This window comes from Dendrobates tinctorius, unplaced genomic scaffold, assembly GCF_039654945.1.
Source record: "Dendrobates tinctorius isolate UK_male_01 unplaced genomic scaffold, ASM3965494v1 ptg000020l, whole genome shotgun sequence".
Classification (NCBI taxonomy): Eukaryota; Metazoa; Chordata; class Amphibia; order Anura; family Dendrobatidae; genus Dendrobates; species Dendrobates tinctorius.
Window position 1 is genome coordinate 54,169,546 of NW_027361688.1, and position 477,768 is coordinate 54,647,313.

General features: G+C 44.5%; 3 protein-coding genes across 6 annotated transcripts in view; all 3 read left to right on the forward strand.

The window, feature by feature from the left end:
* HDAC3 (histone deacetylase 3) overlaps positions 1-12,160 on the forward strand; it is a 91,918-nt gene extending 79,758 nt beyond the window's left edge. For both annotated transcript variants that reach the window (XM_073568051.1, XM_073568052.1), the window contains 6 exons: positions 1,280-1,344; positions 2,422-2,511; positions 8,702-8,760; positions 9,127-9,206; positions 9,793-9,950; positions 11,768-12,160. In XM_073568051.1, the coding sequence (XP_073424152.1) occupies positions 1,280-1,344; positions 2,422-2,511; positions 8,702-8,760; positions 9,127-9,206; positions 9,793-9,950; positions 11,768-11,837 (522 nt within the window). In that variant the 3' untranslated portion in view covers positions 11,838-12,160. The remainder of the gene's footprint in view (positions 1-1,279; positions 1,345-2,421; positions 2,512-8,701; positions 8,761-9,126; positions 9,207-9,792; positions 9,951-11,767) is intronic.
* Positions 12,161-67,493: 55,333 nt separating this feature from the next.
* Positions 67,494-332,165, forward strand: DIAPH1 (diaphanous related formin 1). Of its 3 annotated transcripts, XR_012230786.1 has the most exons (28): positions 67,494-67,888; positions 130,738-130,764; positions 132,487-132,636; positions 135,071-135,172; positions 142,424-142,554; positions 143,533-143,610; positions 146,016-146,079; positions 148,083-148,222; positions 148,480-148,585; positions 151,456-151,566; positions 153,412-153,530; positions 168,774-168,890; positions 172,085-172,200; positions 175,059-175,123; positions 181,780-181,959; positions 185,567-186,127; positions 187,959-188,073; positions 286,648-286,743; positions 296,454-296,548; positions 296,823-296,924; positions 298,379-298,618; positions 300,489-300,618; positions 304,002-304,126; positions 304,616-304,780; positions 306,060-306,195; positions 319,550-319,636; positions 327,338-329,719; positions 330,093-332,165. XR_012230786.1 is itself a non-coding variant. In XM_073568053.1 (27 exons), the coding sequence occupies exons 1-27, from the start codon at positions 67,760-67,762 to the stop codon at positions 327,493-327,495; spliced, it is 3,645 nt and encodes a 1,214-aa protein (XP_073424154.1). In that variant the 5' UTR covers positions 67,494-67,759; the 3' UTR covers positions 327,496-332,165. The 3 variants fall into 3 exon arrangements, 2 of the variants coding, with proteins under 2 accessions (XP_073424154.1, XP_073424155.1); XM_073568053.1 differs by having other exon boundaries at positions 327,338-332,165; XM_073568054.1 differs by lacking the exon at positions 130,738-130,764 and having other exon boundaries at positions 327,338-332,165.
* Positions 332,166-333,866: 1,701 nt separating this feature from the next.
* On the forward strand, positions 333,867-335,477 carry LOC141083190 (uncharacterized). The gene is made up of 2 exons (XM_073567355.1): positions 333,867-334,576; positions 334,666-335,477. Exons 1-2 carry the CDS (start codon positions 333,874-333,876, stop codon positions 335,475-335,477), a joined length of 1,515 nt encoding a protein of 504 aa, XP_073423456.1. The 5' UTR covers positions 333,867-333,873.
* The last annotated feature ends 142,291 nt before the right edge of the window (positions 335,478-477,768 follow it).

The following is a 477,768-nucleotide window of genomic DNA, read 5'->3' on the forward strand; positions in this document are numbered from 1 at the left end:
GAATTATAGTGAATTCACGTTGAGTTTCCCATTAGATGCAGGATGTACCAGTCACAGCAATGAGACTGCAGTATGCTGCACCTATAGATACCTATGTCACATATATTGTAGGAAATGGAGCCAGTGATCATATGAGCACAAGTTCTCCTGGGGACTAAAAAATAGTGTAAGTAGAAAATGTATATAGAAATACACGAAAAGAATATACAAATTTGATTGTCATCCCTTTCCCCCATTAAAAATAAATTGAAAATATATATGTATTTGTTATTACTGTATCCATAAAAGTCCGATCTGTCGCAATATAAGATTAATTTATATCAAAATGCCTTATGCACTCCATATGCTTTCTATAAAAAAGACACCTAGCCACACAGAAAACAAAGTAAATCGCCCAGCTACAGTGATCTGAAAATGTTACTGGTATCTTATTTTTTACAATGTTTTTTAAAAAAGTTTTAACCACCAAAATAAAAAGAATAAAATACTTTACATGTTTGATGTCACTGCAATCACCCCAGACTGTAGAGTCATATTGTCAGGCAATTTTACTGCACAATGAACGCAAAACAAAAACCACTGACACTTGGAATATTTAACCCATTTTCTTGTATATATAATGTCAAAATGAATTGCTTTCAAAAGTGCAACTCGTCCTTCAAAAAACAAGCACTCGTACACCTTTGTCGGCTGAAACATATAAAAGTTATGGCTTCTTGGAATAAGGGGAGGGAAAAATGAAAATCACCCTGTCATGGAGGGAATAAAGATGTTATGCGTCCCCTGTAGTTGTGGCTGCTTATTGACCCCTCGCAGCATGTTCTCTAGAGCAATAGCCTTTTATTTATTTTTTTAAGCGGCTTTCAGGTTGATCTCAAGCTATGGTGACTTTATGGATGAATAATCTGTAGGAAGATCACCGTTCTGCGCCGCCGTTATTTTGATAGTATTAAGTCATTAGTTTGCTGGTCTTCCTCTTCGCCTTTTTCTTTCCATTTATCGACCATGGTGTCCTTCTCGAGTGATTGTTCTATTCGCATCCACCTCTAAATTAATTTTCCTCAAGGTGTTTTGCTTTTTGTATTACTATTTCTCTATAAAAGGTAATAATTCTTATGCCGCACATTTATACATTCTTGCACTTGGTCACAATCCAAGCTGTATTTTTTGGTCTTGTATAATGAGCATCATAGCTAGCAATAGTATAGCCATCAGCTAGCTACGTGTTCCTCTAAAAATGATTTTCTTACAATCTGAGTACTTCTTGCTCACTTTTCAGTGTGGTGCTGACTCCCTGGGATGTGACAGACTTGGATGTTTTAACCTGAGTATAAGAGGACATGGGTAAGCTGCACAAATAACTTGTTTCTGTTCGGTATGAATACAGAAACGTGCTCACACCAGGTTGTATGTGAATATGGAACTTTTTTGTGGAATGTACAGTAATGACGATATGAACAATTTTTGGTATATACATTGATTTTATCTGCTCACTTGTGAGTTAGCATAGTAGGGGATCCAGCAAACGTGAGTAGATAAAATCAATGTATCAAAATTGTTAAAAAATATCTTTATTAACAAATAATTCATGAAAAGATTAGGCAAAGGGTCTGCAAGGCTGTGGAGTCGGTAATCCAAACCTTGTTTCTTCTGGGGTCTGACATGGATATTCCTTAGATCACATGTTATAAAAGGTCTCCTAAAACCCCTCACTCCTTTCTCTGCTGCAGTAAGAGGAGGATGGCTGATTAGGTTCTGTTCCAATCCAGTTCTAGCCCTCCTTTCTGCTGTGATATCTAGAGAAACAATATGGCCGTAATTTGAACATCCTTCAGCAATTCTATACATGCCACACATGAATATAATCCTAATTAAGGGAGGTATTGGCTCCTGTGGGTTGTAAACTACAAAACCTTGCAAATTTTACCCACAGATGCGATTATGCTCCCTGATTATGGATATATCTATGAATTCTGTACAATTATTAAAAAAAAAACATAAAATATTCTTTTACCTTGTGCTGTCTATGGAGTACAGACAGAGCGGCTGCACAAGTTGAAAGTATTTATGCTCCTACATGCCAGTGGAGGCATTCAAGACACATCTCCTGTCCCAAACGGTTAGTCAACATTGACAGCTACCTGATGATTACTTTGTATACACGCTCCATGTCTGCTGTTCATCAGATAACCTGCTTCCACTACCTGTTCGCAGTGGGGTGCAGGTAGTGATCCAGTGCCCCCTGCTTTTCATCTGTATAACTCTTAATCCCACATATGACAGTCTGAAACTTCAGGCGCCTAATTTGAACACCGTCCAAAAGACACATGCAGCAATGTTGTTCTCCAGTTAATGATCTGACCTGTCTTACAAATAAAAAATGGATTCTTGTTATGTTGTGCTTCTGTGTTTTATCCATAGTGACTGTGTCCAGTATGTAAAGAGCTTTAATATTCCTCTGCTTGTACTAGGAGGAGGAGGTTACACTGTCCGTAATGTAGCACGATGCTGGTAAGTATCTGTAGGATTTAAAAAGAATCTATATTTCTCTAATCATTAAGCTAGTTAATTATCATTATATCTATTAGCTATAGCTTTATATACAGTTGTGCCCAAAAGTTCACATACCCCAGCATAATTTTTGCTTTCTTGGCCTTTTTTCAGAGAATAAAAATGATAACACAAAAACTTTTTCTCCACTCATTTTTAGTGATTGGGTGAATCCATTTATTGTCAAACTACTGTGTTTTCTCTTTTTAAATCCTAATGAAAACCAAAACATCCAAATGACCCTGATCAAAAGTTCACATACCCCATTTCTTAATACCGTGCAGTCTTTTGTGGTAGTTGTGGATGAGGTTCTTTATTTTCTCAGATGGTAAAGCTGCCCACTCTTCTTGGCAAAAAGCCTCCAGTTCCTGTAAATTCCTGGGCTGTCTTGCTTGAACTGCGCGCTTGAGATCACCCCAGAGTGGCTCGATGATATTGAGGTCAGGAGATTAAGATGGCCACACCAGAACCTTCACTTTGTTCTGCTGTAGGCAATGACAGGTCGACTTGGCCTGGTGTTTTGGATCGTTGTCATGTTGGAACGTCCAAGTACATCCCATGAGCAGCTTCTGGGCTGATGATTGCAAATTTGCCTCCAGTATTTGCTGATAACGTGCTGCATTCATCTTTCCTTCAACTTTGACCAAGTTTCCTGTGCTTTTGTAGCTCACACATCCCCATAACATCAGTGTTCCACCTCACTGCTTTATAGTAGGAATGTTGTTCCTTTCATCATAGGCCTTGTTGACCTCTCTCCAAGTGTAACGTTTATGGTTGTGGCCAAAAAGTTCAATTTTGGTCTCATCTCTCCAAATTACCTTGTTTCAGAAGTTTTGAGGCTTGTCTCTCTGCTGTTTTGCATTTTGTGGCATTTGCACATTAATGGCTTTCTTCAGGCGACTTGACCATGCAGCCCATTTTCCTTCAAGTGTCTCCTGTTTTCAGAGAGTCCTGTATTTCAGCTGATGTTATTTTGGGGGTTTTCTTTGCATCCCAAACAATTTTCCTGGCAGTTGTGGACAACATTTTTGTTGGTCTACCTGACCATAGTTTTTTTTTTACAGCACCTGATTTTCCATTTGTTAATCACAGTTTGAACGCTGCAGACTGGCATTATCAATTCCTTGGATATCTTTTTGTATCCGTTTCCTGTTTTATACAGTTCAACTACCATTTCCTGTAGATCCGATGACAATTCTTTTGTTTTCCCCATGACTCTCAATACAGAAACGTCAGTGGCTGGATGAAAGATGCAAGATCCCAGAAATTCACTCAGCTTTTATGCACACCCACTGATTACAAGCAAACAGGTCACTGGTGAGGATGTTACCTTTAGTAGCCATTCAAACCCATTTGTGTCAACTTCTGAGCATGTTATCAGGCCAAAATCACCAGAGTATGTGAACTTTTGATCAGGGGCATTTGGATGATTTGGGTTGTCATTATGATGTAAAAAGAGAAAACGGAGTAGTTTGACAATAAATGGCTTCACCCAACCACTAATCATGAATGGAGAAAAAGTTTTGGTGTTATCATTCATAGTCTCTGGAAAAAGGCCAGGAAAGCAAATATTCTGCCAGAGTATGTAAACTTTTGAGCACAACTGTAGATGTATGTATTAAATAGCTTTATATATGGATGAATTCTTGATCAGAAGCTGTCTGGAGTAAGATGTACAAATCTATTAAAGGAATTATCCAGTGAAAACAAGTAATCACCTATCCAGAGTGGGGATCCTACTTCTGGGTCCTACACACATTGACAGAACTGGCCACTTTTAGTCCCTTTGGAATGTCGCTCCATTTGCTGAGCTTTTTCAGGCTGCCCCAAAGATAAAGATGTAAAACCATTAAATATACTCCCCACAGTGACATCATCTAATAATTATATACACGTGTGGTTGATCAGCAGGTTGAAATATCAAGATATAAAATATTACATAAATTGGTTCGTATTTCACATGGTAAACTGTTTCAGTAATTGTACATAAGTTAATTATGAAGATTTAGTCCACAGAGTGACATGGTATTTAATGTCATTATCCGTGATGCCTCATCTTTTAATCAAATTTTTCTCCAGTCACCTCCTTGTTTGGGTTTGTTAATGCTAGCGAATCCGAAAAAGGTAAATGTTTCCAAACTCCCTTCATGTAACTCATAAAAAATGTTTTGCAGCACCTGAGGTATTGACATTTTTTTTTTAACTTTTTGATGTTAGCTATATGTTCTGCAATTAGTTGTACTTCTGATGTACATTGAATAGCACCGTGTGCATACTGTCGCATACACAACATTTGTGGTGTCACTGTTAATAAATGACTTGATTTTCAATAGTCCTGAATTTTTATTGATAAAAGATTTAGTTTTGGTATTATATTGACAAACTTTACATTTATTTCCTCTGCATTTAAAAAGAATTACAAAAAAAAAAACTGTCTGAGACAGCCATGTATTAGCCAAACTGGGTTTACTTTCATAGAGACTGGGAGAAAGAGAATCTCCCAATCTTCTGCCCCTTTTAGCAATGAAAGCCTTGTCTGAGGATTTGGGCTAAAATTTCGTCTTGATTAAGTGCAGGTAAATCATTTTTAATAATTTGTTTGATGGAATTAGATTGGTTGCTATTTGAAGTAACAAAATTCACTGTCATATTTGTATTTTTGCTTTTGTTAATATTTTGAGATTTATCCATATGTATAAATATTTTTTATTACCCTATACTTTTTTTTTTTTTTTTTTTAGCATTTTTTGTTTTTGTTTTTTTTATGTCCTCTTTGTTTCAACCTGTTTCTGGTGATATGTTCGAAAGTGAATGCAGAGTAGTTTTTCTGTAGATGATATGAACTTTGTGTTGTAAAGTATCTGCCATTAACAAGAAGTCCAAAAAGGAAATAGTATTTGATGCCAAAGAATTAGTCAATTTCAAATGAATATGGTTATCATTTATGTATTGTATGAATTTAGCCATGGTCGCTTCATCACCAGACCACACCACCAGGATGTCGTCTATGATACAACCCCGTACCAGAGCAGGCAATCCTCAGATGATGGGTTATTGTGAGAAAAAAAGATGGTGAAAGTTTAAATCCCATGGGGGCTCCCTGAATCTGCAAAAAAAAAAAAAAAATTTGATATTGAACAGAAAATAGTGTTCTAATAGATATCGGATTGACATTAATAGAAATTGTGTAATTGCTGAAGGTCTTTAGATGATAAGTAATGCTGGAATAGAAAGTTACCACATAACCTGTAAAAAAAAGACATTTTCACACCATCCAAAGTCCTCAAAACTTCCCAACTGTCCCGCAAGAATCCAGGAATAATGCTAACAAGTGGTTGGAAAACGGATTCCACCCAGAAATTGAATCTCTCATTGAGAGACCCAATGCCTGAGCTAATATGTTTCAGTGGAGGTGGAAAAATGTCCTTATGGATCTTGGGCAACCTGTAAAAAATAGCCATCACAAGATTTTCAACATTATAAATATTTCAGTTTTTTTTAGTAAGTGCACCATGTTCAAAACCATATTGAAGTAACTTACAGTATATCATAAAAGTGAGCACACCCTTCTCATTTTTGTAAATATTTTCATGGAACATTGTTATTCAAGCTGACACTGCACTGTACACTGACTACACTGTATCAAAGTGTCATGTCTTCATTGTTGTCCCATGAAGATATAATAAAATATTTACAAAATGTGAGGGGTGTACTCACTTTTGTGATATACTTTATGTAATGTCTCTTTAAATGATTTAGTAGGATCTTGGAGTAATTTACCATATGTAATTGTGTCCTCTAAAATAGTAATTACTGTTTTTCTGTAAAATTCTGTATCTACAACCACTACAGACTCCCCCTTGTCCGACGAGTGAATAATATTTGTATTATTTGGTAATTTTTTAATAGCCTGTATTTCCCTCCTGTCAAGGTTTTCTGTAGTGTGTTCTACGGCAGTGTGATTATGTAGTTCCTTTAGGTCTTTTTCAGTTGACGTCTGAAATTGGTCGCATGCAGGTGTTCCACAGGATAGGTGGTGGCTTGTTTCCATGGGACAGCCCCTTTGAGTTATCCAGTGCCAACCAAAGCTAGTGTAAGTGAGAAGTGCTAATTTTGACTCTCAAACATACCGAGATGTGTGCACTATAGATCAATATTAGAACAGAATAGCACACAGAAGCTGAATGAGTCGTAATGTCATCAAACCAGTCTCTTTCGATGTGGAAGTGATCAGCTTTGGACTTCACAGGAAAGTGTATCAGTTGCACAAATTAGAAAAAATTTGGGTAAAATTGTAGCAACTGCTGATGATTTGTTGTGACTTATCCCTGTAGGTGAGTACTATAGATCTGGAAACAAGAATAGAGAAGAATTGTGCTCCGACTCGTTTTAGGTCACAGGTTATTTCTTTGCCTGATATACAGTAGGTACGAAAGTATTCAGACCCCTTTAAATTTTTCACTCTGTTTCTTTGCAGCCATTTGGTAAATTCAAAATATTTTTTTCCTCATTAATGTACACTCTGCACCCCATCTTGACTGAAAAAAAAAACAAATTAGAAATTTTTGCAAATTTACTAAAAAAGAAAAACTGAAATATCACTTAGTCATAAGTATTCAAACCCTTTGCTCAGACACTCATATTTAAGTCACATGCTGTCCATTTCCTTGTGATCGTCCTTGAGATGGTTCTACTCCTTCATTTGAGTCCAGCTGTGTTTAATTAAACTGATAGGACTTGATTTGTAAAGGTACACACCTGTCTATATAAGACCTCACAGTGCATGTCAGACCAAATGAGAATCATGAGGTCAACGGAACTGGCCCAGGAGCTCAGAGACAGAATTGTGGCAAGGCACAGATCTGGCCAAGGTTACAAAAGAATTTCTGCAGTAGTCAAGGTTTCTAAGAGCACAGTGGCCTCCATAATCCTTAAATGGAAGAAGTTTGTGACGACCAGAAGTCTTCCCAGACCTGGCCGTCCAGCAAACTGAGCAATCGTGGGAGAAGAGCCTTGGTGAGAGAGGTAAAGAAGAACCCCAAGATCACTGTGGCTGAGCTCCACAGATGCAGTAGGGAGATGGAAGAAAGTTCCACAAACTCAACTATCACTGCAACCATCTTCCAATCAGGCCTTTATGGCAAAGTGGCCCGACGGAAGCCTCTCCTCAGTGCCCGACATATGAAAGCCCACATAGTTTGCTAAAAAAAAACACATGAAGGACTCCCAGACTTTGAGAAATAAGATTCTCTGGTCTGATGAGACGAAGATAGAACTTTTTGATGATAATTCTAAACGGTATGTGTAGAGAAAACCAGGCACTGCTCATCGCCTGCCCAATACAATCCCAACATTGAAACATGGTGGTGGCAGCATCATGCTATGGGAGTGTTTTTGAGCTGCAGGGATGGTATGACTAGTTGCAATTGAAAGAAACGTGAATGCTGCCAAGTGCAGAGGTATCCTGGATGAAAACCTCTTCCAGAGTGCTCTGGACCTCAGACTTGGCCGAAGGTTCACCTTCCAACATGACCATGACACTAAGCACACAGCTAAAATAACAAAGGAGTGGTTTCAGAACAACTCTGTGACCATTCTTGACTAGCCCAACCAGAGCCCTGACCTAAACCCAATTGAGCATCTCTGAAGAGACCTCAAAATGGCTGTCCACCAGCGTTCACCATCCAACCTGACGGAACTGGAGAGGATCTGCGAGGAAGAATGGCAGAGGATCCCCAAATCCAGGTGTGAAAAACTTGTTGCATCATTCCCAAGAAGACTCATGGCTGTACTAACTCAAAAGGGTGCTTCTACTCAATACTGAGCAAAGGGTCTGAATACTTATGACCATGTGATATTTCAGTTTTTGTTTAATTTGCAAAAATTTCTACATTTGTTTTTTTTTTCAGTCAAGATGAAGTGCAGAGTGTACATTCATGAGAAAAAAATGAACTTTTTTGATTTTACCGAATGGCTGCAATGAAACGGTGAAAAATTTAAAGCGGTCTGAATACTTTTCGTACCCATTGTATTGTATGTGTACTGAATGATGGGGACTGTATAATGCAAGAACAGTAATCCCACCCCTTGTGCAGCTCCTCTGAATGTATGATAATTCTTCAGCCACTGGATTAGTTCTTATGTATTACAGGACTTATGAAACCTCTTTGCTGGTAGATGAAACAATTAGTGAAGAGTTGCCTTATAGTGGTAAGTGCTGATCAGTTGTCATTTTGTCTCCTCTTTCTTCTCTTTGATATTTATGGCAAATACACAGAATATGACATGGCTGATAAATGACTGAGCCAAATCTAGGACCCGCACCCTTCTCCATCAAAAGCTCCTTCATGTTGGGCTGTATTAAGAACTATAGAAATCAATGGAAAGAGCAGTTAATGTATGGCCACTTCACTGTTTCTAGAAAGGTACCGATAGGATGATCTCATGTTATTGATGAGCATTTTTATGAAAATGTATATGACCATGCATTTATTAGAAGAAGGAATCCATAACTTATTTCAATGTTTTATTGTATAGAGCCTAGGTAGAAATGTTTTTTGTTTTTTTTCTCTTTAGAATACTTTGAATATTTTGCACCAGATTTCACTCTCCACCCTGATGTCAGCACTAGGATTGAAAATCAAAACACAAGACAGGTAATATGAGCCTTTCCCTCCCTAGAGGAATATGCATAGATCCTCATGGGTGTATCCCCGGCCAGCAGCAGAGGCTGTTGATCTGCAGGATGGTGCATCACTGCCTAGCATTTGTCTTTTATAATGCATTTAGTGTTGGCTTGGAGAATGTGGGTGTCTGTCTTTGTGGGGTGTGCTTATTTATTGTTGGGCAGCCCTCCTGATCTAATAGTATGGCCGTCATTAATAGGCTATAAGCCTGACACTGTGCCCTACACTCATCTGTGTGACTGACGCCTTATACATCCTCCTTTGTGTGCATGGCATAAAATGGGCCACCACCCCCTCCTTGAACGGCAGGTGTGTAAATTGTTGTTTCACCAGCATTTTTGCACCTGTGCTGTCCCCACCTTTATCATGGGCTCTGCTGCATCTTGCATTGCATTGATGTGCCCTGGTGTTGGTAAATATGGCTGCTTTTTTTCTGTGTTTTTATCATATTTTTTTTTTTTTTTTTTTTTTTTTTTTATAAAGCATAATTGTATTTTATGTATCATTTAGCATATCTGGCAATATTTGAAAAAGCGAACATTTTCTCTTACTACAGTACTTAGATCAAATTCGACAGACAATTTTTGAAAACTTGAAGATGTTGAACCATGCTCCCAGCGTCCAGATCCATGACGTCCCATCTGATCTTCTGAGTTATGACCGCACAGATGAGCCAGATCCTGAGGAGAGAGGTTCAGAGGACAATTACACGAGGTATTTTTCAGTATTTTACGGTTGGGTTGTTTGAATGTAACTAAATTGCATATAATTACAGTTGAGCAAAAAGGATTCTTAGGACCCTGGTCTAATAGCCGCCAGACTGGAGCCCTGCGTACCACCATTTATGTGGCGGCATCCTTGGTGCCTTTCCTGATTAGTAGTCCTGGCACAATATCATCATTACAGCGTAATGTTGCACCAGAAACTTGTGGCAGGTAGAAGATTAGTAGGAGTCTTATACTGTGGCCACGGACTACTGACAAGGCCACGGGACCAGGGTCCTAAAAATCTTTTTTCTCAACTCTATAAATAATTTCTTTGGATAATCTAAAACGGCATTACCTACATTGGTAAGCGACCATATATGTCCCATTTCAGATGCACACTGAAATACCAAATGGTATGTGCTCATAGGCTGCCATTGTTGTCAGCGGCCCTTTGTCCTGTGCAATATACTGCCGAAAACTATGATCTTTTAACAAAGCCAAAAGATAATTTAATCTGACGAACAAGCATGTTGCTATTGTTATCATCAACAGTCTGTTTAACTTGGCTCTGTCAATCTCATTTATAAATATCTTAATCTACAGTCCTAGTTCCAAAAGATTGGGATGCTGTATAAAATGTAACTAAACCGAGAAAACAGTGATTTGGAAATCTGTTACAATCAGGGCTGTGGAGCTGATAAGCCAAACTACCTACTTCTCATTTTCCCTGACTTCCAACTACAACTCCACAGCACTGCCTCACTACTGAGCATGTACATAAAGTACAGCACAGATTCAACTCATCTGCGACTCCACAGCCCGGCCTCTCTACTGAGCATGTACATAAAGTGCAGCACAGATTCATCTCCACTACGACTCCACAGCCCAGCCTCACTACTGAGCATGTACATAATGTGCAGCACAGATTCATCTCCACTACGACTCCACAGCCCTGCCTCACTACTGAGCATGTACATAAAGTACAGCACAGATTCATCTCCACTACGACTCCACAGCCCGGCCTCACTACTGAGCATGTACATAAAGTGCAGCACAGATTCATCTCCACTATGACTCCACAGCCCTGCCTCACTACTGAGCATGTACATAAAGTGCAGCACAGATTCATCTCCACTACGACTCCACAGCCCGGCCTCACTACTGAGCATGTACATAATGTGCAGCACAGATTCATCTCAACTAAAAGGAAAGCTGAGATCCTTATCAGGAACAGAACAGACATTTATAGGACATTTCATAACTTTCCCAAATTCTTATGAAAAAATTTACAGCACATCCTGCACTGGACTGCTGAATCCAATTTATTACATATTTTACAAGTCGGTCCATTTTATACCAACCGACTCCACCAAAATGTCACCAACTCAGTCTCCAAAGCCCTGGTTACAGTCATGTTTTATTTACAACAGAATACATACCAGATGTTGAAAGTTAGAAATTTGTTCATTTCATTTGGAAAAATTAACTCATTTAGAAATTGATGTTGGCAACACATCTCAGAGAGTTTGCGACAGGGTTAACAAAAGGGTTGAAAAATAAGTGGTACTAATAATAATTTGAAAAAAAAAATATCTGGAGGGTAAATTTTCATCTAAGTCATATGATTGTTTATAAAAAGAGCATGTTAGACAGGCAGGTTCTCTCAGAACCAAAAATGGTCAGAGGATCTCGAATCTGTAAACGATTCCATCTGAAAATTGTGAAACAATTTCATCAAAATGTTCCTCCCTCTAAATAACTGCTATAGAACTTTTGAAGTAAAGGAAAATGACTGCATTAATGCTTTTATTTCATTACTTCTAGGCCTGAAGCCTCAAATGAATTCTATGATGGAGATCATGACAATGACAAGGAGAGTGATGTTGAGATTTAAGCCAGACTATATGTTGCTGTACATATATCAGACTTTTGAGCCCTTGCGTCGTTAGTTTTTTATTTAGAAAAAAAGAAAGATTTTTGGACCAGATTAATTTTTGCTATCCAGCAAAGATGCACATTATTTTTAGTTTTTTTAATGGGATTTTAAAATGACTTCTCTTGACTTAGTCAAGGTTGGTTTTGGATGTTCAGTTGAAGTCATGGAAGAAAACAAACGTGAAAACTTACTCAACTTTTTATTGAAGCAACGGATTGTTATTTTTATTTTCTTCCAAAACAAGTTGTATTGTTTTGATAAAACCTACTATCATTGGTTCAGTTGTTGTTGTTAAATGAATGGGACATTTATTGTGGAGCACCTGGTTTTTTCAGTAATTGGCAGTTTCAATGGATACTTTTAATGTCAGGGCTCGAACCTGGGAATTCCTGTGCACCAGTTGGCAGCTCTTCCCTTTTGAGCTAGTTAGCATTCTGAACAGCTCCTCACTATTTCACCTATCAGTATCTGTTGTTTTTGATGGACTCCATCCTGTGATTTCTTCATTGGACATCCTATTTAAGCCTGGCCTTGCACTTCCTTCCTTGCGAGATTTCTGAGCTCCCAGGCTTTAGTCTAGCTCTCACCTGCTACTGCTCCTCTATATTAGACTGCTGTTTCCTGTGTACCGACCTCTGCCTTCCCACTGACTTTGCTAACTACTGATCCTCTACAATGTACTGCTGTTTCCCATATCCACTTTTGGCTTCCCACTGACAGTGCTACCTGCTACTCCATATTGTACTGCTGTTTCCTTTCTGCTAATCTCTGGCTTCCCACTGACTCTGATAACTGCTGCTTTTCTATATTGTACTGCTGTTTCCCATGTTTCCTCCTCTGGCTTCCACTGGCTGTGCTACCTGCTGCTCCTCTATATTAGACTGGAAACAGCAGTACATCAACTTATGGCTTCCCACTGGCTGTGCTACCTGCTGCTCCACCACATTGTACTGCTGTTTCCCTTCTACCGACCTCTGGCTTCCCATGGACTGTGCTACCTGCTGCTCCTTATTGTCTTGCTGGTTCCAGTGTATCAACCTCTGGCTTCCTAGTAACTGTGGTACCTGCTGCTCCTCTATATTGTACGGCTGTTTCCCATGTATCGACCTCTGACTTCTCACTGGCTGTGCTACTCCTAGGCATAACGCTGCCTGCAAAGTTCAATTGGAATAGTCACCATTACCAAGGATTTCTTAACCAGTGCTGTATTTACTTCCAAATGCAACCTGCTTCTTTTACCAGTGACAGGATAAAGATACTCTTTATCATTAATCTTCTGACAGATGAGGGCTCTGCCTTAAGCGAAAAGGAACAGTGACCTCATCAAAAACAAATACTTTCATCACGCTTGTGGATCAAGTTTTCGATGATCCAAATCGCTTTGCCACTACTGAAACCAAATTTACGTCAAGGACGTAGTTTTATACAAAGCAGAATTCCGTTGCTGGTGACCGATACCTCATGGAAATTACTTGTCCAGTGGAGTCAACTTCAACATGGATTTTCAGAGCTAGTGAAGGATGAGCTTGCCAGGGTTCGAGACCCCTGAAAATTTGGAGGACTTTGATCAATTCAGATGCACAATTGAATAGAGTCTTACTTAACGAAGGAAAGACTGCAAGTTTTTGGCAGCAACCCTGCCTACTCCTTTTATTTGACGAGCATTGAACATCCAAAAAAAAAAAACAAAACGGAAATTTTGCCTGAACCTATGCAAATTGATGTAATCCGAGAACTTTTCTCTATCGTAGAGGAGCGGTGATGTATAGTAAATCTACGCCTCTATTGTGGGGGCTCTGGACATTTTGCTAATTAACTGTCCAAATAAAACAACTATAGCCTTCACAAATGCCAAGACTGCAAGCAATCTAGAACTTTCTAAACAGCCAGTTTTTGCTATGCAGACCATCTCATGTGTAATGCAGGATAAAGATGAACTACATTAATCATCTCGTTTTGTCATTCCCATGCAGGTCATAATTGGGAGCTAGAACATACAGTGCATTGCCATTTTAGATTCTGGAGCAGGAGGGAATTTCATGGACTTGCAATGTGTGAATTAAGAGTAGGACTAAACTGGTAGTTTTCAGCATATTTCTTCTCCAAAGTTTCCAGTTTGACTGGTTTTATACTCGCCGTGTTTTTGCGGGCCGTTTTTGCGGCCCCAATAGATTTCTATGGGGCCGAAAAATCGGCCCACAAAAATTAGTAGGAGGGCCGTGCTCCGTATGGCCGTGAGGGCCGTATTTGCGGCTGTGAAAAAATATCGAGCTTGCTTGATATTTTTCACGGTTTACGGACACGGCCGCTATGCATTTCAGTGGTACCGCAACAACGTTTGCTTGTTTTTGCGGTACACCGTATTTGCTGATTGCCGTTTTTTCCCTGCTATTTGTGATAACAGGGATAAACGGCGATCCGAGAAGGCTTTTTTGCAGTCCATTTTTGTGGGAGATTGCAAAATTTGCGGCAATACGACCCGCAATAAACCCGGCAAGTGTAAAACCAGCCTTATTCTGTGAATTCACTGGTTTTCAGTTCATAACCCTTCTAAACAGTTCCTCAAGGACCGTTGCCTTTCCTTTTGAGTAATGTAAGAACAATTGTCATACAGATCCATCTGTCCTCAAACAAATCCAGGTTTCTGAGGTTTTTCATCAGTTATGTTAAATTACGACCTCAGTACCAGCAGAAAAGTGATTTCTGCAGTAAGAAAAAATAAATAAACTTACCTCCTCATCTCCCTTATCATTGTCCTATTGAATTGCCTCCTGGAGCAAACAGAATTGAAAGTACTTCGGGAATACTTGAATGAGAGTTTAGAGAGAGGCTTTATTCTGTCTTCTTCATCCCCAGCTGGGGCGCCCATGTACTTTGTAAAAAAAAAAAAAAAAAAAAAAGACTCAGCCATGCATTCTTTATGGAGAAATAAATTGCGTTTAAAATTCGCAACCCATTTCGCTTATTTCCTGAGTTGTTGGTTGTTGGAGCGATTCCTTTCTGCCAAGACTTTTACCACGCCTGATCTAAGAAGGGGCTACAGTTTGCACAGGGAATGAGTGGAGATACCACTATTAGAACATTTTGAATACCTGAGTGTGTCTTTTGCTTTTTTAATGCCCCTGCCACTCTTCAGCATTTCATTAATGCATAATACCTTTTGAGATTACTGAGATCAATTTGTTGCTTATGTTGATGACATTCTTATGTTTTCTGACACCATCGCAGGAATGTCCCAGTTATGTTTGGAATATCTACAGGAAAATCATCTCTATACCAAACTTAAAAAATTGAATTTTAACAAACCAGGATTCAGTTTGTTGGATATATCATCTCCCCAGAAGGTCTCAGTATGGATCATAACAAAATCAGAGCTGTGGGTGACTGGCCTGCTCCAAGAAATGTCAAAGATGTTCAGTGCTTTATAGGGTTTGCAAATTTCTACTCAAGATTCATAAAAATGTTTTCCAAGATCTTACCAATCACTTCACTCACAAAGGAAACCAATGCATTTTTCTGGTCTTCAGGGGCACTGGTAGCTTTTAATAAACTAAAGACTTCTTTTCACTGTTGCACCATTATTTGTCCATCCAAATCCTGAACTACCGTATGTTATTAACCCCTTCACCCCCAAGGGTGGTTTGCACGTTCATGACCGGGCCAATTTTTACAATTCTGACCAATGTACCTTTATGAGGTCATAACTCTGGAACGCTTCCATGGATCCTGGTGATTCTGACATTGTTTTCTCGTGACATATTGTACTTCGTGTTAGTGGTAAAATTTCATTCAAATAACTTGCGTTTATTTGTGAGAAAAACGGAAATTTGGCGAAAATTTTGAAAATTTTGCAATTTTCCAACTTTGAATTTTTTTGCCCTTAAATCACAGAGATACGGCACACAAAAAACTTGATAACTAACATTTCCCACATGTTTACTTTACATCAGCACAATTTTGGAACCAAAATTTTTTTTTTTGTTAGGAAGTTATAAGGGTTAAAAGTTGACCAGCGATTTCTCATTTTTACAACACCATTTTATTTTTAGGACCACATCACATTTGAAGCCACTTTGAGGGGTCTATATGATAGAAAATACCCAAAAGTGACACCATTCTAAAAACTGCACCCCTTAAGGTGCTCAAAACCACATTCAAGAAGTTTATTAACCCTTTAGGTGCGTCACAGGAATTTTTTTGAATATTTAAAAAAAATGAACATCTAACTTTTTTTCATAAAAAAAATACTTCAGGTTCAATTTTTTTTATTTTACCAAGGGTAACAGGAGAAATTGAACTGCAAAAGTTATTGTGCAATTTGTCCTGAGTACGCAGATACCTGATATGTGGGGGGGAACGACTGTTTCGGCGCATGGCAGAGCTCAGAATGGAAGGAGCGCCGTTTGACTTTTTCAATGCAAAATTGGCTGGAATTCAGATTGGACGCCATGTCACGTTTGGAGAGTCCCTGATGTACCTAAACAGTGGAAACCCCCTACAAGTGACCCCATTTTGGAAACTAGACCCCCCAAGGAACTTATCTAGATATGTGGTGAGAACTTTGAACCCACAAGGGTTTTACAGAAGTTTATAACGTACAGCGGTACAATTAAAAAATCATATTTCTTTATCGCCTTATTGGGGGACACAGAATACCATGGGTGTATGCTGCTGCTGCTAGGAGGCTGACACTATGCAAAAACAAGAAAATTAGCTCCTCCCCGGCAGTATACACCCACCGACAGGCACCAAGCACCTCAGTTTGTGCTTAGTGTCTGTAGGAGGCGGACCGGGATCTCCCCAGATCCGCAGTTTTAATCCAATTTTCCTTTCAGGTTTAGTTTGAACTTTTTAATTTTTCCCTCTTTTCTTTCTTAGGTTCTTTTCCATCGGGAAACAGGGTATATTTATCACTCTGATTTCCCATATCATGCGGCTGAGCGAGCAGTGTGGTGTCACCCACATCGCAACTCTCAGTACCGCAGGCAGGACTTTTCCCTATCACCTTCTGGTGACAAGGGTTACGGACAGGTGACTGGTCCTTGCCGATTCCCCCTCCTCACCCCTTTCTCGGGACAGGGCTGAGAGGAAGACGGCGATCGCAGGTGTTTCAAGCCGTCTTCTGCAGGATGCGGGTACAGAGGACTCCTTCCCCTCCCAGCGGCCTGCCGTTTCCCCGTGGGCCCCTGTGGTCATCCTCTTCTGGGACGTCAGGTAAGTGCCTGTACGTTCCCTCCAGCCCCGCATAAGCTCCAGTGACATGGGAGAAGAAGGGACCTGGTTTTGCAGTTCCACAAGTTTAAATCTCCCGCCCTTTTCTGCCTGTCGCGCGCTCAGCGCTTGCCTTCCTTCACTTTCCCTGCTCTAGCCAGGGAGTCTACGGGGATCCCCTCACTCACCGCAGCGTCAGGACCCTGTCAGATCATCCTTAGCGCGGTATGTCGGGCATGGGGCTGCGGCGCCGTCACTGTGGGAGGCACTTTCACTTTCACTTTCCCCTCAGCGCGGGGAATTCCTCTGCTCTCCCTCCTCCCTTCCTGAGCGCGCTCTTTTCAGCGCGCCCTTTCTAGCCCATCACAGGGCTTCTTTCTCTCTTGGATGCCAGCCCCCTCTTCTAACATGCCCTCCCCAGGCGCTATTAACCAATCACGGCGCGGCCGCTAAGCTCCGCCCCCATCTCCCAGCACAGCGTTTCCTGATGCCTGAACCACTCTTTCCTGCGCTGCTTGGGGGACACTTCGGCGTTTTTCTTCTGCTACTCACAGAATCTCGGTAGGCTCGGCTCTGGGACAGGGATTAGCTCCCCTCGGCAGTTATTCCCTAATATCTGCAGCCAATCAGTGCAGTTCACTTATGCCCAACCCTTCAGGGGATCTCTGCTTCAGGCCCACCGCTACCTATTACGCCTGTGCGCGCTGTAAAAAGAAGTGGGCATCGGGTCAGTCGTCCCCATTCTGCCCCCCCTGCAGTCCTTCAAATATGTCAGCATCTCAGGAACGCACAGAGTCCCGGGCGGAGGGCGCTCTTCCCTCCCCTCTCCCCCCGGAGTGGGCCGTTACAATGTCACAGTCTGTTTCTGACTTGACAAAAGTATCACAGTCGCTGGTCCAGGTCTTAGAACGATTACCTCAGCTATCCTCAGCCACCTCTGCTCCGACCACCTCTCGGGGTGAGTCGTCCGCACCTGACCGCGACCTTCAGAGAGACAGACAGGGAAGGACTTCTAGGAAGCGGGCTCTGTCCACTTCGTCTTCGGGCTCGCAGGGCCCTTCTGCACCCAGGCCTCCTTCTCCTTCCTCGGATGACAATCTTCAATCAGGCGAGGATTCTCATTCGGAAGCTAGCTCAGAGGGGAACAGCGTTTATAAAACGCGGGACATGGTCGATAGTCTTATTGCAGCTATCTTCCAAACACTAAAACTTAAACAGGATGAGGCTCCAACTCAGGAAAGCTCTGTTCTCCTTAGACGAGCCAGACCTCCGTCTCGAACCTTTCCCAATCACGACGATTTCGACACTACCTTATCCAAACACTGGGAGCGCCCTGAGCAACGTTTCTCAGGACGCAAGTACTTGGACGTTCTGTACCCCTTTGACGCAGAACTGCTCTCAAAGTGGTCCAAGGCTCCCGAGGTAGATCCTCCAGTTTCCCGGATAGCCTCAAAAACGGTGCTCTCTCTGCCAGACGGGGCATCGCTCAAAGATCCTACTGACAGGCAGATTGAATCTCTGGCTAAGTCTATCTTTGAGGCTTCTGGCGCCTCTCTCTGCCCTATTTTCGCATCCGCCTGGGTGGCGAAGGTCATTTCCGCTTGGGCAAAAATTCTTCGCAGAGGCATCTTAGCGTCAGCTCCTCAAGACGAGTTGGCAGATCTTGCAGATCAGATTAACCAGGCGGGAAAATACCTTTTGGCCGCCTCCTTGGACGCGGCCGGCTGCGTAGCAAGGGCTAACAGCAACATAGTAGCTGTACGCCGAGTCCTTTGGCTAAAGTCATGGAATGCGGACACTACTTCGAAAAAGTCGCTTACCAATCTGCCATTCCATGGCTCTAGGCTCTTTGGAGCAAAGCTGGATCAGATAATTGCCGATGCCACTGGAGGTAAAAGTACTTCGCTTCCCCAGTCTCTACCAAAACGTCCTTTCAACAGAAGGGGGTTTCGACCGTTCAGGCCCTTTCGTCCCTTCTCTGCCACGGAGAGAGCCACTCAACAGGATCGGCCGCCTGCCACCAGGGAGCGGGATCAGAGGAAACCTTCCTACAAACCCGCTCCTCGCTGGAGATCTAGAGGTCAATATTCCAGATCTGCAGGAGCCAATTCCGGCAGATTTTCGTCTAAGTGACGGGTCACCCCCACCTGGAATTTCTTCCAGGGTGGGAGGCAGACTTTCCTTTTTCGCGGATGCTTGGCTGTCCGTTGTCGACGACGCTTGGGTCAGAGAACTCGTCGCGTCCGGTTACAAAATCGAATTTGCTTCACTCCCGAACAGACGGTTTTTCCGGTCTCGGCCTCCGCGACAGCGGACCCAGATTCCGGGTTTTCTGCAGGCCATTTCCTCCCTTCTTTCCACCGGAGTCATTGTTCCCGTTCCCTCAGACGAACGGTTTTCCGGGTTCTACTCCAATCTCTTTGTGGTCCTGAAGAAAGACGGCTCTCTTCGTCCTATTCTGGACCTCAAATTGCTCAATCGCCACGTGAAGATTCTTCATTTCAAAATGGAGTCTCTTCGGTCGGTGATTGCTTCCATGGAGCCCGGGGAATTTCTCTGCTCGGTGGACATTCGGGATGCCTATCTGCTCATTCCAATTTGTGTGCAACACCAGAAGTATCTTCGATTTGCGTTTCAGGGACGCCACTTTCAGTTAACAGCTCTTCCTTTCGGCCTGGCTTCAGCGCCCCGGGTTTTCACGAAGGTGATGGCGACCGTCATGACCATCCTTCGCTCCAGAGGGATCCTCATCATCCCTTATCTGGACGATCTTTTGATCAAGGGTTCGTCTCGCCAGGACTGTCTCCGGAGCCTTCAGATAACCCTGGACACTCTCAGCCGCCTAGGTTGGCTGGTCAACAAGGAGAAGTCCATTCTGATCCCCACCCAGCGTCTGACCTTTCTGGGTATGGAATTCGACACGGAGCTAGCCCGTGTTTTTCTTCCAAAGGAAAAATTTACATCTCTGTCCAAGGGCATCAGAACTCTCAAGAGGCCTGCTCCCATTCCCATTCGGTTCTGCATGAAGGTCCTAGGGAAGATGGTGGCCTCCATGGAAGCAGTGCCCTTTGCAAAGTTTCATCTTCGCCCCCTCCAGCTGTCTCTGCTTTCAGCCTGGGACAAGACCACGATGTCCTTGGACCGTCCTATTCGGCTTCCTCTCAGAGTGAGGCAGTCTCTCACTTGGTGGCTACGGCCAGCGTCAGTTCTCCAAGGGAGGTCATTCCTTCCGCCTCAGTGGCAAATCATCACCACAGATGCGAGCCTTCTAGGATGGGGAGCCGTGTTCCATCAGAAAGCGGCCCAAGGCCGCTGGAAGCCACAGGAATCTCTCCTCCCAATCAATCTTTTGGAGATCAGGGCTATTTTCCTGGCCCTTCTTCATTGGCAACCCCTCCTCTCCGGCAAGCCGGTCCGGATTCAGTCGGACAACGCCACTGCCGTGGCGTACATCAACCATCAGGGGGGCACGCGCAGTAAACAAGTAATGTCAGAAGTGGCCAAGATAATACGCTGGGCAGAACGTTACGTTCCGACAATCTCCGCCGTCCATATTCCAGGGGTGGAAAATTGGGCAGCCGACTTTGAGTCGCCAGGGCCTAGCGTCCGGCGAATGGTCCCTGCACCCCGCGGTTTTCTCTCAGATATGCGACCGTTGGGGCACCCCGGATGTCGATCTCATGGAATCTCGGATGAACCACAAGGTGCCGCAGTTCGTAGCCAGGTCCAGGGACCCTCTAGCCGTCGCATGCGACGCACTGGTGACTCCGTGGTCCCAGTTTCAACTTCCGTATCTGTTTCCGCCTCTGGCATTGATCCCTCGGGTGGTCAAAAAGATAAAATCGGAAGGCGTACCAGTGATTCTAGTCGCTCCAGATTGGCCAAGACGGCCTTGGTACGCGGAACTGGTCAACATGCTCGCGGACGTTCCCTGGAGGCTTCCGGACCGTCCAGATCTTCTCTCGCAAAGCCCCCTTTACCACGAGAATTCTCAGTCTCTGAGTTTGACGGCATGGCCGTTGAGACCGCAATACTGAAGGAATCAGGTCTGTCCAGTCAGGTTATTCAAACTATGATCAGAGCCAGGAAACCAGCCTCTTCCTGCATTTACTATAGGTACTGGAAGGCTTTTTTCCGTTGGTGTGATAAGAGTCTTCCCAATGTCCTTTTCTATTCCGTCTATCCTGGGGTTTCTTCAGGCTGGGTTAGACGCGGGTCTGTCCCTCAGTACACTCAAGGGCCAGGTTTCCGCTCTCTATCCTCTTCCAAAGAGAGCTAGCTTCTCTACCACAGGTCAAGACCTTTCTACAAGGGGTTTCCTCATCATTCGCCAATAGACCCGTGGGATCTCAACCTCGTCCTTAGCGCGCTCCAGAAGGCGCTGTTCGAGCCTCTCCAGGACATTCCTTTGTCCCTTCTCTCTGGGAAGGTCACCTTTTTGATCGCCATTTCATCCATCAGAAGAGTTTCTGAATTGGCGGCCTTGTCATGTCGTTCCCCTTACCTCATTCTCCATCAGGACAAAGCCGTTCTCAGGCCCGTACCTTCCTTTCTTCCGAAGGTGGTTTCCGCTTTCCATATCAATGAGGATATCGTCCTTCCTTCCTTTTGTCCGGCTCCATCTCATCCTCTTGAGAAGTCTCTCCACAAACTGGACGTAGTTAGAGCCCTGCGTGTCCTATCTTGCCAGGACCTCTTCCTTTCGTCTGTCCGATTCCTTGCTGGTCATCTCTGAAGGTCGCCAGAAGGGCCTTCCGGCTTCCAAATCCACGATCGCTCGCTGGATTCGTTCTACCATTCTAGAAGCGTATCGTCTTCAGGAAAAGCGGCCCCCTCCGGGAGTAAGACCTCATTCCACCCGGGCTGTGGCGGCTTCGTGGGCTGCTCGTCACCAGGCCTCGGCCATGCAAATTTGCAAAGCTGCAACCTGGTCATCTTTGCACACCTTCACGAGGTTCTACAGGGTTCATACCCAGGCCTCGTCTGATGCTGTGGTTGGTAGGAAGGTTCTGCAGGCGGCGGTGGCTCACCGGCCGACCTAAGCCTTTCAGTTACTTTCGTTCCTTATTGCTGTTCCCACCCTTGGGACTGCTTTGGGACGTCCCATGGTATTCTGTGTCCCCCAATAAGGCGATAAAGAAAGATGGATTTTTGGTTCTTACCGTAAAATCTCTTTCTTGGAGCCTTCATTGGGGGACACAGCAGCCTCCCTGTTTCAGTTGTACCGTGTTGGGTCTTAAAGTCCCTTGTTGGGTTGGTACATATGGTTCGAGTTTTTTCTCGTTGCTTCTCCTACTGCTTTTTCACCAACTGAGGTGCTTGGTGCCTGTCGGTGTGTGTATACTGCCGGGGAGGAGCTAAATTTCTTGTTTTTGCATAGTGTCAGCCTCCTAGCAGCAGCAGCATACACCCATGGTATTCTGTGTCCCCCAATGCAGGCTCCAAGAAAGAGATTTTACGGTAAGAACCAAAAATCCATCTTTTTTCCACAAAAATGATCTTTTCACCCCAATTTTTATTTTCCCAAGGGTAACAGGACCCTAAAAGTTATTGTGCAATTTGTCCTGAGTACGCTGATACCCCACATGTGGGGGTAAACCACTACTTGGGCGCATGGCAGAGCTCGGAAGGGAAGCAGCGCCATTTGACGTTTTTGGCTGGAATTGAGATCGGACACCATGTCACGTTTGGAAAACCCCTGATGTACCAAAACAGTGGAAACCCCCCACAAATGACAACATTTTGGAAACTAGACCCCCTAAGGAACTTATCTAGATGTGTGGTGAGAACTTTGAACCCCCATGGGCTTCACAGAAGTTTATAACATAAAGCCATACAATTAAAAAATCATATTTTTTCCACAAAAATGATCTTTTCACCCTCAATTCTTATTTTTCCAAGGGTAACAGGACCCTAAAAGTTATTGTGCAATTTGTCCTGAGTACGCTGATACCCCACATGTGGGGGTAAACCACTATTTGGGCGCATGGCAGAGCTCGGAAGGGAAGCAGCGCCATTTGACGTTTTTGGCTGGAATTGAGATCGGACACCATGTCGCGATTGGAAAACCCCTGATGTACCAAAACAGTGGAACCCCCCCACAAATGACACCATTTTGGAAACTAGACCCCCCAAGGAACTTATCTAGATGTGTGGTGAGCGCTTTGAACCCCCAAGGGCTTCACAGAAGTTTATAATGCCAGGGCATGAAAATAAAAAAATCGTATTTTTTCCACAAACATGATCAATTAGTCCCCAATTTTTTTATTTTCCCAAGGGTAACAGGAGAAATTGAACCCCAAAAGTTGTTGTCCAATTTGTCCTGAGTACGCTGACACCCCATATGTGGGATAAAACTACTGTATGGACACACGTCAGGGCTCGGAAGGGAAGTAGTGACGTTTTGGAATGCAGACTTTGATGGAATGGTCTGCGGGTGTCATGTTGCCTTTGGAGAGCCCCTAATGTACCTAAACTATTGAAACTCCCCACAAGTGACCCCATTTTGGACACTAGACCCCCCACGGAACTTATCTAGATGTGTGGTGAGCACTTTGAACCCCCAAGTGCTTCACAGAAGTTTATAACACTCGGACGTGAAAATAAAAAAATCATTTTTTTCCACAAAAATGATATTTTTGCCCCCAATTTTTTATTTTCCTAAGGGTAACAGGAGAAATTGGACCCCAAAAATTGTTTTGCAATTTGTCCTGAGTAGGCTGATACCCTACATGTGGGGGTAAAACACTGTTTGGGCGCATAGCAGAGCTTGGAAGGGAAGGAGCACCATTTGACTTTTTCAACTCAGAATTGGCTGGAATTGAGATCAGACGCCATGTTGCATTTGGAGAGCCCCTGATGTGCCCAAACAGTGGAAACCCCCAATTCTAACTCCAACCCGAACCCCAACACGCCCCTAACCCTACCCCAACACACCCCTAGCCCTAACCCTAATGGAAAAATGGAAATAAATACATTTTTTTTATTTTATTATTTTTCCCTAACTAAGGGGGTGATAACGGGGGGTTTGATTTACTATTTATGGCGGTTTTTATATTTGGCGGCTGTCGCACGCTAAAAGACGCTTTTTATTGTAAAAATAGTTTTTGCATCACCACATATTGAGAGCTATAATTTTTCCGTATTTTGACCCACCGAGTCATGTGAGGTCTTTATTTTTTCGGGACGAGTTGACGTTTTTATTGGTACCATTTTCGGGCACGTGGAATTTTTTGATCGCTTTTTATTCCGATTTTTGGGACGCAGAATGAACAAAAACCAGCGTTTCATGAATTTCTTTTGGGGGGGGGTGCGTTTACACCGTTCCGCGTGCGGTAAAATTGATAAAGAGGTTTTATTCTTCACGTCAGTACGGTTACAGCGATACCTCATTTAGGTCTTTTTTTATGTTTTTGTCGGTTTTATGCAATGAAAACTATTTTATATAAAAAATATTTTTGCATCGCTTTATTCAGCGAGCTATAACTTTTTTATTTTTTCGCTGATGATGCTGTGTGGCGGCTCGTTTTTTGCGGGACAAGATGACGTTTTCAGCGGTACCATGGATATTTATATGCGTCTTTTTGATCGCGCGTTATTACACGTTTTGTTTGGCGGTATGATAATAAATCATTATTTTTTGCTTCGTTTTTTATTTTTATTTTTTAAGGGGTTCGCTAAAGGGGTTAACTAATGGGACAGTTTTATAGGGCGGGTCGTTACGGACGCGGCGATACCTAATATGTGTACTTTTATTTGTTTTGTTTTTTTATTATTTCCAAAAAATGGATTTATTGGGGGAATATTTTTTTTTTTCTAATATATTTGGCGATTTTTTTTTTTAATTTTTATACTTTTTTTTTATTTTTTTTTTTATTACTTTATTAAATAGTCCCAGGTGGGACATCACTGTCCTGTGACAGATCGCTGATCTGTCACATCACAGATCCCTGTGACAGATCAGCGATCTGACACAGGCACTGCAGAAGGCTTCCTCATGCCTGCGCTTTGCAGGCACTGAGGAAGCCAGCTTCCTCAGGCCCCCGTCGCCATCTTGGATTCGGGGGCCTGGAGGAAAGGAGCCCCCCGCAGCAGCGCTGCACGTTGCGCTGCCGTGGGGGGCTCAGGGAAGCACGGAGGGAGCCCCCTCCCTGCCGATGCTTCCCTTTAACCCCCGGTACACCGCGATCGTGTTTGATCGCGGTGTGCAAGGGGTTAACGTGTCGGGGGCGGTCCGTGACCGCCCCTGACACATTGTGCCGGGTGTCAGCTGTGATAATCAGCTGACACCCGGCCGCGATCAGCGGCGCTCACCACGTGGGCGCCGCTGATCGCGGTAGACGTACTATCCCGTCCACGGTCATACGGGCCCGGGTACCGTGGACGGGATAGTACGTCGGATGTCAGGAAGGGGTTAAAGTAAACGACTTGGACTCTGTAGTGCGAGCTGTTTACGAGTTAGAGACCAGATCCAGGTTCATCTGTGTACATTTCTTTCTCATACCAGGTCATCTGCAGAAAAGAACTATGACATTGGAAATTAATAAAAATGAGTCCTGCTCACCGTTGTAGACATTGTTGCGTGTTCGGAGCACAGGAAATGCTGTGTGAAGGCGTCGAGCAATCGCAAAACGGGAGAAATCCATCTCAATGAACTTTTGAACAAACTTCTTCCTTTATTCACAGAAAGTGCTCAGTAGAGAATAAAACAGCACCAGCGATGTAAGTTTCATGATATGCGACTTCAACGCGTTTCAGGTGACTGCGCACCCTTAATCATGTTGCGATCACATCTAAATATCTAAACCTCTTTTTAATAAGAGGAGAACCACAGATTATATATCCCCAAATCTGCATGACTTGAAGCCCTCAAACTTGCAGGAGATCTTGCAGTTAGGAGAACATAAACTATTGCTTCCTTGATTTTGGATGCTTAATTGTAGGAGTGATGTGAAAAATTGTTAGTACCTGTATAATATATGGGCACGAAACAACACACCACAATTTTTCTTTTTAGGACTCCTTCATCCTCTTCCATTTCCATCTAGGTCTCAATGGATAAAATAACTGCTCTCCTTGTTGTGGTGGACCGACTCACAAAAATGTCCCACTTCATTCAAGCTAAAGGGATTTTAATCCCAGAATAAGCCGCAGAATTAATGATCAAAGTGATATTTAGACTGGACGGAATTCCTGGCAATGTAGTGTCTGATAGGTGTTCAGTTTAGTTATGTGTAAAATAATAGCTATGTGATTAAAACAACTGGGGGAAAAGCTTAGTCCTCATAATAACATTTATTTCCATATATATGCAAAGGCACTGGGAACTGCACATTCAATTCCAAATGAAAACATGAACAAAATATCAGTTTTTAAACTGAGACTGAAAAAGGAATAATAGTAATAAGTGTCTTCATTTTAATTTACAAACTCAAATATTTACATAGTAAGCTGAAATTAGTTCAGACTTAGCTTTTCTGTTAAACACTGAGCAAATATTTAATTGTATAACCTTTATTTCTGATAATGCTATGCCACACAGATGTAAAGCAGTTAACTAACATCTGCAAACAGATATTCCATCGCAGGCAGACTGAATTACATTCCACAGTTCTTTTGCATTCTCAGGTTTTGTATTAAAAACAGCATTTTTGTCTTCACTCCACAAATTCTAAGGGTACCGTCACACTTGGCGACTCATCAGCGATCCCGACAACGATGTGACCTAGTAGGGGTCGCTGGTGTGTCGCTACGTGGTCGCTGGTGAGATGTCAAACAGTCAGATTTCACCAGCGGCGCAGCAACGATACGGAACGATTTGACGGTCGTTGGGACCCGGTCTCTCAGACCTGTAGTACTGTGGACGTTGTCACTGTCAAACACAGCGATGCATGCAGGCCAGTGTGACTCCAGCGATCAAAAAATGGCCCAGGACATTCGAGCACGATCAGCGACATCACAGCAGGGGCCCGATTGCCGCTATCTGTCACACATAGCGAGATCGCTGTTGCGTCACAAAATCGCTGACGCAACAGCGATCTCGCTGTGTGAGACGGGGGCTTTAATCGGAGTGAAGTCTGGAGATTGGACTGACCACTTCATAACCTCAATCTTGTTGATCTTGAACCAAGATGCTGTCCGCTTGTTGGTGTATTGGGGTTGTTGTCCTGCTTAAATATCCATTTCAAAGGCATTTCTTCTTCAGCATAAGGCAACATGACCTCTTCTAATATTTTGATATATTCAAACTAGTCCATGGTGCCTGGTATGTGATAAATGGACCCAACTCCATAGTATGAGAAACATCCCCAACCCATTATGCTTTCACCTCCATTTGTTACAGTCTTCACAGTGTACTATGGGTTGAATTCATTGTTTATGGGTCGTCTCACAAACTGTATGCGGCCTTTAAGGTACTGTCACACTTAGCGATGTACCAGCGATCCCGACCAGCGATATGACGCGGTCAGGATCGCTGGTACATCGCTAAGTGGTCGCTAGTGAGCTGCCACACAGGCAGATCTCACTAGCGACATCGCTGGGGACGGGGATCGCTACTTACCTGTCACACCAGGCGATCCTGCGTCCTCCCGCCCGGCTCCACGCGTCGCTCGTCCTCACAGCAGGAAGCGCCACAGGAAGCTGACGACGAGAAACAGTCCTGAACGTTCTCGCGCGATCAGCGATAAGCAGCGGGGGAGCCGGTCGCTGGTAAGTATCAGACACAGAGATATCGCTAGCAATATCGCTATAACGTCACTAGTTATAGCGATATTGCTAGCGATATCTCTTAGTGTGACATGCCCTTTAGACCAAATAAAACAATCTTGCTCTCATCTGTCCATAGAATGTTGCATCACTTCTCTTTAGGCCAGTCAATGTGTTCTTTGCCAAGCTGTAACCTTTCCAGCAATAGTACTTTAGGATGGTTTCTTGTAAATCATTTGGCTTCACATACGTGTCTCCTGATGGTTGCAGGACTTACAGGTAGCTGAAAAGCTTTTGTGAGCTCCTTGGAGTTAATTATTGGATGCTTTCTTAGCTATTTTTGTGATTATTTGACCTATGCAGATGGTAGTATTTCTTTTCCTACCATGTGTTTCTGGTTTTGTTTGCCATTTTAAAGCACTGTAAATCTTTTTAGCTGAGCAGCCAATTATTTTCTGCACTTTTTATGTTTTCCCCTCTCCAATCAAATTCTTGATCAAAGTTCTTTCTCCTTCGGAACCATGTCTTTAATGACCCATTTAACTCACCGAGCAAGAACTAAAATCAACATTGGCAGCCCTCTGTCTTTAAATAATGGCTGTAATTGACACCTTTTTTCACAGAATGTATGACTCGCTTATTGAACTCCGCACTGCTATTAAGCAGAACACCCCACTTTAATTAAATGAGTCAATTACACCTAATTAGCAGCGTACATATAACAGTTAATTCTGTTTTTTGCCCATTTCTCGCCTACATCTAGTCATGAATTTTTTTCCCATGTTGTATGATCTTTAATGCCAAAAACAGTAATTAAACGCATTATTAGGCCAGGGTCACACTTGCGAGTGTGATGCCAGAAACTCGCGCATCAATACCGGGCACTGCCGCCGTCACTCGGGACCAGAGTGTGCGGCTGCATGTATTTCTATGCAACTGAACACTCCGGTTCCGAGTGTCGGCTGCAGTGTCGGGTATTGATGCGAGAGACTAGTGCAAGTTTCTCGCATCACACTCGCAAGTGTGACCCCCCCCGGCCTTAGACTGCTATTCTGCACATAACTGTACATCAAGATATCAGAAAAGTCTATCTCCCTCACCTGCTGCTGCTCTTCCATATTATACTACTGTTTCCCTTGTACAGACCTCTGATTTCTTGCTGTTTACAATACCTGCTTCTCCACCATATTGTTCCTCCCACTGTCTACACTACCTGCTGCTCCTCAATGTTGTACTGCTACTTCCCGTGTGTTGACCTCTGTCTTCCAACTGACTATGCCACCTGCCTGTGCTACTCTTATGGGTTGCAATGATAGGAATCCAATTCAGGCCTGGATCATTACAGTTCACTTTGCTTAACTGAATTAATCTTGTTGGAAGAATGCTTCTAGAAATTTACAAATGCATATATGTAGGGAACAACATACAAATTTTTATGTCCATCTTTGTTCTTTTATGAAAAAAACTAAGTGTTTATGCATTTGTGAAGGTTAGTTTTTAAAGTGTACCTGTTCCTTGTTACAAAACTCATTAAAAAAACACATGGTGTTGCAGCCCTCATCTTTCAGAAGTCAAAATTGCTTCTGTTGCGCATGTTTCTCCAGTATGTCCAGGAATGATCTCTATTTTCTTGCTCTATGACTTTTTTTTTTTTTTTAGTAAGTGATTCTTCTTTACTAGCATTCTGCCCTGATACAGCAGCCATGGTAGTAGTAGGTTGTAGTAACCATACCATAGTCCTGCAAACCTCTTCCTACCAGCATCACTTGTAGTAGGCATGTTGTGAAGTCATCGTTGCGGTGTGGCACATGCTTGATGTCGTGTCGGGCTTGCTAATCAGAAGAGGTGTCGGGAATGCTGGCAGGTAGGAGGTCTGCATGGCTCTTGTCCAACTGTTATGTAGCTGTAGCTTCTATACAAGGGTCGAAGTTCTAGTGCTGACTTCTTTTTTCTGATTCCCAACTTGTTTGGCTCCTGTCATTTTTTCTATTAAACTAAAAGCTTGCCAATCTGTCATGCTTGTAAGTATTTGAATGGGCAGGAGAGAAAAATGAAAGACAGGTCCTCCCATACTTCCTGTTCTCTCTCGCAACTGGTTAACCCCTTAGTGACAGCTAATTTTGACCGTAAAGGGATTGTCCACTACTTGGCCAACCCCTTCTTAATCTAAAGGTTTGCCACCAATAAAATAAAAAAGCTTATACTCTTGTCCGGTGCCAGCGCCGATCCACCTATGTCTGTACTCAATCTCGGGGCTTTTGTCCGGTTGACACATGGTACCCAACTTCCATTCAGTTCGGGCGTCACTGTCCGTGCCTTCTCTTGAAGGCACTTGCTCTCCCTGGAGCTCCCGTGTGGTTGTGACACACGATCCCGGTGTCCAATCTGAAGTGCTGTCGCTGTCTCCTTCATACGAGCTGAACACGAAGAGGAATTCTTTGCTACAGCTGATCACTGACTTCCATTTCATGGTAAATTTGACAGAAGGCTTATACAGTGACACCATCGCTGATTGGGTGCCGGGTACGCATTTGACAACAACCATACGGGAGCCCCGGGGAGAGCGAGTGCCGACACCGTGGGAACGACACGGAAGAGGAGTATAAGCTTTTTTATTTTATCGGGGACCAAGCGTGAGTATTTACAAACAGCTTTAAAGGATAAGGACATGTGTCCACGTATGCAGAAAATTTCTGCTTCAAAACCGGACACCTTCCCAGAAAACACGCTTTTTATTTCCGCACGTCTTTGCGCGTTTTCCGTGCGTCTTTGCTTAAAAACCGTGCGTTTGTGATGCGATTTTTTTTCTGCACGTTTTCTGATTCATAGAAAATAGCAAGAACGCTGACTTTTCCGCAAAATTAATGAGCATGCTGCGTTTTTGGCCGCTAAGCGGTTTTTGAGCGGGAAAAAAAACATCAATGTGCACAAAAAGGGTGGAATTCATTTAAAATGGGATGCTTTTTTTATGCGTTTTTGAAGCGTTTTGACCGGGACAAACGCTTAAACGCTTACGTGGGCACACAGCCTAAGGCCCAACGGATTGTCATCTTTTCCACAGATACCGGATACAACTTTATCCAAACAGATGTGGATGCAACTTTAGCCCTGATTCTCGGGATAGGTGGCATAACCCCCTTTCTGGCTTTCCTAGCCCTTGGGGATCTTCCTCAATTCTAGCAGCATTTCTGGATTGCAATACCTTCTTCACCATGTAGTCTGAGTCCATCCTTTCATCTAGCTTCGCAAGCTGTGTGTGCATCCCTGGCCCACGATGTCCATCTTGAGGTTGCCCTTGGTCATTAGATGGAATCACACGAAAGGTATTTGGCAATCTGCTGTCCCAAATATTGAGCTCATGTCATCCCTAGCAGCCCACTATTCCTGCTGCATATGCATTCCTGCCCTCGCATTAAGGCTAAGTGCACACGTACCGGAACTCTCGCGGAAATTACCGCGAGAATTCCGGAATTCCATTCCGCGGGAAAATCACATTTTAAATTCCCGCGATTTTCCCGTGGAAAAACTAGCGTTTTGCAAGCGTAATTAGCTTGCAAAATGCTAGCGTTTTCCAAGCGATCTGTAGCATCGCTTGGAGAACTGATTGACAGGTTGGTCACACTCGTCAAACATAGTGTTTGACAAGTGTGACCAACTTTTTACTACTGAGGCCGCCTATGCAGCAACAGTAGTAAAAGATAAAATGTATAAAAAATGTTATTCTTACCTTCCGACGTCCCGCGCAGCCATTCCCAGTAATCCTTTGCGAAAATGCCCGCGATGACGTCCGTTCTCGCGGGATCGCGGTAATTCGCGATGACGTCATGAGAATGACCGCGAGACTTGGAGATCCCGCGAGAACGGACGTCATCGCGGGCATTTTCGCAAAGGCTTACTGGGAACGGGAGCGTGGAGAGAGGCGGGAATGCTGCGCGGGACGCCGGTAGGTAAGAATAACAATATTGTTTATTTTAAATTCTATTTTTTACAGGGATATGGTACCCAAAGCCCGGAGGAAAATCTCCTGTCCTCCGGACCATGGGTACCATCCGTAAATGTTCTGCTTACTTTCCGCATGGTGTGCACAGCCACATGCGGGAAGTAAGCGGAACAATGCATTCCTATGGGTGCGGGATTGCCGCGATTCCGCAAATTAATGAGCATGCTGCGTTTTTTACCGCGAAGCGATTCCGCCGCGGTAAAAACCACAGCATTAGCACAGCATTGCGGAATCCCATAGGAATGCATGGGATGCTTATTTTTCGCGGCAAAATCGCACGGTTAAAACCGCCGCGGAAACGCGAAAAAAACGCCACGTGTGAACTCAGCCTAACTGACTTGTCACTTCCTGCTTTTATTTCTAACACTCCATTCCCCCTCCCATCTGTTCTGACAACTTCAGGTGACCCTATCCCAGCGAACTGCAGCCCTAGAGGGCATTCTACCTGTACCACATACAAGTACATAAAACACATTTAACCCTTTGGGGATCTGGGAGCAATCAATGAGCTCCCACCACTGTTACAAAGGCACCAATAGGAAAATCCCTGCTGTTGCCGGGTGCCAGCCAGCAGATTCAGTCTCACGGCACCATTGACACAGCCAGTTGTTCACCTGTAGAATCCTGTTCAATCTCCTTGGTCCATGTCCAACCACTGGGAGGATGGATGAGGCCTACGTCTTCAAAGTGTTTGCCTATAGTTTCCAGGTCTTTTCTTGCTGTGTAATTTGTTCCTACGTGACGTGCATTAACAGACCTGTGTAGTCATCTTTAGCACTGAAGAGTCTTGATACCCTATCAGATAATAATCTTTATTTTTATATAGTGCTAGCATATTCCGCAGCGCTTTACAGCAGGGCTGTGGAGTCGGTAAGCCAAGCCTGCGACTCCGACTCCTCAATTTCCCTTACACTGACTCCCACATATATTGCTTATATTTAAGTGAAAAATGTATTGTACAATGTGAATATCAGACATTTAGTCATTTTTATGATACAATAATCAAGATATTTAGATAGAACATAATATATATTTATTGGAATACAACTTTAGAACACAAACTGTAATAAAATGTAAATATGTAATACACTATGTAATGTCGATTACATATATACAGTACAGACCAAAAGTTTGGACACACCTTCTTATTCAAAGAGTTTTCTTTATTTTCATGACTATGAAAATTGTAGATTCACTCTGAAGGCATCAAAACTATGAATTAACACATGTGGAATTATATAATCAACAAAAAAGTGTGAAACAACTGAAAATATGTCTTATATTCTAGGTTCTTCAAAGTAGCCACCTTTTGCTTTGATTACTGCTTTGCACATTCTTGGCATTCTCTTGATGAGCTTCAAGAGGTAGTCACCGGAAATGGTTTTCCAACAGTCTTGAAGGAGTTCCCAGAGATGCTTAGCACTTGTTGGCCCTTTTGTCTTCACTCTGCGGTCCAGCTCACCCCAATCCATCTCGATTGGGTTCAGGTCTGGTGACTGTGGAGGCCAGGTCATCTGGCGTAGCACCCCATCACTCTCCTTCTTGATCAAATAGCCCTTACACAGCCTGGAGGTGTGTTTGGGGTCATTGTCCTGTTGATATATAAATGATGGTCCAACTAAACGCAAACCGGATGGAATAGCATGCCGCTGCAAGATGGTGTGGTAGCCATGCTGGTTCAGTATGCTTTCAATTTTGAATAAATCCCCAACAGTGTCACACCTCCTCCTCCATGCTTCACGGTGGGAACCAGGCATATAGAGTCCATCCGCTCATCTTTTCTGCGTCGCACAAAGACACGGTGGTTGGAACCAAAGATCTCAAATTTGGACTCATCAGACCAAAGCACAGATTTCCACTGGTCCAATGTCCATTCCTTGTGTTCTTTAGCCCAAACAAGTCTCTTCTGCTTGTTGCCTGTCCTTAGCAGTGGTTTCCTAGCAGCTATTTTACCATGAAGGCCTGCTGCACAAAGTCTCTTAACAGTTGCTGTAGAGATGTGTCTGCTGCTAGAACTCTGTGTGGCATTGACCTGGTCTCTAATCTGAGCTGCTGTTAACCTGCGATTTCTGATGCTGGTGACTCGGATGAACTTATCCTCCGCAGCAGAGGTCTTCCTTTCCTGGGGCAGTCCTCATGTGAGCCAGTTTCTTTGTAGCGCTTGATGGTTTTTACCACTGTACTTGGGGACACTTTCAAAGCTTTCCCAAATTTTCAGACTGACTGACCTTCATTTCTTAAAGTAATGATGGCCACTCGTTTCTCTTTACTTAGCTGCTTTTTTCTTGCCATAATACAAAATCTAACAGTCTATTCAGTAGGACTATCAGCTGTGTAGCCACCAGACTTCTGCACAAGACAACTGATGGTCCCAACCCCATTTATAAGGCAAGAAATCCCACTTATTAAACCTGACCGGGCACACCTGTGAAGTGAAAACCATTTCCGGTGACTACCTCTTGAAGCTCATTAAGAGAATGCCAAGAGTGTGCAAAGCAGTAATCAAAGCAAAAGGTGGCTACTTTGAAGAACCTAGAATATAAGACATTTTTTCAGTTTCACACTTTTTTGCTAATTATATAATTCCACATGTATTAATTCATAGTTTTGATGCCTCCAGAGTGAATCTACAATTTTCATAGTCATGAAAATAAAGAAAACTCTTTGAATTGGAAGGTGGGTCCAAACTTTTGGTCTGTACTGTGTGTGTATGTGTGTACATATATACACACACACTATTATATATATGTATATATCAATTGATGTTGATGTGTTACTGAAGATGAGCAATGTCTGTCCTGGGCGTCCTTTTGGGCAGCTATGAGGTGTACCTGACTGCTGCTAAAAAAAAAAAAAAAAAAAAGGAGTGTTAGTCTGTGTGCTACCCGGCTTTCATTCTTTTTGTTACAGATAGGATATGGATAGACAGATATGGATGGATAGAGCAGATTTCTAATCTGCTTTTGCTATTGAAAACATTATCTATGAGCTCAAAAACCTTTCAGGTGATGCAGTTTTTTAAAAAGCTGATCTGCTTTTGCGGCTGAAAAACGTATCCTCAAAAAACGCAGGAAAAACGCTGTGTGTGAATGTAGCCTTAGATCAGGAATAGAACAGTCATTTATAGGACATTTCATAACTTTCCCAAATTCCTATGAAAAAATATTCAGCACATTCTGCATTGAACTACTGTACCCAGTTTACTATATATTTTCGGAGTCGGTCCATTTTATACCGACTCCACCAAAATGAGCACGACTCTGACTCCACAGCCCTGTTTTACAGTTTGCACACATTATCATCACTGTCCCCGATGGGGCTTACAATCTAAATTCCCTATCAGTATGTCTTTGGAATGTGGGAGGAAACCAGAGAATCCGGAGATACATCTCTGATTTGGGTACCTGGAAGACAGCACACTTCTCATGAGGTAATGTCCAGTCGGTAGATAGCGGCTTTTGTTTGTTTCAGTAGGGAATCTCCCATGACCACCACTCTCCTTTTATTCACCACAGCGCAATATGAGGTGTCTAAATAAGTGCTTCCAGGTTTCCTACATTTCACGAATTGCAGTCATGGAAAACATGGTTGCTTTCGCAAGGCGTTTTATAATATTTACTGTTTTGTGGTCCTTACTAGAAATGCATGTAAGGACTGACCATGAGGGTCCTGACCTTAATTTGTTAACCCCATATATCCCTTTAAAGATGCCATATTCGATTCAGTAGACCGGTGACCAGTCTGCATATTTGGGCTGCTAAATGGTAAGTGGTTGAGATTCACCCCTGTGTTTAGATCGTCAAACCAACTCTCTTCTGAATGGTGGATAAACATAGTGCAAACTCAGCTAAACGCTTGGTAATAAGAGATTTTATTACAAAATATTCTAAAAATGCGTTTACAGATCTGTTTCAGACCAGACATCTTATAGATTATATTTGTTGAGCATTTTTTAGAATCTACTTTTGAGTGGTTACATTAACCCTGCAGTGACATATGATGTACTCCCTGACTTTGATGCAGGGTTGCACACTGAGCGCACATCTTTACCCACACGTGACGGCTGATTTAATCAGCCATCATGTGCCTCTAACAGCCACGGGTGAAGCAGTGCTCCACCCATGAGTTTACTTGTTAAATCCTGCTACCAATCTGTTGACGACAGGCACGCATCATTTTTGCTATGTGTAGCTGAAGCACTGCTATGTGAAGAACAAGCGATCAGACAATCACAATTTCAAGTCCCCAAAGGGACTATTAAATCCTGTAAAATGTGGGGGGGGGAAATTCTGGAAAAAAGTTCTAATCACCCCCTTTTTGCCTTTTAAACATAAAACAAAAAATACACGTTTGGCATTGATGCATTGAGAAATGTCCTATATATCAAAATATGAAAAATTAATCTGATTGGTAAACTGCGTAACAAACAAATTGCAATGAGAAGTAATCAAAACATCGTATCTTCCCTCAAATGCTATCAGTAAAAATATCTTGAATCAGAGAGTTATTACACAAAATGGTTAATAAATAACATTTACCACTTGTATACTTTACATCAACATAGTTTTTGAAACATAGACTTTTAACCCTTCTGATAATTTTTTTTTATCAGCATTTTTTCATTTTCCAACAAAATTTTACAAAACCGTTTTTTAGGGTTCGCATCACGTTTGAAGTGAGTTTCAGGGGGCCTATATGTCCAATACCCAAAAGTGAAACCATTTTCAAAACTGCACACCACAAATTGCTCAAAATCACATTCAAGAAGTTTATTAATTCTTTAGGTCAGGTGGGGAACCTCAGGCCCCAGGGCCATCTACGGCCCTCGATTACCTTTTATCAGGCTCCCGAGCAGATTCTCAGGGACCACATTCTTGGGAAGGGAGCTGTATTTTGATTACCACAATCTCATTAATTCTTGCTCTTTGAGCACACACACACAGTGTTCACTACTAAACATTGGAGGGCATGCAGTGAAAAATTAAGTCATGAAACCAGTGCCAGAGTCAGGATGTACTTTGTGGGCGGAGTTCGTATGGCCCCCGAAGGATGGTATAAATATCCAAATGGCCCTTGGCAGAAAAAAGATTCCACACCCCTGCTTAAGGTGCTTCACAGGAATTAATGCAATGTGTAACAAAAAACTGAACATTTACATTTTTAGCACAAAAATGTTAACTTTAGCCCCAAATTTTGCATTTTTACAAGGGTAACAGGAGAAAACGAACCCAACAATTTGTGTCATTCCTCCTTAGTACGTCGATACCCCATATGTGGAGGAAAACTACTGTTTGGTTGCATAGAAGAGAAGGAACACCATTTGACTTTTGGACCGTAAAATTGGCTGGAATAGATGGCGGACACCATGTTGCATTTGCAGAGCCCATAATGTGCCTAAACATTGGAAACTCCACTCAAGTGAAACCATTTTGGAAACTAGACCCCCCCAAGGAACTGATGTAGAGATAAAAGGAGCTTTTTGAACCCACAGGTGCTTCACAGAATTTTATAACGAGCTATGAATATGAAAAAATACGTTTTGCCCCAAAATTTTTCATTTTCACAAGGGTAACCGGAGAAAGTGTTATACCAATACCCCATATGGAATGCCAATTGAATTCTGGAGCATAATTTTGACTGAAATTGGTTGCGGACGCCACGTCATATTTGACGAGCTCCTGACATGCCAAAACAGCGGAAACCCTCACAAGTGACCCCGTTTTAAAATCTACACCTCTTGAGGAGTTCATCTAGCGGTGTAGTGACCATTTTTAACAAGCCTCAATTGGTCACTATTCAAAAAGGATGAAGGGAAAAAATGGACCACAAAATGAAGGCAATTTCTCCTGAGTTCACCATTACCCCATATTTGGTCAAAAACTAGTTTTGAGGCACAGTGCAAAGCTCAGAAGGGAAGAAGCACCATACTGGAGTGCATATTTCGCTATAATGGTTTGAGGGTGCCATGTCACATTGGCAAAGCACCTGAGGTGCCAGAACAGGTGCCTCATAAGTTACCTCATTTCACAAACTACACCTTTCAATCAATTCATCTAGGTATGCAGTGATCATATTGACACCTAATGTGTGTCACAGAATTTTATATAATTGGGCAGTGAAGAAAAATAATTACATTTTTACCACAAAAATGTTTTTAGCCACAGATTTTACATTGTTACATGGGAAAATAGGTAAAAATGGCACCAAAATTTATCACAACTTCTCCTGAACGTGACAATATGTGGCTGTATTGTACTGCTTAGCCACACGGTGAGACTCAGGAGGGATGGAACGCTATTTGATTCTTGAAGAGTTGTAGAATAGTTTGCGGACTCCATATACAGAGTCCCTAATTGCCTGAAGAGCAGAATCACCTCTTCAGTGACCGAATTTTGGAAATTGCACCTCTCTGGAAATTTATCTACAGGTGCAGTTACGACTCCATTGCTGTTTCCCAGAAACAAGCAGCTGTGTATTTTGCTGGGTGAAAATTGAACAGTTGCCCTTATCTCACTCGTACATTGTAATGCCCAACTCGTACTTCTGGACACATGGACCACGAAAATTAAGCAGCCTCACATTGCTACAGAAATGGCAAAAGTGAATTCTAACTGCAGTTTAGGAACACTATGGAGCTCAGAAGATGGGGGGCAATTTGGATGTGGGAGTGCAGAATTTGCTGCATTTTGTTTGGGGGGGAGCCATAGCACTCTTCAACAGCCTTTGTGCTACCAGTAACGTGGAAACACCCTATATTTCCGTTAAGATATGTCGGACCTTAGCGGGGACTTGCTTTTTTGTAGCTTGAGTTGTAGCGTTTATTGGAAACATTTTGCATACTATTAAGCTGTTTTTTTTTTTGTTTTTGTTTGTTTTTTGCAATTTTGAATTTCTTAAAGAATAAAAAAATCTTCACCCTCCAGAAATGTAAACTTATCTGTCAACATGCACACTTTGTGGTGAGGGTAATGAAAAAGTAAATGATCAAAAATCCAAACAAATCAAATAATGGCTCTTAAAATAATATATCTACACCTATTCCTGTTAAAAGTACTTAACCAGAATAATGAAGAGATCCATTTGGAAATTAGAAACAGATTTTTAGGGGCATTAGGTGTGTACTGTTAATAAAAAATGAAAACCGTCTAGTGACTCCCCAATTGGTAGGTCAATATAAATTGCATGAATTGGAATTACACTGAGGGCATATTTATAAATACATAGTAATCAAAGAATAAACCTTGTTCTACAAAAGTTAGGGAAAGAAATATCCAAATAGCAATTAATACTAACATCAGTTAAAGTGCAATGAAAGGTGAGCTAAAGAGCTGTGTGCGTCTATAATCCATTACTGGTAACCATCGAGAAGACTGAATCTTTTCAACAGTTTACAATCACACTCATTGTACAGTATAAATAGATGTAAGGTAAAGAGATTCACAAGGTTAATAGTCAAAGTTAAATAGCAATAAAATGTAATACCACTTTGGAATACAAATGCATATGGCATTCTGATGGTGACATTTCCCATATGAAAGCAGAAGTGACTTCATAAAGCTGAGGTAGTGCTTATAGTGTTTATACAATTATAGGTATTTATTTACTGGTTATTGACACAGGGTACCCAAACAAAACCCGATTAGTGTCTCCTCGCCTCTATTTGTGTTTCGCCACTAGCTTCTTCCGGGGTATGTCAAGGTGAGAGGCAGTAGCCATTCTATACTATCGCTCCACTAATAAGCGCTAACTGCTTGGAAAGACCTGGTGCCGCAAATAACATGGCAGTGCATGACGTGTCTGCTATGTCTCACGTGGTAAAGGAGCTTCCTGAGAAGTGCAAGGTGACGAATGGAACACATGCGGTCAGCTGTTCAGCATTATCAGAAGCACCTGGGGCTGGGAAAGAAATGCATGTGCAATGTCAAGAGAAAAGGAATACTGGTGATGCTACCAATCAGATTTAGGCTATGTGCACATGTTGCGGAACTCCAGTGGAAGTTACCACGATAATTCCGGAATTCCATTCCGTGGGAAAATCTCATTTTAAATTCCCGTGATTTTCCCACGGAAAAACTAGCGATTTGCAAGCGTAATTAGCTTGCAGAATGCTAGCGTTTTCCAAGCAATCTGTAGCATTGTTTGGAGAACTGATTGACAGGTTGGTCACACTCATCAAACATAGTGTTTGACGAGTGTGACCAACTTTTTACTATTGAGGCTGCCTATGCAGCATCAGTAGTAAAAAGGTCTAATGTAAAAAATCGGGTTATATTCACCTTCCGACGTCCCGTGCAGCATCTCCAGGCCTCCGCGATGCTCCGACAGGTCCAATTCCCAGTAATGCATTGCGGCAATGACCTTTGATGTCGCGGTCTTGCGAGATCATTACATGATCGTGAGACGCGATGTCAGCAAAGGTCGTCGCAATGCATCACTGGGAGCAGGAGCTGCCGTGTGTATCGCTGAAGCCTGGGGACGCTGCGCAGGACGTCGGAAGGTGAATATAACCCAATTTTTTTATTTTAATTCTATTTTTTACAGGGATATGGTGCCCAGAGGACAGTCTCCTCTCGTCCGGACCGTGGTTACCATCCGCAAATGTTCTGCTTACTTTTCGCATGGTGGGCACAGCCACATGCAGAAAGTAAGCAGAACAATGCATTCCTATGTGGGCGGAATCGCCGCGATTCCGCAAATTAATGAGCATGCTGTAGATTTTTCCGCGATGTGATTCCGCCGTGGGAAAATCCGCAGCATTGCGGAATCCCATAGGATTGCATGGGGTGCTGTTTTTTTGCGTTTTCGCGGCAAAAACCGTGACATGTGAACGCAGCCTTGAAGTGCCGTAAAGCTGTTACTGTGGTAGGTATCAAGTGTGAACTAAAATAATATAGTAAATCACTCAAAAAATAAAGGTTATAACACGGAGGACCGTGAAACCAAACATCAAAAAACAAAAAGAAAGGTCCTCCAATCAAGGTAAAAATTGTATTTTATTAAGACATATAATATAAAACAGATGGCAAACCATACTAAAAATGAAATAGCAAAAAACACATCCACTGGGTGAACGATAGAGGTACACATACATATATTTGATAAAAGATAAATGTAATATATGTCAAAAAAGATACAGCTGGTAAGAAATCACTGCATATACTATATAAAAAAAGCACACAGAAGCAGTGGTTACATAATAAGACATATAAAGCGCAAATGCAAAAAATATTTCTATGTATTAAAGATATTTAAATTGATATTGCTGGCTTCCTATATCTGATCTCTCTCCATAGGGGAACAAAACCCACATAAAGTGCAACATGCTGTAAATTTATAAGGGGAGAGCCAAACATAAGAAATGCACCACATAGCTCAAATAGAATTGCATCTGTATGAAGTGTATTTACCAGAAAAAAATCACCCATGGTCCCCCTGACGCGCGTTTCGATGTGGATATCTTCCTCAGAAGGGGTGCTGAACCTCCCATTTCAAAAGGTCACCTTTATATAGCCATATGTAAAGTAATCCCCATTCCCAATGAAATTCACCTGTGAGATGACTGGCTCCTGTAATCAGTGCGTCATCATGAGTCCACGTGTTGGAAGTGTGCCTCCACAAAAGACCGCCATACTATAGAGGTTCCAAGAGCGCTATCATGTTTGCGCAGTTTCCGGGGGTGCAACTTCATAATAATCCCGGCAGCATCTCTCCCTTGTTACATTTGAGACTGGAAATGCGCGTGCTATCTTGGTCCTTAGTAGCAGGAAGTATACTCAGTTACCATAGAGAACCAGCGTCATCGTTCACATTGGTATCACCGCCCTAACAGGAAGTGTACAACGTTGTCATAGAAACAACACGCCATACATTACATCAGAGTCCTGTTTAATAGAGCCAGTCCCCTGCAACACAAGTGCCGAAGACAGGTATGGATAGAGGCACATATCACAACACTGCCACATTCCATGCAACCAGACTATTACACCGATGGTATAGATAGGATGGATACAGATCAGGGCACAATCTGAACAAATGGTTTCGCTCCACTAACATAGACGCACATAATGTAGACACAACCGACCTCAGTATATTTTGCAAGGAACACCCAATTCATCAGTCATTCATCCACTAATGAACATACACATCAATCTTAGTAAAAATGAATTAATTTATATAGAATTTTATGACCAAACGGGTGATGCATGCGGGCCCTCATGCATCCCCCTAGTCATTTCTAAAGCGCATCTTACAACAATGCATATATATATCTATCAAAAAATAGATATTTTTTGAAAAAATAAATATATTAAATAAAAAATTGAAAATAAAAATGTTTGAAAAAATAAATATATAATAAAATAAAAAATTAAAAATACAAAATAAATGCTAAAAAATAAAAATAAAAAATTAAATAAAAAATAAAAAAAAATATAATGCAAAAAATGAAAATAAAATAAAAATAAATATAAAAAACAAAGTGATAAATGCACTGCACCCAAGGTGAAAAGTGCAAAATTATAGAACCATAACCAAAGGTGAATTATTAATATAAATTCAATCAATATAAAAATACACATCCAAAGGTGAATAATTACAGTGAATTATTTATTAAAGTGCAAATGTGTATAAGTAAATGTGACTGAAGACACCACCATGTGAATTGTGGCAAATATACATAGTGATGAAGAATATGCGAAAACGCATACTATGAAGTTGATTATCCTAAAAATGTGAAAAGTATACATAATAGTGAAGAATATAAGAAAACGCATACTATAAGGTTGAATACAACCTATGTGTAAAGTGACAAATTTTTTCTCATATATACTTACCAAAAAAATAATCAAAAATGGAAAAACATTATTTTTTATATATGCAAATATGAAAGTGCACTCCAGCAATACCAAGAAAATATAAACAATAAATACATTAGTATAATATTGCTTAAAAAATATAGTTATAAAACAGATATTTCCGACTGGAATATACAGTCCCAAGACGGCTGAAAAAGATATATCCATCCTGTGGTATTCTTTTTAGTGCATTCTTCAGTTGGCAATTATTCAAAGAAGACCAGACATCCAAAAGTAGAGCCAAAACCAATAGGACTGAAGGAGATATATCCATCTTAGGGTGTTCCTTTCAAAAATAGATCCAAGACCGATAAGGCTGAAGGAAATATATCTATCCCAGGGTATTCTTTTCAAATTAACTTCTTGAGGTATCCAAGTAGTAATTGTGCAAAAAAACATATCTAGGATGAAAATCCAGATAGATGGCCTTCCAATAAAGGAACTCGGGTAGACTCCATCCAAAACTACACAACGGAAAACCGGACATCCATAGATAGTTTAAAAAAATTTTCTCCTGCAACACGTATAGGTGACCAAGGAAAAAAAATGTGACACTAAAAAATAAAAAACAATTACACACAAAAAATGAATAAAAACAAGTGAATAATAAAATGTATTCACAGAAAGGGAGCATAGCTCAGGACTTCATTTAAACCTTTAGGGCATACTGTCTGCAGTTTCCAAATCCATCTTGATTCCATCTGTGAGAATATCTTTCCAACATTTCCCCCACGGTGATCCATTGAGACACAATCAATGCCAATGACTTTTAGAAGCTTCGAGTCACAATTATGTGCAATTTTAAAGTGTTTTGGGATTGGCTTCAACGATTTCCAATCTGTGATTTTCTCAGCATTAATAATATCTAACACATACGGATTCTGACGCGTAATTATCGTTCACCCAGTGGATGTGTTTTTTGCGATTTCATTTTCAGTATGGCTTGCCATCTGTTTTATATGTTTTATATTATATGTCTTAATAAAATACAATTTTTACCTTGATTGGAGGACCTTTCTTTTTGTTTTTAAAAATAATATAGTGCGAGAATAAATTAAACCCAGATTTTATTTATTTGCCAATGTTATACAGACATACATATACAGACGTATATTCTCTAACTGGGTCGCTGTGACCAGTGGGGTACCGCGCAGGGGTCAGTGTTGGGACCTATTCTCTTCAACATATTTATTAATGATCTGGTAGAAGGTTTACACAGTAAAATATTGATATTTGCCAAGGCAAACAAGATCATGGGGTGCATTAAAAGAGGTCTGGATACACAGGATGAGAGCATTATACTGCCTCTGTACAAATCCCAGGATAGACCCCGCATGGAGTACAGTTTTGGGCACCGGTGCGCAGGAAAGATATAATGGAACTAGAGCGAGTACAAAGGAGGGCAACAAAATTAATAAAGAGGATGGGGGAACTACAATACCCAGAGAGATTAGCAAAATTAGGATTATTTAGTCTAGAAAAAAGAACGACTGAGGGGCGATCTATTAACTATGTATAAGTATATAAGGGGACAATACAAATATCTCTCCGAGTATCTGTTTATACCAAGGAATGTGACTGTCACAAGGGGGCATTCTCTGCGCCTGGAGGAGAGAAGGTTTTTCCACCAACATAGAAGAGGATTCTTTACTGTTAGGGCAGTGAGAATCTGGAATTCCTTGCCTGAGGAGGTGGGGATGGCGAACTCAGTCGAGGTGTTCAAGAGAGACCTGGTTGTCTTCCTGGAGCGTAACAATATTGTATCTTACAGTGATTAGGTTCTTTAGAAGGACGTAGGTCTGGGGATTTATTCTGAAGGAATATAGACTGAACTGGATGGACAAATGTCTTTTTTGGCCTTGCTAACTATGTTACATACACTGCTCAAAAAATAAAGTGAACACTTAAATTGTTTTAACACCAAGTCATTCACACTTCTGTGAAATCAGCCTGTCCAGTTATGAAGCAACACTGATTGTGAATCAGTTTTTCCTGCTGTTGTGCAAATGGAACAGACAACATGTAGAAATTATAGGCAATTAGCAAGAGAACCCCTATAAAGGCATGGTTCTGCAGGGGGTGACCACAGACCATTTCTCTCTTCTCATCCCTTTTCGCTGTTGTTTTGGTCACTTTTGCATTTTGTCATTGCTCTCACCTCTAGAGGGGTACAGTAGCATGAGGCGGTAGCGGTATCTACTGTACAACTGACAGAAGTTGCTAAGGTAGTGCAGCTCATCCAAGATGGCACATCAATGCAAGCTGTGGCAAGAAGGGTAGCTGTGTCTGTCAGCACAGTGTCCAGAGCATGTAGAAGATATCAGGAGATGTGGAGGGGATCATAGGAGGTCAACAACCCTGCAACAGGACCGCTACCTCCTTTATACAAGGGGGAGCAGTGCCATAGCCCTGCAAAATGGTCTCCAGCAGGCCACTAACATCCATGCGTCTGCTCAGAAACAGAATCCATGAGGGCCTGATGTCCACAAGTGGGTGTTGTGCTTACTGCCCAACACTGTGCTGGGCGATTGGCATTTGTCAGAGAACAAGATTGGCAGATTTGAGATTGGTACCCTGTGCTCTTCACGGATCAGAGCAGGTTCAAACTGAGCACTTGTGACAGTCTGTAGACGCTCTGAAGAACATTATGCTGCCTACAAAATCCTTTAGCATGACCGGTTTGGCAGTGGGTCTGTAATGGTGTGGGAAAGCATTTCTTTGGAGGGCCACACAACCCCCCATGTGCTAGCCAGAGGTATCTTGACTCCCATTAGGTACCGGGATGAGATCCTCAGACTCATTGTGAGACCATATACAGGTGCACTGGACCTTAGGTTCCTTCTGGTACATGACAATGCTAATCCTCATGTGGCTGAAGTGTGTCAGCAGTTCCTGGCTGATGAAGGTATTGATACAACCGCTGGCAAAAATTATGGAATCACCGGCCTTGGATGATGTTCATTCAGTTGTTTAATTTTGTAGAAAAAAAAAGCAGATAACAGACATGGCACAAAACTAAATTCAATTCAAATGGCAACTTTCTGGCTTTAAGAAACACTAAAAGAAATTATGAACAAAATATGTGGTAGTCAGTAATGGTTACTTTTTGAAACCAAGCAAAAATTATGGAATCATCCAAGGCCGGTGATTCCATAATTTTTTACATGGGTTGTACTATGGACTGGCCTGCTTGTTCCCCAGACCTGAATCCAAATGATGCACATCTGGGACATCATGTCTTGTTCCATCCACCAATGCCACGTTGCACCACAGACTGTCCAGGAGTTGACTGATGCTTTAACTCAGGTCTGGGAGGAGATCCCTCAGGAGAACATCCGCTGCCTCATCAGCATCATGCTCGGGCGCTGTAGGGAGGTCATGCCGGCGTGTGGGGGCCACACACACTACTGAGCATCATTTCTTTGTCTCGAGGCATTTCCACTGAAGTTGGATCAGCCTGTAATTTGATATTTCACTTTATCTCTACCCATTCCACTATTTAATGAATAAAGATTCACAACTGGAATATTTCATTCAGTGATATCTAGGTTGTGGTATTTGTAGTGTTCCCTTTCTTTTTGGGGGCAGTCTACATAATAAATGTGATGCATTTAAAATGCAATGACAGAGTACACAGTGCTCAATAAGTACCTGCATGAAATTCAGAAAGCATGCAAAGTGAATGTGTGGATTGACTTGCATGTCATCCTTAAAGTGCTGGTGCTGTGTAGTAAGGAAAATAGTGTTAAGATACAATGCTCCAGCATGGTATAAAATACTCTAATAAAATAATGACAATACTAAAAGCTGCAATTCTTGTTGCACTGAGCCCCACTTGGAAATATACTGTACAATATATAGATGGGACAATAATAATTCTAAATAAACCCCCCAATGGAACTTCCCAAAAGTTATATAAAATCCAACAATGATAGATAATAACCAGAGCATATTACACAATAAGGCCACGTTCACTCGTTCAGTATTGGGTTAGTATTTTACATCAGTATTTTTAAGCCAAAATCAGGAGAGAAACAATCAGATGAAAAGTATAATAAATGCAGAAGTGGTGACATGTTTCTATCACCCACTCCTGGTTTTGGTTTACAAATACTGATGTAAAATACTGACCAAATACTGAATATGTGAACATGGCCTAATAGTTGAAATTGGTACAGTGTTATTCGGATCCAGCTGTATAACACTGTAAAAAAAAATGAGATCAAGAACACGGATAACCGGGCTTAAAAAATTATATGCAGGATAAGTGCAATAATTCACAGACGTGAGACTCATTCAACCTGCTCTCGTGAAGTAGTGAGTCGCTAAGAGATGGCGGGGGGGGGGGGAAATAATCTGATGTCTTCTAAGGCTATGTGCACACGCTGCGGTTTTTGCTGCGGTTCCGCTGCGGTTTTGGCCCTGCGGAACCGCAGCAGTTCCGCAGACATGGTACAGTACCATGTAACCCTATGGGTTTTGAAAACCGCAGTGCTCACGCAGCAGTTTTTTCAGCGCGGTTTTTTTTCCGCAGCATGTCAATTGTTTCTGCGGATTCTGCTGCGGTTTCACACCTTTAACATAGTAGAGGTGTGAAACCGCAGGGCAAAACCGCAGGCCAAACCGCAGCAAAACCGCAGGTCATTTTACCTGCGGTTTTACCTGCGGTTCCGTGGGAAAAAACCCACAGGTGAATCTGCAGTGTGTGCACATAGCCTAACAGTATAGAGTTAAGGCCCCGTAACACATAACGATGTCCCAGCGATCCCACCAACGATCCGACATGGATGGGATCGCTGGGACATCGTTAGACAGCCCCTCCAGCGATCAGGACAAGCGAGCAAGCTGGTTTCCAATGTAAACATCGGGATTCTAAGAGCTGTCGCTGATCGCTGGTCTCTCGCTGCCACACGCAGCAATGAGGAGGATCCTCGATTTATCATTGAACCCTCTAAGATAGTTACGGTCGCCCCTGTGTCCTCTGTCGCAAATTCTGCCAGGAAAGACTCTTGTGGGTGAATCTGAGAAGAAGCGGGTTCTGTCTTGGGGTCACTCGTCCAAGGTGGCTGGTCACGCGGGACAAAGGAAGAGATTACAATTGATCTCTTGTCACTACTGGTGGCCATCCATGAGGAAGGAGATCTATGATTATGTGGCTTACTGACGTTCCTAGACGACTTCCCACTGGCTCTCTTCTGCCATTACCGGTACCATCTATTCCTTGGCAGCACATAGCAATGGATTTTATTACGGATTTGCCAGTTTCTTATGGGTTGCACCGTCATCTGGGTAGTCATGGATCGCTTCTCAAAAATGGTGCATTTTACCCCATTGTCTGCTCTTCCGTCTGCTCCTGAATTGGCTGACAGCTTTATTAAGCATATTTTCCGTCAGCATGGATTTCCTCACCACATCATATTCGATAGAGGTTCGCAGTTTACTTCCAGATTCTGGCAAGCACTCTGTAAACATCTGGATATCGTCTTGGATTTCTCCTCGGCTTATCACCCTCAGTCAAATGGACAAGTGGAGCTGGTCAACTAGGTCCTGGGCAACTACCTGCAACACTTCGTCAATGCTCACCATAATTATTGGGTGAAATGGCTTCCCTGGGTTGAGTTCTCGTACAACAATTATGTTGGTGAAGCCTCTGGAGAGTCACCATGCTACATCATGGTTGGTCGGCAACCCAAGGTTCCTCTTCTAGTGACGATTCCTTCTGATGTTCCTGCAGCAGATGCCCTTTCCAAGGATTTTGTGAAGTTGTGGAAGGACACCCGAGTCACGATAGAAGCATCCTCGCTTCGTATGAAGAGGCATGCAGACGAGAGATGCCTGGATCCTCCTTGCTTCTGTGTCCAGGTATGACCGGCTGAAGATCCCTTCTTACAAGTTGGGTCCTCGTTTTATCAGGCCTTTCAAGGTGTTGAAGCGGATCAAGGAGGTCTCCTATAAATTGAAGCTGCCTCCTTCTATTCGGATTCCTAATTCCTTTCATGTATCTCTACTGAAGCCAGTCATCCTGAGTCCCTTCTTTAAAGATTCCAGTACCATGCCCATGCCGACAGCCTCGGATGATGTTTTTGAAGTGGAGAACATCTTGGCCATGAAGACGGTGAGAGGCAAGACCTTCATCCTCGTTGACTGGAAGGGATTTTTGCCTGAGGGGAGGTCCTGGGAGCCCAAGGAAAATATCCACGCTCCATTTGTTCTCCGGAAATTCCTCGATGGCTTGAAGAGGAGGGGGCGTAAAGGGGGGTACTGTTAGCACCATGCCGGTTTCCCGGCATGTCAGTTCACTCACCTGTGCTGCAAGCGGTCCCTCTCCCCCTCATGCTCCGCATGCTTCCAGCAGCACTTCCAGCCGGGCCTCTGGCCATGTTCTAAGGACACGCGCGCGTTCTCCCGCTCTCTTAAAGGGCCAGCGCATGCACTTGTTATTTCCTCCCCAGCCAATGGTTTCGAAGCCGTATTTATATATTGCTTCCTCTCCACTGGGAGGTGCTTGAGCAATCTTCCTGTTTCAGTCTAGGTTGTGTAAGGTCGCATACAAGTGCAAATCCTGCCTTCGGTACTCTAAGAGCAGATTCCACCTGCTGCACTCTGAAGCAGATCCTGCTTGCTGCACTCTGAAGCAGATCCTGCTTGCTGAACTCTTAAGCAAATCCTGCTTGCTGCACTCTGATGCAAGCTCTGTCAACTGCTTCATCCAGCCTATTCTTGGATCTGTTTCAAATGGAAGGTAATGGATGGCTAATTAATGCATCTTTTGTCCATAGATTTCAATGTATCCACCTGAAATTAGTTTTTTAAAAACGGACAAAAATATTGTGTGTGCACAACTTTTTTGCCAATGGATTTCTGCTGGATTCATTCTAATGGAAGATTACTGGACATGTGAACATAGTCTTACCAAACTCCAGGTTGTCCTTTACTAAGGCCTCTTTAATTTTTTAAGTATTTGTATCCTCAAAAAATTCATCCAGACATGTCAAATGATAAAAGTCTATGGGTCTGTAAAAATCAGAGATACCGACGCAAGACTAAGGGGACAAAGTCAGAAAGGTGCCCAACTTCCTGGAACTGCGAGGCAGATGTGGCTGGCAGAAAATCCCTTCACAATGGGGCCAATTTAAGTTTCCGTTTTTTTCTTCCCTGAGCCATAACTCTTATTTTTCTGTCCACTTACACATATGAGGACTCGTTATTTTTGCTGGACGAGTTGTGCTTTTGAATGACACCATTCATTTTACCACATACAAGTTTTTCCTCATTTTCCAGTAAACTAAGTGTGGTGAAATTGTGAAAAAAACGCAACTCTGACATTGTTTTTTGGGAATAGTTTTTTACGGTGTACATTTTGATGACCATGCAATATGATTTTCCTAAACAATATGATTACGGCGATACCCACCATGTCCGGCTTTTTATTATTAAAGTGGTAAAAAAAAAAAAAAAGATTAGAAGTTTGGAACAAAAATCGTTTTGGGTTGTGTCTCCATTTTCCGAGACTCATAGCATTTTTACTTTTCGGCCTATGGAGCTGAATCATGACTTGTTTTTTTATGGGGTAAGACGACGTTTTTATTACCATTTTGGGATAGATGTGACTTTTTGATCACTGGTTACAGTTTTTTTTTGTGCAATTGTAGCTATCAAAAACACGTAATTTCGTCGCTCTTGAATTTTTTTTCGTTTACGGTGTTTACTGATCTTGTCGTTTGTTTTTATATTTTTACAGATTGGACTTTTCTGAATGCGGCAATAACGTGCATATTTTTAAAAATGTAATATCTTTATTTTCAACAGGGGAAAAGGAGAGTGATTTTAACTTTTTATTTTAAAACTTTTTTTTTGTACTTTTCACTGTTACTGTTAGCCCCCTTAGGGGTCTCGAAGATGCCATTGTCCGATCGCTTGTGCTATAGACAGCGATGCATCTTGATTGCTGTATATAGCAAAAATCACGGTCTCCTTCGAAGCTCGGCCACAGGCAGGGATCAACTGACCCCTGGCTGTCATGACAACCCATCGGTGATGCACGATTATGTCACGGGCGCACCAATGGTCGGAGAGAATGAAGTGCACGCATGCTAGTGCATGTTAAATTCTGCTGTCAGAGATTGACAGCAGCATTTAACAGGTTAACCATTGTGGACGGAGCACCCACCCCACGCCGGGTATGAGGGTACCCGGAGGGGTGATACGTGGCGGAGGCAAACCTCTAGGAGGGGCAAAAGCTTGTCTGGAGGGATGAGTTTCAATAGATTGCAGCGAGGGGAGGTGCTCTGAAACATACAAAACCCTGAGACAGAAGCAGGTTATGCACGAATAAGAAACTTGCAGTGTGCTCCAGGAGAGAGGATTTTGACACAGTCTTAACAGCTTCCGCCATCATCTTCACAAGGGCTTTGGTTTTGCCCTTGAGTTGATATGCTTATGTCGGACCAAAGCACGTTCATCTCTGGGAACAGAACCCGTCTCCTTCCTGAGAGGTATGATGGCTGGACATTCCCATCTTGCTTGTACTTGTGTATAAGGCTAAGTTCACACAATACGGAACTCACGCGGAAGTTACCGCGAGAATTCCGGAATTCCATTCTGCGGGAAAATCGCATTTTAAATTCCTGTGATTTTCCTGTGGAAAAACTAGCATTTTGCAAGCGTAATTAACTTGCAGAATGCTAGCGTTTTCCAAGCGATCTGTAGCATCGCTTGGAGAACTGATTGACAGTTTGGTCACACTCGTCAAACATAGTGTTTGACGAGTGTGACCAACTTTACTATTGAGGCTGCCTATGCGGCATCAATAGCAAAAGATCTAATGTTAAAAATAATTTTAAAAAATAAATCGGGTTATATTCACCTTCCGACGTCCCGCGCAGCGTCCCCCAGGCCTCCGCGATGCTCCGACAGGTCCCGCTCCCAGTGATGCATTGCGGCAATGACCTTTGATGATGTTGCGGTCTCGCGGGACCACTACAGCATCGTGAGACGCGACGTCGGCAAAGGTCATCGCAGTGCATTACTGTAACGGGAGCTGCCGTGTGTATCGCTGAGGCCTGGTGACGCTGCGCGGGACATCGGAAGGTGAATATAACCCGATTTTTTTTTTTAATTTTAATTCTATTTTTTACAGGGATATGGTACCCAGAGACCGGAGGACAGTCTCCTCTCCTCCGGACCGTGGGTACCATCTGCAAATGTTCGGCTTACTTTTCACATGGTGTGCACAGCCACATGCGGAAAGTAAGCAGAACAATGCATTCCTATGTGGGCGGAATCGCCGCGATTCCGCAAATTAATGAGCATGCTGCTGATTTTTTTGCGATGTGATTCCGCCACGGGAAAATCTGCAGCATTAGCACAGCATTGCGGAATCCCATAGGATTGCATGGGATGCTGTTTTTTTGCGTTTTCACAGCAAAATCGCGCGGTAAAAACCGCCGCAAAAAGACCTGAACGTGTGAACGCAGCCTAATTGTTTGTGTAGATGAACGAGGCACCTTCAGGTATCTTGAAATTGTACCCAAAGAAGATCCAGCCTTGTGCAAGCCCACAATTTCCTTCCTGATATCTTGGCTGATTCTGAGAATATTTTTTAATGACATATTGTACTTCATGATAGTGGTAACATTTCTTCTATATGACTTGCGTTTATTTATGAAAAAAAGGAAATTTGGCAAAAATTTTGAATATTTTGCAATTTTCAAACTTTTAATTTTTGTGCCCTTAAATCTGAGAGTCGTGTCAAACAAAACAAATAATAAATAACATTTCCCACATGTCAAATTTACATGAACACAATTTTGGAAACAATTTTTTTTTGTTAAGACGTTATAAGGGTTAAAAGTTGACCAGCAATTACTCATTTTTCCAACAAAATTAAGTAAACCATTTTTTTAGGGACCACCTCACATTTGAAATAACTTTGAGGGGTCAATATAACAGAAAATACCCAAAAGTGACACGATTCTAAAACTGTACCCCTCAAGAACATTCAAAAAGTTTATTAAGGCTACTTTCACATTAGCGTTTTTTAGCGCTGCGCTTCGTGCGCAATAGTTTTTTAGGCGCATGCTTTTTAACCAGTTTCTAGCCATGTTAACTGTTAAAACGCATGCGTTTAACTTCTAACGCATGCATGTAAACGGCTGGTTTTAACGTGTATATATTTATATACACACAGTACAGACCAAAAGTTTGGACACACCTCATTCAAAGAGTTTTCTTTATTTTCATGACTATGAAAATTGTAGATTCACTCTGAAGGCATCAAAACTATGAATTAACACATGTGGAATTATATAATTAACAAAAAAAAGTTTGAAACAACTGAAAATACTGTATGTCTTATATTCTAGGTTCTTCAAAGTAGCCATCTTTTGCTTTGATTACTGCTTTGCACACTCTTGGCATTCTGTTGATGAGCTTCAAGAGGTAGTCACTGGAAATGGTCTCCTAACAGTCTTGAAGGAGTTCCCAGAGATGCTTAGCACTTGTTGGCCCATTTGCCTTCACTCTGCGGTCCAGCTCACCCCAATGCATCTCGATTGGGTTCAGGTCTGGTGACGGTGGAGGCCAGGTCATCTGACGTAGCACCCCATCACTCTCCTTCTTGGTCAAATAGCCCTTACACAGCCTGGAGGTGTGTTTGGGGTCATTGTCCTGTTGAAAAATAAATGATGGTCCAACTAAACGCAAACCGGATGGAATAGCATGCCGCTGCAAGATGCTGTGGTAGCCATGCTGGTTCAGTATGCGTTCAATTTTGAATAAATCCCCAACAGTGTCACCAGCAAAGCACCCCCACACCATCACACCTCCTCCTCCATGCTTCACGGTGGGAACCAGGCATGTAGAGTCCATCCGTTCACCTTTTCTGCGTCGCACAAAGACACGGTGGTTGGAACCAAAGATCTCAAATTTGGACTCATCAGACCAAAGCACAGATTTCCACTGGTCTAATGTCCAGTACTTGTGTTCTTTAGCCCAAACAAGTCTCTTCTGCTTGTTGCCTGTCCTTAGCAGTGGTTTCCTAGCAGCTATTTTACTATGAAGGCCTGCTGCACAAAGTCTCCTCTTAACAGTTGTTGTAGAAATGTGTCTGCTGCTAGAACTCTGTGTGGCATTGACCTGGTCTCTGATCTGAGCTGCTGTTAACCTGCGATTTCTGAGGCTGGTGACTTGGATGAACTTATCCTCCGCAGCAGAGGTGACTCTTGGTCTTCCTTTCCTGGGGCGGACCTTATGTGAGCCAGTTTCTTTGTAGTGCTTGATGGTTTTTGCCACTGCACTTGGGGACACTTTCAAAGTTTTCCCAATTTTTCGGACTGACTGACCTTCATTTCTTAAAGTAATGATGGCCACTTGTTTTTCTTTACTTAGAATTTGTATTATGGGAAGAAAAACAGCTAACAGTCTATTCAGTAGGACTATCAGCTGTGTATCCACCAGACTTCTGCACAACACAACTGATGGTCCCAACCCCATTTATAAGGCAAGAAATCCCACTTATTAAACCAGACAGGGCACACCTGTGACATGAAAAACATTTCCGGTGACTACCTCTTGAAGCTCATCAAGAGAATGTCAAGAGTGGGCAAAGCAGTATTCAAAGCAAAAGGTGGCTACTTTGAAAAACCTAGAATATAAGACATATTTTCAGTTGTTTCACACTTTTTTGTTAATTATATAATTCCACATGTGTTAATTCATAGTTTTGATGCCTTCAGAGTGAAGTCATGAAAATAAAGAAAACTCTTTGAATGAGGTGTGTCCAAACTTTTGGTCTGTACTGTGTATGTGTGTGTGTATGTATGTATATATATATATATATATATATACACACATATATATATATATATATATATATATATATATATATATATATATACAGTATATATATATATATATATATATATATATATATATATATATATATATATATATATATGGGCCCAGCCACATTTGTTGCATATGGGCTATTATGGGCCCAGTCACATTTCTTGCATAGGGGCCCCAAACTGTCAGTATCCACCCCTGGGAGTAGGATACAACTGGTTGTGGGGGGTTGCAGAAGCTCTGGTGGTAGTGAGGTGTCAGACGGTTATTGAAGGCTGGATGAGTTTTTAGCTTCTGTTTGTAAATGTTGGAGACCATCAGATGTGTTGAGGCACGAAATTCTAGAGGATAGGGGATGCCTCTGAAAAGTCTTGGAGGCGATTGGGTGAGGAATGTACGAGAACAGAGGAGAGAAGGAGATCTTGTGAGGATGTGAGATTACATGTGGGGAGGTATCGGGGGATTAGTTTGGAGATTATGAAGGGACAAATTATGGATGGCTTTGTAAATCATTTGTGGTGTAGTTACCACTATGTCAGCTAGGGGGCGCTGTGTGGGTGTCCCAGGACGGGTGTACAGGCACATTCAGTGTGGTAACAGGAGCAGGGTCCTAAATGACCATTATGGGTCTCAAGGTGGGTGGCCTTGGGATGCAGGCTCCAGGGTGTATTGATCAGCAGAGGTACTGCTGATCTTTCTGTTACACTGTGTCAGGGAAGCCTGTGTGTGTCTATACAACCTTTAGTGATGTCATAGCCATGTGATCACCTGTGGGTGTGGTTACAGGGCTATGTAATTGAGGTGTTTGGCACATGTGAGAGAGTGTGAGAGTGAGTCTGTCTGAGTGTGGACAGACTTCCATGTGTCCAGGTGGGACACTACAGAGAGTGTATATGGGGAGGACTACAGCTCCCAGCATGTGCTGAGACTCTCAGTCCGAGTCTGAAGCCACGGACATTTCTGTTCCTTTGCCTGAAGTGAAGGTTACATTTCAGTGTTATGCTGTCTATGGTTTATGGAGTAATAAACCTGGTGAAATTTTAAAGGAACGTGCCTCATGTTTGTCTCCCGCTGCACCTAAGCGAGTCGAATCCCTACAATTGGTGACAGACTGCGGGCAGCGATTCCCAGAAGCACGTGTGGCAGCGCTGGCGATTCTGAGCCAGGAGAGCAGACGGTCTGACAACTGTGAGTAATACTGACCGAGGTCAGAGAAAGTGACTGTATTAATATTTGTGGGATACCTCTGAGGAGAAGAGGCGTCCAGGAACCTGTGTGGCCGACACAGGTAACAGACAGGAGTCTGTGTTGCACTGACCAGGGTCAGTGAGAGACTGTGTTCCTGGAGGGGTCAGTGAGCAAGGTCCTGGAGGGTCAGTGTTGGGAGGTTCTGGGAGAGGAATCGGATCCCTGGAACACGTGCTATGACCTTGGACCTGGTGAGGCGTGTGTTGGGCAGTCTCAGGCGGAGACGGATGTCCTGAAGAGCACCCGCTGAGCCCCTGGACCTGGTGAGGCTGGTGTGTTGGGAGACCCTGGGAGGAGGGTCGGCTCCCTGAATAGCACCCGGTGTGCCCTGTGTGTTGGACGGTCTCAGGTGGTGACGGTACGTCCTGAGTGGCACACGAACAGGACATGTGAGAGACTGTGCATGTGTTTTTTTTTTTTTTTTTTTCTTTTCCTCTGCAAAACCTGACGGTGCTTGCTGTGGCTCAGTGGGGTCACGAAGGTCTTGCAGCACAGGGACCTGGTGTTTTCTTTAAGGGATCTGCCCTGGGAGCATTGGTAGCAGACGCTGTCTGTCTACACCATCCTGCTGCAGCTTTATTGCATGTGACTAAGCGGATACAGTAGTTGTGGCTTTACACAACTATTAAGGGTGAGTACCCTGTATTATTGCTGCATAACCCATTATACCTGAACTGGTAAGGCCCTATGGGCGCACTTTTGTGGCTTTTTTATCTTTGAGGGTGACAAGCGGCTTCCAGTAACCCGGCGGGGTTACGAAGGTGACAAGCGGCTTCCGGTGGATCCACGAAGATGGCGCAGCAGGAGCTGCAGTGACACCAGCCGCTGTGTATGTGTGTGAACAGCAGCCGGAGGTGCCGGTGATCAGTGACAGCAGGAGCTGTGGTGGTGCCAGCACAGACTTGTGTGGTATCGTTAAAAGACAAACTGTACTGTGTGAACTGTGGCCTAAGAGGTTCTGCAGGACGGACAAGGGGAAATCCCAAATTGGGGCGGTGACCCAAATTGGGGCGGTGACCCAAATTGGGGCGGTGACCCAAAAAGGGGTGGTGACCCAAAAGGGGGCGGTGACCCAAATTGGAGTGGTAACCCAAAAAGGGGTGGAGTCCCAAAAGGGGGCGGTGACCCAAATTGGAGTGGTAACCCAAAAAGGGTGGAGTCCCAAAAGGGGGCGGTGACCAAAATTGGGGTGGCAACCCAAAGCGGGGTGGTGGTCCAGAAAGGGGCCAAGTGTGAAGAAGTGACAGCACTGGGTGTCTCAGTAGGTATGTCTGGAGTACCGCAGTGTATGTGCAGGTCTTTTTCAGAATGTGGAATATCCTTTCCGGGGAGTAATGATGGGCCACAGATGTGTACAGTGATGCTGCACCGGGAAGGAGCCTTTGGTCGGCTGGAATCAGAGAGTCAGGTGACTCTGACAGGAACTCCTCTCGTTTTCTCTCTGACCGAGAAAAACATCAGGGTTCGCTGTAAACACGGGGTCACGGTGAACTACGCAGTAGACAGAGTAGTGTTTGAGGGGACCAAAGGTGGTGAGTGCCAAGGTAGAGGGATACCACGGGACTTAGTCTATGCCTGGGAGAGGGGCCGGGACTTTCTTTTGTTTGATGACATTTGGTCGGATGATGGAGATGCTTCGACTGTGGGGCCAGCGGACACAGACAGTGACGGCTCCTGACATGGACAGGTCAGAGGTAGAACTGACCAGAGGAAGAAGTACATCTGCCCAACTGACGGACCTGACGTCTCGTGATAAGACAGATGGTGGGCTGGGGGATGAGACGACTGGACTAGACACATTGGTGCTGGACGGTAACTGGAGGGTTCACTCGACTGGGGTGACTGACCCAGTGGTACCTTTTAACGATATAATTAAAGAGGTAGTGGTGCGACACGTGATGGACAAAAGAGAACAAGATCGTGAGATACAGCTGATAATGGAGACTGTAACAGAACATGTCGAACGGGAAAGAGTCCTAAGGCAAGCAGCTGAGCACAGAGTGGATGAGCTGGAGAAGGAAGTCTCTGAGCTCAGAGGTCACCTGTCCGCTTGTAAAACCATGAACAAGACCCTGTTGGAAGATATGGAGGTGCTCAGAGAGGCCCAAGAGAAGCATCAACAGGAGATTCTCAGGAGAGAGGATGAGCGTCGCTACCTGGCAGAGGAGCGAGATAAAGTTCTGCAAGAACTCAGTGGAGTAGTAAAAGGTCTTCTGCAGGAGAAGTGGATGGGCGAAGACGTACAGCGGCCGTGCCCGACTGATAGCAAGGCAGAACTGCCAAAGCCCATCTTGGAAAAGGGTCCTGAAGACTGTAAATCTCAGGAAGATGGTGAGCCAAGAGCTGCACAAGACAGTCACCCGGTCTTGGCAGATACCTTGAGGGAAGTGTCCGTGGGGAACCCAGAGCCATCTGTCCAGGATGAGAGCAAGTCCATGACCTTCAAGTGTGTGATGGAGGTACCCGAAGACGTGCGAGAAGCGTGTGCCAGCGAAGGTGTGCATGAGACCTTTAAAAAGGCAGTAAAGGCCTATAGTGTGAGCTGGGCACCAGAAACAGACCAGTTGGTGATACTGGCAGAAACGGAAGACACAGAGAGAAGGGTGGCTGTCCTGAAGGAGATGCACCTACAATGTCTCCGCACGAAACAGATGCTCGTGAAGCGTAATTGGAAAGCCGCTCGACGTCTGGAGCTTGCAAGGGAAGCACAAAGTCGGCTGGGCTTTGTGGAAGACATAATTCCGGTGCCCAGAAATCTGGTGGGGAAAGTCGTTGGCAGACTTGGAAAGGTGATGCAGGAGATGGTGAATCGATCCTGTGTGAAGAGAGTGAGGATCCCACCTGCTGGTGAAATCCAAGTCGTTATTGAAGATGACATGGTTCCTGTCATTGTGGTTGGTTCGGTGGAAAGCATTGAGACGCTTCGCATGCTCCTGGAATATCGGGTAGCGTACCTGAAGGAGATTGAGCAGCTAAGACAGGATCGACTGCAGATGAATGAGCAGATAGAGAACGTCAGGTGGCGTCCCCCTCCAACCCAAGGTGTAAGGACCCGAAGGGATCCTCCAAGGAATGAAAGGACAGGTAGTCGAAGGCAAGAACGTCGAGAGTCCGCAAGTGGCCGTTCTAATCTTAGTAACATAGGCACGAGACTCGGTGGTGGACATAGCGACAGAGGGTCAGACTCAGACCAGCCAGTTGGCCCAGCTGGATGTGGGACTCATGACCGTGCGAACTGGGAGAGCCAGCCAGTGAGAGAAAGGTCGCGTGATGAAGCACACTGCAGACAGGTGGAGACTAAAGAGTGTCTGGTCACACTGACGGACGTTTATGGGAAGGCCAAAGCCCAAGGCCGAGATACTGACCGCTGGGGGCAGGGGAGGCCTAACGTAAATATGCAGTATGACTACCGAAACAGATGGAGATGGTCCTCCCGACTGGTAGGGCAAGGTGACATGAGTGCCAGGTCTCAAGATCCCTGGGTAATGTCATGTGTTCAACCCCACAAGTTTGAACAGAGGGGGGAGGTATGTGGTGTAGTTACCACTATGTCAGCTAGGGGGCGCTGTGTGGGTGTCCCAGGACGGGTGTACAGGCACATTCAGTGTGGTAACAGGAGCAGGGTCCTAAATGACCATTATGGGTCTCAAGGTGGGTGGCCTTGGGATGCAGGCTCCAGGGTGTATTGATCAGCAGAGGTACTGCTGATCTTTCTGTTACACTGGGTCAGGGAAGCCTGTGTGTGTCTATACAACCTTTAGTGATGTCATAGCCATGTGATCACCTGTGGGTGTGGTTACAGGGCTATGTAATTGAGGTGTTTGGCACATGTGAGAGAGTGTGAGAGTGAGTCTGTCTGAGTGTGGACAGACTTCCATGTGTCCAGGTGGGACACTACAGAGAGTGTATATGGGGAGGACTACAGCTCCCAGCATGTGCTGAGACTCTCAGTCCGAGTCTGAAGCCACGACATTTCTGTTCCTTTGCCTGAAGTGAAGGTTACATTTCAGTGTTATGCTGTCTATGGTTTATGGAGTAATAAACCTGGTGAAATTTTAAAGGAACGTGCCTCATGTTTGTCTCCCGCTGCACCTAAGCGAGTCGAATCCCTACACATTGAAGACAAATGATTTTTCCAGCACTGGAGAATTTTCCATAAAAAACATTATCTTTATTCAAAAAAATCTTCATGGTTAAAACACAATACATGAAGGGGAAGCCCTCAACGCCTGAAACGTTTCTGGCCTGTCTAACTCTAAGGCCTTACAGGAAGGACCGCTTCAGGTCTGAAACGCGTCAGGCGTTGGGAGCTTCCCCTTTGTCTTCAAGCTTTTTCATATATGGTAGTCAGCCACTGAATTCCAGGCACGGACGGTCTCCAAGCATAGTCTGGTGAGCAATCATCCTTTCCCCCTGCTTTCCTATTTTTGATTTGCAAATCATTGCTAGTAGTTTAAACTGGATTCCCTGGGAGGTTGGAAGCAAATGAAGGGATTTGTAGAGGGGAGAGGTTGATTAATTGGGCAGCAGAGTTAAGGATGGACTAGAGAGATGCAAGAGTGTTACCTGGGAGGTCACAGAAGAAGATATTGCAGTAGTTGAGGTGGGAGATTAGAACATGTACTAACATTTTAGTAGGTTCATGGATGAGAAAAGGAGGAATTCTGGAAATATTTTTGAGTTGGAGGTGACAGGAGGTGGTAAAAGCTTGGATGTGTGGTTTGAAGGACAAAACAGAGTCCAGGATTACTGGGATGCATCAGACTTCTGGTACAGCGGAACGTGTGATGTCATTTGTTGTAATAAACCGGGAAAGGAAGTAGAGTGGAAAGGAAAATATGATGCGTTCGGTTTTGTCCACATTGAGCTATAGAAAGCGTGATGAGAAGGAGGGTTTGACTGATAGACACTCTGGGATTCTGTCAGAGAGGTGGCATCTGGGCCTTAGAGGTAAATCTATGGGTCATCAGGGTATAGATGATACTGGAAGCCATGGGACTTTCTAAGGCCTCTTTCACACATCAGGTTTTCGCCGTCAGGCGCGATCCGGCGCTTTTGACAGAAACCGGATCCGGCGAAATGCAATGCCGGATCCGGTTTCCCCCCAATTGACTTGCATTTGCGCCGGATCGCGCCGGATGGCCATGCGTTTCATCCGGTTTTCGCCGGATCCGGCAATGTGTCGCGATCCGGCGTCTGGAAAAAACGGCTACTGTAACGGATCCGGCGCGTCCGGCTTTTTCACACAATGAAAGCCTATGAGCGCCGCAATGCGCCGGATCCGGTTTTTTGGTCTGAGCATGCTCAGTAGCTCTGACCACAGGAGATATATAAAAGCAAGACAATGGGACCCTCAGCCACACCCAACATGCCACCCAAGCCAAGAACCAGGAGCAGGAGAAGGCAGCAGACATTTGCAGCAGCAGCACCATCAGCACCACCACAAATGGAGCAGCAAATGGAACATGCTGAGGAGGGGAGTCCAGCAGCAGATGAGAGACGGTAATTATCAAATCCCCCATTCCTCCAAACTAGGGCCATGGAATATCAAGATATTCATTGGCCCTTTGTTTCTCTTTATTCAACAGCCGCCAAAGAGATGCAGCAGCAGCAGCAGCAGCAGCAGAAATGGCATCACTGGCAGCGGCAACAGCAGCAGCAGCAATACCCACAGCCATGGAGTCTGGCCATCAACAGGACAGCACATCTTCTTCTGGGAGCCCTCCCTCGCATCGTCAGCGTTTGACGGTAAGTTTTTATTTCCAAAATCCATCATCTCTGTAATATATGTCTATTCATTGCCTTGTATTTCAAAACCGGAATCACAAGATGAAGAGGAGCTCCCAGAAGAAGAAGGAAGGGGTGGACAGACACCTGGAGTGGGCTCACAATTGGTAAGTTTTTTGCATCAAACGCAGAAACACAACATCACACTACACACAACACATAGAAAACAACGTTCTGCAGACCACACACAGCAAACAAATGCCTACATCCAAAGACATAACATTTTTTGTTTTTTTCTCTAGTCTTCCCAATCTGGTGCTCGGCCAAGAGGTCCTCGCAGTGCCTCCCAGGGTCGTCGGCGACAGCAACGCGGCGGTCACCAGCGTGTAAGTATAAATATTTTTGCTTTGTTTTTTTTGCACTTTTTATTTCATTTCTTTTGTGGAGGCTAATTATGTTATTTTTGTCTTTTTCTTTAACAGCCTTCACAGCGTGCTACCGACTCTGACGGTGAGGATGGAGGGATTGATGTGGACCGCCTCATCGATCTCGTCAGAGAAAGGGAGCCGCTCTGGAATATGGCTGACCGCCGCCACGCTGACCTGATCGTTACCCGACGACTCTGGGAGGAAATCTGTTCGCTCCTTGTGGGCCGCTGGGAGGACCTCGATGTTCGGGCCCAGATTAAAGAGCGTAAGTATATACAGTACCGGTTGCTTGATGTAAACCAGTGTTTCCCGAACTCCAGTCCTCGTGGTCCCCACGGATCATGTGTTCAGGATTTCTATTTACTATGGAAATCCTGAAAACATGACCCCTGGGGACCATGAGGACTGGAGTTTGTGAAACACTGATGTTGTATACTAACCACTCCTTTCTCGTTTCAGGGAACAGAATTGTGAATCGGTGGTGGTCTGTGAGGGATCGTTTCAAGAAGGAGTTCAATAAAGAGATGCGGGCCCCGAGTGGATCTGGAGGACGCAGGAGCAAGTACAAGTACGCACAAGCCCTGTCGTTCCTCCGGGAAACAATGCTCACCAGAAGGTAAATATTACACACCACATGTGAAAAAAAATGTTAGATGTAACTTTTTTTTTTTCAGCCAGGGCCATACCATGTCAGTATTTTAATTGTTTTTTTTTCTCTTTATTCCACAGCACGGTGAGCAGCACTCGGGAGCCTGCACGATTGGACCCTTCTGAGGCGATCCCTGAGGAGACCGGCACCGAGGGACACTTCGACCGCCCCGGTACATCTGCACCTTCCCAGCCTTCCCACACATTCGACCCATCTGTCCCATCCACCAGCACAGGAGCATCGTGGCCGCCTACATTACATGAAGCTGCTGGTGAGGAGATCGCTTTCCCTTTACCCCACCCTTCTGCCCCTGCCACCTCTAGTACACCTGCGGGTACTGGGCGGCAGCGGCAGAGGGGTCAGGAAAAGAGTTATGCGCCAGAGTTCTTGCATCTGAATGCATCTTTCCAGAACTGTCTAAAAGTCTTGTCAGAGCAAATCTCCGCAGGCTTTCAGCAGATCAACTCCAGCATTCTGGAGGTGAAGACACTTCTGCAAACCATGCATTCAGAAGCAAGATCTTCGCCAAACCACACCTTTTTCAGGTCTGTTGTGGAGCGCATGGCAACACTATCTCCTACCCAGCAGATGCATGTAATGCATTCGTGCCACGGTGCTCTACAGCAGGTTACCTCCCAACCTCCACCTCCCACCACTGTAGTTCCTCCACCTGCACCCCCTCCAGCCACTTTCCATCCTCCCCCTCCTATTACATCTGCACCCCTTCCAGCCACTTTCCATCCTCCCCCCTCCTATTACATCTGCACCCCTTCCAGCCACTTTCCATCCTCCCCCTCCTATTACATCTGCACCCCCTCCAGCCACTTTCCATCCTCCCCCTCCTATTACATACCAGCAACCTCACCAGTACCAGCAACCTCCCCAGTACCAGACATCTCCCCACTTCCAGCAACCTGCCCCGTACCAAACTCCTTCCCCGTACCAAACTCCTTCCCCATACAACTTTCCATCAACATCATCTGCTCCTACAGTCCCTGCCCAACCCTCCACTCCACCGCCCACCACCTCTTCTGCCTCCAACATGTCCACCCATTCTGTAGCTTTTTCCACACCTTCACCTCTAACTGTTCCTTCCCCACCACGATCCCAGTCCTCTCTCCACACACCCAGTGTCGAAGTGTCCCGCAGCCCCTCCAGCAGTATTTCCACCCCACACTACACAGATTTATGATGTGTTTTGTAATAAAAATGCCCATTGGGTTTAAAAACTTTAATAAAAAAAGTTTTTTGCACTTTAAAAACATTTTTCCAAAAAAAAAAAATTTTAAATAAAAGTTAAATTATCGTTTCACAATGGTTGTCTGTCTTTTCTTTCTGCGGCGAACTATGTTTAAAAAAAAAGGTTAAATACAGGGTATTTCAAAGGTAAAAAGGTATTCAAAACCAGGTATATAACTGTGGGTAAATTTTAGCTTTTTGCCACAGTTGTGTTCCTGGTTGTGTTTGAAGCAAAGTATTTCACCTAAAAAGTTGTGTTTATTGTTGGTGATTTCCTAACAATGTACACAACTTTTGTTAAAAGGTGAAATACTTTGCATAAAACACAACCAGGTACACACCTGTGGCCTAAAGCTAAAAATAGAGACCATGACAAGTTAGCCAACTTTGGTTGGCAAAGGTATATACTGTTGGTACAGAAGGTACACAAGTTTGGTTAGGGCACAAATCTTTCACACTCTGTCATCCTGCCAGTGTACTCTGCCTTGAGGGTCAATTTTAAAAACCGGATCCGGCGTAATCCGTCGAAAAACGGATAGAAAAACGGATGAACCGGATGAGACGGATCCGGTTTTGTCTGTCAAGAACAAGACGGATCCGGCAGAAAACCGGATCCGGCACATCAGGTTTTACAAAACATTTGCCGGATCCGGCATTCCGGCACGACGCCGGATCGCGCCTGACGCCGAAAACCTGATGTGTGAAAGTAGCCTAAGTTATCCCAGGCCAAAGGTGTAGATGGAGAAGAGTAGGGGTCCCAGGACAGAGCCTTGAGGGACACCGACAGAGATAAGGAAGGATGAGGAGGTAGTATGGGAATGGGAGATGATAAATGTAAGGATAGTGAAGTATAAAGAGTTTCAGAAGACGGCAAAGTCTTTGATGCCAACTAAAGGGAGGATCTGCTGTAGAAGGGAGTGGCTGACTGTTTTGAAAGCAGAGGACAGGTCTCAAAGGAGTAGTATAGAGAATTGTCTAGTAGCGTCGGCGATAGGTCGTTTTATGATTTCAGTGGTGATGTGACACGCCGCGGGGTACTCGAAGCCGGGCCCGTCGACTTCAATGGAGGACGGTGTCACGGCGGCTGGGACCCGGTCCATGGCCCCAGGCGGTCAATGGCTATAGTTTGTGGTGGGGGTATTTAAGGAGATGAGAATAAAGTTTATAGTTGAATACGTAATGCCACATGTGGCAATCTGGTCAGAGGTGACCAGCGCTGCAGTTTTGCTTCTCTGGGATGGATGTTGGGCGCAGCTGTGATGTTGTAGCCCTCCACTGGTAGGGCTGTAGTCCCAGGGCAGAATAGATGTAGTTGTTGGAGTGGAGTGAAGGAGTGGCGCAGGAATAAAATGGAGGACACAGTCACATGTAGTTCAATGGGCTTTACTCACTGTCCGGTGCACCAGACGCCCGCTTCGATGCTGAGCCCTCCAGGTCAGGGGTCCAGTAAACTCCCAGGTAGATGAGCTTACCCCTCCAACACTCTCTTTCAATATGTTCCTTCCTAGGCCATCTCACTTGTGCTGATTTCCACTCTGTTACATCGCTCCGCCATACTCACCCGGCCTCCGCCTCTCTTCACCCGAAGGCCGCGGCGGTCATCTGAGACGGGCTCACAACCGATGCCTTCCCTGCATGCTATGCGCCATAGGCCGCGCCTCCCTCCTGCTTCTTATGCTCCGGCTGTGCCCTGACCCGGAAGCACCTTTGGACCAATGGCTGACCAGACGGGGGCCATATCAGGCCGCTTCCCCCTAAGGGAGGCGCCTGATCGTTGTGTTTCCTAGTACTCTGGCCTCGCTCCATCGTGTGCACTCTGCTCCTGCAGTTTCGTTCTCGGCTGCTCCCCGCAGCGGCTTCTCAGTCCTGCTACCCGTGTTCCTTGTTCTCTTCTGCAGTCCTGCCTCCAGTACTCCTGCTGTACTGCTCCAGTGTTCCTGCCGTCCTACTCCAGTCCTGTCTCCAGTGTTCCTGCCGTCCTACTCCAGTCCTGCCTCCAGTGCTCCTGCCGTCCTGCTCCAGTGTCCCTGCCGTCCTACTCCAGTCCTCCTGTTCCAGTCCAGCCTCCAGTGTTCCTGGCGTCCTACTCCAGTCCTGCTTTCAGTGTTCCTGCCGTCCTACTCCACTCCTGTCTCCAGTGTTCCTACTCCTGTCACTCTTTACTCCAGTCTCAGTCCGGTCCATCCTGAGCCACCCCTCTCGGTACCGGCTACCGTGGTACTCGAACCCCTGGGCCTGCTCCTAACGGTTCCTGTATAGGGGTCGGCTCCACCTGGCAGCTCGCCCGGGGTCCCTCGGTGCCATGGTCCAGAGGGTCCACTCCCGGAGTCTCCTGCTCCAGACCACCCACGCTAACACACTCTCCTTCCTTCCTAGCACCTTCACAGTCAGTGTCCCAGGCCAGCTGCCATGGATCCTGTCAGAATTCGTCACTCAGGCGGTTCCTTGATCCTATCTGGCTGCCTTTCTAGGAAGATAACTGTGGGATTCGCTGTGGCTCATACAGCAACCACAGCTGTCAGCTTGCTAGTTAAGTTCGCTGTTTACATAGCTAGGCTAGGGGCTGAGACCCTTCTGCGACCTAATTTCTTCTCCCACCTGATAGCAATCAGTGTGGGACTCTAGAAAATCCTTTCTTTCCTCCCGGGAGCTTCTCCTCCCAGCAAATCTATCCAGCAGCTCTTCCTGGCAGGAGCTGCTCCAAGCGCATCCTTCTCTCTCTCTTCCCCTGAGGGGACTCCCTCAACTCTCTTCAAATCTCCCACTCTTTCTCTAAGCTCCGCCCACTCGCTGTTCCCATTGGCTGCTCTACATCACTCCACTTTCTAAGCTCCTCCCCATTACCTATCTTCCCCACTAGCTCCCAACACCCTTTCCTAGCCAGTCTGGGATGAGGCCCTCCTCCCGTAGGGTACGCCCAGGTGCCCTGACTAGCTAGTGTGTGTGTTGAATGCAGTGTTAAGAGTGTGGTGAGGTGCCCCCATCTTACCTGGTCGTGAGATACCCCACCTCTGGATGAGATGCAGTACCTCTGTGGCGACTGGACCCGCAGGGGCGCCACAGATGGAAGCCGGACTGTAGGTTGTGGAAGAGTGAGCTGGATGAGGTGGGAGGAAAGTACAATGTGGTCATGCTGTTCAAGCATTTTCTGATCAATTTTTAGGCATTTTTTTTTTCATAGTAACCTACTCAAAGCCGCCTGAAAAGGAAAATGTAATGTGAACATATTCCTATCATTTCAGCCAAAGCAGAAAAAAAATCCTGAAAGAGAAAAGAAGCAAGTGAAAGAAAATAATGTTTGGAATATAAATATGGAGAGCAGGAACATTGATGAAAATAAAGAATAAAGGAAAGCAGCAGAGTGAGCCCTCAGGCCAGCAGGAGCTTTCCTCACAGCAGCTCCTGCTATTGCTCCCTGCACCAGCAGATGGCGATGTCGGTGCAGCTATGGAGTACAAACACACCCACTTGGTGACGGACACAAGATGGTACAGTCCAACCTGCCCCTTAACAAAGATAAACACTTTCTTCCAAACACTTCACTATTTAAATGCAATTTCAAAAAAAAAAAAGTTCACATTTATTGATCAAAACACTATGAATGAGAAGAATGTTAACTTCAGCCCCCTCCCCCCCGTCTGATACGAGTTGGTCCGTCCTGAACCCGGAAGTGCTGAGGAAGAAGTTATTTGAAAGTGGAGTTTTGCCCTCTCTTCCGCCCTCGCGTGTGACTGGTCGCCTGTTGCGCGCCTGCTCATGAATATGCAGCGTTTATGCTAATGAGGCCCGGCCAGCGTGCGCTGCAGGGGGAGTGAGCGCTCAGTGGGCAGCGCCGGGCGCAGGACGTGCGCGGGGCCCGGAGTCACCGCGGGGAAGCCGGCTACCACTCGGCGGAAACACGCGGGATTATTACCGCCGGAGCGGAGGAGAGCGAATACTCACCGCACAGGCCTCCGGGACAGGCAGCCGGCGGCATGGACCCTCCGGTCGGGGGAGGCGGCGGCTACGGAGGTGGTCCTCCTGCGCCCACCAAGAGCACCAAGGAAAAGAAGAAGGTGAAGAACCCGGAGGAGGGAGGAGGAGGCGAAAAGTCCAAGAAATTTGTAAGTTTGGCTGCGACTTCCAGGAGCGCAGTGCTGATGTGGGGGCGCTCTGCCCTTATGGGTGGGGGTCCTCCAGGCTGTGGAGGCAGGGTGGTCCCACAGCTGTCCGCTACTTGTCCTGTGCCACCTAAAGTGCCCAAAACTTCTCTCCCCCCATAGATGTCACTGGTGTCAGGTCCTACACAAGGGTACTGGGGTCACCGGTGGCTGCAGGGGGGATCGGGCTCCACAGGAGCCATTGGTAAGCGGTTGTGGCTTCTGTGAATGAGGGCCAGGTTTTCGTAAGTCTTAACCCATTGAGAGCAGCCGTGTTACACGGGGGCGTCCTGCGTACACAGGACAGCTGTGATCTCATAAGACAGCACTGCTGGGGAGACAGAGGTCAGTAGAAGGCGTCTTGTCAAGAAGTCCCATCATGTGATGTGGCAGCAGTGGGGCTGATCTGTCGCGATCCTGCCTGGCTGCTCGGCATGTATTGCCTATTGTTGGGGGCCTCGGCTGGCAGGACACCTTGCCCTGGGCCATAGAGCGTCCCTGTAGGTGCTCCTCACTCGTTGTCGCTCTCCTCACCTGTCTGGCTTCTCAGGATAGACGCTGTATACTGTATATAACCAGTAGGTAACCTCTGCTTGTGTCATCATGGCCGCAGGGGGCATCCACCCTGCCGCTTCTCTCCGAGAAGGAGGAAGAGGCCCCATAATGATTGTATACGTTTCCTGTCATACCGGCGTTGTGTAATTGTGACTTCCATAACCTGTGCCCCCACGTTACATCGAAGGCACCTCATACAGCCAAACCCCCCCTCCCAGACAGTTGGCTGCCAGGACCCTCTGCTTTTGGAGGAGTCTGGTTCAGTACAGGTGCAGACGACCGTAGGGCCTCTCATCTGAGAGAATTGGTCTAATTATACTAATCGCACTCTGATCTACGTGTGAGCGTCGTGCCATCAGTGAAAAATCTCCCATCATCTCCATTCTGTCATTCCATGGATATCGGGATTCACTCAAATGTCATCTGAGTGTGGTCTGATGGTTTCCAAAGACTCATTGGCTTGTACTGTGGAGTCTGTAAGCTAAACCTCCAACTCTTCAATTTCCTTGACTCCACAGCCCGGCCTCACTACTGAGCATGTACATAAAGTGCAGCACAGATTCATCTCCACTACGACTACACAGCCCGGCCTCACTACTGAGCATGTACATAAAGTGCAGCACAGATTCATCTCCACTATGACTCCACAGCCCGGCCTCACTACTGAGCATGTACATAAAGTGCAGCACAGATTCATCTCCACTATGACTCCACAGCCCGGCCTCACTACTGAGCATGTACATAAAGTGCAGCACAGATTCATCTCCACTACGACTCCACAGCCCGGCCTCACTACTGAGCATGTACATAAAGTGCAGCACAGATTCATCTCCACTATGACTCCACAGCCCAGCCTCACTACTGAGCATGTACATAAAGTGCAGCACAGATTCATCTCCTCTATGACTCCACAGCACTGGTCACTACTGAGCATGTACATAAAGTGCAGCACAGATTCATCTCTACTACGACTCCACAGCCCGGTCTCACTACTGAGCATGTACATAAAGTGCAGCACAGATTCATCTCCACTACGACCACACAGCCCGGCCTCACTACTGAGCATGTACATAAAGTGCAGCACAGATTCATCTCCACTACGACTCCACGGCCAGGCCTCACTGCTGAGCATGTACATAAAGGGCAGCACAGATTCATCTCCACTATGACTCCACAGCCCGGCCTCACTACTGAGCATGTACATAAAGGGCAGCACAGATTCATCTCCACTACGACTCCACGGCCAGGCCTCACTACTGAGCATGTACATAAAGTGCAGCACAGATTCATCTCCACTACGACTCCACAGCCCGGCCTCACTACTGAGCATGTACATAAAGTGCAGCACAGATTCATCTCCACTATGACTCCACAGCCCGGCCTCACTACTGAGCATGTACATAAAGTGCAGCACAGATTCATCTCCTCTATGACTCCACAGCCCTGCCTCACTACTGAGCATGTACATAAAGTGCAGCACAGATTCATCTCCTCTATGACTCCACAGCACTGGTCACTACTGAGCATGTACATAAAGTGCAGCACAGATTCATCTCTACTACGACTCCACAGCCCGGCCTCACTACTGAGCATGTACATAAAGTGCAGCACAGCGCAGCCTCCTTGTACTACTGAACCCAATTTATTAAATATTTTAGGAGTCGATTCTCCAACTTCACATCCCTGCTTGCATGGCCAAGTCTGATCGAACTCGGGCATGCTGCAATATTTTTTCATGCAGGCCGACTCTGTCTAAAGAATAGAAAAACAGACCTGCACGGCTCCATAGCATAACATTGGTCCTGGTGCGATCCCAGGGTTTTGTCTGATCTCATTTCAGACCGAAAATATGGTTATGTGTGATATTTCTTTCTTCCGGATGAGAGCTTATTTGCACACTTTTTCCCATGTACAGAAGTTTCATTACAGCATTTTTTTTTTTTTTTGAGAATTCAGTAACCACCCAAAGTTTGTCTATTTTTCCATTTCCTTATGGTGACTCCCATGGACACTGCCCTCTGAATTTGGCCCTCTGTGGTGATGGACAGCTCCCAAGACAGCGCTGGTTCAGGGAAAGAAGTCTGGCGCCTGCACTCACTCTGTGTCAAGATTTCTTCGACTGGAGTGTGTGCGCTCTCGTCTCTGCTGCGCCGTACACTGCACATTACTACCTGGTTGGCTTAAAGGGAATCTGTCACCCCATTTTTGCTCTAAGCTGCGGCCACCGCCATCAGGGGCTTATCTACAGCATTCTGTAACGCTGTAGATAAGCCCCCGATGTAACCTGAAAGATAAGAAGAACAAGTTAGATTATACTCACCCCGGGGTCCGGTCTGATGGGTGTCGCGGTCCGGTCCGGTCCGGCACATCCCATCTTCTAGCGATGCTGTCCTCTTACTTCTACTGCGGCTCTTGCTCAGGCACACTGCTCTGCCCTGTTGAGGACAGAGTAAAGTACTGCAGTGTGCGCAGGCGCCGGGAAAGGTCAGAGAGGTCCGGCGCCTGCAGAAGTAAGACGGATGATGTCATCGCTATAAGATGGGAGGCGCCAGACCGTGACACCCACCGCACCTGACCCCGACCCCCGGTGAGTAATATAACTTGTTGTTCTTATCTTTCAGGTTACATCAAGGGCTTATCTACAGCATTATAGAATGCTGTAGATAAGCCCCGGATGGCGTAGGCCACAGCTCATAGAGCTAAAATGGGGTGACAGATTCCCTTTAAGGGAATATGTTTTTTGTTACATTGGATTAAATTGGGTATGTGCTCAGATACAGTTGTGTTTTGGGGTGACAGACTCCTTTTAAGGCCGGAATCACACATGCGATAAACATGAAGTTCCATGAGTATTGCTGACCAGCTGAGGTGTATGGGTGTCATCCAGCTCTTACGTGACAGGTGACCTTGGGGGGGGTGGGGGGTGAAGGATCGGGCAGTTGGATTATCAATGCTCGAGTGTTCTTACACATGAACGCTCTCGGCGTAGCTGAACGTGTGTGTACGGGCGAGTCTGCAGAGAAAGCTGTTTGCAGAGCAAACGTTCTCTCTGCCGGTGGTTATCTTGTGTACATGATTGTACTAAGTTTAGAAACAATTTTTTACCCTATACATAGGGTTGAGCATAACTCCCCGACCACGGGGACCCCCACTGATAACACAAACCAGGTTGATCCACTGTACCTTTGCTCCAAGCATTCTTAATGGGAGTGCCAAAACCAGGTGAAGGCTGCGTTTGTCTTGATCCTCCGCTCCCGTTAAGAATGAATGGAGCAGAGATGCAAATGACGGATTCTATTCACACAGGGCTTAGACTGGTTTCACACTTGCGGTTTTTTTTTCTATACTTTACGTGGGTGCGCATACACATGCATTTGTACGCGTTTGTATGCGCATGCGTTTTTTTGTAGTGTGCGCTCAGGCGCACAAAATGCATCCTGTTGCATTTTTTGTGCGTCCGACTTGCCCCCAAAAAACTCATGCGCACGCATTCCTTTTTTCTTTCACCCAAACACCCATTATAGTCTATGGGTGCGCATATGATGCTTTTCTGCAAATAATAAAATTATTCATATATAGCTTTGTGATTTAGCTCTTTTTTGCGTGGTGATCCCACACACATGCATAGTCTTCTTTTAATGTTACGCGCGCATGCGCAAAAAAAGCATGCTTTTTAAAAAAAAAAAAACGCACCCAAACCCGCAAAAAACGCATGATGCATTTTTTATGTGCGTTTGCACTGCGTGTGGTGCGCAGTGCAAAAAAAACGCAAGTGTGAAAGTAGCCTTAGCCCTGGTTCTCTAGATCTGGGGAGGTCCCAGTGGTTGGACCCCAGCAATAAGGAATATCCGTAAGATAGAGAATAACTTCCAAACTAGTCCCTTTATCACTTCTTGGATGATGTGATTTGCAATTAGAGCACCTCCTCTTGGCTGCTTTTGAATGATCAGGATCCGATGTGGGTTTTGGGGGCACTAACAATCCACATCCAATTCTTGTAAAATGCTGTTGATTTTTGTCATTACTGTGAAAAAAAGATCTTTTCGCTTGTTAATCCTTCTGAAATAAACCCCGTGTGAATGAAGCGGTGCTACGTGATTGCCCAGATGTCTACTCGTGGTATCGAACTGATGGCGAGAAGCGCTGTTGTCGTCCAAGGATTGGATGGAGCTGCAGGTCAAGTGCTTGTCTGCTGCTCCATCCAAAGTCCCCTGTTCTGGTAATCGAGGGTCTCGGCAGTCCAGTCACCACCATTATAATGGTTATTACTACTGATGAGCGAGTATACTCGTTGATCGGGTGTCCTCCGAGTATTTTGGCTTGCTCGGAGACTTTTTCATCGCCTCATCTGCATGATTTGTGACTGCTAGACAGCTTGAATACATGTGTGGAATGTCTGTCTGTTAGGGAATTCCCACATGTATTCAGGCTGTCTACAAGTCGCAAATCATGCAGATAAGACAAGGAATACTAAATCTCCCAGCACGCCAAAATACTCGGAGGACATCCGAGCAACGAGTATACTTGCTCATCACTAGTTATTACACATCCTGAGTACTCCCATTAAAGAAGCAATAAGTAGAATACATATACTGCATTGCGCTTAGTGCGGTGCCTGAGGGGGTGATGCATAACACAGCCATTCATATCCCCCCAAAGAGATAATCCCTGTTGTGCACTGCCCCCCAGAGCTTCCAGAAGGCATTACACAATTGGCTTTACTTCCCAGTGAGTGCCATTACGTTGCAGGAGATATGAATGTGCCCGCACTTTTATTACAGAGGTGACGTCCAGAAGGGAACGGAGGGGAAAAATGGTTTGGGATAAATACCAGATGTCACATTCCAAAAATAGAGCAAGCGATGGCAGCAAGAGATGCCCAGTAATGAGTGGTTAGTGCTCGGGGAACCGGTTCTTCTAGTTTCCCACACTTGATATATTTAAAGACAGGCTTGTAGTTAATGGGCATTGCTGGCTACGCGGTCTTAGGGCTGCAGTATTACTATGTTCTCAGTAAGGGCCATGTTGTATTCCTTCTTGCAGCACCAAGAAGGAAAAGTCATGGGATTATAGAAATCACAGAATGATAGAGTGTGAGCACCACACGCCGAATTCCCTGCACTAACATGTCTTGGCTGCTATCAAGTTATTTTCTGGGAATGGTTTGCCACAATGAAAGCAATTGGGCAACAAATCTTCAAGATCCACTACTGGCAGCTTCCTTTTCAATTGCTGTCCAATGATGTGCACGATGGGAGGTAAGTCCTGAGCCCCTGCATGCCATTTTGGCATGTTTGGTCCATACGGTTGCTCACACATGCTTGAGCAATACACGGCCTGACGTTATATTGAAAAGTGAGTTTCTGGGGCATTTTTGAGAAATGGCTGTACCACTGGCGGCACAGCCAATCATCGTAATGCTGAACTATTAGTGGCTACCTGTAATAAAGACTAGAGACGTCCAGCTACTGTACATTATACACCCTCACACCATAATCCCGGACCGTTGTGATGTTCCCCTTTGAAGGTTTCTGCTCGGAGTAGCACACGTGGGCTCTAGATGGAGGCTGGTAAGCTGCTTTTGGCTTGGATGCAATGATAGCCCGAGATTATTCTAGAGATCACATGGGCAATAAAATGAAGAGGTGTTCACATGGGAATGTCCCTCTGGTGATACTCCTGGGAATATGAAGTGGGTGGCATAATGTATGGTATCCAGACCTCACTGGTCTTCTTTCCAGGAACACTTAATAGTTCTCTGTTACATTAATTTGATCGTGGAGCCAGTAGTATGACCGGGTCTCCGAAGTGGTCCATGAGCCCATTTCAACGATCCAACTCCAAGACTCATCTTTCGGATGCTGCTGTGAGCAGCCTGCGTGGCCTGAATGTTCTTTTTTTTCTCCCATCATTTGCAGATCAGTAACAGGTCTATCCACCCTGTGATTCCCGTAATGCCACCACTTTTCGTTCTTGGTGTTACTCCTCAAAAATGAAATTGTAATATAGCAAGAGGTGTGGACCTGTTTATTTCTTTCCCCTTGGCTTCTTCATTGTTAATGACTAAATGAATATTGAATGCACAAAAACAGCAACTCCAGTTCATAAGTGTCCCACAGAGGGACCTCCTATCTATCACTCGCCTATGGCATAGTGTGTATGTACCCCAGATCTGTATGATAGGGGTGCCCACATAGGCATATATGAGGGTGGCAGTTCAGGTTTGGGGACTCGTGACAAGTCTGGGCATTGTGGATTGTATATGGACTGTGAAACCCGGACACGTGGGTTCAGCCAGATTTTTAGAGTTGGAATACGTTGTTTGTATTTTATATGGGCTTCTGAATTAAACTGGTGATGTCCAGTGACGGAAAACTCCTCTGTAGGAGGTGTCTACTACTCGGACAACCTGTTCTCAATTGGTAAAGTTCCCTGTGTAAAACACCAGTCGTGGGGCCGACATGGGCCTAGCAGTTTCAGCGCCACGTGAGCCCTGCAGCCATTCAGTAGCTGCTTCCCTCTCTCTTCCTTAGGATTGATATTCGGAAGAAGTCGGTGAGACGCTGCAGCTTTCTCTTCTTCTGGGAGTCCATTTAATCCAATGGAAGTGAAAGTGAAGAGGCAGCTGACTGGCTGCGCAGCTCACGTGGCATAACATCATCAGGTGAGACCCGGGAAGTCTGGCGCTGACCTTGCTGGAGTTGTGCCAGACTATTGATGCGTGGCCGTTCATTGGCTCATCGATATTCCAACAGGACGGACTTAGCTCGGCTGATGAGTGGCTACTGATTGGCTGCAGCTGGCATGGGACACAACAATGTCACGTCACTTTCCGGGAACAGCAGCACTGATATTGCTGGAATGGCGCTGCTTTGGGAGCAGAGTATCCACACATTTCTTCTGTCTTCAGGTCTACACAAATTATCACCTATTACATCAGTGTGGGTCTGATGGTTGAGAGCTCCGTCAAACGCTACATGTTGTGGAGGAGAGGAATGGCGCACGTGTCACATTTGCCCGGGTTGCTCCGGTTTAACGGCTATCCGTAATCCATTGGATGAGTGATAAGTTACGCAGACTGGAATGCCCAGGTTTTTTGAGATTGGCTTAGACAAGAAAACAATTCTGGTGAATTGCTTGACCAAATGATTGAAAAAGATCTTTAGTTCATCTATTCAAAATGCATTTTTTAATTTTTTCGAAGTAGTGACATAGTCTTGGGCCCCGATCCTCACGCTAGTTTTGGTGAGGGGGTGTGCTGGAGGCACGTGCCTGTTAATGAATCAAGAGTGTGTGATCAGTGGCGTGTGCCTCTGTGCTCCTCACCCCTAATCCTACTCCAGCCAGGGACTGCAGTAAGGTTTCTGGGGTAAGGAACGCCGCACGTCATGCATTAGACGAGATGTGGCGTTTCGCCCACCCCCTACTGCACCCCCTCAGCTCTGCTAAGATGGCGAGATAACTACAAAAGTCGTAACCTCTTCATACAAATCCGCATAGTGCAAAATTGTTTCCATTTTTCAGAGCCATTTATGCCAGTGTTCTGATGTAGTCATTTTGATCGGGGCCTTGGTCCTTGTCTTAAAGGAAATCTTAATAAAACGAACCCTTGTAGGCTGTGGGCCCATGATGATGATTTGGTGAGTTTTTGACCCTGCATACACTAACCTACGGAGCGTGATTCAAATCAGCATGTCAAGTTCTCTTCCAGGTTGGCTTTTATGTGCAGATTTTCCCCTTACATTTGCAATAAATGTGGAAAATCCGCAGGTAAAAAATGCACCAGTTTTTAGTTCTATTCTGTGCTGGAAATGTTAAAAAAAAAAAAAAAAAAAAACACACTCCTGTAATCCGCACATGACTGTATCAATGAGTTTTGTCAAAGCCAAATACTAGGAGGTATTAAAAATAAAGTAGCTTAATTTCAGCCATGATATAACAAGGAGAGACAAAAAAAAACTCTTAGATAAAAACACATGCCAAAAAATGCACTCAAAACCGTAGTGAAAAAAACGCTAGTAATCTAATTTGCTTAATAAAATCTGCAACATGAAAAGCTCAACCTTTCCTTAAACTGTGCATGTGAGCATGCAGGTCTTTGAAAAGTAAATACAGTGACACCTTTTAGAGCTTCTATTTGCTGCTGCATTTCCGAGCATATAGCATTTTCATTCCTATGCAAATGAGGCGTTAAGTGCTCAGGTTGTGACGAAGCACTGAAAAAGGAATCAGTCATGTAAATAAAACGTTATTAACCTGCAAATATGGAGTTAATCTGTAAAAAGTGAGCTGCGGCTGTAGCCATGCCCCAGCGCTGACTGACACTTTACTCAGCACTAGTGCACATTAGAGCCGGCTGTCAGTCAGTGCCAGGGGTGCGGTTACAGCGCCACTCAGTAGTTGCACTGAGCTATGACTGAAAGCCGGAGGCTTCTGGGAGTAATAGTTACTTTCCCCTTGGTGGCTGAGCTGTCAGTGTGGCGGCTGCACAGCTTCAGAACGCTATTAAACTGCACATTAACCACATATCTGTGGGTTATTGCCCTTTTTTCACATGACTGGTTCCATTTAAGGAACCACTGCCTCTTTTGGTTGATTTATAGCCCACTGTCTGATTTCCTGGCCTGATAAAGAAGCTGGTGCTGGGCAGGGAAACACTCTGGTGGCATAGACTCCTTAAGTGCTCAGTCACGCCCAGAGCACTGAATACCACATTTGTATATGAAGTGAAACACTTATTATTCAAGATTGCAGCAACAGATAAAAGAAAATAAGGTGTCGATGGATTTACACCTTGTACTCCTGCATGCCAATTTGTGTGATTTGGGGGGAGTTGATCTTATGGACACATTCCCTTTAAAGCGTAACTCCAGCTAAACTCATGGATTCATTCATCCCACAAGTTCCTGCATGTAGTACAGCTCTTCAAGTATGGTGTTGTGACTGTGTTGGGAGTCTGAGCGCTGTGCCACCATGATGGAAGAATGCTCGTTATCTGAGCTTGACACTCGGCCAAAAAGGCAATTTGACCTATTTTGTGATTTGCCGGCCAGAATGGTCTCTGCCTGCCGGTCAGCGTTGGGGAATTAGGATTCTCTCATGTGTGTAGGGTTATTGTTTGAGCTCCGCTGATATTGGGGAATTATTAGCTATAGCTCCACATAGCAGGGGTCTGTGGACCTGCTGAGCCTAATGGGTGAGGAGGGGGCTTCTGTACTCTGGAAGTGATAAGGACCTGCTGTGAAATCGTCATGAAAATGTCTATTTTTGGCATTAGCACAGTAAGGATCTGTTCACACCTTCCTTTGTTTGAGGTGGAAACTTGAACATGGTTTTCAGGAGAAATTCACTTTTAGAACTCCATGCATATTTTATTGCTTTTGTTTTTTTTTTTTTTTTTTTTAAATCCTTTTTTCCATTGTTTCATTGTTCGCTTTCAGAAGGAATTTTCATGAAAAGTGGCATGCCATAATTTTTCTGCTGCGCAAATTTTGGGAAAAAAAAAACTTGCTATGTAAACGGGAGTCTGTCTTCATAGTCTAATCAATGGGAAGTTTGGAGCAGAACATACTAAAAAATCAACATAAATTACTCTATGAATGTCCCCTGTAACTATAAAAACCCCATTTGTAGTGGTAACGCTGACTAGAGTTGAGCGAAACGGGTCGGTCAAATTCAAAAGTCGCCGACTTTCGCCAAAGTCGGGTTTCGCCGATCGAAACCCGACCATAGCGTGAGGCCGGCCATGCAGTCGGCAAAACGAGCGGCAAAGTCGGGTTTTCCAGAATACTTGCATGTGACTTTTTTCAGCCACTGAGCAAGGACGTACACTGTGGGCAATGAGATGACATGTGCAGCGTCCGGGGAGAGAGAGATTTCCGCACTTTAAAGAAATAAGCGGTCCGGTGTGTTTCCTGTCCTCCACTCCCTGCCGTCTTTTCTCCCCATTGACTTGCATTGGGTTTCGTGTTTCACGACCTTTCCCTATAGTCGGCCGATTTCGTTCGACTCGACTTTTGAGAAAGTCGGGTTTCATGAAACCCGACTCGACCCTAAAAAAGGCAAAGTCGCTCATCTGTAGTGCTGACCCCTCCCTAGGTCTGGGTAATGCTGTCAGTCTGCTACTCAGTTTTTACAGTGGAAATCAATGGGCCACGTATAGTGCGGCATGAGAGATTTCCACAACTGAAGGAAAATGTGTTGTTTTTTTTTTTTTTTTTTTTTTGTAGCTAAATACATTGGTGCACTTTTTTTTTTCTTGTCCTGAAAGTTTGCTACTTTTAATATCAGAGTATGTAAATAGCGGAGAGATAGCAGAGCGCTGTACTCGGCTTTCTCTGTCAGTCCCATAGACAATGAATGGAGCAAAAGCAGAGCATATATTCAAGAATCGGATAGCAGAGCCCATTTCTCAAACTCACTGGGGGGTACCGGCATTGGGGTTCCCAGCCATCAGTAAGTTGTGCGCATACTATTTTATAAGTTACTATTTAACTGATGTTTTCGTAGAATGTTAGAGTGGGAGGGGCTCTCCAGGCTCAATGCCGGATGTCTGTCCAGCTCTGTTTGAAGACTTCCATTGCAGGAGAACTCGCCAACTTTCGTGGCAGCCTGTTCCACTCATTTTCTGTATTGATCCTTTCGCCTGTGATAAATTGTGGCCACTGGCAATGACCTCCTCCTTCTCCAGGTGAATTTCTTCTAGAATAGCTATTCATATCTGTGTGGTGTCCTATAATACGTATATACATCTCCATTTTCTGTGTAAGCTTCACCCAAATATATCTGGTGATGGGTGAATAGTCTCCATGGTAACAGGTCCTCGCACACCAGTGATGCATAACACGTCCTTATTCATCCCGGAGTCTAGTCTTGATTCATAAAGAATAACGCTGTGTGTTATTTATACCAGTGATGACTCAGGATAAGTGCCGCCATCCTCCTGTGCTGGATACTTCACAATGGCAAGTTACCAGCCATCAGCTGCTGTCACCTGGCACAGCTTGGGTTAAGGATATGCTTGCGTGAGCTTAAAAGGATCTGGTCACCGGCTTTTTGCCACCTAAGCTGAGAGGCAGTATAATGTAGAGACAGAGACCCTGATTTCCGCAATGGCACTTACTGGGCTGTTTCCGGAGTTTTGATGATCTGCTCAAAATAGTAATTTTATCACTAGAGCATTAATAAGCCTGCTGTTATGTAGTCTTCCATATTTATGAGCTCTGTATAATCCTGCCCTTACCATTGATTGGTAGCTTTCTGCCTATGCACAGTGTACATAGAAATCTGCCAATCATTGGTGAGGGTGGGGTTATATAGAGCTCAACTTTCAGAAAACTTGTAGATCTGCAGCAGATAACATACTTCACTGGAATCAGGGTCTCTGTCCCTACATCAAGACGGGGTACCAAAAATCTGGTGACGCGTTCCCCTTAAAGGAAGTAGATAATGACAACCTACTTTTAAATCAGAATTTGTTACATGTATGAGTTAAACATGTTTGATAGTTTTTTTTTTTCTATATATATATATATATATATATATATATATATACTATATATATATATATATATATACTGTATATGTATGATCTGTGCACAGGTGGACACAGGCAGAAGAGGGCCCCTGTGCAAGATCATTATATGGGCCCTTTGTAGTCCAATAAGTCATCATAATGCACATTGGCATACTTCATGGTCTTTACAGAAGACTTTTCAGCATTCTCAATCATCAGATGCAGGACTGTAATAACAGATGACATTTGTTCACAGTTTGTAACACAGGATCCACCAATCACAAATGTCCTTTCACAATGACCTTTGCACACGCTCATTAGAAGCTTCAATGCAAAAGATCAGATCTGAGTCAGTTTAATGCTGCTAATGTACATGTGGATTTGGACAGAGCTGCAAGTGTGAATCTACTCACTCGCACTCTCCGTCCCATTAACAGAACCTTTATTTAAACCCCTTTTTAAAAGCTGCAATGCTGCAGGATGAGTATAGGTGATGGGCATTTCACACTGAACAAATACCCATGTCTTTTAACAGTGGCTTCAATAAAGATTTTTTTTGTTGTTGAATGGTGACTGCCACTTTTCTGCAATATGTGGACTATTTAAACCTCAATATTTTAAAGTCGAGCACCACCAGATCCAGAGGGGAGAGTCCTTGAACTCACGGTTCCTTAACATTTTGACTGCCATCCTAAAAACTTTTTTTTTTATATTATATGGTATTGGATCTAGAATAGCCCTAGAGGCTAGATTTGTGTTTTTAATATATTTTTGCTTAATCATTTTGTACAGAGAAAAAGGAGATTTTATATTTCTCATATTATATGAGAAATAAGAGAGATATATATATATATATATATATATATATATATATATATATATATATATATATATTTTTTTTTTTTTTTTACCTAAAAACCTGATTTACCTACCCACTGTTTTCTGTTGCCAATAACATTTGCAGTAAAATTGCACCATTACCGCCTAACATCAGTGTTTCCCAATAGGATGACTGTGCATTGATAATCTGGAGAATTCTGCCATGGACTTGGTTCTCTTTCATCCCAAATCGCTCTATATCCCAGAGTGAAACGTCAAAGGTGCACTTAGTCTCCGTGTCACACAGTGCGTGCGTACACTGGGTGCCTTGCCAGCTTCCAGCTACAGGGTGCCGCGGCTGTGTGATGCCACCACACCTATCTGCCCACTTCTTTCTTACTCATTGTTAATTCTGCTCAGATGTATCCTCCCGCGTGGATCCAGGTAGTTTCTCTTGCCATCAGTATCCGAGTGCTCCCGAGCCTTTAGTATAGCGGCACCTCCCAGGTAATGACGCCCTTGCCGTGACTGTTCGCCAGCTGCGAGGGCCTCTTTGCGCTCGACTTCTCCCGCCCGCTAAGGGTTAACCCGCCATTAATTGTATGGTTTCCCCTGATGCCGAATGCCAAACTATTATCACAATTAATAGATGTAAACGCTTGTTTCACTTGGAGCAGAACCACAAATTAAATGAAACAAAAGGCATTTACGTGTTTGTTTGTATTACGGTAAGTGCCTGCTAAATTATTTACAGGCGATGCGCTCCGAGGAGCCAATAAACTACAAAGGAGCGTTGCCTGCCCCATGTCATTTCACACAATGTTTATTTTCATCGCCTAACAAACTAGCCAAGTCCTTTTTGCTGGCGATGTCCCTCGTCAACCTTCGTATACTGCGGTTATACACGTGTTCCGTAATACTTCATATGTTTTTTTCACTTTTATAATGTTTTAGCCGTCCAGTAAAAAAAAACACTCCTTACCAGCTCCCCTAAAAAAGCAAACCAAGATTTTTATCAACTAATCTGAGCAACATAATGTAGAGACGGAGACCCTGCAATGTGTCACTGGGCTGCTTGCTGTAGTTTTAATAAAATCAGTTTTATCAGCAGGAGATTATCACGAGCGGATTAGTAAAACCTGCTGCCAGGTAGTCCTCCATATTTCTAAACTCTGAATAACTCCATCCCACCACGGATTGTCAACTATCTGCCTATGCACAGTGTGCACAAAGCTACCAATCGGTGGTGTGGGCGGGGTTATACAGAGCTCAGCATTCCGAGAGCTGCTAGATCTGCAGCAGAAAAAAACACTGATTTGGACAAAATCACAGCAAGCAGCCCTGTAAGTGACACATCGCTCTGACTCTACATTATGCTGATCTCCGATTAGGAGGCAGAAAACTGGTGACAGATTCCGTTTATTCCTGCTCCCTCACCTTGATTGATGTGGATGATGTTCCCTACGTTTTCTTACGCCACCTTGTGGTCAAAATGGCTAGCGACGTCTACTACATCATAGAGACTATGGGCCCAATTACATCATTTGTTGTTGTCTTATGGTACTCATTGACTTTTTTGGGGCCAAATTCTTCAAAACTGCGCACGTGGTTCACTAACTTTGCGCAAAATCAAAAAATGCTTAAAAAGTTGCAATTGACGAATCGACCGAGAACATATGAAAACCACAAACCCAGCCACAGTAACTACCATAAAAAAATGGGATTTACAAATGAAAAACACACAAAAGGCACAAACTCTAATGAACAGTCAGCTGCCAGAGGGAGAAAGAGACAATACAATGATCAACTGCACCAAAGGGGGCACAGTATCCTGACTAGCAATGACTGTTATGTTATCAGTCCAATACCAACTGGGCTCCATAGATCCCATTATCAAACCGGACCGATGGAAGACTAGTGGTAATGTGGCCAGATCTACGGTATGTTTGTGCTTAATCATTTTTGTGGCAACTCCGTGAATTGAAACTGTCATACTTCACTTCCATGAACCAGTATCTCAGTAAACCTATAAGCAGATAGTTATGTAGGAGGAGTACGTTGAACGTATATTGGGGCAATAATGTGCTGCTGCCTGTGCTGGAGTCGTGATGTCATTGCTGCAGCTGGTCAGTAGACCAGGGCAGCAGCAGAGAGGCGGCTCTGGAGCGTTTTTGCTTTCATTCTGTTCCCGTTCAGGTGACATTATGGCAGGAGTGGCTTGGAATGTCCTGTCTATTAGGGCCCTGACATGTTTTTTTTTTTTTTTTTTTTTTTTTTTTTTTTTTTTTATATCCTAAGACTGGAATGCCTTTTCTAGGTGCTAAAGGTCACAGTATAGGGACTCTGACTGCTGTGTTTATCTGAGATTGGAATTCTGTAAGCCATGAATCATGTGTAAGTTATCTCCAGAGCTTGTAGCAGTGATGTGAGGGGCAGATGTCCATCTCAGAGTGATGTATGTACAGAACATGTCCAGGTTGCCTGTAGTGTTTTTGCAGACGTGACTCTAAATTTTGGTTTTCAGTTTGCAGCGTCAGTGTTTAGATCTTTTGACTCTGATGTTTGTATGGCTAGTGAAGTACAATTATTTCAGAAGTTTTTAATGTTTTGACAAATCCAATTTATGCAAAGATGCACTATTTCCAGTGTTGTCCCTCAAGAACTCTTCAGTTCACCCTGGTAGCCGGTTAGCCGCTTCCGGGCCAAATCCTGACTCGTGACGCCCCATTCTGGCCTGATCAGAGCTTGGAGTTTGTCATAGCTTCTGTGGTGGTGTTGTGTTTTTTTTTTTTTTTTTTTGTTTTTTTTGTTGTCCACTCACCTCTTGAGGATTGACCACAGGTTCTCAATGGGATTCCGATCTGGGAAGTTTCCTGGACATGGACCCAACATTTCACGGTTTTGTTCACTGAGCAACTTGGTTATCACTTTTGCCTTGTGACATGTTTCTTCATCATGCTGGAAAAAGCATTTTTCATCACCCCGTAACTCCTGGGTTGTTGGAAGAAGTTGTTCTGGGAAGATCCTTAGATACCATTCTTTAGTCATGGCAGTGAAAGAAAACCCCACGCATGTATGATCTCAGATTGCTTTACTGTTGGTATGACATTGGATTCATGGCAACATTCACCTTTTCTTTTCCAGACATACATTCAGATGTCTCAAACAGTCTGAAGGAGGCTTCAACAAAGAAAATCACTTTACCCCTGTTCTCTGTTCTCAGTCCATGTACTTTCTGCAGAATGTCAGTCTGTACTTGATTTTTCTTGTTTGATGCCATTTGGAACTGCAGGCCGGCCTCCAAAGTGTGTGCAGATGCACTGACGCCTGCCTGCTGCCAGACCAGAGCAAGCTCTGCACTGGTGATAAAGAGAACCTGACAGCTGCTACATACAGCATGTATCAGACAGTGGCTGAATGTTTTTAATCATGTATATTGTCTCTGAAATGTTCTGGAGACCTGCCTGTCCGACTAGTCTCCCATGTAGATATGGTCCCTAGCCGGCTCCAAAAACATGATTGTGTTTCAGAGCCAAACATACCTGGCTTAAATCATACAGCTAATGTCTGATATACTCTCATGTATCACTTGGCAGGTTTCCTTTGCTGTAGCTGTAGAAAAAGGTGGTATGGAGCCCCCTTCTGCAGCCGCCACATTGGCCAAGCAAGCAGTTCAAATCAATACTCATTAGACATTAGCGGCCTTTCTTGGGAAATGCCAGCAATGTATATGATTAGACTACCCCTTAGACCAGAGTCTTATTTGTACCCTAAAACTTCTCTTTGCACCTTGATCAATCTTTCGGATATTATTTGTACTAAAGACTCTTCCACAGAAAATCACCGGTTATTCCCAAAGAGTCTTCCTCTTGAAACGCTCGTCAGGGTCTCCTGCCTGAAAAAAGATGGTGGCATCCAGAAACCCTTATCGTCCATTCTCTTAACGCTTGCATTCGGCTCCTCCCTTGATGGTAGCGAATATTTCTTTGATGGCATATATGGATTTCCAGGGTTTCGTCAGGTCCAGCCATGTGTGGATAATGAGGCGTGAAGGCCCTGATCCTGCCGTTCTCACATTGTGGTCTCCTAAGCTGGAGCACAATGGCTGATGAAGACGCTTTTGCTGAATGTTGCTTTTCTTTTACTGTGGATCTGGTGATGGGACGACGTCTGTCTTGTCTACACAACTTTGTTATTACAGAGCTCCAAATGCTTGCTGTCGCCTTCATGTCTGCAAATTGCTTGTCCAGCCCGCTGCATGCTATCTGATATATTGGGGTCTGTGCCATGTATCCATTATTGTGCTGTATTCAGCTGATAACTTAATCGGGGCGATGATGCTAATGACACTGCGATCATACTGTCAGTGTGATCGGATTCTCTCACTGCGAGAATTGCAGCATAGGTATGGAGAAAATGGAGAAATTAATTTCTCCATCTTCTCCATGAAGTCCGTGTGAGTGGCAGATAACACGTATGACATTTGAGTGCACTCCGATGTGTCACACGCCCCATAGACTTGTATGGCTGTGTGATCCGAATATCGGAGCCATTCGCATTATGCTGCGGTTTTCTCTTACCTAATCAACATGAGAAAATAATCCTAGATCTACACTGCCCCATAGTGTAACAGTGGGCCGAGTGCTGTTTGATAAACCGTTGGATAGCACTCCGCCGTGTGATACGCCAGTGTGAAGGAAGCCTTAGGCCATGTGCACACGTTGCGGATTGTGCTGCTGATTTTTCCGCGCGGTTTTGGAAAAATCTGCAGGTCAAAAGACCAGCGTTTTACCTGCGGATTAGCCTGCGGGTTGAAACCTGAACAATGGAGTAGGTGTAAAACCGCTGCGGATTCCACATAAAGAATTGACATGCTGCGGATTTAAAACCGCAGCAAATCTGCACGGAAAAATCCGCAGCATGTGCCCAGCTTTTTTCATTTTCCATTGACTATGGTGGTACTGTACAACGCAGCAGAAACTGCTGCGGATCCGCAGGGCCAAAAACTCTGCGGATCCGCAGCAGAAACCGCAACGTGTGCACATTGCTTTAGGATCATAAGGGGATTATGGTTACCGCTATTCTTTGTGCTCCATATGTGTTAATGGCTTAGTCCCAATTTGAAAATGTTGGTAAACTGTTAGACTATGCCATCAGTCTGACCTCTGCAACCCCAAGGGTCTTTAAAGGGAACCTAGCATCAGAAAATGACCTATTGGTTTTTGGTGAAATATTATTTTTTGCATTTTTTTTCAACAAATCTCACAATCTGTTTTGCAAATGAAGAAAGGAAATCTTGCAGTTTTCACGCTGAATTTCCTGTTTCATTAGCCTCAATGATCAGATTCCAACCCTGTCTTATGTTTTGGAGCATCTAATGAGCGTGTGCTCAAAGGTCCTTATGGATGGAGGAGGCAAAGGGAGCGGCGTGATTGGTGGATTCTGTGTTTTCAGCTGTATATGGAGCTCTTATCCATCCAACATTGTAAACCTACCCCTGGTAAGGAAACTGCTGTAAAGTGTTCCTAAAATCACGGGAAGTATGGGTCCAAAAAAATCCCTAGTGATCTACTGCTAATCGGCATAGTTTTCAAATGGTTAATGTCCGCATGTTTTCTGCCACTAGGCTCCAGTTTTACTTGAAAAAAATGTGTTTGTTTGCAAAACTGTTGTTTTAGCCAGCAGTCACATGTGCCCGCACCTTTACTGTCACCATAATACAAAGATATCTATGTATCTATTTAAATTTCACAGTCAATTCGATAATATGAAGATGTAGGTCAGCATAGTGGCTACTGGCTAGTGCTGCTCCCCGGAATTGGGGGGCCAATGGATGGTTTTACCTTTTTACAGTTATGCTTTCTGGAATACTGCTGATCCGCTGTAATTTACAGTGGACCCTGGCAGCAATAATACCCGCCGCACTACCGCAGGGAAAATATATGGTGCCTATCGTTGGTGTGATCGCCAGAGGAGGAAGGGCTCATATAAGCTGATCTCCAGTCCCACTCGGTATGGTTACACCACTGTATAAAGTCACAAGCTTGTAGTTGCCTTCCATATGTACAGGACTCCCCAGCTGTTACATAGGTTCTCACCGTCTTCCTTTCTATACCATGCACCCGCATTGTGTCAGTGGAATGCGTTTTTATAAAATAGACGTGTTTCAACATATCCTGTAAAGCTAAAGCAGATTGTGCACATCCCTGACGAGAGTGTTTTTCTGTGGATGTATAGTGAAATCCTACCATGTCCAGATAATATGAAAAACCAGCCTATTTTCCACAACAAACTGGTTCGTTGAGTGATGTGAGTTAGTCCCGAGCGCTAGCCAGTTTATCTTCGCTTGTGGGCATGATGATGATGATCTTTATATAGCGCCAACATGTTCTGCAGCGCTTTACAGTTTCAAAGTTATAAGTTACAATTTTAGCTATACAATAATTAAAGCAATATTAGACAACCCTCCTCGTGAGAGCTTACAATCTACAGGATATTACCAAAGATGTGTGATGGGCGAATCCTTCGATGTTCGACCGAATATCTAAAGACAAGGTTCGGTTCCAGTACCCAAACCTCATTCAGATGAATGGGTGGGCCTGAACATTCGCTCTTTACCACGCTGTCATCATGTGACAGTTCAGCAAACATAGTCTCTTATCGGCGGTAAGATCATTACTTTCGATCAGAGCGCTGCGGTTTCTTGTGACAATTGATGGCTGATGAGAGTACTACTCTCCTCAGCGTACGCCTGCTGTTGCTGGTAACAGCAAGAGCAGGCGCCACTGAAGAGAGTATTTATCAGCCGTTACCTGTGCGCTCTAAATAAAGTAAAAAAAAAAAGTAGGGTTTTTGCTATTTTTGATAACTTGCCCATGCAAAGTTGACAGCTGCGGGCTGCAACCCTCAGCTGTCAGCTTTATCATGGCTGGTTATCAATAATAGAGATGTCCCATGCTGTTTTCTTAAAATTATTTAAATAAAGAATTAAAATAAACAGCATGGGGGTCCCCCCTTTTTTGACAACCAGCCAAGCTAAAAGCAGACAGCTGGGGGCTGTTATTCTCAGTCTGGTAAGGTGCCAAGGATATTACCCTGCTGAGGGGCAAGTAGGGTAATATTTGTGGGGTTCATGACTGCTGTTTTATGGCCACTGACATCAAATTCAGAGGTTGGTAATGGAGAGGTGACTGTCTAGAAGGCACCCCCATTATTAACCCCATAGTAAGATTGTAAAAAAAAAGAAGCACTGCCAGAATAAAATGCTTTAATTGAAATAATGACGGACTCCTTTATTTGACATAAAAAAAATAAGAGCACAGTTATACTATTAATCCACTGATGCCCATGTCCCCTGTAAAAGAAAAAAAAAAAACAATATCCCTCACCTGTCTGATGTGAAGATAATCCATATTTGTCCCATGTAGAGCCGGATTATTTGGATAGTGGTTACATCAGTGATGTGACCGTGATCCACGCCTCACTGAGACAGGAGTGTAATTGTGGTCCTGCAGTGTGTAGGGATGCCGTGAGAAAGGTCACTGGAGTTCATAGCTGATGAACCCCGGTGATCTCACTTACGGCACCACTGCTGTCTGAGAACTTTCTCTCTATTGTACAGCGAGCGATTCCCATAAGTGAGGTTTGCCTATCTCTAGCAAAGATTACTGGTCATAGTGGAGGGGGGCAAAACTTAAGATCCTGGAGCTTATGGGACTACCTTGGTTCCCATTCTCTGGAGTGTGAAATGAGCAGGGAGCTCAGTTTCTAAATAAGGCCACGTTCAGTCTCAGAAATGGATCATCTGCCGTATACGGTCAATCTAAAATACCCCGTTAAATTTTCACGCATCCTTAGAAAGTGGTAGGAATGTAGCCCTCTGACCAAAAAAGTTAGTGCACCCTGCCCTAGTGTTAATTGCCATTGATAAGGCTTTGACCTTAGTACCAAGTTTTAGTACTGCTATGATCACTGTGTATTAGTAACGCACAATGGTATTTGCAGGTGACAATTTGTAATAACGAAGGCCTGACTCTCGAGAGACGCTAATGCTCCATTGTTGGGACTTGCGTTCTCAGAGGAACGTTTACTTCATGGGGATGTCTGAAGCAGATCTTCTGTAGATAGTGTCCTGTAGTAGGACTTTCCTCTGCACCCCCGGGTAGGATGCACCTAAATAGCTCAGGTCGTATTACTGGTTTGTCCTGCTCTTTCGTGAGTGGAGAACTTCAATTTAACTTAAGAGGGCCATCTCATATTTAGCCCAAAATACAGCAGTGATAAAAATCGATCACAAACACTGCCCCAACTACAGCCATGACACTGGGTTATGTGACATTCGCGCTAAACTTCCACATTGGTACATTTGTGCTATTTCTGGAAAAATCCTGGGAAGAATTCAAAGTTCGTCAGTGTTTTCTTCCTCCGAGTAATTTTATGGCATTGTAAACTGTTGGAAAATGTTACTCAGGATGGAAATGTGTCATTCTTCTAAGGAGTGGTCTGGAGAGCATTGAACTTGTACAAACCGCAGTTGAGTATTTTAGGGGCGTTCAGACTATTACTTTTAGGGTCATCTCCTAGTCTGACCAGTATCACACTAAAGCAGAGTCCTCGAAAATCTGCTGATTAACAAAATTGGGAAAAATTTCATAAAGTAGTTTCTTTAATTAATCGGTAGTCTGAATTTAGCCATGGTGTTCATTACATGAGGCATCGGCTGCAGTAACGTCTGCACAGCAGAAAAGTGCACCAATTAAGCTGTTTAATAACCCTCCTCTCTTATTCCTGATTTTCTAACATTTTTTTTACCCAGTACTTTTTTTTTATCAAAAAAGTTAATGACATTATTATATATTGCTAGATGGTGGCCCGATTCTAGCGCATCGGGTATTCTAGAATATGTATGTAGTTTATTTATGAAGATTTAATAATAATGCAATAATGCACCCCCCCCAATCCTGATATGCATGATCCCCTCACCCCCCTTTCCTGATATGCATGGTCCCCTCACCCCCCCCAATCCTGATATGCATGGTCCCCTCACCCACCTATCCTGGTATGCATGGTCCCCTCACCCCCTTATCCTGGTATGCATAGTCCCCCCTCACCCCCCCTCTTTCCTGGTATGCATGGTCCCCTCACCCCCCAATCCTGGTATGCATGGTCCCCTCACCCCCCAATCCTGGTATGCATGGTCCCCTCACCCCCTTATCCTGGTATGCATAGTCCCCCCTCACCCCCCCTCTTTCCTGGTATGCATGGTCCCCCTCACCCCCCCCCCCCCCCTTTGCTGGTATGTCTGGTCACCCTCACCCCCCTTTGCTGCTATGTATGGTCACCATCACCCCTAGGAAACTGCACAAATACAAAAAAAAAAAATTCTACTCACCCATCTTTCCTGTGGTCCAGCGCTGTCCCATTCTGCCGGAGGCTGGGGGAGCCAGGAGGTGTGTGTCACTGGCGCCGTCCGGTGCCATTTTCCTGAAGACACACTGCAAATGTGTCTTCAGGAAAATGGTGCCGGATAGCGCTATGCGCATGCGCGATTCTCACGCGCACTCCTGCCCCGGCATCTTCCGGTCCCAATAAGGCTTAGTGTGAAAGATCGAAGATGACGTCACTCTCGCGAGAGCGCGACATCATCAGCGGTCTTCGGCGCAAAGCATTACTGGGACCATGGTGCCGGGCGCGTAGTTAGAGAAGGGAGGTCCGGGGGCCGTTGGAAGGTGAGTATCTCACTATTTTTTATTTTAATTCTATTTTTTACAGATTAATGGTACCCAGGGTCCGGAGGAGTCTCCTCCGGACCCTGGCTACCATCCGCACATTAGGCTGCGACCAATCAGCGACGCGGGAGGCTGGACTGCGCCTGTCGCTGATTGGTCGCGGACATATGTCCGCGACCAATTAGCGAGGCTGGATTTCCGTGACAGACACAGACAGACAGAATTAGACAATTATATAATAGATTAGGCAACCCAAATCATTATACTAAATAAAGTTGTCTTCCGAACAAGAAAAGTCCAGAGCCGTTATTGTCAGATGACTCTTAGAACGTTCAGATTGTCACTTGTGGATTTTCTTGAGGTGAAATCCTGGAGGCGACGTCTTCCTTCTTTCTGTCACTGCAAATTATTGTAATCAAGCAGCTGCTTGGTTTTGATTAAGTAATATTCTCTCCCACTGTATGATTAGTCTTGTTTTCTTCCAGTCATATAGAACCTGTTATTTTTAAGAAAATTATATTGGGTTAAATTTCCAAAGGTCTGGTCTTAAACATATATTTACTATTTAGTCACAGTTTGGGGCTCTTATAATATGTGATCAGTATTGTCTCCTGTTTGGGTCTTATGCTGACTTCAGATCTTTGCATTCTAGTGAAATCCATTTTATAGGCTTCAGGCGTATGGACCCCTTTACACAGGAACTTCTTATTTGAAAAGTCATTACCGAGGAGCCGGCGGCCTCCTTTGCCTCGGCTGGGGGAGCAGGCGGCCTCCTTTACCTCGGCTGGGGAGTAAATGTTCGTGAAAGCATCATTTACCTTGGATGTTAGCTGATTTTGTTGATAAAACTATAGTGTCTTTTATTGACCTTATTCATATACACTGTCCAATTATTGGTATAATACATCAGAAAGGAGAAAACATAACAGTAATTGGGCTTTAAAAATGGCCAGAAATGTAAAGCTTCTCGATGACAACTGTTGTCTGCAGTAATGACTGTTTACACACACAGATTGTCTGCTTGAAATGAGTGCCCACAGTTATAGTAAGTCCACCGGCAGTGATCAGGTCTGTGCTGCTGTTATTGGGTTGTTGGCCATTTATCTCCTTAGTGTGCTATTTTCAGCTGCACATCCATGTGATGGGGATGATTGTGCCCTATGAAAGATGTGATCAGCTGACTAAAGTGTTTGCTTATCTGTTGACTGATTGCTGGGCATGTGTACACAGGCCAGCGATCGGGAAAGAGCTTTCATATGTCGAACATCTGCCCATAGGAAAGGGTCTTGGGTCATCAGTTATGACTGATGGAAATTTGTGCCGCCAGAACAGTTTTTGCTTGTTAGAGGTGAAAGATCAAAATAGTGATGAGCGAACTTGCTTGGTAAGGTGTTTTCTGAGCATGCTCATATGGTCACCAAGAGTATTCGACCACACCGAAGACAATGTTCAAGTCCCCGCGGCTGCATGTCTCCCTGCTGTTCGAAAGCTGCAACAAATGCATGGGAATCCCTGCATATTTTTGCAGCTGTCTAACAGCAAATGTAACATGGCATATTGTGGTTGATAAGACTAATGGATGGTGTCTATGGTTTGTAGTAGACTGTTGGGAAACCTATTTCTGTGTGTCTGACCAAGCCCCGTCCCTGTGAATGAGAAAAACAAGAAAACTGACACAAGCATGAAGGGGTAGTCCGAGTAGTAGACCACCCCTCTATCCCTCTGTGTTTGTACTGTTACACACTTAACATTATGGCTGGTCCATACAATCAGGGCAACTGTTACCACCCACCTTTCGTGTCTCCCTCTTTCCTCATAGACTGTAAGCTTGTGAGCAGGGCCCTCATTCCTCTTGGTATTTGTTATAATCTATGTGATTATTGTTATGCTGTAATGTCTATTGTCTGTACAAGTCCCCTCTGAAATGTAAAGTGCTGCGGAATATGTCAGCGCTATAGAAATAAAATTTATTATTATTGTGACTGGTCTTTGACAGATAAACCAGCCTATTTTGCTGATATGATGCGATCTTCGTGCTACTTTAGTTCTCCAAAATGCTGTTAAGCAAATCTGAGTTTTGGCGACTGGGGCGTCTCCTGGCGTCATTGGACGTCCCTTAGTGCGCGGTCGGCCGTGTGTCGGTGGCCCATATTGGTCGGTTCTGGCTGCCAGCGTTTGTTCCGTGCTTTGTAAGCATGCCGCGGGCTATAAGTAATGAGTGCCAGCGTAATTCCGGTCTGTGTTTTACTGACACGTGGGAAGTGCAGATATGATATCGGGAGGGCCGAGCTGCTAGTTGGCCTAACAGTTATCTCATTTTGTGGTGTTTTCGCCTTCTTAATACTTCTTATGTTTTGCTGTCTACCTTTTAGTGATGTAGACGCCTCTGAGAGGTGCATTCAGCTTTCGAGTGCCCTACGTCTGACTCATTGAGCCGCTCTGCCCTGCACAAGTAAAAGTTCAGGGTTTGTTACTTCACATCTAAAAGTAGTCACTGTTCTTGGCATGACGAGCAGTTAATTCCCGAGATGAGTAGACGTGGAGCCTGGCATGTAGCATGGTAATGTTGTCATACAGAAGTGCGGGCCATGACCTGGGTGTCCAAACTAAGGCCGAAATCATGACAAATGGCAGAACCGTAGCGTGCCGTCCGGAAGATGTGACGCACGGTTTTGCCCTCGTTGAGCGCCAAATGCTTGATACGGTGAGAACAACTAGAGCAAATTGCCCAACCTATATAGTAGTGCCAGCCTCATGGCATACTCCGAACAGCGCCAGTCGTGATCAGTGTGAGCCCACTTGTCTCCGCTCATGTCATTCTTGTAAATCCTTCCATATTTTCTGAGGTCTGTATTGTGACATTCCAGCATTAATACGCCTGTATACAATCCCAGGCAAAAATGATGGAATCACCAGCCTTGGAGGATGTTCATTCAGTTGTTTAATTTTGTAGAAATAAAGCAGATCACAGACATGGCACAAAACTAAAGTCAATTCAAATGGCAACTGTCTGGCTTTAAAAAACACTAAAAGAAATCAAGAACAAAAAATGTGGTCGTCAGTAATGGTTCCTTTTTGTTTTTTTTGTTTTTTTTTTACCAAGCATAGGGGAAAAATTATGGAGTCACTCAATTCTGAGGAAAACAATTATGGAATCGCCCTGTAAATTTCAATTCCCAAAACTAACACCTGCATCAAATTAGATCTGCTATTCCTACTTACTATTAGTACATGGTATTAGCACATGGAAAGTAGTAGCAATTGACTGAGACACGGAATTGTATTAAAATAATTTGAGCATGTCATTATGAAGGAAGGGGGAGGAGGTGAGCTGTAACCTCTAATATGAATGATGGATCCTGTGTTTTCTAGAGTATAGAAGTTACTTGTCATTGTGATTGACTGACTGTGATGATAATAAGACTGCTGAATAGTCATCAGTACAGTAGTGTGAAGTTGCTATTAGACCAAGTGGCCTTTGTGATTATTGAAAGATTTGTGATTATCTTTTTGACACAATGTTTGTGTAATTTTTTTTTCCTTTCTTTATCACTACCTTTCTATAGATGCACTTAGCTTGCAGTACCAGTCCAGTTTGGGCACACCTGTTCACGCAGTGGTTTTCCTTGTCCATATTGAAATGTGCACATTGTAGATTGAGGTGGAAAGTTGTAAAACTAGTAAGGGACACGTATGAAACAAACCAGAATGTGTGTTAAAGCTTAGTTTCCTCAAAAGTAGACCTCTCTTACTCTGACAGCTCTACACCCTTTTTGAATTCTCTCTTGCAGATTCGAACAGTAATCACCTGGAATGGCTTCCAATAGTCTTGAAGGCGCTCGCAGAGGTGCTGTTTGTTTTGCCCTCTCTGCTGTCCAATTCATCCCAATCCATCTCACTTAGGTTGATGCCTGGTGTTTGTGGAGAACATACCATCTGACGCGGTACCCATCCCTCCGTCTTGGTCATATTACTTAGGATGGAGGTGTTTTAAATCCTTGTCCTGTTGCAGCGCAAATGAAGATCACAGTAAGCACCAACCAGATCGGATGGCATGATGGTGCAGAATGCTCTGGTAGGAACACTGTGTTAGCGTCCTTGAATTTGGAATAAATCCTCAATCTACCAGAGAAGCTTCTCAGCACCATCACACCTCACGCTCCATGCTTCACGGTGGGCACCACACACAGAAGCCATCAGCTCCTCTTTTCTGTGTTCTACAATTGTGGCGGTTGCTACAAAAAATCTAAAATTCTTAGTTACTGGAGCACTGTGCAGATTTCCACTTTATCTAATGTCCAGTCATTGTGTTGCATGGTCCAAACACGTCTTGTTTGTGGTTCTCAGTCGTGTTGTCTTTGCAGCAATTTGACCATAAAGGCCTGATTCTCGAAGTCTCCTCTGGACATTTGATGTCAAGATGTCTGTTACTTGTTGTGCGTACGTAATTTGCGAGTGGTGTTATGAGATGCTAGAATGGTTTCTGAGGCTGGTAACTCTGATGTTATCCTCTGCTGCAGAAGTAATTCTTGTCCTATCTTGAGGGACCATTTCATCATGGCGATTTGGTGGTTTTCATGACTGCACTTGTAATTTTCAATGTTGTAACCATTTTCCAGATTGACCTTTTGTCTTCTAGTAATGATGGATTGTTGTTTCTCTTAGTTGAGTTGTACTTGCCATGTTCTGGCTTAGAACAGTTGTGGAGTACGATACTGCTCAGCAATGTATTGAAGTGTACACCAATACTACCTCTACAAAATATTCCTGATGGTGGCTAACACTTTCTGAACTCTTGGCATGGCATACTCGATCAATGGAATCCATTCCAGGTGATCTCCTGATGAAGCTACTCTAGAGAATGCCAATGGGTGTATAGTTGAATAAAAGGGGGCTACTTTGAGGAATCTAAGGTTTAGCACAAATTCTTGTTTCTTTCACTTGCCCTATACATGTCCCTTTTTGATTTTTCTGCCTTTACTCTGAATCTACAATATGCACATTCCAATAGGAACAATGAGAACCATTGCATGTACAGATGTGTCCAAACTTTTGACTCTTATTATGCATCAACCTGACTTTAAAGATTTATAATCTTCCAATGAAACATTGCCATTACTAGAAGAGCAACAGCAGGTAAATGTGTGGATGCAAATCCATCATTCGTGATCTAGAGCCTCGGTTCATACAAGACCGCACAAAGTCACGACTGTGGTTTCTTATTGGCTGCTGATGGTCGGGTGAAGAAATTACAGATTTTGACTTTCATTTTGGGAAAGGTGCAAACTTTGTTTCACAGATTTCGATGTAAAATAACCATAGGAAGAAAAGTAAAGGAAATGCTTCCAATGAGTGTAACGTACTGTGGGCGTCTAAGACTGACAAAGGCTAAACGGAGCACGGTTTGTGGTCTTGTCCACACGTTGTGCTGGTCTCTGGTCTATAATTGTGGTTTGTCTAAGGACCAAAGTGATTGTGCATAACTCTTCATGTTCCAGCGGATCTCTTGTAGCCGGTGAGTTCTGGCTGTACTTGCTCCATAAAGCTTTCATGCTGTAAGATCTATGGCCAGGTATTGTTTCTACCAAGTGAGATGGATTAATATAAATGGACCCAGGGGCGTACATAGAAATCATGGGGCCCCATAGCGAAAGTCTTGTTAAACAAACCCCCCCCCCCAAAAAAAAAAACAAAAAAAAACATCGCCACACAGCCTCAGCTCCTCACGCTTCACCTCTAACAGCCGGTGGCCGCCCTCACATGTGCAACTATTTCCGGCTGGGCCCAGCATACACTGCTCTCTGACTGGAAAGCTACATCAGCCAGGAGGCGTGGTGTACTTATGCAAATCCACCCAGAGAGTTCAACCGATAGCAGTGCAGGACTAGAAAGGAAGAGTTAGGAGGAGCCCGGTACAGAGTGACGGCGACGTGCACATTTAAAGGCGCACAGCCCAGGGGTGGAGACTGACACCTTGGGTCCCTGTGCAAGAAGTCTGGGCCCCCTCCTTTTATGGCGACAAAGCTACGTGTATGTGTATATGTGTGTGTGTGTGTGTGTGTGTGTGTATATATATGTATATATATATATATATATATAATTTTTTTTTTTTTTTGAATAGTCTGTAATGTATATTGCTGTCCCTTATACAGTGCCCTTTCTTCCTATGTACAGCACCGTCCCTTATTGGATTATATAGAGTTCTGTTTTTATTACATACCGTCTTCTCTTGTTAGATATATGCAAAGATAGCTGATGGAACATGGGAGAGCTTCTTTTCTAATGGAGGAGAGATGATGAACTAGTAGTCTGGTCAACCGGCTCCTCCATCAGCAATCATTTGATATCTAACGAGAGCGGACTATGTAATGAGAGGGCACTGTGAATAACAAAAACAACAAGAATGCACTGTGTAAGAGACAGCACTGTACATAACAGCAGATGAAACTATATAATAAGGGACGACACCATATATACAGTGGGGCAAAAAAGTATTTAGTCAGTCAGCAATAGTGCAAGTTCCACCACTTAAAAAGATGAGAGGCATCTGTAATTTACATCATAGGTAGACCTCAACTATGGGAGACAAACTGAGAAAAGAAAATCCAGAAAATCACATTGTCTGTTTTTTTTTTCATTTTATTTGCATATTATGGTGGAAAATAAGTATTTGGTCAGAAACAAAATTTCATCTCAATACTTTGTGATATATCCTTTGTTGGCAATGACAGAGGTCAAACGTTTTCTGTAAGTCTTCACAAGGTTGCCACACACTGTTGTTGGTATGTTGGCCCATTCCTCCATGCAGATCTCCTCTAGAGCAGTGATGTTTTTGGCTTTTCGCTTGGCAACACGGACTTTCAACTCCCTCCAAAGGTTTTCTATAGGGTTGAGATCTGGAGACTGGCTAGGCCACTCCAGGACCTTGAAATGCTTCTTACGAAGCCACTCCTTCGTTGCCCTGGCGGTGTGCTTTGGATCATTGTCATGTTGAAAGACCCAGCCACGTTTCATCTTCAATGCCCTTGCTGATGGAAGGAGGTTTGCACTCAAAATCTCACGATACATGGCCCCATTCATTCTTTCATGTACCCGGATCAGTCGTCCTGGCCCCTTTGCAGAGAAACAGCCCCAAAGCATGATGCTTCCACCACCATGCTTTACAGTAGGTATGGTGTTTGATGGATGCAACTCAGTATTCTTTTTCCTCCAAACACGACAAGTTGTGTTTCTACCAAACAGTTCCAGTTTGGTTTCATCAGACCATAGGACATTCTCCCAAAACTCCTCTGGATCATCCAAATGCTCTCTAGCAAACTTCAGACGGGCCCGGACATGTACAGGCTTAAGCAGTGGGACACGTCTGGCACTGCAGGATCGTAGTGTGTTACTTATGGTAGGCCTTGTTACATTGGTCCCAGCTCTCTGCAGTTCATTCACTAGGTCCCCCCGCGTGGTTCTGGGATTTTTGCTCACCGTTCTTGTGATCATTCTGACCCCACGGGGTGGGATTTTGCGTGGCGCACCAGATCGAGGTAGATTATCATTGGTCTTGTATGTCTTCCATTTTCTAATTATTGCTCCCACAGTTGATTTCTTCACTCCAAGCTGGTTGGCTATTGCAGATTCAGTCTTCCCAGCCTGGTGCAGGGCTACAATTTTGTTTCTGGTGTCCTTTGACAGCTCTTTGGTCTTCACCATAGTGGAGTTTGGAGTCAGACTGTTTGAGGGTGTGCACAGGTGTCTTTTTATACTGATAACAAGTTTAAACAGGTGCCATTACTACAGGTAATGAGTGGAGGAAAGAGGAGACTCTTAAAGAAGAAGTTACAGGTCTGTGAGAGCCAGAAATCTTGATTGATTGTTTCTGACCAAATACTTATTTTCCACCATAATATGCAAATAAAATGAAAAAAAAACAGACAATGTGATTTTCTGGATTTTTGTTTCTCAGTTTGTCTCCCATAGTTGAGGTCTACCTATGATGTAAATTACAGATGCCTCTCATCTTTTTAAGTGGTGGAACTTGCACTATTGCTGACTGACTAAATACTTTTTTGCCCCACTGTAACTAGAGGATGGTATGTAATAAGGGACAGTGATAAAATAGAAATTGATAAAATAGAAAACTATGTAACTAAGGATGGTGTTATACATAAGTGAGTACACTATATACTAAGGGACTGTGCTATACGTAAGTGAGTTCACTATATACTAAGACTGTGTTAAACCTAATAAGCGATAATTTCTTCCTCCACCTCCCCCTGTTCCTAAATCCACTAGAAATCCCCCGTTCTCCCTTCCCAATGCCCCACATTGTGCTCCTCACCCCACATCCCATTATTGCCCTCTCCCCCACCCCCATCATTGCCCATTCCACCACCTCCATCATTGCTTTCTCCCCCACCCCATCATTGCCTTTTCCACCACCCCCATAATTGCTTCCTTCCCGACCACCCCCATAATTGCTTCCTTCCCGACCACCCCCATAATTGCTTCCTTCCCGACCACCCCCATAATTGCTTCCTTCCCCACCACCCCCATCATTGTCCTTTCTACTGCCACCATCCTTGCCCATTCCACCACTTCCATCATTTCCTCCTCCCCCACCACCCCATCATTGCCCTTTCCACCACCTCCATTTCCTCCTCCCCCACCCCCCTTTATTGCTCTTTCCACCACCCCATCATTGCTTCCTGCCCCACCACCCCCATCATTGCCCTGTCCCGTCACCTCCACCATTGCCTGCACACACACACACACACCACCATTCACCTCTCTGCACGTTGGCCCGCAGCACTGCGCACACATTCCACCACCACCACTCATCTCTACGCATGCACATACGTTACCACACACCAGACAGCACCTCTCCCGCAGCCACAACATCACCGTCACCGGCAGCTTCCTCTCACTGGCACAGCGGCTGCGGCACTGAATGATGAGGTCATCCAGCCGCGCCAGCTGCTGTGCGAGATAGGAAACAGGACGGATTGCTGTTGCTCCGCTGCCATTTTCTCTTGTAGGAAGCGGAGCTGCAGGGATCTCTCCCTGCCCACGCTGCACATGAGGGCAATCTGGCCAGGGGCCCTCCAGAGACAGATAAGGAGGCCAGATTGCTCGCATTAGATTGCTCTCATTATTAGCCGCCCTGCAGGGTCCCCCCCCCCCGGAGCCTCTGGGCCCCAGTGCAGCCGGTGCGGTCCGTCTCTGTGGTCCCCCTCACCCTTCCGGGCCCCATGGCAGTCGCGTGGCCTGCTGCCATTGGTGGTACGCCATTGCGTTGACCTGATTCTTTTAAGCAAGCACTACTCCAGTGTTGTGTGTGTGTGTGTTGTTTTTTTTTTTGTTTTTTTTTTTTCTCCTTAATTGCAGCTCTTTAGTGGTGCTTTCACACTGCGTTGCCACTCTTCATTGGTCCTATCGGGGAGTTATGTCCGACCATCCCGCAAAACAGGGTTCGTGTGTATGTGCAGACAGGGCATAGACTATAATGATCCCGACAGAGCGAACGTGCACTCAGATGTAGTAGACTTTACGATGAGGACAATGTGCACGTGTCTTCTCATTGCAGTGTGTTGGAAGCTTAGATAAGTGTCTTTGAAGCACTGTCTGATGTAGATTCTGGGGGAGTGGGTATGTGCACACTGTCTTTTAAACTCAGGCAAACTCACTCAGTTTTTCAAGCAGAAAATGCCTCTGAATTTTTGTTTTAAAGACTTGGAATGGCTCTTTTTTGGTCCACTGCTGGCGTCACGGGGTCATCCATTGTTTTTGCAACATAATTATTTTTTTTTTTTTAAATGTTTTCTAATATATATATTTTTTTTTTTTTTTTTTACTGCATTGAACCATAAAGAAATGGCTACTATTTGCTTTAAAAAAAAAAAAAAAAAAAATGGCAAAATGGTACAAAAGACATCCAGGCATGTTTTTAACTTCCCTATTGGCTTGTATTCTAAAGTACAGAACATCTTTTAGTCGGAAAGTGACAGAAAAAGACGGGGGTCACTTCTTTTAACCACTTGGCTTTTTTAGAAATGTGAAATGGCTCAAAGACCTGTGCACATACCTTTACACTCCTGCCGCGCGGTATACTCCTTGCCGTACAGTAATCGGCACCAAGAGGTCAGGGGAACATGTCTGGGAGATCTTCAGCACCTGCTGAACCAGTCCACTGACTTTGATATGGTGACCTCTCCAACTCCTGCCATGGAGTTGTTGCACTAATGGCCCTGGAGCCGGTGGACAGGCACGGAGCGGATGGCATGTAGTGCACTCAACCCCCCGGATAGATAGAATATTACAAGCTGTTGTCAATCTTCTTGGTGATGACTCCTAAATTACGAGCAGTCATTTCTGATCTATAGAAAACGTTTCTAGAGGAGAGTGCTGATGGCTGTCCTTAGATGTCTTCCTAGCCTCACAGTGGTTTCAGAATACAGATTTCATCTACCATTTCAATGCACATTGAAAAGAATGGGCAAACTGCCTTGTGTATCTGCTTCTATTTAAGGAGACAGACCTTTGCATTATGAACACTAATTTTACTGACCACAAGTATTAGCTTCTTGTGTCAGAAACTGAAGTCGAGAGGTGTGACAGCAAAGTCTATGACTTGCATCTGATCGGGGTTGTTTTCAGTATATGTGCACAATCCTATAAAATTAAGGGATCATATAAACATGTATGATGGGGGTTGTTTCTGCAGTATATGTGCAGAATCCTATATGATCAGAGGATCATATAAACATGTATGATGGGGGTTGCTTCTGCAGTGTATGTGCATATAAATCTGAATCCCCTTTTTTTAAGTAGGATAGTCACCGAAAAATCTGCAACTTTCACTGCTGCACGTGAGTAAACCATATTGAATGCACATGGCTCCGTAGAAGAAGGCTGTTTCATGGCCATAGTCTAATCTTCGGATTTGTCTAACGTCATTTGATCGGTAAATGCCACATCATTGTTTGGATGTAGGTATGACTTTAGTGAAATGATGTGGAAAGTGGGCTGCATCTACAGGGAACCTCTCCCCTCCAGAAATGCTATTTTCCTGCAGACACCGCAGTAATCTGCAGGTACAAGGCATATACACCATACCTGGCAGGCTTACTGGGTGCGCGGCTGCAGGTAGAAAATAAGGAGAGATTTCTCCCTGCAGCTTTTCTCATGTCAGCAGCCTGCACTGCCCCAATGACTATCAGGCATTGCTCACTATATATATATATATATATATATATATATATATATATATATATATATATATATATATATATATATATGGAGAGCCTTTTTCTCACTCCCAGTAGGGTGAGTGGCGGCAGCCTGCTCTGACGATCAATGTGCTGAGGAGTGCTGGATAGATGTTATAGTGGCTTCTCCTGATGCTGTCACTTTAGTCTGTTCATCTGTGGGTAGACGTCCATCTATATGAATCGAAAGGGGTTGTTCTCTTTCAAAGATTGCCCCAAAGGCTCTGGTACCCAAAAAGAAAAAACACAAGCTCTTGCCCTCCCCGTGGTCCAGTTTCACTGCTGTTCCCACCTTTAGTGACTCCACTTGGACAGCACTGCAGCCAAACACTGAGCTCAGTAGCTTGTGCCGTTTATATCTGCAGGGTTTCTGAGCCCGGTGGTTGGCTGCTGTATTGTCGATGTGATGATATTGCTCTGCATCTGATCTAGAAAGGAATGTGTAGTGACTAGAGGCAGCGTTGAACCCCTGAAGGGCGAGTAGGGCTTCTGTGTATGTTTCTTTTTTTCGTCTCTGAGCCCTTGGAGAAATAGGGTCCCGTTTCACTTAGCGACGCACCAGCGATCGCGACAACGATACGACCTGGTTAGGATCGCTGGTGCGTCGCTAAATGGTCGCTAGTAAGCTGCCAAACAGGCAGATCTTTTCAGCGACGCAGCAACGATCCCGCGATCCCTGTAATGACCTCGGCGGTCGTTGGGACCTTGTCACACAGCAGCTTTTCAGACGACTCCCGCCTGCGTCCCTGAGTTCTGCGTCGCCAACGAGCTCGCTTGTCGGCGTCAAACAAAGTGATGCGCGCTGGGCAGCTTGACACCGACGACGAAAAATGGCCCAGGACATTCCAGCACGATCAGCAATATCCAGCGGGGGGGGCGGTCGCCGCTATGTCACATGTAGCGAGATCGCTGGCGAGGTCGCTGTTGCGTCACAAAATCGGTGACGCTTCAGCAATCTCGCTATGTGAGAAAGGGGCTTTAATCTTTGAAAAGGAAAAACCCTTTTAAAGGTACCCAGTAGACATTAGCTGTGCTTTTGCCCAACCTGACACTGTTGATGGTATGGGCCAACGATTTCTTTCTATCTTGACTTTCACATCACTGATGTAAAATATTGGTAGAAAGGTAAAATTGTGAAATCTGCTGACAATCTGATGTGTCTGTGGTGGTTACACATGAGTGAGGCGAAGTTTACACGTCTTTGATATACGCTCCAAGCTTGGATTGTAATACCTGACCCAATCGGCAGGTCTCCTGACCTCCTATGACTAGTTTGTAGGCCATTTGTTCAGCTTCTGTGTCCGGCTGGTTGGATAGCTGTGTGTTTACACTCTAAAGCCATGTTCAGAGAAAAATTAGAATAGACACTCATCATCACTTCTGTATTTCTCACCCATTCCTGGTTTTCGCTTACAAATACTTAGGTAAAAAAAAAACCTTCCATCTTTGTGATCCTTATTTTCCCCAACATCATCAATCAGTTAGAAGGTCCCCATAAATATTAGCTGGTCATGCCAAAATTGGCAGGTTTAGAGAACTTTGAGCCAATGTGTATGGCAGCCTTGAGTTGTCTCTATACTATTCTCATGAAGCTGGATCGTGCTCTCGTTTTCTGAGTATTGTTGCTTTTGAAGGGAATCTGTCACCCCTTTTTTCGAACATGAGCTGCCAGCACCAACATCAGGGGCTTATCTACAGCATTCTGTAATGCTGTAGATAAGCCCCCGATGTAACCTGAAAGATAACAAAAAAGAGATTATACTCACCGGGTGGGGGGCGGTCCGGTTCGATGGGTGTCGTGGTCCGGTCCGACGCCTCCCTTCTAACGGTGACGTCCTCTTCTTTCCTTCCTGTCGTGGCTCCCGCGCAGATGCACTGCTCTGCCCTGTTGAGGGCAGAGCAGAATACTGCAGTGTGCAGGCGCCCGGACGTCTCCTGGCGCCTGCGCACTGCAGGACTCTGCTCTGCCCTCAACAGGGCAGAGCAGTGCTCATGCGCAGGAGCCACAACAAGAAGGAAAGAAGAGGACGGCATCGTATGAAGATGGGAGGCGCCGGACCGTGACACCCATCTGACCGGACCAGCTTCCCCCCCCCCCCCGGTGAGCTTAATCTAACTCTTCTTTTTTTTTTCTTTCAGGTTACATCAGGGGCTTATCTACAGCATCACAGAATGCTGTAGATAAGCCCCTGATGTTGGTGCTGGCAGCTCATGTTCGAAAAAAGGGGTGACAGATTCCCTTTTAAGTATCCAACCTTCCGTATTTTGTACCACGTGGTGGGCTAGCTGTGATGAAACAAATTGTGTTGTTTCCACAATGGCAGTCCTGTGTAAATGGTCTTCCCTGCAGCTAGGTCTCAAAGGGAACCTGTCATGAGGATTTAGTATCTCAAAATAACGAAATGTATGTACAGGTAATTTTATACTGATTTAATACCTTGATGGTAGAAATTGCTTTTATTGTTTCTTAGAAATCCAACATTTACATCATGTTCAAATAAGCTGCAAGTGCTTTGCAGTTGGACATTGCACTTGCAGCTCGCAATGATGGCGCATGTGTATTATCTTGGTCAAAGGAGGCAGGTCACTGAAACCAAGAGTCACCTGTCAGACAGAGGAGGCGGGCATGGAATAGGGATGGAGGGCAGGAGAGCTGCAAGTGCAATGTCCAACCCTGAAGCACTTGCAGCTCATTTACACATGATTTCAGTGCTGGATTTCTACAGTCAAGCTGTGAATTTAATCAGCATGAATGCACCTGTACATGCGACTTATTAGTTTGAAGTATAAAATCCTCCTGACCGGTTCCCTTTAATACAGTAAGAAATATCTAGATGCCGGATGTGTGTCAGCGCCGGTGTCTGTATGAGCTCAGATGAGGCTACGGCCTGTTAACCACAACCGATCCCTTTTAGAAAAGCTTCTGCAATAGTTTCCTGTGCTCTGAGGAAATGCTGAGAAGGGTGTGCCAGGAAGATAAGGCCGGCTCATCATGGACTGCGGCTGCCCCTATGTGTAGTTATGGATACCAATAAACAGCATTCCTGGTCCCATGTATCACACGGTACATTGTCGTGGTGAGTCACAGCACACGCCGTCTGTATAGACTGCAGACCATTGACTGACGCCTACTCATTGTACATAAACAAACCAGCTAGCTGTAGACTTCTGCCGACTGGCCATGTCCTGCCCAGTAGACTCTTCATGTTAAGTTTACATTTATTCCACCTTTCTGGTTTAGTTTTGTAAAGGACAGGTTCACATTTGTATTGATGGCTCTGTAAGAACATTAGACTGTCAAATCTGCCTGTTTTAATAAAATAGACAGCGTGACGGGAACCTAATAAAGGCTGTTTGCACACGTTGCGTTTCTGCTGTGCGGATTTGTTAACACAACCTGATGACAAGTGTCTCACACACGGTCAGTGTTTTTTTTTTCTACTTGCAGATTTGGTGCAGAAAATCTACATCATTTCAATTCTCTGTGCGTTTTTCCCCTGTATTTTTCACCATTGACTTCACACAAATCATTTAAAAATTCCAGGCAGAGAAACCAAAAACGTTTGTTTTTGCAGGTGCAGAGAAACGATGCAGAGACTTCACTCAATGTGTGCACCTAAAATGTATTTTCTAAATCTTGAACCATAACCAGTTTTGTAATTTCCTTTATTACTCAATACTAGACTCCTTTTCCCTATCCTTCTAATACCTAAATGCGTCTTTTTTTTACTGTGCGTCCTGTGCCATTTAGTTGGAGAGGAGTCTCAAATGTGATGTCCAGTGTCCATTGCCCCTCCTGGAACAGGACATCACCAGGGGGGCAGCGCTGCAGCTACTCTCTAGTTTCTTGCATCGCCGACATCCGAAGAGGTCCAGGATCCTGGGAGGTGGGTGCTGTAGGCGATGTGAGTGCAGCACCGACACCCTGCTTCTGTGAATGAAGAAATCATTTGGGGTCAGAGATGAAAATAGTGACGCCAGAGCTGCCCCACAGTTTATCGCACAGCCCTCAAATGAATGGTCATCGGGGTTAGGCTGATGTCACTCGCTGCTTTTACCAGTGTACCCTGCTGACGGATAATCTGAGTGCAGTCCTAGAAGCTGTGGAATGACGTTGGTGTCACTCGCTGATTCTAGGGTTCGTAGTCCGGAGACCTCCATTCATGTTGGATGGTCGACTGGACCTGATGAAATGAATAGGTTCAGCCGTCTTTAATATATATTGGGGTCTTTTGATATAGACAAGGTACAAGGACAGCACTTTATCATATCAAAGCCTAAAGGTGGCCAGTAATCTTGGGTATCTGTTGACCAAAAGCGGTCTACTAAATTCCTCCACATAAGAGGTCTGTGCTAAGCGTGCATGTGTTCTGTGCGGAGAGCAGGAAAAATGATGACCTGTTACAATTGAGTTCCAACTTACCTGATCCTTATCTCCCCAGTCGTAATTTGTTGAGTAAAGTCAGTGCACCCCCCCATACATATTAATTTGGCGATGGGTTCTTAAACCCCTTCTTGACTTGTCTTTCTGGTAATTTGTGCTGTTCCCAGCAATTGAACCCTAAAGTATTGCCTAGATCTGGAATAGAATTGATAGGTAATTATTGCTTATGAATGAATTGCTACTCTAAAGGGTTTATTCAGAGCTTTTTTTTCTTTTTTTAATTCATATACCTACTTGGCCGGTTGGTCTCAGGCCGCTCCTGCCGGCGTTTCAGAGGATTCTGCAGATGTCTCACCAGCAGAGCAACTGCTCGTCTTCCAATCTGCTCTGTTGCTGGGATGAGACTGCCGACATGCTGATTGATGGCCTGGTCCCCGCTGCCTAAATCCAGGGAGCTGGTTGTCATCCAGCATGGCACTAGCATCCTTTGAAAGAGCGGCCCAGACTTTGTACACATTGTCATTCCCATAAGGACACATCGAGGTCACGGTAACCTGTGAAAGTACGGTGACCAAATGCCACTACAGCCAGAAAGATGTCACACTACTTTTTTCTTCTCTTACATCCTGATGGGAGCTGGGACCTGTTATCAGACAATTGGTGCATGCTTGCGAAACTTCAACTTCTTAATAATGGATGATTCCTACGAGTTACTTAATCCTCCATAATTACAGGCCACCCACCTGTCACCTGCCGGGTATTACAGGAATGGAGCAGGTGTGGGGGCATTAGTGCCCGGGAACGACTCTCCTCCCCGCTGTCATCAGATCTCATCCACTTTAATTTTAATGGTGAGGACAAAAAAATCGAAGGATGCAAGCCATTTTCACACTGCTACATCACATTTATTACCTGGAAACTTGGGTTTACTACTGAACTTGGCTCAAAATACACTTCAATGGAAGGTGAAGTTGGCAAGGGCGAGAGTTTTCACGTTGCTTCAGTGATCTAGCTGCTGAACGTTGCACACATGCGTGTATCGGGGTCTGGAATCTCGCTGCAGTGTTGGATGCAGGCTTTGGAGCCAAAGTTAGACGTAGATCTAAACAAATGTCTAATAGACCAAGTCCCCTCCATATTGTAAATGCTATGGGGTTTTTTTCTGCAGTATTGTTTCTTTTGGTGTGCAGAAAAATCTTTGCGTTTATCAGCGCAAGCAAAGTGGATGTGACTTGGTGAAAACACATGCCCTCTTGTGTTTTACAGACTTTATTGTGCTCTGCCTTTGTTATGGTTTTTCATCTTGTCTTCTATGTGGAGCCTGGTATGTGCACACGGTGCGGATTCTCCTGTGGAATTTTCCGAGCAGATTTTGCTAAATCCGCAGGTAAAATGACCTGCATTTTACCTGCGGATTTAGTGCAGATTTCCTGCAGATTATCTGCAGTTTTTGTGCGTATTTCCCCTGCAGTTTTACACCTGTGGATTTCTATAATGGAGCAGGTGTAAAACTGCTGCAGAACTGCACAAAAGAAGTGACATGCTGCAGTTTTAAATCTGCAGCAAATCTGTGCTGAAAAATCCACAGCATGTGCACAGCGTTTTGTTTTTACATAGCCTTAAATGGTACTGTACATCACTTGCAGTTCTGCTGCAGAGCCGCAGGGCCAAATCTGCTCCAGAACTGCAGCAGAATCCGCACCGTGTGCACATACCCTGAAAAAGCAAATGTTAAAAAAAATAGCATTTTTACTCTAAGAAAACAAAAAACAAAGCTACATCTAATAAACTCAAAAAATCATCAAAAATGCAATATTTGGAGCTGGTTGCTCTTTTTGGATTTTGGTGTTGATGCCTTAGACCAGGGTTCCCCAAATCCAGTCCTCAAGGCCCACCAACAGGTCATGTTTTCAGGATTTCCTTTGTATTGCACAGGTGAAGCAATTATCACCTGAGCAATACTAAGGAAATCCTGAAAACATGATCTGTTGGTGGGCCTTGAGGACTGGAGTTGGGGAACCCTGCCCTAGACGAGTCCTGGCTCAGATCATCTATTCACACGCCTTAGGGTATGGTTGATAGCCAACATAACGGCCATGTATATTGTATGCAGGTTGTCGGTCACACCCAGGAGGTGTGATTACATGATCTGAGCCGGGACTAGCCCAGGGGAAGAGATTCGGGCTTGTCCTGCCTTAGTAGCATAGGCAACACTGAAGAATAAAAGTTGTCTTTTTTTTTTTTTAAATTAAGGTTTAAAAGACAAAAAAAAAAGTAAGCAAAGAAAATGCCTTGTTAGAATAAAAGTATCTGTATCCATACTCCTCTAATGCAGTTAGGATGAGTTAATGACCTGGCAAATCATTTTTGCTATACTTTGTATAAGACTGTTGTACTGTTTGCCTTCTCCAACCTCTATATTGCTGAGCGCACAATGAGTGGGGGTCCTCTGAACGCTCTTTCCCGATAAGGCTACTTTCACATTAACGTCGTGTGACGTACGTTGCAATGCGTCGTTTTGGAGTAAAAACGCATCCTGCAAAGTTGCCTGCAGGATGCGTTTTTTCTCCATAGACTTGCATTAGCGACGCATTGTGACGTATGGCCACACGTCGCATCCGTCTTGTGACGGATGCGTCGTGTTTTGGCGACCGCGACACAAAAAAAGTTACATGTAACTTTTTTGGTGTGTCGTGTCAGCCATTTTCGACAGCGCATGCGCGGCTGAAACTCCGCCCCCTCCCTCCCAGACATTACAATGGGGCAGCGGATGCGTTGAAAAACTACATCCTTCGCCTCCGTTGTGCACATCTTTCACAACGTGCGTCGGTACGTCGGCCTGACGCATAGTGACGGACCCGTGCCGACGCTAGTGTGAAAGTAGCCTAATGGGGAAATTGTGATCATTCTGTGAGCTCTCATTGTTTACACATGACGTATTATGCTTCCGAGAACAGTTTTTTTTTTTTTTTTGTTTTTTTTTTTTAAGGGAACTTCTAAGATTTCAAAGCCAAAACTATATATGCAGGTAACAATAACTCTTTCAAAAGGCAAGTCCAGCAATACTTTTACATGGCCAGTCTGTTCCTCTGTTAATGAAATATCAGCCTTTGCTTGGCCGAATGCGCGCTCCTGGGTATGGAGTAGTCGGCCCAACGCGCGCTCCTGGGTATGGAGTAGTCGGCCCAACGCGCGCTCCTGGGTATGGAGTAGTCGGCCCAACGCGCGCTCCTGGGTGGGTGTGGAGTAGTCGGCCCAACGCGCGCTCCTGGGTGGTGGGTGTGGAGTAGTCGGCCCAACGCGCGCTCCTGGGTGGTGGGTGTGGAGTAGTCGGCCCAACGCGCGCTCCTGGGTGGTGGGTGTGGAGTAGTCGGCCCAACGCGCGCTCCTGGGTGGTGGGTGTGGAGTAGTCGGCCCAACGCGCGCTCCTGGGTGGTGGGTGTGGAGTAGTCTGCCCAACGCGCGCTCCTGGGTGGTGGGTGTGGAGTAGTCGGCCCAACGCGCGCTCCTGGGTGGTGGGTGTGGAGTAGTCGGCCCAACGCGCGCTCCTGGGTGGTGGGTGTGGAGTAGTCGGCCCAACGCGCGCTCCTGGGTGGTGGGTGTGGAGTAGTCGGCCCAACGTGCGCTCCTGGGTGGGTGTGGAGCAGTCGGCCCAACGCGCGCTCCTGGGTGGTGGGTGTGGAGTAGTCTGCCCAACGCGCGCTCCTGGGTGGTGGGTGTGGAGTAGTCTGCCCAACGCGCGCTCCTGGGTGGTGGGTGTGGAGTAGTCTGCCCAACGCGCGCTCCTGGGTGGTGGGTGTGGAGCATTCGGCCCAACGCGCGCTCCTGGGTGGTGGGTGTGGAGCATTCGGCCCAACGCGCGCTCCTGGGTGGTGGGTGTGGAGCATTCGGCCCAACGCGCGCTCCTGGGTGGTGGGTGTGGAGCATTCGGCCCAACCGCGCGCTCCTGGGTGGGGGTTGTGGAACAGTCGGCCCAACCGCGCGCTCCTGGGTGGGGGTTGTGGAACAGTCGGCCCAACCGCGCGCTCCTGGGTGGGGGTTGTGGAACAGTCGGCCCAACCGCGCGCTCCTGGGTGGGGGTTGTGGAACAGTCGGCCCAACCGCGCGCTCCTGGGTGGGGGTTGTGGAACAGTCGGCTGAACGATTGGCAGTATTGTGCGTCAGACAGCCTTCTAATGCGTATGGCCAGCTTTACTGTCGTGTGGTCCTCAATCTGCTGAGAATAGGCTCAGAAGAACAAGGATAAGTGTTAAAAACTGTCCTCCGAGAACAAATTAATTGATAGATTCTGTTAATTATGCAGCAGTATGCAGTGTAATGGGCTGTAAGAGGCAGAAAGTGAATTTTTTTTTAAATAAGCTTCTTGCCCAGTGTCTTCAGATACATCATAATGTTTATTATTTTGTGTAAAAGGTTATAATCATGACTCCAGTGACCAAGTTTTTTGTCTGTGCTTTGAGGGGGGAAAAAAGATCACCCTAATATCCTGCTGCTATTTCCCTGCCAGCCCTGTGGAGGTTGGCACCCTAGACCTGCGCAGTGGCGCCTCCACTCATCAGCGGCTATCCTTCCCTCTCCCTAAATGACCCTGTTGTAAAGATATAGGGTGCAGAGGGATCAATGGTAAGGTACCATGTGTTTTATAATCAGGTCAGCATAGTACCCTGCTTCTGATATATCATATGGTACGTGTACTATATCAGAAGGGGGAGCCCATATGACCAAATGACAAAAGTAGTTCAGTCAATAATGTGGTTATACTGGGAGATATATAAGGTACAGGCAGATCTCAATAGTCAGTATTGCACATAATCCCAGGTAGGACGCATGGGGTATTGAGATCCTTAAATTAAAAAGTGGGTGCCTTCATACTCGCACCCAAAAAGCCTTTGTGCTCATTGGTAGTCAGATTGCGTTTTCCTGTTGCACATATCCCCAGATTTCAAGCAAATATAACTTAAGGATTTAATACTCCCCTACTACTGTCACTTTATTATATACCTAGTAAGCCCAGTATGTATATTCTCAGCGCGTTTCCCTGTCATGGTGGATGTCGACTTCCTGACTCGCGCAGATGGGCACCATTCCCGCATTTTCTCTGACCTTTCTAAGATAAGTCCTAGTCTCTTTATATGGACCTTAGCCAGTTCTCCTGATGAACTGAATGACGGGGAAACGCGTAGAGAATATGCATACTGGGCTTACTATGTATGTGGTATAAATGACAGTAATAAGGGAGTATAAATCCTTTAAGTTAGATTTGCTTGAAATCTGGGGATATCTGCAATAGCAAAATGCAATCTGACTACATAATAATAATAATAATAATAATAATAATAATAATATTATTGTGCGCCATTAATTCCATGGTGCTGTACATGAGAAGGGGGGGTTGCATACAAAGTTATAGATATTATAGATACCAACGTGCACAAAAGCTTTTTGGGTGTGAGTATGAAGGCACCACTTTTTGATTTAGGCTCTCGATACCTCATCTGTCTTACCTGGGATTATGTGCAATACTGAATATTGATATCCACCTGTACATTATAATCTTTTTCTGTGGTATACTGAACTAATATATCAATTCATGGGGGAGATTGTTTCTATAGATATTTGACACTATATATCTCCCAGTATAACCGCACTTGTGACTGAACTACTTTTCTGTCTTTCGGCCATATGGGCTCCCCCTTCTGATATAGTACACGTACCATATATCAGAAGCAGGGTACTATGCTGACCTGATTATACACACATGGTACCTTACCATTGATCCCTCTGCACCCTATATCTTTACAACAGGGTCATTTAGGGAGAGGGAAGGATAGCCGCTGATGAGTGGAGGCGCCACTGCGCAGGTCTATGGTGCCAACCTCCGCAGGGCTGGCAGGGAAATAGCAGCAGGATATTAGGGTGATTATCTTCTTTTCTGAAAGCACAGACAAAAAGTTGGTTGCTGGAGTCATATTTATAACTTTTTATATATACACAAAGTAATTTTTTTAGCAGTAATAATAAAGGTTATGTTTTATGATTTATCGGAAAAAATGGGCATTTTATTCGGTGATTCGCTAGTAATTTTTTGGTACGTTCCTATCTAATATATGGTGATTTAATGAAACTTAATTGCAAGATTTTTAGCCAAAAGTACATAAAATTTAGTCAAAAGAAAGACCATAAGGCCACAAAAAAGACCCATTTTACACATTCAGGATTTGGTGAGTATTTTACTTTATTTGTAAGCCAAAATCAGGAGTGAAGCAGGAAAAGTTATCGCAGAAACATGTCACCACTTCTGGATTTTTCACCGACTCCTGGTTTTGGCTTCCAAATACCGAGGCAAAATACTGAACGTCTGAACATGGTCTAAGAAGATCTTACAAAACATGAAATCTGGCTTCTAGTTCTAAGAGCCAAGTAGCCAATAACTGTTTTTTGTCTATTGACTCTTCCTTACCCCATTCATTCTACATCTCTACAATTTCTTCAGACTCTGTAAGCTTCAAAGAGATATTAGGAAAAAAAACAATCACGTCATTGCACTGCTTGTACCCACTATGTATAAGAAGGAAGGGACTGCGTGTACCCACTATGTATAAGAAGGAAGGGACTGCGTGTACCCACTATGTATAAGAAGGAAGGCACTGCGTGTACCCACTATGTACAAGGAAGGGACTGCGTGTACCCACTATGTACAGTATAAGAAGGAAGGGACTGCGTGGACCCACTATGTATAAGAAGGAAGGGACTGCGTGTACCCACTATGTATAAGAAGGAAGGGACTGCGTGTACCCACTATGTATAAGAAGGAAGGGACTGCGTGTACCCACTATGTACAAGGAAGGGACTGTGTGTACCCACTATGTACAGTATAAGAAGGAAGGGACTGCGTGGACCCACTATGTATAAGAAGGAAGGGACTGCGTGGACCCACTATGTATAAGAAGGAAGGGACTGCGTGGATCCACTATGTATAAGAAGGAAGGGACTGCGTGTACCCACTATGTATAAGAAGGAAGGGACTGCGTGTACCCACTATGTATAAGAAGGAAGGGACTGCGTGTACCCACTGTGTATAAGAAGGAAGGGACTGCGTGTACCCACTATGTATAAGAAGGAAGGGACTGCGTGTACCCACTATGTATAAGAAGGAAGGGACTGCGTGGACCCACTATGTATAAGAAGGAAGGGACTGCGTGGACCCACTATGTATAAGAAGGAAGGGACTGCGTGGACCCACTATGTATAAGAAGGAAGGGACTGCGTGGACCCACTATGTATAAGAAGGAAGGGACTGCGTGTACCCACTATGTATAAGAAGGAAGTGACTGCGTGGACCCACTGTGTATAAGAAGGAAGGGACTGCGTGGACCCACTGTGTATAAGAAGGAAGGGACTGCGTGGACCCACTGTGTATAAGAAGGAAGGGACTGCGTGGACCCACTGTGTATAAGAAGGAAGGGACTGCGTGGACCCACTGTGTATAAGAAGGAAGGGACTGCGTGTACTCACTGTGTATAAGAAGGAAGGGACTGCGTGTACCCACTGTGTATAAGAAGGAAGGGACTGCGTGTACCCACTGTGTATAAGAAGGAAGGGACTGCGTGTACCCACTGTGTATAAGAAGGAAGGGACTGCGTGTACCCACTGTGTATAAGAAGGAAGGGACTGCGTGTACCCACTGTGTATAAGAAGGAAGGGACTGCGTGTACCCACTGTGTATAAGAAGGAAGGGACTGCGTGTACCCACTGTGTATAAGAAGGAAGGGACTGCGTGTACCCACTGTGTATAAGAAGGAAGGGACTGCGTGTACCCACTGTGTATAAGAAGGAAGGGACTGCGTGTACCCACTGTGTATAAGAAGGAAGGGACTGCGTGTACCCACTGTGTATAAGAAGGAAGGGACTGCGTGTACCCACTGTGTATAAGAAGGAAGGGACTGCGTGTACCCACTGTGTATAAGAAGGAAGGGACTGCGTGTACCCACTGTGTATAAGAAGGAAGGGACTGCGTGTACCCACTGTGTATAAGAAGGAAGGGACTGCGTGTACCCACTGTGTATAAGAAGGAAGGGACTGCGTGTACCCACTGTGTATAAGAAGGAAGGGACTGCGTGTACCCACTGTGTATAAGAAGGAAGGGACTGCGTGTACCCACTGTGTATAAGAAGGAAGGGACTGCGTGTACCCACTGTGTATAAGAAGGAAGGGACTGCGTGTACCCACTGTGTATAAGAAGGAAGGGACTGCGTGTACCCACTGTGCATAAGAAGGAAGGGACTGCGTGTACCCACTGTGCATAAGAAGGAAGGGACTGCGTGTACCCACTGTGTATAAGTCTGATGCGGTGCGGTCCGATGGGTGTCACAAGTCCAGGTCCGGCGCCTCCCATCTTCTTGCGATGCTGTCCTCCTGCTTGCATTGTTGCTCCATGCCATTGTGTTTCTGCGCAGGTGTACTTCTCGGTCCTGTTGAGGGCAGCGCCAAGTACTGCAGTGCATAGGCGCAGGGAAAGGTCCGAGAGGCCCAGCGCCTGCGCACAGCAGTACTTTGCTCTGCCCTCAACAGGACCGAGAAATACACCTGTGCAGAAGTGAGATGCCAGAGAGTGATTGAGCAAGCAGGAGGGCGGCATCACAAGAAGGTGGGAGGACCCGGACCTGCGACACCCATCGGTCTGGACCGCCCCCCGGGTGAGTATAACAAAACTTATTTTTCTTCTCTTTCAGGTCGGACCGGGGGCTTATCTACAGCATTATAGAATGCTGTAGATAAGCCCTGAAAGACAGTGGCTGCATCTTTAGGGTATGTTCCCACGTAGTTTTTAGTCTCTGCGGATTTTGTAGAGAAAACCGCAGGAAATCCGCAGGACAAAGTGCTGCGGTTTTTCTGCGGATTATCTGCGTTTTTTCTGCGGTTTTGCCGCGCGGAAAAAAACGCAGCATGTGCACAGCTTTTTTTTATTTCCATAGGAAATAAAGGTACTGTACAACGCAGCAAAATCTGCTGCGTTTCTGCAGAGCCAAAAACGCTGCGGAAACGCAGCAGAATCCGCAACGTGTGCACATACCCTAAAGCGACCAAAACAGCTGACAGGTTCCATTGCAAAGAATAGGAAAAACTTTGTAATTTATCCATCCATGATAAAGCACCGATGACACACTGATGGTAAAAATGGGCACGAATCATACACTGATGACACCGGTACCGTTTTTTCATGTACGTGTGAAAGCACGGATGTGTGAATGAGGCCTAAAATGAGAACAGTGTCCTGCATTGTTCCGTACATGCCTGGCATGCAGCTGTCATATTGTTGGTGCCTAGGACAGTGTGACACCAGGAATGATCTGCTCACATTCCTCCTAGGAGTCCGTACCTTGGGACTGGTTGGGTTGTGCACGGCACGTACATTCCTGAGGATGGCGGCTACTCCTCCCGGCTCTGCTGATACGATATGTGCAGGGAACTAATACAATTCCCAGAGAAACCCCCACTCACCGCACTCGCTGGCCTTCTCTTCTAAGTTCTGCCCCTTCCAACATCTTGGATAATTGACCCAATTAGTCAGGCATAAAATGTAATTAGTATACAGAGAATACATTGTTTTTGCTCCTTTTTTTTTTTCAGGCTGCCTGCTTACACGTAGTGGTATCTCATCCATCTTCAGGTCTGGCCTAAAAATGTCATTTTTACTCTTAATCAGATTTCACAGTTTTAATTAATTTGTTTTTATTTATTTTATGCTATGTTAATTTCCAAAGCGCTCTACAGACATGATCACTGTCCCCATTGGTGCTCACAATCGTAACTCCCTATTATCTGTATGTCTTTGGAGGAAACCCATGCAAACATGGAGAGCACGTACTTGGTGGCTCCGTGGCAGATGTTGTCCTGGCAGGCTTTGATCCCAGACACCAGTGCTGCAAACAAACGAAGCTAGCGGCGGAGCCACCATGCTGCCTCCACTGACTGAGACCAAAAGGTCACTCCTTTGGCCTTTGTAGGGTGGGCCATTGGGCTACATTCAGTGTACATTGGCCGATCGGCAAACATTTGATATCCTGCTTATACAGGCCAACCTCACTGTCTGTGCTCTAAAAGAAGAAGAAAAAAAAAAAAATCTTCGTACCTGAAATCGAGTGGTTTGCTCATTTGACAGGAGATCAGCAGAATGTACTGGCTGATCAGCAACCGGCTAGTTTCCTGACAACTGTCAGTGAACATCCGCACCTTACAACGTAGGGGGGTCGCAGTCCAAAAAATAGTTCTAAAAATTTTTACAGTAGAATGAAACGAGCTGAGGAAATTATGTAATTTTTGGGAGAAGTTCAAAATGTAGATTATTAGATTATATATATATATATATATATATATATATATATATATATATATATATATATATTTTTTTTTTTACGCCTCCTCATTTTGGGTTTAGGAGTCCAGTTAGCGGTACTGCTCACTGACTGACAGTATCGCTGGATAAACTCTAGTAGAGGGAATAAGACCGCCCACTGGACTCCTAAGACTAGAACGAGCAGGAATTAAAGCAAATGTGACAAGTTATACGGCATATTTTTCCAAAAACCTGTACATCAATCTGCTCTATAACATGATGGCACGGTGTGTGATGTGACGGACTCCCAGTTAATGATGTCCAGTACATGTCTGGTTAGGCAAAAACCTAAGGTCACCGTTATCTGGACAAGAGTCGTTCCTCCAGACTCTTCTATAGATATGTACGCTTGGTTCAGCCAATTTCGGGCAGAAAGGAGTGAGCTGCTGCCATGCCCTGCTAGCTGTAGCTTATGTCCTATGAGAACATAAGGAGCGGACATGTTGAAGTCGAGACACCCCAAAAACTCTAGGTGGTCAGTGGGTTCGGCTGACCTTCATCTGATGTGAGCAGCCACCTTTAGGTTTAATCCCAGTGTGTGGCTTTTTCTCCATTAGTTTTGTAGTATTCTATTAGTGGTAATTGGGTAAGTCCATCCATTTTACAGTACGAGCCTTACAGAACCTTTTGCTATCGTCTATATAAAATCATACATTTTGCTTCTACTCCAGTTACTGATTACCTGACCACCATCTTCTTGTGTATTCTCACGGTTTATCGTAATATAGAAAAAGAACCTCGTGAACAGCCTGCATTATATCCAGATTCCCGGTAACGAGTCGTGGAGGAGGTGCCATTCCTCCGAAGATTCACGCTGGCCAATCCCCTTTCTCGCTTATTTCCCAAAACCCAAGCTGCCTTTTATGTACCAACGCAGGTGACTTCTGTTGCGTGGCTAGTGAAGCGAGGTGACCTCAGCCTTGTCTGTACAGGGGCCTGATGTTTTCCGCGTTTGTCCTGAGGAACCTCAAACAACTGGGAGGGGCTGGCCAGTGTGATTCTGCAGAGAAGCGGCACTTGCTCCATGAACCTTCTCAGGTGATCTGAATCTAGCTGGTTCTTTTTATATTGCACTTGTTTTCATTGAACAGACCCTTATTATGGCTTAACCAAAAGGTAGGTGCTAACTTGCTTTGTGGGGGGGGGGGGAGACCAACCACCTGACACCTGTGTTCTGGTTCATTTAGGCTATGTGCACACGCTGCGGATCCGCAGCAGAACTGCAGGTGATGTACAGTACCATTCTAGCCTATGGAAAATTGAATCCGCTGTGCAGATGGTGCGGATTTTTCCGCGCGGTTTTGCCTGTGGTTTCAAATCCGCAGAAAGAATTGACATGTCACTTTTCTGCGGATTCCGCTGCGGTTTGCCATCTCCTCCATTGTGGAGGTGATAAGCCGCAGGGCAAAACCGCAGCCTAATCTGCAGGTAAACCGCAGGTCTTTTGACCTGCGGATTGTGCAAAATCCACGCGGAACAATCCGCAGCCCAATCTGCAGCGTGTGCACACAGCCTTAGTCTCTGGGGCTGATGGAAAAGCAGCCACATGGGGTATGAATGGGCCGTAGGTCGCACATGTCTCCTGCCACTGCATCCCATTATAAAACATTGGTGCTATCTGGTAAAACATCAGATGGCTCCCGACCGTGTTTTACGCTCAACTGTGTGTGAGCCTATGGTCCAATTGATGCAAGCCCCAGGGGTCCAATACCCACCAATCAACAATTTAATTTCCTCCTGTAATTAAACATAAGTGCATGTCAATTGTAAGTGCTTTACTGCAGATGGGCACATGGTTACATGTGCTCGGTCACAGGAGCCGCGCACACCAGGAGCCGGCTATCGTATACAACTGACCGCCTGCTGGACATGGCTTCGATCCTCGCATTTTAACACTTTAGACGCTGCTGTCACTATACAGCGATCGCCGGGTTACTGTGGGTGCCTGTTCTTTTCCTCAGCCAATCAGATTCTGCTGGGGGCGGTGCCTTACATATTACCGGTCAGTAAAGCACGGACCCCTTATCAATGCAATCTCAGGTTCAAGTCCCCTTATGGGACTAGTAAGTATTGTGAAAAGAAAAAAGTGTTTTTCAAGTGTTAAAAAGACAAAAATATAAACCATTTTTTTTAATATTAAAACTGATTTTATTTATTAAAAACTCAGCGCCACAATTGGTACTTTTTTTTAATCTTGGCTCAAGGAGAGAAAAAAGTGATCAAAAAATCATATGTATTCCAGATTGGTACCAATCAAAACTATAGGTCATTATGCCAAAAAGCCCATATCTCATACAGGTATGTGAATAGAAAACTGAAAGTTTGCGAAAAAAAAACTATCTTCATCAATTGGGTATTTTCATGATTGTCACTCATGACTTTTATATCACAGAAGGAACTAGCACAAAGTTGTGGCTGCTGTAGCGTGACAATAGAAAAGTGAAGAAAAAAAAAGTTTGCCATGAAGTCTGAAACTGGCTGCGGCACGGAGAGGTCAGTCGCCCAGAATATAGCGGTGCGGCATTATCGACCCATTAGTGCATTTATTAACTGAGCGTAGGTAGCTTGATTAGCGGTCCAGTGCCTGCAGGCTGACTGCGCGCTCCTCATTTACTTTCTTTTTATTTTTTCGTCTGTATTCCCGGTACCACAAATATCCAGGAGTTGTATCTAGAAGTGCAACTAGGACCTTCAGTGAAACTGGGGTCTCCAGATGAGTGCTGTGAATGAGACCTCTGACATTCGATGACATGGGAGGTATTGTATGCGATCTGTACATGCGTTGCCGGCAGACACGTGTATTGGGGCGCACGGGCGCTTGTATTGGAGGAGAACACACTTGGCTTTGTTCCTCAGGACACTGCCGTCTTGTGTGTTGGCTGGTCGCCTTGTCTCAGAGATGCTAATAAGTAGATGAGCCGGACATCGATCTTCTGTTTTCTCCTAAGTGGGACAAGGTTTTTATCAGCTGACTCGTCTGTTGCTTGGTGGAAGTAGCCGCTTGTGAAAGCCACATTGTTCTCAGCTGGGTGGTTGGCCAGGAATGCTGAGTAAGAGCCCGACCGCCTGGAAACGTCCCGCTGAGCCGCCGCCACTCACGTCCGTATAGTCACTGCTGGGGTGTGGAGCGCTGCTTCTAGGCCTGGTGCAAGTTTTCATATTTTGTGCGTTTGACTCAAAGGCTATTCCTGCACTTGTTCTCTCGGCCCATCCACTAGTATTGAGGTGCAATATCGATTTCTTCTGGATTAATAGCCCTGATATAATGCAAAAATAAGATTAGTGAACTAGTAGGTAGACACAAAAACCGTCTGCAAGCTACTGAATCCCTTCCTGTGATGCCACAATGCCCGGTGCTCTACCTGCCCGTCCTCACGGTGATATTCGGAGAAACAATGTGTACCTCTCCAGCCTTGTACACACCTACATGGCCTGCCAAAAACCATAGCACCACTTTATAGCAAGCTCTCCACCCTGTGAATCAGTCCAACCATTGTTTGCTTGTGAGGAGGGTGGAGGCCAGAGCGTTTACTGGTTGTGTAATCCGCAGATCGGAGCACACGCCACATTATATGTGTATTACAGACTGACTGCTATGTAAACCTTCAGGAGACTGAAATTAGAGCGAGACTTGTTCTCCTCATGTATATATTTAGGTCTGGCGGACAGATGGAAGCGTAGTATGACGCGTTAACGCCGTGGCTCCATACACCGCGTAGTGGCCGATCCCATGTACTGCAACTGCTCCTCTGTAAGCTGATAAAAGGAGTGTGTCAGCACAGAACGACTGTTCAAACCAAGCACCGGCGCTCGGTGCACCATGGTGTCGCCAAACATTTCAGTGCACCGTCCCACCTACTTCTCACTCTGCCGCTATAAAGTCAGAGCTGTCAATCAAAGAAAAAGGGGTGAAACAAAGTAGGTGGGCAGGTGCGCTGGTCGTGGATTGAACGGTAAGTGTGTGCGGACCACCTATACATTGGCAGACATGCGGTTATAACTGGGGACATCAGTGGCTGGGCACGGAGTAACTTTTGGCCTTTACAGCCTTGCCCTTATTTCTGTACGTACTGGTGGGCTTGCACTGAGCAAGCGGTCACCTTTACTGGCCGCCGGTCCGCAGTATGTTTGCAGATGGTGCTCGTTATTAGCCTCTCCCATGATAGATCTGTGATCGCACAGAGGGTTCTTGTTCTCGGCAGCACGTGCTGTCTACACAAGACGGTGTGTTGCTGAGGACAGTTGTGTTTTTTTTCCAGCCTAAATATCTGCACAAATCCACCCCAGCCCTAATTGACCTGTGCGCTCTGACCGGCCCTCACCACGGGGATTAAAGATCCCTATGGCTTCTTCAGAGACACTTGGCTTTTGATTAAAGGGATTTTCGGGAAGCTGTCACTTGCGGTTTCCGGGTCTTGGTGATCACACGTTTTATCAGTATTTGCGCTTCCTCTCTTTATATCCTTTTCCTTGTGTTACATTGAATAGAGTGTCAAAATTTCCTGCAGCGCCACCACAGGAGAAATTAAGAATTGCACAGCTAGCATTGTATGCAGGGTCACATTACCTGGTCACAAGTTTAGAAGTTTATGCTTCTCCAAGTTACATGGTGAGAAAATTAAAGGTAGTTTTCAGCTTTGGCCAATCCCTACTTTTTAAAGGCCCAATAACCATTAAAGAGCTTTGGCGCCATTAGTCGGCCATCTTAAATCTATAGGGCCTCTCACCCGTCACCTGACAGCTTGTCTGGGTATATAAGGAACGAATGGTTGACCTGATTGGGGCGAGGACATGCTTAGTGCCTGATGGTTCTGCTAGCAGGACGGTCATCTGCTAGCGAAGCCCTAACAGTAAGTTCCCTGCAGCGCCTCCCACAGGAGAAAATAAGCATTACAGAGCTCCTGCTGGCTGGGCTTTGGTAACTTGACGCGGACGTGGGGCCCCAAGTGTCGATGCAGGTGAGGGCCCCACTTTCCTTTGTGTATAGCATTGCCCATGGATGGCCATAAATATCTGGAATAGCCCTTTACTCCCCTGTAAGGGTTTTCCAGTTCAGTTTCGGGAGGCCGGATTCCCCTATGATGCTTTTTGTTTCCATTTATGTGACGTGTGGAGTCTTAGTTTTTATTTCCCTTCTCGCAGAAAAGCACAACACCAGCTAAGCGGATATGGAGAATGAAGGGAATAAACCAGCGCTTGTCCCTTTAATGGAGGCCGTAATTCCCAGCAGTCAGACCCGTGTTCTCTCATGTGTACGGACTTAAATAGCTGACCCAGCGACCCCGCTTACCGGGCAGCAGAGCGCGGCTGGTTATCCGTCTCCCCCTTCTCATCCAGTACTATTCGTACTGCATACACGGCGTCATGGACGGGCGTGCGTCACCCCATTTATGTGTGGATATTCCCATGCAGGCTGCAGTAATTGATGGGGGACGTTTTCTGCCTCCGTCTCCTGTAAGAAGTGGAGGTGTCGCGCCCATGGAAGGGCTCGTCTCATCTCACTAAATGGGTGGCCAGAAACTTCACAATGTACCACTTAAGAACTGAGGGGCTTTTTGACTCCCTAGTTTGCTGCTTGTTGCCTCGGTTACCGGCCACCTCTGCCATCTCTTCAGAGATGGGGGTTCTCCTAGGCAATAGGTGCACACTTGGCTCTTTGCGGCAGAGCTTGTAGGCGCCCCACTAAGGCTCTGTTCACACGTTGCGTTTTTGTTGCGTGCGTTATGCTAATTTTCAATAGTGTTTTACAGTTCCAGCAAACGCAGTCACATTTCACAAATTCAGTTATTTTTTTTTTTTCCCTGATTGAAAGAAGTGACGCTGCGGTTTTCAAAATCAATGTTTTTTCAGCCATAGAAGCCAGTGAGGAAGTGCAAAAATACGGCATCAGGTTTTTCTACGTTTTTGGTGCAAAAACCTTAATGATGTTTCATCAAGATATTTTGGGGGATGCTAAACTTTATCAGCATGCACAAGAGACAACAAAAACAGCAAAACCAGGTTTTACCTGCAGCCAAAACGCAATGTGTGAACATAGCCTAAAGGCCTGTATCCCGGGACGCTGCAGTCTGAGTCGTGCTCCTCCATGCTGACGAGGCAGAGCTGCCAAGGCAGCGGGAGGTGCGGGAAAGGCATCGCTTGGTTCAGCACTCGCGTTCTGTACATGTGATTGTCTGCAGCAGTGACGGGAATAAAGGACCGGACAGTATTGATTAGAACGACCAGCACTGGAGTTTTGTATTAAAAAAAAAAAAAAATAGCAATTCTATTATATGGTGGATTTAAAAAAAAAAAAAAAAAAAAAAAAAAAATGAATACTTCGGGAAGCAGCCAGGAATAAAACGAGGGCAAACATGCTCGCTTTTAACCTTGTGAAAGGACCCCTTGATGGACGTGCTCCTCTGCGCTCATTATGTGCCGCATACAACTGATGATCCTAGGTGCACAAAGTATTCAAATCTGCAATGTATCCTGCAGCTATACCCGGGTTGTGATCCCTCATTCTCGCCACGGGCCATGATGCTAGTCTCCTTCCTATTAGTATGTTTTTGGCTACGTATTCGTTTTCTTCCCCACTCCAGAGTACAAACCTTGTAGCAAGTGATATCCAAACAGGATTGTGTGTTATGTGCTGTTGTAGCCTGACTTCTCGGGGTGTCACACTGATGGTATGTGTGTGGCCTGCAGTACTCTGTGGGAGCAGTGCACCCTCTTGTGGATGAATTTGTGCACTACCTCTGGAGGAAAAATATTCAGAATTGAGAGTCCTCAGTGGTTGATACCTTTTAATGGCTAACTGAAAAGATGGTAACACATTGCAAGCTTTCGAGACTACTCAGGTCTCTTCATCAGGCTATGAAAAATGAGGATGAATGAACTCATGGAGATCAACATCCGACACTGCGGAGACACCATCACATGTTTCTCAACGCAGTGATTCTAGAGCAATGCTCCCATCCCTAATGGGAAATATGCAAAAACATGCAAAACACAAGCCGCGGAGACACCATCACATGTTTCTCAATGCAAGCAATGACGAGCCAGGTCTTTCCCCGGGAAGGAACAACCACGGGAAGGGCAGTCTCCAATGAAGGAAACCACCTATGCCAAAACATGGTATCCATCCACAGACAGCTGTTTCGGGGTATTGCCCCTCATCAGTGTGGAGTAGGAAACTGGCCAGTAGGAGCAATGCCTAGTAAAAGACTGTGAAAAATGAGGATGAATGACCTCATGGAGATCAACATCCGACACTGCGGAGACACCATCACGTTTCTCAACGAAGTGATTCTAGAGCAATGCTTGCGTTGAGAAACATGTGATGGTGTCTCCGCGGTTTGTGTTTTGCATCTTCTTCTGGCTAGACTAATACAAAATCTGAAGAGTCACATATTTATGCACAATACAACACAGAAAAAATGCAATGGATAAGACAAGTGACGTGAAGCAGAATTATCAATATGGGAGAGGAAGAAACACAAATATTGGACCAGTACATAGATAAGGAGGCCGGATGTTTTATAGTCCTCTGATTGGGGTCTCCTAATGTGTTGTGATGCCCCCACCAGGTCTTGAAAGCAAATTCCTTAATTGATGTAAAAAGACATAAATCCATGCGACACATTCATTCCAGCATTGAGAGTGTCAAAGGTCGTCTTAAATTTATACTCCCAAACACGTCTCTCTCTGAGATGTGAAGTTACCTTTCAATACCAGTAATTTCATATCCATGTTGCTCCTACCTCTGGAGGATGTCATAACACAGATTGTCTTATTGGTTTCATATTGCAAAGGAGATGATTGATGCATTGAAGTGAAGCTTAATAGACTCAACTGTCAAGTTTTTATTTTTTTTCCAAAGTACTTCAGAAAATTATTAGTTAAAACAAATCCTTTAGTCACTAATTATTCATTGCTAATCTGCTCCAAGAGACAATGGAGTAGCAGGTTGCTGTAGATGATGGCTCCATCTTCTGATTGCTTTTTTATATTTGTTAGGTCATTAGTGCTTTTTAACGTTTAAAATAATAAAGCACAAAGGTATGTGGTGGCATCTGTGCTTAAACGTAACTTGTCTATTCTCCTGACATGTCTGCATTAGTACATGGTGGATTCCTCTTCAGATATCCGTTATGGCATCTTTTCTTGGTACTGCATATATATATGTAAGTCTGGCCACCCCTGGTCAAAATGACTGTCGTTGAAATCCGTGATCAGCCTCCAGTGGTTTCTTTTCACACACACAAAAAGTAAAAAAAAAATTTGATTGAGACTAGATTAGGGACAGTAAAAATATACTGTAGTAATCGGCGTCTACTACAGTGTTTTTTTTTTGTTTTTTTTTACTGTATTGAGTCAGAGTTAGTGTCCGATACTAAAGAGGAAAATACATAAAAATTTTAGATTAGTTGATAGGACTAGATTAGGGACAAAGATATACTGTAATTGGCATCTATTACAGTATTTTTTTTTTCTTTTAGTGTCAGCACGGAAAAGTCATATGTGCATGCGTCATACAAGCAGTCGAGCACTGATCAGCAGCACATCACAGATCAACCTCCGGTTGTTGTGTTTTTTTTTTTTCTTATTTTTTTTTTTGTGTGAAAAAAAGAATACAAATATAAATTAGGTTAGTTGATAGGACTAGATTAGGGACAATAAAAATGTACCATAGTAATCGTGTAGTATATTTGCTCCCCCATCCCAACCCTCTCAGAGTACAAGCCACAGATTCCTGATTTTGTGGCGAAATGAGGAATCCAATTTGCCACCACCGGCCTCACAGAAATAGATATGAGTATTTGTAAACCTCATGAAGGCAGAGATAAATTTGGACGCCCTCAAATTTATACGTTCTCAGTGAACCCCTGTAGACACAGAAGAAATTACACCGTTTTGGTGGTTGGTCCTTCATATGGAGTTGGTGAAAAAGCCAGAAGTTTGCCAACATTGGGGTGTTGATATTTTATACAACGCTCCCGTGTTCCGCATGGTTATGATCCGCCGTCTGCAAGTTTTTGCATTACAATGACGATGCACGGTGTCCTCTCAGAGCTGACCCCAACTTTGACCGTGTTTTCAAGGTTCGGCCGGTCATTGACCACTTGAGCAACAAGTTTACTGAGGTGAATGTTCCCCAAAGGGACATCTACATTTCAAGAGGCTCAAATTCCTACCATAAGTACAAAATTAAACTCTACAAGCTGTGTAAGAGTACCTCAAGGTGCACCACAGGTTTACAGTTTATGATGGGAAGAACACCTGGAATCAACCCCCTGAATGCCCTCCTGTCCTGGGAGCGAGTGGGAAAATTGTGTGCGATTTGGTGCACCCATTGCGGGATTGAGGTTGTCACCTCTACGTAGATACGTGCTTGGTGAACGTGCTCAGATAAGGAGTATATACGGTGTGCTCGAATACTATGTTCGGAGTCGCCGTGGCTGCAGGTCTCTCAGCTGTTAGACAGCCGTAACATATGCAGATATTGCCTGTTTGTTAGACAATCCCTGCATTTGTTGCGGCTGTGAACAGCGCGAGACGTGCAGCTGCGGCGACTTGAATATAGTATTCGAGCACGCCAAATATACTGTTAGCACCCGAGCGTTCTCAGATGACGCCTTTTCCAAACTTGTGGAACTGAAGGTGCTTGTGTCCTACTACCAGGCCAATATTTCACCAGTGAGGTCCCTCAAACCTCAAAGAAAGGGAGGTCGCAAAAATGGTGTCCAGTGGTTACAGAAGGGGGATGCACAAGAACACCATTTGGCAACGCAACACCTGCCCCTACAAACCTAAAAGAGTGCTTCAGACTGTGCCATACACCCATGGACTACTAAATTCATTTATGACTTGCACAGCTCTCGTATGCCGACCTGATGCCCTCTGCACTACTCACATGCCACTACATTATACAATTCACATACCAGGAAAACATTAGATCGGTTCAATGTAAGGTCCCTTGGGGGTTTCTACTGCTTAGGCACATCAGGCGCTCTCCAAACCCAACATGGTGTCCAAAGATGAATCCATCAAACTCAGCATTTCAAAGCGTCACTACTTCCCTTGTGAACCCCCAAACAGTATTTAACTCAATATATGGGGCTTTGTCGTACTCAGGAGAAATTGCACAACAGATTTTGGGGTCCATTTCCTCCTGTTACCCGTGTGAAAATGAAATAAATTGGAATAAGGTGTATATATTTCTGTTAATTTTCATGACTCTTTGAATCACCTGAGGGTTGAAGGTGCTCACCACATAGCTAGATAATTTATTTTGGGGGGGGGGGGGGGTCTAGTTTCCAAAATGCAGTCACTTATGGGGTATTTCCACTGTTAAAGCACATCAGGGGCTCTCCAAACGTGACATGGCGTTCGCTCTAGTTTGTAGCCAAATTTGCATTCAAAAAGTCAAACTGTGCGTCCCTTCCAAGCCCTCCCGTGCACCCAAACAGTACTTTTCCCCCACATAAGGGATATCTGTGTGCTAAGGAGGAACTGCAGAACAATTTTGGGGTCCATTTTCTCCTGTTACCCTTGTGAAAATAAAAACAAAATTGGGTCTCAAGTAAAATGTTAGTGAAAAAAAGTTAATCCTTCTATATTGCTTCAGTTCCTGAAGGGTTAATAAACTTCTTGAATGTGGTTTTGAGCACCTTGAGGGGTGCAGTTTTTGGAATGGTGTCACTCTTGGGTATTTTCTGCCATAGAAAAGTGACTTCAAATGTGAGGTTGTCCCTAAAAAAAAAAAAAAAAAAAAAAAAAAGTTTTGTAAATTTTGTTGGAAAAATGAGAAATCTATCGTCTTATTGCTTAAAAAAAATTGCGCTGGTGTAAAGTAGACATGTGGGAAATGTTATTTATTGGCTAGTTTGTGTGACGCCACTCTCTGATTTAAAGGCAGTTAAAAATGAAAGAATTTAAAAATTCTTTCCAAGTTTTTTGCCAAATTTCCAAATTTTTTTTTTTTTTTGTCACAAACACAAGTCATATCGAAGAAATTTTACTGCTATCATGACGTCCAAAATGGCACTAAAACCACTCTCAATCCTTGGAGTCTGTTGTGCTCCAGAGTGATCTAATGAAGTGACACTGGTCAGAATTGTAATATTTGGTCTGGTCTGGTCATGAAGGTGAAAACCGGTGTGAAGGATGAGAGCGAAGAGAGGACGTGGAATCCCTCCGTTGCCACCCCGCCTGACCAGCGAGATCATGTGGTGTGGTCTCCCCACTTGCACCAGCGTGACGTTCCGCACCCCTTGGGGACACGTAAGGTCAGCTTGGTGCAATTTTACACACACACGCTCAACCCTAAGAAGAAAAGAAGAGCAAATCCGACCATAAAGTCCCACTACATGAAATAGTGGAAAACATGTTTTTATTTAAATCGGGTGATTATAAGATAACAGAACGATGTCTAAAGAGATTTAAAAACAAGGGGCGTACACCCAGACAAGTATACAGTCATGGCCAAAAGTATTGACACCCCTGCAATTCTGTCAGATAATATTCAGTTTCTTCCTGAAAATGATTGCAAACACAAATTCTTTGGTATTATTATCTTCATTTAATTTGTCTTAAATGAAAACACGCAAAAGAGAATGAAGCAAAAAGCAAAACATTGATAATTTCACACAAAACTCCAAAAATGGGCCGGACAAAAGTATTGGCATCCTCAGCCTAATACTTGGTTGCACAACCTTTAGCCAAAATAACTGCGACCAACCGCTTCCGGTAACCATCAATGAGTTTCTTACAATGCTCTGCTGGAATTTTAGACCATTCTTCTTTGGCAAACTACTCCAGGTCCCTGATATTTGAAGGGTGCCTTCTCCAAACTGCCATTTTTAGATCTCTCCACAGGTGTTCTATGGGATTCAGGTCTGGACTCATTGCTGGCCACCTTAGAAGTCTCCAGTGCTTTCTCTCAAACCATTTTCTAGTGCTTTTTGAAGTGTGTTTTGGGTTATTGTCCTGCTGGAAGACCCATGACCTCTGAGGTAGACCCAGCTTTCTCACACTGGGCCCTAAATTATGCTGCAAAATTTGTTGGTAGTCTTCTGACTTCATAATGCCATGCACACGGTCAAGCAGTCCAGTGCCAGAGGCAGCAAAGCAACCCCAAAACATCAGGGAACCTCCGCCATGTTTGACTGTAGGGACCATGTACTTTTCTTTGAATGCCTCTTTTTTCTCCTGTAAACTCTATGTTGATGCTTTTGCCCTAAAAGCTCTACTTTTGTCTCATCTGACCAAAGAACATTCTTCCAAAATGTTTTAGGCTTTTTCAGGTAAGTTTTGGCAAACTCCAGCCTGGCTTTTTTATGTCTCGGGGTAAGAAGTGGAGTCTTCCTGGGTCTCCTACCATACAGTCCCTTTTCATTCAGATGCCGACGGATAGTACGGGTTGACACCGTTGTACCCTCGGACTGCAGGGCAGCTTGAACTTGTTTGGATGTTAGTGGAGGTTCTTTATCCAACATCCGCACAATCTTGCGTTGAAATCTCTTGTCAATTTTTCTTTTCCGGCCACATCTAGGGAGGTTAGCCGCAGTGCCATGGGCTTTAAACTTCTTGATGACACTGCGCACGGTAGACACAGGAACATTCAGGTCTTTGGAGATGGACTTGCAGCCTTGAGATTGCTCATGCTTCCTCACAATTTGGTTTCTCAAGTCCTCAGACAGTTCTTTGGTCTTCTTTCTTTTCTCCATGCTCAATGTGGTACACACAAGGACACAGGACGGAGGTTGAGTCAACTTTAATCCATGTCAACTGGCTGCAAGTGTGATTTAGTTATTGCCAACACCTGTTAGGTGCCACAGGTAAGTTACAGGTGCTGTTAATTACACAAATTAGAGAAGCATCACATGATTTTTCGAACAGTGCCAATACTTTTGTCCACCCTCTTTGTTATGTTTGGTGTGGAATTATATCCAATTTGGCTTTAGGACAATTCTTTTTGTGTTTTTTCATTTAAGACAAATTAAATGAAGATAATAATAACAAAGAATTTGTGTTTGCAATCATTTTCAGGAAGAAACTGAGTATTATCTGACAGAATTGCAGGGGTGTCAAAACTTTTGGCCATGACTGTAAATCCGTATCCAGAGGAAGGAAGTTATGTAACAATTTAGTGCAAGACCGGTAGTATATGATCCATACAAATTGACACCGTAAAAATAGCGTCCATATTTACCCATAAATCATCTCAAATATTTATAAAAGCAATGACTGTGGCTAGATTGGTAAGTAGATAAAGTGCCGGTGCAATGGGAATTCTATTGTAGTGTATGGTAGCTATCAGATACTGTTGCCCGGTCAGTCGGGCTTATCGTTAATGCCAATATAGGAAAATGGTTGTAAAGAATCCTGCATCCTGTGGCGTTTAGGTACTGTGTGTGTCAATGGTTAACACTTATGGTTTGCGCCATCACAGGAGCTAAAGTGCTTAGAGCAATGATGTATAAACTTACAATGTCAGACTTCCTCTTCCGAGTGGCGTCCTCCCCGACTTGCGTTTCCGCGTACCACCTTCGTCTGGTTTCTGCTGGCTGTTCTGTGTATCTCCATGTCCCCGGGTGCTAGAATGGGGTTGAGACCCAGCCTGGCACCAGCCACCCCCCACACTCACAAGCTAGCTGCACACTGAAGTGAGTTTTATAATCCTATGCCACATAGGATACAATTGATTGGCATGAAACGATGTCACCAATATTCTTCACAACAAGCTTGGGGGGGTAAAGTATTGATGGGGTCCTCAGGTGCCAGAACCTGTAGGTCATGGCATGGTGGCACATGGCTTACTTTGTGGGATGGGAAAGCTTCTTTACCAGCTTAGCGCTGTCTGTATAATGATCCTAGTTCTCCACTATGGGAACCCAGCAACAATTTATGTGACCTGAGGAGAAAACCTCCTATAACTCAGGTTCAGTACAAGTAAAGATTTAACATTTCTTAACATGTTCTGCAGATCTTTTTTTTTGTCTTTGATGTTAGTAAACTTTATTACTCCATAGAAACTTTGTCCATTATCCTTTGTTAAATGTTGGTGATTTGTCCATAATGTTCTGGTGAAATCTATGGGTTGTTTCTTCTGTCCGACTGATTGTCTTTTGTCTCCTGTTTTTTTTTCCCCCTATCCACTCCCATAAATCACTTACAGACCTTTAAGCGTCTCATGGTAGATGAGGTAAGTGCTTGACGTGCCCCTGACATGCCCGCCGCTGCTTATCTTGTGCCATACCATTCCGAGCAATGACTGAAATGTATCTTCACCTTTCCCACCAGACCTATAAACTCTGCACTAACCATGTATGTACCGGATAATTAATGGTCCGAGCCATAGTTGCCTGGTCGGCTGCACTGATTCTTTGCATGATTGGCCCTATTGACTATATATCTGATTTCCAAAGATACATTGCAGCCATGTCTGTGTGGTTCTCCCATGTCTAACCAGAGTATGGTACTACGCTTGTGTGCAAACATAATAACCAAACACGTAAAGGCATGCATTTTATATTTCCCCATGTATGGCGAGGCTAGGGGGCTGACTAGTTATTTGAGGGTTTGACGGAATAAGAATACCGTGCTAAGGACTGCCCCCTCCAAGGGGCGGAGCGCTGTAGCGGTGGGATCACATGGGGTCTGTGATGTCACAACACAGATCAGTCTCCTCAGACTGAAGAAACTTGGAGAACTTCTGGCCCTCATAGAAGGACTTGAGAATATATATTACAAAGTTGATTATTTTTTTTCCTAGCAATTTATAAATCTTTCTCATCCCCCTAGAAAAAAACCCCTGTAAACCACCCTATAGTCTTGTAGACCCTTTTAGAGGCGTCGTCTCAGGATGAATCTTCAGGGGCGCATTGCTCCTGGCTTTCTGCTGTGCGCTCCTGATGATTGACAGTTCAGGTCAGACGCACGGTTCCACCACTGATCCGAACCGAGGGCGCTCTTTCAGGCTTGGGGGGCTGGAGCCATCTGGCCAGCTTCCGTGTCGAGCAAAGAGCCTGCTCAAGTGACTGGCCAGGCTGGGCCTGTAGGTGGCCGCTAACCTTGGAAAATGAGCAATGAACTGGTGAGAACGGACGATTTTTAAGATGTGCTATATTGAAAAGTTGATTATTTTTACTGGCACTTTACCCATGTACTTGAGACACCCCCTTTAGCGATCTAGCTTATTACATTGATCAATTGTTTTGGTTTTTTTTTTTCCCCCTTTTTCGTAGTAGTTTAGTATTTTTCGGGTCAGATTGATCCATTTTATCCCCTTCCCATGCCACTAACATGAACTTATTTGCTTCTGGTTGTTTGCGCTTGTTACTGTACACCTAAAACTGCTTGAGTTACTTCAGCCGACCCTGTACTAATTAATTTACCTTTCTGTGTGTGAGTTTTAGTATAAGTATAAGATGATCTGCATGAAATTATGCCAAGCCGCCGCTAAAATGTGCATGAGGGGGGATTGAGAATAATCAAGGATTTTTGTGCTCACGCTTTTTTTTGCTTTTTTTTTTTTTTTAAAAGTGAAGCGCAGGACTAGCATTATTGGCCTAGCTCATCTATAAAAGAGTGGCAGAGTTTTTCCCTTTGTCCCGTGTAATCAGGTGTGCTGTGACTGTAGACAGGCCTCAAGTTGCCAATCGTATACATAATATAATTGCCCACCTTTAAATAAAATCCTCTTTTTTTTAATTGAAAAGTCTGGAGGCGTCACACCCAGTCCGGTCACACCACCTGGCAGAAGGTGAATCTGGCTGATTTCCATCTTGCCTGCGTTCTGTCGTCACATTTGGACAATGACTGTACGTCCTGTTGATGGGACCATGTACCCCCGTCTTTCCGCATTTACTGTATCTGTGCCATGAGCCGAGCAGCCTTCTAATATGGATCCATTTCTGTCACCCAGCTGGAAAGGTTCACCAGTATGAGGATAAAAAAGGAGAAGGAGAAGCCGTATATGGCCCACAGGAACTCTGCCAACTACACGGACAATCCCCTACAGACCCTGCAGGAGCTCAGCGACGAGACCGTGCTGGAGCTGTTCGAGCAGATGCTGGTAAGTTACATGGCCATTGAGGAGGGGGCTAGAAGAATGTCTCAAGCCTACGGGAACACTGAAAAATGGAAAAAGTTTGTATTGTTTGATGTTGGGCTATTGATTGCTATAACTACTGAGTGACAGCTGCAGTCTGCAGGATTGATTGCAATTCAGTGTATAGTGGTGGCTAAGGGGAATCTGTGATGGGCCTTGATTCCAGCGATGTGTCACTTACTGGGTTGCTTGTTGTAGTTTTGATAAGATCACAGCTTTACCAGCAGGAGATTCTCACAAGAGCACAGGAAAGCCTGCTTCCATGTAGTCGTCCATATTTGAGCTCTATTACCTCTTCCACATCACTGATTGGCAGCTTTCTGCCTATGCACAATGTACACAGAAAGCTGCCGATCAGTGCTGTGGGCGGGTTTATGCAGGGCTCGGCATTCAGAGACCTGCAAGAGATTTTGTCAAAGCTTCAGCAAGCCGCCTGGTAAGTGATATAGCTGGAATCAGTCTCTGCCCCTACATCATGCTGTTGTAGCAAAATCTTGGTGACAGATTCATTTTATGAAACAAGTCAAATGTGGGAGAGGACTCCTGTCCCTGGGAGAGGAATCTGCTGGACGGTGCCCTCTGGCTTCCCACTACTGACTTTTTTTTGATTGACCAGTCTTTCTCTATAGGCAGGTAGGTATAACATATTGGTCAAGTAGAGCTGGGCTAAGGTAAGTTGGGCTAACAGGCGCCTGTCCCCCTGCCTGCTTCATGTCCCCTATTTCTTCTCTGAAATGTTAATTTGAGTAAGACTAGATTGACGGGAATAATTTGCGTTCTGTCTATGGCCCGCAATGCCCAGGCTGACCGCGGGGTTCCCTGACCCATGTCTATAAGGCTGTACATTTGCCAGATAGGCGGTCAGCCTGGGCATTGCAGTCCATATACAGACCATGAAATACACCCATCTGAACCAGCATAGAACGTCGCGTTCTGTAATGAGGGAGCCTGCCCGGTTTCATGGCGGTTTCAGTTCAGCAGACATGCTCCCTGTTAAAGGCTTAGTACCAAGTATAAGGCTGTCCGGTCCTTGGGTAGAGGATAACTTCCTGACTGCTGTGAGTTTGTCTGCTGGATCCCCACCGAGTACCAGGACGGGACTTGCCTGGGCCACAGCTGGATGGAGCGGAGGTTGATCACGTGCACCCCGGCTTCGTTCATCCTCTGAGAGTACCCAAGATAAGAAGTACAGCGCTTGGCTATCAGTGGGGGTCTGAGCCGTCAGAAAGTTATCCGCTATTTCACAAACTTTTTAAAATTTGCCTTCAATTTTAAGAACTACTTTTCTCTGAAGGCAAAACAGGACAATTTATCAGTTGGAATCACTAAAAAATCCCTTGTCCTGAATGTTTAGATTTCTCATTTACACACTTATGGCGCCCCCTGCTGGTATTTTGACATTCTCCAGACATTGGTCTAAAAAGCCAAGAGCTGGTAGAAGGAATCCCTACCCTGGCTGAGGACTGTGGCTGAATTATTGCTCTCTGGGTACATCACGTGGCTGTTTTATCAGAAAATTAAATTACACAGGGGACACATGAGTCTGTAACATCTACACCTACACATAAGAACATATTGGAATAATGATCACAATTGAAAATTTGTATTTTTCTGGGATCTAACAAACAATTGTAGTATTGATTCATGGGACTAGCCCTTCAATAGACAGTGAACATGCATGATAACAGCGTAATCCAAGGACTACTGCTACCTAAGGGTAGATGTCTTTTCCCCAAGTAGGCTAAGGGTTGTGATTATGGAAGTAACATAAGCTATCCAACAAGAAAAAGGTGACTGGTGGCTGAGGACGGCAATCTGTACCCATTTACAGAAAGAGGAGCCGCTCTGGAAAACTTTTTATTTTTGCACAGCACCAGTGTATTACTCGAGCTATGTGCAGAGGGTCACGGCTTGCGCAGAGTTTACCAATCTCCATTCAGATCTCAAAGGCACAGGATAGTGTCTATAGCCACTGAGCGACCCTAATACACCAGCAGTCTTCACACTGAGCAGACAATGAGGGTAGTTACCGTACTTGCACATTTAAGGCTCTGTTCACATCACATTGGGCCTTCTGTTCTTTACTCCTGGAAAGCTCCCCACCTAGATAGCTACTTAGGGCTCTAGTCGCGTGTGTATATATGCCTGGTATGTCTCTAGTCAATACTCCTACGTGTTACCCTTTTAACCTTCAGCCATATGTAGCATCATAGTCTTGATCATATGAGGGAAGCTTGGCAAGGTAACATTCAGTAGCCTGGCCATACTTGACTTCTGGCTTGTACATTTGCCAGCAGAGCTGATAATTCAGGATGATTCCCTCCGCCCGGCTTTGTGGGCCACTGAGTCGTTGCCTACTGTGGACACTAATGCTCCTCTCCAAACTTTTTCTTTCCAGAATGACATGAACCTCAATGAAGAAAAACAGCAGCCTCTACGGGAGAAAGACATCATGATAAAGCGTGAGATGGTCTCTCAGTATCTGCACACGTCAAAAGCCGTGAGTGTCATTGTGGCTTATTTTTTTATCTATTTCTGCCTCCTTACCTTGGCTAAACATTGCAGGCTTGGATATGTATGTACGTACAGTGCAACAAGTGATACTGAAAAGCAGGCCTAAGTAAAATGGATTAAATATACAGGTGTCAGCCAGTAATGTACAAGCGGACATACTCTGCTGCTCTCTGAGCATGCTAAGGTATACGAATGTTTTGTGTGCATTCCTGCCATATGGTCTGTGTACAAATGTATACTACATACACTTGAGCATCTTGGCAGACATTTTGGTCAATTTATGTGAGCCGCTTATCTAGAGATATGGGAACTCTTTATGGCATGGGCCCAAATACATCAAGGCTTTCACGACTGAATTCTGACTTAACCCCTTCCTGACATCCGACGTACTATCCCGTCCACGGTACCCGGGCCCGTATGACCGTGGACGGGATAGTACGTCTACCGCGATCAGCGGCGCCCACGTGGTGAGCGCCGCTGATCACGGCCGGGTGTCAGCTGATTATCACAGCTGACACCCGGCACAATGTGTCAGGGGCGGTCACGGACCGCCCCCGACACGTTAACCCCTTGCACACCGCGATCAAACACGGGGTTAAAGGGAAGCATCGGCAGGGAGGGGGCTCCCTCCGTGCTTCCCTGAGCCCCCCACGGCAGCGCAATGTGCAGCGCTGCTGCGGGGGGCTCCTTTCCTCCAGGCCCCCGAATCCAAGATGGCGACGGGGGCCTTTGGGGGCCTGAGGAAGCTGGCTTCCTCAGTGCCTGCAAAGCGCAGGCATGAGGAAGTCGTCTTCAATGCCTGTGACAGATTGCTGATCTGTCACAGTGATGTGACAGATCAGCGATCTGTCACAGGACAGTGATGTCCCACCTGGGACTATTTAATAAGGTAAAAAAAAAAATAAAAAAAAAGTGTAAAAATAATTTAAAAAAAAATCGCCAAATATATTAGAAAAAAAAAAAAATATTCCCCCAATAAATCCATTTCTTGGAATCCATTTTTTGGAAATAAAAAAAAACAAAAAAAAAAAACAATAAAAGTACACATATTAGGTATCGCCGCGTCCGTAACGACCCGCCCTATAAAACTGTCCCATTAGTTAACCCCTTTAGCGAACCCCTTAAAAAATAAAAATAAAAAACGAAGCAAAAAATAATGATTTATTATCATACCGCCAAACAAAAAGTGTAATAACGCGCGATCAAAAAGACGCATATAAATATCCATGGTACCGCTGAAAACGTCATTTTGTCCCGCAAAAAACGAGCAGCCACACAGCATCATCAGCGAAAAAATAAAGTTATAGCTCGCTGAATAAAGCGATGCAAAAATAATTATTTTTTATATAAAATAGTTTTCATTGCATAAAACCGACAAAAACATAAAAAAACGACCTAAATGAGGTATCGCTGTAACCGTACTGACCCGAAGAATAAAACCTCTTTATCAATTTTACCGCACGGTGTAAACGCACCCCCCCCCCCAAAAGAAATTCATGAAACGCTGGTTTTTGTTCATTCTGCGTCCCAAAAATCGGAATAAAAAGCGATCAAAAAATTCCACGTGCCCGAAAATGGTACCAATAAAAACGTCAACTCGTCCCGCAAAAAATAAGACCTCACATGACTCGGTGGGTCAAAATACGGAAAAATTATAGCTCTCAATATGTGGTGATGCAAAAACTATTTTTACAATAAAAAGCGTCTTTTAGCGTGCGACAGCCGCCAAATATAAAAACCGCCATAAATAGTAAATCAAACCCCCCGTTATCACCCCCTTAGTTAGGGAAAAATAATAAAATAAAAAAAAATGTATTTATTTCCATTTTTCCATTAGGGTTAGGGCTAGGGGTGTGTTGGGCTAGGGTTAGGGCTAGGGTTAGGGCTAGGGTTAGGGCTAGGGGCATGTTGGGGTTCGGGTTAGAGTTAGAATTGGGGGTTTCCACTGTTTGGGCACATCAGGGGCTCTCCAAATGCAACATGGCGTCTGATCTCAATTCCAGCCAATTCTGAGTTGAAAAAGTCAAATTCTGCTCCTTCCCTTCCAAGCTCTGCCATGCGCCCAAACAGTGTTTTACCCCCACATGTAGGGTATCAGCCTACTCAGGACAAATTGCAAAACAATTTTTGGGGTCCAATTTCTCCTGTTACCCTTAGGAAAATAAAAAATTGGGGGCAAAAATATCATTTTTGTGGAAAAAAATGATTTTTTTATTTTCACGTCCGAGTGTTATAAACTTCTGTGAAGCACTTGGGGGTTCAAAGTGCTCACCACACATCTAGATAAGTTCCGTGGGGGGTCTAGTGTCCAAAATGGGGTCACTTGTGGTGAGTTTCAATAGTTTAGGTACATCAGGGGCATTCCAAACGCACATGACATCCGCAGACCTTTCCATCAAAGTCTGCATTCCAAAACGTCACTACTTCCCTTCCGAGCCCTGACGTGTGTCCATACAGTAGTTTTATCCCACATATGGGGTGTCAGCGTACTCAGGACAAATTGGACAACAACTTTTGGGGTTCAATTTCTCCTGGTACCCTTGGGAAAATAAAAAAATTGGGGACTAATTGATCATGTTTGTGGAAAAAATACGATTTTTTTATTTTCATGCCCTGGCATTATAAACTTCTGTGAAGCCCTTGGGGGTTCAAAGTGCTCACCACACATCTAGATAAGTTCCTTGGGGGTCTAGTTTACAAAATGGTGTCATTTGTGGGGGGTTTCCACTGTTTAGGTACATTAGGGGCTCTCCAAAGGCAACATGACACCCGCAGACCATTCCATCAAAGTCTGCATTCCAAAACGTCACTACTTCCCTTCCGAGCCCCGACGTGTGCCCATACATTAGTTTTCTCCCACGTATGGGGTATCGGCATACTCAGGACAAATTGGACAACAACTTTTGGGGTCCAATTTCTCCTGGTACCCTTGGGAAAATAAAAAAATGGTGACTAAAAGATTATGTTTGTGGAAAAAATACGAATTTTTTATTTTCACGCCCGGGCGTTGTAAACTTCTGTGAAGCACTGGGGGGGTCAAAGTGCTCACCACACATCTAGATAAGTTCCTTAGGGGGTCTAGTTTCCAAAATGGTGTCATTTGTGGGGGGTTTCCACTGTTTTGGTACATCAGGGGTTTTCCAAACGCGACATGGTGTCCGATCTCAATTCCAGCCAAAAACGTCAAATGGCGCTGCTTCCCTTCCGAGCTCTGCCATGCACCCAAATAGTGGTTTACCCCCACATGTGGGGTATCAGCGTACTCAGGACAAATTGCACAATAACTTTTAGGGTCCTGTTACCCTTGGGAAAATAAAAATTGGGGTGAAAAGATCATTTTTGTGGAAAAAATATGATTTTTTAATTGTACCGCTGTACGTTATAAACTTCTGTAAAGCCCTTGTGGGTTCAAAGTTCTCACCACATATCTAGATAAGTTCCTTGGGGGGTCTAGTTTCCAAAATGGGGTCACTTGTAGGGGGTTTCCACTGTTTAGGTACATCAGGGACTCTCCAAACGTGACATGGCGTCCAATCTGAATTCCAGCCAATTTTGCATTGAAAAAGTCAAACGGCGCTCCTTCCATTCTGAGCTCTGCCATGCGCCGAAACAGTCGTTCCCCCCCCACATATCAGGTATCTGCGTACTCAGGACAAATTGCACAATAACTTTTGCAGTTCAATTTCTCCTGTTACCCTTGGTAAAATAAAAAAAATTGAACCTGAAGTATTTTTTTTATGAAAAAAAGTTAGATGTTCATTTTTTTTTTTTTAAATATTCAAAAAAATTCCTGTGACGCACCTAAAGGGTTAATAAACTTCTTGAATGTGGTTTTGAGCACCTTAAGGGGTGCAGTTTTTAGAATGGTGTCACTTTTGGGTATTTTCTATCATATAGACCCCTCAAAGTGGCTTCAAATGTGATGTGGTCCTAAAAATAAAATGGTGTTGTAAAAATGAGAAATCGCTGGTCAACTTTTAACCCTTATAACTTCCTAACAAAAAAAAAATTTGGTTCCAAAATTGTGCTGATGTAAAGTAAACATGTGGGAAATGTTAGTTATCAAGTTTTTTGTGTGCTGTATCTCTGTCATTTAAGGGCATAAAAATTCAAAGTTGGAAAATTGTGAAATTTTCAAAATTTTCGCCAAATTTCCGTTTTTCTCACAAATAAACGCAAGTTATTTGATTGAAATTTTACCACTAACACGAAGTACAATATGTCACGAGAAAACAATGTCAGAATCACCGGGATCCATGGAAGCGTTCCAGAGTTATGACCTCATAAAGGTACAGTGGTCAGAATTGTAAAAATTGGCCCGGTCATGAACGTGCAAACCACCCTTGGGGGTGAAGGGGTTAAAAGCTTTGAAAAGTTGCAAAATTTAGCTGCAACTTGGACTTGCTCCAAGATATAGCGGCTTTTGGCGTTCTCACGCAAGTTTCTTTCCGCCGTTATAAAATGAGCAAAACTGGGGCTGCACAGACATGGTGACCACTGCTCGTCAGATTCAGGACAAGTGGTGGGGTTTGGTATGCTACAAATCTTATTCCTGCAGGGGTTGGAGTAGGATTTGGAGCAAGGCGCGCACAGAAGTGTAGGCCGCTCCACTGACGCTCCTGAATCATGAAAAATGATGGACTCTTGTATTAAAATCGTCTGACTCCAGCACACACCACCTCATCAAGACCAGTGGGGACTTGATGAATCGGGCCCTGTGTCTTTTTCAGGCCTGAAAAAAGTGTCAAAAGAATGTATGTGTGCGTTGCAATGTAAAAATGACGTACCGTGCAGATGGTTGAGACTTTGTGATCTTCTGTAACCGCTTCCGTAGCCGCTCATGTCATCCTTCCAGCGGTTTCGTTTGGAAGCCGCTCACTTTTATTGCATACAGTTGATTTAAAAAAAAAAAAGCTGGTGGCGCAATAGATGTCACAGTTGATAATAAAAAAGCGAACAGTGAGCTTTTCCTGAACCGTCATTCGCAGAAATAACTCAGCGGGTATGTTAGTGTCTTAAAGACTCCATATGCCTTTCACACCCTTAGGCTATGTTCACACATTGTGTTTTTGTTGTCTTTTGCGCATGTTAACGCCTAGTGCCCCCCTCAAAAAAAAAAACAAAAAACAAAACATGGTTTAACTTCCTTAGGTTTTTGCACCAAAAACGCAGCAAAAACTGATACCTGCATTTTGCACTTACCCATGGATGAAAAAAATGCTCCAAATACGCAGAAAAAAAGATGGCGTGACATGCCGCAATTTTCTTAATCAGTCAGGAAAATAAAACCAGTGTTTACGCCAGGGCTGTGGAGTCGGAGCTCATTTTGGTGGAGTTGGAGTCGGTATAAAATGGACCGACTCCGACTCCTAAAATATATAATAAATTGGGTACAGTAATTCAATGCAGGATGTGCTGAATATTTTTTCATAGGAGTTTGGGAAAGTTATGAAATGTCCTATAAATGGCTGTTATATTCCTGATCTAAGGCTACATTCACACACAGCGTTTTCCCTGTGTTTTTTTGAGGATACGTTTTTCAGCTGCAAAAGCTGATCATCTTTTTAAAAAACTGCATCACCTGAAAGGTTTTTGAGCTCATAGATAGTTTTCAATAGCAAAAGCAGATTAGAAATCTGCTCTATATATCCATTTATCCACATCTGTCTATCTATATCCTATCTGTACCAAAAAGAATGAAAACCGGGTAGTACACCAATATATATTCTGTTATATCTAAATATCTTGATTATTGGATCATAAAAATGATTAAATGTCTGAGGTTCACATTGTACTACGATACATTTTTCACTTAAATATAAGCAATATGAGTTGGAGTCGGTGTAAGGGAAATTGAGGAGTCGGAGTCGTGGAGTCGGTGTAAGGGAAATTGAGGAGTCGGAGTCGCAGGTTTGGCTTACCGACTCCACAGCCCTGGTTTGCGCATGCGTTTTATGAAGTCTCAGACTTTGTTGGTACTGTAAAACACATCTGAAAATTTGCATAAAAAAGCAGCAAGAAATGCTGCAAACACACATGTGACCATAGTGTAGGTTTTCATCTAAGGCTATCATACTTGCTGCTCCTTGCTCTAAGGCTACAAAATGAAGCAGCAGCCATCTGCGTTTGTAGATTTATTTCGTTGTGCCCAGGATGTGCTTTGCAGTTTTGCTTTTTGCAGTGTACATATGATGGAGGTAAGTGCCTGCCTCCATATTGTCTGCGCAGTCCTCTCATCTGTCTATGGTGTGAACGGATGCGCTGGGGGAATGTAGGGCCTTAGGATTTCAAAAGGTGTGTTTTTTTTTTTTTTTATTTATTTATTTATTAATACCAACACGTTTTATGCACTGAATCGATGCCTCTCTCAAGGAATAAAAACCAAGTGAGCAGTCACTAGGTTTTTATACTTGACGAAAGACGCTAGTCTGGCACAGAAACTTGTTGGTATTAATAAAAGCAGTTCTGGAATCCCAAGGGTCTACATTCCCCCGGCGCAGCCCGCCTAAATGTGCCAGGTTCTATTTTTGCCATCATACCTCTGAAAGAATCTTTTCCTCCAGCCATGGGGCAGCAGCGGTGCCTCTCCATGCCTCTATAGGTGTTGTGCCTGCACACCTCACCTATTAGGTGCCTTCTACCATTGATTATACCCATCCCTTACCAGGTGGTATTGCCCTTATTTTGTGTGAGCTTCTGTCCCTCTCCCGTACTTCTTAAGCCGCCTCTTAATAAGAGTGAGATCATACCAGCCCTTTTACACCGTGTGCTTTGGCCCTATAGGCTTACCACTATCAGCATAGCATCCATTCTGAAGATCTGGCTTTTTTTTTGCAAATGGGCTCACAGAATTTGATCAAAGTGTGTGATAAACTCTGATTTATAGATCTAGTCTCTCTAGCAGTAATGCCATGACCATGTACACCTCATCCCATGATCGGGCCAGTAACAGGTCATTTATTTACATACTTGTTTTGTAATCCAATGTTGCTGTCCAAAAATAGAAACTACTTACTAATCATGGAAAGTGGGATCCAAATGTCTTCATACCTGAAAAATGAGGTCATACTGATGCAAGGATAAATTACTTTCCCAATTGCTAGCAGAAGCAGAGAGGTAAAGGTAACGATCAGCGCCGGATAGGAACAAATAACGCATGTAGTACTGCAATCTGTCCATAAAGCCTTACAGGCATGTTCGGTCTGTTCACTTTATTATGTGTTTGCTTTGATTGCAGGGGATGAACAAAAAGGAGAGTGCAAGGTCTGCACAGATGTATATCCAGGATCTAAAGTCCGGTTTATGGGACTCCAGTCTCCTGAGCTGTTTAGAGTCCCTGAGAGTCTCGCTTAATAACAACCCAGTCAGGTAAGTAAGGGGGGACCAGTACAAAGAAACCAGACACTTCGTCTGCGTTCCCACAAAATGGATTCCAATACTTTTTTATATTTTTAAACTCAAGCTAGGAGGCCACACACTTAAAGGGGTTGTCCACTACAAGGACAGCTCCTTGTCAAACGTTCAGCCTCGATAGGACAGTAAAGCCTATACTCTCCTCCCGTGCGGACTCCTTTCCAGCAGTGTCAGCACTTGTGGTCCCGGGGCTGTTATTCAGTGGAATGACACGTAACGTGATTCCTGGCTCCCAGTCAGCCCTGCCGTCACTGTCTCTGACCTCGGACAAACTGAATTTGAAGCGGAAGCCGGGAATCGGCTGCAGCTCGGACTGCCCCTCAATGTTCAGTTTGTGCAAAGATGGAGACAATGACACCAGCGCTGATTGGACGCCTGGATCACGTGTCACAGCAACCACCACACTGGAGCCCCGGGGAGAGCGAGTGCTGAAACGGGGCTGGCACAGGAGGGGAGTATAGGCTTTATAGTTTTTATCAGTGCCAAACATTTTGTTTGACTGGGTTGACCTAGTATTGGACAACCTTTTGAAATCAAAGACCTATCTTATCACCCCTACCGATCAGCCGTTATCAGACCCCACGGTGGAGCACAGTTAGCATACACTGTAGTGGCCATTGTCTGCTACTGCGGCTCCACATCTATTGAACAGAATAGAAGCCACACTGCGGTATTCATGAACAGTCACTGCACAGTTTGCGGAGCTTCGCTGTTCCAGCTTTTTATGGAGCGATGCAGGAAAACAAGCTCATTGGTGGGGTGTTTGATGTCAGACCTTCACCCATCTGATATTGATGGCCTATCTGCGAAATATCAGAGTCCTGGAAAAGGAATCATAAGGCTTACAGTTTCAATGTCCCCTTCCCACTTCTTTAGCGATGACATGCTTTTGATATCCTAAGAGCTCTATAATGAGTGATTTTTCTTTTTTAGCTGGGTGCAAAATTTTGGTGCCGAAGGTCTTGCCTGTCTCCTTGATATTCTACGACGACTTCAAGATGAGCCGACATTGTAAGTACGGTGTGACACACGCAGTCGTTCTTCCTTAGGAAGGGTACATACAGATTGGTCCAGAAATATTTGGACAGTGTCCGATTCTCCGTTATTGAAGCTCGGCATGCCACTAGGGTTCTCTTTTTTTTTTTTTCGTTTTTTTTTTTTTTTTTTTTTAATGGAACAACTGAGATGCAGTTGAAGTGTAGACCTTCAGGTTTCATCCCTCCACCCTGAAGCCTGGTTTCACCTCCTGACCAGGCCAAATTTTACAATTCCGACCAGCGTCATTTTATGTGGTATTAACTCTGAAACACGTAACGGATCCCACTTATTCCAAGACTGTTTATTTGTGACATGTTGTACTTTGTGTTAGTGATAATTTTCAGTCTATATGATTTGTGTTTATGAAAACATCAAATCTTGAACAATTTTTTTTTTAATTTTGCCATTGTCAATCTTTGAATCTTTATGCCCTTAAACCAGATAGTTAGATTGCACAAAATAGATAATAAATAACATTTCCCACATGTCTAATTTACATCAAAATCATTTATGAAAATTTTTTTTTTGTTAGGAAGTTGAAGAGTTAAGTTAATCATCAATTTTTTTTTTCAACCAAATTAGCAAAAACACAATGTTTAGAGACCACATATTTGCAGTGACTGAGAGGCCTGTGTTACAGTAAATACCCCAAAGTGACAACATTTTAAAAACTGCATCCCTTAAAGTGCTCAAAACCACATTCAATAAGTTTATTAAACCCTTAGGAGCTTAGCTGGAATTAAAGCAGTGTGGAAGGAAAAATGAAAATGAATTTTTCCCCAAAATGTTGCTTTATAACCAAATATTTAATTTTCACAAGGGTAACTTCAGAAAATGGACCCTTTATATTTATTTAATTTCTCCTGAGTACGCAGATACCCCATATGTGGGGGAAAATTACTGTTTAGGCGTATGGCAGAGCTTGAAGGGAAGGAGCGACATTTGACTTTTGGAGCACAAAAATTGTCTGGAATAGTTGGTGGACGCCATGTCGTGTTTCCAGAGCCCCTGAGGTGCCTTAACAGGGGAAAGCCCCCATAGGTTACCCCATTTTGCAAACTAAACCTCTGTAGGAATTCAACTTGAGGTGTAGTGAATTGTATAACATTGGGCTGAGTAAACGGAAAATTAGCATTTTTTATTCCACTTAAATATTGTTTTGGCTTCAGGAGAAAATGAACGGTACGATTTGTTACTCAATTTCTCCTGAGTGCGCCGATCCCTGATATGTTGCCGAAAACTACTTTTGAGGCACAGTGCAAAGCTCAGAAGGGAAGAAACGCCATATTGGAGGTCAGATTTTGCTGGAATGGCTTGAACCTGCCATGTCACATTGACAGAGCCCCCGAGGTGCAGGAACAGCAGAACCTTCCCTTCCACCCACAGCCTATAAGCAACCCCATTTTACAATCTACACTTCGCAATTCATCGTGGGGTGCGGTGATCACGTCGACATGACTGAAGTAGCACAGAATTTTACACCATTGAGTAGTGAGGAAAAAAATTTCATTTTTACCATGAAAATTGTGTTAGCCCCAGACTTTACATTTTCACCATTGGAAGTGGGTATAAATGGCACCAGAATTTGTCCCACAATTTCTGCTGAACGTGGCAATACCCCATATGTGGCTGTGCAGTACAGGGACGGAGCGCTATTTGACTCTTGCAGAACAAGTTATGATAGGATAGTTTGCAGACTAATTATGCAAACTAGGGGGCAGGTCAGTGAGGGATCATATCACCACATGCAGACCCCCCCCACAGGCCGCCCCGGGGCACGAGCATATCATTAACTCAAAACTGAAAATAAAGTTTACACAACAACCTTAAGACTGATTTCATCAACCAAGGCATCATTTTAATCAGTATAACGGCGCAGACCTGACACTGTGTGTAGGTTACTGTGCACAATCCTGCTGACAGGTTCCATTTAAAAACTGGTGCAAAGCATAGAGAGTAGGATGCAATTTCTTAAGCCATTAAAAAGAGCAAGAAATGACGCCAGGAAAGTGGAGAAATGGCCGTGATGACTTAGGGATTTAGTGTCTGCCCCATAGTATAGCGCGTTAGGACCTACATGTGCCGCCACTTGTCCTCCTGCATGCTTGGCTGCCTTCCACTTGATGCGATGTTGAGCGTGAGGCAGGGTATACTGCCTTTGAAACATTTGCAAGAGTATCTTGGTCCTAGGGATGTTATCATACCCCCAGCTCAATCAGACCCTCCATAATTGACATTTCCCGGTCTTGTATAGCTGGTCGCTGATCATATAGTATGGTAAGTGATTGTCCAGCCGCCGGTTTGTGCAGTCTACATGTTTTCGTGGAAGGCATTACTTATAAAAATGTTATTTTTTGTTTTTTCTTCCTTGGTTTTAGCCCTCGTGATTCCAAGAGTGAACATGAAATCATCAGATGTTTGAAAGCCTTCATGAACAACAATGTAAGTGCCTATAGGGCAAAATTATCCTTACCGTCTTGATGGATCATCTGGGGTCAGACTGAGTCCAATGGATCGGAATGGAGAGGAGACAATATTTCATGTGCCTTTCATGTCTACAGTGAAGCCACTTCTATAACTCCTTAGCAGTGGTTCCCAAACTCCAGTCCTCACGGACCCCAACAGGTCATGTTTTCAGGATTTCCATAGTGTTAAACATGTGAGAGATTTCCTGATGTCTTGATGATACTTCCATCACCTGTGAAATATTAAGGAAATCCTGAAAACATGAACTGTTGGGGTCCGCGAGGACTGGAGTTTGGGAACCACTGCCTTAGAGCATTATGATGTCCCATGTGGAGCCGATGGATTGCCATTGTCGCTGTTTTTCTGGACCTACTTCGAATCCAGGCTGGTGACCATTGCAGTATATACAGTACCAGTCAAAAGTTGCGACACACCGGTTTATGCAATGGTTTCCGTTTTTTTATTGGTATGTGCACGATGTATATTCTGACTGAAAGCGGCAAAACAAAGAAGGACAAATATTGAAACTCGAAGTAAAGAAACACGTGTGAAACAGACCGGAAGATGTGTTAAACCTTAGATTCCTTACAGTACCCCGCCTTTTACCCTTGACAGCTTTACACCCTTGGAATTTTCTTAAGGAGCTTCATCAGGTAGATCCTGGAATGGCTTCCTACAGTCTTCAGGAAGATCCTAGAACTACTGAGCATTTATTTGCTGTTTCGCCTTCGCTATTCGGTCTAGCTCATATCGAACAGTCTTGGTTGGGTTGAGGTCGGGTGATTGTGAGGTCCCTGTCACCTGACACAGCCTCCATCCCTCCTGGATCTTAGTCATGGGTGCTGCTAGTTTATCATAGTGGTTGATAGTTTTCATGACTGCACCTAAGGATACCTTCAAGGTTCTAGTAATTATACAAAGAGTGATCTTTAGCGTAGTGATTAACGTCGTTTCTCTTTACTTAGTTGAGCGGTTCTTGGATCAGTTGTGGGATAGGGTCGGTCTCAGAATTTTATGAAGCTGTGTTCATTACTGGTTTACTTCCTCTCTCAATCTACAATGTGCACGTTGCAATAGAAAGAAGGAAAACCATTGCATGCACAGGTGTCTCCACTGTAATACGAGAAATAAAAAAAAAAATGCCAATTCAAGTGCTCTATATAGACTAAAAAAAAAAGGAAAATTAATGCAACAATTTTTAAAAAATATATACCGTATATTAATGTATCACCCCTGTTTTTCCCCTCTACGTAATTGGTTTCTCAGTCTGTAAGAGTGCTTAGTTTAAGACAAAAAGTGGCAAACTATGCATGGAAATAAAAAATTGTTAGAATTGACACTTTACTACCTGAAAAAATGCAATACAAAACTATTTAAATGATTTATGTACTCCAGATTGTATCACTAGAAGCAGACCATTACTCACAAAAGTTCATATTTTTTTAGCCACTAGAGTAATAAATGAAGTGTACAGGTTTGGTGTCGCCGTAATTGTACTGACCTGAAGAAACAAGTTGTCACATCCAATTTTTTTTTCTTTAAATAAACCTTTTATACCATTGTTGTTCGCTTTTTTGTTTTTTTTCTTCCTCTTTTTCGGTGCATTATTTGTTAAATTTTAATGATTTCATTCAAAACTACAACTTGTTCTGCAAGTAAAATGGTTCGCTAAAAAATTTGTCTGCAAATGGAGGGCCACAGGAGTGCTGAAAATGATGTACCACATGAGCGTTCATTGCGATGTCTGAAGGTCCCCATTACGGCGTACCTTTTTATGATCAGTGTTAAGATCTAGAAGCAATGGTTGGACCAGAGGCCATTTGGGTCGCCATTGCATATGGACGTTGTGGTGGAGGTAGTTGACAAATACTTTTTACAAAGTTTTGTCTCTGTCCTAATTGTTTGACCCTCCTTCCTTTATTCCTCGTTTGTGTTATTTGCACAGATCATTGCACTTTCTCTTTTATCTCCATATCCAGTTTGGTATAAAGACCATGTTGGACGCAGAGGATGGAATTTTACTATTGGCTAAAGCCGTGGATCCCAACGTTCCTGCCATGATGATCGATGCATTGAAGTTGCTCTCTGCGCTGTGCATTCTACCACAGCCCGAGGACATGTAAGATCATTTACTACGGATTGATTTTTTATTTGTTTCTTCTGCCGCCTGCTATAGATATGTTATTCTCCTTCTGTAGTGAATCATGACCAGCTGGGCTTTTCAGTGAAGCAACAATGTGATATTTCAGGGGCTATCCCACTCTCCTGACTGTCAGTAATGTGTGACATAAGGTTGGCTTAACCTTATGCGTATGTGTTTGGTGCCAGCGTTGTTCCATACTGCCGCACATGTAATATCTCTGTATCCTTGTGCAGGCATGAACGTGTCCTCGGGGCTCTCACTGACCGAGCAGAAATTTATGAAGTGGAAAGATTCAAACCCCTTCTGGATGGGTTGAAAAATGGGACTGTTGCCCTAAAGGTACAATTTTAAGTTAAACTAGTTGTCGAGAACTACGATATTGATGACTTATCTGTATGTAGAATGGGTCATCAATATCTATTTGGTGGGGGTCCACGCTCGGAAGGTGTCGTACACGCGTCCTAGTCTGTCCTATGTCAAATTGGGACGTGTGCAAAATAACTCCTAAATGTCGGACTGTTGCTATTTAGGATGGAATGGAAAAGAGGTGCTGCACAATACCTAGTGTAACAGCTTTACAGGTTAACAGAATTGACGCATTTTGGAGTTGCACAATTTTTTATTTTTTTTTTGGTTATGGCATTTTCACGCTACTATAAATCTACGTTGTCGATTTGGGCTGAGCCTGGGGATGAGCTGCGGTGAGGCCGGGGCATGGCCTGGAAGCATATCTGGAGTGGCGCACCCCAAGTCCATTAGACGCTGTCTCTTAATGAATTTTGCACCAGTCGTGATGACTCCGACCCATCGTTTTAGCCCAGAGTAACCAGTCATAAATTTGATAAAAACGTTTAACAATTTTTAATCTCAAAGGGTGGATTAGTCTTACCTGGAGCCACTCGCTTCCACACGTGGACGTGAGCGAAACTGGTGATGCCGCATTTGCACATATCTGCACGACATCTCCCACCAAAGAGACTAGCACTGGCCAACCCCCCTTTTTAATTTTTTTTATTTTTTTAACTCAAATAGATTTTTAAGAAGAACATCACAGTATTCATACAACAGTGGTACAAGCATTTTTGATTTTCCCATAAACCACCCCCCCTCAACAATTCAAACTCACCCCACCCCCAGCACTTCCCCCTTTAGACAGCTCATATTATCCCTTTAACACCACCTGTACACGTACATAGAATTCCATTATACAACATCATCTGTTATAGCAGTGTAGACAAAACAACTCGCATATCCCCGAGGCCGTTCATTCACCTATCCACTCATCCCAATTCCATCCAAGGCGTCCACAGTTTGTCATACATCACCAGTTTTCCCCTTTTCTTGTAGACCTCCTTCTCCAGCTTAAGGACATGCTTCACATAGGCAAGGTATTCTCCACTTGAAGGTAGATCCTGCTTTATCCAATTTCTCGCTATTACCTTTCGAGCCATATATAGTAATCTAGCAATTGACACCTTCAGATTGTTTTCGACTTTTATCTCCTTCACATATCCCAGCAAGCAAACCACTGGCTCTCTTGGGACCACACACCTTTAAGCCACTTCCACACGACTCAGGATCACTAACCAAAAAGCAGCCAATCTTGGACCCGTCCTCAGCATATGAAATAATCCAGCATTTTCGTTCTTACACCGAGGACACTCAGAGTTAGACCGTAATCCAGCCCTATACATAACTTCCAGAGACCTATATACTATATGTAAAATATAAAGCTGAAAGAGTCTATACGGCTCACTCAGTGACAGTTTTGGTATCCACTCCAGAATCGACTCCCACGTTTCATCGTCCTAGTGACCCAGCTCTCTTTCCCACTTAGCCCTTGCATTGATTGGATATCCAAGTAAATGAGTATGTATTAGGTCTCTATTTATAGAGGAGATGATCCCCCTTGTAGTCCCCACACACACACACTACAGCACTAGGTCGCCCTGAATTTTAAGGCAAGTTTTTGAGCACTGTACGCATGCCTCATCTGAGTATATTGATATTCCCCGAAGGCCTTAAGACCATATTCTGACTGCAGCCTGGAAAAAGACTTCAACTCCCGCTGCCCTAATATCTGAAAGACATACCGTATCCCCCTGGCCAGCCATTCCGACAAACATCCCAACGTCATAAACTCCGGAAGTTTGTTATGCCATAACGGAGAAAACCTAGTTAGACAGGTGACCCCCCCCCGAATAGGTTTGATCCTCTCCCATATTTTATGTATCAGAAATAGTGTTGGGTAGATTTTCCCAAGTGCCCCAGGGACCCATCCTCCAAGCACTGAACCGCCAGTCTTCTCTTCGTCAGCCCCTCTATCAAATGCTGTACCACGCTGGAGGTCTTCTCATTCGCCCAACCCCTGAGATGCTGGCACTGTGCCGCAATAAATATGTTTCAGGGTTAGGCAAAGCCAATCCGCCCTCTTCCTTAGGCCGCTGAAGCGTCTCCAACCTAATACGGGGATGCTGCTTCACACACACATCAACACACCAAACACTCTACATTTCACCACCTTATATTGTCCATCCACATGCTCCTCCACTTCCTCATAACGTGCCCCCGCAGAGATCCGTACTGACACTCCCCTCGAATACGTAGAAAAGGTAGAATGATATGCTTTTTGTATCCAGTTCCTACGTAAAATGTCAACCTTCTCACGCACCAAGTGTGTCTCAAGCAGGCATATCATTGAGGCCCTCTGATCTCGAGCGTACTGTAAAACCGCCGCTCGTCTGGTCCTATCGGATAGGCCTCTTACCGGCCAACCCCTTCATAAAACCCAATCTCAGAATTAAGATTTCAAATTCACCTGCACGGGGGACGCAATTGCAGACTGGAGGTGACAGTGACTGTGTCTGGGGTTTATAAACACTCTGCTTTCTTGCTGTGTAGTAAGTTACAGCATGTAGTACAGGTCCAGGAAAAAAAAAAACAAGACCAGTTGTCCACTCACTGCTGTACCAAGCGGCTGCCACGTGTCTGCACTGGGTTTGCATATATATCCTTAGTGCAATGAGAAAAGGGTTAAACAGGACGACCCATTCCTGGCCAAACAGTGGCCTCACAAACCTAGTCAGTGCTTGGGTGAATGAGCAAGTACCGGGACAGAGTCCAGGTCAGGGCCTGACCTCACACCATCTCCAGAATATGTGCTATTCATACACCGCATAGACTCCCTGAGAATTATGTTACTCTCGTAGGTGAGCTGTATGCTCCTCATCAATGCCATGATCATCCAAGGAGAAGAGCTGGATTTCCGAGTCCACATACGCAGTGAATTGATGCGTTCTGGACTGAGTCAGTTGCTGAAGGTAAGAGATCTTCTTTTTTTACATTATTTAGGTTTTAATTCGAGCAGCAATTTCCAAGACACAGAATAATTTTGGAAGACTTTTCGTTCTTTTTTTTTTTTTTTTATGTTTCCATATCCATGACTCAGTCTTTGACTTATTCTTTCAAGGAGGACATTCACCGGTATAGACTCACATTGCCTAAAAAATTCTTACAACAGTAAAACACCAATAAGTAATACTCACCATTCTGTGTCCATTAAATAATCAATATTTCTGCATTGATGCCAATTTATTTTCTTAACCTAAACCACATTTCGGAGGGTTTCAGCTTTCAAAAGAATAATTTATACAACCAATGGATGAATTTAGCGTCAGGTTATAAGCTTTTATGTACATAACATGGATAAGCGACATAACTTCAGTCAGGGAGTGTATGTATAGGTGTCCTTTGTGACGTCCCTTGTAGATATTTTCTTCATAGTGAATATAACCTGCTTTATCCCTCGAACTGTAAAGTGCAGGAGCGTTCTCTTCCATTTACCGTATATACTCGAATATAAGCCGAGATTTTCAGCCCTTTTTTGGGGCTGAAAGTCCCCCTCTCTGCTTATATTCGAGTCATATACACCAGGGGGTCGGCGGGTTGGTGACAGGTCATACTTACCCATCCTGGCACGGTCTCTGCAGCCCCCAGCTTCTCCGCGATCTCCCTTCCTTCCTTCAGTGGTCGCATGGTACCGCTCATTAAAACTCATGAATATGCGCATATTCATGAATTTAATGAGCGGTACCACGTGACCGCTGAAGGCAGGAAGGGAGATCACGGAGAAGCTGGGGGCTGCAGAGACCGTGCCAGGTCGGGTAAGTATAGCGATACTCACCTGTCCCCGGTCCATCGGTGCTTGCTGCTGTCTGGCACGTCATCTGTCAGTGACGTTCAGACAGCAGAGGGCACGGTGACGTGTTAGTGCGCGCCGTGCCCCCTGCAGTCTGAAAGTCACTGACAGATGACGTGCCAGACAGCAGCAAGCAGCGATGGACCGGGGGACAGGTGAATATCTCCTGTGCCAGCAGTGACACTGGCACCCGACACCCAGCGACGGAGAGGTGAGTATGTCATTTTTTTATTTTTAAATGCAGCAGCGGCTGCACGTGGGGACATAATCTATGGAGCATCTTATGGGGGCATAATCTATGGAGCATCTTATGGGGGTAGCATATAGGGGAAAAATCTATGGAGCATCTTATGGGTGCAGCATATGGGGGCATAATCTATTGAGCTTCTTATGGGGGCAGCATATAGGGGCATAATCTGTGGAGCATCTTATAGGGGCAGCATATGGGGGCATAATCTATGGAGCTGGGGGCATAATCTATGGATCATCTTATGGGGGCAGCATATGGGGGCCTATTCTATGGAACATTTTACGGGGCAGCATATGCGACAATCTATGGAACATCTTATGGGGCAGCATATGGAGGCCTATTCTATGGAACATTTTATGGGGCAGCATATGTGGCATAATCTATGGAACATCTTATGGGGCCATAACCTTTATGGAGCAGCATATGGGGTGTATTTTGTATGGAGCATCTTATGGGGCCCATCATGAACTGTATGGAGCATTATGTGGGGCTCTTGATTCAATATGGATATTCAAAAACATTTAACCTACTGATGTCTCAATTAATTTTACTTTTATTGGTAACTATTTTTATTTTTTAAATTTACCAGTAGCTGCTGCATTTTCCACCGTAGGCTTATACTAGAGTCAATAAGTTTTCCCAGTTTTTTTGTGGCAAAATTAGGGGGGTCGGCTTATACTAGAGTATATACAGTACTAATGAAGTATTATGTGCTAGGAGCTGCAAGCGATGGAGAACGATGAGCTGAAGGTGCAGGTCACCGTGTTTCTAGAGCACAGTGAATACGACGCTGATGACTTACGTGGGCGGCTTGAAGACATTCGAGTCGAGATGGAATATCCTTTTCCTAAAGTCTGGTGTGGGCGCAGGGAATCAGAAGTACGGCCGCAGGGGTCGCCATAATAGAACTACTGTAGTAACGCAACATGATTTACCTTACAGTCTAATAGGACAGGGTGTGAGATTCTTTTTCTGTTCCTGTCACTAAAAATATTCCTAGGCTAATTGCAGGCTGCCCTGCACCACATGCAGCTGACAGCAATGTAGAGGACTTTTCTGTTTTGTTTTTACCACTTCCACATTTGCTGATTGTGTTGGGATCTGTCCCTGTTTGTGCTGCTGATGTATTCCCACTGGATGTTCCTTTCCTGCAGTTTTCTAGCTTTGCCACTGGGTGGCAGTATAACCCTATGGTTTTTACCTAGCCCTACGGTTGCTCTGCAGCAACAATTCCACCAAACACCTCACAAAGAACCCAGCACCTTCTTCCGGGCTGTGTAGTCTGGTTATCAAAGAAAACCTTAACTTTGCTATAGATAAGAGTGTAAACTTCCCAATCATATCAGTAGATTCACAGAAAGATTGAATGTTTTAATAAAAGCCATTTCTAATTGAAAATGCAGTGATCTGGTGATATGATAATAAATAATAATAATCTTTATTTATATAGCGCCAACACATTCCGCAGCGCTTTACAGTTGATATGAAGCCAGGTTAGACATTTTGGGACTCTGGTAGCATTATTCTGCAGTGTCTGTGAATGTGGTATTTTTTGTGCATTTCACATTTCTGAAAAATGAGTGTAAGATAATGCACAGGCTGTTTTGGTTCCGCGCTAAAAAGCTTTAGATTGACAATGTAAAAGGTGAGCGGGCTCGCTGTGTGCCCGGCTGATCTGCCGCAGATTGGTGCTATATAAGGTGAGCGGGGCTCGCTGTATGTCCGGCTGATTTGCCGCAGATTGGTGATATATAAGGTGAGCGGGCTCGCTGTGTGTCCGGCTGATCTGCCGCAGATTGGTGATATATAAGGTGAGCGGGGCTCGCTGTGTGTCCGGCTGATCTGCCGCAGATTGGCGATATATAAGGTGAGCGGGCTCGCTGTGTGTCCGGCTGATCTGCCGCAGATTGGCGATATATAAGGTGAGCGGACTCGCTGTGTGCCCGGCTGATCTGCTGCACATTGGTGATATATAAGGTGAGCGGGCTCGCTGTGTGTCCGGCTGATCTGCTGCACATTGGTGATATATAAGGTGAGCGGGCTCGCTGTGTGTCCAGCTGATCTGCTGCAGATTGGTGATATATAAGGTGAGCGGGGTTCGCTGTGTGTCCGGCTGATCTGCCGCAGATTGGTGCTATATAAGGTGAGCGGGGCTCGCTGTGTGTCCGGCTGATCTGCCGCAGATTGGCGATATATAAGGTGAGCGGGCTCGCTGTGTGTCCGGCTGATCTGCCGCAGATTGGCGATATATAAGGTGAGCGGACTCGCTGTGTGCCCGGCTGATCTGCTGCACATTGGTGATATATAAGGTGAGCGGGCTCGCTGTGTGTCCGGCTGATCTGCTGCACATTGGTGATATATAAGGTGAGCGGGCTCGCTGTGTGTCCAGCTGATCTGCTGCAGATTGGTGATATATAAGGTGAGCGGGCTCGCTGTGTGTCCGGCTGATCTGCCACAGATTGGTGATATATAAGGTGAGCGGGCTCGCTGTGTGCCTGACTGATCTGCTGCAGATTGGTGATATATAAGGTGAGCAGGCTCGCTGTGTGTCCGGCTGATCTGCTGCACATTGGTGATATATAAGGTGAGCGGGCTCGCTGTGTGTCCGGCTGATCTGCCACAGATTGGCGATATATAAGGTGAGCGGGCTCGCTGTGTGCCTGACTGATCTGCTGCAGATTAGTGATATATAAGGTGAGCGGGCGCGCTGTGTGCCCAGCTGATCTGCCGCAGATTGGCGATATATAAGGTGAGCGGGGCTCGCTGTGTGTCCGGCTGATCTGCTGCACATTGGTGATATATAAGGTGAGCGGGCTCGCTGTGTGTCCGGCTGATCTGCCACAGATTGGCGATATATAAGGTGAGCGGGGCTCGCTGTGTGTCCGGCTGATCTGCTGCACATTGGTGATATATAAGGTGAGCGGGCTCGCTGTGTGTCCGGCTGATCTGCCACAGATTGGCGATATATAAGGTGAGCGGGCTCGCTGTGTGCCTGACTGATCTGCTGCAGATTGGTGATATATAAGGTGAGTGGGGCTCGCTGTGTGTCCGGCTGATCTGCCACAGATTGGTGATATATAAGGTGAGCGGGCGCGCTGTGTGCCCAGCTGATCTGCCGCAGATTGGTGATATATAAGGTGAGCGGGCTCGCTGTGTGTCCGGCTGATCTGCCACAGATTGGTGATATATAAGGTGAGCGGGCTCGCTGTGTGCCTGACTGATCTGCTGCAGATTGGTGATATATAAGGTGAGCGGGGCTCGCTGTGTGTCCGGCTGATTTGCCGCAGATTGGTGATATATAAGGTGAGCTGGCGCGCTGTGTGCCCGGCTGATCTGCCGCAGATTGGTGATATATAAGGTGAGCGGGCTCGCTGTGTACCCGGTTGATCTGCCGCAGATTGGCGATATATGATTGGCGATATATAAGATGAGTAGGCTCGCTGTGTGTCCGACTGATCTGCCGTAGATTGGCGATATGTAAGGTGAATGGGCTCGCTGTGTGTCCAGCTGATCTGCCGCAGATTGGCGATATATGATTGGCGATATATAAGGTGAGTGGGTTCGCTGTGTGTCCAGCTGATCTGCCGCAGATTGGCGATACATGATTGGCGATATATAAGGTGAGTGGGCTCGCTGTGTGTCCGGCTGATCTGCCGTAGATTGGCGATATGATTGGCGATATATAAGGTGAGCGGGGCTCGCTGTGTGTCCGGCTGATCTGCCGCAGATTGGCGATATATGAGGTGAGCGGGACTCGCTGTGTGCCCGGCTGATCTGCCGCAGATTGGTGATATATGAGGTGAGCGGAGCTCGCTGTATGTCCGGCTGATCTGCCACAGATTGGTGATATATAAGGTGAGCGGGGCTCGCTGTGTGCCCGGCTGATCTGCCGCAGATTGGCGATATATAAGGTGAGTGGGCTCGCTGTGTCTCCGGCTGATCTGCCGTATATTGGCGATATATAAGGTGAGCGGGGCTCGCTGTGTGTCCAGCTGATCTGCTGCAGATTGGTGATATATAAGATGAGCGGGCTCGCTGTGTGTCCGGCTGATCTGCTGCAGATTGATGATATATAAGGTGAGCGGGCTCGCTGTGTGTCCGGCTGATCTGCCGCAGATTGGTGCTATATAAGGTGAGCGGGGCTCGCTGTGTGTCCGGCTGATTTGCCGCAGATTGGTGATATATAAGGTGAGCGGGCTCGCTGTGTGCCCGGCTGATCTGCCGCAGATTGTTGCTATATAAGGTGAGCTGGGCTCGCTGTGTGCCCGGCTGATCTGCCGCAGATTGTTGCTATATAAGGTGAGCTGGGCTCGCTGTGTGTCCGGCTGATCTGCTGCACATTGGTGATATATAAGGTGAGCGGGCTCGCTGTGTGTCCGGCTGATCTGCCGCAGATTGATGATAGGTGAGTGGGCTTGCTGTGTGCCCGGCTGATCTGCCGCAGATTGGTGATATATAAGGTGAGCGGGCTTGCTGTGTGCCCGGCTGATCTGCCGCAGATTGGCGATATATAAGGTGAGTGGGCTCGCTGTGTGTCCGGCTGATCTGCCGTAGATTGGCGATATGCTTGGCGATATATAAGGTGAGCGGGGCTCGTTGTGTGTCCAGCTGATCTGCTGCAGATTGGTGATATATAAGATGAGCGGGCTCGCTGTGTGTCCGGCTGATCTGCTGCAGATTGATGATTTATAAGGTGAGCGGGCTCGCTGTGTGCCCGGCTGATCTGCCGCAGATTGGTGCTATATAAGGTGAGCGGGGCTCGCTGTGTGTCCGGCTGATCTGCCGCAGATTGGCGATATATAAGGTGAGCGGGGCTCGCTGTGTGTCCGGCTGATCTGCCGCAGATTGGTGCTAAATAAGGTTAGCGGGGCTCGCTGTTGGCGATATATAAGGTGAGCTGGGCTCGCTGTGTGTCCGGCTGATCTGCCACAGATTGGTGATATATAAGGTGAGCGGGCTCGCTGTGTCCCCGGCTGATCTGCCGCAGATTGGTGATATATAAGGTGAGCGGGCTCGCTGTGTGCCCGGCTGATCTGCCGCAGATTGGTGATATATAAGGTGAGCGGGGCTTGCTGTGTGCTTGACTGATCTGCTGCAGATTGGCGATATATAAGGTGAGTGGGCTCGGCGTGTGTTCGGCTGCTCTGCCGCAGATTGGCGATATATGATTGGCGATATATAAGGTGAGTGGGCTCGCTGTGTGTCCAGCTGATCTGCCGCAGATTGGCGATATATAAGGTGAGTGGGCTCGCTGTGTGTCCAGCTGATCTGCCGCAGATTGGTGATATATAAGGTGAGCGGGCTCGCTGTGTGTCCAGCTGATCTGCTGCAGATTGGTGATATATAAGATGAGCGGGCTCGCTGTGTGTCCGGCTGATCTGCTGCAGATTGATGATATATAAGGTGAGCGGGCTCGCTGTGTGCCCGGCTGATCTGCCGCAGATTGGTGCTATATAAGGTGAGCGGGGCTCGCTGTGTGTCCGTCTGATCTGCCACAGATTGGCGATATATAAGGTGAGCTGGGCTCGCTGTGTGTCCGGCTGATCTGCTGCACATTGGTGATATATAAGGTGAGCGGGCTCGCTGTGTGTCCGGCTGATCTGCCGCAGATTGGTGATATATAAGGTGAGCGGGGCTCGCTGTGTGTCTGGCTGATCTACCGCAGATTGGTGATATATAAGGTGAGCGGGCTCGCTGTGTGTCTGGCTGATCTGCTGCAGATTGGTGATAGGTGAGCGGGCTCGCTGTGTGCCCGGCTGATCTGCCGCAGATTGGTGATATATAAGGTGAGCGGGCTCGCTGTGTGTCCGGCTGATCTGCTGCAGATTGGTGATATATAAGGTGAGCGGGCTTGCTGTGTGCCCGGCTGATCTGCCACAGATTGGCGATATATAAGGTGAGTGGGCTCGCTGTGTGTCCGGCTGATCTGCTGCACATTGGTGATATGTAAGGTGAGCGGGCTCGCTGTGTGTCCGGCTGATCTGCCACAGATTGGCGATATATAAGGTAAGCGGGGCTCGCTGTGTGTCCGGCTGATGTGCTGCACATTGGTGATATATAAGGTGAGCGGGCTAGCTGTGTGCCCGGCTGATCTGCCACAGATTGGTGATATATAAGGTGAGCGGGCTCGCTGTGTGCCTGACTGATCTGCTGCAGATTGGTGATATATAAGGAGAGCGGGCTCGCTGTGTGTCCGGCTGATCTGCTGCACATTGGTGATATATAAGGTGAGCGGGCTCGCTGTGTGTCCGGCTGATCTGCTGCACATTGGTGATATATAAGGTGAGCGGGCTCGCTGTGTGTCCGGCTGATCTGCCACAGATTGGCGATATATAAGGTGAGCGGGCTCGCTGTGTGCCTGACTGATCTGCTGCAGATTGATGATATACAAGGTGAGCGGGCTCGCTGTGTCCGGCTGATCTGCTGCACATTGGTGATATATAAGGTGAGCGGGCTCGCTGTGTGTCCGGCTGATCTGCCACAGATTGGCGATATTTAAGGTGAGCGGGGCTCGCTGTGTGTCCGGGTGATCTGCTGCACATTGGTGATATATAAGGTGAGCGGGCTCGCTGTGTGTCCGGCTGATCTGCCACAGATTGGCGATATATAAGGTGAGCGGGGCTCGCTGTGTGTCCGGCTGATCTGCCGCAGATTAGTGATATATAAGGTGAGCGGGCTCTCTGTGTGTCCGGCTGATCTGCCACAGATTGGCGATATATAAGGTGAGCGGGGCTCGCTGTGTGTCCGGCTGATGTGCTGCACATTGGTGATATATAAGGTGAGCGGGCTCGCTGTGTGTCCGGCTGATCTGCCACAGATTGGCGATATATAAGGTGAGCGGGCTCGCTGTGTGCCTGACTGATCTGCTGCAGATTGGTGATATATAAGGTGAGTGGGGCTCGCTGTGTGTCCGGCTGATCTGCCACAGATTGGTGATATATAAGGTGAGCGGGCGCGCTGTGTGCCCTGCTGATCTGCCGCAGATTGGTGATATATAAGGTGAGCGGGGCTCGCTGTGTGTCCGGCTGATCTACCACAGATTGGTGATATATAAGGTGAGCGGGCTCGCTGTGTGTCCGGCTGATCTGCCACAGATTGGTGATATATAAGGTGAGCGGGCTCGCTGTGTGCCTGACTGATCTGCTGCAGATTGGTGATATATAAGGTGAGCGGGGCTCGCTGTGTGTCCGGCTGATTTGCCGCAGATTGGTGATATATAAGGTGAGCTGGCGCGCTGTGTGCCCGGCTGATCTGCCGCAGATTGGTGATATATAAGGTGAGTGGGCTCGCTGTGTGCCCGGCTGATCTGCCGCAGATTGGTGATATATAAGGTGAGCGGGCTCGCTGTGTGTTCGGCTGATCTGCCGCAGATTGGCGATATATGATTGGCGATAAATAAGATGAGTAGGCTCGCTGTGTGTCCGACTGATCTGCCGTAGATTGGCGATATGTAAGGTGAATGGGCTCGCTGTGTGTCCAGCTGATCTGCCGCAGATTGGCGTTATATGATTGGCGATATATAAGGTGAGTGGGTTCGCTGTGTGTCCAGCTGATCTGCCGCAGATTGGCGATACATGATTGGCGATATATAAGGTGAGTGGGCTCGCTGTGTGTCCAGCTGATCTGCCGTAGATTGGCGATATGATTGGCGATATATAAGGTGAGCGGGGCTCACTTTGTGTCCGGCTGATCTGCTGCAGATTGGCGATATAGAAGGTGAGCGGGCTCGCTGTGTGTCCGGCTGATATGCCGCAGATTGGTGATATATAAGGTGAGCGGGGCTCGCTGTGTGTCCGGCTGATCTGCCACAGATTGGCGATATATAAGGTGAGCGGGGCTCGCTGTGTGTCCGGCTGATCTGCCGCAGATTAGTGATATATAAGGTGAGCGGGCTCGCTGTGTGTCCGGCTGATCTGCTGCACATTGGTGATATATAAGGTGAGCGGGCTCGCTGTGTGTCCGGCTGATCTGCCACAGATTGGCGATATATAAGGTGAGCGGGGCTCGCTGTGTGTCCGGCTGATGTGCTGCACATTGGTGATATATAAGGTGAGCGGGCTCGCTGTGTGTCTGGCTGATCTGCCACAGATTGGTGATATATAAGTTGAGCGGGCTCCCTGTGTGCCTGACTGATCTGCTGCAGATTGGCGATATATAAGGTGAGCGGGGCTCGCTGTGTGTCCGGCTGATGTGCTGCACATTGGTGATATATAAGGTGAGCGGGAGCGCTGTGTGCCCAGCTGATCTGCCGCAGATTGGTGATATATAAGGTGAGCGGGGCTCGCTGTGTGTCCGGCTGATCTACCACAGATTGGTGATATATAAGGTAAGCGGGCTCGCTGTGTGTCCGGCTGATCTGCCACAGATTGGTGATATATAAGGTGAGCGGGCTCGCTGTGTGCCTGACTGATCTGCTGCAGATTGGTGATATATAAGGTGAGCGGGGCTCGCTGTGTGTCCGGCTGATTTGCCGCAGATTGGTGATATATAAGGTGATCTGGCGCGCTGTGTGTCCGGCTGATCTGCCGCAGATTGGTGATATATAAGGTGAGCGGGCTCGCTGTGTGCCCGGCTGATCTGCCGCAGATTGGTGATATATAAGGTGAGCGGGCTCGCTGTGTGCCCGGCTGATCTGCCGCAGATTGGTGATATATAAGGTGAGCGGGGCTCGCTGTGTGCTTGACTGATCTGCTGCAGATTGGCGATATATAAGGTGAGTGGGCTCGGCGTGTGTCCGGCTGATCTGCCTCAGATTGGCGATATATAAGGTGAGCGGGCTCGCTGTGTGTTCGGCTGATCTGCAGCAGATTAGCTATATGATTGGCGATATATAAGGTGAGTGGGCTCGCTGTGTGTCCGGCTGATCTGCCGTAGATTGGCGATATGTAAGGTGATTGGGCTCGCTGTGTGTCCAGCTGATCTGCCGCAGATTGGCGATATATGATTGGCGATATATAAGGTGAGTGGGTTCGCTGTGTGTCCAGCTGATCTGCCGCAGATTGGCGATACATGATTGGCGATATATAAGGTGAGTGGGCTCGCTGTGTGTCCGGCTGATCTGCCGTAGATTGGCGATATGATTGGCGATAGATAAGGTGAGCGGGGCTCACTGTGTGTCCGGCTGATCTGCCGCAGATTGGCGATATATAAGGTGAGCGGGCTCGCTGTGTGTCCGGCTGATATGCCGCAGATTGGTGATATATAAGGTGAGCGGGCTCGCTGTGTGTCCGGCTGATCTGCCGCAGATTGGCGATATATAAGGTGAGCGGGCTCGCTGTGTGTCCGGCTGATCTGCCGCAGATTGGCGATATATGAGGTGAGCGGGACTCGCTGTGTGCCCGGCTGATCTGCCGCAGATTGGTGATATATGAGGTGAGCGGAGCTCGCTGTATGTCCGGCTGATCTGCCACAGATTGGTGATATATAAGGTGAGCGGGGCTCGCTGTGTGCCCGGTTGATCTGCCGCAGATTGGCGATATATAAGGTGAGTGGGCTCGCTGTGTGTCCGGCTGATCTGCCGCAGATTGGCGATATATAAGGTGAGCGGGGCTCGCTGTGTGTCCAGCTGTTCTGCTGCAGATTGGTGATATATAAGATGAGCGGGCTCGCTGTGTGTCCGGCTGATCTGCTGCAGATTGATGATATATAAGGTGAGCGGGCTCGCTGTGTGTCCGGCTGATCTGCCGCAGATTGGTGCTATATAAGGTGAGCGGGGCTCGCTGTGTGTCCGGCTGATTTGCCGCAGATTGGTGATATATAAGGTGAGCGGGCTCGCTGTGTGCCCGGCTGATCTGCCGCAGATTGGTGCTATATAAGGTGAGCGGGGCTCGCTGTGTGTCCGGCTGATCTGCCGCAGATTGTTGCTATATAAGGTGAGCGGGGCTCGCTGTGTGTCCGGCTGATCTGCCACAGATTGGCGATATATAAGGTGAGCTGGGCTCGCTGTGTGTCCGGCTGATCTGCTGCACATTCGTGATATATAAGGTGAGCGGGCTCGCTGTGTGTCCGGCTGATCTGCCGCAGATTGGTGATATATAAGGTGAGCGGGGCTCGCTGTGTGTCCGGCTGATCTACCGCAGATTGGTGATATATAAGGTGAGTGGGCGCGCACTGTGTGTCCGGCTGATCTGCCGCAGATTGGTGATATGTAAGGTGAGCGGGGCTCACTGTGTGTCCGGCTGATCTGCCGCAGATTGGCGATATATAAGGTGAGCGGGCTCGCTGTGTGTCCGGCTTATCTGCCGCAGATTGGCGATATATAAGGTGAGCGGGCTCGCTGTGTGTCCGGCTGATCTGCCGCAGATTGGCGATATATAAGGTGAGCGGGCTCGCTGTGTGTCCGGCTGATCTGCCGCAGATTGGCGATATATAAGGTGAGCGGGACTCGCTGTGTGCCCGGCTGATCTGCCGCAGATTGGTGATATATAAGGTGAGCGGGGCTCTCTGTATGTCCGGTTGATCTGCCACAGATTGGTGATATATAAGGTGAGCGGGGCTTACTGTGTGCCCGGCTGATCTGCCGCAGATTGGTGATATATAAGGTGAGCGGGACTTGCTGTGTGGCCGGCTGATCTGCCGCAGATTGGCGATATATAAGGTGAGCGGGCTCGCTGTGTGTCCGGCTGATCTGCCGCAGATTGGTGATATATAAGGTGAGTGGGCGCGCACTGTGTGTCTGGCTGATCTGCCGCAGATTGGTGATATGTAGGGTGAGCGGGGCTCACTGTGTGTCCGGCTGATCTGCCGCAGATTGGCGATATATAAGGTGAGCGGGCTCGCTGTGTGTCCGGCTGATCTGCCGCAGATTGGCGATATATAAGGTGAGCGGGCTCGCTGTGTGTCCGGCTGATCTGCCGCAGATTGGCGATATATAAGGTGAGCGGGCTCGCTGTGTGTCCGGCTGATCTGCCGCAGATTGGTGATATATAAGGTGAGCGGGCTCGCTGTGTGTCTGGCTGATCTGCCACAGATTGGTGATATATAAGGTGAGCGGGCTCGCTGTGTGCCTGACTGATCTGCTGCAGATTGGTGATATATAAGGTGAGCGGGCTCGCTGTGTGTCCGGCTGATCTGCTGCACATTGGTGATATATAAGGTGAGCGGGCTCGCTGTGTGTCCGGCTGATCTGCCGCAGATTAGTGATATATAAGGTGAGCGGGCTTGCTGTGTGCCCTGCTGATCTGCCGCAGATTGGCGATATATAAGGTGAGTGGGGCTCGCTGTGTGTCCGGCTGATCTGCCACAGATTGGTGATATATAAGGTGAGCGGGCGCGCTGTGTGCCCAGCTGATCTGCCGCAGATTGGTGATATATAAGGTGAGCGGGGCTTGCTGTGTGCTTGACTGATCTGCTGCAGATTGGCGATATATAAAGTGAGTGGGCTCGGCGTGTGTCCGGCTGATCTGCCTCAGATTGGCAATTTATAAGTTGAGCGGGCTCGCTGTGTGTTCGGCTGATCTGCCGCAGATTGGCGATATGATTGGCGATATATAAGGTGAGTAGGCTCGCTGTGTCCGGCTGATCTGCCGTAGATTGGCGATATATAAGGTGAATGGGCTCGCTGTGTGTCCAGCTGATCTGCCGCAGCTTGGCGATATATGATTGGCGATATATAAATTGAGTGGGCTCGCTGTGTGTCCAGCTGATCTGCCGCAGATTGGCGATATATGATTGGCGATATATAAGGTGAGTGGGCTCGCTGTGTGTCCGGCTGATCTGCCGTAGTTTGGCGATATGATTGGCGATATATAAGGTGAATGGGCTCGCTGTGTGTCCAGCTGATCTGCCGCAGCTTGGCGATATATGATTGGCGATATATAAATTGAGTGGGCTCGCTGTGTGTCCAGCTGATCTGCCGCAGATTGGCGATATATGATTGGCGATATATAAGGTGAGTGGGCTCGCTGTGTGTCCGGCTGATCTGCCGTAGTTTGGCGATATGATTGGCGATATATAAATTGAGTGGGCTCGCTGTGTGTCCAGCTGATCTGCTGCAGATTGGTGATATTTAAGGTGAGCGGGCTCGCTGTGTGTCCGGCTGATCTGCCGCAGATTGGTGATATATAAGGTGAGTGGGCTCGCTGTGTGTCCGGCTGATCTGCCGCAGATTGGTCATATATAAGGTGAGTGGGCTCGCTGTGTGTCCGGCTGATCTGCCGCAGATTGGTGATATATAATGTGAGTGGGCGCGCACTGTGTGTCCGGCTGATCTGCCGCAGATTGGTGATATGTAAGGTGAGCGGGGCTCACTGTGTGTCCGGCTGATCTCCGCAGATTGGCGATATATGATTGGCGATATATAAGATGAGTAGGCTCGCTATGTGTCCGGCTGATCTGCCGTAGATTGGCGATATGTAAGGTGAATGGGCTCGCTGTGTGTCCAGCTGATCTGCCGCAGATTGTCGATATATGATTGGCGATATATAAGGTGAGCGGGGCTCACTGTGTGTCCGGCTGATCTGCCGCAGATTGGCGATATATAAGGTGAGCGGGCTCTCTGTGTGTCCGGCTGATCTGCCGCAGATTGGCGATATATAAGGTGAGCGGGCTCGCTGTGTGTCCGGCTGATCTGCCGCAGATTGGCGATATATGAGGTGAGCGGGACTCGCTGTGTTCCCGGCTGATCTGCCGCAGATTGGTGATATATAAGGTGAGCGGAGCTCGCTGTATATCCGGCTGATCTGCCGCAGATTGGTGATATATAAGGTGAGCGGGGCTCGCTGTGTGCCCGGCTGATCTGCCGCAGATTGGTAATATATAAGGTGAGCGGGATTCGCTGTGTGGTCGGCTGATCTGCCGCAGATTGGCGATATATAAGGTGAGCGGGCTCGCTGTGTGTCCGGCTGATCTGCCGCAGATTAGTGATATATAAGGTGAGCGGGCTCACTGTGTGCCCGGCTGATCTGCCGCAGATTGGTGATATATAAGGTGAGTGGGCTCGCTGTGTGTCCCGCTGATCTTCCGTAGATTGGCGATATGATTGGCGATATATAAGGTGAGCGGGGCTCGCTGTGTGTCTGGCTGATCTTCTGCAGATTGATGATATATAAGGTGAGCGGGCTCGCTGTGTGTCAGGCTGATCTGCCGCAGATTGGTGCTATATAAGGTGAGCGGGGCTCGCTGTGTGTCTGGCTGATTTGCCGCAGATTGGTGATATATAAGGTGAGCGGGCTGGCTGTGTGCCCGGCTGATCTGCCGCAGATTGGTGCTATATAAGGTGAGCGGGGCTCGCTGTGTGTCCGGCTGATCTGCTGCAGATTGGTGCTATATAAGGTGAGCGGGGCTCGCTGTGTGTCCGGCTGATCTGCCACAGATTGGTGATATATAAGGTGAGCGGGGCTTGCTGTGTGCTTGACTGATCTGCTGCAGATTGGCGATATATAAGGTGAGTGGGCTCGGCGTGTGTCCGGCTGATCTACCTCAGATTGGCGATATGTAAGGTGAGCGGGGCTCGCTGTGTGTCCGTCTGATCTGCTGCAGATTGGCGATATATAAGGTGAGCGGGGCTCGCTGTGTGTCCGGCTGATCTGCCGCAGATTGGTGCTATATAAGGTGAGCTGGGCTCGCTGTGTGTCCGGCTGATCTGCCACAGATTGGCGATATATAAGGTGAGCTGGGCTCGCTGTGTGTCCGGCTGATCTGCTGCACATTGGTGATATATAAGGTGAGCGGGCTCGCTGTGTGCCCGGCTGATCTGCCGCAGATTGGTGATATATAAGGTGAGCGGGGCTTGCTGTGTGCTTGACTGATCTGCTGCAGATTGGCGATATATAAGGTGAGTGGGCTCGGCGTGTGTCTGGCTGATCTGCCTCAGATTGGCGATATATAAGGTGAGTGGGCTCACTGTATGTCCGGCTGATCTGCCGTAGATTGGCGATATGATTGGTGATATATAAGGTGAGTGGGCTCGCTGTGTGTCCAGCTGATCTGCTGCAGATTGGTGATATTTAAGGTGAGCGGGCTCGCTGTGTGTCCGGCTGATCTGCCGCAGATTGGTGATATGTAAGGTGAGCGGGGCTCACTGTGTGTCCGGCTGATCTGCCGCAGATTGGCGATATATAAGGTGAGCGGGCTCGCTGTGTGTCCGGCTGATCTGCCGCAGATTGGCGATATATAAGGTGAGCGGGCTCGCTGTGTGTCCGGCTGATCTGCCGCAGATTGGCGATATATAAGGTGAGCGGGCTCGCTGTGTGTCCGGCTGATCTGCCGCAGATTGGCGATATATAAGGCGAGCGGGACTTGCTGTGTGCCCGGCTGATCTGCCGCAGATTGGTGATATATAAGGTGAGCGGGGCTCGCTGTATGTCCGGCTGATCTGCCACAGATTGGTGATGTTTAAGGTGAGCGGGCTCGCTGTGTGTCCGGCTGATCTGCTGCAGATTGGTGATATATAAGGTGAGTGGGCTCGCTGTGTGTCCGGCTGATCTGCCGCAGATTGGTGATATATAAGGTGAGTGGGCTCGCTGTGTGTCCGGCTGATCTGCCGCAGATTGGCGATATATAAGGTGAGTGGGCTCGCTGTGTGTCCAGCTGATCTGCTGCAGATTGGTGATATTTAAGGTGAGTGGGCTCGCTGTGTGTCCGGCTGATCTGCCGCAGATTGGTGATATATAAGGTGAGTGGGCTCGCTGTGTGTCCGGCTGATCTGCCGCAGATTGGTGATATATAAGGTGAGTGGGCGCGCACTGTGTGTCCGGCTGTTCTGCCGCAGATTGGTGAAATGTAAGGTGAGCGGGGCTCACTGTGTGTCCGGCTGATCTGCCGCAGATTGGCGATATATAAGGTGAGCGGGCTCGCTGTGTGTCTGGCTGATCTGCCGCAGATTGGCGATATATAAGGTGAGCGGGCTCGCTGTGTGTCCGGCTGATCTGCCGCAGATTGGCGATATATAAGGTGAGCGGGGCTCGCTTTGTGTCCGGCTGATCTGCCGCAGATTGGCGATATATAAGGTGAGCGGGCTCGCTGTGTGTCCGGCTGATCTGCCGCAGATTGGTGCTATATAAGGTGAGTGGGCTCGCTGTGTGTCCGGCTGATCTGCCGCAGATTGGTGATATATAAGGTGAGTGAGCTCGCTGTGTGTCCGGCTGATCTGCCGTAGATTGGCGATATTATTGGCGATATATAAGGTGAGCGGGGATCGCTGTGTGTCCGGCTGATCTGCTGCAGATTGATGATATATAAGGTGAGCGGGCTCGCTGTGTGTCCGGCTGATCTACCGCAGATTGGTGATATATAAGGTGAGCGGGCTCACTGTGTGTCTGGCTGATCTGCCGCAGATTGGTGATATATAAGGTGAGCGGGCTCACTGTGTGTCCGGCTGATCTGCTGCAGTTTGGTGATATATAAGGTGAGCGGGACTCGCTGTTGTGCACTAGTTAATCTGTCGCCAGGTTTTTCCTCCTAATCTGAGAGCAGCATAGTGTAGAGACAGACCCTGATTCCAGTGATGTGTCACATACTAGGCTGCTTGTTGCATTCAAAAAGAAATATCACGGTTTTATCAGATTATCATCACTAAAGGACTAGTAACCTGCTGCCAGGTAGTCCAACCCCGCCCCCAAAACCCATTGGCAGCTTTCTGTCTATGCACAGTGCACATAGAAAGCTGCCAATCAGTGGTGTGGGCGGGGTTATACAGAGCTCAGCAGTCAGATCTGGTAGATCTGCAGCAGAGAGAAGTATGATTTCATTAAAGCTGCAGCAAACGGCTCATCACTGGGATTACAAATAGAATTCACTCGCCCACATGCACCATTATATGCACTGATGTCGCCCATATCTACATTGAAGAGGGGGGTCTATACTAAGTGTTATATACCATTTTTTCTCCACTGCAGAGATAGAGGGGAAAGGAAGAATCAATAAAATTGCTTAAGTAATAACTTCGTGAATTAAAATATTCCGTGACTTTCCTTTTCATGCCCCTGGCCGAGCTCCTGGAGTGAATGGTGCTCCTCGGCCTTAGGTCGGTTTTCACCATGACTGAAGCGTGTGGTACCTGCATCCCTGCTTCTAGTGATGGATAACTCGAGGGCTCTGGATTCTTTTCTATAATCCGCTTTCCTTGACTCTGTTCTTACTGATGTCCAAGAAGTCTTCCAGGTTCTGCAGAACACCGTGAAAGATTCCTCAGCGGAGCAGCTATTCCTCTCCATCATGCAGCATCTCCTGCTCATCCGCAGCGACTATGATGCCAGGTAGGAGCCCTCACAAGTCAAACATTTACAAAGTTATTTTCAAGTTCATTAGTTAAATGCTCTCCGTAGGATAGGGGGATAAAGTGCTGATCCCTGAGAGTCCGACTGGGGACAGCGCCATCCTGAATGGTCCTCTTTAGAAGGGAAGTGAGTGGGTATATGTCCCCGCTGCCAATGGTCCAGGATGGAGTAGGAGACCGCAATACTGATCCTTGATCAGTGTGGTTTGTCTTGATGTATTCTTACTTCGAAACGAGGTGACAAATAAAAACCACATTTAAACTGATCTGGTGTCTTACTCCTTCCTGGACCATTGGCAGCGGGGATAATATGAACTCACTTCCAGTCTACCAAGTGTCCCCATATTGTGGATCTGCAGCATCCAACTTTGTAAGCTGACATAGGGGTTGTGACTCTCTGAACCCCAAAGGCGAGCCCAATTCTCTTTTTACCTTCCCTTTATACTCAGGTAAGACCTTGTTGTGCTTCTTGTCTCTAGTTTTTATCTGGAGAGATGGGCGCTGCTATCGCCTTCCCAAACAAAAGTGTGGCTGCAGCCTTTGTGTTCCCTGCAAGGACCGGTTACCCCCTCCGACGCCCAAGAAATAAAAATCCCACACTTTTACAACTGATCACTGTAGGAGGACACTTTGGCCACGATTCATCAAAGCTGACATCTTGTACTCTAGCCTTAAGTGTGGCTGTAAATGATCTTGGTGCAAATTTTAGCTGCTGTGCGCCTCTACTCGAAATGTCTACCAGTCGGCTCAGGTATTGTAAATTTTTTGGGCGTGCTCACCCTTCACCTGATCTTTGCACATATTCGCTAAACCTGGCTGAGACTGGCAGGAAACAGAACTTTTGGGACAATTCAAGCAGTTTATAAAAAAGGACAAAAAACCTGCCTGATGAATCTTCTTTAAGTGATCAGATTATTGTCTAGGAACCCTTTTAACCAGTTGGGATTTCTGAAGTGATCAAGGGCTGAGGGTCTAGCAGGCTCACTGCGGGCTGAGGCTGGTCTGTCCCCATCGGGCTTCCTGCAGTGGACGGGTCGGGTCATTAGAGCCCTAAATCACTGGTGGCGGCAGTTGAGTGACACCACTGTGTTCTCTATAGGATTCTAGAAGATGGATTGTTTATGGAGGACACAGAAGGGCCTGAAGGCTCACAAACACTGACGACGACTTGATTTCTTGGGGATCATTTAGATAAATGTATTAAAATGCCGAATTGGCAGCGCACAGACCGATCCAGCCAAGGTGCTGTTCACATGACCGTTTTTACACGCACTCCTGTTCCGTGTGTTGAACAAACGGCAGCCTGTACTACTCCGATCTGTATTACAGATCAGTCTCTCCCTTCATGTGTCAGTGGGTGCATAAAAAATGGATTGCACACGGGTCACCATCCGCACGGCATGGGTTTTCACGGATACAAGTAGAAAGATGGGAACTTGACCTTTTATTTATTAAGTTGTTTAATAAAGATAAAGATGCCAATGTGAAATTCCACCATGTACCATTGCATCAGCTGCTAGTGCCTTTTATAAATGGTTAATAGTTAAAGATTTTGTAGATTTTTAAAAATGCATTTCTCAGTGCTGCCAGCAGATGGCGGTGTTACTCTTTGTATTATATTTTCCCTGAAATTTCTTTGCTGCCAGCAGAAGGCGGTGTTACGCTGTTTTCCCTGACTTTTCTATGTGCAGCCAGCAGATGGCAGTGTGACTCCCTGTAATTATTTCTCCCCTTTCCTTTTCTCTTTCCTCTGTTATTACCGGCTTCCTGAGCGTGGATAGTCAGACTAGCATGGCAGCCAAAGCCCCATTACTTTTGCGGTAATATGTTAGGCAGCTCAGGATTATTGAACGGCTAATGGTCCAGTGTTAATTGTATTAATCTTATTAGCTCATCCGCCGAGCCGTCACATAAGAGGTCATGGATGCAGATCCATTATTTTCAGCGCTTGTTTGTCCTCCTCCTCTCTGCCATCCTTGCAGATTATCCCTGTAGCTGTGGCGGCTGCAGTAGAGGAGCGCCGCGGTATAATGACACTCGTGGCGTCACCTTGTGCTGCTATCGCTCCGTACCTGGCCCCCGGCGGAGCTGATCTGTGTAGATAAAGCCGTGCCGTGACTGGACACGCGGCATTAATGCTCCTCCACCATTCATCCTGTCAGTGGCTCAGATAAAATGTTCTAAGTGCAGAGCTTCATTTTTCAGAATATAAAAGCATTCCCTTTTCACTGGAATGGATGGGAAAAAAAAGTACAAAAACTGTTTTGCTGGTTGTTTGTAATTATCCTTCTTTAAAAAATTAAACGGACGGTCTTTCTGTTCCGCAGCGATAACGTTTCAGTCCTGCTGATTGATGAAAGTATATCCCCTCTTTAAAGGGGTATTTCCATCTCCAATAATAATATTGGCAAATTCCTCTAATTTACAATGTTGTATAGTTCTACTGATTAGCTGTGTTGCTTACCCCAAGTGCAGGGCCTTGCAGTAGCTTAGGTCACAAAGTTAGTGGTCGTAACCATGGATGCTAATCTACAGCAATGCTCTGCATGGTGTAAGTGACATAGCTAATCAGAAGAACTATTCTACATTTCTAATTAAAGGAATTTGTTCTTATTACACTTACTACGTATTGGGATAGGATCTTGGACATGGGAATACGCCTTTAAGCTTAAGGTGCCTTATCCAGTGTTTTTATAATGAGGTTTTCTAAACTTGTCATCTTTTTAGTGTAATTTAGCCTTGTGCACATATCCAAAAGGCTTTTTTTTTTTTTTTTTAAAAGCCATATGCATCCAAATTAGTGTGTTTATGTCCTCATACATAACGCAGTATGTCGGTGACAGTGTACAAGCGCCATATTAAAGGGTTGTTAAAACTGACTTTATCTAGCAAATATTCTCTGAAACCAGGCGATCTCCACTGCTCAGACCTTCCACGAGACACACCTTCAATGGGATGCGGTCAGCGAACCTTCTGGAGAAGCCTTGTGCCATGCTGAGATGCCTCGGGTCACAGCTTTCAAAGCCTCTCACTGCCGTCTGATTCCTTCTCTGCTGCACACGCTTCATCTGCGTAGAAGTGACATTGCTCCGGTGACGGCAGAGGCTCGCACGTCTCTGTGCACTGGGAAAGGCGCTGATCTGCAACATTATTTTATTTTCTCCCTCTTTTCAGACCACAGTACTACAAGCTGATCGATGAGGTGGTGTCTCAGATAATCCTACGCAAAAATGGAGCCGACCCCGACTTCAAGTGCAAACGCTTAGACATTGACATCGAAGGCCATATAGGTGTGTGTGCATGTATACGTGTACTGATGAGCTGTACTATGCAGGCGCATGTCAGCGCAATAGCAGGAGACGCCTTCATGGTTACTATAGAAAAGTGTTATGCCATGGCAAAAAGCCAGATGACTTAGAAAGCACAATAATCCCACCACAATGGAGAGTAGGTCATCAGATCGGGGGGGGGATTGCGACACCAAGCCCCCCACTGATTCGCTGGTAACATCTGGCAGCAGTATCCCTGGCAGCAGTATCCGTGGTGGAGTACTGTTCAGTGGCCGCAGCAAGGTTCTGCAGATACTCCCATTCATTTGAAAAGGTGATGGATATGCAGTACCTGGCAACCGCCACTATACAGTTGATGGCGTTGTGATACTCCGTGACTGATAACATCTGGCTGGCACAGAGAACAGTTGATCGGTCGGGGTCCTGGGTGTCCTATCCCACACTGATCTGATATTGCTGACCTAAGGATAAGCCGTCAGTATAACAGTAGTGGACACCCCCTTTAATGTTCATGAGAAATAACAGTGCCCGGAATATCTCAGCAAAAAGATATCAAACAGAAAGTTTATAGTGTTTTTGCTGCTTATTAAAGGGGACCCTTCCCTTCTCCTGACATGGCCATGTTAGTAAGTCACTGGGGGCCTCTGTGCTCATTTGTTTTATTGTCCCTTTCTTAATTCCCCTGGGAAAACTATAAATAAAGTGACAATAAGGGGGTACAATTTCACTTTTGAAAAAGGGGTGTGTCCCTCATAGTCTGACACTCAGCACTGATTGGACAGTGTCAGTGTGCATGGACACGCCCCCAGCTGGTAACACCCAGTTGTCTATTTATATTTATACATTTGTAGTATTTACTATGAAGGAACCGTAAAGCACAGGGGTACCGTAAAGCACCTCTATATACAATCTGTCCCCAGATTAATAGTCATGGCCGAAAGTGTTGGCTCCCTTAAAATTGTTGAAGAAAACGAAACATTTCTTCCAGAAAATTATTGCAATTGCACGTTTTGTTATACACATGTTTATTACCTTTGTGTGTATTGAAACACCACACAAAAAAAATGAAAAAAACAGAAAAAAAGGCAAACTGGACATAATTTCATGCACAACCCCCAAAAATTGTCTGGACAAAATTTTTGGCCCCCTCAACTTAAAATTTGGTTGCACACTCCTTTGGATGAATAACTGTAATCATTCGCTTCCTATAACAATCAAGAAGCTTCTTGCACCTCCCAACTGGAATTTTGGACCACTCTTCCTGTGCAAACTGCTCCAGGTCTCTCATATTTTAAGGCGCCTTCGCCCAGCAGCAATTTGAAAATCTCTGCACAGGTGTTCAATGGGATTTCAAAGCAGAATTATTGCTGTCCCTTCAGAACTGTCCAGCGCTTTGTTTCCATCCATTTGTCGGTGCATCTTGAAGTATGTTTGGGGTCATTGTCCCCCTGGAAGACCCATGATCTAGGACGCAAACCCAGCTTACTGACACTGGACACTACATTGCGACCCTAACTCTTTTGGTAATATTCAGATTTCATGGTGCCTTGTGCTAGGGCTCAAGTTTCCTGACTTCCGACTCCACAGCACTGCCTCACTACTGAGCATGTACACAAATAGCAGCACAAATTCATCTGGACTAAAAGCCTAGATCCTGAGATAAGGAATTGGACAGACATTTATAGGACATTTCACAAAAAATTTACAGCACATCCTGCACTGTTCTCCTGTACCCAATATATTATTTTAGGAGTTGTTCCTTTTTATACCGTCTCCAACTTCACCAAAATGGACATGGACTCCATGGCCCCCCCTTGTACACAGTCTAGGCACCCAGTAGCAGAGGCAGTGAAATTACCCTAAAGCATCTACAAACCCTCCACCATATTTGACTGTAGGTATTGTGTTCTTTTCTTTGTAGGCCTCATTCAGTTTTCCGTAAACAGTAGAATGATGTGCTTTACCAAAAAGCTATATCTTGGTCTGATCTGTCCACAAGATGCTTTCCTAAAAGGATTTTGGCAAACTGCAGTCTAGATTTTTTTATGTCTGTCAGCATTGGGATCCTCCTTCCTGTGTCTCCTGCCGTTTCATTCAAATGTCGACAGTTCGCGCTGACACTGATGCACCCTGAGCCTGCAGTACAGCTTAAATTTCTTTGGAACTTGATTGAGGCTGTTTATCCACCATCCAAACTATCCTGTGTTTCAACCTTTCATCAATTTTTATGGCCATCAACGTCCTGGGAGATTATCTACAGTGCCATGAGTTGTAGACATCCTGATTATGTTGTGCGCTGTGGACAATGGAACATCAAGATCTCTGGAGATGGACTTGTAACCTTGAGCTTTTGGATATTGATAAACAATTTTGGTTTTCAAGTCCTCATACAGTTCTCTTCTCTTTCTGTTCTCCATGTTTAGTGTGGCGCACACAGACACACAATGTAAAGATTGAGTCAACCTATCCCGTTTTTATCTGGTTTCAAGTGTAATTTTCCTATTGCCCACACCTGTTACTTGCCACAGGAGAGTTTGAATGAGCATCACATGCTTGAAGCAAAGCGGTTTACCCACAATTTTGCAAAGGTGCCAACAATTGTATTCAGACCATTTTGGGGGTTTTGTGTGAAATAAAGTCCAATTTGCCTGCCTTTATCATTTTTGGTTTTTTTTTTTTTTTTTTTGTGGGGTTTCAATTACGCACAAAGGAAATAAACATGTGTATAACAAAACGGCTGTAATTGGAATAATAATCTGGGAAAAATAGTGCCAACACTTTTGGCCATGACTGCTGGAAGGTTCATGTATAAAGTTTGTGTATCCTGGAGAGTAAATATCATATTTTCTATTTTTCAGATCATTATATTGATAAGGAAAAAGTGGAAACAAGCGAGGCCAAGGCTCGGGATTTGGTGAAAAAGGTAATTTAAAGCATAAAATAGTCACTCCTATTCTAAACATGTATGACCTTATCAGAAGTTTGTGGCATATCCTATGTCCCACTGTTTGGGGGTTAATCCAGCAGTAAAAGTGAAATTCTCAGCTCTGACGAGAAGATAAGGGACCAAATGGATCAAATCGGGATACTTCAAATAATTCTTCTCCAATCTATATATATAAAACTCAAAATCTGTAGTAGCCCGCTCTATACAAATCCACAGTTATCGCCCGATTTGGGTGAAATTTACCCCCCCCCCCTCTCCACCCACAGGAGCAGAATACTGCGCATGATACATCTCGCTAGCATCCCCCCGTCATAAGATTGGGGCCCCCGAAGTTAGACCCTATACATATAATGGAGAAATGTGAAGGGGAAACAGTTGTGACTGATAGCAACGGATTATAGCGACTGCGCCAAAGAGTCGCTGCTAAAGAGGCCGCACCACCACACACAACACAAACATTTCACAAACACCATACAAACATCACACAGACAGCACACATACACCAACCCACAAGTACAACACCACACAAACACCAGACCACTCTATACACACACAACACAAACACCACCCCACAAATACCACAACACCACCCCATGAATACCACATGCACACCACACACACATGCATGCAAACACACTCAGATGGATGCACCCTACGCACTCGGATGAACATTACTGAGCAGCAATATTGGTCAGGCATAAAATGCCTCATAGTAAGATTGTCATTATTGCTTACTATACAGGGAGCTTTCATCACTGAAGCTGCTGAGGTAAAGTGAAAGCTGAGCTCTGGTTGCTATGAGCAACTAGACAAGTCTGCCTGTGAGATGGTTTTCATTACTGAGATGTGAGCTCCTTCAGGTCATAGTACTACTGTGTGAGGGCTGCTCTGTATTTACTATTCATCCTATTACATCTCATCAGTGTCAGGTGAATACTAAAGGGTCATAATACTAAGGACTGTTTTTTTAAAATGTCGCCAAATGCGACCATCTACAGGGCAAGTTCATCCAAAAGTTAAGAAAGCAAAATTGTGTCAAAGAGCGGAGACAAGTGAACAGCGTGACTCGCGGCTCGACAAATTTAGTAAAATGCCAAAATAATAAAAATTTAAAGTGGGGGAAAAAACATTTCCTGTAGCGCTCTGAAAATGTGACCCTGAAAATTTTACTTTAGCTACCATTAAAAACAATTTAACAACATATTTCCGCGAGCGAAGCCGCGGGTATTCTACTAATACAATATAAAGATCTATGTACATTGCCCCATGCTTCAAGTGTAGGGGTCTTTTTCCACAAAACCTGTAGGGAAGCATGATCTTATCATATCCCCACACCCTAACCATCTCCACTCTCCATGTACGGTGCAGGGCTGGAGTCAGTGTATGAAGTGGGCTCCAAGCTGAGCACCCCAAGATGGTCTCTGACAGCTGTGATTAGAGCTCGGGTCGCACCTCTGAGCCCCTATCTTTGTCGGGCAGCTAAGGCACAGGGTCCAAGGGGCATGCATTTCCTTGTGCATCCCCCCTCCCTTCCCAAGACCATGGCTCCACAATGTGGCGTTCACCCCAAGATGTTTTCAATGAAAGTATCAGATTGCCACACATAAGAAAAACAAGCGATCGCACAGCTCAATATATTTATTTATTTTTTTTAAGGCTAAAGGCCCTTTTACATTTAGCGATGCACCAGCGATCCGACCAGCGATATGACCCGGTCAGGATCGCTGGTGCATCGCTAAATGATCGCTAGTGAGCTTCCACACAGGCAGATCTCACAGCGATGCAGCAGCGACGCAGCGCACAATACTTACCTTTCACACACAGCGATCCTGACGTCCTCCCGCCCGCGTCCAGCGTCACTCGTGGTCACAGCAGGAAGCGGACGACGAGAAATGGAGCCGGACATTCTCGCGCGATCAGCGATGGACAGCGGGGGAGCCGGTCGGAGGTATCACACATAGCGATATCGCTATAACGTCACAAAATCGGTGACGTTATAGCGATATTGCTAGCGATATCGCTATGTGTAAAACCCCCTTAAGTTCACACTGGGCGTTTTTGCTGCTTTTTTTTATGCAAATTTTCATCTGCGTTTTACAGTACCAGCAAAGCCTATTTAATGTGCACAGTTTTTTTTTTTTTTGTCAGTATTTTGTGCTTTGCATGGTTTTTTGGACATGGAGCATGTCACCTCTTTCAGCTTTTTTTTTTTTTATAGTTTTTTTCACCCATAAACTTGAATGGGGGGTAAAAAAAATTGCACCAAAAAACGTAGGTATCAGGTTTTGCTGCATTGTTTGTGCCAAAACCTGATTCTATGGAATAGGACTTTATTTTCCAACACTACACTTTCTCAGCATGCACAAAAGACAAATCTAGCACGCCAAAAACGCCGCAAGAAAAAACAAGGAAAATCTGCTTTTTTTCTGCAGCTTCTTTCCTGCCATGAGATCATGTTTTGGTGCAGAAAAAAAACACCTAGTGTGCACCTACCCTAAGGGTGTGTGCACACGCTGCCAATCTCGCTGCGGATCTGCATCGTTTCTGGCCCTGCGGGTCCGCAGCAGAATCTGCTGCGTTGTACAGTACCATTTTATTCTATGTAAAATGGAAACCGCAGTGCGGATGGTGCGGAACTTTCCGCGCGGTTTTGCGACATGTCACTTCTTTTCTGCAGATTCTGCTGCGGTTTACCATCTCCTCCATTGTAGAGATGATAAACCGCAGGCTAATCCGCAGGTAAACCGCAGGTCTTTTGACCTGAAACTTACCTGTGGATTTTACTATATCCGTGGGGAGAAATCCACAGCACCTAAAAACTATGTGTGCACATACCCTTATATATATTCATGCTGTCCTGATTCCTGGGCTCTGTAAGCTGACTTTTTTATTTTTTTTATTTATTTATTTTTTTTGAGTAGTTTGTCTTATTTGGCATTCTGCCAGCACTATAGGTGTTGGAACTTGATTCCCTCACTTCCAAGCATGCACGAAGTTTGCCATTGCCCAGTGGCTTGCCTGCCTGTGATACCAGTATACAGTTTGATAGACAGCTCCACTTCATCGGCGCTGAGTGAACATGCCGTGAGAACTCCCGATACTTGTAAAATTTGAGTGCAGCCTCGCATTGCTCCACAATTTTGTGACCTTTCAAAGCTATTTAATCCAATATTCTAATAATCACGATTTTGGAGCCACTTATTTTCAGAAGTAAGGCAGCAGCACTTTGAATTTTTCGATTTGCAGGTTGCATTTTTTCCATCACATGATCAATATTCCTGACAGTACAGAGCCCATTGTAGTGATGGTATAAATAACTAGCTCCCTCTACTGGCGATGGTGATTAGTGCTTTAGAACGGGACATAACTAGAAGCCTTTATAGGATATTTTCGCACCATCACCTTTTTATTTCCCGTAAATATTTAATTTACAGTATTTTTCTTAAGGAGCACTTTTCTATATGTCTTTAGTCCTCGGCACTTGGCAAGGATCACAAGCGCCGGTGTTTATTAGTCTGCGGCTCAGCATTTTTGACCCTTATCAGCGGAGCGGAGCCCACATGTTTACTTTTTCAATTTAAAAAAATAATTTAGCTGTCAGCGTGAGAAGAGATAGTGCTGTGGCCGAGCGAGCTGTCGGGTGGCCTCACCCTGGAAATTTCATTCCCAAGCACGATGGGGCTGATAGAGTGACCTCCAGGCCCCAGGCTGATAGGGGATAATTGAAGTTGTGACTGGGATGTAATTAGGGGCCAGCTGTATGTCAGAAAACCTCTCCGCAGCGGCTCCTACCCAGACTCTCGCTGGACAGATGATTCCTTTGTGTGCGAGCAGCTTGGTGAAGCGGGCGCTCTGCAGCGGTACCGTGACTCCAGTCTGCGGGCGCAGCGTGCCGGACCTCATTTGTCTGCCTCCTGAATGTTCTCATCTGATAATACAGAGGCTCCAGCTATCATTTATATCGACACAGCTTCATAAATTGCCCATAGAATTAGACTGTCAGCAGATCCTATCAGAAATATGGCAGCAAGGCAGGCCCCTGCCATCTGATGAGCAGCGTTGTTTCATCTCCCCAATTACCTAATATGCACACTCAGCCATGTCATGCATTTTTAGTCATTTCTTATGTTTTATTTTTTTTTCTGTTTACACATACTGGACTTAAAGGGAATCTCTCAACAGGTTTTTGCCACCGGAGAGCAGCATGATGTAGAGACAGAGACCCTGATTCCAGCAATGTGTCACTTACCAGGCTGCATGCTCTAGTTTTGATAAAGCACTAATTTTATTAGGAGATTATCACTAGAGGACTAGAAAACATGATGCCATATTCATGAGCTTTGTGTAACCCCGCCCCCACCACTGGCGGATTTCTGCCTATGCACAGTATACACAAAGCATTCAGTTGTGTGGTTGTTATACACAGCTCAGCATTGAGAGAACTGGTAGATCTGCAGCGGACTTCTATTTTTTTTTTTTTTTCTTTATCAAAACTACAGCAAGCAGCCCAGTAAGTGACACACTGCTGGAATCAGGGTCTCTGCACCTAGATCATGCAGCTTTCAGATTTCATCGAAAAAAACCTGGTGACTAGTGATGAGCGAGCATGCTTGGATAGGGTGTTATCTGAGCATGCTCGTGTCCTAAATTAGTGTTTCGGCGTGCTCAAAAAATATGCTCAAGTTGCCACTGCATGTCTCACGGCTGTTTGATAGGCACAACACATGCAGGGATTCCCTATTTGTTAGTCAATCCCTGCATATGTTTATGGCTGTTGAACATCCGCGAGACATGCAGCTGCGGGGACTCAAGCATTTATTTATTTTTTTAAGTACCGTATTTTTCGCTTTATAAGACGCACCTGATTATGAGACGCACCCCCAAATTTGGTGAAGAAAAAGAGAAATTTTTTTTTTTTTGTTAAATGGAGGTGTCTTATAATGCCAGTGTCCATCTTTCAAATCATATACCGTATATGTCCCTCATCCTGGTATCTATATAACCCCCATCCTGACACATTGCCCCCTTGTGCTGGCACATAGCCCCCCGCCCATCCCATCCTGGAGTGCAGGCTCATGTAATATGCACCGCACCCCTGTCTACAAACTCGGCGCTGCTTCAGCACCGAGGTGATGGATAGCGGGTGCAGTGAATACTACATGAGCCTAATGAGCGGGAGCACGTGACCACCCGCTGTCTCTGCAGCCCGCAGCCAGCCCACTGACACCATGCCAGAGCCGCCCCCACTCTATAGCACAGCAGCACACAGATTTGGATTGTAAGACACACCCCCCACTTTCCACCCAAATTTGGGGGAACAAAAGTGCGTCTTATAATCCGAAAAATACGGTATGTTGAAAATACTTGATTTAGGACACCAGCATGCTCAGATAACACCTTATCCGAGCATGCTCGCTCATCACTACTACTGACAGATTACCTTTAAACTTTCTTCTTGAGGAGTGCAGGCAGGAAGTGGTGGTGCCAAGGGGGCTCTGATATCGGACGTTAATAAAGGGTGGTACATACTGGCCAAAGTTACCCCTTTTTAAAGAGACTTTTGGTGAAAGGTGTTGCTTAAGGCTGTGTGCCCACAATGCGATTTTTAAGCGTTTTTGCCACGATTTTCGGCGCGAAAACGTTTAAAAATCGTGTACAGAACGCCCCCCATGCATTCCTATGGCATTTCGCACATGCTGTGCTAATGCTGCGCTTTTTTTCCCGCGGCGGAATCGCATCGCGGAAAAAATCGCAGCATGCTCATTCTTTTGTGCGGAATCGCAAAGAATTGCCGCGATTCCGCACCCATAGGAATGCATGAGAATCGCTGACTTCCCGCATGTGGCTATGCCCACCATGTGGGAAGTGAAGCGTCTCATGTGCGGTTGGTACCCACGGTGTGGAGGAGAGGAGACTGTCCTCCAGGCCCTGGGTACCATACCCCTTTAAAAAAAAAAAAAAAGAATGAAAAAATAAAAAATCGGGGTATATTTACCTTCCGCCGTCCCGCGCTGCATTCCCGGCCTCAGCGTTCCCAGTAATGCCTTGCGGCACGGTCCAGTGATGACGTAGTCTCGCGTGACTTGAGCGGTCTCGCGAGATCGCTATAGCAACGCGAGACTACGTCATCACAGGTCTCGCAAGGCATTACTGGGAACGCTGTGGCCCGGGAATGCAGCGCGGGACGTCGGAAGGTAAATATACCCCGATTTTTTTTTTTTTTTATTGTTTTTTAGCATTTTTAACATTCTATCTTTTACTATTGATGCTGCATAGGCAGCCTCAATAGTAAAAACCTGGTCACACTTGTCAAACACTATGTTTGACGAGTGTGACCAACCTGTCAATCACTTTCCAAGCGATGCTTCAAATCGCTTGGAAAGTGCTTGAATATCGCACGCGAAAATCGCGATCATAATCGCGGTAAAATCGTGCAGAAAAAAAACGCGCGATTTCTGGGAAGGAGTCCGGTTTTTGGTGTGCGTTTTAACACGCACCGTGGACACATAGCCTTAATATCGAACGAGTGTTGTCAGTTTTTTAAATTTTTCTTGAATAGATCTTGTGAAAAGATGACATTGTTTTAGGCTTGGAGGTCACCTTGTCATGTTTGTGCTTGAACCCTTCAACAGCTGGATACAGAAATCACTTCAAGACATGAGCTCCAGGTGGAAATGAAAGCCAAAGAGAGCGACTTTGAGCAGAAAATATCTGATCTTCAAGGAGAGAAGCAAACGCTGGATTCTGAGAAGCAGCAGGTTGTCACCGAGAAACAGAAACTTGAAACGGAAGTCTCTCACCTTTCTGAATCTGTAAGTCATTTACTGTAAAGGTTCACCCCAGTGGAAGGTCTCCTAAATGGCCGCTATTCTAGATATTGCTAGGGTCTGTCATCCTAAATATAGTGGTTGCCAATGGTTTTACTCTATCCCAGGAGTGACGCTCGTTGGCAGCCACTTCCATCTTCCTTCACTACACTGGTGCATGGCTGTCTGCAGTCCCCTTGCCATCAAGCAGCCTACAGTCATGTCATGTTGGGAGACAGACCTTTATATCCCTATGGAGGCCAGGAGAGCAACTTTTTAATGCAGATCGCAGTAGCAATGTCCTTCATCCAGTTTTTGGTTTGACTTTTTCAGCTTCTGCAATCCTAGTGTTACAGTGGCTGCCTCTGCTGGGTAGGTGACCAGTCGCTGAAGGAGGGATTATCTATACCCCCCTAGGGTGTATGGAGCATCTGTATACATATCCTATGGTACAAACACCCAGTGCTTGTGTCTGGAAGGATGAAAGCCAAGATCAGTTGTGGTGTACAATGGGCTACATGTCAAAATGGTCGTGTGACCTGAAGATTGCAGTGAGACCTCGAGTCATGTTGGTAGGGTCATGATGTCCCTTGCAACCATTACAAACAGTTCAACACTTTTAGCGCATAGATCACAGGTTCCACTTGATTTTAATGCAAGTCAAAGGCAACTTGTGATTGGCATAGGACCTGTCTGCAATATGGCTGTGTTTATTATTATTGCCGATTCCGATCTATAGTTGATAGCAAGTTGCATGACTTATTTTCTAACTTATTGTTGTTGGACCAGTGTCCCAGGCTTGCTGTCAGTTGGGGAGAGTTTTGTGTGGTATTTATGTCCCTATTGAGACGCTGTGTCTGTAGAAATGGCTAAGTATTGCACCAAAAGCGGCCTTTATCCTTTGTTCCCAAATTGTATTCACATTGCTTTGTTTTGTAGGGAGGAGTATGACAAAGCTGAAAAGTACGTACAGTGATGGTCTCCTTTCCACTGACTGAGTTTTCCTTCTCTGCCTCAGGCCCAGTTCTGTCGCTCTGCCGTTTCCCTGGTCTTTGATTGGTTGCAGCAGGGACATCAGCTTTTAGCAGTCACTGAGCGCAGTGGTTTATGCTGTCCGCAACAGCTAAGCTCAATGATTGGCTGCAGCTGTGATATCAAGTCAACAAGACTGCAGCTAATCACCTGATCAGCAGCAGAGAGATGGCCCTGGACCCAGGGATGGTGAGGAAATCTATCTCCTATTTTATGTATTGCTGATCCTATGAAGTCCACATAGTTTAACCTCTCAACGACCGCAAATAACAGTGGTCGTTAAGGGGCCTTTTCCTCAGCACCACCCCCATGCCCGCAATCTTAATTGTGGGGGTGATCATTGCCATTGTATACCCTGATGTTGATTGATCACCCCAGGTTACAGTGGTCTGTGAGATCCAGCTATAAGTAGCAAAAAAAAAAACACAAAATGCCCAAACAAGTCACGAAAAGAAAACCTTTTGCTACTAAAAACGCAGTGATGAAACAAAGATGAACCAAAAAAAAAGTACACATAATTGGTATCGCCGTGTCTGGAATTACCTGATCTGGAAGATTATTTATGCCACACGGTCCATGGCCCCTTACCAGTCTGAGAATACTAACTTCCAGCTGTTTGCTTAGCTGGTTGTCAAAAATGGAGGGGATCCCATGCTGTTTTTTTTTGTTTTGTTTTTTTAAATTATTTAAAGAATTAAAAAAAAAAAAAAATACTGTGAGGACCCCTTTCTTCTTGACAACCAGCCATGAGAAAGCTGACAGCTTAGGATTGCAGCCCGCAGCTGTCAGTTTTGCCTGCGCTGGCTATCAAAAATACAAGACTCCAACTCATTTATTTTATTTATCGCTCAGTTGCCGGATGATAAATACTCCCATCAGCAGTGCCTGCTCTCTTTTATCAGTGACAGCAGGCGTAGGCTGATTAGTAGTACTCTCTCATCAGCTGCCGACACCTGTGACCGATGGTAACTTTTTTACCGCAGGTCACAGCTGCTGGCTCACACTGTCATCTGCAGTTCTCTGACCGGCAGTAATGATCTTGCCGCCGGTGTTTCTTACACTGTCACACAGAGGACAGCGTGGGAAACAGCTGCTGTTCAGGGTGTCGAATCCGAACAATAACACAGATTTTCTGGAGAAGTCAGTGTTTGAGGTCCATGCACGAACACTAGGTGGTCAGTACGAACTTCGAACTTAACTGCTCAGGTTAGCCCATCTCTACAGCTAATGTGAACACAGGAGGATACAGCATATAAAGGTTAAAAGAGGACATTTTTATTAGAAAAATATAATAAAAATCACAACTGACATGAAAGTATGTAAAATAGCCAGCCTGAAGCATATGATCAAACCCACCACATCCAGAGACGTGAGTTGTACTAGAGCATCACACCACCAGCCCATAAATCTAGATATACTGTAAATCAGACCTAGTGGGCATAAATGCAGGGTTGGAGGGGCCCTTACCATGGTTGTTGAAAGCTCAGGCTGGCCAGAAATGCAGATGGCAGGGGACACGTTTTCACGTCAGTTGTGATTTTTATATTTGTCTAATAAAACTGTACTATCTTATCCTTTTATATTCCGCATCCTCCTTTGTTTGTGTTTAGTTTGGAGCTGGTTCTCTGTTCTAAGAGTTGTTGCACCTACTGTGTTTTTGCATCTAGCATGCAACTGGGTTTTTTTGTCTCTCTATCAAAAGTGGCAAGTAGTAAGGGATGAGAAAGAGACCATCTTCAATGTCAGGTCACTTCTGGGATTCGGTAGTCCTGCAGTTTATTAGGGTGAGATATACAGGGTCTGAATAGCGACACAAGAGAAACGACTTTCTGACCGGCAGTGTACACGAAATTTAATGTTATCTTTTTCCTGTTGGTCCCAAAAACTTAGTTCTTAAAAGTTAAGTTTTATGCATCAGCAGTGTGAGTCTGTGATCAGAAATATTAGAGAGAATTCCCATCCACGGGGTGCGTTTGTTTGCACAAAGTCCTTTTAGTATAATGTACCTTCCACGTGTTGGGTGCAGATATGGGCTGTGATCTCAAGTCCCACCGGCAGATTGAGGCTTAACAAAAGCGCATACATTTACAGAGTTGCACATTGTCAAGTGTTTCGGATTTTGCCTCTTTATCCTTAAAGCTTTTATTACTCTTTGTTCTGTCAGCGACTAAGAAAAAGAAATGCGAAAATGGAAATCTGACAAAGCTTTCACCTCGGTCTGCTACTTAAGCCATAAAATGAATAATACAGTAGTTAGAAAAGAAATATAATTACTCAAAAAAATCATGATTTCAGTCTAAGACATTGAGTACTTTCTAAGGCACAAGTCTTTGCAAAATGTTATTTTTACACCTGCAAGGAACGAGATATTCACCGCCATGTTGGCTTTATCGCGGTGGGAGTAGTAATAATCATTTAGGTTGGCAAGAAAAAGTAAAACTTTTGGTGGACTTTGTTTCATGATGAAAAAAGTTTCTTAAATGAAAGTGAGAAAAAAAACCCAACAAAGGGAAGGATTTCCTTCAGTCCACATTCATCGGTTACTGGCGGACTATACTGATTTATAATTATTCTTTTTCAGGTTACTAAGCTGACAAAAGAGCTTGAAGATGCAAAAAAAGAAATGGCCACCATGTCAGTCTCTACCGTTGTCTTACCAGTTCCTCCTTCAGGAACAGGCCCGCCGCCGCCTCCTCCTCCACCACCACCACCACCTCCTCTAGCAGGAGGATTTGGAGGTCCCCCACCACCACCACCTCTGCCTCCTTCCATCGGAGGACCTGCTCCTCCTCCACCTCCTCCCCTATTTGGTTTAGGTGGTCCTCCACCTCCACCACCCCTCCCAGGGACTTTTGGTGGCCCGCCTCCTCCTCCACCATTTCCAGGTGCTCCTGGTGTTCCTCCACCACCACCTTTTCCGGGAGCTCCACCACCACCCCCTCTTCCTGGTGGGATGCCGCCACCCCCACCTTTCCCAGGTGGTCCTGGAATTCCACCTCCACCACCAGCTTTTGGCGGTCCACCACCTCCACCTGGATTTGGAGGCTGGGGTGCACCTGCCCCACCAGCTCTACCGTTTGGATTAGAACCAAAGAAAGATTACCAACCTGGTGTTCAATTGAAACGGCCAAACTGGTCGAAGGTAAGTCTACCAATTTATTATTTTTTTTTTTTTTTTCTTTTAGAAAAATCAGATATTTGCATAATAAGAAAAAATGCAGGATAATGTTAAATCCTTATATATTAAATACATTTATTAATGGTCTATTAGTTGGAGCACTTAAAAGGATGGTCTGACATTTAAATGAATTTTCATCATAGATGCTTATCTATTTAATGCCATAATCTGTTTACTGATATACTTTAGCTAAAAATTCCCTGATTACACTATTTTTTTCTTTTCTTTGCAACTTCCTTTTTGATGACTTTTCGTTTGAGTATCCCAGTCCATGCTGCCTATGCAGGCAGCCTCTGACCCCTCACTGAAACAAAGCGTCATCGGTGACCTTTGGTTCAAGGGCTGTGCTTCTCCTTGCTCTGTTGATGTGCACAATGGCAGTGTGCTCTCCCATTGGCTCAGATCCGTAGTGACGATCCGGCAACAGAGCGCACTTTGATTTTCAAAGTGTTATTAAAAAGTTGTAAAAAAAAAATAAAGTTCCACATTCCTGAGTGCAACATGTTTCACACCCTTGAGCGTAGCTCGCCATCATGCTGTCCCTGACCCTTCCCCAAACAAAACACGACATATACTGTCCCCCACCCCTCCTTTCCCGAGAATTCAGCTTCCACGTTCCTCCAGAGTGGCAGATTGCGCCACATATTCCCCACCCGATTGGAACATGCCACATGCGGTTTGCCCCTTCCCAAAGTGGAACGTGTCATGTGCTGTTTTTCCCCAAGCAGAATGTGCCAAATAAGTACCGCTACATCCCCCTCGAGCAGAGCTTGCACAAATGCGGTTACCTCTCCCCTCCCGAGCGAAACGCCCACATGCGTTTCCCCACAACCTTTCAAGCATTAAGTGCCATTTTCTCTCCTCCGCTCTTCCCAAAATGTATGCTGCTGCCTACTGTTCCCCCTATTCTTCCAGTGTACATAGTGGCAGTATACCAGCTGGCCTTGGCAGATATTGGATAGCATAGAGAGTCTGTATTTCCAATATCCCGGTGTACCGGCTGCGGCGCTCCACCAGCCTCTGTGCCTGACGACACACGGCGGTCTATGTGGGGCACCACTCTTTCCTTTCTAGTCTGGTTCTGAAGCTGTGCGACGCTTCACATCAGAGACGCTCTCTTCTCGCCTTCTTTCACCCTGCCTGAAGTTCGCCATCAATGGACTCCCTTTCTCTCTAGTATAATTTTAGTTAATTTCATTTTTTCTATTTATTTCATGTTTTGTGCCCTCCGCCTTACAGGAAGCACTCTGATGGCAGTGCCATGGTAACGCACAATTTAATAATCACATTTCATTTAAAATATGCAAGCAGTAGATAATTACCTCGCTATAAAAAAGGACTGGTTTCTTTTGTCATTTTCAATTGCTCTTCTTTTCTTGTTGTTTTTTTTTTTTTTTTTTTTTTTTTTATATGATCTTTTTGGGGATACAGATAATTAATGTGCGTTTCTAAGGGATCGTTATCCCCCAGGAAACCATCTGTAGCTCAATGTGGGGATGGTTTTACAGACACAAGAAAGCAGAGTGGTATCTGCTTGTAGGTTATGTTCACCGTTCATATCTTGCACCTTGCAGGTTATCTAAGCCTCACAAAGCTGCGGCTCCTCAGACCTGCCATCCACGCGCTGCCCACACCCGCAAATCCGTCACAGGCTCCCTGTGCTTTCATCCATAGAGTTCTTCTCCACCAGTCATTCGCATGACAAACTTTTGAAGGGAAAGCACATTCTGTAGTCTGTGCTTGTTCCATCAAAGTAACTCATAATTGCTTTTTTTTTCTCGTTTTTTTCATATAGATTTTGCCCAGAGAACTTTCGGAAAACTCTTTCTGGACCCAAGCAAAAGAAGACAGATTTGAGAAAGATGAGCTGTTTGCAAAAATAACCCTCACCTTCTCTGCGCAAACCAAGTGTGAGTGATAGTGATCTGAGATGCTTTTTATTATCGCTGTCAGGCAGGCATTGGGTTGCCATCACTTTGTAACATTGTTAAAGTGGTCGAATAATGACGACTAGTGATGAGCGAGTGTGCTCGTTACTTGAATTTTCCGAGCATGTTCGAGTGTTCTCAGAGCATCTTGTGCGTGCTCGTAAATTGTCTGAGTCCCCGCAGCTGCCTGATTTGTGGCTGCTAGACAGCCTCCGTACTTGTTGGGATTGCTTGTTTGTTAGGGAATCCTTACATGTATTGAGGCTGTCTAGCAGCCACAAATCATGCAGCTGCGGGGACTCAGACATAATTTACCAGCACGCCTAAGATACTCCGAGAACACCCAAGCATGCTCAGAATACTCAAGTAACAAGCACACTCGCTCATCAATAATGACGACCCAATGATCGTCTAATTGTCAAGGATCTGGCTTTTGAAACAACCAGTGTGCAGCACTTATCTGCTACCAAGATAGTTGCACTCATCCATGCTATTCCTCTGCTGCAGCCTATGATGCATATGGCAAAAGTGTGTGTGTGTGTGTATATGTATATATGTGTGTATGTATGTATGTGTGTGTGTGTATATATATATATATATATATATATATATATATATATATATATATATATATATATATATATATATATATATTTATTATAGATGCACACATATATTTATACACATATACATGCATAAATATCTATTTATAGATTATATAATATATGTACGTCTGTATATATGTCCAGATATCGCCCAATATCGTTGCTCCCATTCGCTTCCAAACTCCTGGGGCAGCATGTCCACGCTGAACTTTCCTCCCACCTATTATCTAACTTGCTCTTTGACAATCTACAATCTGGTTTCCGCCCCCCATCACTCCACTGAGGCAGCCCTGACCATTATTACTAACGACCTACTTACAGCCAAATCAAATGGACAATACTCTATACTCCTGCTTCTATACCTGTCCTCTGCATTCGACACAGTTGACCACTGCCTCATACTACACATCCTCTCCTCCTTCGGCATCAAAGGCCTTGCCCTATCCTGGATCTCCTCATACCTTTCCAACCGCACATTCAGCGTCTCCCACACCACCTCCTCATCCCACCCTCTCTCTTTTGGAGTCCCCCAAGGCTCTGTTTTAGGACCCCTGCTCTTCTCAATCTATACACTTGGTCTGGGGCAACTCATAAAGTCCCACGGATTCAACTACCACCTTTATGCTGATGACACTCAGATCGACCTCTCTGGCCCAGACGTCACCTCCTTCTCCTCTCGCTTCCTCAAGCTGAATGTGGACAAATCTGAACTCATCATCTTTCCTCCATCTCACTGATCTTCCTTACCCGACCTAGCTATAACAATAACATCACACTTTCCCCAGTACCGGAAGTCTGCTGCCTCGGAGTAGCCTTTGACTCTGCCCTTTCCTTCAAACCGCGCATCCAAGCTCTTTCTACCTCCTGTCGCCTCAAGCTCAAAAATATTTCCAGAATCTGTCCTTTCCTCAACCCTCAATCTACTAAAATGCTAGTGCATGCCCTCATCTCCTGTCTTGACTACTGCAACATCTTTTTCTGTGGCCTCCCTGCTAATCTGCGCACCTCTCCAGTCCATCCTTAACTCTGCCGCCTGACTAATTCATCTCTCTCCTCGCTATTCCTCCGCTTCTCCCCTCTGCAAATCTCTTCACTGGCTCCCATTTCCTCAGCGTATCCAGTTCAAATTAATAATACTGACCTACAAGGCCATCTATAACCTGTCTCCCCCATATGTCTCTGAACTAATCTCCCGATACCTTCCCTCACGTAATCTCCGGTCCTCCCAAGACCTCTTCCTGTCATCCACACTTATTCGCTCCTCACCCAACCGCCTCCAAGACTTCTCCCGAATAGCCCCTATTCTCTGGAATTCTTTGCCCCAGCAAGTCCGACTATCCACCACATTTGGATCCTTCAGACGGAACCTGAAAACCCACCTCTTCAAGAAAGCCGACAGCCTGCAATTACCCCGCTACCTCCTTCTCTCACCACTACCGGTGATATCACCTCAACCAACACCGGAATTGCTGCAACCCCCCAACCTACTGTCTCCTTCCCCATCATCCTGTAGCATGTAAGCCCGAAAGGTCAGGGTCCTCTCTCCCCTCTGTATCAGTCTGTCATTGTTAGTTTACTGTAAGTGATATCTGTAACTTATATGTAACTCCTTCTCATGCGCAGCACCATGGAATCAATGGTGCTATATGAATAAATATATGTATGTAATATAATATTACACTCATGCATATGTGTATAAATATCTATAATATATCTACACACACACTTTTGCCATATGCATCTTGGGCTGCAGCCGAGGAACATCATTCTCACATATATAATATAGTATTATAATATAGCTTTGTTCTCCTCACTGTATCGGCTTGTGCAGACGGCCGTAAATTTGAACCGTAGTGTATGTTGAGCTGTTAAGATCTGTTAAGATCACTGGGCCGGACATAGATCTCCCAGAGAATCTGCCTCCTGAGCTTATTTTAAATGAAGGGGAAAGTTACCAGTATGAGACGTGTAATGATTGACAATCTGCTCTCCTGATTTACATGTCACACTGGTTATGCCCCCTTTCATTTAAAATCCTCTCAGGAAGCAGATTCTCAGGGAGATCTATGTCCGGCCCAAAGATCCTAACAGCTCATTTACATATAAGAAAAACGAGGATTTCTCTGGGCCTATCTGGTATCACCGGTGTGTAATGTGTGACCGGTCTGTTACTGCACAGATGTGCAAATAAAAACAGAGCCTAGTGGTTCAGCTCAGTGTAGAGGCCCGTGCACGTGACCATATAAATCGGACCAGTGGTATATGTGGTTTTGCCAGTTGACACTTGACCCATGTAATTATATGGGACTGTGCACGTCTTGATATTTTATCGGACCGAGAATTGGATGGCACTTGCCACTTCGCGTCTATGGATCTGTGGAAAAAAAACAAACGCACTCGGAGAACATCTGATTTTTCTTTCTTTTTCTTTTCTTTCTTTATTTCTGTCACCAGCTCTGGGAAAATCTGATCCCACACCGATCAGTCTAATTAGCTTTGGACCGATTTTCTCAGATGGAGGGAAAATGTCCGTCTTGCCCTAAAGGTGACATTAAGTGGTCACTATACGACCACCGATCAGCTGCTTGATTGCTGATTAGTCTGCTCACACCGGACAACGCGGCTTCAGGTGTACACTGAGCAAGTCTGAGGTGCTGCCGAGAACTATGATCTTCTCTGTAGAACAAATTATCATTTCACCCAGCGAATGAATGCTGTGCTCATATGTAAGTGATAATGCTAAATATTTCCATGTCCAGTACTTTCTCTAATATGTACATGCTTTGTAGCAGCCGTTACATCAAGCAGCGACCACTCAATCAAGCAGTTTGATCAAGTTTTTTAATATTCATCTCTAAGGATCCTTAACCCCCTTCACGACATGTACTGCCCATGTCTTGTCTCCCCCTTTGATGTGGCCTGCGGCAGTGAGCCCACATGTTTCCCGACACATGTCTGCTGTTTTGAACAGCAGACAACTGCCCGAAACAGCCGCGGGTGGAATCGTGATCCACCTGCGGCTATTAACCCATTAAATGCCGCTGTCAATCTCTGACAGCGGCATTTAACGCGCACTTCCGGCCATCGTTGATCGCGGGTCATCGATGGGTTGGCATGACAACCTGAGGTCTCCTACAGACCTCTATGGTTGTCATTGCCTGCTTGCTATTTGCGCCACCCGGTGGTCAGCGCTAATAGCAAGTGAGTAATTCTGCTACATACAGGTGATCTGATCACCGCCTGTATGTAGCAGAGCTGATCGGGTGTTATGGCAGCTTCTAGTCTCCCATGGAGACTATAGAAGCATGCCAAGAGTGAAAAAAAAATGTTTTTAAAAATCTTGAAACAAAAAAAAAATATATATAAAAGTTTAAATCACCCCCCTTTCGACCCATTCAAAATAAAATATAAAACCAAACATACACATTAGGTATCGCTTTGTTCAGAATCGCCCGATCTATCAATAAAAAAAGGATTGGCACGATCGCTAAACGGCGTAGTGAGAGAAATTAAAAACGCCAGAATTACGTTTTTTGGTCACCGTGACATTGCATTAAAATGCAATAACAAGCAATGAAAAGATCGTATCTGCTCCGAAATGGTATAATTAAAAAGTCAGCTTAGCACGCAAAAAATAAGCCTTTACCCAATCCGAGATCACGAAAAATAGACGCAATGGGTCTTGGAAAATGCCGCAATCTTTTTTTTCTTTTATCAAATTTTGGATTTTTTTTCACCACTTAAATAAAGAACCTAACCTTGTTTGGTGTCTATGAACTCGTAATGACCTGGAGAATCATGATGGGCAGGGCAGTTTTAGCATTTAATGAACGTGGTAAAAAAAAATCCCAAAAACTATTGTGGAATTGCACTTTTTTGCAATTTCACTGCACTAGGAATTTTTTTTTCCTGTTTTCTAGTACACGACATGTTAAAACCAATGGTATAGTTCAAAAGTGCATCTAGGCTCCCATTACACTCATGTACTATACAGTAAGCTGACGATATGTGAGCTTGGAGGGGAGACTGTAGGACGGACAGGTGTCTTTGAACACCTGAGGACCTGTCATTGGTCACAAATTTGGATGTTCTCTTATATTAGGCATAGTTTCTTTTGTTTTAACACCTATCCATTCTGGAGGTATGGCCCTCTTTCTTGTATGTAAATCTTGTCTCATTGCCAAGTGGGCGTTATCAGCGCCTATTGGGTGTCTTCTTAAGGACCACTTCCAGTTGGCTATAAAAAAAACACTAGATTTATATACAGGAAGGGGTGAATGCAAAGGAACAAAATACAAACATCTCCAGATTCCGTAGATTTGGGAGAACAAAATTATAATATATATATATATATATATATATATATATATATATATATATATATATATATATATATATATATATATATATATATATATATATATATATATACATACATACACACACACACACACACACACACACACACACACACACACACACACACACACACACCAAAAATTTGGACACACCTTCTTATTCAAAGCGTTTTCTTGACTGTGAAAATTGTAGATTCACTCTGAAGGCATCAAAACTATGAATTAACACATGTGGAGTTATATAATTAACAAAAAAGTGTGAAACAACTGAAAATATGTCTTATATTCTAGGTTCTTCAAAGTAGCCACCTTTTGCTTTGATTACTGCTTTGCACACTCTTGGCATTCTCTTGATGAGCTTCAAGAGGTAGTCACTGGAAATGGTCTTCCAACAGTCTTGAAGGAGTTCCCTGAGATGCTTAGCACTTGTTGGCCCTTTTGCCTTCACTCTGTGGTCCAGCTCACCCCAAACCATCTCGATTGGGTTCAGGTCTGGTGACTGTAGAGACCAGGCCATCTGGCGTAGCACCCCATCACTCTGCTTCTTGGTCAAATAGCCCTTACACAGCCTGGAGGTGTGTTTGGGGTCATTGTCCTGTTGAAAAATAAATGATGGTGAAACTAAATGCAAACCGGATGGAATGGCATGCCCTGCTGCAAGATGCTGTGGTAGCCATGCTGGTTCAGTATGCCTTCAATTTTGAATAAATCCCCAACAGTGTCACCAGCAAAGCACCCCCACACCATCACACCTCCTCCTCCATGCTTCACGGTGGGAACCAGGCATGTAGAGTCCATCGTTCACCTTTTCTGCGTCGCACAAAGACACGGAGGTTGGAATCAAAGATCTCAGATTTGGACTCATGAGACCAAAGCACAGATTTCCACTGGTCTAATGTCCATTCCTTGTGTTCTTTAGCCCAAACAAGTCTCTTCTGCTTGTTGCCTGTCCTTAGCAGTGGTTTCCTAGCAGCTATTTTACCATGAAGGCCTGCTGCACAAAGTCTCCTCTTAACAGTTGTTGTAGAGATGTGTCTGCTGCTAGAACTCTGTGTGGCATTGACCTGGTCTCTATTCTGAGCTGCTGTTAACCTGCGATTTCTGAGGCTGGTGACTCGGATGAACTTATCCTCCGCAGCAGAGGTGACTCTTAGTCTTCCTTTCCTGGGGTGGTCCTCGTGAGCCAGTTTCTTTGTAGCGCTTGATGGTTTTTTCCACTGCACTTGGGGACACTTTCAAAGTTTTCCCAATTTTTCGGACTGACTGACTGACCTTCATTTCTTGAAGTAATGATGGCCACTCGTTTTTCTTTACTTAGCTGCTTTTTTCTTGCCATAATACAAATTCTAACAGTCTATTCAGTAGGACTATCAGCTGTGTATCCACCAGACTTCTGCACAAGACAACTAATGGTCCCAACCGCATTTATAAGGCAAGAAATCCCACTTATTAAACCTGACAGCGCACACCTGTGAAGTGAAAACCATTTCCGGTGACTACCTCTTGAAGCTCATCAAGAGAATGCCAAGAGTGTGCAAAACAGTAATCAAAGCAAAAGGTGGCTACTTTGAAGAACCTAGAATATAAGACATATTTTCAGTTGTTCCACACTTTGTTAATTATATAATTCCACATGTGTTAATTCATAGTTTTGATGCCTTCAGAGTGAATCTACACTTTTCATAGTCATGAAAATAAAGAAAACTCTTTGAATGAGAAGGTGTGTCCAAACTATTGGTCTGTATTGTGTGTGTATGTTAAAAAAAAAAAAAAAATTATAATCTATTTATTGACCATTCTATGAAGGGAAGGGTCAGCGGATACATGCTGCCTGAATCTTGGCCACCATGTATCAGACAATCCTGCAGCCAAACTCGTGCATACATGTGAGATCGCACCACCATGGCCTGCTCCATGTCGCGCTTGAGTCAGGCAGCCTGTGTCCGCTGTCAGGTGTGTGGCAGCAGAGTAGAGGCAGGCTTGTGAAGTTCATACACGTGTGTTCTTCCTAACATTTTCTTTTGAAAATCTCCATTCTGTTGGGAGATGTTTATGCTATATGTGGTTGTAGTGTAGATGGCATCCTGGTAAGGGATATGTCAGCATGTCACAATAGTGTATTGTAGCTGTTTAATGATAAATTGGAGTACTTTCATGTCAGCAAACACGATTAACCTCGAGATATGGGGTTAATCTGTAGGCTAATAGAATTATTGAGCCATGCGGTAGCCGCACTGAGAATATGGCTGCCTGGAGGAAATTAACTTTATTTCTCCCACCAGCCTCCAGCTGTCAGTCACAGAACGTCAGTCCATTGCTTGGTACATAGTGAGCAGCGGCTGTTGGCGCACCCTGGCATTGACTGACAGCCAGCTCTGTACTGATGCACTGTTAACTCAGCTGGCAGTCACTGAGGAGTGGCCAGCTTATCATTGGTTATCAACCAGTACATAGTGAGCGGCGGCTGTACCTGCACCCTGGCACTCACTGACTGCCAGCTCTTCTGATGCACTGCTATCCCGACTGTCAGTCACTGAGGAGCGGCCGGCTCAGCCTCTGTTATCGACCAGTACATAGTGAGCAGCGGCTGTTGGCTCACCCCGGCACTGACTGCCAGCCAGCTCTACTGATGCACTGCTATCCCGACTGTCACTCACTGAGGAGCGGCCGGCTCAGCCTCTGTTATCGATCAGTACATAGTGAGCAGCAGCTGTTGGCTCACCCCGGCACTGACTGCCAGCCAGCTCTACTGATGCACTGCTATCCCGACTGTCAGTCACTGAGGAGCGGCCGGCTCAGCCTCTGTTATCAACCAGTACATAGTGAGCAGCGGCTGTTGGCTCACCCCGGCACTGACTGCCAGCCAGCTCTACTGATGCACTGCTATCCCGACTGTCACTCACTGAGGAGCGGCCGGCTCAGCCTCTGTTATCGACCAGTACATAGTGAGCAGCGGCTGTTGGCTCACCCCGGCACTGACTGCCAGCCAGCTCTACTGATGCACTGCTATCCCGACTGTCACTCACTGAGGAGCGGCCGGCTCAGCCTCTGTTATCGATCAGTACATAGTGAGCAGCGGCTGTTGGCTCACCCCGGCACTGACTGCCAGCCAGCTCTACTGATGCACTGCTATCCCGACTGTCAGTCACTGAGGAGCGGCCGGCTCAGCCTCTGTTATCGACCAGTACATAGTGAGCAGCGGCTGTTGGCTCACCCCGGCACTGACTGCCAGCCAGCTCTACTGATGCACTGCTATCCCGACTGTCAGTCACTGAGGAGCGGCCGGCTCAGCCTCTTTTATTGACCAGTACATAGTGAGCAGCGGCTGTTGGCTCACCCCGGCACTGACTGCCAGCCAGCTCTACTGATGCACTGCTATCCCGACTGTCAGTCACTGAGGAGCGGCCGGCTTAGCCTCTGTTATTGACCAGTACATAGTGAGCAGCGGCTGTTGGCTCACCCCGGCACTGACTGCCAGCCAGCTCTACTGATGCACTGCTATCCCGACTGTCAGTCATTGCCGGGGGGAGTGGTTACCACCGCTCTCTGTGTACTGTGGCTTGACTAAAGGTGCGCTGGCCACGTTTGACTGAACGCCAGAGTGTGTTGGGAGGAATAAAGTTCATTTTCTCCTAGCCTTGGTCTGAGTGCAGCGGCCACACCGCTGAAGGCTGTGATTAGCCCCACATCTTCAGGTTTGTGGTGTTTTGGGATTTGACCGGTTCCCTTAAACCAAATTCAGGCAAAGGTTATGTAGGACACATCCGGAGAACTGAGGAAATGACACCAGTTATCTACAAGGAACATGTCCCAGTTGTTTGTGTCCACATCCATCTAGCCGAAGCCTTTCCCTGCTCTGTCAGTGACCTCTGTAATATGAGCTGCTGTATTTTATGTCCCCAAGTGACAGCACTGAAGGACAGGGATAGGTTATGTGTCCATTTACTATGTAATGATATTTTCTCCTTCATTTTTAAGCATCCTCTCTTGCTTGCCCCGAGCCCCTGATTAATGGAGTTCCTCATCTTTTAATTTCACTTCGGTACATTTTTTTTTATTAATGTAATGTTTTCTGCCCTCTACGTTGTTGGAAGCGTTTTTAAGGGGAAAAAAAAAAAAAATGCTTTTCTGTAATTATAGCCAGCCATTGCCCTCTAAATACCTCCTATGTTGTCTGCATACCAAGATCCTCTCCGCTAGCCTGTGATTGATGGTTATTGGTTGTGGCCAAAGTTACATGTCAAGGACATTTGCCCACAGAGGATGTTGCTGGCGGATTCTGAAAATTTATGTTAAGCGATTTCTTTCTTCTTTGAAAATATCTGTTTTCCTCAGAGCTTCTTTAACAATGCATTGGATCTGCAGGTGGCAGCCTGAACGCTTCGGTTTTCTGTCTTTCTGCATTACAATATAGTTTCAGTATGATTCTAGTGATAGGATGTAGACAGTTCATGAATTTTAACATTTTACTTTGTTTCCCCCCCCCACCCTTCTGCTACCTGCGGGATGTTGTCTGAATATTTCCTGTGGTGATTACAGCTTCCAAAGGTAAGTGCTTCAGATTCACTTGTTTTTCCCAGTGCAAAAAAGAAAAATATGTAAAGAATGTTGCACCTGGACCCCCTTGTAGCACACTTACAAAGCAAGGCGGCTGTGTCGTATCCCCCCCGACAACATATCCGCCACTTTGAAAAAGTTTTCTCATGATCATAAATGGGTAAAATTGCAGGAGCTTAAACAAGGAACTCTGCAATTTACCTATTGTTCAAAATCCTCTCTATTCTCAAGAACAAAGGGATTTTTTGTATTCCATATCTTACTGCTCGTTGCCTAGATTACTGGCCACTTGTGAGGTCTATCCTAGGCAAAGAGCGAGCACTTGCAAGTTTGCTCCTTTTTTAGACCTTGCAAATGCTACTTTGTAGCTTGCCTAATCAAGAGACCCTGCTCTCTGCTGGCAGTTCTGGTCAGCGGCTATACCATGCCCGATGGTCCCAATGGTCAGTGATCAGGCGCACATCAGCCCCCGGGAGGCAGAGGAGCGGTGCGCTCCTGAAGATGGATGGTGAGAACCGAATCATGTTTTACAATTGAGAAGGTCGTGTCCTGTGTAACCGAAATCTCCCTTCTAGGGGTAATTCCATCAGACATTTGGTGAAATAAATGCTGGATGCCACATTCAGGCAGAGAAGGACATACAGGGGACTGCACATATATACTGCTTTTTCCATTTCTTTTTTGGAGTCATTAAAAAGGCCAAGCCTAACCTTTTCTCAACATGGATCTCTGTCCTGGTGCTGAAGTCCACACTTATCAGACATTCATGGTGTTTTTATCTTAAAATGCTTTGAGCGTCCGAGATTGGAAAAACTGAAGATGTTTGTTAAAAAGGTTAACGGTGTAACGCAGCTCTCCTGGGACGACCCTAATCCAGTATCATATGCCTTCTGGTCTAATCAAGCTGTCACTTATCCACCGCATAGTTGGTAAGTGTTAGATTGGTGTAGGGCCCACCCATCTGTACCTGGTGGTCTTCTCTGGCTACAAGGCCGTGGCCAGGACGAGATGCCGGTCTATAGGACTGAAGAAAAAAAAGCCAAGCATTTTCATCTAATACCTTCTTAAGTAGCAATGGAGTGAAAAAGGGGCACGGGACCCTGCGCTCAACCGCTTCATGGCCACAGTCGCCGTAAATGAGGGGCATTGCTCCACATTTTGGCTCTTGATGGGTGTCCCAGCAGTGGGTTCCACACCTATCCAATAACGTGCTTAGTACACAATATCTCTTTAAGGCTGTTTGACATGTGCGCGTGTACTATATACTGTATACATAGATAATCATGACCATCTCCATGTCTAGAGATGTGGATACTACTTTGGTGTCAGACGTGAGCGGCTTCTACATGGATGAATTATTTATTCCGAATGAAGAATATGTATGTTTAACCCATGCATGTCCACACAAAGTTAAAACTTTTTTGATTGGAATAATCAGCACATCGCTAAAATGTTCACGGCAAAGTGAGAATCCCTTAAGTAAAGCGCGTGCTATTGTTTGCAAATCTCCAGCTTCTTCGCCGACCTCTGAGGAAAGCTTCACCGGCATTAGCTAATTAAGGGGACAATAAGCACGAATGAAATGATTCCTGCCATCAATAAGCTTTTACTGTGCGCAGCCAGACGCCCGCTCCTCTCCCATCTTGTATCCTGTCAAATTAATGACACCATTAATGTCATTTAACTGGAGGTGCCACCTAGCGTTATTTCCCTCCACGTTCTCTGCTAATCAGTGCTAATCTTCAGCAATTCTCAAGGCGCATGAGATACTAATAGGACGCGTCCTCCCATTCATACACCACTGTGTACCCACTCTCGTGTAGCTGTCCTCTCATCTTTTGTCTCCTACTAAGGCTTCAGAGCCCTTTGACAAAATCTTGAAGTCTCCATTTACATTTAAATGTATGCCTATGGCGTCTTATTTTGGGCATGGAACAAATGCCTTGGTATCTGCCTCAATTTATTCTATTTTTATTTCAATATCCTTGAAGATGCGCTATGTTGTCGGGTGGTTGTATGGTATTCAGATGGCGCCCCATTGACTTTGTTCTGCTTAAGAAAAAAAAGAGCTTAACATACCCCACTGCTACTCCACAGCTGCCCTTTTCCCAGTGTTTGCTTGGACGCATAGATGATGTCACTTGACTGATGCCAATCACTGGTTGCAGTGGTCACATGCAATGACATCTCCACTGCAATTCTATAATCAGACACCAGGGGCAGTGGCGGAGCAGCCCAATGATTAACGCACCAGTGGGTTTTGTTTGCACCGCTGGAGTGGTGCTTTAAGTGTAATTCCCCTGTCTCATTCTCACTGCCTCTATCGTTTTCCAATGTCTCTCCCTTCCGTCTCTGGCGATACGTGACCTGTCGGCAGTTCCAGTGTTTCATGGAGCTGCACGGAGGTCACTTTTCAATAGAAGTCTGAGAGCCTGGTTCTGGCCTGGCTCGGGCTCTCGTAGACTTGCATTGAGAGCTTGTGATGTAGCTTCCGGACAGTCAAAAGCTGCACTCACAAGATGGCATCGCGGGACTGGAGCGGTGCTGAAAAACGGTGATGATGATGGAGTGTGAGTATGTGACTGGAGGCACAGGACTTAAATCTAAAGCGTCACTCCAGTGCTGAAAAAATCACACGCTGGAGTGGTGCTTTAAAGGAATGGAAATGAGAAACCCCTTTAAGCAGTCTTTATTCGTTTTGTTGCGGACCACTGGTGATGGGCGATCACCCATGCAATTCACTGGAGAACAGAGCAAAGAAAGGAAAGCCAATGATGTCCCCACCTTCCATTGCTTATGACGTAACCTGTGCAGGAACCATGGTGCTATTGGATATCGTGCTCTATGTTACCGCCTTACATTCTGTTACTGAATGCTCCTGTGTTCCCATGCTGATGTCCCGTACTCGGGCAGTGTGACCTTCTCCAGCGACCATGTTTGACCGCTTTAGAGCTATTGGATGCCATCCCTTTAAGATGTTGAGCTGTCTGATTTTTTTTTTTTACCAGGATTTTAGAGCTCTGCTGTAAGCAGTATGCCAAAAAGAATAAAAATGCAGTTTTTGTCATCATGCAGATGTTGCCGTAGTTTGCAGCAGCTTCTGCTGTTGTACATCTGATGGGTTTTCTCCAGAATTCTGACTTTGCATCAGCTCGACCTTGTGGAGGGTGAAGCCCGACACTTGTTAATGGAGCGTCCTATACATCAGTAACCCTTCATCTGACAACTAGCCATCGCTGTTCAATCAGAAGGGGCTTTTGTGCACTATTGATCTCTTCTTATGTTTAATCCTTTGACCAGCGCTGTAGTAGTTGACGTCCGGTAAGCAGCTGTTCCCCATTCTCTTTGATGGTGTGCTATGCCGCAGAACGCTCAGAGCACCTGTCAGTGCGGACATCAGTGCTAGGCTTTGTGTTGTGGATTAATTGGTGATGTGGCTGTCAGATAAAGGTGAGTGCATGATGGTCGTGCACAACCAAGCTCCTTCTACCTGCCCTGTGCTTCCTTCAGCTACATAACTAAGATGATATACATTGTACAGACTGCATGGCAAGGGGCGAGACTTCAATACATCTGTATGTCCTGGCACTTTATCCTATGCATGTTTTTATATGTGTAATGTATATATGTACACATGGGCAGAAGAATTAGGACACCCTTCTTAATCATTGAAGTCAGGTTTTTCATTCAATCCCATTGCCCTCGGAGTTTCACCTCCGACCCCTCGCCATGTAGTCTGTTTTTACTAACTGGTGACAAGAATGGCTTGTGGTAAAGCGGTCACGGATACCAGTGTGGTCCCATAATAGGTATCACTGGTGTAACAGGTCCATTCACAAGATTTCTACCATTCTAAATATTCCACCATCACCTATGAAAAGTGGAATGAATTGCTGCAACTCCGCCACGAAGTAGAGACCCCACAAGTTAGAGTGGGATCACCTAGTGCTGAGGAGCAGAGGACATAGTAGCCATCAATGCTTTGCTGACTAAACCTCCTTTGCCATTAACCTCATCACAAAAACTGCGCCAGCAGCTTCTTGGTATGGGTTTCCATGGCTGTGCAGCTGCGTGCAAGCCTTACATCACCAAGGACAATGTCAAGCATTGGAATAGAGTGGATTGAAACCATCACCACTGCATTCTGGAGCAGCGGACATGTGTGCCGTGCAGTCATGGGTGACTCTTCTTTATCTAGCAGTCTGGGATTCTGAATTGTCACACCTGGAATGTTTGGTGGGGAGAGAAGACTAGAATGTGGTTTTTCAGGTGTGATCTTGGGCCCCTTAAGGGAAACCTTAATACTTCACCATATCTAGACATTTTGGACTATATTGTAAGCCTCCAACTTTATGGACATTGTTTGGAAAAGTAATTTTTAATAGTTAAGGTTTGAAGGCATTACAAAACATGACAACTTCAAAAACCGTGCCACATCTGTCCGGAGGTTGTCTGGTATTACAACTTATCCCCCTATTCACTTCAATGGAGCAGAGCTGTTATACCAGAAGCCACACATTCGTGGCTTCTTAAAGAAAACAGTCATATTTTTAAATACTCTGAAAACCCCTTTTTCATTTAAGAGTTAAAAAAAAAAATTGCGAAACCAGCGCAGAGGTGGGGGCTACCTGCTATGTTATGGGTCCCTCCGACATGGCCCCTGACTCTTCTTGAGGAAGCATATTTTGAGTACAAGGTTCGTTGCTCCAAGTAAATGGTGCAGTCACATTCTTCCTTTCACTACCCACCGTGGGTGTAAATTCTAATGTTCGTAAGACCACAGCGCGCCTTCATTTCCATGAAGAGTATATTTCTTGATCCGTCAACAAGTCACATTCAGGAGTATCACACTTTACAAGATGGCCAACGTTTCGGTCCTCTGGGACCTTGATCAGAGCTTGTCGGAGCAGTGTGGAGGACGCGCGCTGGGGAGGTTGGCACCGGCACACTGCTTTCTTGGCATGTAATGGATTACAACCCCCATAAGAGGTATGATTTAGTAGGATTTACTCCTCAATATGGCCACGGTTAACATTATGCTTCATATTACCAAGTACTTTTCCATCTTCGAGTGCTGCGTCAGTTCCCCGCTCTTACAGCAGACCGTACAGACGTGCCGCAGCCTGAACAGTTGGGAAACTTGGCCTGCTTTAGCGATCATTAATGGCCTGGCATGTGTACGCTCATAATACGTTATGTAACGCCCCTGTTATGTATGCAGGTGCTTGGATCACATTCTTTTTTTTTTTTTTGCAACCTTTATTTAAAGCATTGTCCCGCTGCTGCGTCCTCTGTGCGGCTCTCGCTGCCTTTTGTGGAGTTGGCCGTAATCCCCAGATGCAGTCATTTAGCTCTTTATTGTATAGCTCTTCATTAATCGCTTTAACATTGTATATATTAATTGCACATTAACCTATTTAATAAATTCTAATTGGTTTCTGTGTTAATTCTGTCCTCGATTTCCAACTTGGCTTAATCATAAAGTCTCCTAGGGGGGTTATACATGAGCCTGCCTGCATTAGGAAGTGATTCAAATGTGCTGAGCTAACAATTGGGTTACTAATATGTAAAGTAAGTAACACATTGCGGCACATTTACCCAAGTGTGCAAACCTGGCCTGATTTTTGGATGACCAAAAAAACTAGTGGAACACTCCAGCTAAGAATGACACTGTGCTGAGCTTGGTGTAGGGTCCGTCTGAACCCTGGGGCAGACCGTGCCATAGGTGCGCTCTGTGCTGCTGTTTTGAAATACAGTATACGTGCAAAGTTAAAGAGAATTTGTCAGCTCCGATTTCCCCCTTCCAAAATGTTTACATGGTCATGTTGCTGTGTGCCACCCATACAGTTGTGGCCAAAAGTATTGACACCCCTGCAATTTTGTCAGATAATACTCAGTTTCTTCCTGAAAATGATTGCAAACACAAATTCTTTGGTATTATCTTCATTTAATTTGTCTTAAATGAAAAAACACAAGAGAATGAAGCAAAATATTGATCATTTCACACAAAACTCCAAAAATGGGCCAGACAAAAGTATTGGCACCCTCAGCCTAATACTTGGTTGCACAACCTTTAGCCAAAATAACTGCGACCAACCGCTTCCGGTAACCATCAATGAGTTTCTTACAATGCTCTGATGGAATTTTAGACCATTCTTCTTTGGCAAACTGCTCCAGGTCCCTGGTATTAGAAGGGTGCCTTCTCCAAACTGCCATTTTTAGATCTCTCCACAGGTGTTCTATGGGATTCAGGTCTGGACTCATTGCTGGCCACCTTAGAAGTCTCCAGTGCTTTCTCTCAAACCATTTTCTAGTGCTTTTTGAAGTGTGTTTTGGGTCATTGTCCTGCTGGGAGACCCAGCTTTCTCTCACTTGGCCCCACATTATGCTGCAAAATTTGTTGGTAGTCTTCAGACTTCATAATGCCATGCACACGGTCAAGCAGTCCAGTGCCAGAGGCAGCAAAGCAACCCCAAAACATCAGGGAACCGCCGCCATGTTTGACTGTAGGGACTGTGTTTTTTTCTTTGAATGCCTCTTTTTTTCTCCTGTAAACTCTATGTTGATGCCTTTGCCCAAAAAGCTCTACTTTTGTCTCATCTGACCAGAGAACATTCTTCCAAAACGTTTTAGGCTTTTTCAGGTAAGTTTTGGCAAACTCCAGCCTGGCTTTTTTATGTCTCGGGGTAAGAAGTGGGGTCTTTCTGGGTCTCCTACCATACAGTCCCTTTTCTTTCAGATGCCGACGGATAGTATGGGTTGACACTGTTGTACCCTCGGACTGCAGGGTACTGCAGGCAGCTTGATCTTGTTTGGATGTTAGTCGAGATTCTTTATCCAACATCCGCACAATCTTGCATTGAAATCTCTTGTCAATTTTTCTTTTCCGTCCACATCTAGGGAGGTTAGCCACAGTGCCATGGGCTTTAAACTTCTTGATGACACTGCGCACGGTAGACACAGGAACATTCTGGTCTTTGGAGATGGACTTGTAGCCTTGAGATTGCTCATGCTTCCTCAAAATTTGGTTTCTCCAGTCCTCAGACAGTTCTTTGGTCTTCTTTCTTTTCTCAATGCTCAATGTGGTACACACAAGGACACAGGACAGAGGTTGAATCAACTTTAATCCATGTCAACTGGCTGCAAGTGTGATTTAGTTATTGCCAACACCTGTTAGGTGCCACAGGTAAGTTACAGGTGCTGTTAATTTCACAAATTAGAGAAGCATCACATGATTTTTCGAACAGTGCCAATACTTTTGTCCACCCTCTTTTTTTATTTTTGGTGTGGAATTATATCCAGTTTGGCTTTTGGACAATTCTTCTTGTTTTTTCATTTAAAACAAATTAAATGAAGATAATAACAATTTGTGTTTGCAATCATTTTCAGGAAGAAACTGAGTATTATCTGACAAAATTGCAGGGGTGTCAATACTTTTGGCCACAACTGTAGTTTTATTTATGACATCTATTGCTACCTGACGGAAACATTTGTTTTATGTAACATGTGGATGATTCTTCCGATCTCTGGGTGTGTTTAGAGCACTTCCCAAGGTTCTTCCTCTGTGGCTCATTTCCCTGCCCAGACCCACCTTATTCTGCTCGACTGACAGCTCTCTGGCTTGGCTACCTAGCTGTTGGTCAATCAGAAAAAGGTGGGGTTGGGCCAGGAATAAAACCATACAGGCAGTGGCTTGAGAAGTTCTCTAATTACACCCAAATCAATTAAGGCTCATTTGCATATTAATTAACACGGCAATTTTTGAGTCTGGGAGCAACCGATTTCATAAGTAACGATATGGAAAAGAGAAACCAGACCACATAAACAGTCTGCGGTGGTAAGGTGTGGATCGCTCTGACAGATTGCTTTTAAGACTGCTAGACAAATTAGAATAAAATCAGTCAAATCTACAGATTTGTGTAGGGCGACGCTGACAATCCCCTGACAGATCTTACTGGGGGAGACAAGGATTCGATAACCATTCCTTTTGTTTTGTAGGAGAGAAGACTTCTCTGGCAGCAGGTCTGCTGAGCTCCGTTTTAGGCCATGTGCACATGGTGCGGATTCTGCTGCAGATCCCCAGCGTTTCAGGCTCTGCGGGTCCTCAGCAGATTTAGTTCCGTTGTAAAGTACCACTGTTTTCAATGGTAAACTGAAACGCTGTGCACATGCTGTGGATTTCTCCCTGCGGATTTGCTGCGGGTTACAATCCGCAGCATGTCAATTCTTTGTGCGGAATCCACAGCGGTTTCACACCTTCTCCATTGTAGAGATGTGAAACTGCAGGGCTAATCCGCAGGTAAACCGCATGTCTTTTGATTTGCGGATTTACCTGCGGATTTTCCCAAATCCGCAGCACCTAAAACTACGTGTGCACATAGCCTAACAATGTATGAGAGACTCTCAAAACTTGCTTTAACACCTGCCATACAAATTAGCCACCTCTTCAAATCTTATTAATAATGTTCTACAATTTCGCTTATGCTTTTATCTAGCGGGGTGCCCTGCAAATTATTACAAATCAGTTATAGCGTGTCCTGAATGCTTTTTCTTTCCTCCACCTTCCTTTTATCCACCTCCCTTCTCTAAGTGTTAGAGAGAGCAAGAGTAAGTGGGTTATAGAGGAGAGCATCTAAAGGCCCCGTCTCGCATAGCGAGATCGCTAATGCGTCACCGATTTTGTGACGCAACTGCGATCTCGCTACAGGTGACACACACCAGCAACCGGCCCCCCTACTGGATATCGCTGATCGTGCAGGAATGTCCTGGGCCATTTTTTCGTCGTCGGCGCCCCGCTGGCCAGCCTGCATCGCTGTGTTTTATCGCTGGATCGTTGCTGCGTCGCTGAAGGGATCTGCCTGTTTGGCAGCTTACTAGCAATCATTCAGCGACGCACCAGCGATCCTTACCAGGTCTTGTCGTTGTCTGGATCGCTGGTGCGTCGCTAAGTGAAACGGGACCCTAAGAGTCCCGAAAAAAAGGGATCTAATTTGAGGAGGAAATCGCATGGAGATGAAGGTACAGGATCTGTGCATATACAGGAAAGCAAGTGAAGACCGTAGCACCCTGGATTCAACAGACCTCACATCCAGGCTACATTACTGGGAGGGAGACTAACACAAGAGAAAAATCTGAAATGTGACTCATGATGGGGTCAGAAAGTGAATGGAAACTGAAATTTAACACCACTTTAATAACTAAAGGTAACCACTAACATGTAAAAATAATTTGATATCAATGTCAAAGATGTCCATAGGATTTAAAGGGAATCAGACCACAGATTCATGCTGCCCAACCACGTGCAGAATGAATCAAACACTGGCTGTGTTATTGCAGCCATGTTTTTTTTTTTTTTTTTTTTCCTCCTTCTCTGGCCGGCAACTATACATTGCTGATGACTAGTTTGGCTGCTTCCCCCTGCCCCAGTTCCGTCAAGACAGATGGGTTTCTTAATGTGTTTTGTGTTGAGAGTGAGCAGTCCTTCTAGGGGAGCGGGATGGAATGAAGCCACTGGACTTGTCATCAGAGTGACCTGTCCATCTAGAGGAGCAGTGCAGTGACAAGCCACCAGACTAGTCATCTGAGTCACCTGTCCATCTAGGGGAGCAGAATGAAACCACCGGACTAGTCATCAGAGCGACCTGTCCATCTAGAGGTGCGGGGCAGAGAGTAGTCACTGGACTAGTCATCTGAGTCACCTGTTCATCTAGGGGAGCAGAATGAAACCACCGGACTAGTCATCAGAGCGACCTGTCCATCTAGAGGTGTGGGGTAGAGTAGCCACCGTAGTCATCAGAGCGACCTGTCCATCTAGAGGTGCGGGGCAGAGTAGCCACCAGACTAATCATCTGAGTCACCTGTCCATCTAGAGGCGCGGGGCAGAGAGTAGCCACTGGACTAGTCATCTGAGTCACCTGTCCATCTAGAGGCGCGGGGCAGAGAGTAGCCACTGGACTAGTCATCTGAGTCACCTGTCCATCTAGAGGCGCGGGGCAGAGAGTAGCCACTGGACTAGTCATCTGAGATGCATAGTCCCCGATCAGCTTATCACGTATGCTGCAGCTTCTGATAAGAGCTATATGGCTGTCAGATTCCCCTAATGCCAAGATAAAACGTATGGAAGGACATATCTGTACAGTTCATTTAGCATAAGATTGATGGGATTGTTTGAGTATATTCTCGCTGGATCAGCCAGCTGATATTGCTGGATATTGTGCAGTTCATCTAATAAAAAGGCAATGTGATTGGAAGCTGAGCTATTTCTATCTTTAGTAAGATCATCTGGGTGTATTGTATAGGAGAAAGGAGAAACTTCTTAATGAGGCCGACAAGGCTTTTCTGAATTTTTTCTTCGTTCCATCAGCCGCTCTAGTTAAGGGAACAGATTAATTACCATATGGAAAAATGGCAGGGTGCGGAGCAGTGATAACTGACTTCACACCGCACCAAACACCTCTTGACCTTTTTAAAGGTCTCCACAAAATGTCTCTTGCTTTGTCTACCTTATTGAGCTGCATCTCAATGAGCCAGTTTTTGCCGTCTGGCTGCCGTCCCTCCTTGGCCGTCCACCAGCTTGGCCAGAAGGGACAATGCATTAGCCGGAGAGGAGTGAAACTCGCGCTCCCTCCCGTCAGCCATATCCTGACACTCGGAAACAATTGCCGCCTTTCTAATAAATGAACATTTTATCTGCTTTCTGCTCCTTTCTGTTTTATTTAGACGTTCATCTAACCCCCTGATGAGTGAAACTAATAAGGGTAGCTTCCAAACCCTCCGATCTCTTCCCCGCGCTCCCCTTGGTGGAATTAGCATATTTATGGACATTATAATTTTCCCTCTTTAGCTGATCTGATAGCGATGGGCTGCACTTTAATTTGTTTCAATAAAAAGCCTGACAGGCTCGGAGCCGTTCCGGCAGTCTGAAGGCAGTGATTCACACATTTGCATAACATGAATGTGCTGTTAATGGTCCTGCATTGGAGGAATTATTTCTCTTTCTCTCGCTCTCCTTTTTTTTTTTTTTTTTTTCCTGCCTCCTTTTCATTAGTGTTTTATTCAGACCTGTCTTGCAGTGAAAGGTGTGTGCCGTCCTCCTTTCTGTAATTATCTCTTGATGATGTTGTGCGGAAACGCCAGCTGGAACCGGCTCCCCTTAATTCCCGTCAAAGTATAAAAATGAGCTCCTTGCCCGTGAATGTGGAATTAACCTATGGAGGGCCAGTAATAAGGGCTATAGACATGATTACCCTTGTTCTGTCCAATTTGCTTCATACTCCGCGGCCCCATGATTAGTCTGTTCTAGAGGCGACTGATTAATCCTTGCCGATACACACACAAAAGAGGCGAAAGCCAGATTTGGAAAAGTTGATGTTTCTGTTCGGGTTATTGTAATATTATGTCCGTTCGGCCTCTAAGGTCATAGTTGTCTAAAGTTGAGTAGGTCAACTTATTCCAAAGGGGGGGAAGTAGTAAAGTAACATTTCTAAAGATGGTGCTTTACTGTAAAGTCTCACTCGAATATGGTGTGTGATAAGGTAGGAAAAGTTTTACCATATTTCAGGCGTAGAACAAGACACCAATATTTTGACCCCAATGCCTTTACGTGAGGATTGATCGAGTAACACTAGGAAAGTTCATTTACTCAGGCTATTAATTATCAAGTGAAAAGTCTTGGTTTTTTGACCATGTTATGTATCCAATCCTTCTAGGGTAGGTGTTGAGAGGAAGCTTTGTGACTTATATATAATAATTAGTGCGGCATACTTTACACGGCGGGTGGGGGCTAAATAACTACTCGTCAAGCTCAAAAACACTGGCATCCTGCAATCCCAGAGCTAGCCCATATTTGTCTATCCTTGCTTCACTTGCACAGAGTGGATAGTTGTCCTACTCTAAGCAGCTGGTAAGATCTGAAAGTTCTCACTAACATTACTGGTTGTACTATGGTCTCCTAATCTATGACTTTCTGGAAGTCTGAAGGCATATTCTTAGATCGCCATACACGTTAGATGTAAATATGCCAATTTCCATGGGACTGACAACCCGTATAGCGTTTATAGGGGCATCCCAACTCTCCCATTAGGTCAGATGTTTCACAAGATACTATTTGGCAATTAGATTTCCAACTGTCTCATCCGTTTCTTTTTCGAGATAAGATTCTGCCAGAGGGTTTTGGTACCGGCTTACTCCCCTGCTTGTTACTGAGAATGCATGCACCCTTGGCCGCCACTGTGTTTCACTGATGGTATGAGATTTTTATACTGTGAAGTGTTTTTCTTCAAGCATAATGTTTCTCATTTAACCAGAAAGCTTTTATTTTGTTCTCCTCAGTCCACAAAACATTGTTCCAAAAGGTTTCTGACTTGTCCAGATGACAAATGGCAAACTTAGCAGGGCAGCAATGTTCTTTTTGGAGAGCAATCCTGCCATGTACACAGTCATTGTTTTTCTGCATCCTAATGTTGGTGTATTTATAAAAATGATTAGCATTACCTTATGTGAGAGGCCTTGAGTTGCTCAAAGCTTACCTTGGGTTCTTTCGCAACCTTGTCTTGTTCTTGAAGTGATCTTTGTTATGGCCCCGTTACACGTAACGATGTCCCAGCGATCCCACCAACGATCCGACATGGATGGGATCGCTGGGACATCGTTAGGCTGATCGCTGGTGAGCTGTCACATAGACAGCCCCTCCAGCGATCAGGACCAGTGAGCAAGCTGGTTTCCAATGTAAACAGCGGGTAACCAAGAGCCGCGTGTCTCTTAGATACCCGATGTTCACATTGGAAACCAGCATCGCTGGTCTCTCACTGCCACACGCAGCGATGCGTGCTGGCCAGCGGGAGACCAATGAGCAAAAAATGGCCCAGGACGATCCTGCATGATCAGCGATATCCGGTGGGGTGGGGGGGGCGTCGCTGATCCATGTCACACACAGCGATATCGCTGGCGAGATCGCTGTGGCGTCACAAAATCGGCAATCTCGCTGGAGACATCGCTGTGACGGGGTCTTTAGTCGACTACTCCTGGGAAGGGTAATAATGGTCTTAAATTTCCTCCATTTGTAATCAATGTGTCGGACTTTGCATTGGTGAAGTCCAAACTCTTTAGTGATGGTTTTGTAAACTTGTACAGACTTAAAGTGGTATTTTCATCTCCACGATCCTTTCCTAGAATGTAGTAGGTGTAATAATATTAGCAAATACCTCCAGATAGAAATGTAGTATAGTTCTTCTGATAACTTATGTCGCTTACATATGCAGGCCATTGCAGCAACTTGGGTTTCCATGGTTACAACCACGCATAGTGACCGTTAGTTGCTTACTAGTGGTCGTAACTATGGATATCAAAGCTACTGCAATGGCCTGCACTTGAGGTAAGTGATATAGGTTATCAGGAGAACTATACTACATTGCTAATTGAAGGTATTGGCTAATAATATTATTACAACTACTATATATTGGGATAGGATCTTGGAGATTGGAAATACTCTTTTAATGAGCATGCTTTGAGATCTGCTATGTTCATGTTATGATATTCTTCCACAAACGTCTGATGAAGATCAAACTTTGATCATTTGACTCCTGACTGTTAAATTAAACTGGTCACCCGCTCATAGCCTGTTGTCATCCCACTGACTGAAAACACCAGGCTAAGTATACGTCACATACTTTTGACCCTCGCAGATGTATCATTTTTCTCAATGGAAAAAAAATAAGTCTGATATTGTGGCCTTGAATTCTTTGTTTTACTTCACTTTATCTTCTTAATGACTGATTTGGAGATTTAAGTTAAATTTATGCAGAAATGTGTAAAATTCAGAAGGGTTGACAAACTTTAAAGCGCCACTGTAAATGAAACATTCTGGTTTCCAGGTAATTGCAGCATTTTGTGCCGCTGGAATACAAAGTGTTTGCATTGTAAACCAAATTAGTCTGTATGATATATAAGCCAGAGCTTTTAGGCCCCAGGAGGGTGTAACCTTGTAAATCTAATTTTCCTAGGACAAGAGAATGAGCTCAATGAGCTTTCATATAAATTTCCCTCCCCTGCGCTCAGGGCATTGATCTGATGGAGCAGTTGTTAAATTGCAGGTGCATTGTCAAGTCCCGACAATTCTTAGTTATGAATGTGAGGACATTACAGGGGCAAGTTGTGATGTGCGAGAATGAACTCGCCCCATTATGGGAAACTTTTAAACGGATAATGCTTCTCCATTCTGCAAGATTTATTCTACAGATGATGAGCAGGAGATTTCCTTTATTACGATGTGTCACATTCGTGCTAATGCCATATCCTATCAAAGCCGGGTGATATTATATATGCACTGAGCCGAAGATAAACGGTGCTAAACTCATCAGGAGACATGGCCACTACTGCTGCAATGCAAAAATCGTATATTGTGTACAAAAAATTCTTTGCAGATGACATCTTGTCCTTAAAGTGCCCTTCAGAAGGAGAGATTACTGGTAGCGCAGAAGAGCCTGTGTTTAGGAGTGAAGGCTGAGACGTTTTGACTTTTTGCTCTTTGATGAGCCCCCCTGGAGAGCATTTTTACAATTTTTAATGACGGCCACTGCCTAGATTTCATTAAAGAAAAAAATTGAGATGCTGAAATCAGACATCCATGATCACACACTGGCCACTGATCCCTTGATCCGAACTTGCTAGCTTTGTCTGGAGACTTGCAGCCAATGGGTGCATCACAGTCCGTACACGGACCATGTTTCATGGATGTCTGAATTCTTCCTAGAGGGCAGCACGGTGGCTCAGTGGTTAGCACTGTAGCCTCGTAGAGCTGGACTCCAGGGTTCAAATCCCACCAAGGAGTTTGTATGTTCTCCCCATGTTTGTGTGGGTTTCCTCAAAGTTCTTCGGTTTACCCCCATTCGCCAAAGACATACTGATAGAGAATCTACACTGTGAGCCCTGATGGGGACACAGATGATGTCTGTAAAGCGCTGTGGAATTAATGGCGCTAGTTGAGTAAAATTTAATAAATTCAGCCTAAAAATGAGAATGCTGACTGTGCTATTGACATACGGCCAAATAAACCTTAGCATGTCCTGTCTGTCCCAGCTCTGCTCCTAACCCACCGACAAGCCAGTGACAAAATGTACAATTAGTAGAGGAAGGTTGACCTAGATGGACCTAGGTCTTTTTTTCAACCTACATAACTATAGATGAGAGTCTGGAACTGAGCACTTCCATCTATTAACCCTATTAAATAATCCTTTTAACAGGCGCTGTACGAGCCAGACAAGCCCTGTAATGCACCTGCGTAAGGTGTGGCAAAATCTTAATATTGTTATTTTTCCATATTTTCTTTATCACAGGTTATTTCCGCCGGAAATACATTTCCACCATTACTGAACTAAGTTTGTCCAATAAGTAAAATGTAGAAATTATATGTAAATGTCTAGATAGTAGTGCTGAGCAAACGTACACCGATACCGTCTTTTCCGAGAATCTCACGTGCTCGGATAATGTTAGATTTTTTTCGGCTACATGATTCGCGGCCACTAGCCGGTTTTTTAAGCAATCTGTGTGTTGTGGCTGTCGAAACAGCAGTCGGGACTTGAGCATACTACTCGAGCATGCCCGATATACTCAGAGGGCACCCAAAATACTCTGATAACACGGAATCTGAGCACGTTCACTCATCACTGCTGGATAGTATAGGCTATTGTACAGGAGAATTTCTTCTAATTTTCATCCATCGTGGCAGATATGAGACGGCAGAAAATATCTTGACTGGAGAAAAACAAAAAAAAACTTGTGCACGGCCTAAGGTGTAATGGGATCTTTTCATTGTGTCTGTGGTTGACTGGATTAATGTTCTGCCCCAGCCAGACCGTGTAACTGCAGATTTCTGAGCCGCCTCGCTCTGTGTACATGTGGGAGAGAAAGGAAGGCATCTGCATCTGTCATGCTTGCGGGGAATAGCTGAACAGCTTGAGGAGGTTCTCATTTCTGTCGGCTTCTGTCGTGAAGCGGTGTAACCGTCCTGGAGGAGCTGGAGCAAAAAATTGATTTTTGGTCAGGTGTGTTATTTTGGTTGCTTCTACCGTGAGCGAGATTAGAATTGGATGGCGCAGGATTGTCAGCCAGTCGAGAATGACACATTTATCGGCAACTCCACATTTATTTATTTTTCTTTGCCTCATGAACCTCTGAAACTGCATTACCTGCCACCGTGTCCAGGAGATTCGCTCATTTCTTCTTCGTTAAAATGTATGACACGTTGGATGTCTCTGCACAAATACACGACAGAAGTCAAAAAGTTAATTCATTTGCAATGAACAGAAAGGCAATAAATTGGTGTTACCTGAATACACCCCAATTCCATCACTTTTTTTCTCCGTTTTCTTCCATTCATCAGTGCATCACTTGCTTATGGAGCGACATAACCCAATGACTTTACATGGGGCCCGGTGAAGCTTCCGTCCTGACAGCGGGAGTAATGGGGCTTATTGCACCATTCACATACATGTGTGGCTGACCCCATCCATATTCCCCTTCCCCCACCCCTGACTAGCCAGCTTTTTACTGACTATTAGCTCTTGCAAATATGACACTCGTTCGTTGGCTGGTTGAATTGTATTAGACGAACACAAATATTGTCCTTGTCCGTAGCGCAAGAGGCTTTACCACGCCATTTCTGCGATGATATTGCAGCACCATCTCTGCTGCAAATAAGATCTGCTGCTGACAGTATGATTGCTGGACAGAGATTGTATTCTCAATTATTCTGTCCCCATGCAATTTTTATTTTTCTGTTTGAATGGGCACTTAAACATGTAAGTCATTTGGCGCTTTTTTTATTCGTGCTCATTTGTGGACAGAAATCTCATCATGGATACTGCTATCCACTAATATATATTTATCTCAATGTCCGCATCTTTATTTTTCTCTGATGCTTAGCCTTATTTCACCAAGTCCCGCCATATAACTTACATGGCTGTCAGCTGAACAATGGTTTGGCTGGTAACTCTTTCGCCCGACCTGCCCATAAGGAATGCTCAAAGTTGTGGAGCGCTTCTGGGATCTCTGAAAGAGCCTCTGCCGGTGGCGTATCTCTTAGGGTACTTGCACATAGGGCTTAGGCACCCGTTCAATGGTCCGTTGGATTTTATGTCCCAACACCCCCACAAAAGGGGAGTCAGAATGGTCCCGACAGAGCGAACGTGCGCTCTGCTGTGTATCACTGTCAGGCGTGTATGTCACTGGAGGCGGACACTGAGATTCAGTCTACTACGCCTGAGTGTCCGCATCTAGTAGATGTCTGCTCCTGAAAACTATGCATGATGGAGCAAAATTAGTCTATGGCCCTGTCGGCGCATACGTCCAAATCCCTTTTTGCGGGGGGGGGGTTCGGTCTTAAACCCCGATGATCCACTGAACGTATATATAATTATAATATTATATGCAGATATTGTAATATAGTGATTTGACACGATCTAGAATAGCAGCCCTACTAGAAGACCGCATTTGTATCCACCCGACCTTATTGAACAGATCCGAGCTTTGAAGAACCTTGAACTTGTGCAAACTGTAAAGCGCTGCGGAATATGTTAGCGCTATATAAAAAATAAAGATTATTATTATTAACTTCAGCCATACATTTTTGTGTCTTCTGCTCATACTTGTGTCGGTTCTAAACCTTTTATCCTTTTATAAGTGTCTGTTCACAGTAAAGATGGTATTTTGTGTCGGACATTACTAGTGGCGCTACCAGCCACGGCCCATGGACGGAGAGCTGCGGCTCCCTTTACTAACCCTGGATAACCCATTTAATGTTTTTCTGTTAGATGCTTGTGCTAATAATTCATGTGCCCTGCATTATGTATGTATGGATCCATCGCTGTCATTTATTCGGAGCCTCCAGCGTGCCCTGAGGCTGCTCTCAGAGGAGCTCGTCTATAGAGATGTGTGCTCTGCAGTCTGTTCATGACGGATCCGGCTTCCTTAATAGCACTGGGCCTTGAACTGCTACACAACGGCGCGTTTTTTTTTTCTTGTGTGGCCAACTGCTCTGCCCGACCCCTGAGTACTGTCATAGAAAGGTGTTTGAGAATTGAAAAATCCATCTGCTATCATGAAGAACCAGCGCCACCCAGGTCCATGGCTCTAATATTACTGTGCAGTGTTAAGGCCCCGTCACACACAGCGATCTCGCTAGCGAGATCGCTGACTTTGTGATGCCACCGCGATCTCGCCAGTGAGATTGCTGTGTGTGACGGGGATCAGCGACCGGCCCCCCTGCCGCTTATCGCTGATCGTGCTCGATCGGCCTGGACCTTTTTTCGATCGCTGGTCTCCTGCTGGCCAGCACGCATCGCTGCGTGTGGCAGCGAGAGAACAGCGACGCTGCACGCTGGTTTCTAATGTAAACATCAGGTATCCAGGAGCCACGGCTCTTAGATACCCGATGTTTACATTGGAAACCAGCATATACGCCAGTTTCCAAGGTAAACAGCAGGCATCCAAGAGCCGCAGCTTCAGGATACCCGATGTTTACATTAGAAGCCAGCTTTGCTGGAGGGGCTGTCTTGTGACAGCTCGCCAGCGATCAGCCTAACGATGTCCCAGCGATCCCATCATGTCGGATCGTTAGTGGGATCGCTGGGACATCGATATGTGTAACGGGGGCTTTAGTTTATGGGAATTAGCTGTATGGAGTACACGGCTCAGGGACTTTAGTGCGGTTTCTTAGTTGCTTATTCACTGCATTGTTTTACAGATCAGTACTTTTTATATTTTAATAACTCTCATGCACATGCTGCAAAATATATCCGATCCTTCCTAATGTAAGTAGGTCCTAAGGGACAGATTGTAATGGTGGCGTATAGTGCCTGGCTATCTCCAGTCTTCCCATAGGAATTATTTAGCGTTTAGGCTCGTTTACACTGGCCAAGTTGCCGCCCACGTATCTAGTATGTCTTCCACACTTCCATCCGTAATAACAATTGGTAATTGTGCGTAAGCTGTCGATTTTCTCAGCAGCACGTATTGGTCATTGCTGCGGAGAACAATGATTTTGTACAAGCTTAAAAATTGTTTGTCCCAGTGGATGATCCTATGAGTGGTAGCCTGTTTACACTGTTCTAGAGATGCTCGTTCATGATGATCATCCAGTATAAGTGCACCCTTTAAATCCACACGTGCCCACTGCTCAATTCAATCCTTCCATTGTCATTATTGTGGGCATCTCGGTCTAAATACCCCCCATTCATATTAGATAGGTGTCGGACAAACGATGGTTTGGCCAGTTACTCTGCCAGCTGCTATTTCTGCCATCTCTCCCATACACAGAAGGTCTCATGTGTTGTCTATGAAAGAGCTGCTGCCGGACATCTCTTCCAGTGACTTCTCTCCAGAAGCCCAAAAGGATCAGTAGTTCAAAGCCATACATGCCCGATCCTTAAAGGGGAATCTGTCAGCAGGTTTCTGCTTTGTAATCTGAGGGCAGCATGAGATAGGGGCTAAGACAGATTTCAGCAATGCGTCACTTATTAGGCACTATGCTGCTGTTTCATTACAATGAATGTTTTATCACCAGGAGATTATCACTGCCTGGACTGATGTCTCGTGATCCGTGGTCCAACCGCACCGCCTCCTGTGATAAGCAGCTCCCTGTCACTATACACCGTACACAGACAGCTGTGGTGTTGGTGGGGTTAGCTTTCTGAGCCCTGCTACATCTAAGTGACACATCGCTGGAATCAGGGTCTCTCTTTCCTACATTATACTGCTCTCAGATGAGGTAGTAAAGACCTACTTGAACTGTCACCTCTTTCGGTTAGGTGCTCGTATACTCATTAAACTGTCGGCTGACCCCCCTTGATATTAGCGGGTTCATCTGACATATTGCATATGATATAAGTATTTATCACCTATCCTAACAATATTCACTTAGCACCAACATTGCACAGCACTTTACAGTTCAGAGGTAACAGAAAAAAATGAGACATTTCACTGCAATACATCACTAGACAATTACTGAGAGGGGTGCGGTAGTTGCTCACAAGTTTACAAAGCTTAGAAGTGATATGTGCTTCGCGGTCCGACCCCTTTATCGATGCTATTTTAACTTTTGGACTTGTGATGACATAAGAGTTTACTTTTAAGCCTTTGTATTATACCCGTTACGCCTCGCTCGTGTGACGCCTAACGCATTGCAGTCCCATCTCGAGCTGGTAAAACCACTTGTTCCACTCTGCACGAGAGCAAAGCATGGCGTATATCGTCTGAAAATGACCAAATGTGGCGCGTAATAACTCTTGAAGGAGTGACTGATGTGATTATCCTGACATTCGCGCCGCACACTTAAAATACCGCTCCGTCTTGTCCCTAGCCGGCGCCGCTCTTACATCGCTGGTGGAAAGTCACCTTCCTGACAAAAGGTGCTGAGTTTGTTGAGCTCTGTGCAGATGCTCAATTAGTATGCGGCTGTGAGATTAGATTGCTGTTACAAGGGGATAATTAGGCTGAAAGTACATCAAGTAGTGGGAGAAGGGGAACGAAACGTTAATGTGTTCGTGATGGTGCGTGTGACCTCAAGGCGCTTCCTCTAAGCCAGTAATACCCAGCAGTTCCAATCCTGCGATGTTCTGGATTTTCCCGGTGCTCTTGGGGCTAGCTGATGCCCAAATTCAGGGCAGGCAGCTGCATAAATGTCTAATCTTCTAAATACTTTAGCTCGGCAGACTGGAGAAAACAATCTGTTTTTCTAGGACAAGTAGATGCAAGTCGTGTTTTTTATCCTTTGCCGGTAATTTCTCTGAGGAACCCGTACTGGGCCAATTTCTTCAGTGTCGAGGTAACCTGAAGTACAGGCGTCTTATCGAGGAGGAATATTTACTTAATGAAGATCTGCATTTACAAGGGTTTGGCTTGTAGTTAACATTCATAAGGTTTAAGTCAGGGTTTGTCTTGGATTTTCGGTTTTGAAAAGATGGTTTCCGTAATACCTTATACACACAGCGGCAGAATAAATAACATACAGCTCGGATCAGAAGATTGATCAACACGGTTGTCAATTATTCTCGTGGCCGCGGGCAGAACAATGGCACGTGAACACTACGGCAGCTTTGTAGTGCAAACTTGTGTGGACCCCTGTGGGATTGCGTGGGTGGCTTCCAAAAGTCACACCAGTGAAATGGTTAGACATTGCCCTTCTGTATAGACTAATTCAAAGGTGAGGAAAGTACAGAATTGTCTGAAGACAGTCGTATACGACCAGAACTGGCCTTCCCCCATACGCATGCTTGTGTGTTCTCAATAGGGAGAAGGGAATAATCTCCTGTGAATATAAAAGATTGGACATGTTGCTATTAAGCATGCCCAATCCTTTTTAATCTGTTACTCTTTTCATTGTTGATCTTTCCCGCAGAATACGGTCAGCGTTCATAAAGTGTCTGCTGGATTCAAAATAATCCTCCTGGCTTCTGATGTCAACTTTTTTGACCCCAGTTTACCTACTAATCTCCATAAAGTAGGCAGGATGAATTGATTGGGTTGCAACCTATATTGAAATGAATAGGAGCTGATCAATACCAGACAGCAGCCATTAAAGGGAGTATGGAGCTGTGCTCCTCTATGCACGGTCTACATCTGGCCACTGGCGAGGGCTTATAACAGGTGATCATCGGAAGGTGACCCTTACCCATCTGATGAGTGCATTTACATTGAAGGATCGCCATCAAGGGACATCCTGACAACTCGTTTCACGCTAAGCTTGCAGTGCAAACAGACTGTCAATCACCTGCTGGACAAGCGAAATTATCTTCTGGTCTGAATCCTCGGGTCTTAGAAATTATGGTCCTCGGCAGCGCATAGTTCTGTGCAGGACTTCTTACTGGAGGATGGTTTTGGTGGACAAAGAACAGAATATATTATATTTTTTACTCTATTTTGGTCAGATAAACCTGCCATGAAATGACTACAAGACTATAAAAGCTGCGAGACTCTGACATGAGTACAATATCTCCATAATATTTATTTTCTTTTATTACTGCTTTTGTTGCTGGTGGTAATGGTTATTGTGGATATTGCAGTAACTTTCGGCTGTGAATGCGAGTTGGTATTTCTTATAATTTCGGCGCTCCGGCGGAGGCTCCCACCTCATCGGATAATCCGCTCTGCTGTACTGAATGTTGCCTTGGAAACTTTGATGAGAGTTTTAGGCATTTGTGATCCAATGTAAATGCTAAGGCGATGAAACGCTAACAAAAGGCTGCGATTCCCATCCAGTGCTTTTAACCTGTGTGGTTCATGAGGATGTGACACCTCTTTGACTTCCATTATCTACAGTAATTCACTTCATGTATCTTGTCCTTCCTTAGCCTATTAAACACATTTATCAATGTTCCCAGTCCGCATGGTAATTGTTCTGTAGCGGAGTGACTAGTGTTTTGTATCTGATATCATCTGAGGCTAAGGCAATGACTCCAGGGTCAGTCGGATGGGGGCAGCTCCATAATCCAACATCTGCCCTTATTAGAAGACTTGGTCCTCAAGGGATTATCCCATGAATAATTAGGACCAACGCCAACAATAGGGGATAAATCTGTCTCTTCCGTGGGACCCCATCAGATTACAGGAGTGGGAGATCCAGAATCCCCATGTGACTGGAGCAGTGGGGCACAGGCATGATCACAGCGCCGTTCACGCCTCAGTCAATTGGAGGGGTAGTGCTTGTGTGCCCGCTGCTTCCATAGACCGTAAATGGAGGAGTGGTTACTCGTGCAATACTATTCCATCCACACAGGGACTCTTGACCTCCCACATTGGTGATATGTTGGATTCCCAATGGTAGTGGGCATGTGTGACCTCCTACAGAGCGTAACTAGAGCGATGGTCTCACACGTGCGCTACTCCTCCGTTGGCACACAAACTCTGGATCTCCTGCTTGGTGAGCTCTTGGAGTCATAGCGGTAACGCATATATGTGACCACCTACAGACTGTCAATGGAGAGGTGGTCACACACGTGCACTACTACTCCACCAGACAAGAGGTCCACAGTCCTTGTGTGAATGGTGTAGTGCTCGTGTGACCGTTACTGCATTTAATATCTGTAAGAGCATTGATCACACATGCACACTACCGCTGAGACCCTAAGTGACCATTCAGACAGATTTTGGACCTCCCATTTGGTGATCTATTGTGGTCCCAGCAGTAGTTTTCATGTGTACCCACCACACAGTAAATTGAGCGGTAGTCACACGAGCTGTAGTCGCACATGCACTACTGCTCAATTCACACACACACACACACACTCTGGATCTCCCGTTTGGTGATCTGTTGGGGCCCCAGGAATAGTACACATGTAAGACCACCGCTTGGACAGAAAATAAAAGGAGCAATGGTCACACACGTACACTACCCCACCATTCACACAGGAACTTTGTACCTCCTCCCGTTTGGTGGAGTAATAGTGCACGTGTGTGACCACCTCTCCTGTTGTGGTCTGTGAGAGCAGTGGCCACACATGCTCAGCAAACTGGAGATCCAAAGTTCCAATGTGAATGGAGTATCAGTGTACTGCAGTGTGTGACCATCGCTTGATTCTTAAAGGTGCTGGAAAATCAAGCTGTAAGGACATGTGCAATAAAATAAAATCCCTTTTTATGTAACTTTTTAATCGAGATGCTAGGGACAGCTATTTTATTTGCTGATGTGTACTGGAAGTGCCAGAGCCCCGCACTTGTGATGGTCATATTTGTGGAGTACAACGCAGGTTCAGATGCCAACTATCTGCTATGTTGCGTCTGCCTCACCTGTGAAGTAGGCACGACCCCTGCCCAGGTCTGTCTGTGGAGCTTGGCGCCATTTTATTGCAGCCCAGTGCTGATGATTGAGCTCTGCATCCACAATTAAATGACTGCTCTGCTCACATAACAGTAATTCTCCCCTGGACCGTGTATGCAATAATATCATGTGTGATACTGGACGCTGAGCCAGTGTCTAAGTTTAATCACGTGTCATAGTTCGCAGAGCTGTCTAATGCTATCACATGTGATTGTAGTGAAACTACAGCACACAGCTGAATAAATGACAAATCAGGGTCTCCACCCCTACATTGTGCCGCTCTTGGTTAAGTAGCAAAAACCTGCGGAGATTCCCTTTAAGCTTATGTTGGCCGGGTTCAGGGTACACTCGATTGTGTATTTTGGCCTTCGACAGATGTCAGGGGAGGATGTGGCATGTCTAATTTTGGACTCCTCCTTTTTGTTCTTAGAGATAAGCCACTGCTAGTAGTGTTAGGCAGTGGCTCTCTTATAAAGCTCACAGGAGCCCTGTCTATGGAGGAGTAGGGCAAGATAGCTGCTAGCCCAATTATCTAAGGTTTAGTCTTCAGTAAGGGCTGCAGCTTCTGTCCTACAGTGTGTCTGTTGCCGCCTGTGCAGCAATCGAGATGACTTCTTATACTGAGCACTTAGTCGTCTTGTTCGGTTGCTCTCTGCCTAGGTACTGCATTGGGCAATGGAGCGGGCCGCCTTGCTGGGCACGGAGCTAGTGCTTGTAGAAGCAACACTTGTGGGGCACTCCAACCAAGACTCCCAAGGGGCTGATTTGGCCACTGGTGTTTGGGGCTCCAAGATTTGCACCCTCATAGAATTTGACAGCCGCCCCAGGCAAGTGGTGACCATTTGCTTATCTGCTAAATTCTCGTACACACAAAGCATTGAGGTGCTGTGTAGATGAGATTACACCATACTGATCTGTTGGCACACTAGAATGGAGATGGTGTTCTCCACTCGGGTGTAGTACAATACTGACGGCCATCTTCTGGCCCCTGCGGATTGGATGATGATGCTGAATGCGTGAAATATCACTTATACATAGACAATACTCATTGCTAATAAATTTATACATTCCAAAAACACCGATCATAAATCACTGATGTAGGGACTCGAATGATATGTTTTCAGTGTGCAGATGATTGCCAACAATTACATTTACCCCATTGTCGTCTTCCCTGTGTCTTCATGGGCCAAATTCTACTGTATTTGTCCCGAAGATCAAGCAGGTTTGCACGAGTTCAGCTAGCGTGCACTGGGCAGGAAAGTGCAGTGGTGGATATTGGCGCACGTCTTACAGGGCGATATTCTGCCTATAAACTGTTCAGTGTCAGCGCTAAACAAAAGGCATAAATTCCCGTAATGCCCAGGATGGCGGCAGCGTGAAAGCTGAGCAGTAGCTGCAATACATTGTCGTAACTGCCTTCTGAGTTCTCTCCAGATGAAAGCCCAGACACGCGCTCCGTGTGAAGTACTGCTCCGAGAGAAGCGCCAGACATTACAGCATTAATGGGACACCCATAAGCTGCTCTGAGAACGCTGCATTCATACAGAATAAAGAGGCATCAGAGGTGTCGCGGTAAACACAGCTGCGCTGCCAGTGCTATGAAACGGCAAATTCCATTAGATAAGAGACACCGCTGTCCTTTTTTTTTTTTTTTTTTTTTATTGCCCGTTCTCTCTTCATTCTGCCGTCTGCTCGGCTTCTATGCGTAGGAGATATATTATTCCACAGGTAGAATTTATTATTTTTAAATTTGTGAAAAAAAAATTATTTTTCACCAGCTTTTTTATTATATCAATTATATACGTTCTGGCCAGCTCTTAAAGGGGTTTTCTCATAAATTACATTTCTCACCTATCAACAAGATAGACGATACTTTTAATGATTGCCTGGGGTCGTCTGCAGGGGTCCCACAGTCCCCTGTGTGAAGGGAGTGGTAGTGAAACTCAAGCAAGTCTCTCGCATCAATACCCGGCGTTGCCGCCGGCATTTGGGATTGGAGTGTGCGGCTGTATAGAAATACATGCAGCCCCACATTCCGGTCCGAGTGTCGGCGGCAACGCCGGGTATTGATGCGAGAGACTCTCATTACACTCGCAAGTGTGACCCCAGCCTATTCCTGATATTTTATGAGCCCACCTAATGAGTGAGAGAGATCCTGAGTCAGTGTATTTGTTTTAGGGTTAATCTGCCCTCCCTGTCTGCAGCTTGTACTGAGCAGCCTGAGATTTCAGCAGGGAGGAGGTACACTGAGGAGCTGTCAATCAAGCTAGGAGTGCACAGAACAAGTTATAAATTATAAAGGTTCATACAGTCATTCTAACATGGATTTATTCAGGACATCGGTTCTTACACAGTCATTTAGTAACATATGCAGTTTGTATTGTGAAATTCAGTGACTGATCGGTTTTAATTCCTTGTATGCTTCACTGTTTTCTATTTCTTGCTTTCTTAGTTTGTGTTAAGTCTGTTCAGATTGATGCTTTATTCTTTTTTATCTATATTGAGCTCTTTTCCTCCTAAGACTGTATACCTACCGTCTTTTCATCCTTTTATAAAAGTACAATGTCTTTATATTCTGTCCTCACAATTACTCCCCCTCTTCGCTTTTTTTTCATACTCTCTTCACTTTTCATTCAGCAGATACGGATAAAAACCTTTTGATTGTTATTTTACCTCTGCGATGCTGAGCACTGTTGCTTCTTGTAACTCTTGTGCTGTAGCCCCCTTACTTCGTGGCTCCAACACTCCCAGTTCAGTTCTCTAGAGGCTTAGGGAAAGAGCCTCCGCTCCCCTACATCTTTAATTTAAATTGGAAATGAAATGCCATGCTTTTTCTTATTTTTTTTCCTCTCCTTTTCATGCTCCTGATCCAACTTGCTCTATTTTTTTTTCCCTTTCAATTAGACCATCAGACCAGTGGTGACAGTTCAATTATTTAAATGCCGAGTGCCTATTTTTAATAACTCTTAAGAAAAAGCAGAAAAGTCAGATAAGACTGAGCACACATCTCCTAAGGGGGAAGAAGCAAGGTACTGTCTGACACACAACAGGAGTTTCCTCCGCAACTTCAGGCGCGGCGTTCCACAGTTAATCAGCATGTGCTGGCACTGAATACGGATGCCACTGTGTTTTCAAAAGGATCTTCATTACCAGCCATTACTTCAGTCTTCCAGCCTCATCACTGACAGGAGTCTGAACATCTCCTTTACCACGGGGGAATTTTAGAAAACATTTTTCTCCCTTCACTAACTTTTCTGCTTGCCCTTTTATCTATCTCCTCTGTTTTCTTGTCAGAAGAGGCTTCTTATTGGTTTGTTTTTACACAAATATATGCAGAATACCTGATCGGCAGTGGGATGTAAAGCACATTTAAATAAAAGGATTATTCAATTTTTCTTTTTTGCCTGTCTGACAAAATGGAAGATAAGAGGAAACGTAAGGGTGCCGTCACACTCAACGATGCACCAGCGATCCCAACAACGATACAACCTTGTCAGGATCGCTGGTGCCTCGCTACATGATCGCTGGTGAGCTGCCAAACAGGCAGCATCACCAGCGATCAGCACCAGGGAGGATGCTGGTATCCAAGGTAAATATCGGGTAACTTAGTGAGCGCGTCGCTTAGTTACCTGCTGTGTGCCAAGGATACCTGCGTGCTCGAGCTGGTATCCAAGGTAAATATCGGGAAACTAAGCGTGCGCGTCATTTAGTTACCCGCTGTGTACCCTGGATACCAGCTCCCAGCGCCAGCACGCAGGTATCCATGGTACACACCGGGTAACTAATCGACGCGCGTGCTTACTCAATATTTACCTTACAAACCCGCTCCCAGCGTCTGCTTACAGTGCTGGGCGCTCGCTGATCGTTGCTCTCCCGCTGCCACACGCAGCGATGCAGTCTCCCGCTGGCCAGCATATCAAAAACGGCCCAGGACATTCGTGCACGATCAGCGATACCCGGTGGGGGAGGGCCGGTCGCTGATGCATGTCACACACCTGGAGATAGCTGGCGAGATCGCTGTTGCATCACAAAAACAGCGATCTCGCTGTGTGTGACGGGGCCTTAAGTTTTGCCGTAGATTGGCCTAGTAAGGAGGAGTGATGAGGCGTAAAGGTTTGGTTAGGAAATGTCACTGAGTGAGAGCATTAGGCTGGTTACACCTACAGGGTTTGACACAAATTAGCAGGGCTGTGGAGTCGGTAATCCAAACCTCCGACGACTCCTCTATTTCCATGACACCGGCTCCACCATAATGGGCTCCGACTCCACAGCCCTGCTAGTTAGATGTGGTGGAAATCCGTCCATCTCAGCTAGCAGATCAGGCAAAGGGATAGAAACATGGATGGAAAGAAATGTTATAGTAAACTGCAATTTGCCATTACAAGAACTACGACTCAAAAGTGTTCAACTACTCAATATTATGATTTGATCCCTTAGATCACTATCTAGACTCTAGATGGTGATTTAAGGGAACAAGTCATTATATTAGTTGAACACATTTTTGAGTCGTAGTTGCATCATTGTGTCTTTTTTTTTTTTTTTTGGGGAGGGGGGGAATACAACCCAAAGTTGGTCACGAGCTGGCAGCGCGACTTGGCAAAGCTCGGCAAAGGCTGTGACCCATTTGGCTTGGAGTGACTACTGGTTTTCTGGCTTCAGTCTTTTCTTTATTGACCTTCCATGTTGTTACAGTGTGCATGAAAGGGAGTCTGGTCCACGTTGCGCAAATGAGGTTGTCACAAGCGAAATGTGTAAATAATATAATAATAATTTTTATTTATATAGCGCCAACATATTCCGCAGCACTTTACAATTAAGCGGGGACATGTACAGACAATAAATTCAATACAAGTTAAGACAATTCAAACAATGACATTAGGAGTGAGGTCCCTGCTCGCAAGCTTACAATCTACAAGGAAATGGGGGGACACAGTAGGTGAGAAGTGCTTGTTAATTCAGGTCTGGCAATTATAATAGGGATTTTCATATAAAGCTGCATGATCCGGTCATCAGCCCGTGTGTTTAAGTGCAATAGACAAGTATCAAGTGCAGTTATGTGCATGAAGGGTGTGGAGACAGATGAATAGTAGGGTGCAGATTCAGAATAATATTTGGAAGGAGGGAACAGGGCAAAGTTAGCTTGCTGAGTAGTTGATGTGATAGGCTTCTTTGAAGAGATGGGTTTTCAAAGCGCGCTTGAATAGGTCAGGGCTAGGTATCAGTCTGATCGTCTGGGGAAGTGCATTCCAGAGAGCTGGAGCAGCACGAGAGAAGTCTTGGAGACGGAGGTGCGAGGTTCGGATTACGGGGGATGTTAGTCTTAGGTCATTTGTAGAACGGAGGGCACGTGTAGGGCGATAGACAGAGATGAGAGAGGAGATATAAGGCGGTGCAGAACAGTGGAGAGCTTTATGGGTGAGAGAGATGAGTTTATACTGGACCCTGTAGCGAATAGGTAGCCAGTGTAATGACTGCATCGGTGAAGCGGCTGGACAGAAATATGACCCTGGCTGCCGCATTCAAGATGGATTGGAGAGGAGAAAGTTTGGTAAGAGGGAGACCGATCAGAAGAGAGTTGCAGTAGTCCAGACGAGAATGAATAAGAGCGACAGTAAGTAAAGTAGTGCAATGTCTGCTGTCTCGATGGTAAATAGCAAAAAGGTTGGGTGGCTGAAGGGGGGGGGGGACATGTGACTGCAGGATCACACTACAAATTTGTTACCATGAAGAGACACAAGGTCATTAGCCTTGACTAAAGATACCCCATCTCCAAACTTTCACTTTAGATTTCTTTGAGCAATAGAAATTTCACAAGGTAACACATTCTTTAAATCCACTTTTGTTTTATTATACACAAATTTGAGACCTGGTTCCCATATATCTAGCAATTATATATATTTTTTTTTTCTGCGTCTTTGCCTTGGTAGTGAATAACAGAGCGAAACCTAATGCGTAATCGCTTTTCATAGACCTCTATGTGATCATTCCCAGGCATCAGCCCAATCGGCTACTAGACTGATCCTAAAGGTTGTTTTGTTTTTTTTTTTTTACTCTTGATATGGATATTAGATCTGTGTTGATCGACCAGAGACCACTGCTATGTAGATAGCTCGGTTTATAATGTGGTTTCTGGTTAATAATACTAATGTGTTGTTTCTGTAGCACCAACATATTCCGCTGCACTTTACAATTAAGCAGAGACTTGTTCAAACAATAAAAAACATTACCGTGTAACAGTTCTACAGGTACAGGAGGAGTGAGGGTCCTGCTCGCAAGCATTCAATCTATAAGGAAGTGGGAAGATACAATAGGAGAAGTTACTGGTCGTGTCGGGTCCAGCCATCATTATAATAGGGGTTTTCAAAGGGGAAGAGTTAGATTTGTGACATAAGGAGATAGGCCTGTCTAAAGAAATGTATTTTTAAAGCATGCTTTAACATGTGGGGGTTAGGTATTAATCGGACCTTACAGGGTAGTGCATTCCAGAAAACTAGTGCAGCCCGAGAGAAGTCTTGAGATGGAAGTGGGAGGTTTGGACTATGGAGGCTGTTAGCCGTAGATAAGTTGCAGAAGGGTGAAAGAGATGAGGAAGGAGATGAATGGAGGTGCAAAACTGTGGAGAGTTTTGTGGGTGAGAGATGTTTCTGTTGTACTCTATAGTGGAGGGGTAACTAGTGCAATGACTGGCACAAGGTGGAGGCATCAGCACAGCGGCTGGACAGAAATACAACCCTGGCTGCTGCATTCATGACTGATTGGAGAGGAGAAAGTTTGGTAAGCGAGATCAAGTAGTAGAGAGCTGCAGTAGTCCAGATGAGAATGAGTAAGAGCGACAGTAATATATATATATATATATTTTTTTTTGGGCGGGGGGGGTTCAAACGTTAGAAGGTCAGATTCTGGGAATGTTTAAGGTGCAGGTGAAATGTTTGGAAAGGGGTGGTTTTGTACAGCAGTGTATATTCACCAATATACCTGTCACTTGCCATAGATATGGTATTCTTTTGCTTTTATGTAAATCCTAGGCCTCTTAGTGAAGTGGGTATTGCTCTTGACTGTTCTCTGAGAGTCTTGGGCTACTTTCACATTTCCGTTTTGAAGCATCAGGCGCGATGCGGCGAAAAATGGAAAAACCGGATCCGGCGCCTGCTGCCACCGGATCTGGGTTTTTTCCCATAGACTTACATTATCGCTGCATTGCGCCTGATGGCCATGCGGCGTGTCCGGCTTTAGCCGGAAACGGCAAAAAATGCCTGTCCGGCGTCTGCAAAAAAACGTTCCATGCAACGTTTTTTTGACAGCGCCGGACCGCTTTTTTGCAGAGTGCATGCGCAAAGACTTTCCCTCTCCCTCTTCTGCACCGTATCCGGCAAAAACAGATGATCCGGCGGGCTGCGGCTCCTACCGGATCAGGTTTGACAACTTTTCGCCGCAGCCCGCCGGATTTAAAATCCGGAAATGTGAAAGTAGCCTTAATAAGGATCAAGCCCAGTCAGCCAAAAAAGCTAAAAGACGAAGAAAAGAAATTGACATACGGAGAAGAGAGGAGCCATATATTAAGCAATATGAGGCACAGGAACGAAAAAAATATTGCCAGATTGAAAGAAAAAGAATGCACACAGTGACCAAAAACCTTTGTGGGACATGACGGTATTTCTTATTCAAGTTTTTGTTAAAGCAAGCTAACACAAATTTTACAAGTGCTGATAATAGGGTAACTTGCATTTAGATATTAAACTGATGCCGCACTTCTACTAACAGCTATTATTTCAGTGCAGTATGGCATTTCGTAGGATCTTTCTTTTTTGGTAAGCCTAAGAATATCTTTGCAGTCCATTGATCTCTGGCGCCATGCTCCCTTGTTAAAAGCACTAGAAACTCTGCGGCAATCAAAGTGTTGTGAAATTTTTCAGTCACTGGTGGAGAATGGGATTGGAAAGCTGACGGCAGATCTGTAAAGATTCTCCTGATCTGGTGGCTGTACAGACGTCCGCTCTAAAGGTACTGTCACACTTAGCGATGCACCAGTGATCCCGACCAGCGATATGACGCAGTCAGGATCGCTGGTGCATCGCTAAGTGGTCGCTAGTGAGCTGCCACACCGGCAGATCTCACCAGCGACATAGCAGTGGTCGGGGGTCGCTACTTAACTGTCAGACGAGGCGATCCTGCGTCCTCCCGCCCGCGTCCACGCGTCGCTCGTCTCCACAGCAGGAAGCCCAGCAGGAAGCTGACGACGAGAAACGGTCCAGGACGTTCTTGCGCGATCAGTGATAACCAGCGGGGGAGCGGTCGGAGGTAAGTATCAGACATGGCGATATCGCTAGCAATATCGCTATAATGTCACAAAAACCAGTGACGTTATAGCGATATTGCTAGCGATATCGTGACAGGCCCTTAAAACTTTCACGCTGAACAATTGAAGCACAATTAAAGTGCAATACACACTACATACCGCTATTGTTAACAGTTGGCTTGAAACTCAAACTTAATGGAGGCGTGAATTGCTGAGAACCGAGCCGGTTTGATGTATTTCCTCTAAAGTCTCAACAGCACGCCGCTAAGACTTCCCAATTTATAAAAAGAAATGCTTTCCCTCTCTGGAAGCCGTTCGCTCTATAAGCTCGCGCTACATACACGCCATTAAGTGCATATAAGCACTTAGATTATAAAATATACCGTAAATGACTTTTGGCTCTTTATAGCTGATGAATTCGGCTTGTAGAAAAAGAGCCGATAGCCAATACATTTATACATTGCATTGTGCGTATGTATGATGTCTGCACAGTCTACCTGGAAGTTGTAAGGTTAAAAGATGAAATGCCTTCCGTTTTGCTGCACCTTTCCTCCCCTCTTCTTGGTCGGCTGTATCCTAGGCGGCTTCTAACCTCCAACATCTCAGCACACGCTCATTACTCCAGGGACTGCAGAGACCCAAAACGGCAGCTCAACTGGAAAGAAAAGAGATTGAAAAATAAATAAAAGGAATCCCGTCAAACAGATGGGATTCCAACCCCTGCCTCTTCATGGCCATGCTGTAGCACATCCAGTATAAGGAGGCAGGGTCTGCATTTTTTTAAAGCATGAATATACATTGTATAGTTGGATGCTATAGATAATTTTTCTTTGTCTAGTAGACTTATTGTAAAGTTTCATTTTGGAATTATATTTATTGTACTGTGAAAATTGGAGTCTTCTCAAGATGTTTAAGTTCTGCCATTAACAGTAAGCAAGCCACTCGCCATTTCTAAAGAAGCACCAGTGTCCGGGATAACACCGGAGAGATCACACAGATCCCACTGCCTGCCACCGGTTTATGGGACACAAATTTGCTGCCTCCAATTTTCAGGACAATTCCACAATTGACTGATGATTGATAGACGAGACAATGGCTGCTTCCATTACTAATTCAGTTATTGGGGAACTCGCAGTGAGCGTGTGGTATGTACTCCCTTTATTCAAACGTGTGTATGTGTGTGTATATATATATATATATATATATATATATATATATATATATATACTGAAGAGCCCGGCGCTGCCCGGGCATAGTAACTAACTGTGGATAGTTATAACAAATTATAATTATCCTCCATCCCATAGACCCGTGCCCATATACCCAACATACCTATCCTCCATCCCATAGTCCCATGCCCATATACCCATCATACATATTCTCCATCCCATAGTCTCATGCCCATATACCCATCATACATATTCTCCATCCCATAGTCCCATGCCCATATACCCATCATGCATATTCTCCATCCCATAGTCCCATGCCCATATACCCATCATACATATTCTCCATCCCATAGTCCCATGCCCATATACCCATCATACATATTCTCCATCCCATAGTCCCATGCCCATATACCCATCATACATATTCGCCATCCCATAATCGAGTGCCCATATACCCATAACACATCCTTCATCTCATAGTCCCATGCCCATATACCCATCATACATATTCACCATCCCATAGTCGAGTGCCCATATACCCATCACACATCCTCCATCCCATAGTCCCATGCCCATATACCCATCATACATATCCTCCATCCCATAGTCCCGTGCCCACATACCCATCATACATATCCACGATCCCATAGGCCCGTGCCCATATACCCATAATACATATCCTCGTGCCCATATACCCATCACACATCCTCCATCCCATAGTCCCATGCCCATATACCCATCATACATATTCGCCATACCATAGTCCCATGCCCATATACCCATCATACATATTCGCCGTACCATAGTCGAGTGCCCATATACCCATCACACATCCTTCATCTCATAGTCCCATGCCCATATACCCTTCATACACTTCCTCCATCTCATAGTCCAGTGCCCATATACCAGTCATACACATCCTCCATCTCATAGTCCCGTGCCCATATACCCGTCATACACATCCTCCATCTCAGTCCCGTGCCCATATACCCATCATACATCCTCCATCCCATAGTCCCGTGCCCATATACCCATCACACATCCTCCATCTCATAGTCCCATGCCCATATACCAGTCATACCCATCCTCCATCTAATAGTCCCGTGCCCATATACCCGTCATACACATCCTCCATCTCATAGTCCCGTGCCCATATACCTGTCATACACGTCCTCCATCCCATAGTCCCGTGCCCATATACAGTCATACACATCCTCCATCCCATAGTCCAGTGCCCATATACCCATCACACATCCTCCAACCATTATGACATCATAATGAGGGTCGGGGCTTGATACACACACGCTTTTTCCCCATTATGGGCAAAATTGTTTGAATTAGAATGCGTGGGGTTAAAATTTCGCCTCACACACTCTCGGGGTCCAGACGTGTGACTCTGCCAAATTTTGTGGCTGTAGCTGCGACGGTGCGGATGCCAATCCCGGACATACACACACACATACATACATACACACACACACACCCACACACCACACACACACACACACACACACACTTGAGCTTTATATATTAGATTATAATGCCCCCGATAAGATCACTGCCATCTCCACAGTAACAAAAGGAACTACTAGCTGCCACCACCAATAGTTTACACAGGCCATTTGGGCACCTGTTATAGGTAGTGTTTGGCTGCAGGGGTGCAGTTTACAGAGCTGACTTAGATGGCTGCCGACTAGTGATGAGCACACGTGTTCTGGTAAGGTGTTATATGAGCATGCTCAGGTGCTACAGAGTCCTGGGTGTGCTCGAAAAATATGTTCGAGTCCCTGTGGCTGCATATCTCACAGCTTTTCGGCATCACATGCAGGGATTGCCTGTTAGCCATCCAAAACAAATGCAGGGATTGCCTACCATCCACGAGACATGCAGGCGCAGTAACGCAAACATATTATTTGAGCACGCTCCGATAACACCTTAGCACGTTCGCTCATCACGACTGACTGAACGATTGGCCCGACCATTGTTCGGCTGACAGCCATTAATGTGCATGGCCAGCCGTGCTTTTTGCACATTTACTGTGTTTGTGTTCCTTTACTAACTACCGATGATGAAAAAAGATCCGACCACTTGTACAGAAATGGATTTTACATCCGGAACAGGTAAATTACTGACGACTTTAGCTTTGCTCGAGCCATTTAGGCTTCTCACCGCCTAGATTGGGTGGCAGCAGGTCTAGGAATTGTCCCATCTGGATTTGAATGGTAAGATTACTGTAAATGTTCTAGTAGAAGTCTAACAGCACGCCAGTCTTAGATGTAGTGCCGAATGTGACGTGAACAAGGCTTTTGGAACGTTCTTACTTTTGACCTGTGCTGTAGGATAGGTCAGAAGGCTATTAATGTTGGAGACTTTGATTTCCTTGACCCCTTGGCTGGATTTCCGTCTCGTTGAATGCTCTGGCAGGATGCTTGCCTAAATGCGTTCACCGAAATGTCAAAGCACCCTCTATCCACGCTCACTTCACTCATTGGTGTCTTTCCCTGAATGAGTCTGCTCGCTTGGCCTTTTCGACTGAGCCCCGCACCCTTGATATCATTCAGTATGGTTCAGGTGGGCTTAACACTTCGATGCCTAGAATAGCCAGGAATGTATTGCTGTCCATGGCTATTATTTCTTGCTTGTAATTTTCTCAGAACTCTTGTTTTAAATGCGACCTTGTGCATTGCGGGGCATGGGCGGACGACTCGTTCTGCGTCCCGCTGCTTAATAATAATGCAGAATGCATTATTGTAGTGGATAAAAATACCTAGTCACTGTAGTTATTGCTAATGTGCACGGCTGTCTACATCTTTCCTCCGCACAATTATTTGCCGCTGTGTCTTTTGTACAAAGTGGCATAAAAATGAAGCAAAACTGAGAGCAGACAATGAATGACCAGCCTGGCTCCGGAAATGTACTTGGTGTCATTGTTTCTAGGCTAATCCCTTTCACTCTCCGCCTGCCTTCAACCACTGATAGAGGGACCGTGAACAATGGGAGGATTTTATTCGGCTTTTCCCTGTTGAGAATTCTTCAGATAATCCAGCCTTGAAACTCATTTCAGATTAATTGCCTTGTTATGACTTTTTAAAGTGACAGTCCTTGAACAATGCATTACAGATACATTGTTTACATTTCTAAAGCAGATTTAGCTGTTTCACACTTATTATCTGCTATATGTGATTTCTCAGTGATCTCGACCAAAAGCATTATGGGTAGGTGTCAGTCTACAATTTAATTATAATTGTTAAAGGAACGTTAAATATAAAAAATGCAGAAAAAGTACAAAAAAATACCATATTTAATTTCCACAGCGTTTTTACAGATATAATCACTGTCCCCATTGGGTCTCACAATCCACATTCCCCATCAGCAGCGTCAGACTGGAGCACCTTGGGCCCACCAGAGAAAATCATTCTTGGGGCCCCCTATGTAGCTACATAGAAATAAATACAAGACCACCAATTGTGTGGTAAAACACGCTAATATCAGGGTATAATATAAGATAGTACATGTCTTAATTATGTAGCAGGGGTTGGGGCAGCCCCCTCATAGAATATAATAGAGCCCCCTCATGGAATATAATGTAGCCCCCCCCTCATGGAATATAATGCAGCCCCCCTCATAGGGTATAATGCAGCCCCTCCAGAGATTATGTAGCCCCCTCAGAGTAGAATGCAACCCCCTCATAAGGCAGCCCCCATAGGGTATAATCTACCCCCCCCCCCCATATAGTATGATGTAGCCCCCACACAGAATATAATGTAGCCGAATCATAAAGTATAGCAGACTCCTCATAGGGTATAATGCAGTCCCCCTCCACCCCCATCATTGTCCTCATCACCACCTCCATCATTGTCTTCTCACCCATCACCCCTATCATTGCCCTTTCCACCATTTCCATCAATGCCCTTTACACCACCTCCATCATTTCCTATTCCACAACCTCCATCATTGCCGATTTCACCACCTCCATCATTGCTTTCTGCTTTCTCCCCGCCACCACCATCAATGCCCATTCCATCACCTCCATCATTGCTTCCTCCCCCACCACCACCACCATCATTGTCCTTTCCACCACAGCAATCCTTTCCTTCTCCCCCACCACCCCCATCACTGCTCTCTCCATTACCCACATCATTGCCAATCTCCAATACACGTACAGCACCACACACGCACACACACAGCACCACTCACCTCTCTGTACGTTTGCCGCAGCACATCACGGCAGCTTTCTCTCTGAAACAGCCGCGCTGAATGATAACGTCATTCAGCTGCACTGTCAGACAGGAAGTGCCGGGCAGGATGCAGGACGGCATCTGATCCCTGCAGCTCCGCTCTGCTGCCAAGCTGCAGGGATCATTCCTTGCCCAGTGATTGCCCGCAGGGTTAGCCACCTGCAAGATACCCACCTCGGGGGTACATCACATGCGGTATGTCCACTCCTGCGGGCAGTGTTAGCCTCAGCCTGTGGCTAGCTCTGCCCGCTATTAAAGTGAAATGGTACTCACTCCTCTCCACGCCCATGGGGGCGTGAGGAAGCATGAGTATTCATTTCTCTTTAGCAGCGGGGACAGGCTCCTGGGTGGGGCTGTTCCCTACTTAAACTTCTGATCCAGTTTTCCTTGGCAGCTAGGGCTGTTTAAGACATCCATGATAATCAGTCCAATCTCGGATCACAGTGTACGGACTGGCACGTGTCCCTTGAGTGACAGGTTCATATATTTCTATGAGACTGTCATGCTTTGGGAGATGCACGGTCAATCTGTGCAGTGTGATCTGAGATCGGACCGATTACTACTGCCTCTGGTTAATTGCAGCTTGTTTATCCTTTGTTCAGCCCATTTTATCCTTGTCAAGACATTGACCTGTTTCTTAAAGGGGTACTCCGGGGAGAGAAAATCTTGTACTGTCCCTGCCCTCCTAAACTATGAAGATGAGATGGTCAGTGCAGTTGCATGATCTTTATAACCATTGCAATTCGGTGTGACAGCAGCTGCTCCTCCTGTAAGGAACAGCCAGCCTGTGAAAAGGGGGGGAGCTGCACACTGCTGTAGTGTCCCAAAGGGAAGGGTGAGCAGTGAAGAGCAGCTGCTGTCACACCAGCCCCCTTATGATGGCTCCCTGTCTGCAGTCCAATGTGAGGGGGCATTGCCTGCCCTCAGCTTCTAGGAGCCCTGTGAATGAGACATTATAAGGGGCGGCTACTAGTAGCTGCAAACAGGCAGCGCCCTCGCCCCCATTTAACCATAATTCCCTTGTGGGTTTGAACTGGTGATATACAGTGCCTACAAGTAGTATTCAACCCCCTGCAGATTTAGAAGGTTTGATAAGATGCAAATAAGTTAGAGCCTTCAAACTTCACACAAGAGCAGGATTTATTAACAGATGCATAAATCTTACAAACCAAAAAGTTATGTTGCACAGTTAAATTTTAATAAATTTTAAACATAAAAGTGTGGGTCAATTATTATTCAACCCCTAGGTTTAATATTTTGTGGAATAACCCTTGTTTGCAATTACAGCTAATAATCTTCTTTTATAAGACCTGATCAGGCCGGCACAGGTCTCTGGAGTTATCTTGGCCCACTCCTCCATGCAGATCTTCTCCAAGTTATCTAGGTTCTTTGGGTGTCTCATGTGGACTTTAATCTTGAGCTCCTTCCACAAGTTTTCAATTGGGTTAAGGTCAGGAGACTGACTAGGCCACTGCAACACCTTGATTTTTTCCCTCTTGAACCAAGCCTTGGTTTTCTTGGCTGTGTGCTTTGGGTCGTTGTCTTGTTGGAAGATGAAATGACGACCCATCTTAAGATCCTTGATGGAGGAGCGGAGGTTCTTGGCCAAAATCTCCAGGTAGGCCGTGCTATCCATCTTCCCATGGATGCGGACCAGATGGCCAGGCCCCTTGGCTGAGAAACAGCCCCACAGCATGATGCTGCCACCACCATGCTTGACTGTAAGGATGGTATTCTTGGGGTCGTATGCAGTGCCATCCAGTCTCCAAACGTCACGTGTGTGGTTGGCACCAAAGATCTCGATCTTGGTCTCATTAGACCAGAGAACCTTGAACCAGTCTGTCTCAGAGTCCTCCAAGTGATCATGAGCAAACTGTAGACGAGCCTTGACATGACGCTTTGAAAGTAAAGGTACATTACGGGCTCGTCTGAAACGGAGACCATTGCGGTGGAGTACGTTACTTATGGTATTGACTGAAACCAATGTCCCCACTGCCATGAGATCTTCCCGGAGCTCCTTCCTTGTTGTCCTTGGGTTAGCCTTGACTCTTCGGACAAGCCTGGCCTCGGCACGGGAGGAAACTTTCAAAGGCTGTCCAGGCCGTGGAAGGCTAACAGTAGTTCCATAAGCCTTCCACTTCTGGATGATGCTCCCAACAGTGGAGACAGGTAGGCCCAACTCCTTGGAAAGGGTTTTGTACCCCTTGCCAGCCTTGTGATCCTCCACGATCTTGTCTCTGATGGCCTTGGAATGCTCCTTTGTCTTTCCCATGTTGACCATGTATGAGTGCTGTTCACAAGTTTGGGGAGGGTCTTAAATAGTCAGAAAAGGCTGGAAAAAGAGATAATTAATCCAAACATGTGAAGCTCATTGTTCTTTGTGCCTGAAATACTTCTTAATACTTTAGGAGAACCAAACAGAATTCTGGTGGTTTGAGGGGTTGAATAATAAATGACCCTCTGAATAAACTTTTCACAATTTAAAAAAAAATTAAACAAAGAAATAACATTCTTTTTTGCTGCAGTGCATTTCACACTTCCAGGCTGATCTACAGTCCAAATGTCACAATGCCAAGTTAATTCCGAATGTGTAAACCTGCTAAATCTGCAGGGGGTTGAATACTACTTGTAGGCACTGTAACTATTCCTGCCAGCCTGCACCACACGGCATTGACTATGCCGTGAACTCGCCCAAGGCCACCTGTATAAGTCCAAATCCCTGTACAGGATTGAAGGAATGAAGGTGAGGGTTCTCCTGGGACCTGAGAATTGAAGTCACCAAAGCAAATCCTTTCTGCCCTTGCCCTTTATAGAGCTGTCAATCGAGCACTGACAGATCTTTGGTCCTTTTTTTTTTTTTCTTCTGAATTAAAATTGAGACCTATATGTGGAGATCTCAGTGTTGAAATCTTCTTGGCTTGTGTCTGGCTGTAGGCCAGCCAGCTGATGCCAAAGCTTTCCAGCTGTGCCCTGTCTGCAGGAGGGCGAAAGAACAGTAACCTCTGCTCCCGGATAAGGTCTAGGCCTTCAGCCAGCAGGAATATTTCTACAAGACCGAGAATATTCTGAAAAGAAATGGCTAGGGTAACTATATATTTTGGGGTGGGTTTAGATTGGCGACTTGAGGTTGGGTCTTTTGCTTATTAAAGTGGATTCATTTATTACAAATTTTGTTGCAGAACATTCTGCACACGTATTTCTGCCAACCCAACGCAGATGAATTGGCCAGTTGTAGAAATTTCTGCAACCAAACTTGTCGAGAGTGAATTCTCCCTTTAAATGAGCCTGTATCTGCATTTTATATCTGTCGGAGTGTATTAGAAAACTATTAAGTTGTGAAAGGCTCGTGGCGCAGTAAATCCCCTTCAGCACGGCTGGCTTTTTGATCTGTAGGAAACTGTACAAGGCTATTTTAATTTACAGGGGCTGAAACTGCATGTCCCAAATGAAATATTGCTAGATGTCTTCGGAGAGCGCTGTACATACAGCGTCCGTTTATGGCATCATGAGCGTGTCTAACCACGTGTGCGTAAACTCCTGCCTCGGGGAGGAATAAGTAAGTGCCCTTCCATCTCCACAGTGTACACTAGGCCTGCCGTACTCCGCTTTGCCAGCATTGCAGATGGGGAGTCGTAATTGAAAACACATGTACTGTAAATCACCTTTGTGAAAAACCTGTCGGAAAACAAACGTGTGCTGGGAGCGCCTCGGCCCCATGTGCGTGGCTGGTTTCCATCACTACTTTTCCCTGAATTCTTTCCTTTTTTGTTCCCTTCTACGTATTCTTGTTCATGCTCCATTATGCTGAGCCGTGCTGACCCCCATTGGAGTTAAAGCCGGCTTTCAGATCTTGCTCGGGTTCTGCCGTACAGTCCCCAGCCGTAATGAAATGGTTCCTCTCGTCTGCTCAGCGTGGCTGATTTCGGTAATCTAACCTGACAGGCTCTTTGTTGGGAGAAGTTTGGAGAAATGTGACAGCTTTAGCTTTTCCTGGCCTTGACACCTCACTGCCTTGGAAAGGTAATGGTTCTGCAGGTATTTTTTTTTTCAGGATTGTGCATAATTGTTCGTAGGACATTGGAGAATACTATATGGTGAAGGGGGAAAAAAGAAATTGGCGTATTTTTTCTGCTTTTGTTCTCCAGCTCTTTCTTTTAACACAAGTTTTATGACTCTGCAATGCTTATACTGTACATGCCAGGAAATAGAGGCGAGCTCCTGGACTCTTGGGCCTACTAGATAGGATGACTACGGGCTCACTCCATAGGCCGAATGTACAATGGAGTGAGCCCGTAATCATCCCATCTAGTAGGCCCATGGTACACTGCTCCAACAATAGGGGTTTGAGACAGTAGGAATGATCACTTCTTACATTGCACCCACAGGTGACATCCTCAATTAAGGGGTTATTTGTAAAATGGCAAGCTGGTCACAAACCGCATAAATAATTACATACTTTTTTTTTTTTAAACCTGATGATGCTGCTGTACTTTTGATTACCATCAATCAGATGAGTTTCACTTTTTTATTTTTTTTTTACTATTTTGAAACCAAGACACTTAAAACGTTTCAATATCAGGTTTTTACACCAGTGTAATGGTAAGCACATCAGCCTCACAAGGGCTAACAGATGTATTTAATGATGAATGCAGTTTGTATTGTGGAATCTGGTCACAGATTAGCTTTTATCCCTTTTCTGACAAAAGTTGTACATGTACATTGCTCATTGGTTGCCGGTGTATGGATCAGGGACACGTAAGTGTCTCCCACATATACCCAAAAATGTCCCTCTTGATGGTTTTAAAGGACTTTTGAGAAAAGGATTTTGGTGAGTGCCGCTCTTCATTTTTTTTTCATTGGCGTTTAGATCGGGTTCTAACAGCAGCGATTTGGAGCCAGCGCACTCTTATAACGGTGGTTGTGTTCCATGTGGCGATGGGTTATTTTGGCAGCCAGGATCCCAGTGAATACCCCTTAAGCCACCATCTGGTACTCCAATGGCTGGGCTGTTGATGAGAAGATTATTATTTTCACTACATACCGCAATACTGTATAAAAAAAAAAAGTGAAGTTGTGGCTCTTAGAAGAGAGGATGCAAAATTGCTAAAGAAGAAAAATGGCCTAAATCGAGACGGGGAACATAGAGCGGTCTTTGTGCCATAATCTACTCTTCAGGAGGCATGTCATCACCAGTAATGTGTAAAGTGCATTTTCCCATTCCCGAGGCTCCGGTGCCTGTAGGATGCAGAGCTTGCCGGTACTGTAACTGGCTTTTTTTTCACTCACCAGGATTTGCTGAGTGACGGAATAAAAGGGTAAAAAGCGTTATCTGCTTTGGTTCGGATGCTCTGGGTTGGAGTAGTTACTAGAATGATCCTCTACTAAAAATGAGATGATGCAGCTGCCATCAATAAGGAGAAGGGGTTACTTAGGTTGGAGTACTTTTTTTTTTTTTTTCTTGATTTTTCCCTGAAATTTGCTTTTAAAGTGTATCTTCGCTATTGCAGTCACCTTGAGCCTCCTTCGGTGCTGCAGTTACCTCCTCATTCCCTCTCCAGAGGATTGCTCTTTACAGCACACCGGTCGACGGTGTGAAAACATAGCCATTTGTCTGCTATTTGATAAAACGTGTCCGCCTGAGTTTATTAAGTGTATGAAGAGAACGACTGAGGCTTACCGGGGGTCGTGCACGTCTCAGACGCGTGTAGCAGCGCGATGGATAACAGGGGCACGGTGGCACTTTCTAAATGGAGTTCAGAAGTCGCTGTGAAGAAGTGGAATCTATTATGTGAATCTTCACAGCTTGATGCTTGGCGGATATTGTTGAAACAGCGGTTGGCCAGGTAGCACGGCAGCGGGAAGCAGTTTTGGACATGAAGGCTTTATCCGCTCTTATTATATGCTTCACTAGCTGTTAAGACACTGCCCCTACCCCCACGTACCAGCTCTCTGTTCGTCCTCAGAATTGGTTTAAGTCTGGCCGCTTTTATCATTTCTATGCAGACTGTTTCAAGAATTTCTCTATGCTAATCCAGTAACAATCTGATCCACAGGATAAAATGCCTAGAATAATTTGGAGGCTATTACATGACTTCTAGCCTCTTTCCCCTATTTTTTTTAAGTGCGCTATTGAAAACACCATCTCATTATTTTTAGATGTTTTTTTTTTTTAAATTGTTTTACAGCTTTGGTTGTCATTGTAAGGATGATCTAAACTTACCTACAGAGTTCTGGTTTCATATTTCCTTTCTAATACAAGGCAGAGTAGTGTAAATTGTCTCCTGAAAGACTTTCTAGTCACAGTTCCTCAGACTGCCAACGTCTCCTGGGGACAAAGAAGAAATCATTTATTTTTTTTCTATATTGCAAAGAAGGGAAAATATTACCATAAATAGACTTTCAGGAACACATTTAGCTGGAGAAACTTATTTTGTAAGCAAGATGTTCGTACTGTAAAGACTCGAGTGTGTGGTATCTGGGGTCTCCTGTGCTGGATCCAGGATTGCACCAATAGTAGCTGGGGTTCCCTGTGCTGGATGGCTGGAATGGTAGCTCAGGTTCCCTATGCTTGATCCTGGACTTCTGCAGTGGTACCTGTGGCCCCCAGGGCTGGACTCCTTCTTTGGTAGCTAGGGCCACCTGAGTTGGATCCTGGGTTACACTGATAATGACTAAGGCCCCCTGCGTTGGATCTTGGGTTGTGCCAGTGGTAGCTGGGCTCCTCTGTACTGCACCAATGGTAGGTGAGAACCCTGTACAAGATCCTGGATTGTGCTGATGATAGCTGGGTTCCCTTATACCGCATCCTGAATTGTGCCGATGGTAGCTGGGTTCCCTGGTGCTGGATCCTGAATTGTGCCGATGGTAGCTGGGTTCCCTGGTGCTGGATCCTGAATTGTGCCGATGGTAGCTGGATTCCCTAGTGCTGCCTACTAGATTGCAACAAAGGTAGCTGGAGTCACTGCTGCTGCATCCTGGATTGTGCCGTTGATAGCGAAGGCCCCCTGTGCTGCATGTTGGATTGTGTCGTTGATGGCGAAGGCCCCCTGTGCTGCATCTTGGATTGTGCCGTTGATAGTGAAGGCCCCCTGTGCTGCATCTTGGATTGTGCCGTTGATAGTGAAGGCCCCCTGTGCTGCATCTTGGATTGTGCCGTTGATGGTGAAGGCCCCCTGTGCTGCATCTTGGGTTGTGTAGTAGATGGCGAAGGCCCCTGTGCTGCATCTTGGATTGTGCTGATGATGGCGAAGGCCTCTGTGCTGCATCTTGGATTGTGCTGATGATGGCGAAGGCCCCCTGTTCTGCATCTTGGATTGTGCCGTTGATGGCGAAGGCCCCCTGTGCTGCATCTTGGATTGTGCCGTTGATGGCGAAGGCCCCCTGTGCTGCATCTTGGATTGTGCCGTTGATGGCGAAGGCCCCCTGTGCTGCATCTTGGATTGTGCCGTTGATGGCGAAGGCCCCCTGTGCTGCATCTTGGATTGTGCCGTTGATGGCGAAGGCCCCCTGTGCTGCATCTTCGATTGTGCCGTTGATAGCGAAGGCCCCCTGTGCTGCATCTTGGATTGTGTAGTTGATAGCGAAGCCCCCTGTGCTGCATCTTGGATTGTGCCGTTGATAGCGAAGGCCCCCTGTGCTGCATCTTGGATTGTGTCGTTGATGGTGAAGGCCCCCTGTGCTGCATTTTGGGTTGTGTAGTAGATGGCGAAGGCCCCTGTGCTGCATCTTGGATTGTGCTGATGATTGCGAAGGCCCCTGTGCTGCATCTTGGAATGTGCTGATGATGGCGAAGGCCCCCTGTGCTGCATCTTGGATTGTGTCGTTGATGGCGAATGCCCCCTGTGCTGCATCTTGGATTGTGCCGTTGATGGCGAAGGCCCCCTGTGCTGCATCTTGGATTGTGCCGTTGATGGCGAAGGCCCCCTGTGCTGCATCTTCGATTGTGCCGTTGATAGTGAAGGCCCCCCGTACTGCATCTTGGAATGTGCTGATGATAGTGAAGGCCCCCTGTGCTGCATCTTGGATTGTTTAGTTGATAGCGAAGGCCCCCTGTGCTGCCTCTTGGATTGTGTCGTTGATGGTGAAGGCCCCCTGTGCTGCATCTTGGATTGTGTAGTTGATGGCGAATGCCCCCAGTGCTGCATCTTGGATTGTGCTGATGATGGTGAAGGCCCCCTGTGCTGCATCTTGGAATGTGCTGATGATGGCGAAGGTCCCCTGTGCTGCATCTTGGAATGTGCTGATGATGGCGAAGGCCCCCTGTGCTGCATCTTGGATTGTGCCGTTGATGGTGAAGGCCCCCTGTGCTGCATCTTGGATTGTGCCGTTGATGGCGAAGGCCCCCTGTGCTGCATCTTGTATTTTGCTGATGATGGCGAAGGCCCCCTTTGTTGGATCCTGAATTGTGCCAATGGTAGCTGGGGCCCCTTGTGCTGGATCTTAAATTATGGCGATGGTACCTGGGGTCCCTTTTACTGGGTCCTGTACTGTTCAGTAAGCCTTATATTTTTTTTTGTATTTTAATCATTTGGTTTTAGAGTTTTTCCCTCAAGGGTTGTGTTGTTTTTTTTGTGTAGATTTTTTTCCTTTTGTTTTTAAGACATCAAGGGATATCAATGTTCAAGATATGCCATCATTTAAAAAAATAAGCTGTCCATACTGTGATATTCTGAAGGGAAGTCCTATTTTGGAAAAATTTTGTATAGTGTTACAAACCCCGACATTCCCAATGGCTGCTGTTAATGGGGAAGGATAGTTTCTTGATTCCACTTTTCTGCATGATTTGAGCCTTCCTGTGGCTTTTTGTTTCCTGAACGGTATTGGTAAAGTGAGGCTGCTGTTATGATCTAGAAATCTATATTTGTGGCCATATCTGTGGAAAATCTGATCACCCTCTTGCTGTTAATAGACAGTTTCAAACGTTTTTGTTTGATGCGATTTATGGAAACTAATATTTTTGACCGTTTGGCGGCCGCTCATAGTAGTATATTCAATATGAAACCCGTTCTAGATAGTCCCTGTAAAGGCCTTCTGTGTGCTCGTATACTTAGCCCTGGTTCTGTCAAGTGAAATCGCACATTTAGGAGTTAACAAATAACTGTTCTTTCCTTCCGCTAAGAAATAAACATGACTGATCCGTAAAGTGGGTTCTGTTTGAACTCTGAACCTCATCAAATGAAACTTTTCTACATTGTTATGAGATTGCACTGCTGTAAATGGCTTTTTCTTGGATTTAGTATGTGCCAGATTAACTAGAATCCAATATCGTGTAAGCACTAAGTGTTCGGAGCCAAGTATTTCAAGTTCCACTTAATGCGAAGCTGTTCTTTTGATTAGGTTGGTTTTATAGTCAGAAGATGAAAATGTTCCTCAATCTTGGTGATCCATGATATTCCTATTGGTAGATAGGTGAATAAAAGCCATTTGTTGGAATGTGCCTTTAGCAGTAAGAGACAAGACCTGGGGAGCAGTTGGCTCAGGATGTTCCCTTCTCAATTTTAGAGAAAGCTGTATATCCGCCAACAGATTTTCTTCCTACCACCTTACAAACCCCATCATACGCTTACAAGCTCAGCCAAGTGTGTGTGTTCTCGCTAGCTAGAGAGAAGTAAGAATCGCTTGAACCCAACATGCTCCGTCCTTCTTTTCTAATAGAATAGACCCCATGCACATTAGACTAATATTGGACAATATCAGTGGGGTCAGGCTACAGTCCAGTGTGTATAGAGGCACCATCTAACTTATTGCCCAGGAAAATGTTAAGACATGCTCTATTTCGGACTGTTCCCCTGGAGATAGGACACTGCCAGTCATGCCTGACAATGGCTTTCTCATAGGAAACACAAAAGCACTCGCCCGAACCCGCAATCCTATTTGTAGGAGAGTGCCGAAATGCCTGCTGGCTGAGTGATCAGTCCAGAATTTTTTGACCCACAGTTTTCTAATGTGTATAGCCGGTTTAACAGAGCACCGCTTCTTAACAAAAATGGCTATCTAACGGAATTAGGAGAATGTGAACATGGCAAAAAGTTTAAGGTAGGTGCTGAAATGTCAAATACCATCAAAAAGATGGCTACTCCTTCCAATGGCCATGACAAAAAGTAAAGAAAATAGATAAAATATTGCACTGATGACTGATTAAAAGATACACACAGTAGTGTAAAAAAGTAGCTATGAACGCACTACAAGGTGAATAACCATTACACCACTTAATCTGACACTTTGTGCTTGGTGATGTAAGACTTGTGTGCAGCTGCTTGGCCATAAAGCTTCTGGGACACTTTTTGTGCTGATATTAAATGGATTGTCCACTATTTTGACAACCCCTTCTCAATTTGCACCTTTACCTCCACTTAAAAGTCAAAGTTGCAGCCTGTTGATGTCTAATAAGTCTGAAGGCGGGGAGAGTGAAGCCAGTGCAGATTGGGCTCAGGGCTCACATGACATAAGTGTCCTGTGAGCCCCGGGAGAGTGAGTGCTGACATCCCTGGAATGGCAGTGGAGGAGAGTATAAGGGTTATTTTAGCAGGGGCAAACTTGGAGATTGTCCTAGTAGTGGTCAACCCCATTAATACTAGAGGAGGTTTTGACCCTGCGGTTGTGGAGTCTACAGAACGTTGGTGACTTTTATATTCTGTGGGAAGGAATGCCATGTACGGACTTGTTAGATCAGTGACATCCTTTTACAGGACCACGCTGGTATCGGTGAGCGCTTTAGAACACTGTATTCTTTAACAAGTGTTGACAAAAGCCGTTTGTATGGCAAGAGAGGCGGATGTTACACATCGGGGGAAATGTGACTGACTGGAAATCCTGAATTCAATGACGGTGTCCCATTGTATTTGTCCACAGTGTGTACAGTGTTTGTATGTCATCCCTGTTTTTTAATCTTGCTTATATATAAAGGGATCAGCAGGGACACTTGAAAGGCGACTTTATATTTCTACCATATATTGAAAATAAACCGTAAAGCCTGATGCAATAATGTCTGTGGCCGCTCATCTCGCAGCTCATAACAAAGAACTGCCCTGTCCCTAAGCCGCAGGGTATAGATTTGATCCACGGCAGGCCAAGGCTCTCTTGGTAATACTTTCTTATTTGTTTCCAGGTTCATCTGTTTCTTTGTCTGTTCACATTTCCTCTAGAAGTGTCCTTGGAACATAACTTCTCAGTGCTTTGTCCTGCAAGACGTCAAAAGGACATTCATTAAATTTAGCAATTTCCAACTTTAAAAAAATGTATTTTATTCTCTCCATTTTCTTGCAAATGTCAAACTTCAAGTGTGTCTGAGGGTTGAAAAAGCTCCGCAGAAACCTTAATACATTCTCCCAGCTGACAGCTGCTTGGAGGATCTTCTGCATCTCAAGAAAGGAGCTGGAAAGGTCACAAGGAGTGATTCAGTAGGGTTTTTCCTCCCTGGTCATCTCGCATTATATTTCCACCAAGGATATACTGCTGAAACCTCTGCTGGAACACTGAGGTGTCATTAAGTTCTCCAGAATTTATACAAATGTCCTTCCCGGTCACGGCTGCATTATTGTATGTTTATATGGCAGCGCTTTTTATGGAGCGGTGCGGATTAGGTTACTGCTAGGCGGCCTTTCTAATCCCCAAATAATCAATTCTTCACGAAATGCCTTACTGTTTTTCACATTTTATTACCCTTCATATAAAATAAGAGATTTTTTTTTTTCTTTTAGAACTTTGGCTCTGTTCAAGTTTATCGGTGTTGCTTCTGTCTTTTGTGGCCAAAAGCTGAAATGAAGCATTTGTAATAACGGAACCCATTTTCTTAAAGGGAATCTGATGGCAGGATCATCCCTCCTAAGCAGTCTATATGAGCACACAGGTCATGGGACTCTGAATAAAATGTTATCTTGATATCTGCGAGATCTGATATCTTACTTTAGAGAAATCTGTTTCTTATATGTAAATGAGCTGTTAAGATCTATGAGTCGTACATAGATCTTCCCTGAAAATCTGCCCTAGAGCTTGGGTTAAATGAAAGAAGACATTACCAGTGTGAGACATGTAGCTCAGAAGAGCGGACAGTCAGTCTTTACATGTCTCACACTAGTAACTCTGATTCATAGGACAGACACACAGCTCCATGAGAATCTTAACAGCTCATTTACATATTAAGAATCGTGGATTTCTTTCTAATAAGACATCGGATCACAGGGAACAAAGTATCATCTTATTAAGCTTCCTATGACCTACATCCCCATATAGACGGCTCCGCAAGGTCCGTCCTACTGACGGATTCACTTTAATTAGGATTGAGTGTTCACAAGAGGAGGAACCTCAGGCCGCATTTATTAAAACTGACCGTAACGGGCCTTGTTGCCCAAGTAATCAAAATGCAGCTTTCATTATTCCAGAGCGGATTTCCACTACTCTTTGCCCCCCTTTTAAATGTTCTAACTCTTCATAACAATCTATTTTCTAATATACTTTCGTTACCTGGTCTTCTTCCATGAGCACATCTCGGGGTTGATCACGTTATGCATTGTTGACATGCAGGCACTACTTTCGGTCTTCAGTGTCCGATCCGCCCACCATCTGGGCACAAGATTCATATGGAAAGATTGGTGCATAACATTTTGCTCCTGATGGAGGCAGAGCTGCCTTTAAATGGTTGACAGGAAATTGAGCAGACAAACCCAGGTCAGCCACTGGTGCCTGCTGATGCTTGGTAGAAAAAGTGCTAGCCTCTTCAATCAACAGGCGTTTCGTTGTGCTTTCTTATCGTGCCCCTGCTCCAAAGCATCGGCGGGGTGAGTGCAGAGGACAATGAAGTCTCATCTGAGCTTGTGTGCATTGACACCCTCATGATGAGCAGTATTGTGTGCTCCAGTCATTCTGTCTCAATCTTAAAGGGGTTGTCTGGTCTAAAGCTACAAGTCTGTAGTCACACTTTCTCCAGTGCTGACCGCGAGTGGTCATGTGACTGCAAGTATGTGATTTGCATATTTCCGGCCACATTCCTACTAAACTGTATCCTGCTTCTCTCAGCACGTGACCACATGTATACAAATCACATAGTTACAGTCACACCCCTTCCTCTCCCAGCGCCGGCACCGTAGAATCCTCACCAGATTCTTCTCTTATCGTCATTGTTGGGTTCTGGTCAGTAAGGAGGTGAAATCTGGTCCAGAGAGGTATATCTGTGTGTCATCAGCATAGAGGTGATATTGAAAGCCATGGGACTCTGAGCTGCCCCAGGCCAAAGGTGTAGATGGAGAAGAGCAGGGGTCCTAGAACTGAACCTTGGGGGACACCGACAGATAGGGGGTGAGATGAGGAAGTGGTGTGTGAGAGACAATGTCTGGTCTGTTAGGTATGAAGAGATCTAAGATGAGGCCAAGTCTGTGATGCCAAGAGATGACCGAATCTGTAGTAAGAGGGAATGGTCCACTGTGTCGAAGGCAGAGGCGACAGGTCAGGTGCAGAAAGAGGACAGAGTAGTGTAGCTTGTATTTGGCCATTAGTAGGTCATTGGTGATTTTAGTCAGGGCAGTTTCAGTGGAATGATTCAGTCGGAATCCAGATTGTAAGCGGTCGAAGAGGGAGCATTTGGAGAGGTGGGTGGACTGTTCCAAATGGACGTGTTGCTCCAGTAGTTTTGAGGCTTAGGGGGAAGTGATATGGGGCGATAGCTAGATACAGAGGATGGGTTAAGGGAGGGCTTTTGAAGATGGGTGTGATCAAGGCATGTTTGAATCATGAGGGGAAGACACCAGTTGTTAGTGACGGGTTGAAGAAATGGGTTAGGGTTGGGGATAAAGACTGTGGAAAGGGTTGGGATGAGATGAGATGGAACGGCATCTTATCAAGTGCACAGGTGGTGAGATGTGATCTGGAAAGTTGATCTTCCGTAATGGCGGAGGAGCTGGTTTTGAAGGAGGAGGGCTGAGTAGGCCTGGTTCTGCATGAATGAAAATTGGATTTCCAGAAGAAAGAAAAGTTTTTTCTAGTTATAGATTAGCTACCTGCAAGTCTGTGTCCAACCTTCTGGAGTCCTGATATGACTAGAGGGAGATGTTGGTCAAACCAGAGCCACCCATATTGTAAACTGCATGGTTTTTCCAATTAAGGGCCTACCTGTTCGTCAGACAAATATCTCTCCTGAGTCCCCTCTACAGAGGAATGCTCTGCTCGACTCTGCCTTCCTCCAGTCTCTGAGAGAGCCACTGTCTGACTCCTCAGGCAGTGGCTTACCTCCCCACTGAGGCTGGTGTGCTTACACTGAAAATCAATATCCGAATAGAAGCATGATTTTCATATTCAGATGAGAATTTTTAGAATCCACCTAGAGCTGGACTCCAAGTGGGCTAATTTTAATAAGTGGGAGAATATTAGAAAATTATTTGTCATTCTGACATGGATTTTCAAGATAAGTACACCAGCCTCTTCAGGTTTAAGAAATATATTTAATACGTAAATAAAATTTTAATTGAAGGAAAAAAAAAAAAAAAAATTGATCAGCATGAGAAGTTATGAAACATTTTAAGTTACTTTATTATAGGATTTGTCTTTATTACTGTAAAAAAAATGTATGTAAGTGTCTTTTTGACCCCTGCTTATCCCCAGTCGATTTGCCTGCTGGTGCATTGATTTCAGAGCGTACTGTTTGGAGGACTGATGGCAGTGAAAGGGTCAGCACTTGGCTGCTTCTTGGAGTGTTATCTGGTCCATCTCCCCCTACAGGCTTATCCACAGAGGCTTCACAGGTCGCTGATTTTTCTCCTATGCAAAAAAAAAAGTCTGCATTTTATTAAAGTTTGGGCAGTGTATCTACTGTCATTTGTCAGAGCTTGGTCAGTTTTTCTCTAATGGAAAAAAAAAAAATGCCTGGAGGGTTCTCAAGCTTCTATCAGTTTGTGAAAAGCGGATGGCACATACAGTATGTGGTATGCGAGTGGTGTCTGATATTTTTATTTTTTCATGACTCCATAACTTGCATTGGTGAATATGATCTGATCCTCGGATCAATATCGGACAAGTCGGCCCAGGGAAAAAAATTGTACATGAGAACTACTCCATTGACTGTCATAGGTACAAGTGCTATCTGTGAAAAGTGGGGAAAAACCGAAGTGTGATGAGGAGCCCTTAGTGAGACACAGGCTGAGCTGCCCTGATCACTGCCATCACCTAGTTGTACTCCAAACGAGATGGTACTGATTATCAATGCAGGTGAATAGACTGGGGAAAAGCCGGGGTCTGGAAGCCACTTACATGCAATTTTGTACAGTGATTAGTAAAGTCTCATAATTTTACAAGCTAGACAAAATTCAAAAAAAAGTTTAGTTACTCTTTTGTAATGTTGATTTGCATTGGGAAATGCGGTGTCAGATCTGCCGTAATCTCCTTCCTTTCAATCGCATATTTTCTAGTTCTCTGACTAAATATCAATGTAACGAGACTTGCAGTGAGGTATTGGTCGAGTCCCCCTCGGTCGTCTTTCCAGCAGGGTACGGCCCACCCCCTGGTACCCCCCCGTCCATCATGCACCCTGCACGTGATTGTCACTTGCTGAATCAGCCGGCTCGCGGCTATGTGATCCGCATTAGTATGGGAAAGCTCCTACCGCTCTGAGTGTTCACAAGCAGCATTTGCAATTCTAAGTGTAAACCCCCCACTACTTTTTCTGTTTTTCTGACTTTCTTGCCTTCGTATTGCTTTTTTTTTTTTTTTTTGTGAAAGTCTGAACAGACAGCAGAAGTGTGACAGCGTTTCTGACATGAGAAATGTGACATTAAAAGCCGTGACCATGGCGGGCACACTTCAGATTCATGTGTAATGGTAACACAAAGCCCAGCAGGCAGTGGGATACGCTTCAGAAGGCCGCGTGTCAATGCAGGCAGTAAGCCTGTCTATTAGAGTTGGACGGGAACGTCTGAAAGCCGGCATTTCAGGAGTAAATGCTCTCCTGCTGCCCACCCGTCTGTGGCCAGCCTTGCTTTTTAATGCCTGACACACCTGGCACGAATCCTATTTGCAAGAATTGCCTGGAATAAGAATAAAACTTTCCGTAAAATTTTTTCTTGACACACACATAACAAATGGCAGGAAGCGCCGACAAGGACAATGTTCCTTATGAGTGCAGTCCGCTCGTATTGTTTATTGGGGTCACCTCAACCCCTGAATTATATCCGCTCCTATTTCTCCGCCGTAGCTCATCTTTTATTCTGCGGCCGCTCTCCAGTCCAAGGGCAGAGTGAGTGCCTCCTCAGCGCCGGAGCTTTGTCTTTCCAGATAAGGCCTCCAACGTGTACTCGTGAGTTATTGTTGTTGTATTTCAAGGCGAGCTGACTGAGCCTTCGCAAGGACTGTCTGCAGAAAGCCATCCGTTTGTCTATTGCTTTGTCCTTCCTCTCGCAGGGGTCACCCTCTAGCTCTGCTACTAGGAGCCAAGTTTGGAAATGTTCTACGTGTCGGCAGTGGGCGTCTTGGTGTTTTGCTTACCACGTTCCCTTACCCTGGTTAATTACTAAAAGTTCACTATTCAATTTTCAGTTGAACGAAGTCTTGTGGGCATCTGAGGAGAAACGGAGAAATTAAATGGGATCTACAGCCCATTGTCGGCGGGGTTAACTACGTGGGTGGCATGTGGGGCGCACCTGCACCTCCTTAACATTGAGCGTATAATGATCTTTTCTTTACTGGAGACTTTTAAAAGCAATTAAAATCTGCACGGTATTACATGCTTGAATTATTGATTTTAAATGTTTGCTTTTCCCCTCCTCTGTTTTCTAAATCAAGCTAATAATTGCCATATGGGCTCTGGCAGCAGCGAGGGAGCGCGGAGCAGGGTGCCAGATGCTGGTTTACAACGAGGCGGTGAGACGCGTGCACCTAAAATGTCAGGAGACAAATGTGCAGGGACCGGCACCCTCTAATCATTTCATAAATTATCTCGTTGTTAACTCATTTGTCGTCATCCACGGTTTTCATCAACTTTTTTTTTTTTTTACGCTGTTCTCACCTTCTTTTATTCCTTGGCAGCTGTTACAGTTGCCGCTGTTTTTCTTGAATTTTGTTCCAAAACCTTCTGAAGTTTTTCGTTTAAGAAGTTTTGTGGTTTTTTTGTTCTTCTAGTTTTCAAATTACACATTTCTAAATGCATTTATATTATGTTTATCCAAGTGTAATGGTTAATTTGGACTCATCAGTGCACCTTAACTGGTGCTGACTGACCATTTAACAAGTCATTTGGGACTAGTTTACTGGCCCGTATACGTGGACTACGTGAACAATGATGTGGACGGAAGGATCGTTCCCATGCAACATCATGTCATCGGCATGTTTACACAGGATATAAATGATCCCATTACCTTGCAAAAATATGCCAGCTTTAATGATGCAATCACCTGATGACCCAGAGAAAAATGTTGCACGTGAACATAGCCTAACAGTAGCTTAAGACAAAAGGTGGGACTAGCTGGGCATTTTAAGGGGTGGGATCTCGAGTAGGCCACACTGCTTTTGGTAGGGGTATTTAAAGATGTTTGTCTGAATTAAGAAAATCTAAAAATTAAGGTAGTGAAAGCCCTGAGAGTCACCAATATTGTCAAGCCATGCACATGGTGGCACTGGTGGTCATGCCATTTGTGGTGCGCGCAGACCAGCAAGAAGAACTCTCCTAAAGCACGAACGTCACACTGATTTATCGTATCAAAAGCAGGCACAGGGTCACATGAACCTAGCAGAATCGCAGGATCCAAGAGTTTATCAATGATCACTGTTTAAAGGGGTTTATCATTGAGGTGCAGGTGTCTGCAGACTTGTGATTCTCTGGTGCTGGTGGTCATTTGACCACAAATATGCAACTTGCGTACTTCCGGACAGATTCCAACTAGACATGTCTGGCAAGTAGCATACTTGTTGTCACGTTCCAGGCACCGTCTCCAAAGAATCCTTACAGCACATGTGAAGATTCACATTGTGATGGCAAACTTGTATCTTAATGCCAGACCCCGGACCTTTAAAATAAGTACTCTTTGGAATAGTTAATAATTTAGCCATGAAAACGCCGTGTAAGGTTAAGTTTAGATGTGATGCAATTGCTGCTGATTCTGCATCTGCATCATTTTAGAGTACATTGCAAGTAAAAGAGCGTTGAAAAATATATCTGCACGATGGATGGAGATATACATATATTGCTATTGTGAGAATAACCGTTTAATTGGGCTGATCTCCAATACTTCACACAGTGGGTCACAGTCGCTACATTCAAATCAGTGGTCACCTCATCCATATAAAGAAAAAATATTGAAATCTGTCTCCATCAGGAAGCATACAAGAGAGCAGAGGTAGGGGCGTGCAGCACTGAGGAACAGCAGGGTGCTGCTGGGAAATGTGGCTTTAGCAAATATGACTAGGAGCACTCAATTTGCTCTGTGAAGCTGAGGGGCAGCAGGGGATGAAAAAAGACAAAGGTAGAAGTAACTTTTGTTGAGCTTTTATTATATACTGACAAGTCATGCAGATAATGTGCTTTGTAAAAAAATATATTTTTTTCTTTTACTGAGTGCTTCAGGCCCCTACCTCTGCTCGCTTGTGTGCTTCCTGATGAGACAGATTTCAACAATATTCCTATGTGGATGAGGTGACCACTGGTTTGAATGTAGTGACTGTGACCCACTAGTTGACCAATATCAATTACTATTTACAAACTCTACATTTCATTGGTGGCTCATGGAGATCTTCAGAAGATGACCATGCTCTCGCTGGCATGCATAGCTGAGCTGTGCTACAACACCGCACTTAAAGCAATGAGTATGCCAGGAGTGTCTGTTCCATTAGACAGGGTAATAGCTGCATCTGTGTCATAATTTGGCGTCATAGGAACATTTGTCATGAACTAGACATGGACATTAGGTACATCTGTTTATGAATTGGGATCATTAGGTGCATCTGTTTTTCATGATTTGGGGGTCATCATTAGGTGCATCTGTTATTCATGATTTGGGGGTCATTAGGTGCATCTGTTATTCATGATTTGGGGGTCATTAGGTGCATCTGTTATTCATGATTTGGGGGTCAATAGGTGCATCTGTTATTCATGATTTGGGGGGGTCGTCATTAGGTGCATCTGTTTTTCATGATTTGGGGGGTTGTCATTAGGTGCATTTGTTTTTCATGATTGGGGGTTGTCATTCGGTGCATCTGTTTTTCATGATTTGGGGGGTCGTCATTAGGTGCATCTGTTTTTCATGATTTGGGGGTCATCATTAGGTGCATCTGTTTTTCATAATTTGGGGGTCGTCATTAGGTGCATCTGTTTTTCATGATTTGGGGGTCGTCATTAGGTGCATCTGTTTTTCATGATTTGGGGGGTCGTCATTAGGTGCATCTGTTTTTCTTGATTTGGGGGTCGTCATTAGGTGCATCTGTATATCATGATTTGGGGGGTCGTCATTAGGTGCATCTGTTTTTCTTGATTTGGGGGTCGTCATTAGGTGCATCTGTTTATCATGATTTGGGGGGTCGTCATTAGGTGCATCTGTTTTTCATGATTTGGGGGGTCGTCATTAGGTGCATCTGTTTTTCATGATTTGGGGGGTCGTCATTAGGTGCATCTGTTTTTCATGATTTGGGGGTCGTCATTAGGTGCATCTGTTTTTCATGATTTGGGGGGTCGTCATTAGGTGCATCTGTTTTTCATGATTTGGGGGGTCGTCATTAGGTGCATCTGTTTTTCATGATTTGGGGGGTCGTCATTAGGTGCATCTGTTTTTCATGATTTGGGGGGTCGTCATTAGGTGCATCTGTTTTTCATGATTTGGGGGGTCGTCATTAGGTGCATCTGTTTTTCATGATTTGGGGGGTCGTCATTAGGTGCATCTGTTTTTCATGATTTGGGGGGTCGTCATTAGGTGCATCTGTCTTTCATGATTTGGGGGGTCGTCATTAGGTGCATCTGTTTTTCATGATTTGGGGGTCGTCATTAGGTGCATCTGTTTTTCATGATTTGGGGGGTCGTCATTAGGTGCATCTGTTTTTCATGATTTGGGGGTCTTCTGTTTTTTTTTTGTCTTTTTTTTTAAATTTAAGAACTGGGGTCATTAGGTGCAAATGCAGATGGAATCAGTGAGGGCTTTAGCCCCGCAGAAATACGCTATAATCCAGTTGTCAGATGTGTTACTACGCAGGATCAAGTTTGCAAAACCATTTGGGCCCAACTGCCACATGCGGATTATTTCTTCTGCACTGGTGTACCGCACGGCCAATCCCTGATTGTAGGCTGGCTGTTTCATTTGGTATTTATGCACCTGTGCAGCTGCCATTTTACTTGGGTCCGCTGCTCCCTGTATTAGTGCAGATGTATTTAGGCCTGTCTGGTTTGTATCTGAATTTTTTGGAGGATTTTTTCCTCTTTTTGAGGTTTTCATGTTTGAGTGTAGCTAAAGCTGCAGTGACGGATACAGTCCCAGACAGTACGCGTTGATATGCGGAATCCTGCTCCAATACATCATCATTTCATTGTGCTGACCTTTTCAGCTGTAACCCCCTCATGGGGATATACTGTATATAGATCATAGTTACATCTTTTATTCTTGACTAATTACACAGCCTCTTTCTACGTCTGTAATCACAGCTCATATCTCTCTGCACGTTAATAATTGAATACAAGTCGCTGCCGTCTTTATAGACTTCCTCCCCCAGATCTGTATCCATAAGCATCACCATGTCTGTAGGTGGAAGGGAGCTCCCACCCATCCGCCACTTCACAGTGCGAATGTCTGCGTTATGATGAAAATAGTGTGTGCTCACCATGAAAGCAGAGGAGGGACAGATATATTTTAGATCCATCTCTGTGCTAATTTGCATTGCAACCTTCTGATTTTGCCTTTTTTTACTTGTCTTTTAAGTGATCGCATGTAAGTGGGGGAGCCTAGCCGGCCATTAATGACCGCAGTAAAACTCCCGAATCATCGTTACAAAGATTGGAGACTTAATTAAACTTTCTTACTTTTTCCAAGGCCGAGATTCTCTAGCTAACAAGAAGCCGTTCTGCCACCTCGGTGATACTGGCGCAGTGCAATCACAGCTTAGTGGTGAAAATAAAGTGTACGCAGATATCCTTGGTCATTAAACATTCACTAATTGATGTTCTTTTATATCCCCGGGACTCGAAAACAGAGTTAAAGCTTTTCTCTATGGGAATTTTCCCCCCAAAGTTTCGGTAATAAGCCTTTTCAGAAAGGTTAATTAAACTGACACTAGCATAGGGAATTAAAAAAAGGAATCTTATTTAATTTTATCCTTTTTATTACTGAAAGTTTCCTCACTTCATGTTGTGACAATGCTTTCTTAACTTTAAACAGCGCTTTAATCAAGCTAAGAACGCCGTTACATCTCTTTTTACCATAGATTGCCGGAAATGGAGTTTGATGTTTGGGCCATAGCAATTAAAATGTATCTGCTGGGAAGATTTAGAAAAATAATCTCCTCACTATTTCGATGGCAGAATATTGTGTGTCTGTAGTGCCGTGTTTTATGTGGTCCATTCTAGTGGACCACCAATGTCATTTTGTAGGGGTGCCGAATAAATTTTTCACTCCTTCCCCTCACCGCATACTGTGAATGTATCTGTAATTGTGCAAGCAGAACAGATCCCTTATGGTTCTCCATGACAATAGTGTCCTATAAAGTGGATGGCGTGTTGTCGTCAGAATCGATCATTCAGTCATTTTGGCCGCCAGTTCTCAGTGTGAACATGCCCATAGTGGTTTTCCTACCATTGGAAGAACTGGCATGTATCTAGAACAAGCGGTCACTGATCCTCACTGAATTTCTGCCCCCTTGTGTTGTAGATCTGTGGACGGGAGAGCCATTGTGACGAAGAATTGCCAAATCTAGCCTTCATTTTTTGGATAAGACCCCTAGGTCACTAAGCCACAGTCACATTTTTGCATATCATAGGGGAAACCTCTTAAAAATAATGATGGTGTAATGGGAGAGAGTACCTAGGGTCCAATGTATCCCCAAAAGAGCGACTAAACTTACCATGACCACACACCATTTTTTTAACAGATGGTTCGTCTATTAAAAAGTGTAATTCATAAAGATATTTGAAAGTTCTCCTAGAATAATAAATCCCCTCGACACACTCTATGTAACATCGCTGCCGAAGTGAAAGTTTTTCAGACCAACTACTTATTTAATAAAATAGTTTACCTTCCCGGGGATTCGGCCTCCCTCCGCTCTGGGTATAAATTCTTATCTGTAAGCTGTATAAATCCTTTTTGTGTCATCCTGTCCTTTTCCTTGCTCTGTCTCTCCTCTGAACAGATTACAGGGAGCATTGCTGCCTTTCTTTCACCTTGTAGATCTATATCTCAAATTACATTTTTTTTTTTTTCTTCTTTCCCCCTCAGCTCTCACTTTTATCACTTATTTCCCAAGCAGCACTGCACATAACTTATACATGCTGCGTTCCGGTGTGAGTCAGCGCAGATCTGTTTCAGAAATATACCGCTGATCTCTGATAAGAAACTGACCGCTCGGAGCTTTATTTTTCCTCATTTACAGCGGTTATTAACAGGAAATGTATGTGCCACAATTCGTTATATCTGTCACTCTTGAGTGAGAGGACCTATCCCTCCCCAGATCTGTTGGAATATTAGACTTTCTCAATAAATGGGTATTGCGCCAAAAAAATTGTCACTTTGCTTGTCGAAGTTACAGAGAAGGCCCATCAGAAGGGCCGACCGAGCAGCTAATGTGTAGCTACAGAGAAGGGCCCACCGAGCAGCTAATGTGTAGCTACAGAGAAGGGCCCACCGAGCAGCTAATGTGTAGCTACAGAGAAGGGTCCACCGAGCAGCTAATGTGTAGCTACAGAGAAGGGTCCACCGAGCAGCTAATGTGTAGCTACAGAGAAGGGTCCACCGAGCAGCTAATGTGTAGCTACAGAGAAGGGTCCACCGAGCAGCTAATATGTAGCTACAGAGAAGGGTCCACCGAGCAGCTAATGTGTAGCTACAGAGAAGGGTCCACCGAGCAGCTAATGTGTAGCTACAGAGAAGGGTCCACCGAGCAGCTAATGTGTAGCTACAGAGAAGGGTCCACCGAGCAGCTAATGTGTAGCTACAGAGAAGGGTCCACCGAGCAGCTAATGTGTAGTTACAGAGAAGGGCCGACCAACCAGCTAATGTGTAGCTACAGAGAAGGGCCCATCGAGCAGCTAATCTGCAGTTAGAGATGGACCGAACAAGCAGCTAATGTGTATGGAGGCGCCTAACTGTTATTTACCAGTATTTGGTGCGGATGTCAGCATTTACCATCAGTGTTTGGTTTGGGTGTCAGCTTTTAAAATCACTGTTTGGTCTGGATGTCTGCATTTACCATCACTGTTCGGTCCAGGTGCCAGTACTTATCATCAGTGTTTGGTCTGGGTGTCATTTACCATCAGTATTTGGTTTGGGTGTCAGCATTTACTATCACTGTTTGGTCCTGGTGGCGGCTTTTTACCATCACTGTTTGGTCCGGGTGTCGGATTTTACCATCACTGTTTGGTCCGGGTGTCGGATTTTACCATCACTGTTTGGTCCGGTTGTCGGTTTTTACCATCACTGTTTGGTCCGGGTGCCGGCTTTTACCATCACTGTTTGGTCCGGGTGCCGGCTTTTACCATCACTGTTTGGTCCGGGTGCCGGCTTTTACCATCACTGTTTGGTCCGGGTGCCGGCTTTTACCATCACTGTTTGGTCCGGGTGCCGGCTTTTACCATCACTGTTTGGTCCGGGTGCCGGCTTTTACCATCACTGTTTGGTCCGGGTGCCGGCTTTTACCATCACTGTTTGGTCCGGGTGCCGGCTTTTACCATCACTGTTTGGTCCGGGTGCCGGCTTTTACCATCACTGTTTGGTCCGGGTGCCGGCTTTTACCATCACTGTTTGGTCCGGGTGCCGGCTTTTACCATCACTGTTTGGTCCGGGTGCCGGCTTTTACCATCACTGTTTGGTCCGGGTGCCGGCTTTTACCATCACTGTTTGGTCCGGGTGCCGGCTTTTACCATCACTGTTTGGTCCGGGTGCCGGCTTTTACCATCACTGTTTGGTCCGGGTGCCGGCTTTTACCATCACTGTTTGGTCCGGGTGCCGGCTTTTACCATCACTGTTTGGTCCGGGTGCCGGCTTTTACCATCACTGTTTGGTCCGGGTGCCGGCTTTTACCATCACTGTTTGGTCCGGGTGCCGGCTTTTACCATCACTGTTTGGTCCGGGTGCCGGCTTTTACCATCACTGTTTGGTCCGGGTGCCGGCTTTTACCATCACTGTTTCATCAGTTATTTTTCTCCTAACATTAGAATGCTTATCTGTACAATGCTGATGCCACCCTTGTTTATCATGGTCCCACAGACTTGTATGGGTAATTTTGATCCATGACTCATGTGAAAAATTTATATCTCCATGATTTTTTGCAACCCACTCAGACATGTGAACTAGAGAATAACCCTTTAATTCCTCTGTAGCTTTCACACTCCTCCCATTTCATCTGTGCACACTTATACATTGGTTGTGTAATTGGTTCATGCACCTACATATGTCCTACCTAATAATAATAAAAAATGGCTGGACCAGTGTAGAAGTTAAGCACATTTACCTGTTGAGGTACTGGTTATTTTGCTATGTAAGGTCTGATTTTCCTTTCTTATGTCATCTTTCACCATAGAAATAAAAAGAGAAAATATTACTACTTGTTACTCTTTGTACTTGCATATCCACCAGAAGCCCACTAGGTGGCAGCTGTTCATCAGCTCCGAAATTACCAGTGGTATATTGCTCGTCCATTGTTAGGGTTCTAAACAACCGAAAAAAAATGTAAAAAAAAAAAAATCTTATACACAAATAGTATTATAGATGCTGGCATACACGCTCGCTGTGAGCAAGAGGCGATTACAATAAGAAATGATCTGTTAAGCAGTGTAAAGTGCTGCTGAGCAGCTGTAACTGACATCGCTCTTTGTAAGACTCAGCGTATACAATTCTTTAGACGCATCTTTACAAGTAAACAGCGATGGAGAATTTCTGGCTTTCAGAGAAAACCTAATGAGCCGCTCATCATATAATACCTTTGTGCTGTGGATGGCAGTGGGGTGCGAGGGTCAGACTGATCCTGCTCCCCCCACCCGAGGGCTCACACCCTTATTCTTTATTAGAGCAGACATAGAGTGACTCTCTCCAGTCTTGGCCTCTGTACAGACTGCGGTAAAGACAGTTATTAAAAGCATATCAGATTCTGGAACAGGAGGCCATAGCTATTGCCTTGGCTTTAAAATATTTAAAGATGTATTAAATTGTTGGCATCTTCAGTTACAAGTGAACATTGTGCGTGCCAAGGACCCTATAAATGCTGGAGCCAATGAGACCCAAAAACAGGCGTCTAATATTTATGGATGTGGATTTATATGGGAAATATCCGGTTTGATCTTCATGTACTACTAATGTTATCACCCTAGACAGCCTATTGTCAGTACTTGTGCAACTGAGAGGAAGGAAATAGGACGACATGACGCTGGTGTATCAGTGCTACATTTTTGGCTTATCATAGAAATCGGAAATTCTCTGCTTCCTGTACCACACTCAATTAGTGGGTCATCACTAGGAAGTCATACATCCTGACAATCTCTCCCGGTAATCCATCCACCCCGGGGGGCATTTTCAGTTTTTATTCCTAGAGTTCCTCTAATAAGATCTCTCTATTTTTGTCTGTCAGTCTAGAGAGGGATAAATTTACAAGAAACTTCGTTATCTCCTCCATCATGGAGTCAGATTTTGGGGTATGTAATTTAGCTTAGCCTTTAGGATGTCCTCATTTTCTTTAATTACCGCTATCCAACATCAGTCACGATTTGTGCCTTCCTGGGCCTTAATAATTGTGGCCAAAAGGTGTCCCGCACGCTCCCCCTCCGTAAAGAATCCTTGTTCTATGGAAAACATTTATTAGAAGCTAAAGACGTGAAGTGCTCTTTTAAAGGGAATCTGTCACCCCTTTTTTGAGATCATATAATTATATCATTCAATTCTGTGTCACATAAGGATTCTCTTAGTACTTTTGGTTCCCCCTGACCCCGCACCTTTCATGCATAAATACCTTTTTTATATCGGTTCAGATGTATGTAAACTGCCGCTGTCCGGTCCGCTGGGCGGGGCTTATTCACCTGCTACCCCCCTCCCTGTCTTGCTCTATGCATTTCTTCTTGTGTAGAGCAAGACAGGGAGGGGGGAGCAGTTGAATAAGCCCCGCCCAGCGGACCGGACTGCGGCAGTTTACATACATCTGAACCGATATAAAAAAGGTATTTATGCATGAAAGGTGCGGGGTCAGGGGGAAGCAAAAGTACTAAGAGAATCCTTATGTGACACACAATTGAATGATATCATTGTATGATATCTCAAAAAAGGGGTGACAGATTCCCTTTAATGACGTCTGTGCCATCTCAAGGTCCTCCGCTGCCCATCAGTAGGGTCTGCCACCACTCTTTCTGCCTCTGTAAGGTCATGTATTAAATTTAGTACGCCCTCTGGTCTTGTCTTTCCTAGTGTAGGTTTCTGTAATATATAGGCTGCGGACAAAGGCCTTCATGGCGGCCCATACTATGTGCTTGGGGGCTGTGTCTTCAGTCACTCTAACATATTCTCGTATGGAGAGAGCCCCTTATTAATTCCAGAAGGGGTTTAGGTGCCAAGGAGTTGAGTTGGTCTGGATTACCCAGTAAAAGGCGCTTACGGAGAAGCGAGTGATCGAATACACCCCTGTCTAAGTGGTTGTGTGTATGTATGGTAACACCACTGAGTTACCAGCAGCCAAATCAATCATGGATAAGGAGTGATGGGAGCTTGAGTAGCATGAGAAATGCCGGGCCCTGGGATTCTTTATGCACCATATGTTGACATTGCCCATCTCTTCCATCACTCCAGTAAGGGAGGTTGTTGGGGCGTTCTTGGGGTGGTACCAGAATGAAATTTAGCCCACTAATGGTGTACCAGGAGGGTTGGGGCCTCAGGGGAGGGTCAGTGAAGGCGAATATCCCCTTGAGGCTATGTGCACACGGTGCGGATTCTGCTGCATTTCCACAGAGGTTTTGGCCCTGCGAAAAACGCAGCAGTTCCGCTGACATGGTACCGTACCATGTAACCCTATGGGTTTAAAAATCCGCTGGGCACACGGTGCGTTTTTTCCGCGCGGTTTTGCTGCGGTTTACAAACCGCAGCAGGTCAATTGTTTGTGCGGATTCCACAGCGGTTTCACACCTTTAACATGGTAGACGTGTGAAACCGCAGGAAAACCACAGGTCACTTTACCTGCGGTTCCGCGCTGTAAAAACTCGCAGCGGAATCTGCAACGTGTGCACATAGCCTAAGTGGCTCCCGCAAGTAGGGTGGTAGTATGTAGATCGCAAGCAAAATATCTACTATATAATCGTCTTATTCTGTCTGTAATGGAAATCCCAAGGCGCTGATTGGTCGCGCCCGGCCGGGCGCAACCAATCGGCGCATTCGAGTGACGCACGCCACCGTCGGGAGATCTGTGGCGCAGAGAGAGATTCTAGAATACCTGATGCATTAGAATCGGGCCACCATCTCGTATTATAATGTGTTATAAATGGTACAGAATATGCAAACATAATTACCATCCAGATATAATACTAGAAAAGGGGATTGAATTGTGAGTCGGAAGGCTCGCTCCTCTAGAATGTGAGTGCATTTCATGATACTCAAAAGCAATTTACCTTTTATGCATTAAGTGAACCTAATCCTTCACCATGTGCGATTCATAGATGCAAAGGATAGCGGGGAGAAATTGCTTTAAATACGTAAAAAACGCACATCTTCGTGGCTTCCCCCATCCCCCGAACATTCCACACAACTATGTCTAGCGCCGGTGCCATAGTCCTGCATATGTGGGGTTGTATCCTTAGGGCACAAGCATGTATAAAAACATTTTGGGCTCTGGCATTAAATTTAGGCAGCAAAGTAACTAAAATAAAAAAAGAATAGAAAATACAATCGACAGCCAACATGACATCCGCTCATGTGGAGAGAAGAATGGTTGTCTAACGGCCATAGCCCACGAGGCAGGGACAACCTGTCTCACATTTTTAAAGGGGCTGCATGGAGGTGCTTCCCGCTTCAAGACTATTTTAGGACAACAAAGGTGTGTGTGTATGTATACACAGGGTGGTCCAAAAGTAGGTGGACAGAAAATAATAATTATTTTGATTTATATATAAAATTATATTTACTAACACAAGCATAACTTTGACAATTGCATTTTATTCTGAACAATAATACAACAGCCCTTAAATTTTATCAGCGCAGGCGCTCACACGGTTTTCCATCACAATTTGCACAGCTGTGAAGTCTGCCTCTTACGCTTCGACAAACTTTTTTGCACAAGTCTCTTTGGGTATTAATTTGTTGAAATGCATCTCTTATGTAATTTTTCAAATCACTGACAGTTTTTGAATTTCGACTATAAACTTTGCTCTTGAGTACTCCCCAAAAGAAAAAATCCATTGCGGTCAAGTCTGGTGAACGTGCCGGCCAATCCATTTATTAGGAAATGTTTCATTACCCTATTACACATACTGTCCACCTACTTTTGGACCACCGTGTGTGTGTATATATGCGTGTATATATGTATGTGTGTGTGTGTGTGTATATGTATATATATATATAATATGCCATTGTGTAACCTGCTCCAGTAGGAAAATTAGGGAGTTGAATAATTTCCCCTGCGCAAGGCCTTCTCGTGGGTATCCAGCCAGGTTAATGCAGCATTTGGAGAGTCAAGGAAATGTATACGGTATTTCCATTTGCAGCCACACACCCATATAAATCTCTTGGTGTATGGCGTCTGCAGATTCCTCAGTCATGTTTCAATATCTTGAAACTGTGCTCTATTCTTTTATACTTCCATTGAGAAATCCGGGAAAATAGATCCTATTGCCATCTATGACGATTTCTTTGAGATCCCTGGCTCTTCGGTGGATAGTCCCTATCCTTCTTTTCCGGATAAGAATAGGGCGTGGAGGTTCTCCAGGGGGTAGGGGATCGGGTTGGCATCCTGTGTGCCCTTTCTATTGGGAAGAATGGGGAGAGGACATCTTTCCCGAGGAGCTATGGCAACCATGTTTCAAAATAAGCCACAGGATTTCCTCTTGCTGCCTTGTGAGGGACTCCTACCAGAGGAAGGTTATTTCTGCGTGACCTATTCTCTAGGTCATCAACTATTTTTCAACAATGAGATGTTGTGGGCTGCCTTTCCTAGATCCCTGGTCAGTCGGGGAAGTTTCTTCTGTATAGCTGACTCGCCCCTCCAGTTCCCTCACCATTTCACTAACCCCATGCAGATCTTGTGTAATGCAGGTCATATCTGTTTTCATAGCCCTCATTTTCGTTCTTAGTGAGGCCAGGGTGAAGCTACTCGCATTCACTGTGGGCAGTACATCGCTGAGTGCGGGTTCAGCCATCAATGACCCTGTATTTGCAGCTTTCGTGCCTATATTCCCCTCACAAGTGCTCTGCAAGGGACCACCTCTCTGCTGCATGAGGTTGGCGGCAGCCATCTTACTTGTGGCATTTTCAGATGTCGGCTCAGTCTCTGCCTCCGGGTCCAGACCAGAGCATTTCCCATCACTGCAGTCATCCAGGGGACTTTGCTCAGGAAGTATGCTGGCGAATCTTCTCAGCTTTATTGCCGCTTTGAGAATGGTCTTTTGTGGGTGTTCATCACCGGCGCCATATTGGATGTGGCTGTCTCCTGATGTATTGATTCCTTCTCTTCTCTTTTGCTTCAGGTTATGGTGATGTAAGGTTTCCCGGTCAGGGCCTCGGTGTCTCCAGAGAGTATTTGTGCTATAGACTCTGCTGTAGATGTAAGTTATTGCCGGTATTTCAGAATATAACCGGATTCAGCGCAACACGTCTGCCTCACAGGCCGTTCTGGCCACGTCCCCCAGCCATGGGGTTTTTACAGGGTAAATCATGTAAGACCATGTGGCTTCTCAGCTGTGTTTCGTGTAAATTCGTCTCTGCGTACGCTTAGACATGGCAGACTTGTGGTTTCTCGTGTCGTAGATTCCACATCACAGATCACAGATCCATAGTATTGTCCGGCGTAATACATGTGGATTTGTTTTTTACCCCGATCTACATGTAGGGGGGGAAAAATGTTCCTAAATCAAATCTGTGGCATATTCTTGTATGGGAAAGTTCCAGTTTTCCTGGGTAAATCTGCAGCACTAGCAGTGACAAAACCCACATGCAAACTATTGGGATTTTATAACCGGACCTGTTGTGAATTCGCTTTCTGGCCTACCTCTGGTTACTAGTGAAGGTAGTGGAGCTGGTTATATTGACAGAAGGGTCGAGAGTTCTCTTTCCGGGCTCACTCTGGTGGTTATAGGAGGTAACGGAGCTGATCTAATTAACAGAGGCCTGCCACCTGATGAGGAGGACGATTGGAGATCTTGATTTTCTGATTGGATTTAAGACAGCTGACTCCCTCTATCGCTGCTGGTGATTTTTTTCCAGCCTCCTGAGGTCTTAGTTTCCAGCTCAGTCCCTGCATGCTCAAGCTAAGTGTTCTTTTGCTATTGTTCACATTTGATTTGGTTTTGTCTATTTCAGTTTTGTGTGGTTAGCCAGCCCCGGCTGGGGCTGTGCTGAATTTCCATCCTTATGTTACTGTTTGTGCCAGTTTGTTTTTGTCCCTTACTAGATTGGCCTCTCTTTGCCCTGTTTTCAGAATATACCAGAGTGCTGATATAGTGGGCGAAGTCTAGTGACTTCAGTGTTCTTTCTATCAGACGTGTTGGGCATTTTTTGCAGGGCTTTTTGCGTGATTGCAGACAGTGTCTTTCCTTTCCTGTCCTTTCTAGTTAGTGTGGGCCCCATTGTTTGCTCAGACTATTTTCCTACCTGTGTTTGTGTTTTCATCTTGTCTCACAGTCAATACATGTGTGGGGGCTATCTATTCCTTTGGGGTCTGCTCTGGGGCAGTTTAGATTTCCCCTTTTCTTGCTTTAGGCTTATTTAGCTCTCCGGCTGTGTCGAGACATCTAGAATCATCGTAGGCATGATCCACGGCTACTGCTAGTTGTGTGGTTAGGATCAGGGGTCTGTAATCCGCTTAGTTACCAACCTCTGTGGTTTTCTGTGGCTTAGCTTGGTCTTGCTTTCCTCCTCGGTGACCCAATCATAACACGGACCTCTCCATGACGCAGCACCAGGACGGACTGCGGGATGTGTGCAGTACTTCTATGTTCCACGGTCCAGGTGGATTCGGAAGCCTGAAAGCCTGGCTGCGGCGCCCACACCTCCATCTTTCCTGTAACTATCCTGCGAAGCTCACTTACGGCGGCGACGGTTGCCATGGTGAACTCAGCGGGCTTTACAGCTGGGTTCCATCCATTTCTCAAATGTTGCCTTAAAATGAGAACACATCAAGAGACTGCATTAAATGACATTTTAAATTATATGACTAACACGCTGGTTCTTTTTCCACCCTTTGTAGTTGCGAAAATGGCATCGGTGATTTATGATGCCATTTTTGACATTGGAAGGATCAGAAAGGTTTTGAGTTTAATGAGATTTTTTTTTTGCAGTAATTCTCCTGGGTTTGGTTTTTCTATAGCAGAAAAGAAAGAAAGAGAGGAAAAAAAAAAAGAAATCTGCCGTCTTCTTCAGAACTCCTGCGTGCAGCAGTTGTGGAGATGAAGGAACGTGGCAGGCTTATGATGTGGGGAGAGCGAGATTCTGACATGGGAATCGGCAGCCTTAGTTCGGTGTGCGCAGCTTTCATGGAGTCAGTGCCCCTCTTCGCCAGCGCCTCTGACTTTTTGGCTATGGCTCCCCAGCCACGTAAGGCCAGGTACTCGCTCAGTATGCCAGTGGCGTCGGCTTTGTTCAGTCACATTAATTTCTTCAGCAAATTTGGAAGTTCACTGAGCGTGATCTCTTCTTAGCATCTGATTGTTCCTCTCTGATTAAAATGTTTCTTTCACCCCTGCAGGCTGATAGAAAGCCTCACAGTTAGCGGGGTGAAGACAGACGCTGCGCACTTAGATTGCGATCAGTGCTCGTTACAATCTCTGCTTACAATCAGTTTTAATTAATTGGGCTCTCATTTAGCTGCAGGCCGGGCACTTTCCTCTGATTAGACATCAGGAAGGGGACAGAAAGCTGGGGGGGGAGAAGAAGGGTGCGGCAAGTAATTATGTCGCTCTTCTGTTCTGTACTTTTTGTATTCTTTAAGACTCTGTGGACTTTAAAGAGGATTTCTGTATTTAGGGAGAAAGTGGTGCATATCCCGGCTGCCTCCATACTTACTAATGGTGCATTCACACCTGTCATATAAACTATTCACTCGCCCAATAAATAAGTGCTTTGCTCGTTAATCAGTTGATCTCCGGAATGTTCACACTGGCGGAAAAACATTAGTTTGGTGATTTTATCTGTTGGTGTAAATGGGACATGTAGGAATGTGATACAATAAGGACCTGTCATCAGATTTTTCTTGTTGAATTGGACACCCATTGTGATATTGGTTGCAGAGCAGAAAAAAAAACTTTTTTACCTTTTTTAATTCCATCTCCCCACTGCAGAGATATTGACAATCAAAACATTTGACACCTAATGAGTTAATACCCACTTAAACTTAACAGACATTCTCAGATATTCTTCACTGGGGATGTGCACTTCTCCCTGTATGAGTTGCACAATCATATACAGACAAAACAAATCACCCCCACAATAGCTTAGGTTTCTTGGTGTGAGATGTACTGATGCAGCTCCGATCTCCTGGTCTAACCTGCAGGATTAGAAAGCGCAAATGACTCGCACGTTTCAGATAAGGTCCATGTTGGGGAAGGAGCAGCACAACTGAGTTTAGCTGTTATATTACAAACACGTCTATCTCCTCTCAATGCACTGTCAGATCTGCTATACTGTCCCTATACCCCAGCCTTTACCCACTGCATGTCCAGAGATGTGTTAATCACACTTGTGTGTTGTGCTCAAAAGTTTCTTTTAACACTTTAGGCATAAATGTAATTCATCTCCTGATAGGCAGTTCTGGGGGAGGTACAGTACATCCGAGCTGACAGTACTATGAGAGAAGATAGAAAGGTTTGTAAGGAAACACGGCTAAACTTAGCTGTACTGACCCTTCCTCAAAGACTTCAGAGCGCAGATGACAAAACTCCTAGCACTTCCTAATCCTGTAGGATGTTAGACCAGGAGATCAGAGCTGTATCATTACATCTCAATCATTGATAAACCACAGCTATTGTGGGGGATGTTCTTTTCTGCTGCGTTGCTGCCTGCTTATGATTGGACAACGCACACAGGGAGAAATATACATCCCCCGATTGAAAAAAATATATCAGAACACCAATTTAGACTTGACAAACGTGACCTCATTAGGTGGCAAATACTGTGATTGCTAATATAGTGCAGCAGAGAGTCGGAATAAAAAAAAAAAACACGTATTGGGCAGTTCTGCAGCCACTATGAAATCGCAGCATGCGTACCCCATAATAGAGGGCGCTCTGCTGTGTTACCGTTTGCATCTGTTATATTACAGATTAGTTCATGACATTAATTCGGATTGTCTGTTCCTAAAATCAGAACCAACAAAGTGACAAAGGCATCTGTGACCGTCGCCAAATACTGGGATCTCCCAACTTGTGATTCTCCAGATTTACCGCAGTTACAACGCTGAGAGTTGTAGTTTTACAACAGTCACCGGTCAGAGACCACCGCCATGAGTTATTTTACCAGTATTTTCCAGATATTCAGGGAGATGAGGAATAGTGTCCCACCTCAAGCACTTAAAATGGTGGGGTCAGTTGCAGGGGGAATTTATCTGCTACTTCTCTAACTATCCATGTAGAAACCTATTCTGTTGAGCCAGTTCCATGCTACATTTGAATAAGTTGGATTTCTTGTTTCATTTTTTTTAAAAGCATAAATGGAAATGACAGGTATTTGTATAAATGGTTAGCAGTATATTATGTGTCCACCAGGTGGCATGGTTTCTCACTTTTCGCTTTCTCAGGTTTTTTTTTTTTTTTTTTTTTTAGCTCCAGTGTAAAATCTGATGATTAATGATTGAGAATCTGATGGGGAGACGTGTATGATACATTTAATATTCTGATATCAATAGACTGTGTTGTATGATATATTTAATAATCTGATATCAATAGACTGTGTATCTTTAATAGAAACACTAGCAAAGATAACTAGCAAACACTAGAAAAGCCATTCTGCATTTTATTCAAGATCTAGGTTATTTTTTTTTTTAATTATTTTAATAAGGAACCTCAAGTAAATTAATATTTTTTAATAGAATTTGTGATGTTTTCTTAGTCATAAAGTAAACATAAAATGATTATTTTACATGGTTTTGTTTCCAACTGCATTTTTCTTTTTCACCACCAGATGGTGCACAGAGACCATGTTGAGAGACATGACAGCTATATTTTTTTTTCTTTTTACCAATATATTCTTAAATGTCAGGTGTAAATAAACTAAGACGTTAAGTTTCCTAAATGAAAGGATTATTTTAGGAGTATTATTCCAGGTAGTTGCCAATTCTACGTGTTTTTAAGTTCACATGTCCGTTTCCAGATGGGACCAACAGTCTGTAAAGTAGTAAAAAATTGGGACGTGAGTAATTGATCCGAATTGCAAAACGAATGTGCTCATTCCATAGAGTCCATATTTTAGTACTTAAGGGGGGTACAAGAAGCTGGGATTGATTTATTTTTTGGCTTTAAAAAAAAAAAAAGCCCACGGGTGGTAAAAATGGGCACGCAGACCAAAAAAATTGATGAAGATCGTATCCAGCTGGTGGCCCGTTATTGGGGGTTATACTGTGTAACTAGGATTAGGATTTGCCATAATACAAGTTCTCACAGTCTATTCAGTAGGACTATCAGCTGTGTATCCACCAGACTTCTGCACAACACAACTGATGGTCCCAACCCCATTTATAAGGCAAGAAATCCCACTTATTAAACCTGACAGGGCACACCTGTGAAGTGAAAACCATTTCCGGTGACTACCTCTTGAAGCTCATCAAGAGAATGTCAAGAGTGTGCAAAGCAGTAATCAAACCAAAAGGTGGCTACTTTGAAGAACCTAGAATATAAGACATATTTTCAGTTGTTTCACACTTTTTTGTTAATTACATAATTCCACATGTGTTAATTCATAGTTTTGATGCCTTCAGAGTGAATCTACAATTTTCATAGTCATAAAAATAAAGAAAACTCTTTGAATGAGAAGGTGGGTCCAAACTTTGGTCTGTACTGTGTGTGTATATATATATATATATATATATATATATATATATATAGAGAGAGAGAGAGAGATGTAGTATTAATGGCCATTTATAGGATTTTTGTGTGTATAGCTAAAAATCAACATTTTTTTCATATTCAGCAATTTGCCTTTTCTCCACCAGATGGCGCAGCAGCACCACAAATGACATGTTTGCATTTGCCATAATTGATTTTGGGGGGATCTGACCCTCCACTGACCCTGTGTGCATTCCAATCACTTCCTAATGATATCCTGTTCCCTGTCTGTTCCTTTTTCCTTCACATTTTCATCTTTTGCTCCAAGTTAACTCATTAATACTCGACAGACCCGGACGGAATATCTCTTCCCACCCACCCCCCCCCTTTGCTGCTAAATGGCAACTGTTGTCGCCATCTGATCGCCCCCAGTTTAGAGTGATTATCCGATATTAGTCAAACTGCTGCAGTGTACGGAAACTTAAAGGCAGCAATGAAAGCATCAATAACCTCCCCCGCTGCTTGTGCTGTTTGATTAGAAACCGCCATGGTGGCAAGAGGCGGGAGGCGAGCAGACTGCCACTGATGAACACGGCTCAGCGTGGGTCTGAGCACTGGCCAGCTGTGCCACCGTAATTGCGGGATAATGAAACCAGGGCCTCCTGCGCACACAGGGCGGCGGCTGTCAAAGACTCGTCCCTATTTGTGCCTGGCCTCCTGGAGCCCAGAAGACGGGGGTTACACCGAGCAACTTAATCTTATATTCTCAGAAGAAAGAAAGAAAAACCTAATCGTCCTCCCCATCTCATGTACTGAAAGCCGTCCTCCAGTGCAGAGATACAGGGGTACACATGAGGGATGGTGCAGAATATGGGGTGCTGCATTCACCATAGTACTCCAAGGGTTAACGAGAAGCGCAGGTTCCCCTCCAGGGTCAGGCATGCTAGAAAACACTGACTTTTTCATCACTGCGTTGGATTGGGTTTTCATCCATTTTTGGTCTTGTCCCTTCTTACCACCAGCGTGGCGTCCATTGTCTAGTATGCAAAAACAAGAAAGAAATCCCAAATTTACTACCGACTAAACAAATGGCAGCAGCCAGTGTTGGGTGAGACACGGTTGGGGTCTGTGCGGCTGCTCATTTTAGTGGTGGGGACCATTCACTCCAATCGCATCGGAGGCGGACATGTCATTTTATGTGCAAAAAAGACGCGAGATCGGCCCCATAGACTCCAGGGAAGGAGCGACGTCCTCCTCCAGGAAGTTTTCATTTATGGTCCTTGTTTGACAAGCGTCTGATCATGAACACGTAAAAACCTTCAGCCTTCCTTGGCTTCCTTCACATACAGATCTCATCAGCGCGGTCACATTCAGTTTTCTTATTGTCGGCAGCACATTCTCCCTTACCTCGTGTGCTGCCGACACACCGTGGCTCTAATGGGCACCTAAAACTTACAATCAAGCAGAGTAATTGGGGTCAGTGAAGAGATTGCGTCGCTCTCCATGTGAACTGGACCCGTGGCGACTTGCTGACTCCTCAGTACCTGATGGTGACATGTGGAGCTCGTCATATTTTTGTTCCCAGAAAAAAGAAATCTTCTAACCCGTTTAAAGGCTCAGTAAATCCGTGTACGCTCACAGCGGTTCCATGTACGCTCACAGTGGTTCCGTGTACGCTCACAGTGGTTCCATGTACGCTCACAGCGGTTCCATGTACGCTCACAGCGGTTCCGTGTACGCTCACAGCGGTTCCATGTACGCTCACAGTGGTTCCGTGTACGCTCACAGTGGTTCCATGTACGCTCACAGCGGTTCCATGTACGCTCACAGCGGTTCCATGTACGCTCACAGCGGTTCCGTGTACGCTCACAGCAGTTCCATGTATGCTCACAGTGGTTCCGTGTATGCTCACAGCAGTTCCATGTACGCTCACAGCGGTTCCGTGTACGCTCACAGCAGTTCCATGTACGCTCACAGCAGTTCCATGTATGCTCAGTGGTTCCGTGTATGCTCACAGCAGTTCCATGTATGCTCAGTGGTTCCGTGTATGCTCACAGCAGTTCCATGTATGCTCACAGCGGTTCCCTGTACAATCACAGCAGTTCCGTGTGCGCTCGCAGCAGTTCCGTGTGCGCTCGCAGCGGTTCCGTGTGCGCTCGCAGCGGTTCCGTGTGCGCTCGCAGCGGTTCCGTGTGCGCTCGCAGCGGTTCCGTGTGCGCTCGCAGCGGTTCCGTGTGCGCTCGCAGCGGTTCCGTGTGCGCTCGCAGCGGTTCCGTGTGCGCTCACGGGTGGTGCTTCAGGTCCCTGTATTTCATCTGCACACACTATACATGAATGCACAATATGGCGGTCTTTAGTGCACACACTGTCTGCTTGTAGAAACAAATACCATATAGGACAGCACCATATTGTGACATATTGAGTATTAGATCTGACCCCGCTATTGGCCGAGGTCTCGTGTGCAGTATGCCTCCATGTATACGGATGTGCGGATGTTGTGTGATACACAATTGGTCCTGTTGATAAATGTGTTTTCTGTTGATGTGTTTTATGTATTCTCAGAAATGTCATTCTTATTTAGTTCCAGGAATATCTGATGATATAATAAGTGTTTATATGATATTTTGTACTGATTTGGTAGATCTGATTTTAATGCCTGCAGTTCCCATTTTTGAACACCAGATGGAGCAAGGACTTGTTTGTCTCCCGTGCCCCACCCTGAGTGAGTCAGGATGATGAAATCTTCTTGTGTTTTTTTTCTCTCCTGCTTCCGGACAAAGTAAGCTTTATTGTTCGCTGTGCGGGAGACAAAAGTGACACATGCAGCCAGCAGGCACAGCCTTTCTCCTGTTACAGCTCACTGTCCTTCGCCACATTATATACTGTGTGTGTGTGTATATATATATATATATATATATATATATATATATATATATATATATATATATATATATATATATATATATATATATATATATATTTTTTTTTTTTCTGAAGCACATAACATTTTAGAGGGGACTTGTACAGGCATATATGTTTTTGTATATATTATACGCACACACACTGTGTATGTATATACATATACACACACATATACAGTGGGTACGGAAAGTATTCAGACCCCTTTAAATTTTTCACTCTTTGTTTCATTGCAGCCGTTTGGTAAATTCAAAAAAGTTTATTTCTCATTAATGTACACTCTGCACCCCATCTTGACTGGAAAAAAAACATAAGTAGAAATTTTTGCAAATTTATTAAAGAAGAGAAACTGAAATATCCCATGGTCATAAGTATTCAGACCCTTTGCTCAGTATTGAGTAGAAGCAGCCTTTTGAGTTAGTACAGCCATGAGTCTTCTTGGGAATGATGCAACAAGTTTTTCACACCCAGATTTGGGGATCCTCTGCCATTCTTCCTCGCAGATCCTCTCCAGTTCCGTCAGGTTGGATGGTGAACGCTGGTGGACAGCCATTTTGAGGTCTCTTCAGAGATGCTCAATTGGGTTTAGGTCAGGGCTCTGGCTGGGCCAGTCAAGAATGGTCACAGAGTTGTTCAGAAGCCACTCCTTTGTTATTCTAGCTGTGTGCTTAGGGTCATTGTCTTGTTGGAAGGTGAACCTTCGGCCAAGTCTGAGGTCCAGAGCACTCTGGAACAGGTTTTCATCCAGGATATCTCTGTACTTGGCCGCATTCATGTTTCCTTCAATTGCAGCCAGTCGTTCTGTCCCTGCAGCTGAAAAACACCCTACAGCAGTGTTTCTCAACTCCAGTCCTCAAGGGCCCACAACCAGGTCATGTTTTCAGGATTTCGTTAGTACTGCACAGGTGATGGAATTAATGCTTGATCAGGTGTTGAAATCACCTGTGCAATGCTAAGGATATCCTGAAAACTTGACCTGTTGGTGGGTCTTGAAGACTGGAGTTGAAAAACACTGACCCATAGCATGATGCTGCCACCACCATGTTTCACTGTTGGGATTGTATTGGGCAGGTGATGAGCTGTGCCTGGTTTTCGCCACACATATCGCTTAGAATTATCACCAAAAAGTTCTATCTTCATCTCATCAGACCAGAGAATCTTATTTCTCATAGTCTGGGAGTCCTTCATGTGTTTTTTAGCAAACTCTATGTGGGCTTTCATATGTCTCGGCACTGAGGAGAGGCTTCTGTCGGGCCACTCTGTCGTAAAGGCCCGACTGGTGGAGGGCTGCAGTGATAGTTGACTTTGTGGAACTTTTTCCCATCTCTCTACTGCATCTGTGGAGCTCAGCCACAGTGATCTTGGGTTTTTTCTTTACCTCTCTCACCAAGGATCTTCTACCACGATTGCTCAGTTTGGCTGGACAGCCAGGTCTAGGAAGACTTCTGGTGATCCCAAACTTCTTCCATGTAAGGATTATGGAGGCCACTGTGCTCTTAAGGCCCTGTCACACTTAGCGATGTACCAGCGATCCCGACCAGCGATATGACGCGGTCAGGATCGCTGGTACATCGCTAAGTTGTCGCTAGTGAGCTGCCTCATAGGCAGATCTCACTAGCGACATCGCTGGGGACGGGCGTCGCTACTTACCTGTCAGACCAGGCGATCCTGCGTCCTCCCACCCGGCTCCACGCGTCGCTCGTCTCTCCACAGGAAGCGCCGCTGGAAGCTGACGACGAGAAACAGTCCTGGAGGTTCTCGCGCGATCAGCGATAACCAGTGGGGGAGCGGGTTGTAGGTATCAGACACAGCGATATCGCTAGCAATATCGCTATAACGTCACTAGTTATAGCGATATTGCTAGCGATATCTCTTAGTGTGACATGCCCTTTAGGAACCTTGAGTACTGCAGAAATGCTTTTGTAACCTTTGCCAGATGTGTGCCCTGCCACAATTCTGTCTCTGAGCTCCTTTGACCTCATGATTCTCATTTGGTCTGACATGCACTGTGAGCTGTGAGGTCTTACATAGACAGGTGTGTGCCTTTACAAATCAAGTCCAATCAGTTTAATTACACACAGCTGTACTCCAATGAAGACGTAGAACCATCTCAAGGAGGATCACAAGGAAATGGACAGCATGTGACTTAAATATGAGTGTCTGAGCAAAGGGTCTGAACACTTATGACCATGTGATAGTTCAGTTTTTCTGTTTTAATAAATTTGCAAAAATTTCTACATTTCTGTTTTTTTTTTTGTTTTTTTCAGTCAAGATGGGGTGCAGAGTGTACATTAATAAATTCAAAAAAGTTATTTCTTTCGTAACAAATGGCTGCAAAGTAACAGTGAAAAATATAAAGGGGTCTGAATACTTTCTGTACCCGCTGTATCTGTATGTATGTGTATGTGTGTGTGTGTGTGTATATATATATATATATATATATATATAATATCACTGTATGAGAAAGACACGTTTGCGTGCGTTGTGTGGCAGGCACTTTAATAAATGCACTAGAATGGTGTATATCACAAATCTCTAATGGATGTCTTCGGTCAGAGGGGAGGGGTGTGTATACTTTTTGGGTTAATATTTTTCTTAAAGGACCCTCAGTGCTTGGGGCTGCCTGACAGCTGCGGGGAATCGGACTTATTTTTCGAGCACACCAAAGTCGCTCTTTTAGCACCTGAGCATGATCGGATCACATCTTGTCTGCGCACCTTCACTCATTACTACTCTGTCCATTACAACCTCTGCCGGGTGCCACTCCAATCCTAATGTGGGCAGCACCGCCTTAATATTCCGGGTAATGATTAAACAGACACTACCTTCTCCCCTTCCTCGCATATTTGTAGGATATGTCATGAATGTATGTTAGATGCAAGTCCTGTGGATATGCCATACATTAGGAGAGAGAGAATCCCTTTAAGACTGAGCTCACAGCCCCTCTAGAAATTAAAGGGCCTCCACTATAGCCAGTGTGCCAGTGCACATGGCCGATTTTCCATATGGACTGGTGACCTGTGTGGAAATAATCCCAGCACGCACTACTGAGGTCTACTATATAGAGCAGAATAATGTGGGCAATGGAAGTCCGCTCTGGCAGCCGTCTGTGGGTCCTGCCCCCCGCCGTCTGTGGGTCCTGCCCCCCGCCGTCTGTGGGTCCTGCCCCCCGCCGTCTGTGGGTCCTGCCCCCCGCCGTCTGTGGGTCCTGCCCCCCGCCGTCTGTGGGTCCTGCCCCCCGCCGTCTGTGGGTCCTGCCCCCCGCCGTCTGTGGGTCCTGCCCCCCGCCGTCTGTGGGTCCTGCCCCCCGCCGTCTGTGGGTCCTGCCCCCCGCCGTCTGTGGGTCCTGCCCCCCGCCGTCTGTGGGTCCTGCCCCCCGCCGTCTGTGGGTCCTGCCCCCCGCCGTCTGTGGGTCCTGCCCCCCGCCGTCTGTGGGTCCTGCCCCCCGCCGTCTGTGGGTCCTGCCCCCCGCCGTCTGTGGCCCTTCCCGGCCTCTCTTCCCCCTGTAATCTTCCCTCACATACTATATCCTAGTTTATGCCTGAGGAGTTTATTGATCTGAGTAGTCATAAAGATCAGGACTCTACCGAGCGGAGTCTATTTTGTGGGTTTTTGGTTGCACATATGTTTTTCTCCCCTGAGGAATCTCGTGAAGACGTTGTCAAGGAATTCACAGGCTGTGTAAGGTGGCTCCATGTTTTTCTGTAAGAGAACTACTAGGCGCGCCATGTCAGAGGGACGTTCACCCTCGCTTGTGTGACAGCACCTTATACAGAATGGCTCCCAGGTGTGATGCAGCAGAGACCAGAGAGAAGAGCGCTGCAACGTGTCCTAGGCAGGGAGAGGCTCGACCCCGGTGTAGGTGTTGCTATGGCGGCTGTTTAGGGTTGCGGAAGGGAAGCCGCATAAGAAAAATAGAGTGAATTTGCCATGGTTGCCAAGTAAACTGCAAGAAATCCTGCCATAGCCTAGGGATCCTGAGGGGCAGCCCTCCTGCACCACAATGCCAACCAAGTCGCTGGTGCCAGTCTTGCCTGTGACTACAGCTATGCCCCATGCACGCTGAGGCCCGGGCCCCATGCACTGCTTCCAGCTGGTTATGATTGAGAGCGGACAGCTGCTGGGATTGGATGTGAAGTGTCTGACCCTCTTTGTGAGAATCGGCAAGCTTTGCTCCTCTTGGTGAGCAGAAAGCCTGTTCATGCAGAAAACCCACCTGTAAGAGGCTGTGTGTGACTGGACCCGTAAAGGAACTTTCTGCTCAAAACGCTCCACTCCACTCCTGAAATATTTCTTGAGATTTTCTCACAATCTGGATGTATTTCCTTAGCCAGTGAGCGGCGAAATTATTCTAGGTCACGTCCGTGTTTACTAGTGGTAAAAGGAATAATGGCAGAATATCACAGAGGAGGAGTGAAGAGCACTGGCCTCTCCCCACAGTAATGTACGAGTGGGGACTCCGGCGGGGTTCTGTAGTTATCATAGTAACACACAGTGCAATGTATATAGGATGAGGAATAGTTATACACCTAGCCATACAAAATGAGCAAACAACATAAGCGCCTCCTTCCCAAATTCTCTTTATTTTGACTACATTATTATGTTACGTTCCCTTTGTGACCTATATTATTGCACATAAAATTGCATATGACTTCATAAAAGCATTCTGTGCTGTATAGAGGTGTTTTCAGCTTTTTTTTTCTGTAACTTTTTGCTATTTTATACAAATAAAATACTAATTTCTTTCTGAGCTGCATTTCCACTTTTCCGCCACCAGGGGTGTGCAATTGAGCTACTTTTGGCTCCGATATCTGCAGTGATGTCAATTGGCTGTGATTGGCTGAGCGCCCGTCGCCAGGGAGATAGGCCAGCCCACCGTGTAGCTGTGCCCCCCCTTTGTGTCCCCTCCCTGCCCTCCTCCTCACTGACAAAAGCAGGAAGGCGCCATGTTTATTATAGCCGCAGCGCTGAGCCGCCCCATCTGTCACCGCCATTATGTGTGTGCCAAGCATTCCCGCTGACTCACCACAGATCGCGTTACCGACACAGTGCAGCAGGCGGCAGTGTGCGACGTGACCCTGAGCCCCGGGCTGCTGTGCAATGCTACACGGGTGTTATAGGGTGTGTGTACACAGTGTCAGCCCGCAGACATGGGTGTATACACACACTATAGCATGGAGATGCCGTGATAGTAAGGGCGTGTATATTGTGTGCATACATGTATATACAGGGTGTGATAGACCTACATGTATGTGCTGATACAGCCTGTGTGATATAAAAGGTGTGCGTTACAAAGGGCTGTGTGTGTGTGTGTATATATATATACATACTGTGTGATATACAGGGGGGTGTACCGTGTGTGTGTATGTATGTATGTGTGTGTATATATATATATATGTGTGATATACAGGGTGTGTATACTGCATGTGTGTGATATACAGGGTGTGTATACTGCATGTGTGTGTATATGTATGTATGTATATATATATATATATATATATATATGTGTTCCTGTGTGATATACAGGGTGCGTATACTGTGTGTGTATACTGTGTGATATACAGGGTGCGTATACTGTATGTGTGTGTATACATGTGTTCCTGTGTGTGATATACAGGGTGTGTATACTGTATGTGTATACTGTGTGATATACAGGGTGCGTATACTGTATGTGTGTGTATACATGTGTTCCTGTGTGTGATATACAGGGTGTGTATACTGTATGTGTATACTGTGTGATATACAGGGTGCGTATACTGTATGTGTATACTGTGTGATATACAGGGTGCGTATACTGTATGTGTATACTGTGTGATATACAGGGTGCGTATACTGTATGTATACTGTGTGATATACAGGGTGCGTATACTGTATGTATACTGTGTGATATACAGGGTGTGTATACTGTATGTATACTGTGTGATATACAGGGTGTATATACTGTATGTATACTGTGTGATATACAGGGTGTATATACTGTATGTATACTGTGTGATATACAGGGTGTATACTGTATGTGTATACTGTGTGATATACAGGGTGTATACTGTATGTGTATACTGTGTGATATACAGGGTGTGTATACTGTATGTGTGTATACTGTGTGATATACAGGGTGTGTATACTGTATGTGTGTGTATACATGTGTTCCTGTGTGTGATATACAGGGTGTGTATACTGTATGTGTATACTGTGTGATATACAGGGTGCGTATACTGTATGTGTATACTGTGTGATATACAGGGTGCGTATACTGTATGTGTATACTGTGTGATATACAGGGTGCGTATACTGTATGTATACTGTGTGATATACAGGGTGCGTATACTGTATGTGTATACTGTGTGATATACAGGGTGCGTATACTGTATGTATACTGTGTGATATACAGGGTGTATATACTGTATGTATACTGTGTGATATACAGGGTGTATATACTGTATGTATACTGTGATATACAGGGTGTATACTGTATGTGTATACTGTGTGATATACAGGGTGTGTATACTGTATGTGTGTATACTGTGTGATATACAGGGTGTGTATACTGTATGTGTGTATACTGTGTGATATACAGGGTGTGTATACTGTATGTGTGTATACTGTGTGATATACAGGGTGCGTATACTGCATGTGTGCGTATACTGTGATATACAGCGTGCGTATACTGCATGTGTGTGTATACTGTATGATATACAGGGTGCGTATACTGTGTGATATACAGGGTGTATACTGTATGTGTGTATACTGTGTGATATACAGGGTGTGTATACTGTGTGATATACAGGGTGTGTATACTGTATGTGTGTGTGTGTATACTGTGCGTATACTGTATGTGTACTGTGATATACAGGGTATGTATACTGTATGTGTGTATACTGTGTGATATACAGGGTGTGTATACTGTATGTGTGTATACTGTGATATACAGGGTGTGTATACTGCATGTGTATACTGTGTGATATACAGGGTGTGTATACTGTATGTGTGTATACTGTGTGATATACAGGGTGTGTATACTGTATGTGTATACTGTGTGATATACAGGGTGTGTATACTGTGTGTGTATATATGTGTTCCTGTGTGTGATATACAGGGTGCGTATACTGCATGTGTGCGTATACTGTGATATACAGCGTGCGTATACTGCATGTGTGTGTATACTGTATGATATACAGGGTGCGTATACTGTGTGATATACAGGGTGTATACTGTATGTGTGTATACTGTGTGATATACAGGGTGTGTATACTGTGTGTGTATACTGTGTGATATACAGGGTGTGTATACTGTATGTGTGTGTGTGTGTGTATACTGTGCGTATACTGTATGTGTACTGTGATATACAGGATATGTATACTATATGTGTGTATACTGTGTGATATACAGGGTGTGTATACTGTATGTGTGTATACTGTGATATACAGGGTGTGTATACTGCATGTGTATACTGTGTGATATACAGGGTGTGTATACTGTGTGATATACAGGGTGTGTATACTGTATGTGTGTATACTGTGTGATATACAGGGTATGTATACTGTATGTGTGTATACTGTGTGATATACAGGGTATGTATACTGTATGTGTGTATACTGTGTGATATACAGGGTGTGTATACTGTATGTGTGTATACTGTGATATACAGGGTGTATACTGCATGTGTATACTGTGTGATATACAGGGTGTGTATACTGCATGTGTATACTGTTTGATATACAGCGTGTGTATACTGTATGTGTATACTGTGTGATATACAGGGTGTGTATACTGTATGTGTGTATACTGTGTGATATACAGGGTGTGTATACTGTATGTGTGTATACTGTGTGATATACAGGGTGTGTATACTGCATGTGTGTGTATACTGTGTGATATACAGGGTGCGTATACTGTGTGTGTGTATACTGTGTGATATACAGGGTGTGTATACTGTATGTGTGTGTGTGTATACTGTGCGTATACTGTATGTGTACTGTGATATACAGGGTGTGTATACTGTATGTGTGTATACTGTGTGATATACAGGGTGTGTATACTGCATGTGTGTGTATACTGTGTGATATACAGGGTGCGTATACTGTGTGTGTGTGTATACTGTGTGATATACAGGGTGCGTATACTGTATGTGTGTATATATATATACATGTGTTCCTGTGTGATATACAGGGTGTGTATACTGTGTGATATACAGGGTGCGTATACTGTATGTGTGTGTATACTGTGTGATATACAGGGTGCGTATACTGTATGTGTGTGTATACTGTGTGATATACAGGGTGTGTATACTGTATGTGTGTGTATACATGTGTTCCTGTGTGTGATATACAGGGTGTGTATACTGTATGTGTGTGTATACATGTGTTCCTGTGTGTGATATACAAGGTGTGTATACTGTATGTGTGTGCGTATACTGTGTGATATACAGCGTGCGTATACTGCATGTGTGTGTGTATACTGTGTGATATACAGCGTGCGTATACTGCATGTGTGTGTATACTGTGTGATATACAGGGTGCGTATACTGTATGTGTATACTGTGTGATATACAGGGTGCGTATACTGTATGTGTATACTGTGTGATATACAGGGTGTGTATACTGTATGTGTGTATACTGTGTGTGTTCCTGTGTGTGATATACAGGGTGTGTATACTGTATGTGTGTGTATATATACATGTGTTCCTGTGTGTGATATACAGGGTGCGTATACTGCATGTGTGCGTATACTGTGATATACAGCGTGCGTATACTGCATGTGTGTGTATACTGTATGATATACAGGGTGCGTATACTGTGTGATATACAGGGTGTATACTGTATGTGTATACTGTGTGATATACAGGGTGTGTATACTGTGTGTGTGTATACTGTGATATACAGGGTGTGTATACTGTATGTGTGTGTATACTGTGCGTATACTGTATGTGTACTGTGATATACAGGGTATGTATACTGTATGTGTGTATACTGTGTGATATACAGGGTGTGTATACTGTATGTGTGTGTGTATATATACATGTGTTCCTGTGTGTGATATACAGGGTGTATATACTGTATGTGTGTATACTGTGTGATATACAGGGTGTGTATACTGTATGTGTGTGTATATATACATGTGTTCCTGTGTGTGATATACAGGGTGTGTATACTGTATGTGTATACTGTGTGATATACAGGGTGTGTATACTGTGTGTATACTGTGTGATATACAGGGTGCGTATACTGTATGTGTGTGTGTATACTGTGTGATATACAGGGTGCGTATACTGCATGTGTGTGTATACTGTGTGATATACAGGGTGCGTATACTGTATGTGTGTGTGTATACTGTGTGATATACAGGGTGTGTATACTGTGTGTATACTGTATGTGTGTGTGTATACAGTGTGATATACAGGGTGTGTATACTGTGTGTATACTGTATGTGTGTGTGTATACTGTGTGATATACAGGGTGCGTATACTGCATGTGTGTGTATACTGTGTGATATACAGGGTGCGTATACTGCATGTGTGTGTCGTTTTACGTCTGGGCTCTCGGCCTCACGTGTACTTCTTACATGTCGGAGTGGCGTTGTCTTATCTTTGGGCTTTCCGCCTCACATATAAGTTTTACATTTTGCGACAGAACAGAAATAAGGAAACTTCTATCTTTTAACCTCTTTTTTGCTTTGTAAAAGTTTCTCGGTGACTCATGGGAGAGCCGCGCTGCAGCTGGACTTTGCCCACACAATGGACCCATTCTAGTGGGCACCATGAAGAGCGTACTAAGGGTGACGAAGCGTAGCGCCGGGGCGAGGACAGCAGTCTGATTTAAGCTTGGGATTCCCTAAAGGGATGTTTCACTAAATGGTCACAACTCCTCGGATTAATAGAGACATTGTTCCAGATGAGAATAGTCCTCTTTAAGGTTTTTTTTTTCTGCAGGAAGCTGTAACCAGGGGGCTGCCAGCAGTGACCCTCGAGCTTCTCCTTCATGTCATATCTCAACCATTTGTAGAAGTGACCTGTAAATACAATTCTATAGGATACTGTAGAAATGACTTGCAATTCCTACTTTCGGACAGCAGGGGTGTGCACTTGAGCCGTGCTGCAGAGTTTTTGGCTATTTTATGTGCCGGGCCATTTTAAGTGTACGCTCCATTTTGTGTGAATGACGCAGACAGTAAAACGGATTTCACGGTGATGCTGCCAGAGAGGGGGGGGAAATGTGTCAGCATGTCCTGTAATCTCTGCTGGGGGCAGGCCGCAACTAATCCTCAGCCTAATGGCAAAAGCAATGAGCGGGACCCATGAATGAGAGCCTGTAGCCAGCGTCCCCTGCCCGTCCTTCTGCACAGCAGACCTCAGGGGTATGCTGTGTATTCTGTGTGCAGGCTATTGATGGTGGAATATTCAGGAGCCGGTCTCCATGCTCTGGCCATGGGTGCAGAGGATACGAGCACTCGCCCCCTGTGATCCAGCGCAGATGACTGTGGCAGCTGTCTGCGGTGTGCCAGCCACTTGTGTGAGCAGGCGCCTGCCAGCTGTTCCTTTACTTACGAGTGATTGTTCTCCCTAGGATCTGCCTTTAATGTGGGCTACAAACCTGCTCCTCATCTTTTCTCCTTAAGAAATGTACAAAGCTCTTTATACATTGTCTCCAGGAGACACAGCTGTCGCAGCTGTAACAATGGCCACTTGTCTGCATTGTTACTGCGGGACGCCATGTACCAACAGCTCTCACCAACTTAGGACTTCATACGGAGCATCCATGTGCCCCGGTCCGACCATCCATGTGCCCCGGTCCGACCATCCATGTGCCCCGGTCCGACCATCCATGTGCCCCGGTCCGACCATCCATGTGCCCCGGTCCGACCATCCATGTGCCCCGGTCCGACCATCCATGTGCCCCAATTTGATAAAGGCCACACATTCATTTTGGCATTTGGCAAATTCTAACTTTTCCTACACATTAAACAGTAAATAAAGTGTGGCCCCATTCAGCAATTCAGATCAAAACAGATCCAAAAACTGTTCTGTCTCGGTGGGATTGTTTTCTATAGACCACTGTGTAGGTTTTCTATACGCCCTGATCATCCTTGGGTTGCTTTTCTCCACTCTGCTTCCCGGGGAGGACATCCTGCCATTAGTCACCTTCTTACGGTGCAGGCTATTTCCTCCGGCCTCTGTAGGGTCACTGCACGCACGAGGTTCCCCCTATATGCAGTATGTGGAGGTGATCCGTCCTGTTCCCGACACGGTCTGCAGAGAGCTGTGAATTGCAGCTATTGAGCATTGTTTTGGCTTTTCCCCGGAGTGTAAGCACATGGCTTCCTGGCAGGATGGAGATCATGTGCCAGTGGACATTTCACATCCTACAGAGGCAAAACAACGGCTGCATCCATAGAACGCATCAAATGTGAAATCCAAAGGGTTAACTATGGCGGGAATAGATGTTACAGCTGTTGATTGAGTGCTGCAATGGGGAGGCCGACTTCATTGCCCTAGCGCCCTCCTCACCTGGATCAGCCAGACCACCCAGCGTATTCCTGTGCTGCACCTGATGTAGCGGACAGGTTTACCTGTGGAGAGTAATGTAACCTGCCCATAGTCAGCTGTACAGAGAAATATTAGGTGGTGATGAGTGTAAGCGCTCATTACTGGAGTATTCACCAAGTATCGTGGGTGCTCAAGTGACATGTTCCAGTCCCAGCGGCTGTCAGGCAGCCACAAAACATACAGGGTTTTCCTGACCTACAAAGGCAATCCCTCATGTTTTATGGCTAACAGCCGAGAAACATGCGGCCGTGGGGACTCTTCACATCTCACTCGAGCACCTGCGATACTCTGCATATCTGAGCAGCCTGGACAATCTCTTACACTCATCACTAGTAGTAATCCTTTTATTATATAATATTTGTCCATATCTTCCACATAGTTTATTAATTACACTTTATTTACAGGGATTCTTTCACCAGGTTTTTGCTGCTTTATTGAGAAAACCATAAAGTAGGGACAGAGACCTGATTTCCAGCACCTTGTCCTATACTGGGCACATTTCTGCAGTTATATCACCGGCTACTCCACTAATTGGCAGCTTACTGCGTACTCTGTGCATAGGCAGAAAGCTGCTACTCAAGTGGTGAAGGTTTTACAGAGCTCATGAATATGGAGGATGAAAAGGCAGCAGGCTTATTAGTCCTCTAGTGAACATCTCCAGCTGATGATAAAACAGTGATTTTTATCAAAACTGCAACAAGTAGCCCAGATGCTGGAATCAGCTCTCCCGTGTCTATATTGTGCTGCTCTCAGATTTGATGGCTTCCCTTTAAGGTAGCCAAACGTGAGCAATCCCCAATCTTTCCGGTGGAGAAGCCAATATAATATACATATATAACAATGATATAATTGCTCGCCCTGTAGGGGGATAGTGGCTGCAGTTGCTAGAGAATGATAGATTGGTGAGAATATTTGGCGTACGGCTCGTCTATATCTAAGGATAATGATGATTTATTATAAAGGGATCTTACTGTATGTCCTTACCTGTGGCAGACAAATCAGGGCATGTTATGCGAGGCTTTGGGGAGCCCAGGGCTATATTGTTGGAATTGGCCATTGGCAATAAATAGATGACATGGATTAAAGGTAATTTTTAGGGAAGCCGGACAGTAAGTGCTCAGTTTCCCAGCTGCACCAATATAGGGGTAAAGAAGCATTACTCTTTCAAATCAATGGGGTAATGCAGGGCAGGTTCCCCAGAGAATGCCTTCTCTAAACTGGACAATTCCTTTAAGTACAAAGACAACACAATGTATTATATACAGTATCACATAGAGCATTTCACTGCCTAGATGGAGGATCCTGTGTCTGTCCTTTGTGCCCTTCCTGTTGGTTTATTGCCCTTTCTTCTGCCCATTCCTGTAGTTGAATAGTATATGGTTGCCCCCTGAGTGGTCCTTTTGTGCTTACTGTGATATTAGTAATAGACGGCTTTCTCGTTGGCCTGTAAGCCGGCGTCTGATCAGTCCTCTGACTAGTCACTAGGGTATTGTTCAGCATTGTGTAATGCAGACATGTAAGAGCAAGTGATCTCTCTCCACAATGTTCGCCGCCGCTCCGGCCGTACAGGTGCGCCTTTCATATCGCTGGATGAAATGCCTGGGCGTGCGGTTAGGGTGTTGGCTCATTGTCGTGTGCACTTTGGATTGTTTCCATAACTTCAGCTGGTCTTGAGTTCAGCAGAAATGTACAGAATTTAATTAGTCTTCACTTTTGTATTCACTTTTTATTTTTCCTTTACAGCCAAGAAAGAGCAAGACGTTGATGAGAAGAAAGGCCCACCAAAGAAAAAGACAAAAGAGCTCAAAGTATTGGATACAAAGACTGCCCAAAATCTGCGTAAGTGTGTGTGTTTTATGAGCAAGACCATTCCTGAGCCATGGCAAAATCCAGAAGAAATCTGTAAAAAAAATATTTAGCAGTCACACAAGCACTATAGACTTTGAAGGATTCATGACGACCTTGACCTAAGCTGGTGTGATGCACAAAGGAGAGCGAAGACAATGAAGCAGATGGAGGGGGTCCGCCACAGACTCCTCCAGCTGTTTCTCTCCAGCCGTCACAATGAAAGTTTAGATTGCTCTCTACTGCTGTTTAGCCCACAGCTTGTAACCTATTACATATATAGTTACATAGGATGGAAAAAGACCTAGGTCCATCAAGATCAACCTTTCTCAACCAATTGTACATTTTGTCACTAAATTATCTATTACCCACAATGTTATGTGTACTGAGGAAATCATCCAGCCCTTTTTTAAAAGCTGTCATAGTGTCTGCCATTATTACCTCTTGTGGTCGGGCATTCCACAGTCTGACTGCTCTAACTGTAAAGAACCCTTTCCTATTTAGCTTCCGGAATCGCCTTTCTTCCACCCGTAATGAGTGCCCCCTGGTCCTGAGTATGGCCTTTAGAAGAAATGTCATGTGCCAGTCCTTTGCATTGGCCACATATATATTTTTACATATAAATGCGGTCTCCTCTGAGTCGTCTCTTTTCTAAGATGAACAAGCCCAACTTTTCCAACCTTTCCTCATATGAGAGGCTTCCATCCCTTGTAATAATCTAGTTGCCCGCCTTTAAACTGATTCCTACTTCTGAATATCCATTTTAAAATGTGAATCCCAAAACTGGATCCCATATTCTACATGTGGCCTCACCAGTGATTTATAGGGGGTAACAATATGTTGTGATCGTGGATTCTATCTATATACACTCACTGGCCACTTTATTAGGTACACCTGTCCAACTGTGTGTTAAGACTTAATTTCTAATCAGCCAATCACATGGCGGCAACTCAGTGCATTTAAGCATGTAGACATGGTCAAGACAATCTCCTGCAGTTCAAACCGAGCATCAGTATGGGGAAGAAAGGTGATTTGAGTGCCTTTGAACGTGGCATGATTGTTGGTGCCAGAAGGGCTGGTCTGAGTATTTCAGAAACTGCTGATCTACTGGGATTTTCACGCACAACAATCTCTAGGGTTTACAGAGAATGGTCCGAAAAAGAAAAAAAATCCAGTGAGCGGCAGTTCTGTGGCCGGAAATGCCTTGTTGATGCCAGAGGTCAGAGGAGAATGGGCAGACTGGTTCGAGCTGATAGAAAGGCAACAGTGACTCAAATTGCCACCCGTTACAACCAAGGTAGGCAGAAGAGCATCTCTGAACGCACAGTGCGTCGAACTTTGAGGCAGATGGGCTACATCAGCAGAAGACCACACCGGGTACCACTCCTCTCAGCTAAGAACAGGAAACTGAGGCTACAATTTGCACAAGCTCATCGAAATTGGACAGTAGAAGATTGGAAAAACGTTGCCTGGTCTGATGAGTCTCGATTTCTGCTGCGACATTCGGATGGTAGGGTCAGAATTTGGCGTAAACAACATGAAAGCATGGATCCATCCTGCCTTGTATCAACGGTTCAGGCTGGTGGTGGTGGTGTCATGGTGTGGGGAATTTTTTCTTGGCACTCTTTGGGCCCCTTGGTACCAATTGAGCATCGTTGCAACGCCACAGCCTACCTGAGTATTGTTGCTGACCATGTCCATCCCTTTATGACCACAATGTACCCAACATCTGATGGCTACTTTCAGCAGGATAATGCGCCATGTCATAAAGCTCGAATCATCTCAGATTGGTTTCTTGAACATGACAATGAGTTCACTGTACTCAAATGGCCTCCTCAGTCACCAGATCTCAATCCAATAGAGCATCTTTGGGATGTGGTGGAACGGGAGATTCGCATCAGGGATGTGCAGCCGACAAATCTGCGCCAACTGTGTGATGCCATCATGTCAATATGGTCCAAAATCTCTGAGGAATGCTTCCAGCACCTTGTTGAATCTCTGCCACGAAGAATTGAGGCAGTTCTGAAGGCAAAAGGGGGTCCAACCCGTTACTAGCATGGTGTACCTAATAAAGTGGCCAGTGAGTGTGTATGTATGTATGTGTGTGTGTGTATATATATATATATATATATATATATATATATATATATATATATATATATATATATATATATATATATATATATAATATTACATACATACGCTAAGATCCTTTTTGCTTTTGTGGCTGCTGCTTGACATTGAGTGCTGCTGCACAGCTTACTTGTAACCAGAATACCCAAGTCCTTCTCCTGTTCTGTAGTCCTGAGTATACTCCCATTTACTGTATATGCAGCAATAGGATTACTCCATCCCAGGTGCATTACTCTACATTTATCTACATTAAACCTCATTTGCCAAGTGTTTGCCCATTCAGACGTCTTATCCAGATTGCCTTGTAATATTGTACTTTCAAGGTATGTTTTTAACATCTTACATAGTTCAAAGCCTGATGGGTGAGGATGTGGCATACAGTATGTCATTGTACAGAGGATGGTAAACAGACCGGTGTGGTCACTGGCCCTGTATACCTAGAAAAGCAGTATATAACAATGATGTTATCTGATTTTCTATCTGCTATATTTTATCTTTGTTATCATGAAGAAATGTGTTCTTCAAAAGAATAAAAATATTCTTTTATCTGTCCCATTTCCACATAAGAAAATGTATGGTATGAAGGTGGACCCTTAACTCACAATACAGGTTACTCCAATTTAATGGGAATTGTTGGCAGATTTTTGCTATTTAATCTGAGAGCAGATTCCAGGGTTGTCACTTGCTCAGTAGCATATTGTAGTTTCAGCACAGTGTTTTATCAACAAGAGATTATCACTGCAGGACTGAGTGTCACATGCAAGACAGTCCAGCTAATCTGTCACCCCGCCCCCACTACTGATTGGTGGCTTGGTGCCAATCAGTGATGTGGGAGGAGTTATACACGGCTAAGCATTCTGAACACAGTGATTTCTATGAAAACTACACCAAGCAGCCCAGTAAGTGACCCATCACTGGACTCGGGGTATCTGTCCCTGCATTATGCTTTTCTCAGATTACATAGCAAAAATCTGACAGATTCCCTTTAAAAATCCTAACCCACGTCGCCGTTCTATTCTGTGTAATTTTTATTAATTACGTGATTCAATAAAATTCTTCTAAAGGCTGTAGAACAGCAGAAGGCATGTGACACAGGAAAAATAACATATCTGACCACCAATACACAAGCTTCATAAGTGTGATACCCAAGTATGTCCCAGTAAGCCTCAATAATTACTGCTCATCTCTGACGATTCGCTAAGAAATGTGCCACAAATCTAGAAATCATTCCTGGAGCAGAGCAGCTCTCCGCACCATTATACACACGGTTTCTCCCAGTGGGTGCCTGAATCACCAACGAGTTATAAAGTGCGGTAACAGATCCTAGCTCTACCGAGGGGGCACATGCTACTAAAATGCCAATTCTAGCAGCTACGGAAACTTCTTGTTCGAAATGGCAAAACTCACGTGTATTTTCAGACCATACACATCTGGCATTGTTGGCCTTTTTGATGGTACACATGTGCTGCTTTCCACATGGAATTAGTGGAAATATAATGGCAGTCTGATCCAGTTTACATACCAGACCAGTGCATGTCTGGAAGTACCGGCACTTTTACCTGCCCGCTCTGCGGCCCAGCACACGAAGCTGACACGGAGTTAGTCACGGCCACAGTTTGTTGTCACTGGGCCACAACGTTTAGTGCTTGCCTGAACGTCTATCACTTTGGTAGAGAGGATCAGTTTTAAGCCCCATTCACACCATCCGTATTTGGTCAGTATTTTATATCCGTATCTGTAAGCCAAAGCCAGGAGAGGAGCAATCAGAGGATAAGTCTAATAGAAACACGTCACCACTTCTGTATTTATCACCCACTCCTGGTTTTGGCGTACAAATACTCAGGTAAAATATACTGTCAGTGTGAACAGCATCTTAAAGAGAGTATCACCTTCAAGCCAATTGACGATAAACTTTCTATGCACTCAGAATTACGGTCATACCGGCAGCACATTTTCTGCGTATATGGTGCAATGCACCACTGAGTGATTTAATTTAGGTTACCCTACACATCACAAAAATAGTCACCTGATTAATGAGCATGCTAAACAGGCCGGCGAGTACCCAAAGAAAGTGTAGAAGGGTTGCTGATTGATTCATCGTAATGGAGCCGTTGTCGTGTAGGATCATTGTCCCCGGATGTTGGACTACCCTTCTTCAGTTCAATCTCAGTGGACCCATCCTTTACACAGCAGAAAGGTTTCCACCACATCAGCCATTTGTATATTTAATGCCCTATTTTCCTCAAATTCTAAATGTGAGAAGTTAGTTGTGTTCAAAAGTTTACATACCCCGGCAGAATTTTTGCTTTTTTTGGCCTTTTTTCAGAGAATATGAATAACACCCAAACTTTTTCTCCACTCATGGTTAGTGTTTGGGTGAAGCCATTTATTGTCAAACTACTGTGTTTTTCTCTTTTTAAATCATAATCACAACCCAAAACATCCAAATGACCCTGATGAAAAGTTCACATACCCTGGTAACTTTGGCCTGATTTGTACAGAAGTTGAAACAAATGGGTTTGACTGGCTATTAAAGGTAACATCCTCACCTGTGGCCTGTTTGCTTGTGATCAGTGTGTGTGCATAAAAGCTGAGTGGATTTCTGGGATCCAGACAGACTCTTGCATCTTTGTATCAGAGGTCAACAAGGCCTATGATGAAAGGAACACCATTCCTACTGTAAAGCACGGAGGTGGATCGCTGATGTTTTGGAGATGTGTGAGCTACAAAGGCATAGGAAACTTGGTCAAAGTTGAAGGAAAGATAAATGCAGCACGTTATCAACAAATACTGGAGACAAATTTGCAATCATCACCCTGGAAGCTGCTCATGGGACATACTTGGCTGTTACAACATGACAGCGATCCAAAACAGGCCAAGTCGACCTGTCATTGGCTACAGCAGAACAAAGTGAAGGTTCTGGAGTGGCCATCTCAGTCTCCTGACCTCAATATCATTGAGCCACTCCGGGGAGATCTCAAGCACGCTGTTCATGCTAGACAGCCCAGGAATTTACAGGAACTGGGGGCTTTTTGCCAAGAAGAGTGGGCAGCTTTACTATCTGAGAACATACATCACCTCATCCGCAACTACCACAAAAGACTTATAGAATCATAGAATGGTAGAGTTGGAAGGGACCTCCTGGGTCATCTGGTCCAACCCCCTGTTAAAAGCAGGATTTACTAAATCATCCCAGACAGATGTCTGTCCAGCCTCTGTTTGAAGACTTATATTGAAGGAGAACTCACAACCTCTCGTGGCAGCCTGTTCCACTCATTGATCACTCTGTCAAAAAGTTTTTCTTATCTCTAATCGGTCTCCTTCCTTTCAGTTTCATCCCATTGCTTTGTCTTTCCTTGTGCAAATGAGAATAAAGATGATCCTTCTACAATGTGACAGCCCTTGAGATATTTGTAGACAGCTATTAAGTCTCATCTCAGTCTTCTTTTTTGCAAGCTAAACATTCCTAAATCCTGTCCTCATAGGACATGGATTTGAGACCGGGTCACCATTCTAGTCGCTCTTCTCTGAACTTGATCCAGTTTGTTGATGTCTTTTTTAAAATGTGGTGCCCAAAACTGAACACACTATTCCAGATGAGGTCTGACCAAAGAGTAGAGGGCAATAATGACTTCACGTGATCTAGACGGTATGCTTCTGTTAATACATCCCAGAATTGTATTAGCTTTTTTTTGCTGCTACATCACTGTGTTGACTCATATTCAGTCTGTGATCTATTAGTATACCCAAGTTGCAAACTCCCCTCTCCCGCTCTCTGACCACAATCTTCTTTCATTCTCTATCAAGAACTGCCAGGCCGCTCAGGTCACCCCCACTGTCCAGACTTATAGAAACATACAGGCAATTAACACCCAGAAACTTATCAAGAACTTGTAGTCTTCATTGGCCCTTATCTCCTCCCTCTCATGTCCTGATTCTGCATTGAAGCATTACAATGAAACACTTCAAAGTGCCCTGGATGAATTTGCACCCCCTATAAATAGAACACCACAACGAAGACGGCGACAGCCCTGGCACACGGTGCAAACACGTTTCCTGCAGCGGTGCTCCAGGTGCGCCGAACTTCGTGTAGATTGGATTTTCTCCACAGACGATTTCATCCCTTTTAAGTTTATGCTTAGAACATACAACACTGCCCTTCACCTCTCCAAACAAATCTATTTCAGCACCCTCATCACCTCACTGTCCAATAACCCGAAACATCTCTTTGACACTTTTCATTCTCTACTCAATCCAAGAGTACAGGCCCCAACCATGGAGCTCCGAGCTGACGATCTGGCCAATTACTTCAAAGAAAAAATTGACCAGATTCGACAGGAAATTATCTCCCATTCACCTCATACCATATACTGTCCTCCCTCCCCCACTGCATCTAGCTCACTCTCTGATTTTGAACCAGTCACAGAAGAAGTAAGCAGGCTCCTTGCATCTTCTCGCCCAACTACTTGCACCAGTGACCCATTTCCGTCACATCTCCTCCAGTCCCTTTCTCCTACTGTCACCCCTCACCTAACTAAAATATTTAACCTCTCTCTCTCTTCTGGTATTTTTCCCTCCTCATTTAAGCATGCCATCATACAACCACTACTTAAAAAACCATCCCTCGACCAAAACTGTGCCGCTAACTATAGACCTGTCTCTAATCTTCCCTTCATCTCTAAACTCCTGGAATGTCTGGTCCACTCCCGTCTTATCCGCTATCTCTCAGAAAACTCTGTTCTCGACCCTCTCCAATCCGGTTTCCGCTCTTTACACTCCACTGAAACTGCCCTCACTAAAGTCTCTAATGATCTGCTAACCGCTAAATCAAATGGTCATTACTCCATGCTAATTCTCTTGGATCTCTCTGCAGCATTCGACACTGTGGATCATCAGCTCCTCCTCACTATAATCCGTTCCATTGGCCTCAAGGACACCGTTCTTTCCTGGTTCTCCTCCTATCTCTCCGACCGCTCCTTTACTGTATCTTTTGCCGGTTCCTCCTCCTCTCACCTTCCCCTTACTGTTGGGGTCCCCCAAGGATCGGTTCTAGGCCCCCTCCTCTTCTCCTTGTACACTGCCCCTATTGGTCAAACAATCAGTAGATTTGGTTTCCAGTACCATCTCAATGCTGATGACACCCAATTATATGCTTCTTCTCCTGACATTACACCTGCCTTTTTAGAGAACACCGGCGATTGTCTAAACGCTGTGTCTAACATCATGTCCTCACTATATCTGAAACTGAACCTGTCAAAGACTGAACTCCTCGTGTTTCCTCCCTCTACTAATTTACCTATACCCGACATTGCTATTTCTGTGTGTGGTTCCACTATTACTCCCCAGCAACAGGCCCGCTGTCTTGGGGTCATACTTGATTCCGAGCTTTCCTTTGCCCCCCACATTCGATCAGTGGCTTGCTCTTGTCATCTGCACCTCAAAAACATTTCTAGAATTCGACCTTTTCTTACTTTAGACTCTGCAAAAACTCTTACTGTTTCTCTTATTCATTCTCGTCTGGACTATTGTAACTCTCTTCTAATCGGTCTCCCTCTTACCAAACTCTCCCCTCTCCAATCTGTCTTGAATGCTGCAGCCAGGATCATATTCCTCACCAATCGTTACACCGATGCCTCTACCTTGTGCCAGTCATTACACTGGCTACCCATCCACTCCAGAATTCAGTATAAACTTATTACCCTCACCCACAAAGCCCTCCATGGCTCAGCACCACCCTACATCTCCTCCCTTGTTTCAGTATACCACCCTACCCGCGCCCTCCCTTTTGCTGATGACCTGAGGCTAGCATCCTCAATAGTCAGAACCTCCTACTCCCGTCTCCAAGACTTTACACGTGCCGCGCCAATTCTTTGGAATGTACTTCCCAGGTCAATACGATTAGTCCCCAATCCCCAAAATTTTAAGCGTGCCCTGAAAACGCATTTATTCAGACTGGCCTATCGCCTCAACACATTAACCTAATCTATCCCTGTGTGGCACAGCCAAAAGTTTTACCATAACCAGATTTCCCGCATCATGTTCCCACATGCTTTATGCATCCATTAGCCCTCTGTTTGTACTGTTACACACTTAACATTATGGCTGGTCCATACAATCAGGGCAACTGTTACCACCCACCTTTCGTGTCTACCTCTTTCCTCATAGACTATAAGCTTGCGAGCAGGGCCCTCTTTCCTCTTGGTATTTGTTATAATTTACTGTATGTGATTATTGTTATGCTGTATTGTCTATTGTCTGTACAAATCCCCTCTGAAATGTAAAGTGCTGTGGAATATGTCGGCGCTATAAAAATAAAATTATTATTATTATAAGTCTTTTTCACATGTGCTGGTGCTTAGCCCTATTCCTCCCATTCTGTATATGCTTTATCATTTGTTTTGCCCAGATGTAGTACTTTGGTTTTTAACAGGGAAAAATGCATTCTGTAAATTGCTACCCACTGCTCCAGTTTATTTTTATCTTTCTTAATCCTCTCTCTTTGGTATTAGTGATCCCTCCTAGCTTTGTGTCATCAGCAAGTTTAATCAGTGTACCCTCAATTCCTTCATCTATATCATTGATAAAAATGTTGAAAAATACAGGTTCCAGGACAGAACCCTGTGGTACCCCACTTGAGACATTCTTCCAACTGGATGTGCAGCCTTTTACGACCACTCTTTGGGTCCGATCACTAAGCCAGTTATGAATCCACCTAACAGTTGCCTTGTCCATTCCATACTTAGTCATTTTTCAATAAGGATTGTGTGAGATACTTTGTCAATTGATTTTGCTGAAGTCAAGATATACTATATCTACAGCATTTCCCTGATCCACCCAGTCAGTCATTCTGTCATAGAAGGAAATTAAGTTAGTCTGACATGACTTACTAGTTACAAACCCATGCTGTCTGTTTAATCACTTCATTCTTGTCCAGGTACTTACACACATTTTGTTTAATAATTTGTTCAAAGATCTTTCCTGGTATAGAAGTCAGACTCTCCGACCTATAGTTGCCTAGGTCTACTCTCTTCCCCTTTTTGAAGATGGGAACTACATTTGCTCTTCTCCAGTCTTCTGGGACTTCTGTTCTCCAAGAATTTTCAAAGATTATGGAGAGTGGTTCAGACATTTCTTCTGCTATCTCCTTCAGTACTCTGGGGTGTAGTTCATCTGGACTTCAAGCTGTCATTGATGTTAGAGAGGGCAATACACTGCATTAAGAAATGGAGTATGTGAACTTTTGATCAGGGTCATTTGGATGTTTTGGGTTGTTATTATGATTTAAAAAGGGAAAACACAGTAGTTTGACAATAAATGGCTTCACCCAACCACTAAACATGAGTGGAGAAAAAGTTTTGGTGTCCTCATTCATATTCTCTGAAAAAAGGCCAAGAAAGCAATAATTCTTCCGGGGTATGTTAACTTTTGAGCACAATTGTATATAGTGCCTAGAATACTCTATTTCATCTAAACGAGTGATTGCTGTGATGGCCAGTGGCAGGCATTGTGTTTGCTTGTTTGCATTGTTGTTTGCTTAGTGCACCTGTAATAGATCTTTTTCTGGTACACAGTAATCTACTTGGGCTCATATCGTATGCCTTATGAGGAAATCAAAAATGTCATCCTCGAAGTGAATGAAGAAGTGCTGACAGAGTCTATGATCTCGGTGAGTGTTTTACTTTCTTACTTTTGTTGTTCTTTCATCAAAGTCGAAAAGGCACCCACCATTGTCTCCTCCAAAATGCATTACAGATGAAAGAAAAAAGGGAGGGGGCATATGAGGGATCTCGAGGATTTTTAATATTTTCTATGACACCCATAAACTTTGGAGTCCATTTAATTTTTTGACTCTTCGTTCTGTTTGATTGCTCGGGGTACTCGAGGTCCGATTAGTCAAACACATTTTACTTGATTTTTTTTTTTTTTATACGTTTTTGCAGAACCTGATTAAGCAATTGCCAGAAAGCGACCAACTTCAGAGGTTGGCAGAGTATAAGGATGAATACAATGACTTGGCAGAGCCGGAGCAGTTTGGAGTTGTGGTAAGCATCTTGATTTGCCAGATCTATAATCTTATTTACCCTCAAATCTTATTTGCTTTGTCACAGAGTAAGTTGCTTCTTCAGCAGTTACTTCAGGGACATAAATACCTGGTACAGTTTTATCAATGCTAATTCTTAAGGCCCCTTTACATTTTACGATGCAACAGCTATCCCGACAACGATACGACCTGGTCAGGATCGCTGGTGCATCGCTAAATGGTCGCTAGTGTGCTGCCAAACAGGCAGATCTCACCAGCGATACAGCAGCAGTCGGCGGTCGTTACTTACCTGTCAGACGGCAGCTCTGCTGACGACTTTCCTCCCGCGTCCATGGAGTCGCTCATCGGTGCCAGCAGGAAGCTGACGACGAGAAATGGACCAGGACGATCTCGCACGATCAACGATGGCCAGCAGGGGGCCCGGTCGGAGGTAAGTGTCACATATAGCGAGATCGCTAGCGATATCGCTGCTGTGTCACAAAGTCTGTGATGGTTTAGCGATATCGGTGGTGCTTCGTAAAGAAATATAAGGAAAGCAAAAGTCTATAGTAAAAAAATAAGGTCAATCTGTTGAAAAGTATTCCTTGATTGAAAAAGTGCATATCCAGGGGAGAGAGTAGGTGTATATCAAGAGGCTAAAACCTAGCACGGCTGTTTTACACTCATACACATTTCTTCTGGCCAGCGAAACGGCCATTGCCCGTTTTAATTTCTGGCTACATACCTACCCACTCCCTTGCACTTTTTTAATAAGAGAATACTTTTTAATAGATTGGTGAGTGCCGTACTTTTTCTTCCTTACTATGGGCTAGTTTTTAGTCTTAAGTTTCCATCGCCTGTTAGTTGAATTAATTACCATAATTCTGGCTCATTTTTGGAACATGGTGTCACATGTTAGGCCTAGCTATTAGGCAAGACTTAAAGTATCTAAACCACTTATTAATTATGGTGACGTTATAAAAGAAAGTTCTTACAAAATCATGTCAGAATTTTGGTGCATAAGTCAACAAGACTGTCTTACGGTGATTGGAACTCCACACTGGAAAATGTAAGAATATTATCATTGCATAATTACACCAAACACTTATTAAGGCAGTGTGGGGGCTAGTAATGAAAGCGGGAAAGGTGCCCCCATAAGATTAGTTTCTTGTGAAGAAAGATCCAGCTCAGAAGAAATGACAAAATGCAAAGCTTTATTCCAAATCCAAATAAAATCGAACATACCCGACCGAGAGACCCAGAGGAAAGGATGCTAATGGAAGACTGGACGCGTTTAGAACAACTAGAGGTGTTCTTAGACTCAGTATGTCTAAAATCGACGCCCCTCTGGGCTAGTCCGGGGAAATCGACGCCCCACTGGGCTACTTGGGGGGAAATTGCCGCCCCACTGGGCTAGTCCGGAAACTTCTCTTATTACTGTACGATATGTTTGCTTCCTTTGTCTTTTCTTTTCAGATGTGCAGCATACCCCGCTTAAGACCTCGCCTCAATGCCATCCAGTTTAAGCTCCTCTTCAACGAGCATGTTGACAACATCAAGCCAGACATTGTGTCAGTGACCGCCGCATGTGAAGAGGTGAAAAAGAGCAAAAGCTTTGCCACCCTATTAGAAATAACACTGCTCGTGGGCAACTTTATGAACGCTGGATCCAGGAATGCTGGCGCTTTTGGTTTTGACATTAGCTTCCTCTGCAAGGTAAGGAACACCCATAGTTTTGAACTATAATACACGTAATATGATGGCTAGATTAAAATTTTATAAAAGACTAGGAGCTGTCCTCACATCTGCCATGCACAAGGTCATGGGAAAATTATTGCAGCTCCAGAATGTCTCCAGTGTATCTTCACCCCTGGAAATGAATTTCAAAAATATTACCTAGTTTCTACTTCTGAACCCCAATCCTTAAAGGGTCGTGGTAGAATAACAAGCTTCACTGGGGCCAATCGACATCACATAAGGGGTATTAGATTGCCATATATTAGCCAAAGTGGATAGCTGCTAACTAAAAATAGAGAAAAACAGCACAGGAAAAAGTGGGGTGCAAAGCCTCACAGGTACATACCAGTCCTTGTAAATAGAAAATCAAAAAAGAAGCTTGAGAAAGGTCTGCACTTGAGACCGAAACGTCGCCACATGGGCTATTAAAAAGCACTTTTTCCTAAATTCCATATGGTGTTCTGCCTCTATCTTTTTTGATTTCCTAGCTGCTAACTAAGCTATGTGGCTGGCCCATTCATCTCGGTGGCTGACCTTGCCTTTTTCAGGCGGTCTTTAGGTTACGGTCACACATTGCATTTTTTCTGCAATCTTGCAACAGAACGCGCAGCATTTTACTGTGCCAGCAAAGTGAACGAATTCCTGAAGTCTCATGCACGTGTTGCCTATTTTTTCTTTGCAGAATTTAAGCTATTTCATATCTGCTACGTGACCATCCTTTCAGCATTTTTGCAGCATTGTTCACGATGATGATTGGTAAAAAAAAAAAAAAAAAAAAAGCTCATGAAAAACCCACTGAACCTGTATTTTATGCAGCGCTTTTGGTGCAGAAATGTGTGCATCAAATACTTAAAGGGAATCTCTCATTAGGTGTTTGCTACCTCATCCGAGAGCAGCTTGATGTAGGCAAAAATACCTTGATTCCAACCATTGATCACTTAGATTAGTGGGTGCAGCCGCTTCCACATAATCATAACTTTTAGATTTTGTAATGCAGCAGAGCTGAGAAAGCTAACCCCGCCCACGCCAGGCTCTCCATATACAACGCCTATAGACAGTGAGATGCCTTTCACAGGAGGTGGTGGAGTCAAATCACAGGGACCAGCTTATCATAGCAATGTTAATCACAAGGTGATTAAACCTCCGGTGTAAGTAAACGGCACACAACAGACATATGACACATCATTGTGTTCAGTTTTTTTTTACCCCTACCTCATGTTGTCCTCGGATTACACTGCAAAAACCTGGTAGATTCCCTTCAACGTGTGCACGATACCCTAAGGGTAACTTTTCAGATAATCGTAGTGGCTCACGTTTCAGAGGGCTTCTGTGTGATGGAAGAACCCATTTATAATGTCTGTTTATTGAGGGTTGGGTCTTGCAGTGCAGCACCTAAACAGAACCTCCATATGCAGCTCTGAAGGAGCGTGCTGTGTCAGTTTGAGGCTTTGTACAACTTTGCCGGCAATCGTCTGCTCAACTTGAGACCTTACCCTCACATTTTCTGATATTTGACTACCAGTAGTGCAAGTTTCAGAGCTGTAGAAAGACCTGGACCGCACATCCAAAAAACATCTAATGCTGCTAGGCAAAAATGCACTTATCTGAAAATGAGTTTCTTGGTTTAACATTCTGATCAGACTGTATGAAGTCCACTGCCATGTCACGGCGAACCTCTCGGTGGGTCTCTAAAGGGTGCACACTATGCACAAACCATCATTACAGCGACAATGCACCAGCAGGGTGAATGACCTGGTGCTTCACAGCACCCATGCTGAGAGGCTGAGTCAGTAGTGCAAGTTTGCTAAGATTTTTTTTTTTCCATTTTGTATTTTTTCTCCTTTTAAAGCTCAAAGATACCAAGTCCGCTGACCAGAAGACCACCTTGTTGCATTTTCTTGCTGAGCTCTGTGAACAAGAGCACCCTGATGCATTAACGTTCCCTGATGAGATGGTCCACGTAGAGAAAGCCAGCAGAGGTAACCAATATTAAAGGAAATTAAAACTCGAGCGATCAACCCCATGTGCTGTGAACGCAATGACAAAAGATGTCATTCCTGCCTACAATAGCGGCATACAAAAATCATGTATACAAACATTGAATATATGAATTTTGAATTGCATTACAGCAGGACAGAATATACGTATAAAATTGAGGTACTACAATAGTGAATAACATTTGTCACCAGAATTCCTAAACTATAAAATCCGCATGAGTAGATGCAACATACAGTCTACATTGCCTTCTATCTGTAAGGACATAGCAAATAGCTTCTATTAATACTGTAGAACATATAGTTGATATGTAAAGCCTAAATACCTATGTTAAAATGCAAAGTTTTTGTCATAAAGAATCATACCAATAATAATTATTTCAGAATTCCATCTTTAATGTCATTAATGATCTGTACAAATCCATTGTGAAATCATTTTGAGGGGAAAATAAAAAGAAAACTAAAATAATGTGGTTACATAAGTGTGAACACCCTCTTATAATTGGAGATGTGGTTGTGTTTAGAATTGGCAAGTCATATGTAAACTCATTTTAAATAATAGTCCGTACCCGGCTGCCATCATTTACAGTGAATTTGCTTAACTCCATATTAAGTTTAGCTGTTCTAATAGGATTTTGCTGACATTTTCTTTGTTGCATTTTATAACAATAGCCATGGTCCGTAAACTACTTACAGTACAGAAAATGGATCTCTCTGTGCTGAAAGTTATCAGTAAGGCTAGTTTCACATTAGCATTTTTTTGCGCAGCGCATCGTGCGCATAAACGCAAAGAAAAACTCAAAACAAACGCGCGTTTTTTTAGCGTCATGCGTACTCTGATGTGTCAAAAAACTCAGCGTTGCTTGCGTTTTACATGCGTTTTTGCATGCGTTTGCGTTTTTTACGCGCATGCGTTTTTAGGTGTGACATTTTTTCCATTGTCTAAACCACATTCCAGACTTGTTTACCTCAAAAACGCATGCGCAAAAAAACGCAAGTGTGCGCAAGACCATGCACACACATGCGTTCCCATAGACTTCAATGTGGTGTTTTTGCGCATTCCGTGCGCAAGCGTTTTTTTGACGAGACAGGGCGGACCAAAAAATGCAACATGTTGCGCCTGGCGCAAAAGAAAAAAAAAAATGCATGCGCACGAAAACGCAAGTGTGCGCAAGACCATGCACACGTCATGTTAAACATAGGTGCGCATGCACACGGGTGCGCACGATGCGCTGCGCACAAAAGCGCTAATGTGAAACCAGCCTAAGGAGAATGGTACAAAAAAATTCCAAGACTTTCCACCATGAAAAACCGTGAAGATGGTAATCAAGAAGTGGCTTAGCTTTGACACATCAGTGGCGTTATCTAGCACTCGACATCCATAAAAAAATTGATGAAAAGACCAGAAGAAAATTGGTCCGGGAGACTGTGGCCAACAGCAACAGTGAAGGAGCTGCAGGAATTTCTGGGAAATACTGGTTGTGTCCTGCATGTGACACCTATCTCCCTTACTCATCATCTGTCTGCCCAGTAGGGTAGGGCAACAATACTAAAGTCTTTTCTTACAACACATCGAAGCCTGGCTATGTTTTGTCAAAACCTAAATCAAGTCTGCCAAAAGCATGTTTGAAAGCATGGAATGGTCTGATGATACAAAGATTAAACTTTTTGGCCATAATTTCAGAAAGTATGCACATTACCCAAATAACACCATACCCACAGAGAAGCATAAAGGAGGCAGCATTATGCTTTATGGCTGCTTTTCATTAGCTGGAACTGGGGCTTTAGTCAGGGTGGAGGGAATAATGAACAGTTTCTAGTATCAGTCAATTTTGCAACAAAACCTTCAGGCCTCTACTAAAAGGGTGAAGATGGAGAAAATATTCACCTTTCAGCACAATAATCTAACCAGAGCCCAGACCTGGATCCAATTGAAAATCTGTGGGTGAGCTGAAGAGGGCACTGCACACAGCAGATGCCATCACAATCTGACTGATTTGTAGCTTCTGCAAAGAAGAGTTTGTAAAGATTGCAATTCTAGATGTGCCATGCTGACTGCTACTGAAAAAGACAGAATGATGTCATAAACTCAAAGGGCACGTCAACACTATTCATTTAAGGGTGTACATATTTATGCAGTCACATTATTTTAGTTTTTCTTTTTCATCTGAAAAGATATGTTTCATTTTCAATTGAATTGTACATGACAAAAACTTTGCATTTTAACGGGTGTGCAGACTTAATACCTACTATATACATGTCCAGTGGTATGTGTCTGGATTATTACTTGACCAAGTCCCTTTTCTGGGCTTTTAGCCCTATTACCGGTACAACGTGGTCTGGGTGTAAGAACTGGCAGAAACTTTACAAGGTCTCCTGTGATAAATATTTTGGGAACAGATAGATACGTCAGCCTTGGTAAAATGGAATTCTGTGATAACGACCAACAAAATTCATTATAATCAATTTTGGAGAATTTTGTTCTGTTTCTTAGGATTTACTTATCTGCCGGTCATGAGTCCGATAAGACCTCTTTCACACTTCCGTTTTTGCTTGTCAGTTAAAATTCGCCAAAATGGCGGAAAGCGGATCCGTTTGTAACTGATGCAAACGGATACCACCGGACCGTTTTTTCGACGGATCCGTTGAATGCAGAATTTTAAAGGAACCGCAGTCCGAGAGAGAGAGAATTTTTTTTTTCCACCGCCAGAAAGGATTTCAGGGTTAAATTCCCGGCTGACTTCCTTTCTCCGGGCATGCGCACAGTAAAATGCGGATCCTACCTCAAAAAAAACGTTGACGGGTCCGTCCAGACATGCTGGCGGATGCTAACATTTTGGCGGATCCGCAAAAAAGGATCCAACCGTTGCCCATCCGTCAGGATCCGCCGGTAATGCAACTCTATGGGGAAAAAAAACGGATCCGCCAAAAAAAAGGCGGATCCGTTTTTTTCATAAACTGGCGGATTTTGACTGATTGTCAAAAACGGAAGTGTGAAAGAGGCCTAACTGGGCATTCTGCGTAGGGAAAAAAGAACAAGTACTATGGTAACATCGTTCCGGTCTGACTTGTGTTTATAAGGAGTCCCCTTTTAGGGAAAGCCTGTCCTTTTATGAAAGAATGCCCATCAATGTGAATGTACTGGATGACTACTCCCTTCATCCATCCATCCTCCGGACGCTGCATAGCTTTTATTATTTGGCATATAGCAGTGTGGATATTCACGGATGGCACCTTTAGAACCATAGAATGTCAGAGTTGGAAGGGACCTCCTGGGTCATAGTGTCCAACCCCCTGCTCACTGTAGGATTCCCTAAACCATCTCAGACAGATGTAATCATCTTTTGTTTGCTCTTTTGCTTCATCAGTGTCTGCCGAAACTCTGCAGAAGAATTTGGATCAAATGAAAAAACAAGTTTCCGATCTTCAGCGAGACATTGAAAACTTCCCCGCCTCAAACAATGAGAAGGATAAGTTTGTGGAGAAAATGACTATATCCTTTTCACACCTTTAGCCACAAATGAGTTTGTGTAAGGAACAATGAGCTGTTCTCTATCAGAAATGCCATATACACCGCTAGTCATCGCATCAGGAATTGGAGGGATTGTTCAGGATTAGATTATCTCACAAACACACATTTCCCCAAGATGAAACTTTTAGAACAACCCTTTAAATTTAAAAAATGAATTTTGTTTCTTAATAGTAATAACTTTATTGTGACCAATCTGTACCAGAAGAGGATATAATGGAGGGCATGTGCCTGCTATTCAGTATAATGAAGAACAAAGCTATTAACCTATAGTCCTGTCTAAGCCACTTCTGCTGTCGTGGCCAGTGGTCATAGTCTTGGCTTCAGTCACTCAGGATTTTGACTCCTAAGACCAAACCTTTTTAATGTAAGGGAGTTTATAAGCTATTGTACATATGATTTTCTGTGGGGGTCTTCCATCTTTGCCTGTATTCCTTGACTGATTTATTTTACATATTTGTCAAAGAAGCCCAAGAACAGTATACAAAGTTATGCATGATGCACGACAACATGGTGTCCTCGTTCAAAGAGTTAGGGCAGTACTTTGTGTTTGACCTCAAGAAGGTCTCCATTGAGGAGTTCTTCCTAGATATGCATAACTTCCGGACCATGTTCCTGGTAAGGCTAACATGTCTTCTGCTGTTAATGTAAAGGGACGAAGAGGCCGAAAGCAGTCACTGTGCAGTGCAGTTTGTACCTTTCCTATGGAGCTCATCTGATTGTCGTGGGCTACTAGGCTAGCTCGGAGTTAGGCATGTTCGAGACATTGGGTAAATACAGTGATTGATCAGCTTACATCAACTTTTGGCTTTAGACTAAACCGAGAAACACAATTTGCTTCATGCATGCCAAAAGTGGGCATAGTTTTTAGAAGTGGGCCATGAACTTTTAGACAGATTTATGAAGCCTAAAGCTAGAAAATGGGGCTCATTTTGGTGCCGATTTGCAGCTTCAGTCATTTTTCGGCTATAAAATATATATAATGTGCAAGAATTAAGAGGGATGTGTCTTAATAAATTTGAGTAGCAGTCTTGTGAATAGTTTGTATGCCCTCTGCTCTGTGAGTCTTTGACACAGCTGAGAGGGGTGAAATCACACCCAGACTTAAAGGGATTTTCTGGTTCTTGAACATCGATGGCCTGTCTTACAGATAGTGAATATCCGATCAGTGAAGGTCTGATCAGCAGAATAATTCAGAGCGCGGCATCCTTTTATAGGTCCTTATTCCACTGCCCCGGGCAGCACCACTCCGTACGTGTAGTTGTGACTACCTGCTATTACTGTTCGACTAAACTTTTTATTGTCTCAAGTCAATGAGACTGAACAGAAATATGAGACACAGCAGCTACTAGTAGTACAGATCTCTGCTGTTTGGGGGTAGTACAATGGTAAACAATGAAGCAGCCCCTCCAAGCTGCTTATTGGCGGATGTACTGAAAATTAGACCTCCACCAATCTAATATTAATGGCCCATTCTCCACTTTCAAGAACCGTAAACCCCTTTAATTGTGTAATTGTGAAGATGGGAAAATAAAAGTGACCACGAGGCTCATCACCGAAATTCTGACCTGGTCCTACTCCGCTGATCCCTGTTGGTCCTGTGTATGGGCTCGGCCACAGGTGTGTACTCCTAGTGTGCAGAGACTCCTGACCATGGAATTGGGTGCAGCCTCACAACAGTTTGGTTAATACCTGGGTTTACCAGGCACTGACATTGGCGCAGGACTAAACTAAATGTATAACACTTAGATTTTTTTTTTTTTCACCCATTTCTGGGTCTACATGGGGGTTTTGTATGTATCTCATGTACACCTTTAGGCGATCCTTCACACATGACACATTCACTTCAAGCTTTGTAAAGGCAAAGCAATAGTTTTTTTGTTTTTCCCCCATATAGCAAGCTGTCAAAGACAATCAGAAAAGACGTGAGGCCGAAGAAAAACTCAGGAGAGCCAAGCTTGCCAAGGAAAAGGCCGAGAAGGAGAAACTGGAGAAACAACAGAAGAAAGATCAATTAATAGATATGACTGCAGGTACGGTAATTTCTGTCCACTGCTGTCTGCACCTGATACATTGCAGACACCTTTACTATTGCTTGTGATGACCATCCCCATCGGTTTGTATTGGAATCAGAAACACTTCTGAAGTTAAAGGGTTATTCCCAAACTAGTAAGTTGTCCCCTAGTCATCATCGGTGTGGGAGTCGCCACTGCCACTCCCACTGATCATAAGAACAGGGGGCTTTTATATCCTGTTTTCTCTTGGCCACAGGACTGTTGAATTGTGCTGCTACACTACTAGTCTGTTGCACTAAGGGTTCTTTCACATTGTGTTTAGGGACCTGTTTCCGAGCCCTGTCAGGGATTACGTCCGAACCCCCCTTCAAAACGTGATTCAGACTTCTGCTTCGAAGGCCCTGTCCCAGCTTACGTTCGAACCCCCCCACATAATGTGATTCAGACTTCTGTGCCGACATCGGGGCTTACGTCCGAACCCCCCTTCAAAACGGGATTCAGACTTCTGTGCCGATGGGGCCCATAGACTATGATGGTGCTGGCAGAGCAAACATGCGCTCTGCGGTGCATCATTTTCACGCATATACATACTGGAGGTGGACACCCAGACAGTATTACGTTTGGGTGTACATGTCCAGTAGGTATATATATGGACGAAGATGGTGCACAGCAGAGCGCACATTCGCTCTGTCGGCACCATTATAGTGTATAGCCCAGTTGGCGCATGCATCCGAACTCAGTCTTGCAGGTTGTTCGGACTTAAGCCTTGACAGGGCTAGTGAACAGGTGCCTAAATGCAGTGTGAAAGCACCCTAAGGTATACTTTTTTCATGTGCAAGTTTTTTTCCATCAGTTTCATTAGTAGGTTTTTTTGTCAGTTGTATCCGAATAATAATTTTATTTATTTTATTTCTATAACGCCAACATAATCCGCAGCACTTTACATTATAGAGGGGACTTGAACAGACAATAGACATTACAGCATAACATGGCAATAAACACATAGATCATAACAGATACCAAGAGGTATGAGGGCCCTGCTCGCAAGCTTACAATCTATAAGGGAAAAGGGGAGACACGAAAGATGGGTGGTAACAAATGATTTTATTGTTCGGACCACCAATAGTGTAGGAATCGGGTGTTCCTGTTGCTGCATGATCCAATTAACAGTCTAAGTATGTAACCGTACATAAAATTTTGAATGGGCAACACAGGGATGTTTAGGTTAATGTGTTGAAGCGATAGGCCAGTCTGAACAAATGTGTTTTTAGGGCACGCTTAAAACTGTGGGGATTGGGGATTAATCATAGGTAGTAGCCTGGGTAGTGCATTCCAAAGAATTGTCGCAGCACGTGATAAGCGTTGGAGACGGGAGTGGGAGGTTCTGATTATTGAGGAATGCTAACCTCAGGTCATTAGCAGAACGGAGGGCGCGGGTAGGGTGGTAGGCTGAGACGAGGGAGGAGTTGTAGGGTGGTGCTGAGCCATGGAGGGCTTTGTGGGTGAGGGTAATAAGTTTGTACTGAATTCTGGAGTGGATGGGTAACCAGTGTAAGGACTGGCACAAGGTAGAGGCATCGGTATAACGATTGGTGAGGAATATGATCCTGGCTGCAGCATTCAAGACAGATTGGAGGGGGGAGAGTTTGGTAAGAGGGAGACCGATTAGAAGAGAGTTACAATAGTCCAGACGAGAAAGAATAAGAGAAACAGTAAGAGTTTTTGCAGAGTCGAAAGTAAGAAAAGGATGCATTCTAGAAATGTTCTAGAAATCAGAAGATTTCAGCTGAGTTTCGCCAGAGTTAAAATCAGACATGTGAACAGCCCCATAGACCTGTTAATCATGACAAAAAAACTGCTGGCACTAATAAGTGAGAAACTGCCGTGTGAGCTGTCAGGCCTGTCTAGTGGTGGTATCCTCACCGATCCATAGGTAGGGATACCACAGATCTTGGGGGCAAGAAGGTACCAAATGAGTACAATTTCTGTAGATATGACACACATCCATATGAATAAATGTCCACCCCCTGAGATCTGAGTACAGCGGCCAATACAGAGTGTGAGTATACAGGGCACTTTGTGCTGTTACTTCAGCCTCACATCCCCTATAAGAATGTTTTCTTTAGGAAGGAGAACATTTAGCTGAATTCTTTTGCAGTCACAGTGTAAAAGGTCATCGGCCTGATCCCCGGAGAGCGCTCCTCACTGGTTTCCATTACACATTTTCTGGACTGCTGCTGGTCACACTTTCTTTATAAATCCTCTTTTTGGAGACAGATATTAATCGTCTGCACTTTTTCCAGATGTGGGACACTGAATAGTTTGTATATTTCTTGCCGCACTGTGTGTGATGGAATGTAAGAGCTGGCAGCATCCTAAACTGCACAAACTATATTAATGCTTAGTAAGCAATGGTGTCCCGTCTTATTATACTGCCGTGATGCCTCATCCCTGAAACATGAGGCCAGGGAGAAGCTGGAGATCACTTCAGTAGACTTTGTTTGGCCGTCAGATATTTCCACTTCTCAAAAGAATGCAGTTTGTTATTCATGAGGCCGAGGTTTCCTGTGGAGCCGCTCCATGATGAAGGCCAGATGCTCATTCCAGCGCGTGAAGCACGAGAGTCCTAATAAAACTAAGAGATCACATTATTACATCCGTCTAGGCCGGGTAATCGGCATCCACGAGTACATGTAGGGCTACATATGTGGAGCGTGTTAGGGGGACTCGGGCCTCGTGCCCCAGGGCTTGTGTTTGCTTCATTTGTTCCTCTGTTCACACAATGGACAAGACATTCCAGCACGGAGAATAAATAGGGGCAGCGTGGGATGGAGGAGGATATCCTGAAAAGTATCACAATTCCCCAAAATACCGTCCTTAAATCTCTGCTTGCTGTCATTCAATAATAACATTCACGGTTTACTGCCGAGAGATGGAAATCTGTCTGTCATGCGATTTAGATGCTCGGCTCGTTACAGTACAGATCTCACAGATACGTCGTGCGCCATCATAAACCAAAGAGGGTCCCTATTGAATGACAGAAAGCAGAGTGCTTAAGGGGGTTGTCCTCTACTATTAATTGCCGCAGTGTGCTGCAGAGATGGAAAAAATCTATAATTATTTCCTGGACCTCCTTCACTCTGAGCTCTGTGTTCCCCACCAGTCTCCACACTGGGGCAATCACTCTGAGCTCTGTGTTCCCCACCGGTCTCCACACTGGGGCAATCACTCTGAGCTCTGTGTTCCCCACCGGTCTCCACACTGGGGCAATCACTCTGAGCTCTGTGTTCCCCACCGGTCTCCACACTGGGGCAATCACTCTGAGCTCTGTGTTCCCCACCGGTCTCCACACTGGGGCAATCACTCTGAGCTCTGTGTTCCCCACCGGTCTCCACACTGGGGCAATCACTCTGAGCTCTGTGTTCCCCACCGGTCTCCACACTGGGGCAATCACTCTGAGCTCTGTGTTCCCCACCGGTCTCCACACTGGGGTAATCACTCTGAGCTCTGTGTTCCCCACCGGTCTCCACACTGGGGCAATCACTCTGAGCTCTGTGTTCCCCACCGGTCTCCACACTGGGGCAATCACTCTGAGCTCTGTGTTCCCCACCGGTCTCCACACTGGGGCAATCACTCTGAGCTCTGTGTTCCCCACCGGTCTCCACACTGGGGCAATCACTCTGAGCTCTGTGTTCCCCACCGGTCTCCACACTGGGGTAATCACTCTGAGCTCTGTGTTTCCCACCGGTCTCCACACTGGGGCAATCACTCTGAGCTCTGTGTTCCCCACCGGTCTCCACACTGGGGCAATCACTCTGAGCTCTGTGTTCCCCACCGGTCTCCACACTGGGGCAATCACTCTGAGCTCTGTGTTCCCCACCGGTCTCCACACTGGGGCAATCACTCTGAGCTCTGTGTTCCCCACCGGTCTCCACACTGGGGCAATCACTCTGAGCTCTGTGTTCCCCACCGGTCTCCACACTGGGGCAATCACTCTGAGCTCTGTGTTCCCCACCGGTCTCCACACTGGGGCAATCACTCTGAGCTCTGTGTTCCCCACCGGTCTCCACACTGGGGCAATCACTCTGAGCTCTGTGTTCCCCACCGGTCTCCACACTGGGGCAATCACTCTGAGCTCTGTGTTCCCCACCGGTCTCCACACTGGGGCAATCACTCTGAGCTCTGTGTTCCCCACCGGTCTCCACACTGGGGCAATCACTCTGAGCTCTGTGTTCCCCACCGGTCTCCACACTGGGGCAATCACTCTGAGCTCTGTGTTCCCCACCGGTCTCCACACTGGGGCAATCACTCTGAGCTCTGTGTTCTCCACCGGTCTCCACACTGGGGCAATCACTCTGAGCTCTGTGTTCTCCACCGGTCTCCACACTGGGGCAATCACTCTGAGCTCTGTGTTCCCCACCGGTCTCCACACTGGGGCAATCACTCTGAGCTCTGTGTTCCCCACCGGTCTCCACACTGGGGCAATCACTCTGAGCTCTGTGTTCCACACTGGGGCAATCACTCTGAGCTCTGTGTTCCCCACCGGTCTCCACACTGGGGCAATCACTCTGAGCTCTGTGTTCCCCACCGGTCTCCACACTGGGGCAATCACTCTGAGCTCTGTGTTCCCCACCGGTCTCCACACTGGGGCAATCACTCTGAGCTCTGTGTTCTCCACCGGTCTCCACACTGGGGCAATCACTCTGAGCTCTGTGTTCTCCACCGGTCTCCACACTGGGGCAATCACTCTGAGCTCTGTGTTCCCCACCGGTCTCCACACTGGGGCAATCACTCTGAGCTCTGTGTTCCCCACCGGTCTCCACACTGGGGCAATCAATAAGGGATTATGCTGTGGTGTGGTGGACGCCCCTCTACAACTGATACAGAGGTACATAGGACAATTGCAGTATACTCAGTGTAGGTGTGGGCATAGAAAGTAATGACCACATGAAATTCCGCTGACCACTAGAAGAAGGGTGTAGAGCCCCCCATTCCTCCTCACTACACGGCTATGTTGAGAACCGCTGTGGACAGAGTGGTGGTCCAGCACGTGGGGTGCTGCTCCGATCAGTCAGCGGAGGTGACGCCGCGGAGTACATCAGCAAGGGGATAAAGTGAGGAGTAATGGGGAAAGGGGGGGGCTTGGGATCTCGCTCTGGTGATCAGTGGGGGTTATTGCCGCTCTTGAAGATGGATATCTGATCATTTTAAGGAAACACCAATAAATTCCTTTTTTAATTCAGTAGTAGCTTATAGGTGGTCTCTGGAGCAACAGATGCAGTCTGTAAAGAAAAAGAAAAAAAAAATTTAAGAGGTTAATGTATTTGGGTTCATGTAAAGCATGCCGTGCCTTATTTGCCTATTGGAAAGCTTGTCCCCGTGTGAGTGTGCGCTGTGACCACGGTACGAGGCGCACAATTGGATGCAGATGACATGGCTGGACTTGTACAGGCTATAACCAGACCTAAGCCATCGCACGGATCAGATGTTTGCCTATAACAGTCTTGGGTTCGCAGCCTTGTAATGTAGGTCAGTGTTCACACTCACATTCCGCCACCAGATGGCGACATTGTCAGCTCCTTGTTCTCTGCAGTCAGTGCGCCAATGACAGATGTTCTACTACAGGCTTATAGATTCCTGTTTCACATGTTGCCATGGAGACAGTGAGGCAAGGACACAGATTCTTCCAGGGTTAACTGTCGATTTCCTGGAATTTGGCCGTCTTTTAGAATTGATTGCGCAGCACCACAACTAGCAATAAATACCAGGAGCTACGGTGAACATATAAAACGGTACTGTAGATTGCAGAGCGATATAAGCTTTCTTTTATTTATTTTTTTATTTGATATGTAACTAAGTGCATTGCTTTTAGAAAACTGCTCGCCATGTAATGTAACCGAGCTTTGGTAGGTGCTGTACAGCTCTTTGGCCAACAGAGGGAGCCTGGAGCTAGTTATTTCTTTTCTGGATCCAGTGTAACCTTTCACCCCCTTCCCTGGCTTGTGCAATGCAGACAGGGGGAGGATGACTGCACTGCAGTGAAGGCCATGGCATGCAATCCAGAGAGTCAGGAGAAGTTCCCATCAATCCTCACCCTCCTCCAGCTTTGGGAGCTCTCCAGGACTTCTGCCTTTTGTACAGCTGATTCACGAAGCCCTGTGTGTGGAAGAGACACGTGCTGAATGGTTGTATTTACTGGCCGACCAAAGGGAAAAAGAGAATAATGCAAATAAGACATGCAATAGTAGCCAGGAAGACCCATAACCTGTTCCATATGGGGAATTCCGTGTAAGAAATGCTCTACGCCCCTTAGTTAATATAAGCCGGCTTCATTGTGGGCACAGGATGACGATATCACTGACCCAAATGTGTGTTGGTGCATTCAGCCATCTGCTGTGTTTACAAGGGCAGGAGCGTGTGTGTATATGTGTGTGTATATGTATGTGTGTGTGTGTGTGTGTGTATATGTATGTATATATATATATATATATATATATATATATATATATATATATATATGTATATGTATATATATATTATATAATATATATACACACATATTATATAATATATATACACACACACACGTGTGTTCATGCACACTATGATTTCCCCCGAGGCCCACACATCATCTCGGCAGCCGCCCCCATCCACAATCCACAACTCAATTTGCTTAATGGCTGCTTTCAAAAATCCAAATATAGTGAGATAAATGGGGGGGCGAAGCTGCCGCTCTTTGGAATTTCCTATTCTGTAATCTATAGTCATTAGTGGCTGCGGTCACGTGTGTAGGCTTTTCTAGCTATCTCCATGACAGTCTGGATTTCTACTTGTCTGTTTTAGGTAATTGTCAGAATCAATACCAGCCTGGTCCACATTAGAGCATTAGATCCCCTACTTTTCTGCCATGTGTGATAATACATATATTACAACATTAGATCCCCTACTGGTCTGCCATGTGTGATCATACATATATTGGAGCATTAGCTCCCTTACTGATCTGCCATGTGTGACCATACATATATTAGAGCATTATATCCCCTACTGATCTGCCATGTGTGACCATACATATATTAGAGCATTATATCCCCTACTGATCTGCCATGTGTGACCATACATATATTAGAGCATTGGATCCACTACTGATCTGCCATGTGTGACCATACATATATTAGAGCATTAGATCCCCTACTGATCTGCCATGTGTGACCATACATATATTAGAGCATTGGATCCCCTACTGATCTGCCATGTGTGACCATACATATATTAGAGCATTAGATCCCCTACTGATCTGCCATGTGTGACCATACATATATTAGAGCATTATATCCCCTACTGATCTGCCATGTGTGACCATACATATATTAGAGCATTATATCCCCTACTGATCTGCCATGTGTGACCATACATATATTAGAGCATTAGATCCCCTACTGATCTGCCATGTGTGACCATACATATATTAGAGCATTGGATCCCCTACTGATCTGCCATGTGTGACCATACATATATTAGAGCATTAGATCCCCTACTGATCTGCCATGTGTGACCATACATATATTAGAGCATTAGATCCCCTACTGATCTGCCATGTGTGACCATACATATATTAGAGCATTATATCCCCTACTGATCTGCCATGTGTGACCATACATATATTAGAGCATTATATCCCCTACTGATCTGGCATGTGTGACCATACATATATTAGAGCATTGGATCCCCTACTGATCTGCCATGTGTGACCATACATATATTAGAGCATTGGATCCCCTACTGATCTGCCATGTGTGACCATACATATATTAGAGCATTATATCCCCTACTGATCTGCCATGTGTGACCATACATATATTAGAGCATTATATCCCCTACTGATCTGCCATGTGTGACCATACATATATTAGAGCATTATATCCCCTACTGATCTGCCATGTGTGACCATACATATATTAGAGCATTGGATCCCCTACTGATCTGCCATGTGTGACCATACATATATTAGAGCATTATATCCCCTACTGATCTGCCATGTGTGACCATACATATATTAGAGCATTATATCCCCTACTGATCTGCCATGTGTGACCATACATATATTAGAGCATTGGATCCCCTACTGATCTGCCATGTGTGACCATACATATATTAGAGCATTATATCCCCTACTGATCTGCCATGTGTGACCATACATATATTAGAGCATTATATCCCCTACTGATCTGCCATGTGTGACCATACATATATTAGAGCATTGGATCCCCTACTGATCTGCCATGTGTGACCATACATATATTAGAGCATTAGATCACCTACTGATCTGCCATGTGTGACCATACATATATTAGAGCATTATATCCCCTACTGATCTGCCATGTGTGACCATACATATATTAGAGCATTAGATCCCCTACTGATCTGCCATGTGTGACCATACATATATTAGCATAAGATCCCCTACTGATATGCCATGTGTGACCATACATATATTAGAGCATTGGATCCCCTACTGATCTGCCATGTGTGACCATACATATATTAGAGCATTAGATCCCCTACTGATCTGCCATGTGTGACCATACATATATTAGAGCATTATATCCCCTACTGATCTGCCATGTGTGACCATACATATATTAGAGCATTAGATCCCCTACTGATCTGCCATGTGTGACCATACATATATTAGAGCATTAGATCCCCTACTGATCTGCCATGTGTGACCATACATATATTAGAGCATTAGATCCCCTACTGATCTGCCATGTGTGACCATACATATATTAGAGCATTAGATCCCCTACTGATCTGCCATGTGTGACCATACATATATTAGAGCATAAGATCCCCTACTGATATGCCATGTGTGGTAATACATATATTACAACATTATATCCACTACTGATCTGCCATGTGTGATCATACATATATTAGAGCATTAGATCCCCTACTGATCTGCCATGTGTGACCATACATATATTGGAGCATAAGCTCCCTTACTGATCTGCCATGTGTGACCATACATATATTAGAGCATTAGATCCCCTACTGATCTGCCATGTGTGATAATACATATATTACAACATTATATCCACTACCGATCTGCCATGTGTGACCATACATATATTAGAGCATTAGATCCCCTACTGATCTACCATGTGTGATCATACATATATTAGAGCATTAGATCCCCTACTGATCTGCCATGTGTGACCATACATATATTAGAGCATTAGATCCCCTACTGATCTGCCATGTGTGACCATACATATATTAGAGCATAAGATCCCCTACTGATATGCCATGTGTGGTAATACATATATTACAACATTATATCCACTACTGATCTGCCATGTGTGATCATACATATATTAGAGCATTAGATCCCCTACTGATCTGCCATGTGTGACCATACATATATTGGAGCATAAGCTCCCTTACTGATCTGCCATGTGTGACCATACATATATTAGAGCATTAGATCCCCTACTGATCTGCCATGTGTGATAATACATATATTACAACATTATATCCACTACCGATCTGCCATGTGTGACCATACATATATTAGAGCATTAGATCCCCTACTGATCTACCATGTGTGATCATACATATATTAGAGCATTAGATCCCCTACTGATCTGCCATGTGTGACCATACATATATTAGAGCATTAGATCCCCTACTGATCTGCCATGTGTGACCATACATATATTAGAGCATAAGATCCCCTACTGATATGCCATGTGTGGTAATACATATATTACAACATTATATCCACTACTGATCTGCCATGTGTGATCATACATATATTAGAGCATTAGATCCCCTACTGATCTGCCATGTGTGACCATACATATATTGGAGCATAAGCTCCCTTACTGATCTGCCATGTGTGACCATACATATATTAGAGCATTAGATCCCCTACTGATCTGCCATGTGTGATAATACATATATTACAACATTATATCCACTACCGATCTGCCATGTGTGACCATACATATATTAGAGCATTAGATCCCCTACTGATCTACCATGTGTGATCATACATATATTAGAGCATTAGATCCCCTACTGATCTGCCATGTGTGACCATACATATATTAGAGCATTAGATCCCCTACTGATCTGCCATGTGTGACCATACATATATTAGAGCATTAGATCCCCTACTGATCTGCCATGTGTGACCATACATATATTAGAGCATTAGATCCCCTACTGATATGCCATGTGTGCTAATACATATATTACAACATTATATCCACTACTGATCTGCCATGTGTGATCATACATATATTAGAGCATTAGATCCCCTACTCATCTGCCATGTGTGACCATACATATATTAGAGCATTGGATCCCCTACTGATCTGCCATGTGTGACCATACATATATTAGAGCATTAGATCCCCTACTGATATGCCATGTGTGATCATACATATATTAGAGCATTAGATCCCCTACTGATCTGCCATGTGTGACCATACATATATTAGAGCATTATATCCCCTACTGATCTGCCATGTGTGACCATACATATATTAGAGCATTGGATCCCCTACTGATCTGCCATGTGTGATCATACATATATTAGAGCATTATATCCCCTACTGATCTGCCATGTGTGACCATACATATATTAGAGCATTATATCCCCTACTGATCTGCCATGTGTGACCATACATATATTAGAGCATTATATCCACTACTGATCTGCCATGTGTGACCATACATATATTAGAGCATTAGATCCCCTACTGATCTGCCATGTGTGATAATACATATATTACAACATTATATCCACTACCGATCTGCCATGTGTGACCATACATATATTAGAGCATTAGATCCCCTACTGATCTACCATGTGTGATCATACATATATTAGAGCATTAGATCCCCTACTGATCTGCCATGTGTGATAATACATATATTACAACATTATATCCACTACTGGTCTGCCATGTGTGCCAATACATATATTAGAGCATTAGATCCACTGCTGGTCTGCCATGTGTGATATTAGATCCCCTACTGTGTTGCCATGTGTGATAATACATACAGGGGTTGGACAAAATAATGGAAACACCTGGAAACATCAACAAAAGTTAGTTTAATATGGTGTAGGTCCACCTTTTGCGGCGATTACAGCCTCAATTTTCCGAGGTATGGATTCATACAAGGTGTGAATTGTTTCCAAAGGAATTGTAGCCCATTCTTCAGCTAAAACACCCTCCAGTTCTTTGAGCGGCGATGGCGGCGGAAATCGATGTCTAATATGAATCTCTAAGATCGACCATAAATGCTCAATAATGTTGAGGTCTGGGGATTGTGGGGGCGAGATGAGATGCTCAACTTCATTAGAATGTTCCTCGTGCCATGCTTTAACGATTCTAGCTGTATGAATTGGTGCATTATCATCCTGAAAGATGGCGTTCCCCTCCGGGAACAGTGCTTGAACCATAGGATGCACTTGGTCACCCAAAATGCCTAAATAATCTCGGCTGTTAATTCTTCCATGAAGGGATATCATTGGACCGGCGGATTGCCACGAAATAGCCCCCCAGATCATCACAGAACATCCGCCATGTTTTACGGTTGGGAGAAGGCAGTCTGGATGGAATGCTTCTTTCGGCTGTCTCCAAACGTACACTCGGCCGGAGGTCGGAAATAGGGTAAACGATGATTCGTCTGAGAATATCACATGTTTCCACTGCTCGAGGGACCAATTCTGGAGGTTTCTACACCACTCTAAATGCTTGGAAACATTTGTCATTGAGAGCAGCGGTTTTCTAATTGCAGCTCTTCCGTGAAATCCAGATTTGTGCAGCTCCCGACGAGCAGTTTTCGTGGAAACTGAGTTCTGTAGGTGTTCATTGAGCTCAGCAGTGATTTTCGGAGCCGTGGTCTTGCGATCCTCTCTCACAATTCGTTTTAGAGTCAGACGGTCTCTCTCAGTCAACTTCGACTTTCGGTCGGACCTGTGCTTTGCTGCGAACTTTTTTCCTTCTTTTTCAAACGCAGTCATTACTTTGGAGACAGTACCTCTTGACACGCCAAGAATTCGGGCACTTTCTGTTACACCAGCGCTTGCCATACGAGCACCAACAATTTGGCCTCTTTGAAAATCCGAGAGGTCTGCCATTGGTATCAGGTTCTCACCAATGTTCTTACAATTCTGCAAAACAAACAGTTAATTTACATACACATATCACATAACACAAATAATCAACTACAAAACATTACCATATGTCACGGTTTGCATGGTTATAACATGTTCGAAGATTATGATGCCAAAACGTTAGGTGCTTCCATTATTTTGTCCAACCCCTGTACATTGCAACATTAGATCCCCTACTGATCTTCCATGTGTGATCATATGTATATTAGAGCATTAGATCCTGTACTGTGTTGCCATGTGTGATCATACATATATTGGAGCATTAGATCCCGTACTGTGTTGCCATGTGTGATCATACATATATTGGAGCATTAGATCCCGTACTGTGTTGCCATGTGTGATCATACATATATTAGAGCATTAGATCCCCTATTGGTCTGCCATGTGTGATAATGCATATATTGGAGCATTAGATCCCGTACTGTGTTGCCATGTGTGATCATACATATATTAGAGCATTAGATCTCATAATGGTCTGCCATGTGTGATAATGCATATATTGGAGCATTAGATCCCGTACTGTTGCCATGTGTGATAATACATATATTGGAGCATTAGATCCCGTACTGTTGCTATGTGTGATAATACATATATTGGAGCATTAGATCCCGTACTGTGTTGCCATGTGTGATAATACATATATTGGAGCATTAGATCCCCTACTGTGTTGCCATGTGTGATCATACATATATTAGAGCATTAGATCCCCTAATGGTCTGCCATGTCTGATCATACATATATTAGAGCATTAGATCCCCTAATGGTCTGCCATGTGTGATAATGCATATATTGGAGCATTAGATCCCCTAATGGTCTGCCATGTGTGATCATACATATATTGGAGCATTAGATCCCCTACTGTGTTGCCATGTGTGATCATACATATATTAGAGCATTAGATCCCCTAATGGTCTGCCATGTGTGATCATACATATATTAGAGCATTAGATCACCTAATGGTCTGCCATGTGTGATAATGCATATATTGGAGCATTAGATCCCGTACTGTTGCCATGTGTGATCATACATATATTAGAGCATTAGATCCCCTAATGGTCTGCCACGTGTGATCATACATATATTGGAGCATTAGATCCCCTACTGATCTGCCGTGTGTGATAATACATATATAGTGTATGTGAGCCTGAATAGACTGATTTATTCCTGCTGTTTGCTTTGCAGAGGGCGATGAGACCGGTGTCATGGACAGTCTGCTAGAGGCTCTGCAGTCAGGAGCGGCCTTCAGAAGAAAGCGGGCGCCACGTCAAGGTAATCCCCGCACTGTGGTCTCTGTTTCATTATACAATACCACATGAAATACATCCATTTTTGTAGGATTTGGATGTAGGCTTTTTTTTTTTTTTTTTTCCTGAAAATAATTTTTTTGTAGATGGCAGATGTAGTAATAAATGTTACTTGTAAATGTTAACTGAATATAGAGATTTTAAAAGGATATTCCCATTTCACAAAGTAATGACGTGCCACTATGATATCTTGAGTTTGAAATATTTAGGGTCTTGCCCTCCTGTTCCTGAGCATGAAGAGGGCACAGTTCTGGTGCAGGGCTATGGCCCCTTCACTGTTTTTCTCTGTACAGCAGGTGGTTGGGAGCACCACTGCAGCATAGCATCATTCACAGGGAAGCCGGTAATGCTGGGGCTACACGGCGACTTTGGCCATAGCGCTGGGTCATACAACCGAAGATTGCTATGTGTAGCTGCTACACCTGAATAATACAAGTGAATACAGGCACACTGCGACTCCTTGGGCACTGCTACTAGCAAACCGCACCACAATGCAACCCGGTCAATTTTTTTGACAACTGCTAGTCACGGTACCCTTAGGATTGTAATGCAGCCCCACTCACTGCAATGTAGTAACTACGCAATGCAATATTTGGTTGTGATACAAGTTGCACAGACAAAGTCGTCATGTAGCAACGCCTTAAGGGATCCTTTGTGCCATACCAGTGCTGCGGCCTTTTCAGACTTGTTGTCCTTGTCTTATTTACAGGTGCAGAAACAATTAAAGTGAACCTGATTAAAGTGAACACCTGATTCATGCTGCTCGATCCATAGGCAACATGTATCGGGCACTTTAAAAGCTGCCGGTAATCAATCTGCACTGAAGACTAGTCAAACATGTCCCCGTCGGCTTCTCCCCATCCTCTTTACTGTGTTGATAGATTTCTGCCTATACGTGCACTTAGGAAGAGACCTGTCACTCCAGGGCAGCGGGCGGGAAGAAGCTGCCGGGGATCCGCCTGTCCAACTAGTCTTCAGTGTAGATTGGTCCCGTAGGCAGAAACCGGTCACTCCAGGGCAAGTGAGTGGGAGAAGCCGCCAGAGACCCGCCTGTCAGACTAGTCTTCAGTGTAGATTGGTCCTGTAGGCAGAAACCTTTCAGTCCAGGGCAGTGGGCAGGAGAGCTGCCAGAGACCCGCCTGTCCGACTAGTCTCCTGTGACTTATGACAGAACTATAATAATGGAACGCTCATTTCCTGACAAGTTGATTTGAAAGTGGCTCCCAATATGGCTGCAGTTCCTGTTGTCACTTGGAGAAACAGGATCGCCACAACAAAACCAAAAATATCAATCAGTTTGTTAGCAAAGCCAAACTGAAGTTTTTGGTTTGGAGACTGAGTAATCTACTACTATGCCTTCTCCTGCACACACAGGATAACTAGTTTTTACTTTTTGAGATCATGCCGTACAAAAAATATTTTCAGAGGAGATGTAAAAGTGAGCGGCCTTGTGCTTTCTTTTGTGACTTCATCATGATTGAACATGACTTTTTGCTGTTGCACAAATAATGAATCTTTTCTTCTAATGTTTCCTGATACATGAGTCACTGCAGGGTGTGCGAGGTGCTGAGATCAGCTCTGCTCTTCCCCAAACTTTTCTGGTTTCTGCCTTTTGAAGAATACTGCAGAATTATACTTGAATGTATTAAAGGGGTTGTCCGGTGAAAAGACATTTTATGACCGATCTATAGCATAGGGTGGTGCCTTATTGATCTGTGGGGGTCCGACCACTGTGACCCATACTGTTCAGCAGCGTCCAAAATGTTTACCCCTTTTAAACTGGAGTGACAGTGCACATAATTGACCGTCTCTTCATTTATTCTCTGTAAGGCTGCTGAGAGCTGTGTTTGGATTATTTTTGGTAGCCCCCATAGATAATGAATGGAGAGGCGGTTGGGTGTCTAACCTGTAACTAGGATAACATTTCCCCATTGGAGACACAATTCCCCTTTCTGCCGATTGGTGGGTGCAGGTCCCAGTGCTTGGACGCCCACTGATCACCAAGTTATCACCTATCCTGCGGATAGTTGGAACTTATTTTAACCAGACAGCCCCTTTAAGATGCCTTTATGCCACCAATTAGAGTTCATGTAAATAAAATCCAAGGTCTCGTTGCCACGGTCATTGTCACCAGTATATGTAGTATTTCTGTACATGGCTATTCAGAATCCCGCCTCGCTTATAGGCCGTTTCATGGCCACAGTAGGACCCACAAGTAAAGCAAATCTCTGGCATTAGCGCAGACTCTTCCCTTCTCACATAGACCCCATACTGCACCAGTATAAACCAGTGAGATTTAGCTGGTGGTTGTGTGATGAATCTGTACATTGTATATTTTCCCAGGCACACAGCATGAAGTTCTCATGTGTTTCCTTGGGTCAAGGTCACACGTACAAGGATGTTAACCAGATGATAAAGTATTAATTAGTCACTGTTGTGTAATATTGATAAGGACGAGTCCAGTGCCAGCCTGTACTTACTGCCGAGACAATGGCTCCGTGTTGCCAGTCCGAGGAGGAATCGCATGGTTTCTGGTTGTCCTGCACTTTCTATTCGCATGTTGGAAAGGTGGACACTGTCTTCTCTTAATGCTCTATTTCTTCCCAATAGACTCTCTCCTGTCCCTCACTGAGGAGGAGGAGCGGGCACCAGACCTGGTAACGCTGGGTGCATTCGTGTGATGTGTTTGTGCCAATAACACTTTGTCCTTTTATTTTTTGTTATTGCTAAACATACCCAACGTTTCCATTGTTTTGTTTTTTTTTTTTATAAATATCTTACCCCATGATTGTTTGTTTGTTCCCGAGTTACAGCTAACATAGTTGGCATAGCATGAACCTGTGCCGAGCCAAGTAACCCTAAAGGATGGATTGAGAGATGGACACCACATGCATAGAGCTGTGCACATTGTCTGCAGGCGTCACCTTCATCAGATTCATCCGACACATATCGCCGATGGCTGGGAAGACTCCATACAGAGAGAGCTAAACTATTACTAATACCAATCATCTGAAAAACAGTTTAAGGCTAGTTTCACATTAGCGTTTACGGCCGCCTATAAGCCCCCCGCCGCGCCTCAGCCGGTAGCTCCGCCTACGGACGCATGCAGCTGCATGCGTCCTGCGTCCCCTATCTTTAGCACTGGGGACGCAGGCCGTGCGGAGTATGCATTTGACGGCGCATGCGTCCTTTTGACGCTGCGCCGAGCGCACCAAATTGCAACCTGTTGCGTTTGGCGCAGGTCGGCGCAGCGTCAAAAGGACGCATGCGCCGCCAAACGCATACTGCGCACAGCCTGCATCCACAGTGCTAAAGATAGGGGACGCAGGACGCATGCATCGTCATGCGTCCGTAGGCGGAGCTACCGGCGGAGGCGCGACAGGGGGCGGGGCTTGGCAGCGGCCGTGCGCAGCCCGACACTGCGGCCGTAAACGCTAATGTGAAACTAGCCTTAGATAGATTTCTATGTACCAGAGAGAAGAGGAGTTTTCCAAATTACTTAAAAAAAAAAAGAAGAAAAAAAAAAAAAAAACTGCCCCAAATCAGAAATAGTCATAAAATAACAGAAATGTCAATCACCGATTTAATTACCCCCCGCTGGACGCCAAATATTTAATTACCTGCTCAACTGAACATCTTGTAAAAGGCACATGACCTCTGCTGCCAGTCGCTGGACTTGGTGATGTCATCTAGCACATGACCACTGCTGCCAATCATTGATCTACACCACACTGTCACTGCAGACCTGGTACTGGAGGGGGCTGGAGATCAGAAGGACACCCTGGTGCCGTTCACTTTATCATCGGGAGGTGATGTTACATGTTCTTGAGCCTGACAGACGTTGTACACAATCTGCAAGTCTCGTGGTCCGATCCTATTCTTATAAGTAAGACATGTGCCTGATTCCTGCCGATTGTTCCCCAGAATAGCAGGGACTATTCGACGCATTGTCATCAGTGTTCACCTCCCAATGCTAAAGTAAGCGGCACTGGAGAGCCCCTATAAATGGGTGAGTACTTTTTCTGGTATCTTATGGCCATTCTTGGCTTTGGGTACATTTTTAGTAAGTTAATAATTTTAGTGGCTACCAGATACAGCACATATCTAAGACCTGCGTCCTATTAACGGTTGCATCTCTCAAACCACCTCTAGATTTTGGTGTCGCAGACTCATTGACGCTCCGGCCGTATTTAATACTGTATTAATGCTCCGGGCTATGCGGTGATGGTGCATGACCTACAGAGGCACATGGTGGTTTTATCCATGGTCATGAATGGAGTGTCTGAAAGCGTGACCACGAGACATGGACACAGCAATCTGGTCACTAGAACAGTGACGTGTGTCCATGGCGTGCACCAAGCCTTGGATAGCAGAAGTCGTCTTCTAGCCTAGTCCTTAGTAAAACCTACACTGATTTATCACCCTGCTAATTAACAAAAGAAAACCACCCTTAGCAGTAAATGTTTTTCTTACCAGTATTCTGTATATTATACATTTCAAGGACAAATGAAACTTGGTTCTTCAGTATTACATACAAATTGCTGGTCAGCAAGAGTAAATCTCTTAAGGAGATGTATCCATCCCAGCAATACTCGATGCATGATTAAAGGCCGGATTCAGCCGCAATTAGGGAGCAATGATTAGAAATCTTCTCTTTCTTCTTGCTGTGTTGCTTGCCTTCAGTTTGTACTGTTTGTGCAATGCTTTCATGTATTTCCACTCCAAGCGCATATTCTAACTTTCAGAGTTTTTATTGATAACTTTAACAGAGCATTTTTTATTTGAAACTTTGCATAAAATTGTCGCTCTCTTTTCTGGTAACTCTAACATGGCTTCTTTGTGTACAGCCAAAGGGAAGAGGGGACTATGCTGCCAGATGTCTCTGGTGGCACCTTCTTTCATCTGAGAACCAAAAGATTGGGCATGTTGAAATCCAACAACCCAGTCATTTTTTTTATGGTTACCTGCATAAAGCTGGAAGTCACCATGTATGTTAAAATGTCAAGCGGTCTGGCTAAAAATATTGGTTTCAGCCAACGTTAATCGAATATGTATAGTTGGCTTAAAAGGGGTCTGTCGCTTCTCAGAAAGACAAAGTGACAGAATACGAAATTATAAGACCTTTCTAAAATACATGTCGTTAGCAAATCGGCTAATTACAGGGACACATACTTTGCATTTGATTTTACCAGAGTGAGCACAGAATCGGGTGAGATTTTCTTCTCTGGGAGATACCCACTGTGGAGTGGGGTGTTGTTGGCCACAGATTTCTCTGCAGCATCTGAATAGTAAAGCCTGTAAAAATTGGTCAGAGATCAGACCAGAATGCACGGACTGGCCGTGGTACTCCCAACCTGAGCACGTTGGCCTCTTAGAGATCCACGCTCGGGTGTGGAGACCAGTGTCCAGTTCCGTGCATTAACGGTCCATGCTTCGATCGATTTACACGGAAGTCTGCACGAGCCCTTATGCTGAGATGTAGTTAAGGTTCCGGTGAAACAAAGCCATTCACGTTTTTTTTCTCGTTGCTGATCCATAGAGTTAAATGGGAGTATATCGATTCACCTATATTTTTTTTTCCATAAATTTGCAAAAACTGGATTACCGACCTCCATTGTCAGGAGCTTGAACCTTTATACAGAATATTGCTATGTATCAGACATGTACTCCTGCTGCTAAATGGTGAATCTGCAAGAGGAGGTCATAACTGCTTCTAATGGGTTAATTGAGCTTTTATACTAAATTAGTGAGGACTATTTTTTCACTTTTCCGAATTCCATATATTTGAGCATGGGTTAGATTTCCCAGGATGTGTTGGTTCCTATTTTTAGACATTTTTTGTTGTCTTACAAACACATCTGTAGATGGCAAAAAATCAGGAAACCTTCTGCTTTGATTTTTATGTTGCGGGGTAAAGAAGGAAGGCCGAACAATCCTTTCTGTACAGCTTGATGTGGAGTGATGCTGTGCTGTTGCATGTCTGTCTGTGCATGTTTTGTGCATGACTACATCTACTTGCTTTATCTCTAACCTGTTTTTAACTACTAAATTTCCCTGCAGGAACTTGAAAGATCAATAACTTTTTTATTCAATGCCTTTTTAAAAATCAGTCCAACATTTTGTCATCTGGATGTTCCAATTTGCAAAATGGGTCTTTATAGTAAAATGTTCAGGCCCCATAAAAAGTCAGATAAGTAGTTTGTGCTAAAGGGGTTGTCTCATCTGAAGGGCTCATACTCGCTTGCGAGAGACTCGCACGATTCTCGTGCGAGTCTCTTGCATGCAAACCTGGCACTGCCGCCGGAACTCGGACCAGAGCGTGCAGCTACATGTATTTCTATGCAGCCACACACTCCGGTCCCAGTGCTGGTGGTAGTGCCAGGTTTTCATGCGAGAGACTTGCATGAGAATCATGCGAGTCTCTCGCAAGTGAGTATGAACCCTTAATGTGTAAAATTGTGAAAACAAGTAGTTTACTTACTGTTTATCTTATTTTCTTATTGCTTACTGCTGGTTGCGTAGGTTACCGGCCACCTTTACAGTTTAGCAGTGATGGAGGGTCTCCTTGACAACAAGTGTAGCTCTTGCAAGCGCTTTGCCATAGAGCTTGAAAGTGCTGCATTGCAGCCAACCTCAGTGCTCTTATGATCTTCTGGTCAGAGCAACATCAGAGAGCACAACATTCGGGCAACCATATTGCTGGTCTATAAAGTCAATCAAAAGAACAGTGCTTCCTCCCCCCGGGAAACCTGGGAGACTGAGGAGCGGAGCTCCTGGAGATAGATGATGCAACCCCTTTAAGTTCCCCATTATGTAAATTAATGGGTAACTAATACAGACTGACACAACTAAAAATAATAAATAAAAATTTGAAAACTAGCCCTTCCTTGGCAATCAGCTGATAACAACCGAACCAGGGTCCGCAGTGCCTCACCCCTCTAGTAACCGCTTCAGGGTGTCATAAAATGTTAATAAATGAGCCATACCCCCTGCATCACATATGGCAGATCCCTGCAGTAAGCCTTTAATCAGTTAAAATATAAATATATATATATATTTTTGGGGGGTTTTTTGCGCTCCTTTGTTGCGCTCAGCTGATCACAAAGAAGCTGTGCATTTAAAAAAAGGCATTGTCCATTTTGGACAACTCTTAATGACTTAAAGGGGATGAATAATGACTTCCAAAGTTGATCTATGTGTATAAACCATGGATGTGGCTATAAGGAGGGTTCAGGACTTGACTCCACGGTGGCGTTGTGGGGATTGTGAAAACAATATTTTTCATGGATGACAGCTGATTGCTGGAGGTCTCATCTGCCTTGTGCCAGGGACTGTTCTAACAAGCCAGGATTGTCCAATACAGAAGACCCTTAAAGGGACAGGCTCACTTCATAGTTTCCATTAGCCAAGCAGTAGAACATTGAATGCAATATGACCTTGGAATGGAAAAAGATGCCATCATGCAATCCAGTGCCATATAAGTAACAGATGTTTAATTGTAGATAACCTATAGAATATTCTAATTTATCTCCTAATCTTTCAGCTCAGAACGAGTTCCCTTTAAGGTATCGATTGTATGATTTCTTTGTTTCGACCATTTACTATGAAGCGGCTCTACCGCTATGAACGTCTGACTCATTGCTCTGTTCTCCATATTCTCTTTTAGCGAATAGAAAAGCTGGTTGCGCCGTTACCTCGCTGCTAGCGTCCGAACTGACCAAGGATGACGCATTAACAGCGGTGACCGCAAAGAAGAAGAAAACAAACGATGAGGATCTGATTGGTCATGAAGAGAGTGCAGATATGCTCACGCGTTCCAGTTAACCATGCAGTGTGAGATCTACATAAAACAGCTGAGCATGTGGAAGAACCTCCTAAGAATTCTGAAGATGATTGTTAACACCGAGGCTCGTGTCGGAGAGGCGAAGGGATGTTTTCAGTTTTTGGTCATAGGTGGACGGTGCTAATCAATGGTCTTCGTTTTCTTGAAATGTTTATTTTTAAGTATAAATGTGACAGGTGTAGGTATAATATTAAGTGCTAAAGCTGTGTGCAGGGCATCATTACAGCCAAGTACGTCTTGAAGTTTCGGCATGAAGTCCTCCACATGGTGACAGAGATCTAGACTGGACTTAGACAAGCTAACCAAAGTATGGACTAGTAGTGTATATACAATTCTGCCTTAATTCCTCAGTTTGCTTACCTCTCGAGGATGAAGATCAATATCACTGTAATGTACATTGCTATTTTATTTATCTTGGTATTGTGATTGCACAGGTCATCTGATATCAATGATTACTGGCACCGAGTGACTTGATGCTTATTGCTGGAAACCCCTTTTGCGTACACAATGGATTTTCTTTTTCTCTTTGTGTTGTCTCTCAAAGGCCCGTTGATGATGGTACCTTCTCTCCAAGTCCTGCAGCCACGAGAGGCCATATTTGTATTCTTTTGTCAGGATGTTTTTGCCTTGTTTTGGCATGTCTCATAGGATTGATAATATTACATAAATTCTCCAACCTGCTGACAGCTCTAGGTCTGTAAGAACTCTTGACACTTAGTGGTAAAATGTTTTTAACTAATTACAGGGGACTTTGGGCTTATTAGAGGACTAATCACTTCATGTGCTTTTTTTTTTTTTTTTTTTTAAATCCCTGGTGGATTGAAAAGGTACATTTGGATTGGCCTGTGTAGGGTGTAAGCTGTAGTATTCCAAGAATCACTTCCATGTATGCGTATACATATCATTCCTGTGCTTGCTGTGTAGTGCATGACTCCATTAACTTTGCATATCTTTTGCTTATGGAAACTTATTGGAATTTTAAATTTCTTTTTTGAATGTAACACAAGATACTGGACAGGAAGATGATCATCCTCCAAAGTGACAGTCACAAGCCGTTGGTGAACCTGGCTGCCTCATCGTCTCCTTAGTAGTTTCACCAGCTTAGCTTTTTCTTTGGAGCGCATCTATATAATAAAAAGTCAGACGCTGCAAATAAAAAAAAGAGGAATGTGTGTTTGCAGGATGATGTCATATACAGTGGTTTTATGTTCTACATGAATATATTATTGTGTTATAGGATTATTATGTTTAGGATTCTTTAGTATTTCCACATGGAAGCATGTGAAGGAATATAATTTGATCATGGGCTTTATTTCATTGTTTCTTGTTAACGGTTGAGCCAGCAGTGCTGTATCAGTACTAGGTGGGCTCTGTTAGAATGTATGGGGGGGGACGGGGCACCATCATAGTCTATTCATACTATAGTTCACACCTAGTGAACAAGACTTTAGCGTACTTGCATTACATTAGCTAAACCTTTGCAGTCACAGTATTTCAGTTATAGAACTTTTAGGTAACTTTTTGGGTGATGTCTTTGTATAGAAATACTGAATGTTTCATTACCAAGCACAAAAAAACAGCTGCATATGAACACCAGCAACCAACTAAGGAAAGCAAGAAGAAAACCGACAAATTTGTGCTGAAGTGCATGTCAACGAATTTTGGGCTTGGTGCTCACTACTTACCTTTTACTTTTATTTACATTTATCAAGGAAATGTCCACAATCTTTCTCGGACTACTGAGGTTGGTAGCCTATAACTTGGGGTACACTTCAGCATAAGTATGTGTAGTCCCCTACTGAGCCACAGGAAACACTCCGTTACCATTAATCATTATAGAACATTAAAGTAGCAGTTTTGTTGTTACACTAAAAGAATCCCATCTTTATAATGTTAATAGGATCGGCGCCTGTGAGCTTGTGCAGTAGGAAGCTCGCTGCTGTGACCTGAAGACAACCTATACCATGTACTGTTAAGCTATGTTCAGATTACAGTAGCTGTACAGCATTCAGACTTGATGGCAGCAGTGTGAGCAGCCTCGTCTTACCTAAACATTCCTGGCATCTCCAGTATTAGATTATCCACTGCGACCACTACTTCCTACACATGACTGGAGGAGGCGGAGATTAGATCATCCACTGAGACCGCCATTTCCTCCTTAGATCATCCACTGAGACCGCCACTTCCTACACATGACTGGAGGAGGCAGACATTAGATCATCCACTGAGACTGCCACTTCTTACACGTGACTGGAGGAGGCGGAGATTAGATCATCCACTGAGAACTCCTCTTCCTACACGTGACTGGAGGAGGCGGAGATTAGATCATCCACTGAGAACTCCTCTTCCTACCCGTGACTGGAGGAGGAGGAGGTTAGATCATCCACTGAGAACTCCTCTTCCTACCCGTGACTGGAGGAGGCGGAGGTTAGATCATCCACTGAGACCTCCTCTTCCTACACGTGACTGGAGGAGGCGGAGATTAGATCATCCACTGAGAACTTCCTACACATGACCGGAGGAGGCGGAGATTAGATCATCCACTGAGACCGCCACTTCCTACACATGACTGGAGGAGGCAGACAATAGATCACTGATACCGCCACTTCCTACACGTGACTGGAGGAGGCGGAGATTAGATCATCCACTGAGACTTCTTCCTACACGTGACTGGAAGAGGCGGGGATTAGATCATCCACTGAGACCTCCTCTTCCTACACGTGACTGGAGGAGGCGGAGATTAGATCATCCACTGAGAGCGCCTCCTACACATGACTGGAGGACGCGGAGATTAGATCATCCACTGAGAACTCCTCTTCCTACACATGACTGGAGGGGTTGGAGATTGGATCATCCACTGAGACCTCTTCCTACACATGACTGGAGGAGGTGGAGATTAGATCATCCACTGAGACCTCTTCCTACACATGACTGGAGGAGGCGGAGATTAGATCATGCACTGAGACCTTCCTACAAATGACTGGAGGAGGCGGATCTCCCTACTGCACATGTTCACAGCACCTGTCTTAATATTCTATTCTAGGTTCCTGTCAGTGTAACAAGACTGCAACTATGTTTCTGTACAATAATGAATATTTCTCTCGACAAACTAAAAATTGTTAATTATAGGTATATAGGAATTTATTTAGAACTTTTTTTTCTTTCTGCCTTTATTTTTTTCTTTTCCAGGAGAATCCCCTTTAAATTGCATTTTTGTGTTACCCCAGAGCGCACAAAACAAACAAGCCCAAAAGAGAAGGCATATAAAGACATAAATGAAATGAAACTCAGTTTAGTACACGTTTGGATCTAGGACAGACAGGATCTTTAATTCTAATATTGAATAGATCTACTTGATTGATAGCAGCTAACATTTTACTCTGAAATGAACACAATTTGCCAAAACCCTTCTTAGGACCATATACAGTATGCCGGGTTGGATAATCCCTGCTGTAAATCTGTCAGGATGTAGGTGGATGTACAACATTTTGATAGAGAATTTTGTGTGTTTTTGTTTTAACCTCAGGAACCAAGCATCACGTTAAGCATCATCGTTCATACTTTAGTTTTACAGATTTTATTTTGGTGTTTTAATCTCGGATTTATTTTTTCTACTCTTCTCAATGTTCTGGGTGCTGGGCTCCCCGTACTTATACTACTTATACAGCATTGTAAAATAGGTTTAGTGTTTTATTGATTTTTTTTTTACTCCATAAGCACATTGCTGTATTCTCAGTGGTGGTGATTTCCATATCGACGAGGCCACATTGGATGCGTGTGAAAAAATTGTGGTTTTTAGTAGAGATCTGACAAACATGCCGAGTTACAGAATATATCTGGTACTTCCTTTAGAAAGTGAAGGTATTGCAGAAGTTTCCAAGCTGGGTGGGGATGGCTCGTTGCTTTGAGCTGCCATTATGCCGTATGACTGTCCTAAAATAGCCGATGGTCTGCTGAAGGGTTGTGTCAAGGATACTGCTGGCACTTGGAAACGCCAAGCAGCTGCTCAGTGGATATTATGCATTTTCTCATTTTTTTTATATATATATTTTTTAACAAAGGATGTGGTTTTAAACCATAAAATCCTCTTTTGTTATTGCCTTCCTTTACTTTGATCTACCAGTTGGGTGTAGAGGATGACGTGATATTTATGTAGCAGTGTTGATCCAAGAGTCTCCCCAAGTTACACGCTTCTTTCTCATCTGAAAAAAAATTACGTTTTTTTTGCCGTGCTTGATAATGAGTGCTGCTAATTTAATATAATGCTCAGTACAGTGAGAGGTATGTTCAATACCATGGTCCCAAGGGAAAAACTAATGACCATATCTCTTGCTGGCTCCTTGTTATTGAATTAGATTCTTCAACCTCGCTGCCACCCCTGTAAATTGCCATATGTTTATTGCTGACTTCAATGCAGTTTCATTTGATTATTTTGAAATCCTACATGCCAAATGCGGCAAGCCAGACATCTCATTTATTTTTATATATATATATATATATATATATATATATATATATTGCATTTTACACTGTTTATACCACTGAAATTACTATGTTTTCCTAGCTCATTTTTGGTCTGTTATTTTTTTTCTGGGAATTGTAATCATATCATATTTTTTGTTTAAAATGTTAATAAAACAATTCAACTGTTTGCGCTTGTCTTTATCCTCTCATGGCTTAAAGAGAAAAATGCTCAGACACTAAAGGCTGAATGAGAAAAATGCTCAGACACTAAAGGCCTCAATACACAGTAGATGAAATTCTGCTAAGCCTGTCAATTTTAGCGTTACTAGCCAACCATTTGTTGGTTATGGGGGTCTCTTGACTGTCCCCCAATATATGTCAGGGGAGTTGAGGATCTTGCCTTTGGAAGGTCAACAATCAGTGCTTTCATTTTCGGGTAAGATGAGCTGTTGCTCCGCATTGAAAAATCTATAAATGCTCAGCGAGAACACAGTCTACCGGACTAATCTTCAGCCGATATTTATCTTATGTGTATGACTAGCTTGAAGTTAGACTGTCCTTTCAGGAGAACTTGCAGCTTCTAGTTCCTCCCTTCTAATCATCATCCTCATCCATAAAATTACAACTGTCATTTCCTACCTCAGTAATGTGAAAATCTGTCGTCACTGAATGCAGATTTTACCCATGAACCGTGAGTGAAAAATCAGTCCAGGAAGAGATGGAAGTGGATTTTTTACCCTTCGCCATGACAGCACCCACTGGAGGTATCGGATCCGCCCCATTTGGAACAGGAAACCCTACAGGAAAGATAAAAGGGGGCGGTCCGCCTTTCCTCCTCAGTTTTGGTTTCCTGTTCCAAACGGAGCCACGATATCCTTCAGGAAAAGAATACCTGGGCCAGGCATGCCGCCTGTGCAGTCTCCTTGGGAACGGCAGGGGCTGCGGTCCAGAGGCAGCGTCGGGGGAGATTCCGTTAGACGGCTCCCCCCTCGTCTGGTGAGCGGAGGGTGATGACGGGGTCCGGGGAGGGCCGCCCCGTCTCACCCAGGAGAGCGCCGGCAGGCACCGGGACGCACCGCTGCCGGGAGCGGTAAGAGCGCCAGTGGCGCAGAAGAAAAAAAAAAAAAGGGGAGTATGAAGGTCCCCTTTTTTCAATGGAGGCGCCAGCGGCGGTGGCGGTGCATGGAGGAGGGGACCGCGTGGAGAGCGGGGCCGCGCGGTGAAGTAATGGTTGAACTTCCGGGGCGGGATGGCTGAGGGCGTTGGGCACGCGCGCGGTGATCCCTGGGAGGAGGAGCAACTTCCAGGGGGACGGCACGGAAAAAAAAAGGCAGATTATTTAAACAGCGGCGCAGCTGTGCAGCGATGCAGCAATGTCGTCCCCAACGGAAGCACACGCTCCAGCGGGGGATTCTGCAGGAGGTAGCTCCACCAGGGACCGCAACACTGGCCGCAGGAATGAAGCAGGAGAATCAAGGCCTAGGACGTCTCAGCCATCTGATCAGGTAATATAAGGCTTCACTGGGTGAGTGTGCAAAGTATATACTCTACCTACTAAGCTGACCTCTCCTACCCCCCCCCCCCGCCTTGGTGTCCCCTTCTAGACCAAGAAAAAGGATAAATCCAAGCATAAAGAATGTGCGCTATGCTCGGAACCTCTCCCTGACTCCTACCCTAAGAAGCTCTGTAAACAGTGTACCAAAGAGACAAAGCAAGGGACCGCATTGTCGACAAAGGACATTAGAGCTATAATTAGGGAGGAGATACAGGCTATTAACCGCGCCAAAACTCCCTCAGAGACTGGCAGCAAGAAGCAGTTAACCCTCATCTCAGAGTCAGAAGAAGAAGGGGGGTTAATCTCTGACTCCTCACTAACCTCCTCGTCATCATCAGACATGGAGGGACAGTCATGTTTCCCCCTAGACAGTGTGGACAACCTAGTCAAGTCGGTGAGAAGCACTATGGGGTGTGAGGAACCAAGGGGTGCCCAAACCGCACAGGACATAATGTTTGCGGGATTGGCTGAAAAGAAAAGGAGAGCGTTCCCGGTAATACCGGCAATTAAGGCCCTAATAAAGAGGGAATGGGAAAAAAATGACCAAAGACGTTTTCTCCCATCAGCCTCAAAAAGAAAGTATCCTTTCAGCGATGAGGAGCTATTAAAATGGACCAAAGTGCCAAAAGTGGATGCCGTTATATCCTCTACTTCGAGACAATCGGCTATTCCAGTAGAGGACGCAGGCTTGTTGGCAGACCCGTTAGACCGCAAGGCGGAATCATCATTGAAGAGGTCTTGGGAGTCTACCACGGGTATATTTAAGCCAGCGGTAGCCAGCACATGCACCACTAGATCCATGCTCGTGTGGTTGGACCAGCTGGATCAACAAATCGAGCAAAAGGTGTCCAGAGAAAAATTAAGGGCCGCTATCCCATTGATAAGGGGGGCAGCTGCCTTTATGGCTGATGCGTCGGCAGACACTCTACGGCTGGCAGCAAGATCAGCAGCTCTAGTGAACAACGCCAGAAGGGCGTTGTGGATGAAAAGCTGGAAGGGGGACGCGCAATCAAAGGCTAAGATCTGTGCAACCCCGTGTGAGGGTGAGTTTCTCTTCGGGAAAGCCCTAGACGAGATACTCGCCAAAGGAAAGGAAGAAGGCGTTCCCTGACTCTTCTATCCCTTTCTATAGGAGAACCTTTAAGAGGCGACCGTTTGGAAGAAGGAGGCAAACGGAAAGACCAAATAGATGGGCCACAAAAGAAGAGAAACAAAAGGGTACCATGTTCAGGGGTCCAACGTTCCGAAGGGAAAATAGAAGTTAAAGAATCAGACCCACCTGTAGGGGGTAGATTACGGTTCTTTTATCCAAAATGGGAACAAATATCCTCAAACCCATGGATCTTGAGTATTATTAAAGAAGGAATGAAAATAGAATTCCTTCAAAATCCTTATGATTTCTTTGTCCTAACCCGCCTTAACTCTATGGCCCAACAAAAGGCCCTCGAAGAAGAGATTCGGAGCCTACTATGCAAAGGGGTTTTAGTAGAGGTCCCAGAGGGACAGGAAGGTAGAGGCTTCTACTCTCCCTTATTTTTAATTTCCAAACCAGATGGTACATTTAGAACAATTATTAATTTAAGGAAGCTTAATACGTTTATTAAAAATTATAAGTTTAAGATGGAATCAATCAGATCCACCATAAAGCTTCTCTTTCCAAATTGTGTGATGGCGGGGATTGACTTAAAAGATGCTTATTATCATCTTCCTATCCATAATAGATACCAAAAATATCTAAGGGTGGCAGTGGTATTCGATGGCAAGGTCCGGCATTTTCAATACACAGCCATGCCTTTCGGCCTCAACAGCACAAAGAATCTTCACCAAGGTGATGGCAGAGGTGATGGCCTATGTTCGTCAAAAAGATACTGTAATCGTACCTTACTTAGACGACTTCCTAATAATCGGGAACTCGGATACCCAATGTGCCGAAAGAGTGGCTGATGCAATCTCGTCTTTACAGGACCTAGGCTGGATCATCAATATACAGAAGTCCAGGCTCGTTCCGCAATACCTCCAGATGTTTTTGGGGTTCCAATTGAACTCCATAACCCAGAAATGTCTACTTCTGCAGGTAAAGATTGCACTAACAAAAGAAAAAGTAGAGGCAGCCATAGATAGACCACGCATGTCTCTGAGAGGGGCAATGTCGCTATTGGGGTCGCTAGATTCCTGTGCCCCGGCAGTCCGGTGGGCCCATTATCATGTCCGCACACTCCAGCATCAGATCCTCCAGGAGGAGAGGCGACATGGTGGTCACCTCGAGAGTAAGATAACTCTAACGCAGGAGGTCTTGACTTCTCTGGAATGGTGGTTAGAGGATGACCATCTATCCTCAGGAGTCCCATGGGTCATAGTACCATCTAGTATCCTGACCACCGACTCTAGCCCCCAAGGCTGGGGAGCCCATATGGGGAATAGCTTTTGTCAAGGAAGATGGAATAGAGAGGAAAGAGAATACTCATCTAATTTAAAAGAACTGACAGCAGTATACTATGCTCTACATTATTTCCTTCCACAGCTCCAACAGAAACATGTCAGGATCCTGTCGGACAACACCACCACAGTGGCCTACATAAACAGACAAGGAGGTACTCGATCAGAGACTCTGATGTCTTCTGCGGCAAGAATCTTAGACTTAGCCGAAAGCAATTTGTTGTCCCTCTCAGCTCTTCATATCAGAGGAGAGGACAATCAAGTAGCAGATTTCTTAAGCCGACACACACTTCGGCAAGGGGAGTGGTGCCTCAATCACCAAATCTTCCAGAACATAGTGGCTCTATGGGGGCATCCTCAAGTGGACCTCTTTGCCACAAGGGAAAACAGACAAACAAAGACCTTTGCTTCCCTGTCTCCAGCAGATCAACCAGACATACTGGATGCCCTCCAGGCCCCATGGAGATTCAAGCTGGCATACGCCTTCCCTCCATTGATTCCCCTGCCACAAGTGATTCAGAAAATACAGAGAGGAAAAGGCGAGAGTAATCCTGATGGCACCTTTCTGGCCCAAGAGACCGTGGTTCTCGTGGCTACGAATTATGTCAGTGACAGACCCTTGGGTTCTCCCCTCAAACCCCGACCTACTCTCCCAAGGCCCTTTCTTCCACCCTCAAGTGGACAACTTACACTTGACGGCGTGGAACTTGAAAGGCACCTATTAAGATCAAGAGGGTTTTCGCAATCATTAATTACTATGCTCCTGCAGAGCAGGAAGCAGTCCACAACCCAAATTTTTAAAAGAATATGGAAGAAATTCCTAGAGTTTCATACAGCATCTCATACAGCAGAAGTCCCGATAGTCCCTATCTTAGAGTTCCTACAAAAGGGAAAGGAATTGGGCTTGTCAGTAAACACACTGAAAGTACAGGTGTCTGCGTTGGGGGCGCTGTATGGCCATAATATAGCAGGGAATAAGTGGATATCACGATTCATTACGGCATGTGAAAGAATAACTCCGGTTCACATACCCACAATCCCTACATGGGACTTAAACTTGGTGTTAGACGCCCTTACAGAACAACCTTTTGAACCGATAGATACGATAGCCCTTAAATATTTATCATTTAAGACGGCCCTCTTGGTAGCACTGACATCCGCTAGGAGAGTGGGTGATATCCAGGCCCTGTCCATAGATCCACCCTTTTTGCAGGTATATTGGGATAGATTAATATTGAAGCCAGACCCCTCATACCTGCCTAAGGTATCAACAAGGTACCATAGGTCTCAGGAGATACTCCTCCCAACCTTCTTTGAAGATCCCTCCACTCCGGAAGAGCAGAAATTCCACACTTTGGACGTCAGAAGAACTGTCCTAAAGTATATTGAAAGGTCCGAGAGTTGGAGGCAGTGTAGGGCTCTCTTCATTTCTTTTCAGGGCCGTAAAAAAGGGTATGGAGTCACAAAGAGCACCATTTCCCGATGGATCAGGGATGCCATTCGTTTAGCCTACTCTGCAAAAAATGAAGAACCTCCAGGAAGCATCAGGGCACATTCCACCAGAGCAATGGCGGCTTCCTGGGCGGAGAGGGGAGACGTTCCAATTGAAACCATATGTAAGGCGGCAATTTGGTCATCCCCTTCTACCTTCTATAGACACTATAGACTTGATCTTTCGTCTACCTCTGACCTAAGCTTTGGCAGGACTGTCCTTGGCACGGTGGTCCCACCCAGGTGATGGTCTCTGGAATCTCTCCAGTGGGTGCTGTCGTGGCGAAGGGTAAAAAGCCGGATTACTTACCGGTAATGCTCTTTTAATGAGTCCACGACAGCACCCGCTCACTTCCCTCCCTGCTACAAATATCAATGTTAAAAGTATATCTGCTAAAGTTGGATAAGTAAAGATATAAGTACAAGACATTGCCTAATCCTTGGCGGTCCTCCTGGTACTCTGAAATGCAAAACTGAGGAGGAAAGGCGGACCGCCCCCTTTTATCTTTCCTGTAGGGTTTCCTGTTCCAAATGGGGCGGATCCGATACCTCCAGTGGGTGCTGTCGTGGACTCATTAAAAGAGCATTACCGGTAAGTAATCCGGCTTCTCTCATAAAAAAGTATTAACCTCTTCCTCACTTAACACTTAATTGTAAGTCTTCTTTTAGATCCCCTTCTATGGAACGAGCTCAGGTGCTGAGCCTGCACTAAAGCCAGACTAAACTTGCAGATCTGGGACATAGTTTAAAGCGAATCTTATTTTATGAGACAGAAGGGTGTTTACTTAACATCATAGTGGGAAAGTATAGGTAAATCCAAAGACCTTGTGATCTAGATTGTGAGCCCCAAATGGGGACAGTGCCGATAATGTCTGTAAAGCGCCTTGTTAATATTACTTGCTTATATATAGAACCATTAAATTTCAAACACATGTGGGTGTGAACCTGTTTAGCAGTATGTCACTCAGGGATCAGCATGATTGCAGTGCTTGCTGGCCATCCATTTCTGGGGTACAGGCCATATGACTGGAAAGTATGTGGAAGGGTGTACTGAACGATTTGACTACAGCAAGGGTGGACAAAGTGCTTGTGCTTAGTCGTTTTGCTGACATACTAACTTCTCATTCTGGCTTCATGAAAAATACTTCTCACAAAGCAAATTTTAATTATTTTTTTTACGATAGTTTTCTAGCTCAAATAGAGGATTACTATAATTATGAAATCACTCAGAGTTAAGAAAAAAATGCTGCATCAAGAACAAAAAAATCTCAATTTGTACTATTTTACTATCAAATTCTTTAAAGTATGAATTTCAATAATGAAAGGGAATCTCTACACCTTGGTAAACAGACACAGATAGAGGCATCAATATCATGGAAGTGCGTGCAATTGTTAGAATGGCAGAGATTAATCCATGATACCTGATCCTGATATACAAGGATGAAATGGCAGAACCAATAAATTATATATAACATTCTATAGACAGTGTGCTGCCGGCCCAATACTATATATGAAAATAGATTTTTAGATACATTTATATAAATGTGTTATCCAAAAAAAGAGTATTCTAGGTAATGGAATATAACCATCCTTTAGTAAATCTATAATATATCAAAGGCTGTTGTGCAATCTAATCAGATATACAGTGGGTATGGAAAGTATTCAGACCCCTTTAACTTTTTCACTTTGCTTCATTGCAGCCATTTTGTAAATTCAAAAAAGTTCATTTTCTTCTCATTAATGTACACTCTGCACCCCATCGTGACTGAAAAAAACAAATGTAGAAATTTTTGCAAATGTATTAAAAAATAAAAACTGAAGTATCACATGGTCATAAGTATTCAGACCCTTTGCTCAGTATTGAGTAGAAGCACCTTTTGCGCTAGTACAGCCATGAGTCGTCTTGGAAATGAGGCAACAAGTTTTTCACACCTGGATTTGGGGATCCTCTGCCGTTCTTCCTTGCAGATCCTCTCCAGTTCTGTCAGGTTGGATGGTGAACGTTGGTGGACAGCCATTTTCAGGTCTCTCCATAGATGCTCAATTGGGTTTAGGTCAGGGCTCTGGCTGTGCCAGTCAAGAGTGGTCACAGAGTTGTTCTGAAGCCACTCCTTTGTTATTCTAGCTGTGTGCTTAGGGTCATTGTCTTGTTGGAAGGTGAACCTTCGGCCAAGTCTGAGGTCCAGAGCACTCTGGAAGAGGTTTTCATCCAGGATATCTCTGTACTTGGCCGCATTCATGTTTCCTTAAATTGAAACCAGTCGTCCTGTCCCTGCAGCTGAAAAACACCCATAGCATGATGCTGCCACCACCATATTTCACTGTTGGGATTGTATTGGGCAGGTGATGAGCAGTGCCTGGTTTTCTCCACACATACCACTTAGAATTATCACCAAAAAGTTCTATCTTCGTCTCATCAGACCAGAGAACCTTATTTCTCATAGTCTGGGAGTCCTTCATGTGTTTTTTAACAAACTCTATGCGGGCTTTCATATGTCTTGCTGTGAGGAGAGGCTTCCGTCAGGCCACTCTGCCATAAAGGTCTGACTGGTGGAGGGCTGCAGTGATAATTGACTGTGAAACTTTCTCCCCTCTCCCTACTGCATCTGTGGAGCTCAGCCACTGTGATGTTGGGGTTCTTCTTTACCTCTCTCACCAAGGCTCTTCTCCCACGATTGCTCAGTTTGGCTGAGCCAGATCTGTGCCTTGCCACAATTCTGTCTGTGTCCTTGGCCAGTTCCTTTGACCTCATGATTCTCATTTGGTCTGACATGCACTGTGAGCTGTGAGGTCTTATATAGACAGGTGTGCGCCTTTACAAATCAAGTCCTATCAGTTTAATTAAACACAGCTGGACTCCAATGATGGAGTAGAACCATGCCAAGGAGGATCACAAGGAAATGGGACAGCATGTGACTTATATATGAGTGAGCAAAGGGTCTGAATACTTAAGACCATGTGATAGTTTATTTTTTATTTTTTAATTTGCAAAAATGTCTATATTTCTGTTTTTTTCAGTCAAGATGGGGTGCAGAGAGTACATTAATGAGAAATAAAATGAACTTTTTTAATTTACCAAATAGCTGCAATGAAACAAAGAGTGAAAAATTTAAAGGGGTCTGAATACTTTCTGTACCCACTGTATTTAACTGCCCATAAGAGATCTTTGCCTAGGTAGCAGACCTATTACCAAGCTACACCGCAGCAAGGGCTGTTTGTGCAAGATAGTCAATTATTCAGGAGCCCATAGAATAACACTTGCAAGTATGTACCTGTACCAAAAAGGGAAACTGGCTCCATGCGTATGGACATACCAAGATGTCTTCCTCAGCAGTCTCTTCGCTGAGATCCATTATCATCCTGAAAAATGAAATCATCAAACTTACGGATGGATTAAGTGTCAAGATGATTGCCATCTTACCTCAATTTTTAACTGACATGCAACCCTATATCACATATGCTTGGACAAATGTACTGTATATTTCGGACTATAAGAATCATTTTTTCCCAAAAAATTTAAGAGGAATATGGGGGTGTCTCTTATAGTCTGAATGTAGCTGACAAGGGGGGGTGCTACTGCAGTGAAGCAATGTCACACAGAAGGCAGGGTTGCCACTGCAGGAAGCTGGCGGCAGCAGGATTGAGGTGATGCGGGCCCTGGGCAGGGAGGAGGGGGTGTCCCAACGGTATGAGGCAGGAGCCATTGATGTCCCGGCGATGGGCTTAGGAAAATGGCGCCAGTGCATCTGCAGATTTAAACCTGCGCCATTTCCCTGAAGCCCACCGCCGGGAGATCAGCGTGCGCCTGGGGGATTCCGTTCCTGCCTTGCAGCACCAACATTTTCCTGAAGCCCACCGCCGGGAGATTAATGGCTCCTGTCTCGCACCGCCAGTTCCCCCCATCTTCCCAGCCTAGGGCCTGCAGCATTGCAACACTTCTGCCACTGCCTGCTTCCTGCAGTGGTGATCCTGCCTCCTGTGACCTCACTTCACCGCTCCCCCCCCCCCCCCCCGTAAGCTAAAATAGGACTATAAGACGGACTCACATTTAAAAAAACCCCTATTATGCACTTCTAAATTTAGGGTGCGTTTTATTGTCCGAAAGCTCTGTAGGATCGGCATCAAAAAAATAAACTGCCAAGTATCATCACCTTGGTAAATGCAGGTTCACGATTCATCAATGCATATCATTTTGATGTAATCATCCACACTTCTTGATTGCTTCTCTTTGACTCAAGGGTGGGAAAACTTTTTTTTTTCTTCTATGGATAATTTGGATATTTATACCATCACTCGAGGGTCATACCAAATTTTCAACTATATTTTGTGAAACCCGTAATGTGATGGCTGGAGCTGCTTCTCTTTGCTGAGGCATATGATGTTAGGTAGTATTGATGGTGTTGCTACTCGCATCAGCTTTTCCTGGTTTGCGTTTGTCTAGAGCGCAGTTAACTATTTGCGATAAGATTTTAAATGAATTCGCAGCAGTAAGTTTTTTCGATGCAGGTCTCCTCAAAGTGGGAAATTCATCACTGCTCATGTAACGTTAATATATCAAGCAGTGATTTATTTGCCATATACCTCATATAGTATACAGCGAGACTGTTAAAAATACATCATATAGGAGACACTGAGACTGCTGTTTATAAGGAGAAATCGAGACAGCTGTATATACCTCACACAGGATGCTGCATGCATCATATAGAAAGCACTGCCATATACATCACAGGTTTATATATCACACAGGATACACTGACTACTTTATGTAGATCATATAGGATACACTGAGACTGCTGTATATCACATGATATGTTGAGATTGCTGTATATACATCTGGATACACTAAAATTGCTTTATATACATTTTTTAGGATACTCTGAGACTGCTGAATATACATCACAAGATACATCGAGACTTCTTTATACATCACACTGGATACTTTGAAATTCTGCTTTATGTACTTCACAAGATACACTGAGAATACAGTACATACATCACATGGGTTACACTAAGACTGCTGAATATACATCACATAGGATACACTGAGAACACTGCATATATTACATGGGTTACACGGAGACCTTGCTGAATATAGATCACAAAGGATACACTGAGCCTGCTGTATACATCACATAGGAGACAGTGCAGCTGATGTATAATCACATGATACACTGCTGCAGTATATACATCACATAGGATACACTAAGAATGCTATACACATCATAAAGGAGACAGTTTGACTGCTGCATAGATCACCTTGGATACACTAAGACTGCTACATATACATCACATAGGACACCCTGTTGTCAGAGTGTGCTAACGCCGCCAATTACATGTTGGCATGGGCCAGTGCTGCAGCTCACTTTAGACTGAGCAGATTGCTGCCTGCGCTGGTCACCTGATTGCTATCACCACTCTTTCCTGGTTGTAAAACATGGAGAGTGCTTTCTGCCTGACACTGTTTGGCTGCTGAAAAGTCAACCAGAATTAGGGTTGTATTTTATCTGACTCCATCCCTTCTATCTTAAAAGGTCTCTGTCAGCACAGAATGACCAGCCACAATTCTGTGCACTTGATTGGAACAATCATTTAAATACACCTTCCCACCTGCTTCCCGCCATATCCAAGTGCTGTAAAACCAGAGCTGTCAATCAAAGAGGGGGCATGGAGATTGAGGAAAATCAAACAGGTTTGAAGGTGTGTGTAAAGGATTGGCTACACCTTTGTGCACCGAACAATGGTACTTGGTTTTAAATGGACTGTGCTGACAGTCCCTTTAATAGTAGAGCTCAGGTCAGGAGATGTAATTGATGAACTACACAAGCCAGAAACAAGAAAGCTCCTGCTGCTTCGCGATGTCTTTACGTAGACTGCTAGGCAGGCTCAGGCACTAGTAATGCACAGGGGGGTCTAAACTCCACCATTGTCTAATTGAGTGATAGGAGCGAAGGCATTTAGGGGTTATAGTACATGAGTGGGGTTTGTGAGGTGCCGTGTTCAGTTAGGGGTGACTGAGGACTTCTCCCTTACCATTCATATCACTACGAACTGAGGTCCCATCACACTTATTGACGGTGACTGAGTTTTTTTTGTTCACAGGGGCTCATGATAGCCATAGTTCACTGTAGCTAAAAGATGGGGCAAATATTTAGAGGGTAGGGCTTAGCTGGTGAATGGGTGGGACCTAATCAGAGGTGTGGCTTAGTTGAGCAGTGTATGCTGCATGCGTCCAGTGTTTGACTGGCGTGTATGTGGTATGTATCTAGCATGTGATTGGCGTGCATGTGACACTTGTCTAGTGTGAGTTGTGTGTATATGGCACATGTCTAGTGTGAGTTGTGTGTATATGGCACATGTCTAGTGTGAGTTGCATGTATGTGGCACATGTCTAGTGTGAGTTGTGTGTATATGACATGTGTCTAGAGTGAGTTTTGTGTATGTGGCACGTGTCTAGTGTGAGTTGTGTGTATATCATAGAATTGTAGAGTTGGAAGGGACCTCCTGGGCCATCTGGTCCAACCCCCTGCTCAAAGCAGGAGTCGCTAAATCATCCCAGAGAGATATCTGTCCAGCCTCTGTTTGAAGACTTCTATTGAAGGAGAACTCACCACCTCTCGTGGCAGCCTGTTCCACTCATTGATCACTCTGTCAATAGGTTTTTTCTAATATCTAATCTGTGTCTCCTCCCATTCAGTTTCATCCCATTGCTTCTAGTCTTTCCTTGTGCAAATGAGAATAAAGGTGATCCTTCTACAATGTGACAGCCCTTGAGATATTTGTAGACCGTTATTAAGTCTCCTCTCAGTCTTCTCTTTTGCAAGCTAAGCATTCCCAAATCCTGCAACCTTTCCTCATAAGACAGGGTTTGCAGACCGGTCACCATTGTGGTTGCTCTTTTCTGAACTTGCTCCAGTTTGTTGATGTCTTTTTTAAAATGTGGTGCCCAAAACTGGACACAGTATTCCAGATGAGGTCTGACCAAAGAGGAGTAGAGGGAAATAATGACTTCACGTGATCTAGACTGTATGCTTCTGTTAATACATCCTAGAATTGCATTTGCCTTTTTTGCTGCTGCATCACACTGTTGACTCATATTCAGTCTGTGATCTATTAGTATACCCAAGTCTTTTTCACATGTGCTGTTGCTTAGACCTATTCCTCCCATTCTGTATATGCTTTTTTCATTTTTATTGCCCAGATGTACTTTGCATTTTTCCCTGTTAAAAAACATTCTGTTAGTTGCTGCCCACTGCTCCAGTTTATTTATATCTTTTTGAATCCTCTCTCCTCTAGTATTAGCTATCCCTCCTAGCTTTGTGTCATTAGCAAATTTAATCAGTTTACCCTCAATTCCTTCATCTAAATCGTTGATAGATGTTGAACAATACAGGGCCCAGGACAGAACCCTGTGGTACCCCACTTGAGACATTCTTCCAACTAGATGTGCAGCCATTTACAACCACTCTTTGGGGCCGATCACTAAGCCAGTTATGAATCCACCTAACAGTTGCCTTGTCCATTCCATACTTGGTCATTTTTTCAATAAGGATTGTGTGAGATACTTTCTCAAATGCTTTGCTGAAGTCAAGATATACTATATCTACAGCTTTTCCCTGATCCACCCAACCAGTGATTCTGTCATAGAAGGACAGAATATGACACGTGTCTAGTGGGAGTTTCATGTATGTGGCACGTGTCTAGTGTGAGTTGTGTGTATATGACACATGTCTAGTGTGAGTTGCGTGTATGTGATACGTGTCTAGTGTGAGCTGTGTGAATGTGACACGTGTCTAGTTTGAGTTCCGTGTATGTGGCACATGTCTAGTGTGAGTTGTGTGTATATGACACATGTCTAGTGTGAGTTGCGTGTATGTGATACGTGTCTAGTGTGAGCTGTGTGTATGTGACACGTGTCTAGTTTGAGTTCCGTGTATGTGGCACATGTCTAGTGTGAGTTGTGTGTATATGACACATGTCTAGTGTGAGTTTTGTGTATGTGGCACGTGTCTAGTGTGTGGTGTGTATATGACTCGTGTCTAGTGTGAGTTGCGTGTATGTGACACTTGTCTAGTGTGAGCGGTGTGTATGTGACATGTGTCTAGTGTGAGTTGCATGTATGTGGCATGCGTCTAGTGTAAGCGTGTATGTGACACGTGTCTAGTATGAGCTGCGTGTATGTGACACATGTCTAGTGTGAGTTCTGTGTATGTGGCATATGTCTAGTGTTAGTTGTGTGTATGTAGCATGTCTAGTGAGAGCTATGTGTATGTGACACGTGTCTAATGTGAGTTGTGTGTATGTGACACGTGTCTAGTAGAGTTGAGCGACTTTGGTCGGATCGGGTTTCATGAATCAAAATTTGTTTCAGATGAAACTGGTCCGACTAAAGCAAAAAATAGTCGGAGTTTCGCCCGACACCCGACCCCAATGCAAGTCAATGGGGAATAAAAGTCGGCATTGAGTGGATGAATGTCATCCGCTCAATGCCGACTTTTATTCCCCATTGACGTGCATTGGGGTCGGGTTTTGGACGAAACTCCGACTTTTTTTTGCTTTAGTCGGACCAGTTTCATCTGAAACAAATATTGTTTCATGAAACCCGATCCGACCAAAGTCGCTCAACTCTAGTGTCTAGTGTGAGCTGCATATATGTGGCACGTGTCTAGTGTGAGCTGCGTGTATGTGGCATGTGTCTAGTGTATGTGGCACGTGTCTAGTGTGAGCTGCGTGTATGTGGCACGTGTCTAGTGTGAGCTGCGTGTATGTGGCATGTGTCTAGTGTGAGCTGCGTGTATGTGGCATGTGTCTAGTGTGAGCTGCATGTATGTGGCACATGTCTAGTGTGAGCTGCGTGTATGTGGCACGTGTCTAGTGTGAGTTGCTTGTATGTGGCACATGTCTAGTGTGAGCTGCGTGTATGTGGCACGTGTCTAGTGTGAGTTGTGTGTATGTGGCACATGTCTAGTGTGAGCTGCGTATATGTGGCACGTGTCTAGTGTGAGTTGCGTGTATGTGGCACGTGTCTAGTGTGAGTTGCTTGTATGTGGCACGTGTCTGGTGTGAGTTGCGTGTATGTGGCACGTGTCTAGTGTGAGCTGCGTGTATGTGGCACGTGTCTAGTGTGAGCTGCGTGTATGTGGCACGTGTCTAGTGTGAGCTGCGTGTATGTTGCACGTGTCTAGTGTGAGCTGCGTGTATGTTGCACGTGTCTAGTGTGAGCTGCGTGTATGTGGCACGTGTCTAGTGTGAGCTGCGTATATGTTGAACGTGTCTAGTGTGAGCTGCGTGTATGTGGCACGTGTCTAGTGTGAGTTGCGTGTATGTGGCACGTGTCTAGCGTGAGTTGCTTGTATGTGGCACGTGTCTAGCGTGAGTTGCTTGTATGTGGCACGTGTCTAGCGTGAGTTGCGTGTATGTGGCACGTGTAGCGTGAGCTGCGTATATGTGGCACGTGTCTAGTGTGAGCTGCGTATATGTGGCACGTGTCTAGTGTGAGCTGCGTATATGTGGCACGTGTCTAGTGTGAGCTGCGTATATGTGGCACGTGTCTAGTGTGAGCTGCGTATATGTGGCACGTGTCTAGTGTGAGCTGCGTATATGTGGCACGTGTCTAGTGTGAGCTGCGTATATGTGACACCTGTCTAATGTGAGTTTTGTGTATGTGGAATGTGTCTAGTGTGAGCTGCGTATATCTGACACGTGTCTAGTGTGAGCTGCGTATATCTGACACGTGTCTAGTGTGAGCTGCGTATATGTGGCACGTGTCTAGTGTGAGCTGCGTATATGTGGCACGTGTCTAGTGTGAGCTGCGTATATGTGGCACGTGTCTAGTGTGAGCTGCGTATATGTGGCACGTGTCTAGTGTGAGCTGCGTATGTGTGGCACGTGTCTAGTGTGAGCTGCGTATATGTGGAATGTGTCTAGTGTGAGCTGCGTATATGTGGCACGTGTCTAGTGTGAGCTGCGTGTAAGTGGCACGTATCTAGTGTGAGTTGCGTATATGTGGAACGTGTCTAGTGTGAGCTGCGTATATGTGGCACGTGTCTAGTGTGAGCTGCGTGTAAGTGGCACGTATCTAGTGTGAGTTGCGTATATGTGGAACGTGTCTAGTGTGAGCTGCGTATATGTGGCACGTGTCTAGTGTGAGCTGCGTATATGTGGCACGTGTCTAGTGTGAGCTGCGTATATGTGGCACGTGTCTAGTGTGAGCTGCGTATGTGTGGCACGTGTCTAGTGTGAGCTGCGTATATGTGGAATGTGTCTAGTGTGAGCTGCGTATATGTGGCACGTGTCTAGTGTGAGCTGCGTGTAAGTGGCACGTATCTAGTGTGAGTTGCGTATATGTGGAACGTGTCTAGTGTGAGCTGCGTATATGTGGAATGTGTCTAGTGTGAGCTGCATATATGTGGCACGTGTCTAGTGTGAGCTGCGTGTAAGTGGCACGTATCTAGTGTGAGTTGCGTATATGTGGAACGTGTCTAGTGTGAGCTGCGTATATGTGAAACGTGTCTAGTGTGAGCTGCGTATATGTGACACGTGTCTAGTGTGAGTTGTGTGTATGTGGCACATTTTTAGTGTGAGTGCGTGTTTGTGGCACGTGTCTAGTGTTAGTTGTGTGTATTTAGCGTGTGTCTAGTGTTAGTTGCGCGTATGTAGCATGTGTCTAGTGTTTTTACACAGGAGCCCAAATTTGTCATTCACCATTCCTGTGTAAGGCTATGTTTATTTTTAAACAGTTTCAGAGGTGCTATGGAGTAGGTGGACATTCCATGTGCTATTCTGAGCTTCTCAGAAACACGTTGTTTTTTTGTGCATGCTACGTACCGTAGTTGTGACGTTACCAAGGAATCATCCATTTTTTTAAAAAAAGACGATATTTTGGAATGTGCTACCGGCAGGGACACCTTCCACATACATTCGGAATTATATGGCGGATTAGCAAACTTTAGATGCCATCGTCAACCATAGTACGTCACTGACTCAGCAGGTTGTGTAATCCTTGGTTCTATGTGTGTATGACCTTCGGTACATAACATGTGAGAACTATTCAGCTGCAGGTGATAAATGTCAGTGTATATTGGAAGGAGCACCAGGTGACAAAGTATATGTAAAATTCCATAATTTGTCTTCATCACTGAGTAAATCGGTATTTTTTCCTCCACTTTGGGGATGCACAATTTTATTTTGGTTTCAGAACTTATGTTATACTAGCTGAAGAGCCCGGCATTGCCCGGGCATAGTAACTAACTGTGGTTAGTTATAACAAATTATAATTATTCTCCATCCCATAGTCCCATGCCAATATACCCATCATACATATCCTCCATCCCATAGTCCAGTGCCCATATACCCATCATACATATCCTCCATCCCATAGTCCCGTGCCCATATACCCATCATACATATCCTCCATCCCATAGTCGAGTGCCCATATACCCATCACACATCCTCCATCCCATAGTCCAGTGCCCATATACCCATCACACATCCTCCATCCCATAGTCCAGTGCCCATATACCCATCATACATATCCTCCATCCCATAGTCCCGTGCCCATATACCCATCATACATATCCTCCATCCCATAGTCCCGTGCCCATATACCAATCATACATATCCTCCATCCCATAGTCCCGTGCCCATATACCCATCATACATATCCTCCATCCCATAGTCCCGTGCCCATATACCCATCATACATATCCTCCATCCCATAGTCCAGTGCCCATATTCCCATCATACATATCCTCCATCCCATAGTCGAGTGCCCATATTCCCATCATACATATCCTCCATCCCATAGTCGAGTGCCCATATACCCATCACACATCCTCCATCCCATAGTCCAGTGCCCATATACCCATCACACATCCTCCATCCCATAGTCCCATGCCCATATACCCATCATACATATCCTCCATCCCTTAGTCCAATGCCCATATACTCATCACACATCCTCCATCCCATAGTCCCGTGGCCATATACCCATTATGACATCATCACCATGGCAACCGTTATGACATAAACAACCCCATTGCAACCTATGATGAATCAGCGTCGCCATGGCAACCATTGCGACATCATAATGAGGGGCGGTGCTTGATACACACACTTTTTCCCCATTATGTAGATAGGGGCAAAATTGGTGAATTGGAACGCGCGGGGTTAAAATTTCGCCTCACAACATAGCCTATGACGCTCTTGGGGTCCAGACGTGTGACTGTGCCAAATTTTGTGGCTGTAGCTGCGACGGTGCGGATGCCAATCCCGGACATACAAACACACACACACACATACATACATACATACATACATTGAGCTTTATATATTAGATTAACCCCTTCACAATATTTGAAGTGTATATATACGTCATGGAAGGGAAGGACATCCCTACCAATGAAGTGTGTATATACTGTAGATATATAGTCAGTCATGCAATCACCGTGAATAAATGCAGTTTCTGCCATCAGGACACCTAGGTGGCGGAGTCCCCCCCACACCTATGATCACTGTGATTGGCTGTTCAATTCTGAGCAGCAATCACAGCAATTTCAGTGTTTCAGGCAACACTGAAGTCCAGCCTCTGAAAATCTCTTAGCAATGGCAGCGTCACCAGCCCCAGCACTGATTGGGGTGAAGGGATAATGACGCTGATCGCACAAATCAATTTACAGAGATGCGATCTGACCTCAAAGTGACCGCCCTGCATTTCCTCATTCCAGCTTGAAGGCATTTCAGTGTGGTCACTGTGCCGTTCTGCTGCTGGATCTGCTGGGACTTGTGGTGCCACAGACTATTTTTGCCTGTGTCATCGCTGATGCTGCTGCTGTTCTTGAAAGAAGTTGCTGATAATTTCCTAACCTGTTCTTGTCCCCATATTTTTCCTAATCCATCCCAATACCTTTTTCCCCCTTCTAGCGCCGAGCACTGATCAGTATTTGATTGCTCTATTTTTGGTACTTGTTTTCTTGTGCGTGCGTCATGCAGCCACCGAGCGCTGATCAGTGATGCAAATCACTGATCGGTACCCATGCTCGCTTTTGGCCAGGACTATTTTTTTCCATTACTAATTCCCCACCTTCCACCACTCCTCTTTCTACTACCTTGGTGCGTGCGTCCTGCAGCTGGCGAGCTGCTGATCAGTAACACAGTCCACTGATCAACATCTGTGCTCACTTTTGGCCATGACTTTCTTTTTTTCCCTTCTTTCTTTTATAGCCTTTTTGCACAACATCTGTCAACAGTCATTGAGCGCTAGTCAGTGACACACATTACTGATCAGCATCCGGTTGTTTTTTTTTTTGTGTGTGAAAAAATTATCAAATAAAAAAACATTTAGATTAGTTAATAGGGCTAGATTAGGAACAGTAAATATATACCGTAATAATCAACGTCTACTACAGTATTTTTTACCGAATAAATTCAGTATTAGTGTCAGATAGTAAAGAGTAAAAAAGAATAAAAAATTAATTTAGATTAGTTGCTAGAGCCAGATTAGGGACTGTGTAATCCACAGCTCACTACAGAATAAACTAATGCATATAAAATATAGCCTTTATTAGGTATGTACTAAATGTACCTTTTTAAAAGCAAAAAAATTGCATATATACCAAGGTCTAACAAAGACTATAGTGTCAGAAAGGTGCTCTGTTCCTACTGACTATGCCTTATAAACACCTTCCTGGCTGCAGAGACTGGCACCCTAGAAAAGGGTCGAGAATTGGCGCCCCCGCTCATTCGTCGGCTATCCGTATGCTAACCTACTGGCCCGAAGTAGAGGACAGAGAGAAAAAGGCGATATATCTGATATTGTACACCTCTACTACACGGTGATTACTCACCATGAATATGTACAACAAAACTGAATAGTATCTAGTATTGTCAAATAGTGTGTCATAAGCACACAAGAGTTTGAGGATTCCTGCAAATTGATATACTAGAAAGAAACCTCAATTTTCAATTTTTTTGGATTTTATTTTTGATATTCTATCTCTTAATGTTAAAATTAACCTACCCTTAAAATTATAGACTGATCATGTCTTTGTCAGTGGGAAAACTTACAAAATCACCAAGGGATCAAATACTTATTTCCCCTACTCAATTTTGCAAAAACACCATACTAAATAATATATAGGTATGGTTAACTAGTTTTGTACACACATGGCCATACATTGATAATAAGCCTGTGCCATTTAGAGGAATCCACATGTAAAAAATTAAGATAATAGAAAAATAGTCCCACATAGGAGCAATGTGAGTAAGGCTTTAAGTTGCTACATATAGTAGTAATATAATCCCACTGCCACATAAAGGTTGTTTCCTCTACGTAGATAACATTTATACCAGCATCCCACGCTTCAAGTCTCTCTCTGCCAGAGCTGCCGGAGCCTGCAGTACTGTCCACAAAAATCAGAGAGGCCGTTCTAAGGGTGTGTGCACACTTTGCGGTTCTTGGTGCAGATCCGCAGCAGTTTCCATGCGGCTTACAGTACCATGTAAACCTATGGAAAACCAAATCCGCTATGCACATGCTGCGTAAAATTCCGCGCAGATTTGCTGCGTTTTTTTTTCTTTTTTGCGGAACCGCAGCTGCATTCTACGTTCCGGGACACACTCTCTCTCCCAAAACGCACTAGAACCTGCATTAAATCCGCAGAACAAATACTAGGAAACCGCAGGAATATTTCACTCTGCGGTTTCTGCCAGGAGCTGCAGTTTCTCTGCGGAAAAAGCCGCAGCAAAAACCACAACGTGTGCACACACCCTAAGACGCTAATTGGGCAGCTGCTCAGAAAGGGTGAGAGCAGAGCTCAGTGTAGCAAAAACATGCTGGTGGTCAAGGACAAGAGGGATGTCCTTTTCTTGACCACTTTACATTGTGATGGCAGCACTCCCACCACTGTACGAGGTTCCTCTACACAGGTCACTAACCCAGACTCTGTCTTGGGGTACAACAAGAACATGGGGGGAGTTGATCTCTCTGATCAAGTCCTACATTTCCATGCAAAAAGCTAAGGTGTGGTACACATACACATCATACAGACGGCATTCTATAATGCTTTTGTGTTATCATGATGTGCAGGCCAGATCAGGAACTTCCTTCAATTCAAGGTGATCAAGGTATTAAAATTTGGTAGTCAGGAAGGAGCGGGCCACAGTACTTCTAGAACTGAAGATGCCCGTGTTGTACCAGGGCAACATATCAGTGGTGAGGTCGCTTAAACTGCAAAGAGAGAAAGGTCACAAGAAAGGTTCAAAGTGTGCTACAGAAGGGGGATACGAAAGGACACCATTTACCAGTGAGATTTGCCCCTACAAACCTGGTCTGTGTATGAAAGACTGTTTCAGAGTCTACCACTCATCCATGGACTACTACATTTATTTTTGACTAATACAACTCACATATGCCAACCTGATACACTCTACACAACACTTGTATGCCAACCTGATACACTCTACACAACACTTGTATGCCAACCTGATACACTCTACACAACACTTGTATGCCAACCTGATACACTCTACACAACGCTTGTATGCCAACTTGATTAGACTCTACACAACGCACGTATGCCAACCTGATGCACTCTACACAACGCACGCATGCCAACCTGATGCACTCTACACAATGCACGCATGCCAACCTGATGCATTCTACACACCGCACCTATGCCAACTTGATGCACTGTACAAAACGCATGTATGCCAACCTGATGTAAAGTAGACATGTGAGAAATGTTATTTATTAACTATTTTGTGTGACTGGTTTAAGGGCATAAAATTAAATTTTGAAAATCGCTAAACTTTTGCCAAATTTCTCATAGTTTCACAAATAAATACAAGTCATATCAAACAAATGTTTCCACTAACATAAAGTACAATGTGTCATGAAAAAACTTTCTCAGAATCAGTGGGATCCATTGAAGCGTTTGAGTTATCACATAAAGTGACAGTAGTCAGTATTGTAAAATTTGGCCTAGTCATGAAGGTGTAAACAGGCTTGGGAGTGAAGGGGTTAAAGCAATCCCAAGTGCTGTAGTAACAGATAAAGGGGTATTAACTTGTTAGATATTTATGGCAAATTAAAGGTACTGTAAATGCGTATAAAAAAATAAAGATAGACTTGTTATCAGGAGAATGGAGGTATTCTTCTATCACGCTGGTTGTCAAGAAAGGAAACGATCATCTCATTTTAGTTTCTGACTTAACGAAACAGCCGAGTACTTCACTATTTCCATAAAGCTACTAGATAGCAGCTCACTTGCATGACCACTTCTCCAAACTCATCTATTCCTTACCAGAGTGCCACTAGAGTGTAAGCAGAACCCACATTGTGCAGACATTCGTTCTTATCCATCCCTGATATACCGGATGTCCCATTCTTCTTTTCTCCACCAAGAACAGTACATGTGAGCAGCCACCGGACACAGAAATGCATATGTGTGCCCAGATGGTTGTGGGCCATAGGTTCTGCTCCCCAGAATTTCTGGATCTGGACAAATATATGTGATTATTGCATTTTTTTTTAGATGTTTCATGAAGCCACAGTCCTCAGCTGTTAAACCCTTAATTGAGTCATTTCGGGCTGTGGAGGAGGGACGTTTCTTAGAGGATATATGACATCTCTCACATGTGTCACCTTTGCCACCAGGATAAATATCTTTCCAGAAACATTCTCAGACATGCTAAAAGTAGTGATAAGTAGCATCACACTTAATGAAAGGGAAAAAAGGAGCATCGAGAGCTGGAAAAAAGCTGTCATGTTGTCCTAAGAAAATATTCCTATTTCCACAGGGAGTATAAATAAAATATTACACAGCTTTTAACAGATCTTTGATGCACAAAGTACTGTACTATTTTCAAGTCACGAGAGCCCAAGTGTTTCATAGTAGTTTCTGAACTAGATTTAGATTAGACAGTCTGAGCCTTAACGCTTCAGTGCGTTAGTTACTGCATTTTTAATCCAGAAGGTATGTAAGCGTCATATCCACTTTTTACATTAAAGAAGTTGTCCACTACTTAGACAACTCCTTCTAATATCCAATGCTTGGCCCTGCTAAAATAAAAAAGCCTATACTCACCTCCCATGGTGACAACATTCCCAAGGTGTCGGCACTCTCTCTCCCCGGGGGTCTCGGTGTGGTTGTTGTGACATGTGACCCCGGAGCCCAATCAGCACCAGCGTCACTGTACCCACCTTCTACTGAATTGATCATAAAGAGGAAGTGAGAGTTCAGCTGCTGCCCGGACTTCTTCATGCTCGATGCTCGATGTGTCCAAGGGGCGGAGATGGTGACGTCAGTGCTGATTGGACGCCAGGGTCATGTGTCACAACAACCACATGAGAGCCATGGGACCGCCAGTGCTGACAATGCTGGAACGGCAGCGGCACAGGAGGTAAGTATAAGTTTTTTATTTTATTGGGGCTGAACATTTAGATCAAGACGGGGTTTGTCCTAGTAGTGTCCTAGTCCTAGTAGAATCATAGAATCGTAGAGTTGGAAGGGACCTCCTGGGCCATCTGGTCCAACCCCCTGCTCAAAGCAGGATTTGCAAAATCATCCCAGTCAGATGTGTGGGGTTTGTGAGGTGCCGTGTTCAGTTAGGGTTGACTGAGGACTTCTCCCTCACCATTCATATCACTACGAACTGAGGTCCCATCACACTTATTGACGGTGACTGAGTTTTTTTTGTTCACAGGGGCTCATGATAGCCATAGTTCAATGTAGCTAAAAGATGGGGCAAATATGTAGAGGGTGGGGCTTAGCTGGTGAATGAATCATAGAATCGTAGAGTTGGAAGGGACCTCCTGAGCCATCTGGTCCAACCCCCTGCTCAAAGCAGGATTCGCTAAATCATCCCAGTCAGATGTCTGTCCAGCCTCTGTTTGAAGACTTCCATTGAAGGAGAACTCAACACTTCTCGTGGCAGCCTGTTCCACTCATTGATCACTCTAACTGTCAAAAAGTTTTTTCTAATATCTAATGTGTCTCCTCCCATTCAGTTTCATCCCATTGCTTCTAGTCTTTCCTTGTGCAAATGAGAATAAAGTTGATCCTTCTACAATGTGACAGCCCTTTAGATATTTGTAGACCGCTATTAAGTCTCCTCTCAGTCTTCTCTTTTGCAAACTAAACATTCCCAAATCCTGCAACCTTTCCTCATAAGACAGGGTTTGCAGACCGGTCACCATTCTGGTCGCTCTTTTCTGAACTTGCTCCAGTTTGTTGATGTCTTTTTTAAAATGTGGTGCCCAAAACTGGACACAATATTCCAGATGAGGTCTGACCAAAGAGGAGTAGAGGGAAATAATGACTTCACGTGATCTAGATTGTATGCTTCTGTTAATACATCCTAGAATTGCATTTGCCTTTTTTTGCTGCTGCATCACACTGTTGGCTCATATTCAGTCTGTGATCTATTAGTATACCCAAGTCTTTTTCACATGTGCTGTCACTTAGCCCTATTCCTCCCATTCTATATCTGCTTTTTTCATTTTTATTGCCCAGATGTAGTACTTTGCATTTCTCCCTGTTAAAAACCATTCTGTTAGTTGCTGCCCACTTCTCCAGTTTATTTAAATCTTTTTGAATCCTCTCTCTTCTCTAGTATTAGCTATCCCTCCTAGCTTTGTGTCATCAGCAAATTTAATCAGTTTACCCTCAATTCCTTCAATAGAATCATAGAATTCCTTCAATAGAATCATAATGGGTGGGACCTAATCAGAGGTGTGGCTTAGTTGAGCAGTGTATGCTGCATGCGTCCAGTGTTTGACTGGCATGTATGTGGTATGTATCTAGCATGTGACTGGTGTGCATGTGACACATGTCTAGTGAGAGTTGTGTGTATATGACATGTGTCTAGTGTGAGTTACGTGTATATCATAGAATTGTAGAGATGGAAGGGACCTCCTGGGCCATCTGGTCCAACTCCCTGCTCAAAGCAGGAGTCGCTAAATCATCCCAGAGAGATCTGTCCAGCCTCTGTTTGAAGACTTCTATTGAAGGAGAACTCACCACCTCTCGTGGCAGCTTGTTCCACTCATTGATCACTCTAACTGTCAAAAAGTTTTTTCTAATATCTAAACTGTGTCTCCTCCCATTCAGTTTCATCCCATTGCTTCTAGTCTTTCCTTGTGCAAATGAGAATAAAGATGATCCTTCTGCAATGTGACAGCCCTTGAGATATTTGTAGACCGTTATTAAGTCTCCTCTCAGTCTTCTCTTTTGCAAACTAAACAATCCCAAATCTTGCAACCTTTCCTCATAAGACAGGGTTTGCAGACCGGTCACCATTCTGGTTGCTCTTTTCTGAACTTGCTCCAGTTTGTTGATGTCTTTTTTAAAATGTGGTGCCCAAAACTGGACACAATATTCCAGATGAGGTCTGACCAAAGAGGAGTAGAGGGAAATAATGACTTCACGTGATCTAGACTGTATGCTTCTGTTAATACATGCTAGAATTGCATTTGCCTTTTTTGCTGCTGCATCACACTGTTGACTCATATTCAGTCTGTGATCTATTAGTATACCCAAGTCTTTTTCACATGTGCTGTTGCTTAGCCCTATTACTCCCATTCTGTATATGCTTTTTTTATTGCCCAGATGTAGTACTTTGCATTTCTCCCTGTTAAAAACCATTCTGTTAGTTGCTGCCCACTTCTCCAGTTTATTTATATCTTTTTGAATCCTCTCTCTCTCTTCTCTAGTATTAGCTATCCCTCCTAGCTTTGTGTCATCAGCAAATTTAATCAGTTTACCCTCAATTCCTTCATCTAAATCATTGATAAAGATGTTGAACAATACAGGGCCCAGGACAGAGCCCTGTGGTACCCCACTTGAGACATTCTTCCAACTGGATGTGCAGCCATTTACGACCACTCTTTGGGTCCGATCACTAAGCCAGTTATGAATCCACCTAACCGTTGCTTTGTCCATTCCATACTTAGTCATTTTTTCAATAAGGATTGTATGAGATACTTTGTCAAATGCTTTGCTGAAGTCAAGATATACTATATCTACAGCATTTCCTTGATCCACCCAATCAGTGATTCCGTCATAGAAGGAAATTAAGTTAGTCTGACATGACTTATTAGTTAATCAAAAGCAACATAAGCCAGCTCACCACGCTTCCACCGCAGACCTCGGAACTCTGTCTGGACTGACGTGAGACAAGTAGGAGAGAGCAATTAGTTCCAGCTGCGTGTAAAATCTTTCTTTATTTCTTCAATAAATTGCATAAATCTTCATAATGTGTGCCACAACATGGACAACGGCAACGCGTTTCGATCTGTAAGATCTTTGTCAGAGCCATAAAGACACATTGATCTTGTCTGCTTTATATAATACATGTAGTCCAATGGCATTCATAGAATACAATCATGTGACAATCTATAAAACTACAAATCACAATTTTAAATGTATAAATTAAAACATATTTTGAAAAGACAATATTTTGCTCTTTAACAGTAATGGAGCATTAGGTCATTTCGTTTGTTCAGACCTTGCGGAGATCGAGTATTAAGGTGATAAATCCAAAAAGCCTCTCTTGTTAAGAGACGTCGCTTGGAGTCTCCTGCACGGAAAGGAATTTTAACCTGTTCTATTCCCTGCACTCTGAAACCAGAGATATTGCGGGCATGGTGTGTGATGAAGTGCTGGGATACAGCTGACAGATTGCGATTTAGATTATTCATGTTATAAATGTCAGATAAATGTTCCCTAATGCGCACCTTCATTTTTCTAGAGGTGCAACCTATATATGACAATTTACATATTGTGCAATCTATTTTATATATTATATTAGTAGAATTGCAGTTTATTGTTTTATATTGTAATACACTGTCTTCCCAGCATTAGAAAAATTCTTAGTAACATTTGCATATCTACATGTCTTGCAATTAGTTGTTCCACACCTAAAAAAACCCTTGTATGTCAACCATGTTTTATCTGATTTTTTATTATTATTTTCAGAGAATAAATTGGGCGATAATTTGTCGCCCAGTGTAGGAGCTCTCCTCGATACTATATTTATACCCGGCGCCAAAATTTCTGCTAGTTTGGTGTCCTCATATAGAATAGGTAAATATTTGTTAATGATTTTTTTAATATGTGAAAATTGTCGGCTAAACTGAAAACAAATGTAGGTTTTTTGCCTATAATAGACTCATTAATATTTTTGTTAGTAGAAATCATGTCAGTTCGATTTTTGCTTTCTATTATTTTTCGTGCTCGATTTAAGGACCAATCTGGATACATGCGATTTTTAAGTTTTTTACTCATAGGAAGAAAAATTATTCTTCAGATTTGATTAATTATGTCTTGCAAGCAGTCATATTTCTAATGTCACAATTTTTTCTCGTTTAACCAGCGATATTATTTACAGTTAAAAGGAGTGGCGATGGGAGCCAAATTTTCACCATCTCTTGCCAATTTGAATTTATTTTTTCCAGTTCTAATCCTTTTTATAGTCAAATGGTATGGTATGGTAGATATATCGATGATACCCTAATAATTTGGGGTGGAGATGTATCTGCCATACCACACTTTATTCATTATTTAAATTCTAACGAGTATAACATTAAATTCACATATGAATTCAATCTGGATCATATATCTTTCTTGGATTTGGATTTGGCAGGTATTGAAGGCCGAATAATTTCCACTAAAACGCATCATAAACCCTACAGTGGGAATACCATCCTTCATGCGACTAGTGGACATAAGCATACCCTTAAAGCAATACCGGTGGGGGGAATATACGAGGGTTAAACGCAATTGCAGTGAAGAAAGTAATTTAAATGGTGAATTGGTACATATGAGTAAAAAACTTAAAAATCGCATGTATCCAGATTGGTCCTTAAATCGAGCACGAAAAATAATAGAAAGCAAAAATCGAACTGACATGATTTCTACTAACAAAAATATTAATGAGTCTATTATAGGCAAAAAACCTACATTTGTTTTCAGTTTAGCCGACAATTTTCACATATTAAAAAAATCATTAACAAATATTTACCTATTCTATATGAGGACACCAAACTAGCAGAAATTTTGGCGCCGGGTATAAATATAGTATCGAGGAGAGCTCCTACACTGGGCGACAAATTATCGCCCAATTTATTCTCTGAAAATAATAATAAAAAATCAGATAAAACATGGTTGACATACAAGGGTTTTTTTAGGTGTGGAACAACTAATTGCAAGACATGTAGATATGCAAATGTTACTAAGAATTTTTCTAATGCTGGGAAGACAGTGTATTACAATATAAAACAATAAATAAACTGCAATTCTACTAATATAATATATAAAATAGATTGCACAATATGTAAATTGTCATATATAGGTTGCACCTCTAGAAAAATGAAGGTGCGCATTAGGGAACATTTATCTGACATTTATAACATGAATAATCTAAATCGCAATCTGTCAGCTGTATCCCAGCACTTCATCACACACCATGCCCGCAATAGCTCTGGTTTCAGAGTGCAGGGAATAGAACAGGTTAAAATTCCTTTCCGTGGAGGAGACTCCAAGCGACGTCTCTTAACAAGAGAGGCTTTTGGATTTATCACCTTAATACTCGATCTCCACAAGGTCTGAACAAAAGAAATGACCTAATGCTCCATTACTGTTAAAGAGCAAAATATTGTCTTTTCAAAATATGTTTTAATTTATACATTTAAAATTGTGATTTGTAGTTTTATAGATTGTCACATGATTGTATTCTATGAATGCCATTGGACTACATGTATTATATAAAGCAGACAAGATCAATGTGTCTTTATGGCTCTGACAAAGATCTTACAGATCGAAACGCGTTGCCGTTGTCCATGTTGTGGCACACATTATGAAGATTTATGCATTTTATTGAAGAACTATGACTTATTAGTTACAAACTCATGCTGACTCTGTTTAATCACTTCATTCTTATCCAGGTACTGACATACATGTTGTTTAATAATTTGTTCAAAGATCTTTCCTGGTATCAAAGTCAGACTCACCGGCCTATAGTTACCTGGGTCCACCTTCTTCCCCTTTTTGAAGATAGGAACAACATTTGCTCTTCTCCAGTCTTCTGGGACTCCTCCTGTCCTCCAAGAATTTTCAAAGATTATGGAGAGGGGTTCAAAAATTTCTTCTGCTATCTCCTTCAGTACTCTGGGGTGTAATTCATCTGGACCTGGAGACTTGAATTCATTTAGGTTAGCTAAGTGTTTCCTCACTATCTTTCTGTTTATAGATATCCTGGATTCTTCTATTCCCTTAATAGGGCAGTGAAGAACAGTTGATGTTACATTTCCTTTCTGAGAGAAAACAGATGCAAAATAGGAATTTAAAAGTTCGGCCTTCTCAACGTCCTGTCTTACCATTTCATCATTTTCATCCTGTAAAAATCCTATAGCATCTTTGACTTTTCTTTTACTTTTGACATATCCCCAAAATCCTTTATTATTGCTTTTGACATCTCTTGCAAGCCTCAATTCATTGTCAGCTTTAGGTAATCTGATTTGTGCCCTGCAGGTTCTGCAGACAGCATTATATTCTTCTTTAGATATGCCTCCCTCTTTCCATTTTATAAACATTTTTTTCATCCTTTTTAGCATGTGCTTAAGTTCTGTGTTCATCAATCCTGGCTTCCTTAAATGCTTCCTATTCTTCCCTCTTTTCGGAATTGTTAACAATTGTGCTTTGAGAATTTCATTTTTCAAGATTTCCCATCCTTCCTGGACATTTTTGTCTTTAAGGATATCCAGCCATTGGATCCCTCCAATTCTCTTTCTGAATCCCTTAAAATCTGCCTTTCTCAAATCTACCCTTGACGTCTGAGTCTTCACAGGTCTTCCTCCTCTAGTTATCCAAAATTCTAAAATATCATGGTCGCTACCTCCTAGGGTCCCAGCCACTTTTACCTCCTCAACCATTTCCTCCCTGTTTATAAGGATTAGATCCAAGGTAGCAGTTCCCCTTGTTTTCTCCCCTACCTTTTGGAAGATAAAGTTGTCAGCAAGAGAGGATAAGAATTTCCTTGACCTGTTAGTTTTGTCTGAGAGAGATTCCCAACAAATGTCTGGATAGTTGAAATCTCCCATGACAACTATGTCATGTTTTTTGGAGAACTTGGCCATTTGATGCATAAAGAGTTCATCCATATCTTCAGCTTGCACAGGCGGCCTGTAGTAAATGCCTACAATGGTGTCCTTTCCATTGTTCTGTCCTTGTATTCTTACCCAAACAGTTTTCACAGACCTCCCAGTCTCTGAAGCTTCAATCTCTGTGCAGATATACGCGTTTCTAACATACAATGCGACACCTCCTCCTCGTTTATCAAGTCTGTTTCTTGCAAATAAGTTGTATCCTTCTAGTCTTGTATTCCATTCATGTGTATTGTCCCACCAAGTTTCAGTAATTCCAATGACATCATGTTTCTTTTCCTGCGTTAGTAGTTCCAGTTCTCCTTGTTTGTTGCCCAAGCTTTGTGCATTAGTATAGAAACATTTTAGTTTGTGATTGGTTTCTCTTTCTCCAATATTTTTATTAATTAGATTCTTTTGTCTTTGTTCTTCCTTTCCACTTCTAATAGCAGAGTTCTCAATAGCATTTGTCAGGTGTATGGCTTTTTCTGGTATTTTGCTTCCCTTCCCATTTTGTTCTAGTTTAAAGCTCTCCTTACAAGTGTGGCAAGGCGTCTTCCAAATACATGTTTTCCAGTCTTCGTAAGGTGCACCCCATCTCTAGCAAGTAGTCCACCGTAATGGTAATTCACTCCGTGATCCATAAATCCAAATCGTTGCTGATGGCACCATCGACGTAGCCAGTTGTTCACCTGCAGAATCTTATTCCACCTCCTTGTTCCATGGCCATCCACTGGGAGGATGGAAGAGAAGACCACCTGCGCTCCCAGTTCTTTCAGTTTCTTGCCTAAGTCTTCAAAGTCTCTGCAGATGGTTTCCAGGTCGTTTCTTGTGGTGTCATTTGTCCCCACATGTAGTAGCAGGAATGGGTAGTCATCTGTAGGTCTGAAGAGTCCTGATATCGTGTCAGACACATCTTTAATTTTTGCACCTGGAAGACAGCACATTTCTCTTGAAGTTATATCCGGTCTGCAGATAGCGGCCTCTGTTCCTCTCAACAGGGAATCCCCCATGACCACCACTCTCCGTTTCTTCTTCACAACATTTTTCTTCCTCCATCCAGGAGGACTCTGAAGGCATACAAGTTGCTGTTTGTGGGCAAAGTCTTATCCTGATGTATTTCTTCATCGTTTTCCTGCGTGAGAGCCTGGTACTGGTTTCTGAGAAGTATGGGCGCTGACTGCCTCCTGATCCTCCTGCTTCTCTGGGTCACATGTTTCCATTCCTCTCTTTCTTCAGGTGCACTTCGAATTTCTTCTCTTTCTGTAACATGAAGAGATAATTCTGCTCTGTCTAAGAACTCTTCACCTTCCTTAATGATCTTCAACGTAGCTAACCTGTCTTCGAGATTTTGCAACTTTTCCTCCAACAGGGACACAAGCTTGCATTTGTGGCATGTGAAGTTTGGCTTTTCCACTGGTAAGTCTGTGAACATGTAGCAAGAAATGCAGCTCACCAAATGGCTCCTGGCCTCTTCCATATTGAGATTTCTTAAAAACGATGAAAGATGAGCCAAAATTTGAGCGCCGATAGGCGCGCGGTTTTCCAATCTCTTCTTTTCAGCTGCAACGGCCAAAACCCAGTGATCGTTGAGTTCGCGGAGACTCTTCACTTATCCCAGAAGGCACTGGGAATATGCAAATGATCTCCTCAAGACTCTTCCCCTGGTTAGTAGTGGACAACCTCTTTAATATTTTTTTTTTCTCCAATACAAAGTAATTTTGCAAATAGATTTTATTTAAAAGGTTCAACCATTTACAGTATACAGCTCCAATGCAGAACTATGTGCACCAGATTTGTGGAGCTGGTGTTTCATTGTTAAAAATTGCCAACATATTCCTCAGTAGAGTTGAGCGAAACGGGTCGAAAAATTTCAAAAGTCGCCGACTTTTGGCAAAGTCGGGTTTCATGAAACGAAACCCGACCCTAGGATGAGCTCGGCCACGAGGTCGGCGACTTACGCGCCAAAGTCGCGTTTCAAAAGTTTGTTTTGCACTCTTTTTCAGCCAATCAGGATCCACGGACACTGTGGGCAACGTGATGACATAGGCACGGGTCACCACCATCTTTCAGAAGGGCATGCAAGTGATTGGCTTGCTTTGGGGGGCGTCACAGGGGGTATAAAAGGGCGTGCACGCCGACCGCCATGTTACTCATGCTGATCTCATAATAGAGAGAGCTGCTGCTGCTGATTTTGTAGGGAGAGCGTTAGGCAGGGAAGAAGACACCAAAAACTGCTTCTGCTGCTAGCGATTTTGCCTGTACAACACACCAGTCACTGTGTGTGCAGTGCAAGGGGAGGCTATATAGTGGTGTATCAGTGGTGTTGGTTGTTGGGCTGCCTTCTAAGGCTTCCTGACATTCCTGCATTGCTGTTTACCCACTGCTCCGCAAACTGCTTTTTTAAAAGCAATCCCAATTTTTTTTTTTGTCCTGCTGAGAAGAAAAAAAAACTGCTTCTGCTGCTAGCGATTTTGCCTGTACAACACACCAGTCACTGTGTGTGCAGTGCAAGGGGAGGCTATATAGTGGTGTATCAGTGGTGTTGGTTGTTGGGCTGCCTTCTAAGGCTTCCTGACATTCCTGCATTGCTGTTTACCCACTGCTCCGCAAACTGCTTTTTTAAAAGCAATCCCAATTTTTTTTTTTTGTCCTGCTGAGGTACTGAGCGTGCATTTTTTCACACCATACAGCGGTGTACGCTCCTCACACAGTACCGTGTAACAGCTGTTATCACAGCCACAGTGAAGCTATCTGTGTCACTCTGTGAGAATAAGTCGAGGACATGTTCCGTTCTTACAGACCTGCACTCTAGGGAGATTCCTACTCTGCCCAATTCTACATACACCTTGTAGTTTGTGATACACTAGCCAATTTCTGCCTGTGACATAGCGCTGTGATATTCAGTGGGCCTCACACAATCCAAAAGTGTCCAGTGTCCACAAGTGTCTGCAGAAATTCAAAATCTCCCTTATCCTCTAGTCACTTTGGTCACAGCTGTGCCATCGAGCCTGTGACATAGCGCTCAGATATTCAGTGGGCCTCACACAATCCAAAAGTGTCCAGTGTCCACAAGTGTCTGCAGAAATTCAAAATCTCCCTTATCCTCTAGTCACTTTAGTCACAGCTGTGCCATCGAGCCTGTGACATAGCGCTCAGATATTCAGTGGGCCTCCCACAATCCAAAAGTGTCCAGTGTCCACTAGTGTGAGCAGAAATTCAAAATCTCACTTATCCTCTAGTCACTTTGGTCACAGCTGTGCCATCGAGCCTGTGACATAGCGCTCAGATATTCAGTGGGCCTCACACAATCCAAAAGTGTCCAGTGTCCACAAGTGTCTGCAGAAATTAAAAATCTCCCTTATCCTCTAGTCACTTTGGTCACAGCTGTACCATCAAGCCTGTGACATAGCGCTCAGATATTCAGTGGGCCTCACACAATCCAAAAGTGTCCAGTGTCCACAAGTGTCTGCAGAAATTCAAAATCTCCCTTATCCTCTAGTCACTTTGGTCACAGCTGTGCCATCGAGCCTGTGACATAGCGCTCAGATATTCAGTGGGCCTCACACAATCCAAAAGTGTCCAGTGTCCACTAGTGTGAGCAGAAATTCAAAATCTCACTTATCCTCTAGTCACTTTGGTCACAGCTGTGCCATCGAGCCTGTGACATAGCGCTCAGATATTCAGTGGGCCTCACACAATCCAAAAGTGTCCAGTGTCTGCAGAAATTCAAAATCTCACTTATCCTCTAGTCACTTTGGTCAAAGCTGTGCCATCGAGCCTGTGACATAGTGCTCAGATATTCAGTGGGCCTCACACAATCCAAAAGTGTCCAGTGTCCACAAGTGTCTGCAGAAATTCAAAATCTCCCTTATCCTCTAGTCACTTTGGTCACAGCTGTGCCATCGAGCCTGTGACATAGCGCTCAGATATTCAGTGGGCCTCACACAATCCAAAAGTGTCCAGTGTCCACTAGTGTGAGCAGAAATTCAAAATCTCACTTATCCTCTAGTCACTTTGGTCACAGCTGTGCCATCGAGCCTGTGACATAGCGCTCAGATATTCAGTGGGCCTCACACAATCCAAAAGTGTCCAGTGTCCACAAGTGTCTGCAGAAATTCAAAATCTCCCTTATCCTCTAGTCACTTTGGTCACAGCTGTGCCATCGAGCCTGTGACATAGCGCTCAGATATTCAGTGGGCCTCACACAATCCAAAAGTGTCCAGTGTCCACTAGTGTGAGCAGAAATTCAAAATCTCCCTTATCCTCTAGTCACTTTGGTCACAGCTGTGCCATCGAGCCTGTGACATAGCGCTCAGATATTCAGTGGGCCTCACACAATCCAAAAGTGTCCAGTGTCCACAAGTGTCTGCAGAAATTCAAAATCTCCCTTATCCTCTAGTCACTTTGGTCACAGCTGTGCCATCGAGCCTGTGACATAGCGCTCAGATATTCAGTGGGCCTCACACAATCCAAAAGTGTCCAGTGTCCACAAGTGTCTGCAGAAATTCAAAATCTCCCTTATCCTCTAGTCACTTTGGTCACAGCTGTGCCATCGAGCCTGTGACATAGCGCTCAGATATTCAGTGGGCCTCACACAATCCAAAAGTGTCCAGTGTCCACAAGTGTCTGCAGAAATTCAAAATCTCACTTATCCTCTAGTCACTCTGGTCACAGCTGTGCCATCGAGCCTGTGACATAGCGCTCAGATATTCAGTGGGCCTCACACAATCCAAAAGTGTCCAGTGTCCACAAGTGTCTACAGAAATTCAAAATCTCACTTATCCTCTAGTCACTTTGGTCACAGCTGTGCCATCGAGCCTGTGACATAGCGCTCAGATATTCAGTGGGCCTCACACAATCCAAAAGTGTCCAGTGTCCACAAGTGTCTGCAGAAATTCAAAATCTCCCTTATCCTCTAGTCACTTTGGTCACAGCTGTGCCATCGAGCCTGTGACATAGCGCTCAGATATTCAGTGGGCCTCACACAATCCAAAAGTGTCCAGTGTCCACAAGTGTCTGCAGAAATTCAAAATCTCACTTATCCTCTAGTCACTTTGGTCACAGCTGTGCCATCGAGCCTGTGACATAGCGCTCAGATATTCAGTGGGCCTCACACAATCCAAAAGTGTCCAGTGTCCACAAGTGTCTACAGAAATTCAAAATCTCACTTATCCTCTAGTCACTTTGGTCACAGCTGTGCCATCGAGCCTGTGACATAGCGCTCAGATATTCAGTGGGCCTCACACAATCCAAAAGTGTCCAGTGTCCACTAGTGTGAGCAGAAATTCAAAATCTCACTTATCCTCTAGTCACTTTGGTCACAGCTGTGCCATCGAGCCTGTGACATAGCGCTCAGATATTCAGTGGGCCTCACACAATCCAAAAGTGTCCAGTGTCCACTAGTGTGAGCAGAAATTCAAAATCTCCCCTGTCCTATAGACACCTTGTTCCTTGTTTTACATTACTATATAGTTTGTTGGATTTTGTCTACATTTCTACCAAAAATGAGGAAGGCTGGTGGAAGAGGCCGTGGAATTGGGCGGGGGTTGGCAGCTGGTAATGATGATGGTGTTGGTGGTGGATCTGATGGTAGTGGCAAGAGCAAAATAGGACCGAATGCAGGAGGTGTTGAGTCTGCGTCATCGTCTGGCTCCATAAGGCTTCAAAGGCTTAGTTTTCTAGGAGTTGGCAAACCGCTTTTAAAGCCAGAGCATCAGGAAAAAGTTTTGTCTTACATTGCTGACTCAGCCTCCAGCTCTATCGCCTCCTCTTCTGAAGTTGTAAAAAGTAAAAGCACTGAGTCGTCATTGGAGGCTCATGTTCATGAACCACACCTTTCCTTGTGTCCTTCACCCCAACCAAGATTGAAGGATGACGCAGGCCATACTACTGATTACTCCATGGAGCTGTTTTCACATACCATGCCTGGATTATCAAGTCAAATGGTGAATTACCCAGGCCAAGATGAATCTGACATGGAGTGCACTGATGCACAGCCGCTGATGGATGATTCTGCTGGTACATTCACTCAGAGCACTACATTGTCCTCGCAGTGTACAGAGCCAGATTCTGACCCTGATGAGACTCAGGTGCCCCTTCCCGCACACTATACCACCATACACGGTGACACAGAGGAAGGTGCACATGACATTGAAGAGGAGGTGATGGATGACCCAGTTGTTGACCCAGATTGGCATCCATTGGGGGAAGAGGGTGCTGCTTCCAATAGCTCAGATGAGGAGCATCCACAGCAGACATCGACATCGCAACAGCTGTTATCTGCAGCTGGATCAATCCTGACAGAAAAAAGGACCCGTCTGTCAACCCAAAATGTGGATGATCTAACCTTCATTAAAATGAACCACGCATGGGTTTCCAAGGATTTTGTCCCACCTTCCCCTGATGACACATAGGGTGACAGAAAAATGGCTTGCTTTGGTCCACCTCTTCCTGGGACTTGACCTATTTCACCTTTTGCATCAGCAGAATGTCCAACATCAACATATGCCACTTTCTAAAACTCCCTAACTGTGCTGCCTCCTCCCCCCATGGCTGGGGTCACCACCTAGCGCACGACACCGTGCGAGTGCCGTTGCCCTGGACAGGTGGGTGGGCCGACTCTTGGGTGCGGGCACTGGCACAGGGTCCCTCATAGTGCAATCAAGTGTCTCTGACGGTGGTGGTGCACACCCGCCGTCAGACACACCGCCGTACTATGAGGGGCCCAGTGCCAGTACCGATGCCCACGAGTGGGCCCCAGCATTTGCAATCTTTACCTCTCCCTGCTCCTCCGCTGTGTAGTCTGGGCCGTCAAATCCATACTGTGCCTGACACCATTTGAGCCTGCCTCCTGATGTATAGACATATATTTTGAATGTGTACGCTATCCAAACATGTTATCTGGGGATACGGTACCCTTTCTAACCTTTGTGCAATCCATACTGGGCCTAACACCGTCTGAGCCTGCCTCCTGATGTATAGACATATATTTTGAATGTGTACGCTATCCATACATGTTATCTGGGGATACGGTTCCCTTTCTAACCTTTGTGCAATCACGTGCAATCCATACTGGGCCTAACACCGTCTGAGCCTGCCTCCTGATGTATAGACATATATTTTGAATGTGTACGCTATCCATACATGTTATCTGGGGATACGGTACCCTTTCTAACCTTTGTGCAATCACGTGCAATCCATACTGGGCCTAACACCGTCTGAGCCTGCCTCCTGATGTATAGACATATATTTTGAATGTGTACGCTATCCATACATGTTATCTGGGGATACGGTACCCTTTCTCACCTTTGTGCAATCACGTGCAATCCATACTGGGCCTAACACCGTCTGAGCCTGCCTCCTGATGTATAGACATATATTTTGAATGTGTACGCTATCCATACATGTTATCTGGGGATACGGTACCCTTTCTCACCTTTGTGCAATCACGTGTAATCCATACTGGGCGTGATAACGGCTGGCGAGCTGTTAAGCAAGCTACAGCACCTGTGGTTTGCACACGTAAGTTTTTCATTTTTTCAGGAATGACGGTTAGGCCTAATTCCGGAACTGCGGTTGACCTGCACTTACTGGGAAATCATTGTTCGCGGGTAATAATTGTAATCAGTGATCCCCATCACTAACGTTGTTCAGCGGGTTATCTGCACCTGTAAGCGACAAACCCTGGCCTTTTCAATGTAGCGCACATGCAGCCACGGACATGTAAGGGCATGACACACCAGTTATTGGCCAATCTCATGTGCCAGAGCCTCACGTGTCCCTCTAGTAAGCCGGACTCGGACCGCGGGGCATGACGTAGTCTCGTTCGTTAACGGAATTAAGCTTGCAATGTGTGCATCTGTTCTGTAGCTGGCATGGTTGAGGTTTCCCAGGTGGAGTCGAATTTAACCGTAGGCTCCACTCCTGTTGGTGCCCTTCTGGACATTCCTTTAAGGTTCAGCTTTGCAACCATACTGCCCACGTAAAACAAACACTTTGCCTTCATGAACGCTGTTTGGAGGGACATGACTCGTGGGAATAACGCCGCCCAATCAGTTAACCTGCTAGAGAGATCGTTCGTTGCTCCCAAGCATGACATCACACTCCCTAGGAAGAAGGTAATGCCACTGTGGCGACCGTACTCCTGGGGGCGACACAAGTGCACTGATGCCCAGCCACTGCTCGATGAATCTGCTGGTACATTGACCCAGACCACTACATTCCCCTCGCACGCTACACGGCCTGAATCTGACCCTGATGAAACTCAGGTTACCCTTCCCATATACAGTTCCATGTTACACGGTGACAAAGAGGAAGCTGCAGATGAAAGTGCAGGTTCGGCCCACCCGCCATCAGACACACCACCGTACTATTAGGGGCCCTGTGCCAGTGCCGTCGCCAATGAGTGGGCCCCCCCCTGCTTGCTCAGGATCACAGCACTTGCAAAGTTGAAATACTGTGCAGTGAGATGGAAGATGGGGACGACGAGGAGTCCAGACAAGTACAGGGATTCCCTAGCGAGGAGACTTATTTGATTGTTTTCAATGTTGGGACAGCAATTTTTGGGGAGCACTATACTCTGGAGAATGATAGATGGGGCCCACCATACACTGGAACATTCCAAAGGTGGACATCAGACACTGGAGCAGCATTTACAGGGCCCATTATACACTAGAGCATTAGAAATGGGGCCCATTATGTTTGGAGCATTATTTGGGCCCATAAGACAGTGGAGCTTCATCCATGGGGACCAACATATACTGTAGCATTATGTGGAGCTCATCATATACTGTTTCAAACATATGGGACCAATGGTTCTGTATGGAGAAATAGATGGGCCTCGTCATGAGATGTAAAAAGTGAAGTATTTTTCATTGTACTATACCGCTATTTCTCTGCCGTATCGGAGCATGATGAGTTGTGGTATGTGTTAAAGGGGCACTCTTTCGCCCAGGGCACATGAAAACCTGGAGCCAGCCCTCCCCCCCCCACAGTCTGTAGCCAAATAACCCCCATTTTTCAGTGCGTAACTTGTATTATGAAGTTAATTAAGGTTGACAAGCTTAAGTAAGAAGAATTGATGCCTTTGGCATTCAAATGGGCACTGTAGGTGTGTTTCCTGTCCTCCTCTCACTGCCGACTTTTATTCCCCATTGACTTACATTGGGTTTCGTGTTTCGTTTCCCTATAATCGGACGATCTTGCTCGACCCGACTTTTGGAAAAGTCGGGTTTCAAGAAACGAAACTCGACCCTAAAAAAACAAAAGTCGCTCAACTCTATTCCTCAGCAATTTATAATTAAGTGTGGACATGTACAAACAATAATAATATTTCCAAGTAACACATAGTTCTACAGTTACAGGAGGAGTGAGGGTCCTGCTCGACAGTTTACATTCTATAAGGAAATAGGGAGGACGCAATAGGTAAGTGCTTGTCACGTATGGTCCTGTCATCATTATAATAAATGGGAGTTTTCAAATAAGCTACATGATCCAGTCATCAGCCAGGATCTGTCTAAGTGCAGTTACCAAGTGCTATTGGGTGCATTGAGGATTTGGGGACAGATGAATAGGAAAATTTCCAAAGGGGGAAGAGTTAGATTAGTGAAGTAAGATGATTGGCCTGTCTCAAGAGTTGTGTTTTTAAAAATGCTTAAAATTGTGGGGGCAAGATATTAAATGGATTGTCTGGGGGTAATGCATTCCAGAAAACTGACGCTGCACAAGAGAAATCTTGGAGACATAAATGGGAGGTTCAGATTATGGAGGTATTAGGTCAGTTGCACTGAAAATATGATAGGAGATGTAGGGGAAGGGAAAGCTTTGTGGGTGAGAGAGATAAGTTTATATTGTACTCTGTAGTGGATGGTTAACGAGTGCAATAACTGGCACAAGGTGGAGGCATCGGTGTAACCGCTTGACAGAAATACAACTCTGCCACATTCAGGTTGGATTGGACAGAAGAATGTTTAGAAGGAGGAAGGCCGATTAGTTGAAAGATGCAGTATTCCAGACAAGAATGAATAAGAGCGACAGTAAGAGTTTGTCCACTTCAATAGTGAGAAATGGTCAGATTCTGGAGATGTTTTTAAGGTCCAGGTGACATGAGCTAGTGAGCGATTAGATAGGGAATAAAAAAAGTTCTATGTGAAATATGATCCCAAGACAATAAGCGTGCCACGAGATATGGTTGAACCACCCAAGGAAATTGCAATATTGGGTATATAGTTGAGTTAGTAGAGGGAGGAAACATGAGACGTTCACTTTTTGATAGATTTAGTATTAGATATTGGAGGAGGACATGATGTTAGAGACAGCGGACAGACAATCCCTAGTATTTTGTATTATCGTGGGGGTGATGTCAGTAGAAAATGTGTATGATTGGGTGTCATCACCATATAGATGGTACTGAAAATCGAATCTGCTAATGGTTTGTCCAATAGGAGCGGTGTATAGAGAGAAGAGGAGGGGGCCTAGGACTGAACATTGAGGTACCCTGACAGTAATTGACAGAGGAGAGGAAGAAGAGCTGGCAAATGATACAGTGACGGAGCAACGTGACAGGTAGGAGGAGAACCAACAGAGAGGTGTTTCTCTGAGGCTGAGAGAACAGAGCATAGTGAGGAGGAGCTGGTGATCCATAGTGTCCAATGCAGCAGAAAGATCCAGGAGAATCAGGGAGTAATGACCATTACATAGCTGATAACAGATCATTGGGGAATTTAATAAGGGCAGTTCATTACAGTGTAAAGAGCGGAAACCAGAGAGATAATGGATCAGACAAGAGTGGAACAAGCATTCCATGTGTTTACAGATGATGGGGAAATTAGAGTCAGGCATATTTGAATGAAGAGGGAAAATTCAGGAAAAAAGAGAAAAGATAAGTATTTTAGTTAGGTGAGTAGTGACATCTAGGGAGAGAGACTGGAGGTGGTGAGAGGGAATGGGGTCACTGGTGTTGGTTGTATGGCAAGAAGAAGCAAGGAGTCTGGCAACTACTTCCTTTTTCTGTGATAGATGTAAATAAAGGGAACTTGAGGTGCGGGAGGAAAGGGGATCCAAGCTCTCAGGATTGGACGAAAATGACCTGATGGATATGGTTGATTTTATATTGGAAATAAGCAGCCACACCATCTGCACTGTGATTGGTGATGGGGGCCCGTAATTAAGGGCTCAAGAGAGAGTGGAAAATTTTGAAGATTTGTTTAGGATTGTCGGATAGTGATGTGATGAAGGTGATGAAGTAGACTTATTTGGCCAGATGGAGACCAGAAATGTAAATTTTGAGCACAAACTTATAATGGATGATGTCTTCTGCTGAAAGTGATTTTCTTCACTAACACGTGGCACACTTGTTTGCAGTGTGTGCCAGGGTTGCCAAAGTCTGTGTGGGTTGTTCTGCAGGTAACAGGCACTGTTTAATCCAGGGCACTTTCCAATGTCTTAATATAGTGTGACAATGCTAAGTCTGGACAGAAGAAGGAGGAGATTGGAGCTAAGGATGACTGTAGATTGTTCATAAGATGCTGGGTATTGATTACATGTAGATTTTTGTATTTGCCGTAAGTGAGATTGTCCTGAGTGGGGCGACCGTTCTTGTCAGAGAAAAAAGAAGGTTGTGATCAGAGAGCAGGAGTCAGTAAAGTCATACACTGAGCAGAGCCAGGAGAAGACCATGTCCAGAGTATTCCTGTCTGCATGGGTAGGAGAGTTGGTAAGCTGTGAAAGGCGAAGAGAGGGGGTTAGAGGAAGAAGATGAGCAGCAGATTCAGAGAGTGGATTAAATTATCAATAGGAATGTTAAAGTCCCCAAAAATAAGAGTTAGAATGTCGCAGGATAGAAAGTGTGGAAGCCAGGTGGCAAAGTAATCCAGGGACTGGTTGGTTTTTCCTGGAGGGTGATACACAACTGCCACTCGCAGGAAGATGGGTTTGAAGAGTCTTAACGATATGAACCTCAAAGAAAGGAAACATAAGTGAGGGAGTACTAGGGGGTTAACCTGGAAAGCACATTGTGATGAAAGGAGCAGATCAACGCCTCCACCTTGTCTATTCTCAGATATGTGAAAAATGTAGCCCACCATTCAAGAGAGCAGCGTCGGCGGTGTCAGACTGCTGGATCCAGGTTTCAGTGAGAGCCAGAAGGTTAAGAGGATTGGAAAGGAAGAAGTCGTTGATGTAGGGGAGTTTGTTACACATCAAGTTCCAGAGAGAACATTTAAAAGAGGCACCTGCGGCTTTCAATCACTGACAGCAGGATTTAACACAAACCGGCCGTTAGCACATCATTCATCCCACCCATTGATGTACCTGTCACATGATTGAGGGGGTGCCTACTGATTTTCATGACAGCCAGGGGTCTGTTGTTGACCTCCATTTCTGTCATTACAATCCTCCTGTGGTCAGCGTTCACAGGAGATCGTGATTTACACTGCTATGTAATGCACAAGTGATACAGTAAAAAGTGAGAAAAAAAAGATTTAAAACTATGAAAAAAATTTCAAGAAATGTTCAAATCAGCCCTTTTACCCTATTAAAATAAAACTATAAAAAATATACATATTTGGCATCGCTGCGTTCAGAAGTGTTCGATCTGTCAAAATATAAAGGAAATTTATCCAATTAGTAAGCATTATAATGAGAAAAAAAATCAAAACACCAGAATTACTATTTTTTGGCCGCCACAACATTGCAATGAAATGCAACACGAGGTGATCAAAACATCGCATTTACCCTAAAATGGTACCCATAAAAACTTAAGCTCAGGACGTAAAAATAAGCCATAACACAGCCCCAAATCCAGACAAATTAAAATGTTACGGGTCTCAGAAAATGGTGACACAAGCAAAAAAAACGGTTTCTTACAAATTTACGATTTTTTTTTCACCACTTACCAAACATATTTTATTTTTATGTCTGCGTACTCGTGCTGACCCGGGGAATCATATTTCCAGGTTAGTTTTACCATATAGTGAACATGCTAAATTAAAAAAAAAAAAAAAAAACATTGTGGAATTGCAGATTTTTTTGCAATTTCAACACACCTGGAGTCATGTGGCTATGGTGATGGAAAAATGAAATACAGGGAAGAAAATGAAAGAGCACAAATGGATAATCGCAAAAATCATGAAGGCATGAAAGATTAAATGCCCAAGCACTTGACCACTTCTAGAGCCAGGCTTAATAGACCACGGGTGATGGCGCTTCAAGCGTTCACCGGAGAAACGTCCAACTATAACCATTCAAATTCTGGCCATGAATAAATTACATTTTCAGAGTCATTCTTCTAATTTAGGTTTTTAAAAGTGAAGCCTTGAAGCTTCTGTGTTACCTCTTGTGTCATCTTTTCACATAGTCTACAATGTTGTGTACACAGGAAATTCCTTTTAACAGGTTCCCAGCAATAATCTGGACAATTAAAGTTATTAATTTGTATTCTGGAGGAAATGACTGGACATCTATGAAGACAATAACCAGCTGTAACATCACTCCTGGGTCAACCCTTTCTGCAATATTTCATAAATCACAAAGTGTTGCCGTTATTTATTCAAGGTGACTCCAATATAAAATCTGTTGTTGTTCAAGTCGCCTAGATATGTTTCTGACTCTTACACAAGTCTAAATTGCATTCCTCTTTCCCAGCTTGCACCAATTATTGGAAGACTTATTTTGTGCTAGAAATTTGTACGTTAAAGTCAGCAAACTGAGCACTATCGTAAGAGTGATCAATGTCACCTGGTTTCACAGTCATGTACAATAGCATCTCCCGGTCCACAATTGTTGCACTCCAGCAGGAAGCATGCAGAGGAGTGCTGCTGCATGAGCGCATCTTACTGATGCAGCCAAAGATGATTTACTGCTCTCAGCCGCCTATGTATAATCTGACTGCAGCACGTCACTTCTCAGCCTCTCTATATACATTCCCATCCTGCAGTACATCACTCATCAGCCTCTCAATATACATCCCCATCCTGCAGTACATCACTCCTCAGCCTTTCTATATACATCCCCATCCTGCAGTACGTCACTCCTCAGCCTCTCTATCTACAATACGATCCTGCAGTGCAACCCTCCTCAGCCTCTCTATATACATTCCCATCCTGTAGTACATCACTCCTCAGCCTCTCAATATACATCGCCATCCTGTAGTACATCACTCCTCAGCCTCTCAATATACATCCCCATCCTGTAGTACATCACTCCTCAGCCTCTCAATATACATCCCCATCCTGCAGTACATCGCTCCTCAGCCTTTCTATATACATCCCCATCCTGCAGTACATCGCTCCTCAGCCTTTCTATATACATCCCCATCCTTCAGTACGTCACTCCTCAGCCTCTCTATATACAATACGATCCTGCAGTACAACCCTCCTCAGCCTCTCTATATACATTTCCATCCTGCAGTACACTCCTCAGCCTCTCTATATACATCCCCATCCTGTAGTGCATCACTCCTCAGCCTCTCTATATACATCCCCATCAGGCAGTATGTCACTCCTCAGCCTATCTATATTCAATACAATCCTGCAGTAGGTCACTCCTCAGCCTTTCTATATACATCCCCATCCTGCAGTACGTCACTCCTCAGCTTCTCTATATACAGTACGATCCTGCAGTACATCACTTCTCAGCCTCTCTATACAAAATACCATCCTGCAATATAACACTCCTCAGCCTCTCTATATACATTTCCATCCTGCAGTACGTCATTCCTCAGCCTCTCTATATACATTAACATCCTGCAGTACGTCACTCCTCAGTTTTTCTCACTCTGCGTGACAGAGAGGCTAGGTGTACCACAACAGGAAGAGGGTGGGAATGCCTAAACACTAGGGAAGGGGGATTTGGAGACTCCTAGGTAGAACTGACAACTCCCTTACTCCCCTAATGCCCCTAAATAGGTTCCGCACTTATCGCCGAGTGGGAGCCTAATTCCTGACTGCCCCTAGCAATAGGCCCTAGATAGGGGGAACGGGGTAAGCATTAGTCAGCCCCCACTAAAACTAAAGACAACACGTTTAAACAAATGAGGGTATACACTTAGCTTGGCAAGACACAAGAGCCATCACACCATCAATCCTCCAAGAGAACTAGAAAACACTAGTCAACTACTAGCATTTCAAACTTAGACAGGAGAAAATAGAGCTATCACCAGCTACTTTTTGAAGAGACTACAGGAATATAAACATCCAGCAAGGGTGTGTCAATCAGCAGCAGAAGGTGGAGGTCACTGATAGGTCCTAGAGGGAGAAGGATATCACTATACAAAAGAGATTAAAAGATCACCAAGGTGCTTGCAGAGCCAAGTGCAATGACCTTCAACAGCCAGATACAGAACGACTGTCTGTAACTCCTGACAAACCCGTGACATTATCCCCCTTCTACGAGTGGCCTCCAGACACTCAGGAGCTGGTTTCTCAGGATGAGAGGCATGGAATGAACGAACCAGCCTAGGGGCATTCACCTCTGATGTGGAAACCCACATCCTGTCCTTTGGACCATAACCCCTCCCAGGGAAGAATGCTAAAGACAAAAATCAATAATCCTCTAGATTTGGAACTCCAAATGATCATCAACAATGATTGGGGTGGCAGCAGGGGTGAGGACTCAAGAGGTTCAATATATTTCTTGTAGGAAGAATATATGATGTGCGCTCAGTTGTCTAGGAAGTGCAGTCTGAACTGGGGAAATACAATATATCAAGGGAAAAAGGAATCGGCAACACTCAAATGCATTTTTGGTTGCAAAAAGTGTCCGTATTTATTACATGTACATATTGTTATTCACCACCGAAATAAGAAAATTGGAATAAGTGAAGGTAAGGTTACATTTTGACCCAGACCGGGTCTTTTTCCAACCTTACTGTAAGATAAATATATATAAAGTTAGTGTGCTGTACATATAAATGTGACAATAAAACATACTAGGATATCAACAATTACCTCATTAAGTTAATTAGCCCTGTGACCAATTTAGGTTAAATATTGACAACAATAACACCATTAAAATTGACATCAATAAGAAATTAATGTCACTGATCATAATACAATATATAGAGTGACCCCTGTAATAAGGTAGGATTGGAGGACCTGGGGCATAGCTCTTTAGAGTAATATATGCATTAATTACAGAGATAGTAGGAATCTGTAGAGTTCCTCTAAGATGGAATGGGAAGGTGAGTAGCATGAACATGCTGAAGGGCAGAGGGGTAGGGAGGAGCCTTTAAATACTGATGGATAGTAGAGCTGGCAGGCTTTTCAAGCAATAGGAGTAGTGTAGTGTCCCAGCAGGGGCTATGGGGAGAAGTTATAAGTCATTATGTTTGGTAGTGCTAATCCTGCAGGAGGATGGAGGAGCCCAGTACCAACCTTGTATATAGGTATGGTTTGCGCACCTCGTGCTTTCTGCGGTGATCTCTCGACATTGTTGGCAGTGATCTTTAAATACACTGTCCACGTTTGTTTGCCATTGTCCTGCTCTTAGCCCAATTTAGCTTTCTTTGCAGCCCCTAGCCCTTACTCTGACCATTTTGCAGCACTGAAGTTTGGGTCCCCATTGACTTGAATGTGATTAGGAGTCCGGGGTCTAGTTCGAGTCCTGAACTGGACTTTTTAAAAAGTCTGCCCGAACGTATCGAAACCCTAAATTCACCGGTTTGCTCATCATTAATCCTTACATTCACGGCTATAATAGTCTTTATTACATTCTAACAACTTTTCCCATATACTTCCACACCTTTACTGTGACCGTATATGTGCAGGTTTCTCCGTTTCCATAGCAACCCATAGGCTTTATACACGCAGGTGCCACTGATACATACTGCATACTTCCCCTTACTAGCAAGAGTGTCCCCGTTCCCATGACTACTGCCTACATGTCCAACACTCGAGTGCTACGCCACCGCTAGGGTAACACGACTTCCAGTGGTTGTTGCCAACATGATGGATTTCTGGTCTGGCGGTACGCGCCAGGATTTAACCATGCCACTCTGCTCTTGGGACCCCACCGCAAGCAGCACACATAGGTGCGGGAGTGCCATGTGGAGCCCAGAGAGCACAGTTATTCAGTCTCTGCCACACATGGGTAGTATAAGAAATTCCGGCACTCAAAAGAAATATATGCAGAAGAAATTTATTAGTACAACAGATTCTCCCAAAATTATATGACGTTTCAATCTACAACTCAGACCTTCATCAGACTAGAGGTATGGAGATATATGTGAGCATGGAAAATCCATGGAAGGCAGCCACGATAAGTAGCAATATTCTCCTTTTTGGAGGGGAGGAGAGAGATATCAAGGTCTTGGGACAAAGGGAGAGAGTCCCTGTGGTCACATAGGCGTGCACGCAGCGCTGGCAGGGGGGCTGGATCGCCCCGTGGTAAACTCCAAAAAGGAGAATATTGCTACTTATCGTGGCTGCCATCCATGGACTTTCCATGCTCACATATATCTCCATACCTCTAGTCTGATGAAGGTCTGAGTTGTAGACTGAAACGTCATATAATTTTGGGAGAATCTGTTGTACTAATAAATTTCTTCTGCATATATTTCTTTTGAGTGCCGGAATTTCTTATACTATACATTTTGAGGAGTGGCATCCTTTTCCGTGCACCTCGAAGACGGAGTGACGTGTACTCTATTCTTGTCTGCCACACATGGGTGTTACTATATTATGGAATTGAATCTGCACTTATCGATCACAATTTCCATAACTGACTTTCCTTTGCAGTACCTACTGTAAATATCACTGAATTTGTGACTTTATCTGAAAAGTTTACCTCCAATTTCAGCAATCAAGTAAGCTCTAAACATTTTTTACATCTATATGATTATTGTTCCTCATTGATACTTATGCTTTCTTTCAACAGAGACTCTCCAACAGATGCATAATCCATTGTTTTAAGTATTTTTATACACATGACTGTGTATTGACTCCATATGACACCCTACCACTTCAACCATAAGGCCTGCTGCCTTTTTGTACTTTGTATATATTGTATATATAATAATGGATATGTTAATTTTGTATATATCACCTGAGACATCCCCGGTATGTTGTTATTTCATGTTTTATATTGAACAACTCTCATATAGACTCGGGAGAGTTCGAAACGTCGTAACTTTGTCGCATATTTCACAGCAACTTGTTTATATGTCCGCTTTCATGAATAATAAAAACCTAGTATAACTCGAACTAAGAGTTTACAGTGAATCTCTCTTGCCTCAGCCCCTGTATAGGTAGCTTCCATTTGCAGTTCATTGCTCCTCAGTCCCTTTATACAAGACCTCCATCTGCACTACATTGCTCCTCAGCCCTTGTATACATAATTCCATCTGAATTATATTGCTCCTCATTCCCTGTATACATAGCTTCCATGTGCAAAACATCACTCCTCAGTCATTGTATGACAACCTCCATCTGCACATCGCTCCTCAGCCCTTGTATGCATAGCTTCCATCTGCAGTACATCACTCCTCATTCTCTGTATACACAACCTCCATCTGCACAACATCGCTCCTCAGCCCCTGTATACACAACCTCCATCTGCAGAACATCACTCCTAGGCTCCTGTCTACACATCCCCGTCTACAAAACATCGCTCCTCAGCTCCCTTCTATACACAGCCTGTATTCGCAGAACATAACTCCTCTGTCCTATGCTCCTCTCTAAGAGGCTTGTCTTCAGACGCATACTTCGCATGTACTACAGATTCTGTTGCAGCCTCAGATTTAAGGGTACAGCACCACTAAAACATACTATCTGGGAGACCCTAAACAATTGCTAGACTAGTGACTGGGCCACCCGGCGGCCTCGTACCTCTGCAGTGCTGTACTTTGCAAAAATCATCTGGGTCACATAGCAGTCTGTAAGTTGTGCTGGGCTTGTTACACATTGCGATGTGGTCTCAGGGTGATTTAAAGGAAAAAGGTCTAGGTGTCTCTAAACAATTACTCCAGGAGAGCCCCCACCCCCCTGCCCCTTTGCCCAGCCTCCTTCTGCTTAGAGTGTGTAAAGGTAGCTATTTAGGGAGGGCTAAATTAACCCTTCATGGTTGATCCAGTGATTTCCACATTAATCCACAGGGCGTTGCTAGCAACTGGGAATGACCACACGGAGACGGGGTCCCTATATGGGATGATCGAGACAGATCACCAGCCCCCTTTATTTTAGTAGCTTCTTTTATAATATTTTGCTTAATTATGCAAAGTTCTCAACTACCAATAGCATCATTACACTTTATAAGCCAATAATATTGCAAGAAAACCGGAAACTGCATATATGTCCTTATCCAAATAGCATAGAAAGTAGTATAATGGCATATTCTTCTGAGTTCTACACCCCCGGTTCCCTTATCTTGCACCTGATGGGAACAGTCTGGTTTCATGACAGCCTGAACTTTTTCATCCTAATTACAAAAATTTATCTTACAGCAACAAAAATGGAGAAACGAAACCTTCAGAGAATGTAGAAAATGAAACTTCAGCTCTGATTTTAATTTTAACCCTTCACAATTGGAACCTTTTTACAATCTTTGTTCATCTTTATACCTTACAATCGTGCAAATTTAAATTAGGTATAAAAACACAGGACGGATAAAGGATATGACATATTAAAGTTTCTAAAACCATTTACTGATAAGGTGGTAATAAATATTATAACCAGTAGCACAAAATTATTTTGATGTGTAAGCAACAAAAACTGGTACATAGCAGATGCTAACAGGATGTGTGTCCAGTCCCTGACCCCACATCTACTATGACCTTCTCTATCTCTGGATAAAAGCCAGCTTTGTAATTTCATAAGCGTAACCGCAGCCGGCGTTGTCGTGCCAGACAGAACCCATATAATGCAATAATATCAGTAACTTGAGATATGGCTGTGACTTATTCATGGCTATGAAAAGAACATGTGCTGCTCTCCGGAGTGGCCGACTGGATCAGTTGACACCGCTTTTATGCAATGTCAGAGCGTCTACTCTAGATACCCTTCTGATAGACAGAGGGATGAGTCCTCAATATTACAGTACAGTCTTGAAAAATCCCTTTAAAGTTACACCTTTGTAGATTGTACCAATTGTTATACTTTTGCTGAAATTGGCTGGTTAGTTCGGGTAACTGAGGAATGCAGTGTTCTAGTCAAGGCCAATTTTCCTTGATTGGCACCCCACCTGATGTGTGAGCAGTTCTAGCTGGATGTAAATCTAGACAAAATGAGTGTGTTGACCCTAAAGAAACAATGGCTAGAACCTGCTGAAATACCACCTAAATGTCTATTAAGTTCATTGCCCATCAGGTGTATAACTTTAATTTTCTTTCCTAGTAAAAGCAGTAATTTGAACAGAGATATGTTCTCCAGTCAGTAGAATCCTAATGGTAGTGTAAAGGGCTTCCTTGGGTATGGGAAAAAAAATATTTCAGAAAGAATATTCCATTATGAATAATTCCTAAATAGCTGTAATTATTAAATCACACATATTTTATCTAGGGAGGTATTCAACATAGTACATCAAAATGGCCACTATCTTCTTACACTGACAGAAATCTGTCGTAGAATATTAATAGGACAGAGGCCTGTGAGTATCTGCAGTGAGAAGCTCTGCATCTCCCTTTATGTGTAGGAAGATGTGCCCCAAGTGGATATTCTGAAATAATACTGAAGGTAACAGGAGTGCTGAGAAGACACCCTGAAGTTACTAAGAGGATTGAGGTAAGAAGAGGCTGCACCATTATATTATGATCTAATACTAGAGATACCAGGGGTGCTGAGGTTAGAAGAGGCTGCTCACACTGCTGTCCACCCTGTCTTTTTGAGCTAATACTGGAGATGCCAGGATTCCTGATGTAAGAATAGGCATCTCCTACTGCTGTACACCCTATCTGATCTACTATTGAAGTTGCTAAAGGTGCTAAGGTAAGAAGAGGCTGATTACACTGTTGTCCACCTGGTCTTTCTGATCTAACAATGGAGCTAGCAGATATACTGAGGTGGAAGAGGCAGTTCATACTGCTGTACACTCTGTCTTTCTGATCTAATACTAGAGATAACAAGAGTCCTGAGAATAAGAAGAGGCTGCTCATACTGATGTCCATACTGTTGTCCTGCCCATTCTGTGCAGCAAGACATTTCTTAAGTGCTGTTCCAGCTATGGCCATTAGATCTCATAGTTGCCCTTCTTTTCCTATTCATGTGTTTGGAATCCTCTGTCCCCTTAATGGTTAATCTGTTCAGAACCGCCCCTTCTTCATTCCCTGGTCAACAACATGTACCCATTTCTGCTGGACTTCTGAGTTGCTCACATGTGCTCAGCTCCCTGCAAAACCATTGCTTATGTCAAGCGGATTCCGGTAAGGTTTAATGCAATTATGTGCTATTCATCTGTGTTAGCAGCCATAATGCAGCCCCCCATGATGTTTGCAATACATGTTCAGCTCCTGTAATGCTATTACACTGCATGTTAGTTATATGCATCCTCTGTTCAGTGAGTGCAAAGCTGGCAGCCATGAGTTGTTTAGATATCTCTTTCTCTTTTACTGCTGTGTATGTTGTATTGCTCAGCCTCTATATAATGCATGTACCGATATAACAGCATCCTGTATCATTGCTACTGTTGTGCTAGTACCCTGTAATTGCTTTGATATTGTCTGTCAGTACTGACATGTTGCATTATCTGTTTCTTATAGTTTTTACCCGAATCATCCATAACTGTATACAACACTCTCCGAAATCATCCATAACTTTGTACAACAATCTCTGATTCATCCACAATTGTGTTCAACAACCTCTGATTTCATCTACTACTGTGTTCACTAATCTCATCTACTATACCATCTGTTATTATCTCCCATTGTTGTCCATATCATCCCAATAAATATAGACTTAAGCACCCATACATTCTTATTACTGGGAGTGGATGAAGGGTTTAGCCGTCTGCTGGAATCCACATAGCCTCATATGTGGAAGAAGGCAGGACAACTGTCTTTCTTGTCTAATACTGGTGACACCAGGGGTGCTAATGTAAGAAGAGGCTGCTCACACTGCATACACCCCATCTTTTTAATTGAGTTACCAGTGTTGAGGTAAGAATACACACACTACTGTCCACCCTATCTTTCTGATCTGATCTTAAAGATACTAAGTTAGATTAGGCAAAAAGAGGCCTCTCACACTGCTGTGCATTTTGTTTGTTTGATCTATACTGCAGATACTAGGTGTGCTGAGGTAAGAAGAGGATGCTCCCACTTCTATTGACCATGTCTTTCCAGTTTTATAGTAAAGGTATCAGGACTACTGTGGTAAGAAGTTGCTCACATTGTTGTCCTTCTTGTCTTTCTGGATGATATTCCAGGGGTTTAAATGTAAAAAGAAGCTGATCACACTGCTGCCCATGCTGTCTTTCTCATCTAATACCGGAGATACCAGCGTTGCTGAAATATGATGAGGGTACTCAGGGGCTGCTCAGAAGTAAGAAGAAGCTGCTCACACTGCTCTCCACCTTGTCTTTCTTATCCAATACTGGAGATAAAAGGCATGCTAAGGGAAGAAGAGGTGCTAACACTGTTGTCCACCCTGTCCTGTCTTTCAGATTTAATACTGGAGTTAACAGTGGTGCTGAGGTAAAAAGATGCCCCATACAGTGCTCTCAATGCAATCTTTTTTTATCCAATACTGGATATACCAGGGGTGCTGAAGTAAAAAGAGGCTGCTCATATTGCTATCCAGCTTGTCGCTCTTATCCAATACTGCAGATAAGAGGCATTCTGAGTTAAGATGACGCCGCTCAAGCTGCTGTCCACCTTGCATTTTTTATCCAATATGGGACATAAGAGGTGTGCAGATGTAAGAAGAGGCTGTTCACACTGCTGTCTAACATAAAACTAAAGATACCAGGAGTTCTGAGATTTAAAAGGGGAGCTCACACTGCTGTCCACCATTTCTATCTGATCTGATCTAATAATGAAGATACCAGGAGTGCTGTGGTAAGATGAGTCTGCTCACACTGCTGTCCAACATTTCTATCTAATCTAATAATGAAGATACCAGGAATGCTTTGGTAAGAAGAGTCTGCTCACACTGCTGTCCACACTGTCATTCTGATCTAGTAAGGAGATACCAGGTGTGCTGAGGTAATAACAGGCTGCTCACACTGCTGTCCTTCCTGTTTTAATGACAAACTGAGTGGCAGTATGGAATATAGGAGCAAAGTTTCCTGCTGCATATTTTGACAGTCATCTGTCTTTTTAATAGCGTAGGGAGAGATGAGAAGAATTCTACTGCACATGGTCACAAGCATTTATTCTATTCCAGGACAGGTTTCTATCAGTGATTACAGGAGAAAAAGAAAGAAGATACTATGATTAAGAGCCCCATTGGCCTGAAACGTGTAGTAAAGTAACCCTCTTCTTTAATGGTGGCCATGTATTTTTAATATAAGTTTCAATAAATGTCAAATAAATAATGGACTTTACCACACACGGATGCTGCATCCTCTACTTTTTCCACCAGTAATTATTTGTGAAGACCAAGCAAGTGTGATTTGGCAATCAAAAGCTATTAGTAATGCCTTAATAATATTTCCATTCTTTATTTTTCTCCATTTCCAAAACCCCTTTATAGAAGCATTCTCACTAACTTGTTTATGCTGTAAATGTGTGCGCGCATGTAATGTAGAGCGAGTCTATTAAAGAAGACAAGGAGGAGATCCGGCACAACCATCCATCGATAAAAGAGGACTTTATTGTGAAACCATTAAAAAACTCAGGATACACATGTTAAATTCACATATATATCACATGTTAAATTCTGACGTGTTTCTGGTGCATACATGCGCCCTTAGTCATAGGATGATAATTTTCCCTTTTCTTTTGTGAGTGTGTGAATATACTCATCTACCGCCAATTTCTATGGTGTCCAGCCCCGTTCTTCTCTGCATCTCTGAGATGTCACAGCATTTTTGGCTATCTGGCTCATTCTACACGCTATGCATGAGCTTGATGTCGCTGTTGCAATGAAAGCATATGAGCCTCATTCTGACGCTTTCATTGCAAAAGCCACTCCCGGGTCATGCAGAGCGAAGCATAACCCTGCCAGTCTACGGAGCGGTGACATCACAGAGAAGCCAAGCAGAATGGCGCTGGACACCAGAAACAGCAGCGGTAGGTGAGCATATTAATACACTCACACTACATTACATGCATAGACACATTTACTAAATAAAAAAGTTAGTGGGAGTGCTTTTTTAACAAACCTTTTTTTTAATGGTGACAGGATCCCTTTAAACTTATCTAACAATTTTAGTGCATAATGTGTTACTACTATATATAATGTCCTTCATTGGACAGGATGAATTTTAAGCTTCATCTGCACATTTTCTTCTCCTCAATCACTTGTTAATTTGTGTATGTTCTCATACTGATAGGATGTGACTATGCAATAAATATGATTGCTCAGTATAATCTGCAGACAAGACCTTGCTTGTTTCATGTTGCAGTAATCACTTGACTTGTCAATGCCATTTTAATTGTTACTTTGTACCCTGTTACATAGTTAATAATCCTGTCCAGTGTACGTCGTCAGAGACAAAAAAACCGAATAAAGTTCATGAGTTAATTAAAAACTATAAGCAATGTTATTGCTGAAAAGTGTAATTGAAATACAAGCTGTCAAACAGCTGCTACAATAATCTAAAAAAATTGGCATGCAGATTGCACCCATAAAAAAAAGCAAAAATCCATCTTATATTTAAAACCTAAAATTGCTTGGTCCTCAGAGAATTAAAGTTAGGTCAGCCTGCAATGTTCTATATGGACTTGCGGCTTATTATAGGATGTAATATACAGTACATTATGTGTCTATTGCAATGTCTAGACACACTTGAGTGGTAATTGTGACAAGGGGTATGGTTTGCTCCCATTACTGTACCACATCTATGAAGAAAACAACTACATAAAATAATTTTATTAATCTGTACATATCATTGTAAGCTGCTGTAGTATATGTTGGTTCGTACAACAAGAAGAAGACTAGATGTTTAGCTATTACAGACTAGCTGTCTATGCTCTGGAAAAATTAGTGATTTGCATATTGTTTCTAGCAACACATCATTTTTAGTATTGCATGATATGAATAAGTTAAGTGTGTAGGAAAATTAATTTTCTTACTTCTATGTTAATGGAACCTGCCCTCTGTTTCCAACGTTTATATTTATTTATAATAGTAAACCACTTCAAAATGATAAATTCATAAGACTGACTCTAGTCTTATACTCCACCATTTATATGAGCTGTGCCTTGAATCATAATTTTCAAAATGGGTTTTCAGCTTGCAAACATTTAGCTCTACCCATCCTTTATGTTTGATAATTGTGTTAATTTGTTTTCATGTGCATTATGTCATTTACACTTTGCTATTGAGCTGTCTTATTTGGAATAAAACAATGTACTTAATACTATAATTCTGTTTTCTGATATTTCATAATCATAAATGATGACTCCTTTGTTGGTTTGTGCAGCTCCACCCATAATAGGCCCGACCTCACACAAACACCTATACAACAAATGGTCACTAGATGGCAGCACAGGCTAAGAATTAGCAAATAAATTACAAAAAAAAGTACAATAAATAGTAGTACAACTATAATAATAAAAATAATAATAATAACTTTATTTTTATAGCACCAACATATTCCACAGCACTTTACAATTAAGCAGGGACATGTACAGGCAATAAGGGCAATATAAAGTAACACAGTTCAACAGTTACAGGAGGAGTGAGGGTCCTGTTTGAAAGCTTACAATCTATAAGGAAATAGGGGGACACAATAGGTAGAACATACTTGTTATGTATGGTTCAGCCATCATTATAAGTAATAAGGGTTTTCATATAAATAAAGAAAAAACTTACCGGCACTTCCAAATAGAAAAAGACAAGAGTAAACAGGCGCAATCTAAGAGAACCACTCTATATAACTAATAAATTAAATTTGCACTATGAAACGCTAAGAAATGTAAACATTGAATATATGAAATTGCCTTACTGCTTTAGAAAACATGTTAAAAGATGAAGGTACTTAGCGCACAAATTGGCCAGTTCGTGTAAGCCCAACACCCAGCGACAATGCATACCCCCTTTGTTGGAACCCTAAACCTAAATTGCTGGTTTTCATGTAAAGCTGCATGGCCACTCACCAGCCAGTATTTATCTAAGTGCAGGTACAGTCACAGTGCAGTCAATGGAGGGGGCAGATTATGATTAACATTTAGAAGGAGGGAACAGGGGTAGAATTAAGGTAATAGGCCTATCCAAAGAGATGTGTTTTTAAAGTATGCTTAAAAACATGGGGGCTAGGTATTAATAGGATTGTCTGGGGTAGTGCATTTTAGAACAATGGCACAGCAGGAGAGAAGTCTTGGAGACGGAGATGCGAGGTTCGAATTTTGGAGGCTGTCAACCTAAAATCAGTTGCAGAACAGAGGGCACGGGTTGGATGATAAACAAAAATGAGGGATGAGATATAGGGTGTCACAGAACTGTGGAGAGCTTTGTGGGTGACAGACGTAGGTTTCTATTGTACTCTGTAGCGAATGGGTGTCCAGTATAATGACTGGCATAAGATAGAGGCATCCGTGAAGTGACTGTACATAAATACGACCTGCATTCAGGATGGATTGGAGAGGAGAAAGTTTGGCTAGACGGAGACCGATCAATAGAGAGTTGCAGTAGTCCAGATGAGAATGTATAAGAGCGACAGAAAGTATTTTTGCAGTTTCAAAGGTGAGAAAAGATCGGATTCTGGAGATGTTTTTAAGATGCAGGTAACGTAAGCGAGTGAATGATTGGAGCTAGGCAATAAAGGAAAGTTCTGTGTCAAATATAACCCCAAGGCAGCGGGCGTGCTACTTAGGAGTTACAGTTGAACCACCCAAAGCAATTGCAATATCAGGTATAGGTAGGTTAGTAGAGGGAGGAAACACAAGGAGTTTAGTTTTGGAGATTGAGATTCAGATAGAGGGAAAACATGGTGATAGAGGTAGCAGACAGACAATCACTGGTATTTTGTATTAACGTATTAACGGTATTTTTGTATTAACGTGGGGGTGATGTCAGGAGACGAGGTATATAATTGCGTGTCATCAGCATGGAGCTATTACTGAAACTCAAATCTTGTGATGGTTTGTCCAATGGGGCAGTATATAGGGAGAAGAGGAGGGAGCCCAGGACTGAGCCTTGACTATCCCGAATAGTAAGGGGAAGATGAGAGGAGTAAGAGACAACAAAAAATACAGTGAAGGAGCGGTCACAGAGGTGGGAGGAGAACCAGGAGAGAACGATGTTCCTGAGCCCATTAGAGCGGAGCAGAATGAGGAGGAGCTGATGATCCACAGCGTCGAATGCTGCAGAGAGATCCAGGAGAATCAGCAGAAGGTAGTGACCATTAGATTTAGCTGTTAGTAGATCACTAGAGACTCTAGTGAGGGTCGTTTCAGTAGAGCGTAAAGAGCAGAAACCGCATTGTAAATGGTCAAGAAGAGAGTGATCTGAGAGATAGCGAAGTAGATAGGAGTGGACCAAGCGTTCCAGGAGTTTACAGATGAAGGGAAGATTAGAGAGTGTAGTTAGCAGTACAGTTCTGATAGAAGGAATTTTTTTAAGAAAAGGGGTTATCTCTTCATGTTACAGAAAGAGAAGAAATTCGAAGTGCACCTGAAGAAACAGAGGAATGGAAACATGTGACCCAGAGAAGCAGGAGGATCGGGAGGCAGTCAGCAGCCATGCTGCTCAGGAACCAGTACCAGGCTCTTACACAGGACAACGATAAAGAAATACATCAGGATAAGACTTTGCCCACAAACAGCAACCTTGTACGCCCTCAGAGTTGTCCTGGATGGAGAAAGAAAGATGTTGTGAAGAAGAAACGGTGAGTGGTGGTCATGGGGGATTCCCTGTTGAGAGGAACAGAGGCCGCTATCTGCTGACCAGATAAAACCTCAAGAGAAATGTGCTGTCTTCCAGGAGCAAAAATTAAAGATGTGTCTGACAGAATATAAGGACTCTTCAGACCTACTGATGACTACCCATGCCTGCTAATACATGTGGGGACAAATGACACAGCAAGAAACGACCTGGAAACCATCTGCAGTGACTTAGGTAAGAAAGTCAAAGAACTGGGAGCGCAGGTGGTCTTCTCTTCCATCCTCCCAGTGGATGGCCATGGAACAAAGAGGTGGAATAAGATTCTGCAGGTGAACAACTGGCTACATCGATGGTGCTGTCAGCAAGGATTTGGATTTCTGGATCTCGGAGTGAATTACCTATACGATGGACTACTTGCTAGAGATGGGGTGCACCTTACAAAGACTGGAAAACATGTATTTGGAAGTCATCAGGAGAGCTTTAAACTAGAACAATGTGGGAAGGGAAGCAGAAGGCCAGAAAAAGCCATACACCTGACAAATGCTATTGAGAACTCTGCTATTAGAAACGGGAGGAAAGAACAAAGACAAAAAAATCTAAATAATAAAAATATTGGAGAAAGAGAAGCCAATCACAAACTAAAATGTTTCTATACTAATGCACAAAGCATGGGAAACATTACAAACAAGGTGAATTGGAACTACTAACCCAGGAAAAGAAATATGATGTCATTGGAATCACAGAAACTTGGTGGGACAATACACATGATTGGAATACAAGGCTAGAAGGATACAACTTATTTGCAAGAAACAGACGATAAATGAGGAGGTGTCGCATTGTATGTTAGAAACATGTATATCTGCACAGAGATTGAAGCTTCAGAGACTGGGAGTTCTGTGGAAACTGTTTGGGTAAGAATACAAGGACAGAACAATGGAAAGGACACCATTGTTGTCATTTACTACAGGCCACCTGTGCAAGCTGAAGATATGGATGAACTCTTTATGCATCAAATGGCCGAGTTCTCCAAAAAATATGACATAGTTGTCATGGGAGATTTCAACTATCCAGACATTTGTTGGGAATCTCTCTCAGGCAAAACTAACAGGTCAAGGAACTTCTTATCCTCTCTTGCTGACAACTTTATCTTCCAAAAGGTAGGGGAGAAAACAAGGGGAACTGCTACCTTGGATCTAATCCTTATAAACAGGGAGGAAATGGTTGAGGAGGTAAAAGTGGCTGGGACCCTAGAAGGTAGCGACCATGCTATTTTAGAATTTTGGATAAGTAGAGGAGGAAGACCTGTGAAGACTCAGACGTCAAGGTTAGATTTCAGAAAGGCAGATTTTAAGGGATTCAGAAAGAGAATTGGAGGGATCCAATGGCTGGATATCCTTAAGGACAAAAATGTCCAGGAAGGATGGGAAATCTTGAAAAATGAAATTCTCAAAGCACAGTTGTTAACAATTCCGAAAAGAGGGAAGAATAGGAAGCGTTTAAGGAAACCAGGATGGATGAACACAGAACCTAAGCACATGCTAAAAAGTAAGAAATAAATGTTTATGAAATGGAAAGAGGGAGGCATAACTAAAGAAGAATATAATGCTGTCTGCAGAACCTGCAGGGCACGAATCAGATTACTAAAGCTGACAATGAATTGAGGCTTGCAAGAGACATCAAAAGCAATAATAAAGGATTTTGGGGATATGTCAAAAGTAAAAGAAAAGTCAAAGATGCTATAGGATTTGTACAGGATGAAAATGATGAAATGGTAAGACAGGATGTTGAGAAGGCCGAACTTTAAAATTCCTATTTTGCATCTGTTTTCTCTCAGAAAGGAAATGTAACATCAACTATTCTTCACTGTCCTATTAAGGGAATAGAAAAATCCAGGATATCTATAAACAGAAATATAGTGAGGAAACACTTAGCTAACCTAAATGAATTCAAGTCTCCAGGTCCAGATGAATTACACCCCAGAGTACTGAAGGAGATAGCAGAAGAAATTTTTGAACCGCTCTCCATAATCTTTGAAAATTCGTGGAGAACAGGAGAAGTCCCAGAAGACTGGAGAAGAGCAAATGTTGTTCCTATCTTCAAAAAGGGGAAGAAGGTGGACCCAGGCAACTATAGGCCGGTGAGTCGGACTTCTATACCAGGAAAGATCTTTGAACAAATTATTAAACAACATGTATGTCAGTACCTGGATAAGAATGAAGTGATTAAACAGAGTCAGCATGGGTTTGTAACTAATAAGGCATAGCAGACTAACTTAATTTCCTTCTATGACAGAATCACTGATTGGGTGGATCACGGAAATGTTGTAGATATAGTATATCTTGACTTCAGCAAAGCATTTGCCAAAGTATCTCACACAATAGTTATTGAAAAAATGACTAAGTATGGAATGCCAAGGCAGCTGTTAGGTGGATTCATAACTGGCTTAGCGATCGGACCCAAAGAGTGGTCGTAAATGGCTGCACATCCAGTTGGAAGAATGTCTCAAGTGGGGTACCACAGGGCTATGTCCTGGGCCCTGTATTGTTCCACATCTTTATCAACGATTTAGATGAAGGAATTGAGGGTAAACTGATTAAATTTGCTGATGACACAAAGCTAGGAGGGATAGCTAATACTAGAGAAGAGAGAGAGAAGATTCAAAAAGATATAAATAAACTGGAGCAGTGGGCAGCAACTATCAGAATGATTTTTAACAGGGAAAAATGCAAAGTACTACATCTGGGTAATAAAAATGAAAAAAGCATATACAGAATGGGAGGAATAGGGCTAAGCAACAACACATGTGAAAAAGACTTGGGTATACTAATAGATCACAGACTGAATATGAGTCAACAGTGTGATGCGGCAGCAAAAAAGGCAAATGCAATTCTAGGATGTATTAACAGAAGCATACAGTCTAGATCACGTGAAGTCATTATCCCCCTCTACTCCTCTTTGGTCAGACCTCATCTGGAATACTGTGTCCAGTTTTGGGTGCCACATTTTAAAAAAGACATCAACAAACTGGAACAAGTTCAGAAAAGAGCGACCAGAATGGTGACCGGTCTGCAAACCCTGTCTTCTGAGGAAAGGTTGCAGGATTTGGGAATGTTCAGCTTGCAAAAGAGAAGACTGTGAGGAGACTTAATAACTGTCTACAAATATCTCAAGGGCTGTCACATTGCAGAAGGATCAACTTTATTCTCATTTGCACAAGGAAAGACTAGAAGCAATGGGATGAAACTGAATGGGAGGAGACACAGATTAGATATTAGAAAAAACTTATTGACAGAGTGATCAATGAGTGGAACAGGCTTCCACGAGAGGTGGTGAGTACTCCTTCAATAGAAGTCTTCAAACAGAGGCTGGACAGATATCTGTCTGGGATGATTTAGCGAATCCTGCTTTGAGCAGGGGATTGGAGCAGATGGCCCAGGAGGTCCCTTCCAACTCTACGATTCTATGATTCTATGACAAGGTGTTTGAATGAAGAGGGAAAGATACTGGAAGAAAGAGAGAGGTTAAATATTTTAGTTAGGTAGATAGTGACAATAGGGGGAGAGAGACTGGAGGAGTTGGTTGTGAAGGAATAAGGTCACTGGTGCATTTCATAGGGTGAGAAGAAGCAAGGAGCCTGGCCACTTCTTCTGTGACAGGCTCCAAGATAGAATGTGAGATCGAGATGAGGGAGAAAAGTGGATCCATCCTCTGAGGGAATTGTGTAAAAGTGTCCTGGTGGATGAGATGGACCAATGAGATCTGGAGCAGGACCTGGGCACATGACTCCCAATCTCCAATGGGAGATCGCCTCGTGAGCATGCCCAGTAGGAGCACAGAGGAACTTAGTCTCTGGAGCGGTCTGCTGCAAAGTAATCTTCTCTGCAGTAGATAGACAGCAGGAGACTGCAGAATGTGAGGCTCTGGATTCCTGCAGAGCAGACGCAGAACCCAGACGCCTAACAGAAAGTGTGAAAGCCAGGTGGCAAAGTGATCCAGAAACTGATGGGAGGGACCCGGTGGGTGATACACAACCACCACTCCCATGGAGAAGGGTTTGAAGTGTCTAACCGTGTGGTCTTGAAAGGAAGGAAACATAAGTGAGTGTATCTGGGGATAACCTGGAAAGCACATTTTGATGAAAGGTACAGACCAACACCTCCATCTTGTCTGTTGTCAGGTCTATGGGTATGTGACAATTATAGCCCACGAAGCAGCAACGGCAGTGGAGTCAGATTGCTGGATCCAGGTTCAGTCAGGTTTATTTTGTGGTTTATGATGTATGTATCATTTATTGGAATTACTGTGACTTAGTATAGAGTACATATAGGATAGTCATCAAAATACATTTTACATACAGTAGATAAAATATCTTGTGACCCATTACTAAAAGAGCATAAATAGAAATAATGGTCACCACCTACAAATTAGAGCAAAGTCAGCCAATGTCAATGAATTGGCAGAACTGGCTGGCTATCCTATATGTATGGGGCCTCCAAACTCTCCACAACAAATCATGGGGCAGAAAACGATGGATCAACATGTTAAATTTCAGTGCTCAATTCTTTTGCTCTCAAACCTTTGTAAAGGGGCTGACATATTGCCCACATTCCCCCTTGAAGAACATGTGTATTGTTGCAAAAGTATTTTGATGTGTAATGTGAACTGCGAAATGCATTATGGTGTTGGTGTTGTGTATTGCCCAACAGTAGGGGGAGTTTGAGTTAGTTATTGGGACTTCCCAGAGTGGGAGGGACTAAGGTGAAGGGACAGAGACAGTTTCCTGTCAGAATGTTTGACAGGGCCCACTGTCCATAGTGGGCAGACCTAAAGTCTAGTGTAAGCAGTGCTGCATGACTTGGGTGTCCCTAACATGAGAGGAGACTGAGATAAAAGATGGCGAGATCCTAGCAGAAGCTAGAATAGAAGTGACCGAAGGAATGGAGAGATCGATCAAAGACAGGTCCTGGGTCAGGACGCCTAGCGGTACGACCCAGGATTTATAATTCACAGAGGTAATGAACCTAGACGGGATAGAGTATGTAAGATGAAGAGAGTGCCCCTTGCGGGAGTCCCAAAGCATCAGTAGAAGAGAAGATAAATACCAGTCATACTAGCAGTATAGTTGCCTAGAAGGAAAAGAAGACACAGATACGTGGCCTGAGAATAGAACTCTAGCTAACTGGACTGTAGTACCAGAGGTGTATCTAGGTTTTCTGGCAAATGGGGCAAGAATTCAGTTTGCCCCCCACCCCAGTACATATACAATTTGCACACTTAGTTATCAACGAGCTGCTCTTCCTAATACTCTAAATGATCAGTGAAAAACTGAGGGAAGCAGGAAGAGAAGCTCATTGTCATAGGACTATAAGTATGAGCGTCACATATGAGTGAAGTGTCCATGTGATGACTACTGGATCGCAGACTTTTGAATTCTCACAACAATTGCACTGCACACTTTTAGGATTCTCCCTTGCCGGTGGCAAGAGTGGACGATCATGTCAGCCGTATATTATCAGCGTATGTATATTTGTTACTATATAATGGTACTGCTACACGATTATGTGTATTACCGTATCTATACAATGGTACTGCTACACTGTTATATGTATTACCGTTTCTTGCTAAATGTATATATGTGTATAATGTTATACTGTTGTAATGCTGCTATGTTTTAATAGGGTAAGTGCAGTTATAAGATTTGCCATTAGATGGGGGCACAGAGTTCAGGAGAATGTATATAGTATAGGTAGAATAAGAAACCAGTATGTGACTAGTCAAACTGTAGGAGGGGCTGCTGTGTGGTAAGGAAAGAGAGATGAGAGGTAGAGTGAGAAGGGCCCAGGCGCCCGAACCGTCCACATGGGTTATAGGTCCAGGAAGCCGCAGCATGCCTGCAACGTTAAAGAAACAGTTAAACCCAGCCATCCGAGGATCCATAGGACAGAAGTACAGTATCAGTGTCGCAGCTGTGTGGAAGAGAAGAAAGAAAGAGGTCCGGGAAGAGTACAGGGCGCAGATTTTCCAACATGTGGTAGGTCACTGCGTGGGCTGATTTAGAAGAGGAAGAACACAGTATGCACTACTTAGGGTGCACAAGTAGGTCCCCACATCTTGTGTACTAATAAAGAACTTTGCACTTTTGTGTCTTCCGGCAACACCAATTTCTATTTTTCATTAGCCACCACATTATCTCCTTATTTCCAGCTTCCTGGAACACATTCTATCACTGTGACACGCTCCAAAATAAAATGGCTGCTGGAACGCATCTCGAATGCATGGCCATTTGCGTCGTCACTTCCGCCTGTCACTGATAGGATACTGGTTATGAATGGTCCTGCCCCTTCCTTTCTTTTACCACGTCACTCCTCGTTCCTGCACAGCCGACAAGCGGGAAATACCGCGTCACTGCAGGCCATGCACTATTCTTACTGTGTCCAGAAGGTGAGCACTATTCTAGGGATATCGACTCCCTGCTAGCACCCTACTATATTACATCTACCTAAGTACACTGCTCAAAAAAATAACAGTTAAACAACAGAATATAACTCCAAGTAAATCAAACTTCTGTGAAATCAATCTGTCCGCTTATGAAGCAACACTGATTGACAATCAATTTCACATGCTGTGCAAATGGAATAGACAACAGATGGAAATTATTGGCAATTATCAAGACACCCTCAATAAAGGAGTGGTTCTGCAGGTGGGGACCACAGACCACATCTTAGTACCAATGCTTTCTGGTTGATGTTTTGGTCACTTTTGAATTTAGGTTGTGCTTTCACACTCGTGGTAGCATGAGACAGATTCTACAACCCACACGAGTGGCTCAGGTAGTGCAGCTCATCCAGGATGTCACATCAATGCGAGCTGTGGCAAGAAGGTTTGCTGTGTCTGTCAGCGTAGTATCCAGAGGCTATAGGCGCTACCAGGAGACAGGTCAGTACACCAGGAGACGTGGAGAGGGCCGTAGGAGGGAAACAACCCAGCAGCAGGACCGCTACCTCAGCCTTTGTGCAAGGAGGAACAGGAGGATCACTGCCAGAGTCCTGCAAAATGACCTCCAGCAGGCCACAAATGTGCATGTGTTTGCACAAATGGTAAGAAACCGACTCCATGAGGATGGTCTGCGTGCCCGACGTCCACAGATGGGGGTTGTGCTCAACATCTGGTGAGAATTTCATGTCAATAGCCCCTTTTGATATACTGTACATTTACTTAGAAAATTTGTGACATGGTTAATACTTATTTCACCCACTGTATATACTGTATATGTGTGTATATATATTTTGTGAGGGGTCGGCTCTGCGGTAGATTCTGGTTCTCACATGAGACCTAGTTTGTCAGTTCAAAACAAACAGGCATTTTTTTTTTTTATTCGTTTAAACAGGCATTTTTTTAACGGTACCATAAACTGTCATCGTTAACAAAAATTAGACAGCCTCTTCCAGGTAAACAAAAGGTATAACAGAGCAGAAAGTAAAATAACCAGTCCATATACAGTAACACACGGGCTCAACCGTTTAAACGTGAGTCTTTTCCTCTCAGACTCTCACAGGGTCTGAGCAGCACATACAAGGCTTCCTCACCTTGCAAAACTCACAGACCCAGTGAGACAGCCCCAGATGCCTTAAATCAGATCTTCCAAGACCTTGAGCGGAGGTAAGCTCACTCAGCTGCTCATAAAACCCAGATCCATAATCCGAGCTTATTAAAACACCTCTCAGCACTAAGTGTGCTGGAGCCTGCTTCTCCAGGTCCTACATGACTGAGGCTTGGCATCTTGGGGACACATACCTGTCTATCTATCTATCTATTTATCTATTATCTATCTATCATCTATTTTCAGTTGGCCTACAGAAATGTATATTCAGTAAATCACTCAATACATGGTCAGGGCTCCTTTAGCATCAATTACTGCATCAATGCGGCGTGGCATGGAGGCGATCAGCCTGTGGCACTGCTGAGGTGTTATGGAAGCCCAGGTTGCTTTGATAGCAGCCTTCAGCTCGTCTGCATTGTTGGGTCTGGTGTCTCTCATCTTCCTCTTGACAATGCCCCATAGATTCTCTATGGGATTAAGGTCAGGCAAGTTTGCTGACCAATCAAGCACAAGGATACTGTTGTTTTTACACCAGGTATTGGTACATTTGGCAGTGTGGACAGGTGTCAAGTCCTGCTGGAGAATGAAATTTCCATTTCCAAAAAGCTTGTCATCAGAGGGAAGCATGAAGTCCTGTTAAATTTCCTGGTAGACGGCTGCGCTGACTTTGGTCTTGATAGAACACAGTGGACTTACACCAGCAGATGACATGGCTCCCCAAACCATCACTGACTGTGGAAACTTCACACTAGACCTCAAGCACCTTGGATTGTGGCCTCTCCACTCTTCCTCCAGACTCTGGGACCTTGATTTCCAAATGAAATACAACATTTACTTTCATCTGAAAACAACACCTCGGACCACTGAGCAACAGTCCAGTTCTTTTTCTCCTTGGCCAAGGTAAGATGCTTCTGGCGTTGACTATTGGTCATGAGTGGCTTGACACAAGGAATGCAACACTTGTAGCCTATGTCCTGGATACGTCTGTGTTTGGTGGCACTTGAAGCAATGACTCCCAGCAGCAGTCCACTCTTTGTGAATCTCCCCTAAATTTTTGAATGGCCTTTTCTTAACAATCATTTCAAGGCTGCAGTTATCCCGGTTGCTTGTGCACCTTTTTCTACCACACTTTCTCCTTCCACTCAAATTTCCATTAATATGCATGGATACAGCACTCTGTGAACAGCCAGCTTCTTTAGCAATGACCTTTTGTGTCTTATCCTCCTTGTGGAGTGTGTCAATGACTGCCTTCTGGACATCTATCAAATCAGCAGTCTTCCCCATGATTGTAGAGCCTACTGAAACAGACTAAGCGACCTTTTAAAACTCTTAGGAAGCCTTTGCAGGTGTTTTTTGTTAATTATTCTAATTTACTGAGATAATGACTTTTGGGTTTTCATTGGTTGTAAGCCAGAATCATCAACATTAACAGAAATAAACACTTGAAATAGATCACTCTGTAATGACTCTATATAATCTCTATGACTATATGACTCTATCATCTATGTATCTATCTATGATCTATCATCTATTTACTATCTATTATCTATTTATTATCTATCTATCTATATTCTATCATCTATCTATCCATTATCTATTATCCATCTATTATCTATCTATCTATCTATCTATCTATCTATCGATAAAGCTCTTTGAGATAAAAAATGAACTTTTTGTCCTATTTGTTTCATTTGTAGGTCGATCTCCGTGAATAGGAGCCCCCGCCCCGGTCTTCTGGTGAATACCGCTCTTCTAGAACAGGATGAGGTCATGTTCCAACGCACAAGTGATTCTCTGCTCGGAATGACAATGAGAGCAGCTTGTTTTTCCTGACTCTTCAGCAGGGCTTCTCTGTATTTGGGGAGAGTGAGGCTTTATGTTCTTTTTGGAGTCCTTCCAGGAAGGTTACAATGTGATAACACACTGCTTTTCCTTCTAGGACATAGGGGAATATTTACTGTGTAATATTTTCTTGGAAGATGAGAGTCGCCCAAGTGATGATAAAATGTCTGGATCATTTCAGCGACTCAGGTCACAGCCTCGGCACGTGGAAAGAGTTTTGGCAGAAGTTGAGGGTTTGATGGGAACCGTATGTTGGAAACATGCTTGTTAGGTATTGTGCAATATTACAGTCAGCTGGAGGTAATGGTGGCGTCGCGGGTTCCCAGCGAGTCCTAGCTTTGTGTCCTGGAGTAAGATCACTTATCTATACACTATATCTTATTTACCAAGGATACGAGAGAAATGACCGTGCTTGGTTCCAGTCCCTGAGAGCTACATTTATTATATTATAGCCTTTAGCATTAACTATAAAACCATTACATGCGGTATAAGCTGTGATGAAGTAGGAAATATAAATACATTGTACTGTAATATATTAGTAAAGTAGGAAGTGACATCAGGTATCACTGAAAAGCAAACTAATTAAAATGTATCCTGTGTTAAGTCCTCTTACAATAAAGGGTTACAAGGTCTGCAATGCAGAAGTATAAAGGTAACAGAAAAAAGCTAAAAGCTAAATGCCCCTGATTATAGCAATCTGCACACAGGAATACTCAATATTTGTAAAACATGAAGCAATAGTGTCTGCCTATAAAGGCTAAGGGACATAGAAAAAATAGTCTTATTAAACATACTAGGAAACATACAGATAAAAGTGCAAAAATATGTTTAAAGGGAACTTGTCAGAAATTGGGTTAATCTATGGACGTCCACGCAGGCGCGATAAGCAAGACATCATGTGATGTCATAGAACGGGCAGCGCTAACTGCGCATGCCCAAGAAAGAATATTACAGCGCAGGCGCGAGAAAAAGAAATGAACGTGCTGAGGAGGCGGCGCCAAATTCAAAAGCAGGACATGACTGATAGATGTGAGGCGTGTGAGTCCGGGGGGGAAAGACCTGCCCCCCGGTCAAACTTCAGGTATGTCTGACCAATTTAAAAACGATTATTTCGGCGGTGGAAGGGACACTAAATAAAAGAGCCACCTTGACAGAATGCAGCATTAGTGCTGCACAAGGTGGCTCTTTTACTTAAAAATGCCTGGGGGGGGTGTGACAGGTTCCCTTTAAATAACGCAATTTGTTTCTCGAAATGCAGCCTTAGGAGGAAAATTAGGAACCTAAGTGGGCAGGTGCTTTGTGAGAAGCCCAGATGATTTGGCAGTAATGGGACCTGACTTGCAAATGGTGATAATCTCTACAGCGCTGTGGAATATGTTGACTCTTTGTACGAAATAAGAAATAAATATAGTTGTGCTCCAGTGCTGTGAAGCACCCTTATGTAATATTATGTCCTATATCATGTCATTATAGCTTTTTAGGTAGAAACCAACATCCACGTTAGTTTAACTCAGGAAGCCCAGCACCTCTTCGTGATGCTATGGAGAACCACAAGTTGCAGATCTTAGTGATATTTATACAGATATAACAGGTCAGGAAAAACTGCTGCAGGGGACTACTATATTGAGGTGCTCAAACAGCCAATAGTTAATAACAAGTTCAGCTCTGCTACATCTCTATATCAGGGTGCTAATTAATCTCCTAGTCTCAGGGAGAACTGTGGTGAGAACTCTAATAGATGTATAATTTAACCTGAAGACATATGGTTATGTAACGCCACTGCATAATTTTGTCGTTCTTTAGTCATCATGACTCACAGCTATTAATATATTTCTACTTTCTCCAATTAGTCATCTTCACACATACGGAATGAGAGCTTAACAGATTATTGATTGTTCAAAGGGAAATATTAGTTTAGTGGTGGCTTCTGCATAATATTATTATTTTCTTTATGTGTAAATATCAAGTCTTATTATGCACCAAGCCGAGGGTCAGCCTTACAATGAAGGATGCTCTTGCAAGATCTTCTTTGGGCACCCTACCAAATGGCATGGTTATGTAAGTGTACAAATAATCATATCATATATTGCAAAGTGATGCCTATAACACTTTACACTTGGCAAAATAATAATAATCTACAGTGCTAGTATAAGAGAAAGCAATGATCCCTCTGAAGAGCCCTTGAAGGATGTGACCAGAGTGAGGAAAGACTGATATCTAGGGATGAGCGATATTGCCCGATATCGTATCGGAATTCCGATTTCCGATATTGAAAAAATATCGGATATTGGAATTTCTGATTTCCAATATCAATGCAAGTCAATGGGAGAAAAAAATCGGAATTACAAAATGACCACTACAGTGCTATATAATGGATAAAATGGAGGGGAAACACCTCAGGATAATGGGGAAGGAGTTTGCAGAGGCAGAGGAGCAAAAAAATCGCTAGAAAAATGCACAGAGTGAAAGCTGTAGCAGGAAAATATCTTCTTAACAGCGGTGTTTTTTCTTTGGGTTAGGATTAGTTGGGGTAGGGTTAGGGTTTATGGTTAGTAGGGTAAGGGTTAGGGTAAGGGTTAGGGGTTAGGGATAGTTAGGGTTAGGGTTAGTGATTTTACATTATTAAATTAAAACTGCCGGTGGTGGTGTCAATATGCCCTTTGACTGATATGTGTCCGCGTTCAGCTCACCTTGCTTTGCAGGGAGTTTCCTGGAGCACCACGTGGAGGAACGGATACACTCCCTTTAAACCATGCTTAGTCTTCTTCTGCTGATTATATTACTGTTATTCAGTAATTCTGCAAATTGATATTCTGCTTTTGGTTCATGTACATCTGCTCCTACTGCTTCCTAAACCTCTGTCTATGGTTATCCTGCTATTGGCTGGTCGCAGAATGTCCCAAACCCAGAGGAAATACGCAGAAGTAACAGTAGGCACAGAAACTTGAGAGAACCAGCTGGTGAGTCTGGAACCCGTATAGGCAGCAGAAATCAGCATAAGAGCCAATGGAACTAACAGGCACCAGCTGACGTTATCGGGGGCCGATAACTAAGCAGGAGGTAATCTGTGCCAGAATGCACTACCAAGGACCAGCAGACGTTACTGGAACTAGGATAACACAAAGGAGGGACCTAAGCCATTGACTCTACTGAGAACCAGCTGACGTTACTGGAACCCAGATAAGCAGCAGAAGGTAAAAGTGCCAGTGTCTGTACTGGCCAACAGCTGACATTACTGTAGCCCGGATACCACAATGTAGTAGTGACATAAGCCAAAAGTACTGCCGAGAAGCCCAAAAAAATCCCACAAAGACGCAAGTTCAAGAGCAAAAAGACAGGAGTCCGGGGACATCTCCATCTGTCTTCCTGTCTTGGGTCTTCTGCATCTGTCTTCCTGTCTTGGGTCTTCTGCATCTGTCTTCCTGTCTTGGTCTTCTGCATCTGTCTTCCTGTCTTGGGTCTTCTACCGGAGTTATGTCTACTCAGCAGAAGTTGCAAGAGCCACATTTGCCCCCGCAACCCGGACACAGTCTTCTTTACTCCGCAGTCGCAGCAGGGGAGGAGGAGGGCCTACTGGCACTGTCGAGACCAGCCTTGAGCGCCAGGTCCCGGAGTCCACGTAGGGGGCTCCTACACTGCCGACACCACGGATAACAGCAAACTGAGCCAGAATGATATACGGTGGGGGCGTGGAACAGTGCGGCGGACACAACCGTGTAACGGCGAGCGTTGTCGAAACACGGTTTGGAGCAGGAGGTATCCGTGCCCTTGGGCACTCCCGAGAACCAGTTGGCGATGCTGGAACTCGGTTTACCCCTCGGGGGAGGCACCTGTGTCCACACTTCACTGCCAGGAAACAGCCGACGTGGTTGGATCCCGCCTCTTGTGCTTCTGCCTATAGGTGTTTGGCATCTGTCCTCCTTTTTTTCCACTTTGGTCTAACGAAGTACAGCTGGCGTTACTGTTGCCCAGAAACACAGCATGCTGTGAAAGTGGCAGTCACGGAAATGGGCACTAGCTGGCGGTACTAGAGCCCAGAAACACGGCATGCTGTGAAATCAGCAGTCACGGAAATGGGCACTTGCTGGCGGGACTAGAGCCCAGAAACACGGCATGCTGTGAAAGTGGCAGTCACAGAAATGGGCACTAGCTGGCGGTATTAGAGCCCAGAAACATGGCACGCTGTGAAATCAGCAGTCACGGAAATGGGCACTAGCTGGTGGTACTAGAGCCCATGGAAAACAGTATGAGGTGAAAGAGTCAGTCACAGAACCAGGAGCTAGATGTTGGTAGTAGAGGCCAGAGCACTGGCATAACTGATGACGCTGTGTGCAACATAGGCACATGACAGAGCATGCATACTGCTACCAACCATGCATGTAACCTGTCTACTCTGGCCCAGGGCAGCAAAAGTCACCAGAAATCCAGGACTGGTTCATTTTTAGGAATGTAAGCCGGTCCACATTTGCAGCGGAGAGTCTGGTACGTTGGTCTGTTAGTACATTGCCAGCTGCACTAAAGACACGTTCAGAAATCACACTGGCACCAGGACAAGCCAGAACCTCCAAGGCATACTGGCTAAGCTCGGTCCATGTATCCAACTTGGAGACCCAAAACTTGAAGGGGGCAGATCCATCCTGAAGCACACTGACAGGGGTGGAGAGGTACTGTGCCACCATGTCACGGTAACGTTGCCTCCTAGTGCGTTGCACTGTCTGTGCTGATGGTGCCCGAACTGTTTGCGGGTTCAGAAACCATTGGAACAGGATGGGTATACTGAACCTGTCAGTAGCAGATGTACTGCTTCTGCTACCGGCTTCGGAACGGATTCCGCTGGGCGCAGGATGCATTAAGGTGCCTGCTAGTGCACGCGCATCACTGCTATGCGGTGGAAAAGAATACATGAGTGAATAAACCAGTGCATCTTGGTACTCCTGCATTTTACGTGCCCGGTTCAATGGTGTAATTAGGCTTTGAAGGCTGTCCCGGTAACGTGGATCTAAGAGGGTGGCCACCCAGTAGTCATTTGTGTGGAGAATACAGGCCACGCGTGGGTTGTTTCTCAGACACTGCAGCATGAAGTCACTCATGTGCTGAAGGCTGCCCACTGGCCATGCATCGCTGTCACCAGCTGGAGGAATGTGCTCTGGCTGCTCTGCATCACCCCATCCACGCTCTATCTGGTGACTACTAGTAGAGCGCTGTGTACTTTCCTCCTCTGGCTCATCCTCATAGTCCTCCTCATCCTCCTCGCTTGCTTTGTCCTGCCTGGACCTTTGTGAGGCACCCACAGAGCTTTGTACCAACCGGGCTGATGAAGATTGCCTGGTTGGTGCAAGTGTCTCATCATATTCCTCTTCCAGAGAAACCTCATCCCTTAGTCCTTTAAGTGATGATTCTATAAGGCATATAAGGGGAATAGTCAGGCTGAGTAGGGCAGCATCCGCGCTCACCATCAGAGTGGAGTCCTCGAAGCACTTCAAAATGGTGCATATGTCCTTCATGGATGCCCACTCTGTGGTTGTAAAGTGGGAGGGCTGAGATGTGTGCCTGCTGCAACTGCAACTCCATAATTGCAGGTTGCTGCTCACACAACCTCCGCAGCATATGCAAAGTCGAATTCCACCTGGTGGGGAGGTCAACAATGATGCGGTGCTCAGGCAGGCCCAATCTGCGCTGCATGGCTGAAAGGCGCGATGCAGCCATGCTTGAACGCCGCAAATGAGAGCACTCGTATCTGACTTTGTGCAGCAGCTCCTCAAGGTCAGGATAGTTCCTAAGGAAACTCTGCACCACCAAGTTTAGGACATGGGCAAGGCATGGAATGTGAGTCAGACCACCTAGGCCCAGAGCCGCGACCAGGTTTTAGCCGTTGTCACACACCACCATACCTGGCTGGAGGTTGAGCGGCGCAAGCCACATGTCGCTCTGCTCCTTGAGCGTGTTCCACAGCTCGGTTGCGGTGTGGCTAACATCACCCAGATAAACCAATTTCAACATGGCCTGTTGATGTTTGGCCGATGCAGTGCTGAAATCGGTTGTTGTCGTACGTCTGGGTGCAGGCAAGTCTGACGAGGAGTATGAGGAGGAGTCAATTTGTACAGAGGAGAGTCCTGCAATCCGTGGAGTTGGCAGGACCCACGCACTTGCACGGTCTACTTCAGTTCCAGGCTCAACTACATTTACCCAATGGGCGGTGATGGAAATGTAGCGTCCCTGGCCATGCTGACTGGTCCATGCGTCGGTGGTCAGGTGGACCTTGCTACTATCTGCATTTTGTAGCGCATGCTTAATTTTACCCTCCACATGCTGTTGCAGGGCGGGGACGGCTTGCCTGCTGAAGTAGAAGCGGCTGGGAACGCTGTATTGTGGTATTGCAAACCCCAACATATCGATAAAGGCTGGCTTGCTCACCAGCCAGAATGGTAGCATTTCCACTGCAAGCAGTTTGGCAATGTGAGAATTCATGCCCTGTGCTCGTGGGTGGTTTGCCGAGTGCGGGCGCCTTTTCTCCCACACCTGTGTGACAGATGGCTGCACACTGGATTGGGAGTGTGAGGATGCCAGCGATTGGGATGCTGATGGTGACGAAGTACAGACAGTGTGCCGACGTACAACACTGCCTGCAGATGCACCCTGGTATTCTGGCGAGGAAGCGGGAGCAGCTGTTTGCAAGCTGGAGTAAGAGGTGGTCGCTGTGGCTGAAGAGGTGGAAGGTGGGGAACCAGCTGCAGGTGGCGAATCATCTTGGGTATGATGCTGCCACTCCACAGGGTGCCTCTTCCTGACATGCGTCAACATATTGGTGGTATTAAGGTTGCTGACGTTCTTCCCTCTCCGCACAGTTTGTCGACAAAGCTTGCATCTGACTACTGTAACGTCATCTGCAACTTGGTCGAAAAAGGCCCATGCACCACAACTCTTGGGTGCACCCCTTGTGTTCTTTAAAAGAGCCCTGCTCCTAACGGGTGCTGAAGTTGAGGGAGCCGACAACCAATTTTTCCCTCTTCCTCTCCCACGTGGACGGCCACGCTGCGCCACACCTGCAAGCTCTTCCTCTGAGCTATCCCCACTTGCTTGCTGCCCCTCAGCATGCCATGATGGGTCAAGGACCTCGTCATCCAATACACTTTCGTCAGCAGAAACTGGCAGCTGAGTTTCATCATCATCTGCTTACTGGGGTCTGGTCACTCTGTGGGCATTGGCCCACCCTCCACTTCTTCCTCAGACGGACACAGTGGTTGTGCATCTGTGCACACTACCTCTTCTTCAGCTGCAGGAATGCTGTCTGGCTGGCACACAGATTCCAAACCAACAGATTCTGAGAAGAGGATTAAGGTTGGCTCCTGGCCCTCTGAATGTCTGGGCAATTTAGTGGGCAGTGAAGAAGCAGATGGGTGCTGCTCTTCAGTGGCCTGACCCGATGTGGTGGAGAGGTCCTGGGAGGATGCTGCGCTCATTGAGGTGGATTCCTCAGCTGCCATCCAACCAACAACGGTATCTACTTGATCCTCTCTTATCAGCCTATGGCCCTGCGCTCCTAACAAGCTGCGCATAAATGACTGCTGCCGGTGAAAGTAGGTGCTGAGTGACTTGGGCCTGCTGCTTGCTTTGGATGTGCACCATGTCTAGCTGCTCATGCACCTCTTCCGCAGTCGCCGCGGGGACGTCCCTTACTCCCTGCCTTCTTCATCTCTATCAATGGATTCAGAACGGTAAGAAAGTAATTATTAGGAATTAGTGTGCTTATTCCTGTAGGACTACAAACAGGTATAAGAAACACTAATGGCACTGTATGATGATGGTGTGTCTGCTACACTTTATTTGAATCTAGTGTGGCCTACACAAAGAGTAACGTGTGTTTGTAGTATTGGTGTACACGTTACGGTCGGATGTCACAGCGCAGTAAATGACACTGCTGTGATACCAAAAAAAAAAGGATTCTCCGGGACTGGGTCAGGTGCTGTGTGGCACCAGCCACAGAGGTTGTTTGGGTCCCTCACAGCACAATCCCTTTATAGTGTTTAACTTTTAGGAAAAAATAGGGGAATGGGATTTTAGGGATGAAAAGAAAAGGCAGTGAGACACACACCACACAGTGCTGCAGCAAGAGGAGCTGCAGCAGCTGCAGTGAATGTGCTCTGCACTGTCTCACTAAGCACCTCACTGAGAGCCTGCACAGCACAAAAAATGAAACTGAGCGGGGTCAGTGAGGAAAAAGACTGCTTCTGTAACACACAGGGGCTGCTACAGTCACTGAAAAACAATTTCTATCGCTATTAGATCCGAGATCTCTCCCTATCTCCAACAGCAACCTATCCCTATCTGCTTTCACAGTAAAGTGAGGCTAAAATGGCAGGTGCAGCCTTTTATACTGCCTGATCACACCATCCAGCCAGCCAATCGCAGCGCAGCCCCTAGCTAGCATGTTTGGACGCCTCCTACCAAGCTTAGGGGAGTTACACAATGTTGTCAGCAATTCTTCAGCTCCTGATTGGCTCCACGGAGCGCTCAGAGGCTGAAGGATTATAGGATTTCCAATTTCCGATGTGAAAAAAATATCGAAATCGGAAATCGGAAGTCCGATATCGCAAATATCGGGCCGATTTCCGATATTTCAATATCGGAAAGCTCATCCCTACAGCTATCTGCTGGCCTGGCACAATCAGATGGAACCAAATTGTACCAGAAGACTTGCAGGGGAAGCAGCTTCGTGTGCTGGTCCTGGTCAGGTGACTCACAGGATACAAAATCCCTGCGCCCCGAATCGCAGGCAGATTTGCCACCACGAGAGAGAGAAGAGCAAACACAAACATGGATGGTGCTGAGGCCAGGGTGACAGATCTCAGTGGGATGTCTGTGCAACCAAGGTGCTGGCCACCGCCTGACAAGGTTCAGACTACGTCCGGGAAGATCCAGAGTTCCAAATGTATTGGTCAAGACAGGACCTTTGCCCTCGCCAGTAAAGACCCAGAGACCAGATGTCGCCTGTCAAGAGCCGAGTCCAGCAGATGTTCACCAATGGTCAAGCAGTGAAAATCTGCGAGGAGACAGCGACTAAAGAGGCATGTTTGTGATTGTGACTGAGCAGGACCATCACTTCCAAACTTGACATATGGTACCGAGCCTGACCGGGGTCAGGATAACAGGTTGGGAGGGGGCCAGTTGGTGCCTGGGAGGCTCAAAGTGCTTTAATAGACTTTGTTAGAAAGACTTGTGGCCTAGTGGAAAAACCTGGTGACCCCCGCAAGGGCTAGAATTAAAGAGAGAACCTACGTGGTAACTGCCATGAATGGGTGTACAATCTTCGTGAAAAGGACATTAGTATTATATAGTGAAGAACTTTTGTTGCTAATTCACTCGTATCAGTATTTGGTTTATTGTTGATTTGCTTTGTTATTATCACCAACTGTTTAGAATTACTGTAAATTACTATTGTATTTAAACAGAATTATATTATTCACTGACCGCTCCTGCCTTGCATTATCTATGCATTGCATCCAGTAACCTGCATTACATTTGGTATAGTTGGCAGGATGCAGTAGAGATAGCAGACCAGTCGGTGACGCAACCCATCAGGGGAAATAAACCTTTAGGGGTTATGCTCAGCAATCTTCCCAAGTTCACAGGGAGCAGCGTGTCACTGTGGGATTGGGTAGAGACTGAAGAGCATACGGCGCATGTACCCCCTGATCCCCTCCATTCAGGCCAAGTTAGCCCTCCTGAATCATCAGGTTTAGGCCCAGCAGACAGTTATGTACTGCCCACCTAGGGAATGTGACACCATGGATAAAGAGATAAAAATGTTAGAGGAAATGCACGGTGAGTCTACGGACCTAGGGAACTTCTGCATGCGGTTGTTTCAGCGGGCCCAAGGGGAAGATGAGACAGTAGCTCAGTATGTTAATGCATAGATCACAGACTGAATATGAGTCAACAGTGTGATGCAGCAGCAAAAAAGGCAAATGCAATTCTAGGATGTATTAACAGAAGCATACAGTCTAGATCACGTGAAGTCATTATTTCCCTCTACTCCTCTTTGGTCAGACCTCATCTGGAATATTGTGTCCAGTTTTGGGCACCACATTTTAAAAAAGACATCAACAAACTGGAGCAAGTTCAGAAAAGAGCAACCAGAATGGTGAATGGTCTGCAAACCCTGTCTTGTGAGGAAAGGTTGCAGGATCTGGGATTGTTTAGTTTGCAAAAGAGAAGACTGAGAGGAGACTTAATAGCTGTCTACAAATATCTAAAGGGCTGTCACATTGTAGAAGGATCAACTTTATTCTCATTTGCACGAGGAAAGACTAGAAGCAATGGGATGAAACTGAATGGGAGGAGACACAGATTAGATATTAGAAAAAACTTTTTGACAGTTAGAGTGATCAATGAGTGGAACAAGCTGTCACGAGAAGTGGTGAGTTCTCCTTCAATGGAAGTCTTCAAACAGAGGCTGGACAGACATCTGACTGGGATGATTTAGCGAATCCTGCTTTGAGCAGGGGGTTGGACCAGATGGCCCAGGAGGTCCCATCCAACTCTACAATTCTATGATTCTATGATTACAGGAAGTGATGAACCATATCACCAATAAGACCCAAGATGGGTACAGAGGCCTTGGTCCATTGGATGAAGTGCTGCGGGATCAACTAGTTGCTGGACTAAGGGACCGCTACCTGAGACAGGCCTTAAAGGTGCGCCTACACCTGAATACAGATCTGGGCTTTCTTGAGGTCGGGCCTGAAGCTACAGTCCTGGAAAGAGAGGCCCCTGTCCTGACAGGCACGGTCCGGAGCCATGAGGTGGCCACCCCTGAGTCAACCCGATTGGGCCCGGGAGATACCCCTAGAAATATGGGATATCTGAGGTGAGCTGTGTAGTATCAAGGGGACCCCCATTAGCTTTCCCCCTCCTGTCCTCACAGCCAAATGTGGAAGGAGGCCAGAGTAAGCAAGTCGTTTCTCCCGAGCCCCACCATGCCATATTCGTAGCCCATCAGTGGACCACAAACAGGAGCGTTGGATTCGCGGTGGAAGAAACTGTCAAGAGACTGTCAAAGTCGAGAAAGGAGAAGAATGGGGCACCCGTTAAACTGACGCACCTCACTGTCATGGAGCATACTGTGGAATTTCAAGCCTCCGAGAGAGGAGAAGGAAACTCCAAGGACATTGTCTCAGAGACTCATTACCTGGTCTGATTTCAATGGGCCATGCATTCGCTGCTTGATGGACACAGGGTCCCAAGTGACCACTATGCCTGAAGAGTCATTCCAGAGTCACGTTCCTGAAGTTGCTCACTCCAGAAAAGAACACACCATCCGACTGGTGGTGGCCAACCAGCTGGCCAATCCCTGTGGCAGGAGTAGCTTGGATGTTTGTACATGTGTGCGGAAAAGATCTGGGACAAAAAAGAATAGTGCTGGCGAAGGAGTCTGGAGGAGGAGGACCTACTGTAACACTTGGCATGAATGTGTTAAAAGAAGTGGGACAATTCTTGCCGATGGCCTGGATAAAAACAACTGGACCAGTGGCTCCTATGATCTGGCCAGTAAGAAGTGTTTCAGTAACTTGTGCGAGCCAGCCAAATTCAAAAGTTACCCCCTGCCTCCGAGCATCTCAGCAAAGTATTGATACCTCTGGAAGGCACGATGACACTGCCGGTGAATCTCTGTCTGAGTTGAGAAAAGCCAAATAATTCTTTTCCCCTGAGCTAGCGAGCAGCTATTGCAAAGTCCCTGTGGCTCCTTTATCGCCTGAAAATGACCTTTGTCCTTCCTATGGGCCTGTTCGAGTTTAACCGAATGCATTTCAGACTGACAAATTCACCGTGGACCTTTCAACATTTGATGGAGAGATGTTTGGGAGATCTGAATTTTGAAGCCACTCTGATATATCTAGATGACATAATCATTTATTCTGCCATGTTTGAAATCTGATAAAAGTCTAATATGTACCCAAGCATGTAGTTACCGATGTTAGCAACTACATGCTTGGTAGTTTTTAGGCTCATAGAAAAAAGCCTTGGACAACCCCTTTAAGTTCTTTAGAAATGCCATGCTCTTCAGAAACGCCATCCCCATTTTTGTGGTGACCTCTCCCATGACCTGCTCACCTATCTCCCTATGAAGCGCTCTCCCAGATTGACCTCCCTGCATACAGTGACCAGATAATTGCTCTGTTCATGAAGCAATTACATTTTTTTAAGGAAATAGATACTTATTGAAAATAAGAAAACATGCAGAACAAACCCTAATCACATAACAACTCTACATTATATCTAAACAATACTGCTATACAATATACACTAACATTCATGGTGGCCACAAACCTTAATTGTCGGGCTATCTGCAGCACCTCCTTGGTGTTACAGATTTTGCATTAGTTTCCAGAACAACTAATGTAAAATTAGGACTGAGGGATGTAAGATTCAATAAAGTACGTTGTCAACAAAATTAAATCTGGCATAAGTGTGCCCTTCAGACTGATTAGATGCATGTCTGAACATGATGCTACCACACCACTCTGCCTTTTCCAGTAAACTACTACTCAGCAAATCAGGTCAACTATAATATATCACATATGATCTGCTGGAGTTCAGCACTTATCTGATACACTTTCACTATGAGAATCAGTGACTTTATGAGCAGAAGTGATTGTGAGGTATGGTAATGCTGATATAATAAAACACCTTCCTTGCAGGTGCCGACTTACTTCAGCATATAAAAAAAAATCCAAAAAGCAGCAGCCTGTTCATGAATCTACATTGAACTGACAGCCATTTCTATTTCTGCCCTATTCCTTTTCCCTTTTTTACCATCTGTAATCTCACATGTAGCTTGTGGCTCACTGCTAGTGTTTGTTAAGCACCTGCCCTGCATCCATGCTTTGCTTCCCTCACCCTGGGGTGCTAGACTCTGTTGTGCTCCATGTCGGGCTTTGCATCTGCCTGGGCCTATACAGTGTAAGGGGGTGAAATGGTATTACTGCCTTGCTCTGCTCCCCTAATGGTTCTTAGTGTATAACTGTTTACATCTGTTGGTTACTGTAATGTCGTTGTTAATACTCGGTGGTATTGCTACATGTAAAATATGTATTACCCCGTATAGTTAATGGTACTGCCACACTCTTTTCTGTGTTACCATTCTCTGTATAATGTTATATATGCGTGTTGTTTCTTTAATGTAAAACTGTATTTATGTCTAGTGGATAGGGACAGTTCTTAATGCACCTTTTGGACACTAGAGGGGGGGTACTGTAGTGTTCATAGTTCTGAGTAAGTGTAGTTTCCTGGTTGGCCACTAGATGGTGGGCATTTCAGTTCATACAGTTCTTAGATTAATATACAAGTCAGGACATGTTTAAAGTATGAGGGGCTTGCTGTGAGATAAGGGAGGAACATTTCCTGTTTTTCTGCAGTCAGGCTAGGGAGCTGGAGCTCAGTTGGGGCCAGAGAGCCCCTCACTATCCAGGGGGCTATTGCCCTGGGGACAACGCAGTGGCCCTGTAACATTTGAAGTTAAAGCCCAGCCATCCAGGGTCACTGGAAAGTAGACTGTAGCAGTGACAGCAGTGAGAGCAGTGTCAGTGCAAGGAGAGGCCGGTGCTCTAATTGTGGACACAGCAGAAAGGATGGGCAGGTCACTCACCATGTTGCAGATCGCAGCCTGGGTGCATTCTCTCACAGCCGGGGTGAAACGGATAAGGGTACCACCAATGAAAGTGTGTCTGGACAGGGAGGACTCTGAGGGTACATGCTGTGTGACAGTGAGAGGAGTACAGGGAAAGTGGAAGATATGTACTGCTTGAAAATTGTTGCTAGTGCTGTACCAGAACTGGATGTACTGTGTCCTGATGTCAGTAAAGTTCTTCAGTTGAAAGTTGATATGGACTGTGTCTCAATCCTTGCAAATCTGCCTGGAGAGGGTCTCCTGCAGCAGAGGAAAGATCCTGAAGGAGCTGTACCTGGAGACACAGGTATGCTGATTAATGGACATTATTTTCATGTAAGAGGAGGTCAGGGCACAGAGGTGAAAAAGTGTGCTGCCATGACTACAGCCCTGGCACTCCCTTACAACAGTATAAGGCTCACCAAGACACACGCCTGTGTCTTAGTACCAAAACTTCAGTGTTTCTATGACCTTGAGTTTCACTATTTACTTTTACCTGCTCCGCTGTTGTTTGCAGTATCCTGGACATCTCCCGCCTGCCTGTGGTATCAAGCATCCAAGCTGCCTGACCACGGTCTTCTAAATGTCTCCCAGCTAGCTGCCTGTTCATGGTCTTCTGGATATAACAATATAGCGGTACACTCAGGAACCTCTTGGCTTGAGAAATAAGGCAGCAGAACCAGAGTTCAGTGTCAGGTCTGTGTTATGCAAATAAACGTGGATACAGCATGAGAGCAACAGTTCAAATCAACACAGTAAACTATATGAAATCAGAAGAAGTTCATAGGCAGCACTGCTGCAAGTAAAGTCTCATGGGCGAGGCACTCACTGGTAAATGCTGATATGATGACACAGTTCAAATCAGAGCTGGCAGTTGTAGGGAGGAGGACCCCCACAGAGTATCCGGGCCGGAACCAAGGGGACCGCCATCTGAGTTCCTAAGGAAACAGTACACGGGGAACAGAGGAGGAGAGTGGACTGTTGAGAGTGACAGGACAGCAAGGGGAGTATAAAAGGGGCAGGGAGCGCGCAGAGGAGTCAGTTGGAGATCTGTCAGACACGGAGCAGGAGACGGAGGGGGCGTGAGAGAGCGGGAAGGACACTGACAATTCAGAGAAGAGACCAGCAGCAGAGGGTAGATACGCAGTGGCCCTCAGGAAAGAGGCGCCGAGCTTACTGACAGGGGACTGTCTCTTCACTCCAATCCTGGGTTATGATCTGCCCTGGTCATCCTCACTGCTGAGCTTGGGCCCTCCGCGGCCTGTCCGCTCCCTCTCCCGGCTGCTGCCATTCCCCTTCAGCCTGCGGTTGTGGCCTGCCCGCTGTCACCAGCGGACGCTGTCGTTTCACGTCAGCCCGTGGTTGTGGCCTGTCTATCACTGCACACAGCCGCCTTCACCCCGCTGCAGTCGGCAGATGGGGCCTGTTCCTCGTCAACAGAGACACTCTGCACACAGCCCCAAGCTGTGCGCATGGCCAGTAAACCGCCACTCTTGAGCACTGCGACACAATCCTGCTTGGGGACAAGAGTCCCATTGAACTCGCTAAAAAGTGCAACCCCGCTATTACAACAGGGGGTTACTCCATCTCAGGACTCCATCAGGGCCTGTTGTGCCCCAACTCCTCCTGGGCGCTGGGGCGCCCGAAGACTACTCCAAATCTTCAGCAGCTGGGCCCAGCTGCTGCTACGCCAAGGCAGCCTCATCAAAGACGCCAGAACAGCCTTACCAAAGATGCCAAAGCAGCTTCATCAACAACGCAACTTCTACAGAGGCGCCGAGGGACGTCAGGACGGATAAGTGACATTATAGAGTATAAGGACCCGTAGACGGCCATACCGTAGCCCCATAGTAACCAGCCTCGGCCGGGTTAGTCGTGTTCTTTTCAAATAGTGTTTGGTTGTACTGAGTCCCTGCGAGGACAACTGTTGTTACCCCTTTTTGGTTGCTTAGTATTGCCCTAGCGGCTTTAAATTATAAAAAGTTTGCTTTTCAAAATTCAACCAGTCTCGCATCTCGTCACTGCATCCTGCGAACCTGCTGTTACCTACATAGTCTCAGAATAAGAGTCCAGAAAGAATGCAGAGCCGAGAGTCCAGAACAGTCAAATATACTGGCATGGAATACCAACGAAGTTTAGCAGAAGCAAGCCAAGCTTACGTGTCCTAGCAGGCAGCCTGAAGCAGATGCGGAGTAGCACAGAGACACAGTTCGCAGCACGAGCACCACTGCAAGCTGGGAAGGTTCGCTGGCAAAGCCAAGCTGGATTCTCTGGAGAGGATCAGTCTCTTGGAACACAAAGCCAGGAATTCTAGCAGAATACACAAGCACGGACTGGGAGGGGAACCAGGGTTATAAAGACAGGGAAGGCGGTTCACATGAGCATAAGCGAGGAAGCAGATGCCATCTTGGAAAAGGGAAAAAAGTACCACAGATGAAACAGGGAATCCAGAGTCCTGACAATGGATGTCTCCCAGCTGCCTGTTCGTGATCTTCTGGACATCTTTCACCTGCCTGCGGTTTCCAGCATCCCAGCTGCCTGTCCATGGTCTTCTGGACATCTCCCAGCTGCCTGTTCATGGTCTTCTAGAATCTTCCGCCTGCCTGTGATTCCAGCAATCGTAGCTCTCTGTCCAAGGGTTCCTGGATTTCTCTCGCATGCTTGCAGTTTCTAGAATCCCAGCTATCTGTGTTCTGCGCTCCTCACCCATTTGCTGTACCGACGCTTGTGTGCCCACTCGCCCATGGGCTTGGAGGATTCACCTCACCTGAGGAGCCTAACAGTGTTTTTGCCTCCTATGTTCCAGGTCCCCAGTCTGAGTCCTAGCAGGAAAAATTAAAATAACATTCTAAAACTTAATAAAATAAAAAGACGATTTTATCTTGCAAAGTTTCGGGCGACCTCACCTAATGAATGTACACAGGTATCTATAGACATTTGTGTCCAGTTTCTCATGAGTAGACAAAGCTACACTAGATGTACAGTAACTACTAGCATTGGTCCTGGCATTTTGTTAAGTACTTCCCCATTGTCTGTAAATGTGTATATACTTTCTCCTCTTTAGCGGTCATATGGGTGATGTGTTCAATAGCCAAGAGAGAAGCCACATGTGTAACCTCTGCAGATGTGCAGTGGCCCAAAATGTCATGGCAGGCTATTGTTTATTTGATAGCATGAAAGGACTAAACTGATAAATAATACAAAACTATCTGGATTATCATTTACTCTGTACAGTAAATCTCTTCTAATCTAACATCAAAAGGACCTGGTAAATTCTAGTTAATGAAAAGTTCTCATTGTGCTGGTGTTTGCAGATAGACAACTTGAATTTATTTTTTGAGATAATGAATTATCAAAAAAGACATAAAAATGTTAACATTTAACAATATTAATTTTATTGTTGGTTTGTCTTTAAGTTGTTTTTATTGGTTTTTGCCCTTCTTGGTCTTGTGAAATTATGAGGTCTTTGGATTTTCAGATGTTGGACTCTGTGTGTTGCCTTGGCTTCCACACTGTTTATTGGTGTTGTTGATGTGCAGGAAAACAGGATATTCCTCAAGTTTGTCAGTAATACATCCAGCTCCACCATGAATGAAAACCGGATTCACAACACTGCGGGCAGTGGAGTTCACTAATTTTAGCTGTTTCCTCTTCCCTCCTTTACATCTTCCTTCACCCTCTTACTCATTGTCTGTTTGGATTCTCTTCTTCTGCTCTTTTTCATTTGCAAGTCATGAAAATAAATCTTTTTTTCACTCGCGGAAGGGAAGTGGTAACAATGCGCTGATCTCACCAGCATCTGACACACCATCTTTATACAGGAAGGTTATATTCCTAGCTGCTGTACAGGGTGATCCAGGACTTCAAACATTACAGGTCATGGATGCCATTTTTTTTTTTAATAAATTCATATGAAAAGAATTTGCCCTTCTATTTCTGAGTGTTCAGAATGATCAAGGATCTGTCTTGGTTGACAATTTTCCAAAACTGAGCAAGAGCTGTTTTTTTTTCATCAAAATATCAGTTCCTTTTCACAACGTACTTATAAGAGGCAAGAAAACTGCCTAGGACAACTTCCAACAAATTTCTAACATGCATCTAGTACGTTCAGATACTTTACTGAGCTGCCATCAAACACTAAGAGTTGGTGACCACCTTCCCGTTTTTGGCATTTTCGCCATTGTTTTTGCCCACTGCAGTGCACTTTCTAACAATGCTTAGCAAATAGGTAAAACTACAGTTACATCTGAAAGTGTTGGCACCCTTGACATTGTTCCAGAAAATGAAGTATTTATCCCAGAAAATTATTGCAATTACACATGTTTTATTAGACACATGTTTATTTCCTCTGTGTGCATTGGAACAACACAAAAAAACAAGAAAAAAAAGGCAAATTAGACATAATTTCACACAAAACCCCAAAAATGAGCCAGACAAACTGTGGCAAGTAGCAAGTGTGGGCAACAGGAAATTCAACATAAAACGAGAAAAGAAGGTGAGAAGTTTTCTCAGGCTTTGCATTGTGTGTCTCTGTGTGCAACACTAAACATAGAGAATAGAAAGAGGAGACGAGAACTGTCTGAGGACTTGAGAAGCAAAATTGTTTAAAAATATTAACAATCTCAAGGTTACAAGTCCATCTCCAGAGATATTGATGCTCTTTTGTCCACTGTGCGCAAGATAATCAAGAAGTTTACAACCAATGGAATTGTAGCTAATCTCGCTGTATGTGGACGGTGGAGAAAAATTGATGAAAGGTTTCAACGCAGGATAGTCCGGATGGTGGGTAAGCAGGCCCATTCAATTTCCAAAGAAATTCAAGCTGTCCTGCAGGCTCAGGGAGCATCAATATCAGCAGGAACTGTCAATTGACATTTGAATGAAATTAAATGCTATGGCCGTAGACCAAGGAGGACCCCACTGCTGACACAGAGAGATAAAAAAAACCTTGACTGCAGTTTGCTAAAAAGTATGAGTAAGCCAAAATCCTTTTGGGAAAGCATCTTGTGGACAGATGAGACCAAGATAGAGATTTTTGCTAAAGCAAATCATTCTACTGTTTACCAAAAACAGAATGAGGCCTACATAAAAAAGTCCACATTTCCTATATTAGCTTACCCATATTGAGGTGAAGGGACCCCACATACAGCCACCAGTGCCATTTATAAGCTCTGTATTACCTTTATGTTAGATATGGACTGATTAAGGTTTTTGTTTCTTGTCTTCCAATTTTATACTGCATGCTATACATAGAGACGGACTGATTATTTTTGTCACTATACTGTCCTATTAGTCTGTGCTATGATTTAAGGTATCTTGCCTTACATGCAAATTCTTACGTCAATCATGGAAGTTTATTAGTATTCCCTGCTTTGCCAGATATAGACTTCTGTACCTTGCTACCCTTAACTTTTTTGTGAAAAGCCACTCCCACCTTTATCTATCTTTGATTTTTTCACCTTTTGAATCCTCTTACATGTCACACTTTTACTCTCTGGTTCATGTCTTTTTTTAAATTTAATCCTTTATAAAACATATTTTACATTTTATACTCTTTTGAGTGGTGTTTTTCTGGGTACTTTGGATCCAGACTTTGGTTGTATATGTTTGTAGAACCCACCGGTTATTGATCTTTGTATGATGGGAAAACCCCTATAACTATGCTTATATGTGTTTTGGATATTTTTATAGTTAAGGATACAAAGGACAGGCACTATAATAGCAAATTTGCAATTTTCACTCAACAACATCCACTGCTGCTTGTTTCTGGAAAACACACATGAAGTCAAATCATCACTACACCTGTAGATAATTTACACTTGGGGGTATTCTGCTTTTCTACTACTTAAGGTCTCTGTATATGGAGTCTACAAACTATTCTAGGAAAATCTGCACCCCAGGAGGCAAATAGCGCTCCATCCCTCCAGAGTCTCGCCATTTGGCTAAGCAGTACTGTACAGCCGCATATGGGGTATTTACACGTTCAGCAGAAATTGTGGGACAAATTTTGGTGCTATTTTTACCCTCTTCCCATGTGAAAATGTAAAATCTTGGGCTAAAACAAAACTTTTGTGGTAAACATGTAATTATTTTTTCTTCACTGCCCAATGGTATAATATTCCGTGACACACCTGTGAATTTATTGAGAGGTGTAGTTTGTAAATTAGGGTAACTTATGGGAAAGTTCTGCTGTTCTGGCACCTCAGGGACTCTGCCAATGGGTCATAGCACCCGCAAGCCATAACAGCAAAATCTGTACTAAATTAAGGCGCTCCTTCAATTCTAAGGTTTGCACTGTGCCTCAAAAGTAGTTTTTGACCACATATGAAGTATCTATGTACTTAGGAGAAATTGCACCAAAAAATTGTATGGTCCATTTTGCTCCTGTTACCCTTACGACAATGAAAAATCTGGGGCAAAACCAAAATTTTTGCGGGAAAACTTTAATTTTTAATTTTCACACTTTTGATGTTATAAACTTCTTTGAAGCACCTCAGTGTTCAAAGTGCTCCTCACACGTCTACATAAATTCCTTGAGGGGTCTAGTTTCCAAAATGGCATCACTTGTGGTTTTTTTTCACTGTTTTCATCAGGGGCACTCCAAATGTGACATGGCATACCCTAACGATTCCATCAAATTTTGCTTTCAAAAAGTCAAATGGTGCTCCTTACCTTCCAAGCCCTGCCATGAACCCAAACAGTAGTTTTTCCCCACATACAGTGGCATGTAAAAGTTTGCGCACCCCTGGTCAAAATTACTATTATTTTGAACAGTTAGACAAGTTTAAGATGAAATGATCTCTAAAAGGCCTAAAGTTAAAGCTCAAACATTTCCTTTATATTTTAGGCAACAAAAAAAATCTATATATATTTTCATTGCTTACATTATAAAAATTACAAAAAGGAGAATACTCAGACAACCTCTTCTCAGACAAACTAAATGTTCATCCACGATAAAATAAATAAGCTTGTACTCACCTCCTGTGATGGCTCCGTTCTCACAGTGTCGGCACTCGCAATCCCAGGGCTATGATACAGTGAAATGACACATGATGCCCGGCGCCCAATCAGCGCTGGCATCGCTGTCCCCACCTTCAGACAAACTGAACATGAAGTGGAAGTCCAGGCTGCAAGTGATCTTGGACTTCCTTTTCATGTTCATTTCGACAAGAGGTGGAGATTGTGACGCCAGCGCTGATTGGGCGCCATGCATCATGTGTCATTTCACAGCATCGCAAACTCATGTCCGTGAGTGCCAACATCGTGGGAATGCAACCAATACAGGAGGTTTACTTATTTTATCGGGGCCAAACGTTTAGTTTAAGAAGGGGTTGTCCGAGTAGAGGACAACCCCTTTAATGGTTGGCAAGATGTTTTTTTCCTGAAATTCTGTGCCCTTTTTTCTCCACGCATATCTTTAATCATTGAAGCCTAAAAGTTCTATTTTAACCTCATCAGTCCACAGAACTTGTTTCCAAAGTGCATCAGGTTTGTTTAGATGTTCTTTTGCATACTTCTGATGCTGAATTTTATGTTGAGGACGTAGGAGAGGTTTTCTTCAGATGACTCTTTCATGATGGTGTGGTGTAGTGACCACTATGTCCGCTAGGGGGCGCTGTGTTGATGTCCCAGGACAGGCCTACAGGCATATCCATTGTGGTAATGGGTATAGGATGCTGAAGGATCGTTATGTATATCAAGGTGGGTGGCTTTGAGATGGAGACATATGTGTTGATCAGCAATGATATTGCTGATGTGTTGTTTCAATGTGTCAGGGAGAAGTCTCCAGGTAACTAGAGAGATGGGCGGATCTGGTTACCTACAAACCCACCCAGGGGTGTGTTTAAGAGTGTCATAATAAAGTATATGTGTGGCTGTGTGTAATAGGACCTTTACTGAGGTCATAGCCTTGTGATCACCTGTGGGTGTGATTATGGACCATATAAGGTACCTGAGGTCTGGTCACATGAGAGAGAGCACATGGATCTGATTGGGCCATGTGGAAGGTCCCGGAAGGCTATATGGAGGAAGGTGTGCTACCTTCCTGAAGACCACGTGCTGGGGCTGCTGACTTGGTGAGGCCTGTGGATATTGGCTGTATGTGAGGACGGATAAGCCTCCTGTGCTTGCTGAGGCTCCAGGACTGAGCCTGAAATCATGGACACTTATACTTGCTTTCGCCTGAGCTAAAGGCTATTTCTTATGTTATGTGCTGGTTTATGGGTTATGGAGCAATAAACCCTATGAACTTTTAAAGGAACGTGCCTCCTGGTTGTCTCCCGTCGCACCTAAGCGAGTTGAATCCCTACAATGGCTATATTTGTGCCGGTGTCTCTGAACAGTAAAACAATATACCACAACTTAAGAGTCTGCTAAATTTTTCTGAAGGTCTTTTGCAGTAAAGCAGGGGTTCTGATTTGCTTCTTTAGCAATCCTACGAACAGCTCTCACTGACATTTTGCTTGATATTCCAAACCTTGTCTTGACATCCACTGTTCCTGTTAACTGCCATTTCTTAATTTCATTTCAAACTGAGGAAAGGGCAGTTGCAGTTTTCAAGTATAAAAATGCTTTGCTATCTGCCTATAGCCTTCTCCTGCTTTGTTGGCCTCAACCATTTTAATTTTCAGGGTGCTAGGCAGCTGCTTAGAAGAACCCATGGGAAATTTGCATCACCTATTGATGATCGTGAACATGCCATAACCATAACAGGCTAATTAAGGTCTGAAACCTTGGTCAAAGTTATCTGAGCACACAAATCACCAATGGTGATCAAACTTTTGCATCAACCCATTTTCCTTGTTGTAATTTTTAAAATGTAAAAAATTACAATATATACATTTTTTTGGCTAAAATACAAAGAAAATGCGTCATCTTTAACTTTAGGCCAAATAGAGATCATTAAATCTTCAGGCTGCTTAACTGTTCACAATAACAGTAATTTTGTATGGGGTATTGACGTACTCACAAGAAATTGCACAACAAATTGTATGGTGCATTTTATCACATTACCCTTGTGAAAATGCAAAATTTGGGGCTAAAAGACCATTTTTGGGTAAAATTAGATTTTTTTATTTTCACAGGTCTATGTTTATACACTTCTGTGAAGCATCTAGGGATTCAAGGTGCTCACCACATATCTAGATACATTCCTTGAGGGGTCTAGTTTCCAAAATGTGGTCACTTGTGGGAGGTTTCCACTGTTTAGGCACATCAGGATCTCTGCAAACACGACATGGCGTCCGCTAATGATTCCAGCAAATTTTGTGCTAAAAATCATCAAATGGCGCTCCTTCCCTTTCTTCCAAGCCCTGCCGTACACCCAAACATAGCTTTCCTCTAGCTTGCTTAACTGTTCACAATAACAGTCATTTTGATCAGGGGTGTCCAAACTTTTACATGCCACTGTATGGGGGTATCGGCATACTCAGGAGAAATTGCACAACAATTTTTATTGTGCATTTTCTCATGTTACCCTTGTAAAAATGCAAAATTTGGGGCTAAATGATCTTTTTTTGTGAGAAAAATTTGATCCTTATTTTCATGGCTCTACGTTTAAACTTCTGTGAAGCACCTGGGGGTTCAAGGTGCTCACCACACATCTAGATACATTCCTCGCCGGTCATACACATGGTTCATGGACTCACTGTACTACAGGGCCGGGCTTGCCCAGGAGTGTCTAAGCTAAGTGTCTACCTGGTTTTCACTGGAACTCCTCATGGTGGTCAGGCTTGAGCTTCAGGTAGCTTCCAGGCACCGCTCCTAGGTAGTCCTCTGTTCCCAGCTGCTGATCCCATAGGGACATGAGAGTGGAGTCAAGGACAGGAAGGACAAGTGATAGACAGTACGAACAACGTGGACTTTGGGGTTAGGTTCTTGCTCAGACACAGGTCTCGAGAAATGGTTCAAATACTGCTGATACGGATTCAGTGTTCAGGTACCACCATGGTGGCTTTACGGTATTTATAAACTACACAGGACTACAGTGACAGTACAGAACAGTGAAATAACTATAGTGGATTAAGGACAGAGACCTAGCAACATACAGTTGCACACAAACTACCACTAACAAACTAGGGTTTGCTCGGGCATCTCCCTAGTGTCTAGGATTCCTTTAATACAAGATTATTATTATTATTTATTTATATAGCGCCATTAATTCCATGGTGCTGTACATGAGAAGGGGGGTTACATACAAAGTTATAGATATCGTTAACAGTAAACAAGTTTCCATAACAAATTTACAATGACAGACTGGTACAGAGGGGAGAGGACCCTGTCCTTGCGGACTTACATTCTACGGGATAGCGGGGAAAAGACAGAAGGTCGGGGGTGCAGCAGCTCTGGTGGTGATGAGGCGGCAGCTCAGGCGGTGGTGAGGCGGCAGAATGGTTATTGCAGTCTGTAAGCTTTCCTGAAAAGATGGGTTTTCAGGTTCCGTTTGAAGGATCCGAGGGTGGTGGATAATCGGACTTGTTGAGGCATGGCATTCCAGAGGATAGGGGATATTCAGGAGAAATCTTGGAGGCGATTGTGTGAGGAACAAATTAGTGTGGAGGAGAGTAGGAGGTCTTGGGAGGATTGAAGAGTACGTGAGGGAAGATATTGGGAGATTAGTTTACAGATACAGGGAGGAGAAAGGTTGTGGATGGCTTTGTAGGTTAGTGTTAGTAGTTTGAACTGGATTCGTTGGGGAATTGGGAGCCAATGGAGGGATTTGCAGAGGGGAGAGACAGGGGAGTAGCGAGGAGAGAGGTGGATTAGTCGGGCAGCAGAATTGAGGACAGACTGGAGTGGTGCAAGAGAGTTAGCAGGGAGGCCACAGAGGAGGGTGTTGCAGTAGTCAAGGCGGGAGATGATGAGGGCATGTACAAGAGTTTTAGTAGATTGAGGACTGAGGAAGGGACGGATTCTGGAAATATTTTTGAGTTGGAGGCGACAGGAGGTGGCAAGAGATTGGACGTGCGGTTTGAAGGAAAGGGCAGATTCGAGAGTTACTCCAAGGCAGCGGATTTCAGGTGCGGGAGAGAGCATGATGCTATTGACAATAATAGATAAATTGGGTAGGGAAGATACGTGAGATGGAGGAAAGATAATGGATTCAGTTTTGTCTACGTTGAGTTTTTGGAAGCGAGAGGTGAAAAAGGAGGATATGGCTGATTGACACTCCGGGATTCTGGACAGCAGAGAGGTGACATCTGGGCCAGAGAGGTAGATCTGAGTGTCATCTGCAGACAGGTGGTACTGGAAGCCATGGGACTTTATGAGTTGTCCTAGGCCAAGAGTATAGATGGAAAAGATGCCACCCAGTTATTGGCAAGGTGCATCTTTGTGTGCTGTCCCTTTAAGAGCAGGGGAGCATGTGCACACTAGGCTCGTCGCCGGAAGTCATTGTGGCGTACACAGGGGTAGCAGGAGTAAGCGTGCGAGGACACATCCACGGCATTGGCGGTATGTCGGCATCCCCAAATGGAGAGACTAGGGAAACCTTGTTGGGGCACCAGCAACGACTGTTACAATTCTGCCCTTTATGTCCCCTCTTCTTCAAGCCTGTGAGGACTCCCTGCAGAAAAGATTCTTCTTGAACTTCCACGACCTTTCGTCAGGACCACATTGTCTCCAAGCTACTGGCAGAAAGGTTATATCTCCAACTTGCTTCTTGATCAGGATGCTTCTCACCAATTGGACATCCTCGGGGCAGAACAGAGCGGGTTTGAAAACAGGAACCTTCAGTTCCTGATGTTCTACTAGCCCAAAAAGGCTGGCCAACCACTTGGAAGAAACAAAGATGGATTGGGATTCTTCCTTCTGGGTGGTAGATAGTAGAGACTTTGAAGAACACAGGAAGATAGATATGATGTCATAGGCATCACTTCAACTTGATGGGATGATACACATGATTGGAATACAAAGCTTTAAGGCTACAATGTATTTGTTAGAAACAAGATTAACAAGAGGGGAAGAGGTGTTGCATTGTATGTTAGGAAAACGTATATCTGTGCAGTAATGGTACTGGTGCTCGGCGGTTCTGAGTGCTGGTGTGGTTCGCCGGGGGCGCCCACCAGTCTTTGTCAATTGTGGGAGTTAATAAAATAATTAAAAGGTTTGTGATGACAGTTGGGACGTTTGGCCTGGTATGGCTGGGCACTGATGAGGGTCCCTGAAAGTTAGGTGGTGATGGACAGTGCCCGATGATTAACCCCTTCCCAACTAGGGCTGGCTCCCACGGGAGTTTGAGCAGGAATGGTGCAGCAGAGAATAATCAACATTAGACAGGGAAATGATCAGTTTGTATCTTTTACTGCAGCTCTGCAATTAGTTCCACAAGCTTTCATTCAATTCTCTTACATGGTGTTGTTCAGACCTTCCTGGTGAGGGTTTAGTTTCTCTGCTGTGAGGTTGTGTAGCCTTTCTGTTGCCAACTATACTTCTGGGAAATCATTATTTGGATCCCCAGGGGTCCAAGGTAAACAGTTGTTGGATCCCTGATCTGATCCTTTCCAGCGAACAGGCAACGTGAATCCTATCAGAACACTTACTTCTTAGAACAGTGTCCATCAATCCATGCAGTTGCTGAACTCCTGGGAAAAAGTTATCTTCTGCTAGATATATGAAGACTGAGCAGACTCACAGTTTAGCACAGACTCTGGAAGTCTCTGTGCTCCAGGGACTGGTATACTGCCTTATGCAGCTGTCCTTGCAGAGAGCATGCTGCTTCTCTCTACATACAGGACCTCCATCATGCTAGTCCTTCTTCCTCAAAACTACAACTACTCAAACACCTCCTCCCCTCTGAGGGATCGTGCACACTTTCTGGTTCAGGCAAAGGTGTACAATCTGCCAGTAAGAGATCAGGTAAAATGTGTGGATTCAATTAGAACAGCAGAGAACTTAGCCTCTCACCATAGCTGGCAATACAGATAAATTATATCACATATGCAGGCATTTTGTGGCACTAGAGACACGGGCTCCACATATCTCCACAGATATCAAATCTTCAGAGACTGGTAGCTCTGTAGTAACAGTTTGGATAAGAATACAAAGAGAGAACCGAAAGGACACTGTTGTAGGTGTTTATGATAGGCCACCTGTACAGACCGAAGATACGGAAGAAATCTTTTTACATCAGATGTCTCTGTCCTCAAAAGACTATATATAGTGATCATGGGATATTTTGACTATCCAGATATTTGTTGGGAATCTTTCCCATGCAAAGTTCATATCTTCTCTTGCTGACAACATTATCTTTCAAAAGGTAGAAGAGAGAACAAGAGAATCTGCAATCTTGGACCCTATTCTTACCAACCGGGAGGAAATGATTGAGGAAGTAAAGGTGGCTGGGAATTTAGGAGGCAGTGATCATGCTAGCCACAAATTTTGGATCACAAGAGGAAGAAGACCAGTGAGGACTCAGACTTTAAGGTTGGACTTCAGAAAGGCAGATTTTAATGGACTCAGAAAAAGGGTAGGAACGGTTCAATGGCTGGATGTTCTAAAGGACAGAAATGTCCAAGAAGGATGGGAGATTTTGCTAAATGAAATTCTCACTGCACAATCTCGAAATGAAGGAAGAATTGGAAGCATTTAAAGAGATCAGGATGGATGAATACAGAACGTAATCACTTGTTAAAAAGGAAAAAAGAAATGTATATTAAGTGGAAAAAGGGGGGGCATATCTAAAGAAGAATATTATGCTGTGTAAGGTATCAAGCAGGAACGCGTGATGCAGTGACAGTACGCAGGCAACAGAGCAAGGGTTAACAGGATTTATTTACAGGGGAAATGCTCCACGCAGGGAGGTGAAGAGTTAAACAATATTATAGGTACGGTACAATATAATGGTTGAAATATTAGCAAACTAATAAGTAAGTCCTGCCTCTGCAGCTTCTGCTGCGTACTCAATAGCGCCGACAACAGCGGGCGCTACGCCTCCTCCTGGAGTTCGCTGTAGACGTTGGTCTGTCTTCTGGTGACAGTGGTCGGTCTCCGGCAACTTCCACTGCCCCTTGTCCATATATTAACGTGTCTAATTAAAGGCATGGGCAAAAGTCCTGTATGAGCCCAACGTGGCTCCTCAACTATTTCCACTAGTAACGTCTGGTCAAAAATGTCAGGGCAACTATCTACTGACTCAGGGCACAAGTGTCAGTCTGGTATACAGTATCTCTTGTGCAGCATGTGTGCGGTACTCACGGTCACGTAGGGCACAGCACCCGATTCTCTGCCAGTCAATGGACACACACTGCGTGTCCCACTCTCCCTGGTCCCCACTGTTGGCTGCGGGTGACGGCAGAAGCTGGTCTGCATGGCACTGCTCTGTGTGCACGACTCTGCACTGCTCTGTACGACTCTGCTCTCTCTGGCTTGGCTCCACACGGCTCTGCACTCTCGGACTAGGTGGCACACGGTTCTGCACTCTCTGGCTCGGTTGCACACGGCTCCGCACTCTCTGGCTTGGTGGCACACGGCTCCGCACTCTCTGGCTCGGTGGCACCCGGCTCCGCACTCTCTGGCTCGGCGGCACCCAGCTCCGCACTCTCTGGCTCGGTGGCACCCGGCTCCGCACTCTCTGGCTTGCTGCTGAGCACACAACTACTCAGCACAGCGGTCCCGGTCTCTCTCTTCAGGTGCAGCACTGCCTGTCACTGCCCTGGTACGTTCTGGTAAGGAAGGGGGGACCTGTCTATCTCCTTAAAGCTGTTTGCGGGGACTGCAGGGCAAGCGTTAGAAGAGCTAAATGAAGTAATGAAGTGAGGCTTGCAAGGGAGACTAAAAGCAGTCAAAAGAATTTAGGGGGTTTGTCAAAAGCAAAATAAAAGTCAAAGAAACTAGGAGTTTTACAGGATGAAAAGCATGAAGTAGTCAAAAATTATGTTGAGAAGGTCAATCCTTTAAATTCCTATTTTGCCTATGTGTTATCTAAGAAAGCAGTTGTAACATCAACTGATCTTCACAGTGCTATCGACGCAATTAAAGAATCCACACTATCTATAAACAGAGAGATGGTGAGGGAACACTTAGGTAATCTAAAGGTACTGTCATACTTAGCAATGCACCAGCGATCCCGACCAGCGATATGACGCGGTCAGGATGGCTGGTGCATCGCAAAGTGGTCGCTAGTGAGCTGCCAGACAGGCAGATCTCACCAGCGACATAGCAGCGGTCGGGGGTCGCTACTTACCTGTCAGACGAGGCGATCCTGACGTCCTCCCGCCCGTGTCCACGCGTCGCTCGTCGGCGCCACAGGAAGCCCAGCAGGAAGCTGATGACGAGAAACGGGCCAGGACGTTCTCGCGCGATCAGCGATAACCAGCGGGGGAGCGGTCGGAGGTAAGTATCACACATAGCGATATCGCTAGCAATATCGCTATAACGTCACAAAAACCAGTGACGTTATAGCGATATTGCTAGCGATATCGCTTAGTGTGACAGGCCCTTAAGTGAATTTATATTTCCTGGTCCAGATTAATTACATCCTAGGGTACTAAAAGAGTTAGCAGAGGAGATTGCAAAATCACTAGCCAGAATCTTTGAAAAATCATTGAGAACAGGAAGAATGGAGATGGGTAAATGTAGTCCCCAACTTCAAAAAGGAAAGAATATGGAGCTAGAAAATTACAGGCCAGTGAGCCTTACTTCTATACCAGGAAAGATCTTTGAACAAATTATTAAACAGCATGCATGTAAGTACGTGGATAAGAATACACAGGGCCGCCATCAGGGCATTACTGCCCTGACTGACGTATGGGGCCTGGTGGGCAGAGGGGGCCTGCATTGGGCCCCGTCTCATCTGCTCTCAGGGCCCCTACCAGCAGGCTAAACCGGGCCCTTAGCGGCACTGCGGCAGCTGAACGCTATTGACATGGGGGCCCACCGGCCCCCATGTCAATAGTTAACAGCCGCCAGCCAATCGGAGGCTGGCAGCTGATGTCAGCCTCAGCGTGCACGTCGCCAGCGTCTGACATCACTGTCAGTCGCCGGCGATTGCCCGCTTCAGCTGCGTAGAGGGACGGAGCCTCGCCACTGGAGCGCGGACAGGTAGGAAGAACTTGTTTGTTTTTTTAATTGAAAGTGGCAATCCGGGGGGGCCCGGGACAGAATGCAAGACACGATGGGAAACATGGGGCAGAATGCTGACATGTGGGCAGAATGCAGATGTGATGGGGGCAGAATGCTGGAAATGGGGGCAGAATGCTGAACACGATGGGGGCAGAATGCAGAAATGATGGGGGCAGAATGCAGAATGGGGGCAGAATGCAGAAATGATGGGGGCAGAATGCAGACATGGGGGCAGACTGTGAGACATGGGGCAGACAGTGAGACATGGGGGCAGAATGCAAGACATGATGGGGGCAGAATACAAGAAATGGGGGCAGAATGCTGGACAAGACGGGGGCAGAATGCAGACATGGGGCAGACTGCAGACATGGGGAAGAATGAAAGACATGATGGGGCAGAATGCAAGACATGATGGGGGTAGAATGCAAGACATGATGAGGGCAGAATGCGAGACATGATGCGGGCAGAATGTGAGACATGATGGGGCAGAATGTGACAGTGAGACACTGGAGGGGGCAGAATGGACACAGGGCAGAATGTGACAGTGAGACACAGGAGTGGGCAGAATTTGAGCCATGGGGGCAGAATGTGACAGTAAGACACAGGAGGGGGCAGAATGTGACAAACACAGGAGGGGGCAGAATGTGACAGACACAGGAGGGGGCAGGTTGGGAGACACATGGTGCAGGATTATGGGGCAGGATGGATACGATGGTGACAGATGGGGAGATCATATGGGGCAGAATAGATACTCATAAGGGCGGGATGGGAGAACATATGGCTGAAGCCAGGAATGAGACACACGGAGGCCAGGATGGGGACTATTATTACCATAGGGGCTAATTAAGGGATATTATTACTGCAGTGATGTATTTATTTTATTTTTTGAGGATACTGTTTTAAATGGTGGGGCGGTCCTGTTACTGTGTAGAGTGATACTATGTTGCCTTTTTTTCTTCATGTGATCTAATGTAGAAGTTGGGAAAAAAATAAGTAATGTGTTCTGTAAGCGGAGCTCTAGATAACTGTGTTATTTCCTGCAGAAACGAGCCCTGGATGGAAGAAATGATGGCGATCTGTGCTGGATGAAAGATGAAAAGCAAGGATGAAGGACTTCACCTAGAGACATCACTGGTGAGTTAGTGTGTTACCTATACACTGACACTATACACTGTATACTATATACAGAGGTCCTGTGTATAATGTCACCAGTGATCACTGTATTACCTGTACATTATATACAGAGCTCCTGTGTATAATGTCATTGATCACTGTATCACCTGTACACAGACACTGCATACTAAGTACAGATCTCCTGTGTATAATAGAACTTATGGTGATAGTATTGTGTTTTTTTATTACTGATCAGTATTGTACTATTCAGTCACTATGTGGTGGTAATATGTGGTCTGGACATGATGTTGCCATATTTGTCCCTTGTATGTGCAATTATTTGGTCACTTTGTGGTGGTAATATGTGGTCTGGTCATGGTGTGGCGTTAGTTGTTCCTTGTATGTGATATTATTCGGTCACTATGGTAGTAATATGTGGTCTGGTCATGGTGTGGCGGTATTTGTTCCTTGTATGTGGTATTATAGGTCACTATGTGGTGGTAATATGTGGTCTGGACATGATGCGGTGGTATTTGTCCCTTGTATGTGATAATATTGGTCATTTTAAAAATTGAAAAATAAATAAAAATATACCTAAATTGTATTGCATATTTTAACAACTGTTTAATAGGGTAGAGTAGAGTAGAGCTCGGCCAAAAGTGTCTACAGTGTTGTGATGGCGGCTTAAAAAATCTTTTGGCCAAAACAAAAGCTGCCAGCTATATGTGTGATCTGGTGATGGGAACTGTTAATGTGTGATTGGTGAGAAGTGGAGTTTTTCCAAGAGAGGGCCGTGGGACTGTGGACAGTTTGAGGGGTGGAGGCAGGGCTGCGGTGGAGCCTGGGTGGAGTCTAAAGGGGGCCCCGAAAATTTTGCCAGTATGGGGCCTCGAAATTCCTAGTAGCAGCCCTGAGAATACAGTAAGTAACCAAAGCCAGCATGAGTTTGAGCAAACAAGTGATGCCAGACTAATCTTATTTTCTTCTTTCTTCTATGATGGAATCACTAACACTGACTGGGTGGATAAAGGAAATGCAGTAATTATAGTATATCTCGACTTCAGCAAAGCATTGATAAAGTATCTCATGCCATATTTATTGAAAAAATTACCAGGTATGGGATTGACATGGTGACATTTAGGTAGATTCAGAACAGGCTCAGTGACCATATTCAAAGAGTGGTAATAAATGGTTGCACATCCAATTGGAAGAGTGTTTCAAGTGGCGTACCACAAGGCTCTGTTCTGGTGTCAGTGTTGTTCAACATTTTTATAAATGATCTAGATAAGGGAACTAATGGTAAATTAATCAAATTTGCAGACTACACAAAGCAAGGAGGCATAGCTAACACTAGAAAAGACAGACAAAGGATACAGAAGGATCTAGATAAGACAATGGGTAGCGACTAATAGAATGGTATTTAACAGGGAGAAATACAAGATTGTACGTCTGGGCAAGAAAAATTAAAATTACATTTAGAGAATGGGAAGAATAGAACTAGGTAAAAGCATGTGTGAAAAAGACTTGGGTATACTGATAGATCACAGACTGCACATGAGTGAACAGTGTGATGCAGCAGCAAAAAAGGCAAGCACAGTTCTAGGATGTATTAAGAGAAGCATAGAGTTTTGTCCATGTGAAGTAGCGAAACTGAAATGGACAAGATGCAGATTAGAATATTAAAAAAAAATTTGACAGTGAGGGTGATCAATGTGGAACAGGCTGCCAAGAGAGGCAGTGAGTTCTCCTTCAATGGAAGTCTTCAAACAGAGGCTGGACAGACATCTGTCTGAGATGGTTTAGTAAATCCTGCACTGTATTGAGCAGGGTGTTGGACATGATGACCATTCAAGTCCCATCCAGCACTAACATTCAATGATTCTATGATGGCTTTGCCTTGATATTCTCATCCTGCGACCACCTGGAACCAGAAGGTATCTTCTCTTATTTAGTCTTCAAATTGGTCTCACTGAGGATACATCCTTGAGACAGGGAGGTTACACTCAGGGAAGATTGCATCACTGGCGGCCATGCTGGACATATAGGGACCAGACAACTGTTGTGACACGCCTGCCCCCAACTAAGCACTTACCCGGACCTCCAGTCTAGAATGGGCTTGTTAGTGAAAGACTTAAGAGAAGTGGATTAAATATATCAGATAGTACTTAGAAGGCTATATCTCTGTGTGCAATGCTCCTATCTGGAGCTCTACTTGTTCTGTGATGACAAGAGACTTTAGATAGGTCCTTTCCTTTAACGGATGATACACTTAGTGGATTCTGGAGGCATTGGATGGTAATCTGATACCGATCCACCACGGCTTGCTGCAGGAAATTTACCCTTGAACTGGAGTCAAGATAAGCTGTCTAGACAAACCAGATACCTACACAGAACATGATAAGAGAAAACAAGGGCGGGGGCGCAGACATAGGGCTAAACCTGGTATAAATCAATTAAGATATAAAAGTACTCTGGAGTACTCACCCTTTATGGGTTGTGTTCAGACACAACCACTCTCAACGTTTGTTGCAGTCATATAGCTGCTGCAGAGCTCGTGCAGGTGGACAGTGTCCACTAGGTATCATAAGTTGAGGATCCAAGAAAAGCACTTCTGAGCATCCGCGCTGCTTTAGTGATAAGAATTCTTCAGAAATCCATATAAATCTTTCAAGTTCTTTATTATATGTACTACAGAAACTACGCGTTTCGAGGTGACAAACCGCACCTCTTCTTCAGGTTACAGTACTCTGTACTGTAACCTGAAGAAGAGGTGCGGTTTGTCACCTCGAAACGCGTAGTTTCTGTAGTACATATAATAAAGAACTTGAAAGATTTATATGGATTTCTGAAGAATTCTTATCACTAAAGCAGCGCGGATGCTCAGAAGTGCTTTTCTTGGATCCTCAACTTATGCTACACAGAACATGGACAGTGGAGAGGTATTTCCACTCTCACCTAGGGAAGATTCACTTACTGGCCCTAGGTTTTGGAGTTTTTCAGACCTCTCCTGACAGCAACAAATGAGATGTTCCCCACTAAAGCAGCCGTAGCACACTCCCTTGGCTCAACCTTGTTTCAGCTGCTGCATTGCCAGCATAACACGATTGACCTGCATGGGTTCAAAGTAGATAGCAGTTTCTGGGAACTGAGGAACAAGCGGTCTCTGGAAGGACAGAGCCAAAAGTGACCGTTTCTTTTCACACGTCACCTCTTTGATTCGCTAATGAAACCTGAGTTAGATCCGGTTTTACATGTAGATTAATTTGTCCAGAGTGTCAGGGATGTCACCACCAGCCAAATCATACTTGATCTTACTGGACAATCCCTACAAGAAAGCAGCTACTAATGCTTCATCATTCCAACCTAGATCGGAAGACAGGATGCGGCAAGCCCGACCCCATGGCACAGTGGGTGTCACGATGTGACTGGCCCTGCGTGACGCGACCCGACGATCGGTCGGTCACAAAACCAACAAAGACAAACAAGGGGACACCGGGAACACAATTACAACGATGGGCCCTGCAATAGGGAACGGGGAAATGGACACCTCCTGCACTCTCCTAAGGAAGTGCCCTGAACTCTCCTGACGTTCCCTATACAGGTTCTTTCAACCTGTCGCCGACCAGGATACCTTGGTCCCTCACTTGCCCTGCACCTATCCCTTACTAGGGAACTGGCAAGTGCGGACACTGGTCCCACCTCTGTACTAATTAAGCACCAAGGAAAAATAACAGACAGGTAAAAACAAACAACACTTAGCTTCCTCTGCTGTCATGCACCGGACAGCAGAGTAAGGCACTTGAATGCCGCTTTCAGCTGTATGGCCACTGCACCAGATAAGCTGCTAACACCACTGCTCCAGATAATTCCTCTCTTTAGAACGGTTGGTTTCCAAAGGACCTGTATTAACAACAGTCAGCTGGTGTACCAGGTGACCTTATATAGGAAGGTGGGAGTGGTCTCCACCTGCTGACTCAGACCAATCAAACATGTAGTAACACCAGGGCCACTGGGGAGAAAAACCCACCAGCAGACCAACTAAACTTGTAATAACACCAGCGGCCACGGGGGGCAAAAACCCACCAGCAGACTAACTAAACTTGTAGTAACACCAGCGGCCACTGGGGGGGCAAAAACTAATATTAACCCCCGATGGCCTGAAAGGAAAAAAGTTTATGTAAGAGAATCCAGAATCTGACACAGATCCAAAAATGGATCGTGACAGTGGGTCTACAATACACAGGCACCACCAGCGAGCGTGACACCCTGCCATGCTTCCAAACAGATGTTTTCCCCCACATATCAGGTATCAATGTACTCAAAAGCAACTACACAACAAATTTTGGGGTACATTTTCTCTTGTTACCCTTGGAAAAATAAAAAATTTGGGGCTGAAGTAAAATGTTTGAAAAAAAATTAAAATGTTTATTTTGTCCATGCACATTGCATTAATTCCTCTCAAGCACCTGAAGTGTTAATAAACATCTTGAATATGGTTTTGAGGACTTTGAGGGAATGCAGTTTTTAGAATGGTGTAATTTTTGGGTATTTCCTGTCTTATATGCCCCCCAAAGTCACTTCATACGTGATATTGTATCTAAAAAAATTGTTTTGTAAATTTTTTTGGAAAAATGAGAAACCTCTGGTAAACTTTTAAGGCTGGGTGCATACGATCCGGAAGTGACAGCACTTTGGATGCAGTGCATGTTTGGTGAATCTGGATATATTCACTGAACGGTGTGGAGTCACCGCATCCAATACATTCTGGATACTGTCTGGAGAGACGCGCCGCATGTCCATCTCCGCAGGTGAGCCGCAGGCTTCATTGGATGCATAGTGGGTGTGGGATTTCTTGAAATCCCATCCGCTATGCTGTAACATCTGGCCGCTGCGGGTTGGACGCTGCACAAATACGCAGCGTCCAACCCACAGTATTTCCTGATTGTGTGCACCTACCCTAACTATTCTAACTTCCTAACAAAAAAAAAACTATGCTTAAAAAATGTTGCACATGCAAACTAGACATGTGGTCAATGTTATTTATTAACTACTTTCTGTAACATAACTCTTTGGTTAAGAATTAAAAGTTTAAAAGTTGCAAAATTTTCACCAAATTTCTGATATTTTCACAAATAATTGCAAGCCATATTGAACAAATTTTACCACTATCATGAAGTATAATATGTCATGAAAAAAAAACTATCTCACAATTACTGGGATCCATTGAAGCATTCCAGAGTTATTACTTATAACCACATAAAGTGACACTGATCAGCGTTGTAAAATTTGGTTATAAAGGTAAATACTTGCTTAGGGATGAAGGGGTTAATACCTCTAATGTGGGCCAGTCCAGCACCATAGCCGATGAATGCTACAGAGCCCAGCACTCCCACTCGGCCAAGATAAGCAAGGTCTAAAAAAAAAATCTTGGCATCAGGACCAAAACCAGGAGCCAAAAAAATCTTCCCACCTTGAAACTGATAGGGAGAGAGTTAAATTAACCCTTCACGGTTGAGCCAGTGATGTCCAAATTATTGCACAGGGTGTTGCTAGCAACTCAAATGACCAAACGGAGACGTGTCTCTGTATGGGACGATTCAAAGAGATCTGTAACCCATTTATTGTAGTCACTTCTTTTATAATATTTTGCTTAATTATGCAAAGTTCTCAATTACCAATAAAATCATTTCACTTTATAAGCCAATAATATTGCAAGGAAACCGGAACTGCATATATGTCCATACCTAGATAGCGTAGAAAGTAGTATAATGGCATATTCAGAGCAATACACCCCCCCAAGCCCCTTATCTTTGCACCTGATGAGAACAGTCTGGTTTCATGACAGCTCATACCAATTACAAAAATTTATCTTACAGCAACAAAAATGAAGAAACGAAACCTTCAGAGAAATGGAGAAGTGAAACTTCAGCTCTGATTTTAGTTTTAACCCTTCACAATCCCTCCTAGATAAATTTTTCAACACATATACAGCATCAGAGGCGCTATCCCAAGCTAACAGCTTGAGGGGTACTGGTCTTCACATGACTGATGCCGTGTTACCAGTCATGGCTGTCGCGGCGCACCCGTCCCCCCTGTATACTGCAGTTCACGAATAACAATTTTTAATGATGGTGGTGGGGATCTTTTGTATGTAGGCATGTGCTTGGCTTCAACATCTTCATCAAGTAGCCTTTTGAGATCGGTGCAGAGAAGAGCAGGGGCAACGACGCCTTTGATATCATCAGTAGCTGTCTTAGTGCAGACTTTCCTAATACATACAGAAATACACCAAAGAACAAGTTTTAGTATCACATATACAACAAGGATACAGGCAGTAATGTGTAACAAGCTCTGTAAGATCCCAGCTATCCAGCCCCCAATTCCCTTAAACCAATTGGCTGGATTGAGAAAGGAGAAGGTGTTTGACCACCAACTGTCCTTAGTACGATCATTGTCTTTATTGTATTGATCTCTGAGTCTTTGAATATCTTCTAACTTTAACTTTAGTACGATCATTGTCTTTATTGTATTGATCTCTGAGTCTTTGAATATCTTCTAACTTTAACTTTAACTTCATAGTACTGTTAGGATCTATATAATGACAGCAAGCGGGTCCAATGACCTGACACATACCACCTTGTGCTGCTGTTAAGTAGTCCAGCACTATAGTATGTTGATTAGTGACTATAATAAGTTGATTTTGGACAGCAACAGTAGTGTTAAGTATGTCCAGTATATCCCAAATTTGATCATCTAGATAGTCTGTGGCCCTAACCAATTTATCCCACATTTGTGTAATCATAGGGTAAATGAAAATAGAACTGACAATTTTATTGGCCACACTCATCTGCACTATATGTGGTCTCCCTGAAGGGTGGGGTGAATTGTCCGCAGCTCTTTTGTATAATGTATGTTTGGGTATAGCCTGTGTATCCAACTGTTTGTTTGGAATAACATAGGTGGCCGGGGTCAAGCGACCCAGAGTACAAGTACCTCTTACTCCTACTGGCAACCATTCATAAGCATTGTCTCCACATACCCAGAACATATCAGGTAAATCCCATAGGGCTGAATGTTGCAGTACCAATCTATGAACTAAGTCTATGAATACAGATGCATTCTGAAGCATACACTAAGCTGGAGATTGTCCTAAAGGACTACAATAACTTACATCAGGATTTCCACAAGTGGGGGTTCCTGGCACATATTCAGAGGACTCATTACAAGATATATTGCCAGGAATACTGACTGGCACAGGTTTCGTTAGAACCCTGTGGAAACAAATTAGAATATTCCCATGACATACTATGCAACCTTCTTTCTAGCAACATTGGTTTGAAAGCGTCAGTAGAGTGTGAAGTTACATTGAAACTGACTTGTAGACCATACGTTGGAACTTGCCCTACATTGGTTAGACTAGTCTTATTCTTAGAGACCCAAGCCCTTCCTTTGTAGGCCAAATATTGGAGTTGTGTACTGCTTCCTGAAAGGTTACCTTGCCACCAGGGGTATCCCACCCATCCCACAATAGGTATACCAGCAGTTAAATTCCATAATTTAGCATTATCTGTGGCATTATTAGTGAGTGTGTCAGAACATTTAGTCCAAGCAAATAACTCCTCAGGTGGAACAGGGATAGCCAAAAAGGGGATGCTTGTGGCTGACACTGGTCACTCCTTGAAAAAGCCACGGTGGGCGAAACGTACGTTGGAGGGAGCCTGGACACATTGAGCCACACATTACGGGTATATATGATTTGGATTTATATATATAATTTTTGCGCATCTTTTATGCACTTTATTAGGAGCTGATTTTTCTGCTCATATATTTTATGCACTTTATTATTATTATTATCCTCATCATTTTTTCATGATTATTTATTTATAGTGCTCACTTTGTCCTTTTATATGCATTTTTTACATGTATTTTTTTGTAATCATGGTATGTTACTATGTCTGGTTCTGTATACTCATTGGTAATTACGTAATAAATTTATTTGAGTCTTAATGTCTTGGACTCCGTTTGGTGTATTCATTTTTGAGTAGGTTATTGTATTTATTATGAATATCCATTTATGACTTATTATCTGGTGAATTTTTTCATTTAGTTGTTGGCTTACTGGTGAATACGTGCAGATCCAACAGTCTGCCAGAGACTGGGAATTATCCAACAAATCTCTCAGTAATTTTTTATGATGTTGTATAAACTTATTATTCAAGTACGTTGGGGAATTTAGGCTGTCCCATGCAGTTACCAATAATAATATAGAAAATGAGAAAGACCAAAACATTATGCCCCCTTATTTGCTATTGGCGTGTTTGACCAGCTTGCAGTGCGATGCGTGGATCCAAGTTGGTCTTCCTTCTAGTTTCACTGATGTAGGGGTGATGAGGAGGACTTGATAGGGACCGTCATACAAGGGTTCTAGTCCGTGCTTCCTGACCTGCCTTTTTTTGACGACTACCAAATCACCAGGCTTCAGGTTATGATAGGTGTCGGTTTCCGCTGAATCTGGAAGAGAAGAAGAAACTAGAGCATGGGTGTTAGCAAGATTTTTACTAAGCTGAATAACATATTGAACAGCATGGTCAGTTTCTTCTGATAACTGCTGGGGCTGGAAATTTGCAACTGGGGCCTAGTACCAAACAATATCTCATATGGGGACAGGCCATGTTTTGCAATACGGGTAGTACGAATGTGGTATAGTACAATGGGTAGGAGCTCTGGCCATGGAGCCGTAGTCTCCTGCATCATTTTGGTCAATTGTCCCTTCAGTGTGCCATTCAACCTCTCAACTTTCCCACTGGATTGTGGGTGGTACGGAGTATGTAGGGCTACAGTGGATCCAAGCATTGTCAGAACTTCTTGGTACACATGAGAAGAAAAGGCCGGGCCTTGGTCACTTTCAACAACTTCTGGAACCCCATGTCTGCATACAACTTCCATCACCAGTTTCTTCGCTGTAGTTTTTGCAGTCATGTTGGTAACGGGGAATGCTTCTGGCCAACTGGAGAACATGTCAACACCAACCAAACAGTATTCATACCTTCCAGACTTAGGCAACGTGATATGGTCCACCTGCAGCCTTTGGAAAGGATAGTCGGGCTTAGCAAGATGCTTCGGGGACACACGTTGAAGTTGACCGGGATTACAAGTCTGACAGATATTACAGGCACGGTTGAGTGCTGACAAAACTGTGGAAATTACTGGGGCCCAATAGAATTTTTGCACCAGTGCGAGGGCCTGATTCTTTCCTCGATGTGTAGGTCCATGTGCCCATGTGGCAATAGCAGGGTACATCCGCTTAGGGAGACACACAAGTTGGTCCTTTTTTCAGAGACCATTATCCATTCGTGCCCCATCAGTCTTCCATTGCTTCACCTCTTCCTTTGGAGATATTCTCTGCATCGTCATTAAGCGGTCTCGCGGGATCCGACAGAAAACTTCAGTCTGTTGTAGATCATCAGGTTCTTGTAGGGTCAGTGCTTCTTGTAACTGTTTACGCTGAGAGCGTGTGGTCACCATAGTTGGTATGGTTGGTTCAACGGGTAAAAGAGCGGCGGCTTTTGCTTGCATATCCGCAAATGCGTTGCCAACAGTCTGTGGACTGTTCCTAGGACCGTGCGCCTTAACTTTGATAATAGCCACCTGAGTAGGTAATTTGATCGAGTCCATGAAGGTTTTAACAGCTTCAGCATTTTTCACTGGGGTTCCGGCAGTAGTAATAAACCTTCGATTGGCCCATCGAGCCCCAAAATCGTGAGCAATACCAATTGCATACCGTGAGTCCGTGTATATATTATCCCGTCTGTTCTTTGTCAAAGTACATGCAGTAGACAGATCCTGGAGTTCTGCTTCTTGTGCTGACTGTGAAGGTGGGAGTGCAGCTGCGTGCACTACAGTGTCCTCTGTGGTAACAGCATATCTCGTGTGGAATCTACCAAACTCGTCAGCATATCTTGAGCCATCCGTGTATAACACCAGATCAGGATTTGGGAGTGGATTCTCACTGACATTTGGCGGAGTAGCTGTTTCTTCAGTCAGAAGTTGGGAACAATCATGTTGGAGAAAATCCTCATCATTGCCATCTTTCTTGGGGACCGGCAGTAAAGTAGCGGGGTTGATTGTAGTACAGCAATGCAACTTGACATAATCAGGTAAAAGGAGTGAACACAGTCAAATGTCTTGGTTGCTGAAGGCTCAGTATTGCTGCAATATCATGCGGGGCAAAAATGTGCGTTTCATGTCCAAGAATTATGTCTGCAGTCTTGTCAAGCAAGGAGTGAGTGGCGTGAACTGCCCTCATGCAACTTGGTGATGCTCGGGCCACTGGGTTGAGGCAGGCCGAATAATAGCCCACTGGTCGTTGCCTGCTGCCTTGTGATTGTGTAAGCACCCCTGCTGCATGTCCTTCATTCTCAGACACATACAAATGGAACGGTCGAGTATAGTCCGGGATGCCCAAGGCAGGGGCGGAAGCAATAAGCCGCTTCAACTCAGAGAAGGCATGATGAAGGCTTTCCATGCAAACTGGTGATCTTTCCTTGTAGCTCATTATGCCGTCTTTCAAGGCATTGTAAAGGGGTTGCATTATGCGGGATGCATCCGGTATCCACTGACAACAATAAGTGCACAATCCAAGAAAATGCTGGAGTTCAGTTTCATCTTTTGCGAAAGGAAGGGAGCTGACAGCTATTTTTCTTTCTTCTGTGAGGTGTCTGACACCCTGAAGGAGACAGTGACCCAAGAATATCACTTGACCAAGGCAGAACTGAAGTTTCGAGGCCGAAACCCGACAGTTCAGTGCTGCCAGATGCTTGAGGAGGCTGACAGTTGCATCAATAGGTTCCTGCTCCGTTCGTGCACACAATAAAAGATCATCCACATACTGAAGCAGCGTGACCTGGGGGTGATCTAACTGCCAGGGCAAGAGACACTCGCTCATGTTTTTTGCAGACTGGTTGGGACTGTTTTGGGCCCCTTGTGGAATAACCGTCCATGTTAACTGTCGCCCTGAAAAGTGAATGTAAACAGAAACTGGCAATCTGGGTGTAACGGAATGCTAAAGAAGGCATTGGTAAGATCGATGACTGTAAACCAAGCAGCATCCTGGGGTATTTGGGACAAAAGAGTATGTGGATTAGGTACCACTGGAGTTTCCAGAATAGTAGCTGCATTAACTGCCGATAGATCTTGTACCAGCCAGTACACAGGGGGCTGGCCAGGTGGGGTCTTTTTCTTAACGGGAAACAAGGGCGTATTACATGGAGAAACACAGGGTACCAGAGCACCGTTATCAAGTAACGTTTGTATTTGTTCCTGAAGGCCCCGCTCCTGATCATGTTTCAAAGGATATTGATGGACTTTGGGAAAAGGGGCATCAGGTTTGAGAAACACTTTTACTGGTTCTACAGGCATTTTCCCTATATCATTTGGCCCTTTTGACCAAAGTTTAGATGGTATCTCTGAGAGGTATGGGGTGAGTCGTTGATCCTCAGGCAATATTGGGGGTGGATCTGGGCCTATCAGGGCCATCATAACTGTGGGAAGGGCATGCAAAATACAAATTTCCTCACTGTCTTCATCTGCATACGGGTTATGTAACGTAAGAACCATCCGACCATCATCTTGGAATTGTATTCTGGAGCGGAACTGTGATAATAAATCTACCCCCAGTAAATTTACTGGACATGTGGGAGAGATTACGAACTAAGCAGTAACCTCGGGGAAGGGTCCCACAGGGATGGGTTTTGTAAGAGTATGTTTATTGGGTCTGCCATCTACTCCAATTAAAACAAGCTCTTGATCTGAGAAATGAATAGGGATATCCGTAGGTACATCTGATGATTTGATTATAGAATTGGCCGCCCCAGTGTCTACCATGAACTTAACAAGGGTGTCCCCTACAGGGAGCGTGACGGATAAGCATGCCCTAGGTTTGGTGGAGGACATTGTGATGGCAGACCCTGGTTGGCCACCCCTTCAGTATGGACAATTATCAGGATTTTGGGGCTGTCCGTAACCGGGGTATCCTCTGGGGTTCCCAGTATTTAGATTACGATTGGAAGGGGGAACTTGAGGGTAGCATCTATCAGCGGGAGTGTGACAGTCTCTCTGAAAGTGACCAAGTCGCCCGCAGTGCCAGCATTGCAAACGAGAATTAGCACGGCGGAGCTGGGGAGGAAGGCTCCTATTCATAGGATTAGGAGAGATACTGGAGTTAGAAGCTGAAGTCTGAGGGGGGCCAGAATTTGCTGTGTGCTCCAGTGATAAGGAACCAGCTGCGTACTCGCAGCCGCGCTGGGCGCAATGGTGGGGGCTGCTGCTGTTAGAGCAGGGGCTGTCACAGCTGCCGCTGTTGATTTATTTTTCTGTTTCCCCACTGCTGCAGAGCAGGTTAAATTCTTCTGAAAACTTTTTATTACTTTCAATGCATCATCCGGGGTGGAATTCTCAACATCAGGTCTAACTGAGATTATCGCCTCTTGCAATTCGGGTTTAAGGCCGGACATCAAAGCTGCCACAAATAGATGTGTATGGGATTTATTATTCAGTGAGAATCCCAGATCTCTAAATACTACCTTAAGACGCCCAGAAAACTTCTCGGCAGTCTCCCCCTTGTCCTGTGTGACATCTGTGAGAGAAGTAGCTTGGTCCGCCAATCTATCTTGTGCCCACACCTTTAAAGCATTGCAGAAATCAACACCACTCTCATAGGTTCCCCCATCCAGATCCACATTATACATTATGCCACCCTCCATAATTGGAAAATACCCCTCCCCAGCTTTTACTCGAAGTATGTGTAATAGATCTCTTCGGGGAGTGGAATAAATGTCTCGATTTGATGCCCTTTGCCTGTAGAAAGCCATGGGGGAAGTCTCTGGATCAGGTAATTGATTGCAAACAGTGTCTATTTGTGATGGGGTGAAGGGAGTATGCTTTGGCCTGTCAGGAGTGCTTTCCACGTTATCTTCTTCAAATTCGGATATTACTGACAACTCGGGGGCACAAGAGGCATCTGCTGTGGGATTGAGGCAGGAGGCTCTGTTACAGTTAGAGATTGTATTGCCTGATGGGCCGTTAGGCGGCTGTCGAGGGCAAATCGGACCTCTTCCAATTTTATGGGGTTTTACTGTATACACCGCTCTATTGCTGATACTATGACCATGGCAGCATCCTTCCTAGGATATTGAAAAATACCGGCAGAGATTAATGGTATAGCCACTGTACGTTGAGGCATCATACTGGGGGGGACAGAGGAGGCATACAGGATTGCGTTCTGGACAGCCTCAGTAAGCAATTGTTGGGACCTAGGAATATTGATAGGGTCATATCGTGGTCCCACTGCATGTATTACATATTGACACAGCAGCTGTCCTGCTCTGGTTGCTGCAACCTGTCCTGTTTCTACCTGGCCATACATTTGTATATATGAATCAGATTCTTTCTGTATCATGGGTCCGCCTTTCTGTGAAATTTTTGCAGCCAGTCCTCCAGCTTGGCGGAGTTCATTGTTTGCGGCATTTACTATGGCCCCAACATGCTGCTTCATGAGAGCCCCTGTCTTTATCCTAAAGAGCACATCGTGACGGTGGGGTCCAGGAATAATATTGGAATACATTTCCTGGAAATCTTCTATCTCCTCTGAGCATCCTGTCTCTGACCTGGTAACTAAAGTAGGAGGGGGTGTATATTCATAACCACTAGCAATATTAGGCATAACGGGAACTGGGGCTGGCTGCAGATGATAATAATTACCGTCAGCATTCAACAAAGGAAAGGTGGGGGCTGCTACTCCTGGTCTCCTTGTACCACAATTGTAACAGACCTCTCTCCACTGAGGATTAGTAACTCCGCATACAGCACAGATCCACCCGGCAGGATCATGGGGTGGGGGCATACTGTGTTTTGGTAGTCCAGGATACATCGGTGCCTTAGGGTTAAGGGGCACAGCGCTTACAGTCGGGAGGAGAGGCTTGATTTCCTGGGGAGGGACCTTATCATCTAGCAGGGAAAATTCTTGTTTCAAATCATTCTTAGCTATTTTCCTGCCTGACACATTAGCCTCGATCTCAGTGTCTTCTTTAATCAAATTCTCAATTCTTTCCTGTACCACAACACTTTCAGTCTTTTTCACAGTGTTAGACAATTTTCCTTTTTCCACATAGCAATAGAAACAATCAGAATTCACTTGCTGTTCAATTTCCACATAACCTTCATTATACAATTCTGTCCCAAGCCACGGAATTCCTCAGCGACTTTAAGTAATCCATCATCAGTCAACCTCCCTTTATTTTTTTTAACTCCTTCGTCCCATAGCGTAGGCTGTAGCCTCCCGCCCTTAGGAAATCCCAAAATCGAAAATATTTTTCCTGCATTCCTGACAGATTTCTTTCCTCATCTTTGAATCATAAGACTAACAGTATCTGATCCTTCACACAATTCCAAACTTTTCTTTTTCTTCCACAGAAACATAATTCTCTCCTTTAGAGCTAAATACCCTTACTTCAATTGTGCACAATACTGGAGCGGCCGTACAGTTTGTTCCACAGGGTCAATAATCCCCCTCTGGGATTGCCCAAAATTCGCGGTACTCAGTGAAAGGAGGAGGGCGTCTCAGACTATCCCTCCGGACACCTCTGGTTATATATCTATCTATATATACCTGAGTTACGTATCCTACCCAGTCTTCGATCACTCACCACACCTGACTCTAACAGTGAATTCAGGATTTCAGGATATTTTGACTATAAAGAGAGTCACAATCACTGGTCAATCCGGGGTGTCCATCCCTTATGAGGTACGGTTCGAGCACTGGGCCCCCAATGGGACTACACCTCTATATGATTCCACCCATGAATCACCCCACCACGGGGACAAACCTCAGATCCTCTTTGCAGCAACAAGCACAGGAAAACCACACCAAATGGTCAGTCTGAACAGTATAACTGCCAACTTACCGTGGTTGTCGTGGGGGATGATCAGTCCCAATTTTCCAGCTCCTGTGTCCGGAGCGGGTCCTTTGTCTTGTTGTCCTCCGGGGGCAGAGGCGTCCCTGTTCGGGGGCCCCACGTTGGGCGGCCAGCTGATAGGGAGAGAGTTAAATTAACCCTTCACGGTTGAGCCAGTGATGTCCAAATTATTCCACAGTGTTGCTAGCAACTCAAATGACCAAACGGAGATGTGTCTCTGTATGGGACAATCCAAAGAGATCGGTAACCTGTTTATTGTAGTCACTTATTTTATAATATTTTGCTTAATTATGCAAAGTTCTCAACTACCAATAAAATCAATTCACTTTATAAGCCAATAATATTGCAAGGAAACCGGAACTGCATATTGTCCGTATCTAGATAGCGTAGAAAGTAGTATAATGGCATATTCAGAGCAATACACCCCCCCGAGCCCCTTATCTTTGCACCTGATGAGAACAGTCTGGTTTCATGACAGCCCATGCCAATTACAAAAATTTATCTTACAGCAACAAAAAAGAAGAAACGAAACCTTCAGAGAAATGACTTTAGTTTTAACCCTTCACAAAACCTCCACCTTCACCCTCACCTATCAATTTGTCACTACCTTCCCTTGTGTCTCTGTCTGTTCCTTCCGATTCCCATGATTCCACTTTGTCATCTATCCCCAATGTCTCCACTGCCATCCCTGATCCAATCCTTCAATTTGTTGCCCCTTCCCCTGTAGATCCTTCTCCAGTAACCCCTTCCTCATCAACTACCACCCAATCCTCACAGCACCACACCCCCAAGGTCCTCCCTATTTCACCCTCATGTAAAGCCCGAAGAAAAAACAAATCACCCCAAACTTAACCATTTTTTTTGTTGTGAAAGTGTTTAAAAGAAAAGTTGTTTGTTGAAAATAAAATTTGTAATTTGTTAGCACTATATCTTGTGTTTTTTTTTCCTTTATGTGCCGCCGCCGACACAAACACACTTTATTTTTGAGGTAAGGTATGACACAAACACACTTTATTTTTGAGGGAAGGTAGTTTATATTTAACTCAGAAAACATTAGGGGTAAATTACATTACATGTACATGGTATCATCACAGGTACATTTAAACATAACAGGTATATAATGTTTGACATTACAGGTATGTTTTAAACATAACAGGTACAAAACATAACATGTGGATTTAACTTAGCTTCTTAAATCATTTCGTCTTGCCATGCCACATGTCCATTATCTGAAACAAAGTAAGCGGCAAACTTAACCCTCATCTGGGCAACTTCCACTGTGGTTCTCATAGGGTGAAATTGGTAATCATGCAATGTAATGGGTTCCTCAGGTTGTAAACTCGGTCATCTTTTACCATGATGTAGTTGTGCAGAACTACACATGCTTTCACAACCTCATCATTAGTGTCCATTTTTAGATTAATGGATGTGCACAAAATGCGCCATTTCGATACCAGCAATCCAATTCCACACTCCATGCTTCTTTGCGCCCTTGTCAGTCTGTAGTTGAAATTTTTTTTGTGTGATTTAAGTTCCAACTTGAGTATGGTTTTATGAGGTTGGCACACATTTGGAACGCCTCATCTCCAACAACAACGAAAGGCATTGGTGGTTCATCAGTGTTGGGCAGAGGTCGTGGTGGCGGAAAATTAAAATTATTCCCATACAGGCGTTGGCCCATGTCTGAGTTTTTGAACTTCTGGGAGTCATTGCCTCGTCCAAATGAGCCAATGTCCACGGCAACAAATCTACAATCAGCATCCACTATAGCCATTAAAACAATGGAAAAATATTTTTTATAATTGAAGTAGTCTGTTCCACTTTCAGATGGTTTCACAATCCTAATGTGTTTGCCGTCCACAGCCCCCACACAGTTAGGAAAATTGCAAATTTCCTGGAATTTGGAAGCATTTTCAATCCAGAGTTCACTTGTGGGTTTGATGAGAAATTCTTGCCGCAGAATGTCAACTAAAGCACGACAAGTGTCTATAATAATCCCAGAAAGGTTGGATACTCCAATCCGGAATTGGAAATGTAATGAGGACAATGTCTCTCCAGTAGCCAGGAATCTGTGGAAAAGAAAATGAAAAACAAAAATCAGTACACAGCTTAGGGTTAGGGATAGGGTTAGGGATAGGGTAGGGTTAATGTTATTTGTGACAGGAGTTTCTTTTTCAACACTACGTACCTCAGGGTGACCTAGAGACGTTCCTCAGCAGGCATTGCTCGACAGAGCTGTATGTCCTGCCTGGCAATGGATCCTTGGACACATAGCAGCAAGCCATGGAAGCTCAGTTGCGACATCCTCGTGTAGTCAAAAAACTTCTCTGGGTTTTGCTACAGCTTGGTGTACAAAGAGTGGTAGGCTCCACAGCTCTCTTGGAGTTCAAGGATGGGGTGTTGCCAATAGCGACGATGACGTCTTCTCAGTCTTTCTCTTCTTCTTGACAAGCAAAAGCAAAGGCAGCAGCCAACTTCAATTGTAAATCCAGATCTTCTAGGAAGCTGTCCAGGTCAAGATCCATCTTGCAGGTAGATACAGCAGCCAAAGACAAGGATTTCCGAGTGCAGTGTGTCTATATATATAGAAATATATATATAGAAATTCCATGAGACACGCCTACTGGGTGTCTGATGTCAAGGAAAATCTACTGGAAAAAATTGAAAATTTCTAATGCATGCACATAAAAAAATGCATACGCATGCATAAACGCATACACACGCATGTAAACGCAATTTTTTTTGCCATCATGCGTAAGATGATGCGGATAAAAAACAAGCATAAACATGTGTTTGCATGCGTTTTTCCATGTGTTTGAGAATGCGGATGATACGCTGCGGATTCAAACGCAAATGTGAACCTAACATAACTGTGGTGACTGAAGCCGCTCTGAGCACATCTCCATGACTGAAAGCTAGAGGCTGCCGGGAAGAACAAAGTGCATTTCCTATGGAGGATTTTTCGGTGCCAGGAGTAGGCAGTAATTGTGTTTATGCTGATTAGTTACTTTTCGCTTTTTAAGCACTTTGCATCGCCAAACTGTAAATAAGAATGTTTACAACTTTTGTTTTGAATATTTTATTGCATGACTGAGTGGACTGAGTGGTTTCCTCCCAGTGTTCTATGCTTTACTGTAATGCTGTATATCTCAGTAACATAGTATCTAACAAATACATTTTTTTCCTTTTTCATTGAAATTTTATGATTCCAAAATCAGGCAGAAAAAGATTGAGTGGGGCTGAATATTCTATATGTGCAAAGGAAAGGAGTTTGAAATTGGCAAATGAAATAGAAATGACAGTGAAATTGATGCTTTCTTTTCTAAGCCTGACATTCCTAGCACCAGTAGCACTGGGCCAGAAATGACAAAAGTAGGTATTGATGTCAGTGAAGACACCAGACAGAAGCATGGGAGTACAATTGCTCATCAGGAGACTGCTGATCCTCCTGAAGAAGTTGTTTCAGGTGCAAAGGAGTCAGCTGTACTTCCAAGAGTTAGGGTCCCGTTACACTAAACGATGCACCAGCGATCCCGACAATGATACGACCTTGTCAGGATCGCTGGTGTGTCGCTACATGATCGCTGGTGAGCTGCCAAACAGGCAGCTTCACCAGCAATCAGGGCCAGCGAGGACGCTCGTATCTAAGGTAAATATCAGGTAACTAAGCCAGCGCGTCACTTAGTTACCCGCTGTGTACCTTAGAAACCTGCGTCCTTGTGCAGGGAGCTGGTAACCAAGGTACACAGTGGGTAACTAAGTGTGCACACCACTTAGTTACCCACTGTGTACCTTGGTTACCAGCTCCCTGCGCGAGCACGCAGGTTTCTAAGATACACAGCGGGTAACTAAGTGATGGCGCGCACTTAGTAACCTGATATTTACCTTAGATACCAGCTCCCAGCTCACTGATTGTTGGTCGCGATGCGCGCTGGCCAGCAGGAGACCAACGAATCAAAAAATGTCCCAGGATGATCAAGCACGATCAGCGATACCCGGCTGATGCCTGTCACACACAGCGAGATCGCTGGTGAGATCGCTGTGGCGTCACAAAATCAGAGATCTCGCTAGCGATCTCACTGTGTGTGACGGGCCCTTTAGTCATGATCCCGCCGAATGGCTGCTAAATAATGCAACAAAAGATTATGTGGCCATTAGTGATGAGCGAGTATACTCGTTGCTCAGAGATTTATTTTGTGTTGAAGCAGCTGCATGATTTGCGGCTGCTAGACAGCCTGAATACATGTGGGGATTCCCTAACAAACAAGCATTCCTCCAGCAGCCGCAAATCATGCAGCTGCGCTGACACAAACTAAATCTCCGAGCATGCTAAATTACTTGGAGGACACCCGAGCATGCTTGGGAAAACGAGTATACTCGCTCATCACTATTGGCCATCAATGGGTTTTATCAAAACATGGATGTTGACTTCTGTAAACCAAGAAGGCAGTTTGATACCAATTACAGGATGCTCGAATCCTATGGACAGAATAAAACTAGGAAGAAAAAGACAGTGCAATAGGGTTTTAGTCAAGGGAGATAAAGTTGTTTAAAGAAGGTTATACTAACCTTATTTAGTTGTATATACACATTTCAATCATTTATACATGCAGATGCTGCAGGTGCAGGGGGTCTTCAGAGTGGGAAAAACACAGATAAGGAGGGTTTGCGGATAATCTGCGCTGCTGATATCCCATATAATAAATCCAAAGCAAGACCGAAAGTTCATGCATTTCTTCTTTATTTAGTCAGTGCGTTTCAAAGCACTACATGACGTGGAGTCCCCCCTATTTTTAATAACCAGATAAGGCAAAGCAGACAGCTGGAGGCTGATATTAATAGGCTGGGAAGGTTCACGGATATTGGCTCCTTCCCAGAATAATAAGACCAGTTCACAGCTGTCTGTTTTCCTTTGACTGGGTATTAAAAAATTGGGGGGACTCTGTTTTTTCATTTATTTATTAGTATTTTAAATTTATTTATTTATTAGTAATAAATAAATTAAAAAAACACTGTAGGGACCCCCTATTTTTAATATCCAGCTAAGGGAAATTAGACAGCTGTGGGCTGATATTACTAGGCTGGGAATGCCCATGGTTATTGGGCAATTCCCAACCTACAAATATCAGCCTGCAGCCAACACAGAAGTTGCGCATCACCAGTTCTGGCACTTAGCCTCAACTTTTCCCAATTGCCCTTGTGCAGTGGCAATCGGGGTAATTGTTTTTGGAGATAGAAATGGAGAGGTGTCATTCAGACACCCCCACTACTAACCCAATAGTAAAAATAAACACGCACACATTTTTTTTTAATTTGAATAAAGACTCCCCCATACTAGCCCTCGTGCACCCACTGGTTAATAAAGTGAGCCCATGAAGTTATCCATATTCATCTCCTTTGTCTCTGGCCCCTGTGGATAGCAGTAAGGTTACCACTATGCATAGGTTCTGGCTGGTGAAGACTTTCATCAGTATTGCAGGCTCTCAGTGATAGCAGCGAGAGCAGAAGACACTGATCACAGTAGTCATCAGCTGACACCTGACCAAAGGTAACCTTGCTACCGCCGATCACAGCTGCTGATTCACATGCTGTCCTCTGTGTGACAGTATGGGAACTGCAATGCCAACGGACATTTCAGTAAGCCCCCATTCACTTGCATGGGGTTCTGGTTCGGGATCAAGTTTGGGCACTGTTCTGGTACCCCTGTAACAGTGGTGGGAGCTGATAGATTGCTCCCTGACACTCCAAGGGTTAAATGCATTTGATGCTCATGTATGGCTCAGTGGTTAGCAGTGCAGCCTTGCAACGCTGGGGTCTTGGGTTCAAATCCCGCCAAGGACAACATCTGCAAGGAGTTTGTATGTTCTCCCTGTGTTAGTGTGGGTTTCCTCCGGGTACTCCAGTTTCCTCCCACATTCCAAAGACATACTGATATTGATTCTAGATTGTGCGCCCCATCGGGGACAGTGCCAATAATGTCTGTAAAGCATTGTGTAATTAATGGTGCTATATAAATGAGTAAAATAAATAAATGTATGTGATAAAGGTATTTTACCAACTGGGCTGCAGTTAGCTGAGACAGGGTTAACTGTAGTGGTCCGCCCTGTTTGGGAGGGGGAACTGAGAGTTGGTAGCAGGTTCAGGAAGTGACAGGGAGTCAGTGTGTGGGCAGCAGTGAGTAAAGTAGCAGGCCTAGGAGGCTACTAGGGACAGCATGAGCCTTATACTCAAGGCAGTGGATTGCCAAAAATACCCTTCTGTGTTATTCCATTTAAATGACCTGAGGCAACCTCAAGATGGACATCAGGGACCTGGGGCACACTCAGCTTGTAAAGTTACAGGGAAAGATGGACTCAAATTACATGGGGTGGAAGATACTGCAATCTGGATATACTGCTAGAGGTGAGGAGGACTCCCTAGGGCTAGAAAAGCCAGTGAGAAGGGCATGCCACCTATACTGAGAATCAGGGTTGAAGTTATATCCGGTACCTGTGGGAAAGATGCCAGCTCATTGGGCCTTATCCTCTACATCTGCCGGTAAATACTATACATACTGCCATTCACAATGTAAAAGCTTGGTTTTTATAAACCTCATGTCCCCTGGATTGATTGCTGCCCTGGTTCCAGAAGAAGGATCCCTGGAGTCAGAAGAGGCCTGTAGGCCAGAAGTAAGTGGGAAGCACTACATACACAGCAGCACACCAGGACTGGAACATACCTTATCTGTAGGATGCCAGAGCGAGTGGAGACTGACGCTCGCCCACGACTACCTCACTTGAGCATCTTACACCCGAACCAAACTTTTTTATAAAGTTCAGCTGAACCCAGCGGACCCAAACATCCACGGGTCTGCCCATCCCTATTTATCAGATGTATCCTAGAGATCCTTAATGGATACATAAATGATAACAGTGCTGAAGAACTACTTGAAGACCAATATTTATGCTTTCTATATATGACTCACACAGCAATTGCTTACATTTATTTGTATGTCCATTACGTCAAAGTAGCCATACACATTTTAGTCCTCATTGGATATTACCATCATTCTCAAACATGTTCAATCTCATTGGTTGATGAAAGAATGATCTTTTCTTTGAACATGATTTCCATAAAGGTCTTTTGAGAGTTTGTGACTGTCATTAGTTGGCTAAAACAACTGTTAGATGTTTAATTCCACCCAAATTCTGATTCTGTCCACTCAACCTTTAGACTAATGTGTATGGCTAACATTAAGCAATTCAAGCTTGAATTATGTTATGGACTGGGAGCTGGAATGAACCACTGTGCCAGGGCCCAAGGAAAGCCTGGAGGGGCGTAACTAGGATCCTCACCTGATCCAACCTTGGATACACAGTGACATACGATGCTGTGATCCGAGTAGAGACAAAGGAGGTGGACCAGTTGCTAAACCAGGACTGACCCTGAGTAGATGCAAAAAGAAAAATAAGTCTACAACACCTCATAGTATCACAGGGTTAACTTTACCCACAATTGGAGCGCACGTCAGGTCCAAGGAGTCCCTCTTGAAATACGTTCAGACATCACAAACAGAGTAGAGACGGTGCTTCACAGGTTGGTGGATTTTACATCTCCTTTATTCTGCCTTCTGTGGTGATGTTTCGATCATTCGCTATCTTTTTCAAGTTGATCTTGTATGATTGAAACGTCGCCACAGAAGGCAGAATAAAGGAGATGTAAAATCTACCAACCTGTGAAGCGCTGTCTCTACTCTGTTTGTGATTTCTCACCTTGGGTAGATGACAGCTGACCAGCTAGGGACAGGTAGCTGGGACATCCTGAATAAAAGTCCAGTAGATGCAAGCAGGCGCTGTAAAAACACAGGAACCATGGATGCAGACAGGACCGCCTGAGGTACAGATGATCACTGGTAGGTGCGATTGGACCTGCTGACATATAGATGAGCACTGACAGGTGCAGGCTTGACCGGCTGATAGACAGGCAGGTGGGCACGGCTGATATGCAGTCGGGCATGGGTGATAGACAGGCAGGTATACAAAAATACGAGCACTGGGACCTGAGAACTAACAAGAGTGTTTAGGAACAAACTTACAATGTTGCACAGGCACCTCCCTTCAGGTGAAGGTGCCTTAAAAAATGAGTATCTAGCCATTGGTTGGAAACACTTTAGGAAGACGTGCGCTCTTCCATTAAGAGGATGGGGCAGCATGCTCCCTAAGCACAGTCCCAGGAGATCTGCGTGCAGTGCACGCACCCCAGGCATCAGCAGTCAAAGCAGAACGGGAGGAACAGAGGCTGCAGTGGTAAGTCAGCGTCTCTGCCGGGGAAGAGGTGCAGAGGGCAGAGTCGCAGGAGCTATAAATTATAGTTTCTGTTTTTAATTACAACCATGAAGCACTGTCTTATTAGTCTGATGACAGACAGCAGCAATGCCCACTGAATCCTTCTGACTTACAATATGGTCCTTCATGCTCTGTAGATGATAAGAAACAGACTCAAACTGAATCTTCTGATACCCATTAGATCTTCTAGTAATCAGATAAACCTAATTTTTATACAAGAACTTATAAGGGAGATGGTTAAGTTTGGACAAAACTGTTTCACTTATGTTGTGTAGTAATTAAAGCATAAATGAATAAAAAATAATATAGAAAAAACACTCGTAGACATGTCTTATCATGTCTATGTGAATCCAATGACATGGAGCCGTACAATCAATGTCACACTCTATAATGGAATTCTATCTTCTTGAACTGATTGATAACAAGGTTTAAACTGCCAAAAGATCCATCAACATTCAAAATCCTAGAGATATAAGATGGAAATGTCCCTGTTCACAAATGAGAATAACGGAAGGTAAAAACAAGACAAGTCCACCTTCTTGGCACACTCAGCCTATAGTTCATACAATCCCTGGCCTCCTTTCCAGGCATCTCCATTTGTCTGGGCATCTCTCTACCCTACATATATTCTGTCTCTAATGTTCCTTCAGCTGTTTGAGCTGGAATATTTCTCTACCCATTAAAAAATTTCTAGACGTCTCATTTTTCACTCTCCATATGTCCTCAGGAAGTCAGCATGAGTTCTTCGTACTCCTCCCTATATCACATGAATGTGGCAAATACATTCCTAATCAAGACTGCTCCTTTCTGGGTTTCAGCTCTTGTGAGCAGGATCCGCACTCCTGGAGCTTGAACTGGTTAATTCTGTGTTATTCTGTATTGTTTGATATTTGTATATTTACTCTCTGAATAGTAAAATGCTATGTAATATGTTGGCGCTATATAAATATAAAATCTCGTTATATATTACAATTACAAAATGGAGGACTTGGTATAAGGCTTTCTTGGCACAAAGAAGACAAAACAGAGCTTTGCCATTGTAGTTGTATAATAGACATTTAATATATTTACCCCATGATGATGTCTGTAAAGCGCAGAAGTAATTAATAGTGCTTATATAGTCTGCTACTTGTATACGACTACCATTTTGGTAGACAGCCTTTTTCCAAACAAAAGATAGAAAAGAAAAATGGGGGATGGGAATACTGTTTGCAAGTTTGTCTAAGTAAATACTGAGTTGAACCTTGTAGAACAGGTGTACTCCTCTCAAGGATACAAGTCCTTTAGTACATGGCATAATTGCTGGAACCGTGTACTAATGGTCTAATAGAATTCAATGCTTGCCCACCGAGTCATCACTTACACGTACACACTTCCCAGGACGTGACGTGGGGTGCACCTGAAAGGGTTAATTTATCTCCCCTCACTCAATCCAACACTCAACCTCTGTTCTAGGCTATAAGATGAGCATAAATCAAACCCTGACACAGTCCCACACACTTGGTGAAAGGGATGGAACTCTGTTGAAAATAAAATATAAAATGGTCTTTACAATGTTCAATGCAAAATCGAATCCCAAATGTTTAAGCTTAGTGGCTGAACAAGTTATAAATATATGTTACATTTTTGGCACAATTAAAGAGATAAATAATAATAATAATATTCTCAAATACGTTCTTTAGCTCCCCCTAGAGTTGGCTCCACGAAGCTAGAATTTTTATCAGGAAAACTATATATAGTATGAAATTAATCTGCAGGAGGATTTTCGAACCTATAATTAGCTAGGGACACTGATGGGTTTATGGTAAAATTCTGGTGACTCATCAACGTAGATCAGTGGGGGGTCTATCACCAGGCCCCCTCACCCAACAGCAGTCATACGTAAGCGAGAAATAGGGTGGAGAACAGCAGTCCTATTGCTTATTCATGTTGAGTACTCCATTTTATCTCCTATTCATCTGCATAAGATATGAAAGTAGTTCTCAACTGCAGCCGCTAAGCAATATATGGAAATACTATGTTCAGACTCATACCTCACTTATATCCAGCAGCTGCTGGAGCAGATTTCAGCTGGTCGGTTTTGGTGCTGGGTATAGGACCACCAACAACCTCATGCTGGGGAAATTTCTTATGGATAGGTCATCAAATCGTACTGTCTCGGACAACCTCTTTAAGGTGAAATGTGCGGCATGTTATTCCATAATTAGTAAATATACATCAAGTCAATGCTCAAGCTCATCCCATGATGTGTGCTCATTTGCTTTTTTGCAAAATGCTTCAATATTTTGAAATTTGCGATTCCTCTTAACAATTTTCCCACTTTTTCTATTCTATTGATTAATAAAAACAGTCTCTGTGCTACCTCTCCTCTGATCTGTGAATTCAAGACTGGCCTTGATTGGTTGCTGTTCAGTACTGTACCTTCTATTGACCCCCACCCCATATGATGTGACATATAGTGCTCACATAATGCAGCTATACAGTGGCTAAATACCGTAAATTATCTAACAGTTGTTTAGTATCCATTGCCCAATAAATAAGCAAGCTGAATTCCAAAAGCTATCAAGTGTGGGAACATGTGTGCCTGTTCCAGGTGTCTAGCCTTGTTCCAGTGCACATACACATATAACCATGGTCTCATTTGCATTATTCTCCCCCCTTACTTTAATTTGCCTTGTATTTCTACCATCTGGACGCTTTTCCCAAATGATCGGACTGCCGTGAGCACTGATTCTAAAAACAATTTCCTCATAATCCCACCATGTAGTTATTTTATCCTGACTGTGTACATCTCAGGCAGTACAATATACCACGTTGTTTCCAGAATTGGCATCTTGTGGGATGATAGGTGAGTCACAATGATAATGGCCCATTCATAATAACTAGCTTGTACTTGCTAACCTTATTTTACTGAAAGCTGATGAGCACATTTCCTGACTTCTCCTTTTCTTCTGCTGCTCGTAATAAAGGGATTTAATATATTTAAGGATAGAGTCACACTAATACAGTGCTTTATGCTGAACACTAAATCAGGGCTTCGGTTAGAATCCATAAAAAACTCTATTCCGATGGGAAACCCAACACAGCTCCGGTGGCAAGCTGCCAGGCTGAAGACCATACTGTGTACACAGTGACTCTGTCTGCTCTATTCAAGTGTAATCTCTCTTTTAATATGACTTGATAAAAGTCATCTGTGTCTAAAATGTTGCATTATTTTGACGTGCATAACCAATTATCAAGATCATTGAGGAAGACACTGGTGCCTAGGATATTTTTGCTTTGGGGTACTTGGCAATATAGTGGAGAGATGCCCCAAGAGTAGAGATGGGCACACCCCAACAGTGAAGTTTGAGGTCTGTACCGAACACCTACTATTTGGGCATAATTCCTGAACATGGACTTACCCAGGAAGTTTTTGTTACTGTTCGGGTTCGGCATCCCGAACACATGGTGTTTCTTGCACTATCATGTGCATGATGGCGTGGGAAACACTGCCTCTGATCGGCGGTCAAATCCTTACCACCGGCCAGAGAGACGTAGCTCCTATGCTGTCAGATGACAGCGTGAGTCCGCAGCTGTGATCGGAGGTAATAAGTTTTTCCTCCGGTCACTGGTGCCGGTTTATGGGACTACTACTCCAATCACCTATGACTGCGCCGCTAATAACACCAAGAGCAGGCGGTGGCTGATGGGAGCATTAATCATCTGGAGCCTGCGCTCTAAACAAATAACTAAAAAAAAAACAGCATAGGTTCCCCTGTATTTTTGATAACCAGCCTGACAGCTGACGACTACAACCCTCAGGTGTCAGCGTTAGCAAGGCTGGCTATCAATAATAGAGAGGTCCCCACGACGGTTTTTTAAATTATTTAAATAATTTTAAAAAATGGCGTGGGGTCCCCCTTATTTTTTGACAACCAGCCAAGCTAAAGCAGACAGCTGTGGGCTGGTATTCTCAGGCTGGTAAGGGGCCATGGAAATTCCCCCCCCCACTTAAAAATAGCAGCCCACAGCGGCCCAGAAAAGTCTCATATTAGATGTGCCAATTCTAGCGCTAGGCCCGGCTCTTCCCACGTGCCCTATGGCGGTGGCAACAAGGGTTCATATTTGTGCGACTGATGTCACCTTTGTACTGTCCAGTGACATCAAGCCCACGGCTTTGTAATGGAGAGGCTTTTGTAAGACTTTATAAGCTTTTTTCAAGTTTTTATAATTTTATTGACAAATCAATTAACCTTTTTACTGGGTTATAGTTTCTACCCCCCAAAAAAAGATCCATGATAATATTAAAAAATACAAAATCCTTTATTAGACACATTTAAAAAACATATTATCAAATTAAAGGGAATGCCTCTAATATGCATCTAGTATAAATCTGATACTATACATAGTAGAATAGTAGAATAAAGTAACATTCAGGAACAAAAGCTAGGAGTTACTAGTGAAGTAAAAGATCTCATTTTCAAAGCAGTGATGGGGAACTTCAGGCGTGAGGGCTGTTAACGGCCTTCGATGACCTATAATCCATCCTCTGGGAAGATTCCCAGGGATTGCAGAGGTTGGTTCCAGCCAGGGCCGCCATCAGGGCATTACTGGCATATGGGGCCCGATGAGCAGAGGGGCTCCGCAGCAGGCCCCCTCTGTTCTGCTCACCATGCCCGAGTGGCAGGATCCTGCTGCTTTTGTAACTGACCGCGCGTCCTCCGATGCACGGTCAGTTAAAATCTGTTGCTGTGCAGGATATTCCTCATGCACGGCAACAGTTAACAGTCGCAAGCCAATTACAGACTGGCAGCTGATGTCTGCATGCACGTCACCGACGCATGACATGACTGTCATACACCGGAACGACGCTGCACGCCTCAGCTGAATCGTAGGTGAGGACATTGTTGGAGCTCGGCCAGGTAAGGAAAAACTTTTTTTTTGTAAAGCTGCGGAATGGGGCATATTATACCGGTAAGGTGGTGCATTAAACTACTATGGGGGAAGGGAAAGGTGATACATTATACTATGGGGTGCCTTTTACTATGAGGCTGCTGCATTATACTATGGGTGCATTATACTGCTATGGGACTGCTGCATTATACTATGGGGCTGCTGCATTATACTGCTATGGGGCTGCTGCATTATACTCCTATGGGGCTCAGGGCCGCCATCAGGGCATTACTGCCCTTATTGTTTTATGGGGCCTGATGAGCAGAGGGGGCCCTCAGTGGGCCCCCTCTGTTCTGCTCACCAGGACCGAGCGGCAGGGTCCTGCTGATTCAGTAACTGACTGCGCGTCCTCCGAAGCACGATCAGTTAAAATCTGTTGCCATGCAGGAGATTCCTCCTGCATGGCAACAGTTAACAGCCGCCAGCCAATCACAGGCTAGCAGCTGTCATACGCCGGAATGACGATGCGTGCCTCAGCCAAATCGTAGGTGAGAACATCACTGGAGTTCAGCCAGGTAAGGAAAAACTTTTTTTTGGAAAGTCGCGGTATGGGGCATATCATACTGGTATGGGGGTGCAATATAATACTATGGAGGGGGAAGGGAAAAGTGATGCATTATACTATGGGGTGCATTATACTATGGGGCTGTTGCATTATACTATGGATGCATTATACTGCTATGGGGCTGCAGCATTATACTGCTATGGGGCTGCTGCATCATACTCCTATGGGACTGCTTCGTTATACTGCTATGGGGCTGCTGCATTATAGTGCTATGGGATGCTGCATTATACTATATATGACTATGGGGAACATTTTACTACTATGGGGGTGCATTATACTGCTATATATGACAATGGGGTGCATTATACTATTTTGGATGACTATGGGGCAATATGGAGAGACATGGGGGAAGTATGGAGAGACATGAGGCAGAATGGGAGGACACGTGGGGTCCAGGATGTGGGATATTAATACTGTAGGGGTTAATTAAAGGATATTATTTTGAAGATACTGTTTTCACTGTGGGGGAAGGCATGTCCTGTTACTGTGCAGGGCGACACGGTCGCTATTTTTCTTCATCTGGCGTAGTGTAGAAGTTGGGGGAAAATTGGGGAATGTGCTCTAGATAACTGTGTTATTTTCTGCAGAGACGAGTCCTGGCTGGAAGAAGTGATGGTGGTGTGTGCTGGATGAAGATGGAAAGCGAAGATGAAGGACTTCAACTAGCGACGACACTGGTGAGTCAGTGTGTTACCTGTATATTGACACTATACACTGTATACTATATACAGAGCTCCTGTGTATATTGTCACTGGTGATCACTGTATTACCTGTTTACTGACACTATATACAGAGCTCCTGTGTATAATGTCACTGGTGATCACTGTATTACCTGTACACTACATACAGAGCTCTTGTATATAATGTCACTGTATTACCTGTACATGGACACTGTATACAAAGTACAGATCTGTGTATAATTGTTACGGAGTGTGTTTAGGATGGCAAAAATAAAGAGAGCAACACGGAGTGGACCCTCTGGGTCACGGCTCCAGAGCCCCTGCGGACGAGCTGGACCAGGTGGAGCCACCCCCTATACAGGGAGTGTTAGGGGCAGGCCCACAAGGGATGGAACCGTGACAGCCGGAGCCAAAGGGACGACTGGGTGAGCACCAGGGGAACTAGGGTGGAGAGTCAGCGGAGCAGCAGTATGGGAGACAGCGGTAGGAGCCAGAGGAACGCAGAGACTTGGAGGGTTCGGAGCAGGTAGTGGCTGGAGGCTGCAAGAGAGAAAGAGAGTACACGGACAAGGGGGTCACAGGAGCGCAAGCACACAGAGAGGACGGCAGGGAAAACCAGAACCGCCAGAATGGCGAACCCAGAGAAAGACAGCAGAAAAACCTAACTAAGCGGAGCAAGGTGATACAGAGTATGCAGGGCCTGAGAGCGTACTGAGCGCTGGCCAAAAGGACAGCAGCCCGGGAACGATACACAGGCGTCTTACCTGGGGAGACGCCTGCCAGAAGTAGACGATGGACGGCGCCATGTTGGGGGCGGAGCCACCGCGTCACATGGTACCGTCAGAGCGTCGGCCACAGGAGCGTGGGAGCGATGTCGGGGAGGCCGGAGGTCAGCAGCGGGGACGCGCCGGGGAGTGGGTGCGCGCCGGGAGGTGCGCACAGGACCCTGCAGGTGAGTATCGGTGGCGGCCGTGACAGTACCCCTCCCTCTACTCCCTCCTCTCCTAAGGTTGTCGAGAAATCGTTTCATGATCCGAGGTGCATTAATGTTTTCTCGAGGTTCTCAGGACCTCTCCTCAGGGCCAAAACCCTTCCAATCGACCAAAAACAAAGTTCGACCTCTAACAGTCTTTGTGGCGAGTATATCCTTAACCTCAAAGGTATTATCAGAACTGCTGGGTTGGAAATTTTGCGAAGCGGTTGAGTGGTAGTGATTAAATACCGCAGGCTTGAGGAGGGATACATGAAAAACATTGGGAATTCTTAGCGAGGCAGGCAATTTTAATTTGTAGGCCACGTCATTGACGCGCCTTAGAATCTCAAAAGGACCGATGAAACGTGGACCCAACTTATAGGAAGGGACCTTTAGTCTGATATACCGTGAGGAAAGCCAGACCTTCTCCCCAGGGGAGTACGGAGGAGCATCTAAACGTCTCTTATCGGCGTAATCCTTCATTTTGCGACTGGCTCTCTCAAGGGCCTCCCTGGTGTCCCTCCAAATCTGGGAGAAATCTATCGACACAGCATCCGCCGCCGGTACACCCGAGGTGGGGGAAACGGGAAGGGGGATGCCGGGATGTTGTCCAAAAACCACAAAAAAGGGAGACTTGGTAGAGGCTTCACTGGGATGATTATTGTACGCGAATTCAGCCCACGGAAGAAGAGAAACTCAGTCATCTTGGTGCGCGTTGGAAAAATGCCGGAGGTAGGAAGTCAGGACTTGATTGCCCCGTTCCACTTGTCCGTTTGACTGGGGATGATAGGCTGATGAAAAATCCAGAGTTATCTTCATCAATCCGCAGAGAGCTCGCCAGAATCGAGAGGTGAATTGGACTCCTCTGTCCGAGACAACGTGCCGAGGAAAGCCATGGAGACGGAAGACGTGGAGCAAGAAAATCTTCGCCAACTCGGGGGCAGAAGGCAAACCAGACAATGGAACAAAGTGAGCCATCTTAGAAAACCGATCCACGACCACTAAGATAACCGAACATCTTGAGGACATTGGCAGATCGGTGATGAAGTCCATAGCTATGTGGGTCCAAGGAGTCGTGGGTATGGGTAATGGGTGTAGGAGCCCATAAGGTCGGAATCGAGGGACCTTGTTCCTGGCACACGAAGGACAGGAAGCGATGAAGTCCAAGACGTCATGGCGAAGCGATGGCCACCAATAGTGACGGGAGACGAGATAGAGAGTCTTCCTTACTCCAGCGTGTCCCGAAAATTTAGATGAGTGCCCCCAGCGTAAGACCGTAGCCTTGTCCCTACCTGGAACGAAGGTCTTACCGGGTGGTGGAGAAAGTACGCTTAGGGGAGCCACAGTGATAATCTTAGCTGGATTGATGATGTGCGCTGGATCATCCTCACTGTCCACAGGCGAAAAGGAACGAGGCAGGGCGTCAGCCTTGACGTTCTTATTCCCTGGCCGGAAGTGGAGCTGAAAATCAAAGCGCCCGAAGAACAAAGACCATCTAGCTTGACGCAGGTTGAGTCTTTGGGCGGTCTGAACATAAGCCAAATTCTTATGATCCGTGAATATGGTAAACGGATGGACAGCTCCTTCAAGAAGATGGCGCCACTCTTCGAGGGCGAGTTTAATGGCCAGTAGTTCTCTGTCTCCGATAGCGTAATTACGTTCTGGGGCGGAGAAGACCTTGGAGAAGAACCCACATGTGACCACGCGTCCAGAGGAGGTTTTTTGTAGAAGAACGGCTCCTGCACCCACAGACGAGGCATCAACCTCCAGGAAAAATGGCCTATTGGCATCTGGACGGTGGAGTACCGGAGACTTAGCGAATTCCTGCTTTAAATCTTTAAAAGCGGCTTCAGCCTCCAGCGGCCAGGAGTGGAGATTAACCCCTTTGCGAGTGAGAGCCGAGATAGGCTTGACTAGGGAGGAAAAATGTGGGATGAATTGCCTGTAAAAATTGGCGAAGCCCAAAAAACGCTGGATTGCCTTCACTCCTTGGGGACGCGGCCACTTGAGACCAGCAGAGACCTTTTCAGGATCCATCTCCAAGCCAGTACTCGAAACGATGTAGCCAAGGAACGGTAGAGAGGACTGCTCAAAGAGGCATTTCTCCAACTTAGCAAACAGGTAATTCTCCCTGAGACGATGTAGAATTTGACGGACATCTCGGCGGTGGGTAGACAAGTCGGGAGAGAAAATCAAGATGTCGTCCAGATAGACCACTACACAGACATAGAGGAGATCTCGAAAGATGTCGTTGACGAGTTCTTGGAATACTGCAGGAGCGTTGCAAAGTCCAAATGGCATTACTAAGTACTCGTAATGCCGTCCCGTGTGTTGAATGCGGTCTTCCATTCATCCCCGGACCGTATACGAACTAGATTGTAGGCTCCTCGCAGGTCCAGCTTGGTGAAGACTCATGCTCCTCTCAAGCGATCGAAGAGTTCAGGAATCAATGGAAGCGGGTACTTGTTTTTTACCGTGATGCGGTTAAGGCCCCGATAATCAATACACGAACAAAGAGTCCCGTCCTTCTTCTTCACAAAAAAGAAGCCTGCTCCAGCAGGCAAGGATGATTTTCGAATGAAGCCTTTGGCTAGGTTCTCTTGGATGTACTCCGACATAGCCTGCGTCTCGGCTAAAGAGAGAGGAAAAATTCTGCCGTGGGGAGGAGTGGCACCAGGAATGAGCTCGATAGGGCAGTCATAAGGTCGGTGAGGTGGAAGAACCTCAGCCTCTCTCTTGTCGAAGACATCCGCGTAGACCCGATATGCGGGCGGCAAACTAGAGGAACCAGGGAGGAGACGGGGAACACCTACGGGATGCACCGGCTGCAGACACCGAGACCGACAAGAGTCCCCCCAGCACAAAACATTGCCGTTACGCCAATCTAAAGTGGGTTTATGAAGTCGCAACCAGGAAAGACCAAGGAGAATAGGATGAGAGATACCGGCTAAAACAAAAACGAGATTTTCTCCTTGTGCAAGGCGCCAATCTGAAGCTCGACCTCGTGCATAACTAACTTAATGGCCTCTTGCAAGGGATTACCGTCTACAGATGCAAGGACTTGGGGACTCTCAAGGGCCTTCACAGGGACCAAAAATTTGGAAACTACATTGAGTCTAATAAAATTCCCAGCGGCGCCCGAATCCACGTAGGCTGCCAAGGAGACCCGCTTGCCACCCACATGCAATAGGACAGATAGAGAAAGGGGTTGAGAGGAATCATGCACACCTAGGGAGGCCTCTCTTACCTGACCTAGGCGGAGAAGTTTTCTGGACGATCCGGACAGGTACGGAGCAAATGAGACCCGCTACCGCAGTAGAAACATAGGTCGTGAGAACTTCTCTCCTTGCGTCGCTGTTCGGAGAGTTTCAAGCGATCTACTTGCATAGGCTCGTGTCCTGATGCAGAGGGAAAAGCCCTAGACCGAGGACTGGGTGGTCTGCGAGGAGATGGCAGCGGGCGCGCGATTCTTCTCTCACAAGCTCGTTCCTGGAACCGCAGATCGATTCGGGTTGCCAAAGAGATTAGATCCTCAAGAGCCGTGGGAGTGTCGCGGCCTGCCAACTCGTCCTTTATACGACCCGAAAGCCCCCTCCAAAAAGCTCCTACCAAAGCCTCATTGTTCCAACCCAAATCGGACGACAGAGTCCGGAATTGGATGGCATATTGCCCCACGGTTAGGGACCCCTGGCATAAACTGAACAGAGACTCAGTGGTGGAGGCGAGACGACCTGGCTCGTCGAATACGCGACGAAAAGTGTCCAAAAAATTTGACAAATGGGCAACCAGGGGGTCATCACGCTCCCAGAGGGGGTTTACCCATCCCAAAGCGTCCCCCTCGAGGTGGGAGATTATGAAGGCCACTTTAGAGCGATCCGTGGGGTATGCCTGAGGCTGCAACTCGAAGTGGAGGCGACATTGGTTCAGGAAACCTCGGCATAGTTTAGCGTCACCGTTATAGCGGGGTGGTTTGGCCAACCGCGGAAGGGGATGAGGGCCAGTAACTGGAGGAGAAGCAGCCGCGGCTGCCTGGAGCGCGAGTAAGCGGCCATCAACCGAAGCCATGTAGCTGAGGATGTGACTTTGTGCATCCCGCTGCTGCGCTAACTCTTGCTGTAAGCCGGCCAGCTGGGCCGCATTACCAGGATCGGAGGTTTGGAGGGCGGAGAGACGCACGTCCATCGATTAAGGACATTATGCGCGTTTGATTCTCTCGTAAAAAAAGTAACTCCTGAGTAGCCGTGAATCCAGCGGGGTCCATGGCCTGTGTATCTGTTACGGAGTGTGTTTAGGATGGCAAAAATAAAGAGAGCAACACGGAGTGGACCCTCTGGGTCACGGCTCCAGAGCCCCTGCGGACGAGCTGGACCAGGTGGAGCCACCCCCTATACAGGGAGTGTTAGGGGCAGGCCCACAAGGGATGGAACCGTGACAGCCAGAGCCAAAGGGACGACTGGGTGAGCACCAGGGGAACTAGGGTGGAGAGTCAGCGGAGCAGCAGTATGGGAGACAGCGGTAGGAGCCAGAGGAACGCAGAGACTTGGAGGGTTCGGAGCAGGTAGTGGCTGGAGGCTGCAAGAGAGAAAGAGAGTAAGAGAGTACACGGACAAGGGGGTCACAGGAGCGCAAGCACACAGAGAGGACGGCAGGGAAAACCAGAACCGCCAGAATGGCGAACCCAGAGAAAGACAGCAGAAAAACCTAACTAAGCGGAGCAAGGTGATACAGAGTATGCAGGGCCTGAGAGCGTACTGAGCGCTGGCCAAAAGGACAGCAGCCCGGGAACGATACACAGGCGTCTTACCTGGGGAGACGCCTGCCAGAAATAGACGATGGGCGCCGCCATGTTGGGGGCGGAGCCACCACGTCACATGGTGCCGTCAGAGCGCCGGCCACAGGAGCGTGGGAGCGACGTCGTGGAAGCCGGAGGTCAGCAGCGGGGACGCGCCGGGGAGCGGGTGCACGCAGGGAGGTGCGCACAGGACCCTGCAGGTGAGTATCAGTGGCAGCCGTGACAATAATAGCACTTATGGTGATACTAGTATTGTGTTTTTTTACTAATGATCAGTATTGTAGTATTCGGTCACTATGTTGTGGTAATATGTGATCTGGTCATGGTGTGGCGGTATTTGTTCCTTGTATGTGCTACAGTTGTGGTCAAAAGTTTTGACACCCCTGCAATTCTGTCAGATAATACTCAGTTTCTACCTGAAAATGATTGCAAACACAAATTCTTTGGTATTATTATCTTAATTTAATTTGTCTTAAATGAAAAAACACAAAAGAGAATGAAGCAAAAAGCAAAACATTGATCATTTCACACACAACTCCAAAAATGGGCCAGACAAAAGTATTGGCACCCTCAGCCTAATACTTGGTTGCACAACCTTTAGCCAAAATAGCCATATTTTGAAGGCTGCTGGCCCTTTAATTTCTTCTTGCACTTTAAGCATGTGCACGCAGTGTTCACTACTGAATGTTGAGACTCGTGTAATGAATGATTTTGTCATAATGCCATTGTCAGTGTAGGGCATACTTTGTGGGTGGAGTTAATGTGCAATATCCAAATGTCCCTTGGCAGAAAAAAAATTACCTAATGTCGGACTGGGGTGTCTGAGGCCCACCCTTCAGTTATATCCAAATACCTGTTAGCCGTTATTCCCGATATAGTGGAGCATCAACTGTAAAACACAGGAGGCTACTGCACATCTACTGTGCTTCATCATAACTGAGATGTACAATTACGGTAGTTTGCATTAAAGGGCTTCTTTGGTTAAAACATACTGCTCCATGGGCTCCACAGGATAGGTGAAAACTTATTGATCATTTGTGTCCAACCATTGGAAACTGCATTGATCAGAAGAAAGGGGAAATTTTATCTCTGACAGGACACTTTTGTTCACATTTTGAAATGGAGCGGCAGCTGAGATGTCTGACCACAGCTCACCGCCACTATGGGAACAAATGGATCAATGGTCAAGTCTCACATGCTGCTCTAGTCTAATTGGTATATTGGGATAAAAGCTCCACATTCTGCCGAACGGTGTGGGTACCAGCAGTCAGACCCCCACCAATCAATAACTTATCACTTATCCTGTGAAGAGTTGATTACTTGTTTTCACCAGAGAACCCTGTAAGTGCATCTTGTTGCAAGCATTTAATCATTATTGGAAATAAAGAATCTTCTAATTAGTATCAAAGAGAAGAAATGACCGCCATAACCAACACAATCCACTATATTAAGACCAATAATACAACATACAAGAAAGAAATATCGCTACACCATGACCTGACCCATATTACCACCACATAGTGACAGAATAAGACCACACACAAGGGACAACTACTGCCATACTGTGACCAGACCACATATTACCACCACATAGTGACTTAAGAATACCACTTACAAGGAACAAATACTGGCACACCATGAACAGATCACATATTACCATCACATAGTGACAGAATAATACCACATACAAGGGACAAATACTGGCAGACCATAACCAGACCACATATTACTACCACATAGTGACCGAATAATACCACATACAAGGGACAAATACTGGCATACCATGACCAGACCACATATTACCACCACATGATGCCATAGTGACATCCTTGGATGCAGATTCAATTGAAATCAGCGGGCCCCCTCTACGTCTTGCTCATGGGCCCGCCCAGGACAAGGGTCCCACCAGAGAGTCGTCCAGTGTCCCAATGCTTCAGTCCAACCCTGAGCACAGTGGCTACCCCTAAATCTAGATATTGCTATAATATAGCATACCATGTAGATGTCCTAATAGAGATGAAAGAGGGCCCCAGTCACTAATGTATTAGCTATAGCAGAAAAGGGGGCAAGGATTTAAATAGATATGACAACCCCTTATGTGCAAACAGATATGTCAAAATTCATTTATGCAAAATATTACAAAACTAAAAACATTATAATATAAAGATAAATGTGTGACCCGGAAGTGGCATTTTCAATATAAATCTATGGGGCGTCAGAGCGAAACTCCATAAGCTTCCATGTTAAAGAATCTTCCGGGTCACGCATAGAGTATGATAGCTAGTTGGAATCGAGGTGAAGTAATTGAGAAGCGGAGTAGAACAATGCTGGATCCCGGAGAAAGCGGTGGTAGGTGAGTATATTAATACACTCACACTACCCTACATACACATACAATATACACAGATTTAACAAAAAACATAGATGAGAGTGCTTCTTTGATCAAAACCACCCTACTAGGATTGATATTACCATCATAAAGTGACCATATAATGGTAAAATCAGCTCTACACCAGTGCCTTGCTGACCATGAATGTATGAACTGTACAGGTTCTCACCAGTGACGATCTCACTGATTGATGTAAATCATTTTCCCTTTTCTTTTTCATTTGGCCCAGGCCACCATGATCTCTTCTTCCATCCATAACTCGTTCCTGCAAAATGTAACACAAAAACATTCTTGACTTACTGCTTTTCCAAAAAACAAAAAGTGAAACCGCACCCTATAAGCGTCAAAGTCTTTAAGACAGATTTGTAAAGGCGCACATCAAAACCAGGGAGTCCATCCTGGAGAAAGTTCCATAGCAATAGATAAAAAAGACAGCGCCTCAGACAGCGGTGAAAAAAAACCCTTACATTTTATTCTGCCTCCTGTGGCGACGTTTCGGTCCGAAGACCTTTTTCAAAAGTGGCGCACGCCTCTTAGAAACCCGATGTGTACCTTAGTTACCAGCTCCCTGCATCAGCACGCTGGTAACTAAAGTACACAGCGACGCCACGCGCTCGGCGGCGCTGGTGCAGTTGCCTGTTTGACAGCTCACCAGCGATCATGTAGTGACTCACCAGCGATTCTGACAAGTTGATATCGTTGTCGGGATTGCTGGTGAGTCGCTATGTGTAACGGGGCCCTTAGACCTCCAGCATGTGTGCACTGTCCTCTCTGCTGACATCATAAGTCTCACATCATGGTGACATCAACAAGTTGGCTAAATAAGTGGGTGGAACAATGACCCGAGACATTTAGTCATGTCACACTGCACTGAGCAACCTCACTTACATTGCCGAAACATTTATATTTGGGGTAATGGAGGAACAGTTTTGAAAACTAAAAGAATTTTTTTCTTATTGTTGCTTCATTCCTTACAAGACTATTGGTATCCTCAGTGCTGTAAATTGAGATGTTTAATTTGCATATTTGGAATTTCCCCTTGGTAATATTATTTTCATCTCTTCTACTGAATAATCACGAACATCAAAGAGCTTAATAATTGCTCGAGAGACAGATTTCAACAGTTTCAAAAAGGGGCCGAGATTGTCAGAATCTAAAGATTCTAATTTTCCATATGATTGGAATAGATGACTCCATCTCTCCCCCTGGGGCCCAGTTTCATTTTTCATTATTAAAGTTGAAGTCTAAAATGCTGGCATCTTCTAGTCTGGTATTTGATATTTCATGATCACAAATTAGATGGGAGTTAATTAAATCTAAGGAGTAAAATCTGTCAGTATGATCCTTTATTTAGATTTGACTGTTTGGTTTTACAGTTTCCTGATTTTCAAATGTCAGAAGGTGTAGACATCACTTGTAATGGGATTTTAGGCCACAGACTGCAGTGAGGAGGAAGAGGGCACCAGCACTCATTGTTCCAGTGGGTTTAGGTAAGTTTCAGCTTATTTAGGTTTTATTACCAGGACATTGAAGAATGCTGACATGCTTAGTAACCATATTAAATGGCGACCCACCCGCACGAATATACTAACTCTCTATTCCCCCCTTTTAATCACTTTCCCCTGAACCTTTTGTTGGATGAAGGACAGTCACAGCATTTATTTAAACCAGCATTATTTGTGCTAAGGCGTAATAAACATTATTCAAGCGGGGAGCTGGGAAGTGATATGCAAGCCACCTTGACTCCAGACAGGCAAGTTTGCCTTTAAATCTCCATCACCACAGATCAGTTATCTCACACACCACCATGGAGGAGCCAGTGTATTACTACACAGGGCTACAACCCCAACCCAGTAAAAACATGGCTTGTTCTACACTTTTCTTAATACCGGAAAAGAAAATATTAACACCAATTTCAGAAAAGTGTATCCCTTCTTCCCTCATGAGCCTGCTAATACCCCCTTGAAGTTGGCACTGATGAATCACTACCCCTGACTTTGAACAAACTAACCTAGACATACAGGAATTGACGGTGCAATGAGCCTTTTCAACACCGTTAGAGTCCCAGGCACCCTGTCATACCACACGGGGGATGATTTCAGACCAAAACGGGATCATTTCAGGAAAGAAGTTATGAAATCTTTCAATGTCAGATCGCATTAGAGTCAATAACTCAGTATGCGCAAAAACAGAGATCATTACTCACTGCGTGATTGACGTATTGATACATTTTGTGGTCTAGTGACCACTATGTCCGCTAGGGGGCACTGTGTGGGTGTCCCAGGACAGGCGTATAAGCATTTCCAGTGTCCTGATAGGAGTAGGATGCTGAATGATCGTAATGTATCTCAAGGTGGGTGGCCTTGGGATGATGGTCCCACTGGGAGATGGGGCTTCCTGCCTGACAGCATGTGAATGCTGTGAGTAATGGCTGCAAGCGTCTGACAGTTCCCAGGGAGGAGGGAATGAACATCTGCAGTGAGCTGAAGCAGCCAAGAGGTAACCCTGACGGGATGAGATATCTGTGAGGCTGAAGAGCCTGAGTACTGGACATTGCGTAACCTGTGTGACCACAGGCTTAACAGAGGGAAGCTCTGTCATGAACACTATGCTGATTATATGAACTTTATGTTGCTGCTGTGGGTTTATGATGCCTGAATAAACCGCATGGATTGTTATTGTTTTATGGAAAACCCGTGTCGGATGTGATTATTTGGCTGCCAAGCGAGTGTCCCCAACCTTGAATGACAGCGCTACCTTACAATTTCTACTAATGACCCCAACTCTGTGAAAACATGAGACCACTTTAGACCATGTAAACCATGCCAGAAAATATTTATGTCTTGAAAACCTAAATTACAACCTCCAGGACAGCAGTCTGCCCTTTCCGTGGCCCAAAAAACATTTGAGTGGCCTAGGATTCACACCACAGGCTTGACACGACCTAAGAAAAGGAAAAAATGGGATTATAATAAATCGGGGAGGATGTAACCTGCAAAGCATGAAGAACTGAAGAACACCAGCGCCCAATACTCATGACTCCCAATTGGGGTAAATCTGACCTAGCAGCCTCCATAGCAGCCGCAATATGAAAAGAATGTATGCTAAATTCATGTGGTTGAATTCCTAAAGAGACTAGTCCCCATCCGGTCTAACTGCAGGAAAACAGGTGACAGAGAGAACAGGCCAGACTGGACCCTTTACCTTGTGTAATTGAATCCATGCGCAATGTCAGTCTTAGACCGCTGGATCCAAATCTGAACCAAACCATTACTGACATCCTTATATAACAACCCACCAGCTCTTGATTTGGAAAGGAGGGCTAATTCACCTATATGTAAAGCGCAAAAGAATGCTAATCAGAAAGCAGTTTAAAATAAAACTGCCTTGTAGTCTGAAGAGCAGACACCACGTGTGGCTGAGACTAGTTGTGACAGCAAATTGCATGAAATCTGCCAACAAGACTTGGTGCAAATGTGTTGCTTTCTCCAACCCTTTCTTGTTTTATAAAAAAACTCTTAAGGCCCCGTTACACGCAACAATATTGTGAACGATATCATTGCAACGTCACCAGTTTTGTGTCGTCGCAGCGATGTCGAAATGACATCATTGCGTGTGACACGTAGCAACGATCAACGATCAGTTGGCTGATCGTTAATCGTTGCCTAATGGTCTAGGCCATAAGTCAATCGTTGGTCTCCCGCTGGGCAGCACACATCGCTGCACGTGACAGCAAGAGACCAATGATCAGCAAGCTCCCAGCGCCATACAGCAGACGCTGGGAGCTGGTATCCAGGGTAAACAGCGGGTAACTAAGCGCCGTGCAGTGCAGTTACCCACTCGCTGGTCCTGATCGGGTATCCAGGGTAAACAGCGGGTAACTAAGCGCCACTCGGCACTTAGTTACCCGCTGTTTACCCTGGATACCAGCGTGCTTGCTGGTCCCGATCGCTGGTGAGTCTGCCTATGTGACAGCTCACCAGCAGCTATGTCCCAGTGATCCCATCCACGTCTGATCGTTGGTGGGATCGCTGGGACATTGAAGCGTGTAACGGGGCCTTTAATGACATCATCCCAACCTATTGGTTTAAAATAAAATGCCACCCCAGAAATCTAACACTGGGCAACCAAACTTGAAGCTCCAGAAGAGCTCAATTTTAACAAAAAGCTAACAGTACATTTGTGGTGGGAGGATTCCTGAGAGTCTATGCTGCTGTTAGCTGCCAAAGACAACCATTTCTGTCATGCCTTACAATGCCGATGCCAAGTCGCTGGAGTGACTGAATTTCTTACTAAGGACATCAGCTGAGATCCACTAGGTCCCGTAGGTATCCCAGGCATGGGGTACTCTCTAAATCTTGTCAATAAATAATACAGCAAGTACAACCGTTGTATCTGCCAAGGAATTCTCGCCAAACCAAGAGATAAGCTTTTGGGGGCCTTGTAACTCGAATATATTGATCTGGACACTTAGTAGCCAAGATAAGTAGTCCAAGTTAAACGCCTTGAAAAATCGTAACACAGGCATGACCCTGCAAGCAAAAACAAAGTGACACAACAGTGGCTGCAATTGTTTTAAGGTGACCTTTGATACTGATCAAAAATCTGAAAGGAGGTGTTTTAATTTTTTCAACTTATCCATGGGTAAACAAAAAATCATGTTGACAAAGTCTATTTCAATACCGAAAAAAGAAAGTGTCGTAGTGGGGCCCTTCGTTTTCTTCGACTGATAACAGTACCCTAAACCGTTTAATTGAACAACAGAATCTAGACAGAATATGTCGACTTTGGTCACCATCACATGGTGTCATCAAGAGAAAGTCGTTGAGATAATGTATAATTGAACTGCAACCAGATTCACATTGTGCCACCAATTCAAAGGAGGAACTGAATGTGGAAAAATACTGAAACAATATGGAACATCCAATAGGAAGGCAGGTGGCAAAGTAAAAAAAAAGCCTTCCATCTGGCAATCCAGGAGGTGGTGACATTCAGAGAGGACAGATAGCAGGCAGAGGGCAGATTCAATGTCTAACTTTGCCAGCAGAGCTCCAGGTCTGGGCCGTTCTGACCAGGGAAACCACGTTATTAAAGGAAGCATAAGAAATGATGCCTCGTCTTGAGAAATGCCATCGCTAACATATAAACCTTTCGGGTGGCAGATGTGATGAATCAGACAAAATTTTCCTGGCTCTTATTTTGGGGACAACATGTAAAGGGGACAACCTAATTTTATTAAAGGGGTGAAATAAAATGACCCTCAATTCTGGTCAAATCAACCTCCTTATATAATTTTCCGCGGGGTCTCTCGCTGACTTGAGGTTGTTGGCAAAAAATGGAGACCTGCTGAGAGAAAATGGGATAAAAAAATGTGTGAAACCTGAATGCAACAACTCAGCCTCCATTTTATTAGGGTAATTGTCTAGCCAAGACCCATAGTGTGTACACTTGCCAGAGGCCTTGGTATCAGATTCTCCCAGCTGCTTAGTACAGGACTTGAGTGCAGGTCATATTGGGGGCAGTCCTGCTCAATCCGGGATAATTGGGAGTTATTTTATTAGGTTTTATGAAAAATGAGCGTGAACGGGCGGTTGCCAAGCAATTATAGCCAGACATCACTAGATGGCACCAAGCAGTCAATATGCACCCTCCTTCCATAGTTGGAATGCTATCCATGGGTGGATTTCTATTGAAGGGATTCAATTACTTAGTGAGGACAGTATTATCTTATCTCCCGACTTTTAGGGTCACGTTCACACGTTGAGTATTTGGTGAGTTTTTTACCTCAGTGTTTACTTATGTCCCAAAAAATTGAGAAAAGTATTCAAGGAGTGATACCTTTATTGGCCAAAAAGAGAAACTACATTTGCAAGCTTTCAAAGCTCAAAAGGTCCCTTCATCAGGCTGTATTACAAGTGAATTACTGAGAAAAGATGGCAAAATTTAAATAGGAATTACACAAGGACATGAGGAGATGCTTGCTAGAGATTGGCCAAGGAGATCAAATTAAGGTTTTCGTTATACATGCAGATGAGGTGGAAGTGTTCTATTAGACAACTGAAGACCTTCTTGTGGAGGTGTGAACTGTGTCCATCTAATGAGTCATGAATCCCGGTGTCAAATTGAGTCCTATTGTTAGAGATTGAAACATCTTTATCAACTTGAACTCCCAGATTTTTCTTTCTCTTTCACTGGTAAAATGACCTTTCAATATTAGGACTTTTAGACCTGCCTAACTGTGTCCAGGTCTAGAGAAGTGTATTCATACAGGCGTGTCTAGCTCATTTTTTATTGTATGTCTATGTAGATTCATCCTTGTTTGTAGTTTTTGTTTTGTATCCTTGATGTATGTCCCTGTATTGCACCTTGTACAATGTGGTTACAAGGATCCCAAGAAGCAGCCTCCTTACAGAAGGAGAGCAACAACAGGGTGCCTCTTGTGGTCACAAACAACCCTCACATGAACATCTAAGGAAAATTGGCGCAGATCTCCAACCCATTTTCCACGGAGACTACAGACTGAAAGCAATATTCCCAGAACTGCCACTGCTCTCCTATAAACAGCCTCCCAATCTAAGGAACATCCTTGTCAAAAATGCCCTCGCATCACCATCAGAGACGGGCACAGTCCCCTGTAACAGTAAGAAATGCAAGACCTGTACCCACATATCACCAACAGAAAAAAGTCTCCATACCTAACACAAATCAGGACTATAAGATCATGGACTCTTTTTCATGTACATCCTCCAATGTGGTGTACATGATACAATGTTTTTTATTTGTTAGAAACTCTAAATAAATTGTGCTTTTTACATTACTGCTTGGTGGTTTATGGCTTACTCTCTTCTCTGCTTGTGCACATACCTCAATGTACTCTGGCAGCTTCCTCAGCTTGACGTTACCTCCTCTCTGTGGGTGCCCGCCAAAAGCAGGGTGCCACTGGTTGAGTAATAGGCCTTGGATGCCCTGAAGTCACAACTTCTCTAATCCTGGTGAGCTAGCAGAAGGATGAGACTCTTGTCATTTGCACCATTTTGTGTATTTGCTGGGACTGTACGATATGTTGTTGACTGTTGGTGATCCAGTTAATTATTACTGTAGTGTGTTACCCTCTCCTTGTGTTATTTGAGTAGTATTATGCCCATGAAGAAGGAGAACGGATGTTCAGATGGATGAGCCCTGGTCCAAGCAATTTTTCTGAACACAGCACCCACTGACCCTGGTGTCTCCATATAGCCATGTTATCTGCTGATGGTGGGGATCAAGGGTTGCCCTCAGCTCCATAGGCCTCTAGTTACATCCCTGCAGTTCTCCCTAAGCTGCTCAGTATCTAAGCTAACCCCTAGCATTATTGATAGTAACCCAAGCAGTGCACTTGTTCTGCCTTTCATAACTTTTACTTTTCATCAGGGCACCCCAATATGATTTATTTATCAGGAAAAAGGCCTAGTGTGTAATTTGCAATTACAGTTAAATTACAGTAAATGTCTTTCTATGCTGAGCTGGATCATATTTATAATACAGACCCCTATCTAGGAGAGTGGTGGTGAAGCATGTACAGTAAATGTCTGCTTGTAAATGCCAGGGCTTAATTTCAGTCCCAGTCTCAGCTGTAGAGCTTCCTATAAATTTCCCATTGATCTTATACTATTATGGTTATCATAATGTGTTTCGAAATTTTTATGAGGTGTATGATACTTACATTTGCAAACTTAAACTAAAATTCTATAAAGTCCACAAAGAGGGTGTTATACGTTGGCTCATACCCTATCAACCTCAGACAAAGGCATTCTAGGTGAAACACTCATTGTTACTGGGGCTCAGTTTTCCAGGGGGTTTTTCATTTTCTTTTTTGGTTCACACAATATGATTATGTCTTCATTTTATAATTATTGAAGCAAATAATGTTCATTACATCAACTGTACATTTTCCTGTTACTCTATGTAATTATTACATTGAATTTTGCCCTGATTTTTAACTTTTTGGGTGAACATTATGCTATTTTGTTATCTTGTGTGATGTGGTTTAGTGAATACTCACCGATTAGTGTTACCCTCAGCTTTGTGTAGTGATGACACGTTCTGACAGTCTCTGACAGCCTATATTAATTTTTCAATAATATTTTATGCACCCAGTGTGGTAATTGATATAGTTATAATGTTACTCTATAGGACATTTGGTGACAACAATCCTTTTTCTATATTTTTTTTTTGTTCTGCAGTGTGAACCATTTTCCATTATATTCTTCCAGTTATTTTTATTCTCGTATAAACTTATGCATATTCCAACATTTTTTTCAATTATTTATGCAGCTTTGGAATTTGATGTTGATCCTGGTAGTCTGTATCATGCATAATTAAAGAGCTGAAAATAAAAAAAAAGTGCAGAAAGCGTAAATCTAGTTCTGATGTCAGTTGATGCTTTAAAAGAATAAAAAATAATTTTAACCTTTTTTGATTTATTTTAAACTTTTTTAAACTTTTTTTTATCGTCACTAGAACAGTTTTTTTCTTGTGCAGTTTAGGCGATGAAATGTCAATGCCTCTACTCCATCAACACGTGACTACGGATATTCAGTCTACGTCTTTAACCTATCATGATTAAATGCCAACGTAGAAGAGCTGCAGCATAGAGACAACGAAGGAGTGTTTCCAATACAGATATGTTTACCATCTACAGTTACTACCAGGAGCAGATGGGTTTTCGTAGTGAAAATGGATTCCCTTAGTGTCTCCTGGAATGTGTCCACTGCCTGGAAGGAAAAGAGCCTTAAAGAATTAAAAAAAAACCCGACCATCTGCTATGCTGCGGCCATTGCTGTTGTCACTGCTATATTTGACTCAGGAAACCCTACCATGTCACTGGGCAGACAGCTTGAAGTGAGAGCTTTGATCTCTTTCAACTTCAAAGCCAATCCAAAGCAGATCATATGGTCCTCAGTAGTAACACTTTATCTTTTTCCAGACAGATGCTTCAAAACTTCACCAGGAAAACACTAGTGTAATTGGTATGTTTGTAAAATGCACACGCATAGTACATACAGCACATTTTGAATAGACATATTGCACACATATATCAATAGAGAAGAAAAAAGCCCAAAACATATAAGACATACACACTTGATTAAACAATAAAAAAAAGTTTTTATTACTTATAAAACCATTAAAAACCACACAAGATGCAATACAACCACACCATGAGTATCACAATAAGTCAACCAACCGCAGCAATAGTAACAATACACCATATAGTAATAATGAAAAATAACACGAGTGCCAACAGATTGTACAATGCAATAGAAAAAAATCGCTATGTCTAATAATGGTATAGTTGAGAACGTCATGGGCTAGATGTGTCCATATAACCAATTCTAAAGTGATATACCATATGAAAAGAAGGATATAGCAATAAGTATATAGGCCTAAGACATGCACCCAACCCCATGGGGCCAGCAATCACCTGTAGCAGCAGTGTATCTCATGAGACAGCGGACAGTATATATTAAAGGGTATCCCCAATAAGGTGCCGAGTAAACAGGCCCACACAAAAATAAATATGCGATGTGCTATACACAATCTGCCTAATCGAATGGGCTATAGATAGTCTGTCTAACCCATTGAGCAATGATGGTCAAATAAGGCAAAGCAGAAGCCATCAAGAAAAAAGAAAGCTGCCAAATGGAGAATAGGATATAACCTGCCTATCCCAATGAACAATGACAGTGAAATAAGGCAAGCAGGAGCCACCAAGAAAAACAAAAGCTGCAAAATGGAGAATAGGATATAGCCTTCCTAACCCAATGATGGTCAAATAAGGCAAGTAGAAGCCACCAAGAAAAAGCAAAGCTGCCAAATGGAGAATACGATATAGCCTGCCTAACCCAATGATCAATGATGGTCAAATAAGGCAAGCTGAAGCCACCAGGTAAAAGGAAAGCTGCCAAATAGAGAATAGGATATAGCCTGCCTAACTCAATTATCAATTATGGTCAAATAAGGCAAGCAGAAGCCAGCAAGAAAATGGAAAGCTGCCAAATGGAGAATACGATATAGCATGCCTAACCTAATGAGCAATGATGGCCAAATAAGGCAAGCAGAAGCCACCAAGTAAAAGGAAAACCACCAAATGGAGAATACGATATAGCCTGTCTAACCCAATGATCAATGATGGTCAAATAAGGCAAGCAGAAGCCTCCAAGAAAAAGGAAAGCTGCCAAATGGAGAATACAATATAGCCTGCCTAACCCAATGATCAATGATGGTCAAATAAGGCAAGCAGAAGCCACCAAGTAAAAGGAAAGTGATAGGTGTCAGATTTCTGCCTCTCTTTTGCTGAAATCTAGAT

Excerpts from the sequence above, each read along its gene's own strand:
- DIAPH1 (XM_073568053.1), top strand. The coding sequence starts at position 67,760 with ATGGACCCTCCGGTCGGGGGAGGCGGCGGCTACGGAGGTGGTCCTCCT. Across the intron at positions 67,889-130,737 it reads GCGAAAAGTCCAAGAAATTT|ACCTTTAAGCGTCTCATGGT; the intron begins GTAAGTTTGGCT and ends AATCACTTACAG. Across the intron at positions 151,567-153,411 it reads GACTGAGTCAGTTGCTGAAG|GAGCTGCAAGCGATGGAGAA; the intron begins GTAAGAGATCTT and ends ATTATGTGCTAG.
- LOC141083190 (XM_073567355.1), top strand. The coding sequence starts at position 333,874 with ATGGAGGGACAGTCATGTTTCCCCCTAGACAGTGTGGACAACCTAGTC. Across the intron at positions 334,577-334,665 it reads CTGTGCAACCCCGTGTGAGG|GAGAACCTTTAAGAGGCGAC; the intron begins GTGAGTTTCTCT and ends CCCTTTCTATAG.